Source organism: Cetorhinus maximus, chromosome X (assembly GCF_964194155.1).
Source record: "Cetorhinus maximus chromosome X, sCetMax3.hap1.1, whole genome shotgun sequence".
NCBI lineage: Eukaryota > Metazoa > Chordata > Chondrichthyes > Lamniformes > Cetorhinidae > Cetorhinus > Cetorhinus maximus.
In genome coordinates, this window is record NC_135917.1 from 10,528,236 (window position 1) to 11,104,951 (window position 576,716).

At 46.7% G+C, this 576,716-nt stretch overlaps 3 protein-coding genes and 1 long non-coding RNA gene across 11 annotated transcripts; 2 read left to right on the top strand and 2 right to left on the bottom strand.

The window, feature by feature from the left end:
- Positions 1-50,711: 50,711 nt before the first annotated feature.
- On the top strand, positions 50,712-377,895 carry LOC144672737 (rho guanine nucleotide exchange factor 25-like). 6 transcript variants are annotated; one of them, XM_078534695.1, is made up of 16 exons: positions 50,712-50,848; positions 65,185-65,428; positions 259,610-259,902; positions 285,164-285,292; positions 314,508-314,647; positions 318,333-318,399; positions 319,285-319,388; positions 323,809-323,878; positions 345,725-345,814; positions 346,401-346,493; positions 350,551-350,601; positions 353,111-353,188; positions 354,280-354,471; positions 369,753-369,933; positions 372,879-373,123; positions 374,699-377,895. In XM_078534695.1, exons 1-16 carry the CDS (start codon positions 50,750-50,752, stop codon positions 374,795-374,797), a joined length of 2,175 nt encoding a protein of 724 aa, XP_078390821.1. In that variant the 5' UTR covers positions 50,712-50,749; the 3' UTR covers positions 374,798-377,895. The 6 variants fall into 6 exon arrangements, with proteins under 6 accessions (XP_078390821.1, XP_078390822.1, XP_078390823.1 ...); XM_078534696.1 differs by having other exon boundaries at positions 285,167-285,292; XM_078534697.1 differs by lacking the exon at positions 285,164-285,292.
- A 726-nt stretch (positions 377,896-378,621) lies between these two features.
- On the top strand, positions 378,622-380,366 carry LOC144672743 (uncharacterized). Its single transcript, XR_013574157.1, has 2 exons — positions 378,622-379,471; positions 379,941-380,366. It is a non-coding gene; the product is annotated as an uncharacterized LOC144672743 (long non-coding RNA).
- A 22,449-nt stretch (positions 380,367-402,815) lies between these two features.
- LOC144672673 (Golgi reassembly-stacking protein 2-like) lies at positions 402,816-447,818 on the bottom strand. 3 transcript variants are annotated; one of them, XM_078534559.1, is made up of 11 exons: positions 447,588-447,818; positions 438,156-438,236; positions 435,163-435,366; positions 430,696-430,782; positions 429,386-429,516; positions 426,107-426,218; positions 423,864-423,890; positions 423,624-423,744; positions 414,070-414,159; positions 411,088-411,213; positions 402,816-404,484 (listed from the first exon to the last, which is right to left on the bottom strand). In XM_078534559.1, the coding sequence occupies exons 1-11, from the start codon at positions 447,648-447,650 to the stop codon at positions 404,444-404,446; spliced, it is 1,083 nt and encodes a 360-aa protein (XP_078390685.1). In that variant the 5' UTR covers positions 447,651-447,818; the 3' UTR covers positions 402,816-404,443. The 3 variants fall into 3 exon arrangements, with proteins under 3 accessions (XP_078390685.1, XP_078390683.1, XP_078390684.1); XM_078534557.1 differs by having other exon boundaries at positions 402,816-405,641; XM_078534558.1 differs by lacking the exon at positions 423,864-423,890 and having other exon boundaries at positions 402,816-405,641.
- A 27,095-nt stretch (positions 447,819-474,913) lies between these two features.
- On the bottom strand, positions 474,914-506,825 carry LOC144672603 (transcription factor Sp5-like). The gene is made up of 2 exons (XM_078534424.1): positions 506,721-506,825; positions 474,914-475,879 (listed from the first exon to the last, which is right to left on the bottom strand). The coding sequence occupies exons 1-2, from the start codon at positions 506,823-506,825 to the stop codon at positions 474,914-474,916; spliced, it is 1,071 nt and encodes a 356-aa protein (XP_078390550.1).
- Between the last annotated feature and the right edge of the window lie 69,891 nt (positions 506,826-576,716).

Genomic DNA, 576,716 nt, shown 5'->3' on the forward strand with positions numbered 1-576,716 from the left:
TCTCTCTGACTGTCTCTCATTGTCTCTGTCTCTCTCTCTGTGTCTGTCTCTCTCTCTCTCACTGTCTCCTCTCTCTCTCCCTCTCTGCCTCTCTCTCTCTTTGTCTCTCTGTCTCTTTCTGTCTCTCTCTCTCTATCTCTCTGTTTCCCTCTCTCTGTCTCTCTCTCTCTGTCTCTCTCTCTCTATCTCTCTGTTTCCCTCTCTCTTTCTCTCTCTCTCTCTGTCTCTCTCTCACTGTCTCCCTCTGTCTATCTTACTCTCTTGTCTCTCTCTGTTTCTCTCTGTCTCTTTCTTTCTGTCTCTGTCTCTCACTCTCTCACTCGCTCTGTCTCTTTCTGTCTCTGTCTCTCTCTGTCACTCTCTCTGTCTCTCTCTCTGTCTCTCTCTCTCTGTCTCTCTTTGTCTCTCTCTCTCTATGTCTCCCTCTGTCTCTCTCTCTCTATCTGTCTCTCTCTGTCTGTCCCTCTGTCTCTCTCTGTCTCCCTCTGTCTCTCTGTGTGTGTCTCTCTTTCTGTCTATCTCTCTCTCTCTGTCTCTCTGTTTGTCTCTTTCTCTCTGGCTCTCTCAGTCTCTCCCTTCCTGTCTCTCCCTCTGTCTCCCTCTCTCCTTCTCTCTGCCCGCCCCCTCTGTCTCTCTCTCTCTGCCTCTGTTGCTGTCTCTCTCTCTCTGTCTCTGTCTCTCTCACTCTCTCTCTGTCTCTTTCTGTCGCTGTCTCTCTGTCTCTTTCTGTCTCTCTCTCTGTTTCTCTCTGTCTGTCTCTCTCTGTCTTCATCTATCTCTCTCTCTGTCTCCCTCTGTCTCTCTCTCTCTCTCTGTCTCCATCTCTTTCTTTCTGTCTCTCTCTCTCTCTCTCTGTCTCTCGCTTCTGTCTCTTTCTCTGTCTCTCCCTCTGTCTCTCTCCCTCTGTCTCTCTCTCTCTGTTTCTCTCTGCCTCTCTCTCTGTCTCTCTCTCAGTCTCTCTCTCTCTGTTTCCTCTCTCTCTGACTGTCTCTCATTGTCTCTCTCTGTCTCTCTGTGTCTGTCTCTCTCACTCTCACTGTCTCCCTATCTCTCTCTCTGCCTCTCTCTCTTTGTCTCTCTCTGTCTCTTTCTGTCTCTCTCTCTATCTCTCTGTTTCGCTCTCTCTGTCTCTCTTTCTCTATGTCTCCCTCTCACTGTCTGTCCCTCTCTGTCTCTCCCTCTGTCTCTCTCTGTCTCCCTCTATCTCTCTCTCTCAGTCTCTCTCTGTCTCTGTCTCTCTCTGTCGCTCTCTGTCTCTGCCTCTCTCCCTCTGTCTCTGTGTGTGTGTCTCTCTCTCTGTCTCTCTCTCTGGCTCTCTCAGTCTCTCCCTTCCTGTCTCTCCCTCTGTCTCCCTCTCTCCTTCTCTCTGCCTCCTCCTCTGTCTCTCTCTCTCTGCCTCTGTCTCTGTCTCTCTCTCTGTCTCTCTCACTCTCTCTCTCTGTCTCTTTCTGTCTCTGTCTCTCTGTCTCTCTCTGTCTGTCTCTCTCTGTCTCCATCTATCTCTCTCTGTCTAACCATCTCTGTCTCTCTCTCTGTCTAACCATCTCTGTCTCTCTCTGTCTCTGCCTCTCTCCCTCTGTCTCGCTGTCCGTCTCTCTCTCTCTGTCTCTCTCTCTCTCTGTGTCACTCTCTCAGTCGCACTCTCTCTGTCTATCTCTCTCTGTCTCTCTCTCTGTCTCTCTCTCCGTCTCTCTCTCCCTCTGCCTCTCTTGCCCTCTCAGTCTCTCTCTCTCTCTTTCTCTCTGTCTCTCTCTTTCTCTCTCAGTCTCTCCCTTCCTGTCTCTCCATCTGCCTACCTCTCTCTTTCTCTCAGTCTCTCTGTCTCTCTCTCTCTGCCTCTCTCTCTCTCACACTCTGTCTCTCTCTATGTCTCTCTCACTTTTTATCCCTGTCTCTCTCTCTCTCTCTCTCTCTGTCTCTGTCTCTCTCCCTCAGTCTCTTTCTCTCTGTCTCTCTCTATCTGTCTTTCTCTCTCTGTCTCTCTCTCTCTCTCTGTCTTTCTGTCTCTCTCTGTTCCTCTCAGTCACTCACTCTCTGTCCCTCACTCTGTCTCTCTTTGTCTCTCTCTGTCTCTGTGTCTCTCAGTCTCGCTCTCTCTGTTTCTCTCTCTCCCTCCCTCTCTCTCTCTCTCTGTCTCGCCCTCTCTCTCTCTCTCTTTCTCTCTAACTCTCTGTCTCTCTGTCGCTGTCTCTCCCTCATTCTATCTCTCTCTGTCTCTCTCTCTCTGTCTTTCTCTCTGTCTGTTTCTCTCTCTCTCTGTCTCCCTCTTTTTGTCTGTCTGCCTTTCTCTCTGTCTATCTCTCTGTCTCCCCGTCGCCCCCTCTGTCTCTCTCTGTCTGTCTCTCTCTCTGCCACTCTGTCTCTCTCCCTCTGTCTTTCCCTCAGTACCTCAGTCTCCCTCTTCCTGTCTCTCCCTCTGTCTGTCTCTCTCTCTCTGTCTCTCTCTCTCTGTCTCTCTCTCTGTTTCTCTCTGTTCCTTTCAGTCACTCACTCTCTGTCCCTCACTCTGTCTCTATTTGTCTCTCTCTCTGTCTCCCTCTTTCTCTGTCTCTGTGTCTCTCAGTCTCTCTCTCTGTTTCTCTCTCCCCCTCTCTCTCAGTCTCGCTCTCTCTCTCTTTCTCTCTCTCTATCAGTCTCTCTCCATCAGTCTTTCTCTCTGTCTCTCTCCATCAGTCTCTCTCTCTCTGTGTTTCTCTCTGCCTCTCTCTCTGTCTCTCTCAGTCTCTCTCTCTGTTTCTCTATCTCTGACTGTCTCTCATTGTTTCTCTCTGTCTTTCTCTCTGTCTCTCTCTGTCTCTCTCTCTCTCTCACTGTCTCCCTCTCTCTGTCTCTTTGCCTCTCTCTGTCTCTTTCTGTCTCTCTCTCTCTGTCTCTCTGTCACTCTCTCAATCTCTCTCTCTGTCTATCTCTCTCTCTGTCTCTCTGTCTCTCGCTTTGTCTCTCTCTCCGTCTCTCTCTCTCCCTCTGCCTCTCTTGCCCCCTCAATCTCTCTCTCTCTCTTTCTCTTTGTCTCTTTCTCTCTGTCTCTCTCACTCTCTCCCTTCCTGTCTCTCCCTCTGTCTCCCTCTCTCTTTCTCTCAGCCTCTCTCTCTCTGCCTCTCTCTCTCCCACTCTCAGTCTCTCTGTTCCTCTCTCTCTGTCTCTCTCTCTCTTTGCCTCTCTCTGTCTCTCTCTCTGTCTCCCTCTGTCTGTCTTTCTCTCTTGTCTCTCTCTGTCTCTCTCTCTCTCTCTCTCTCTGTCCCTCTCTCTCTCTCTGTCCCCCTCTCTCTCTGTCTCTGTCTCTCTCCTTCTCTCTCTGTCTCTCTGTGTCTCTCTCTCTCTCTCTGCCTCTCTCTGTCTCTCTCTGTCTCTGCCTCTCTCCCTCTGTCTCTCTGTGTGTGTGTCTCTCTCTCTCTGTCTCCCTCTGCCTGTCTTTCTGTCTGTCTATCTCTGTCTCCCTTGGTGTCTCTCTCTGTCTCCCCTTCTCTGTCTCTCTCTCTCTCTTTGCCTCCCTCTGTCTCTTTCTGTCTCTCTCTCTGTGTCACTCTCTCTGTCTCTCTCTCTGTCTCTCTGTCTCTCTGTCTATCTCTCTTTCTGTCTCTCTATCTGCATGCCTCACTCTGTTGCTCTCTGTCTCTCTCTGTCTCTATCTGTCTCACACTGTCTCTGTCTTTTTCTCTCTCTCTCTCTCCGTCTCTCTCTCTCTCCCTCTCTGTCTCTCGCTCTCCTTCTTTCTCCATCTGTCTCTCTCTCTGTCTCGCTCAGTCTCTCTCTCTCCCTCTGCCTCTCTTGCCTCCTCAGTCTCTCTCTCTCTCTCTTTGTCTCTTTCTCTCTTCTCTTTCTGTCTCTCTCTCTCCTTCTTTCTCCATCTGTCTCTCGTTCTGTCTCGCTCAGTCTCTCTCTCTCTCCCTCTGCCTCTCTTGCCCCCTCAGTCTCTCTCTCTCTTTGTCTCTTTCTCTCTGTCTCTTTCTGTCTCTCTCTCTCCTTCTTTCTCCATCTGTCTCCCTCTGTCTCGCTCAGTCTCTCTCTCTCTCTCTTTGTCTCTTTCTCTCTGTCTCTTTCTGTCTCTCTCTCTCTGTCTCTGTCTCTCTCTCTGTCCCTCTCTCTCTGTCTCTCTCTCTGTCTCTCTCTCCATCTCTCTCTCCCTCTGCCTCTCTTGCCCCCTCTGTCTCTCTCTCTCTGTTTCACTCTCTCTGACTGTCTCATTGTCTCTCTGTCTGTCTCGCTGTCTCTCTCTATCTCTCTCTCTGTCTCTCTCTCTGTCTCTCTCCTTCTCTCTCAGTCTCTCTCTCTCTCTCTGTCTCTCTCTCTGCCTCTCTCTGTCTCTCTCTGTCTCTGCCTCTCTCCCTCTGTCTCTGTGTGTGTGTGTCTCTCTGTCTCCCTCTGCCTGTCTTTCTCTCTGTCTATCTCTGTCTCCTTCGGTGTCTCTCTCTGTCTCCCTCTCCCTGTCTCTCTCTCTCTTTGCCTCCCTCTGTCTCTTTCTGTCTCTCTCTCTGTCTCTCTCTCTCTCACTCTCTGTGTCACTCTCTCTGTCTCTCTCTCTCTGTCTCTCTGTCTATCTCTCTTTCTTCTCTCTATCTGCCTGCCTCACTCTGTTGCTCTCTGTCTCTCTCTCTGTCTCTATCTGTCTCACTCTGTCTCTGTCTTTTTCTCTGCCTCTCTCTCCATCTCTCTCTCTCTCTCTCCCTCTCTGTCTCTCGCTCTCCTTTCTCCATCTGTCTCGCTCAGTCTCTCCCTCTCTCCCTCTGCCTCTCTTGCCTCCTCAGTCTCTCTCTGTTTCTCTCTCTCTTTCTCCCTCTCTCTCTGTGTCTCTCTTTCTCTGTCTCTGTCTGTCTGTTTCTTTCTGTCTGTCTCTCTCTCTCACTGTCTCTCTTTCTGTCTTGTCTCTCTCTCTGTCTCTGTCTCTCTCTCTCTCTTTGTCTCTCTCTCTGTCTCCCTCTGTCTCTTTCTCTGTCTGTCCCTCTCTGTCTCTTTCTCTGTCTCTCTCTGTCTCCCTCTATCTCTCTCTCTCTGTCTCTCTCTGTCTCTCTCCCTCTCTCTCTGTCTCTGCCTCTCTCCCTCTGTCTTTCTGTGTCTCTCTCTGTGTCACTCTCTCTGTCTCTCTCTCTCTGTCTATCTCTCTCTGCCTCTGTGTCACTCTCTCTGTCTCTCTCCGTCTCTGTATCTGTCTCTCTTGCTCTGTTAGTCTTTCTCTCTCTCTCTTTATCTCTTCATCTCTGTCTCTTTCTGACTCTTTCTGTCTCTCTCTCTGTTTCTGTCTCTGTCTCTCCATCTCTTTCTGTCTCTTCCTGTCTGTGTCTCTCTCTGTCTCTCACCCTCTCTCTATCTCTCTTTCTCTCTCTCTCTCTGTCATTTGCTCTCCCTATCTCTCTCTCTGTGTCTCTCTCTCTCTGTCTGTCTCTCTATCTCTGTGTCTCTCTCTCTGTGTCTCTGTCTCTCTCTCCCTCTATCTCTCCCTGTGTGTGTCTCTCTCTGTCTCACTCTCTCTCTCTGACTCGCTCTCTCTGTATCTCACTCTCGCTCTCTCTCTCTCTCTATCCCCCACCAACCTATTTAATTGATATTGCTGGAGTTATTGAAATGAAAAGGAAGATCCCAGGCTATCGCTCCTCCCTCAACCAACAACACCAAAGACACAATTTACTGTGATGTGCATGGCATTGCCACTTTGTGGAATCTTGCTGTGTACAAAATATGAACATGGGGCAGATCAGCAGGTTCAAAGCTCAAAGTTCAAAGCTTCAGTTCAAAGCTGCCTGGCTGTTGGGTAGCATGGGAGCGGAGTGGAGGGAGGGAGAGATCAGGGGTTGGTGGTGGGGTGGGGGGCGGTGGAGGTGTCATTCAATGGGGCGGTCCTGAGAGGTCTGGGGAGGAGGGGAAAAGATCGAAGGAGAGGGCCATGGGGGTTTTGGTATGTGGCGAGGAGGACATTGGGATGACATCGTGGGTGTGGTGTTGGGGGGCTTTGGTTTATAGGTTAGCTTGGGCAGGCCTGGGGGAAAAGCACTCTTGGCCCTCGAGCTGTGCTGGAAACTCTCTTACCCGTACCACCCAGCAGCTGAAGGGAGGCCCGGGAAATGCAACTGGCCAGCGTTCAGACTGCAACATGTTATGCTGTGCCCTGTGCCAAGCTCGGTGGCTGGGGGCGGTGGGGTGTCACGTAACCAGGTCCCCCATTCCAGCCTCCACCCCGATTACATCTGTGGATGGCCTTCCCCTCCCGCCACCCCTTAAGAATGCTATTATTGCCCAGTTAAGGACCTCATTCTGCTGTCGCTGGTGTTAACCTGTGTGGGTTGATGCCAGCTCTGGCAGATGTCATTCTGGCAGCAGCCACTACCTCCACCGTGGCGCTGCTGAGCAAAAGATCAGTCGGACTCGGAAATACAAACAGAAAATGCTGGAAATACTCAGCAGGTCTGGCAGCGTCTGTGGAGAGAGAAACAGAGTTAACGTTTCGAGTCCGTATGACTCTTCTTGAAGAAGAGTCTGACTTGAAGGAGAGTCACACGGACTCGAAACATCAACTCCGTTTCTCTCTCCACAGATGCTGTCAGAGCTGCTGAGTTTTCCCAGCATTTTCTGTCTTTGTTTCAGATTTCCAGCGTCCGCAGCATTTTGCTTTCATCTGTCAGACTCTGATTGGCCGGAAGCTCTTGGCAGGCGGGACCTCCCACCCCCGGGGGGTCCTGATCCCATGGAAGACCCACTGATGACCTCTCAGCTGCATGATTGGCAAGACGGAGAGGGCAACGCGGGTTAGAGGTGGTGGCCAAGACCCCCATCACCTCCATAAAATTCCCCCCACCTCCTCGATCTGGCACAGTCTCATTAAAACATTTCAATCCTCCTGGGAGAGATTGGTCACCTACCCCTCTCCGACCCCTGTTAAAACTGGAAGTGGGTGGGTTCAGCGTGGGTTTGGGATTTTTAAAAATTTTAACGCTCCTGCCAACCCAGACCCCCCTGTTTTTTGAGTTGAAACTAAACCTCCCCCACCCTTGTCTGCAATCTGGCCCTTTAATTGGCATAATCTCGGAGGATTTAGTGAGGGTTACACGGCAATTCCTGAGCAGACTCTGAACGTCGGCCATTAGGAGGCACGGAGCCTGAGGGGTAGGCCTCAGGCCTGAGAGCTCACCAATACCACACTGGGCTAGCTCTCGGGCCAGGGATTGAGCCTGGGCCTTTCCCGCTGTGTGTGTGTGTGTGTGTGTGTGTGGGGCTAGTACCACATTGAGTGAGGTCAGATAACTCAGTGCAGGATGGAGGATGCACTGTACAGTACCAGCTGCAGTTGGGATCTGGAAAGAAGCTTTGCTGTCCCAACTCTAGGCTCACTCTGGGTGACAGATCTGTGGTTGGTGACTGTTGCAATGTGTCAAGTAGCTTTCCAGACAGTGCCTACTGTTTACCTTTCTCTAGGAGCAATGTAGCCACGTGCCGATTTGTCACCCGACTACTTTGTCCAGCGCATGCCTTGTAATCTCATCAAAGTTGGCTGCTAAAACCTAAGAAGATCAAAGGAAAATATGATAAATAAACTACTGCAGCCGTAGACAGCCTTCCCCTGGGCCCCAAGGAAACAGCAGTCAGTGTCCAAGTTTCAAGCTGGAAAAAAGATAGGAGGAGATTCCTGGTGACTCGGACCTTTTATATGGGCCTGCTGTATATTAAAAGCAGCAAGAGATTATTGCAGCTTTTTAAAGTCCTTTTTAGGGCTGAAAAGGGAATTGTGCAGGAGAGAGCTAATCCTTGGCTGGATTTTATCTCACATTTGAAGATATGCATTTGTACAGCGGCTTTCATGACTTTAGGACATCCTAAGATGCTTAAGCCAATCAAGTGCTTTCGAGGTTTAGCCACCGTCGTAATGTGGGAAACGCGGCAGTCAAGCTGTGCACAGCAAGATCCCACAAACAGCAACGTGATAAAGACCAGATAATCTGTTCTTACGGATGGTGGTTGAGAGATCAGTATTAGGGCTATAAGCTTCAAGTTTTCTTCAACCTTCAAGTTTCATCCAAAAGACACAGCCGAGCATTTTGAGCCTCAGCTGAAGGAAAGTAGAATCTGATACCCTGACAGAGGATGAGGCGATGGCAGCCATCTTGTGACGCAGAAGTCCCCCAGCATCCCTCTGATACCTCAGCCAAGCGTATGTGTGAGTTTTTGACAGTGAAATCTAGCATGCAATGTCCATACACGCGCAGGGGTCACTTAAGATTTAGAACCGGACCTTTTTCCCCTCCTCGGCCTATAGGGACACTGAGGCCTTTGGTAACCTCTGCTCCTGGTACCTCAGCAGTCGACTAACTTTGCTGTATTTGCTCTTCAATGTGGGCATCACTCGCAAGTTAACAATTCTTGTCCTATGTGCCCAGGCAGCATTAAGAGTTAACCACATAATGTGGTTCTGGAGTCGAGTATATGCCCAGACTGGGGAGAGGGTAGCTGGCTCCCGAGGGCTTTGAGTGAACCAATTGAGATTTTTACAGTCTGGAAGCTGTCACGATCATTCCCTTCTGCTGCCAGTCCACAAATTAGAGGAGGGAGGAGTCACAATTTACCAGAACATCTGCTGTGCGTGCTGCGATCAGCTTCTTCAGGCGCTCACCGGCCAAGCCAGGGGTCCTTAATGGGCTGTCTGGAAGCTGCCAGCTGAGATGCTAAGCTGTCCATTTTTTTTTTAACCAACCTCATTGTGAAGCCGGGAGAAGCAAGAATGCGACACAGAGGGACCTGGTGTACATGAATCACAAAAAGTCAGCATGCAGGTACAGCAAGAAATTAGGAAGGCAAACGAAATGTTGGCCTTTATTCCAAGGGGGATGGAGTATAAAAGTAGGGAAGTCTTGCTACAATTGTACAGGGTATTGGTGAGACTGAACCTGAAATATTGTGTACAGTTTTGGTCTCCTTACTTAAGGAGGGATATACTTGTATTGGAAGCAGTTCAGAGAAGGTTTACCAGGCTGATTCCTGAGATGAAGGGGTTTGTCTTATGAGGAAAGGTTGAACGGGTTGGGCCTATATCCATTGGAGTTTAGAAGAATGAGAGGTGATCTTATTGAAACATATAAGATTCTGAGGGGGCTTGACAGGGTGGATGCTGAGAGGATGTTTCCCCTTGTGGGAGAGTCTAGAACTAGGGAGCAGGCTCGAGGGGTTGAAGCACCAGAAATTGAGGTACAGGGTGTGAGTAGCAGTTGGATGCGGCTGTGACAGAGGGTAAGTAGCAGCTCGGTTGAGATTGAGACTTTTGTGCTGCTGATGTTCCCAGTGTCCCTCCCTGCGCCCCACCTCCCCTCCACCCAAGTATTGCGCATTGACAGCAATTAGAGGAGGTGGGGCAGGGTTTGTATTTCCTCTGTTTGTAAAGATGGAATCTGCTCGCGCCACACCGCCAGCTTTCTGTGATGTCACTTCCACCGAATTACATCACTTCCCAGAGCTGGCAACCCTAAGAAGAAGAGGCTCCTCTCCTGCATTGTCTTGTCTTGAAAACATGTGTGGTTCTCCTGAGAACCCTTGTGGAATTGCTTTTCAATTCTCAGACCGTCCTAATCATTGCTGCCTGATTGACATCACCTTCTCCTGCTTGACCTTGGTGCTGTCCTCCAACACAGACCTTGGAGAATCGTTTTGCTTTCTCAATGAAACACTAAAGAATCTTTCATCAGTTTGCAGGTCTTATTTCATTATCTCTGCAACTGACAGTTTGTTTCTCCTGTGAAGTTTCTTTGTGTTTTATTTTACAAAGGCTCCATTCAGTCTTGCTGACAACACTCGTTTTTCTCTCTCTTAGCATCCTGGACAATAAGCACAGACCATCATGCATCCTGTTTTTGGCCAAGCTGACAATTCTGTGTTCTTTGATTAAGAAATCGAGGGTTTCAAACCCATTCCTTTATCTTCTTTGAATTGAGTATCAAAAGTCTACAGTGAGTCCAGAACCCACTGTTGCCTTGGTTGGACTCAGCTCCCTCAGCTGTCTGATGCTGGTCTACCTCCTGGGCACGTCCACCATCTTCATGGTCACTGGTGGCACTCCCTGGGTCAAGCTAATGCACCCAATGGCGAAGGAGCCAAAGTGATCCAATGTTTAGAGAATGCATCAGTTTCAACTCTACCTCCGATGCTTCAGTTCCCTTGCACTTTCAGGATTTTTTCTGCGGACATACAGCAAGAGGTAAGCCAGGCCAGATTGCTTAATGCATCATCACATAAGGCATATTTCAAAGCCAGGTACAGGAATGGGTTCTTGAGTCACATGTCTATTCCATAGGACATAAGGCACAGAAACAGGCCATTCAGCCCATCCAGTCCATGCCAGTGTTTATGCTCCACTCGAGCCTCCTTCTATCTTTTCTCATTTAAATTTAATCCTTTATCCCCTTCTCCCTCAAATGCTTGTCTAGTTTCCCCTTAAATTCATCTGCACTATTCTCATCAACCACTCCCTGTGGTAGCAAGTTTGACAGTTTTATGACCCTTTGGGTAAAGAAGTTTCTTCTGAATTCCCTATTGGCTCTCCCCCTGCGAGAAGAAACATTCTCTCTTATCCACTATTATCAAAACCTCTCAGACTTTTGCTGCTGGAATCCAAGCTGTAATTCAGATTATAAAAAAGCAATACTCCATTTGAAAAAAGAAAATCACAAATGTGATTGGTCATGTTTCTGGTAGCATCTTCCATAGTCATCACGTTCTGCTTCTGACTGTAAGTTCAGATATCGCCTGTCCAGTTGGATTTGCGATTTGATATTTCAGACGGTCAAGTTGTGTGGTAATACGTAGCGTTTACAACACAGAAACAGACCATTCAGCCCGATTAGTCCCTGTCAGCAGTTGTCCTCCACAGGCATGTAACATGTCACATCTCTTCACAGGCATGTAACATGTCACATCTCTTCACAGGCATGTAACATGTCACATCTCTTCACAGGCATGTAGCATGTCACATCTCTTCGCAGGCATGTAACACGTCACATCTCTTCACAGGCATGTAACATGTCACATCTCTTCACAGGCATGTAACACGTCACATCTCTTCACAGGCATGTAACATGTCACATCTCTTCACAGGCATGTAACATGTCACATCTCTTCACAGGCATGTAACATGTCACATCTCTTCGCAGGCATGTAACATGTCACATCTCTTCACAGGCATGTAACATGTCACATCTCTTCACAGGCATGTAACATGCCACATCTCTTCACAGGCATGTAACACGTCACAGCTCTTCACAGGCTTGTAACATGTCACATCTCTTCACAGGCATGTAACACATCACAGCTCTTCACAGGCATGTAACACGTCACATCTCTTCACAGGCATGTAACATGTCACATCTCTTCACAGGCATGTAACACGTCACAGCTCTTCACAGGCATGTAACATGTCACATCTCTTCACAGGCATGTAACACGTCACATCTCTTCACAGGCATGTAACATGTCACAGCTCTTCACAGGCATGTAACACGTTACATCTCTTCACAGGCATGTAACATGTCACATCTCTTCACAGGCATGTAACACGTCACATCTCTTCACAGGCATGTAACACGTCACATCTCTTCACAGGCATGTAACACGTCACAGCTCTTCACAGGCATGTAACACGTCACATCTCTTCACAGGCATGTAACACGTCACATCTCTTCACAGGCATGTAACACGTCACAGCTCTTCACAGGCATGTAACACGTCACATCTCTTCACAGGCATGAAACATGTCACATCTCTTCACAGGCATGTAACACGTCATATCTCTTCACAGGCATGTAACATGTCACATCTCTTCACAGGCATGTAACATGTCACATCTCTTCACGGGCATGTAACATGTCACATCTCTTCACAGGCATGTAACACGTCACAGCTCTTCACAGGCATGAAACATGTCACATCTCTTCACAGGCATGTAACACGTCACAGCTCTTCACAGGCATGAAACATGTCACATCTCTTCACAGGCATGTAACACATCACAGCTCTTCACAGGCATGAAACATGTCATATCTCTTCAAGAGCAAAGCCACAAATTATCCACGTGAATTGCCCAATCTTGCATTTTGTGGGATCCTCTTCTTAGAGTTCTTTTAATCATTTTCAGCAGTTTCCATGTTTGTTTGATGTAGAATAAAGTGTGGAACTCCTCCGCACCCCTCAGTCTCCCCAAACTCTCTTCCCCCCATAATTTCCAGGGTTTCAAAAGCCCAGCTTTGATATCAGCTAATCATTGCTGTCTGATTGACATCACCTTCCCCTGCTTGATCTTGGCGGCGTCCTTCAACACAGACCTCAGAGAATCGTTTTGCTTTCTCAATGAAACGAGAGGCATGGAGGACGGAGGCCTGTGGAGGTGACAGGCCACATTCTATCAGGGAATCAAGGGATACAGGGGCAGGACGGGAAAGTGGAGTTGAGGCAGAAGATCAGCCATGATCACATTGAATAGTGGAGCAGGCTCAAGAGGCCATTGTAGTATAAGGGTGTTCGGCAGAGCGAGGGTTAATGTGGGATTGGAAAACAGTACCACCCGTATAGTGATGTAGAGAGTCACATGATAGTAGACGTGTGTAGTAGAGACTGGTAGACAGCACGGCAGCACATTGGATATGTACATAGTTATGTGTTAACAAGAAACGGTTTATGTTCAACCATACAAACCTTCAGACCTCTCCATGAAACACCAAACAACATGGTGGCAGTGAAGGATGGACCCAATATCCTGGAGAAACTGGAGAAGGAACCCAGAACCTCAATGCATAAAGACGCAAAGAAACCGAAGCCTGGCCTGAGTGAAGTACGCCCAAACTGCAGACACAGTCAGAGATCACCCAAAAAGAATTTGAAGACGTAGTTTGGAAGTGCCTAAATAAAAAGCTCCATTGCAGACTAAGGGACTCTGTCAGAGCATGGAGATCCATTGGCAGACTTGATCAAACGCGGAGTCTAGATCACAAAAGGCTGCGCAAAACTCAAAAAAGAAAAAATAAAGGATGAAAGGCAGAAGAAAAATCCACTGTCCAGATAAAAAGCCAGACCTGATCGGGCATAGAGGCAGAGTCAAGGGACCTGGCCAAAACACAAGGAGGCTGAACAAAATTTTTTCAAAAAGAATAAAAGACTGAAAAAGAAGAATCCACTGTGCAGATGAAAAGGAGATCCTGAGTGAACCCAGAGTCAAGGATCAAAAGAAGAACCTGAATGAAGGCAGAGTCAACACACCTGGCCAAATCACAAGAAGGGTGAGCAAAAAATACAGTAAAAAAAACTGGACTTACCTTTTAAATCAGGATCAGCACATCCAGAGCACAGCTCAAAGGAAGCTGTAGTGAGGGTCCCAGTCAACACCGTAACATGAGGTGGCTGAGCTGAACTGAAAAAAGAAAAGTTGAAATAAACAGCAGGTAGTGTTTTAAATTTAATTTAGTCCCAGGCTTAAAAACCCAGTAATTGGCCCAAATGACTTGTTTTGAAGATCTCCTGTGCTGTTGACAAGTTTAAAAAAAGAAAACGGCCTGCGATCGCTGAGGGAGCCTGCCAAAACTGGCAAAGCACAGGAAGAACACAGAGAGAGAAGGGGAAAAAAAAGCAGCAGCTGCAGAACCATCTTGAAGGGAGACAAACAACCCTTGAGCCAGGGAAACAAAAGACCCCAGGCTGAGGGAGACAATACTCAAGCAAACCACAGACTATGTCAGCGCAATGAAGTACATGAGCCAAAGAGTTTAGCGCAGAAGAAAGGAGAGGCTGAGAAGCAATGGAAAGGCTTAAAAATAGAGCTTTTTGAAAATGCTGACATGTTACCCCAATTGCAACTGCAAGTGGCAGTGCAGAATGAGCAGCTAGCTGTGGATGCAAAAAGAAAATGAAACAATTCCACAGGTAAATGTTCGTATCAAAGCCAAGTTGAAGGAACTCAATCAGAAGCATAGTCAGGCATAACAGCAGGCAGAAAAGGTACTCAAAGAAGTCACTGCCCTGAAAGACTCTTTTGAAGAATCAATATGTAGCCATGGAAAAACACCAGAAGCTAAAAGAAAGATGTTGAATACTACTTCAGCAAAAGCAGTGTTGGAGCTATCTGTAGCAACAAAGCAATGCACTGAAGTACAGTGTGAGTTGGCAAGAGGCCAACAAGCAAATAAGCAGTTGAAAGAACAGTTAATTGCCCTTTAAGACTGAATGCAAAAGGGGTACATAGCCCTTCAGCAGCATGAGGAAATGAAGACTGTCTTAAACAGCAGAATGGAAGAACAGCAGAAGAAATTCGAGGAGATTCTGTCGAATTACAATCAAGACAAAGCGATTGAGCTTCGCATAGAAAAGGAAAACCTGGTGAAGAACCTTCACGCGCTACAAGTATCCCTCTGCTTAAAGTTTGTTCTTCTGGAAAATTATGAAGAGAAGCAAATGAATTTAATGGCACTCTGAACGAACTGAAGAATGAGTTGGCAGAGAAGACTCAGCAACATTCAATATTCCAGGAAGAAGCCAAGAAGTACAAGAAAGAAACTGAAGAGCTGAAGAACCAGCCGAATGGAAAAGAGGAGGCATTGAAAGGAAAAGCCGTAGCACTTTCCAAGCTGCGATTGGACAATGAAGCCATGAGTAGCACCATTACAGAACTGAAACAAGTTAAGACTTCGCTGGAGACAGACCCGGCCAACAGTGAAACCAAAATGAAGGCCAGAGAAAGAGAAGACAGAAATAAGATCGGAAAATGTAAATTTGATGCTGAAGTTCAAGGAACTAGAAGAAAAAGCACAGGATGCCTCAAACTTACTGAACACCACAGAGTTGTTGAAAAATGAAATAGCTGAAATTGTGAAACAAGTGGAAATGAAGGTTTCATTTTTGAAACATCAACATCCAGGAAGAGCATGGCAGATCCCAGGGAAAAAGAAAATCTGAGTCAACTATAGTTCATTATTTTGAACACCTATGTAAAATTTCTCCTTAACCTAATATGCTCAAGAAGAACAATCCCAGCTTTCCAATGTGGCTACATATTTGAAGGTTAGTTACAGCTGGTAGTCCAATCCATCTATGGCTTCCATGATAAGGTGTAGCATCATCGTGTGGTGCTTCTTGGTGAAGTTGAGGTAGCTCCATTGTCTACGGTGGACATACGGCCTGGGATTGGAGCAGATTCTGGTGGCTCCCTTCCAATGGCCTCAGAACTCCACTTCTAAAGTTGCTTTCCCTCCCTCGCCTCCTCCAACATGTCTGGATAAGTGTGACTTGTTAATGCATTCATGCCACTGTGCCAACTGACCAGCTTCTTGCAATAGGTCTCCTGCTGTTGCCCGATGCCACACCTCTGCCAACTCTTCCCGATGCCTTAATGTCACCTTTATGGCGGACCTCATTAATGTGGTGGTGAGCTGGAAGGCAAACAATAGTAAATTTGTATCTTGAGTTGATGTTTCACAAGAAATAAAGTAATGTCCATTGAAATAGCGCCTTTCATGACCTCAGAACGTCCCAACACACGTTATAGTCACTTTTGAAGTCACTTTTGTAATGCCATGAAACTCATGCAATAAAAGTGACAGCCTGGATACAAAATTGGCTGAGTGACAGGAAGCAGAGCGCAGTGATGAGTAGTTGTTTTTCAGACTGGAGGAAGGTTTACGGTGGGGTTCCCCAGGGGTCAGTATTGGGACCACTGCTATCCCTGATATATATTAATGACCTAGACTTGGGTGTACAGGGCACAATTTCAAAATTTGCTGATGACACAAAGCTTGGAAGTATTGTGAACTGTGAGGAGGACAGTGATGAACTTCAAGAGGACAAGGACAGGCTCATAGAATGGGTGGACATGTGGCGGGTGAAGTTTAATGCAGGGACGTGTGAATTGACACATTTTGCTGGGAAGAATGAGGAGAGATAATATAAAATAAAAGTACAATTCTGAAGGGGGTTCAGGAGCAGAGGGACCTGGGGGTATATGTTCACAAATTATTGAAGGCGGCAGAACAGGTTGAGAAAGCAGTTAGTAAAGCGTATGGCATCCTGGGCTTCATTAATAAGGGCGTAGAGTACAAAAGCAAGGAAGTTATGTTAAACTTGTATAAAACTCTGGTTCAGCCTCAACTGGAGTATTGTGTCCAATTCTGGGCACCACCCTTCAGGAAGGATGTGAAGGCTTTAGAGAGGGTGCAGAAAATATTCATGAGAATGGTTCCAGGGATGAGGGACTTCAGTCACGTATATAGATTGGAGAAGCTGGGACTGTTTTTCTTAGAGAAGAGAAGGGGCTGAATTTTGCCGTCGGTGAGCTGGGGTTGGGGCCTGTTTGCCTACACGCAAAATGACACTGGATGATGTCAGGGGGAACCCCCGATGTCATCCTGCCCAATTTAAATTTTCAGGAAGGCGGGGGCACAGAGAATTCAGCTGTGCACCCGCCAACCTGTCAATGGCCAATTGAGGCTATTGACAGGATAATTAAAACAGTTAAAGACCCTGCCCGTCCGACCTTAAGGCTGGCGGGCAGGCCAGGAGCCCCAGCGGGCTTCTGATAATACATCAAACCTCATCCACCGGCGGGGGTGAGGTTTCATGTAGGGTTTAAAAAACTTTAAGAAAGTTTTAGTGAAATTTATGAACATGTCCCATCCCATGTGACATTGTCACATGAGGGGGACATGTTAAAGATTTTTTTATTTTTCCAGTTTTAATCTTTGTACAACTTTCAGCGATCTCCCTGAGGCTGCACTTAGCCTCAGGGAGATGTGCGCTCTTTCCTGTGCATGCGCGAAAGAGCGCACTCTCGCTTTTGGGGAATTCCCCCCCCCCCGCCCGCACAGGGAGCGCATAGCGCTTCCCGCCAGGCGTCACGCTGGGCGGGCCTTAATTGGCGCGCCCACTTAAAATGGCGGCGGGGCCCGCTTCTCCGGCGGGGATCAGCTCCCCGCCCGCCGGAGATTGGGTCAGGCCCACCCGCCCGACAGGCAATAAATTCTGCCCAAGGTAGAGAGGAGATTTGATAGAGACGTTCAAAATCATGAGGGGTCTGGACAGAGTAGATAGAGAGAAACTGTTCCCATTGGTGGAAGGATCGAGAATCAGGTGACACAGATTTAAGGTGATCGGCAAAAGAGCCAAGGGTGATGTGAGGAAAACCCTTTTATGCAGCGAGTGGTTAGGATCTGGAATGCACTGCCTGAGAGTGTGGGGAAGGCCGGGCCAATTAAGGCTTTTGAAAGAGAATTGGATAATTTATGAAGGGAAAAAAAAAAATCAGGGCTACAGGGAAAAAGTGGGAGAGTGGGACTAGGTGAGTTGCTCTTACAGGGAGCTGGCATGGTCACAATGGGCCAAATGGCCTGCTTCTGCGTTGTAATTATTCTATGATTCCATGTTGGTAACTGTGCAGCCAACTTGTATACAGCAAGGCCCCACAAACTGCAATGCGATAATGGCCGGATATTCTGCTCAAGTGATGTCGTTTGAGAGGTAAATATTGGCCAGGACACCAGGGAGAACCACCCTGCTCTTCTTCAAATTAATGCCATGGGATCTATTCTATCCCCCCCGCGAGAGGGCAGACGGTTTAACACCTCAGCTGAAAGACGGTACCTACGACAGTGAGGCACTCCCCCTGTGCAACAAGTCCTTATCAAACCAACAAAACACTTTAACATCAGGTCTGTATTTAAACATGAGTTGACCCAAATTAATCCCTCGAAGAATTTGTAATGGTGTGAGAAAAAAACGAGTGAAGACTTTGTTTATGCTGGTGCACAGGATTATGACACAGAAGGCACGCTAAGCACGTGTGTTTGCTCTACGAGGTATTTAACCTCCCTTGGGCCTTCTCCTAAGTGTTCAGCTGGAATGCCATCAATCCCTTGGCCATTTGGACATAGGGCGAGCTTCAACACTGACGAGGACATGCCTTCAACTCTGAGCCTTTTGCGATTACGATCTTATAAACACAGCCAGTTGTCATCTCCCTCTTTAAAAAGGCCCCATTCCTCCTCCAGGCTGTTCATAACCTATCTTTAAACTGCTTCTTTTGCAAAGCCTCCAAAACCAATCAACAGAAACAAGGTCAAATTGAAACAAGCTGTAAACCAAAAAAAAAATAGATTTGATTAAAAGGTCAATTGTTTCAGTCATGATTATTTGGATGTCCTCGGGGTAAAATGTCAAACCATAACCTCAGAAAACACTACTGAGAGAAGTCGGCAACAGAAACATGATACCCATCACAGATTTTTTTTTTAGAATTTATTCATTCACAAGGCACGGGTGTCACTGACAAGACTAGCATTTATTGCCCATCCCTAATTGCCCTTGAGAAGGTGGTGGCGACAACTGAGAGGCTCGCTGGGCCATTTCAGGGTCAACCACGTTGCTGTGGGTCTGGGGTCACATGTAGGCCAGAACAGGTAAGGACAGCAGATTTCCTTCCCTAAAGGACATTAGTGAACCAGATGGGTTTTTACAGCGATCCAGTAGTTTGATGATCATCAGTTTTTTTTATTCCAGCTTTATTTAATTAACTGTATCTTAAATCTCAGAGCTGCTATAGTGGGATTTGAACTCACATCTACTGGATCATTAGTCTAAACCTCTGGATTACAAATATAACAACATAACCACGATGCTACCACACCCTTCCATGCCTCAATGGCCTCAACTAGATTTTCTTGTTATGTTACCTCACCCTTCCTAACAGCACTGTGGGTGTACCTACACCACATGGACTGCAGCGGTTCAAGAAGGTGGCCCCTCACCACCTTCTCAAGGGCAATTAGGGATGGGCAATAAATGCTGGCCCAGCCAAGAATGAGTGAAAATAAATAATGGTGCAATTAGGCATCAATTTAGCTTATTCCAATGTTGTAATGGACTCCTATTTTGGTATTCAGCCAGTAGATTCACCTACCCTGGCATCAGGAGTTCAGTCCATTGCTGGGCATCAGCATGATGACGCCATGATGGAGAACACTGAGCAATTGGCTTCTTTGAACTTTTTCCCTTGTCCCTCCTAAGCTCCCATTTTGCTCTCCAAACTCCCCCTCCTTCCTGCATCCCCATTCACATGCGGTCAGGCCCCCAGCAGCAGCATCGCCAAATTCCTCAAAGTAAGGAGTTTGTCGTGTTTCAAGGAGACACTGAGAGGCTTCACTGCATCCTGGCATTAAAATAGGTCTTATTCCAAATTGTCCGTGATTTTTGGGCCCTTCCATTCTGGGAGTGCTGTCCGTTAAAAATGGAGCTTTTCATCTATCATACTGCTGGCTTTGACATTCGAATACTTCAAAGCTGAAAATATGTGGGAGTCATTTTTTTCCTTCTTTGACTTGCCATCCTGATGGTTCTACATTATTGGCTTTCTGTTACCCCACTACAGAATTTATACAACATAGGAATCTGTCTGCACAGGCCAGTTCCTGTCACCAGCTGCCAACCTGAGGCCTAACCGCACTGCCCGACATGGGCATCCCATTGGTACTGTCGGTGGCTGTCCTGGATTTGATGGAGGAGGATTTTGGGTGGAAGGAAGAAAGGCAGGTTCTTTTACATATCAAGCACCTGTCACTCGCCCATGAGGAGCCCAAGAGTCCAGGCCTTCAGATACAGACACACCTACTTCACCCTGTCTGAGACCTATGTTCACGGTCTCTACTTTCCAAGGAGAATGACCTGGAGTAACACTGTCTGCTGGAGTCTGATCTGCAGACAAGTTCCCAGACAGGAGGGGGCAGCCCTGCCTGTTGCTGTGGGTCAGCCCAGCATTGAACCTTTACACCACCAGGTTCTTTTAAACCAGTTCTGCTGCCATTTGCTGCATCAGTCAGTCTCCGGCCTACCGAGCAATGAAGCCTTGCTTGCAGAGCCAAGGACCTTCCCCATAGAAAAAGAGGCAACTGCGTGAGGTGGCACGAACAGCTGGAAGGCTTCCATAAAATGCCAGGCCTCATTAATTGTACACATGTAGCTATCAGCAACCCACGGTTTATGGATGATATGCTGCACTGTCTAAGGCGTTGTCCTTCCTATGAAAGACAACAAGACCCCGTCTTCTCCCTCAGTGCAGATGTAACAAACCCCACAGGAACTATTTAAAGAAGAGCAGGGGAGTTCTCTTTGGTGTCCCGAGGCAACTATTTTATCCAGCACCCGCCATCACGAAAAAAAACAGATCAGCTGGTCGTTATCTCAGCGCTCTTTGTGGGATCTTGCTGTGCGCAAATTGGCGGGCTCCGTTTCCTACGCCAGAACAGTTCTTACAAGTGCTTCATTGATCGCAAAGCGCACCGGGATGACCCGAGGTTGTGAAAGGCGCTATATAAGTGCAAGTCTTCCGTTCTTGTAAGCTGGCTTTATTCGTGTTCCAAAGCTTCTTCATCAATGCACTCTTTTACTTTCATCACTGGCGCAGGATCCTTTTTTTTTTGTGAATGTTCTCTGGTCCCTCCCAGTGCACATTCATGCGGTTTGTCTGATTGCCTGCCAGGGTACACTCTGTCCAAAGCACAGCAAGGGGGTCTGCAATGCGTAAATAATGTGCTGCCTCATAATTAATAGCTCAGGTACCCTAGCCGAACATATGCACTCCATCACTCTGCAGGCTCTGTGTAATCTTTGGAAAACTGCAGGAATTCTTGAGTCATGCTCCTGTTGTGAGATGCCAGCGGCACCAATTCCAAAGCAGGATCATATGTCACTTAAACTCTTCCAGGCGCAGAAAGATGAGCTGCGCTGTTCCATAGCAAAGAAAATATACAGCATCCAAAAAAATAGAAACAGAGAAGATGTTGCTCTCAGTGACACTTTGGCGTGTCTGTTCGAAAACTGACCACTTTTCAAAGGTACAGAACTGGATCCCTGCCTTCCTTTTGCAGTGCAGAGGTGTGGATGGGGATTGGAGTTGAAATAAATTAGGCCCAGCGTAAAAAGGAAGAAAGACTTGCACTTAAACAGTGCCTTTCACAACCCCAGGATGTCCCAAAGCGCTTAACAGCCTATGGAGAACTTTGCAGCAGTGTTGCAATGAAGGGACCATGGCTGCCAATTTACACACAGGAAGCTCCCCGCAAACAGCAATGAGATAATGACCAGATAATCTGTATTTTTTTCTTTTTTTATATATATATATGTATTTTTGTCTTTTTACCATCCTTTTCCCCAACTTCCCCCCCACCACCACCACCCCCACAGGGCCATCTGTCACTTGTTTCCATGTGTTTTCACAGGGCACTGACCCTCGTTTTACTATTAACACTTTTTGCTATTTTACCTTTATGCCACTATCAGCATCTTCTTTAGTCTTTAACGCTACCATTAACACTCCCTTTGTCCCGTGTCCATGACATCTTTGTCAATCTCTCCTCAGCTCCCACCTATCCCTGACCCTCTATTTTGCTCCACTTGCTCCACCCCCTCTTAAACAATATAAAATCCATCACAAACATTAACTGTGCTCCTCTCCGCCGATGCTGCCAGACCTGCTGAGTTTTTCCAGGTGTTTTTGTTTTTGTTTTGGATTTCCAGCATCCGCAGTTTTTTGCTTTCACATTTCTATTTCTCTTTGGCTCTGAAGAAGAGTCACACGGTCTCAAAACATTAACTCTGTTTCTCCCTCCACAGGCGCTGTCAGACCTGCTGAGTATTTCCGGCATTTCCTGTTTTTATTTCAGATTTCCAGCATCTGCAGTGTTTTGCTTTTTTCTGTTTTGAGGTGTTGGTTGAGGGAAAAGAAAGAAAGGTTTGCATTTCTATAGCGCTTTTCATGACCGGCTTTACAGCCAATGAAGTGTAGTTGCTGTTGTAATGTAGCAGCCTGGTGTAAGAAATGTAGCAGCCAATTTGTGTACAGCAAGCTCCCACAAACAGGTGTGTGCTAATGACCAGATAACCTTTATTTTTTTGTGATGTTAGGTTGAGGGATAAATATTGGCTGAGACAGTGGGGATAACTCCCCCTCTCCTCTTCAAAATAGTTCCCTGGGATCTTTTACATCCACCCAAGCAAGCAGATAGGCCTTGGTTTAAAGTCTCATCCAAAAGACAGCACCCCTAACAGTGCAGCACTCCTTCATTACTGTAGCATTGGGCTTGACGTTTGTGCTCTAGACCTGGAGTGGGCAACACTCTGAGGGATACATTGTTGTGAGTGGTGGTCGAGTTGGTATTAGTGATCGAGTTGATCAGCAGACACTTCTTAGGTGGAAAGTTTTAGTTTGTTTACAAAGGTACGCAGCAACTACACATGTGCTTTCACTTTAAACTCTATCTCTACACTACTAACTACAGAGGCAGCCCGCGCTACTCTCCTATTGGGTACTAAAGATTATGCGATCTTCCTTAATAAGCATTATTGTTAAAGGTACATTACACACTAAATAAACCATAATTACCACATCCCTCCCCCTTTACTCGCATATACATTGTATATTTACACGTACAATTTTCACAAGACAACATAATATTTACACTGGTAAGTAATTTACAAATTCAGTCTTTCTAGGGGGTTTCCTTATGTGTGTAGAGCGCCTCAGCTCCACAACTCCAGATGCTTTGCCAAGAACCTCCTTTTCCGGAGTTGCCTGAACATCAGGTGCTTCAGTGGGCACTCGCAGTTCTGTATCCTCAACTCTTACAGGAACATCAGACATTAAGTCCTGGGTTGAGAATCCTCAACAGGAAACGCAGACCTGGTCATGATCACTGGTGGAACCAAATCTTGGTGATTTGTCTCTCTCTTCCTTAAATGCTCCACATGTTTATGGATGATCGGCCTTCCACCTCCACATGGTAAGATAGAGGTCCAGTCACTGCACTTATTTCACCTGGTAACTACTTTGGTCCTTCCCTGAAGTTTTTCACGTATACCGACTCTCCCACAGTAAATTTCCTCTCGCGACTATGTCAGTCGTGTCTAGTTTTCTGGCTTCCCTGTCTCCTTTCCACCTTCCCCTCCAAATTCGGCATTATTAAGCTCAATCTCCTCCTGAGACAGCGTTTCAACAATAACTCCGCAGGTGTGACATCTGTTGTTGTGCGAGGGGTAGTCCTGTAATGGAAAAGAAAGTGAGCTAGCATGAAATCTCCAGTTAGTTTTCCCATGCCTGCCTTGAATGTTTGATCTGCCCTATCGGCCAGTCCGTTTGAAGAAGGGTGGTACGGTGCAGTTTTTACATGAGTGATACCATTGTGGCTGAGAAACTGTTGAAACTCAGCACTGGTAAATGCTGTGCAATTATCAGAAACAACTACTTCTGGTAGTCCGTAAATGGCAAAACTCTGACGTAGTTTCTCAATTGTAGCGGCCGACGTTGGTGGTTTCAACTCATATTTGTCCAACCATTTTGAATGGGCATCGACAATGAGCAGAAACATTGTTCCCAGGAAAGGTCCCACATAGTCAATGTGTAACTGCACCCAGGGTCTACCCGGCCACTCCCATGGGTGTAATGGAGCTGTCACTGGCAACTTTTGCAGTTGCTGACATTGCACACAGTGCTTTACCACACTCTCTATTTCACCATCCATCCCAGGCCACCATAGATAGCTGTGTGCTATGGTCTTCATTCGGGAAATCCCTGGATGGGCACTGTGTAGTCCAATTAAAAGAGGCTCCCTTCCCTTTGGAGGAACTATCACTCGTGCTCCCCACAATAAGATGCCATCCTGGCTGGTTATTTCATGTCTTCTGTTGAAGTACAGTTTCATTTCATCAGATACGGGCTCCTGTGACCAACCTTGTAGCACTTGTTCTGGTACCTGAGATAGGACTGGGTCCCGACTTGTCCAGTCTCTGATCTGTTCAGCACATACCGGCGAGGAATCTAAGAAATTTAACAGTGAAACAAGTTCCTGTGGAACTGGGACGTGTTCATAATTTTCTTGTAAAGGCAAATGACTAAGTCCATTGATGTTTGCGATTTGATTACCAGGCCTATGTGTGAAAGTGTATTCGTATGCTGCCAGAATTAAAGCCCTATTTGTGTTTCTGTATCTCCTTTCTACGTGTCTTCTTATTTCTAGCACAGACTTTAATCTCGGCTTTCTTTCTGACTTCACTGTTGGCCAGACTTCTCTCAGATGGAAGCTCAACTTGTCTGAACTCAGTGGCTGAGTCTCCCAAAATTTCATTATCTGTCTGCTTCTTGGGAAATTCTGTGACTTTTGCTTCCAAAACCTCTTTGGCTTCATTTAGCTGATTCTTCAGCTCTTCCATCTCTTTTTTAATATTTGTTTGCTGCCTCCTGGAAAATTGAACATTGTTGTGTCTTCTCTGCCAACTCATCCTTCAGTTTGTTCAGAGAGGTGCTGAATTCTTTCTGTTTCTCTTCACACTTTTCCAGGTCATTGAGTCCTTACACGCTCCTTTTTCAAAACAGGAATGCTTCCAGCTTCCTTTTGGAATCCCAGTGGTTGATCAAGGTTGATTTCCCTTAGCCAATTTCACTCTAGGAGGCTGGGTCCTCTGCCTCTCAATACCAACACTGGTAACTTTACCGATTGGCTTCCATACTCTACTTATGGAGGAATGTCTGACTTGGATGTCTTCACCCGTGTATGTTTTTAATTGGGCAGTTGTTTCTTCTAAACTTAATTGATGTTCCCCGTTATTCAAATATCTGAAGGTATGTTCCCCAATTACTGTATTGGAAGTTCCTGTGTCCAGTTCCATTCTAACAGGTCTGCCATTTACTTTCACTGTGACAAATATTGGTTCTGTCTTTCCAACTTTCAGATTAAGCAACGAGTAAATGTCTGAATTTGTTGTTTCCGGCTCTTCTACATTGTAGATTTCATTGGGCTTCTTCTTTTGTTTAAAAGCCTCCTTGAATCTTTCCATGTACTGTCTGATTATATGACCATTTCTGTGACAATAATAACATTTGATTTTTTTAAGCTGTCAATCATTAAAAAGCTGCTTGTTTCCACCTCTATTGGAATTATTCGTTGTTTTTGCTGCTGCCATTTTTTCTCATTTTCCAGCTAGTGGGAACTGTTACCTGCTTCAGGGCAGAGTCTTGCATTTCCGTGCCCTTTTTGGCTGGGGTTTCCCACCCGATATGGAGGACGGGGCCATTTTGAGCTCCCTGTATAGCTTTTGAATCCTTTACTGCACTTTCCATGGCCAGTGCTATCTCTAGCGCCTTCTTAAAATCCAAATTTGTTTCGGACAATAATCTCTTCTGAATTGTGTCCTCACTCACACTGCACACTAAACGACCTTGGAGCATGTCGTTTAAAGATGCACCAAACTCACAATGTTCCGTTAACTGCTTCAAACTTGCCATGTAGCATGCAATGGCCTCCCCCTGGGCTCTATTTCTCAAGTTAAACTTGAACATTTGCATCATTACTGAGTGCTTCGGTTGATAATGACCCTTCACGAGGTCCACCAATTCATCAAAATGTTTCGAATCTGGGGAACTGGGTGCCATCAAACTTCGAATCAAGCCATAGGCTTTATTCCCACATGTAGTTAAGAGGATTGTTCACCTCTTCTCTTCCCCCATAACCTCGCTCGTTTGGAAAAAGAACATGAGGCGTTCAATGTAATGAGACCAATTGTCTATGGCTGGATCGAAAGGATCAAATCTTCCGAATTGTGGCATTTTGAGAGGGAATTACTTCTTTGATTTGAACGGAACTTCTAGTTACAATTACTGGGCGAGGTACAGTGCTGATTTCGTTTCACTTGATTTTTACTTTAAACTTGTTTTAGCCTCGTCGTCAGTTTGTTGTGAGTGGTGGTCGAGTTGGTACGAGTGATAGAGTTGATCAGCAGACACTTCTTAGGTGGAAAGTTTTAGTTTATTTACAAAGGTAACTCAGCAGCAACTACATGTGTTCTTTCACTTCAAACTTTATCACTACACTACTAACTACTAACTACAAAGGCAGCCCGCGCTACTCTGCCATTGGGTACTAAAGATCATGTGATCTTCCTTAACAAGTATTATTCTTAAAGGTATATTACACACTAAATAAAACCGTAATTACCCCATACGTATACTGAGTTAGTCTGCCGTAGTGTTTGTGTTTGCCTTTTGTGTATCCCTTGTGCACCTTGACAAGGTTAAGCATTGCGCTTCCCTGGACCTCCTTTTCAATGTTGGGAATCATTGCCCAGATTTGCTTCAGCCCTAAGACAGCCTCTCCCAGGAGATACTATAGCTGGGGGGTGTGACTCAATTGCCCTATGACTGCGTGGGACAGCACCACGGACTAACTGGTCTTCTTCCGTCTGTCGTTTTCATCTGTTGGGCTATACATTTTCCTTCATGGATGAAGAGGGCTTGAGAATTGGATTTCATTGGGGTAAAGCCCCCCCAATTGACATGACAATGGCGCAAATGGTGCTTATGTCTTTTCTCCAGGGTTTCTGGGCCTCTTCTACCAAGGTAAGGGTGGGAGATCAGGAGAAAGCCAAAAAAAAAACTCATCCCTTTGGTTTATTCCAGTCTATCCTCAGAACTCGGTTCTCCAGAACTCGGCTTCAGCAACTTGTTCTCAGTTCCACCTCCAGGGCTTGGAGCCCAATGCTCTGAGTGCTCTGTCACCTGATGACATGTTCCACCAGGTGCACTTATCTTACAGGCACATTGCACAGCCTTAACCTTGGCAACGGAGCGAAATGAGTTGCTATGGCAAATCGCAACTAGAGTAACTACAGTAACCATTCAGATAAACATGGACAATATGTACAAGGCTTACCTAAGCAAGGATTCACTTGCCTTAGACGATTGCAAGAAAGGTTCACTAGACTGACTCCTGCAGTGAGGGGATTTTCCTATGGGGAGAGATTGAGAAGACTTGGCCTATATTCCCTGGAGTATAGAGAATGAGAGGTGATCGCATTGAAACACTCGTAAGGGACTTAAATGCTGGGAGGTCGTGGCTGAGGAATCTAGAACATGGAGTCACAGTGTCAAAATAAGGGGTCGGCCATATTGGACTGAGATGAGGAGACGTTCCTTCACTGAGGTGGGCGTGAATCTTTAGAATTCTCCAGCCCAGAGGGCTGCGGATGCTTAGTCATTGAGTATACTTGAGATGGAGCTCGAGAGAGTTTTGCACACGAAGGGAATCGAGGAAGAGGGCAGAAAAGTGGAGTTGAGGTAGGAGATCAGCCATGGCTTTATTGAATGGCAGAGCAGACTTGAGGGGCTGAATGGCCTACTCCTGCTCCTGTTTCTTATGTTCATTTCTACCAATATGAGATAATTGGCTTTCAGATCCCAATATGCCAACATATAATTGCTGGTATATGGCCATGCAAAGTAATTGGCAGTCATGCCCATATGGCGTAATGTTAGACAGTTGCTTGGCACTTCTTCTTTCACATATCTTTCCAAGTTTAGCAGGAGCGAGACTTTGAATTCACCTCTGCCTGATTACCTCCCACATTTGATGGTTCCTCTGTTTAGCGTTGGTTGACCTTTCAACCCCTAGGGGGAATTTTGTCATTCCACCCCTCAGCCGCAAAGATGTACAAGGCCTCCTCTGTGGAGAGTTGCTTGGCCTCTCCATTGGTGTTCATAGCACAACTGGGTCATAGCATGAGCATTATTAATAGTGTTTCAACACTTATTCACAGAGCTAAGGGCTGATTCATCAGCATTAATACTAGGTTCTTTCTTATTTGTTGCTCGGACACTGCACATCCAGCCTTCAAAAACCACACTGAGCAAACCTGATTACCAGGACACGGGTTTAGAAGGTGCTGTCAAAGGAGCCTTGATGAGTTTCTGCAGTGCATCTTGTAGATGGTACACACTGCTGCTACTGTGCATCAGTGGTGGAGGGAGTGAATGTTTGTAGATGTGGTGCCAATCCTATTGTGTGAATTAACTTATCTGCCCTTCACTCAGTTTTCCCAACATTTATCACTGGCAGACAAATCAAACTCCTGGTCAACAATGTTTTTACAGCAAACAGAAGCATCCACATAACCCTCGTGTGAATGCCCTTCTATCCTAGCTGTTAGCCTTGGTTCAGTTGGTAGCATGTTTGCCTCTGAACCATGAGGTTTCAGGTTCAAGTTCTACTCCAGGACTTGAGCGCAAAAATCAATAACTGACACTCCAGTGCAGGACTGAGGGGGCACTGCACTGTCAGAGCTGCAATTTTATGGATGGAATGTTAAACTGAGGCCCCAACTGCCTGCCCAGTGGATGTGAAAGATCCCATGGCACTGTTTTGAAGGTGTTGGTTTTATGGATAAATGAAACCAACTGAGAGATAAAGCAGGGAATTGGGTTGCAGGGAGAGGCTATGCAGAAGCTGGTAAATGAGCTGCCAAGATAGAAAAGGATCTGTAAGGTCAGTTTGAAGGGGGGAAGACAAATTGTTAAAACTGTTCAAAACAAACCGTATGGGATCCTTGGCCTTATGAATAAGCAGATAAGGCCAGATTTTCATCATTGGCTCGGGAATCAGGAGTCTGGCCGCTTCCTGATATCGCATTCCCAAATTCTCCTCATGACTCCACGTGCGCATGTAATTTTCATGCCAGGGGGTGGGTGGCAGGCTGGATTCAGGGTTGCCGCCCCCCGAAGTTGGCCTGAGGTGGGAACAGACCTCCAACAACTGTAACCATCTTCCTTTGTGCTAGGTGTGATTCCAACCAGCGGAGAGTTTCCCCCCTGATTCCCATTGACTCCAGTTCTGCTAGGGCTCCTTGATGCCACATTCGGTCAAATGCGGCCTTGATGTCAAGGGCAGTCACTCTCACCTCACCTCGGGAGCTCAGCTCTTTTGTCCATGTTTGAACCAAGGCTGTAATGAGGTCAGGAGCTGAGTGGCCCTGGAGGGACTCATACTAAGCGTCAGTGAGCAATGTTGAGTAAATGCCATTTTGATAGCACTGTCGGTGACACTTTCCATCACTTTGCTGATGATTGAGAGTAGATCAGTCATCTAAATCACATCTCCTTAGATAACTGGTGTGTGGACAGTCTTTAAAAACACTGGGGCAGTTTTAATATTTGGTGATAGTGTAAAATGGCCAACATCGAATTGTCTGCCACTACACCCTGCTGCCTGACTTCCCTTTGACGTCAACAGTAATGGAAATAGGGATAGGTGTTGAAAGAAAGAAAACCTGCATTTCTATAGCCCTTTTAGGACCTCAGAATGTCCCAAAGCACTTTCCAATCTGTGAAGCACAATCGCTGTTGTGGGAAATGCAGCAGCCAATTTGTGCACAGCAAGATCCCACAAACATCTATCAGTCTGGGTTATGTGGACAAGCCATATAAATATTGTGGCTACAAGAGCAACTCAGAGACTAGGAATTCTGTGGCGAGTATCTCACCTCCTGACTCCCCAAAGCCTGTCCACCATCTACAAGGCACAAGTCAGGAGTGTGATGGAATACTCCCCACTTGCCTGGATGAGTGCAGCTCCCACAACACTCAAGGCGCTTGACACCATCCAGGACAAAGCAGCCCACTTGATTAGAACCCCATCCACAAACATTCACTCCCTCCATCACCGACGCACAGTAGCAGCAGTGTGTACCATCTACAAGATGCACAGCAGCAACTCACCAAGGCTCCTTCGACAGCACCTTCCAAACCCACGACCACTACCATCTAGAAGGACAAGGGCAGCAGATACATGGGAACACCACCACCTGGAAGTTCCCCTCCAAGTCACTCACCATCCTGACTTGGAAATATATCGCCGTTCCTTCACTGTCGCTGGGTCAAATTCCTGGAACTCCCTTCCTAACAGCACTGTGGGTGTACCTACACCACATGGACTGCAGCATTTCAAGGAGGCAGCTCACCACCACCTTCTCAAGGGCAATTCGAGATGGGCAATAAATGCTGGTCTAGCCAGTGACACCCACATCCCAAGAATGAATTAAAAAAATGTGCTCAAGTCTCTCGAGTGGGTCTTGAACAGGCAATCTTCTGACTCCAAAGCAAGAATGCCCCTGTTGATGAATGATCAGCCGCATGGTGGTGCATTTAGGGAGATGAATTATTGGCAAGTCCATTCTCCCTCTGCAATGGTGCAGATTTACAACGGTGAACAATAAAGATGCAATTCAGATGCAACCACATGCTTGACAAGCCTGTGGGGAGGCTTGGACACGTGTTCCCTCTCCAGCCTACCCAGCTTTGGAATCACGATTATACCTGATATCTGCACATGTGTCTCTGCACACAGTATAGTGTTATTATGGGTGAATCCATTTACATATTCCATCACCTCTATCCGCACTAGTCTGCGGCAGCTTGGTGCAGCCAAAAAAAAAAACACATTGGAATCATTTAAGAAAGACTCAATGCTTGATGGGGGACACTGTAGGTGTGTTCCCGATGGATGGGCTAAAGTAGCTTTCTTATTGACTCCTTGTCATGTGCAGATCTGAGGTAGGGTCTTAACTTGAGAGGGTCAATTCTATTGCCATGCTCTTGTCTACAACAACAACTTGCATTTGTATAGCACCGCTAATGCAACAAAATGTCCCACACCGCTTCACCGGAGTCTTATCAAAGAAAATTTGCCACTGAGCCCCACAAGGAGATATTAGGACGGATGACCAAATGCTGGGTCAAAGGGGTAGGCTCTAAGGAACGGCTTACAGGAGGAGATAGAGGAGGAGAGGCTTAGCGAGGGCATTACCGAGCTTAGGGCCAAGACAGCTGAAGACATGGCCACCAATGGTGGAGCGATGAAAATCAGGGATGTGTAGTATGACCCTTCTGCAGTTTACCCTTTTACTGATGAAAGTAAATTGTAGCCTCAATAACTAATGTCTGTCCCTGGTCCGGACCTAGATTTCACAGATTACGTCGGCCTGCTGGCTGAAGAATTGCACGCGCTCCAAGACATGGCCACCAGTCTTGAGAGGAGTGGTGCCAAGGTTGGTTTACACATCAGCTACGAGAAGACCAAGACACTGACGGCTGGACAGCAACTATCACCATCGTGCAATGGAACATCGAGGACATTGACCTCTTCCCATACCTAACAAACAACATCTCCAGGGAGAGTGATGTAGAGATCGACATCTACACAACAATGGGTAAAGCAGCATTGACCTTCCAATGGCTCCACACGGTGTGGGCATCCAACACCATCGACACAGCCATGAAACTGTGACTCTACACGTGCCAACTGTAATCTATGCCAGCAAGGCATTGAAGAGGACAGCAAAGATGTCACGTAAATTGGACATATTTCACCAGTGCCGCCTACGTAAGATCCTGGGCATCGTGTGGAGAGTCAGCATCACCAACGAGGAAGTGCTCCAGAAGACTGGTCAGAGGTGCCTGCAGGACATCGGGCGGGATTTTCTACCCGCTGCTGGTGGGACTGGGAAATCCCGGCCATCATGATGGAGAGACGACTGAGGCTGACAGAGCACATATTTCGCCTCCTGGACATACGCCCTGGCAGAGTGGCAATAGAATGGACCCCACCAAATGGAAGAAGACAGGGCCAACCAAAGAAGACCTGGTGAAGTACTTTTAAGGAGGACCTTCAGGAGTGGGACACCACCTGGGCTGGCGTGAAAGAGATTGCAATGGACCGGGGTTCGTGGCGGAGTCTTGCTCATTGTCTTGCACAAGACTGGAGGAACTAAGTCCAAGTGAGTAAGTAAGTCCCTGGTATGGCACAGAAAACAATGGAGAAATGATATTTTGTTTTGTCTAAAAAGGCTATAAGGAGCTAATTTTCCCTCTGTGCTATGTTTCACACCCTGCTTCATGTGTTTGTGTTATCCTCCTGCCTCTGCAATTTTAACCCAAGTAAAATAATTAGGGTGACAATTGTGGTACATTTTGGCAATTTCTGCACAACTCACTCATTCACGAATGGCACTGACTGCACCCGAACCTTGACTGATGATAATGACATAGAATGCCGCAGAATTCTAGTAGCACACAGAAACAGGTCATTCAGCCCAACCAGTCCATGCCAGTGTTTATGCTCCACTCAAACCTCCTTCCATCTTCCCTCATCCAACTCTACCATCGTAACCCTCTAATCCCTTCTCCCTCATATGCTTACCTAGCTTCCTCTTAACTGTATCTATATTATTCAGCTCAACCATCCCCTTGGTAGCAAATTTCACATGTGCACAACTCTCATTTAGTTGTCTACACCAAATGCCTTGACAGGAACCTCCTAGTAAATAAGATCTCATGAATTAGCTTGGACCCATATGGCTGTACAATACATCGTATTAACCTGAGAAAAGCTGGCAAGGTAATACAAGAATGAAATGATAAGCAGGAGAACCAAGAACTGTGCCAATAAAAAGTTTAACTCATGCCACCTGTTAAGACCGTTCCCCAGACAAGGTCCCCCAATTCTTCCTGAACGGGGCCCCAGCTTTGTTATGCTCCTGGGTGAGAAGGAATGAGCTGGCTCCCCTTCTTTATTCAACCCTCCCGGTTGGTTGCAACAAGGTTAATTTAAAAGGGATCCCTTGCGAATACCTTTTCCCAGTCCAAATGTATTTTTTTTTGGAAGGAGCCAATTTAACCAGGTTTTCTTGAGTTAAAGAAAGAGTAAGTTTATTAATTACTAAAAAAACTGAGAAAACTAATAAAGACACAACACACAGTTCAAGAATGAGAAGTTAAGAGTCCAAATGAAAGTTTACAAAGATATACGAATTTGTCTTTGGCTTGTCCGTGAGGTGTAGATGGCAAAACGTTACGGCCGTTAAGTTGGGCGATTCCAGTATAGCTGACTTTGGCAGTTTTGCAGTTGGTTTGGAGAAACTAGGTTCTGCAGGATAGCTGAAGAGGCTGTCCAATTTCCTTTTTTGATTGTGGCTTCTGCTGAGCCTTGCCTCCAGCAACAGAGAGAGAGAGAGAGAGAGAGACTGCGCCTACAACTTCAGGGGTGACTAGTTGGTCTTCTTCTTGCTGTCCCACACAGCACACCAACACACCAGCTTTTTAACTGATTTTTCCCTGTGTATTCTGTAAGGGGAAAAATATGACTCACACCCAGACTCCATGTTCTTCTCATCTCTGACCATTTACACATTCTGAGATAAAAATCAACAGGAGATGGATTTTGGATGCCTGCTGAGACGTGCAAATTAGTCTTTGTCTCCACAACCGCAGGAGATTAAAGTTCAGTCTTTTGCATCTTTCCTATCTCCCTTTCAAGTGTCTCTGTTGGAAGAAGGCCATGACACCTTTTCAGGTGTGACATTCCATGTTCTCTCAGGACAAGTCCGTCAGTATAATCCACATAGGAATTTTCCAGAAAGTAGTCACTTTACATTATCAGCCATCCTCCTTGCTTGTATTTCTTTAAAACACACACAAGTCTTCCTTAAAAAGTTCAATATGCCCCGAAGTAATTTGTGGCGGTAATCAGCTTTTCACGACACACCATAAAATGCTCATGCCATACCATCTGATGAATGAGATGGCGCAGTCACCCACACTCTTTTACTATTTTTCACATTGTATATATGTCTCATCATACTGGGAGTCCATGGTGGCTTTGGACCTATGGTATCACGGTTAGATTCAAGAGAATGGTTCCAGGGATGAGGAACTTCAGTTATCAAGATAGATTGGAGAAGCTGGGGCTGTTTTCCTTACAGAAGAGAAGGTTGAGAGGAGATTTGATAGAGGTGTTCAAAATCATGAGGGGTCTGGACAGAGTCGATGGGGGAAACTGTTCCCACTCATGAAAGGATCAAGAGTGAGAGGGCACAGATTTAAAGTAATTGGCAAAAGAAGCTAAAGCGATATGAGAACAAACACAGTGAGTGGGTAAGGTCTGGAATATGCTATTGGAGAGTGTGGTGGAGGCAGGTTTGATTGAAGCATTCCAAAGGTGAATTAGACTGTTATCTGAAAAGGAAGAATGTGCAGGGTTATGGGGAGAAGGCGGGAGAATGGCACTGAGTGAATGGCTCATTCGGAGAGCCAGTGCAGACACGATGGGCCGAATGGCCTCCTTCTGCATTGTAACAATTCTGTGATTCTGGATGGGATCGACCACCCCCTACAGGTGTTGCCTATGGTTCAGTTGGCAGCATACTGGCCTCTGAATCAGGAGATGAGGGTACACCCCCCGTGCTGTGGGTTACAACACAGGGAGGATACAGAGAGGGGGAAGAATGTGTTGGATGACACGGTTCAAAATGATCAGAGAATTACAAATGGGCAGAAATTTTCGCCAAGTGTGCAGACGTCAACGCGCAGTCGTGCGATAGTTCGGTCAGCGAGCGCGCGCCGGAGTTGGCAGTACGCCTGCCGACAATTAAAAGGCCTGTTAAAGCCATTAAATGATCAATTAAGCTAAATTTTTCGTTTGCCCTTACGGTAGGCGGGCAGGCGAAAAGGCCAAGCGGCCTTTGCATTTTTTTGGCAACCTCATCCGCGGGCGGGATGAGGTTTCCAAAAGCAAATAAAAATAAAAGTTCTACAATTGAATTAATAACATGTCCCTGTGACAGAGTGACATGGGGGGATGTGTTTTACTACATTTTTATTTTCTTTTTTTAACAATGCTTCGTCACTCTGGGGCAGCTCTGTGCCTCAGGGAGATTATGTAGCGCTCACTCGCGCGCATGCGTGAAGTTCGTGCTTGGCCTGCTCACCCTCCTCTCCCCGCCAGCTCGTGTTTCATGCTGGGCGAGCCTTAATTGGCCCGCCAGTGTGAAGTTGCGGCGCGGTGCCAATCGCGGGCAGCGGTTGGCTTCCTGCCCTTCTTTGCCCGCCCGCCAAGGGCAAAGTTCTGCCCAATGTATTTACAGCATTGAAACAGGCCATCAGGTCTTTGCTAGTGTTTCCGTTCCACTTGAGCCTCTTCATCCCACCCTATCAACATATCCTTTCTCCGTCATGTGTTTATCTAGCTTTCCCCTTAAACGTATCCGCACTACTCATCTCAACCACCCCTTGTTGCAGCAGGTTCCACATTCTCACCACTCTCTGAATTCCCAATTGGACTTATTAACGATAATTATATTTATGCTCTTGTCTTGCCTGCAATTGGATCAAGGAAGGAACGGGGGAGGGGGTGGAAGTATTGACTAAGGAGAACATTGCAGTGCTGGAGAGAGAGGACATCCCATAGGGGTCAAAGATAGAATCTATTTGGCTAGAGCTAAGGAACAAAAAAAGTACAATTACGTTGCTCACTGAAGTCTATAGGCCAACAACTAGTGGGAAAGATGGAGAGGAACAAATTTGCAAGGAAATAACAGAGACGTGCACGAATTATAAAGTAGTTATAATGGAGGGCTGCAATTATCTGAATATAGACTAGGATAGTAATAGTATAAAGGGCAGAGGGGGCATGAGTTCCTAGAGTGTATTCAGGAGAATTTACTACAGCAGAATGGCTCCAGTCCAATGAGAAAGGCAGCACTGCCGGACCTGGTTCTTGGGAGCGAGGTGGGCCAAGTGGATCAAGTCTCAGCAGGGGAACATTTAGGGGGCAGTGATCATTGTATCATAAGGTTTAGGTTCGCTGTGGAAAAGGACAAGATGAAATCAGAGTAAGGATAATAAATTGGGGGAAAGCCAACTTCAATAGGGTAAGAATGGATCTGACCCAGACAAATTGGAACCAAAGGTTGGCATGAAAAACTATAACTGAACAATAGGCTGCCTTTAAAGAAGAGAGAGTTCGGGCACAGCCAAGGTAGATTCTCATTGGGGAAAGTCAGGGCAAACAAATCCAGAGCTCCCTGGATGACAAATGAGATAGAGATTAAGATGTAGAAGAAAAAAATGTGTCTAAGACAGATGTCATAAGAACATAAGAACAGAAGAAATAGGAGCAGGAGTAGGCCATTCGGCCCCTCAAGCCTGCCCCACCATTCAATAAGATCATGGCTGATCTGCCCCAGGTCTCAACTCCTCTTTCGTGCCAGCTCCTCATAGCCCTCAACTCCCCGATATTTCAAAAATCTATCTACCTCCTCTTTAAATACTTTCAGTGATCTAGCCTCCACAACTCTCTGGGGTACAGAATTCCAGACATTCACTACCCTCTGAGAGAATAAATTCCTTTGCATTTCAGTTTCAAATGAGTCTCCCCTTATTCTGTAACTATGTCCCCTAGTTTGAGATTCCCCCACTAGTGGAAATATCTTGTCAACATCTACCCTGCCAAGCCCCCTCAGAATCTTGTACGTTCCAATAAGATTTCCCCTCATTCTTCTAAACTCTAATGAATAAAGGCCTAACCTGTTTAGCCGTTCTTGATAAGTCAACCCCTTCATCCCAGGAATCAGCCTAGTGAATCTCTTTTGAACTGCCTCCAATGCCAGTATATCCTTCCTTAAATATGGGGACCAAAACTGTACACAGTACTCCAGGTGCGGCCTCACCAACACCCTGTACAGTTGTAACAAGACTTCCCTATTTTTAAACTCCAACCCCCTAGCAATACAGGCCAAAATTCCATTTGCCTTCTTAATTACTTGCTGCACCTGCATGTTAACTTTTTGTGTTTCATGCACAAGAACACCCAGATCCCTCTGTGCTGCACTTTTTCGGAGTCTCTCTCCATTTAAATAATAGTCTGTCTTTTGATTCTTCCTACCAAAGTGTATGACCTCACACTTTCCTACATTAAACTCCATCTGCCAAGTTTTTTCAAACTCACTCAACCTATCTATATCCCCTTGTATGTCCTCATCACAACTTGCCTTCCCACCTATTTTTGTATCATCAGCAAATTTGGATACATTACACTCTGTTCCCTCCTCCAAGTCATTGATAGAGATCGTAAATAATTGAGGCCCTAGGACTGATCCTTGTGGCACTCCACTAGTTACGTCTTTCCAACCTGAAAAAGACCCATTAATCCTGACTCTCTGTCTTGTGTGTGTTAACCAATCCACAATCCATACTAATACATTACCCCCAATACCATGAGCTCCTATCTTGTGCAATAACCTTATGTGTGGCACCTTATCGAATGCCTTCTGGAAATCTAAATACACTACATCTACTGGTTCCCCTTTATCAACCCTGCTTGTTATATCCTCAAAGAACTCTAGTAAATTTGTCAAACATGATTTTCCTTTCACAAAACCATGTTGACTCTGTTTGATTGTGTTAAGCTTTTCTAAGTGTCCTGCTATTTCTTCCTTAATAATAGACTCTAGCATTTTCTAGCATTAGGTATTAGGCTGACTGGCCTATAGTTTCCTGCTTTTTGTCTCCCTCCCTTCCTGAATAGGGTGTCACATTAGTGGTTTTCCAATTGGCTGGGACCCTCCCGGAATCCAGTGAGTTCCGGAATATTTCGACCAATGCCTCCACTATCTCTGCAGCCCCATCCCAAGGTGGATAATACAACCGGTAACCAGGCTGAATACAGGAGGTTCAGAGGAGAAGTGACAAAGCAAATAAGAGAAACAAAGAGAGAGCATGAGAAAAGGCTGGTAGCTAACATACAAGGGAATCCAAAAATCTTCTGTAGGGCTATAAATAGTAAAAGGGTGTTAAAAGGAGGAGTAGGGCCGATTAGGGACCAAAAAGTGCATTTATACATGGAGGCAGGGGACATGACTGAGGTGTTAAATTAATACTTTGCATCTGTCTTTACAGAGGAAGATTCTGCACAGTCCATGGTGAAAGAGGAGGTAATTCAAGCACTGTTAAGGTTTAAAATTGAGAAAGAGGAGGTATTGGATAGGCTGTCTGTACTTCAAGTTGATAAGGCACCAGGACCGGATCAGATGCACCCAGGGATACTTAGTGAAGTGAGTGCGGAGGTACTGGCCATAATTTTGCAACCTTCCTAAGAGTCAGGGGTGGTTCTCAGAGGACTGGAGAATTGCACCCTTGTTCAAGTAAATATAAGCCCGGCAACTACAGGCCAGTCAGTTTAACCTCCGTGGTGTGGAAGTTTCTAGAAATGATAGTTCAGGACAAAGTTAATAGTCACCTGGGCAAATGTTAGTTAATTAAAGAAAGCCAGCATGGATTTGTTGAGGGAAATGGTGTTTGACTAACTTGCTCGAGTTTTTTGATGAGGTAACAGAGAGGGTAGATGAGGGCGATGCTGTTGATGTGGTGTACATGGATTTCCAAAGGTATTTGATACAGTGCCACACACAGACTTGTGAGCAAGGTTAGAGCTCATGGAATAAAAGGGACAGTAACAACATGGATACGAAATTAGCTGAGTGTTAGGAAACAGAGAGTAGTGGTTAATGGATGCTTTTCAGACTGGAGGAAGGTTTGTAGTGGAGTTCCCCAGGGATGAGTGTTGGTACCCCTGCTGTTCCTGATACATATTAATGACCTAGACTTTGGTGTATAGGGAACAATTTCAAAACTTGTAGATGATACAGAACTTGGAAGCATTGTGAACTGTGAGGGGGATAGTGTAGAACTTCCAAAGGACATCTGCAGGTTGGTGGAATAGGTGGACAATTGGAAGGTGAAATTTAATGCAGAGAAATATGAATGATTCATTTTGGTAGAAAGAACATGGTGAGACAATATAAAATAAAGGGTACAATTCTAAAGGGGGTGCAGGAGCAGAGGGACCTGGGGCATAAATCATTGAAGGTGGCAGAACAGGCTGAGAGCGTGGTTAATAAAGCTTACAGGATCCTAGGCTTTATTAATAGGGGCGTAGAGTACAAAAGCAAGGTTAAATCTGTTAAAACACGGGTTCAGCCTCAACTGGAGCATTTAGGAAGGATGTGAAGGCTTTTGAGAAGATGTGGAATGGTTCTAGGAATGAGGAACTTCAGTTATGTGGATCGATTGGAGAAGTTGGGACTGTTTTCCTTGGAGAAGAGAAGGTTGAGAGGAGTTTTGATAGAGGTGTTCAAAATCATGAGGGGCCTGGACAGAGTAGAGAGGGAGAAACTGTTCCCATTGGTGGAAGGATTGAGAACCAGAGGGCTCAGATTTAAGGTGATTGGCAAATTGGTGACATGAGGAGAAACTTTTTCACGCAGCGGGTGGTTAGGATCTGGAATGCACTGCCTGAGAGTGTGGTGGAGGCAGATTCAATCGAGGCTTTCAAGAGGGAATTGGATCATTATCGGAAAAGGAAGAATGTGCGCAGGCAGTGGAATGGCACGAGGTAAATTGCTCCTTCAGAGAGCCAGCACAGATATGATGGGTCAAATGGCCTTCTTCTGTGCTGTAACCATTCTATGATTCTATGGAAACATCTCTATATCAACTCTGTCAAACCCTTTCATAGTTTTAAAGACCACTATTAGGTCACTTCTCAGCCTTCTATTTTCTGATAGGTATAACGTCTCTGGTATTATTCTAGTAAATCTTTTTTGCACCCAGAACGAGATGGTCCAATAAGTACAAATGTGTGATGATTTATAGTAATATTTCTCACACTGTTAATTTTAATAAATCATGGGTTTTTCAGCTGGCATACAATGTATTGCTTAGCCATTTGGAACAAGTTCCAGATGAAAGCAAACATTGGCACCATTTTGATCACCTGCAGCACCATGTAAGGCTTGTCTGGAAGTGTTTCCCTGATGTAGGACAAGTAATAAACGTTAACTCAAGTCAGTCTTAACTATTTGACTATTACAGACCAAAGGAAGCTTCAGTCTCCCGGGGACAGCCATTTTGTTCTTGAACTTTTCCGTTCAGGTGCAAGTGGAACTAAATGACACTGTGCAATGTTAGTATTAAGTGTTTTTGTGCAAGCTAATTGTTAACTGGTATACCTGATCTGTGAACCTTTCACCATATTACATAATTAACTGGTCAACTTGGTCAATTTCCTTCATAATCTTGCAAACTCTAATTTGGTTACATCAAAATGGTGGATTTACTGAGTTCTCACTCGTGGCAAGGACACGTGTGATACACTTTACTGCGTGCGAGTACACGTGTGATACACTTTACTGCGTGCGAATACACGTGTGATACACTTTACTGTGTGCGAATACACGTGTGATACACTTTACTGTGTGCAAGTATGCATGTGATGCTCTTTACTGTGTGCAAGGACATGTGTGATACACTTTACTGCGTGCGAGTACACGTGTGATACACTTTACTGTGTGCGAATACACGTGTGATACACTTTACTGTATGCGAGTATGCATGTGATGCTCTTTACTGTGTGCAAGGACATGTGTGATACACTTTACTGTGTGCGAATACACGTGTGATACATTTTACTGTGTGTAAGGACATGTGTGATACACTTTACTGTGTGCGAGTACACGTGTGATACATTTTACTGTGTGTAAGGACATGTGTGATACACTTTACTGTGTGCAAGGACATGTGTGATACACTTTACTGTGTGCAAGGACATGTGTGATACACTTTACTGTGCAAGGACATGTGTGATGCTCTTTACTGTGTGCAAGGACATGTGTGATACACTTTACTGTGTGCAAGGACATGTGTGATGTTCTTTACTGTGTGCAAGGACATGTGTGATACACTTTACTGTGTGCAAGGACATGTGTGATGTTCTTTACTGTGTGCAAGGACATGTGTGATGTTCCTTACAGTGTGCAAGGACATGTGTGATACACTTTACTGTGTGCAAGGACATGTGTGATACACTTTACTGTGTGCAAGGACATGTGTGATACACTTTACTGTGTGCAAGGACGTGTGTGATGTTGTTTACTGTGTGCAAGGACGTGTGTGATACACTTTACTGTGTGCAAGGACATGTGTGATACACTTTACTGTGTGCAAGGACGTGTGTGATACACTTTACTGTGTGCAAGGACGTGTGTGTTGTTGTTTACTGTGCAAGGACATGTGTGATACACTTTACTGTGTGCAAGGACGTGTGTGATGTTGTTTATTGTGTGCAAGGATGTGTGTGATGTTCTTTACTGTGTGCAAGGACATGTGTGATACACTTTACTGTGCAAGGACATGTGTGATACACTTTACTGTGCAAGGACATGTGTGATGTTCTTTACTGTGTGCAAGGACATGTGTGATACACTTTACTGTGTGCAAGGACATGTGTGATGTTCTTTACTGTGTGCAAGGACATGTGTGATACACTTTACTGTGCAAGGACATGTGTGATACACTTTACTGTGCAAGGACATGTGTGATACACTTTACTGTGCAAGGACATGTGTGATGTTCTTTACTGTGTGCAAAGACATGTGTGATGTTCTTTGCTGTGTGCAAGGACATGTGTGATGTTCCTTACAGTGTGCAAGGACATGTGTGATACACTTTACTGTGTGCAAGGACATGTGTGATACACTTTGCTGTGTGCAAGGATAGATGTGATGCACCTTACAGTGTGCAAGGACACGTGTGGTGCACCCTTCATTTCACCTCCAGACCCTTGCCTGCCTGAGGGAGAGAAATATAAGCAGGTGTTAAATTCAATGTTCCCTCTGGTTGGAAGTCCGCATCCCTCCACCCCCAGGAGAGAACTTTGGCCACGGGGATTACAGGTGTGCACCACCCAGTATCCACACACATGCAAATGCCATCAGGATTTCGGCTAAGGTGCTAGGCAGGGCAGGTGCAAGTCTGGAGCGGCAGTGGGCACTTCCGAGATTTCCCACCAGAAGCGACATCGGGCATTGAATACCATGGGGGCAGGAGTGACAAGGAATATGTGGAGCAAGCATGGGTTTTGGGACCACTGTTATGTCCCTGGTATCCAGGTGGCTTTGTGTGGCCCAATGCCATTCTGGGAGACGGCATTACCCTGCAAGGGCAGGCTGCGACTTTCTGAAACATCATGAAATAATCGAGGAGAGTGCGACAGAGCTGCATCATATTCCCTTTGAATATTCTGGGTAGCACCTCAAGTCCAGTGGAATCATATTTTAAGTGAGTCTCAAAAGGCTTCTGTCAGTTTTGATGCTTGTGGCAAGTTGAGGATTTTTAAGAATGTTCAGCCTGGCTTTATCAGTTATTTACACAGAAAGCCAGCGAACACAAGGAAACACACAGGGCTGTGGCTGAATAATTCCAGCCCAGCAGGAACGATAACTGTTTGTTTTTCTCCAAATTCCTCCCACTCTACAGACAGGTCCCAGCGCTGGAAACGGATTTTTTAAATTTGGATGTGGAAACTTTCTGATGGGGGAAGAGGGTGGAGTGATGGGGTTTACTGCGAAGGGGAATGTTTGCGGTTTTGATTTTACTGTAATGTTCCGTCTACAAGCTGCAGCAACCTCATGCACTTTATATTTTTTTTAAAATGATGATTTTCTTAAAGGAGTAACCTGCCTTCATTTTCCCTATCACCACCCTCTTCCCTCGTACCCTCCCGTCTAGCATGAGGCCATTGTCAATCAGATACGATTCCAACCCTGCTGCCCACGTCCAGGTGCCCATAAGCTTCTTGGCTGAGTGCCCGTGGCTTACTCGTCCGTGGTGAGGCTGGCATCATAACCAACCCCCGGATCCTCTCCTCACCTGACACCCACGTGCGGGCGCTTTCCACCACTCGCTACTACTGGGTGATGATTGGGTGTCTCATTTCCTTGCCTTCCCCACAACCCCTGTGCCTTTATTGGGAGGCTTTGTGGTAGTTTTGATCATTAATTCTAATTAGGAAATAGGAGCAGGGGGTAGGCCATTCAGCCCCTCGAGTCTGTTCCGCCATTCAACTAGATCATGGCTGATTTTCTACCTCAATGTCATTATCCGGCACTATCCCCATATCCCTGGATATGTTTCATATCTAGAAATCTGTCGATCCCTCTCTTGAACATACTCAGTGACTGAGCCTCTCCGGCGTAGAGAATTCCAAAGACTCACCACCCTCTGAGTGAGGAAATTCCTCCTCATCTCCGTCCTAAATGGCCTGCCCTTTATTCCGAGACTGTGTCCCCCTAGTTCTAGGGCCACAGCCAAGGGGGAAATATCCTTCCTGCATCCGCCCTGTCACGCCCTGTGAGAGTTTTGTACGCTCCAACGAGATCACCTCTCATTCTTCGAAACTCGAGAGAACACTGGCCCAGTCTCCTCGATCTCTCCTCCACCATCCCAGGGATTAGTCTGGCGATTCTTGGCTGCACTCTCTCGAGGGCCAAGTATATCTTTCCTTGGGTAAGGAGGCCAAAACTGTACACAGCAGCCCAGTTTGCTGGAGATCGCACAGTGAGAATAAAATGTTTCAAGCTGGAAAACAACATCCACTGCATAGAAGCCTGAGGGTATTTGTCTTTCCTTCAGTTCTCTCTTCTTAACAAAGAGGAACATCTAGCAATGGAGGCAATGCTGTCCTAGCGTCCATAAAGGCTGTGAAAACCCTCCACTAAATCTACAGTTTTCTGTCTGCAGTCTTGCTTTGGGGGGGCACAAGAATATTGGGAACAGAAGGAGGAGGCCCCCTGAACCTGCTCTGCCGGACAATTAGATCATGACTACATCTGCACCTCAACCCATAGGACTTGGGAGCAGGAGTAGGCCATTCAGCCCCTCGAGCCTGTTCTGCCATTCAATAAGATCATGGCTGATCTGGTTGTGGTCTCAACTCCACTTCCCCGTCTACCCCGTAAACAGATTTGAAGTTTGAAAAAAAAATGCAGAATTTTGGCAAGTAAGCAAGACTGTTATGTCAATTTAAAAATGATAGTTGGGTAGCGTCCCTGCCTCTCAGGCCAAAGCTCCGGGTTCAGGTCCCACTCCAGGACTTGATGGCCAAGGGAGATGCATTCGCGAGGTGGCCAAACAGATTGGCCAAGTTCCCTCCGATTCTCCTGCTAACCTTTTCTCTCATCACCTATCTAACTAACCCTGAGCATCCACAGTCCTTCGGTAGGGGAGAGTATCCGAATTTTGTGTGAAGATGTGCAGTCTAATATTGTCCTTGAGCCTAAAAGCCTGACTTTTAAGGTTATGTCACCTTTGTACTGGGCTCTTCCACCAGAGGAAATACGTCCTTTATATCTATCCCGCTGACGTCTCGATCGAGCGCTCCTCAGTTGTCACAGTTCAAAGAAACACAAGCCTATTCTCTGCAATGCCTGTTCTGGAGGGCGGGAAACATACTGAGAAGAACAGACACGTTTCTTGCCCAGGTGAGGTAGTGACCCTAAGGCAAGATAGGAGGACCACAATCTGGATCGTTCTCGTGAACCTCCTCTGGACCCTCTCCAGGGCCCCGTATCTCAAGAAGGATGTGTTGGCAGAGGAGGTTCACGAGAACGATCCCAGGAATGAAAGGCTTAACGTATGAGGAACGTTTGAGGACTCTGGGTCTATACTCGATGGAGTTTAGAAGGATGAGGGGGGATCTGATTGAAACTTACAGAATACTGAAAGGCCTGGATAGAGTGGACGTGGGGAAGATGTTTCCATTAGTAGGAGAGACTAGGACCCGAGGGCACAACCTCAGAGTAAAGGGAAGACCTTTTAGAACAGAGATGAGGAGAAACTTCTTTAGCCAGAGAGTGGTGAATCTATGGAATTCATTGCCACAGAAGGCTGTGGAGGCCAGGACATTGAGTGTATTTAAGACCGAGATAGATAGGTTCTTGATTGGTAAGGGGATCAAAGGTTACGGGGCGAAGGCGGGAGAATGGGGTTGAGAAACTTATCAGCCATGATTGAATGGCGGAGCAGACTCGATGGGCCGAATGGCCTAATTTCTGCTCCTATGTCTTATGGTCTTCAATCTCACGGTGATGCACTCATTAGGGACATGGCTGCTCTTCACAAGGGCAATTAGGGGTGGACAATAAATGCCGGCCTTGCTGCAAAGCGCCTTGGGACTTAGGTTAAAGACGCTGGCAAATGTTATTGTTTTCCAAAAGCTTGCCTTTCGTCTCCTCAGGATGTCGCCAGGACTTTTACAGCCAATGAAATGCTTTGGAAGCAAAATGTAGCCAGTGCGCACACAGCAAGATCCCACAAGCAGCAATGTGACGATGCGCCTAGTGATCCGCCATGTTGGTCGAGGGATAACAATTGGGCAGGGACCCCGAGGGGAAACGCCCTGCTCCTCGTCCGAGTGGTTCCACGGGATCCGCCGGGAGGGCAAACGAGACGTCGCCTTTGAAAGGCGGCACCTCTGACAGCGCTGCACTCCCTCGGTCGGCAACGGCGCGTCAGCCGAAATTCTGTGCTCCAGCCCCGGGAGTGGGAGCGTGACCCCCCACGACCTTCGGACCCCGAGACAGGCGCGGCCACCCCCCTACAGAGCCACGGTTGACATTTACACCACAAAACAAAAATAGGACGGGGCCGATTTGCGTTCATTTTCCCTGCAGGAAACACAGAAAATGACTGACAGAAGTAGACAGGGCCACACACTGGGGCCTATTGTGGATGTTTACTTTGTGCTACTGCTCTCCTCCCATCGAGTGGCTGGGCAATACAAGCCTCAGGATTTTCACACAAGACGCACGCAAACTATCAGATTGAAAGCAGAACAAATCTAAACGTGGACTTCCCGCACACAAAGTGCTCTTTTCCCAGTCAAAAGGACCACTTGCAGGAAGAATGGAGAACGATAACAGCAGCAATGAACGTTATACCAGATTCCTGGGTGGGGAAAAGAGAAAGTGCTGTACGAACATAATTCTTAATTTCCCCTCGGAAACACCTCCAACAATCTGTAGCCAAGGAGGTGATACTGGGGGTGGAGTAACGGTCAGGGTGCAAACACAGTGTGTGAAGTACGCGTCTTACAAACTGGATTAAGAAAAGGAGCTTGCATTTATTTAGAACCATTCACATCCTCAGAAGCTCCCAGAGTGCCTCAGTAGCCAAAATGATACTGATAATTTGCCGTCAGTGTTGTTCTCTAGACATGGCAGCCACATTGTGCAGAGCAAGGTTCAAAAAGGAGCAATTAAGGTGATAAGGTGGTTGTCTTTCATGAAGACAGGCACACCAGGAGATTCCACCCTCTTCTTCCAATATCGCCTTGGATGATAGGATTGCCAGCTGTGATTAAGTGTATTCCTGGAGGTTCCATCACATGACTTGTCCCATTAGTCGGCCAACACATCCAACCTTGTGACTCGCTGCCTTCCTCCACCAATTGGAAAGCAAAAAGACTCATTACCCAATTGGGTGACGCTTGACAGTCAGCCAAACAGCCTTTTATCCCCCATTTTCAATCTTTTTATACCTGGTACTGAGAAATGTTCGAAGAAAGTGCGACAAAGAAAACAATCTTAACGTCCCGATGATTTTTCTCCAGGGTTGCACACAGCCGTGTCCTGGAGATTGATCTTCAACCCCTGGGGACTCCAGGCCAGTCCTGGAGGGTTGGCAACCCCCTATGGAAGCATTAGCAGCTAACCTGAGCAAGCAGACACTTAGTTTACAGCCTCACACTAGAACATCGACCGAGATTATATCATCAAACCCTGGAGTGGGACTGGCACCAGCCACCTCCTTACTGAAAGGCAAGTGAACAACTAGAGGCAAGCTGGCACTAAGCTGGGTAAAAGAACGAACGGAAAAATTGCATTTATATAGCACCTTTGCGACCTCCAGATGCCCCAAAGCAGCCAGAAGGCCTGACAAACTAAGAATCTGGTGGGCCACCGAGCAAAAAAAGCTAGGCCTACCTTTTGGATCCCCTTAGCCATGTAGGCCTCCCATGTAGCTCACTTCCCTCTGATCTAAGTGGCATTCGAGCAGAAGACCAACCACCAACTTCCTGGGGGCACCGCTACAAATGGGTGCGACTAGGTTGCGAGGAATGGAAATTAAAGCTTGATGTTCAGGCCCCTCCTACTTCATTTCCATGACAACATGATTGCAGGGGCAGGCCATGCTCCGCCCCCTTGGTGGAAGCCCTGGAGGTCTAAAGGCTTAAAGGGCCTATGTTCTCTTGTCCCTGACCTTTCCATCCTGGGGCCCAGGTGTTCTGGGGGCAAAAGTCAGGAAGGGCCAAGTGGCCTACTCCCGCTCCTAATTCGTATGTTTGTACTGGCCACACAAATTTTGAACTAAAAGCCACATCAACAGTACTGACACAGACCTGGATCGCTGTTCTTCCACTGGACAGACATCTTGGAACTCCCCACCCGTCACCATCAACATATGGCTCAAGGGGAAGGCCCAGCCCCACCTTTGTGGGCAACTGGGGATGGGCATTAAATGTGGCATTGCCACCATCGCCCACAGAGAAAATGTTAAAAAATCTCATACCACTCCTTTTATGTCTTTGCCATCTGCCTCACTTGGTAACATTCTTTTCTCTGAGTCAAAAGGTTGTGATGCCTTTCCTCCATCCAGGATTTGAGCACATAATCAAAAGCGGTCAGTACTGAGGGAGTGCTGCACTGTCAGAGGGTCAGTACTGAGGGAGTGCTGCACTGTCAGAGGGTCAGTACTGAGGGAGTGCCGCACTGTCAGAGGGTCAGTACTGAGGGAGTGCCGCACTGTCAGAGTTTCAGTACTGAGGGAGTGCCGCACTGTCAGAGGGTCAGTACTGAGGGAGTGCCGTACTGTCAGAGGGTCAGTACTGAGGGAGTGCCGCACTGTCGGAGGGTCAGTACTGAGGAAGTGCCGCACTGTCGGAGGGTCAGTACTGAGGGAGTGATGCACTGTCGGAGGGTCAGTACTGAGGGAGTGCCGCACTGTCAGAGGGTCAGTACTGAGGAAGTGCCGCACTGTCGGAGGGTCAGTACTGAGGGAGTGATGCACTGTCAGAGGGTCAGTACTGAGGGAGTGCCGCACTGTCAGAGGGTCAGTACTGAGGAAGTGCCGCACTGTCAGAGGGTCAGTACTGAGGGAATGATGCACTGTCGGAGGGTCAGTACTGAGGGAGCGCCGCACTGTCGGAGTGTCAGCACTAAAGGTGTGCTGCATTGTGAAAGGGTCAGTATTGAGGGAGCGCCACACTGTTGGACGTTCAGTACCGAGGGAATGCTCTACTGTCAGAGGGTCAGTACTGAGGGAGCTCGGCACTGTCAGCGGGTCAGTTTTGATGGAGTGCTGCATTGTCGGAGGGTCAGTACTGAGCATATGCTGCACTGTCAGAGGGTGAGTACTGAGAGAGTGCTGCACTCTCAGAGGGTCAGTACTAAGGGTGTGCTGTACTGTCAGACGGTCTGTACTGAGAGATTATTGCACTGTTGGACTGTCAGTACTGAGGGAGTGCTACACTGTCAGAGGGTCAGTACTGAGGGAATGCTGCACTGTCAGAGGGTCAGTACTGAGGGAGTGATGCACTGTTGGAGGGTCAGTACTGAGGGTGTGCTGCACTGTTCGGACGGTCAGTACTGAGGGAGCGCCGCACTGTCGGAGTGTCAGCACTAAAGGTGTGCTGCATTGTGAAAGGGTCAGTATTGAGGGAGCGCCACACTGTTGGACGTTCAGTACCGAGGGAATGCTCTACTGTCAGAGGGTCAGTACTGAGGGAGTGCTGCACTGTCGGAGGGTCAGTACTGAGGGAGCACTGCACTGTTGGAGGGTCAGTACTGAGGGAGCTCGGCACTGTCAGCGGGTCAGTTTTGATGGAGTGCTGCATTGTCGGAGGGTCAGTACTGAGCATATGCTGCACTGTCAGAGGGTGAGTACTGAGGGAGTGCTGCACTCTCAGAGGGTCAGTACTAAGGGTGTGCTGTACTGTCAGACGGTCTGTACTGAGAGATTATTGCACTGTTGGACTGTCAGTACTGAGGGAGTGCTACACTGTCAGAGGGTCAGTACTGAGGGAATGCTGCACTGTCGGAGGGTCAGTACTGAGGGAGTGATGCACTGTTGGAGGGTCAGTACTGAGGGTGTGCTGCACTGTTGGGAGGGTCAGTACTGAGGGAGTGCTGCACTGTCGGAGGGTCAGTACTGAGGGAGTGCCGCACTGTCGGAGGGTCAGTACTGAGCATATGCTGCACTGTCAGAGGGTGAGTACTGAGGGAGTGCTGCACTCTCAGAGGGTCAGTACTAAGGGTGTGGTGCACTGTCAGAGGGTCAGTACTAAGGGTGTGCTGTACTGTCAGACGGTCTGTACTGAGAGATTATTGCACTGTTGGACTGTCAGTACAGAGGATGGGCTGCACTGTCGGAGGGTCAGTACTGAGGGAGTGCTGCACTGTTGGAGGGTCAATACTGAGGGAGTGCTGCACCGTCAGAGGGTCAGTACTGAGGGAATGCTGCACTGTCGGAGGGTCAGTACTGAGGGTGTGCTGCACTGTCAGAGGATCAGTACTGAGGGTGTGCTGCACTGTCGGAGGGTCAGTACTGAGGGCGTGCTGCACTGTCGGAGGGTCATTACTGAGGGAGTGCTGCCCTGTTGGAGGCTCAGTGCTGAGGCAGTGCTGCACTGTCAGAGGGTCAGTACTGAGGGAGTGCTGCACTGTCAGAGGGTCAGTACTGAGGGAGTGCTGCACTGTCAGAGGGTCAGTACTGAGGGAGTGCTGCACTGTCAGAGGGTCAGTACTGAGGGAGTGCTGCACTGTCAGAGGGTCAGTACTGAGGGAGTGCTGCACTGTCAGAGGGTCAGTACTGAGGGAGTGCTGCACTGTCAGATGGTCAGTGCTGAGTGAGTGCTGCACTGTCAGAGGGTCAGTGCTGAGGGAGTGCTGCACTATCAGAGGGTCAGTGCTGAGTGAGAGTCTCACTGATGGAGGGTCAGTACTGAGGGAGTGATGACCTGTGGCAGGGTCAGTACTGAGGGAGTGATGCACTGTCAGAGGGTCAGTACTGAGGGAGTGCTGCACTGTCAGAGGGTCAGTACTGAAGGAGTGCTGCACTGTCAGAGGGTCAGTACTGAGGGAGTGCTGCACTGTCAGAGGGTCAGTGCTGAGGAAGTGCTGCACTATCAGAGGGTCAGTGCTGAGTGAGAGTCTCACTGATGGAGGGTCAGTACTGAGGGAGTGATGACCTGTGGCAGGGTCAGTACTGAGGGAGTGATGCACAGTAGGAGGGTCATTACTGATGGAGACCCGCACTTACTGAGGTGCCATCTTTTAGGTGGGGTGTGAAGCAGAGGTACCAGCTGCCTGCTGAGGTGAATATAAACTATCCCTTGGCACTATTTTGAAGAGCAGAGGAGTTCTCCCCGGTGTATTGACCAACATTTATCCCTCAATCAACATCACCAAAAAAACTAGATCTGGTCATGATCACATTGCTGTTTGTGGGAGCTTGCTGTGCACAAATTGGACTGCCCTGTTTCTAAGATTACAACAGCGGCTGCCACTGAAAAAGTATTTCAGCGGCTGTCAAGTACTTCACGCGCTATGGAAATGCACTTTTTAAGCAAACCACCTGCTGAATTTGCAATGTCAAATGCCTCGGGAGATTGCTTTTGTCAGTTACTTGCGCGACCCGTTCACTTTCTCATCAGCCGCTATATGAATCGCGACTTGTAGACGCAAATTTACGGCACCTCACTCTAAACATATGGGTCTTCTCAAAAAGTTCAGCACACACATATGGAAGGTGGCTGCAGGCAGAGAGTCCGGGGCTGCTGCAAGTCCGGGGGACCCACAATGATACTGACTGGGTGTGTAATTCACCTCTGATCCCCCCCCTCCAGGATCTGTTCCAATACTGTCTTAAACAACAAACCAATGGTTCAAATCCCTCATCCTCCTCACCTCCCTCCCTGCATAAGAAGGACTTTGGAGCATTAAAGGGGATCGCATCTCGAACTTGGGTTTGAAGAGAGCTGCTCCTACTTGGACTTGTTGCCATTATCGAGCATCGCTGGGAATGCAGCAGAACATTGGACTCAGGACCCCAGAAGAGATTTAAAGGGGATTTGAACCTTTTTTTTTTATTTTGGCAGACTGAAAGACCCAACAGTTTCAAGCCAGGAGTATCCTGAGACATCCTCCTCCCACCTCTCCCCCCACCCCTCCTCCCTCACAGCGGGACAGTCAACATCCCACCCGCGATATGAAAGCCCCACAGCGGAGCCCAGGCCGGGCAGAGCAGATGCTTGGAGCCATGGCAGATATCTTGACCTCCTTTGCTCTGCCCAGCAGCCAGCAGTGGGTAGGTAACAATTGATTTCCCCCCCCCCTTTATCCCTGAGCTCTCTCTTGGCAGCCGGACCTCCCCTGGGTTGCAATTTCCGATCGGTTCCGAGCAGGGAAGGGTTAAACTGGGGGTTGCCAACCCTCCCGGAATTAAAGGGGCATTTTCTCCCACCACCACCACCACACCCCTGGACGCTGCTGCAAGCCATTTCCAGCAGAAAAGACACAGGGAGACGTTGAAGTCCCCCCCCCCCCCAAATTATTTGAACACTTTTATTAATTATAGAAAGATTGGAAGGGGAAGGGAAAGGTCCATGTGGGGTGGTGGGAGATGGAAGCTCTTGTGATGAGTCCTCCAGGAGTCTGTCCGATCAGAGTTGGCAACTGTCGGGTTAACTGGTCCTGGTTCACCGCTGAGTGGATGAATGAATGTGCTTTGGCAATGCAGCAACTGAGCCTCGTGGATGCCACAAGGTTTCGCCACTACTGGCCTGCGTCGAAGTTTGTTGACCTCAGCCTGGGCAGCAGCAAGGAATGATGCGGTTGGCCTCAGGACCTCTAGGTTAGGTGGTGGAGGACCCAGAGCCTTCGCTCCTGATCCGCTATCCGGTGATTCCTCCCTACCTGTGTGAATGCGAAGGTGAGGACAGGCACTAGACCCAGCTGCGATGCCCTCCATGGTCAAATAGCCCACAGACCCTCACTCTCTAGGGTCACTTGTGCTCAATGGCTGTTTGGGTGAGGCACCAGAGGGTGTGTCCGGACCATATGGGACCATAGTCCCAGTAAGAGATAGTGTGGAGAGGAGTAGGGGAAATTGAGGGTACAGAGGCTGGTCCATTGTATTGAAGATACAATGATATTGAAGATACCCCATGGGGTTTTCAGATCAGAATCCATCGGCCCATCCTTCAGACCAGCCAAACTTGACAACTCCCGTTCACATATTCCCAGCAAGCCACCGAGCCCAGTCACCATACCGATCCTCTGGCTTTGTGGCAATGCCACAGTGGCCATTATTTTACAAATTTGTCGACCGGCCCCATTATTGACTCAAAGCTGGCCGTCAGAGCATCAGTTATAAGGACAGTGGCCCGAATGGCAATGTGAAGTGTTTGCCATGTTGGCACTGTGGCACACTGAACCTGCTGAAATGCCAACTGTTGCCATACGCTTTTTCCAACAACGGTATGTCAAAAAATATTGCTTAGCTTGGGGGAGGTGTGATCAGTAATGTTCTTCCAATTCAATTTTGGCCTTTTGTGCATCCTCAGTTTTAATCGCTCCACCATTGGCGGCCGTGCCTTCAGCTTCCTGGGCCTCAAGCTCTGGAATTCCCTCCCTAAACCTCTCCACCTCTCTACCTCACTTTCCTCCTTTAAGACACTCCTTAAAACTTCAGTTCTGCCGAAGGGTCATGAAGACTCGAAACGTTAACTGATTTCTTCTCCACCGATGCTGCCAGACCTGCTGAGTTTTTCCAGGTAATTCTGTTTTTGTTCTCCTTAAAACTTGCCTCTTTGGCCAAGCTTTTGGTCACCTGACCTAATATCTCCTTATGTGGCTCAGTGTCATATTTCTATGTGATAATTGCTCCCCTGAATTGTCTTGGGACATTTTTTTACTGCATTAAAGGTGCTACATAAATGCAGATTGTTGTTATTGTAGTCATGCTGGCTGTATACTTGTATAAAATCCCAGTGTAGAATCTCTAAAGAATGTGACTGGGTGGTACAGTGAGTTAGTGTTATTCCCATATACCATTGGATCCCTGGTTTTAATGCAGGTGGGATGAAAGTTTTCCCTCTCCAATGCCTGTATTGGTGTTCCACTAACTTCCATGACTTGCATTTTTATAGCACCTTTACAATGTTAAAATGCCCTAAAGTGCTTCGCAGGAGTGATTACCAAATGGTATTAGGAAAGGTGATCAAAAGTTTGGACAAAGAGGTAGGTTTTAAGGAGTATTTTAAAGAGGAGAGAGAGAGGTGGAGAGGTGTAGGGAGGGAATTCCAGAGTTCAGGGCCCCAGGCAGCTGAAGGCACGGCCACCAATGGTGGAGTGACTAAAATCGGAGATGCTCGTGAGGCCAGAATTGGAATAATGTAGAAAACTCAATAATCCCCTTCCCAGTGAAGGCGGACTCAGAGTCTAAACATACTTCAGGTGTGACACTAGGAGGTAGGTTTTCTGAGTCGTTTGCTCTGATTTTTCCATCCTTTTGACGAAAAATCAGGAGCAATGCACCTGGAGTTTATCGACAGACTGGCAGCAGGAGAGGTAGTTCACCTCGACTCAGAAAATCCACGCTCAAAAGTCACGATTTCTCCCTCAAGGAATGCCACAAGATTGTGTGGTATAGCAAGTCTCTCGCTGACATTGGGATTGACACTCTGCTGAGACTGGGAGCTGAGGTGCATTGTTGGGACAGAGTAGAGGGACCACCTGACTTGGGATGGCCTTAATGCCTGATATCAGGACGTGCACTAGTCGTTAGCTAACAGGATTCAAAGCCAGCGTTAACCAGTTTATTTAGAGGAAATTTCACCTCACCCAGGGCTGGATGTCTGACAATACAGAGGCAGGGGAGGGGTCGTGAGTGGTGGTGAGGTTGAACTGGCTATTGTCTGTGTGTATTTGGAACTTTCGAGAACTACTTTTGAAGTGTAGCGATCTACGAACCACAGCAAGCACTTTGTGCACAGCAAGCTCCCACAAGCAGCAATAAGGCAATGACCAGGTGATCTGTTTGTCGTTGATGTTGGTTGAGGGATAAACATTGGCCAGGGCGCCAGGGGGGGAACTTCCCTGCTCTTCTTCGAAACGTGCAGACACGGCCTCGGTTTAGCGTCTCACTCGAAAGACAGCACCTGCGACAGTGCAGCACTCCCTTTGTGCGGCACTGGGAGTGTCAGCCTAGATTAGGCGCTCAAGTCTCTGAAGTGGGACGCGAACCCACAACCTTTGGGCTCAGAGGCGAGAGTAAATCAGTGAGGCATGGCTGACGCTAATTGTAAGAAATTGACCCAGCGATGATAAAGGGCAGACAATATATGTCCAAGTCAAGGCGATGCAGGGATTAGAGAGAAGCTTGGAGGCGATGAACTTGCTGTTTCTTGTTTTGGGCCTGTTCCCTGATGGTGCCTCTAGTTGAGATGGGGGGGATGCAATCACAGGGAGAGCATTGTGAGAAATCATGGGCAAAAAGCCCATGACTTTCCAGCCATTCCAATTAACTTTGATTTTCCACATTACATTCCCTGAGAATGCAGCTCCCTTCAGGGGTTGTAGAAATGGCTTTCATGCGTAATCATTGTATAGCTTATACTGAGTGCTTCCAAAACAAAACTACAAAGGGCTTTGGATGGTACAATAATTTAGCGCATTGCTTTCCCCTCTGGCTGGCTAGTGCTAGACTGAAGGGAAGAGGATTAACAGTAGGAAGAAGAGGGGAAAAGAAAGTTTTGCATTTCTATCGCCCCATTCACAACCGCAGCCAGTGAAGTGTTTTGGAAGTGCAGTCACTGGTGTAATGTAGGAAATTTCTGCACAGCAAGCTCCCACAAACAGCAAGGCGATAATGGCTCAGGTAAAACGGCAACTTGTGCTCCTGTTACACCTTTATGTGGAAAGCCATCACCAGGCACTTCACACGGGAGATGCTTGAAAATTGACATTGTGCAAAATATGCAGCAGGTAAGTCAGTCTCTGTACAGGTCAAAGACAAGTCAATGTTTCAGAGGTGGATGGGGAGCCCCTTCAATGGAATTGAAGGCTGAAGGACAGATAAGCATTTGAGGAAGGTCAGAAAAATAGAGACACAGGGGGCGGGAGGTGGTTGGAGAGACGCAGGCCAAGAATTTGCTCCTACTCCACACTGTAACTTTGCAGGTGATGCAGGAGTGATGGGGGGGGGCGTGTAAATAACATAGAAATAAGGGACAAAGTAGACTGAGGGTGGGTAATGAATGACTGACTGGACAATCTCATATCCAGGAGCAGTGTTTAACTTTAGTGGCCTGGCTCTGTTAAACATAACCTGCAGTGTCCACGTACCACAATATACACATTTTTTTTTAAAAAAAGTACAAAGCAGCAAGACACTGCAGCGAATGTAACTAAGTAACCAGAACTGAGGCGGTGTCTTCAACGAGATGTCCATCTCAATGCTGGATGTGGAGAGAGGAATGAACTGAAGTTGGGGCGGGGAGGGAAGAGAGAGTTGGAGGGGTGCTTAGTACGCAGGGACAGCAAGTGATTAGAAAGCAAATGGAGTGTTGTTTTTTATTGCAAGGGGAATGGAATATAAAGATAGGGATGTTTTACTACAGTTGTACAGGGTGTTGGTGAAACCACATCTGGAATACTGTGCACAGTTTTGGTCTCCTTAGTTAAGAAAGGAGATAAATGCATTAGAAGCAGTTTAGAGAAGGTTCACCCGACTGTTTCCTGGGATGAAGGGGTTATCTGATGAGGAAAGGTTGGACAGGCTGGGCCTGTGTCCATTGGAGTTTAGGAGAGTGAGAGGTGATCTGATTGAAACATATAAGACCCTGAGGGGACTTGACAGGGTGGATGCTGAGAGGATGTTTCCCCTTGTGGGAGAGACTAGAACTAGGGGACACAGTTTAAAAATAAAGTGTCTCCTATTTAAGACTGAGATGAGGAGAATGTTTTTCCCTGAGGGTCATTAGTCTGTGGACCTCTCTTCTCCAGAAAGCAGTGGATACAGGGTCATTGAATATTTTTAAGGCAGAGGTAGATAGATTCTTGATTGCCAAGGGAGTCAAAGGATGTCGGGGGTGGACAGGAAAATACAGTTGAGGCCACAATCTGATCAGCCATGATTTTATTGAATAGCGGAGGAGGCTTGATGGGCTGAATGGCCTACTTCTGCTCCTAATTCGTATGTTCTTATGGATGTATTGCTGGAAGCATCTGAAAGTGGTGGTTGGGGGTGGCGATGAGGTTATTCTGGGAGGTCATTCCAGTGGGAAGGGGTGTCAGGACTGTTGGACATCCTGGAGAGTTGCAAGTTGGATACCTTGGGGAGTTCAGGGTTAATAATCGAACTTCCTTGTGTCTTCCAACCATCGGCTTTCCAAGATAAACAAGACAGCTTCAGGGTGTCACAGGAGAAAACATGGCTTGTCTCTGCTTTTTGAGCCTGTGTATTATCTGTGGGAAATGCTTGTGCAAGAAAATAAGTAACTGGGAAGGCATCAAGTACGAGTGATTGAAGTATCCGTTAAGTGGTTGGTGTAATAAATATAGACAGAGGAATTCACTAACTGTAGTATAGAAAGATAACGGTTAGTAATCCTACGCGTCAAAGAACAGGAATCAGGAAGACTTGTTTGCGAGAGGCATTTTAGGAGATTTTAAAAATTCTTTCACAGGGTTGTGGGCTTCGCTGGCTGGGCCAGCATTTATTGCCCATCCCTAATTGCCCCTTGAGAAGGTGGTGGTGAGCTGCCTTCTTAAACCGCTGCAGCCCACGTTCCAAATCTCTCACATTTAACTTTGTACCTATGGCCCCCCTCATTCTACACACTACTGGGACTCGAAACGTTAACTCTGTCTTTCTCTCCACAGAAGCTGTCAGACATGCTGAGTTTTTCCAGCATTTTCTGTTTTTGTTTCAGATTTCCAGCCTCCACAGTATTTTGCTTCTATCTCTGAATCTGTTCTCATGACAAAAGCATCCAATTTTCCAAGTCTCTTATTTTGAATCTGCACCTCAACATCTGGCATTGTTGCAACATCACATCCACAGCTGCAGCGGCCCCCAGCATTGCTGTAGTACTATCTCATGTCGAAACTGATACATTGCTCTTTATTTGTAATGTAGTAGAAACATTCCCCCGATGGAATAGCTATCACAGAGTGGAGGTCACTTCCTTATTTCTCTTACTGGAGACATTTACAGAAAGTCACCCTGGTTTGCTGTTGTTCACAGTCTATTTGACAGGGGAGCCATTGTAAGGGTCAGAGTGGAGGCTGGCTCCTTACCTCTTGCAGCTGGGGAAGGGCAGGTTATATGAGGGGAGGGAAGGAGATCCTTAAAAGAGGGAGAGAAGTTTGGGTGAGTTAGAAGCTACCAAAACATTTATCAGCCTGAGGTAACTTTTTTTTTTCAGCATATTCAAGAAAAAGCTTCTTTAAACATAGGCGAGGACTGAAGGGAGGGTCAGTACCCAGAGGACATGGGTTGAAGATAATCAGCAAAATCGCCAGAGGAGAGCTGAGGAGAAATTTTTTTTATGTGGCGAGTTGTTGTGATCTGGAACGCACTGCCTGAAAGGGCGGTGGAAGCAGATCCGATCATAACTTTCAAAAAAAAACTTGCCAAGGTGAAATTTCCAGGGCTGTGGGAATAAGTAGGGGGATTGGATACAAAGTGCATGATGGGCCAACTGACCTCCCTCTGTGCTGCTTATTTCTATGAGATAGCTCTCCACTTTGTGGGACACGTACTTACATACGGACATTCGAAATAGGAGCAGGAGTAGGCCATTCGGCCCCTCGAGCCTGCTCCGCCATTCAATAAGATCGTGGCTGATCTGTTTGTGTTTCGAATTCCACATTCCCATCTAACCCCGATAACCTTTGATTCCCTTGCCTAATAAGAATCTATCTGCCTTAAAAATATTCAGTGACCCCCCCAACTGCCTTCTGAGGCAGAGAGTTCCAAAGTCGCACAACCCTTTGATAGAAAAAAATTCTTCTCATCTCTGTCCTAAAAGGGCGACCCCTAATTTTAATTTCAATTTCAATTTCCTGTCAATTCAGTTTATTGTATTCGGTGTGGTCTCCTCTACACTGGGGAGACCAAATGCAGTTTGGGTTCACCTCCAACCAGTCCATAAGAATGACCCTCAGCTTTCCCTTGCCTGTAATTTGAATTCACCAGATGATTTTGCTGTTCACACCTCCTCCAGACACATCTTTTGTTTCTTTACTTGTCCCATTACCACTCCCTTTTGTTTTGCACCATGAGCCCTTTTGTCATTTACTCTCCCCTCCTGCCCTCCACCCAATCACAGACCTTCCCTTTTGTCCTTCCCCTCCCTCCCTCCTTTCCCTGCCTCTGTACTTGCTCAAAACCTGCTCCATCTCTAACTTCTCCCAGTTCTGATGAAAGGTCATTGACTTGAAACGTTAACTCTGTTTCTCTCCACAGGTACTGCCTGACCTGCTGAGTATTTCCAGCATTTTCTGTTTCTCTTTCAAGTGTCCTGCATCCGCAGGATTTTGTTTCTGTCTTAAAGTGGGTAATAGCTCTCCTGATTCCTTTGATCTCGATGGAAATTAAAAAAAATCTGTTGATCACCAGGCTGCAGATTTGCTGTCACCTGCTCTAGACTATTGCACAGTCAAAAATCAATCCTGTGCAAGTCTCTGTTTCTTTATTGTAGCGAAGGAGAAGAGACAAAGAGTTTCAATCAGGACAGTATCTTGCGTGAATAACGGAGAATATTTTTATGGTGTGACGATACATTTTAATACCAGTCATGGCGGCACAGCAGGGCACCACCAAAACCAGTTTTTATTTATTTGCCAAATTCAGTAAAGACACTTGCTGCTATCACACAGAGAGTTGTACAAACAGATGGACAGGAGAGGCTTATTATTTAAGCTTAGAAATTCCTCTTGACATTAGCAGCCAGACGCTTGACATGCTTGCTTGACATTCCATTGCCCGCTATTTTAATAGAGGTGTTGACCCTTTTATGTCAGTGGACTAAGGCCTTTTGTAATACACGGATGTTAAATGAATGAATGTGGTAAGCAATCTCCCATTCATGATGGAAACAGATTCAGTGGTAATTTTCAAAAGGGAATTGGATATTTACTTGAATCACAGAATCTTTTACAGTGCAGAAGGAGGCCATTCGGCCCATTGAGTCTGCTCTGGCTTTCTGAAAGAGCATCCCACCTAGTCCCACTCCCCTTCCTTATTCCCATAACCTTGCACAGTCTCTCTTTTCAGGTAGCAACCCAATTCCCTTTTGAATACCTCGATCGAACCTGCCTCCACCACCCTCTCAGGAAGTTCATTCCAGACTCCAGACTCCAACCACCCTCTGGGTGAAAAAATTGTTCCTCACATCACATTTACTCCTTTTGCCAATTATTTTGAATCTGTGCCCTCTAGTTCTTGATGCTTTCTTGAGTGCGAACAGCTTCTCACTATTTACCCTGTCCATACCCCTCAGGATCTTGAATCCCTCTATCAAGTCTCCTCTCAGCCTTCTTTTCCCCAAGGAAAACAGTCCCAACCTCTCCAGTCTTGAAAATGAAAAGGAGAACATTTGTCATGCTTTGAGGGGAGGGTAGGGGAATGGGACTCATTGGCTAGTTTTTTTCAAGGAGCTGGCACATGCATGATGGGCCGAATGTCTTGATTCTGTGCTGTCTGATTCGATTAACAGTACCTTCCATGATTCATGCCTTTTACCTTCATAGCGTTAGCTGTGGCTCAGCTGGTATCACTCTCACCTCTCAGTTCTGGGTTCACGCACCATTCCAGGATCATGTAGTGCATAACCTGCCTAATCATGCCTAACAAATTTCATTTAATTTTTTGAGGAGGTGACCAGGTGTGTAGATGAGGGTAGTGTGGTTGATGTAGTTTATATGGATTTCAGCAAAGCCTTTGACAAGGGCCCACATGGGAGACTTATAAAGAAGGCAAAGGCACATGGGATACAGGGTAATTTGATAAGGTGGATTCAAAATTGGTTTAGTTGTAGGAGACAGAGGGTGATGACAGAAGGATGCTTTAGTGACTGGAAGCCAGTGTCCAGTGGCGTACCACAGGGATCTGTGCTGGGTCCCCTATTATTTGTCATTTATATAAACGACACAGATGACTACGTCGAGGGTAGGATTCGTAAGTTTGTGGATGACACAAAGATTGGCCGGGTGGTTAACAGTTGAGGTTGAGTTGTCTTGGGCTACAGGAAGATATAGACGGGATGGTCAAATGGGCAGATAAGTGGCAGATGGAATTTAACCCTGAAAAGTGTGAGGTGATGCACTTTGAAAGAAGTAATTTGACAAGGAAGTATTCAATGAACGGCATGACACTAGGAAGTTCTGAGGAGCAAAGGGACCTTGGCGTGTGTGTCCATAGATCTCTGAAGGCGGAGGGGCATGATAGTGGGGTGGTGAAAAAGGCATTTGGGACATTTGCCTTTATCAATCGAGGCATAGATTACAAAAGTAGGGAGGTCATGTTGGAGTTGTATAGAACCTTGGTGAGGCCACAGCTGGAGCACTGTGTGCAGTTCTGGTCGCCACATTATAGGAAGGATGTGATTGCACTGGAGGGGGTGCAGAGGAGATTCACCAGGATGTTGCCTGGGATGAAACATTTAAGTTATGAAGAGAGGTTGGATAGACTTGGGTTGTTTTTGTTGGAGCAGAGAAGACTGAGGGGACACCTGATCGAGGTGTACAAGATTATGAGGGGCATGGACAGGGTGGATAGGGAGCAGCTGTTCCCCTTAGTTGAAGGGTCAGTCACGAGGGGACACAAGTTCAAGGTGAGGGGCAGGAGGTTTAGGGGGGGATGTGAGGAAAAGCTTTTTTTACCCAGAGGGTGGTGACGGTCTGGAATGCACTGCCTGGGAGGATGGTGGAGGCGGGTTGCCTCACGTCCTTTAAAAAGTACCTGGATGAGCACTTGGCACGTCATAACATTCAAGGCTATGGGCCAAGTGCTGGTAAATGGGATTAGGTAGGTAGGTCAGGTGTTTCTCACGTGTCGGTGCAGACTCGATGGGCCGAAGGGCCTCTTCTGCACGGTGTGATTCTGTGATAATCTAGGCTGACACTCCCAGCGCAGTGCTGAGGGAGCGCTGCACCATCACCTTGCCGGTGGTGCACTAAACTGAAGCCGTCTTCCGTCTTGAGCGGACTTAAAAGATCCCACGGCAACTATTTCGGAGAGAAGCTGGGGCGTTCTCCCCGGTGCCCCTCAGCCGAAATCACCTGAAAGCAGATTATCCGGTCATTATCACATTGCTGCTCGTGGGAGCTTGCTGTGCGCAACATCGGCAGCTGCATCCCCTGCATCACAGCAGTGATTCCAAAAGCACCTTGTTGGCTGGGCCGTGCTTTGGGAGGTCCTGTGGGCCACGAGTGTGGGTTGCAGAAATGCGAGCCTTTTCTATTTGTCGAGACTTGATGTATGACCTGGTCATGAGCTAAATGCTCGTGGGAAGCAGCAGCACCTGTGTCACACAGGATAGTTGGTTGGCACTCCGCACAGAGCCCTGTATCACACCCTGCACGCAGGGAATAAAATCCAGCCTTCAGAGATGCATGCGTGGCCCCTTTAAATCCATATCAGCGGCAAACAGCAACCTGAGAACCAATGGGTGATTAAAAGCCATTTAATTTTGCAAAGAGAAACTGAGGAGCTGACAGAATGGCTTCGTGTTGTTGGCTATTTTGGATCTAGGGCTGTGCAGAGTGCCATCTGCCCCATCCACTGTCATTTCTACCAAGAGTCCTGGCCAACTTCCTGTCTCTGTTTAATTATTGTTCAAGTTAAAGCCGGATTGGGACCGTGCATTCTACATATCTCCTGCGATCTCGCAGGGCGTGCCTAAGTGGCTCTGCTGGGAAAATAAATAGTTTGTTGCTGAAAATGAGCTTCTTTTCCATTCCCCAATCACATCTGGTCAATTCAGGATACGAATGTGAGAAATGGGTTTTTGGGAAGTTTTATCTTTGAGTTTGTTTTACTTTTATTCTTTCATGGGATGTGAATGAAACCTGGTCTTTGCTTCTAGACCCCAGTGGGTGGATAATGTTCCCTCTCCCCCACCCCCTCAGCTCCCCCATCCCCTCTGCTCTCCCACCCCCTCTGCTCCCCCACCCCCCCTCTGCTCCCCCACCCCCCCTCTGCTCCCCCACCCCCCCTCTGCTCCCCCACCCCCCCTCTGCTCCCCCACCCCCCCTCTGCTCCCCCACCCCCCCTCTGCTCCCCCACCCCCCCTCTGCTCCCCCACCCCCTCTGCTCCCCCACCCCCTCTGCCGATCCCTCCCCACCACTGACCCCTCTCTGTCATTCCCTTCCCACCACTGCCCCGTTCCCATTCCCCCCTCTCTGCCATTCCACCCATCACTCCCCAAACTCCCCCCTCTCTGCCATTCCACCCACCACTCCCCAAACTACCCCCTCTCTACCATTCCACCCACCACTCCCCAAACTCCCCCCTCTCTACCACTCCACCCACCACTCCCCAAACTCCCCCCTCTCTGCCATTCCACCCACCACTCCCCAAACTACCCCCTCTCTACCATTCCACCCACCACTCCCCAAACTCCCCCCTCTCTACCATTCCACCCACCACTCCCCAAACTCCCCCCTCTCTGCCATTCCACCCACCACTCCCCAAACTCCCCCCTCTCTACCATTCCACCCACCACTCCCCAAACTCCCCCCTCTCTGCCACTCCACCCACCACTCCCCAAACTCCCCCCTCTCTACCATTCCACCCACCACTCCCCAAACTCCCCCCTCTCTACCATTCCACCCACCACTCCCCAAACTCCCCCCTCTCTACCATTCCACCCACCACTCCCCAAACTCCCCCCTCTCTGCCACTCCACCCACCACTCCCCAAACTCCCCCCTCTCTGCCACTCCACCCACCACTCCCCAAACTCCCCCCTCTCTGCCACTCCACCCACCACTCCCCAAACTCCCCCCTCTCTGCCATTCCACCCACCACTCCTCCCCTCTCTGCTGCTCCCCCCACTCTCCTATCCCCTCTGCTGTTCCCCGTCTCTGCCACCTCCATCGCTTCTCCTTCCATCATGATTCTTCCCACTTCTCTGCGTCATTGGCGCTGGATATGGGCGGGAGTTCAGGCTGATTTATTAAAGTGAGGCCCTGGAGTTAACATAGGCCAGGCTGAACCTCACCTGATTGGTCCCACGCTTGTCTCTCACCTCATGGTAAAATCTTGGCTTTACTCTGATCAACCATCCAAGTGCGAAGGGTTGAACAATATCAATCCCTTGAACCTAAGGAACCAGAGACTGGAGTTGCCAACTCTACCAGACTGCCCTGGAGCTTCCCACAATGGAAAGTTGATCTCCAGATCACTGCTGCAAGTGAAACTGGGGAGAAAAATCATAGGTACATCAACAAAAAAGTATTTTATATAAAAAAAAATTCTTCAAACACATGTTTATTACTTATAATTATTGGACACGGGAATAAGAAGCTGTTTGACAGCCACAACCAACCAATCTGGTATTGAAGACTCTGCTGGCTATCTGACTGGCCATGGGAAGGCGGGGCACTGTGATGATGGACGTGTTGAGTGACCAATGGTGGGAATGTGGGGGCGGGACAGTTGCAGGTTCAGGTGGGGGGGGGGGGGCATGTCATGTGATGAATCCTCCAGGAATACTTCCAACCAGAGTTGGTAACCTCTTCACTCTTGGGGTTGAATGACTGATTTGCAGCATTGTGTTCCAAACAACCCTTCAAGTTAGAATTCAGTCCTTCAACACCCCCTACCCACCCCCCAAAAAAATCTCTTTTTCAGCAAGGGTATTATTTTAGAAGTGAAATTTAACTCTAAGGGTTGACCTTAGGGCTTTGAAAGGCTTGATGGCCCACAATTAAAATTAATAATTGCTACGTGCTTTGGTTACAAAATTAAACGTAGCTGTTGTTTCTACAAGTTGAAGTCCACTTGACAGACTAGAGCATATAACAGAGGCTAACGCTCCAGTGCTGAGAGAGTGCTGCACTGTCGGAGGTGCTGTCTTTGGGATGAGACGTTAAACATCTGCCCCTCTCAGGTGGATGTAAAAGATTCTATGACTCTATTACGAAGAAGAGCAGGGGAGTTCTCCCCAGTGTCCTGGCCAATATTTAACCAAAGCCCATATACCAGACCTACCTGCTCGTTACCTCATTGTTGTTGTGTAAAAATTGGCTATGTTTTCCTTCATTACAACCATAAGTGCACTTCAGCAGTATTTCGATGGCTATAAATCGCTTCGGGACAACCTGAGGTGGTGAGGGATGCTATTGTGTGGATTATTTCAGCTGCAGCTGTTATGTCCAAGCTGGGTAAGAGAGTGTGGAACAACAGTAACCTGACTGAGAACGCCAAACTGAGAGTCTATCAAACCTGCATCCTCAGTACACTACAGTGGTGAGACCTGGACAACATGTGCTGGGCAGGAGAAAAAGCTGAGCTGTTTCTGCCCTTGCTGTCTCAGATGTATCCTCGGCATCCCTTGGCAGGACAAGGTCACCAACTCAGAGGTCCTGAAGTGTGCTAATTCCATCAACATACACTCGTTGCTACGTCAACAAGTTCTGCACTGGCTCAGCCACGTTCATCAGATGGATGATGAACATATACCCAAAGACTTTCTGTATGGTGAGCTGGTCACTGGGTCACAACCTGCTGGGCTCTCACACCCCCGCGAAAAGGAGATCAACTAGGAGACAGTCAGTGACAATCATGTCCCCTGGAGGCTGACTGTTTGGAAGGGTATTGGAAGAGGCGAGCAGAACTGAAAAGCTCAGCTGGCCGAGAAGATAACAGAGGCCAGTGAACCCTGCACCTTCTCAGCCCACTGTCTTCCTCAGCAGCAAATGCAGCAGAGACTGCCAGGCCAGGGTGGGCCTCCTGAGCCACACTAGGTGATGGTTAACACAGCCACAGCACAAGCCATCATCTTACAAGATGGGCGGCTGCCGCTCTCTCTCACTAGCTCGAAGATAATTTCAGACATAGCCAATTCAGCCAGTATATGCCTTTATGTAAATATGTGTAAATATATGCTCTGTTACAGTAGAGGATCTGTTACTTCATAACAGGACTTACTGTTCGTTGCTGTGAAAGGGGAGCCAGTGATTGTTTGTTTGTTTGCCTTATGTCTCTGCTGAGTACACTCTGCTACAACTGGCATACATCTGTCATGTACACCATACAAATCATTGTACACGTAGTGTTAGCTTTATGCTATGTTGTATCCTTGGCGCTTTTCAATTAGCTCCTCTCCAAGGTTGATTTGCTTGTCTGCCCACGCTGCTCACTTAGCACCTAGCCCACAAACCGGGCCTCGCTCAGGATAGGTACCATATTGAGAAATCATCAGGCACAAGAGCCTGGTAGAGCTGGTACTGTTAAAGCTGCCAACCCAAACAACGCAAATGCCAGGCTTGGCTAAAAGAAGCCTGTGAAAATTTTCCGATAGAGTTGTACTGAAACCTGGAAAGCACTTGTGGATAGGTTCAGACGAGTTAGTCCGTGGCTTTCCGGTCATGAGACACGCTGATTTGGTGTGCTCTTTGTTTCTGCAGCTTTCAGATCCGTGCGAAGTGGCAACAGAGGCGAGGGAACTTGAGACCACCAGTAATGAGGGAGTGCAGACAGGAGAGAGCAAAGAGGCCAAGAATGACCCAGGGCACCCCAAGACTGGCTGGGCCCCACCAGAAGCTGCTGCTGCCCAGGGTCCTCCTAGGGATACAAGTTTCACAAGTGCTGCTAGTGTCTCTGAAGCCCCCAGGTCGGTCACGATGGAATGCTTATTCCCAACAGGCGAAGGTAAGGAAAGTTGTTTCTGCCTCTGTTTATATGTTTCACAGCCCTCTGATTAGCAATCGGACCCTTGGTTCCAGGCTATGTTTGTGTTGGCATAGAGAACCAACTAGGATTGCAGAACAGGATCAAAATTAGTATTCAAAAATAAAAGTCCCACAGGAAGCCAAGCTTGTCTTCAGTTGAGGATAAGCTGGTGCCAACCTTCCTGGCTGTGGTCCACCTCCGTGATGAGCCAGTGATCGTGTGATGGGAACGTTTTGCACAGCAGAACCCATAACAAGCAATGTGCGACACAGAGGCATCAATCAAATTCTCCGCTCCAGTTCTTGCATTGGAAGTTGAGCTGACCCGGTTGGGGGGGAGATTTAGGTTTGGAGCCAAGCATTAATTGTGATTCGCTGAAAGGTGGCTGTGTTTTATGTACCTGTGCACATATTTGTGCCCATGTGGCGGACTATGTGCGTCAATGCTAAGTGTTTATTCCTCCGCTGTTAGCTGGATGAGGCTGTAATCTTTATGTCCTGCTGATACCAAGCCAAATCAGCTGAAGACAGTTTGACGTCAACTGCAGCCAAACTTTAGTTGGTTCAAATCCCGCTTCCAATTCGTGAACCCAGGGCTGAAAGACCTCGGGACACTGTTGTGCACATGCCTGTTAAATCCGGTCTGCACATGTTTGCGTGGGCGAGAGTTTTAAGTGTGCGTGGTCAACCTGTGCAGGTTTGGGCCTATCCATTAGCGACCATGGGGAATGCAAATGTTTTCACTTCTCCGCTGAGACCGTGGCCGGGATTTTCGGGTCCCGCTATGGCGGGATTGGACTAGTGCGGGAGTCATGTGATGGCTACACGGACAGCAGGCATGTACAGAAAAAATAGTGTTTCCTGTCACCATTTTAAAGATGGCGTACGCACCCCATTCTGAATAGACAGGCTTCTCATGGCTCCATTCCTATATGTCCAAGCACAGCCAGAATATTTCCGGAAATCTTTTCCCCAGCCTACCTGGTCACCCCCTGGTGTGGCCCACACCCTTCCCCGACCTCCTATTTCTCTAGTCTATGTTGCCCCTCTGTGACTTTATCCACGAGTATGGAATCAGTTCTCATATGTATACTGGCAGTACAAAGCTGAGCTTCCTCCCTCCAATCCCATAAATATAAATATAACCTCTCCCTGCCCTATCTCTATAACCTCCTGGAGCTCTACAACCCTCTAAGATCTCTGCGCTCCTCCAATTCCAGCCTCTTGCACATCTGTGATCTCCATCATTGGCGGCCGCGCCTTCAGCTGCCTAGGTCCTAAACTCTGGAATTCCCTCCATAAACGTCTCCAGCTCTCCCTCCTCTCTGTCCTCCTTTGAGACGCTCCTTAAATTCTATCTCTTTGACCAAGATTTTGGTCACCTATCTTAATATGTCCTTTGGGTTTGATAAGGCACCTGTGAAGCATCTTGGGGTGTTTTACTACATTAAAGGCGCTATATAAAGACAGGTTATTGTTGTTGGTGTAGGATTGCCTGGCTAATGTGCAGGGGTTGATTAGCCAGGACTGTTAAGTATTGCTAAGAGCAGAACCTTTCTTATAACCCTCAGTGAAACTGCATCCTGCTGCCTTCATTCCCCCCTGAAGCGCAGACACCAAGTGCCAACTGGATGCTCTGTTTGACTCAGAACTGAGCCTCAAACGTTTCCAATTGCTCCCCTATCTCCCCCACCATTCTACAATAACTAGGGTCGCCAACTGTGATTAAATGTATTCCTGGAGGTTCCATCACATGACTTGCCCCCACACTCCAGCCATTAGTCGGCCAACACATCCATCCTTGTGACTCACGGCCCTCCTACACCAATTGGAAAGCAAAAAGACTCATTACCCAATTGGGTGATGCTTGACTGTCAGCCAAACAGCCTTTTATCCCCCCGATTTTCAATATTTTCAGATCTGGCAACGAGAAATGTTCAAAGAAAATGACAAGAAACAATCTTTTTTAATGCCCCGATGATTTTTCTCCAGGGTTGCACATAGAAGTGTCCTGGGGATTGATCTTTAATTCCTGGAGACTCCAGGCCAATCCTGGAGGGTTGGGAACCCTAAACAGAGACCACACACTTCAAAAGCACTTCACTGGCTGTAAAATGCTTTGGCAGGTCCTGATGGCATGAAAGACGCTATATACATGCATGTTCATTTTTGTTCTCTTACAAAACCTGAGGTGTTTGGAGCAGAAGATGTGGATGGGTGCCTTGAAGAGAAAACAAAAGAGGAAAGAAAAGGCAGTGGTGGTTTTTATTTGATGGGTTCCCCTTGTTACTTTCTGGGTTACCTTTACAACATAATCATAAATGTAGCACACTTCACCCAATGGTCTTGGTAACATTACAGCAGTGCTGTAGCATGGGATCACATCAAAATGGTTGCCCCCAGGTTCAGTAGCTGAGTTATATATCCGTTCGGCGGTAGAGCCATTTGGGGTTGCGGGGGTCATGACCTCCCCATAGTCGCTTTGAGGTCGGACAGTTGGCTTTGAAGGAAGCCGTTTTGCTCCCAGGGACCTTTGTCAATCCCATCTTTGACCTCCAATTTGGGATCGCGAGTCTGTGTGTTTTTCCGGCTTGGCTTTAAGACCAGGTTGTTCACCATTCCCTGGTTCCCAGCTCCACCCCTTTCCTGCCAAGGCAGCCAAATCTCAAGATTGTCCCCTCCCCATGTTCCCCCACCCCTGTCAAGAAAAAACAAACAACTGGATCTGTCCATGGACTTTTGGTTCCGTCTCCTCCCCTCAGTCTCTCTCTCTCTCTCCTCTCCCCTCTACCCCCCCAACCCCCTACATCTCTTTATCTTTTCATTATAAACCAAGATCCTGTGGAAAGTTCTAGATATATTTCTTCAAGACTTGCAAACCTTGGCAGCCACATTGAACTTGTTGGGAGATCAGAGGTGGAATCGGGACCTAAGAAGTAATAAAGGTAAATATTTTATTCTGTACTAAACTCCTCAATGTTAATGTGAAATTGCACTTGAAGCCTCAAGTGCCTCAGCACTTATTCCAATAAATATTTTTCTTGTAAAAAGCCGTTTAGATTTTTATTAAGTGTCAGCTTAGCTCAGTTAGTAATACCTGTTGCTCTGAGCTCAGGCTGTTGTGGGTTTAAGCCCGCTTTAAGATATGAACACTTATTCGAGGCTGACACAGAGGTGCTGCATTGTCATGGCTACCATCCTTTGAATGAGACAATAAACAGAGGCCCAGTCTGCTCATTCAGGCGGTGGTCAAAGACCCAATGCTACTATTCAAAGAAGTATTGCTGATAAAATAAGAGACATACCGTTGAAGCTGTTCATCTTGCATTTATCAGGATAGATGAAAGAATGCCAAATTTCAAAGGGAGCAACAATTTATGCTGCATGAGAAAAGGGTGCTGATTGGTTGACAAGTCAACTTTGGTTGAGACATTGTCATGCAGAATGCACCAGGGAACTATAGTACCGCAGGCTTTTGTTTAATTCAAAAAAAATGTGCAATGCCTGGACATGTTCTGTTTTCCTGCAGAGGACAAGTCCCTATGAATATATACAACTTCTAGCAAGTGTAAGTGAGCCATATTGCGAACCCAAATGATAATCTTAAATTGGTTGCCAGTGTAATTCTTAGCACACTCAGGATTGTTCAATAAGTGCTGTCCGATCATGGAATCACATCCAACATTAGACATTATGCTCTGAATTTTGCAAGAGCTAGTTGAATACGGTCAGTTTTCAGCAATACTTGAGTCCTGTATTTCCAAGCGATTATTCAAAATAGAGTAAGGAGACATCTTGGCCAACCCTCCTCCCTTAACTAACACCACCAAGAATAGATTAATATTTCATCACTGTGGGTGGGAGATCATGCTGTACACAAAATGGCAGCAGTGTTTGTCTACATAACAATGAGCATTGTTCAAATTGATTCATTGTATGTGAAGCACTTTGGGGCATTTCTGAGCGAAGGTGCCATATAAGCGGAACTTCCTGCACCCTTTAACTATGAAAATGTACGCAGGCTAACATGTCACTGATTATATTCAACTGAAATTAAATTGCAGCAATTGAATGAAGAGTGGCATTTTTATCTTGGCCTTCTGCTGATGTTTAGAGACTCAGGGCCAGATATTCATGAGAGGTTCAGGAATTGTGAGTCGGGTCATTTCCCGACATTGCGCTCCTGAGATCTGAATGTTTTTCCCCCCCAGGGGAGTTAGGGATGGGCTGGATTCGGGGCTGCTGCCTCCCGAAGCAGGCCTGAGGTGGGAACAGAGGTGGGCAGATGCCAAGGCCGGCATGTTCATTGGGACATTGGCCTAGTTCTGTGGCCCCATAGCCCTCAATCCCCCTCATCGCTCAGCACCCCCCCCCCCCACACCCCACACATGCCCCCATGCTCCCTCCATGTCCCCAATGCATCCGTTATACCCTCATGGCCCCTTCTTCCCCTCATGTCCCCTCCATAGGCCCTGCATGCATCCTCCATGCCCCCTCATATCCCCCATGCCTCCTATGCATCCTCCACACCCACTCACTAAGCATCCTCTATGAACAGAACTCATGAGCCCTATAATAACACTGGGAGGTCTTTGAAATGCTCATGAACTAAATAAACAATTGTCCATTCAAACTCCACTTGAAAGACATTGATCCTCATAAAACTGTCAATCAAATACACAGCCATTCAAATTCCCCTTGAAAAAACCCATTCTTTTTAAGTGCTCATAAATGTGTCAAAATAAACGAAAAGCCATTGATAAACTTCTTCAAGACATGTTTAACCAATAAACTGCTCATAAAATGTCAAACAAAGCTCACAATCCACTTCACAACTGTGTAATCAACTCCTGCTGAGCTAAGTCCATTAGTGGCACTTGGAGCTCAGCCAAGCATTCATAATTAGATTCTATTGCACAACTGTATATACAAACGCTTCAGAGCTCAATACAATGGAGCGTATGAAGTTTCCTGAACAGATGGGCCATCTGTTCATTTTTTTCAAAGGGTCAGCGAAGTCTGTTCAACTACTTAAACGGCTCAAAAGACATTTGAGCTTTAAATTAATGTAAAAACCAAAGCATAGGGTCCAGATGACATGTTAATATCTGATTCTCAATATTCTTGAATGCAGAAGAGCACTTTATCTATTGGAAAAAAAGTACCCTAACGCATCTGAACACTTACACAATGCTGATCAAATTAATGGCCACTTACCTTATAAGGACAGGGCCCTATGTTAAATTACTGCATTAAAAGCAGACTTGCCATGCCGTATCTAGTTATGGCATTTGACGTTGGCAACACCTTTTGTACTTACCTGCATACTTACCTGTCAAAAGTTTCTCAACCCCACAAGAGGCTTCCTCCAAGGTTCACAAACTAACTGACCTGATATGTTTCACACAGCCTTCAGGAAGCCTCACGCCTCGCTGAAGATTTCGCACTCAGGGAATTCAAAATTGAGGCAAGCATCTAAACGGCTGAACCTAATGTCACTCCGAGTGAGCGTTGGGTCGTGACCTGCCATGTTTCCTGTGCCAGTCAAAATAGCAGCCGATGGGAATCTGGTGGGAAATTTGTATTTACAGTTTCCCCCCACTTCCATTTTCAGCTGCCTGACACAGTGTGGGGGGGTGGGGGGGGGTGGCAAAATCCGGCCCTCAGTGTCACAGTTCATGATGCAACTCAACCTCTTGGAGGCTATTGATGCTTTCCATCCATTATTCTACTGACTCCTCCCCTCCTGTGGTTTGTGCCAGGGCATGCTGCTGGCAACATGCCACTACCTCACCCAAGCGCCCATTCTTTACGTCAGCCTGGAGGGTGTGTGTGAGGCTATTTGCCCAGCAAAGCCAAATCTAAACCAGTTCCCTCCTAAGTTGCACACACACGCTTGCTAGCAGAGAGCACTGGATAATGAGCAGGAGTGGGAACCCTGGCTTATTATTGCCTTCCCTCACTCAGGTTGGCAGAGGCCAACTTTAGCTACTAAAGCTGCCCCAACCCGGAATAGTAAATCATTATTTGTAGGCTGCTGGAATTTTCTAAAACGTTTTGAACTGCTGCAATACTTAGGACTTACATATGTAATCTTACACATTGTCCACACAAAGATCCCTCTGGTGTATGAAGGCTGGTCAGTCTCCTATGATGTTGCACAGTTAAGACCATGTGTACACTTTAGGCAAAGTGAGTTAAAAGGGCGGGGGGAGGGGGGGATAAATGTCCCATGGTGTGCGGTGTAATTTAGCCACTGTTTTAGAATGGCAGTCATCCAGTCCTTAATTTTCGAGTCCCTTTATAAATTCCCATGTCCCATTTACTATAGAAATGGAAGTGAACTCATCATGCTGTAAGCCATGCCTTTAGCACCTCCACTGGTGGGAGGGTACAATTACAACGTGACTTATTTACATAGGCAGCTTCTATTGTAGTAATGGGGAACACTCACAGGAAGTGTGAACAGAGTTTTAATATATTTTATATATTATCTTCTACTTGTCAGATTAACCTTTTTAAATAGAGTCTTCATGTTGATATTCTTCCCAGCACTCTTGGAGACTTTTTTCCACCACGATTGGGAACATTTTCCACTACATAGAAACATAGAAACTAGGAGCAGCAGTAGGCCATTCAGCCCTTCGAGCCTGCTCCACCATTCAATATGATCATGGCTGATCCTCTATCTCAACACCGTACTCCCGCTCTCTCCCCATACCCCTTGATGGCTTTAGAGTCTAGAAATCTATTTCCTTCTTAAATATATTCAGTGATTTGGCCTCCACAGCCTCCTGTTGTAGAGAATTCCACAGGTTCACCACCCTCTGAGTGAAGAGGTTTCTCCTCATCTCAGTCCTAAATGGTCTACCCCGTATCCTGGGACTGTGACTCCTTGTTCTAGACCCCCCCAGCCAGAGGAAACATCATCCTTGCATCCAGTCTGTCCATCCCTGTCAGAATTTTATACATTTCAATGAGATCTCCTCTCATTCTTCTAAACTCCAGTGAATAGAGGCCTAGTCGGCCTAATCTCTCCTCATACGACAGTCCTGCCATCCCAGGAATCAGTCTGGTGAACTTTTGCTGCACTCTCTCTATGGCAAGTATATCCTTTCTTAGGTAAGGAGACCAAAACTGCACACAATACTCCAGGTGTGGTCTCACCAAGGCCCCGTACAGCTGCAGTGAGACATCCTTGTTCCTGTACTCAAACCCTCTCGCAATGAAGGCCAACACATCATTTGCTGCCTTAACTGCTTGCTGCACCTACATGCTTGCTTTCAGTGATTGGTGTACAAGGACACCCAGGTCCCTTTGTACATCAACATTTCCCAATCTATCCCCATTTAAATAATACTCTGCCTCTCTGTTTTTTCTACCAAAGTGGATAACTTCACACTTCGACCGAGCCTCTGCTATCATCTGTTTAGCTGTTCACGATACATCACAATAATAGTTGACATCCAAGGCGGGGTTACCGGGGTTACCAGACTGCTACACAGTCAAGGGCTCAGACTGTGTCGTAAATTATGAAAGTGATAATCGGAACAGTGTCCTGACTTCAGCTGAAACCTGAGGTTGCACCTGTGTCTTCTATTCAACAACATCAACTTGCATTTATATAGCACCTTTAATGTAGTTAAAAATGCCCCGAGGTGTTTCATAGGAATGCAAATCGAGCCAAGTTCGACACCGGGCAGCATCAGGGCAGGTGGTTGAAAGCTCGATCGAGATGGTAGATTTTAAGAAGCGTCTTGAAGGATTAAAGTGAGGTAGAGAGGTGGAGATGTAGGGAGGGAATTCCCCTGCTTAGGGTCTAGCCAGCTAAAGGCACGGCCAATGGCAGAGCAATTACAATTGGGGATGTGCGAGAGACCAGAATTGGAGGAGCGCAGAGATCCCGGAGGGCTGCAGAGATAGCGAGGGGGGAGTGAGGCGATGGAAAGGTTTAAACACAAGGCTGAGAATCCTGGACCGGGAGCCAGTGTAGAGCCAGAGTGCACGAGGGTGGTGGGTGAATGGGACTCGGTTTCTCCGGGGGAAGTGCAGTTTTTAATGGAAGCTGTATTGAGAAGAGGACTGAGGCTGTGTATCAGACAAAGAGGGCGAGTGGAGTGTAAGATAGTGACGCTATTTAAAGTGTTTTATGTAAATTGAGCTTCAGAGGGACTGCAATGGATTAAGTCACTGTTCTTTTCCCTTGGGGATGGTGCAAGGTAGAAAAGGCCAGATTCTTGGAAGTGATTAATTGTGAAGCAAGTAAATAGCATTTGGATCAAACAGAGTAGATTACAAGATTTAAGTAAATTGGAAGGATTTCGATGGAATAGATAGGGAGAAACTGTTTCCGCTTGCAGGAGCCTCACTCACCAGAGATTGCAGATTTGAGATCATTAGCAAAAGCTCCAAGGGGAGAAATTAGATTTTTTTCTGTTATGAAGTGAGTTATGATGATCTGGAATACACTGCCTGGAAGGGCGTTGGAAGCAGGTTCAGTAATAACTTGCAAAAGGGAGTTAGATACCTACATGAGAAAGAACGATTTGCAAGGTGATGGGGCAAGAGCAGGGCAGTGGGACAAATTGGATAGGCCTTTCAAGGAGCTATCACAGGCTTGTGGGCTGATTGGCCTCCCTATCTGCTGTCAGATTCTACAACATATACAGTTTCTGCCTGTGAGGCACATTAGGTTGTGGGTGCGGCATTTTAGTTATTGATGGTCTAGTCCGGAGGGCCTCGAGAAGCCTGTAAGCTGAGCTATAGGATGGGGTTTATCTCAGTGGCCGTTTGTGGGATCTTGCTGTGCACAAGTTGACTGCCAGCAACAACAGGGACTACAATTCAAAAGTAACTCATTGGGTGTGAAGCGCTTGTGGCTGTGAAAAGGCAATTACTTATAAAGACTTTTTCCTTAGTTCTGTTGAATAGTCATGCGGACTCGAAATGTTAACTGTGTTCCTCTCCGCAGATGATGCCAGACCTGCTGAGTTTTTCCAGGTATTTTTGTTTTTGTTATGTATAAAGACTATTTCTATTTCTTTTAAGACAGAGCCGCATCATCAGTGAATTTTTAAAGAGAAACTTCAAAACCCTTTTAAGAGTTTAAGAGTTTTAAGAATCATTGATCATCGTTGAGGATGGAATCTCCCCATCAGTAATTCTACCAGAACCTCTCGAACAGCACTCTTTTTAAGAAAGTCTTACCATTATTAATCCTTTGAAAGACAGAGTCTCACCTTTAAGAGGGAGCGCCACCAGCACTATCCCTTTAAGGGGACTTTCAGCATCGCTTTAAGAAAGAAAGGTGTTCCTTTTAGTAAGGCCCCACCATCATCTTTTAAGCAGGTATCTCCTGACAGATCTTTTTTTGAAGGACATTACCATTGAAAATGAATAGGAAAGAATTAAGATGAACAGTTCACACTTGTTGAATTATACCTGCCTTTTCCTGCTGCTTTCTCTCATTGTGACGTATCTTAGTTAAAGAGTGGTAGTCGATAACAACAACTGGGGACCGGGCTTGTGAGAGTTATTGGGAGTGACAACGTGAGGAAAGAACATGGCCACTGAAAGACCCGGAGTGAGCATTGTGAGAATTGTTATGGTATAGGAGGAGGCCATTCGGCCCATCGAGGCTGCACCGGCTCTCTGAGCATTTTAACCTCGTGCCAATCTCCTGCCTTTTCCCCGTAACCCTGCACATTGTTTCTATTTAAATAACCATCCAATGCCCTCTTGAATGCCTTGAAGCGCCGCTCAGTTGATGTTAATTCACGTGCCTCTTTGCTGCCAGTCACTGCGCCAAATTACCTCGTTGGCAATTCATTCTTCAAATTTTAAAAAAACTTAGCAGAGAGAGAGAGAGAGAGAGGCCTATTTTGCATTCACCGTGAGAAGCTGGGCTCGGAGGGATGATAAATTGCGCCGACAGTCGTGTACAATAAGCCTCGCGTCTGACTTTCAAGCAAGCGCATTGCCCTAGGATCTATAGGAATAGGGACAAGAGGGTAAGAACAGAAAGAGGCCATTCAGCCCCTCCGGCCTATTCAGCCATTCAATGAGATCATGACTAATCTTCATCTTATCTCCATCTACTGGCCTTGGTTTCATAACCATAAATACCCTTGCCTAACAAGAATCTATTAATGCCAGTTTTGATATTTTCAATATTAACCAAAGTAAATAAACTTCATCTTGTAAAAGAAATAATCTCTATGATAGACCACATCCTTAAAAGGATAGTAAAACTCCCCTTTCAAGTGTCCCCAATGGCGAGGTCCCTCTTTAAGGAGATACTCATGTTGAAGTTCCACTCCCTTCACAGTTTTTTCATTCATATAGTTCTCAGCTGTTTCATGTCTGAAAGGGCCTAGATAAATTAACGTAGAAATGTGAAAAAGCTGGACTAGCGCATAATTGGTAAAATCTCTGTAAAATAGATTTGTATCCCCCTTTTCTGTTCTCTCCACCTGCAACCTGTTGCTAGGCCTTAGGCCTCTGCCCATGTTGCTATGGCACCGTGTGCCAGGCAGCGCACAAGAGTGAACGTTTCTCTGAGTCTTCTCTCCCTCCCTGCTGGGAGGCGCCTGGCCCACCCTCAGCCCATGCCCCTGGCTCAGGAGCTCAGATTGCAGAAGGTCACGGGTGGAAGCCCACTGTCTAACCCGCTGCAGTGTACCAGGGCTTCAGTGTGCCACGCTGCTGTGTGCCATTCTGAATCAGCCCTCGTGTTCGAGCATAGCAACATCGATCCGATTCGCTGCCGTTTTGTAGACTGCCAAATCAAAGCTCGACACTTAAGAACAATTACAGAACCACCCCCAGCCTCCCCCTTAGCTCAGGGAACATCTCGAATTCAGTGGTGGGAGGAATCTGAATTAACATCAGTGGACATACTGTGCCAATCTCCTCACTTCAGCTGTGTGTGTGTGTGTGTCAGTTTGCTTCTCATACCTGGTATCAGCTCCGACTGGTTTGTGCAGCTGCTTTTCCCAGTGCTTCCAACACCACACAGGCTGTTCTAACAAAAACAGTTAAATGGCTATGACAGAAAGAGTGGTGGGGTCGGGGAGGGGGGAGTGGGGAAATGAAGCATTTAAAGCTAGACGCAATTCTTCATCATTATTCTTCACTTTGAAAGGGGCAGATGGCAAGGCTTCTTTTTAAGTTCTAGCCGCCGAATTTGTGATAGCGACTCGACAAGGTTCCCCCCGCCCCCTCCATTGCCCCCTCACCCCCCCCCCCTCCCCCACTGACCCCCCCCCCACCACACAACTGCCCCCACCCCCACCCCCCCCCACTCCAACCTGATGGCCAGCTCTGCTAGGCACGAGGCCATTCTATCTATTAACAAACCCTTTGTTGGTTCAAGAAGTCTATCTGATGTTCAGAGTTAACCGTGCATTCTTCCAAAATGCCAGTTGCAGTGTTAGTCACTTTGTTAATGCTGATTTGCCTGTCATTATATAATTAAAGGGGAAACGTGTTTGTCTGAGTTGCTTCAGGATCCCAACTCTTACAAATGGAGATACCTGGGCACTGTGTGCTCAGTTTTCCCTCCTCTTATCAACAGCAGTTTACAGTGAGCAATCGAGTTTTGTGCAGTATTCCCCGTATTGTCCAGTGGTATCCTGATTGACAGGGCTGCGGACAGCACTTTTAACCCACAGCAATGAAGTCAACCTTCATCATGTACCTAGAGGTGTCAGCTGTGGCTCAGTTCATAGCACCCTCGCCTTTGAATCAGAGGGTTGTGGGTTCATGTCCCACTCCTGGAAACCAACAACTGTGATTGTACTCGAAAGAGTTGCAATCTGTGACTGTTGATAACTCGAAAGAGTTTCATAATGTACCTCAAGGAGGGATCAAGCAAATAGGGAAGGATTTCATGAAAGTAGAAAGAACAGAGGAAGGCTTGCATTTATGTAGCGCCTGTCACAACCTCAGGACGTTTCAAAGCACTTTCCAGCCAATGAAGTACTTTTGAAGACTAAAATAAAAATAGCTGGAAAAACTCAGCAGGTCTGACAGCATCTGCGGAGAGGAACACAGTTAACGTTTCGAGTGTAGTCGCTGTTGTAATGTAGCAGCTACTTTGTGCATAGCAAGCTCCCACAAACAGAAATGTGATAATGACCAGATAATCTGTTTTTATGATGTTGGTTGAGGGGTAAATATTGGCTCAGGACACGAGGGAGAACTCCCCCCTGCTCTTCTTCAAAATAGTGCCACGAGATCTTTTATATCCACCCGAGAGGGCAGGCAGTGTCTCGGTTAGGATTTCAACAGAGCAGTGCTCCCCTGGGAAAATAAATCGAGAGGGCTGTGTTTGAGTCTTTGGAGTGGGGCTTGAACCCACAGCCTTTTGGCTCTGAGGTTAGAGTGCTACCCACTGAGCCAAAGCTGACACTTGGCTTCTTGGGACCATTTCTTTCACAGAGCGTGTACAATCTACTCTATGATTGGTCCTGACTGCCCAATTGAATCTCGTTGGCCACAAAGTTAAGTCAAATTAAAGCCCTGAATGCCTTTCTAGCCTTCATCCTATACTCTTCACTCTTCATGTTGTCTTCCTTGGAGTGATATTTCCATGGCCACAACAGTCCAGGAACTCTTTATGAGTCATGTTGCACCTGATCATCACTATATCTATTTATAATGCTCATTCCTGCTGCAAACTAATTCTATATCTACCTCCCTTCTAATGAGCGTTAATCAACACATTAACTGATTGCACTTGAGGCTCTGTTTCACTGCCTCTTGGGAAATAGATGTTTTGAATTACTGGCTTAACTTTAAACGTCTTAAATTGAGATTTGCATTCTTTGGTTCTGTGCTCACAATCTAAGATTAATAACCTGCTTCCCTCCACATTAACCAGGCCTCTCACCACTTCAAAATCCTGGAATATCTCTCCTTTGAACCTGTTCCCCAATGGCAATAAATTGACGCCTATTAGTTCAACGTCATTGCTCAGGGCCCCAAGTCCCATTATCATCCACGTCCACGTTGGTGTCAACTGTGGCTCAGTTCATAGCACCCTCGCCTTTGAATCAGAGGGTTGTGGGTTCATGTCCCACTCCCGGAAACCAAGAACTGTGATTGTACTCAAAAGAGTTACAATCTGTGACTGTTGATAACTCGAAAGAGTTTCCCTGTTCAGTGCTCCCATGTCCTTTTGAAAGTCAGATATTCCATGTGCTATTCCAAAGATACCTCACTGATCATACACAAGGTTGACTTGCAATCGGTCATCTACAGATGCGTCGCAGTACTTTCGTTAGCCTTGTTTTTATTTAAAATTCGTTCTTGGGATGTGGGCGTCGCCTGAAATGATAGCCACATCTCAGATGTTAATTATACTTTGTAACCTCACTGCACAGATTGCATTATGTTGGGTTTTTTTTTGATGAATGAATAATGATGAGTGCTGTTAATAGGCCATTACGTTTCTAGCAATATCTGGCCCATTGTTTGTGACCAGAGGACATGGCTCAAGCAGGAACTTGCCATCTCCACAAGGCAAAGGACAAACTGAAGCAACCATATTCTGGAATTAGCGGAGTGACATGGAAAACTAGACTTAGCTGCTTGGCCATTCATTCATTACCGGAGCAAATGACGTTCATCACCATGTTGTGTTATTATAATGATATAATACCTTGGGCTTATTCACTGGACAAGACACAAGTCACCAATCACTCATAGGGGATTGGATACACACATTGTGGGTTCATTTATTCAGACTAGGCACATGAGAACAGTTGTAGGTATAGAGCTCGAAGACATCAGAGCTGTGCGTGTATGCTCTGCTCAAAGCAACAGTGAAACTAAGAATGGATCACATGACCCATTTCCCTTGTAGTGATGTCATGCTGATATGCCTTAAAGGCATATCACAACATATTGGAAACCATGGGTGGAATTTTCCTGTCCTAGGAGCAGCAGGCATCGTCGTGGGCAGGAGAGGAAAATTTGGAGAGCAGCCAAAAGTCAGTTGCCTCTTGGCTACTGTCCAAATTTTCCCGTCCCGTCCACGACAATGCCCGCCACTGGCGGGACCGGAAAATCCCGGCCCATTTATTTGTTGGACTGGGCAGTGGGGCTGTTTTACCATTTCCTTCCACTAGGAGGCGGAAACATTAGTCGTGAACGTTTTCAACGGATCTTTATTTTTACCTCAGAACTCAAGTCCTCATTTTGGTTGAAGGAGGTCCTGGTTGCATTCTTGCCTCTGGGTTCAGGAGGTTGTGGGTCCAAGCCTCATCCCTGAAACTCTGCCTAACCTGGACACGCCAGGGCAGTGCTGAAGGTGTGCTGCATTGCAGGAGGTACCAGCTGTGCTTTAGGGGTTAAACCAAAGCTCCACATATCTGTTGAGGTGCCCATTAATAGTCCCACATCAAAGAAAGACCAAATTCTTCTGGTGTCTAACTTCCTTTGCAAAGCCATAAGAAAATCAGGCACTGAGGCTCATTTCTAGAGGAACAGAATTCAAAAGCAGAGTAGTTATGTGAAACTTATATAGAACCTTGGTTAGACCACATTTAGAGAGCAGTGCACAGTTTGGTCTCTGCATTGCAAAAGGGATACAGAATAACTGGAGAAAGTGCAAGACGAGATTTACAAGAATGATCTCAAAACTGAAAGGCTATGCCCATCAGGAAAGATAGAACAGGCTGGGACTTTTATTCTCTAGAAAAAGACTGGGAGGCCTTTAAATTATGAAGAGGTTCAGTCGGGTGGGCATAGATGCTAAATCGGTCCAAGCCAGATGGTAAAGTACAAAACAAGATACAGATCATTTCCTTAATAGTAGGTTTATTCACAGGGTGCAGCCTTACAGATCACTGCCTCCTAAGTACAAATCCAATGTCCCAGCTGACTCTCTTTATATTCTTTTGAGTAAACCAATAGAACAAAAATGAACTAATTAACAAAGTAAGGGGCTGACTCTCTTTATAGCTCTTTTGGAGTCAACTAAATAAACTAAATTAACAAAAATGAGGGATAAAACAAACACAGCCCCTAAGTTAGGGTCACTGCAAAACCAAAGACAAAGTTTAAAGAAAACTTACAAACATCAAACCGAAATGTGGTTAAAGGGGTCAATAAAACACCCCAGTCCCCGCAGTACCCACCGGGCACAGAAGGCCTCGATGGTGCCAGCAGACACCGCGTGCTCCCTCTCCAGGGACGCCTGGCAAGAGGGGCAGACAGTCGGGCGGGACAACCCCCTCGATCGCCCGCTGCCTGGACCTGTTAATGGCTAACTTGGCCAGGCCCAGGAGCAGGTTCACGAGGAGATCCTCCTCCCACCCGGCCCCTCTCCGCACCGGGTGTCTGTAGACCAGGAGCGTGAGACTGAAGTGCAAACAATACAGTAATAAAAGGTTCTTTAAATAACTGAAAAGGGAGTGCAGTCTACAACAATTAACATAGACATGGTCCACGGACTCCACAAGACCACAAAAAGGGCACTGACTCTCTTTATACTCTTTCGAGTACATTCACAGTTCTTGACTGTTTTTTTGTTCAAAGTCCAGGAGTGGGACATGAACCCACAACCTTCTGACTCAAAGGTGAGGGTGCTATGAACTGAGCCACAGCTGACACCTCTGACTCTCTTTATTTATTTTTCCATCATAACATGTAGGAAACTCTTTCGAGTTACCAACAGTCACACATTGCAACTCTTTCGAGTACAATCACAGTTCTTGGTCTCCAGGAGTGGGACATGAACCCACAACCCTCTGATTCAAAGGCGAGGGTGCTATGGACTGAGCCACAGCTGACACCTCTGACTCTCTTTATACTCTTTCGAGTTATCAACAGTCACAGATTGCAACTCTTTTCGAGTACAATCACAGTTCTTGGTTTTCCGGGAGTGGAACATGAACCCACAACCCTCTGATTCAAAGGCGAGGGTGCTATGGACTGAGCCAATATGTGCTCTCAGTCCTTAATTAAACAATGCTCATCATCTGTGTGTCTTTAACAACATAACCAACCATTAACAATAGCGAACTTTCCACTTGTGCAGGAGTCCCAAAACGAAGACAGTCAGTAATAAATCCAAAAAAAGGAATTCAGGAGAAATCTCTTTACCCAGGGGGCGGTTAGAACGTGCAACCTGCTACCGCAGGGAGTAGTTGAGGCTGAGGTGAATAGCGTCGATGTATTTAAGGGGAAGCTAGATAAGCACGTGAGGGGAAAGGAATAGAAGGAAATGCTGATAGGGCGAGTTCACGTAGGATAGGTTGAGGCTTGTATGGAGCATAAAACACTGGCATAGACCAGATGGGCCGAATGGCCTGTTTCTGTGCAGTAAATACTATGGCCGGGATTTTGCGGACCTGCCGTGGGTGAGGTGGTGCCCCAGCCAGACGTCCATTGACTTGTGGTGGGACCGGAAGATCCCAGTGGCGGACGGGCGCGGAAAATCCCGCCGTTTGTCATTCTATACAAAACAGCACCTGAGGCTATTAATCATGTTTATGAGACCTTACACTGGGGAAAACAATCGCCATGTTGGCCGCTTAGCAACAGTTGCTACGCTTTCAGTTGTGTTGGAGACACTTTGAGGCACTAATTAGACTTTCTTTCACTTGCTTCCTGACCCATGCTATATCCGACCTGAAAGCTCTTAAGACTGATGCTGAGTGATTTCCGTTATATTTAAAGGTGCCTAAAGTGACCAACAATTTACCTCTCAACAGGCGATCTGTTCGCGCATCCAAAGTAGACTTGAAGAATGGAAATGATGCTTCCTTCCACAAGATGGCACCCCATAGCCCTTTAACAGACTTCCAGTTTTCAGCTCGATTGGTCACTTGCTGCCATGACAACTGTTACTGCTCTTCATCTCTACTTCCACTTAATTCAAATAATTTCTATTTTCATTTGCTGCTTTTCATTGGAGTTTTGTGGCAGCCCAAATTTGGTACATATCACAACTTCTATTGAGACTACCTTTAACATGCTGAAACATCCCAAGGTGCTTCACGAGCATTATAAAACAAAAATATGACACCGAAGGAGATATTAGGTCAGATGATCAAAAGCTTGGTCAAAGAGGTCAGTTTTAAGGAGTGACTTAAAGGAGGAAAGTGAGGTAGAGAGGCGGAGAGGTGTAGGGAGGGAATTCCAAAGCTTGGGGCCCAGGCAGCTGAAGGCACGGCCACCAATGGTGGAGCGATTAGAATCGGGGATGCTCAAGAGGCCGGAATTAGAGGAGCGCAGAGATCTCAGAGGGTTTGGGGCTCGAGGAGATTACAGAGATAGGGAGGAGCGAGGACATGGAGGGATTTGAAAACAAGGATGAGAATTTTAAAATAAAGATGTTGCTTGACTGGGAGCCAATGTAAGTCAGCCCAGGGGTGATAGGGGAACGGGACTTGGTGTAAGTTAGCACACAGGCAGCAGAGGTTTGGATGACCTCAAGTTTATGAAGGGTAGAATGTGGGAGAGCAGCCAGGAGTGGGTTAGAATAGTCGAGTCTGGAGGTAACAAAGACATGGATGAGGGTTTCAGCAGCAGATGAGCTGAGACAGGGGTGAAGTCGGGTGATGTTATGCAGCAAGATCTAGACAATATTCCGAATTAGGCTGACAAGTTGCAGGTAATGTTCTCGCCACACAAGTGCCAGGCAATGAACATCTCCAACAAGAGAGAATCTAACCATCGCCCCTTGACATTCAATGGCATTACCATCACTGAATCCCCCACTATCAACATCATGGGGGTTACCATTGACCAGAAGCTGAACTGGACCAGCCATATAAATACTGTGGCTACAAGAGCAGGTCAGGGGCTAGGAATCCTGCAGCGAGTAACTCACCTCCTGACTCCCTAAAACCAGTCCGCCAACTACAAGACACAAGTCAGGAGTGTGATGGAATACTCCCCACTTGCCTGGATGAGTGCAGCTCCCACAACACTAAAGAAGCTTTACACCGTCCAGGACAAAGCAGCCCGCTTGATTGGCACCCCATCCACAAACATACACTCCCTCCAGCATCGATGCACAGTAGCAGCAGTGTGTACCATCTACAAGATGCACTGCAGAAACTCACCAAGGCTCCTTAGACAACACCTTCCAAACCCACAATCACTACCATCTAGAAGGACAAGAGCAGCAGATGCATGGGAACACCACCACCTCCAAGTCACTCACTACCCTGACTTGGAAATATATCGCCGTTCCTTCACTGTCACTGGGTCAAAATCCTGGAACTCCCTTCCTATCGGCACTGTGGGTGTACCTACACCACATGGACTGCAGCGGTTCAAGAAGGCAGCTCACCACCACCTTCTCAGGGGCAACTAGGGATGAGAAATAAATGCTGGCCTAGCCAGCAACACCCATATCCCGTAAATGAATTAAAAAAAGGTGAAAATAGGCAGTTTTGGTGATAGTGAATATACGTGGTCGGAAGCTCATCTCTGGGTCAAATTTGACACCAAGGTTGCGAGCAGACTGGTTTAGTCTCAGACTGTTGACAGGGAGAGAAATTGAGTTGGTAGCGAGGGAATGGAGTTTGTGGCGGAGATAATAACATCCCCTTTCAGCTTTCGAGAGTTTGCTTTGTTTTGTCAGGTTCAATGTGGATTGGGCTTGTCGAAAAATAATTGGACAGAGGATGAACAGAGCTGAATGAAACGACTGGTGAGATTGGGAAGCAAGATGTGAGTGGACGAATCAGGGACCAACAAGTACTGACAACTCCCGTGGAGAGAGAAACAGAGTTAACGTTTGAAGTCGATGACCCTTCATCAGAACTGAAGAAAGTTAGAGATCTAACAGATTTGAAACAAGTCCGGAGTCAGCGAAAGTGGGGAGGGGAAGAACAAAATGGAAACTCTGTGGTCGGGTGGAGCGCAGGAGAGATTAAATAACAAAAGGGGTGATGGCTCTGAGGTAAAAAGAGCTAGTAATGGGACAAGTAATGAAACAAAAGAGGGGTCGAGAGGAGATAAAAACAGAAAATGGTGGCAACAGCAGGTCTGGCGGTATGAATGGAGAGAGGAACAGAGTTAACGTTTCAGGTCCCTGACCTTTCATCAGAACTGGGAAAAGTTAGATTTGCAATATGTTTGGAGCAAATGAAAGCAGGGAGGGTGGGAAGAAGAACAAAAGCACTCAACATTATGAGCGCCCATACATATGAAATATGAATTAGGAGCAGGAGTAGGCCATTCAGCCCCTTGAGCCTGCTCCGCCATTCAATAAGATAATGGCTGATCTGATAAGGGTCTCAATTCCACATTCCACCTACCCCTGATAACCTTTGGCTCCCTTGTCAGTCAAGAATCTATCTACCTCTGCCTTAAAAATATTCATTGACCCTCCCTCCGCCACTCTCTGGGGAAGAGAGTTCCAAAGATTCACAACCCTCTGAGAGGAAAAAAATCTTCTCATCTCCATCTTAAATGGAGACAGTTTATTTTTAAACTGTGTCCCCTGGTTCTAGTCTCTCCCACAAGGAGAAACACCCTCTCAGCATCTACTCTGTCAAATTGCCTCAGGATCTTATATGTTTCAATAAGATCACCTCTCATTCTTTTAACCCCAATGGATACAGGCCCAACCTGTCCAAACTTTCCTCGTAAGATAACCCCACCCACCCCCGACGCATCCCAGGAATCAGTCGCGTGAACCTTCTCTGAACTACTTCTAATGTATTTATACTTTTTCTTAAATAAGGAGACCAAAACTGTGCACAGTATTCCAGATGTGGTCTCACCAACACCTTGTACAACTGTAGTAAAACATCCTTACTTTTATATTCCATTCCCCTTGCAATAAACAACATCATCCCATTTGCCTTCCTAATCACTTGCTGTACCTGAATACTAACTTTTCCTGATCCATGTGCCAGGACGCCCAGATCCCTCTGTACCTCTCTCTCCATTTAGATAATATGCCGCTTTTCCATATTTCCTGCCAAATTGGACAAGTTCATATTTTTCCACATTAAACTCTCTCTGCCAGATTTTTGCCCACTCACTTAACCTGTCTATATCCCTTTGTAGATTCCTTATGTCCACTTCACAACTTACTCTCCTACCTATCTTTGTGTCATCAGCAAAATTAGCAACCATACATAGAGCTTAACAACCTCTGCCCCATTTTCTTTTGTATATCTTTTGCTCGTTTGTTTCTTTGCTCTTGTTTCTTTCATTAACCCCTTAACTTTGCTTTCAGACAGCCGCTATCCTGCCATTCACACCTCCTCTAGACACACCTCTTGTCCCATGACCACTCCCTTTGGCTTTTCATGATGAAGCGCTTTGTCATTGAGTCCCTCCTGCCTTCCACCCAATCACCCCTTTTCCCACCCTCCCCTCTTGCGCGTGCTGAAAACATATTACATCTCAAACTTCTCCCAGTTCTGGTGAAAGGTCACAGCCTGAAACATTAACTCTGTTTCTCTCCCCACAGGTGCTGCCTGACCTGCTGAGATTTTCCGGCATTTTCTATTTTCATTTCAGATTTCAAGCATCCACAGTTGTTTGGTTTTCTATTTGGCAACTCGCTTTGACTTCAGCAGCTCCTATACTCATCGCTGTTCCACTTCCCCCTCAATTCAAGGGTGTTAAAACTCATTCTGAATAATCAGTAACAGTTTTTTGCATACACTTAACTTGTACAGATTAATCCTGTGTGGAGCAGAATAACTGAACTGTCTGAATAACTCAGCTTCCATAGGCCTGAACCAGCCTGAAAATGAGGTCACACCTTGTGCCATGACCTTTCACCTTCACACACATTACCTTGGGTTGGAATTCTAAGCAAAGGGTTAGATACAGAGTAAAGCCCCCTCTACTCTGTCCCCATCAAACACTCCCAGGACAGGTACAGCACAGGGTTAGATACAGAGTAAAGCCTCCTCTACTCTGTCCCCATCAAACACTCCCAGGACAGGTACAGCACGGGGTTAGATACAGTGTAAAGCTCCCTCTACACCGTCCCCATCTCCCAGTGCAGGTACAGCATGGGGTTAGATACAGAGTAAAGCTCCCTCTACACTATCCCCGTCACTCCCAGGACAGGTACAGCACGGGGTTAGATACAGAGTAAAGCTCCCTCTACACCGTCCCCATCAAACACTCCCAGGGCAGGTACAGCACAGGGTTAGATACAGAGTAAAGCTCCCTCTACACTGTCCCCATCAAACACTCCCAGGACAGGTACAGCACGGGGTTAGATACAGAGTAATGCTCCCTCTACACTGTCCCCATCAAACACTCCCAGGACAGGTACAGCACGGGGTTAGATACAGAGTAAAGCTCCCTCTACACTGTCCCCATCAAACACTCCCAGGACAGGTACAGCACGGGGTTAGATACAGAGTAATGCTCCCTCTACACCGTCCCCATCAAACACTCCCTGGACAGGTACAGCACGGGGTTAGATACAGAGTAAAGCTCCCTCTATACTGTCCCCATCAAACACTCCCAGGACAGGTACAGCACAGAGTTAGGTACAGAGTAAAGCTCCCTCTACACTGTCCCCATCAAACACTCCCAGGGCAGGTGCAGCACGGGGTTAGATACAGAGTAAAGCTCCCTCTACACTGTCCCCATCCAACACTCCCAGGACAGGTACAGCACGGAGTTACAGACACCAGCCATCCAGTGGTCACTTGAACTGTGATTCCAAAATTCGGGAACTATTTAGTTGTGAGGCCAGTCCTAACAGGAATGGACTTCATACAAGACTCTGACAACCAACCCACAGAGCCCTTTAAGCAAATGATTTGCACTGGATTTGAACACAAGACTCCTGAGGTGGTTCTTGACTTTAACATAAATCACGCTGGTTGTGAATGGTGTCGACTGACTTTGTGTGGCTGCAGGCACCAATGTCCAAATAGGCCTCTTATTTCAGACAGCGGTGGCTTCTTTTCATTTGCAACTGCGTGTCCTAGGAAGGAAATCGGTCTCTGATTGCCATTTTTGGCCAGTGCTTGTGCAGCACAGTTCCATGGGACTGGAATAAGGAAGCTGCCACACGCAAGTGCTAAGGTAGCTTTCGGACCTCGAAGCACCACTGCCTCCTCAAGGGCAATTATGGATGGGCAACAAATGCTGGCCTAGCTGGCGTTTCCCACATCCTGTGAAAGAATTAAAAAAAAAACCGACAGCAGGCACCTCAAAGCACTGGAGAAGCTCCACCAGCGATGCCTTCATAGGGTCCTCCAAATCCAGTCACTATGAAGACGTACCAACTGCAGAGTCCTCTCCCAGGCTAACTTTCCCAGCATCGAGGCGCCAATCACTGAAAACCAGCTCCGCTGGGCAGGACATGTAGCCCGTATGCCAGACCCCAGGCTGCCGAAGGCACTGCTGCACCCGGAACACGGTCGAGCAGCAGACCCCCCAGGAGAACAGCGGGAACACTTTCGGGATGTCCTCAAAGCCTCCCCTGAAGAGGTCACACATCCCCGCCGACACATGGGAGACCCTGGCTTGTGACCCACCAAAATGGAGAAGGGTCATTGGGGAAGGTACTGAACACATCGAGAGGCTTCATCGGGGAAGGTGCAGAGGTGAAGTCGGAGAGTGTGCAGAAACATCCAAAACACCTCATCTACCCCACCCTCTAAGCACCACTTGCCGCATGTGTGGCAGAGTCTGCAGACCATGCATTGGACCGATCAGCCACCTCAGACCCCATCGAACCCGAGTGACTGCAAGTCATCCTCAATCCCAAGGGACTGCCCAGGAAGAAGGAAGTAGATTCCCAATCCCCGTCCGCTTCCTTTTCACAGAAATAATTTTTACATTGAATTTACAGCACAGAAACAGGCCCATTCAGCTCAACTGACCCATGATGGTGTTTCTGCTCCATACAAGCCCCCTCCCACCCCCAACTTCATCTCACCCTGTCAACATATCCTCCTATTCCTTTCTCCCTCACGTGTTTATCCAGCTTCCCCTTTAATGCATCGCGGCTATTCACCTCAACCACTCCCTGTGGTAGTGAGTTCTGGCATCAGCCATTCTTGCCGAGGTGGGTTCGAGGTGAGCAGAGCTACTCACCGACCCCCCACCTCCCCGCCCCACCCCCTCTCCACCCCACCCCACCCCCCCCCCCCCGCCCCGCCCCCACCCCCGGCTCCCATGAGGCTGGCAGCCAATAGGGTCATTAAGAACCTTGATATCCACAGTTTGTGGAGGCTGACCGGGATTTTCCAGTTGGCCTCCCCAGCTTCCTGATGGAAGAAGGGCCAGTTTAGCTCCCTGGAGGTGAGCACCCAGCAGCAGGCCGGGGAGTCCATGTTCCAGGCAGGCCTGCGGACCCTTCCTGCCTGCCTGGGCGCGGGTGAAGCCAAAGGCCACACTGCAGAGGGATTCCACCCCACCCTCAACCACTGGCCACAGCTTATTCTGTTTTTATTGTTTAACCTTTTACACACCCTCTGAGTTACTCTACTGCAGGCTGCTGCTCCTCCCAAACTGGTAGGCCTCTGATTGGCCCTCCAACTTTGAGAGTCCGCCTGGTGTCCTTAATTGGACCAGGGGACCTGTCTCCATGCCAATTAAGGGGACACCTCCATGAAAAATTCCAAAATAGTGACTGTATCCCCCCCACCGGGGGTAGGTTGGGGACTCAGAAACAGTTTCCCATCCCCCCCAACGAGTCTGCCCATAGATTGTTCCGGACCGGCCGCTTTCGGGCTAAGCAAACTGGCATTTCCAGCACAGCGCTAGAAGTGCCCCGGAGCGTATTTTGGGAATTCTGACGCAGAGGTCAATGTACTTGCGCCCGGATTTCAATCCGGCCATTTGCAGATCGTGTGGGGCGGGGTGACTTCAGTACCCGAATATCCTGTGCCCGGACTTACCTACTCGTAGGGAAAGCCAAAATGTGGTTATAGCAGAGAATTGGGGCCTTGGGAAAATGGTATCGCCAGCGAGATTCCAGGCGGTAGCACCTGGGGCAAAACGGCAATGAAAAAGACACTTGCCCTTTAAATTAATGCCGCACTATAGAAGCCCTATAATAGTTTTCTTTATACGTGGTTTAACAGGGTACATATTTCAAGAATCACTTCGATTTACGGGCTTGTGTAAATATTTTAAAGATATTTTTGGGCAACTGAATAGAGCAAAATAGCAGAGGTCTTTTTTTCCAATACAATGAACAGTGCCCCCAGAATGTACAATGGAACCCGTTCTCTCCATTTATGTCTGTCCCTGTTCAGAGCACAGTTTGATTGAGTGTATAAGAGCCACAGAAGTTTTTCCTTTATCAAAAAAGTGGGAGGAGTGCCCAGTTTCCATTGCAATTTACGACCCACGAGCAAAATCATGGGAACAGATGGTTTAAGAACATGAACTTCCGGAACATTTGATTTTGACTCGCCCAGTCACTCACAACTGGCCTGTAATCGCGACTGTTTCCTGGCTCTCTGCTTTAATGAGTCACTTAAAACCAGAATAAATTCCGCCAAGTTCCTTAATTCATCTGCTGCTTGTGTGACATTTGTGGATTTTAAAAATATTCTTTCACGGGATGTGGGTATCGCTGGCTAGGCCAGCATTTATTGCCCGCCCCTAATTGCCCCTTGAGAAGGTGGTGGTGAGCTGCCTTCTTGAACCGCTGCAGTCCCTGTGGTGTAGGTACACCCACAGTGCTGTTAGGGAGGGAGTTCCAGGATTTTGACCCAGCGACAGTGAAGGAACGGCGATATATTTCCAAGTCAGGATGGTGAGTGACTTGGAGGGGAACTTCCAGGTGGTGGTGTTCCCATGTGTTTGCTGCCCTTGTCCTTCTAGACGGTAGAGGTCATAGGTTAGAAAGGTACTGTCTAAGGAAGCTTGGTGAATCCCTGCAGTGCATCTTATAGATGGTACACACTGCTGCTACTGTGCGTCACTGGTGGAGGGAGTGAATATTTAAGTTGATGAATGGAGTACCGATCAAGTGGGCTGCTTTGTCCTGGATGGTGTCGAACTTCATGAGTGACGTTGGAGCCGCACTCATCCAGACAAATGGAGAGTATTCCATCACACTCCTGACTTGTGCCTTGTAGATGATGGACAGGCTTTGGGGAGTCAGGAGGTGATTTAAGCGCCTCAGAATTCTCAGCCTCTGACCTGCTCTTGTAGCCACAGTATTCATATGGCTGGTCCAGTTCAGTTTCTGGTCAATGGTAACTCCCAGGATGTTGATAGTGGGGGGTTCAGCAATGGTAATGCCATTGAATGCCAAGGGGCAATGGTTAGATTCTCTCTTGTTGGAGATGGTCATTGCCTGGCACTTGTATGTTGTAAATGTCACTTACCACTTATCAGCCCAAGCCTGAATGTTGTCCAGGTCTTGCTGCATATGGACATGGACTGTTTCAGTATCTGAAGAGTCGCAAATGATACTGAACATTGTGCAATCATCAGCGAACATCCCCACTTCTGACCTTATGATGGAGGGAAGGTCATTGATGAAACAGCTGACGATGGTTGGGCCGAGGACACTACCCTGAGGAACTCCTGCAGCGATGACCTGGGACTTAGATGACTGACCTCCAACAACCACAACCATCTTCCTTTGTGCCAGGTATGACTCCAACCAGTGGAGAGCTTTCTCCCTGATTCCCATTGATTGCAATTTTTGCCAGGGCTCCTTGATGCCACACTCGGTCAAATGCTAGCTCAATAGAACAGGAGAACAACCTGATTCAGCGGACAGACTTGGCACGTAGCAGCAACCTCTATAATGGAGCATTGTGATCTGACTGTTGCTGGGGAAGAGTATGGGACATCCCTGATTTCCATCGCTCCACCATTAGTGACTGTGCTTTCAGCTGCCTGGGTCCTAAGCTCAGGAATTCCATCTTTAAACCTCTCTGCCTCTCTCCCTGCCTTTAAGACATTTTATTTTCTTATGTTTGTTCTTGGGATGTGGGTGTTGCTGGCTAGGCCAGCATTTGTTGCCCATCCCTAATTGCCCCTTGAGAAGGTGGTGGTGAGCTGCCTTCTTGAACCGCTGCAGTCCATGTGGTGTAGGTACACCCACAGTGCTGTTAGGGAGGGAGTTCCAGGATTTTGACCCAGCGACGGTGAAGGAACGGTGATATATTTCCAAGTCAGGATGGTGAGTGGCTTGGAGGGGAACTTGCAGGTGGTGGTGTTCCCATCTATCTGCTGCCCTTGTCCTTCTAGGTGGTAGAGGTTATGGCTTTGAAGGTGCTGTCGAAGGAGCTTTGTTGAGTTCATTAAAAACCTATATCTATGACCAAGTTTTTGGTCACCTGTCCTAATATCTTCTTAACAGAAACAGAAATTGCTTGAAATACTCAGCAAGTCTAGCAGGATCTGTGGAGGGACAAATAGAGTTAATGTTTCAGGTAAATGACCTTTCTTTAAAACTGGCAAAAGTCCAGCTAGGCAGTGGAGGGTGGTAGTGGGTGGGGACTGTTTGAGCCTCCATTCAAGGAAGAAACCAAGTGCCCTCAGTTCATCCTAGTGGGGGATGGAGGAAGGATTGAACATTCAATCTCCATACTTTTCCAGACCCCTCTGCTTCTTCCTTAAACAGAGACTTAACCAGTCCCTATCCACCACCACCGCCCTCCACCTGACTGAAATCTGTCCTCACATTGAACGACCCCCCCCTTTAGCTTTCTTTAAATGTGTTATTTTCATGGGATGTGGGGGTCACTGGCTGGGCCAGCATTTATTGCCCATCCCTAATTGCCCCTTGAGAAGGCGGTGGTGAGCTGCCTTCTTGAACCGCTGCAGTCCATGTGGTGTAGGTACACCCACAGTGCTGTTAGGGGAATTATTATGGTTTCAGCTCTGCCTGCATTTTTGTGGGATATGTGGAACATTCTTTGTTTCAGTCCTGCTCAGGCCCCCTCCCACACCTCTTTTCCTGGCACATTGTTGACTATGTCAGTGCCATTTTCTGCTCTCATCCTGAATTGGGAAATTGGAACTTTGTTTCCAATTTCCACCCTTCTCTCACCTTCACATGGTCTATCTCTGACTCTTCCCTTAATTCCTCGACATTTCTGTCTCCATTTTTGGGGATAAGCTATCCACTAATATTTGCCATAAGCTCACTAACTCCTACAGCTGCAGTGGCTACACTTCCTTACTATCTGTAAGGATCCATTCCATTCTCCCAGTTTCTCCATGGCATCTGTTCTGCTGATGCCAACTTCCACACAAGTGCTTGTGATGTGGCTTTCTTTTTCCACAACTGAGGATTCTCCTGACTCTGGTAGACAGAACCCCTGACCACATCCGTTCCATTTCCACCACTCCTGCTCTCACCCCCACGTCCTCACTTTCCACCCCACCAGCCTCCACATTCAATGGATTATTCTCCACTATTTCCAACATCTTCCCCTGCCCTCCCACCTTCGGCGTTTCAACACTCCGTGACACCATAGTCTGCTCCTCAATTACCCCCAACACCCCCTCCTCTTCCCATGGCACCTTCCCATGCAAGCGCAGGAGATGCAACACCTGCAATTTTATCTGTTCCCTTCCCACCTTCCAAGGCCCAAACACTCTTTCCAGGGGAAACAACGATTTGTGTGTACTCCTTTCAATCAAGTCTACTGTATTCATAACTCACAATGTGTTGTCCTCTACACTGGGGTGACCGCTTTGTGGGACAACTCCGTTCAGTCCACAAGCATGGCCCTGAGCTCCCTGCCGCTTGTCATTTTAAATCTCCACCTTGCTCCCGCTCTGTCCTCTCTGTTTCCTGCCTTCTGCAGGGAAGTCTTTCTACAACTAATTGTACGGGGCATTGTTAGACCGCACCGAGAGTACTGCATACAGTTTTGGTCTCCTTATCCAAGAAGGAATATGCTTGCATTGAAGGGGCTATCTTAAGTGGAAAAATTGAGCAGGCTGGGCCTGTATCCATTGGAGTTTAGAAGAACGAGAGGTGATCTTATTGAAACACATAAGATCCTGAGGGGACTTGACAGGGTGGATGCTGAGAGGGTGTTTGCCCCTTGTGGGGGAATCTAGAACCAGGGGCACAGTTTAAAAATAAGGGGTCACCCATTTAAGACGGAGATGAGGAAGAATTTCTTCCCTCAGAGGGTTGTTAGTCCTTGGAATTCTCTTCCCCAGAGAGCAGCGGAGGCTGGGTCATTGAATATATTCAAGGCTGAGTTAGACAGATTTTTGATTGGCGAGGGAGTCAAGGCTTATGGGGGGCAGACAGGAAAGTGGAGTTGAGGCCACAATCAGATCAGCCATGATCTTACAGCAAGCAAGCTCAAGGGGCCAAATGGCCTGCGTCTGCTCCTATTTCTTGTGTTCACCATCATCTTTCTTGTTATTTAATCTCTCCTGCCTTCCTCCGCTCTATCACAGGCCTTGCCTTTTGTTCTATCCTCCTCTCCCCCCTTCCTCCTTCCCCTGCCGCTGTACTTGCTTAAAACCTGTCACATCTCTAACTTTTTCCAGTTCTGTTGTAAGGTCATTGGCCTGAAACATGGGGCTGAATCTACTGGCTGTTGTGCGGGTGGCGGTGCCCGCACGCCAGCGCTTAAAATGTTGCGCGCGAGCGTCCCAATGTCAGCACGTGGCATTGTGATGTTTCGGTCGACGGGTGCGCTATGCACGCCCGCCATTAATTAAAGGCCTCGTTAAGGCCCATTAAGTGACCAATCGACCAGGATTTTGAGGGGCCCGTGCGAACTTCGGCTTGGCGCACGGGTCCAACGGGCAGGCGGGTAAGTGATTTTTTTACAAAGCTCATCCAGTGGCGGGATGAGGTTTGATATCGGAATTAAAAATGTGTAATAAAGTTTTTGCGCACTTTATTACCATGTCCCATTTCGTGTGACATTTTCACATGAGGGGGACATGTTAATGATTTTTTTATTGTTCTATTTTTCATGTCTCACAGCCTTTCAGCGATCTCCCTGAGGCAGCACTTAGCCTCAGGGAGATGTGCGAAAGAGCGCATTCTCGCAGTTGGGGAAACCCCACCCGCCCACACAGAGAGCGCATAGCGCTTCCCGTCGGGTGTCCCGCTGGGCGGGCCTTAATTGGTCTTAATTGGCCCGCCCACTCAAAATGGTGGCAGGGCCCATTTCGGTGGCGGCAATTGACTGCCCGCCCGCCACCAAGTTGGTCGGGCCCGCCCGCCCATCAAGGGCAAAATTCTGCCCATTAACTCTGTTTCTCTCCTCATAGATACTGCCAGACCTGCTGAGTATTCCCAGCGTTTTCTGACTTTATCTCGGATTTCCAGCATCCTCAGTATTTTGCTTTGGTGCTAATATCTCCTTAGACCACTCAGCATTAAATTTTGTTTGTGCTCCTGTGAAGCATTTTGGGGACATTTTACTATATTAAAGGTGCTTTTAAAATGCAAATTGTTGTTGTAAGGAAGCAAGAAGTGTGACGATTTGTCGCTGAACATTGTTCCAGTTGCTCAGATGGACCTGATAGAAGTCCCAGAAAAATTCGCATGACCCAAAGAAAGAACTTTGCATTGATATAGCGCCAATGTTCCTTCTAAGCTGTGCGGGTGCGCAGAAATCAGGAGTGTGCCGTGCAGGGGGACAAACAGGCTGCTCACAAGCAGCGATCCCTTTAAGACGCATGACTGCGCAGCAATCTTAAAGGGACTGTACAGTTCAAGATATGGGCCGTGTGCTGTCAAGGAAAATCAGAGGGAACGTTGTATAGTGTCTTCCATAACCTCAGGACATTGCAGAATGTTTTATAGTCAGTAAGGTACTTTTGAATTGCAGCCACTGTTGCAATTTAGGAAAAGCAGCAGCCAATTTGTGCACAGCAAGCTCCCACAAAATGCAATGTGATCATGACTGAATCAGCTGATTTTGTGATGTTGGCTAAGGGATAAATATTGGGCCCAGGACACCGAGGATAACTCCCCTACTCTTCTTTGTAATAGTGCCGTGGGATCTTTTATGTCCACCTGAGAGGGCAGGTGGTTTAATGTCTCATCCGAAAGACGGCACCACCGACATTGCAGCACTCCCTCAGTACTGCCTCGGTTTTGAACTAAGCCACAGCTGATACCTTGGTCAGACCTAAAGGAACAGCCTGAATATGGCTGTGAAGTTCAAGAACAGAGCATAAATGAACCTGAAGCAACTTGGTAATTAATGATTGATATAGAAAAGACTCTCACTGTTGCTATGGTCACATAAGAGTCCAAGCTCCAACATGCAGCCATGGCTGACTTCAACTTGCTCACAGGCAACCACAAGGAAGAGATTTTGAGACCAGTGATGGTGGGGGATGGGGGTGCATGATGAATTAGAATGAATAGAAGCAGACAGTCACTATCTGTGACAGCTGTGGTTCAGTGGGTAGCACCTTTGCCTCTGATTCAGAAGGTTGAGTGTTCAAGTCCTGCTTGAGCAGATAATCTAGACTGGTGCTCTAAGGTAGCACTGAGGGAGTGTTGAGATGTGGTTTTAAACTGATGCCCAGTATGTGCTTTCAGGTGGCCTATTTTTAAGGCCAGGGGAGTTATTCCAAGCATCCTGGGCAATATTTCTCTCTCAGTCAACACTACTAAAACAGATGACCCGATTGTGATTCCATTGCTGTTTGTGGGATCTTGCTGTGTGCAAATAGGCTGCCGTGTTTCTTACATTACAGCAGCGACTACACTTTATCAGTGCTTCATTGGTTATAAAGCGCTTTGGGGCAGCCTGAGGTCTTGAAAGGTACTGTAACAATGCAAGTTCTCTCTTTCTTCCTACACTGGCAGGATATGCCATCCTGCAGAAGTGACTGTGACAGCCTCAGAAAGCAGCGGGTCCACAGTGACTGCAGCAGCAAGATCTCTGGTGTTGATCTAAGTTGATCAGAGTTAGTCACAGAGGCAGGTACCTGGTCTCCTTTATGTCCTACCACCAACAAAATGGTCTTTGCACAAAGATGAATGGTTTAATCGTCTCATAATGGAAGCAATTATTTTAGATGGGCAGAGGGGAGCTCAGTCTAAATACTAGTGGGTCTTAGCCCTAGTCTTTGTGGGACTAAGCCATTCGGACCAGAAGGTCTCTGGTTGGATCTCCATCATCGTGGAGAATTAGCTATGGCAGTAGTAGTGGCCTTATACTTGACCCCAGTGCCACTGGACCAAGAAGGAGATGGAAACCAACCTAAATCAACTCCTGATCACTATCCAGTGAGCCCTGCTTGGAAATATCCATGTGTGGACACCCTAGTTGTTGCCTCTGTCCCAGTTGCCCAAAGTGCCAATCATGCCGACACTTTATCATGAAGAGTTTCCACAGTTTTGTGCTGGAGCTGGAAGATAGAACCCCTCCCCTAGTAGAATCTCATTGTGTGCCTTGTAACCTTTCAATCAATGTTTCAATGTGAGACAGCAGTGAGTGCACCTGCAGTTCACGAAACATGAGTACAATTCCGTAATATTGCCGCTCGAAGTTTCTAACACTTGACTCAAGGACCGGCAGATGTTGGACAGAATGAAGGCAAGGGCAGCTACATTTCTTCCAAGCATGAAAGGAATGACCTGTTGGGGAAGATAAATGAAATGGAAGGTCTTTCAGGCTATAGAGAAGGTTAAAAGAGGAGCCCACTGAGATGTACAAAGCATTAAATAAGGTAGATAAACTGAACTTAGAATATTACTTCAGAGTAGACAAGGTTAAGGATCAGAACACTTTGATAAATAAAAAATCAATTCAAAAGCATTTCTTTACACAACGGGCGATGTACAGAATAATGTTCCAGACGAGGTGATGAAGACAAATCCGTGAAGGAAATTCAGACTGTGGTTTGATACTAGACTGGGAGAGTTGGGGCATGAAAGGAGGGAGCTTCAGTGGCACTCAAAGCCTATATTCACCCTTGGCTGTTTCTCCGTACTTTTGGGTGTTTTGCTTAGAGTTTCCTCTCCCCTTCTTTGGTCAGCCTGTGATATGACTCATTTGCAGAGGCTCTCATAGGAGAACAGGCAACCCACCCCCAGGCTCCGGCTGATACTGCTCAAAAGTGGCTACTAGAACAACCCGAGGGTCAAGGTGGACTCTCCCTCCAGCTGTTCCCTCCTCCCTCGTGAAGAAACACTTGGTATATCACTCAGCACTTGCCCGTGGCAGACCAGCTGAGATCAGAAGCTTATTCTGGCACTCCTTTGCACAGAGTGTGAAACAGATGTATCATTCCTTTAACTTTGAACATCAGAAGATCTCTTTGTTTTTCTTATAGTCTGTTTATTTGACAATTTAAGGGAAAATTCAATGTCTGGTATACATTAGGTCTGTAACCGAATTGAAGGCTTGAGCTGACAAATGTAAGGTCCCCGCTCAGGTTTTCTAATGCTATCTGATCTCCGTGATTGAGTTAGTGGCTTTAACTGAATTAAAGGTGCCTATTGTCCTCTGTTAATGTCCCGACACTGGCTCTGCCTAATCCTGACTGCAAACATATGATCTCGAATTATCCCACCTGTTGTCAGTTGTACCTTATTTAACGCCACAAAATTACTTTAAGCAGGAAGATTAGTTGTTTTTATTAAAATATCTCTGATGGATACTCAACAGCCAACCTATCTCCTGCTAGAGTGCTTCTGAAGTGAACAAGAACTGTAGGTTGTACATAATGGTGCTCTGAATGGCCCTTTTTTACCCCACCCCACCCCAACGTGCTTAATATATTTCAACAAGTCTCGTACCATTCTCCTACCATCACTCATTCCTCCCAAGGTCTCAGAATCACAGAACAAGCCCATATCTTCCTCAAAGTTCTCTTCCTCTGCAGTTTTCAAGCTCAGCATTTAATAATTCTCTTCACTGGCCCCGCATTCTCTCCTACACATTTCAACCATGGAGGTGATCTCTGCAATGGGCCTGGGCCTTCATCAGGATGGATTATTTGTGAGTGAGTTTTCATTCTACATCCAAGATGGCAGAGGACAGCTCCCTGCTCCTTTTTGAAGGATCTGATCAAATCCTAATTATCCTTTGGTTTCAGTTGTGATTATATAATTGTGTCAGGTTGATTGGGAGTCCCACCTACACACACACACACACACAAAGTAACCATTCTTTCTGCCCCTTGCCTCCCCTTCCTGCACATGCATTGAGTCAGTTCATTCACATCACCAGCCTACTAAGTAAACTAAGAAAGAAAATAACAATTTGAAAAGTCATAGACTTTCCAATTGTAAATTGATTTTCACCAATCCTCAAACATCTCCATCCCCAACAATGGTGGAGCCCAGCATGTGAGTGCAAGAGGCAAGGCTAGAGCTCAGCCAAGCATTCATAATCAGATTTTACATTACAATTGTGTCAACAAAGCCTCCAGAGCTAATTATATTAAAGCCTTTGAAGTAGTGGAACTGATGGCCATCTGTTGCATTGCTTTAAAAGCTGAACAGATGGCTGACCTGTCATTCAATGAAAAGATCAAAGTACAGAGTGCAATTGACACAATAAAATCTGAATCTCAATACTGTTCAATGTAGAAGAGCACTTTATCCATTGCATAAATTAATCTAATGCATCTGAAGACTTTTCCACTTTCACAATGCTGGTCAATTTAATACTCATTTGCCTTTTCTAAACAAACCCTATCATCAATCACTGCATTAAAACCTACTTCACATGTCATAATGTAACGTTGTATGGTAAGTTAAGTCAGCAACTTACCTGTCAAAAAGGTTCCTTACTCCAGCACAGGCTTCCCTCAGAGTTCACATTACCTTTGAGGTGGGGTGAACCACATCTCCTTCCGAAGTTGGCCCGACTCCATGAAAATTGTGGGGTGGTCTGAAATCACCACCCCTGTAATGGAGCCACCAGCATTGAGATTGCTGCTCACGCCCTTATCCTGTGCCCTTTAAAATGCCACACAATGGGAATGGGGGAGGGAATCCTGGAATCGGGTCCTGCCCACCTCTTTCTCCCACTGCCTGACATGGAGCAAATAGAATGTTATCGTTTATTGCGAGAGGAATTGATTACAAAAGTAGGGAGGTTATGCTTCAGTTATACAGGACACTAGTGAGACCACATCTGGAGTACTGCGTACAGTATTGGTCACCTTATTTAAGGAAGGATGTAAATGCGTTGGAAGCAATTCAGAGAAGGTTTACCAGACTAATACCTGGAATGGGAGGGTTGTCTTATGAGGAAAGGTTGGACAGACTAGGCTTGTATCCACTGGAGTTTAGAAGAGTAAGAGGCGACTTGATTGAAACATATAAGATCCTGAGGGGTCCTGACAGGGTGGATGTGGAGAGGATGTTTCCTCTTGTGGGAGAATCGAGAGCTAGGGGTCACTGTTTAAAAATAAGGGGTCGCTTATTTAAAACAGAGATGAGGAGAATTTTTTTTCCCCCTTGGTAGTGGAGGCAGAATCTTTGAATATTTTTAAGGCAGAGGTAGATAGATTCTTGATTAACAAGGAGATGAAAGGTTATCAGAGGTAGGCGGGAATGTGGAGTTGAGATTAAAATCAGATCAGCCATGATTTTATAGAATGGCGGAGCAGGCTCGAAAGGCTGAGTGGCCTATTCCTGTATCTAATTTGTATGTTCATAAGTATGTTCGTATAATGCTCCTGTGAAGTGTCTTGAGATATTTGTTGTTGAGGCACTGAAAGGCTGAATGATAAGTAACTGGTACATAGACTATTGGGAATCAATAGTAAGTTATTTGCATATATAAAATGGGATTGAAAGGAAATTGATTGGGATGTAGGTTAATGGGAATTCTGGAAGGTAATTGATACATAGTGATAGTGAATAGGTTGTAATGAGTACATTGAGATTCTCTCTTTGAATAAAGAATATATTATCTAGATTCAGTTGTGTTATGTTTTATTCATAAGATTGTAAACAACGAGAGCAATCAACTAAGGGAATTGTACAATTCACGTGGTGTAAGAAATAGAAGGCTTTATAGATGATAACTGGTCTCTTCCACTTGAAAGATGACATATAAACTGTGGTAAGATCAACCAGAGCTGCCAAAACACAAAATATGCAACTTGTAACTACTTTATGTAGTCACATAGAAAGGAATGTAACATCGCACCCGAACATTTGTATTTTTTCCACATGCATCTGTGGCCACAATGATTTTTGTTAACTTAGCATTAAGCCCTGAAGATATTTCAGTCCAAATGCAACAGAAATCATGAGTGATCTGTTAATGAGTCAGTAAAGTGGAAAAGTGTCCCCCTCTGAAATGTCAGTGCATAAAGAAATTGTCCAGTGCTTTACTGAGCAATACTGCCCAGAAGATTCTAAGCTTAATTCCTCTGTAACCTGTGGCACCAGCATCTCTGAGCCGGTAGGTCGTGGGTTCAAGTCCCACTCCAAAGACTTGAGCACATAATCCAGGCTGACACACCTGCGCAGTATACATGCTGTGTTATGATGTGCATGCACCTTTATGGGAGCATTTCTGAGACTACTGTCAATCACTACCACTGACACAGGATATGATGTATTAGTCTAATTAACTTATAGTTAAACTGCAATTAGCCAGAGTGGAGATTATAATACTTAGTCTCCCAGTTAAATCTATCTATGTATAGTCTTATCCTCAAATAAAGAACCCACATTATTGTTTCATCAATCCTTGTGTATGATTGGTAGGTTTACATTGAAGAGAAGAAGAACATAACACTGCACTGTCAGAGGTGCTGTCTTTCAGAAGCGACCCAAGGCCCTGTCTGCCCTCTCAGGTGGGCATAAAAGATCACATGGCACTATTCCAAATACAGCAAAGGACCCCTCATATGAACATATGAATTAGGATCAGGAGTAGGCTATTCAGCCTCTCCAGCCTGCCCTGCCATTCGATAAGATGGCTGATCTGATTATGGCCTCAATGTCAACTTTCCTCTCTACCCCTGATAACCTTTGGTTCTCTTGTCAATCGAGAATCTAACTCAGCCTTAAAAATATTCAATGACTCTGCCTCCACTGCTCTCTAAGGAAGAGAATTCCACAGACCAATAGCCCTCTGAGAGAAAAGAAATTCTCCTCATCTCCATCTTAAATGGGAGACCCCTTTTTTTTAAACTGTGTCCCCTAGTTCTGGTCTCTCGCACAAGGGGAAACGTCGCTCCTTGGTGCTCTGGTCAGTATTTATTCATGAAAAGCACGATTTAAGTGCAAGTCATTTTTATTCCGCGCTGCTTAGTGATCTCAGCTGGATCAGAATTCGGGGTGCTTCAATCGGTCTCAGCACCCCTGGTCTGGGGAATTAAAAGGTTCTGTAAGAGGTCCCTACTCCTGATTGTTAACACTATTGGAAAGAGTGCTTGGGTGCATTCTGGGTGAGGACAAGCTTTGGATGAGGTGCTCAGAATAGAAAAGAAAGGCTTGCGTTTCTATAGTGCCTTTCATGACTTCAGGACATCCCAGAGCGATTAGTTTACACCTAATGAAGTGCGTGTTGTAATGGGGGAAATGTGGCAACCAATTTTGTACACAGCAAGATCCCACAAACAGCAACGTGATAATGACCAGATAATCTGTTTTTTGTGACGCTTTTTGCGGGATAAATATTGATTGGGACATCAGGGAGAACTCCCTTGTTTTTGTTCAAAATAGCACCTTGGGATTTTCTATATCCACCTTAGGGAGTAGGTGGGGCCTCAATTTAATATCCCATCTGAATGGTGGTACCTACAACAGTCCAGCACTCCCTCAGTACTGAACTAGAATGTCAGCCTGGAATTTTGTTCTTAAGTGGGCCTTGAACTCATGAGCCTCTTACTCCAGAGGTAAGAGCAATACCCATTGAGCCACAGCGGACACTAGCACAATAACTTGCCTGGGCTCCTATTTGAAGAACGCTCATATGGCTAAGTAACTGGCTGGTATCCAGTGCTCATGGAACTGTATCCCAGCAAGAGTACCCTCAGGAGAGGAGGGGAGAACAAGTCAGGGCAAACCCTCTTGAGTATTGACAGTCCTCCACAGCTTTATGAAACACAAGCATTTTATATCAACATCATGATAAATGGACAACCAATTTGCCATGAATTATAACCGGACTCAGATTGTTGTATACAGTTTGCTCCTTATTATACCTGTTATGCTTATATGGGATAGCTGATGACTGGTAGTAACCCAGCAGTAACTGATGGCAATAATGCAAATTCAAGGATTCTGTTGTCCTCATATACTATAAAAGTGAAGAGTTATTGATTTATGAGGCTAAGTGGAGCCATGCAATTTCACTATCATGTTGACCTTTCTGTCAATCATTTGTTACAAGAGCCCAAAGATCAGAAGAAAATATGGCTTGAGTAGAGGTGCCCTTTCAGGAGGATTTACAATTTGGGTCATTTCTGAGAACCTATTTAATCATCTGAGAGAACTAAAGAACCAGGGAAATATCTTCCAGGATGAGAGTTGACTTATTAGTTCCTTTATGGCAGCTCCCGGCAAGGCAGACATAAAAGATCCCAAGGTGCTATTTTGAACAGAAGCAGGGGAGTTCTCCCTGGTGTACCGCATGGGGCTACTGGTCCAGACCAGGGCCTGGACATCTTCGATCCCACTCTGATGCTGCAACATAAACAGACCGGGAATGCCCATGTAGTAGTGATCTCCCTAAGGGCAGGCCCTCTGCTCATTCTCCACACATTGTGGTCCTGCGCTTTCCACTTCTGTTACTTACAGGCGTCTCCCATTTTCAACTTAAATGATCAATGTGACTCGGAAAAAGGATGCATGAGGTGGTTTTCCATTGTCTTCCTCAAAGGAAACAAAAGTCCCCTTCCCGAAGGATCCTCCACCTGGTAGCAGCCGGTGTTCCTCAAGGTTGTAGCTCTTCCTACATCCTCACCAAAAATTCACTGGCTCTGCTGTTGGCTGTGGCTTGTAACCCTGAGCATGGGTCCTTCACTAGGGCCTGGGGTGACTCATAAAAGGGCAGGAATAACCACCCCCTGAGGTCTATGACCCTGCTACTTGTCATTTGCAAATTTCCATACCTGACTCCAGTGGAATTCCCTGGGTCAGGAAACTTTGGATAAAGGGAACAAGGTGTTAATTTGATCCCAAGCCAGTTGCTGAAGAAACTAGACACTAATGTTTTTCTTGATAATAGGTTTATTCACAAGATGCAGCACTACATATGTCTGCTTCCCACTTACTACCTCTGGTTCCCAGCAGTCTCTCTTTATAAGTGGTCGAGGTACTTAATTAAACAATGCCCTTCACCTTTGTATCTTAACAATATAATTAACATACCATTAACACGAGGCACCCGCGTCAGTATCAGCATAGCTCGGGGAGGAGGTGCTTCCGAGGTGGGGTGGGGGGTGGAGTTTTGTGGTGTTGGTAAAGTTGCTAGGCCTTGCTGCTGGGAGGTCCAGCCCAAGAAGAAACCAAAGCAACAACAGCTTGCATTTACATAGCACCTTTAACACAGCAAATTGTCCCAAGGTGCTTCACAGGAGCAATTATCGAACAAAATTTGACACTGAGCCACACAAAGTGATAGTAGGCCCAAAGGCTAGGCCAAGAGGCAAGAAGCATCTCAAAGGAAGATGGGGAGGCGGAATCGGAGGCGTGCAGATATCTTGGAAGGTTGTAGCGCTGAAGGAGGTTGCAGAGATAGGGAAGGGAGAGGCCATGGAGGGAACTGAGCGCAAGAATGAGGATTTTAAGTTCAGGATGTTGCCAGATCTGGAACCAATGTCGGCTATCAAGCAAAGGGGACGCTAGTCTGTCTCCAAGGAGGGCTACTTTCCTTAAGGGAACTGGTCACTTTGTGATTGGCTCCTGTTAGGAAAACAACTTCTGCAAAGTTGATGAACCCCAATTCTGCCATTGGTCGTATGATATGATATGCACACTGTATATGTGTGTTTCGTGTACTGGAGAGGTAGTACCACAGGCAAGACGGTGGGAATTGTGGCTCGTGATGTCATCTCGCTGGTCCTGCACTATATTAACAGTATTTATCAGGGAGCCTGCAAGAGCTAGAATTGTCATTCTGCCATCCTCTGTGGGGAGAGGGGTGGGGCACACTTATAAGGCTGGATATAAGCTACATTCAAAATTGGAATAGATGTATCATCAATATTGAGCCAAATAAAACTCACCCTTGAACTCCAGAGCTTGAGTTCAAAAGTTCAAAACTGCATGTCCATGAATCACTGTGGGGGTCAAATGTATTGGGTGATGTGAGCTAATTTCGATGTGGTGGGTAAGGGCTTAGTTCTGGCCTGGCACCAGTGTAGACCTCAACTCCTGGATCTGATAATAACTTTACAGCCCTCTCTGGAGCCAGTTTGAACCAGCCTGTTGTATGAGATTAACCTCAACTGAAGTATGTTCATCAGATGACAGGAAAGGATGACAAATAGGATTCCAAAAGGGAATAAAACACAGAGGCTTGGAATCTGAAGTAAAAACAGAAAATGCAGTTGGAAAAGCACTACATCGAGGACAGATGGGCAAAGTTAATGGCAAAGATGAACCATTTTGCTCGAAGATTCAGCATGGCCCAGATTTTCACAGAGTCAATCAAGCAAAGTCAACAATTCACTTCAGCTGTCAAAACAGAGCCCGTTGCTAATTCTTTTATTGGGCTGGGTTCACAGCCAAGCATTCATAATGGTTATAATAGGCTGTTCTTTCTGTGATCTCTTTTGTCAATGTCTCAATGTTTATTCGGACAAAGTTAAGAGTGTGAAGTGTTTGAAGCCTTGGTTATTGATACATTAATGGTCAGTTTGATTATTTATAGTGTTGTAGGAACAGCAGTTTTTTTCAAAAGATTTGTGACTATTTTTCTCTCAGCAATTCCACACTTGCCATCGTTATATGGCTCATTGGTTACTGGGTGAACGAGCGTGAGTTGTCATTGAGTTGGCATGGACAGTATGAGGGGCCATCGGGAGTGGCTGGGGGGCATGAGTTGGCATGAGTTAGCATGGAAGGTATAAGGTGCCATGGGGCTGGGTGAGGGGCAGGGGGGATGTTGTGAGGGATGAGGGCTAGAGTGTCCAAAATGTTCTAACACAACTGGGACAAAGTCCTAGAGAGCCAAAGTGGGCCTTCTAGCAAGCCCACCTCAGCACTTGCCCGCTTCTGTGGCCACCAACGCTCTGCAGACCTAGAGCTGGATTTCCTGCCCTCTCACATGGCGAGCTGTCTATAAACAGCACAATAGGCATTGATAGCCCGTCACTCATATTTAAATGAGGCCCAATCACCCAAACGATCCCTGGCCAATAATTACCGTAGGACTCATTTTTCAGGCATCCTGGGCGGGCTCCTAAACGGGCCTTAAGCCCCTTGAATATGTCACTGACGGTCCTAACGTCAGTTGAAGGACTCCATTACAATTTAGTTATCGATAAGCAAGGCAGGCCCCATGGCTGCAAATAACAAGTGTTCATTAAATCCGAAACACCTTTCTGAAGAGCCAGAAAGTGCATTAGTGCACCCTGAACACTGTTCTGTCGATCACCCCACCACTCAAATTGTACCCATCCCCTCCAGAATTTACCTGAGGGCTGTTGCAGGCTAATAACTACCCTGGTGGTCCATATGGAGAATACTTGATGGAACATACTTGACAGAAAGGTTTATGGCAGCTTTTCTGTGCTGGAATGTTCTGGAATTTTAAGAGTGGAGTAACTATTGACACTACTCTGTTAACCAGTGAGCTGGAGGTGGTGGGGGGGCACGAGTACTTGAGGCTCCCTGAACTCCTGACTGAAACTGCAGCAACACCTCCCGATAAAAGCAGTATTATTCCTCCAGCAATATGCAGTAAGTGGAGGATAGTTACATGAGGTGTGTAAAATCAAACCCTGTCTCCAGACGTGAAGAATGGGGGAAATTACCCAAACATTTCCATGGTCACCTCCAGTCTTGTGGTGTCACCATATGCAACCGCTTATGATTCTAACCTAGAATGTCAACTGTAACTCGAATGCTACCACACTTACCTTTGAGTTTGAAGGTTCAAGTCCCACTCCAGAGAGTTGAGCACAAAAATCTAGGCTGACACTCCCAGTGCAGTACTGAGGGAGCACTGCAATGTTGGAGGCGCTGTCTTTCAGATGAGATGTTAAACTGTAGGTCCTCTCAGGTGGATATAAAAGCGCCCATGGCACTATTTCAAGGAAGAGCAGGGGAGTTATCCCCTGTGTCCTGGTCAATATATAACCCCTCAACCAACATCACTAAAAAAGAGCAGATTTTGTGGTCATTATCACATTGCTGTTTCTGGGATCTTGCTGTGCACATATTGGCTGCCGCATTTCCTACATTCCAACAGTGACTGCACTTCAAAAGCTGCTTTGGGATGCCCTGAGGCTGTGCAAGGCGCTATAGAAATGCAAGTCCTTTCTTTTTAATCTATAAATCAGTCAGCGTATGAAAAAAGAGGAATCTATATCAGTCTGGACCGGACTTGACCCTAAGTCCCAGAAATGACGGGCTTTTGTTGATAAGTCCTCTCATGGCCATGGTTGGAATTCACTGTGTCACACAGGAGTTAACAGGCAAGCCTAACTCCTGCATGTGTTTTATCAAACAGTGCTGTTGGTGAGACCCTATCATCAGTTTACTCCGCCGACCACATTGTCAAAGTGTTGCCATTCTGAGCCTTATCTGTTTACTGATTGCGGTTAGCCCAGCTTTTAATCTGTCTGTATATTTTGTTAACCTCCACGATTTGCTCTTAGATAGGATCTGTGTGCATGCTGAGCCTGCCAGGCTTTTCATTGCTCACTTGTTGGACGGTCTCCCTGCAACTCTGCACAATATCCTGCAGCTTTTATTTGTTTGCTGTGTGGCAGGCATAGTTAAAGGAGCAGTGCTGTTGAAAGGCTGCATTTTCAGAGGATGAGTTAGGCCTGGGGAGGGGGGAATGCGTCAGAGTAGGGGAGGGGGCCTGCTCGTGTTGCTCAGGGTTGTTCTGCCCCTCTTGGTTAGTGGGAGGGCTGCTGTGTGGAGATTGTGAGGGGGCAAGGGTTTATGCGGAGTGGGTCTACGAGGACAGACCCCAGACGTTCCATTTGGGGCCAAGACACGCTGCCTTAACCCTTGACCTTTCCTGCTCCCAGAGCACAGGAGTCCTGAGAGACCTGGATATGTCAACAGACAAACTCTATATATGAATGAACTCTTTGTAAGATTAAAAATGAGCAATTAAAACAAAGACTCGCATTTATAAAGCCCCCTTTAAATCATCGCAACGCACTTTACAGCCAGTTAAGTATTTTTTGAAGTATAGTAATGTAGGAAATGCAGTAGCCAATTTGCGCACAGCAAGCTCCCACAACGAGCAATACGATAATGACCAGATCATCAAACAGTTCGGACCAGCACTCTTATTTCCCAGTGTTTATTGGTGTCCCATTTTAAGATATACAAGGCCCGTATTCTCATTTCCCAGTTTTATATTATTTTGCTGTTCTGGGAGCTGACATTGGTTGAGGGATAAATATTGGTTAGGACACCAGGGAGAAATTCCCAGCTATTCTTCAAACCCTGGGATCTTTTATGTCTATCTGAGAGAGCATGTAGGCCCCTTAGTTTAATGTCTCATCTGAAAGAGAACACTTCCCATACTGCAACACTCCCTCAGTGCGACACCAGAATGTTGGCCTGGATTTTGCACTCAAGATTGACTTGGGACTTGAACCCACAATCTTCTGGATTAAAGGAGAGAGCACTACCCACTGAGCCACATCTGCTCAGGTTTTAAACATATTGGTCTCTGATTTCATGGCCTGACCCCGCCAACTCTGACAGCCCAACTGTCATTTTACGCTCTAACGAGCGTTGATTGGCATAAAGCGGGATTTCCACACCTCACTTGGGAGGAAGAGCCGTCTTGGCGAACTGCTGGCCAATCAGGTTGGCCAGTAGCTCTCCAGTCCCTCCAGAAACAGCGCTGCAGTGGCCGGAAGAGGCACTGCACAAAGCTGCCTGAGACTTAAGTCTCAGGATCTAGAGAAAAAGGTGTGTCTGAGCGCCCAGGGCAGGGAGGGTAGGGAAGGCCTGGGGTGGGGGGGGGGGGGGGGGTCGCAAGGGGAGTGATCGGGGTCTCAGGGGATAGGCTGGGAGGGGCAGAGTGGTCCAGAGGTCACTGGGCCTTAAGGAGAAGGCCTCCCCAGTCAGAAGGGTGCTTCTGATGGAGGAGCACCAGCCCCACCACCTTCCCTCCCGAGAGCGAACGTTTTTTATTTCCGGGCTTTGCCCCCTGAGCTTTCATCCGCCCGGCAGCCTAGAAATTGAGGCTGGGTGGGAAACGGCCCTTTAGTGGCCATTAATTGGCCACTTAACACCCACTAGGGTAAGATACCATCGGGTTGCATAGAGCTGAGGAACTACATGTTAGTGCCTATAGGAGGTAGAGCTGCCAAACCTCCAGGATTGCCCTGGAGTCTCGAGGAATTGAAGATTAATCTTCAGGACACTGCTAGGAGCAAAATCGGAAAAAAGGTCACTGGGGCCTTAGAGTGTGTTTCTATATAAATGCAAACCCTTCTTTTCTCTTTTTACCTAATTCTCCCCCCAAGCCTCAATCATGGGGCTGAAATTTCCTGACTGGCGTGCAATCCCGATGTTGGCCTCGATTGCGGGTCGGAAACCCGAAAGTGGCTGTGGCGAGACATCGGCGTGATCTCCCCAGAGGCGGCTAACTAAGAAGCCGTCCCCAGGGAGTTCCGTCCAATCGATGACAGCAGGCGGATCAGGGAATGGTGGGTAATATAAAAGCAAAATACTGCGGGTGCTGGAAATCTGAAATAAAAACAGAAAGTGCTGGGAACACTCAGCAGGTCTGGCAGCATCTGTGGAGGGAGGAACAGAGCTAACACATTGAGTCAAACTCCCTCCCTAACAGCACTGTGGGTGTACCTACACCACATGGACTGCAGCGGTTCAGGAAGGCAGCTCACCACCACCTTCTCAAGGGGCAATTAGGGATGGGCAATAAATGCTGGTCTAGCCAGTGACGCCTACACCCCATGAATGAATTAAAAATAAATAAAGGCACCAATTGCTCATAAGGGATTGTAAAACACTTTGCGGCTTCATTTATTAAGACTAGGCACACAGGAACATTTATACAAAGGTAGAAAGCTTGAAGAGATCAGCAGCAGAGCTGTGTGTGCTGTGCTCTGCTCACAGGTCAAAGTGAAACTGAGACAGGATCGCATGACACACTTCCCTTTTAGTGATGGCACGCTGCTATCCCTTAAAGGCATATTACAACAGAAACAAGAGACCCAGTAGGAGGGCCCACAGCCAGCAGAGTTGCTGACCCACACCACCACAGGTCAACAACGCCATCAGATTTTCTGAGTGCAGTAACTTTGATACTTTGGGGCCCAGTCTCTCACAAGGGAGCCTGGCCTCTCCCACCAGCTGCATGCCTGCAACCTAACAGAGACTGTCCGGACCACCCTTTGCAGTCCTGGCGTCATCTGCGCCCCATGTTCTTGTTCCCTGTGCATTGCAATAAAGCTGGCTGAACACTAATCTGTATTTCCCTGCCCTGTCTGCAACAGACAAACATAGCGTGTGCAATCGGTTTGAGGCTGAAACTGAGTGAGTTCACTCAGATGCACACAGCTACTGTCAATACAGGAGCGAATGTAAAAGTAATTCAATGTTCTTATACAGCTGTTGCTCTTGTCATTAGAATATGACGTTTTTTTAATGTTCTTTGTCTTTCCTTCCTTTACGTTGCTCTCCGGAAGTCAGTTTCGTTGCAATTTCACTTAATGCTTGCAGCTTCTCATTGGAAGGGATTTAATGGCTTTGAATGTTCTATTATTGAGCAGATGTTTATTGAGCAGAGGCATTTGAATCAGTACCAAGTACAGGGGTTTGACTTCATGCTGAGGCTTTGCCTGCTTACTGCCTTATCCCTGGTGAACTGTTGCCTGCTAATGCACAGGGTTCAACAGAACTGAAATAAAAACAGAAAATGCTGGAAAAACTCAGCAGGTCTGGCAGCATCTGTGGAGAGAGAAACAGAGTTAATATTTTGAGACCGTGTGACTCTTCTTCAGAGCTAAAGAGATGTAGAAATGTAATGGATATTATACTGTTTAAGAGGGGGTGGAACAAAATAGAAGGTCAGGGATAGGTGGGAGCTCAGGAGAGATTGACAAAGATGTCAAGGACACGGGACAAAGGGAGTGTTAATGATAGTGTTAAAGACTAAAGAAGATGCTGATAGTGGCATAAAGGTAACATAACAGAGTGTGTTAATAGTAGAACAAGGGTCAGTGCCCTGTGAAAGCAAAACATAGAACAAGTGACAGATGGCCCTGTGGGGTGGGATGGGGGGGTGGGGTGTACAGTTGGGGGAAAAAATGGATTAAGAAAGGGGTCAAGAGGGAGGAGAGAGTTCATGATCTGAAGTTGTTGAACTCAATATTCAGTCCGGAAGGCTGTAAAGTGCCTAGTTGGAAGATGAGGTGCTGTTCCTCCAGTTTGCGTTGAGCTTCACTGGAACAATGCAGCAAGCCAAGGACGGACATGTGGGCATGAGAGCAGGGTGGAGTGTTAAAATGGCAAGCGACGGGAAGGTCTGGGTCATGCTTGCGGACAGACCGAAGGTGTTCCGCAAAGCGGTCACCCAGTCTGCGTTTGGTCTCTCCAATGTAGAGGAAACCGCATTGGGAGCAGCGAATGCAGTAGACTAAATTGAGGGAAGTGCAAGTGAAATGCTGCTTCACTTGAAAGGAGTGTTTGGGCCCTTGGACGGTGAGGAGGGGGGCAGTAAAGGGGCAGGTGTTGCACCTTCTGTGGTTGCATGGGAAGATGCCTTGGGAAGGGGAAGAGGTGTTGGGGGTGATGGAGGAGTGGACAAGGGTGTCCCAGAGGGAGTGATCCCTATTGAATGCTGACAGGGGGGTGAGGGGAAGATGTGTTTGGTGGAGGCATCATGGAGTCACATTCCTACCTCTCTTCAGCTCTGAAGAACAGTCATACGGACTCAAAACGTTAACTCTGTTTCTCTCTCCACAGACGCTGCCAGACCTGCTGAGTTTTTCCAGCACTTTCTGTTTTTATTTCAGGTTTCCAGCATCTTTGCTTTTATTCTATAGAACTGAATGAAGATTCACCAACAAGCTACTCAGATACACACACAAACGTAGCATGACACAAGCTCGGAAGCACACCCAACAAATTTGGCCACCTAGTACCTGTTTTCAGGCACTGAGCAGCCTACAATGTCTACAATATGACAGGCTAGAAACGAGTGCGCACATAGTGCGCTGCCTGCCATATTGGTCGTGGAGGTTACACTGGCGGCCTCGCCTGTTCTCTATTTTGGACTGCCCCAGTGTTTCACTCACACCTGCGCCACACAACGTGACACTAACCAGTGCGAAAGCCCCCCTCGCTATTTAATGGCATCCTACAGTAGTTACAAATTACTATTTGCAGCTACTGTTTGACTTCTAGCCATTTTTCTTTTTGCCGTTATTCTATCATGTTTACTCTGTCTGCACACAGAGAGGGGTTTTTATTGCTGCTCTCACACTATTGTTAACTCTTTCTGTCGCAAAACAGTCTGGCTGCAGAGGTGGCTGGAGCTGCCTTTGGGAATAGAGGGCGACGGTGGGGGAGCAGCAAGGAAGACACCACAGAGCAGGAGAAGCTGACAGAAGAGGGAGGAGGAGGAGAGGCAGCGACCACCAGAGGCCCTATCTGGCCGAGCTCCTCCACTAAATCAGCCCTCCCAATCCCCACTCACCAACAGTCCTGCAAAATGTAATCCTCTTCTTACAAGCACCATCCAATTGCCTTCCTTCAGTCCAGACTTACCCTTACTTCACTGCAAAGGTAAATAGCAACATCAATTAAAAAAAAACAAATTTCCCAAACCAACAATGTCACCATTGATTATTTAAAAAGGCTAATGAAGCCCCTTGGTGCCCTTGATGCGCTCCTTTCCCTACCCTATGGTTCCTACACATTGTTTCCCTGAGTCTCGAGCATGGCAGGTGAAAGGCTGCTGAGCTCCATTGAGGATGCTTCAGATGGCTTTGGAGGAGGCCCTCAAACAGCTCTGGGACTGGAGGGCCCAGTTGTTGATCGCATCAGTGTGGCCATGCTGGCTAAGTGGCACCAGCAAGGGCACTGGTGGAGTGTCTATTAGGGGAGCAGGCACATTATCATCCTGAGACAGGGCAGCAAAGTGTTGCTCTCGTGGAGTCAAGACCGCTGCCCTGTGACTAGGCCTCAACACTCCGAGGGCTCTGCTGGAGAACAGAGAGCAGGAGTGATGTGATGCTCTGGGAGGCCCTTTCGAGAGCGACCCTAGGGTAGCTGTCTAAGATTACATTGTAGCAGTATAATGATGCCACAAAAGCTGTCAGAGTTATCTGAAGACATTCCACCATTGGGGGAATCCAGCAGGCTGCTGGAGACACTGTCTGCTTCACGTTGGACAGAATAGCCCCCATGCCTTTGAAGAAACCTTGAGACAGGTTGGAGCTGGACTCCTCCATGCCACACAAAATTGTGGACAAGCTTTCTGGCAGGCTACACAATTCACTAAGCATTTCCCAGTATTTGATAGGATTGTCAACCTGTACTTTACCCTGTGCTCTACCTGTCCTGGGAGTGTTTGATGGGGACAGTGTAGAGGGAGCTTTACTCTGTATCTAACCCCGTACCTGTCCTGGGAGTGTTTGATGGGAACAGTGTAGAGGGAGCTTTACTCTGTATCTAACCCCGTGCTGTACCTGTCCTGGGAGTGTTTGATGGGGACAGTGTAGAGGGAGCTTTACTCTGTATCTAAACCCGTGTTGTACCTGTCCTGGGAGTGTTTGATGGGGACAGTGTAGAGGGAACTTTACTTTGTATCTAACCCCGTGCTGTACCTGTCCTGGGAGTGTTTGATGGGGACAGTGTAGAGGGAGATTTACTCTGTATCTAACCCTGTGCTGTACCTGTCCTGGGAGTGTTTGATGGGCACAGTGTAGAGGGAGCTTTACTCTGTATCTAACCCCGTGCTGTACCTGTCCTGGGAGTGTTTGATGGGGACAGTGTAGAGGGAGCTTTACTCTGTATCTAACCCCGTGCTGTGCCTGTCCTGGGAGTGTTTGATGGGGACAGTGTAGAGGGAGCTTTATTCTGTATCTAACCCTGTGCTGTACCTGTCCTGGGAGTGTTTGATGAGGACAGTGTAGAGGGAGCTTTACTCCGTACCTAACCCGTGCTGTACCTGCCCAGGGAGTGTTTGATGGGGACAGTGTAGAGGGAGCTTTACTCTGTATCTAACCCCATACTGTACCTGTCCTGGGAGTGTTTGATGGGGACAGTGTAGAGGGAGCTTTACTCTGTATCTAACCCCGTGCTGTACCTGTCTTGGGAATGTTTGATGGGGACAGTGTAGAGGGAGCTTTACTCCGTATCTAACCCGTGCTGTACCTGCCCAGGGAGTGTTTGATGGGGACAGTGTAGAGGGAGCTTTACTCTGTATCTAACCCCATACTGTACCTGTCCTGGGAGTGTTTGATGGGGACAGTGTAGAGGGAGCTTTACTCTGTATCTAACCCCGTGCTGTACCTGCCCTAGGAGAGTTTGATGGGGACAGTGTAGAGGGAGCTTTACTCTGTATCTAAGCCCTTGCTGTACCTGTCCTGGGAGTGTTTGATGGGGACAGTGTAGAGGGAGCTTTACTCTGTATCTAACTCCGCACTGTTCCTGTCCTGGGAGTGTTTGATGGGGACAGTGTAGAGGGAGCTTTACTCTGTATCTAACCCCGTGCTGTACCTGTCCTGGAAGTGTTTGATGGGGACAGTGTAGAGGGAGCTTTACTCTGTATCTAACCCCGTGCTGTACCTGTCCTGGGAGTGTTTGATGGGGACAGTGTAGAGGGAGCTTTACTCTGTATCTAACCCCGTGCTGTACCTGTCCTGGGAGTGTTTGAAGGGGACAGTGTAGAGGGAGCTTTACTCTGTATCTAACCCCGTGCTGTACCTGTCCTGGGAGTGTTTGAAGGAATGGTGAAGCAACATTATATTACAAGCAGCAAGAAATCATGAGAGAATCTGCACTGCCAAAGCCTCTTTAAATTTGAACAACTCAAGAATTTATGTCAGTTTAAAGTTTTCTTTTGGTGAAGGCACTGGCTGCTGCTTGGTATCAGTCTCACAGTTTGTCTCATCCAATTGGCTGTCCTTCGTCTGTGGGCTCAGGGCATGGAATATCACTGGGCTTTTCAACCACTGGAGGCATCATAGACAAACTGAGACAACCCTAGACCCCACCAACCCTATCCTCGCCTGATTGCCTCACTTTCCAGCAAATGTCACTGGCGATTAGGCACCTTCACATTCAAAAAAAGACCCCAAGAGCATCCCTTCAGTTTATCAGACTACTAATCTGTGGTCTCATTTGATACACAGTGTAACAGAAGCATCTTAATTCATCCTTTTATCAGCAGTAGTGCGCAGGTGCTGTAGAGGCTCTGGAGCGAGACGGGCACATCTCAAGACAGCCATTCCCTGTTTTTGGTCCATTCACCTGCCCCACAAAGAGGGCTTTGTGCTGCCAATCAGGCGACACACGAGGCCTGTTTCCCTGTTGTGCGCATTGGCAGCCAGACATCTCCGAGAATCAAAGAACAGAGGGCAAACTACACCTCTGGAAATAGCATTCGCAGCTGTAGTCAGGCGATTATGGAAAAAAAAACATGCTTTTACTGAAGCAGCCAGGGCAAACTACACGTGGCAGGCACTGCTTCTTTAAATAGAATTTCTGCTTCATTTAATGCAGCAGTGTTGGCCGATCATCACACCCAGTTGACCAGCCAAATTTATGACTCTGTGAAATCCTGACAGGCGCAATCTGCCTGATGCTGTTGATCGTGTTAAAGGATGATGTGCGGGAGTGTTCACTTCCTGGAGCCACTGGAAGCAAGCCTCACCAGTGGGACTACTTTAACGGAGAGCCTTGCTGTGACATATCCTCCTATAAGCCAGAAGGTTTGCGATGTCCTAACGCTTTGTCATGTCCCTTCTCGCAGAACTTCCCACTTCACGAATTACTGGAAGAGCGCTCACTGCTGTTGTGTAGGTGAGCTCGGTGGCCCTTTGGGGCATAGCAAGATCCCACAGAACGCAGAGCCAAGTGGCCGCAATCGGATTTTGCTGTGAGCGCGCCAGGAGAACTCCCCCCACCCCCCCCCGCAGCCTCAAATATTTCATCCTCTCAGTCGAAGGCTTAGGCTCTAGGCTGATCCTAATCAGCATCAACCCCGCTCACGAGCTCCTGGCCTCAGTCCAGTAGCAATGCCCAAGGTCAGCACGCATCAGTGTTCCCTTTGCAATTTCCATCTCACCAACACCCCTGCTGTTTCAGTGCAGACTGAGTTCTTGAATTAACAGTTAAACTGGCAGCTGGATAAAGCTTTACAAATTTTGCCACTAAGAGAAGCTGTTTGTGGTCCAAAAATAACTCAATTTCAAAGGTGACGCGTGTTAACAAATGAGTTCCACATATACCAGGATATGACTGGACTTACCATCAACTGGAAACCTGGAAGAATTCATTCATGGGACAACTGTTGAGTGAGAGGGGGGGCGACACATGCCAGTACCCTTATTTTCCTACATTGTTTTCTCCGTTCCTGTCCTTCCCCTCTCCATGTACATATTCTGGGCCAAAATTGCAGACAGGCCACCTGCTCCCAGAATGCTGACACTGCTGCTGTGAACACAACTTGACGAATGTTGGTGCATGCAGGAGCTCGCTGGGCCAAGGGATTGAATCAGGCTTTGATTTCCCTCCTTTCACTGGGAGGGAAATGCTCTGGTTTTCAGTGCACTACTGTTCTTTTGGCAGGACTCTGTAACCTCTCTAGTTCTGTAACTTATTCCAGGCCGACAGCCCTCCGAGATCTCTTCATTCCTCAAATTTTAGCCTGCTGAGCACCCCCAATTTCCACCACTCCACTATGGGTGGCTGTGCTGTCATCTTCCTGGGCCCAATGTTCTGGAATACCCTCCCGAAGACTCTTCCTTGCACCCTCCTCCTTGGAGACCATCCTTAAGGCCGACCTCTTTGACCAAGTTTTTGGTCCCCTGTCCAAAAACCTCCTTCAGTGGCTCAGTGTCAAATTTTGTCTGATAACCGGAGTGGAGGGAGGGTTTTTTAATTCGTTCATGGGATGTGGGCGTCGCTGGCTAGGCCAGCATTTATTGCCCATCCCTAATTGCCCCCTTGAGAAGGTGGTGGTGAGCTGCCTTCTTGAACCGCTGCAGTCCATGTGGTGTAGGTACACCCACAGTGCCATTAGGGAGGGAGTTCCAGGATTTTGACCCAGCGACAGTGAAGGAACGGCCGATATATTTCCAAGTCAGGATGGTGAGTGGCTTGGAGGGGAACTTCCAGGTGGTGGTGTTCCCATGTGTCTGCTGCCCTTGTCCTTCTAGATGGTAGCGGTCACAGGTTTGGAAGGTGCTGCCTAAAGAGCTTTGGTGAGTTTCTGCAGTGCATCTTGTAGATGGTACACACTGCTACTACTGTGTGTTGGCGGTGGAGGGAGTGAATGGTTGTGGATGGGGTGCCAATCAAGTGGGGCTGCTTTGTCCTGGACAGTGTCAAGCTTCTTGAGTGTTGTGGGAGCTGCACTCATCCAGGCAAGTGGGGAGTATTCCATCACATTCCTGACTTGTGCCTTTTAGATGGTGGACAGGCTTTAGGGAGTCAGGAGGTGAGTTACTCGCTGCAGGATTCCCAGCCTCTGACCTGCTCTTGTAGCCACAGTATTTATATGGCTGGTCCAGTTCAGTTTCTGGTCAATGGTAACCCCCAGGATGTTGATAGTGGGGGGTTCAGTGATGGTAATGCCATTGAATATCAAGGGGCAATGGTTGGATTCTCTCTTGTTGGAGATGGTCATTGCCTGACACTTGTGTGGCGTGAATGTTATTTGCCACTTGTCAGCCCAAGCCTGGATATTGTCCAGGTCTTGCTGCATTTGGACATGGACTGCTTCAGTATCTGAGGAGTCGCGAATGGTGCTGAACATTGTGCAATCATCAGCGAACATCCCCACTTCTGACCTTATGATGGAAGGAAGGTCATTGATGAAGCAGCTGAAGATGGTTGGGCCGAGGACACTACCCTGAGGGACTCTCGCAGTGATGTCCTGGAGCTGAGATGACTGACCTCCAACAACCACAACTATCCCCCTTTGTGTTAGGTATGACTCCAACCAGTGGAGAGTTTTCTCCCTGATTCCCATTGACTCGTGTTTTGCTGGGGCTCCTTGATGCCACACTCGGTCAAATGCTGCCTTCATGTAAAGGACAGTCACTCTCACCTCATCTCGGGAGTTCAGCTCTTTTGTTCTTGTTTGAACTAAGGCTGTAGTGACGTCAGGAGCTGAGTGACCCTGGCAGAACCCAAACTGGGTGTCAGTGAACAGGTTATTGCTAAGCAAGTGCAGCTTGATAGCACTGTTGATGACCCCTTCCATTACTTTACTGATGATGGAGAGTAGGCTGATGGGGCGGTAATTGGCCAGGTTGGACTTGTCCTGCTTTTTGTGGACAGAACATACCTGGCTAATTTTCCACATAGCCGGTTAGATGCCAGTGTTGTAGCTGTACTGGAACAGCTTGGCTAGGGGCGCAGCAAGTTCTGGAGCACAAGTCTTCAGTACTATTGCCGGAATATTGTCAGGGCCCATAGGCTTTGCAATATCCAGTGCCTTCAGCTGTTTCTTGATATCATGTGGAGTGAATCGAATTGGCTGAAGACTGGCATCTGTGATGCTGGGGACCTCCAGAGGAGGCCGAGATGGATCATCCACTCAGCACTTCTGGCTGAAGATTGTTGCAAATGCTTCAGCCTTATCTTTTGCACTGATGTGCTGGGCTCCTCCATCATTGAGGATGGGGATATTTGTGGAGCCTCCTCCTCCAGTGAGTTGTTTAATTGTCCACCACCATTCACGACTGGATGTGGCAGGACTGCAGAGCTTAGATCTGATCCGTTGGGTGTGGAATCGCTTAGCTCTGTCTATCACTTGCTGCTTATGCTGTTTGACATGTCAGTAATCCTGTGTTATAGCTTCACCAGGTTGACAGCTCATTTTTAGGTATGCCTGGTGCTGCTCTCTTCATTGAACCAGGGTTGATCCCCTGGCTTGATGGTAATGGTAGAGTGGGGGATATGCCGGGTCATGAGGTTACAGATTGTGTTCGAGTACAATTCTGCTGCTGCTGATGGCCCACAGCGCCTCATAGATGCCCAGTCTTGAGTTGCTAGATCTGTTTGAAATCTATCCCATTTAGCACGGTGGTAGTGCCACACAACACGATGGAGGGTATCCTCAATGTGAAGACGGGACTTCGTCTCCACAATGACTGTGCGGTGGTCACTCCTACCAATACTGTCATGGACAGATACATCTGTGGCAGGCAGGTTGGTGAGGATGAGGTCAAGTATGTTTTTTCCTCTTGTTGGTTCCCTCGCCACCTGCCGCAGACCCAGTCTAGCAGCTATGTCCTTTAGGACTCGGCCAGCTTGGTCTATGTTGGTGCTACCGAGCCACTCTTGGTGATGGACATTGAAGCCCCCCACCCAGAGTACATTCTGCACCATTGCCACCCTCAGTGCTTCCTCCAAGTGGTGTTCAACATGGAGGAGCACTGATTCATCAGCTGAGGGAGGGCGGTACGTGGTAATCAGCAGGAGGTTTCCTTGCCCATGTTTGATCTGATGCTATGAGACTTCATGGGGTCCAGAGCCGATGTTGAGGACTCCCAGGGCCATACCCTCCCGACTGTATACCACTGTGTCGCCACCTCTGCTGGGTCTGTCCTGTTGGTGGAATAGGACATACCAAGGGATGGTGATGGTGGTGTCTGGGACATGATCTGTTAGGTATGATTCTGTGAGGATGACTACGTCAGGCTTGACTCGTATGTGGGACAGCTCTCCCAATTTTGGCACAAACAGGAGTGCTTTGCAGGGTCGACAGGACTGAGTTTGCCATTGACGTTTCCGGTGCCTAGGTTGATGCTAAGTGGTCCATCCGGTTTCATTCCCTTTTTTGTGACTTCGTAGTGGTTTAATACAACTGAGTGGCGTGCTGGGCCATTTCAGAGTCAACCACATTGCTGTGGGTCTGCAGTCACACGTAGGCCAGACCAGGTAAGGACAGCAGATTTCCTTCCCTAAAGGACATTAGTGAACCAGATGGGGTTTTACAAAAATCGAAAATGGTCATTATTAGACTTTTAATTCCAGATTTGTATTGAATTCAAATTCCACCATCTATTCTGGTGGAATTTAAACCTAGGTCCCCAAAGCTTATACCCTGGATTACCAGTTCAGCGACAATACCACTGCACCACTGCCTCCCCCATGTTAAATCCATATTTCTCCAGCTTGTGGCACAAGACACAAATCTTTCCAAGCCCCTTGCCACCATGCCATCCTCCACGCTTCTCTTTTGGTACCAAGTCCTTTCTTTTCTTTTGAGTCACCTAAATCCTTATCAGATAATCCTGGATCAGCGTTAGCTAGCCCACACTTGGCTCCAAACAAAGCTTGTCTGAGACCTCACCCTTCAGAGTAGAAAAGTGTAAGAGGCGTTTTGAGAATAACGCTGTCAAAATGCAGGAAGGAAAGACTAAAGGTGAAAATTTCCAGGGTTTGATTTCTCCAGATGTTAATGAATGAATCATCAAAAACACTGAACTGGACTAGCCATATAAATTCTCTGGCTACAAGAGCAGGTCAGAGGCTGGGAGTTCAGTAGCGAGTAACTCACCTCCTGACTCCCCAAAGCCTGTCCACATTCTACAAGGCACAAGTCAGGAGTGTGATGGAATACTCCCCACTTGCCTGGATGAGTGCAGCTCCCACAACACTCAAGAAGCTCAACACCATCCAGGACAAAGCAGCCCACTTGATTGGCACCACATCCACAAACATCCACTCCCTCCACCACCGACACACAGTAGCAAAAGTGTGTACCATCTACAAGATGCACTGCAGGAACTCACCAAGACTCTTTTGACAGCCACTTCCAAACCCACGACCTTCATCGCCTAGAAGGACAAGGGCAGCAGACACATGGGAACACCACCACCTGGAAGTTCCCCTCCAAGTCACTTACCATCCTGACTTGGAAATATATCGCTGTTCCTTCACTGTCGCTGGGTCAAAATCCTGGAACTCCCTCCCTAACAGCACTGTGGGTGTACCTACACCACATGGACTGCAGCGGCTCAAGAAGGCAGCTCACTACCACCTTCTCAAGGGCGATTAGGGATGGGCAATAAATGCTGGCCTAGCCAGCGACGCCCACATCCCGTTAATAAATAAACTTCCAAAAAACCTTTTAACCCAGAACACCTAGGGGTAGAAATTTGTGTTCAGCGGGTAGAGGGCATAATCACTGTGCCTGAACCCTAAGGTTTGAGGTGCCCCTGATCTTAGGCCTCAGGCCTTGTTTCCAGTGGGCTGCCGAGCGGATAATAACTTCAGTAAGTGGGGCGGCCTGCATTCTTTTAATGTGGGATTGAGCACTGCTGCTCTTCACAGCTCCGCATTCAGGCAAATATTTTTTTGAACAATTACCTTGCTGGTTGTGCTCTACAGTGGTCCCTTTAAGGGCTGCCTGGTAGGCTGCATCGTGAGTGCAGCTAGCATGGGCCTCCTCAGGGAAAACCCAGTCTTGCATGCTGACCATGTTCAGACAGTGTTCACAGCAAATTAAAAAGCAATCTGCTCGTTAAATGTCTGACTTTAACAAAACTTGCTTTGGTGCAGTGGATCTGCTAGAGACTGACCCTAAGTGTAATTCTGTTCAAACATGCATGCTCCTTTCGTCGGGGCCCTGGGCTAATTGGTTATTTTACCATTACTTAAAGGTGCAAATTTAAAGACATGTTTTGTTCTGTTACGAATTCAGAGGTCATTGGAGTCAAGTAATTGGGACATGGTGATCAGAAGCTGATCTGGATTAAGCAATATCTCTAATATATTTTCCGCTCCATTAAGTATATTGCATTGCAGATTTACAGGCCTAGAGGTTTTTTTTTTCGAAAAAATTGTTTTTAGGATTTTACAATGTAACACTGCGAACAGTTAGAATGCACAGTAATTAAACAGTGTGATCTGCTACAATAAACGTTAACATTTTTGTGCTTGTCAGCAATCATCTGAGCCATTCCTACATTATTAAAATTAATTAGAAAGCAGAAGGTGTTGGCACAAAGATCACATTGAACCTACAAGGAGAGCTGAGCTGCAGATGTCTGGAGGTCCCTTGGTTGAACAGCAGAAAGGAGCAATGTGCAGTCATTAAATTTATAGCTCAACAGAGGACCACATTTAGAAATAATATAAAGAAAGGACTTCTGGAGCAGATATAAGAAAAAGGTTACGATTTAAGAAAGGGGCAGTTCTAGTCTCCGTACTGCAAAAAGGAAATAGAGGCACTGGTGAAGGTGCAATTAAGATTTGCAAGGGTTATACCTGAACTAAGGTTATACCAATCAGGAAAGGCTAAAAGGGCTGGGGCTATGTTCTCTATAAGAGAGAAGGCTAAGGCATGACCTAATAAAGGTCTTGATGAAAGGGTTTTTTTTGAAATTGGGTCTTGGGATGTGAGCGTCACTGGCTAGATCAGCATTTATTGCCCATCCCTAATTGCCCCTTGAGAAGGTGGTGGTGAGCTGCCTTCTTGAACTGTTGCAGTCCATGTGGTGTAGGTACACCCACAGTGCTGTTAGGGAGGGAGCTCCAGGATTTTGATCCAGTGACAGTGAAGGAATGGCGATATATTTCCAAGTCAGGATGGTGAGTGGCTTGGAGGGGAACTTGCAGGTGGTGGTGTTCCCATCTATCTGCTGCCCTTGTCCTTCTAGGTGGTAGAGGTTGTGGGTTTGGAAGGTGCTGTCAAAGGAACCTTGGTGAGTTAGTGCAGTGCATCTTGTAGATGGTACACACTGCAGCTACTGTGTGTCGGTGGTGGAGGGAGTAAATGTTTAAGATGGTGACAAGTCCTTGGGTGATGTTAGAGCTGGACTCATCCAGGCAAGTGGAGAGTATTCCATCACACTCCTGACTTGTGCCATGTAGATGGTGGACAGGCCTTTTGGGAGTCATGAGGTGAGCTACTGTGCGCAGAATTCCCAGCCTCTGACCTGCTCTTGTAGCCACAGTATTTATATGGCTAGTCCAGTTCCGTTTCTGGTCAATGGGAACCCCCAGAATGTTGATGATCCAGGATTCAGCGATGGTAATGCCATTGAATGTCAAGGGGAGATGACTAGATTCTCTTTTATTGGAGATGGTCATGAGTTGCACTTGTGTGACACAAATATTTGATAGCGTAGACATAGCAAAGGTGCTTCCATTTGTGGGGAAGTCCAAGACTAAGGGGCATAAATTTTAGATAGTCACCGATAAAACCAATAAAGAATTCAGGGGAAAATTCTTTACTGAGAGATTGGCAAGAATGCGAAATTTTCTACCATGTGAAGTAGCTGAGGGGAATAACATACATTTTAAGGGGAAGCTAGATAAAGGAATAAAGGAATCGAAGGATATGATGATAGGGTGAGATGAAATAGAGTGAGAGGAGCTCTCATGGAGCTTAACACTGGCATAGATCAGTTGGGCTAAATGCCCTGTTTCTTTGCTGTAAAAACTATGTGTGGAGGGAGAAGGGACCACAGAGTCCGCCAAATCTGCTCTTTCTCCAAAGTGTTACACTCTTTACCTCATCATTGACCCTAAACTGTTGTTAGCCCGTTAGCTTGGCTCAGCCATTGGCTAGGTCAGAATCCAGGACTTGTAATTGAGGCTGATGGTAAAGAGATGCTCTTGGACGCGTGAAGCTTTAGGGAAGAGCTCTTCCCCTATTTAGCGCTGATTGAAGAAAAGAACCAGGAATGTTCTGAGCATTCATCTCTCAACCAGCATCACCAACTGCACTGTTTCTTTCCATTAAATTATGAGGACAGGCCACATAAACTTTGCTTGTAGTCCCTTGGGTTTAGGAAACTGAGGAATGATCTGGTGGGGTAGACATGGAGAAACAAGATCCCCTGATGCAGAATCACAATCAAGGGGCCACAATCTTAAAACTAGAGCTAGACCATTCAGGAGCGAAATCAGGAAACACTTTTTCACACAAAGGGTAGCGGAAGTCTGGAATTCTCTTCCCCGAAAGGCTGTGGATGTTGGGACAGCACTGTCACAAACAAACATATGAAATAGGAGCAGCAGTAGGCCATTCAGCCCCTCGAGCCTGCTCCGCCATTCAATAAGATCATGGCTGATCTTCTTGAGTTTCGAATTCCACATTCCCATCTAACCCCGATAACCTTTGATTCCCTTGCCTAATAAGTATCTATCTACCTCTGCCTTAAAAATATTCAGTGACCCCTCCTCCACCACCTTCTGAGGCAGAGAGTTCCAAAGTCGCACAACCCTCTGAGAGAAAAAAATCCTCCTCATTTCTGTCCTAAAAGGCCGACCCCTAATATTAAAACACTGCCCCTTAGTTTTGGACTCACCCACAAGAGGAAACATCCTTTCCACGTCTACCTTGTTGAGATCGTTCAGGATCTTATGCATTTCAGTCGAATCACCCCTCACTCTTCTAAATTCCAGTGGAAACAAGCCCAGTCTGTCTAACCTTTCCTCATAAGACAACCCACTCATTCCAGGTATTAATCTAGTAAACCTCCTCTAAACCACCTCCAATGCATTTACATCCTTCCTTAAATAAGGAGACCAAAACTGCACACAGTATTCGAGGTGTGGTCTCACCAATGCCCTGTATAACTGAAGCATAACATCCCTACTTTTATGTTCAATTCCTCTCGTAATAAAGGATCACATTCCATTAGCCTTCTTAATTACTCGCTGTACCTGCATACTAACTTTTTGTGACTCATGTACTAGAACACCCAGATCCCTCTGCACCTCAGAATCCTGCAGCCGTTCTCCGTTTAAGTCACACTCTGCTTTTTTTTTTATTCTTCACTATTGAGATCCCAAATGTCACAATTGAGATCCCAAAATAACTTTTTGACATGAGCAAAAATGGAGTTGAGGGGGCCAGGATTTAGGTGAATGGTGGTTGGGTGGAACAGGCCTGAGGGGCTGAATGGCCTCCTCCTCCTTCTAATGGTACCGTTTTTCCAATCAGTGCTGGAGGAAATTGCTCTTTTGAGACGTGAGGCGAGGAGCTTCTCTGGGTGCTGCAGTATATAATTGGGTAGATAAATGTCTATGATGCGATATGCTATATGTTTCAGAGTGGCTGATTCTGTTCACTAGATGGCAGTGTTTAGAAACCAGGGGCAGTAATGTCCCGCTTGCTCAAACTTGGCACAGTGACATTTTAGTGGTTGCAATTGAGCTGTAAAAACCATACAGGGTGTACTTCAATCTAGAAATTCAGTACAGAGCCACCTCAGGTCAGGGATCCCATTCAAGGCTGAAGTGAATCTCACTTAGACAGTATAGGTACGGTAGCATGGTAGTTATACTACAGGATTAATAATTCAGCAGCGCAACTAATGATCTGGAGGCAGGAGTTCAAATCCCATCACAGCAGCTGGGTGAATTTAAATTCAATTGACTAAATAAATCTAGAATTAAAAAGTCTTGGTCATGAAAGCTGTTGTAGAAACATCTGCTCCCTAATGCCCTTCAGGGAAGAAAATCTGTTGTCTTTACCTGGTCTGGACCTATACATCACTACAGATCCACAGCAATGTGGTTCTCAACTGACCTAGCAGCCCTCCCTCCCCACTTGTCACAAAGGCAGCTCATCACCACCTTCTCAAGGGCAATAAAACCTGGCATTTTTTTTTTTTATTCATTCATGGGATGGGGCATTTTTTTTAATTCATGGGATGTGGGCATCGCTGGCTAGGCCAGCATTTATTGCCCATCCCTAATTGTCTTGTTCAGAGGGCATTTAAGAGTCAACCACGTTGCTGTGGGTCTGGAATCACACGTAGGCCAGACCAGGTAAGGACGGCAGATTTCCTTCCCTAAAGGGCATGGATTTTTTTACAACAATCATGGTTGTCATGAGACTTCTAATTCCAGATTTTTATTGAATTCAAATTCTACCTGCCATGGTGGGGTTTGAACCCAGGTCATTACCCCGGGTTGCTGGATTATTAGCCCAGCAACAGCACCATCACCCCATCTTATTGCCCTTGAGCAGATGTTTGGGTGGGTGGGGGGCGCAGAGGCTGGTTTCTTGCCACAAAGGTAGCTCATCGCCACCTTCTCGTCTGCTTTCCCACTCCCATTGGGCTTGCATGCAGACCCGAGATTCAGCACGACTGTCTACAAGGTAGGAGAGGAGCAAAGTGCCAGTGTGAACAAGTTCTGGACATCACTGTTTAATTGGGCACAAAAAAACAAACCCAAAAGATTCAGCGGCTTATATTCTGAACAGCTGAGGCTGCAAGTACCTTTTTAAGGCCATGTTGTAGATTTACAACCAGAAGGCTGACAGCTAAAGAGCTATCTCTACAGCAAACAGTAGCACAAAGCTATCAACAATTGTCAGCAGGACAGTAATCTGGATTTTGGACTCTGGAACCAATTTAGTCTTTACTTTTGATGAGATTTGCATAAAATCGCCTGCCTTGGAAAGCTGTTCAACAAAATTAGGCCTTTTGCCAACCTCAGCTTAGGAGAAATGCGCAATATTTTCAAGCATTGCTGCCGTGGATTTGATGTGTGCAGTGGGGAAATGCTTCCCCCGTTTTTAAGGCTGGGCTAGGAGAAGATTGCAAAACAGTTGAGGCCCAGGATCTTCAGGCTCTTGGAACTTGTGGGTTCGTTGAGACACCAAATGTTGCTGAGCTGGAGATTGCCAACAGGCTTCTGATTTGATCAGTTCAGTGGCAGATATCAGGGATGGATGCAATGAGTGACAGTTATTCCGTGGATGCTTTGCTTTTGCTGGTTCTCCAGTTCGTTACTCACCATTGAGCAGAAGAACGTACTGTGTAATGATGTGGGTCAGACAACATAATGCTCAAATTGATCCAGAACTCAGTAAGTATCCATTTGTCTTTGAGTTCAAACTTTTTTTTTGTTAAGCCCCCCTAGTTATCTATATGTAAATGTTTTCAGTGCATCACACGCCAGTTTTCCCATGGGAGGCAGGAATTGGGAATCGGAACTGAACCTAAGTCACAGAATATTACATTGTTACATGATATAATGCCTCAGTCTTCCTAAAAAAGAACAACTTGCATTTCTACAGCGTCTTTCATGATCAAAGCGCATTGCAGCCAATGGTGTATTTTTAAAGTGTACTCACTACTCTAATGTACGTTAAGTGGCACCAATTTGCTCACAGCAAGCTCCCACGAACAGCAATGTGATAATGACCAGAAAATCTGTTTTACTGAAGTTGAACTTCCCTGCTCTTCTTCAATATAATACCTTGGGATCTTTTACATCCACTTGAGCAGAGCAGACATGGCCTTGGTTTAGTGTTTCATCCAAAATACAGCACTCTCCAACAGTGCAGCACTCCCTCAGTCCTGTACAAGAGTGTCAGCCTGGAATATGTGCTCAAATCTTGGAGTGGGACTTGAAGCCATAACCTAAAGACGAGAGTGATACCAACTGAGCTGCAGCGGACACAATCAACTTTGACGGCTACATCTTCTGCCTAAACTATGAGCAATGCCACGGTGGGGGTTCTCCTTGTTTACTCAAGGATGCCTTTCCTGACCACGTCATCTAGAGATTCCCAGCAAAAACAGTTGATGCTGGTCAGTTCCTTCAGAGTTAGCTGGATAAATATCTGGTCAGGAACGGGATTAACAATTATCGGGATTGGTATAGATTGCGATAAGCAAATACTCTGGAATACAATAGCCCCTGTGCTACAGGGTGAATACTGGAAAGGAGAGTGAGAAACAGAAGTCAGGACCATTTCCAGTTACTGAAGCTGTCAGCCAGAGGAAAACAGTCACCAGCCCCCACCACCGCCCCCCCAGCTCAATAATTGGCATGGAGATGGGGTTGCCATCCAATTGTAGGACAACCAGAGATCTTCCTGCTGGAAAGGATAGTAGGCTGCAACAGAGGGTAAGCGCACTTCAAAATGGAGGAACCCTCTCTCCAGCTTTTTAAGACGTACATTAAAACTAGATCGTGCAGCCAGGCCATTGCTGCCTGCCTCCCCCACGCCCCCAGTCTGCCACCCAGAAGCCACCTGTGGGCAACTGAATTGGTCCCCATTGCTGTGGGCACCTGGAGGCTGACTGGAAAAGACTGGGACTATTTTTCTAGACCGTCCACCTCCTATCCAGCCCATTATCTCTGAAGGGATGCAGACCAAGGTTGGATACTTGAGTTGGGAGGATATATTCTTCATCTTTGTCTGATTATCTCTGAGGGTCAGATAATATTAATGGTGAATGACAACCATTTAAGGCTGGAATAGACAGGTTTTGGCCTCTCAGGGAATCTTGGGATATGGGGAGCGGGCAGGAAAATGGAGTCGAAGCAATGATCATATTGAATGGCGGAGCAGTCTCAACAGGCCGTGTGGTCTACTTCTCCCCCTATTTCTTATGTTCTTATGTTTTTATGGTACAAAATCTGGGAGAGGAATGGCCACAAGCTGACTTGGAGTGGAAGGCCAGAAAAATGAACCTGCCCAAGCTCTGTTTGCAACTTTGCCCTGACATACAGGATAGATGGGCATGGATTTGACGCAGAGCTGGTTTTGTGAGCCATGTCACTGTACCGCATCATCAAGCAGACAGATATACAGAGCTGGCCCGAGACAGAAGGCACCTAACATAACATCGAACCCGTGATGCTTCAAAGAGCTGGCAAAAGTACAATGGGCTGAATGGCCCCGTGTTGTAACCTATGGTTCTGTCTGAATTGATCCAATCAATTGAAACTTTTCAATTTGGTGCTACGCTCACTCTTATCACAGAAGCGGTGTTTAAATCTAACTGAAGGAGACTCATGCCTCTATTCTAACTTATGATGGCTTCCCTTCATTTATACCAATGGGGAGGGTGGACTCAGCACACCACAAAAGCCCCTGTAGAGGATCAGACACTCAAAAGTCACCATTGTGGCTTTAAGGCAACAGTGCACACTTAAAATTGTGCATTCAGGGTGCCAACTCTGGTTGAATGTATTCCTGGAGGTTGCATCACATGACTGCCTGCCTCCAAGTGTCCTGCCCTCATGCTCCCACCATTGGTTACCCACCATGTCCATCCTCGCAGAGCACCACATTTGCACGCCAATCAGAAAGCGAAAAATGCTCTTCGTTCACCCATTTGGATTTTTTTTTCGTTCATGGGATCTGGGCATCGCTGGCTGGGCCAGCATTTATTGTCCATCCCTAGTTGCCCCTCGAGAAGGTGGTGGTGAGCTGCCTTCTTGAACCGCTGCTGTCCATGTGGTGTAGGTACACCCACAGTGCTGTTAGGGAGGGAGTTCCAGGAGTTTGACCCAACAATAGTGAAGGAACGTTGATATAGTTCCAAGTCAGGATGGTGTGTGGCCTGGGAGTTGCCTTATTTGTCCCGATAAGGCCAAAATGGTCTTTGTGTTCATGGACATGCTGAATTGAATCAGGCCATCCTTCGATGATGGTTTTCCACAGTTTCTACAGTTTGGAATCTTTCCGTTTCTTCTTGTAGCTGCTGGTATTTGCGTTCTGGAAATGTGCCAGATCAGTTGATGGACTTGCATTCTCCTGCAAGCGTAACATTAAAGCTCCCTTGAAACTGCCAATTTTATCAAAACATTCTGGATATTTTGATGCCAGGTTGTGAACCGAGATGATAGAAGTAGTTTCTGAGGTTGATCTGCTGTGTGTGGTCTAACTGATTCCATGGATTGTTACCACTGCGAGGTCACGGCCTGCTGGTAGACCTGCGATCACCAGGCCTTTAGTCTGCATGATTTAGAACATCTGTGCCACCCAGGAGGATTGATTGTACTTGTACTCCAGGACTGTGGATCCTGCATGTGGAATCAGTGAATCATTTTACACTGAAAGTTGCACAGTAGTAGGTTTTGCCATGGCCTTCCATGTCTGTGGATACATGTCTTTTAGAATTCACAGAGGTACGATGTTGACACTTGCCCCTGTGTCAATCTTGGCTGATAACGAGTAGTTACCAACTTTCTGAGGGCAGGTAATTTCTAACCTGGCAAACACTTTGGAGCATGTGACAGTGTTTATATTTTCCGCGAGATTGACGGTGTGAAATGTGTTCACCGCTCTTCGTCACATTGTGTACATCATCATCATTTTCTGCTTTGTCAGTCGCTTCATGTGTGTGTTTCTATGGGATACCGGATGGTCATTCTTATTGCTTGAAGATACCTGTTGTGTTTGGTCTGTTTAGATCAGTGCCCAGCTCTCTGTAGCTGCATCAGCCTTTGCTCTAGTGCCCTTCCGCTGCCAATGGCCCTTTCTGACACACGCTTTGCAGAATTGGTGGAAAGCTGGACATTTCCTTGGTGTGTGCAGGAGACCACACCTCCTACATGTCCTGCTAGGTTTGGATACTCTGGTGAGTGGGTCAACAATTGGGGTTGTACTTAAAACCTGTAAGCTTTGTCAACCTGCGAGGATCACTTTGTACTTACATCCATCCTTGAGTAGCTCTTCCATGCTCTATGTTTTGGGAATGTCCAGCAGGTCTTTCTAGAATGTTTCCATGGGAGTGGATGCGATCATCAACTCAACAACTCTGTCTGCTAGCTGTGTGTTTTCAAAGCCACAGTCTGTACCCTTTTCTCTGCATCTGCTGACAAAGTGATCTCTGGATTCTGCAGGCTGTTGTGGAAATGACGTGAACTCTAGTCGATGGATATGGAAGTTTAACCTGATTCTGAACCGGCCTTTTCAATGTGGCCCATATCTTTTGGGGGTCCTTTACCTCGGCTTCTGTTAATCCTGACGTGTTCAGCCTGTGTAGACCTTCATTCCCAATTGCTAGGTGAATTTTTATGGCTTGCTTGTCTGGTTCAGACACACCTGAATCCAGAAACCACAGCTCTGTACGCTGTTTAAACTTTCTGTATTTGGATGGGAGGTCAGCTGCATCCCAATTCAAACTGGGGAATTGTGTGGACATTCTGACAATATCCCTTTGACCTTCCTTGTTCTATAGTACCTGGGATGAGTGTCGCTTTTCTGAAGCTCCTCCAGTTATAATCACACCCTTCTCTGGTCTGATTTTTATGATGGCTTTGTTTGTTTTGTTTTGTTTGACTCTCCCTCGCTCGCTACCAATCTGGCCCACACCCTGGTCACTCCTATTTCCAGACTGAGCTAACCCAGTGCTGGTCCTCTCAACGCACTATCCTACTCACCATGAGGGAGCTGTCTGCTTATCAGCTCTTTATTTGAGCACTATCCCGGCACTGTGTCATCAAAGCCTTTCTGTGCAGTCACCACGCTGTGACTTCAACACTCTCCAGCTGCATCTCCCTTATGACCTGACCAAAACATCGAGGGTTGCCTCATACCAAGTAGCACAATCTAAAATTGTTCACCATGTTGTACCTGTACTGCATCTTGCTGCCAGACTGAACACCATGTCATTTAGAAGGGATCATTGCTGCAAAACCATGTTGTGTTTTTATAATGATATAATAGCATCAATCACTCATAAGGGATTGAGTAAACACGTTGTCGGTTCATCGATTAAGACATGAGAGCAGATATACAAATTTATAAAACTTGAAGACACATCAACAGAGCTGTCTGTGCTGTGCTCTGCTTCAAAGCACAAGTGACACTAAAACTGGATCGCATGACACACTTCCTTTCTAATGAGATCATGCTCCCAACTTTTAAAGGCATATCACAGCAGAAAGTTTCCTTGTTCATGTTCGACCTGATGCCATGGCACTTCAGGCGGCCAGAGTCAATGTTGAGGACTCCCAGGGCTGCTCCTGTCCTGTCGATGATGATGGTGTCGTCTGGGATATTGTCTGTAAGGTGTGATTATGTTAGGCTGTTGCTTGACTAGTCTGTGGGACAGCACTCTCATCTTCAGGTAAGCCCCCAGATGTTAGTAAGGAGGACTTTGCAGGGTCAATAGGGCTGATTTTGCCACTTTTGCTTCCAGTGCCTACCTCGTTGACAGGTGGTCTTGTCTGGTTTCATTCCTTTTTTGAGATTTTGGTATAACTGAGTGGCTTTCTCAGCCATTTCAGAGGATAGTTAAGAGTCAACTACATTGCTGTGGGGTCTGGTCAAACCAAGTAAGGACAGCAGATTTCCTTCCCTAAAGGGACTTCAGTGAACTAGATGGGTTTTTACAACAATGGTTTCATGGTCACCATTAGACTTGCTTTTAACTTAAATTCCACCAGCTGTTATGGTGGGACTTGAACCCATGTCCCAGAGAATTAGCCAGGGCCTGTGGATTACTAGTCCAGTGACATTACCACTGCACCAACATCTCCCCATAAGATGGTTCTTGACTGTCAGTCCATCAGTCTAATTGCCATGACCCTTGTCGATATTCTCATGCTGCCCCCAGGGACAGTGGAGTATAACAATGAGCTCATTCCAATCTCAGGATTTAGGAGAACAAAGACCTCGGTATCTGACTTCAGTCAGAAGAGAGCAAGTAATTTATAAATTAGCTGATATTCCAGTCTAGAAGGAGTCACTTCGGTCAATATAACTGAGACGAGTGTCAACACAGCGATCATTCACTTCATACCCATGACCGCATGGTGATTCAACGTGCTGGCTCTTTGTGAATGCCAATAAACGCCATCTCACCTCTTCCAAAAAGAAAGCGATCAGCCAGTTGGCACATCCTGTGTGTGCTTTGGATCAACGCGAGCCATCTTAAGAAGCCATAAACGGAGAGATCTTACAATTTCCCATTAAGCATGATCTCTTCCACTGTGGCCCAAGTAACTGGAGTCTTGTTAAGACAGTATGACCCAAGAAACAAAGCATTAAAGACTTCTGCAAAACTGAAGGAGCAATGTAACAGTAAAGCAAATAAGCAATGGTGCTGGTTGCTAAGCAACATGAAGCCTAATGGGACTTTCTCCCATTCTTTTTATTTATGCTTAATTAATTACCATAATTGTTATCAGTCTGCCTTCCATAGTAGCACTGCACTCTAGAGCTACAATAGCGTAGTGGTTATGTTACTAGGCAAGCAATCTAGGGGTCTGGGCTAATGCTGTGGAGATGTGAGTTCAAATCCCACCATGACAGCTAGGAGAATTTAAATTCAAGTGGATAAATCAATCTAGCATTTAAGAAACTAGCAACAATAATGGTGACCATGTATCTATGGGATGGATTAGGGAAGGAAATCTGCCATTCTTACCTGGTCTGGCCTATATGTGACTCCAGGCCCACAGCAATGTGGCTGACTCTTAACTGCCCTCTGAAATGACCGAGCAAGACACTCCGTTATATTAAGAAGGCGGCTCACCACCACTTTCTCAAGGGCAATTAGGGATGGGCAATAATTGCTGACCTTTGCACCCGTATCCCTTGAATGAATAAATAAACAAACCTCAGGTAGACTATGTGACCTTGGAGGGGATGCAGTGAAGATTCACCAGTGTGATACCAGGGCTAAAAGTTAAATCATGAGGACAGGTTGCGTAGACTAGGCTTTTATTCCCTTGAATGGCTGAGGTCATTTGCAATCTGGTCAAGTCTACTCTGGAGTTGGCGATCCACTCCGAGCTAACCTGTGCTGTATCCGACAGGAGGCTTTCTGATAGTCTCGCGCTGCTGAGGGATACTCAGGGTTGCCGATGTGCGGGGACAGGAGCGTGGACACCTGCCTCATCAGCCTGGACCAGGAGAAGGCTTTTGACAGAGTATCTCGCACATCGACTTGACAGATGTGCTCTGCAAAATGAGGTTTGGGGAGGGAATCCACAACTGGATCCAACTGCCCTACACAAACACCAGTAGCGCAGTTTCAATCAATGGGTGGGAATCGGAAAGCTTTCTGGTCAAATTTGGAGTCAGGCAGGGCTGCCCTCTCTCCCCTGCCCTGTTCGTGTGCTGTATGGAACCTTTTACAGAGTCCACCAGGAAAGATGTGGGCATAAGAGGAGTGACAAGCCCAGGCAGTGGTGGCACTCAGATTAAAGCCTCCCTGTACATGGACGATGTCGCCGTCTTCTGCTTGGATCCATTGTCGGTGCGCAGACAGATGAGAATCTTGTGACCAGTTCAAACAGGCCTCAGGAGCCAAAGTAAATCACGGCAAGAGCGAGGCCATGTTCTTTGGTAACTAGGCCGACCAATCCTTTGCCCCTTTCACCGTCAGGTCAGACTACCTGAAGGTGCTAGGGATATGGCTAGGAGAGGGCAGAGAATGCACCAAAAACTGGAATGAGCTGTAGCTATGGTAAAACAAAAACTGGGCAAGTGGGAGCGACGCTCCCTCTCCATTGCGGGTAAGAACCTGGTCATCAGGCGTGAGGCACTCTCGCTGTTGCTGTACGTGGCGCAGGTCTGGCCCATTCCAGACTCCCGCGCGTTGGCGATCACCCGAGCCATCTTCCGCTTTGTCTGGAGATCAAAAATGGATCGTGTCCGCAGGGACGCGATGTACAAGCCTCTAGATAAAGGAGGAAAAAACGTGCCCAACATCGCCCTCATACTGATGGCCACCTTTGTGTGTGGCTGCATCAAGTTCTGCATAGACCCTCGGTACGCAAACACTAAGTGTCATTACGTGCTGAGGTTCTACCTGTCCCCGGTGTTGTGAAGGATGGGTCTGGCCACATTACCATCTGTGCCATCTGTCCCTCATTGAAAAGTTTATGTGGAGAAACACCTTTGACGACAAGTCCATCAGGTAGTGATCTGCATGTAATGCCCTGGAGGCCCTGAGGGAAAAGGAGATGGTGGATCCTGTCAAATGGTTCCCCAAGCAGACTGTCAAAATCATTTGGCAGAATGCCTCATCGCCAGAACTTTCAAACAAGCACCATAGCTTGACTGGTGACAACCTTGACCTCGCCTGGAGTCTATGAGCCCTGATCCACATGTTGCCCTCGAGGTGGTTGTGGTGGGGACGAGACTGTTGTTCACCTCCTTGTGGAATGTGCCTTGGCAAAGAAGGTCCGGAGAGAGATGCAGTGGTTTCTGTCGAGGTTCATCCCAAGCAGTTCTGTGACACAGGACTCTGTGCTCTACGGGCTGTTCCCAGGGACACACACCGAGACAAACATCAACTGCAGCTGGAGGATCATCAACTCGGTGAAAGACGCTCTTTAATCTACCCGAAACTTCTTGGTCTTCCAGTGCAAAGAGTTGTCCCCGACCAAGTGTTGCAGACTGACACATTCCAAGGTCCAGGACTACATGCTGAGGGACGCACTAAAGCTTGGGGCAGCCGCCGCAAAGGCGCAATGGGGAAAGGTCGCTGTCTAAGACCTTTCTGCCACAGGACACCGAGGGACTGGGAATTGTGTAGACCCCTCGGGCTGTATTCTTGACATGAAATGAATATTGTAAATATAATCTGTAATTGTAAGTGTAGTGAGGTGCCTCAGATTGGAACATGCTATATGAAGAAAAGTTGAGTTCTATTGCACTTTCTGTAATTTTCAATTCAAAATGATTTGCAATGTACTTTTCCAAATTATATGAATAAAGTTTAGTTTTGGAAAAAAAATCCCTTGAAAAGAAAGATTAAGGGGTGATGTAATTGAGGTATTTAAGGTGTTTAAAGGACAAGTTTATAGGGTAGATAGAGAGGAACTATTTCCCCTTGTGGGGGGAGTCCAGAATAAGGGGGCAGAACCTTAAAATTAGGGCTCATTTGCAGGGGTGATGTCAGGAAGCAATTCTTCACACAAAGAGGAGTGGAAATCTGGAGTTCTCTCCCCCAAAAAAGCTGTTGAGGCTGGAGGGAGTTCAATTGAAAATTTCAAAACTGAGATTGATAAATTTCTGTTAAGGAAGGATTTTGAGGGATACGGAGCCAAGACAGGTAAATGGATTTAAGATATGGCCATGATCTAATTGAACGGGGGAAATAGTCTTGAGGGACTGGTTGACCTCCTTGTCCTCCAGCGCTCATGGGCCAAGCATGAAGAAAGGCAAATGGCAGTGGATGTGGAAGGAGCGGGGAGTTGGCTGGAAGGCTGGTCTGAGGCAGGGCCGGAAGAAAGTGAGGCCTAGTGCCTGTCAGAGGGCGGGAGGCTAATAGGACAAGTGGCATGGGAGGCCGAAACTGGGTAGTGGGGGAATTGGAGAGTGCGCGAGCAGTGGGGACTCTGCAGTCTTATGTCCTGCTGCTTTGAATTTTGTATTTGCTGGTCTAACTGTGGAGAGTGGAGCAGGGAACTATCATGGCAGCTGGTGGAAAAAGAGCGACTGAATCTTTCCCCTGCTCCCCCGTCAAAAGGTTCCCACTCCCCCTTCCCCTCCTGAAGGTGAAGTGGCTGGGGTCCCACTGCAGCTGATGGTAGCCTAGGTCACCTGATCAAACTGACCACATTTCAACTGTCATCCTGGATGGTAGACCATTGAACTCTGGTGGGCATCAAAGCCAGTCTCATCTTTACCCAGTGCCCACACATCCTTACCCAGTGCCCAAGCACTAATAGATCCAGTCAGGGAGCCGGGGTGGTGGGGGCGGGGCCAGGAGTGGATTTTTCAATTATATTGACATGACCTTTGCCCTAGCTGGTTAAGACAGAGATGAGGAGAATTTTTTTCTCTGAGGGTCACAAGGCTTTGGAACTCTTCCTCAAAAGGCGGTGGAAGCGGGGTCTTTGACCATTTTTAAGGAAGAGCTAGATAGATTCTTGATTAACAAGGGGGTGAAAGGTTACCGGGGGGGGGGTAGGCAGGAGGTTACAATCAGATCAGCCATGATCGTATTGAATGGCGGAGCAGACTTGAAGGGCCGAGTGGCCTAGCCCTGGTTTATGTGACATGTGAAGATAATCTTCAGAAAAGTGTAAAAGAGTAGGGGGAATGGGAGGGAGAATGGGCAAGGAAATGAGATGAAGGGGCCCCAAGGGAAAAGCTCTTTCAGAGAGACGGTACTGTTAAAATAGGTCAAATGGCCTCCTTCTATGCTTTCAGGTTCCATGATTCGACAATCCTTTGCTTTGGGGATGATTCTTCTTTGCAAATGGCGGCGTGGAAATGAGATTTCGGTGTTGGCTGTGGGTTCACATTTGGCTTATGATCCCTACCTCAGGCTCTCCCCCACTGAGGACACTGTTGGCCAGTAGAGTTGATGGTGGATCGTTGACTCGAGCAGCTGCCCTTTCTTTCTATCTCTCTCACCATTCTCTCTCAGTGGCCGCTCTTGTTGATTGGAAGCTCTTGACACTATGGCTGGATGTTAAGGCCCCCCCTCCGCTGGACATGTTTTGGGTGGGGGGTAGAGGTACATGGAAAGTATGTCAGGTGGCTAGCCCACTGCCTTCCCACCCACCCCAACCGGATCCCCATAATACGGGGGTGGGTAAGGCGCCCACTAGGCCGCCCATCGTTAGGCCTGCTGAAGCCTTTAAATGACCAATTCTTGCCCACTTGAGGCCCTCAATCCACCTCCACTGTCATAGTAGACTGGGCAGTGGCAGGTGGGAGAGAGCGAGAAGGCCGTTTTTCTTAACCCAACTGGTTAAAACCCGGGAAAGAAGTGGGGGAGGTGATATGTCCTTTCGGGGTGGGGGGTAGTGTCCTGTGCGGGTCAGGGGCACACCCCCCACAAGATGTAACCCCTCCCCTTTGTGCCCCCCTGCCTGGCCATCAAACCCATCCCCCCACTCCCTTTGCCCACCCCCCCCCCCCCCCCACCTCAGGCTACCCAGCCCCTTCCCTCCCTGAAAGCCCAGGGCTTAGCTCACTCCGATCGCCATCTTTGTGGAGACGCTTGCAGTCCCAGCAGCGGCCACCACTGAGCCCTGGTGCTGCTGGGATTGCTCGAGCTGCCAGCCAATCAGATTGGCCGGCAACTCTCGAGGGCGAGACTTCCTCCCGCTGAAGGGCGCGAGTCCGACCCTCACCTTGTTACGGCTGCCTGAAGCGCGCTATGGCTGCGGGGCGGCCTTGTTTAAAGTTGGTCAGTTCGGGGTCTAACTCTTCTTCTGGGGGGGGGGTGAGAGCATCTACCCGCTCCCCCGCCCCTCCCCCCCCAACGTAAAACTCAGCCCCATTTTTTTTGATGGATCGCCATTTTGGTCACGATTGGGTATCTGTTTCCCAGGTGCTGATGTGAATAGAGAAGGCCTCCATGGAGCCTTTGAGATTGTCTCTGAAACATTTCCCCAGGCTCCTGAGTTAACAGGCTCCATGGCAAAGCCCTGAATGGAGCACCTGTTTGGGCAGTCTTGACGCGGGCATGGTGACGTCAAGCGCCACCCATCTCAGCTGATTTCCATGACTCTATAGCTCCGTAACAAAGTGAGTTCTTGAATTAGATGTATTCTATTTTTCATTGCACTGGCGATTGGGCCTTGGTTTCACCGACATAATATCAATGAGCTTTGAGCACCAATCAGGCCTCCCAGTTGGTGCCTTTGCAAAATCAGCCAACTCAAACACTGAGCTCGCCCACAAAGAGCCCTAGTGCAGAAGAATTAGGGAGTGTGGTGAGTAGAAACGTAGAAACTAGGAGCAGGAGTAGGCCATTTGGCCCTTCGAGCCTGCTCCGCCATTCATTATGATCATGGCTGATCATCCAACTCAATAGCCTGCTCCCGCTTTCTCCCCATACCCTTTGATCCCTTTCGCCCCAAGAGCGAAATCTAACTCCTTCTTGAAAACATACAATGTTTTGGCCTCAACTACTTTCTGTGGTAGTGAATTCCACAGGCTCACCACTCTCTGGGTGAAGAAATTTCTCCTCATCTCAGTCCTAAATGGTCTACCCCATATCCTCAGACTGTGACCCCTGGTTCTGGACTCCCCCACCATCAGGAACATCCTTCCTGCATCTACCCTGTCTAGTCCTGTTAGAATTTTATAGGTTTCTATGAGATCCCCTCTCATTCTTCTGAACTCCAGCGAATATAATCCTAATGAACTCAACCTCTCCTCATATGTCAGTCCCGCCATCCCAGGAATCAGTCGGGTAAACCTTCACTGCCCTCCCTCTATAGCAAGAACATCCTTCCTCAGATAAGGAGACCAAAACTGCACACAATATTCCAGGTGTGGTCTCACCAAGGCCCTGTACAATTGCCGCAAGACATCCCTGTTTCTGTACTCGAATCCTCTGGCTATACCATTTGCCTTCTTTACCGCCTGCTGCACCTGCATGCTTACCTTCAGCGACTGGAGTAGGAGGTGAACAGGTTTGCTAAGTGGGAAACAAACATACCTGTTCTTCAGTGGTTGTCAGTGGTCCATTTAAAGGCTGCTGGTGAGGCTGCTTTTAAACGTGGAAAAACTGAATCCAGTATCTGAATTTGGGGAAGGGGTTCTAAAACAGGCATTGTGCCCCTCATTAGCATATCCAAGGGGGCAAATGCCTATTTTAGGATGGTGCCCTGGGCATTCATGAGTTGGCAGCTGCCAACCAGAGAGCTGTCATTCTTCCAGGTGGGTTCAGAAGTTGGTTCGGCCAACATCTATTTTCTGTCCAGAAGTCAATTGTGATGGAGACCGATTTCTTCCCCTTTGCCTGTCTACACCAATCGTGTACAATGTACGGCCTGGGGTATGCTTCTCCTGGTATAAGGGAGGGCGCGCGAGTGAGAATATGTGAGGGGCTGTGAGTGAGATTTCATGAATGTGTGCGTTTTTGTTGGGTAGGGGTATTAGGAGCTACGTAATCAATGTAATCAGACAGAATTAAGCTACAGATCAGCTATGAACTGATTTAATAGTGGAACAGGCTTGAGGGGCTGAATGGCCTCCTCCAGTTCCTATGTTTACATGAACAAGCGCGTGAGAGACCTTTTACTTAGCATTTCTGTGGCCAGTAACAGGTTGTCAATGTGTCCTGCTGCTGCAGAAGGATTAAATAGTTTGTAGCCTTTATTTCCTGGAGCTTTTACTGTGCAGTTAGTGTTACTTTTAGCCATATCATATTTCCGAATCATATTTTCTCATTACGGAGTTGAATATATATAACCTATCACTGACCGCCACATTACTAATAACTTCCAGATTTCAATCTTCCAATGCTTATGAAATGGGCACAATGGTGCAGGTGGCTTTGGCACCTGGCAGCGGTGTTGGCAGGGTGGCACAAGAATCTCTCCTGAGTGTGGCACCTGGGTATGCTGCAGGGCACTCAGAACGCCAACCAAGCCCTAACTGGGGAGAGCAGAGCAGGTCGAAGGTAAGGTACAGAAGGGAGCCCAAGTCAAGCAGGACCAGAAACAAAGCCCAGGGGAGTCTTTGGAGGTGGAAAATGGATGGTACTTGTGTTGGCTCCGGAAAAGCAGACAGGCAGCGAGGAATGAGGATGCGATAAGCCAGTAAGATGTGGGAGAGAGAAGGTTAACCCAAGGATCAGACAATCAGGAAGGTTAAGGTCAGGAAAAAAGAAAAGGCACATGAAGGCGTGGGAAATGTGGGGGAAAATAGAGGAAGATCAAATAGTATTTAAAACAGGAGCGAAAGGAAATACTGAATGGAGACAGAAAGAAGGTCAGCCTAGAACTGTAACCATATTGGTCTAATTAACAGCTAGATGGCCACCCAGGGAATGGAATGATATAGCTGCTGAAGCTATTTAGCTACGGTGAAAAAGGTCAGCCCTGAACTTGAAATACAGCATCTGTTAATTCAGGATAAGGCATTAAACCAAGACCCTGCCTGCCTCCTCCAGCACTGCAGGTGAATCTCATCCTGCTACACATCCCAATCTGAACGCGAGCAGGAAGTTCTCTCTGTGTCTCGGCCAACGTTCCTCCCTCAATTGAAAATAGCCAAAGGTATTCGTATTGCCTGGTCGTAAGTCGGGACACTATTGGCCTGATATGGACGGCGCACTCTCTCCCTGTCGGGACGTACCCCAAGTTGGCGAACTCTCTGGCAACAGCCAAGGCTTACCCCTACCCAAGCATGGAGAGGGCCACCTGGTGAATTTGAACCAGCTGATAACATGCAGCTTGCCCAGTACAGGACATTGGTAAACTTTCCATTGTTTGTCCAGCTAGGACCATCCTTCCTATCGGGGTTTCACTTCTTTGGATGAAAACTTGCCAGTGAGAAGCCAGTTCCAGTCAGGACATCCAAATGAGCCAGGCTGCTTAGTTAACCATCAGCATTGGAGAGCCAACTGCCTCAGATGTGGGATCACAATGTCAGCCACAGAATAGACTTGTTCTTGCCAACCTGATGATGCTCTGCTTACCTCATCCCTTCCTCCCTCTACAAGGATGACAGTCACTAGTTCATCATTCAACAACTGGCAGGTAGAATGTTGAGCAAGGATGAGATGCCAAGAACTCCTCACAAGTAACTTTGACCAATAAATCACTGGCTCTATTTACATAGGGGCGTTGCCCTGCCTGTTCCTAATCCCCAATCTCAGTTGGCATCCTCGGAGTCAGGAGGGCACGGGTTCAAGTCGCACTCCAGAGACATGAGGACAAAATCTGGGTGGACACTCCCAGTGCTGTACTGAGGGAGTGCTGTCCTTCAAGAGGCACATTAAACCAAAGTCCCATCTGCTCTCTTCGGTGTAAAGTAGGAAACACAGCAGCCAATCTGTGTACAACAAATTCCCGCAAACTGCAAGGAGATAATCTCTTTTAGCAATGTTGGTCGTGGGAAGAATATTGGCCAGGACACTGGGGAGAACTTCCCTGCTCTTCTTCGAAATAGTGCCCTGTGTATATCCATCTGAGAGGGAAGATGTTAAGGAGACCAGAGATGTGCACCTCTTAATGGAAACTCATGCCTTCAAACCTCCAATAGCCCTCTCCGGCAAGTTCCCACAAAGTATTGGCCCTGATAAAGTACTTGCTTACATAGTTCAAATAAGAAGTTAGACGACATGACTGAGACCATTGGTTAGTCAAGTGAATCATTTTGGTTAGTAACGTTCCTGTGAAGTGCTGTGGGACCTTTTACCACGTTAAATGTGCTATCTAAATGCAAGCTGTTGTTTCTGTTTGAATGCAATAAGTGCTACTGACAACACAGGGGACAGTCAGCCAATTCAGCAGAGTTATTGACTGAACCTGGGAGACTCCTGGTGTCGACAGCTCTCTGAGCCTCACCTCGTCTATTTGATATGAACCCACGCTGGTCTCAAGCAGCCAGTGTCAGAATGCTTCTAAATTAGGCATGTGCTCCAGATTGATTCATAGATTTATTTCCCGGAGACGAAGCTTCAGCTCGGCAAGCTAATCACTTCATGTAAACGGTCTAGACATGCTCCAAATTCACTTTCCTTGACTTGGCCACTTGAGACAGCCAGCGAGACATCCCCGTGTGTACAGGATCTGCTGTGCATGCCTGGGAAATGAGTAAAAAACTGCGGTCAGTAAGAGCACAACTGACACAACCAAGCAAGGGCTGGGGGACAAAATAAACATGGCGGGAAACCCAGCGACAGGAAAATCAGCAGAAAGAGAAACAAACATTTTCCTTCACTTTGCAAGCTTCAGCAGACTTTCTAATCCAAGAGACATAGGCCCGGAAATGACTGTCAGTGATGTTCTCCTGAAAACTCTCAAAGTCTTTGCATGTTACGCTGCTGGCTGCTGTTTTAAAGGAGGCAATTAGCCATTCCTTTGAAATAGTTAGCGCCTCCATTAAAATAACAGAGAGAACAGTTCAGTTTGGGCGTGTTAAAGGGACACTCTTTCACTTTCCTGCAGGAAAAGATAAAATTGCATTTACATCGCGCTTTCCATGAACGAGCATCCCAAAGCGCTTTACAGTCAGTAAGGCTCTTTTGAAATGGAGTCACTGTTGCAATGTGGAATGTGCAGACAATTTGTGCACAGCAAGCTCCCACAAACAGCAACGTGGTAAAGACTAGATAACCTGCGTGATGTTTCGTGAGGGATAAATATTGGCCAAGACACCAGGGATAAACTCACCTGCTCTTCTTTGAAAAGAGTGCCAGGGAATCTTTTACATCCACCTGAGCAGGCCTCTGTTTGATATCTCATCCAAAAGGTAGCACCTTCAACTGTGCAGCACTCCCTCAGTGCCGCACTGGAATGTCAGCCATGACATTTCTGCTCAAGTCCTGGGACAGAGTTTTACATTTGACGTGTGGGCGCACGCCCAACACGCCAGAATGTAAAACGGCGTGCGATGACGTCGGGCGTGCGTAGTGACATCATCGCGAGCTCGCGCGATATTTTGTTCGGAGGGCGCGCCGGAGTTGGCTGCGCACCCGCTGATAACTGAAAGGCCTATTAAGGCCATTAACTGGGTAATTACGTTGAATTTTACACTGCCTATCCAACCTAACAGTTGACGGGCAGGTGAAAAGGCCAAGCTTATGTTTTTTTAGGAAACCTCATCCACGAGCGGGATGAGGTTTCCAAAAGCAAACGCTGATGAAATAAAAGCTTTACTTTGAAAATAAAAACATGTCCCATCTCATGTTTGAGGGGACATGTTTCATTAAATTTTTAATGCGCTGATGTGTTTCTTTAAGAAGCGCTTCAATCTCCCTGAGGCAGCTCTGTGCCTGAATTGGCCCGCCCGCTTGTGCAGTGCCAATTGGTTCTGTAACTGCCCAGCGACTGGAAAATCCTGGCCCTGGAGTGGGGCTTGAGTCCAGGAACCATGCGACTCAGAGGCCAGAGTGCTACCAACTGAGCCACAGCGGACACTCGAGCACATGTCAGCAATACCAGCGTGAACCCAAGATGTGTGATGCTGCAGGTCTCTAATGGATAGCACATCCTGGAGGGTAGGTGCCAGAACACGGAAACTTAACACCAGCGCTTTGTAACATTGGTCTCAGTCACGTCCGACTTGCAGCTGCCTTTTCTCTGCAGAGAAGGAGAGAAAGACAAAAGTGGTCGGTTGGCTGGCTGGCTTGCTGATTGGTTGGTTGTTTGGTTGGTGAGGGCGGGTGGTGGAGGGGGAGGGAAGTCTGACCCTTGACTCCCAGTCAGGAAGTTCATTTTTTGTGCCAACCCTGCTTCTGCCTACAAAGAGCTGGCAACGCAGAGAGGGGAGCATGAAAAAAACACGCTGTAGCAGGTCATAATCCGAGATGCAACTGCAAATTCTTAACACAGGAGTGACTAAAATGTATTGTCAAATTACAGCAGCCTAATTTAATGAACGGGCTGCAATGACATTTGTCTGTGAGGCTCCTACCCACTTATAAGAAGGAAGGATCTTGTATTATTGTAACACTTTATCATTGTCCTCAGGATTTTCCATGGTGCTTCATAATAGATGAATGAGTCAGGATAATAGAAACACAGGACTCAGGAGCAGGAATAGTTCACTCGGCCTTTCGAGCCTGTCCCGCCATTCGATAGGATCATGGCTGATCTGGTCGTGGTCTCAACTCCACTTTCCTGTCTGCCCCCCATAACCCTTGACCCCCTTGTCGATCAAGAATCTGTCTAACTCAGCCTTGAATATATTCAATGACCCAGCCTCCACTGCTCTCTAGGGAAGAGAATTCCACAGACTATCAAACCTCTGAGAGAAAAAAATTTCTCCTCATCTTCATCTTAAAACCTCTTACTCTTAAACTGTGTCCCCTGGTTCTAGTCTCCCCAGTAACAAGATAACAAAGAGAACCCCCTTTCTCTCCTTTGAACCGTGCCACAGGATCGCTTGCATTCACCTGAGAGGACAGGCAGGGCCTTGAGAAGCCTCTCATTTGAAAGATGGCACTTCTGACCATGCAGCACCCCCTCAGTGGTGCACAGGAGGGTTAGCCTTGACTATGGGGCTCAAGCCTCTGGAGTGGGGCTTCTGACTCTGAGGTAGGAGAGCCCTCCCCTAGCTGTGAATAACAAAGAATCTCAGTCATACCTGGAGAAACTATATAGACACAGCAAAACCACAGGAAAATTCCTTCTCAGTCTGGCTTTTAAATGTAGGCCACTTTGATTAGTTTCCGATTAAAGAAATAATGGTGAAAGAAGTCAACAGTTGTGTAATGTACCATGCTGGAACTCAACCAATCAGTGAGAACACAGAGAAGATTGTGTCCCCATCTATAATATTCATGCGTAGGTTGGGATGAGTTTTCTTAACGGAACAGAACCTGAAGTTGTGAGTTGATTGGCATTTCTATGTGCAGTCCGAAGTTGAGCCTAAGCTCGGTCACGTTTAATCAAGTTTTAGTCGTGGGCTTTTGTGCAAAGGTTACAGGGGCAAAGCAACACAACCTCACAGCGATGTAATGCTTTGCTCATCATAAGTTGCCAATCATTTCTTAACCTTTGAAGACCCGATGTTTAAACTAAAATGTTTGTTTTCAAGTGCGACCGATCTATCAGACATGTTATACCACTACATCGACCGCTTTCCAGGCATCACTTGGAGGAATTCGAAGTGTCAGTATTGGAATTCTGCAAGAGAATCACACAGGAATGCGTTAGGGTGAAGCCTTCCACTCCTACACTCAATTTCATTACCAATGGGCAAAATGGAGGTGGTCATGTATATTTTAGCCTTAAAAAAATGTTTTTTTTCCCCCCCCCCCATCCAAATAACTATAATTCGCCCTCAACTTTCCCGGGTTACGAAAAGGCTTTAAGGTAAAGTCTAAACTGGTCGGACAACAAATTCTTCCTCCCACGTGAACTCAGAAGAGCCAACTGGGGGAATGGAGAGAGAGAGTGACAAAGGAATAATAGAGAGGGGAGAGAGAGGGAGTGGAGACAGGGAGGAGAATAAAGTAGAGGGAAAGAGAGCTGGGAAGAGAGAGAAAGAGGGAGAGAAAAGGGGAGGGAGGAAGAGAGAGAGGAGTGAGAGAGAGAGGGGAAAAGGAGAGGAGGGAAGAGGAGAGAGAGACAGGAGAAAGGAGAGAAGTGAAGGAGATCTTGGGGAGGGAAAAAGCTAATAGGAGGACATTAACCCAAACCACTCTTTCTCTTATTAATTCTTGGAATTAATGAATTGCTATTCCTAGTCGCCATCACGAAACCTGCAACCAGGTCCTTACTGGCTTGACAAAAGGAAGATCACACTTTCTGTCAATCAATTTGAGCCTATATGCAATCCTTGCCTCAGGGGGTTGACTGAGTTACAAGTCTGGCTCGGGTCAACTGGGGTCAACTTTAAGTAAATTTTTTTTTTTCAAAAGGCAGAAACAAGGCCAGTTCACTTCTCCCCGAGTGAGTTCCCGCTTGATTCGTTCCTTATTTACGGCTGTTTCAAATTGAAAACATAAGGCGTATGAAAGGCAGGCTTAAAACGCACCCTTGGCATGGGGGCAAAGGCAAAGTACTCTGGGCTGTCAGTTAAACAGCTTTCGTTTAATCTTCCTTGTAAAATGTCAGAACGCAGAGCAACGAGATTAAATATCCACAGACAAAGAGACAGACACAGGACAAGCTGAACGTCCTATTTGATGCAAAGAGAGATTTTCAACATATCAATCTACTATCAAATTGTTTGCATAACATCGACATCCAATGACCAAAATCGTTGCTGGTTCACCTTCACAATAAAGAACTCCAAACCAGAACAGGAGATTTGGAGGAAACCTAATTAAAGTCAGCTTGGCTTAGTTGGTCACACTCTTATCTCTGAGTTAGGAGGTTCACTCCAGGACTTAGTCATCACTGCAGAGGTTCAATAAGAAGGCCCACCATTCCTGTGGCACGGTTCAAATAATGTTATCTTGTTATTGGGGAGACTAGAACCAGGGGACACAGTGCTGAGGTATTGAGGGAGTATTCCTTTTTTTTAGATAAGATGTTAAACTGAGACTCACCTGTTCAGGTGGATGGTGAAGGATCCTCCCAGCACCATTTTAAGGAGGCCTTAGTGTCAATCTCGCAACCAACACGAGCAAAAAACAGAATAATGGGCTCTTTTGCTCCTTGTCGGATCTTCTTGTGTGCAAAATGGCTGCCCCCGACATATACGAACAGTGACGGCATTGAAAAAAGAGTCATTGGCTGCTTTGTTAGAATATGGCAGGCCAGGTGCAAGGCCGCTCTTTGACCTCAGCAATTTTGGTGGCTTGGGATAACAGCGGAACCCAGCAGAAGTTGAAGCTTGGAAGGTGAGGAGGTGGGGAGGCCGGGACAGGGGTTGGACAGGACGCCAAGGCACAAGGCCGGGCCGATAATGGCTGAGTTACTTCTGCGAAGCCCAGAAAACAAAAATCAACGTTTAAAATGTTCCTATCTGCTTCCAGCTGAGGAATGCCAGAGTGCATGATACATTCTCGACCTACGTATCCCGTAAAAATGACTGTTGGGTTCCAAACTTACGTCATTAGAACCAGAGCACGGACCACAGGTTTCAGGCAGGTTTGGCCACACAGCTGGTAGGACCCTGCTGAGGTCACGGTGGGCCCATTGTCTGGGTTAATGGGGCAGTCCCAGCCCCAAGAAAGAGCTTGCATTTATATTAGGCCTTTCTTCAAAACAGTCCCATGAGTCTTTTACGACCACCTGAAGACGGGGCCTCGATTTAGTGTCTCGGCACCAAGCCTATCACGGGCGGTGGTCCAGCTGCCCCTGCCCCCGCCCACTCCTGCCAAGCCCGCCCTGACGCATGGAAAATCCTGGCCCATGTTTCAAAACAGAGGGCAGAAGGTTCCGCCCGTTGGGCGGGCGCGTGCCCGACCCGAATGAGCATAAAATGACACGCGGCGACGTCAGGCGAGCGTCCCGACGTCATCGCGCGATATTCCGGTCGTTGGGCGCGTGCTTGAGTTGGCAGCGCGCCCGCCGACAATTAACAGGCCTATGAAGGCCATTAAAGTAATAACTAAGTGCAATTTTTTGCTGCCCGTCCAACCTTACGGGTGGTGGGTGGGCGAAAAGGCCAAGCGGCCTTTGGATTTTTTAGGAAACCTCATCCACGGGTGGGATGAGGTTTCCAAAAGCAAATAAAAATCAAATAAAAATGTTTAACTTTCATTCATAACATGTCCCTGCTCATGTGACAGAGTCACATGAGGGGACATGTTTTATAACATTTTTAAAATTCTTTATTTTTAATGTTTAAACTCTTCATCTCCCTGAGGCAGCTCCGTGCCTCAGGGAGCTTTTCCAGTGCACATGTGCGAACTTCCGCGTTCGGATCTCCTCCCTGCCCCCACCGGGCAGCGCTGCAGGGCGCTTTTCATGCCGGGCGGGCTTTAATTGGCCAGCCAGCGCGAAATCGCGGTCTGGCCCCGATTGTGGGCGGCGATCGGCTTCCCGACCGCTCCCGCTCCCGCTCGCCCCCGCCAAACCCGCCTGACGAGGGCAACATTCTGCCCAGGATGTGTATAACAGGGTTATCCTTTCACACGGCCAGCAGGTCATTCAGCAGAGGATGCACAGACACGCTGTTTCAACTCATTTGGTTTCCTCTTTCTCACCCACAATGGGTTACTTAAATCAATGGTTTTCAAAGTGTGGTCCATGGGCTGCTGGAAGTCCGCAGGCTAGTCCCAAGTGCCAGTCACTGACACACCACGCCATGGCTGAGGCAAGAGAACAGGCCAGAACCCCCAATCCTACCATACCCAGACCAGCTCCTGCATGCATGGCACGAGTTGTCATGAGTGCAGGCGACAACAATGTAATTTTATAAGCAAGATTTATTTTATAGTTGCTGTTGTTTGATTAATTTAGATGTAAGTATTAGTATCTCAGAGGAAGATTGTTGCGATGATTTTATTACACATATTAAAATGTTTCAAATAAATGTGTTCTCCTGTAATATACACGTTTATCATGTGAAAATGTCTATACGTTTGGCGATTTATTCACTAATTAGTAATTTACTTATGATATTTAATTTAAAATAACGTACTTAAATTTATTACATTTAGCAGTGAAAAAGCAGCAAGATGTTTATAGTTTCCATAGGATCCGATTCATTTTGGCAAGTTCTTTTGCAGTGGGACAAGCGGAATAATATTTCGGCACAGACTAGAAGGGCCGAATGGCCTGTTTTCTGTGCTGTAGTGTTCTATGGTTCTATGGCAAGCGAAAGTGGGTGGGGTAGGGCCAGTAGGTGGTCCTTTACCCTGCAAAAGTGGTCTGCAGATGAAAAGGTTTGAGAACCGCGCTGGCTTAAGTCAACATTTTCACAGGCAATAGGAATAGAGGAGCAGGAGGCCGTTCAGCCCTTCAAGCCATTCAGTTCGATGGTGGTTGATCTCCATCTACCCAATTTGGTTCCATATCCCTTAGCACTGTTGCCTAACAAAAATCTCTTAGTCTCAGGCTGGAAATTTTCGACTGACCCACAACCTCAGCAGCCTTTTAGGGGAGAGAGTTCCAGATTTCCACTGCCCTTTGTGTGAAGAAGTGCTTCCTGACATCACTCCATGAATGGCCTGGCTCGAATTTTAAGGTTCTGCTTCCTTGTTCTGCCACCAGAGACAATAGTTTCTCTCGATCTTATCAAATCCTTTAAATTCTTAAACCGCTAAATGAATTCGCCCTGAAGCCAAAGAGAAGACTCTTTTTTTAAAGGATGTCCCAAAGCACTTTACGGCCAATGAAATACTTTTTGAAGTGTAGACACTGTTGTAATGTCGGAAACGTGGCAGCCAATTTGTGCACAGCAAGCTCCCACAAACAGCAATGTGGTCATGACTGGATAATCTCTGTTTTGTGATGTTTATTGGCCAGGACACCAGGGATAATTTCCCTGCTCTTCTTTGAGATAGCGCCATGGGATCTTTTACTTCCACCTAAGAGGGCAGACAGGCCTTCGATTTAACCTCATCCAAAAGACAGCGCCTTCCCCAGTTCTGCACCTGAGCGCCAGCCCATATTGTTGTGCTCAAGTCCCCAATCTTCCAACAGAGAGGCAAGAGTGCTAACCACTGAGCGACGGCTGGCATTTCGACATGTATTCAAAGGGAATACAAGCCTTGTCTACACAACCTGTCCCTCATAAATTTAGTCAAATAGGAAATAGGAGCAGGAGTAGGCCATTCGGCCCCTCAAGCCTGCTCTGCCATTCAACTAGATCATGGCCGTTCTTCTATCTCGACGCCATCATCCCACTGTATCTCTTGATGTCATTGGCATCCCAAAATCTATTGACCTCTGCTTTGAACATACCCAATGACTGAGCCTCCACAGCCCCTCTGGGGTAGAGAATTCAGGGGCATTTCAATCAAGCGAAGGCCCGATGGCGATGGGCACACTTCACTCTTGCTTTCTCAGGGGTTTTGGATGGAACACTGGATTAGCAGTGCGCACGCAGCCCCGATGGTATCGTCTCATGGACAAGCAAGCTGCACGCAACACCTTTGTTCTTCAGACGGGAAGAAAAACAACGCTACAAGAGTGGGAAACAGTCCATTATGGGAGGAAGGGCAATCTCAGCGGCAGCTGATAGAGATGGGAACAGGCAGCAGGACAGGAAGTTTACTTAATGGCATTGCTAACGAACAACCGAGCGATCATTTACTTTAATGTTTTAGATGAGGAAGCTTATCCTTTGGTGCATTCTCCCTCTCCAGAACACGCAAAGGAATTGTTAGTTGAACTTTGGGTAGGTAGAGCTCAGAGTAGCTGAGGGGACATTGGGTCACCATCCATGGGTCAAGATGAAACTGGACGCTAGGAACAAGAGGAGGCCATTCAACCCCTCGAGCCTGTTCCACCATTCAATTAGATGATCCACCTACCTTAGTTCTGTAATCCCTTAATCCCCTTACCCAACAAAAATCCATCAATCTTAGTTTTGAAATTTTCAGTTCAGCCCCCCAGCCTCATTTTGGGGGAGAGAGTTCCAAATTTCCACCACCCTTTGTGTGAAGATGTGCTTCCTGACATCGCCCCTGAATGGCCTGGCTCGAATTTTAAGGTTCTGCCCCCTTGTTCTAGACTCCCCCCGCCCCCACCCCCTCCGCAACCAGAGGGAACAGTTTCTCTCTATCTACCCTATCAAATCCTTTAATCATCTTCAACCCCTCAATGACAAGGGAGCCAAGGGTTATGGGGGACAAGCAGGAAAGTGAGGTTGAGGTCACAATCACATTGGCCATGATCTTATCAAATGGCGGAGCAGGTTTGAGGGGCCGAATGGCCTACTCGTGTTCCTAATTCATGTGCTCTTGATCACCCATTAACCTCTATACCCGAGCTGGATTGAACGATGGCCTGATATTGGAGGCAGCCCTTACCTGTCAGCTCTCCTATGGTGGGGGTGACCTGAAATGAATGAACATTAATTTGTGAGCATTGTCCCCTGATTTTATGAAATGCAGCAGACTTCCAACCAAAACAGCATATTTATTCAATCAACCCTTATTTCTTTCTCTCTCTCAATAAATGGTCATTTCATTGTGGTGCAGCTTTAGCTAGTAAGGTTTTCAATGATCACAAGCCAATCAAATCTCAGATTTCAAGCTATAAACCCACGCCCAGTCCTCTCTGTTCCCCTCGGCCTCCTCTGCCCAAACCCCTCCCCCACCTCGATCGCACCCCTTCCCCAACCACCATCACATCCCCTCCCACATATCTACCCAGCCCCACCCCCACCTCTATCCCAATCCCAACCCACCGCCACCTTTATCAGAACCCCTCCCCCACCTCTATCCCACCCCCACCACAACCACCATCACAACCCCTTCCTCACCTCTATCCCAATCCCAATCACGCCCCCACGTCTATCCCAGCCCCTCCCCAACCTCTGTCTCAACCCCACCCCCACCTCTATCCCAATCCCAACTCCTCCCCCGCCTCTATCCCAGCCCCACCGCCACCTATATCCCAATCCCTCCCCCACCTCTATTCTTACCCCACCCCCACCTCTATCCCAGCCCCTCAACCAACCACCATCACAACCCCTCCCTCACCTCTATCCTAACCACACCCCCCACTTCAATCCCAACCCACCCCCCATGTCTATCCCAATCATTCCCCCATCTCTATCCCAACCTCCATTCCAACCCCACCCCTCACCTCTATCCCAACCCCTCCCTCACCTCCATCCTAACCCTTCCCCCAACCTCAATCCCAACCCCACCCCCACCTCTTTCTCAACCCCTCCCCCACCTCTGTCCTACCCCACCCCACCTCTATCCCAACCTCCATCCCAACTCCTCCCTCACCTCTATTCCAGTCCCCCCCACCTCTATCCCAACCTCTATCCTACCCCCAACCCCACCTCTATCCCAACCCCTTCCCGCAGCTCCATCTCATTCCCTCCTCACCTACCGTACCTGAACATTCCCATTCTTGAATTCTAGCCATCCCATCCAGACAAGCCCACTGATTGAGGCTTTTCTCAGGGGATCAAGTGCCAGAATGATGTGAGAAAGAGTGGGCCTTTCAGGTAAAAAAATAGACCTTGCCTCTCAGTCAGTCCCAGTAAGCTCATTCACCTGGAAATAGGCAACAGCACTGGTTCATTTTCCCTCCAGAACTCAAGCTGTCCATTTCCCGAATCCCTGTGACACTAACTGGGAGAATACTCTGGAGGAGCTATGCAAAGGAGTGTTGTAAATCCAGGTAAGAGTTATTAAACTGTGTTAACATTGATTGTGTGGTGTAATTTAGTGCTGTAGCTGTGTAGAGTAGCTTATGTGAGTAGTGTGACTCTCCATAATTTGAATGAGTGAAATTCAAAAGCAAGCACATAGCCATTTAGTGGCGACAGAACAGATCTCATAGCAACCACCACTGAGTTATAAAATGCAACAGGTCTTGTCTTTACGAATCCTGGCCAGCCTTCACTCTGTATGGCTCCACACAGTCTCAGCATCAGGTCTAGAAAACGGTTTTCAATTCCAAGGGGGCTTATTCTGGGAGCTGTCGTCACATGACCTCCTGCTCCAACAACTCCACCCCCACAATGCTGCCATTGGTTGCACGACATCCATCCTTGTGAGGCTCCGTCTTCCCACGGCCAATCAGAAACTGAACAGACTCTTCATCAGCTGATTGGATGATTCTTGACTCTCCGCTGCCTTCTTGAATCACTGCAGTCCATGTGGTGTAGGTACACCCACAGTGCTGTTAGGGAGGGAGTTCCAGGATTTTGACCCAGCGACAGTGAAGGAATGGCGATATATTTCCAGGTCAGGATGGTGAGTGACTTGGAGGGGAACTTCCAGGTGGTGGTGTTCCTATGTGTCTGCTGCCCTTGTCCTTCTAGATGGTAGAAGTCGTGGATTTGGAAGGTGTCAGCCTGGCTCAGTTGGAAGCCTCTGCGTCAGAAGGTTGTGGGTTCAAGTCCTACTCCAGAGACTTAGAATAGAAGGTTCACAGCAGAGAAAGAGGCCACTTTGCCCATGGTGTCTGCACAAGCCAAAAAATGAGCAACCCACAGCCTCACCCCACTTTCCAGCATTCGGTCCGTAGCCCTGCAGGTTACAGCACTTCAGGTGCACATCCAGGCACCTTTTAAATAAGATGAAGTTTCCTGCCTCAGACAGTGAGTTCCAGACCCCGGATGAACATCTGGATGAAGAATGTTTTCCTCATCTCCCCTCTAATCTTCCTACCAATCACTTTAAATCTATGCCCCCTAGTCACTGACCTCTCTGATAAAGTAAATCGGCCCTTCCCATCCACTCTGTCCAGGCCCCTCACAATTTTGTACATCTCAATTAAATCTCCCCCCAGCCTCCTCTGTTCCAAGGAGAGCAACCCCAGCCTATCCAATCTCTCCTCATAGCTACAATTTTCCCAACCTGGGTGGCAACATCCTCGTAAATCTCCTCTCTGCCCTCTCCTTTCTGTCATGAGGTGACCAGAACTGCACATAGTACTCAAGTTGCTGCCTAACTAGTGTTTTATATAGCTCCAGCATAACCTCCCTGCTCTTACATTCTATGCCTCGGCTAATAACTGAAAGGATTCCATATGCCTTCTTAACCACCTTATCGACCTGTCCTGCTACCTTCAGGGATCTGTGGACATTCACTCCAAGGTACCTCACTTCCTCTACACCTCTCAGTATCCTCCCATTTATTGTGTGATCCTTTGCCTTCTTTGACCTCCCCAAATGCATCGCCTCACACTTCTCTGGGTTGAGCACAACAATCTACACTGACACTCCAGTGCAGTCCCAAGAGCGTGGTGCACTGTCAGAGGGGCTGTCTTTCAGGTGAGATGTTACAGTTAGGCCCCGTCTATCCTCTCAGGTGGTTGAAAGAGATTCTATGGCAATATTTCACAGAAGAGCAAGGGATTTATCCCCGGTGTCCTGGCCAATATCAGCATCTTACTGGTCATTATCACGTTGCTGTTTGTGGGAGCTTGCCAGAGCGTGCCATGTTTCCAATATTACAACAGTGGCGACACTTTAAAGGTACTTCATTGGCTGTAAACCACTTTGGGATATCTGGTGGTCATGAGATTCACGTTTTTTTGTTTGCTGTTGAAGAAGCCTTAGTTCCTGCAGTGCATCTTATGGATGGTATACACACTGCTGCTACTGTGCGTCACTGGTGGAGGGAGTGAATGTTGAAGGTGGTGGATGGGCTGCCAATCAAGCGGGCTGCTTTGTCCTGGATGGTGTCGAGCTTCTTGAGTGTTGTTGGAACTGCACTCATCCGGGCAAGTGGAGAGTATTCCATCACACTCCTGACTTGTGCCTTGTAGATGGTAGACAGGCTTTGGGGAGTCAGGAGGTGAGTTACTCGCTGCAGGGTTCCCAGCCTCTGACCTGCTCTTGTAGCCACAGTATTTATATGGCTGGTCCAGTTCAGTTTCTGGTCAATGGTAACCCCAGGATGTTGATAGTGGGGAATTCAGCGATGGTAATGCCGTTGAATGTCACGGGTAGGTGGTTAAACACATACTCTTGTTGGAGATGGTCATTGCCTGGCACTTGTGTGGCACAAATGTTACTTGCCACATACCAGCACAAGCCTAAATGTCATCCAGTCTTTCTGCAACTGAGCACAGACTGCTTCATTATCTGAGGAGTTACAAATGGAATTGGATATTGTGTAATCATCAGCGAACATCCCCACTTCTGACCTTATGGTGGAAGGAAGGTCATTGATGAAGCAGCTGAAGATGGTTGGGCCGAGGACACTATCCTGAGGAACTCCTGCAGTGATGTCCTGGGACTGAGATGATTGTCCTCCAACCATAGCCATCTTCCTTACTGCTAGACATGACTAGTGGAGAGTGTTCCCCGATTCCCATTGAATTCTCTCAGAGGGCAATTAGTCTGTGGAATTCTCTTCTCCAGAGAGCAATGGAGGCTGGGTCATTGAATATATTCAAGGCTGAGTTAGACAGATTTTTGATCAACAAGAGAGTCGAGGGTTATGGGGGACAGGCAGGAAAGTGGAGTTGAGGCCACAATCAGATCAGCCATGATCTTATTGAATGGCGGAGCAGGCTTGAAGGGCCGAATGGCCTACTCCTGCTCCTAATTCTTGTGTGCTGGTGACCTCGGTTTTGCTAGGACTCTTTGATGCCACACTTGGCCAAATGCTGCCTTGATGTTAAGGGCAGTCACTCTCACCTCACCTCTGGAGTTCAACTCTTTTGTCCATATTTGGACCAAGGCAGTAATGAGACCTGGAGCTAAGTGGCCCTGGCAAAACCCAATCTGAGTGTCAGTGAGCAGGTTATTGCTGAGTAAGTGCCGCATGATAGCACTGTTGATGACCCTTTCCATCACTTTGCTGATGATCAAGAGTAGACTGATGGGGCAGTAATTGGCCGGAATGGATTTGTCCTTATTTTTGTGGACAGTACATACTTGGGCTCAACCTAATGGGTGAGACTGCCTCCTGAAACAAAGTGTCCAGGTAACTCCCTCCCTCCCTGATGCCCCACAATATCTGCAGCTCCGATTCCAGCTCAGCAACTCTGAGCCGAAATTCCTCGCGCTACAGACACTTACCGCAGCTCTGGTTGACTGGAGCGTAATGCTCTTCACAAACTCCGACATGCTGGAGTTGTGGTATACACACTGCCCTGCCATTTATTTGATCAGTTAATTAGCTAATCATTTAGTAACGTAATAGCAAGTTAGCTTGAAAAAGCATTCATCAACAACTGGGGGCGAAATTCCCATTTGCACCAAATTCACGGCTTTAACACTGTGTTTGCGAAGCATCTGCGGAGAAAGAAGCTAACGTTTCGGGTAGAGTTATGAATAAAGATCATCGACCTGAAACATTGGGCAGAATTTCACCCATGTCGGGTGGGCTCAGTGGGGGCAGTCAGGAAGCCAACCACCGCCCGCAATCGTGGCCGGAAGGCGATTTCACGATGGTGGGTCAATTAAGGCTCTGTCACGTGAGCAGGGACATGTTACTAATGAAAAAATAAAAGGTTTTAGTTTATTTTTATTTGCTTTAGGAAACCTCATCCCGCCCTTGGATGAGGTTTCCAAAAAAAAAGTGCAAAGGCCGCTTGGCCTTTTCACCCACCCGCCTACCGTAAGGTTGGACGGGCAGCGAGAAACGTATTTTAATTAACTTTTTAAAGGCCTTAACAGGCCTTTTAATTGTCGGCGGGCCCACTGCTGACTCCGGCGCATGCCCTCCGACTGAAATACCGCGCAATTGCGCGATGACGGCGGGATGTTTGCCCGACGTCATCGTGCGCCATTTTACGCTCAATTGGCTCGGGCACATGCCCACCCATCGAGCTAAAAACTTTACCCATTAACTGTCTCTCTCTCTCCACAAATGCTGCCAGGCCTTCCGAGTATTTCCAGTGTTTTCCGTATTTATTTTATGTGATGTGAGAATTTTAAAATCGAGGTGTCGTTAGACTGGGAGCCAGTGAGTGAGTGGGACTTGGCGCAAGTTAGGGTACGGGCAGCAGAGTTTTCAGATGGTTCTGAGTGATCGCAGTGCTATTCAGCAAACACTCCCTCTGGCTCACTGGATATTGTGCCGGCCCCTACGGCACACGGCAGTTTGCTCCCTTTTCTCTGCTGAATTAGAACATGTCCGCAGTTCCCTGAGGTGAAAAATCAACCCGAGTTCCCACTCTTCATCGCTACACACGAATCATATCTGACGATTGTCTTGACGGTAGCATAGTGGTTACGTCGTTGAAATAATGGGGTGAAAAAGCTAATATCAGTAATGGTGACCATGTCTCTACTAGATCGTTGCAAAAGCCCATCCGGCTCTCCCACTAATGTCTTTTAAGGAAGGAAATCTGCCATCCTTACCCAGTCTGGCCTACATGTGACTGCAGACCCACGAGAATGTGCTCGACTCTTAACCGCCCTCTGAAATGGACCCAGTAGCCACCAATTAGGGATGGGCAACAAGTGCCCATATTGGCAAGGTATTGAAGGGTGTTTGTCCTGTGGCGCAGTGCCCAAGGAAGGGGCACCTTGGTGGAAGGAGGAACATTCAGTTGGATCAGGGCTGGTCTGTATCTTAACTCCACCTTTGTTCCGTAACCCTTAATCCCCTTACCCATCAAAAATCTATCAATCTCAGTTTTGAAATTTTCAATTGATCTCCAGCCTCAGCAGCTCTTTTTATTTGGAGATTTCCACTCCCCTTTGAATGAGGAAGTGCTTCCTGACATCACCTCTGAATGGCCTGGCTCCAATTTTAAGCTTTTGACCCCTTGTTCTGGACTCCCCTACCATAGTTTCTCTCTATCTACCCTATCAACTCCTTCCTCAATGTTTAAATCACGGTCAATCAACATCTTAACTCCATCTAGCAGCCTCACTTCTGTATCCCTTAAATACCCTCAACAAAAATCTAACAGGGGGGAAAAGGGTGAATGCTGCACCTCAACAGTGAGTTCCAGAGAGCGTTTGAAAATTGTCGCATTGTCTGTGTACCACGCGTGATCTCATTGATCACCCTCAATTAAATAAGGTTGATCACTCACGGCCATCCATGACATTCCATTCCAAGCTCTCATTGTAAGCCCTGGCTGAGTCTTGTGCTCATCCTGATGAAGGATGTCTGTATTGGGAAAGGTTCACTTTTCCCCTCTAGTTGCATCAGTGCCTTGAGCACTCCTAGGTCAGGTGTCACGCACGGTGAGTAGCCTTGCAGCCCTCCTTGATGCCTCGATCTGCCCACCCACCCCCCCACCGACTGCACCAGTGTGACATTTCCCAAGCCTGGCATCCTGTGCCACCTCAGGGAAAGATTGGATTTGAACCCATGTCCCGGACATAAAAGGCCAACTTCAAATCCACCAAGCCCCCACACAGCTATCATTACGATATCATGAGGTACCTGACTGCATCAGCTCAGATCATTCAGGTCACACATAAAGGGTGTCAGGCGTTGGTTTCCAAATAGCCACCTTCACTGATTAAACACTTCCTTGAATGACTCTCTCAGTAGTTTACTGCAGCACAAACACAACAGCAGTGGTGTTAAAGTGCAGTTACGTACTTGCAGATAAATCTTCCACTTGCATTTTCAAAGTGATGTGCTTACTTCAGTAACTCCTAGTGGGCATGGTTACCATTAGTTTAATATTAAGTCATGAGACTGAACCTTAACCCTTGTCGAGATTAAATCTAGAAACCAGTACCACTGAGGTCACAACGCCATACCTCTTGTTAATTATATACATATGTGAAAAAATATTATGAGCTCCCCAAGCTGGTTCATTTAGTAAATGTTCCATGGGCTGTGGAACTGAGCTACACAGAGATCAGCCAGGGGACCATATAGCTTTGTCAGTGTATTGCGATTTGGAGCTTTTTTCTCTTGAAAAGAGGAAGTGTTAGGATGACCTAGAGTTATAGGCCGGAATTTTCCGCTCCCGTTGGCGTCGGGCGTCATGGTGGGTGTGAGCAGACAATATGGCGGGAAGGCCAAAAATCGGTTTCACGCTGTCGTGAAACCAGTTTGCGATCGTCTGCTCTTCCCGTCAATGGTGAGCCAGGTTTCCCACCCCCACACATCGGGAGCCTAATTTCAATACTTTAGTATCTCATTATAACCCCTGCCCGCCAGAATCATCCCCCCACACACTGGATCATCCAGGCGTGTCAGTGCGATTGCACACCCAACGTGTTTCACAACTGGACATAAGCGACGGGCACCTGGTGAGCTGCACTTCACTCGGGACTTCGAGGTTTGTTTGCCTACCTTGCTTCGGGCAGCACTCGCAGTCATCAGCGCCAGGCTTCACAGGCAGCACCACATCACTTTTAGGGGGGGGCACACGGGCAGGTCTCTACCTACCAGACCAGCCGTAAGGCGGGGGTGGCTTTTCAATGTCTGCAGGGCTAGGGCTTGCTTGGGGAAGGGGGAGAAGTGGCCTCAGGCAAGGGAAGAGGCTGCAGGGTGAGGGCTGTACTGGGGAAGGGGGGTATCCCAGGGTGTGTGTGTGGGGACATATGTTGATCTGTACAAGTGGCCTCAGGATGGTGAGGGCTGAGGAGACAGTCTCCAGAGGAGATGAGGCCAGATGGAGATGTGAGGGTGTGTGTGAGAGAGTGAGTGGTGATGTCCCTTGAGCTGGCAGTGAGTGAGATGCCAGTGAGTGTGTGATGGGCTTGTGAGTGTGTGAGTTTAGAGTGATGAGATGGTTACCTTACCCTGGCGGCACAGAAGAGATCATTCATCCTCTATCTGCACTGGATGGCCAACCTCTTCTGTGCAGCATTGGCACTGACCACCTCTGCCACCTCCTCCCAAGTTGGAGTGGTGAGATTGCTGGACTTCTTGTGGCCAGAGCGGGGTTGGAGGACATCACAGCGGCCTCCAAAAGGCAGTCCAGTGGCAGGTCGCTGAACTCTTCTTGGCTTTCAGGGCACAAGGCTTCAGTGGAGCAGTCCTGGACTGCAAGCATTGAGAACTGTGTTCGTGGCTGCAGTTTAGATATGGCACCCGGAGTGAGGAAGCGGTGAGGTAGCGGCATGGCGGGTGATTCAGAGGCCTCCCGCCAGTGAGACAGCGAGTTTCCTGTATAATTAATGAGGGGGTAGTGGGACAATATGGCGCAAAAACCCACCATGGTGGCCGGTGAACGTCATTTTTCACGTCCGCTTCTGCACTTTTAAGACCATAAGACGCAGGAGCAGAAGTAGGCCATTTGGCCCATCGAGTCTGTTCCATCATTCAATGAGACCATGGCTGATCTGATAATCCTCAACTCCACTTTCCTGCCTTTTCCCCATAACTCTTGATTCCCTTACCGATTGAAAATCTGTCTATCTCAGCCTTGAATATACTTATCGACCCAGCTTCTACAGACTCTGCAGTAAAGAATTCCACAGATTCACTGCCCTCTGAGAGAAGAAATTCCTCCTCATCTCTGTTTTAAATGGGCATCCCCTTCCTCTGAGATTATGCCCTCTGGTCCTAGACTCTCCCAGAAGAGGAAACAACCTCTCAGCATCTACCCTGTCAAGCCCACTAAGAATTTTATATGTTTCAATAAGGTTGCCTTTCATTCTTCTCAACTCCAATGGGTACAGGCCCAACCTACTCAACCTCTCCTCATAACAAAATCCCTCCATACGCAGAATCAACCTAGTGAACCTTCTCTGGACTGCCTCCAATGCCAGTATATCTTTCCTTAGATAAGGGGACCAAAACTGTTTGCAGTATTCTAGGTGTGGTCTAACTAGTGCCATGTATAGTTTTAGCGAGACTTCCCTATTTTTATACTCCATTCCCTTTGAAATAAAGGGCAACATTCCATTTGCCTTACCTATTACCTGTTGAACTTGTATGTCAGCTTTTTGTGATTCATGCACGAGGACCCCCAAATCCCTCTGTACTGCAGCTTTCTGCAGTCTTTCTCCATTTAAATAATATTCAGCTCCTCTATTCTTCCTGCCAAAGTGCATAACCTCACATTTTCCCACATTATATTCCATCTGCCAAGTTTTTTCCCACTCACTTAACCTGTCTATATCCCTCTGTAGACTCCTTGTGTCATCCTCACCACTTGCCTTCCTATCTATTTTTGTGTCACCCACAAACTTGGCGATAGTACATTCACTTCCCTCATCCAAGTCATTAATATATATTGTAAATAATTGTGGTTCCAGCACTGATCCCTGTGGCATAGGTTGCCATCCTGAAAATGCCCCCCTTCTCCCAACTCTCTGTCTTCTGTTAGTTAGCCAAACCTCTATCCATGCTAATATATTACCCCCAACACCTTGGGTTCTTACCTTATTAAGTAGCCTTATGTGTGATACCTTATTAAACACCTTTTGGAAATCCAAATATATTACATCTACTGGTTCCCCTTTATCTATCCTGCTCATTATCTCCTCAAAGAATTCTAATAAATTTGTCAGGCATGATTTCCCCTTCATGAAGCCTTGCTGACTCTGCTTGATTATATTATGCATTTCTAAATGCTCTGCTATTACATTCTTTATAATACTCTAACACTTTCCCTTAGTGCAATTCTGGGATGATTCTGCCCACAGAGTCAGAAAGTCATTATGGCACAGAAGGAGACCATTCAGCCCATTGAGTCTATGCCAGCCCTCTGATAGAGATTTCCAAGATTATGAAAGGGTTTGAGCAGGCAGACATAGAGATGTTTCCACTTGTGAGGAGACTAGAACGAGGGTCCATCAATATAAGATAGTCACGAAGAAATCCAGTGAGGGATTCAAGAGAAACTTCTTTACCCAGAGAGTGGTGAGAATGTGGAACTTGCTACCACAGGGAGTGCTTAAGAAGGAGTAGTTTACTTGCATTTAAGGGGAAGCTGGATAAAAAGCTGAAGAAGAAAGGAGCAGAAAGATATGTTGATAGGATTGGATGCAGAAGGGTGGAAGGAGGTTTATGAGGAGCACGGACCTGTTAGGCTGAATGGCCTGTTTCTGTGCTATAAATACTTTGTATCTCTGTAACCTTCTCCAGCCCCGCAGCTCTCCAAGATCTCTGCACTCTTATACTTCTGGCCTCTTGTGCATCCCCAATTTCCATCGCTCCACCATTGGTGGCCGTGCCATCAGCTGCCTGGGCCCCAAGCTCTGGAATTCCCCCACTAAACCCCTCCACCTTTCTCTGCTCCAAGATGTTACTTAAAGGTTTGGTCTTTGACCAAACTTTTAGTCATCTGACATAATATCTCTTTACATGTCTCGGTGTTACATTTTGTTTGATAACAATTCTGTGAAGTACCCCGGCACGGTTTACTATATTAAAGGCGCTACATAAATGCAAGTTGTTAGTGACAATTTTTCTCCACCAACTTTTCACCCAAGAGGGCAGACAGGACCTCAGATTAATGCCTCATCCCAAAGAAAGTGCCTCCAACAGTGCAGCATTTCCTCAGTGCTGCACTAGGAGTGCGAGTCTGGGTTATGCGCTGAAGTCTCTGGAGTGGGACTTGAACCCACTTGACTCGGAGGTGAGAGTGATACCCACTGAGCCATGATTGACACGGTTATACGCTTATCAATGTCATGCCTTGCAACCCTTGCTTACCTGCCTGAAAGTTCTGCCTGCTCTCCCTCCCGTTACCCCTCCCCCCTCACCACCCCTACTCCCTCACCACCCCTACTCCCTCCACCCCTACTCCCTCACCACCCCTACTCCCTCACCACCCCTACTCCCTCACCAGATTCCTGCTGGTCAGATACACCTCATTCACAGAATCACGGAATCGCACAGTGCAGAAGAGGCCCTTCGGCCCATCGAGTCTGCACCGACACGTGAGAAACACCTGACCTACCTACCTAATCCCATTTACCAGCACTTGGCCCACAGCCTTGAATGTTATGACGTGCCAAGTGCTCATCCAGGTACTTTTTAAAGGATGTGAGGCAACCCGCCTCCACCACCCTCCCAGGCAGTGCATTCCAGACCATCACCACCCTCTGGGTAAAAAAGTTTTTCCTCACATTCCCCCTAAACCTCCTGCCCCTCACCTTGAACTTATGTCCCCTTGTGACTGACCCTTGAACTAAAGGGAACAGCTGCTCCCTATCCACCCTGTCCATGCCCCTCATAATCTTGTACACCTCGATCAGGTCGCCCCTCAGTCTTCTCTGCTCCAACGAAAACAACCCAAGTCTATCCAACCTCTCTTCATAAATTAAATGGTTCATCCCAGGCAACATCCTGGTAAATCTCCTCTGCACCCCCTCCAGTGCAATCACATCCTTCCTATAATGTGGCGACCAGAACTGCACACAGTGCTCCAGCTGTGGCCTCACCAAGGTTCTATACAACTCCAACATGACCTCCCTACTTTTGTAATCTATGCCTCGATTGATAAGGGCAATGCAGTTGAAGTCTTCAGTGCTGAGTTTGTAGCCAAGATGCACAAGGAGTGCACAGCAATGATTGCTTGTACAAGAAGGCATTTTGTTGGTGATGGTTGAGGGCAATAGGACTTTCTATGTTCCTGGCAATCAGCCGTTCAGTGCTGGTGCTTCTTGGGTCTTGGGAAATCAATTGTTTCGACTGGCAGCAGAGTTCAAGTGGGCACCATGCCCCAGGCAGGGGTTTCTTGTGGCGCAGTGGGTGATGCCTCCACCTCCGAGCCAGAAGCTCAGGGTTCAAAGTGCCACTCTAGGCTTTAACGGTCAAGGGAAGTGTGTTCATAATGTGGCTAAACAGGTTGGCGATCGGCCTGTCAAGCCTTCCAATCTGCCAATGGCAGACGGTAAGAGCGGGAGAGTCTCCTGGTCAGCCAGAACCCTGCAGTAGTTGCAGCACAACAGCTTCCCAGGTTAAAAGATTCCACATGGAAATTCTTGCCTCCTTTCTTTGAGGGACCACCAGAGAGAGAGAGTGATCCTAGGAGTGAACTCACCCAACCAAAGTGAATCGCACTTCATTAATGCTGGACCAGCAGATCAGAGCCTATTATGCCCCCTGTCATCCATACTTGACAGGATGGATTCTGAAAGGGTGTTTTTCCCCTTTTGGGAGAGATTATAAGTAGGGGACACAATTTGAAAAGAAGGGGTCTCCCATTTAAGACGGTAATGAGGAGAATTTTTTCTCTCAGAGGGTCGTTAGTCTATGGAATTCTCTTCCCCAGAGAGCAGTGGAGAGCTGGGTTGTTGAATATATTCAAGAGTGAGTTAGACAGATTTTCGATCGACAGGGGAGTCAAGGGTTATGGGGGACAGGCAGGAAAGTGGAAATGCAACCACCATCAGATCAGCCATGACCTTATTGAATGGCAGAGCAGGCTCGATGGGCTGAATGGCCTACTCCTGTTCCTATTCGTATGTTCGTGTATTCACACCCGCAATACCTCGCCAGGTACTAGTCAGCAAGCTATTCGACCTAGCAAGCTTAGCATCCCTGCAAAGTTCAATCTGACGAACATACGAAAGTGGCCAGCAGGAAAAGACCAGCTGCCCCATCTCAAGCCTGCCCACGTTATGGTGGCATGGGCACCATAACTGAATACTCCTCCTCCCCTCGCTCGCACTCAGTTACAGAGTCCCTTTGGCACCCAGCATGAGAGCAATACAAAAGGGAGGATTAAAAGCAGAAAATGCTGGAAATCCTCAGCAGGGTCAGGCAGCATCCGCGGAGAGAGAAACAGTTAATGGGTGGTGTTTTATGCCCTGCCCTCGCGGCAGGTTTTGAGGTGGGGAGGGCATTTAATTGGATGGGGTGGTGGTCGGTAGGAACCCTACCACTTTCCTGGCTCCACCCCAATGAAGTCTGAGGCAGGATAGCCCATGGGATGACCTTCCTGTCCTGCCACCACATGAGGCCCTTTAATGCCCACTTTAGGGCCTCATCCTGTCAATGCTGGCATCAACCCATGGTGGGTGGGCAAGAAGCATGGCAAGCAGTGCAGGGTTGCTTATGGTCTCCTGGCCCACTGAGAGCCATTGCCCTGCCCTTTCTGCCGACCCCCCTACTCTCCTTTCCCCCTTGACCCCCCACCTTGAAACCCTCCCGCCATCATTTACCTCTGGGTCTGGGTAGCTCCACGAGACTGGGCCTCCGGTGGCTGTCATTCAGGCAGCGGCCACCGCCTCCCTGACGGCGCTGCTGAGCAGGCCAGCAGCTCTCGGCGGCTGGGGCTTCCCGCCCCTGGGGTCCTGACCCTGTGGAAGGCCCGCTGGTGGCCTGTTAAATGCCTAATTGGCCCATAATGCAGCGGGCATTAGCTAAAGAAGGCAATGTGGGTCGCTTGACGGCTCTCTCACCTGAGGCCAAGACCCCCATCACTCCACAAAATTGCCCCCAGTGTTTCAGGTTGAAGACTTATCATCAGAACTGGGTAAAAAGTTGAACCGAGCTCTGGTCAGACCCATCTGGAGGATTGTATTCAGTTCTGGGCACCGTACCTTAAGACCCCGCAGTTAAGATTCATTAGAAAAGGGTTAAATTATGAGGACAGATCACATAGACTGGTCTTGTATACCCCTGCATATAGAAAATTAAGGGGTAATCGATTTGAGGTGTTTAAAATGGTGGCAGAATTTGAGAGGGTAGCTAGAGAGAAACTATTTCTGACGGCGGGAGAGTGCAGAACAAGGAGGCATAACCTTAAAATTAGGGCTAGGCCGCTGATGTCAGGAAGCACTTCTTCACAAAAACGGTAGCGGAAGTCTGGAACTCTCTTCCCCCAAAAAGCTGTTGAGGCTGGGGGAGTCAATTGAAAATTTCAAAGCTGAGGTTGATAGATTTTCTTTGTTGGCTAAGAGCATTGAGGGTTATGCCACCAAGACAAGTAGATGGAGCTAAGATACAGAGCAGGCAAGATCTAACTGAATGGTGGAACAGGTTTGAAGGGCTGAGTAGCCTCCTCTTGTTCCTGTGTGATCTTCCAAAGGGAAATGAATAGTAAACAATTTCAACAGAAAACAAATAGGTGATGTATATTTTAAACTGAAAAACTCCTACAGTTTGTACAGAAGGTGATTGTGTACACGCTCATCTGGAAATCTGATAAAAGCTACCACAGGGGTAAGGATAATCACTTACAAAGGTCTTTGATTAAAAAGGTGATTGACACCATCCTTCCCCTCCCCTGACTCTCACTGGTGACAAGTGCCCTCCGACCCCCAACTAAACCATTCATGCATAAGTTTAATTAGTGAACTATTCCTCCATGGGGAGGAGTGCAATCCCTGCCTTGACATTCACAGGCATGAGCAGGAATCACTGCACTGTGACCAATGACAGGAACCCTGGCTTCCCCTCCCCCTCAGCCCAGGGACCAGTTGGAGCTCCCATACCACTACCCTGACCAGTCCACGCAAGTGTTGACTTGGGGAGGCCTCTGTTGTCAAACGCTTGCCGCTGTAGTTTGTAGAAGTCTGAGCTGGTGTTGGATCTCCTCATTAATGGCAGCCTTTTGAGAGAGGTGGCTGCCAAGGTTTATAAAAATTCTTTGATGAGATGTGGGGATCCACTGACCCCCTGTTTGTGGTCATTTCAGAGGGCAGTTAAGAGTCAACCACATTGCTGTGGATCTGGAATCACATGTAGGCCAGACATCCCCTTAAGGGATATTAGTGAACCAGATGGATTTTTACAACAATCAACAATGGTTTTCATAGTTATCATTAGACTGTTAATTACAGATTTTTTATTGAATTCAAGTTCCAACATCTGCTGTGGCGGGATTTGAACCCAGGCCCTCAGAGCATTACCCTGGGTCTCTGGATTACTAGTCCAGTGACTATGTCACCACCTCCCCCACCTCCACGTATTCCAGAGTCTCTCCTTCAACATGTATGGGAGGTGGAATATTTGGTCGAGCAGATGCAGGTTGATATATAAGTTTCATTTTGGCAACATTCAAGGACTGACCTAGGGCTACCAACCCTCCAGGATTGGCCTGGAGTCTCCAGGAACTGAAGAGATCAAGAGTAGCTTGCAAATCTGGTGCAGAGCGGCCAACAGCACTTGCACTCATCCACAAACTGTAGAACGTGTATGTGTATGGTGGTCAGTTTCGTTTTGACATGGAGGCGAGTGAGGCCTTAACGACTGGGAGGAGCTCGCTGCCTAGCGTTCAAAATGGTGACAACTTGCCCATCATGCTTTGAGTCACAACATCTTAAATGGTGAGGGAGAGCAGGGACAGAGAAGGAGAGGAAAGGGAGCAAATCCTGCACTCCGGATCCGACTGCCTCATGGGTCATCCTGCCCCATGTGGCCAAACATCTGTCGGTCGAGAATCGGCCTGTTCAGTCACGTGAAGACCCGTTGCGGAAACTCGTGACCCTGAGTAGACGTCATCCTCGAATGAAGAGACAGCTAATGACAACGATGACAACGCAAGCATTGTATCACCGCATAGTCGTGATATCAGCACGGTGAAAGTTACACACGACACTTAACTTTCCTTCAAATTAGGGGAGGTTATCACAATGAGCCAGTGAACCAGAGTGAATGAAATGGGCGTTGATTAAAAACTGGGTTAGGATTTGCGATTTATCCTTCTACCCAGCTGATCACTCAGGTAACAATAATCTTGATCACGGCTTAAAACGACTGAACAGGAAGGGGTAGAGTTTCTACTTTGGGAAGTTTATGCCTGAAAGTGCCTGAAATTTGTACAGGTTGGGTTAGGCCTTAAGTTCCCACTAAAAATCTTTGCACAACCACAAACGTAAAATCTAGTTGGGCTTGTTCTCAGGCCTGAGGAGGCTAAGAGGAGATTTGATAGAGGGGGTTAAGTTTAAGGCTTTTGATAAGAGTAAATAGGAAGAAACTGCTTCCACTGGCTGAAGGCCAGATGGCACAGATTGAAGGTGATTGGCAAAAGAGCCAGAGGTGACATGAGGAAAATCCTATTAGGATTTGGGATGCACTGGCCGATGGGGGCGGGTAGATACAGACTCAATAGTAACCTTCGAGAGGGAATTGGATAAATACCTGAAGGAGCACAAGTTATAGGCTTGTGGAGAAAGAGCAGGACTGTTAAACAGATCCAAGCCAGATGGTGAAATCTGAAACAAGACACAGGTCTTTTCCTTGAAAGTAGGTTTATTCACACAGTGCAGCCTTACAGATCTCTGCCTCTTAACTACTACCCCCAGTTTATTTTTATTCATTGATGGGATGTGAGCGTCGCTGTCTAGGCCAGCATTTATTGCCCATCCCTAATTGCCCCCTGAGAAGGTGGTGGTGAGCTGCCTTCTTGAACTGCTGCAGTCCATGTGGTGTAGGTACACCCACAGTGCTGTTAGGGAGGGAGTTCCAGGATTTTGACCCAGCGACAGTGAAGGAACGGCGATATATTTCCAAGTCAGGATGGTGAGTGCCTTGGAGGGGAACTTCCAGGTGATGGTGTTCCCATGTGTCTGCTGCCCTTGTCCTTCTAGATAGTAGTGGTCGTGGGTTTGGAAGGTGCTGTCGAAGGAGCCTTGGTGAATTCCTGCAGTGCATCTTGTAGTGTCCCAGCTGACTCTCTTTATACTCTTTTGAGGAAACCAATAGTACAAATAAACTAATTAACAAATTGACAGCCCCTTAAAGGGGCACTGTAGCTAAAAGCAAAACTTCAATTTAGCTTGTCAAAATTAAATTAAAATAGTATTTCTAGAGTCACATGTAGGCCAGACTGAGTAAGGCCGGCAGATTTCCCTCCCTAAATGGCATCAGTGGACCTGATGGGATTTTTACAAAAATTGCTGATCATTTCATGGTTACTATAGCTTTCAATTCCAGATTTTATTCGTCCAATTTAAATTCCACCAGCTGTCACAGTGTCCCCAGAGCATCAGCCTGGGCCTCTGGATTCCTAGTCCAGTGACCATTACCACTTATGCCATCACCTCCCCCTCACTAAATTCACTCGAAATGACTTAAAATAAACAACACTGAGCCATTTCCTCTTTTCATTGGTGCACACCAGTCGGCTTCTGAGTAAACAAAATACTTTTAGATATTAAAAAGCTTTCGAGTCGGGGCCTCGGTGTTGGAGAAAGTCAGAACAATTTGCAGAGTATCCCCAAACGAGCGGGATCGCCCGCGGCCAGTTTGTGGGGGTCTGAGGTGGGCATCTCAAATCTTGAACCAGAGCAAAAGATCGCAGTAAATACGAATATAAGCGCTTTCGGGGGTAAATCGCGAACAATTAAGATTCTCTGATCTTTAACACTGGTTCAGCCGATTCCGCTTGGGGGAGTGTGCAGACATAGTGAAAGCAGGACCCCAAGTTCAGGTACTGATGCTACTCACAATCTTGTGACACGTTAACTCAAGGGCAGAGCACTCTAAGCACTTGTAATGTAGCCCATCAACTCTGGCGGCTTTTTCAATTAAAATGCGATCGTGGGATCTTTTCCCGATGTGTGTGGACGGACTGCACTTTGTCATTCGTTCCAGCTCAACACGAACGCCAAAATAAAAACTCGCGGCCTCCACGATTTGTTTGGGGGGGATTAAAAAGAGAGAGAAATGTGCCCTTAAACTTTCCTCAAGTTTGATTTTAAGACTCTGGTGGTGTCGGTGAAATATGATGGCTCTGGGTCACAGAAAAGGCACGTAGACAGAAAGGGAGGTAGTGAGAGGGAGCCTTTCAGCCCTAGTTGTTAAGAAATAAGCAGGGTATCGGGAAAAACCTGTTCCGCTGTCCTCTCAATGGGTTAAGTTGCATCTGTTTAACACACTTTCCATTTTTAGACTATTTCGCACAGATGCTGGTTTTTATCAAACTCACACACAGACACACAAAGGCAGGTCCCTTGGAATTTTGCCTCACTCTTGTCGTAGTGGGGAGTTTTCTCTCAGGCGGCTATCATCCCGGGCTTGTGAAATGGCTGAAGATTACTCTGGACTTTTACCCAGCTGTACAGACAGCTTGTGTGCTGTCAACCCTTCCCAAGGCCTCAGAATCTGCAGTCAGTGCTGCAGAGAGAGGGGGAGGGGGTGGCCCTCGAATGCTGGAAGAGCCACAGATTGAGAGAGAGAGCGAGGGAGAGAGAGAGAGAGAGAGAGAGGAGAGTGAAGGCAGTCTCCACCCGCCTCCAAGCCAAGCAAACCGTTACTTCATGTGCTGTGCCTGTTCTGGAGTGAGGAGTTTTCTTGCCTATATAAAAATAAAATTCCTCCCTCCCTGCTGCCTGTTTCCATATATATGGCCACAGTGATTCAATACCCACGGCGAGCTGGCATGAGTGCCAACCTGGCAGCATGAAGACCGGGCAGCAGCGACCAGGCTGCGCATGTCAGCATTTGTTTCGCAAGGTCCTGGCAAAGTGCGGGTGTTGTTACAGAGTACGAGGTTAGTGACTTAAACCTAGCTGGGGTTTTGTGCGCGGGACTGTTTATGTTTGTGGGGCTGGAATGGTTAACAAATTCTCCGGCTTTTAAGCGACGGCCGACGTACCTCACACCTGTTTTGTCCATTTTCGACAAGCCTTTAGTTCTCCGGGTCACTGTGCCTAACAGCAACTTTGTAAAAGAATTGCCTGACAGAACCCTCTGTGAACCACTGCAGGAATCTTCACTAGGTCGCTCCGATGTATTCTAAAAACCTCTTGAGGGTTTCAGAATGCTCGCTGAAGAACAGGGGTAGCTGTGGACAGTCGCTTTGGAGTCAATTGAGCAAATCAGACCTTTTTGTTTGACCGGTGTAAATGAACCACCCTCTCTCTTCCTTGCCCCATACATTTTCTAATCTGACTTGCAGATATCCAGTTTGGATGTGAAGTGTTCATGTGAAGTTTCCCTTTGTGTGTTTTGAAACCATTTAGATGAGAGGGAGGGACGGAGACTAATTGGATAGTTCTTTCAAAGCGTTGGCACGGGCTCGATGGGCCGAATGACCTCCCCCTGTGCCGCCTGATTCTATGAAGGCCAGCAAGGAACCTGAGGAAGGTCCTGTGTTTGATTCCTGGTTAGCTGATTGCAAGCAGAGGGTCAGATAGTGCGGCTATAACTGGACCGGGAGCCCTAGAGCTGGGGGGGGTGGGGTGGGAGGGAAAGCAGTGCAAAGAACCTGGGCTTCCTGGCTTAAGGTGAACTGGTGACTGCCACTCGAAAGGGCACAGAAGGAGGCCAGTTGGCCCATCTTTGAAAAGGATATTCGACTAAGCACCCCACTTGCCCTGCTCGTTCCCCATTGCTAATCGTCCAAATAAAGAGAAAAATATGTACTTCCCAAACGGGATATTACCCCTCTGTAACGTCCTACTTGAATATTTTACTTTGCGTTCCCGGGAGCAGTGGAATAATCCCCAACGCGCCAGGGGTTGCACGAATATCGTATGGATGGATTGCTAAAGAAAAGTGAAATTGCCAGAAAGATGTTGGCAGGGAGAGGGTTAACAAAGAACTCCCAAGGCTTCAAGAGTTAACAAAGCTTTTTATGTGATTAAAGTCAGTCTCTACCACTAATCAGAGCACACAACAGATCATCCACTGACCCGAAAGGATTCCACTTATTCTATACCAGATGAACAAACAGCTCTGAAATGCTCAACTCCTGAGCACAAATATCCTTGCGCCAAATAGAACTCAGTTTCAACATCCCTCTTTATCATTAATTTTTCCAGCACTGTTCTTTCCCACAACAGCCAAAACTGCCCAGTGCAGTTTGGGCTTTTGTGACTCAGTGTGCCGGGACTTTAATAAAACACTCCCCCCATTACCCCCCACCCCACCCCAACCCCAACCCCACCTCCCCGTGATGCACAGTTTGATGTTGCAATGAGAAATTCTATTGATTACGAAGGAAAGCGATGAGAACCTGTTTCAGTGCTCGGGGACCACATCGAGGAATTAAGTTTGCTTTTTGTGTGGTGACTGTTGTCTGGGGGTGGGGGGGGTTCTGGTGTCCGTTGGGTTGAAGATGATTGTTCAGCCCCAGCAACGTGCCTTCGCTGGCGGGTGCCATGACTCACATGTCTCCAGCATGTTGATTGCACCGGGTGTCTCTTAAAGGTGCAGTGTTGGGGCTTGGTCTAGCTAGAAAATCCTAGCCCCTTTAAATCGGGAACAAAGGAGCGGCGGGTAGTTCCGGGTGGTGGGGGAGGGCATGCACAGTGGGGGTGGGGGTTGGTGGGTGGGGGGTGGGGTGTGGTCCTGTCTCATGGGGCTGCACAGAATCCCAGTTATGATGATGCTATTTAATATCTATCACTCCTCCTGGCTCCAACCAGGTTACATCGCCTTTAAAGCAGGGAGTTTCTGGCCTGCAAGCCGTACAACGGGGACTGAAACCCGTCTAGGACACGAATGCAAGATGGGTGCTGATGATCTTGGCAGCTCCTTTTACGCCCGGTCCAATTTTCTGTTCAGGTTTTTGTGGGCAGAGCGTAAGAGCTGCCAAGTCGTCGGCTCCTGTTCTAAGCCGCTGCCCAGGTGAAGTTTACCCCTTTGTCTCTTTCAGGTAAGTTTAAACAAGAATGTCACCCTCTGTAAACTTGAGCTCATCCAAAACCCTGCTGCCCATGCCCTAACTCACATCGAGCCTTATCCGCCCATCACCCCTGCGCTTGCTGACCTACACTGCCTCCCTGTCCACCACCACCTCGATTTTAAAATTCTCATCCTTGTTTCCAAATCCTTCCATGGTTTCGCCCCTCCCTATCTCTGTAATCTCCTCCAGCCCCACACAACCCTCTGAGATCTCTGCGCTCCTCTAATTCCGGCCTCTTGAGCATTTCTTGATTTTAGTCGCTCCACCATTGGCGGTTGTGTCTTTAGCTGCCTCGTCACTAAACTCTGGAATTCCCTCCCTAAACCTCTCCACCCCTCTCTCCTCCCTTAAGACGCTCCTTAAAACCGAGCCCCTTGACCGAGCTTTTGCACACCTGCTGTAATATCTCATGTGGCCCATGGCCAAATATTGTCTGATAACATTCTGGGCCATTTTACTGCATTAAAGTCACTATATAAATGCAAATTGATGTTGATTGATGTTTGCATTTGCACTGCCAATGTCCGATTCACATCTCCTGTAGCTGATGCCAGCTGCTAAGTGCCACTTCAGCTTAGCATCTAATGCTTCATCTCCTTGGCCAGCATACCAACACTGCAGATGTGTTCCTTTATCAGATTTAATGCAATCACCCGACTGTCTAAAAGTTCCAAGCATAAGATCTATTTGTGCATTTTACTAGATTTCAGCTTTGAGCTGGAATCGAGGCTTTGGCTTCACAAAATGGCAGCCTCTTCTGTCCCAGAATTCCTTCAGGCACTTCCTGTTGTAGAACAGCGCAGGGAGATGCCTACTGGTAGGCCGCCCACACGCACCTTGCCTCAATCCCGTCCCCTCTGCTGGGTTACGATGCATCAGGAATTCAAAGGAGGGAGTAAAATAAATGTCAACTGGGGCCTGCCATCAAAAACCTGCCCCTGAGGACTCAGTGCTGGGCAACAATGAAAGAAAGGAACAAAAGTTTTGCATTTCAATAGCACCTTTCAAAGTACCAAAGTGCTCTACAGCCAATGAGATACTTTCTTGAAGTGTAGTTACTGCCATAATGTTGGAAACACAGCAGCCAATTTTGCACATAGCAAGATCCCACAAATATCAGTGTTATAGGCTTGGATGGCTGAGTGGCCTATTCCTGCTCCTAGTTCGCATGTTCGCATGTATAATGATCAGATAATCTGTATTTTTGTGATGTTGGTTGAGGAATACATGTAGGAGAGGACGTTGGGGAGAACTCCCTAACTCTTTAAAATAGTGCCAAGGGATCTTTTACATCCAACTGAAAGCAGATCTCAGCTTAACATCTCAACCGAAAGATGCACCTCTGACAGTGCAGCACCTCCCTCAGTACTGCATTGGAGTGTCAGCCTGGAATTTGTGCTCAGGTCTCTGGAGTGGGACTTGAACCTCCTGACTCAGAGGTGAGAGTGCTACACTCTGAGCGGCAGCTGGCACCGAGACTTGCAGACTAGGAAGTGGCAGAGTCCGTTCCTGGCCGAACTGACCAGGGGAGCCTTGCCCAGGCATAGTTGGAAATTCGGGCAGCTGCTGCTCGCACTTGCCTTGCCATGGTAAATAGCTACAATTTCCGATGTTTGCCATCCCGTCGGAGGCTCAAACTCAGAACGTTAGCCCCAAGATCTGCAGCGGCACCGCCATTACCCTGAGGTATCGGCCTCCGCCAAGTACTGCCGCATGGCGCCTCACCATGGAGGGGGAGGGTGGAAGCAGGGCATGGGGGGGTCAGACACAATTGTGTTACTAACTCAGACTGAACCTATTCCTTGAGGTTTCATCACATGACCTCCTGCCTCCAAATGTCTCACTTCCATTGGCTGTCTGACATGGCGCCCCACCATCCTACACCAATCAGAACGCGAGTGCACTCTCTGTGACCGGATTGGATCATTCTTCATTATCAGTCAAACAGCCTTTGTCCCATTGCCAATATCTTTTGTATCTAACAACCCAAGTGTTCAAAAAGCATAAGAACGTACGAAATGGGAGCAGGAGTAGGCCCATTTGGGCCCTCGAGCCTGCTCCGCCATTCTCTGTGGTCATGGCTGATCTTCCATCTCAACTCCACTTTCCTGCCTACTGCCCAGATCCCATGATTTCCCTAGAGTTGAATAAGACTGACTCAACCCTTTGGGGTACAGAATTCCAAAGATTCACAACCCTCTTAGCGAAGAAAATTTTAAAGAAGAAACACGGTGGCCGGGATTTTCCACTCCCACCCGCCACAGAACCGGAAAATCCCACCCGAAGTCAACGGACCTTTGGCTGGTCCGTCAAACCTTCCGTCCCGCCCGCCAGGATTACCGCCAGGATTACCACCAGGATTACCGCCATGATTACCGCCACGATTACCGCCACGATTACCACCATGATTACCGCCACGATTACCGCCACGATTACCGCCACGATTACCGCCACGAATACCGCCACGATTACAGCCACGATTACCGCCACGATTACTGCCACAATTACCGCCACAATTACCACCACGATTACCACCATGGGCAGGACCAGAAAATCCCGGCCAATGTTTTTTAATGCCCCAATAATTTTTGGCAGTTATGTAGCACCTTTTAGGATCTCCAAACGCTTCAAAGTGCTTTGCAGCTGACGAAACACTTTTCTTTTTGAAGCATAGTTACTGTTGTAATGTGGGAAGCGTAGCAGCCGATTTGCACACAGCAAGATCCCACAAACAGTAGTGAAGTTGGTGACCAAATTTATCGAGGGATGAATATTGCCTCCGACACTGGAAAGAGCATCTCTGCTCTTCTTCACGACATTACTATGGAACCTTTTACATCCACCTGTCCACCTGAGAGGACAGATAGGCCTGTGGCCTGATCTGAAAGACAGCGCCTCCCACTGTACAACACTCCACTGGGGGAGACAGTTTTGATTATGTGTTGCTGTTTATTTTCTGTAACGGGATTTGAACCCATGACTTGACAAACTCAGAAGCGAGAGTGCTAGCCAAAGACTGTATTGTTGTGATAATAGTGTTTTTTTTCCACTCCAGCACTGCACTTTTAATTTTCCCAGCATATTGCTGTAACAGTTGTAGGCAATTCCACCATGAACCTTTGCCATGAACCAACTATCCCACCTCAGACCACAGAAAACGCTGCGCAAGGGCATGTGCCCAGATTTTGGACGCCTGGTGCCTCAGGGGGGTGAGGCTGCCCAGCATAAGCACAAGCTCAGCATATCGGCCGACAAGATCTGCATCCAGTCAATGCCAGTCTCCTGAGGTACCAGTCTCAGCCGAGGCGTGCCAGGAGGTGCCACTTGGAGTCTGCCCAGAGGGCAGCAGGGGACTTGGATTAGGTTTACCACATTTAGCCAAGTCCCTAATTGGACATTGGGCAGCTTTGTGACCTCCCTTTCGATAATGTTGCGTGCCAAAGGTGGCATTTAATAGGGGCAGAACACACCCACTTTAAGTCTGCGTGGCAGCCAGAGAGGGGTATTGCTGCTATGGGGACCTCACATTATTCCACTGGTCTCTCACAAGAGCCATGAGTGGGGGTGGGATAGAGGTTGGGGAAAGCGACCAGAAAAACCCACGCAGAATTGGCCTTCATTATCTACCATTTAACGGCAAGATAGCGGTAAACTGGCACTCACAGAGGGATTAGTGGACTACTCGTCTTATTAGTGCTGAGGGAGTGCTGCAATGTCAGAGGTGCCGTCTTGTGGGTGAGATGTTAAACCGAGGCCCTGTCTCCTCTCTCAGGTGGATATAAAAGACCCTGTGGCACCATTTCAAAGAAAACTATCAGTCGGCATGGTCCAAAATTCAAGTTCGCCGGATGTGAGGATGAAGAGAGTAGAGGATTTGCTGATAGGGTGGGATGAAGGGGGATCATACAGGCCAGCATGGACCAGATGGGCCGAATGGCATGTTTCTGTCCTATAAATGCTACGTGGTTCTATGTGACACAAAAACAGAAGCAAAATAAATGGACTTTTGTCCCAAAGTTACATTCTTGAAATTTTCCAGGCTAGCCAGTGAAGACGTGAGTTAGCCAGTCCGAAAACCCTCTGTGGATGAACTCTGGGCTATGCTGAACAGGACACACTTTAAGCTTTAACCTCCTTCTTGTTGAGAGCTTTGAAATGGCAGTCGGGAGGCTGCTGTGGGGAGAAGTGGAGGGCGACAGGGTTTTCAGGCAAGTTCAAATAAAGCCGTGATTCTGCCCTTCATGACTAGATTAAACATTAATAACTCTGCACTTATACAAAGCTTGTGAAACTTAAAGTGTCACTGATAAGCTATCTGGTCAACTTTCTGTGAATGAACAACACAGGGTTCGAACACAGTGGGAGATCGCACAATGATATTGTCCATTTTAACTTGGCTTCTATAAAAGAGCATCAGCCAGAATCAGTGCATGACCAATTAATTCTGTCCCTCCTGTTTAGCTTTTTCCAGTGAGAGGCCAAAGGTCAAAGGCTAAGTCCTGCAAAATGCCCCTTAAAACAGTGGGGAGGAGAGAGAGAGAGAGGACAAGGTGTATGAAGAGGTAGCAGTAAGTGCTCACTTGTCTCTGTCTGATTATGTGAGCCTGGTTACTGTGGATGCTCACTGTGCTTGATTGATTCAGCCTGGTCGTGGACTCAGAGGAAAGTAAACAAAGCTGTAGAAAGAGCTGGGAGGCAGAACTGAAGCATGGGGCCGGGATTTTGCAGTCGGTGTGCGGAGGTGGGCCCGACACGCTGGCACGTAAAATGACGCGCGATGGTGTCGGGCGTGCGTCCCGATGTCATCGCGCTGTCTCGCTGGAGTCGGCTGCGCGCCCGCCAATAATTAATAGGTCCATTAAGGCCATTAATGAAGTAATTAATTTCAAGTTTACGCTGCTGTCCAACCTAACGGTTGACGGGCAGGCGAAAAGGCCAAGCGGCCTTTATGTTTTTTAGGAAACCTCATCCACGAGCGGGATGAGGTTTCCCAAAGACTTTAAGAAGTAAATAAAAAGTTTTTCCAAAAAATAAAAGCATGTCCCATCTCATGTGACACAGTCACCTGAGCGGGGACATGTTTCATTACATTTTTAATACATTCATTTATTTTTTTCAAAAGCGCTTCAATCTCCCTGAGGCAGCGCCGAGCCTCAGGGAGTTTGAAGCACTCTTGCGTGCGCATGCGTGAAAGAGCGCTGGACCCGACTCTCCCTCCTCCCCCCGCCCACGCAGGCAGCGCTACCCCTCGCACAGTACGCTGGGCACGCCTTAATTGGCCCGCCCGCGTAAAATGGCGGTTTGGAGCCGATTGTGGGCGGCGGTTGGCTCCATGACCTCCCCCTGCCCACTCCCGCAGAGCCCGCCCAACACGGGAAAAATTCAGGCTGTGGAGCAGACATTTTAAAGCACTGTGAATAAAATCTGTTACATGCAAAGAAACTCGTGTCATCTCTGCATAGATCCAAGATATAAAATGTGGACACCCAGCTCGGTTTTTACAAGTTTGCTGATCTTAAGAGGGAGGGAAACCCGAGGGAGGCAATGCATTCCACGGATTGGATGTCATGGGTGAAGAGGAATTCAAGTTAGTTTTGACAAAATGGGTTTCAGTGCCTAAGAATGCAGGGAGGAGGAAGAGTGAGTTGGAAGGCATATTTGGAAAATATGAGGAACGAAGAAGGAAAGTTTATGCATGTGGTAGGGGCAGTGTATTAGTGCTGGGTGAATCTGTGGTCCCGGTTCAGTATCAGACAGTCTCCTGTACCCATGCATAGATTCCAATTACCATCTACAAGATGCACTGCAGCAATTCACCAAGGCTCCTTAGACAGCACCTTCCAAACCCGCAACCTCTACCATCTAGAAGGACAAGGGCAGCAGACACATGGGAACACCACCACCTGGAAGTTCCCCTCCAAGCCACTCACCATCCTGACTTGGAAATATATCGCCGTTCCTTCACTGTCACTGGGTCAAAATCCTGGAACTCCCTCCCTAACAGCACTGTGGGTGTACCTACATCACATGGACTGCAGCGGTTCAAGAAGGCAGCTCACCACCACCTTCTCAAGGGGCAATTAGGGATGGGCGGTAAATCCTGGCCCAGCCAGCGACGCCCACATCCTGTGAAAGAATAAAAAAAATTAAATGACTTTTGGGTTTAAAAGGAAATTGGATGGGTACTTGAGGGAACTAAACTTGCAGGGCTTCAGGGATAGAGCAGGGAATGGAACTGACTCTGCAGAGGGCTGGCATGGTCTCGATGGGATGAATGGCCTCCTCCTGTGCTGCAATGACTCTGTGAGGGGGGGGAATGGGTGGGCAGAAGCTAAGGTTTCCTGATGGCGAACCTCGTCAGCCGAAGATGAGGCATCAGTGCAGTCTGTCATGTCGTGGTCTCACTCCTCAAATTCAACAGTAGAATGTGGGTTCAAGTGCTCCCACCCAATACTGGACTCCTACAGCAGTGCCACGAGGCATTAAAATGTTGGAATAGACTTCAATGGAGGGTCTACCTGTGCTGATAAGGCGCTAAAGATCGCACATGGCTACTGTGAGGTGGGGCGGGAAGACACCAATGTGACAGAGTAACCCCATTGAATATCTTCCCCCAAGAAAATCGTCCCAATGGGCCATTTCTTCGGAATTCCATTGCATAATTGAGAAGCGCAGGCTTGTTGAATAACCCACGTTAAGGTACTTCAGAAAAATTAGTGCTGTTTTGCCTGTTGGAAGAGTGAATCCATCAGCTGCCCCTAGGGGGAGCTCGTCCTACAGTCTTTTTTTTTATTGTAAAAATATACTTTATTCATAAAAATCTTCAATCACATTCAAAACCATTTCAAAAACAACATTACAAGGGTACAATCCAGGTTAAACTTTTACAAAATGTATCACCAGGTGCATCAGTACAAACAATATTACAGTCATTTACAGCCTTTCATTTTGATCTGTACAGCCCGAGGGGCTCTAAACAGTTCCCAGTCTCTCGGTGCGCTGTGGTAGAAAGGTCTTAGACAGCGACCCTTCCCCATTGCGCCTTTGCGGCAGCTGCCCCAAGCTTTAGTGCGTCCCTCAGCACGTAGTCCTGGACTTTGGATTGTGCCAGTCCGCAACAATCGGTCGGGGACAAATCTTTGTGCTGGAAGACCAACAAGTTTCGGGCAGACCAAAGCGCGTCTTTCACCGAGTTGATGATCCTCCAGCTGCAGTTGATGTTTGTCTCGGTGTGTGTCCCTGGGAACAGCCCGTAGAGCACAGAGTCCTGTGTCACAGAACTGCTCGGGATGAACCTCGACAGCAACCACTGCATCTCTCTCCAGACTTTCTTTGCAAAGGCACAATCCACAAGGAGGTGAACAACGGTCTCTTCCCCACCACAGCCACCTCGAGGGCATCGTGCAGAGGGGGTGAGACTCCTGGCGTGTAGGAAGGATCTGACGGGGAGGGCCTTTCTCACCACCAGCCAAGCTACGTCTTGGTGCTTGTTGGAAAGTTCTGGCGATGAGGCATTCTGCCAAATGACTTTGACAGTCTGCTCGGGGAACCATCCCACAGGGTCCACCCTCTCCTTATCCCTCAGGGCCTCTAGGACGTTACGTGCTGACCACTGCCTGATGGACTTGTGGTCAAAGGTGTTTTTCTGCATAAATTTTTCCACCAGGGACAGGTGGTACGGCACGGTCCAACTACTTGGAGCGTTCCGCGGCAGCGTGGCCAGACCCATCCTTCGCAACACCGGGGACAGGTAGAACCTCAGCACGTAGTGACACTTGGTGTTTGCGTACTGAGGGTCTACGCACCGCTTGATGCAGCCGCACACAAAGGTGGCCATCAGTATGAGGGCGATGTTGGGCACGTTTTTTCCCCCTTTATCTAGAGGCTTGTACATCGCGTCCCTGCAGACACGATCCATTTTCGACCTCCAGATAAAGCGGAAGATGGCTCGAGTGATCGCCATCGCGCAGGAGTGTGGAATGGGCCAGACCTGCGCCACGTACAGCAACAGCGAGAGTACCTCACACCTGATGACCAGGTTCTTACCCGCAATGGAGAGGGGGCGTCGCTCCCACATGCCCAGTTTCCTTTTCACCATAGCCACTCGCTCCTTCCAGTTTCTAACGCATGCCCCGGTCCCTCCGAACCATATCCCCAGCACCTTCAGGCCGTCAGCCCTGACAGTGAAGGGGACAAAGGATCGGTCAGCCCACTTCCCAAAGAACATGGCCTCGCTCTTCCCACGATTTACCTTGGCTCCCGAGGCCAGTTCGAACTGGTCGCAGACGTGCATCAGTCTGCGCACCGACAGCGGATCCGAGCAGAAGACGGCGACGTCGTCCATGTACAGGGAGGCTTTTACCTGAGTGCCTCCACTGCCTGGGATCGTCACTCCTCTTATGCCCGGATCCTTCCTGATGCACTCGGCAAAGGGTTCTATGCAGCACACAAAAAGGACAGGCGAGAGAGGGCAGCCCTGCCTGACTCCAGATTTAATCGGAAAGCTATCTGTTTCCCACCCATTGATTGAGACTGCGCTACTGATGTTAGTGTAGAGCAGTTGGATCCAATTTCGAATTCCCTCCCCAAACCCCATTTTGGAGAGCACATCCCCCATGTAGGTGTGCGATATTCTGTCAAAGGCCTTCTCCTGATCCAAGCTGATGAGGCAGGTATCCACACCCCTGTCCTGTACATAGGCAATCGTATCCCTGAGCAGCGCCAGGCTGTCAGAGATCTTCCTGCCTGGCACAGAGCAGGTCTGGTCAGGGTGAATCACCAATTCCAGAGCGGATTTGACCCGGTTGGCGATGACCTTGGACAGAATCTTATAGTCCATATTCAACAGTGAAATGGGTCGCCAATTTCTAATTTCCTCCCTTTCCCCCTTGTGCTTGTAGATGAGGGTGATGATGCCTTTCCTCATGGATTCTGACATGCTGCCGGCCAGGAGCATACTCTCGTACACTTCTAGCAGGTCTGGGCCGATCAAGTCCCACAGAGCCGAATACAACTCCGCCGGCAGGCCGTCGCTTCCGGGGGTTTTACTCTTCTCGAAGGACTCGAGGGCCTTAGTCAGTTCGTCAGGGGTTAGCGGTTTGTCTAGGCTCTCCCGAGTACTGTGGTCTAGGACCTCCGTGATAGAGGACAGGAAGGACTGGGAGGCCGAGCTGTCCGTGGGCTTCACGTCATACAGTCCGGCATAAAAGGATTTGCTGATCCTCAGAATGTCGGACCGTGATGACTTTACTGAGCCGTCTTCTTCCTTCAGGCTGCTGATCACAGAGCGCTCTCTGTGTACCTTTTGGAAGAAGAAACGTGAGCACGTCTCATCCTGCTCCACGGAGCGGACTCTGGAACGGAAGATGATCTTGGAGGCCTCCGAGGCAAAGTGCGAGGCTTGCTGGCCCTTCACCTCTTGGAGCTCCTCCTTGACATCGACCCCCATCGACCGCAGCCGGAGCAGATTCTGCATCTTTTCCTGGAGTCGGGACATTTCCCTCTGTTCCTTTCTAGCTTTCTGGGTGCCTTTGAGGATGAAAAACCTCTTGATGCTTCCCTTGATCACTTCCCACCAGTGTGTCAGGGACTCAAAGAGGGGTTTCACGGTTCTCCAACCTTTGTAATCCCTCTTGAGCTCCTCAATGTTCTCTGGGGTCAGCAGTTGCACATTTAGCTTCCATGCCCCCCTGCCCACCCTCAGGTCTTCCTCCAAGTGGCAGTCCGCCAGTAGGAGGCAGTGGTCAGAGAAGAACACCGGCTTGACCTCGGTGGATCTGACTGTGAATGCACGGGACACAAACAGGAAGTCTATCCTGGAACGAATGGACCCGTCTGGCCGCGACCAGGTGTATCTACGCTGCGCTCCGTCTGCAGGGTTGCTGAAGACGTCGTGCAGCTTGGCATCCTTAACTGTTTCCATCAGGGATCTGGACGTAGCGTCCAATCTGCTTCCGGCCCTGCCGGATCGTCCAGCCGCATCGATGATGCAGTTGAAGTCCCCGCCCAGAATGACCGGCCTGGAGGTCGCCAGCAGCAGTGGGAGCTGCTGAAAAACCTCCAGCCGCTCAGCCCCTTGTGCCGGGCCGTACACGTTAATTAACCGGAGTGGAGCGTTCTTGTACATTACGTCTGCTACCAGGAGTCGCCCGCCCACCACCTCCTTGACCTCGGAGACGGTGAAGTTGCCTCCCCGCAGCAGAATACCCAGGCCGGAGGAACGAGAGTCGTTTCCGCCCGACCAGATCGATGGCCCGTGGGACCACCATCGTGACCATTGCCTGTAGGAGCTGAGGTGCGGTATCGCACACTCCTGCAGAAACAACAGGTCAGCTTTGACCTTGGCAAGGTAGTCCAAGGTCGCAACACATCGCGTAGTAGATTTAATGCTACGCACATTTATGGATACAATCTTTAAACCCATATTAAAGCATTTATTCTCCTACCAAACCCACTGTCTCTGAGAGTCCCAGACCTTTAGTCTGCTCCTTCATACCCGTAGTGAGCTCAAATTCCTTCACTTTGGATGGGCTGAGGTAGATCTCCTTGGCCGTGTTCTGCTCCAGTGGCATCTGGAGGTTCACGTAGTGAGCGGATTTTGAGATGACCTTTGCTGGAGAAGCTTCTCCAAAACTCACCCCCTCTGGGGGGTTGCTGTTCCCGGCTTCCTGGAGCTGGGGTGCGATGATTGCCTCACTGCTCCCAGATTCCAGGGGCTGTGGTGCACTGGCCTCCTCAGGTTGCAGGCAAAGTTGGGGTGCGTTGGTCTCCTTGTTGTCTCCAATTTTCTGGAGCTCGGGTGTCTCGTCCTCCAACGCCCTGGAGCTTTGCCGCCTCTTCTGTCGGTGCCGCTCTGGCACTTCCTCATCCGAAGAGCTGCTGCCCTTGTCATCCGTGTCGGATGGGAGACGCCTCTTGCCGCTTCTCTGGGAAACGCCTTTGCTTCTTCTTCGCTCCCTCTTACTTTTCTTGTTCTTCACCGTCCGCCACTCCCCCTGCTGCTTTTCCACTGCTGCCTCCTCCTCCATTGATTCGCTGTCCTGAGGACTGGAAGGTTCAGGGGGTGGTGCTGTTGATTGGCTCTCTGTTGCCTCAATCTCTTTCTCCACCTTGTCTCTCTCTGTGTCCTCCTTTGTCCCGTTGAGCTCCCTGGGGGCCTTGGTGGTTGGAGTGACACGGAACATTTCTTCTGCTTCCCCGTGGTCGGCTTTGGCTGCCTGTGCGTAAGTACGGCAGCGTTTGGGGCAGGTCCTGTAGAGGTGACTTGCCTCGCCACACAGGTTGCAGCACTTGGCCTGTTTGCAGTCTTTTGTCTGGTGCCCTTCCTGTTTGCAGATCTTGCAGAGGGAGGCGCTGCAGTTGGCCGCCACATGACCAGCCTTGCCGCATGAGCGACAATGCTTGGGTTGCCCAGCGTAGACCAGGTAGCCACGGTTTCCCCCGATTGCGAAACTGGAAGGAGGGTGGAAAATGGCTCCCTTACCATCGGTCTTTAGCGTGACCTTAAACAGGCGTTTGCCTGTCCAGATCCCCAAGTCGTCTCGAATCTCAGTGCCGCTCCCCACCTTATCGAAGTACCTGGTGAGGAAGGTGACCACGTCGGCGACAGGGACGAAGGGGTTGTACACATGCACCATCACCTCACGTTCCCGTTGCAACGGCAGAGAAAAGTGCGGCTCCGCCGTCAGGATCTTCATCTCCGGCAGGTCTCTCTTCTCCTCGAACACCCTCAGGAGCCGGACGCAGTCTGCCACTTGCTTGAACGTGACGTCAAAATAACCACCTTTGCGGGAGTCGTGCAGGGTGAAGATCTCCGTAGCTTGGAAGCCGCACGCCTTCAACAGGATCCTCCTGGTGAAGAAGCCCCGATCCATAGGTGATCCTCCTTCGTCGCTGTGGTTCACCGTGACTCGGACGGTGATAGGTAACCCACGGTATGAATTCGGATTGCGATTGGTTTTCGCCCTTCCATCCCGACCTTGCCATGGCAGGACCATGGTGTCGCCCCTGCAACACTACACTTGATCTTAGCCAAGAGGCCGAGAAGCGGCTCGTCCTACAGTCACTGATTGTGTCTCTCTGGTTGCCAGTTCAGAAGTCGCTCAGTCATGTTTGTAACTTCGTGAAGTAACTTCGTCCACATGACTTTCAAGTTCAGGCTACCAACTCCCCAGGATTGTCCTGGAGTCTTGAGGAATTAGGGGTCAATCTACTACTGCAAACAGTACTGGGGAAAAGAAATCACATCGATGTTAAAGAAATTGTGTTTCTTAAACTTTCTTTGGACACTTTTGTTTATTTGTGTTAAAAATGGTGGAGGGTTGGGGGAAAGGATGTTTGATTGGTTGGAGGCGGGAGGTCGTGTGATGAAACCTCCCAAGAATACGACCAACCAGAGCTGGCAACCCGAATTCACACTTTCCTTCTATTCAAAGCAGATTGCACACTGTTGCTTGGACTCAGATCAAAACTGCTTCGGCCCATACAGTTATAGAGAGCTCCAAGCGATTGGCCAGAGAGGTTGCATGTCATGTGCGGAGGGTGAGACTGGCACATGGGGTGGCAGGCAACATGGCGAGCGGTAAGGCACTGGAGGGGAAATCCTGTCAGAAACCCTGACACTATAGTTTCACAGTTCATTCGTGTTAGTTTAAATATTTATTGGAATAGGGAAAGCTAAAGCAATTCTCTGAACCAAGGAAATATGGCTTCAAATTATAAACCATTCCCACATTCCACCAATCAGGGACGATGGTTGGAGTATAAGCGTGAAGAAGTCTTACTGCAGTTCTGTAGGGCTTTGGAGACACAGGGAGTACTGTGTACAGGTTTGGTTTCCTTACCTACAGTTGGATTTACTAGCTTTGGAGGGAAAAGACTGAAGGTTCATTGGAATGAATCCTGGAATGCGGAACTTGTCCTATGAGAAGAGTTTGAGTAGAGTATTCTCTTTTCGAAGAATGAGAGGGGATCTTATTGAAACACATAAGATTCTTTGAGGGGTTGAACAGGGTAGATGCTGAGAGGATGTTTCCCCTGAGCTGGGGAATCCAGAGCCAGGGATCAATGGGCTGAATTTTCAGAGTTGGGAAAATTCCCGACACTGCAAATCTGACTCAGTAGAAAGTGCGCCGGATCTTCGAATTTTCGTTCCGGGGTAAGGATGGGGAGGGGGGAAGGGTGGGGGGGAGGGTCAGGTGCTAACTGGAGTCAGACCTGCTGCCCCTGGAAACGGTTTGGAGGCAGCCACCAGGGTGCTGAGGTGGGCTGGTTGAAAGGCCCATCTCGGTACTCTGGAACTTTGTCCCAGCTGTAAGATAAATGTCCCTCACCCCTCACACCCACTCAACCCCCACACGCTCCCCATGCCCCATCCATGCCAACACATGCCCCCCACCCACCCCAATGGTCCCCCATACCCTCAATGCCAACCTATGACCCTTTACCCAACACTATGACCCTTTATAGCCCCTACGCAAACCCATGACTCTCTACCTGCTCCCCATGACCGTTTATAGGCCCGTGCCAACTTAGTGCCAACTCATGTCAACTCATGATCCCCCATCCACTATCCTTTTTCCTTACACCCCCATGCCCACTTACCCAGTATCCACCATTGGCAGAACTCAGGAGCCATGATGAGATGAAATAAGCTAAAGCTCTAATTGTCGATTAATGACTTTACTATTTTAAAAAAACCACACATTCATAAAACCCCATTCAGTACATTTAGATTACTTCAAGTACTTATTCCATTATAAAAACAAACATTTCATTCAAGTATTTAATCTCTTACGAAAACAAACATTTGTATTCATAGACTCACATCAAAGGATACAAAGGGAGTTAAGAGATATGGGACCAGACAGGAAAGTGGAGTTGATGTAGAGGATCAGCCATGATCATATTGAATGGCAGAGCAGACTCAAATGGCCGAATGCCCTACTGCTCCAATTTCTTATATTCTTGTGTTTGTTGTTGCAAATTTTTTTTATACTCATTCACGAGATGTGGGCTTCACTGGCTAGGCCAGCATTTATTGCCCATCCCTAGTTGCCCTTGAGAAGGTGGTGGTGAGCTGCCTCCTTGAACCGCTGCAGTCCATGTGGTGTAGGTACACCCACAGTGCTGTTAGGGAGGGAGTTCCAGGATTTTGACCCAGTGACAGTGAAGGAACGGCGATATATTTCCAAGTCAGGATGGTGAGTGGCTTGGAGGGGAACTTCCAGGTGGTGGTGTTCCCATCTATCTGCTTCCCCTCTCCTTCTAGATGGTAGTGGTCGTGGGTTTGAAAGGTGTTGTCGAAGGAGCCTTGGTGAGTTCCTGCAGTGCATCTTGTAGATGGTACACACTGCTGCTACTGTGCTTCGGTGGTGGAGGGAGTGAATGTTTGTGGATGTGGTGCCGATCAAGCGGGCTGCTTTGTCCTGGATGGTGTTGAGCTTCTTGAGTGTTGTGGGAGCTGCACTCATCCAGGCAAGTGGAGAGTATTCCATCACACTCCTGACTTGTGCCTTGTAGATGGTGGACAGGCTTTGGGGAGTCAGGAGGTGAGTTACTTGTCGCAGGATTCCCAGCCTCTGACCTGCTCTTGTAGCCACAGTATTTATATGGCTAGTCCAGTTCAGTTTCTGGTCAATGGTAACCCCCAGGATGTTGATAGTGGGGGATTCAGTGATGGTAATGCCATTGAACATCAAGGGGCAATGGCTGGATTCTCTCATGTTGGAGATGGTCATTGCCTGGCACTTGTATGGCATGAATGTTACTTGTCACTTGCCAGCCCAAGCCTGGATATTGTCCAGGTCTTGCTGCATTTGGACATGGACTGCTTCAGTATCTGAGGAGTCGTGAATGGTGCTGAACATTGTGCAATCATCAGCGAACATCCCCACTTCTGACCTTATAATAGAGGGAAGGTCATTGATGAAGCAGCTGAAGATGGTTGGGCCTAGGACACTACCCTGAGGAACTAAGGGTATATATATATATATATATATATATATATACTGCTCTTGATTTATTTTCAAAGCCTTCAGATCATTGGAACAATCAATCTAGTGATATCATGGAGTAGCATTTTCCCATTTTTGAATCAGTTACAAACCACTTGAAGGTTATGAAGACTGTTGTACAGCAGGTTAGCTATTGACTCGAGACAGAGTCAGAGCATGGCTTCACATTTCACCTAATAAGGAGGCATTATTCGGGTGAACCAGATTGACAAATTAATTGAAGATCCACTGTACCAGATGTATGCCTACATTGCATATCTTTCCAGTGAGAAACACACAGAGGTGGGAACAAGGAAGAAGCTTTATTATGGTATTAAAATGAAGAGGGGACTAATCCATCTTGTGCTGCTTGTTAACCTTTGTGGATACAGAATACTGACTGATCTTCACACCCAGAATGGGTGGCTGTCCAGAATTGAGAGGGGCTTAGTGGTTTGTAGAAGCTCCTGTAGAGGACATGGTGAGGCCTTAAACAGTTTGCAGGACACATCTGCACTGCTTCTCCTGGTTTTCTTTTCCTTACTCCACCAGTGCTGCTGACTGAGTAAGGGAACACATGAATGCACAGAAAGTGCATGCGGGTGGGCATTGTGCAAGGTCAGAATTGGACAAGGTCAATCTTCCTATCAACACTCACTGACATATGAAGAGTGACCATTTGAGTAAGTTTTCAGAGGATGAGTGGCAACTTATAGAATGGTACTTCAGTAATGGGAAGCACCCAGGAGAAAATTGGAGGAAAAATCATTATTATATTATTCCGCTAATCCCATTGATCTGCACCCAGTCTATAACCCTCCAGACCTCTCCCATCCATGTATCTATCCAATTTATTCTTAAAACTTAAGAGTGAGCCCGCATTTACCACGTCAGATGGTAGCTCGTTCCACACTCTCACCACTCTCTGAGTGAAGAAGTTCCCCCTAAACCTTTCCCCTTTCACCTTAAAGCCACGTCCTCTCGTGTTTATTTCTCCTAATCTAAGTGGAAAGAGCCTACTCGCATTTACTCTGTCTATACCCCTCACAATTTTGCAAACTTCTATCAAATCTCCCCTCATCCTTCTACGCTCCAAGGAATAAAGTCCTAACCTGTTTAATCTTTCCCTGTAACTCAACTCCTTAAGACCCGGCAACATCCTAGTAAATCTTCTCTGCACTGTCTCAATCTTACTGATATCCTTCCTGTAGTTAGGCGACCAGAACTGCACACAATACTCCAAAGTTGGCCTCACCAATGTCTTATACGACATCAGGCAATGCTGTGATTGCCACCCAGTTCAGCGCTGCCTGAGGCCAACCACCAGACTTGCAGGTCGCATTTAAAAGGGCAGCAATGCCTTTTGTGGTCGTTGCTGACCTCTCAGAAAAGAGGACCCACCAAAAAACCTGCAGTTGCTGCTTTAATGTGGATAAACGCTCGTAGGGCTTTTCACAGAAGCCAGAGGGGAAGCGGATGCTGAACCATAGCAGGAGAGCATTCCCCCTGCCATGGTGACACGTACAACCCGTTGCATTGGAATGTGAGAAACACAGCTTGGGTTTATTAACACATCTCAAATCCTTTCCTTCACAACGTTCCCCCCCCGGCTTCTCCTGACGACACTGACATGCAGCCCTCACCCAAATGAGCCTTCGTCACCAGTGAGTCAGGCAGGAAGGGGTTAATTTTAGCCTAATTTGACCTGGGGAGGAGAAATGGGCAAGATTCCCTCCCGAAATCTTGCCACCTCCATCGCTGCCTTTAAGGCGCTCCTTAAAACCTACCTCTTTGACCAGGCTTTTCGCCATCTGTCCTGATAGCCCCTCATGTAGCTCAGCGTCCTACTTTGTCTGATACAGGTACAGTAACTCAAAACCAGCGACCTCAGGACCGAGTCCATGCCGGATTTCGGGTCTTGCCGGCTTTTGAGGCGGGCGGTTTAGGCCAGGTCGGACCGGGTATGTCGGGTGTTGAGGGCATGTTTCTCAAGTGAGGGTTGCAAAAGGCAGCTTTTGAAAGACATGGAGACAATGCTGCGAGAAGGCAGGAAATTCCTTGCAGCTGCTTCAGACCCATCAGTGTTGTTTTAGCGGAAGCTTGGCAGAAGTTGTGTTTACGTAAATAGGGTTCCCGCTGCACTTCAGTCAAGTGTTGGCGGTGAGGTGGGAGCAGGTCGTAGGACCTTCCCAACCTTGCAGTTAGACCAAAGATGTCAGGGAGGAGGGAAAGTCAGGTGATGGCACCTTAAAAAGATGTCCGGTTTTCAGACATTGCCGGGTTTTGGAAAGCCAGATTTGAGACACTGTACCTGTAATAGCTTCTGTGAAGTGCCTTGTATTTAACGCAGTTAAAGGTGCTATATAAATGCAAGTTGCTGTTTCTGTTATGTGGCTCGATGTCTAATTCTATTTAATAATGCTTGTGTAAAGCGCTTTGAGACTTTTCTTTTACTTCATTAAAGGTGCTATATAAATGCAAGCTTTTGTTGTCCTGTATGCTAAGTTCCTATCGAGCCTGGTTGGACCACGCTTGGAGTTCTTTCCTGACATAGGAGCATAGTAGCAGGGGTAGGCCACTCAGCCCCTCAAGCCTGTTCTGCCATTCAGCTAGATCCTGGCTGACTGTCTACCTCAATGCCACTTTCCCCGCACTATCCCCATATCTCTTGATGTCATTAGTATCTAGAAATCTATCGATTTCTGTCTTGAATATACTCAATGATTGAGCTCCCACAGCCCTCTGGGGTAGAGAATTCCAAAGATTCACCACCCTCTGAGTGCAGAAATTCCTCCTCAGTCCAAATGGCCTGCCCTTTATTCTGACTCTGTGCCACCCATCTCCTCACCACCCCCAGCCATAAGGAACATCCTCCCTCCATCTCACCCTCGATAAGTTTTGTACGTTTCAATGAGATCACCTCTCATTCTTCTAAGCTCTAGAGAATACAGGTCCAGTCTCCTCCATCTCTCCTCCTCGGACAGTCCCGCCATCCCAGGAATTAGTCTGGTGAAGCTTCATTGCATTCCTTCTATGGCAAGTAGTGGGCTTGTTCTAAAAGGAGGCACTGGACAGGGTGCAAAAAAAGATTCACAAGGGTGAGACCAGAACTGCAAGGTTATATCTATCAGGAAAGGATGAACAGGCTGGGTCTCTTTTCTCTTGAAAGACTGAGGGGTGACCTAATAGAGGTCTTTAAAATTCTGAAAGGTTTCCATCGAGTGGATACAGAGAGAATGTTGTGGGGAAGAGCAGAACTAGAGGCCGTCAATATAAGATAGTCACCAAGAAACCCAATAGGGAATTGAGAGGAAACTTCTTTATCCAGAGAGTGGTGAGAATGTGGAGCTCACTATCACAGGGAGTGGTTGAGGTGAATAGTGTATTTAAGAAGGAGTTAGATAAACACTTGAGGGAGAAAGGAACAGACGGTTATGTTGATGAGGAAGGATGGGAGGACGCCTGTGTGGAGGATAAACACCAGCATGGATTGGATGGGCCAAATGGCCTGTTTTTGTGCGCTACCTTTGTCTCAGGGCTTCAACGGGCAGTTCACTGAGTGCAAAAGCTTTTGTCTTGACTTTACAGGAGGAATGGTGTCCCTTGAAATTCGTCACCTCAAACTGAAATCTTCTCTCACAGTTTGAGGTAACAGAGAATATCTCAGCACCATTTGCATTAGCACCTTAACTGTGAAGCTGAGAAGCACATGCAAATGTAGAACTGCAATGTCGGACTGACATGCTGAGTCAACTCCGCTAAAGGTAATTCTATCTTTGAGATAGTATTGCCAACCATCCAGGGTTGTCCTGGAGTCTTCAGGGATTAAAGATTGAACACGGGGAGGAAAAGTCACAAATAACATAGAATGCACAGCACAAAAACAGGCTGTTGGGCCCTGCCGATATTTATGTTGCACACAAATCTCCTTCCGCCATATCAGCATAACCTTCCATCCCCTTTTCCCTCATGTGCTAACCTAGCTTCCCCTCAAATGTATCTTTGAGCAGTTATAAGACTAGTGGAGATGAATGGGGCTGGGGGAGGGGTGGAAGGGCTGTGAGAGCAGGTGGAGAGAGGTCACGTGATATATCCTCTGGAATATGTCCGACCAGAGTTGGCGACCTTACCTTGCGATTGCTTTGTACCCAGTTTTGGAATGCCGTGCTCCCATTTTGGCACTTATAGCAGGAGAGCTGTCCGCGTAGAAACACAGAGACACGTCACATAGTTCCCCGCATTGACACTGCGTGAATCAGTCCCTTTCTCCCACCAGCACAGTCCGAGAGCCACTCTCTTCATGTTACCCAGATAAGGAGGCCGGTTTGCTCTCATTGCAGCCGGCAGGCAATCAATTAAAGTCTTCCTCAATCGCCTGTGACCAAAGCCAAATGGTAAAAAAAACAGATACATCACTGGGATTCATTTCTGGAGGGGTAGAATTGGAAAGCAGAGAAGTTAATATTAAATTTGTACAGAGCCTTGGTTTGACCATGCTTGAGGTTACAGAGATTACGTGGAGGAACTGGAGAGGCTGCAAAAAAAAGATTCACACACAACTGAGTGGAGGCCTTCAAAATTATGAGAAGGTTCAATAGGATAGACGTAGAGAAGATGTTTCTACTTATAGGACGTGGTAATCTGAGGTGTAATACACCTTTAAGAAACGGTGAGCAGATTGACCATGTGACTGTAAGACCCAATAGCTGTGTAGCGTGGGCTGCCAGGTTAATGTTAGTCCAGAGTAGGGTCTGGCTGGAGAAGCGCACATCATGTTAATGCTCTGTTGTTTGTGTAAATAAATAGTATGAGCTTCATTTCATATTGGTCTCTGCGCCTGCTGTATATTGTAATCAACTCGCCGGCCGACAGATAAGCGTGTGACTGGTTTGCAAGCAAAACGACCTATAGTTAAAACATAACAAAGGGCATTCAAAACTAGGGGCCATAAATATAAGATAGCCACTAATAAATCCAATAGGGAATTCAGGAGAAACTTCTTCACCCAGAGAGTGGTATGAAAATGGAACTGGTTATCACATGGAGTGGTTGAGATGAATAGCATAGATGCATTAAAGAGGAAGCTAGATAAATGCATGAGGGGGAAAGGGATAGAAGGATATGGTGACAGAGTGAGATGAAGTATGGTGGGCAGAGGCTCATGTGAAGTATAAACACTAGCAAGGACCTGTCAGGCCAAATGGCCTGTTTTTGTGCCATAAATACTTTGTAATAAACAGGTATAGAACAGATGGCCAAAAATTTGGCCAAGGAGGTAGGTTTTAAACAGCATCTTAAAAGAGCAGAGAGAGGCAGAGAGGTTTAGGGAGGGAATCCCAGAGCTTACGGTCTAGGTAGCTGAAGGCACGGCCGCCAATGGTGGAGCGATTAAAATCGGGAATGCGCAAGACGCCAGAATTGGAGGAGCGCAGAGATTTTGGACGGGTTCTTGATTGGTAAGGGGATCAAAGGTTACGGGGAGAAGGCGGGAGAATGGGGTTGAGAAACTTATCAGCCATGGTTGAATGGCGGAGCAGACTCGATGGGCCGAACGGCCTAATTTCTGCTCCTATGTCTTATGGTCTTATGGAGGATTGTAGAGCTGCAAGAGGTTACAGAGACAGGAACAAGCAAGTCCTTATATAGGGGTAATCCTAAATATTATTAGAAAGGGCCATGCTCCTGCACATGCTGAAATAGTGTCCAAGTGTGCAATCAGCGAGTCTATTTTGATGCAATCACTGTTTACAGTACCATCTTTGGGGTTATTCTCGCTGCTGCTACAAATGGTTTACTGAGTTTTTAAATCCATTAGCAGCTATTTAGAAAGGAGACTTTTATTCCAGCTGCCTGCCTTTAATTCATGGTCAGGCTCCACAGGTAAGAGCGATTTCTCTTGCTACACTGCACGACAAAGTCCTTAATGATGAAAGTTAAACACTCCTAGGAGGGTTTCTTATTTAATTTGCACATGAAGCCGCCTGCGGGTCTGTTACCGTGGAAACGTGGCAAAAAGTGTGTGTACAGACATGAGGTTATGAATATGAAGATGGGAGCTGTTCAAAATGATGGTGGGATCCTATTAACAGGACTAAAGGTGCCAGGATTTTCAACCAAGGCTGTATGAGCTGTGCAGATTGTGCTCCTGTTTATAACAGTGACATATATGAGAGAGAGACAGACAGACACAGTATGGCAGACAGGCTTGATGGGCTGAATGGTCTCCTGTTCCTATCTAGGATGTTTCACTGGGTAAAAGCTCTGACACTCGATGATTGCCTAAGGCCTAATGTCGACTCCTGTCACGCGCAGCAAGTGTTCACAGAGCGCATTGCCAGCAGGAGAGTGTTGACTGATCCGAACATTGTTTCGAACATGTGGCCAATCAGGCAGAGCCAGAAGCCACCTTCAGGCAGAGTGTAGTAACTGCAGCTTCCCCGCACAGCATGGTGGGTGCCGCAGGTGGGGAGGCCTCGAGAAGGGTGAGGCTGTTCTCTCCCTTTGCATGGCTTAGGGGGACAGATTGTCCAAAATAGATATTTTATTTTTATTAATTTTGAGGATCTGGGCAAGGCCAGCTCAGGAGATCCCTAATTGTCCCCTTGAGAAGGTGGTGGGTGAGCTGCCTTCTTGAACCGCTGCAGTCCCTGTGATGTAGGTACACCCACAGTGCTGTTAGGGAGGGAGTTCCAGAATTTTGATCCAGCGACAGTGAAGGAACAGCGATATATTTCCAAGTCAGTGAGTGGCTTGGAGGGGAACTTCCAGGTGGTGGTGTTCCCATCTATCTGCTGCCCTTGTCCTTCTAGATGGTAGTGGTCGTGGGTTTGGAAGGCGCTGTTGAAGGAGCCTTGGTGAGTTGCTGCACTGCATCTTGTAGATGGTACACACACTGCTGCCACTGTGCGTCAGTGGTGGAGGGAGTGAATGTTGAAGGTGGGGGATGGGATGCTGATCAAGCGGGCTGCTTTGTCCTGGGTGATGTCGACCTTCTTGTTGGAGTTGCACTCATCCAGGCAAGAGGAGAGTATTCCTTCATATCCATGCTTCACAGGAGCATGTTATGGCATCCAGGTGAAGGCCACTTGAGGCAGGAGAGTAAGACTTGGATGCAGCTGAGCCTATGTTGTGGCGTAGAACGTTATCAAAGTTGAACCTGCTTGACTCAACTAGAAAAAATCGGGCGCCTAGTCCTTTTTCTCATCAGGGAGAAAATGTTCATCTTCACCACTCAGAGGCAAGTGCTTCTTGTTTCCCTGAGTTGCGATCTTTCCTTTAAAATTAAGCCCTGATATGGTCCTTCCGAAATATCTGTGCAGAGGCCAATTTATCACTATTACCATGAAGAATGTTCAAAAATATTGGATTTGAAATTGTGCTGTGGGAGCCCAGTATACCAGTCTTTACTTTGTCACTTGGTAGTACCAAACTTGAATATTGCTGAAAAAGACACATGTTGCCAAAGCTTTTCTCCTTACACAGAACAAACCCAAGAATTCCAAATTTCAAATGCTCACAACAATTTATACTACAGGAGAAACGGTCCCAGTTGCTTTCTCCATGGCAACACCTTGGCCAATCAGATTAAACTTACCAACCAATCAGCACCCTTTTCTCCTGTAGTATAAATTGTTGTGAGAGTTTGAAATTTGGCATTCTTGCATTTGTCCTGATGAGTGCAAGACGAAAAGCTTCAGCAACATGTCTCTCTTTTCAGCAAGGTTCAACTTTTTCATGTGTTTATTTAAAGGAGTTAGCATTGACCCCGCTGAGTCAGCCAACAGGCTGGAGGTGACACAGCACTTGTGGTTTCGATTTACCCATGAACTACAAACACAGTCTCCCGATTGCTGTCAGAGCGTTCTTTCAAAAGGCAGTGAGTGGAGGAGAGTTACATAATGCAGATTATGTGTGTAGCATCAATCTTTGCCACTTCTAGGTGTGATTGGCCAATCCTCTCCATCCTGACCAGTGTAATTACAGGACTGAATATCGGGGATGTGGAGGGGAGGGGTGAAATTTACCGCGGGTGCTTGTGAGCTAGAAGCAAGCGAATGGGATTCAATGGAAAACAATATTAGGCAGAATGGGAAATGGACTGGCGATTTGTTACCGCTGGTGTTTGCTACGGTGCAAGGTGATGTTCATCACTCAGCCCTGCACCATCATCACAGTATCTCCTCCACCCCCACCGTTCAAAGAATAGGAGAGGCAGGAGGCTATTCAGCCTCTCGAATACGTCCTGTCATTCAATTCGATCCTGGTTGATCTGTATCTTAACTCCCATCTGCCCACCTTGCTTCTGTAGCCAGAACACACTTACCCAACACAAATCCATCAATCTCAGTTTTGAAATTTTCAAATGACGACCCCCAGCTTTTCAGCAGCTTTTTGCGGGGCGGGGGAGAGAGTTCCCAGATTTCCACTCCCCTTTGTGTGAAGAAGTGCTTCCTGACATCACCCCCTGAATGGAATTTTAAGGTTCTGCCCCCTTGTTCTGGTCTCTCCCACCAGAGGAAATAGTTTCTCTCTATCTACTCTTGTCAGATTCCTTAATCATCTTAAATACCTTGAGGGGGAAGTTAAATTCCTGACTGGTTTCTTTCATACCAAGGGAGCAAGCAAAATGGGAAGGAACAAACTGGAAGCTTTGATCCAATTTCCATGCTCACTGGAAACAATCCTATTAACGTGAAATCTCCTGAATGACAGGTGCGAGTGTTGCTGAGTTCAAGCAGCAGTTTTCTTTTTAATGATAGCTTTAAATTTTATGATGATGGGAAGGAGGCGCAATCGCTATGTGAATAAATGTGCAATTTATGCAGTGCATTAACATCTCAAAAAGCTTGCCATGCAATGAACCGTAATCCACTGTTGTTGTTACTTGGGGAAATGTAGCAACCATTCTGCACACAGCAGAACCTCGCTGCAAACAAGATGGATGAGCAGTTTGTTTGTTTTTGGCGATGTTGGTTTGAGGGGTGAATATTGGCCAGGAGATCAGGGGAACTCTCCTCTTCCTTGAATCATGCCCTGGGATCTTTAACACCGCTTTAGAGGGCAAACAGGGCTTCGGTTTAGCTTTGCGTCTGGAGGATGTCACCTGTGACAGTGCAGCACTCCCTCAGTACTGACCTTCCGATAGTGCAGGACTCCCTCAGTACTGACCCTCCGACAGTGCAGGACTCCCTCAGTACTGACCCTCCGACAGTGCAGCACTCCCTCAGTACTGACCCTCCGACAGTGCAGCACTCCCTCAGTACTGACCCTCTGACAGTGCATCACTCCCTCAGTACTGACCCTCCCAACAGTGCAGGACTCCCTCAGTACTGACCCTCTGACAGTGCATCACTCCCTCAGTACTGACCCCCTAACAGCGCAGCGCTCCCTCAGTACTGACCCTCTGACAGTGCAGTGCTCCCTCAGTACTGACCCTCTGACAGTGCAGTGCTCCCTCAGTACTGACCCTCTGACAGTGCAGCACTCCCTCAGTACTGACCCTCCAGCAGTGCAGGACTCCCTCAGTACTGACCTTCCGACAGTGCAGGACTCCCTCAGTACTGACCCACCGACAGTGCAGGACTCCCTCAGTACTGACCCACCGACAGTGCAGCGCTGCCTCAGTACTGACCCTCCGACAGTGCAGCACACCCTCAGTACTGACCCTCCAACAGTGCAGCACACCCTCAGTACTGACCCTCCAACAGTGCAGCACTCCCTCAGTACTGACCCTCCGACAGTGCATCACTCCCTCAGTACTGACCCTCCAATGGTGAAGGACTTCCTCAGTACTGACCCTCCGATGGTGCAGGACTCCCTCAGTACTGACCCTCCAACAGTGCAGGACTCCCTCCATACTGACCCTCCAATGGCGCAGTGCTCCCTCAGTACTGGCCCTCCAGCAGTGCAGGACTCCCTCAGTACTGACCTTCCGACAGTGCAGGACTCCCTCAGTACTGACCCTCTGACAGTGCAGCACTCCCTCATTACTGACCCTCTGACAGTGTAGCACTCCCTCAGCACTGACCCTCCGACAGTGCAGGACTCCCTCAGCACTGACCCTCCGACAGTGCAGGACTCCCTCAGCACTGACCCTCCGACAGTGCAGGACTCCCTCAGTACTGACCCTCCGACAGTGCAGGACTCCCTCAGTACTGACCCTGCAACAGTGCAGGACTCCCTCAGCACTGACCCTCCATGGTACATCACTCCCTCAGTACTGACCCTCCGACAGTGCAGGATTCCCTCAGCACTGATCCTCCAATGGTGCAGTGATCCCTCAGCACTGACTGTCCGATGGTGCAGTGATCCCTCAGTAATGACCCTCTGATGGTGCAGGACTCCCTCAGCACTGACCCTCCGATGGTGTAGTGCTCCCTCAGCACTGACCCTCCGATGGTGCAGGACTCCCTCAGCACTGACCCTCCGATGGTGCAGGACTCCCTCAGCACTGACCCTCCGATGGTGCAGTGATCCCTCAGTACTGACCCTCCGATGGTGCAGTGATCCCTCAGTACTGACCCTCCGATGGTGCAGTGATCCCTCAGCACTGACCCTCCGATGGTGCAGTGCTCCCTCAGCACTGACCCTCCGATGGTGCAGTGATCCCTCAGCACTGACCCTCCGATGGTGCAGTGATCCCTCAGCACTGACCCTCCGATGGTGCAGTGCTCCCTCAGCACTGACCCTCCGATGGTGCAGTGCTCCCTCAGCACTGACCCTCCGATGGTGCAGTGATCCCTCAGCACTGACCCTCCGATGGTGCAGTGATCCCTTAGTACTGACCCTCCAATGGTGCAGTGATCCCTCAGCATTGACCCTCCAATGGTGCAGTGATCCCTCAGCATTGACCCTCCGATGGTGCAGGACTCCCTCAGCACTGACCCTCCGATGGTGCAGGACTCCCTCAGTACCGACCCTCCGATGGTGCAGTGATCCCTCAGTACTGACCCTCCGATGGGGCAGTGCTCCCTCAGCACTGACCCTCCGATGGTGCAGGACTCCCTCTGTACTGACCCTCCGATGGTGCAGGACTCCCTCAGCACTGACCCTCCGATGGTGCAGTCCTCCCTCAGTACCGACCCTCCGATGGTGCAGTGATCCCTCAGTACTGACCCTCCGATGGGGCAGTGCTCCCTCAGCACTGACCCTCCGATGGTGCAGGACTCCCTCTGTACTGACCCTCCGATGGTGCAGGACTCCCTCTGTACTGACCCTCCGATGGTGCAGTGCTCCCTCAGCACTGACCCTTCGATGGTGCAGGACTCCCTCTGTACTGACCCTCCGATGGTGCAGGACTCCCTCTGTACTGACCCTCCGATGGTGCAGTGCTCCCTCAGTACTGACCCTCCAACGGTGCAGGACTCCCTCTGTACTGACCCTCCGATGGTGCAGTGCTACCTCAGTACTGACCCTCCGATGGTGCAGGATTCCCTCTGTACTGACCCTCCGATGGTGCGGTGCTCCCTCTGTACTGACCCTCCGATGGTGCAGGACTCCCTCTGTACTGACCCTCCGATGGTGCAGGACTCCCTCAGTACTGACCCTCCGATGGTGCAGGACTCCCTCAGTACTGACCCTCCAACGGTGCAGGGCTCCCTCTGTACTGACCCTCCAATGGTGCAGTGCTCCCTCAGTACTGACCCTCCAATGGTGCAGTCCTCCCTCAGTACTGACCCTCCGATGGTGCAGTGCTCACTCAGTACTGACCCTCCAACGGTGCAGGACTCCCTCTGTACTGACCCTCCAACGGTGCAGGGCTCCCTCTGTACTGACCCTCCGATGGTGCAGTCATCCCTCAGCACTGACCATCCGATGGTGTAGTGCTCCCTCAGTACTGACCCTCCGATGGTGTAGTGCTCCCTCAGCACTGACCATCCGATGGTGTAGTGCTCCCTCAGTACTGACCCTCCGATGGTGTAGTGCTCCCTCAGTACTGGTGCAGCAGGCATGTTTTCAGTGGCGTATATCCTGACCTTGTGCGATAGCGCATGGGTGACCTGTTTACACCTCTCCCCATTTTCATTTCCATTGACCTTTCACCCACCGCACACAGTCTCGATGGATGCCAATGAAACCATATTCATTCCGTGTACTGATCCACTCATAGCTCTTTAAACCTGAGGTTACGAGATGAACAAAGTCTCTTTGGCCCCACCAATTCATCTTTCTAGAATATAGACCCCACCAGGTATCTTCTCAGTATCTGACTGGTGTCTTAACGAAATAGATTTGGATAAAGAAGGCCCCGTTGCTCTATAAGAATGTGTCAAAGCCTTGACGCAGGCTAATGACATTACATTTTGAGGAGGATTTTAATTTCCTAACAGGAGTTGAGCTGCCACATGTTTGTCTACAGACAGCAGTAATTGCAATGCAAAAATAATTCATGAAGTACTTTGGGATGTCAGAAGAATATGCTATGTCTGTTCCTGTTTCTCTCTCTCTCTGTAACCTATTAAATGACTTAATAGGGTTGATAGAGAGAAACTATTTCCGATGGTGGCATAGTCCAGAACAAGGGGGCAGAACCTTACAGTTAGAGTGAGACTGTTTAGGGGTGATGTCAGGAAGCACTTCTTCACACAGAGGGAATGGAAATCTGGAACTCTCTTTCCCTGCAAGAAACTGTGATTGATAGATTTCTGTTCACTAAGGATATTAATGGTTATAGAAGCAAGTTAAGATACAGATTAGTCATGATCAAATTGAATGTTGGACAGACTCGAGGGGCTGAATGGCCTCCTCCGATTCCTATATTCCTATGCTTTGTCTGTCTCTGTCGCTCTCCAGCCCTCTGCCTGTCTCCTAGAATGGAGTTATTCTAGGGTGTCATCTTAGAATTCATGTCAGTGGCCTTTCTAGACAGTGGTAAAAATATCAGGCAGCTTAGTGTTCCTGACTGCTATCTGTTGGCATCCACATGTGTTGAGTGAGGGCAGGACTGGGTTCAGCTCTGATCAACTGACCTGACGCCCCCTCAAGCATAGGGTTTCTGCTCAGTTCAGTGTTATTTTGACTCCAGCGTCACTTAAAATGGGTTCACACTGGGGAAATGTAAGCTTCACTGCTGAGAATGATGGAAAATGGCTGCTCTTTGGGTATGGTCAAGGGACATTTGTGGTACTCTCATAACAGGAGCCTTACTTTGGACTGCTGCAGCCAGCCAATGCATTCACCATCTTTTATGCTCCCTCCACAAATTGCCATTGTCCACAAACCCTTCCTTCGACACAACAAGCCACAAAGCTCCCATTCGTTTCAATTCATGACAGCTAGTTTCACACCTTACCAACAGCAATGTCTGCAGGCACCCAGCGTGACTTCAGTGTGAAACCATACTGGTGAGTGAACTCTCTATACTTCCTTCCATGTGACTTCCCCTTGGTAACTGTAAGAGCAGGGGAGGGAGCTTGGGGATGGGGAAAAGCAGGCAATTTTAACCCCCTCAACCAGACCTAAAATGGATAGGTTGGAGTTAAAACTGTCACTCGAATAGCTCCATATGGCTGTCCTAAAACTGGACAGAAGAGGTTCTGCCTGAGTGAACTGCATGCCTCAAAAACCTATGCAAATAAGGTCCTATAGGTTAGCTACAACCCCAAGGCAATCTGGACAGTCTATAAGTCAGAGCATCCACCATGGACCAATAAAACCTGGCATGGTAGAAGAATTTAGCCCTGCATGCTCAAATCATTACCCATACAAGACAATGTAGAGGGAGCTTTACTCTGTATCTAACCCTGTGCTGTACCTGTCCTGGGAGTGTTTGATGGGGATGGTGTAAAGGGAGCTTTACTCTGTATCTAACCCCGTGCTGTACCTGTCCTGGGAGTGTTTGATGGGGACAGTGTAGAGGGAGCTTTACTCTGTATCTAACCCCGTGTTGTACCTGTCCTGGGAGTGTTTGATGGGGACAGTGTAGAGGGAGCTTTACTCTGTATCTAACCCCGTGCTGTAGCTGTCCTGGGAGTGTTTGATGGGGACGGTGTAAAGGGAGCTTTACTCTGTATCTAACCCCATGCTGTAGCTGTCCTGGGAGTGTTTGATGGGGACAGTGTAGAGGGAGCTTTACTCTTTATCTAACCCCGTGCTGTAGCTGTCCTGGGAGTGTTTGATGGGGACAGTGTAGGGGAAATTTTTTTTTATTTTCATTCATGGGAGGTGGGCTTTTCTGGCTAGGCCAGCATTTATTGCCCATCCCTAATTGCCCTTGAGAAGGTGGTGGTGAGCTGCCTTCTTGAACCACTGCAATCCATGTGGTGTAGGTACACCCACAGTGCTGTTAGGAAGGGAGTTCCAGGATTTTGACCCAGCGACAGTGAAGGAACGGCAATATATTTCCAAGTCAGGATGGTGGGTGGCTTGGAGGAGAACTTGCAGGTGGTGGTGTTGCCATGTGTCTGCTGCCCTTGTCCTTCTAGACGGTAGTGGTTGTGGTTGTGGAAGGTGCTGTTGAAGGAGCTTTTGTGAGTTCCTGTGGTGCATCTTGTAGATGGTACACACTGCTGCCACTGTGTGTCGGTGGTGGAGGGAGTGAATGTTTGTGGATGTGGTGCCAATCAAGTGGGGCTGCTTTGTCCTGGATGGTGTTGAGCTTCTTGAGTGTTGTGGGAGCTGCACTCATCCAGGCAAGTGGAGAGTATTCCATCACACTCCTGACTTGTGCCTTGTAGATGGTGGACAGGCTTTGGGGGAGTCAGGAGGTGAGTTACTCTCTGCACGATTCTTTGCCTCTGACCTGCTCTTGTAACCACAGTATTTATATGGCTGGTCCAGTTCAGTTTCTGGTCAATGGTAACCCCCAGGATGTTGATAGTGGGGGAATTCAGCGATGGTAATGCCATTGAACGTCAAGGGGTGATGGTTAGATTCTCTCTTGTTGGAGATGGTCATTGCCTGGGAATTGTGTGGCTTTAATGTTACTTGTGTCTTGTCAGCCCAAGCCTGGATATTGTCCAGGGATTGCTGCATTTGGAGATGGACTGCTTATATCTTAAGTACAGAGTAGGCGATGCATTGATTGCTGAGCTGTGCAGAAGGGTTTATTAAATTGGACCTTTTGGGTTGCAGGATCTGGCAAATAATCAGAGATACAAGCGTTCTTATCCTTAAAAAGGGGAGGAATTGAGAAACACAAGAGCCTGCAATACATCAACATGATAGCTCTGTGCCTGTGCGGAGAGCATGACCTGTATGGTCCAGCCTCCTTCAGTACTTGCCAGGCGGCTTCCAATCTGGGAGGGGCTCAAGATTTTCTGCTCAACACAAAAGATTTCCATTTGCTGGAACGCAGAAAACGATGCAGCCCAGAGAGCTTGCTGTTTGCATGTCCCATACATAAATTGAGTCCTGTTTAAAGCAACAGGCAAGGTTTTGCCCGGTTCTGACGAAGAGTCAGACAGACTCGAAACTGTCTTCCTTTCCGCAGATGCTGTCAGACCTGCTGAGTTTTTCCAGCTATTTTCTGTTTTTGTTTCAGATTTCCAGCATCCGCGGTATTTTGCTTTTATCTCAGGCAAGGTTTTGTCTCTGTTCACCCTGAATTCGCAGGGGAGAATGCAAAACTGGGATTCCAGCCAATCTTTTCTGTTGGTCTGCTTGATTTAAAAAAAAAAAATTGCGATGTTTTTTCTATTACAATAACGAGACTTTTATTTACAGAGAGGCTTATCACGTTGAACCATCTCGAGCTACTTTCCGCAATTAATTGCTTTCAAAGTGCGCTGACTCCTGGAGGAAAAGGCAACTGCCACTTTGTGCTCACAAACTAGCGGTGAATGATTAGTTTCCAATGATGTTGATTGATGGAGGAGTGTTGGCCAGGGCCTTAATGTCCCCATTAGCACATTCCTTAGATAATATCACCACCATCAACATCCCTTTGTCCTTTTGTCTATGACATCTTTGGAAGTCTCTTCTTTGCCTCTACCTATCACTGGCCCCCTATCCATCTCTACCTGTCCCACCCCCCTCTACCAGCTTATATTTCACTTCATTTCCTTAGTCCTGATGAAGAGTCATACAGACTCGAAACATTAACTGTGTTCCTCTCCGCAGATGCTGTCAGACCTGCTGAGTTTTTCTGGGTATTTTTGTTTTGTGTTTCAGATTCCCAGCATCCGCGGTACTTTGCTTTTACCCCAGGATCACTCACTTCTTTCAGAAGTGCCTGGGTTCTTTTCAATGCAATGAGACACCAGAGTGGATGGATGGATCCTCAGTCCAGGGGATTAGCATCTCTGCAAATGTGGCACTCTCTCAACACTGCAGCAAATGTTGAGGGAGACAGTGGCGTTGTGATAATGGTCACTGGACTACTAGCGCAGATTGAGCCCAGGCTAATGCCTTAGGGGTTATGGGTTCAAATCCCACCATGGCAGCTTGATGGAATTTAAATTCAATCAGTAGCTTTGGAATTAAAAGCTAGTCTCAGTAATGATCATCATAATTCTCTCATCAATTATTGTGAAAACCCATCGGATTCACTAATGCCCTTTAGGGAAGGAAATCTGCCATCTTACCTGGTCTGGCCTACATGTGACTCTAGACCAATGTGGTTGACTCTTAACTGCCCTCTGCAATGGCCTAGCAAGCCCCTCAGTTCAAGGGCAATTAGGGATGGGCCACAAATGCTGGCCTTGCCTGTGACTCCCACATCCTGTGAAAGAATAAAGAAAAAAAGACCAAGATGCAGCACTTTGTAAACCCACAAACTCCCGACCTTGTGTTTTTTGTTACCGAGCAAGTTTCTGAGTTTCAACATTGAGGCCTCATAAAATTTGCGTGTTCACAAAACTCAATAACTAAATATTGTTCTAAACCTAGAGCTCCCTCTATTCTTCCCCTCCTCCAACACATGCACACACAATAAAAGATGGACACATGGGCCAGAAATTTTGCCTCGTCCGACCTGAACGAGCGTAAAATGACGCGCGATGATGTTGGGCGAGCGTCCCCACATCATCGTGCACTCGCGCGATATTTCAGTCAGTGGGTGCGTATGGGAGTCGGCAGCTCCCGCCAACAATTAACAGGCCTACTAAGGCCATTAAGGCACCAATTAAATGTAATTTTCCGCTGCCCGTCCAACCTTTCGGTAGGCGGGCAGGCAAAAAGGCCAAGCGGCCTTTGCATTTTTTAGGAAACCTCATCCACGGGCGGGATGAGGTTTCCAACAGTGAATAAAAATAAAAATAAAAATGTTACCTTTTCATTCATAACATGTCCCTGCTCATGTGACAGATGATGGGGCATGTTTGGTAACATTTTTACAATCTTTATTTTTCATTTTTTATGTCTTTAGCTCCCTGAGGCAGCTCTGTGCCTCGGGGAGCTTTTCCTGTGCGCGCTTGCGCACATGCGTGAAGTTCCCCGCTCGCTCGCCTCCCACACAGGCAGCACTGAGCGCTGCAGCACGCCCTCGCAGCCCGACTGTGAGCGGCGGTCGGCTTCCTGACTGCTCCTGCTCGACCCCGCCCAGCCTGCCCGAAGCGGGCGAAATTCTGGCCGTGCTTCCAATCTGCCCCGTCAGGACCCAAATCGACCAGCAAACATGCACCCAGCAGGCACAGTGAAGTTGGGCATCTCATAGCCCTATCGAGAACGTGGTGACATGTTTAGCACCTTGAATATAGAAAAGCATCCCAAAGTGCTAAACCGAGATGTAGAGGGACCTGGGTCTGATAAACGCTGGTGTGAACCAGTTGGGCTGAATGGTCCATTTCTGTACTGTAAATACAATGTCGAAGCAGCAATTGTGGGAGTCTGGTGATCAGAAACAGGAATATGATATGCGTTGCTGGCTCCTGCAAGTTTTCTGCATCCCAAGGTGTGAATCTTAGCGCGGTATGAAAAACGGCATTGAAGCCGTCGTCTTGTGCGAGAAGGGAAACGCGTTTGCTCATTGCACAGACTGAGGCCGGGACTTTGCGGCCCTGTTGCAGGATTCTCTGGCCCTGCCCGCCGCTGGCATTGTCCGTTCCTGCCAAAGTGGGTCCTGCGACAACAGGGCCGGAGAGTCCCGGCCTTAGTCTGTGTAATGAGCAAATGCATTTCCCTTCTCGCACAAGATGATACAGTTATATATCATGGTTACGGTACTGGACTAGCAACCTAGAGTTTACAAATTTAAGAACAAGTTACATCGTGCCTTTAATACAATGAAATGTCCTAAGGCCCTTCACAGGCGCTTTATGAAACACAGTATTGACACCACGCCACAAGAGATATTAGGACAGATGACCAAGAGCTTGGTCATAGGTTTAAAGGAGTGTCTTAAAGGAAGAAAGCAAGATAGAGGTTAAAATTAGGGATGAGCACATTTCCACACTGTCGGGTAGATGCCAGTGTTGTAGCTGTACTGGAACAGCTTGGCTAGGGGCGCGGCAAGTTCTGGAGCACAAGTCTTCAGTACTATTGCTGGAATATTGTCAGGGCCTATGGCCTTTGCAGTATCCAGTGCCTTTAGTTGTTTCTTGATATCACGTGGGGTGAATCGAATTGGCTGAAGATTGACACTTGTGATGCTGGGGACCTCCGGAGGAGGCCGAGATGGATCATCCATTATTTTAAGTAGCTCAAGTATTTCTGACAGCGAGATTGTTGTGTCTTTGATATCAAGGCACCAATTAATCATAAGGGATGGTGTAAACATGTTGTGAGTTGATTTATTTAGACTAGGTACATGGTAACATATATACACGGATATAAAGCTTGAAGGCATCATCAGCAGAGCTGTCTGTGCTATGTTCTACTTAAAAGCAAAAGTGACACTAAAACTGGATTGCATGACACACTACCTTTCTGGTGATGTCCTGCTGCAATCCCTTAAAGGCATATTGCAACATCTCCCTTTCTTTTTAAAAATATTTCCCCCCCCAATTTCAAATAAGTTTACAATACGGTAAAGTAGTCAACGATGACGCTGAAGTCAGTGCCATGGATATGAAAGAGGTTGGATGCGATTTTGGACCAAGGATGGGTAGGAACTTTATGAGGAGTCAGTGGCACTTTGTGCTGACTTTCTTGATGACAACTTCAATGTCATTATTCATACCTGGCCAGGAGTCTGTCTCTCTGGCGAGTCTTCTTGACAGATCTATACCCATGTGTGAGTGATGACGTTGCTGAAGAATATCAGGTCGCAAAGATTCCAGTACGATGACCTGCCTGCCTTTAAAAATGACTCCCCGGAAGATGCCTAGCTTATCCTGGGAAGGCCAAAATGGTCTCACGTGTTCATGGACATGCTGAATTGAATCAGGCCATCCTTCAATGATGGTTTTCCACAGTTTCTGTCGTGTGGAGTCTTTTGCCATTTCTTCTTGTAGCTGCTGGCATTTGCGTTCTGGAAATGTACCAGATCAGATCAGTTGACGGACTTGCATTCTCCTGCAAGCGTAACATTAAATCTCCCTTGAAACTGCCAATTTTGTTGAAACATTCTGGATATTTTGATGCCAGGTTGTGAACCGAGACGATAGGAGTAGTTTCTGAGGTTGATCTGCTGTGTGTGGTCTGACTGATTCCATGGATTGTTACCACTGCAAGGTCACAGCATACCAGTAGACCTGCGATCACCAGGCCTTTAGTCTGCATGATTTAGAACATCTGTGCCACCCAGGAGGATTGATTGTACTTGTACTCCAGGACTATGGATCCTGCATGTGGAATCAGTGAATCATTGTACACTGAAAGTTGCACAGTAGTAGGTTTTGCCATGGCCTTCCATGTCTGTGGATACATGTCTTTTAGAATTCACAGAGGTACGATGTTGACACTTGCCCCTGTGTCAATCTTGGCTGATAACGAGTAGTTCCCAACTTTCTGAGGGCAGATAATTTCTAACCTGGCAAACACTTTGGACCATGTGACAGTGTTTATACTTTCCGCGAGACTGACTACACTTCAAAGTGTTTCATTGGCTGTAAAGTGCTTTGGGACTTCCTGAGATTGCGAAAGGCGCTATAGAAATGCAAGTCGCTCTTTAAAGAATGCGTAAATCCAGCTCCCCTCCATTTTGTTGAGGCTTGCCACAGAAAGATTTTCGTCGACTCATTACGTTTTTTATCAGTTTTCTACTCTCAATTTGCACATGGCCCAAAATATCTGAACTTTTATACTTGTAGGAAGGAAGACAAAACAAAAAGAACGAATGGGGCGGGGAAAAAACCAAAGTCGTAACTCAGCTCTGACCAGGAGGGGTTGTCCCAAGGCCCTTTGCAAATTGACTCTTTTCCTTGTTCTTTCATCGTTCCCCCCTCCCCACCAGTTGGTAACACATATTTTCCTGGACCCCATTGGTTTCTTGACCCCCTCACCACCCCCCCTCCCCAGGCATAATGCCCTCGCCCCAAAAAGCCAGCTCCAAATGAATATTTTGATCAATGTTTTCTGCCACCAAGGACATCATAGTCTCCTTTAACTGCCTTTGACAGAAGCTGGATAGCAGATCACTGGATGACAGACCACTTTGAAAGGAAGCCTGGGAAGTGGCACACAGTGCTGATGGTTCACAAAAACAAACTTTGGTTGCTTGGGGCTGGAGAGGAAGTGAGTGATTATGCTACTAGGTCTGCTCAGCCACAAAGCCAGGACGATTGGCGTCAGCATGCCAAGTATGGCATCACTCTCAGATTCCACCACTGCTTTTTCATTAATTTCTCTTGTTTGAAGGGTTCGAACAGGGGCCACTAAATCTGGAAGTGTCTATATGAAATCTGCAGTCCCCCCACCTTCCCCCTGAAACGTGTGTTTTGGGACTGATCGCACCTGTCTCATACATCACGAACATTGCAAGCCGGAAGGTCCCGAATGACAGAAATGATGGCCAGTGATATTGTTGCGTGAATGTTTAAAACATTTGCATGATCATTTTGTTAACAGCCATTTCTACCCTCTTTCCTCCCTTTTGATGGGTGTTTAGCCTTATAAAGGAATCAGAAATCAGGCTGTTTTGACTCAAGGAATCATGCCAACCTCCCTTTTCAAACTGCAAGATTTATTTTTAAGCAGCTTTATGGTAGTGGCGTGTAACAGTTCACTCACGGAGTCCAAGTCGCTGTGGCAACATGTATGTTGTAGTCTGGAGCTATGGATAGTGATGGTAGAAACTCCAATTACTTTCTATCACATGACTGACCAGGAATCTCTCCCACTCTTACCGCTTGCCATTGGCACGTCTTGGAAGGATTTGGAGATTGGTACTCAACCTGATTGGCCACATTATGAACGCAACTCTCTTGGCCATCAAGTTCTGGAGTGGGCTTTGAACACAGAGTTTCTGGCCAAGAGGCAGGGATGCTACCACTGCACCACAAAGCCTCCTAACCTACCTGCCGCAGATGCATCTGTCCATGACAATATCGGTAGGACTGACCACCACACAACCATTGTGGGGACGAAGTCCCGTCTTCACATTGAGGATACCCTCCATCGTGTTGTGTGGCACTATCACCGTGCTAAATGGGATAGATTTTGAACAGATCTAGCAACTCAAGACTGGGCATCCATGAGGCACTGTGGGCCATCAGCAGCAGCAGAATTGTACTCAAACGCAATCTGTAACCTCATGGCCCAGCATATCCCCCACTCTACCATTACCATCCAGCCAGGGGATCAACCCTGGTTCAATGAAGAGTGCAGGAGGGCATGCCAGGAGCAGCACCAGGCATACCTAAAAATGAGGTGTCAACCTGGTGAAGCTATAACACAGGATTACTTGGTGCCAAACAGCATAAGCAGCAAGTGATAGACAGAGCTAAGCGATCCCACAACCAACGGATCAGATCTAAGGTCTGCAGTCCTGCCACATCCAGTCATGAATGGTGGTGGACAATTAAACAACTCACTGGAGGAGGAGGCTCCACAAATATCCCCATTCTCAATGATGGAGGAGCCCAGCACATCAGTGCAAAAGATAAGGCTGAAGCATTTGCAACAATCTTCAGCCAAAAGTGCTGAGTGGATGATCCATCTCGGCCTCCTCCAGAGGTCCCCAGTATCACAGATGCCAGACTTCAACCAATTCAATTCACTCCACGTGATATCAAGAAACAGCTGAAGGCACTGGATATTGCAAAGGCTATGGGCTCTGACAGTATCCCGGCAATAGTACTGAAGACTTGTGCTCCAGAACTTGCTGTGCCCCTAGCCAAGCTGTTCCAGTACAGCTACAACACTGGCATCTACCCAGCTATGTGGAAAATTACCCAGGTATGTCCTGTACACAAAGAGCAGGACAAGTCCAACCCGGCCAATTACCGCCCCATCAGTCCACTCTCAATCATGGTAGAGGTCATGGGTTTGGAAGGTGTTGTCGAAGGAACCTTGGTGAGTTCCTGCAGTGCATCTTGTAGATGGTACACACTGCTGCTACTGGGTGTCGGCTGTGGAGAGAGTGGATGTTGGATTGAGTGGATGTTGGAGGTGGTGGATGGTGTTCCGATCAAGCGGGCTGCTTTGTCCTGGATGGTGTTGAGCTTCTTGAGTGTTGATGGAGGTGCACTCATCCAGGCAAGTGGGGAGTATTCCCTCACACTCCTGACTTGTGCTTTGTAGATGATGGACAGGCTTCGGGGAGTCAGGAGGTGAGTTACTCAGTGCAGGATTCCTAGCCTCTGACCTGCTCTTGTAGCCACAGTATTTATATGCCTGGTCCAGTTCAGTTTCTGGTCAATGGTAACCCCTAGGATGTTGATAGTCGGGGATTCAGCGATGGTAATGTCATTGAATGTCAAGGGGAAATGGTTAGATTCTCTCTTGCTGGAGATGGTCATTGCTTGGCACTTGTCTGGCACGAATGTTACTTGCCACTTGTCAGCCCAAGTCTGGATATTGTCCAGGTCTTGCTGCATTTGGACATGGACTGCTTCAGTATCTGAGGAGTCGCGAATGGTGCTGAACATTGTGCAATCATCAGCGATCACCCCCACTTCTGACCTTATGATGGAAGGAAGGTCATTGATGAAGCAGCTGAAGATGGTTGGGCTGAGGACACTACCCTGAGGAACTCCTGCAGTGATGTCCTGGAGCTGAGATGACTGACCTCCAATAATCGCAACCATCTTCCTTTGTGCTAGGTATGACTCCAACCAGCAGAGAGTTTTCCCCCTAATTCCCATTGACTCCAGTTTTGCTAGGGCTCCTTGATGCCACACTCGGTCAAATGCGGCCTTGATGTTGAGGGCAGTCACTCTCACCTCACCTAGGGAGCTCAGCTCTTTTGTCCATGTTTGAAGTAAGGCTGTAATGAGGTCAGGAGCTGAGTGGCCCTGGCCACTGTGGGCTTGAGAGCTCACATGGTCTACTCCTGCTCTTATTTATGTTCTTTTGACTTATAGTGGGTGCGAACTTCAAAGGTGAATGTTGGTGAACTAGTCACTTCACAGGAGTAACCAAGCCCAGTTGTGTTCTTGTATAATGGCTCCTGGTGCCCACTTACCAAGAGGGGTTCACTGGGTAATAATACGCACAGGGGCATGGTGGGAGGAGGCTCATGGGGAGCATAAGTGTTTGCCTCAGCTCCATTAGTATCACTCCTGCCTCTAGGTCAGGAGGTTGTGAGTGCATGTCCCACTCCAGAGAGTTGAGCACAAGCGAGTGCAGTACTGTCAGAGGTGCCATCTTTCAGATGAGGCATTCAACTGAGGCTTCACTTGCCCTCTCTGGTGGATGTAAAAGATCTGATGGCACTATTTCGGAGAAGCACAGGGGAGTTCTCCCCAGTGTCCTGGGGCAATATTTATCCTTCAGTCAACGTCACAAAATCAGTCGATTTGGTCATTTATCTCATTGCTGTTTGTGGGAGCTTGCTGTGCACAAATTGGCTTCTGCGTTTCCTTCAATAGTACTTCATTGGCTGTTAAGAACTTTGGGAGGCCCTGAGGTCGTGAAAGGCGGTATATAAATGCAAATTTTTCTTTCCTACAAACACCGGCATCGACCAGATGGGCCAAATAGCCTGCTTCTGTGCTGTAAGTTCTATGTAATGTAATCAGACGCTAGAAACTCTGGCTGATTGTCATCTTCTCCAACCAGCACCCTAGACGAGACCAGCAAGGGAACAGCGACTGAGCCTAACATTTTCGGCCTGCTCTGAAGGGTTCAGCCCCACACTAGCCTGTGCATTGACCCAGTGAGTCCAGTGCTCCATCGCGTCTTTTATGATTATTCGTTGCCTTTATTGAGATTCCTGTGGTTCCACTGCGATTCTCCTGGTCTTCGGAAGAGGAATGGTGTCAAACCTCAGAAAATGGCGTAGGCCGCAATTCAGGCCATTTCTCTCGAACTTCTGCTGGTCACCCTGAGGTGAGAGTGGCAGAAGCCCCACCCTGCACTCTTGGAATCTCAGGGCCAACTGGTTCGAAAGAAATGGGCCACTGCCAACATTACAGTGAAGACAGTTCGAAATTCTAAGCAGCTATCTTCAGACAGGGGAGGAATAGTGTCGAATAACAGAGCACAGAAAGAGGCCATTAGGCCCATTGTGCCCCTGCTGGCTCATTGAAATGGCTATCCAAATAGTCACTCTCCTCCACAGCAGGACAACATTTTTATTTTCCAAGTATTCATCCAATTCCCGTTTGAAAGCTTCTGTTGAATTTGCTGCCATCACCCAGTGCATTCCAGGTCATCACAACTTCCTGCATTAAATATCATTTCTCCTCATCCACCCCCTTCTTTTGGCAAGTACCGAAAATCTGTGCCCTTGTACCCACTCCCCTGCCAATGGAAGCAACGGCCGGGATGTTTCGGCCCTGTCTCGGCAGGCCTTGCTGTGAGAGGTTCAGCGGCCCAGTCAAAAGGGGATCAGATAATCCCGGCGGTGGTCGGGGCCCTAAAATCCCACGCCCAGGATCTTCCGGTCCCGCTGCAAGTCAACGGACGTCTGGCTAGGGAACCGCCTCGCCCACAGCGGGTCCCACCCGAGACAGGGCCAGAAAACCCCGGCCTACATCTCAGAATTGACTCTACCAAGAACCCCTCACGATTTTGAATGCATCTATTAAATCTCCCCCCTTAACCTTCTCTGCTCTAAGGAGAACAATCCCACCTTCTCCAGTCCGTCCACATTAACTTCAGTCCCTCATCCTTGGTATCATTCTGGTCAATCCCCTCTGCACCCTCCCCAAAGCCTTGACATCCTTCTTAAAGCAAGATGCTCAGAATTGGGCACCACACTCCAACTGAGACCTAACCAGTGTTATATAAACGTTTAGCAAAACTTCCTTGCTTTGGTACTCAATGCCTAATTGATAAATTCCAGGATTCTGTATGCTTTATTAGCAACCTTACCAACTTGTCCTTCACAGATCTGTATACTTAAACCCTCAGATCTCTTTGTTCCTACACCCCTTTTAAAATTATACCATTTAATAAATACCTGATAGTGAATAAATTGCTTCTCATCTCCTTTAACCTTGACTTATCAGACTCCCTGTGCACTGATTTGGTTCAAGATAAAGCTCAGTACTTAAATGAGGTTTCGATTTAAATGAACATTTTACCAGACACATATTTTTGAGCCCATCATTATTATTGAGTGATGTCCTGAGTATAACTTTGTGTATATTTACTTCCCTTACTTATCTATAATGCCCTTGAGTTTGCAACAGGAGCTCTGAGCTGGAACATTAATGCTTGGAGACTGAAGGGAACCTTCTGTTTTTATAGATTTCAGAATCCAACCTTTTCCCTATTGCTGTCTGCATCCTAATTGCAAATAATCTGTTCAGTAACACAAGGTACAACCTGATAGACAATTCCCTGAACACCTGCTCCCTTGGTAAGACTGAGGCATTCGCAATCATGTTCAATTTTTTAATGCACAATGTTTGAGTGAAACATTTTGACCTCATCGAGGTCAGTGTTCATAAGATGAATGCTCCCCTTTCAATATGCTGTTCCCTTACTGTGTTGCAAGGTAATAGGAGGCTCTGCACAGCCTCAGCAGAGAGCAGGAGAATGGGAAAGCAATCATAGTGCCCACTTTATATGTTGCTGCAGTTGTTTATTTTCTAAGCACGGCACTTATGGAAAGCGTGCACAGGTTTGATAAATCAGCCAGTATTACTCTGATACAATAGCTCTTCATGCTACAGGATTAAGCTGACTTTAACCAGAGAGGGTAGCCAGCCAGGTGATGACCAGAGAGGGTAGCCAGTCAATACATAAACTATCCTGTCTTTTTTTGGTGTGTTGTTGGGATGGGTCACTAATAATGGCAAAAGGGAATTGCATTTACATAGTACCTCCTCAGGATTTCGCAAAGTGCTTTACAGCTATTGAAGTACTTTAGAAGTGTAAACATTGTTGTAATATAGAAATTGTGACAGCCACTTTTGTGCAAATAATGATGTGACAATGACCAGGTAATCTGTTTTCAGTGATATTGGTTAATATCGGTTTTTCATTAAACATCCCAGTGTCCCGATTGTTTGCTCGAATGTCCCGATTTCCAGCTTTTTGCTCTTTACGTGAATCATCTCAGAGATTTCTGGGAAAGCGGCTACACTGGGATATTCCTACATGAGCAGAAATCCTCACCGGCATCCAAAACTGGACATAATGGACAGCTTCTCAATGGGTCAGCTCTTTAGGGAGCTGGTTGGTTTGCCTTTCAGTGCCCTGATTGGCTATTACATCAGAATGCTGCAGTTGGCCAATCAGAGATTCCATGGTGGTTGGCCAACTGGGGGAGAGTGAGGGAGAGACGGAGGCCAGTGGGGGAGAGTGAGGGAGAAACAGAGGCCAGCGGGGGAGAGTGAGGGAGAGACGGAGGCCAGCGGGGGAGAGTGAGGGAGAGACGGAGGCCAACTGGGGGAGAGTGAGGGTGAGACGGAGGCCAACTGGGGGAGAGTGAGGGAGAGACTGAGGCCAACTGGGGGAGAGTGAGGGAGAGATGGAGGCCAGCGGGGGAGAGTGAGGGAGAGACGGAGGCCAGCAGGGGAGAGTGAGGGAGAGATGGAGGCCAACTGGGGGAGAGTGAGGGAGAGACGGAGGCCAGCGGGGGAGAGTGAGGGAGAGACGGAGGCCAACTGGGGGAGAGTGAGGGAGAGACTGAGGCCAACTGGGGAAGAGTGAGGGAGAGCTGGAGGCCAGCGGGGTAGAGTGAGGGAGAGCTGGAGGCCAGCGGGGTAGAGTGAGGGAGAGCTGGAGCCCTGTGAGGTAGAGTGAGGGAGAGACAAAGGCCAGCGGGGGCGAGTGAGGGAGAGATGAAGGCCAGAGGGGGAGAGTGAGGGAGAGCTGGAGGCCTGTGAGGGAGAGCTGGAGGCCAGCGGGGGAGACTGAGCGGGAGTCAGAGGCCTGTGAGGGAGAACCTGAGGCCTCTCCCCATGAGGGAGAGCCAGTGGCCAGCGGGGGAGAGTGAGAGATGGCGGAGGCCAGTTGGGGGACATTGGTGACTATGTGGGGGGTAGGATTAGTAAGTTTGTGGATGACACAAAGATTGGCTGGGTGGTTAACAGTGAGGTTGAGTGTCTTGGGCTACAGGAAGATATAGACGGGATGGTCAAATGGGCAGATAAGTGGCAGATGGAATTTAACCCTGAAAAGTGTGAGGTGATGCACTTTGGAAGGAGTAATTTGACAAGGAAGTATTCAATGAACGGCATGACACTAGGAAGTTCTGAGGAACAAAGGGACCTTGGTGTGTGTGGCCATAGATCTCTGAAGGCGGAGGGGCATGTTAGTGGGGTGGTGAAAAAGGCATTTGGGACACTTGCCTTTATCAATCGAGGCATAGATTACAAAAGTAGGGAGGTCATGTTGGAGTTGTATAGAACCTTGGTGAGGCCACAGCTGGAGCACTGTGTGCAGTTCTGGTCGCCACATTATAGGAAGGATGTGATTGCACTGGAGGGGGTGCAGAGGAGATTCACCAGGATGTTGCCTGGGATGAAACATTTAAGTTATGAAGAGAGGTTGGATAGACTTGGGTTGTTTTCGTTGGAGCAGAGAAGACTGAGGGGACACCTGATCGAGGTGTACAAGATTATGAGGGGCATGGACAGGGTGGATAGGGAGCAGCTGTTCCCCTTAGCTGAAGGGTCAGTCACAAAGGGACATAAGTTCAAGGTGAGGGGCAGGAGGTTTAGGGGGGGATGTGAGGAAAAACTTTTTTACCCAGAGGGTGGTGACGGTCTGGAATGCGCTGCCTGGGAGGGTGGTGGAGGTGGGTTGCCTCACATCCTTTAAAAAGTACCTGGATGAGCACTTGACACGTCATAACATTAAAGGCAATGGGCCAAGTGCTGGGGAATGGGATTAGGTAGGTAGGTCAGGTGTTTCTCACGTGTCGGTACAGACTCAATGGGCTGAAGGGCCTCTTCTGCACTGTGATTCTGTGAGGGAGAGCCGGAGGCCAAGGAAGGAGAGTAAGGGAGAGCCAGAGGCCAGCAGGGGGAGGTAATTGACCCCATGAATCAGCCTCTGGGTGATGACAGAAGATTGACAGCAGTGTCTGCCAACCTCAACCACAGTTAATGAGGTTTTTGTAAGGCATCCATATCCTGGGGAAGGGTTCATACCAGCCAGTGAGGAGCCTGTTTTTTTAAATTTGTTTGTGGTGTGTGGGTGCAGTTATTGCTTTGTTCACAAGGGCAATTTAGAATCAACCACACTGCTGGTGTGGGTTAGAGTCACATGTCAGCCAGACAAGGACAACAGATTCCCTGCCCTCAGGGACATTAGTGAATCAGATTTTTACAACAATTGGCACTGGTTTCATGGTCATCATCAGACTTTTAATTCCAGGTTGAATTGAATTTGAAATTCCACTATTTGCTGTGGTGGGATTTGAACCCAGGTCCCCAGAGCATTACCTTGGGCTGCTGGAATAATAGTCAGTGATAACACCACTATGCCACAGCCACCACCACCCTGACGGGCAAGTTCCCGAGTTAGTGTTTTGTCTCCTGCTGGCTCCTTGGGATTCAAGGCATTCAGCAAGATGCATCAGTCTGCAAGCGCTAAAATAGAAAGCCTATATGAATTGAGATTGTGGGAAGCATCTGGGTGTTGGAATGCTAAATAATCAGAATGCATTCAAACTGCACTCAATAGGAATCTCCTTCCTGTTTAGTCCATTGGCTGAATAAGCCCAGAAACATGCTTAGGGTGGGTTAGAAATTTGACATCAGCCACAGTATTAAAAACTAGGAGGGCGTGGGTTCAAATCTCACTTCAGAGAATCGAACGCATAATCCAGGGTGGCTCTCCCAGTGCAGTACAGAGGGAATGCTATACTGTTAGTGGTGCTAACTTTCATATGAGATGTTAAACCGAGGCCCTCTCTGGCCTCACAGAAGATCTAATGGCACTATTCGAATAAGAGCAAGGGAGTTCTCCTGCTTTCCTGGCCAATAATCTAACACAAGGAGTAGTTGAGGTGAATATTAGGGATCAGCGTTTTCCTGCTGTGACCCCATTTTAATGTCTCGGACTTCGTGTGACCTCCAAAGTGAACATCGGGGGGTTATGAGGGCTGTTGAGCAGGTGGGCATGGGGAGGGGTAGGTTGGGGAGGCTTCATTGCTTGACTGGGGTGGCGGAGAAGGTTTCAGCTCTTGAGCAGTGAGGGATGGCTTTTCAGTTGTTGAACGGCCGGTGGGGGGGGTGGGGGTTGGGGCAGAGTGGGGTGGGGTGCTCTAGTTCTTGACTGAATGGGGTGTGGGGGAAGAGGAGTTGAGCGTTAGAGGAGTTAATGGAAAGGGAGGATTTCTACAGAATAAACAAACACCGGCCTATTCACAGACTTTTTTTTTGCAGCAGCCATTGGGCCTCAGAGCAGTCCGCTAGGCCACACCCAGCAACTGGGAAAAACACGAGGATTTAAAGGGGCCTCCCAGCTCCCAGAACTCAGTCCAAGCTCCACAGCAGCCATTACTGCCTCAGAGCGTGTGACCCCATTGGGGGGGGTCACAACCCACAGTCTGGGAAGCCCAGCATTTAAGAGGAGGCTAGATAAGCACATGAGGGAGAAAGAAGTAGAGGGCCATGCTGATCGAGTTAGATGAGGAAAAATGGGAGCAGGCTCAAGTGGAACATAAACATCGGCATCGACTGGTCAGGACGAATGGCCCTTTTCTGTGCTGTATATTTGACGTTAATTCTACGCAAACAAAAAAATCCTCCCTGAACCAGCACCACCAGAAACAGATTGACTGATCACTTACCTCATTTGAAGTTTGTGGGATCTTGCTGTGTGAAAATGGACAACTATTATTATCTCCCTGCATAATATCAGTGACTCTGCCTCACTCACTGGCTGCAAAGTGCTTTGGGTCATGAAAAGCGCTGTCTAAACGCAGGTTCTTTTCTTATCTCTCTTCATTAACATGCTCCACGGAAAAGTTCTTTAATATATTGTACTCGTCTCTCTTTCAAAAGATGTTTCTTTCCCTGATGTCCATCCCTACCTTGGGCTGCTTTGAAATGCATTTAAAGAAGGCAAAAGTACCGTCTATAAATGGATTCTTTCTCATCTGAGCCTCCCCCCAAAAAAGACTTCCAGCCTACATTCCGTTCCGCTATATTTATGCTCCTTATTCCACTGAATCTTCCCGCCAGTGGTTATGTTTTCTCAGTGTGTCAATGTTGTTCCAAGGATTCAGACTTAATTACGGCCTGAGGAATGGAAGACAGTTTCTCAGGGACAATTGTAGCATGACAAGCTCAGATGTCTCACTTAACTCTTTGGGGTCCAAAATACTTCATGGGCAGAAATTGCCCCCCCCATCGGTGGGGAGGGGGGATTGTGCCGGGGTGGGCACGAACCTGATCGGCGCCCCCGATCGGGGCCGCGCCGCCATTTTATGTGGGCGGGCCAATTAAGGTCCGCCCAGCGTGACGGGTGGGATTCCCAGAGTCAGGGTCTGTGCTCTTCCATGCAAGCGCGCGAAAGAGCCACAGAAATCTCCCCGAGGCATGGAGGGGCCTCAGGGAGATTACTTTCACTTACGAAACATTGAAGAAAGGTTAAAAAAAAATTTTAAGGACATGTCCCCTCATGTGAAACTGTCACATGACCTGGGACACGTCCATTAATTTTTTCAAGAAGTTTTATTTAATTAACGAACCCTTCATGAAATCTCACCCCGCCCGTGGATGAGGTTTCATGAAAAATGCGAAGGCCGCCTGGGCTCTTCGCCTGCCCGACAACCTTAATGTTGGACGGTCAGCATTCTGAACTACTTTAATTACTTTCTTAATGGCCTTAAGAGGCCTTTGATAGCTCGCTGAACTGACAATCTAAATGACGCGCGGTAACGTCGGGACGCACGCCCGACATCACCGCGCGTCGATTTACATGTCGGCGAGCAGGCCCCGCCCCCACTCGCCGACCCGAAAATTCTGCCCCATATTTCATCTCAACCTCCCTTCTCCACCTTTGGCTGATTTTCCCTAGCTTTACAAACATACGAACATACAAATTAGGAGCAGGAGTGGGCCACTCAGCCCCTCGAGCCTGCTCCACCATTCAATACATTCATGGCTGATCTGATTGTAACCTCAACCCCCACATTCCCACCTACCCCCGATAACCTTTCACCCCCTTGTTAATCAAGAATCTATCCAGCTCTGCCTTAAAAATATTCAAAGACTGTTTCAACCACCTTTTGAGGAAGAGATTCCAAAGCCTCACAACCCGCTGGGAGAGAAAATTTCTTCTCATCTCTGTCTTAAATGGATGACCCCTTATTTTTAAGCAGTGACCCCCTAGCTCTAGATTCTCCCACAAGAGGAAACATCCTCTCCACATCCACCCTGTCAAGTCCTCTTAGGATCTTATATGTTTCCATCAAGTCATCTCTCACTCTTCTAAACTCCAGCGGATACAAGCCTAGTCTGTCCAACCTTTCCTCATAAGACAACCCGCCCATTCCTGGTATTAGTCTGGTAAACCTTCTCTGAACTGCTTCCAATGCATTTACATCCTTCCTTAAATAAGGAGACCGATACTGTACACAATACTCCAGATGTGGTCTCACTAGTGCCCTGTATAACTGAAGCATAACCTCCCTACTTTTGTATTCAATTCCCCCTCGCAATAAACAATAACAATCTATTAGCTTCCGTAATTACATGCTGTAACTGCATACTAACCTTTTGCGATTCATGCACTAGGACACTTTGTGTTTGTAGGCGTCTCCGTAGCATACATTACCCTGTCAGAAAACAGCTGGGATGGAGGCAAGTGAGCTGCTGCAAGGCCTTAGGCCAATCTCTAGGCCATTGCAGTTGTGTTCTGTAATGAACTACCATGGAGTTAGGGGTTAATGAGATCTCCAATTTTCCTTCTTTTTCCTGTTCCTGGGTACCCAAGACACAGTCTGGGAATTGACTGTTGTAGTGAGATTCTGATGAAGAAACTGTGTCCTATCATTCCACAACATAGCAAGTTAGCAGTTTAGGCTCCACATATGATTTCAGGTCCATTTTGTGTGAGCTGTTTGCAACCAGGGCAGCATCTGGAAGTTTGAGCTCCTGGGAAAGAATGAGTGTGAGTAGGAGATTGTGTGATGAGTCTTGATTCCAGGCCAGTGAGGATACAGGGTGGAAGAAGGTATAAGATGGGGTATTCTGAGCTGAGGGGAAATGAGAGGAGCAATGGCCAGAGCAGAGATAAAACACAGCAAGAGATACAGAGAGAGGGGTTAGAGACCAGAGGCGAGAGAGGGGTCATCTCTCTGATGATCAACTGTGTCTTATGCACTGAGAGATGCCAAGGCAACAGCAACAACATGCATTTATATAGCGCCTTTAACCGCAACTTGTATTTATATGTAAATTTAACGCAGAAAAGTGTAAAGTGATACATTTTGGTAGGGAGAATGAGAAGAGGCAATATAAAATAAAGGGTACAATTCTAAAGGGGGTGCAGGAGCAGAGGGACCTGGGTGTATATGTGCATAAATCACTGAAGGTGGCAGAACAGGTTAAAAAAAGTTAAAAAGGCATCCGAATCATGAGCTTTATAAATAGGTGCAAAAGCAAGGAGGTTATGTTAAACCTGTATAAAACACTGGTTCGGCCTCAACTGGAGTATTGTGTCCAATTCTGGGCACCGCACTTTAGGAAGAATGTGAGGGCATTGGAGAGGGTGCAGAAGAGAGAATGGTTCCAGGGATGAGGAGTTTCAATTATGTACTTGTAGATCGCGGCATATAAGTCGACCAGGCATATAAGACAACCCCATTTTTTTCAGGGCCAAAATGCACATTTAGGCCAATACTTGGTGTATATGTTGACCCCGGGGGATTCAGCTAATAAATGCATGTTGTTTAGGGCAATACTCACATTAGGAGCTGGCCTCAATTTTGAATTCAGAGATATATGTTTAGAGTTATATTTGGCTTATGAGTCAGTGCATAGGATCAAGCAGGCGATACGGACCATGTTGCCAAGGAGGTGCCCGGGGGTTTAAGACATGCCTGTCAATATTGAATCAATTACATTGTTAAGGTTTATTAATGTCAATTACATTGTAAAGGAAAACAGGTGATGGGTATTTGAACACATATAAATAGGGGATAGCTGGGACACTGGGGAGAGGTAAGGAATGTTGTCACCGAACAAAGTCAATAAACTTTCTCAGCAAGGAAAGGCTCTGTGTCTTAGTTTTGACTTCACCAACTGGCATGGGTCCTGTTAACCATGCCCACACAGACCTGACCACGTATAGTGACTGACGAACAGAAATGGGTCCTACTGCAGTAATGCTGGCGGTTTGCATCTTATATTCGGCATATAAATCAACCCTCGTTTTTTTGGAAGGATTTTTCAAAGTTTCAAAAATCGACTTATGTGCTGTGATCTACGGTAGATAGATTGGCAAAGTTGAGACTATTCTCCTTAGAGAAGGCTGAGAGGAGATTTGATAGAGGTAATTAAAATCGTGAGGGGGTCTGGACAGGGTAGATAGGGAGAAACTGTTCCCATTGGTAGAAGGATCGAGAACCAGAAGACACCGATTTAAGGTGATTGGCAAAAGAAGCAACGGTGACATGAGGAAAAACTTTTTGACGCTTGTACTGCCTGAGAGTGTGGTGGAGGCAGATTCAATCATGGCTTTCAAAAGGGAATTGGATCATTATTGTTCTGTTTTTATAATGAAATAAAGTCATTAATCACTCATAAAAGGTTGTGTAAACACATTGTGAGTTATTTATTGAGACTAGGCACATGAGAACATATATACATGGATAGAAATCTTGAAGACATCAGCAACAGAGCTGTGTTCTGCTCACAGGCCAAAGTGAAACTGAGACTGGATCACATGACACATGTCCCTTCTAATGATGGCATGCTGCTATCCCTTAAAGGCGTATTACAACAATTATCTGAAGAGAGAAGATTTGCAGGGCTATGGGGGAGTGGAACTAGCTAAGTGGCAGAGAGTTGGCATGGTTACAATGGGCCGAATAGCCTCCTTCTGTGCTGCAACCATACTATGATTCTATGATATAGCACCTGCAATGTAATAAAAGGTCCGAAGGCACTTAACAGGAGTGTTATGAAACAAAATTTGACACTGAGCCACATTAGGAGATATTAGGACAGATGACCAAAACCTACTTCTTAAAGGAAGGAGGAGAGGTTTATCAGGAGAGTTCCAGAGCGTGGGGCCTAGGCAGCTGAAGACATGGCCACCAATGGTAGAGCAGTTAAAATCAAGGATACACTAGCGGCCAGAATTAGAGGCGTGTAGAAAGGAGGCTGGAGAAGGTTATATTTATAGGGCGAGGCCATGGAGAGACTTGAAAACAAGGATGAGGATTTTAAAATGGAACTGTTGCTTAGTCAGGAGCCAATGTAGGTCAGAGTCTAATGCAATGAAATGTACCAGGGCCCTTCACAGGAATGGTATCTGACAAAATTTGGTACTGAGACCCAAAAGGAGATATATTTGGGTGGGGCAGGGGTGATTGTCTTTTGGTGCCTCTCTTTCAGTACGTTTGCATACCCTACCTCCCTTCAGAGTGGAACTGGACTGAAACTCAGTTAGCTGTATCCGCATATCCATGTGTGTTATTCAGAAACTCCTCATTGAATAAAAAGAACTTCAACAACGTTGGCACTGAGCTCCAAAAATAACAATGATCAAATCCTTTCAGTACTGATATCATCTTCTTGGCCTAAACTGCTGATCGCTATCACAAATTACTGCAGATTTAGTGTTGGGTAAGTTTTTAATCGCAGGCCTATTGTTCCAAAGAAGGCTATCAGAAAGTACAAGAGCAATATCCTTTGGCCTAGCCAGCCCACTCTTTCCATCGTGCAACCTACCCAGCATGGAGTCTGCCTATGTAATTTAGTGAACAACAAACGATGACTTGCATTTATATAGCGCCTTTACCATGGTGAACCGTCCCGCAGCGTTTCACAGCAGCGAAAGAGCAGACAAAAATTGACACTGAGCCATATAGGGAGACGTTAGTGCAGATTTACAAAAGCTTCATCAAAGAGGACATTTTAAGGAGGAGAGGGAGTTAGAAAGGCAGAGAGGTTTAGTGAGGGACTGTAGGAGCATAGGTCTTCTTGTACATTCATTCTGTTTGAATGAATCCTCACAAATTGGTTTTGATGATTTCAATGGACATTTCTTGATCAATGAGTGATCCTGGCCTGTCTGGAGACGTTCCATGAGTAGGTTTGTGTGCTAATTCTCCGCATAAACGAAAGTAGAGTATATGGTTAGTTTAATAGAAGCTTTAGCGCAATGGAGAGAGCCATTAATTGTGACATATTTAGTCACTATTTAGGGCAATGATGTGTCATTAAACAAAGTTGATAAAGCAGAGATTGGAGCTGCAGTTTCCCATCATAGTTCTTCTATTTATAACCCTTTGTTTCCCTGAAGGGATATTCAATCTACTGGAACAGGATATGGCCAAACATGGAGTCAGAAATCATTCATAAGGGGTGTGTGTTGTGTGTGTGTATGTGTGTGTTTTTATTATGGGCTGGCTCTTGCAGGAGTGGGACATCTCGCATGTGCACCATTAGTTACACTTCTCTCCTGTGTCCTTGAGCTTGAAATTCTTTTGCAGCCTAAGTGTGAGCTGATAACAGTGCAGCGAGGGCAGCAAGGAATGTGGGACCTCAGTGAACGACAGAACCAACAGTCTTATCTCCTTCTGCAATGGGATTTAAGAATTGAGAAGGAAACAGGGGAGCGACAGAGAGGGAAATAGAGTGAATTAGAATCAAGTCAGAGAAGCAACATGGGGGAATGATTGAAGTAAGAGAGAGAGAGAGAGAAAAAAAAGAGGAAAGTTATGAAAACAACGAAAAAAAATAATTTTTAAAAATCTCCAACAACTATTTACTACATGCAAGAATAAGGTTCAACAGTTTAAATTGTCTGGCATGGCATAAACAATAGTCACGTTGTTAGAACAAATGCTGATGCTCCTAAGTTCCAGCATTAACTCAAAGTTTAATGGGCAATTTAATGGGAGGTTGAGGGCAAAGCAACAGCAGAGCAGCATAAATTGAGCAGCAAGTTCTGGAGATTTGCAACTCATTGCGTATCACTTAGTCTCCTGAATTTGTTGGCTGATTTGCACATTGATAACCATGCGCGTCATTATTTTTCCAGCAAAATTCACCTCATTATCTAAATAAGGGCTGGATTTTACATTTAACAGTGGGTAAGGGAGGCGGAAGGGGAGGTGTGTGGTCCCCACACTCCCATGCCCATCATTACAGCATGTGGAATCAAGTGTCGACCAGCCGATTAGCAGCCGGCCGGCAGGAATGCCAACCAATTAGCGTGGCGTCAAATTGAGCATCTGGCGAGAGAGGGGTTAGGCCATGAACCAGAAGTTGGTCCCAGCCACCAATTTAAAGATACACTGCCCTCTCACTCTCTCCTTCATTGTTCTGTCAGCCTGTAGGAACTGTACTGGTCAAGCGCACTTTAACAGCCAAATGCTGTCACCTACAGCAGCAGACTCTGCTGCTACATGCACCCACGGACTCATTGGCAGGCCTTCCCCTGCGTCCTTACCTGATGTAACTCACTCCCAATGGTTTCCCTGTGTACCTCCCGGGAAATGGAGTTGGCCACGAAAAATTGCAGTCTCTTAGCTTTTTAACAAGCTCATTGGCTTGTTAATTAGGTTTTGGCTGAAGGCCGATGGGCTTCCAATTTCAGCACCCGCTCACCTTCTGTATTATCGGGGACTGGCGGGGTGACGTCGGATTGCCTTACGCTATCGCGCCGTTGCCTAGTTGCTTTAATAATCTGCCCTCTCCACATGTAACACAATTGTGTTATTCCCTTTTAATTCATTTATTGCATATTCATCAGTCAGTGTGGACTATCTTTTCATCCTGATTGACTAGCTTCACATTGGAAATCCATGTGCCCTTGCTCATATCTGCACCTTCAAGTTGTTGCCACATAACTGATCCTTCCCTCACCTCTGTCCTCTCTAATCTCTCCCTCTTCCCCACTCCACACATTCCTTGAAGCTATTATAACACTGCGGTCAGTGCTCCTCTGACCTTCTCCCCTCATTCCCCCTAAGCTCCAAATGTTCGACACCCTCTTCCTCATGCCCCTCCCTGCATCCTCGCTGTGTTGAAGTCGAGACTCGTCACACTGTCTGTTTCACTTAAAGGGACAGCTGTACTTCTTCAGTGTGTTCTCAGTGAGAGGCTTGATTGAACTGAGCAGAAAAGGCAGCCGACAGTCAGTGTGCCTCATGGCAGAGTCACATGACTATGGCAAGCCAGGTAGTACACTTAGTAAAGATTGCATTTCCAAAGCCCAAACTGTCTGTGCTTTAACCCATTCTTTCCCAGGGTCTCAAACCTATGGAAATCCTCACCTCCCTTAAGTGTCCCTTCCTCCTACACACTGCAAGCTATTAAGACCCAATCTTGGTATCTCCTAACCATTACTTCTAATCTTACCCTTTCCTCCTCTCCGACTGTTCATCCTAATGGTGCGAGGTTGGATATTCACCCAGGGTCACCAGGAGGTCTGCTGCCCTGTATGCCTTGTACACTTGGGAGAAGTATGGCCAAAAGTTTAAAAGCCACTCCTTTAAAAGGGAAGGCAGTCTCAGGTGTCATGTGTAGACCAGAACAGATAGAGCTGGTAGGTTCTCTTTCAGGAAAGACAGAGCTAGTTTGGGTCTTTAGAACAGTCAAATCGATTTTGTGGCCTTTACTTTGGTGCCTGCCCGCAAGTGGTCAGATATGTACTGAATGCAAGTTCACAACTGGTCACTGAAGGGTTTGAGCTCAGAAGCACAGTAGGACCAGGACACAAGCATTTCCTGGTAGAGGCAGGATGAGGGAGTGGGCGACATACAGTGCAAGAAACTTGCCTTTGTGGTGTGGAATAAAGCCAGGGCGTTTCTCCGAGGCAGTTCAGAATGGCTTGATGGTCAGCACCTCGCAGCAAACATTTTCACTCAGTGGTCAGTGGTGGAATGCGCCCCATATTCAGGAGCATCTCAGGCCAATCGAATGGATGGGCTAAAGGCACACATGAGCAACGACTGGTTCTTCCCCCACCATCCCCAGCCACATCCAACCTGTCTCATCACATAATTCTGTTGAAGGGTCATGAGGACTCGAAACGTCAACTGTGCTCTTCTCCGCCGATGCTGCCAGACCTGCTGAGTTTTTCCAGGTATTTTTTATTTTTTGTTTTGGATTTCCAGCACCCGCAGTTTTTTGTTTTTATCTCTGTGTTTAATTGACTGCCACTTCTCTTCAAGAAATGCCTACCTTAAAGAAGTTTTGTTCTACTCTCCGTCAGGATTTTCGAATCTCTCTCTTGCCTTGTTCACCTTCATTGCTTTCCATTTCTGTCCTGGTGTTTGACAAGGTGTTTACTAAAACCCGCTTTCACAGCCATATTTCCTTTCTCAGTGACTGTCTCCGTCTCCGGCTTACCCCACGTGGATTTCAACTGAAATTCCATCCCTCATGTTTCAAACCCACCCAGGATTACAGGTATCTCCGGGACATAAAACGTTTCTCGGACTGCTGTTCCCGTCGCATTCTGAGATCCACACTCAGTGCCATGCGCCGCCATATGAACACACTCGACCTCTCCCTCCAGTAGCACCGCCGCACCCTTTTCCAAAGCTGCGCGTGCCCCCAGTTTCATTTTATTCTTCGCCTCATCCGACGCCTCAACAAGAAACTTTTTCTCTTTCTCTCAAGTGCTAAGGAACGCAAGCTCCAACAACTCATCGACACCAACACCCATCCAGGACCCTCCACCCCTGCCTGTCCCTCTGTCCCCAACCCATCTTCCAATCCTAGCCCCGGCCGGGTATTCACTATACCCCCTGACCTTCCCCTCTCCGACGCTGAACGTTCAGTGCTCAGCAAAGGACTCAGTTTCATACCCTTACGCCCTCATCTCAATGAATTTCGGGCTCGGCATGATGCTGAACTCTTCGTCTCCGTGCTCATTTCTTTGGGCAGGAGTCCTCTCCCCGTTCAACGTATCCTTTTACCCACCTCCAATATTCTCCCTCTACCTGGACCCCTCCCTCTGGATCCTTACCTTCTCTTGACCTTTTCATTGAGAACTGTCGGCGTGCCATTAGCCGTCTCAATTTCTCTGCTCCTCTCACCCATTCTAACCTGTCTCTCTCTGAACTTCCTGCACTCAGTTAAAATCAGTTCCGTTGAAGGGTGATGAGGACTTGAAACGTCAACTGTGCTCTTCTCCGCCGATGCTGCCAGACCTGCTGAGTTTTTCCAGGTATTTTTTATTTTCTGTCTCGTCACATCCCCAGTCTAGTGCCTTGGAATACAGGGTGCGAATCTAGTCAGATAATATAACAACATGACCTTTAAACAATGTTTGGTCACAAAGACTACTCTCATGTACATTAACGCTGAAATACTTTTCCTGAAGTTAATCTCAGCCAGCAGGAAGCACAGATTTAAGGAGTTGTCAGCTTCTTACAATCACAATAGCCTTTGATTCAGGCTTGCCTTTGAGACGAGGCCTTGACTGCTCAGTTGAATCAAACCATAGCCAAGATCGCTGCTGACTGGAAACTGGTGATCCTCAGTGACCCTGTTGCTTTTGTTTCCTTATCCAGCCGATATATCTGAAAAATAAACAACATTTCCTCCTGCTTGAAGGTATCCGATGGCTTGTTTTGTGTCAAGAATCATTTTAATAGGGATTAGGGGCGGGTGGCACAGTAACCTTTCACCTCTGACATTGTGGCAGTCTCAATCAAGATTCTGGTAAATCCACAGCACAAAGCTGGTACTGACTGACACTCTCACGTCGGTTAGTTGTTGTCTTGCTTTCTCAGGAGCGGGATTGTCACACTCCTCTCTCCTTTTTCCTTTACACTTGGGTGCTGTGCTGTGGAATGCAAAGATACATTTTCCAAATTAATGCCAAATGTGAGGGATGGCTTCTCCACGTTACTTTTGGGAAATTGGCTACCATGCGACCAGCAGTACATTCGTAGACTTTCCCGGATTTTCCGACTGCATTGCCTCTTTATACTGTAGAGTCGGATAACAAAGGGAGACCCGCAGGGCTCTGGCAATCCTGTAATATAGAACCACCTTCAAAGGAACGATGGGATAGCTAGTATGGGAAATGAAAACTATCACACTGGCATAACAGTTCTGCAGCTGAGGCTTAAGCAGATTACTGAGGCCGTGTAGAGAGCTTTACTCTATATCTAACTCATGTTGTACCTGCCCTGGGAGTGTTTGACGGCAGAATGTACATAGGATATATGGCACAAACAGGCCATTCAGCCCTTCCAGTCCATGCCAGTGTTTATGCTCCACTCCAGCCTCCTCCCATCTTTCCCCATCTAAATCTCCCATCTTCACCCTCTATTCCCTTCTCCCTCATATCCTTGTCTAGTTTCCCCTTAAATACATCTACACTATTCACCTCAACCACTCCCTGTGATAGTGAGCTCCACATTTCCACCACTCTCTGGGTAAAGAAGTTTCTTCTGAATTCCCAATTGGATTTCTTGGTGACTATCTTATATTGATGGCCTCTAGTTCTGCTCTCCCCCACAAGAGGAAACGTTCTCTCCGTATCCACTCGATCAAAACCTTTCAGAATTTTAAAGACCTCCATTAGATCACCCCTCAGTCTTCTGTTTGCAAGAGAAAAGAGACCCAGCCTGTCAATCCTTTCTTGATCTGTATATCCATGTATTTCGAGGAACATAGGCTGGAACTTTCCTCTCCCATTGGCGGCGGGTGTCATGGTGGGCGGTGGGGGGAGAATTTGGCGGGAGCGGCAGAAATCAGATTTGCGCCAGAACTTCATGGACTTCACCATGGGCTTGCACCATCTTCCTTGGCCTCCGTTGATGCTTTGGACTTGGTTCAGAATGTCACGGACGTCTCCATGGGGTGGTACAGATGATTGGCGAAGGGGGGTTGGGGAGAAGAAGGTCTAGATATGAGCAGGAGAGGAAGGTGTACCGGTTGGGGGGCAGGGAGTGACGGTATGGGGGGGCAGTGAGGTTGGGGTGGGTGGCGAAGGTGTTGGGGGGGGTTAAGGTTGGGATGGGGGAAGGTGGAACGGAGGAGAATGGTGCAAGTGGGGAGGTAGGTATAAGGGGGGAGGAAAGTGTAAGGGAAGGAGTTTGGAGGGGGAAGGTGTCCGGGGAAAGGAGGGAGTTCAGAGCGGGGACGATGGCCGGAGGGGAGGAGGGAGTTTGGAGCAGGGAAGGTGTCCGGGGGGGGGGAGGAGGGAGTTCGGAGCAGGGAAAGTATTGGGGGAAAGAGGGAATCTGGAGGGGGGATGGTGTCCTGGGGAAGGAGGGAGTCCGGAGGGGAGATGGTATCCTGGGGGAGAAAGGGGTAAGTGGGGAGGAGGAAGGTGTAAGGGGGGGAGTGGTATGTCCAGGTAAACGTGCAAGGCAGGGGTCTGTGGAGTCAATGACTGCCTCCTGGGGGTAGGGGTAGTAGGGTAGGGGTGGTAGGAGGGGATGATTAGAGTAACAAGGGGCAGAGGGAGCCGGGAGGGTGAGAGTGCGATGTAGTGGTAGAAGGGGCTGTGAGGGTGGTTGGTGGGGACATGGAGGTAAACACGGGTATGGGAGGTGGAAAGGAGGAGGTCAATGCGGATGAGGGTTTGATTTTCAGGAAGGTAGGGAACATGCAAGTTCACCTGGACATCCTGGAATGACAAGGGTTTGGGCTGGAAGGTTACGGTGGGGGGGGTCGAAGGTTATGCCAGGGGGTCTATGGTTATGGGGAAAAGGACATGGGTGACTGGGGGAGGGGAAAGGACAGGGGAGCTCATGAGGAATTTGAGCACTACCATTTTTCTCAAATCGAAAGTGGGCGGAGCCTCGTGTTGGGCGGGAACAGGTGCTGCATGGGAGTGTGGTCAGTGGGTGGGCGGAGATGTAGGGCAGCTCAGATGGACACTGAAAGGGAATCCCAGCAGGCAGCATTGAAAATGCTCGGGACAGTGAGATGAGTGTGATGGAGGAAGGCTCCATGTGTGTGGGAGAGGCTTACACGAGACTCCGAAAGGCCCTGCTACACACACACTTCTCCCTTCAGACTCACTGGCGGTCCGGCTGCATGCAGCTGAACTGCTAGTGGGCGAGGGGGTGGTGGGGGAGCTTGCAGGGGGAGGACTTGCAGAGCCTGTCAATGAAGCTGAAAGACACCATTACACATTATTCCGTGAAAGTGAATATATTTTCAGATTATAAAGTGACAAAATGTGTTCACCCGAGTAACCACTTGTGATCAGAAATTCTTAACTTTTCTAGGCCTACCACTTCTTCTAGGTGCTGCCCTGACATCCGCAGCAGGTGTGGAGACAGCCTGTGCAATGGTTGGCCCTGTTGCCTCTGATGACTTCGGCGTGGGTCCTCTGGAGAGCCGAGGCCTTGAGGGCCCTGACTTGCTTTGGCTGTCCTCCTGTAGGCCAGCTGCTCCCTCTGTAGTGACAGAGGACAAGGTTGGGGTGGGGTCACAGGCAAAGGGGACTCGGAGGGAGAGGACAGCCTCTGAGATTCCTGAGTGAATGATCCAGGGGTGTCCAGCTGCCGCTCCTTCTCCCTTCGGGTGCCTGAGGGCCCCGGCCTGGCACCTTGAGGGGAAAGAGCACCTGGAGGCACATCAAGGTTCCCCGTTTCCCTCTCATGTTGCCACTGCAGGAACTCACCCATGGCTACTGCGATGGAGGGCAGGTCTGCACACATCTCCGCCTTCTGCTGGACCAGGGTCTCCATGGTGTCCACTATCTTTCCCATGGAGACCTCCATACACACGTGGGCACCACGACAGAAAGCAGGTGGAATCATGGACGGGATGAGGACATGAGCTCCAGAGGATATGAGCCTGATGGGGATGTGAGGGTGTGTGTGAGAGTTAGTGGTGTCTCTTGAAGTGTGAGATCCCTGTGGATGTGTGATGGGTTTATGAGTGCGTGAGTTGAGAGTGATGAGGTGGTTGACTTACCCTGGCGAGATGGATGAGATCACTCACCCTCTTTCTGCGCTGGATGGCTGACCTCCTCTGTGCTCCGATGGCACTGACCGCCAATGCTACCACCTCCCAGGCTGGATTGGTGACTCTGGTGGACCTCCTGCAGCCAGGGCGGGTGAAGAGAACATCACGATGACCTTCCACTGTGTCCAGCAGGCGCCCCAGAGAGGCGTCACTAAATCTGGGGGCTGCCATTTTCTTTGCTTTCGGGGCCATCTGTCGCCTGGAGCAGTCCTGGTGTGAAGACATGAAGTAGGCTGCGCTCTGGTGCACTTTAAATATGGCGTACAGAGCGAGGAAACGCTGAGGTCATGGCATGGTGGGTAGATCCGTGCCCCCCACCAGCGATCGGGCATGTTTCCAGTCGATGCATTGTTAACCAGGCAGGACACGCCAGGAAGGGTACGATATGGTTAAAAAATCCACCATTGTGGCCAGCGGGTTAAATGTCGTTTTTCATTCCCACTACTGCACTTAGTGCAATTCTGGGACAATTCCACCCATCGGAATTTGGAGCAGGAGGAGGCCATTCAGCCCTTCAAGCCTGCTCTACCCTTCAATAAGACCATGGCTGATCTGGTTGTGGTCTCAACTCCACTTTCCTGTCTGCCCCCATAACCCTTGACTCCCTTGTCTATCAAAAATCTAACTCAGCCTTGAATATATTCAATGACCCAGCCTCCACTGCTCTCTGGGGGAGAGAATTCCACAGATTAGCAACCTTCTGAGAGAAAAACTTCTCCTTATCTCAGTTTTAAAAGGGAGACCTCTTATTCTTAAACTGTGTCCCCTAGTTCTAGTCTCTCCCACGAGGGGAAACATCCTCCTCGTGTCCACCTTGTCAAGTCTCCTCAGGATCTTATATGTTTCAATAAAATCATTTGTCATCGAAACTCCAATGTGTATCGGTCCAACCTGCACAGCTTTTTATTATTGAATAACCCCTACATCACAGGAATGCGTCGAGTGAAGCTTCTATAAACTGCTTCTAACACAAGCATTTCCTTTTTCAAATAGAGAGACCAAAACTGTGCAATGTATTCCAGATGTGGTCTCACCAAGACCCTGTACAGATGCTGTAAATCTTCCCTACTTTTATATTCCATTCCCCTTACAATAAACACCAACACTCCATTTGCCTTCCTAATCACTTGCTGTACCTGCAGACTAAACATTTTGTGATTCATGTACCAGAACATCCAGATCCCTCTGTAGCTCTGCAATCTTTCTGCATTTAACTAATATACTGCTTTTCTGTTCTCCCTGCCAAAGTGGACAAGTTCACATTTTCCCACATTATACTCCCTCTGCCATACTCCATTAAGAAGGCACATGGGATACTTGCCTTTATTAGCCGAGGCACAGAATATAAGAGCAGGGAGGTTATGCTGGAACTGTATAAAACGCCGGTTAGGCCACAGCTAGAGTATTGCAGGCAGTTCTGGAATCCGCATTAAAGGAAGGATGTGATTGCACTGGAGAGAGTGCAGAGGAGATTTACCAGGATGTTGCCTGGGCTGGAGAGTTTTAGTTATGAGGAGAGATTGGATAGACTGGGGTTATTTTCCCTGGAGCAGAGGAGATTGAGGGGGGACATGATTGAGGTGTATAAAATTATGAGGGGCATAGATAGGGTAGACAGGAAGGAACTTTTCCCCTTGGTGGAGGGATCAATAACCAGAGGGCATAGATTTAAGGTAAGGGGCAGGAGGCTTAGAGGGGATGTGAGGAAGAATTTTTTCATCCAGAGGGTGGTGGGAATCTGGAAGTCACTGCCTGAAAGGGTGGTAGAGGCAGAAACCCTCATAACATTGAAGAAGTATTTGGATGTGCACTTGCAATGCCATGGCATACAAGGCTATGGGCCTAGTGCTGGAAAATGGGATTAGAATAGTTAGGCACTTGTTTGACCGGTGCAGACTCGATGGGCCGAAGGGCCTTTTTCTGTGCTGTAGACCTCTATGACTCTATGCCAAATTTTTTGCCCACTCACTTAACCTGTCTATATCCCTTTGCAGACTCTCAAATTCCTCTTGACGGTTTACTTTCCAACCTATCTTGGTGTCATCAGCAAGTTTAGCTACCGTACATTCAGTCCCTTCATCCAAATCATTGATGTAGATTGCACTGATTCCTGTGGCCCTCCACTAGTTACAGCTTGTCAACCCGAAAAGACCCATTTATCCCTACTCTCTGCTTCCTGTTAGCTAACTAATCCTTTATCCATACGAATATGTTACCCCCGATGTCAAGTTCCCTTATCTTGTGTAGTAACCTTTGATGAGTCGCCTTATCAAAGTCTTTTGGAAATCCAAGTACACCACGTCTACAGGTTCCCCATTATCCACCTTGCTTGTTACTACCTCAGAAAACTATAACAATTTAGTTAAACACAATGTCCCTTTCATAAAGCCGTGTTGACTCTACCTGATCACATTATGATTATCTAAGTATCCTGCTATAACCTCTTTAATAATGGATTTTAGCAATTTCCCTATTACAGATATTAGGCTAATTGGCCTGTAGTTTCCTGCTTCCTGTCTCCTCCTTTCTTAAATAAAAGTGTTACATTAGTTATTTTCCAATCCACTGAGACCCTTCCAGAATCTAAGGAATTTTGGAAGATTATAACCAATGCATCTACTATCTCTGCAGCCACTTTTTGAAGACCCTAGGATGCAGGCCATCTGCTCCTGAGAACTTGTCAGTCTTTAGGTCTAATAGTTTTCCCAGCACCTTTTCCCTAGAGATGGTGACTGTTTTAAGTTCATCCCTCCCGTTCACTTTTTGATTTTCAAGTATCTTTGGGAAGTTTTCTCAGTCTTCTACAGTGAAGACAGACACAAAATACCCGTTCAAGGCCTCCGCCATTTCCTTGTTTACCATTATCAATTCCCCAGGCTCACTCTCTAGAGGACCAACACGAGCTTTAGTTACTCTTTTCCTATTTAAGTAGTCGTAGAAACTTTTACTATCTGTTTTCATCTTACTAGCTAGCTTTCTGTCATACCCAACTTTCTCCCTCTTCATTAATTCTTTTTGTCATTCTTTGCCGATTCTTACAATCTGGCCAATCTTCTGATCTGCCATTAGTCTTTGTAGATTTGTAGAGGGTTTCTTTGAATTTGATACAATCCTTAACTTCTTTATTCAGCCACGGATGATGCATCCTTCCCAAAGGGTCTTTCTTTCTGACTGGGAAAAATTTTAGCTGAGAGTTATTAAATATATCTTTCAAGGTCTACCACTGCATCTCTACTGTCCTACCTTATAACACCGTTTCCTAGTTCACTTTAGCTAGCTCTGCTTTCATAACCTTATAGTTACCTTTATTCAGGTTTAAAACACAAGTCTGGACCCACAATTCACTCTTTCAAACTGAACATGAAATGTTATCATGTTATGATCACTGTCACCTAAAGGCTCCTTTACCATGAGGTTGTTGGGGGCAGTGTAGAAGGAGCTTTATTCTATATCTAGCCTGTGCTGCATCTACCCTGGGAGTGTCTGAAGGGACAGTTTTGAGGGAGTTTTACACTGTATCTAACCCGTTCTGCACCTGCCCTGGGAGTGTTTGATGGGGACAGTGTAGAGGGAGCTTTACTCTGTATCTAACCCCGTGCTGTACCTGTCCTGGGAGTGTTTGATGGGGACGGTGTAGAGGGAGTTCTACTCTGTATCTAACCCCGTGCTGTACCTGTCCTGGGAGTGTTTGATGGGGACAGTGTAGAGGGAGCTTTACTCTGTATCTAACCCCGTGCTGTACCTGTCCTGGGAGTGTTTGATGGGACGGAGTCGAGGGAGCTTTACTCTGTATCTAACCCCGTGCTGTACCTGCCCTGGGAGTGTTTGATGGGGACAGTGTAGAGGGAGCTTTACTCTGTATCTAACCCCGTGCTGTACCTGTCCTGGGAGTGTTTGATGGGGACAGTGTAGAGGGAGCTTTACTCTGTATCTAACCCCGTGCTGTACCTGTCCTGGGAGTGTTTGATGGGACGGAGTCGAGGGAGCTTTACTCTGTATCTAACCCCGTGCTGTACCTGTCCTGGAAGTGTTTGATGGGGACAGTGTAGAGGGAGCTTTACTCTGTATCTAACCCCGTGCTGTACCTATCCTGGGAGTGTTTGATGGGACGGAGTCGAGGGAGCTTTACTCCATATCTGGTCTGTACTGTACCAGCCCTGGGAGTTAGATGCTGACTCCAAGTGCCTGAATTGGGACGAGTTCTATTCCCTCCATTAATGCACGCTGTCTTAATGAGAACAGAAATTCGGCAAAGATAAAAATCTTTCCAGCTTCTCGCGTAGTTGTTAGATTCTGTAACATGTCTTGGTTGATCTCCTGACTGAAGTCTGCCACAGACCCCAGCAGTTCGAACATTGACTGATATCAGTGAAACGGCAACATCAGAATTGGCCATTTGCTGTTCACAAGTGTTCAACAAACGATGTGAGCGCTTGGCAAATAAAGCGGTTGGCAAACAAGGTGGGGATTGATGAGGCTGGGGTAGTGAAGGGTGGACTTGAAACGTTAATTGTCTTCCTCTCCGCAGATGCTGTCGGACCTGCTGAGTTTTTCCAGCTATTTTTATTTTTGTTTTGGATTTCCAGCATCCGCAGTTTTTTGCTTTTTGCTTACATCTTGTGAGACAGAGCTGTGAATTTGTACACTTCAGCCATTAGTTCAAATTATCCTTTCACTGGACTGAACTTCTTACATTGACTGAATCTGACACAGGCCCCTGGATCATGCGAACTAATGCTGACCCATTGAAACACAATTCATGTTTTAGTCGAAATAAACACAGAAAATGCTGGGAAAACTCAGGCACTTCTGACAGCAGGAGAGAGAAACAGGGTTAACGTTCAGAGTCAGCTATGAAGAAGGGTCAGACGGACTCGAAACATTAACTCTGTTTCCCTGTCCACAGACGCTGTCAGACCTGCTGAATTTCCCCAGCATTTCCTGTTTTTATTCCACATTTCCAGCATCCGCAGTGTTTTGCTTTTATCATTATGTTTTAGTCGACTGGGAACTAAAGAGCAATCGCCTTTGTAGAACAAGTATTTGTCGAACTTTTTTCTGTTCGGTGAGAAACCAAAGAAGCTGTTTTCATTCCAAGAAAGGTCTATACAGGATGATGATGCACTTCTGAGTTGTGAAAATGTTGCTGATCATTTTTGGGATGGTAATGCAGGTAATGCGAGGTACAGTACTGGAACAGAGCCCGTGAGTTTAAATCTGTTAATGAATTTTAATTCCTAGCTTCATTCCTATCTGTCAATGGGGAGTTCTTGTCTCTTCCAGTTTTTTCTCCCCTCCTCTACCGAAGGTGCTGACTCCTTGTTGCTGTGTTAACGCCAAGGACTCTTTGATACTTCATCCAAGTGACCAGTTCTTGAACGTTGAGGTTAGACAGCAAGTGGCGGCAGAATGAGACCAATCATGCAACGTGCCCACCTTCCAGCAGTGATTGATTGCTTTTCTGCTATTCTTATCCCAGGGGCCCTGAGGCTAATTATTCCCTATCACAGGGCCTTGGGGTAATTTATTCCTTACCCCAGTGGCTAGTTATTTGTTACCCCAGTGGCTAGTTATTTCCTATTCCAAGGGGCCTTGAGCTAAATTGTTTATTATCCCAGAGGCCCTGAAGCCAATTATTCCCTACCCCAGGGCCTTGAGGCCAATTATTCCCTATTCCAGGGCCTTGAGGCCAATAATTCCCTATCCCAGGGCCTTAAGGCCAATTATTCCCTATCTGAGGGAACCTGAGGCCAATTATTCCCTATCTGAGGGACCTTGAGGCCGATTATTCCCTATCCCAGAGCCTTAAGGCCAATTATTCCCTATCCCAGGGCCTTAAAGCCAATTATTCCCTATACCAGGGCCTTAAAGCCAATTATTCCCTATTCTAAGGACTTGAGGCCAATTATTCCCTATTCCAAGGACTTGAGGCCAATTATTCCCTATCCCAGGGCCTTGAGGCCAATTATTCCCTATCCCAGGGCCTTGAGGCCGATTATTCCCTATCCCAGGGCCTTGAGGCCGATTATTCCCTATCCCAGGGCCTTGAGGCTGATTATTCCCTATCCCAGGGCCTTGAGGCCGATTATTCCCTATCCCAGGGCCTTGAGGCCGATTATTCCCTATCCCAGGGCCTTGAGGCCAATTATTCCCTATTCCAAGGCCTTGAGGCCAATTATTCCCTATTCCAAGGACTTGAGGCCAATTATTCTCTATCCCAGGGCCTTGAGGCCAGTTGTTGCAAGCCAATCTCCGCTCCAGTTGAAATCAGCCACCTTAGCACAGATCAGAGCAAACATGGGGCCTATCCCAGTCTCTATGGCTGAGTTCCATCCCAGCAATTGGCAGAGCAAACAGCCAACACAGTTCAACAAAGTTCTCTGTGAGCTCAGATCAATCCTTTGGAATTTAGCTCTCAGTGAAGCAGAAGCATTCACTGTAACCTACGCACCAAACTGACTAGTTCTTACTCAGGTCAAGGTCATTGCATTGGTTCAGAATGCTGATGCCGTGAGGCAGGTCAGTTGGGAGAGGGGCGCAAGGAAGGGCTGTGCATTAAAAATGCTTTCAAGAGGCCAATGATTACAGAGACGTCAAGTCTAGACTTCGTGCGGTGTGAGATTTATGGCCTCAAAACGCAAGATAGATGGCAAAACCATTTAAACATATAGCTGTGCTTATTTAGATTGCAAGAGGCAATGAAACCAGTTATTTTTCTTGTACCGATATTAATGACTCTCATTCCAAAGTGAAAGTCTAACTGTTGCAAACACACTACAGTTGGAGATAGTGGGAGTGACTGAGGCAAGTGAAGGTCAGGAAACGATTCTCTGGAATGAACTCCATTTCTTTAAATTGAGAGAGCCAGGCAAAGGCCGAAGGGTTAACCCCAATTAAAACCAAGACGGTAAAGCATCCTATTTTTTGCCATGTATTATTGCTAATTGTTCAGTTGACAAATAATTTGTTCATGGGATGTGGGCATCGCTGGCTAGGGCAGCATTTATTGCCCATCCCTAATTGCCCCTTGTTCAGAGGGCATTTAAGAGTCAACCACCTTCCTGGGAAAAGAGCGTACAGGGCAGAAGCTTTAGTCGCTCCCGCTTTCAGAACCTTGCCCATTTTGCCCCTAATTCGTCCCCGTACAGTGTCAGCCATGGCTCAGTTGGTAGACCTCTCACCTCGGTTCAAAGGCCAGGCTCACCTTCCAGTGTGACAGTGAGGGAATGCTGCGCCGTCGGAGATAAGACGCTAACCGGAGCCCCGTCTGCCTTCCCGGTTGGCCATCAATAATCCTGTGTCACAATTTTGAAGATGGGCAGGGGAATTCTCCCTGGTCAATCTTTATCCCACAACCGACGCCACGATAACAGACTATGTTGTGATTATCGTTATGCTATTTGTGGGAGCTTGCTGTGTGCAAATTGGCTGCTGTGCTCCCTACTTTAGAAGTGGTGAGAGGCAGTGAAGTACTTTTGACTTGTAAAGCACTTTGGAGTGTCCTGGGGTTGTGAAATGCACAATATAAATGCGAGTCTTTCTTTCTGATTAGTTGGCAATAGTAGGAAATTCTCCCACATGTATGAAAAGAACATTTCCTCATTTTCTTACCTTCCCCAAGATTTCTAGCTGATCTAAACTGAAAGTGCCCGAATGCTTTTACGGGAGCTTCAAAGACCTATGGGCTGTGCTAATATGCACCCTGATCGATTTGTCCATCTTTTGTCCCGAATGTTTGTACAAATCAAACTAAAGGATATTTAGTGATGGAGAATGAAACACTTTCTCATTTCAGAGAGCCAATATTAGCACCAGTAACTCCCAGACAGGTACAGCACGGGGTTAGATACAGGGTAAAGCTACCTCTACACTGTCCCCATCAAACACTCCCAGGACAGGTACAGCACGGGGTTAGATACAGAGTAAAGCTCCCTCTACACCGTCCCCATCAAACACTCCCAGGACAGGTACAGCACGGGGTTAGATACAGAGTAAAGCTCCCTCTACACTGTCCCCATCAAACACTCCCAGGACAGGTACAGCACGGGGTTAGATACAGAGTAAAGCTCCCTCTACACTGTCCCCATCAAACACTCCCAGGACAGGTACAGCATGGGGTTAGATACAGAGTAAAGCGCCCTCTACACTGTCCCCATCAAACACTCCCAGGACAGGTACAGCACGGGGTTAGATACAGAGTAAAGCTCCCTCTACACTGTCCTATTAAACACTCCCAGGACAGGTACAGCACGGGGTTAGATACAGAGTAAAGCTCCCTCTACACTGTCCTATTAAACACTCCCAGGACAGGTACAGCACGGGGTTAGATACAGAGTAAAGCTCCCTCTACACTGTCCTATTAAACACTCGCAGGACATTATAACAGCAGCTGAGTTTTCTAGCTTTATCCATACATTAATTGTCAAGGTATTATAGAATTCGTTGATATTCGGAGATTCAGCAAGTGTTTCATCATAAAACTGGTAATGGTTTAAAAGACTCTAGCATCAGTCTTTGATATTCGCTGACTAACCACAATCTTATTAATGATGAGCCAACATTCATTGACATAGTAATGAACATAATGAAGTGCCTGCGAAAGCTTACAGCTATAGCCTAAAGCAGGCCCCGCCCCCCCCAATAGAATGAATCATACTCTGTCCTGCATTTCAAATCTTCGCCTTCAGCAAAAATAGCATTTTTGGGAGATGAGCATAAGGAGGGAACAGGCTGTCCTCAGAACTGTGTCATCTGGATCGATGAGGCAACACTGGATTTGAAAGAATGGCTTGTTGATGTCCAAAATGGCCTCACAGCCAATGAATTAACTTTGAAGAGTTACTGCGTAGGCAAACACAGCAGCCAATTTGCACACAGCAAGACCCCACCAATAGGTCGATATTCTCGATGGTGCTGGTTGGAGTGTAACTGTTGCCTGTAGACTGGGACGTCCTTGGTTCTTTCAGTATGGCCACGAGATCTTTTATATCCACTTGCGCAGGCAGGCAGGGCCTCAGTTTAATGTCCTGCTTCCTGCTCTCTCTGCAGTCAGTCAGTGTTGGAAACATCCACAAGTTCCAGGTCCGAAACCTGCCTGTTCAAAAATGTAAGCACAAAGGCCATTCGACCCTGTGAAATTGTTGGGCACCGCACTTACTCTGACGAACATGGACCGAGGCCCTCCATTGGCAGCATGTAAGCAATCCAACTGGAGCCTCGATTCCAAAAGGCCTTCCATGTCCAGCAACACAAGCTAAATACACTGTGGAGCCCACGAATGGGATACTCATCCAGCAAGTGATTTAATTCATTTCTCTGTGACAAACAGGCAAGGCCCAGGCACTTCACTTCTTCAATCTGGCTGGCTTCCCCAAAGTGCAGGGCATTACTGATGGCACACATGTACCCATATATGCCCTACTTCCAATGCCACCCCCGCCCCCCTTTAAAAAAAAAACCTTGTCCTGCCCAACCTAAAACGAAATGTGCGGGCACGTTAGTTAAAACAGCTGCTTTTCCTCTCTCTCTTTAGAGCGGAGCAGAATTTCAGGGGTGACCAGTGGCCCTTTAAGAAATGTCAGCCCTTAGACAGTAAAAAAATGTGATTACATTTACTGTGAGAATCAGTGCCTTGTTCCCGCAGTTAATGGATGATTGAGATTTTCAGGCTGGAGTGAATCCTTTGCGTCAAGTTTTGAACCAGTTTTTTGCCCTTTTCGCTTTGAGGTTTGTTTTACAACCTGATTGCGTATTCAAGGGCTGCGATCTTTAGCACACAGTTTGGCTCTATTAGTTTGAATTAGTTCTAAGCCACAGTTCATCACCTTCTGGTTATGAAGTAACAGAAGTGCATTATGCATCACCAAAGAGCGGTTGTTCTGTGGGTGACAACCTTGCCGAGTCCAAAACTGGGCAGGAGGTGGGATCAATTTTATGTTGGCTGCACATGCATCTACCCACCGCGAAATGTAAGGCCAGATCGCTGGCTGTATTAACAGGCAAACCATCAGTGAATTCTTTTGTTTAAACCTGGTGGAAGGCCGAGACCCAGAGCGGCCATTGTTAAAAGGAGAGATGGTGAGGTAGGATTGTTTGGGGCCTTCAGGAATTAATGGTTAATCTCCACGCCCATGCTACAAAAGAAAGGCCTTAGGAACATTCAAAAATATTGTGGGTTTTTTTCCCCTTTTCCCGTGAACATTTTCCCTTACTCGTTATAAAGATATCGGCAATGCCAAGAAACAAGTCTGTTTGACTAAGAGTCACCCAATCAGGGAACAAAGTACTTGCTCACACTGGGAGGCGAGGCATAAGCGAGGATTGACGTATTGGCCAACCAATGGCAGGGGCGTGGGGGCGGGTTGGTTGGAAGCAGGAGGTCATGTGATGAAACCTCCAGGAACATGTCCCACCAGAGTTGGCAACCTTGTAGTGAGATAAATTGAGATGCAATGACTAGCTTGGGTTTTAAAAGTCTGGAGATTGTCCGTGGGAGGTGAGGCGGGATCAGAGAATTGTCACAGCAGAGGAGGAGGCCATTCAGTTTCATCATGTCTGCACCAGTTCTCTGAAGGAGCAATTTACCTAGTGCCATTTCCTGGCCTTCTCCCCGTAGACCTGCACATTCTTCCTTTTCAGATAATAATCCAAATCCCTCTTGAATGCTTCGATTGACCCTGCCTCCACCACACTCTCAGGCAGCATGTTCCAGATCCTCACCACTCACTACATGGAAATCTTTTTCCTCATGTCACCATTGCTTCTTTTTCCACTCACCTTAAATCTGTGCCCTCTGGTTCTCGATCCTTCCACCAAGGGGAACAGTTTCTCCCCATCGACCCTGTCCGGACCCCTCCTGATTTTGAACACCTCTATCAAATCTCCTCTCAACCTTCTCTTCTCCAAGAAGAACAGTCCCAATCTATCCAAATAACTGAAGTTCCTCGTCCCTGGGATTATGCTTGCAAACTTTTTCTGCATTCGTTAATGCCTTCACATCTTTCCTAAAGTGAGGTTCCCAGAGCTGGACGCAATACTCCAGTTGAGGCCAAAGTAGTGTTTTATACAAGTTTAACATAACCTCTTTGCTCTTGTGCTCAATGCCCCCTTTAATAAAGCTTAGGATACTGTATGCTATATCAACCTCTCTCTCAACCTGCCGTGACAGTCCATTATTTTGGAAAGAACGAATTGAAGTGCATGATATGAATTTCAGGACTGTGAGAATGCAGGGACGAATTAGTGCAGGTGGGACAGGGTATTTAGAACGGACAAGAGAGGAAGGTTCAGAGGAGCACTGACCAAGAAAATAAAGAGAGATGAGATGTTGCAATGGTGAGACAGGGATCGCTTTTTCGATAACAATCTTTTCTTTCTGTGCTGTGTAGGAGTGGGAGTAAGGTGCTGGAAGATAATTGCTGTGGATGCTGTGCAACATTTTTCATTTCTTTTCACAGAAAAATTTCCTGCAATGTTATGCTTTGCACGCTGTTGTATAATGATGTGTTCTGCAAAGATAATGGAGCTTAATATATTAATGACATACGATGATACATGGAGCGGATTTCTGCTCACTGTGCCAGTGAAGGAAGCTCTAATCTCAGGGGAATTTTTGAACAAGGTATGAAAGGGGCCACCACAACCTTAGTGAAGGCGCGTCCAGGGTCACTTAGTGGCTGGCAAATTCCTGGATGAGTCACCCTGGTTAAGATCACATTACACAAAGGGAGGATTTTTTTTTCCCCCATATTGCCTAAGACCCGGTTACATGGCTGGGTATTTTGACACAGTCAGATGGGCATCTGTGATACCAAAATAAACTCATTGCACATCAAGGCTAATGGGAAAAGGGTCACTTAGTGATCACACACGAAGAGTCATTCGGACTCGAAACGTTAACTGTGTTCCTCCCCACAGATGCTGTCAGACCTGCTGAGTTTTTCCAGGTATTTGTTTCGGATTTCCAGCCTCTGCAGCTTTTTGCTTTTATTATAAAGGATGTTATCATTTCCTTACGGAGCAGCATTAATGAATTGCTCAGGCACCACGGCCAATAATATAACCAATCTGGGCACATTAATAGATTGGAAATAAGATTGTATGCACCCACATAATACTTGATAACTGCCTGTACAATATGTTAAAGACTTGCATTTATATAGTGCCTTTCACAACCGCAGGACATCCCAAAGCGCTTTACAACCAACTGAAACATTAGTCACTGTTATAACGGAGGAGATGCTCATCTTCAAATTTAATGGAGTGGCATCTTTTACATCCACAAGAGAGGGCAGTTTAACATCTGAAAGACCGCACCTTCAGCAGTGCAGGACTCCCTCGGTACTGCACCAAGAGCCTAAATTATGAGTTCAGGTCTCTGGAGTGGAAAAAACCTGTAGCCATTTGACCCAGAGGCGAGAGTGCTACCCACTGAGCCACAGCTGATGCAGGACAATACATAACCACACGATGCTTGATAACTGCCTAGGGAATATATAGGACAGAAGCCACCTATAGAGTACTGGATAACTCTTTATATAAGCTATGAACTATCGATGAGTCTTTTTTACTCCAAATACATCAGTTCGCTGAGCAATAAGTGGCATCCCAGTTGTTAGCTGATTGGCAGATAGCAAATGGTCTGGTCTTCTAGGATTCGATGTTTCTACCACACATCGTGATAGTGGTGCAGGCAGCATGTTCTACCCTGTAAAAAGGTCACTTACCCAGGTGCTCATACATGTACAGCCATTTTTGATAACAAAAGACAAACATTTATTACACTGTCAACAGGACATTCGACACTCAGCAGCAAATGGCACAACAGGCCAGAGGGATTGGATCGCCTTATAAACCTTTACATGAAGGAGTAACTCATTATTATCCAGAAAACCCTTTACCCTGGAAAAAAAGGATTAAATGTATTCTTTCTCTGCTGATTTCTAGAAACATCACTTATGACAAGCCTCTATAAAACTCTGGAGAACTGAGTCCAATTCTGGGCAGCACACTTTAGGAAGGATATGAAGGCATTAGAGAGGGTGCAGAAAAGATTCACAGGAATGGTTTCAGGGATGAGGGACACCAAGGCTCCCTCGACAGCACCTTCCAAACCCATGACCGCTACCGAGAAAGGCAAGGGCAGCAGATGCATGCCAACACCACCACCTGCAAATTCCTCTCCAAGTCACTGACCATCCTGACTTGGAAATATATCGCCGTTCCTTCACTGTCGCTGGGTCAAAATCCTGGAACTCCCTTCCTAACAGCACTGTGGGTGTACCTACACCGCATGGACTGCAGCGGTTCAAGAAGGCAGCTCACCACCACCTTCTCAAGGGCAATTAGGGATGGGTAATAAATGCTGGCCTAGCCAGCGATGCCCACATCCCATGAATAAAGAAAAAAAAAGTCGCACAGATAGATTGGAGGAGCTGGGATGGTTTTCCTTGGAGAAGAGAAGGTTGAGAGGAGATTTGATGAGGTGTTCACAATCATGTGGGGTCTGGACAGAATAGCTTGGGAGAAACTGTTCCCATTGGTGGAAGGATTGAGAACCAGAGGGCACAGGTTTAAGGTGATTGGTGAAAGAACCAAAGGCAACATGAGGAAAAGCTTTTTCACCCAGTGAGTGGTTAGGAATTGGAACATCCTGCCTGAGAGTGAGGTGGAGGTAGGTCAATCACGACTTTGAAAAGAGAGCTAGAGAAGTACTTGAGGGAAAGTCCTTGCGGGGCTACAGGAGAAGGAGAGGGAGTAGGACTAGCTTGACTGTTCTGGCAGAGAGAGCTAGTAGGAGCATGATAGACTAAATGGCCTCCTTCTGTGCTGTAACCATTCTCTGAGTCAGCTGCACATTTCATTGAAAACGAAATATTGGATCATCAGGCCTAAGAGAAAGAAAGATTGAGACAATGAGATAAAATGAGGCTTTTATGGAGCATAAACAGCAGCACAGACCAGTTGGACCAAATGGTCTCTTTCTGTGCTGTGAATTCCTATGTAGTTTGCTCTTGTCTCCTGTAGAGTTGACCTCTCTAGTTGTGAACCTGATAACGTTTCTAAAATATAAACTGGACTCGCAAAAACAAACATGTTAGCAATTCCTTTATGGGCTTCTGTGTTGCATGCTGTGAAGGCAGTGTAAAGTTACCAGTAGGCTTCAGTCAACAGAAAAGCAAGCTACTAACTTCACGCAACACTGCCAACTTTTGTCCAGCCTCTAGTCTACCCTGCTCCCTTGAACACTTCTGGGCTTGGCAAAGCCAAACTCGTTCCACAATCCCAAATTCTAACCCCACAGCCCCTGAAACAAGTTAAGCAACACATCAGAACATACTATCTTTCAACAGTACTAAAAATACGTGATTCAAGAGTTTTACTCTAAATGATGGAAACTGGCTCAGTTGCATACAGCGGTGATATCTCTCTATCTCCTGCTGTCACCAGTAAAGACTGTAACCTTTGAATCATTGAATAGAGCTGACAAGTTGTCGAACTTGCAACGCGGCCATTACTGTTGGTTGAGGGATGCTTTAATGAACATCATCGCTGGACATAAAAGTCCTCAAAGGCCAATGCATCACTTCTTTTACAATATTGCAACATTCCTGACATTTCCAGCTTCAGAAGACAGATACCTCACACTGTCACAATATTAACCCGGCAACCCAATACACTGCTGGCAGTGATAGATGTGTTCAGTGCTCATTCTCATTAGAATACATTCATTGTGGGTTTTCTCTGTGGTACAGACGAAGATCCACTTACTTTTCTCTGAATCATTTAATCATTTTCAGAGATATAAACTTCTAGCTTTAATTGGAATGTCTTGAGGGCACCACAAGATCTATGGCAGCAAGTACAGAGTCCAGACAAAGCAGCATTACACTGGTGCTGCGGTGAGATCCCTGTGGAGAGGGACAAAGCACACAATCATTCCACAAGGCCACGTGGGCTCGTTGATCAATTTAGCAAATGAGCGTGCTTATTTCCACTTATTTGACTGAAGCTATGTCTGGCCAAGTGCTGTAAGGTTGACACTGGTGAAGTGTAGCAGTGGGACTAATCAATGGCAGTGTTTGAGTATTGCTTTTCTATTATTCTAGTAACCGGGGTGACTTGTTCTCAAGTGGGTGCTGTTACATGATGCAGCCATGGCCCCTCATAAAATCAAATCAAATGACATCAGTACTAGGTGCCATGTCAATGCTCATTACCACCAGCGATGCCTTCATAGGGTCCTCCAAATCCAGTCACTATGAAGACGCACCAACTGCAGAGTCCTCTCCCAGGCTAACTTTCCCAGCATCGAGGCGCCAATCACTCAAAACCAGCTCCGCTGGGCAGGACATGTAGCCCGTATGCCAGACCCCAGGCTGCCGAAGGCACTGCTGCACCCGGAACACGGTCGAGCAGCAGACCCCCCAGGAGAACAGCGGGAACACTTTCGGGATGTCCTCAAAGCCTCCCCTGAAGAGGTCACACATCCCCGCCGACACATGGGAGACCCTGGCTTGTGACCCACCAAAATGGAGAAGGGTCATTGGGGAAGGTACTGAACACATCGAGAGGCTTCATCGGGGAAGGTGCAGAGGTGAAGTCGGAGAGTGTGCAGAAACATCCAAAACACCTCATCTACCCCACCCTCTAAGCACCACCTGTGGCAGAGTCTGCAGATCAGGCATTGGACTTACCAGTCACCTAGTAACCCATCGAACCCGAGTGGAACAAAGTCATCCTCGATCCCAAGGGGCTGCCTCAGAAGAAGTAGTTGCTATTGGGGAGCTGGGTGGCACAGCGGGTACAGTGTTGATCTTTAACCACCAGGGTCTAAGTTAAAGCCAGGCCAGGCAATGAAATGGAAAGTCTACCATCTTTGATGGACTAGAGGCCTGTGCTAACAATTTGGAAATATGAATTCAAATCCCATGTAGCAGCTGGGGGAATTTAAATACGACTAACTAATAAAATCTGGAATTAAAACCTAGTCTCAGTGATGGTGACCATAAAACAGCTGCATTATTGTAAAAACCCATCAAGCTCACTAACATCCTTCAGGAAAGGGTATCTACCATCCTCGCCTGGTCTGGCCTATATGTGACGCCAGACTTGCAATGCGGTCGACTCTAAACCACCTACTGAAATGGTTAAACAAGCCACTCACCACTATTTTCTCATGGGCAATTAGGGATGGCCATGTCCTGTGAATGAATAAAAGAAGTGGGTCAAATGCTTTTTTTTAACCGCAGAATTCCATGCTCTCTTATATCACGCACAATATGTATATTACACTAGTCGATCTCGTATGACTTTGCATTTGGGGAAATAAAGTCAAATGTGGTTTTCAGGTGAAGCAGGGCTAGAAGGCAGGGAATAATTGACCAGGATGTGTGGACATAATAAGTCGTCCATTCTGTCCCTAATTTTATGTAGCGCTTTAAGAACATAAGAAATAGGAGCAGGAGTAGGCCCTCAAACCTGTTCCACCATTCAGATCATGGCTGATCTTCTGCCTCAACTCCACCTTCACAACCTATCCCCATATCGCTTGATTCACTTAGCATCTATCGATCTTAGTCTTGAATATACTCAGTGACTCAGCATCCACTCAATATACTCATCCACTTGAATATACTCGATGACTGAGAATTCCCAAGATCCACAACTGAGTGAAGAGATTTCTCCTCATCTCAGTCCTAAATGACCGACCCCTTATCCTGAGACCATACCCCCTTCCTCTTGACTTTCCAGCCAGGGGCAACAGCCTCTCAGCCTCTACCCTCCATCAAGCCCTCTCAGAATTTTACACGTTTCAATGAGATCACCTCACATTCTTCAGAGCTTCAGAGAATATAGGTTCATTCTACTCAATCATTCCTCATGGGACAACCCTCTCATATGGAATCAACCTCGTGAACCTTTGTTGCACTCCCTCTAAAGCAAGTATATCCTTCCTTAGGGAAGGAGACCAAAACTGCACACGCTACTCCAGGTATGGTCTCACCAAAGCCCTACAGAATTGCAGCATGGTTTTCTTCCTATAATGCTGCAAATTCCTTGCAATAATGGCTAACATACAGTTTTCTTCTGTAGCATATATTGGTTTTATATTTTTATTATTTGGAGTTGAAATAGTGAAAGTTTCAGCAGTCTGGGAAGTGAAGTAGAGGTGACTAGGGCATGAGAGTTTCCCTGCAGCACAGACTGAGGAGCAGGGAGATGCAAAACTGAGGTGCTAGAGCGCCACCACTGTCAGGAGGGTATAACTACAGCATGACATGTTTACATAGACAATTCCCATTGTGAACGAAAGAAAGAAAGACTTGTATTTATACAGCACCAATCTGATTGGCCAGCAGCTCTCGAGTCCGTGCAGCGCCAGAACCTGCAGTGGACAGGACCGGGTCGGCATGCAGTCCTGAGAGTCGAGGACCAGTAAAGGTGGGGGGGTCTCAGGGCGGGGAGGGGAGGTGAGGCCCAGGGGGGGGTGGGGGTATTGGTGAAGAGGCTAGGGTGAGGGTGGGGGAGAGAGAACCTGCAGGGGCCAATTGAGGCCGTTGACAGGGTCATTTAGCTAATTAATGGACCTGCCCGTCCAACCTTAAGGTTGTCGGGCATGCCGGGAGCCCTGGCGGGCATTAGAAAAAGCACCAAACCTCATCCACAGGTGGGGGGAGGTTTTTAAAAAATTTATTAAAGCTTTTGTAAAAATTATGGACATGTCCCAACTCTTGTGACAGTGTCGCATGAGGGGGACATGTCAGGGAATTTTTTTTTTCTATTTTTAATATTTTTGACACTAGAGGCGATCTCCCTGAGGCTGCACTTAGCCTCAGGGAGATGAGTGCGCTCATCCGTGCGCATGCGTGAAAGAGCGCACTCTCGGGTTTAGAGACTCCCTCCTCTCCCGCACAGGGAGCGCATAGCGCTTCCGTGCGGACGTCGCGCTGGGCGGGCCTTAATTGGCCCGCCCACTTAAAATGGCGGCACACCCCCCAATCGGGGGAGCCAGTCGGCGGCGCGCCTGTGCGTGCCCGCCATTCAACTTCGCCCCCGACGGGAGGAAAATCCTGCCCGATAGATTAAAAGAAGTGGCTTTTAATGTTGGGAAGGATAATCAGAAGCCTGAGGATTGGGAGAATTCCAGAAATCAGCAAAGGGTGATCAAAAGTTGGTCCGAAGAGTAAAAATTAGAAGCTGAGAGCAAATTAGCCAGGAATATAATAACATATCAGAACTTTTACAAGTATATAAAAAGGAAGAGAGTAGCTAAAGTAACATCGGTCCCTGAGGGGCAGAAGCAGGAGAGATTATCATGGGAAATGACAAAAAGGCAGTGATGTTGAACAAATATTTTGCTTTGCTTCACAGCAGAAAAGACAAACAACATTTCCAAAATAGAGGCTAAGCCAAGGGCTAATAAGAATGAGGAGCCTAAGGTAATTAATATAAGCACAGAAAAGATATTGGAGACACCTAAGGGACTAACGGCAGACAAATCCTGAGGACTGGTAGCTTTTAAAAAGAAATGTTATTTCCCAGCTATTAACTGAAAAGACCACGCAACAAGCTTTCACGTTTTAAAGGAAAAAAACCTCTCCTGACAAAAGAAAAAGAACTGTTAGCTTAACACTATGGCCAGGATTTTTCAGACAGCAGGGATTCCCTTCCCGCCATCTGAAGAGTCGGTGGAGGACACATCCCCTCCAACACTGCCTGCCCGGCCGCCATTTCACGCTCCAACGAGTGTTAATTGGCTGGAGGCGGGACTTCCACCCCCTCACTTGGGAAGGAAGCCCCACCTCAGGAGAGCTGCCGGTCAGTCTGATTGGCCGGCAGCTCTCTAGTGCCAGCAGCGCCAGAGGTTGCAGTGGACAGGACTGGGACTGCAAGCATTCGCCAGAGCCCAAGTGCTGGGATTGCAGAAGCGGGTAAGTTTTGGGGGTCTCAGGGTGGGGGGGAGGGGGGGGTACGGGAGGCCTCGGGAGGGGGGTAGAAGGAGGATAGCGAGGGACTGTGGAGTCAGCAGAGAGGTTGGTGGTCGGGTGTGGCGGGGAGGGAGGTCCTTTGGTTACCGCACTTTAAGGGGGCTGCTGATGGAGACCCCCTCCAACTCCGTGCCCCCCTGTCCAAGGCTTGAAACCAATTTATTTTTGGGCTCCCCCGCCACACCAGATAAACTCTTCCACCAGCCTAAAAATTGAGGCTGGGCGGGAAGCGGCCTTTAAGTGGTCAATAATTGACCATTTAAGGGCCTCAACTGGGGCAAGGGTGGGCAGGTCAGCCTAGGCCTCACCCATCCCAGCGTAAAGTTGCAGAGAGGTCAGAGGTCAGGGCCAGCTGAAAGCCCACCTGAGGAATTTTACGCTCACCCCCCCCGCCCCCCCAACAACCTACAAACGCACTAGCGGAGGAGCGTGAAATTCTGCCCTGTTTATAGCATTTATACTTTTAACCAAAATTCTGAAGAGGACACGCCCCATCCTCCTTTCAATTTCAACAACGAATCCCTATTCACGTTACTGGTTCTCCAGGGTTCATCCAATTCTCCTGGACCAAACCAAAGTATGTCACAGCTCCCAGGAATTCACTCCGGTCCTCATTAGTGTCCCAGATTCGAAAACGTCCTAGAGGATTGGAAGTTAGCAAATGTTTTTTTTATGGGAAGTGGACATCGCTTGCCCATCCCAAGAGGAGATGGTGGCATTGTGGTAATGTCACTGGACTAGTAATCCTGAGGCCCAGGCTAATGCTCTGGGGACATGGCATCAAATCCATGAAATTTGAATTCAATAAATAAAAACCGGAATTGAAAGCTAATCTCAGTGATAGTGACCATGAAACTGTTGTCGATTGTCATAAAAAAAATCTGGTTCACTAATGTCCTTTAGGGAAGGAAATCTGCCGTCCTTACCTGGTCTGGCCTCATACATGTGTCTCCAGACCCATAGCAATGTGGTTGACTCTTAACTGCCCTCTGAAATGACCGAGCAAGCCAGCGACACCCACATCCCATGACAGAACAAATAAAAAAGAAACCCTAATTGCCCTTGAGAAGGTGGTGGTGAGCTGCCTTCTTGAACCGCTGCAGTCCATGTGGTGTAGGTACACCCACAGTGCTGTTAGGGAGGGAGTTCCAGGATTTTGACCCAGCGACAGTGAAGGAATGGTGATATATTTCCAAGTCAAGATGGCTTGGAGGGGAACTTCCAGGCGGTGGTGTTCCCATGTGTCTGCTGCCCTTGTCCTTCTAGATGGTAGAAGTCATGGGTTTGGAAGGTGCTGTCAAAGGAGCCTTGGTGAGTTTCTGCAGTGCATCTTGTAGATGGTATGCGGGGGTTGAGGGAGTGAATAGTTAGGTTGATGGATGGGGTGCCAATCAAATGGACTCCTTTGCCCTGGATGGTGTCGAGCTTCTTGAGTGTTGTTGGAGCTGCACTCACCCAGGCAAGCGGGGAATATTCCATCACACTCCTGACTTGTGCCTTGTAGATAGTGGACAGGCTTTGGGGAGTCAGAAGGTGAATTACTCAGAATCACAGAATTGTTACGAAGCAGGAGGCCATTCGGCCCATCATGTCAGCACCGGCTCTCCAACCTAGCATTACGATTTAGTGCCATTCTCCTGCCTTTTCCCTGTCCCCTTGCACATTGTTTCTATTCAAATAATCATCTCATGCCCTCTTGAATGCCTCGATTGAACCTGCCTCCACCACACTCCAGGCAGTGCATTCCAGACCCGAACCACTCGCTGTGTGAAAAAGTTTTTTCGCACACCACATTTGCTTCTTCTGCAAATCACTTTAAATCTATGCACTCTTGTTCTTGAACCTTTTATGCCTCAGAACTCCTAGCCTCTGACCTGCTCTTGTAGCCACAGTGTTTATATGGCTAGTCCAGTTCAGTTTCTGGTCAATGGTAACCGCAGGATGTTGATACTGGGGGATTCAGTGATGGTAATGCCATTGAATGTCAAGGGGCGATGGTTAGATTCTCTTTTGTTGGAGATGGTCATTGCCTGGCACTTGTGTGGTGCAAATATCACATGCCACTTATCAGTTAAGTTCTGAATATTGTCCAGATCTTGCTGCGTATGGGCACAGACTGCTTCAGTATCTGAGGAGTGATACCGCTATTCAAGAAAGGAGGGAGAGAGAAAACAGGGAACCACAGCCCAGTTAACCTGACATCAGGAAAATACTGGAATCTATTGTTAAAGAAGTCTTAACAATATATTTAGAAAATCATAGTATGATCAGACAACATGGTTTAATGAAAGGAAAATCATGTTTAACAAACTTATTCATGTTTTTTGAGCATGCAACTAGTAAGGTGGATAAAAGGGAACCAGTAGATGTAGTATACTTGGACTTCCAAAAGGATTTCGATAAGGTACCTCACAAAAAGTTATTATGGAAGACAAGGGCTCATATTAGCATGGATGGAGGATTGGTTAACGGACAGGAAACAAAGAGGAGGGATAAACCAGGCATTTTCAAGTTGGCAGGCTGTGACTAGTGGACTGATGCAAGGGTCCGTGCTCGGGCCTCAGCTATTTACAATCTATATTAATGACCTAGAAAAAGAGACTGAGTAATGTCTCCAAGTTTGCTGATGATCCAAAGCGAGTTGGAAATGTAAGCTGTGAGGAGGACACAGAGAGGCTGCAAAGAGATATAGACAGGTTAAGTGAGTGGCAACAAGGTGGCAGATGGAGTATAACATGGGGAAGTGTGATGTACCTACATCACATGGACTGCAGCGGTTCAAGAAGGCAGCTCACCACCACCTTCTCAAGGGCAACTAGGGATGGGCAATAAATGCTGGCCCAGCCAGTGAAGTCCACAATGAATTAAAATAAAATTCACCTAGGCCATAAGAATAGAAAAGCGGAATATTTTTTTAAAGGCGTGAAACCTGTAAGTGTTGATGTTCAAAGAGACTTGGGTGTACGCATGCAAGGAACACAGAAAGTCAGCATGCAGGTACAGCAAGCAATTAGGAAGGCAAATAGCATGTTGGGCTTCATTACAAGGGGATTGGAGTACAAGAATAAGGAAGTCTTGCTACAATTGTACAGGGTTTTGGTGAGACCACATCTGGAACACTGTGTTCAGTTTTGGTCTCCGTATTTAAGGAAGGGTATATTGGCATTGGAGGCGGTTCAGTAAGGATTCACTGGATTGGTCCCTGGGATGAGGGGGATGTCCTATGATGAGAGTTTGAGTAAATTGGGGCTATATTCTCTGGCGTTTGGAAGAATGAGAGGTGATCTCATTGAAACCTACAAGATTCTGAAGGGGTTTGACAGGGTAGATACTGAGAGGTTGTTTCCCCCTGACTGGGGAATCTAGAACACGGGGGCACAGTCTCAGGATAAGGGGCCAATCATTTAGGACTGAGATGAGGAGAAATTCTTTTGTTGAGGGTTCTGAATCTTTGGAATTCCATATTCCAGCAGGTTATGGATGCCGGATAGATTTTATGGTACTCCAGGGAATCAAACGATATAAGGAGCGAGCAGAAAAGTGGAAAAGAAAGACTCTAGGAGAAGGATGCACCATCTGTGGCTAACAGGAAGTTAAAGATAGTATCAAATTGAAAGAAAAAGCATACAATTCCACAAAAATGGGTGGCAGGTCAGAAGATTGGACAAAATATAAAAAACAGCAAAGAATGACTAAAAAAATAAGGAGGGAGAAATTAGAGTACGAGAGAAAGCTAACTAGAAATATAAAGACAGATTGTAAGAGTTTCTACAGGTATTTAAAAAAGAAAAGAATAACTAAAGTGAGCGTTGGTCCTCTGGAGAGTGAGTCTGCAAAATTAATTGTGAAAAATGAGGAAATGGTGGATGAATTGAACAGATATTTTGCCTGTCTTCACTATAGAGGATAAAAATAACATCCTAGAAATACTTGTAAACCGGGAGGTGAAAGGGAAGGAGGAACTTAAAACTAATACAATCACCAAGGGACAGGTACTGAGAAAATGGTTAGAACTAAAAGGTGACAAGTCCCCAGGTCCTGATGGACTTCATCCTCAGGTCTTAGAAGAAGGAGCTGCTGAGATTGCAGACGCATTGGTTTTAATTTTCCAAAATTGCCTAGATTCTGGAAAGGTCCCATCGGATTGCAAAATAATGAATGTAACTCCTCTACTCAAAAAAGGAAGGGGGCAGAAAGCAGGAAACTACAGGCCAGTTCACTGTCATAAGGAAATGCTCGAATCTATTATTAAGGAGGTTATAGCTGGGCATTTAGAAAATCTCAATGCAATTAGGCAGATTCAACATTGTTTTGTGAAAAGAAAATCGTGTTAGATTAACTTACAAGAGTTAATTGAGGAAGTAACATGTAACGTGGATAAAGGGGAACCTGTTGATGTGGTGTATGTGGATTCCTAGAAGGCATTTGACAAGGTGCCACATCAAAGGTTACTACACTAAATAAGAGCTCATGGTGTAAGGGGTAACATAGTAGCACGGATAGAGGATTGATTAGTTAGCAGGAAACAGAGAGTAGGGATAAATGGGTCATTTTTGGGTTGACAAGATGTGATGAGTAGAGTGCCCAGGGATCAGTGCTGGGGCCTCAACTATTTATAATTTATATCAATGACTTGGATGAAGGAACCGAATGTATGTTTGCTAAATTTGCTGATGACACAAAGATAGATAGGAAAGTAAATTGTGAAGAGGACATAAGGAGTTTGCAAAGGGATATAGGTAGATTAAGTTGAGTGGGCAAACATTTGGCAGATGGAGTATAATGCAGTGGACTTGTCCACTTTGGCAGGAAGATGAGAAAAGCAGCATATTATTTAAATGGAGGGAGATTGCAGAACTCTGCAGTACAGAGAGATGTGGGTGCCCTGGTATATGAATTAAGGAATGTTAGTATGAGGGTACAGCAAATGATTAGGAAGGCAAATGGAGAGGAAAATTAGAGTACGAGGGAAAGCTAGCCAGGAATATAAAAACAGATAGTAAGAGTAATAATATAGTAATAAATATTTTAAAAAGAAATGAGTTAACTAAGTGAGCAATGGTCCTATAGAAAGTGAGTCTGGAGAATTGATAATGGAAAACAAGGAAATGGCAGATGAATTGAACAGGCATTTTGCATAGGTCTTCACTATAGAGGATACAAGTAACACCTCAGAAGCAGCTATAAATGAGGAAATGGAAGGGAGGGAGGAACTCAGGAAAATTACAATTACCAGGGAAGTGGTACTGAGTAAATTGTTGGAGCTGTGGGCTGACAAGTGCCCGGGTCCTGATAGACTTCATCCTAGGGTCTTAAAGGAAGTGGCTAGTGAGATAGTTGATGCATTGGTTTTAATTTTCCGATACTCCCTAGATTCGGGAAAGGTTCCATTAGATTGGAAGATAGCAAATGTAACTCTATTATTCAAAAAGTGGGGGGGGGAGACGGAAAACAGGAAACTACAGGCCACTTAGCTTAACATCTGTCATAGGTAAAATGTTAGAAGCTATTATTAAAGAAGCTATAGCAGGGCACTTGGGTAAGTTCAAGGTCATCAGGCAGAGTCCACATGGTTTTGTGATGTAATGAGTGGTGTGCCACAGGGATCAGTGCTGGAACCTCAACTGCTTACAATTTATATAAATGACTTGAATGAAGGGATGGATGGGATGGTTGCCAAATGTGCTGATGACACAAAGATAGGTAGGAAAGTAATTTGTGAAGAGGACATAAGGAGGCTACAAAAAGATATAGATAGGTTAAATGAGTGGGCAAAGATTTGGCAAGTGGAGTATAGTGTGGGAAAATGTGAAATTGTCCATTTTGGTAGGAAGAATAAAAGAGAGGCATATTATCTAAATGGTGAGAGATTGCAGAGCTCTGAGATGCAGAGGGATCTGGGTGTCCTAGTGCATGAATTGCAAAAGGTTAGTATACAGGTAATCAGGAAAGCAAATAGAATGTTATCATTTATTGTGAGGGGGAATTGAATACAAAAGTAGGGAGATTATGCTTCAGTTATACAGAGCACTAGTGAGACCACATCTGGAGTACTGTGTACAGTATTGGTCACCTTATTTACAGAAGGATGTAAATGCATTGGAAGCAGTTCAGAGAAGGTTTACCAGACTAATACCTGGAATGGGCGGGTTGTCTTATGGGGAAAGGTTGGACAGGTTAGGCTTGTATCTGCTGGAGTTTAGAAGAGTAAGAGGTGACTTGATTGAAACATATAAGATCCTGAGGGGTCTTGACAGGGTGGATGTGGAGAGGATGTTTCCTCTTGTGGGAGAATCTAGAGCTAGGGGGTCACTGTTTCAAAATAAGGGGTCACCCATTTAAAACGGAGATGAGGCAAATTTTTTTTCTCCCAGAGGCAGCTCACCACCACCTTCTCAAGGGCAACTAGGAATGGGCAATAAATGCTGGCCCAGCCAGCGACGCCCACATCCCATAAATGAATTTTTAAAAACCCATGAAGAAAAGGTGAGGCACAGGAGGCAGGATGGTATCCGTGGAGCCTGTACCCCCACATGGACGGGTGCCTTTGGGAGAGGGAGTAGGAAAATCGGGGCTTGACGAACACACTTGGCCTGTTAAGCTGGGCTAACAAACAAGAACCTTGCAGCAAACGAGCCAAGCAGACAAAGAAGCAAAGAGACATTAAAGATAGTTTATCCTTTCAAGTTGAAGCCAAGGGCTTCCTGTTTTGAGCAAAGGGGAATCCAAGGCTTTTCATCAATCTTGAAAGGGGACAGTTTGTTGGAATGATGTCTGGTTACTATAGTTGCAAAGCGCAAGAGCCATGGCAGTATGGTGTGGGAGTGGGGTGGAAGTGTGATGGAATGCTCTGTGTGCTGCTGATCAAACCTAACCATTTAGGCTTGGCGTTTTTGTGAGTTCTGTGTATCCTGCCAAGCTCCACACATAGACAGGGCCCAAATATCTCCTCCCAAAAAGAGGGACCCTAACTAGCCCACCCTGCGATGATATAAACCTGGGCCTTCAATCAGTGTAAACCACTTTGAAGTTGATTATCGCCAAATGTCTGTTGGCAATTTGACACACACACACAGTTGAGAGGCCTCTGCTCCCGGTTTAAGTTCCAATGTTTTGCCCTCATACACTGAGGTCTTTCATTTCAATCATGTCCCTGAGTATAGGTCACGTGCTTCTGCACAAGAAGGCAAATAAGGAGGGGAGGCACTCTGGCTCTATAATGGTTGACATCTTCCACTAACTCCAAAAATGGGCAGTAACAATGCTTAGAAACAGGAAGTCCTGGCACAGTCTGTGAACAGCCAGGAACATTGTTTTTTAAATTGCCAGTGTTTTATCCCCACCCCCAAATTGTGTCCTACTCCAACATCATGCCTGTCCTCACTGATCTGTATTTGGTCCTCGATCTCCAACACTTCATACGAACAGACAAATTAAGAGCCAGATTCGAGCCTGTGCCATTGTTTGATAAGAGCATGGCTGATCTGATTGTGGCCTCAGCACTACTTTCCTGTCTACCCCCTATATCCTTGGACTCACTTATCAATCAAAAATCGATCTAACTCAGCCTTAAAACTATTCAATGACCCAGCCTCCTCTACTCTATCCATGTTAATATGTTACTCTCTGCACCATGAGCTCCTATTTTGCATAGGAACCTTTAACGTGGTAAATTTAGAATTCTTCTTGTGATAAACCCTGGCCTCACCATCTCTGTAGCCTCTTCCATCCCTATAGCCCTCGGTGAACTGTAATTCTGGCCTGTTACACATCACTACCAATGTCAATTATGCTTTCAGTCTCCTAGGCCCTGGAATTCCTTCCCAAAACCTTTCCACCTCGCTACCTCCTTCTCCCCCTTTAAGACCGTCCGTAAAACCCACCTCATTGACTAACACATCCCTCCTGATATCCCTTCCAATGGTTCAGTCACCATTTTCCCTCATACCTCTGACGCATCTTGGGATGAATTTTTTCTCCATTGAAGGTGGTGTATAAATCCAATTTCTTGTTGTTGTATACTTCACAAAAAATGAGGCATTTGTAAATCAAGTCACACACGATTCTGTCAATTGTGCTACAGACTGTAAATGAAATGAAAATGCCTGTGGGATAATAAAAGGCAAAAGCACGATTATATTTGAAAGCCGGGTGTCACAGATTCGGAGAAGAATAGGTGCCGAGTAAAACAAAGGTGCCACGTGGCTAGAAAACTAGATGGGAATCTGGCCACATGCACAAGAGCTGAACTTTCGCCTCGGAGTCTGAAGGCCATGGGTCCAGGTTTCGTGACAAAGGGCAGAAGGGTTCTCCCAGAGTACTGATTAATGTTAATCTCTCGATCAGCCACCCTAAAAAAAAAAAGGATTATCTGGTCACTATCACATTGCTCTTTGTGGGATCTTGCTGTGCGCACCGTGTTTCCTAAGTTCCAACACTTCAAAAGCACTTTGGCTGTAAAGCACTTTGGGACATCCTGAGGTCATGAAAGGTGTTTTGGACAATGCAGCTCTGGTTGCCATTTGTTTTAAGCCTAGGAACGTAGGAAGGGAAAAAGCAGCTGCCATAGCCCGGCAGTGTGCAAGTCCCACACGCCATCACCCTCTTGCCTGGCAGAGGCAATAAACCAGAGGAAAAGAACCTTTGGTCAATTTTGGAAAAAAAAATTCTTCTTAGACCCTGCAATAGCCATGCAAGCTCCAGAAAACTGCTTAATCTCGCTGGCAACTCCCAGTGATCCAATTGCTTCTCATATGTAGCAAAGTATCAAGACCGACAGTCTGGTCCAAAAGTGGGTGGAAGTTAACTCTGGTGATAACCCTGAGCTCGGCACTGGTGGCAACGCACAAGTTAGGAACACATCACCCGATTCCTTTGATAGTGCAGGCCACAAGAATTGGCCTGTTTCTCAAACCCTCCATAAGTGTTAGTGCCTTAAAGCATACTCCTGGCTGTTTTACTCTTCAAAATAAGTACATTTTAGCTAATTTACTGTGCTAATCCTGGATAAGGGATGCCTCCACCAGTGTTAAACTTGCTTCACTGATTAGTACGCTTCATTTGAACTGAGGTGTTCTTGTGATGTGAATACCGAGATACATGGTATCAAAGAATGGCAAATCATTTGTGTGTTTCCAGTCACATGGTCACACGATAGTTGCGGATGAGGAAGGCCGTTTGGCCCCTCTGTGTCCACTCATCCTGAAAAGACAGCAAAGTCCCTCCTTATCGTGGCACCCAATTGTTTCTTAGACGACTCCAGGGATTTTGCCTCAACTCTTCCAGCCAGGAGTCCATTCCCCTGCATTCTATTAATCACATCCTGTGTGAGGAATTGCCTCAGATCAGTTATTCTTCTTTGAACCTCGGCCTCTTGTCCTACACTTGGCTTTGCTGATTTAGCTTTTCCATGACATTTACTGTTCTTTATTTCTCTGGAAGACAGGGGCTATCTTGGGGTTAAGGTTTAAGATTTGGCTGCTGTTGGAATGATTAATGCCTGAATACTCCAGACTTCCGATAAACCGAAGCCTGAGCCTGGATTCAGCTGCCTTGAATAACCGATTATTCTCAGTCCATAAATGTTGATCCTGGCTTCACTTTTCAGTTTGCTTTTGAATTAATTGCAGTCATAAGCAGTTTAGCCAGTCATATTGAAGCCTGGGTTAGATAGATTTTTGGTGTCTCAGGGAACCAAGGGATATGGGGAGCGGGTGAGAAAGTGGAGTTGCAGTTGAGGATCAGCTTTGATCATACTGAATGGCGTGGCAGGCTCGAGGAGCCATATGGTCTACTCCTGTTCCCATTTCTTATGTTATTTGAAATTGCCTTTTTATTTACAGGACTGAAAAAGGCCATTCAGCCCGTGCCAGTGTTTGTGCTCCACATAAGCCTCCTCCCTCACTACTTCATCTCACGCCAACAAGCATATTCTTTGTCCTTTCTCCCTCGTATGTTTATTTAACTTCCCCTTAAATGCGTCTACGCTATTCACCTCAGCTGTTCCCTGTGGTTGCAAGTTCCACGTTCCCACTCTGAATAAAAAAGTTTCCCCAAATTCCCGACTGGATTTATTAGTGACTATCGCTCATTTATGGTCCCTAGTTTTGGGCTCCCCAAGTGAAAACGTCTTCCCCCCACGTCTGCAATTGCGAAAGGGTTTGATAGGGCAAAGATCTCTATCAGGTCACCCCCTCAGTCTCCTCTTTTCTAGAGAAACCAGTCCCGGCCTGTTCAATTTTTCCTGATAGTTGTCGCCTCTCAGTTCTGTTAACATTGTTGTGACAAAAGTTTAATGTTCAGAAGGTTCAAACAGAAAGGACGAGCCAAATGTCGAAAGTAAAGGGAGCGAGCTGAGCACTGAGCGACCCTCTCTCTTTTTCCTAGAGTCGTACTCCATGACAGGAAGCGACGGAAGCATCTCCACGTCGGTGGCCTCGATCCCGCCGCAGCCCTCCACCAGTTCAGCCCCCAGCTCGCCCAGCTCCAAGCGCTCGGTGAGCACGCTGAAAAAGTGGCTGACCAGCCCAGTCCGCAAGCTCAGCAATAGCAAGGTTGACAGGCAAGTGAAGAAGCTGGAAAGCAAGCCCAAGAAGGCAGAGCGACGGAAGAGTGACGATGAGCGGCAGAAGAGCATCGACCTGGGGATAGTCAACAAAGGGAATGAAGCTCAAGACGTGGTAAGAGCCCCTTTTGTTTTGCTTGAGTTCTTTCGCTGCTTGGTGGTGGCAGGCATCAGAATGCAAACGTCATCTTGTTTTGAAATTCTGGTTGAAAGATGCATAAGCAGAGGCTGCCATTGCTGTCAGGCAGAGGTGATAAATCGCTGAGGCCTATTATAAACCTTCAGCTCTCCAAGTCAACTTTACTATGATAACGCTCACCACGTGAATGCTTAGCTTAGCCACATAACAGCAGCCTCTGCACCTCAAAGTGCCTCGGCACGCGTGCAGCATTGCTACTGAGAGGCTGCTTCCCCTGGCTGGAAAGTCTAGAACGAGGGGGTGCAATCTCAGGGTAAGGGGTCGGCCATTTTAGGACTGAGATGAGGAGAAGTTACTTCTCTCAAAGGGCGGTGAGTCTTTGCAATTCTCTACCCCAGAGTGCCGTGGATGCTCCGATATTGAATATATTCAAGACTGAGTTACGGGAACAGGAAGGTGGAATTGAGGTAGAAGATTAGCCATGGTTGTATTGAATGTCAGGATGTGTGGCCTACTCCAGCTCCCATTTCTTGTGTTCTTAAATCATAAGCCTATTTATAACGAATAAGTTTGCAGTTTTAGCATACAGAGGAAATCATTCTCCCACCCCCCCAATAAATCATGGTCTTGCACTCTCCCTTATCTTACCAGCTCCCTAGCTGAGGAACCCTACATTGCAGAGCAGTATAACCACAGAAGGATTCAGCAAAGCCTATTAGACAGCAAAGAGTCACAGGGATCTGCCTTATTTACCATTACAGTCTCCATGAAGGGAAACCTGCAGAGGTATAACTCCTTCTGGTTTGGAATTTAAATGAATGAGGAAACATTTTGCTGATAAATAGTCGCTTGGTAGGTACAGAACTTGGGTATGATTGTAAAAAGAGACATGCTGTTGAACCTTTTCATCTTGCACTCATCAGGACAGATTCACAAGAATATCAAATCCCAAAGAGAACAACAATTTATACTGCATAAGTAAAGGGTGCTGATTGGTTGGCAGGTTGACTCTGATTGGTTGAAGAGTTGCCATGGAGAATGAGCCAGGGAATCTTTGTCCCCCAGACTTTTGTTTAATTCAAAAGTGCAGTGACCTCTCACAGAACCATATAGAAGTCACAACACAGAATCAGGCCATTCTGCACAACCCATTGGTGGTTACTCTGCATGTGTGCAAATAGCTCTGATCACAATTACCCCTGTCCCCATATCCATTATAGCCCTTTCAAGATTCTGAGATGGAATGAATGAACTGAACCCAGAAACCTTGCTTACAATGGTCATAAACTGCACAACCAGGGGAGACGGGCTCAAGCTTGGTAGGGTTGTGGGGGGGAGGGAATGGAGCACGGACAGTTTTGATTTAATTAGACAGAATTGTGGAACAGAATGCCCGGGGAGTCTGTGTGGAAACACAGAAGGGAAAGTTAGATATGTTTCAGAGGACATGGGCAACTGAGGAGGAATGGGATCGATCGAATGGACTGTAGACCCTGTCAGCCCTACCGTTCAGTGATCAGCAGTGTGAACACTGCCTGATTTACTGCTCTTCAGCCCAAGCTGCTGAAGCCTAGTGAAGTGACTCCAACACTTTTCCAAGTATGCAACAACATGCAGAGCATCTTGTATGTCAACAGCAGATATGCTGGCAATTGTCACAAGGCATTCATCCTTTGAAATTCCATCTTTAAAGAAGAAAGTCAGGTCACCAAATGCCTTCTGAGTGACCAAGCCAACCTCTGCTCCCATGCTTAACAACTAAGAGTGACCCGAACCATAGCAGAGAGTACCACAAGGAGACACACGCTTCTACTAGATCGTAGAGGGGACTATTGGAAAGTCACTCCATGGACTTGAGCACAAGATATAGGCTGGCACTCCTATGCAGTGTCTTGTGGTTTGTCTCATGGCTTAATCTATAATGAGAAGGTTTCCCTCTACTCCTGAGTAACTCTGGTCTGACTCAGGTAGGCTACTTTGAAACAACTCTATTAACACTCTGTACAAGATGAGCTACTAGGTAAGCACATCCCTCTTGTGTACAGAGTATTCCATCTGCTCTACAGAGTCTCTAGCACATGACTGCTGATGTCACTGTTACATGATACACATCATTATCTCATTACCATAACTATTAACCCATTATGCTACACCTCCCCACAAGTATAATCTCAACTTCTTTAATAACAATGTTAAACTATTTCTTAAGCTATTTACATTACATTTACACTACCGCCATCTCCCCCACAAAGTCCAAAGTTGACAGGTTAAGCCTTCGCAGTGCCTTCACAACCGTCCCTGACCTTGTTTGTCACCGTTGAGGAAGGGAGATGGTCTTGAACTGGTTTGGTGACTGGGTCACCATCCTGTGAGGTGGTTGATGTAGTCTTCGGACCATCATCCCAAAGCTTGTGGTAATCAAAGATGTGTTTTTGCATTCTCAAATAAGATTCGAACTTTCCTGTTCCTACTGGCGTCTGGATGAGATAAGAACGTGGCTGTTCTGTTCATTTAAGGACTGTGCCTTCAGATTTTCAATCTTGAATCCAGACTTTCTGACCTGGTACTAACAGTGCTCAAGTCTTCACTCTACACCTGGAGTTACACCAGTTCTTCTGTTTTCCACATAGGCTCTTCTCCATATTCCTCACTCTTTTATGGTCATCAGCTGTAACGTTGGGTTGCAGGTTCCGCTGCAAAGGAATATGTGTCTTCAGCCGTTGGCCCATGAGCAGCTCTGCTGGTGAAAAGCCATTACTTAAAGATGTAGCTCAGTAATTCAGCAGGGCTAAATTCTAATCGCTGTTCTTGGCCATTGACATTTGAATAATTTTCCCCACTCTTTCAGCCTCTCCATTGGCCTGTGGGGGAAGAGGAAAACTAGTAACACGAGTGACTCCACAGTGTTCAGTAAATTTCTTGGAGTGTTCGTTCACTTGGTCCCATTGTCCGAAACAATTCCATCTGGAAACCCATATATGGAGAAGATATTCTTTAATGCTCTTGTCCCAGTCTCAGCCGTCGTAGTGTGGAGTCTGGTAGCTTCTAACCACCTTGAATAATAATCCACTGTGACAAGGTATGCTTTTCCTTGAAATTCAAAGAGGTCTAGTCCCAATCCATCTGGAAAACTAGATGGTAATAAAGGTTCTGTGGGTGGCTGGCTATTAATTGCGCAAGTATGGTATGACAGGACAAAGTCTTGCATTGCCTTTGAAATGCTTGGCCACTACACAGATTGATGTTGCTGAGCTCTACCCTTCACTATTCCCAAGTGAGCACCATGGATTCTATGATGAATCTCCTCCCTCATAGCCTTGGGCAATGGTTGAATACGAGAAGATCATCCACTATCGTTAGGCGTTTTCCTTGTTCATGGTATTTTCAAAGGAGCTGGTCATTTCAATTGTATTTTGACCAACCTTCTTGGCAAAATGTCCTAACCTGGCTACATGCCACCTCTTCCGTCTGTGCTTTCCCGACTTCCTGCCATTTCCACTCAGACTGGGAATCCGTTCCGATTGATGAGACTACCTCCACCTCAGAAACAAGTATGGTTACGGCACGATCGTCTGTAGCCCTGGATAATGCGTCAGACGTGGTTTGGGTTTTCCCCGGCACATGCACGGCTATGTACTGGTAACACATCAGCCCAAGCCTGAAATGTCATGTGCGTAGAGGCATTTTGACGATCTCTGTGGAATTCAGAAGGGTGACCAATGGTTTATGGTTCTGTCTCAATTTGAAATGGTAATCCTATCAAATAATACGAGAATCTCTCTCAGGTCCAGATTACTGCCAATGCTTCTTTCTCTATAGTCGCATCGTGTTGCTCCGTTTCTATCAATGCCACTCAGACAAAATAGACTGGCTTTCTGTACCATCCTTCTGGACCTGAATGAGTACAGCTGCAAGACCTGTTGAGGATGCATTGGTGGCCATCATCATGATCAACCTGGGGTCATAATGCACCAGCACGTCTGAAGAGATGAGCCTTTCCTTTATTCACTGTTTGCTCAATGCCCCAAAACTACTGTCAAAGGTCTCTCAAAGGTTCAGTAATTGTAGCTAAATTTGGAATAAACTTGCCAACCCGATTGACCGTTCCGAGGAACCTCTGGGCATCAGTAACACACTTTGGTTGTGAAAAGTCGCTGATCGTTATTTTGAAGAAAGGCAGGGAAGTTCTCCCCTATCCTGATCCATATTTATTTATAAGTTAAAAGATGATCTGGTCATTTATCACATTGCTGTTTGTGGGATCTTGCTGTGCACAAATTGGTTGCCGCATTTTCTACATGACAACAGGTGGAAATTGGGGCAGAAGAACATAGGGCAGGGGGATCTATGCAGAAACTCATGGTGGGCTTCAGTCCCCCTTTAACTCTCTCTTCATCATCGTCATAGTTGACATAGGGAGAGGGGTTACACCTCTGTCCTTTGTCATCTTTCCCTCCTGCTGTGCCCTTTATGGCTGTGGTGGATGTACAGGAAAGGAGGGTACAAGCTGCGAATGGGTGAATGTTATCACCTTGGGATTAAAGAGAAAGAGAGAGGGGGAGAAGGGGGTGGAAACCTGTGTCTGTGCGGACAGTCACAGTGATGCCAAGTCAACCACACAAGTGTTAATCCACTAACCTGATGTTGACAATATGCAACTGACCTCGCTAACTCCCATGGCAAAAGTGGAATGTCATGTCTGGGTCAGTTGGAGACTAATTGCCATGATTCACCAACAACTTTGTTATCATTGTATTAGAATTACCAGGATGGCAGAGGCTGAACTAGGTCTTGATCTTTCTTTTGTCTAAAAATTCCTATGTGGCCATTCTTAAAAAGTACGAGACAAAGATTGGTGAGAGATGGAGTGGAGTTATCGGAGAGTCAATTGAGTGAGCCACACACAGCTCCTTCCTTATCTGTTGTCCCCCATTCAGTTACTAGAGTCTGCAGGCTGACACCTTTTTGTATAGGTCACACTCTCATTTCCACACACTTCAGCAGGTTACACTAATTTTACACTGGATTTACACCAATCACTACTGAGTGTCATTACAGCACAGAAGGAGGCCATTCAGCCCATTGAGTCTATGCTGGATCCCAATGGATATTCAAATGAACGGACCCAAGAAATTCTTGCATAAATACTTCTCCTGGCCACTGGTGGGTGCAGATCTTTTTTTTTTGCAATGGTGGACTAGTGTCGCATGCAGGCGAACTCCCATTGAACTTTGAATGATAAAGTTAAAGGCATGAGGCTGTACTTCCAAGAACAAGAGCGAATCTCATTTACACGTTTGAATTAGTCACTGAGGCCGGGAAGAACAGATCAAAAAGCTGAGAGGCTCAGAATAAACTGGAGAGATTGTGAATCAGCTTCACAGATGCCCAAAGTGCAGTTATACAGAAGGATAGCTGTCTGACCATATGTGTTAGAGAGTACAATTCAGTCCCAAGGGTCACCAGTTGCTTTATTGACTCCCCCTACTCCCCTGACTTTTGTGGTTGTAACCATGAATGCCTTCAAACTGTGTTATTGCATCCTGCTAGACTGCCAGCCAACTATTAGTCTATATGAAGTGAGTCATGGTAGGTTGCTCCTCCCTTCCTGCCCCCTTTGAGGTGGTTTAGATCACAAAGGCTATAAATCACATTACTAATGGTCTGACAAGGCGATAAACATGTTCTGATTTCAACGAGAGGATTGGGGACTTGAGCAAGGGAACATTAGTGTTGTACTTGAGAAACTTAGTTCAATGCCTATTGAGCAGGACACACACATGGTGAAAAAAGTGTATGAAACAGGATGAGAGAAATCAAGACGTAGTGAATAGGTGACACTAAACTGGAACTTTAAAAGGCATCTTAGAATTATTGAATGCTATTGTGCCCAACGCTAATCATGCCTTTGTTACACAGCACCAGGCCATTTCATTCATCACAGATTGTTACAGTGCAAAAGGAAGCTGTTCGGCTCATCATGTCTGTACTAGGTCTCCGAATGAGCAACTCACCTAGCAACATTCCCCAGCCTTCTCCCCGTGACCCTGCACATTCTTCCTTTTCAGATAACAGTCTAATTCCCTTTTGAATACTTTGATTGAATCTGCCTCCACCACACTCTCAGGCAGTGCATTCCAGATCCTAACCACTCGCTGCGTGAAAACATTTTTCCTCACACCATTTTTGCTTCCTTTTCTGGTTGCTTTAAATCTGTGCCCTCTCGTTCTGGATCCTTTCATGAGTGGAAAGCTTCTTCCTATCTGCTCCATCCAGACCCTTTATGGTTTTGAATATCTCTATCAAATCTCCCCTCAAACTTCTCTTTAAGGAAAACTGTCCCAACTTCTCTAATCTATCTTCATAACTGAAGTTCCTCATCCCTGGGACCATTCTCGTGAATATTTTCTGCATTCTGTCCAATGCCTTCACACCTTTCCAAAAGTGCGGCGCCCAGAACTGGATGCAATGCTCCAGCTGAGGCTGAACTAGTGTCTTATACAAGTTCAACATAACCTCCTTGCTCTTGTACTCTTTGCCCCTATTTATAAAGCCCAGGATACTGTATGCTTTATTAACTGCTTTCTCAACCTGTCCTCCCACATTCATTGACTTATGCACATATACCCCGAGGTCCCTCTGCTCCTGCACCCCCTTTAGAATTGTACCCTTTATTTTATATTGTCTCTCCATGTTCTTCCTACCAAAATGCATCACTTCACATTTCTCCCCATTGAACTTCATCTGCCACCTGTCTGCCCATTCCACTAACCTGCCCATGTCCTTTCAAAGGTCTACACTGTCCTCCTCACAGTTCACAATGCTTCCAAGTTTCATATGATCTGCAAATTTTGAAATTGTGCCCTGTCCACCAAGGTCTAGGTCATCAATATATATCAGGAAGAGCAGGGGTCCCAACACCGACCCCTGGGGAACTTCACTACAAACCTTCCTCCAGCCTGAAAAACATCCATTAATCACTACTCTGTTTCCCATCACTCAGCTAATTTCATATCCATGTTGCTACTGTCCCTTTTATTCCATATGCTATAACCTTGCTCACAAGTCTGTGTGTGGCACTGTATCAAATGCCTTTTGGAAGTCCATGTACACCACATCAACAGCATTGCCCTCATCTACTCTCTCTGTTACCTCTTGAAAAAGCTCCAGAAGGTTAGTTAAACATGATTTTCCCTGAACAAATCTGTGCTGGCTTTCCTTAATGAATCCGCATTTGCCCATGCGACTATTCATTTTTTCCTAAGTTATTGTTTCTTGAAGTTTCCCCACCACCGAAGTCAAATTGACTGGCCTGTAGTTGCTAGGCTGATCTCCAGGTCTGTGCTTGTATTTTTCTCCACATAAGCCACCTCACCTACTCACAATCACAATCACCCTGAACGTTATCATTCATAAACTTGAAGGAATCTTATCAGGTCACTATTTAACTTTCTCAGCTCTGATGAATTAAAGCCTCACGTTTCTCCTCTAGACTGAGCCCTTGTCCCTCGTAATATCTGTGCTGCACCTTTTCCATTGCTTTTGTATCCTTCATCTATTAAAGTGCTGGAACTGCACATAGTGTTCCATCTGCCCTAGGGAGAACTGCCTGATTGAAATTCCATTGTATGTTCAGTAAGGTTGGTGATTGACTCCCAGGTGTTGAGGAAAAAGAATCCACACCTGTAACTGTAGATAGAAATTTGAGGATCTGATTCAACATCTTATGGTCTTCCTGACTTGCGTTACCACCTTTAATAAGCTAGGTATCAGCATACCAAAGTCCCTCTGTTCCTCTCCCCCATTTGATATCTCACTGTTTATTTCCTTTCCTTATTCTTACTTCTGAAATGTAGGCTGTCCCATTTTGCAGCATTGACCTGTATCTGCTATCTACCTGCCTACCCTGCTTACCTTTCTGTGACCTGCTGCAATCTTTCACAATCCTTGTCATGGCTTGCACAGATACTGTCCACCCCACCCCAAACCCCACTGCAGTCATCAACAAATTTCAATATTACCCAGATCCCTAAATTCAGATCATTTATTTGTATTGACATGCCCAGTGCAGGCATATCATATTATAAACCTTAGTCAATGCTTTTACATGAATATATATAAACAGGCTGTGAAGATGGTTCTTGCAAATCATGTAACTTTTCACATATGGACTACAGACAGTTTCAAGTCTCCAGCGAAAACCTAATTAAATATAGACACAGGGGAGTATACCTCACAACCATTTGTGGAATTTACATATCTCGTTGTTTAAGGATGGGACAACAGCCAAAGACTATGGAGTTTCCAGACTGCCTGTCTCCATGTTTCATACTGAACAAAAGGGAAGATCAAAATTCAATGGCCACTATCAACTTCCCATTGTATCATCATGGCCTCCCCCATCCAAACTAGACTGGATGGGCCTCAGAAGTGTTAAGCCAGTAATCATGTGATCAAAACTAGTTTCAGGGCATGCACCCTTGTTACCCTAGGACCCATCAGTTGTCAGCCAGTCTGAGAACCAGACTCAGAAGCTAGCTCCAAGTCATCCAGCAGCCAAAGTACTTGACCTGTTCCCATTCCAAAGTTCACCTGAGAACCACAAGAAACCTCACAAGCTGCTGTGAACCCTTCACTTTACAAGACGCTCACTTGAACTTTAAATCATCAAATCCATTCAAAAAATCATAGGCCTGCCACATGGGAGACTGGAAATTGTAAATCAGAGACTGAATTAACTGCAAAAGTGCACTATCTGTATTCAGCCTGTGTGCGTGTGATGTTGAGACCGAGTGTGTGATGTTGCATTAATTCAGGGTGCATGTCTGAAAATAAATAACCTTTATTTTAAACTCGCAAAATCTTGCTGTTGAATTATTTAATTGATACAAGGGTATACAAGAACTCCATTGGTAAGAAAAGACACACCTCTTTCCATACAAAACATACTGATTATGGACAGTAAGAGAGCACAAACATTCTGCTCGTGACAAAATAATAAATGAGAACGATCCCAATGATCTGTGGAACACCACATCTTCCCAGTTTAAGAAAATTCCATTTACCCCCTCATATTTGTTTTCTGCCCTCCAACTATATCTGAATCTATGTAGCCACTTCCTCCTCCATTTCTTGTGCCATCATCTTTGACACATATGGTACCATATCAATTGCTTTTGTTTTGTAAATCCACATCTTACCTAACCGCTCATGGCCTACATTTTAGAAATATGTGCTGATTGGTCTGGTTAACGTGCTTCCCCAAATCTATTAATTTTATTCTGTAGTACATTGTATAGTAGTAGTTAATAATAATTGAACTAAGACTGAACCAGGCTATAATTTCCTGCTTTGTCCGACCGAGCTATTAACAGCAGTCTCACCTGAATCAGAATGTTGTGGGTTCAAGTTGCACTCCAGAGACTTGAGCATATTATCTAGGCCATTTCCCCAGTTCAGTATTGAGGGAGTGCTGCACTGCCAGAAGCACCTATATATATATATATATATATATATGTATATACACATTACAGGTTGGCTCAACAGATAGGTCTACTCTAGGGATTCAGCAAAACTACTCACAGCAACAACTGCAACTCCTACACTCATATGCTGCTTTACATCCTGGTTTCTTGATCATTTGCATATTCTCTCAAAGTGATATCACAACATCCCCTCTTTTCCAGGATAACACAACATGCATTAAGAGTAAAAATACGTACACAGTAGGGTGGTTGTGAAAACTACACAAAAGATAGATCTCTGTCCATCATTTAAGAGTTTAAGAGTCCATTTAATGAATAGGTGGCTTACTAATCCTCCCAAATTTCATGATGGTATTTTTGTTTGTATTTATTCATCCACGGGATGTGGGCGTTGTTGGCTAGGCCAGCATTTATTGCCCATCCCTAATTGCCCTTGAGAAGGTGGTGGTGAGCTGCCTTCTTGAGCCGCTGCAGTCCATGTGGTATAGGTACACCCACAGTGCTGTTAGGGAGGGAGTTCCAGGATTTTGACCCAGCGACAGTGAAGGAACGGCGATATATTTCCAAGTCAGGATGGTGAGTGGCTTGGAGGGGAACCTGCAGATGGTGGTGTTCCCATGCAGCTGCTGCCCTTGTCCTTCTAGGTGGGAGAGGTTGCGGGTTTGGAAGGTGCTGCCGAAGGAGCCTTGGTGAATTCCTGCAGTGCATCTTGTAGATGGTACACACTGCTGCTACTGTGTGTCGGTGGTGGAGGGAGTGAATGTTTGTGGATGGGGTGCCAATCAAGTGGGCTGCTTTGTCCTGGATGGTGTCAAGCTTCTTAAGTGTTGCTGAAGCTGCACTCATCCAGGTGTAATTTTCCTGAGATCTGGACTTGTCACTTTGGTGTTCTTGACTTGTAGGCGCTTTAGCATTCTATTATCGGAGTGTTAATTATTCTCATGGTGGACTTCCACAATTTCCAAGTTCATCTGTGGATGTGTTCCAGACATAATTGGAGTGCTAAATATTACACAGTTATACGATTCCCTTAGCTGGCTTCTGTTTCTCCTGAACATCGCCCCATTTGGTGTTGTGATCTCATAGAATCTCGGCTCACTTACTGGTACTTTAGGTACTGGTACTTCTGCAGGAAACCAGGTTCCCTGGGTGGGGAGTATAACCCAAACATTTTGTCCTATGTGCAGACTAGGCAGTTCCGCACCTGCATGTAAGTCATGCACTGTCTTCATTCTCCCTTGTGTTTTGAGAGGTTTCTCCTGTATTCCTGAGAATTTGGATAGGTGATGACTTGGCAAGGTTGTCCTAAACTGCCTCCCAAACCTGATTCTCACTGGTGATGGTAAGCCCATGTCTAAAGGTGTCGCCCTCAAGTGTAAAATGTATCTGGTATAGTGTGACGAGGCTGTTGAGGATGATTTATGCCCCATTTAGCACACATGTCCCTAAAAGATCTTCTAGTATATTATGGCCCGTGGTCTGATATGATCTCTTTAGGTTGTTCTGGCAGGCGGAGGGTAAATGAAACTGTCCAAATCTCAGAGGGAAACTTGAAGCAGCTGCCACAACTATTTTTGCAATGTGTACTTAGTTGGAGATGCGGGCTTTGAATTCAGTAAAAAGGTCACCGAGTCTTACAGGTTTCTTACAAAACTAAATTAAAAGGAGAATTGATTTTAAGCACATACATAGATCGACAAATTACTACTATGATAACTTCTAAATTCCATCATTAATCTAACTCCTTAAATGTCATTTAAGCAGCTGAAGAATTCAAGACATCTCCTGTAAGTCCTCTTTGCCCTGGGGAGTAGGCATATGTTGTACATCTTCCAGTTTGCCTGGGTCAGGGTGGATCTGGGAACTTGAATAAATAGAGCCGAAAAAATTCACCTGACCCACATTGACCTGGCATTTCTTGTTGTTGAAGGCAAGTCCTTCACAATGAGTTGCTGCTGTCAGTGAGGGCAGATTTCGGTCATGCTCTTCTTTGGTTTTACCCATCAATGCAATATCATCGGTGATGCATATGTATCCAGGGGTATTTCCAGTCATTCTGTCCATCTGCTGCTGGAAAAGATCCTAACTGTTGGATGAACCAAAAGATGAAGTGGTATCTTCTGACCAGTGTCCTGAAAGTCAGAGTCCGGAAGGATATGTTAAATGTTTGCGCTTGCTCCGGTGTGAGCGTGTATGCTGCTTCTCTTTGGACACATGATGCTGATAGTAGCAAAAGCCTCTAAGTGTTTGACTTCATCCACACATTGTGTCCCATTCACAATGTGGAAAGCGTTTTGGCTTTCTGGTTCACACTCTGAATCTTCACCCTTGTTTGTCTTGCCGCTAACCTTGTGTTTGAGCTTGCATTGACGTTAATCTCTGGTGCACTCCCTGTTGTTGCTGTCTGTACGCTGCACACGCTTTTTCATCGGCCGTGTCTTATTGTAAACTCTCGTCGCAGCTCCAGAACCAGATTCCCTGCATTGGCAAGCCCAATGTCCTTTTACACCCCATACCTTGCAAAGGTCTTGGAATACAGGACAGCTTCATTATGGGTGCAGGAGACCACACGGCTTGCTTGCTTTCTGTATCCTGGCTGTTGGGGAAGAAAGCAGTGAACTCACAAGGAGTTCAGTTGGTAATTATCAGTTAACTAGCTAAGTATCCATTTGAATGTATAAAAGAGAAAACTTCTTACTTTGTCCTTCATTTTCTTTAATTTAGTTTATTTGGTGACTCAAAAGAGAAAACAGATTCTCTGTAGAGTTTTATGCACCAAAAATAAAACTGTCGGAAGAAGCCAGTCTTAGTCTTTATCTTTATTTCAAGCAGGTATTGGGACTTTATCACTGGCTCCTGCACCAATACTGGTAGCTGCACCTAATGCTGGCAGGTATTGTTGTCCAGCCACAATGCCTCCATGTTTTTCCCTCCTCTTTTGGCAGTGTATCAATATCATGGTCTTTCTTTTTTTCCAAAAGGTCTGTTTGGAAGACTTTGATCGGCGTTTAAGCTATAATCCGCTCCGTTATCCATTCAGGCAGCTCAACTTCCAAAAGATCGCAGTCCTTGCTCTTATCACGGCACTTGCTGATAAACTGATCAGTTGATCCTTGTGCTTGGTGTCTCTAAGCCAATCAATGTATTCTAACGATTGCCTTCACACGAAGCTGATGCCCCAGCATGTTCCACAGCTTGACAGGATCCTCCTGATCCTCCTCAGACTGGCCCGAAGTGTTGACTCTATGCAACCCCGTATTTTCAATGGCTGTCTTTGCTTTCACCACCTGTTTATCTGGTTCTATGATCGATAGATCTAAAAAGCATAGTTCCATCCTTCGTTTGAAAATCCTAAATTCACATGGGGCATCTGTGGCCTTCCAATTCACACTGGAGAATTTGGTGGTCATTTTCCTGACATTCCCTGTCTTTTACAGACGCTCTCGCCTTACAAGGGATTTGTAACCTCTCTACTCCATGTCAGCAGTGCAGCTACTGTTTATTTTTATTTTCTTCCCTCTATTTTTTGGCTGCAATTCATATTTTTGCCACATTCATCCCAATAGCGCTGTTTTGCACATTTTTGTCTTCTGCGCAGGAATGGCATCTATGGATGTCTCAGTGGCCCTACAGCTTTTCTGCCTGATTCAAAACTGACTGTGTGACTCTGAACTAACTCATTGCTCCCATTCACCACCGATCTGCCTATCCCACAAATCAGGTACTCACCGTTCTGCAAAGTGCTGTCTGTAGAGGGACTCCGCCTCCCCGAATTTCAGTGCACGTACAACCTCTCTATTGCACCAAATCTTGTCTGTGGCTGCTCCTGAGATCGTCAAACTCACACCACTGCCACCATGTTGTGTTCCTGGGTTCATTTATGCAAACTCACCAATCTCTCACATAGGACTGGTAAAACATAAATAGGTTTGATTTATTTGAAGACGCCAACTGATGTTTATACACATTACAGGATGGCTCAACAGACAGATCTACTCTTAGGATCCTGCAACTCCTACACTACTAACTGGCTCCTGGTCACATGTTGCTTTACATCCTGGTTCCTTGATCATTTGCATATGCTCTTAAAGTGAAACACATCAAAATCCATCAAATCAGATGTTGAAGTGGGGGCCCATCTGCTAGCTCCAGTAGACATGAAAGATCCCAGGACACTCTAATTGTGTAACACAAAGTCCAGCTTCAATGGAGTATCGCTTCAATGGAGTACTTACTTAACTCAAGGAATTGGGTGAGTGAGGGAATTTTATGTGTTGATCTCATTCTAAAATCTAGTCGTTTTTTGCACTTACCATTTAATTTAACTGTACCCTTAACTTATAGTTTCTTTCAGTCTTAGTCAGTGGTAAACCAGCTGCCTGCTAGTGGCAGTTGCACAGTTAGTTAATTAGGTGATGAGTTAGAATTGGTTACCATGTCAGTCGGGCCAGACTCAGGTCTTTGGAATTTCTTAAATATAAATGCAGGAAGTTTTTGTTTTCTCACAGTGGCCATCTCGATGGAGCACTACTTTGACAGAATGCTTAATTAACTCAGGGAATTTGGTGAGTGAGGGAATTCGGGACGGTGAGGGAAGAGGTGTTGTTCTGGTCTTTTACAAAACCAAGGGGTCGTCCGGGTGAGGGATCGGGAGTCAGCTAGACTGAGAGCTAAAGTCCAGAGGCATAAAATTAGGTAAGCAGGTCGGTGATTGATTGGTGAGTTTTAAAGTTTTTTTTCTGTAAACTAGGGCCGTAGTTTAAACTAGGACCAGAAAAGTATAAATACTGTATTAAATTTACAACTTAACTAGTTAAACTACTTGATATAACTGCAAGTAATCATTAAATAAATAATTTAATTGAATAAATAAATATAATAAGGCTAGTCTTAAGATATAGCAGAGCAGGTTGTGAACAGCAAGACTGTCCTGAGCAAACACCTTTTTTTTAAAATTCATTCATGGGATGTGGGCTAGGCCAGCATTTATTGCCCATCCCTAATTGTCCTTGCTCAGAGGGCATTTAAGAGTTAACCACATTGCTGTGGGTCTGGAGTCACATGTAGGCCAGACCAGGTAAGGACAACAGATTTCCTTCCCTAAAGGACATTAGTGAACCAGGTGGGTTTTTACAACAATCGGCAATGGTTTTGTGGTCATCATCAGGCTTTTTAATTGCAGATTATTATTGAATTCAAATTTCATCATCTGGCATGGTGGGATTCAGACCCAGGTCCCCAGAGCATTGTCCTGGGTCTCTGGATTACTGGTCTAGTGACAGTACCACTACGCCACCACCTCCCAGACACCTGCAGGAGATACCTCCATCTTGAATCTCTCCAGCTCAGAGTCATTGAGCAGGGGAAAATACAGGTTCAGAAAGGGGTGGGTGTGACTGATAGAGAGCCAGCAGTGAGGATTTAGGAGAAGTTATGATGGGGCTACTGCAGACACCAGTCCTGTCCAATAGATACGATGCAGTCACTACCTATGAGGACAAGGAGAAAGACTGCAGAGAGGAGAGCCACAATGAAGACCAAGGCACCACTCAGAAGCCTGTGGAGAATGCAGAGTAGAAAAGTGCTAGTAATAGGGGACTCTATAATAAGGGGGATAGTTTACCTCCTCTGCAGCCAAGGACAAAAACCCCAAAGGGTGTGTTGCCTACCCGGTGCCAGGTTAAAGGATGTCTCTAAGTGGCTGGAGAGGAACTTGGAAAGGGAGGGGGGGAAATCGAGTTGTTGTGGTCCATGTTGGAACAAGTGACGTGGGTAGGAACAGGAAGGAGGTCCTGATGAAAGAGGATCACGAAGTTAAGTGCTAAATTAAAAAGCAGGACCTCAAGGGTAATAATCTCAGGGTTATTGTCCAAGCCACATGCAAGTTGAAGACTAACCTTGCATTTACTGGGAATCAAACCCACAGTTCCTGCATAGCGGGAAAGGGGTCTTCCACTGAACCATCAATGCAACCACTGTCCAAGCGTGTGTGAAGAGAGTTATCATACTTTAGGCTTTTGTGTGCTAGTTTGCTCCTCATTTTTAGCCTACACTGCTGGCCTGCATCAGTGTGTAAAAGAGAGCCAGATGTGTAGCCCCTCCCTGTCAGTACACAGCCTTTCCATCGGCAAGTCCTCAGCTGTGCCTCCTCACAATGACACGGAAACTGGGTCCCTCACAACCCCAGGCTAAAGCTTCAGAGGAACTCAGAGGCGGTTTGACCCCCCAGACGTGCAGTGTGCAGGCCCACCAGCATGTGGACAACACCCTGGCACTCATGAACCAAACTCCCAGCTCTGGGTGAACAGCTCCACTGCCCTGTGGATACCTCGGGAGAGCTGAAGGCTAAGGGAGTAATTCATGACTTAAAACCCGGAGTGGAGCCCAAAGGCAGACCCATGTCTAAATGTGGCATCTTTTGGGCACCTGCTACAACCAAGCTGGTGCCAAACATGGTGCTCTGCATCCCTCTGGACTCAACCGGGGAGGTCGAGAGGGGGACACTAATTTTTGGGCAGCCCAGGGTCTCCATGCATTGCTCCCTGGAGTTTCCAGTTTCACTGCAGAGCTTTAACACAATACAGGATACAGCAGTTACAAGTGATAAGCCCAACTTGACTGGGCGCTACGGGCTGTCTCTGATGGCGGGAGGGACCATCATGTCTCACCGGTCAGCTTCTGCCCACCTCAAGCCCCCAACTAGTAAGGTACTGACCCACCGCAGTCCATTTGCTTCAATGGGTGCTTGGAGCTGAGAGTCTCTTCTCAACAGTGGACTGAATCCATCACGCCAACTCTTCGATTGGCAAGCTGGAACATTGGTACCATGTGCGCAGGATGGACAGACAACTTGCAGCTGGGGGGATGATGTGTGCAAGACAGGCATGATCAACATGGAGTTTGATGAGCTCAACATTGACAGTTTCCCTACGAGAGACCAGGTTCACCAAGAGCGGATCATTGAAAGAGAAACATTACACGTTGACGAAGAGTTCAGAGGAAACACATGAGCAAGATGTTGCCTTTGATGCAAGGAACTCGGTATTCTCAATGATAGAACTTCCCATTCGTGGTTTAAAACATGTCCTCACCATCCGCCCCTCAACTCAAACAGAGCCAGTTAACCTCACGAGTGTCGATGCTCCAATTCCAATGCCCTCTTTTGTTGCATCCTCTCCTCCTGCTCCTGAGGTTGCAGGAATGTTGGGTGTATGAGAGCCCTAGATATTCCAGCAATTGAACTGTACGAGGAAGGCAGACGGTGAGATGAGAACTTGCGTGTCCATCGATTTCACCCAGAGAACTGATGAGCAGCGAGATTTTCAAATCCTTTTATTGTTTACAGCCAAACCTCCACCCACCAAACCCAGAACCCTCGACTCTTCCCTCTTCCATTCCTCGATGCCCCCTGACCGCACTCCACACAGACCCTCTCACCCCAACTCGCCCTTGCTGATCCTGAGCCTCCATGCAAGCTGCCATTCTCCTCTTTCCCCTCCCTTGTGCCATAGAATTCAGCAAGGAAAAACCACAGACCTCAGACACAACTGCACAATCCCGAGTGGTGCATGCCACCTTTAACTGAACGTGAATTGGGTGCCACAAGATTCTCATGTGCCACTGACTCTATCTTGAAGGCAGGATGTAATTATAAAAGGGTTTATGTCAATGAGTATTCATGGCACGCAAATGGATTACAAGGACAAACCTGCCACAGGCCAGCATAAGACTTGACACACCGCAAACACACCATTGACTTAATATCTGCATCTCAACTCACCACTGGGAAATCAAAATTTCGGCTCCTGCCTAATTCAGTCACCCAGCAAGCGTGTTTCCCACTCTCTCGAGCTCCATAAAATCTTCCCCTCTGTGTGAAAAAGCTCTCCCTGTTAACTATCTCTGCCATTCCCTCACTCTCCATGATAAGCTTCATCTCTACCCATACCTTGACTATTTCCTTATTACTAAAGTACATGTGGAAAGCATTTCCTTTTACATTTTTGTTAACTTTCCTTCCTACAACCTGTTATGTCCCCTTTTGTAGATTTCCTATAATCTTTTTATTTGCCATGGTATTTATTCATTTTTATCTACCCTCTAAGCCTGTTCCATTTTCAGTTGCAAATTCAGGCTAATCTGCCTGTTCATCCATGGAACCTCTGCCTTTGACACATTCCCTTTTACCAGAACATACTGGATTTGTAGCACTTGTAATCTCCTGCTTGACTCATTCTCATGATTTATCTCTGGTTCCAGTCACCAATTCTCCCTTCCATTTACTTTGCTTCACTGCAGCTACTTTTTTTTTTTTGCTGGTTAAAGGCCTTGTCCTTGACTTGGTTTTCTGTCTTTACACTTAACTGTAGAATGATTCCTGGCCAGAACGTAAGAGCAAGAAAACGCCAGTCAGCCTGTTTCTGTCCCTCTGTTACTTAGGTTTGTGGAAAGGACTCACATGGACTATCATCATCCTCCTTCACCCTTGCTGAGTCGATGAATGGAAAATTGGTTTCGGCCTGTTGTCAGGCCCAATGTAGGAGATCCAAAGCTCAATGGAAATCAGACCTGAGGCCCCTCGGGTCAAGTTATGGTGATGGAGACCCTGACTCTTGAAGGTGATAGTAGGCCTCGTCACGGTAATAGAATCAGCAACCTGTGAATATGATAATACACCACATTATGGAGTTGGCTTAGTGACCCGCAACGGTTGAAATGCATCATCTTCACAAAGCCACAGAATTGTTACAGCACAGGAGTTGTGTCTGTGCTATCTCGCCATATGAGCAATGCTCCTAGTGCCACCCCACCACATCTTATGGTAATAGAGTCACTGACCTGTGAATATCATATTACGACATCTTACAGTAATAGCGTGGCTGACCCACAAATATTATAATGCATCATATTGGCCCGGATTTTGCAGTCAGCAGCAAAGTGGCAGCTTTCACTGCTGACTGCACAAAGAAGTACAACCTTACCTGGTTCAGAGGCTGCAGCAAGGACTTCCTTTTCTTGCTGGAGTAAGGTTCAACATTGAAAGTTGGATGTGCTGCTGAGGCTTTATAAGGCTCTGGTCAGACCACATTTAGAATATTGTGAGCAATTTTGGGCCCCGTATCTCAGGAAGGATGTTCTGGCCCTGGAGAAGGTCCAGAGGAGGTTCACGAGAGCGATCCCAGGAATGAAAGGCTTAACATGTGAGGAACGTTTGAGGACTCTGGGTCTATACTCGATGGAGTTTAGAAGGATGAGGGGGGATCTGATTGAAACTTACAGAATACTGAAAGGCCTGGATAGAGTGGACGTGGGGAAGATGTTTCCATTAGCAGGAGAGACTAGGACCCGAGGGCACAGCCTCAGAGTAAAGGGAAGACCTTTTAGAACAGAGATGAGGAGAAACTTCTTTAGCCAGAGAGTGGTGAATCTATGGAATTCATTGCCACAGAAGGCTGTGGAGGCCAGGTCATTGAGTGTATTTGAGACCGAGATAGATAGGTTGTTGATTGGTAAGGGGATCAAAGGTTACGGGGAGAAGGCAGGAGAATGGGTTTGAGAAACTTATCAGCCATGATTGAATGGTGGAGCAGACTCGATGGGCCGAATGGCCTAATTTCTGCTCCTATGTCTTATGGTCTTATGAAAGGATCAGTGAGGCCCAGCAGTGTGGCACAGCCAGAGAAGCCACACCCCGAATGATGTCAGGAACTGAAGACACACCCCTTGAGGTCGGTCTCAGCTTGATGGCAGATAAATGTTTTACTGTGATTTTCCAATCCTTTTAAACATTCAGAACACTTTTAAAAATATTTAAATACTTCTAAACACTTTCAAACGCTTCTATAAACTTTGGAAAATTGTTATAAACTTTTAAACACTTTTAAAAACTTTAAAATCACTTTAACACTTTTATAAACTTTAACAGACTTTGAACGCCCAGTGACTGGTCCTGGGAATGTTTTGAGCAAACAGGCTTGGTTTTCAGGAGGACCTGTGAATCCATAGTGGACTTTAGCATTTGAAATACTTAAAACTGTCAGAGAAAAGAGCAAATGATGTTTTCATAAAATAAATTCAGCTCCCATTTCATGCCCAGTACAGCCATGTCATATGATGTAACTTTCAGTCAATGCTTCAAAAAATTGTACACAAACAAGCTGTTAAGATGGCAGCCGCAAATTAGGTTACTTTTGGCATTTCGACTACAGATAGTATCAAGTCTTTGGCGAATACCTAATTAAATATGGACATTGGTGATGGTACCTCACAGCCATTTGTGGAATTTACACATCTCATTGTTTAAGGATGGGCCAACATCTAAAGACTATGGAGCTTCAAGACTGCCTGTCTCCATGTTTCATATTCAACAAAAGGGAAGATCGAAACTCAATGGTGACTATCAACATCCCATTGTACCACATAGGCCTCCCCCATCCAAACCAGACTGGGTGGGCCTCAGAAGTGTTAACCCAGTGGTCATGTGATCAAAACTAGTTTCAGGGACTGCACCCTTACCCCAGGGCCCAGGAGATCCATCAGAACCATTAGTTGTCAGCCAGTCTGAGACCCAGATTCAGAAACGAGCAAGTGCTTAACCTGTTCCAGTTTCAAAATTCATCTGAAAACCAACCTCTTCGATATTTTACTACAAGAAACCTCACAACCTGCTGTGAACCCTTCACTTTACAAGGCCCTCACTTTAACTTTAAATCATCAAATCCATTCAAGAAACCACAGCCCTGTCATGTGGGAGACTAGAAATCATAAATCAGAGACTGACTTAACTGTAATATGTAAAAGTGCACTATCTTTATCTGTATCCAATCGTTGTGTGTGTGACTGAGTGCATAATGTTGCGTTAATTTGGGGTAAGTGTGTGAGAATAAATAGCCTTCTTTATTTTAAACTCACAAAAGCTTGCTGCTGAGTTATTTAATTGAATACAAACTCCAAGGGTAAGAAAAGATTTTTTCATTACTTCAAAACATATTCAAAACATTACTGATTATGCATAGTAAGAGAGCAAATACATTCCGTCCATGACACCCTATCTCACATTATTAGCACATGAATCTCCCTCCCTCCTAGTCTGGAACTCTCTAAAAGTGAGGAAGGTGCTTGCTACAAAGCCCATGGTAAGAACCTGCTTGTGGAGTCTTTAACATTGGGAGGCTGTTGCACTGTTACACTACAGCTACTACACAGTTCTGGGTGACCAGGAGTCTCTCCTGCTCTTACTGCCTGTCATAGGCGTATTGGAAGGATTAAATAAAAGCAAAGTACTGCAGATGCTGGAAATCTGAAATACAAACAGAAAATGCAGCAGGTCTGGCAGCAAGAAATAGATTTAACATTTCAAGTCTGTATGACTCAAATCAACCTGTCTGGTCACATCACGAACACACCTTTCATGACTATTAAGTCCCAGAGTGGGACTTGAACCCAGCACTTCAGACTCAAAGGTAAGGATGTTATCCAGTTCACCACAAGATCTGCCTTCTCATCTAGAACTGCACCGAAACTATCCAGAGTGATTCAGAAGCAACATCCTCTCCCCACACCCTACTCTTCATACATGTGTAGTGGAAGGATGTGCAAAAGCTAGGATTTATAATCATTCATTCAGAAAAGAAGACAGCGGAAAAACACAAGTGTTTTGTTTATTTTTAATATCCTTTATCAAGTCTACAGTAAACAGTCGTTTCCACTTGTCATTCCCTCCACGGATAGCTTTGCTTATAATTTAATGGTGTTAACAAATGTTTATTGATGAGTGCGTTCTGCTTCGAACACCATTTGAACTTCTCCTAAGATCATATCGCCCAAACTGGCAGCATCATAAGCCCATATATTTCGAAGATTCCCTTCTGCATAGTCTGCACCATCAAGTAAGGATATAAAGAACTTCTGTCAAAGACTGCAATCTCAATCCATAATTCCTTGGCTTATTATTTTTGCCTTGTTCAGGGTTCTGTGTCTCAGAAAGCCAGATTTTACTCAATGATGGAAAAGTGAATATAGCCTCAGCTATAATGAGGCCCAAGGCAATCATTTCCAAACAGGACATGAAATGTCTCTGGTTAATTTGTATGGAGGCTGTTGGATTTTCATATCCCATTCAATGTTAATGTGCTTGATTAATTTTGGATGTTATAACATGAACAGATTAAGCTGTCTGATCATTTTTCACCACTTTGGAAAGTGAAATTGGTTTCTATTGAATTTGTTTTTAAAATTCAGTTTGCAACATGTTTGCAAACTCAAGATTTAAATTCTGAATTTTCTGTTGCATATCGCAGTGCAAGCTTAGAATTAATTTCATTAAAAAGTAGGTCTGACAAGACCATTAAATTCATCAAATTTGTGCTGCCAATGGCTTTCTAATGGTGGGTGTGCTCCTGACCAGGCCCTACGCCTGCTGGTATCAATCCTAAATGAAAATAAACATAACTTCTGGGCAATCAGCCCATATTCCTGAATTACACTTCCCTGATGCTTTACAGTGTGGTGGGATTGTCAGCATACACTCCGCTGGAGCCTATTGTGGCACAACACAACTATTAGTTTTCAGCGCAAGTGCGATTGCTAGAAGTTCCGGCGCCATTGTGGCCCTCGATCGTGGTGAACGTTTCAGTGTTTGCTGCTCTGGGGACCGCAAAATCCGGGCCATTGTGATAATAGAGTCGCTGACCCGTGAATATTACAACATGTTAAATTATGATAAGAAAGTTGCCAACCTATCAATATTATAATGCATCGTGTTGCAGTAATAGTGTCACTGATCCGTCTGTATTATAATGCATCATGTTACGGTAATTGTCTCTGTGACCTTTGAAGATTATAATATGTCACAGTTCTGTAATAGGATCACTCAGCCATGAATGTTATAACACATCACATTGCAGTAATTGACTCAGTGACTGGCAGATATTATAAATACGTCATGTCACTGTAATAGAGTAGCTGATCTATGAATATTATAACACACCATATTATGATAATAGAATCACTGACTGGTGAATGTTATAATACATCATGTTACTGTAATAGAGTCACTGCCCTCTGAATATTATATTGCATTAATAAGAGTAATTGACCCGCAAATATTGTAATACATCACTTCCTTGTAATAGAGTCAGCGATCTGTGAATAATATGCGTCATGTTACATTAATAGGGTCACTGACCCGTTAATATTATAATGTGTCACGTTACAGTATTAGAATCCCTGAGCCGCACATAATAAAGGATGCCATGTTATGGTCATGGAATCACTGACATGCCAGTACTATAATGTGTCACATTACAGTAATAGAGTTTGCTGGCCTGTGAATATTATAACTTATCAGTTATGTGAAGCTGTCATCCCATTCTGACAGTGGCAGAGCAAGGTTTCAAACACATTTGGAAGAAGAGTCCCTGCCCCCAGCTCATGTCCTGGGGTCAGGCATTATGCATGTGTTAGGTGGTACCTGTGCCAGCATTGGTCCTGCTGCTTTGCCCACAAAGCTGGGGTGGCAGGGTGTGGATGGCGTAGCGTGGTTAGCCCCAGTTTTGGAAGATCATCCCTCCTGCCCTCGAATGTCATTTTCCATTTCTCACACCAGCAATCCTATGGCCTCTGTAGCTGCGGTTGCTAAATTGATGCCAAATTGGGGTCAACTTTATGCTCTGGACCCATAGCCACTGGGAACGAGCTTCAGACTGGCCAGCCTTACCTCTCATAGTATCCCGAAACATCTATAATCTGCTCCAGCAGCTAAACTGTGGGCCAGTAGGAATTGTGTCTCAGCCTGAAAATCCCTTTGGGGGCCCCATATCCATAACACTTTACATATGAACTAGGAGCAGGAGTAGGCCATTCAGCCCCTCGAGCCTGCTCCGCCATTCAATAAGATAATGGCTGATCTGACAGTAACCTGAAATCTGCATCCCACCTACCCCCGATAACCTTTCACCCCCTTGCTTACCAAGAATCTATCCAGCTCTGCCTTAAAAATATTCAAAGACTCTGCTTCCACCACCTTTTCAGGAAGAGAGTTCCAAAGACTCACGACCCTCGGAGAGAAAAAAATTTCACCTCATGTCCGTTTTAAATGGGAGACCCCTTATTTTTAAACAGTGACTTCTAGCGGGGAGGTAGTGGCATAATGGTGTTTTCACTGCATTAGTATTCTGGCGATTCAGGGTAATTCTTTGGGGACCTGGGTTCAAATCCTGCCACAGCAGATAGTGAAAATTCAATTTAAAAAAATCTGGAATAGCTTCCTATGAAACCATTGCTGAATGTCATAAAAACCCATCTGGTTCACTAATGCCCTTTAGGGAAGGCCCACAGCAATGGAGTTGACTCACAAATGCCCCCTGAACAAGGACAATAAATGCTGGCCTAGCCAGAGATGCCCACATCCTGTGAGCAAGTTTAAAAAAAAAGTTCTAGATTCTCTCACAAGAGGAAACATCCTCTCCACATCCACCCTGTCAAGACCCCTCAGGATTTTATACATTTCAATCAAGTGTCCTAAACTCCAGCAGATACAAGCCTAGCCTGTCCAACCTTTCCTCATAAGACATCCCATCCATTCCAGGTATTAGTCTGGTAAACCTCCTCTGAACTGCTTCCAATGCATTTACATCCTTCCTTCAATAAGGTGCACAGTACTCCAGATGTGGTCTTGTTAGTGCCCCTGTACATAGCCTCCCTACTTTTGTATTCAATTCCCCTCACAATAAATGATAGCATTCTAGTATTATTGGGTTTTGCCCAATTTCCCAGTTTTGCCATTCATTGTCCACCAGGCTTCCACCACAGGAATGCCACTGGCCCCGATGAAATTCCAGGCTAGAACCTTTGTGGCCATTAGTGCATCAGTCTGGGCTAGATTCACCCACACGTCCCAGTGATAACTATGCAAATCCATTGTACCAGCGAGTCCACCAGGATACATTACAGTGTTAATATTGAGACATCACAAGTCCCTGCCAGAATGGAGACGATTGGGTAATTTCCCCATCAATCACACCTGGAAACTGCACTACTCTACGTAACTGGGATTGATTTTACACGGTTTATTTGTATAATGTAGCTATCCTCCATCATTTTGCTGGAGAAATAATGCTGCTGGAATCGAAAGGTGTTGCTGTAGTTTCAGTCAGAAGTTCTGTTTGCTGTAGTTTGTCGAGATTGTTTAAATAGACTATGTTTGCTGAATTAAAAGACTGTTTACTGCTGGGCGTTGTTTAAATCGTTTTTGTTGTTTTTTAAGTAAGTAGACTCTATTTGCTATAGACTGTTGGCTGTAAGTCCTGCCTAAGTCCTCCAACTCATGGAATGATACAGTGGTGTCAATAATATAAAGTGCAAAGGTTGAACGATTGTGGTCCTTTTCTAGGCAATTGGGATCATGGCAGGTCCTGGTTGCGTGTCTCATGTAATTCAAATACAATCAAGGGAATGCTTAATAACTGCGATACAATGACTGAGCTTTATCAAGCAGTGTTCAGACAAGGGCTGGTTCCACAATCCTACAGTTCCACCATGGAGAGGCACTGATAGGGAGGGTGTCATGGGAAATTGTAGCCTGTGACTTCCTGTGCCCTGAAACGAATGGGTAGAAAACCATGGGGTGTGCTCCTGTGAATTCTCACCGTTTGTATGGCTACCCACTGGGACCTTGGGACCATGGAATCAGCCCTATATTGCTCAAAACTGAAGAGATCCAGATTGTTATTATCCACTATTTCTCTTGACAGAAGGCATGCAAGGATGGATCACTAAGCTGCAGGTTATCCAGGGATGAACAGACAACAGCCGTAATTCCAGAGTCATCTTCAGCTCCTACTAACGTCTTAAAGAAGGAGGTGGAAGAACAGGACACTGCAGTAGGTCTTCGATGTAATCTTCATCTCCTTTTCTTGGTCATTAGAGTGGCTTGTGTCATGTGGGCTATCATGATATAGAGGCACTAATTGCCCATAAGGGATTGTGTAAACAGGTTGTGGGTTTATTTATTAATTCTAGGCACATTTGAACACATGTACATGGACAGAAAGCTTGAAGACATCAGAGCTGCAGAGCGGTGTGTCTGTGTTCAGCTCCAGACTGAAGTCAAACTGAGGCTGGATCACATGACGCACTTCCCTTCTAGTGATGATATGCTGCCATCCCTTAAAGGCATATTACAACAGTTTGGTATTGTAGAATATCCACATAATCAGTGGTAGACAATCTGTTTCAAACATGTGAATGAATGATATATTGCTCTTGCAGTGTTAAATATAAGGAGACAGCACAAAATACTATGGGAAAAGTGTTTTGGGGGAAGATCCATCCAATAAGGTGCATCAAAACAAAATAAAGTGTGCCAGTTGACTACAAGAATGTTAACACATATTTTGTTCAGACTCATTGCTCAGCAGGACTGTAGGAGTTCAAGGAGGTTAAATTGGTACTTTATAAAATATTGACATGACTGCACTTGGAGTACTGTGCTGGTCACTATTATTACTGAAGGATTTAAGAGAAAAACAAACAAGGTGATAGCAGGTATTAAACCAATCAGTAATGAGGAGAGTCTTTCTTAATGGGGGAAAAAAAGGACTTCTGGAGAGACATGATCTCGGTTTTATAAAGGTGTGAAGAGATATGGTCCAGGCTTTATAAGGAGACGAAGAGACATGAGCCACATCTTATTCCACCATTACTAGTCAGTGGGTGCACAAAAAGTTTTGTCAGCTCTCCTCTAAAAGAGATCAAGGGAGACAGAAGCAGTGGAGGCAATGAAACACTGAACAAGGAAGTGAAACTGGCTAAGAGAGCGCAACTAACTGAAAGATCAAAACAGGCTGAGAGATTAAAAGTGATCAAGGGAGCGTAATTGAGAGATTAAAACTGATGAAGGAAGTGCAGTTGACGAGGGGAATGAAACTGACCAAGCAACTGATTAAGATAATGAAACTGTCAGGTGAGTGAAAGTGACTAAGAATACCTTACGGAGTGATTAGAAAGCAATTGAGGGAGCAAGAAGCTTCTTTTCAGTTTAATGCCAGTCCCTGTTACCAGAGCAGCTGTGGCTCAGTTCATAGCACCCTCGCCTTTGAATCAGAAGGTTGTGGGTTCATGTCCCACTCCCGGAAACCAAGAACTGTGATTGTACTTGAAAGAGTTACAATCTGTGACTGTTGATAACTCGAAAGAGTTACCAGAGTGAAGAATAAAACTCACCCAGGTAAAGATTTCACAGTATCAATATTCTTAATAAATTAGTGTTCATTTCAAAAGTTGATAGGGATCCCCTCAAGATCTCTGAGCAGGATTTTTTTTTAAGTAAGATTGAAACTATCAATTTACAGCACAGAAACAGGCCATTTGGCCCAACTCCCCAGTGTCTATGCTCCACATAAGCTCAACTCCTCCCACCCCACTTCACTCTGTCAGTATATCTTTCTATTTCTTCCTCCCTCGTGTGTTTATCTAGCTTCCCTTTAAGTGCATTTATGCTATTCACTTCGACCATCCCACTTTCAAACAAATCTCTAATTATTCTAATTCCTGTCTGCACATTCAAAACATGACTTACTGTCAACAATTTTTTTTAAAAACAGAAGGAAAAACCAGTAAAAACTGGGAATTTAGCATTCTAGTCCAAACTGGTCTTTAATACCTTAAAATGGAACACCAGTAAAAACTGGGAAATAAGAGTACTGGTCCGAACTGGTCTTGTATACCTTAAAATGGAACACCAGTAAAAACTGGGAAATAAGAGTACTGGTCTGAACTGTTTTTTTCAAATACTTTTGTCCTTTTTTCAGTCTTAGAAGGTAGTTGGGAGTGTGTATTCAATGCAGCTCAAGTGTACATTTCACCTCTCATTGTATTTTAAGACCTGAGTTGATTGTGGGGGTTGGGGTGGGGGTGGGGGTTGGGGTTGGGGGTGGGGGTTGGGTGTGGGGGTTGGGGGTGGGGGTTGGAGGTGGGGGTGGGGGTTGGGGGTGGGGGTTGGGGTTGGGGTCCGATGACAATAACTACAAAGATTTGTGACCTGTCATTCCGTCCTGAATTGAGGGGAGGTTCTATCTGTGCAAATCCAAAGGATAATAAGCAGGTTGACCTTCATTAAAAGGAATTTGAACAATCCTGTTACATAATTCTCCAAATGTCAGATCATTCAAGTTGACTTTACGATGAAAAAGGCACAGTAAATGAAATTCGGCAAAACAGAGATATTAAAAGATTCAGTGATAGTTTTTACAATTGGATTGTGACCTCAGTGCATAGGAATTGCAAACTATCATATTTCTGAAATTATTGATTGGAGTATACACTGACTTCTGTGGTTCACTGTGAAAAGTTACGAGGACATAGAGGAAGTCCAGATAATGACAGAGGAATGAGGAAAAACTGAGAGCACTCAAATGAGGGATGAGGGATGGACACAGGAGGGCAACCACAGAGCGGAGAGTCAGCAACGGGAGTAAATGGCAAGACAGAGAGCAGGAGACAAACAGAGGGTGAGATGAGAGATTGCACGATACAGGCAGATGGAGTGGAAGGGTCCTGCAGCAGGGGGTGCGAGAGATGCAGAAGGGAGTGAGAGAGACTTGGGTGGAGCGAGAGAGACGGAGGAGGGAATGAGAGACTTGGGTGGAGTGAGAGAGACTTGGGTGGAGTTAGAGAGATGTAGGAGGGAGTGAGAGAAACACAGGAGGGAGTGAGAGAGATGTAGGAGGGAGTGAGAGAGATGTAAGAGGGAGTGAGGGAGATGTAAGAGAGAGTGAGGCAGAAGCAGAAGGGAGGGAGAGAAACACAGGAGGGAGTGAGAGAGATGTAGGAGGGAGTGAGAGAAACACAGGAGGGAGTTAGATGTAGGAGTGAGTGAGAGAGATGTAGGAGGGAGTGAGGGAGATGTAAGAGGGAGTGAGGCAGAAGCAGGAGGGAGTGAGAGAGACACAGGAGTCAGTGAGAAAGATGTAAATAGGAGTGAGGCAGAAGCAGAAGGGAGTGAGAGAAACACAGGGGTGAGTGAGAGAGATGTAGGAGGGAGTGAGGGAGATGTAAGAGGGAGTGAGGCAGAAGCAGAAGGGAGTGAGAGAAACACAGGAGGGAGTGAGAGAGATGTAGGAGGGAGTGAGAGAAACACAGGAGGGAGTGAGAGAGATGTAGGAGGGAGTGAGAGAGATGTAGGAGGGAGTGAGGGAGATGTAAGAGGGAGTGAGGCAGAAGCAGGAGGGTGTGAGAGAAACACAGGAGGGAGTGAGAGAGATGTAGGAGGGAGTGAGAGAGATGTAAGAGGGAGTGAGGCAGAAGCAGAAGGGAGTGAGAGAAACACAGGAGGGAGTGAGAGAGATGTAGGAGGGAGTGAGGGAGATGTAGGAGGGAGTGAGGGAGATGTAAGAGGGACTGAGGCAGAAGCAGGAGGGAGTGAGAGAGATGTAGGAGGGAGTGAGGGAGATGTAAGAGGGAGTGAGGCAGAAGCAGGAGGGATTGAGAGAGATGTAGGAGGGAGTGAGAGAGATGTAGGAGGGAGTGAGAGAAACACAGGAGGGAGTGAGAGCGATGTAGGAGGGAGTGAGGGAGATGTAAGAGGGAGTGAGGCAGAAGCAGAAGGGAGTGAGAGAGATGTAAGAGGGAGTGAGAGAGATGTAGGAGGGAGATGTAAGAGGGAGTGAGGCAGAAGCAGAAGGGAGTGAGAGAAGCACAGGAGGGAGTTAGAGAGATGTAGGAGGGAGTGAGAGGGATGTAAGAGGGAGTGAGGCAGAAGGGAGTGAGAGAAACACAGGAGGGAGTGAGAGAGATGTAGGAAGGAGTTAGAGAGATGTAGGAGGGAGTGAGAGAGATGTAGGAGGGAGTGAGAGAGATGTAGGAGGGAGTGAGAGAGATGTAGGAGGGAGTGAGAGAGATGTAGGAGTGAGTGAGAGAGATGTAGGAGGACCTTGAGAGAGATGGAGGTGAGATGCAGGCTGCTAGCCTGAAGTCCAGTTTTCTCTTCTGAGGTTAAACTTCAACTAAAGACAGAATCCAAAAGCTGTATAATTAAAGCAATTCAAACAACTCATGTTTCGGTCAGGTGACAGGGTGGTTGCGGGTTAAACCATTCAGCTAATGATGTACTTTAAGGACCCTCGTTAAAACTCATTATATTTTGAGCAGATAACTGTGGAGCCATTAGCACAAGGTTGGAGATGAGGAGCCCCAATAGCTCTGCCTTTGTCCAGAGCTGGCTGGTGCAGACATATCGTCTATTAGTCTTTTGTGTTGGCTTGGCTGCAATGTTCATACAATTCAAGGGATGTCACGTTCTAGGCGCTTAATGTGTTAGCCATGGTCCATTGTTTAAAAACAGAATTTAAACAAGAAAATATGGAAGAGAAACAAATTTTTAAGATTTGTTTTCTTCATGCCTTTTTGGTGTGATACATTTATGAGTGGGGGATTGTGATATTCTGCAGACGTCCCCAGCAAAGCCCTGGAATGAGCCAGTTCTGAAAAAGTTGAGTGCAGAGGTCACTTTTAGAGCCACTGGCTGTGTGGCGTCAGATCCTCCCAAAGAGTTTGGCAGGTGTGAGCCACTGCATCCCTTGACAAGTGGAGGTGTCTACGGGACTGTCTCTCGCTCATCTGCAAGTACGAGGTGTCTTTGGTACACCCTGGGTTGTGCCAAACGCCTCTGTGGAGTTGGTATCCCTGCCTCAGCTTTTGGGTCTTCATGGAGCCCCCACTGGCTCATGTTCCTCAGGGCCAGGCTCTTCCCTTTGCCCTGCCTGACCGTGACGGGTCTCTCTTCTCCTCCGCAGCTCCACGAGAGCCATGAAAAAAGGCGGAGTGGCCTGCTGCCTCCATTGTGTCTCTGTGGGAAACTGGAACAGAGATATGACTGAACATAACCCTGCAATGATGACCTTTCATCACCAAGCTAGGGAGTCAATGTAAAGCCCTTCGACTGCCCTATTCCAGGAATTCCATCACCAGACCTTCCCTTGTAACTCTTTCGAGTACATTCACAGTTCTTGACTTTTTTTTTTTCAAAGTCCTGGAGTGGGACATGAACCCACAACCTTCTGACTCAAAGGTGAGGGTGCTATGAACTGAGCCACAGCTGACACCTCACCTTCCCTTGTAGCTGCACAGCCTTAAGGATGACCGGAAGCTGACCGCCACTCCACCTCCTCCCCCACTCCAGATGCCTCTGGCATGACAGCGCTTCCACAGAGTGGGGTTGTAGCTGGATGAGTCTAGCCCTATGAGCCTCAGTCAGACACTGTCAGGCTGCCTTCTTTGGAGTAGACTAGAGTCTTTTGCATATGCACTTTAGCCGTTGCCCCTTTCCTCTTGGATCCTTGTGACGTTTGCACATTCCTATGAGAGGGACAAATGATCATTCAAACCCAATTAACCCCCAAGCTGCTATGGATTCCCTCAAGAAACTCTTTCGAGTTATCAACAGTCACAGATTGCAACTCTTTCGAGTGCAATCACAGTTCTTGGTTTTCCGGGAGTGGGACATGAACCCACAACCCTCTGATTCAAAGGCAAGGGTGCTATGAACTGAGCCACAGCTGACACCTCTGAATTCCGTCAAGAAGGGGTACTTGTCATTATTAAGTACGACAAACACAGCCAGCTGATGGAGACTCTTTCGAGTTATCAACAGTCACAGATTGCAACTCTTTCGAGTACAATCACAGTTCTTGGTTTTCCAGGAGTGGGACATGAACCCACAACCCTCTGATTCAAAGGCGAGGGTGCTATGAACTGAGCCACAGCTGACACCTCTGGATTCCGTCAAGAATGTGCACCATGAGTTAAATCGTCCAAATCCTTCAATTGGCCTTTGAGTCTTCCTAACATGTTTCAGCTGAGCCTTGGTCTCCAAGTCCTGAAGCGGAAATTATTAGGGTGTCCCTTCAATCAGCCCAAAATTGCAGCAGTCAACTCCTCCCACAAGCCCTCAGACCCCTCCCCTGGCCATTTTTTTTCCGAGGTTATTTTTCAACTGCCTCATTACACCATCTGTAAATGGTGCTGCTCTGCTTCTATGGTGAGACCATCTTCCAACACCCCATGTCACCGTCTAAGTCCTTATAGAGCACCGTGTGCGAATTTCCCTCCCTCCGATCAGTCCCCTGCCTCCCCCCCTCTAATCCTGGAGCCCATCCTGATTCTTGTAGATATCCCTGTCCTCCCACTGCCGAACCATTTTCTGTGGATGTCCCCATGCCCCATGTCGACCTGACCCCTCCCCATCTTGAGGCACTATGAGCAATGACGTACCGAGACCCCCCACTATGAGACCATTGAGTGCCCCCCCACCACAGTCATTTGTCTCTGTCTACCGCTTCCCTCCTGTGCTCCAGTCAGTTACCCCTCACCACCCACCCCCCCAAGTCATGTGGTTCTGTCCACCCCTTCCCCCCCCCACCCGGGCTTGTCACCCCCCCCTTCCAATTATGTGTCTCTGTCAGCCCCTTCCCTTTTCCCTGTCTGGTCAGCCCCCACCACCACCTCCCAGTCAAGCGTGTGCCTTACAAACCCCACCCCCCCTGCCCCTTCCCTTCTGCTGGTCTTGCCTGAGCAGCCTTGGCATGAGGTTGAAGCAGCCACGAATGCAGTGCAGTGAAGGGCAGTTGGCCAGGTCGTGATTCACACCAGCCAACTGAGCCGCTGGCATTAGGTTTGGAGCGGGGGGTGTGATTCCTGGAGCTGGGTTTCTCATGAGCATTCATGAGATGCAGATGCGGTGCCCGACATGGCACAGCAGAGGGCAGCCCGACCCCACCACGAATCTCGGGAGATCGCCAACCGCTTTTCACGCCAGCGGGAAACTGGCACTTTGGATTTTCTGATGCCACCCACCATGATGCCCGCCGCTGGCAGGAATGGAAAATCCCGCCCAGGGTGGGGGTTAGAGTCATAGGGCTGGATTTAATGCAGCGGGAACCACGGTAGTTGGACCCACTTAATGGCGGGAGAGGCCCGCCCCCCTCTCAGTTTCCCCGCAGCGGCAAAGCCGCAGAAGGGGCCGGCGGCAGTGGGATATCAGGCTCATTGATGGGCCGATTGGCACCCATTATAACCAAGGCCACTGCAATTTACTGGTGCCTCAGGGATTTAATGGGAGCCGCATGGCTTTCCTGCACCCTTGGAAGACCCCCCCCCAGAAAAACCTGCCGGGTTTGATGGGGGTGGTGGGATGGGCAGGGGGTGCAGGGCAGTGGAGCCCTTGTTATTGGGCAGTCTGTACTAATCGGGAGTCTCTGGGAAAGGGGGATCTGCTGAAAGCCAGTCCCTGGCCCTTGCCTCCAACCCCTGCCCCCTCTCTCCCACAACCCCGACCTTGCAATCCCCAACCCGCCTTTAGCCTGTGGGCCCACGATGTTCGCAGGCCTCTGGTGGGTTTAGTGCTGCCAGCAGCCACTGCTCCCGCTGGCGCTGGTGGTGACAAGTAGCTTTTGGCCTCTGATTGGCCTGTTACTCTTGGAGGTGGGGGGGAGGGGGAGTTGCTCCGGCACTGGGGACCTCAATTGTGGGGAAGGCCTGATGGTGGCCAACTGAGTGCTTGAAGGGCACGATTCTGTCACCGTCAGGCTGGCTCACCAACCGGGGTGGGGCAAGACCCCCGTCGGCCCCACAAAATTCAGCCCATTGAACGATGCAACACAGAAGAGGCCATTCGGCCCATCGTGCCTGTGCTGGCTCTTTGCAAGCGCTATCCAATTAGTGCCACTCCCCCGCTCTTTCCCTCCTAGCCCTGCAAATATTCTCCTTTTCAAGCGTGTACCGAATTCCCCCTTTGACAGTTCCTATTAGATCTGCTTCCGCCGCCCTTTCAGGCAGCGCCTTCCAGAGCACATCTCCTCGCCGGGTGAAAACAGGATGGTTCCTCGCGTTCCCTCCGCAGAAAGAGCTGCTCAGTTTTGGAATATCATTTGATTAAAATTACTTTCCTTAGTTGAGGCCTTGCAGGGGGTGAAGAGACGGATTGTTATGCAATGGAGGGGAGATTCCAGGCTCTTCTCTTCAGAATCACGTTCCATCCATCAGAGCATATTTTTTCCTATTTGGCTGTCCGTGGTGGCTATCAAGCGTGGCCAATCTTTCTTCCTGTCCTGCTACATTTTTTTGAGTTGTCAGCTTTTTTTTTGGCAGGGCCCTAGGTCAGCTCTTATTTTTTTGCAAGCTGTCATTGAACTTATGCTAATACTCTTGGTTGCCACGCATACATTAGCAGATTGACATGGCTGGTGGGCTGCTTCACTGACACCTGTCCAACGCCAGGAGAATTAGCAGCAATCAATAATCTATCAGTCAATGGCCTATTCCAGGACAGAAAGCACATTTGTTGCACGCAAGACAATTCACAGCGGTCCAAAGGACCAAAGCCCTTCCCAATAAAGGCTATTAATTTCCCGTGCTAAATAACACGCTTGACAGGAACGTTTCATTCTATCCCCTTGGAAAAGTTACCGAGATTGCGTGAAGCGCAGTTGTGTTAATAACCATTCTAATGATTAATTTAGCTCTCTCAGGGCTTAAAAGGCAAGGTCTCAATATAACCCATGTACTTCTGGGAAATGGCTGTGCTCTTGGCATCACCGAGCTTGGCTCTCAGTCGATTATTTTTGTTCAATTAGTCACAGACAGGAATCTTGAGGTTCGCCGAGTTGGAAGAATCGCTCCTCTTGCACATGAGGAGAAAGGAAGTTTAAAGTGAGGTCCTGGTGTTTTAGATTTAACCCTATTTGCGGTCTTGGAGCTGAGCTCTGATTTGGTTTTAAAGTATGGAAATAACAACAACTTATTTATATAACGCCTTCAATGCAATAAAACATCCCAAGGTGCTTCCCAGGAGCATTATAAAGCAAAGTATGACCCCGAGCTACATAAGGAGATATTTGATCAGATGACTAAACGCTTGGTCAAAGAGGTTGGTTTTAAGGAGTGTCTTAAAGGAGGAAAGTGAGGTAGAGAGGTGGAGAGGTGTAGGGAGGAAATTCCAGAGCTTGGGGCCCAGGCAGCTGAAGGCACGGCCACCAATGGTGGAGCGATTAAAATCGGGAATGCTCAAGAGGCTAGAATTAGAGGAGCGCAGAGATCTCGGAGGGGTTGTGGGGCTGGAGGAGATTACGGAGATAGGGAGGGGCGAGGACATGGAGGGATTGGAAAACAAGGATGAGAATTTTAAAATCAAGATGTTGCTTGACCGGAAGCCAATGTAGGTAAGCACAGGGGTGATAGGGGAACGGGACTTGGTGCGAGTGAGACACAGACAGCAGCGTTTTGGATGACCTCAATTTTAGGAGGATAGAATGTGGGAGAGTGGCCAGAGGAATGCTGGAATAGTTGAATCTAGAGGTAACAAAGGCATAAATGAGGGTTTCAGTAGCAGATGAGAGGTGGGGGTGAGGTAGAGCTGGGTGTCATCAGTGTACATGTGAAAACTAACACTGTGCTTTCGGATGGTGTCACTGAGGGGCAGCATGTAGATGAGAAATAGGAGGGGGCCAAGGATAGATCCTTGGGGGGACACCAGAGGTAACGGTGCAGGAGCAGGAAGAGAAGCCATTTCCAGTGATTCTCTGGCTCCGATTAGATGGATAAGAATGGAACCAGGTGAGAGCAGGTCCCACCCAGCTGGACGACAGTGGAGAGGTGTTGGAGGAGGATGGTGTGGTCAAACCGTGTCAAAGGCTGCAGACAGGTCGAGAAGGACGAGGAGGGAAAGTTTCCCTGTGTCACAGTCACACAGGATGTCATTTGTGACTTTGATAAGAGACTGTTTCAGTATCAGGGGCAGAAACCTGATTGGAGGGATTCAAACATGGAGTTCCAGGAAAGATGGGAATGGATTTGGGAGATGACAACATGTTCAAGGACTTTGGAAAGGAAAGGGAGGTTGGAGATGGGATGGTAGTTTGCAACAATGGTGGGGTCAAGGGATTTTTTTGAGGAGAGGAGTGATGACAGATTTTAAGGAGAGAGAGACAACACCTGGAGAGAGAGAACTGTTTACAATATCGGCTAACATTGGGACCAGGAGGGGAAGCTGGGTGGTCAGTAGTTTAGTGGGAATAGGGTCGAGGGAGCGGGAGGTGGGTCTCATGGGAAAGTTGAGTTTGGAGAAGGAATGAGGGGAGGTAGGAGAGTAACTAGAGAAAGATACGAGTTCAGGGATAGGGAAAGGAACGAAAACAGAAACAGAAATACCTGGAAAAACTCAGCAGGTCTGGTAGCATCGGCGGAGAAGAGCAAAGTTGACGTTTCGAGTCCTCATGACCCTTCAACAGAACTAAGTAAAAATAGGAGAGGGGGAAAGTCTGGGCTAGAATCTCTTGTAAACTAAAACCTGTAACTTGATCCTCGTCTAGGTATGAAATAAAAGAAAGAAGGAACCTGCATTTCTATAGTGCCTTTTATAACCTCCCAAAGCATTTTATAGTCAGTTAAGTTCTTTTGTAGCATGGGAATTTTGTATTTCTAGCACTTCCCTACCATACAGCTCCCAGGATAGTGCAGAGATTACAATAGTGCCAACCATCATTCAGCGGGGAGTGGTCTCACCTGAGAAGGTTGTGGGTTCAAGTCCCACTCCAGAGACTTAAGCACATAATGCTTAACATAGGCTGTATTGTCTATTGGATGAGATGTTAAACCAAGGCCCCATCTGCTCTCTCGGGTGAATGTAAGAGATCCCTTGGCACTATTTCAAAGAAGAGTAGGGGAGTTCTCCCTGGTGTCTTGGCCAATATTTATCCCCCACCAACGCACTAAAAAACATTGCTGTTTATGGGAGCTTGCTGTGCGCAAATCGGCTGCTCCCTTTCCTATATTACCACAGTGATGGCACTTGAAAAAGTTGCACCGTTGGCTGAAAATCTCTTTGGGACATCCTGAGGTTGTGAAAGGGGCTATATAAATGTAAGTCTGCCCTTTGCCTCCAGTGCCAGTGCTATCCAGTATCATTGCTGTGCTGTTCTCAATGTCTGATACAGGGGTCTGAATTTTTGCATAGATGGAGAGGCTTTCCATTTATACAAAAATTCTGGCAGAGGCCCGAATCCAGATGTTCCGCCCCCAAACGCAGACTCTGCCATTTTTGCAGGGATGGAGGGAGGTTATAAATCGCACATACGTGGTTCCCGAAGGCAGCTGCCCATATAAATCAGCAGCTTCCTTCACTCATGTGTGATTTTGGTGCAGTCGATGTCTGAAACCCAAAGTGTGCAGATTAGACCTGGCCAGGGCAGGTCTGAACCTTACGGATTTATTTGGATAGCCAGGGTACCCTTTTGGAGAGGTAAGGTACCCCTTTGGATATGGTCCTGAGATACCTTTGGGAGAGCTAAGGCAATCTTTGGGATAGGTCAAATGCCCTTTGGAAAGTAGACATGAATGTGCGTAAAAAGTGCATAAAATCATTGGAACTGTCAAGTTGTCAAAGAACTACCAAAATTCATTGGAACTGTCAAAGCTGTCAAGGGATTTAACTCTGCTTGGCTTTAATTTTTTTTAAATGTACGGCATTTTTAAAAAATCAGTGGTTGATATTTAACATAGGCGTGGGGCCTAGCATTATAGGATTTGTGCTGCCTGACTGATTTTACAACCTAACATTATCATAGTGGGGGTGTCTGTAAAGTTAGCAGTTTGATTGACAGCATCTCGTGGTTATAGAATAGGAATGTTTGATTTCACAAGAGATTAGTTGAAGGAATTTCATTGTACTGAATGTTTTTTTTTATCAATGATAGTGTTTTTTTTAAAAAAATAGTGACACCATCAATGGACAATTTCGTTTTATGTCAGTATGGCTCCTGAGGTCTGCCGATGGTAGATACTAGATGAGTTGACATGGAGGGGTAAGGGCAAAGGGTGGTGAGTGGGGGGCATGGGTTGGCACTAAGTTGGCATAGGGGCTTTAAAGGGCCATGGGGATGGGTGAGGGCGTGGGTTGGTGTAGGGGGTATGAGGGGCCATAGGGGGGCATCGGGTGGCAAATGGGGTGTGAGGGGGCATAGGAGGCAGTGGGGGCATGTGTGGCTTGGGTTGGCATGGATGGGGCATGGGCAGAATGAGGGAGGTGAGGGGTGAGAGCTGGAGGGCTGTTTTCTGGTTTGACCATTCTTCCAATAATTTCAGCAAAGTGCCCATCCACAGTGGCAGGCTTTCCATCCAGGCTGCCTCTGCACCCGGCAGCCTCAGCGCTCATTCCGCAGGCAGCTTCTAATCCAGCCTCCGACCCTCCAACCTCCCGCCAGAACAAATATCCCACCTTGTGGGCCTCTGTTTTTCTCGGGTTGGGTTCACAGGGCCGGGAAATGTCCCACCTCTGTGCTCCCGGCACAGGCCTGGGTGACTGCCACTGTCCTCTGCGTGAAAGATGGCGCAGCTCAGGTAGGGTCCCAGCCCGCACAGTTCAACAACTCCCCTCAACCGCACGTCTAGTGCCAGATTCTTACAACTACGTGCTGAAAGTGTTTGTAGGGGCTCAATAAACGATGAATGACTTCCAGTTCCAATTGGTGTATGTCATGTATGAATGGTAGTTTTCTCCTTTTAAAGGTGATATCAGCTGCGTTTACTCCCTAAGATTTTATGTGTAATTACAGTGTCTATTAATCCATCTGGTAATTGCAGCTGGTGTATGTGTTACATGGCTTGGCAGTTAGCTGACCCCACAGTGGGAAACTCCATCCCTGAGGTGATTCTACGCACCGCACAGAGTAATGACTATATGGAAAAGTCTCCAGCAAAAGCAGGGTGGCGTGCCAATTAACCCCTTCACAGCTGGACAAAGAAAAAAAACTGGTTAGAAGTGAGATTCAAGGACTGAGGTAATCAAATGCTTCAGAATTTAATCCGGATAAGTGTGAGGTGATGCGCTTGGGCAGGACAAACAAGGCACGGGAATACATGCTGAATGGTAGGGCCCTGGGAAGTACCGAGGATCAGAGGGACCTTGGTATGCATGTCCACCGGTCCCTTAAGGTGGTGGGACAGGTAGATAAGGTGGTTAAGAAGGCATATGAGATACTTGCCTTTATTAGCTGAGGCACAGAATATAAGAGCAAGGAGGTTATGTTGGAACTGTATAAAACGCTGGTTAGGCCACAGCTAGAGTATTGCGTGCAGTTCTGGAATCTGCATTATAGGAAGGATGTGATTGCACTAGAGAGAGCGCAGAGGAGATTTACCAGGATGTTGCCTGGGCTGGAGAGTTTTAGTTATGAGGAAAGATTGGATAGACTGGGGTTATTTTCCCTGGAGCAGAGGAGATTGAGGGGGAACATGATTGAGGTGTATAAAATTATGGAGGGGCATAGATAGGGTAGACAGGAAGGAACATTTTCCATTGGTGGAGGGATCAATAACCAGGGGGCATAGATTTAAGGTAAGGGACAGGAGGTTTAGAGGGGATGTGAGGAAGAATTTTTTCACCCAGAGGGTGATGGGAATCTGGAACTCGCTGCCTGAAAGGGTGGTAGAGGCAGAAACCCTCATAACATTGAAGAAGTATTTGGATGTGCACTTGCGATGCCATGGCATACAAGGCTATGGGCCTAGTGCTGGAAAATGGGACTAGAATAGTTGGGCACTTGTTTGACCGGCGCTGACTGGATGGGCCGAAGGGCCTTTTTCTGTGCTGTAGACCTCTATGACTCTATGAGGGAGCACAATGGTTTGTGTGATCCTCGGGCCAAGATTGCAAGATAGCTAAGGATGAGAGAGACCATTTAGGCCATTTAGTTCATCCAGGCAAGGAGATGTAGCATCCAATTGTTTCTTAATGATTCCAGAGTTTTTGCTACCATCTGCACATGTTGATCACTCTTTCTGGGAAGGCAAATCTCCTGATGTCATCCATGGCTAAATAAGGAAGTTAAGGATAGTACCAAAGTGAAAGAAACATTGTACAAATCTGCAAAGGTTAATGGTAGGTCAGACGGTTGGTCAGATTTTAAGAACCAGCAAAGAACGACTGAAAAAAACAAAGAGGGAAAAAGCGGAGGATGAGAGAAAGCTAGCTAGTACTATAAAACAAATAGTAAGAGCCTCGGCAAGTACTTAAATAGGAGAAGAGCAACTAAAGCTCGTGTTGGTCCTCTAGAGAGTGAGTCTGGGGAATTGATAATGGAAAACAAGGAAATGGCGGCGGCATTGAACAGAAATTTGTGTCTGTCTTCACTGTAGAAGACTTAGGGGAGAATTTTTCCTATGGCGGGTGGGCTGGGCGGGAGCGGACGGGGGCAATTAAGGTCCGCCCAGCGTAATGCGAATGAGCACGGAGCTGCCGCAGGGAGATTAAGTAGATAATAGAACTTTCAATAAATAAAGTAAAAAATTATTTAAACATGTCCCCTCATGTGACAGTGTCACACGAGCTGGGACATGTTTGTGAAGTTTGCACCATTTATTTAATTAATTTAATAAAACCTTCAGGAAACCTCATCCCGCCCGTGGATGAGGTTTCCTGAGAAACGCGAAGGCCGCTTGGGCTCTTCACCTGCCCCCCGCCAACCTTAAGCCTCGACGGGCAGCGTTCTTAACATGGTTAATTGCTTTTTTTAATGGCCTTAATGTGCCTTTGACAGTTCGGCGGGTGCACAGCCGCTTCTGGCGCGCGCCCGCCGAACGAAATATCGAAATGACGCACAATGGCGATGGGACGCACACAACGTCATTTTACGCGTCGGTGTGTCAGGCCCGCCCCCGCACGCCAACGGCAAAATCCTGCCCTTCGAAAACTTCTCAAAGACACTTGAAAATCAAGAGGCGAACAGGCAGGAGGAACTTAAAACAATCACCATCTCCAGGGAAAAGGTGCTGGGAAAACCAGACCTAAAGACTGACAAGTCCCCAGGACCAGATGGCCTGCATCCTAGGGTCTTTTAAAAAGTGGCTGCAGAGAAAGTAGATGCATTGGTTATAATCTTCGAAAGTTCCTTAGGTTCTGGAAGGGTCCCAGTAAATTGGAAAATAGAAAATGTAACGCCTTTATTCAGGAAAGGAGGGAGACAGAAAGCAGGAAACTATATGGCCAGCTAGTCTAACATCTGTCATAGGGAAATTGCTAGAATCCATTATTAAAGAGGTTATAGCGGGATACTTAGAAAATCATGCAGGATCAAGCAGAATCAACATGATTTTGCGAAAGGAAAATTGTGTTTAATTTATTTGAGATTTTTAAGGAAGTGACAAGAAAGGTGGATAAAAGGGAACCTGTAGATGTGGTGTACTTGGATTTCCAAAGGCATCTAATAAGGTGCCTCATCAAAGGTTATTACACAAGATAAGAGCACATTGTGTAGGAATTAACATATTAGCATGGATAGAGGATTAGTTAGCTAACAGGAAGCAGAGAGTAGGGATAAATGGATCTTTTTCAGGTTGACAAGCTGTAACTAGTGGAGTGCGACAGGGATCAGTGCTGGGGTCCCAACTACTTGCAATATATACCAATGACTTGGATGAAGGAACCAAATGTACAGTAGCTAAATTTGCCGATGACACCAAGATAGGTAGGAAAGTAAGTTGTCAAGAGCAGGTAGAGAGTCTTCAAAGACAGGTTAAGTGAGTGGGCAAAAATTTGGCAGATGGAGTAAAATGTGAACTTGTCTATTTTGTCAGGAAGAATAGAAGAGCAGTTCACTATTTAAATGAAGAGAGATTGCAGAACTCGGTGGTACAGAGGGATCTGGGTGTCCTGGTACATGAATCAGGAAAAGTTAGTATGCAGGTACAACAAGTGATTAGGAAGCAAATGAAATGTTGTTGTTTATTGCAAGGGGAATGGAATATAAAAATAGGGATGTTTTACTACAGTTGTACAGGGTGTTGGTGAGACCACATCTGGAATACTGTGTACAGTTTTGGTCTCCTTATTTGTAAAAAAAATATATATAATTGCATTCGGAGCAGTTCAGAAAAGGTTCACTTGACTCATTCCTGGGATGAGGGGTTATTTTATCAGGAAAGGCTGGGCCTGTATCCATTGGAGTTTAGAAGAATGAGAGGTGATCTTATTGAAACATATAAGATCCTGAGGGGGCTTGACAGGGTGGATGCTGAGAGGGTGTTTCCTCTTGTGGGGGAGACTAGAGCTGGCGGCACAGTTTAAGGGGCCTCCCTTTTAAGACAGAGATGAGGAGAATTTGTTTCTGTCAAAGGGTTGTGAGTCTGTGGAATTCTCTTCCCCAGAGAGCAATGGAGGCTGAGTCATTAAATTTATTCAAGGCTGAGTTAGATAGATTCTTGATTGACAAGGGAGTCAAGGCTTATGGGGAACAGACAGGAAAGTGGAGTTGAGACCACAATCAGATCAACCATGATCTTATTGAATGGCGAAGCACGCTCAAGGGGCCAAATGGCCTACTCCTGCTCATAAGTCCTATGTTCTTATGTCCCCATGTTCCTAAAGTGACTTTTTTCTGGTTTCAGCCTGTGTCCTTGTTTAAAAAACTCTTTCTATACCCTTAATAGTCACTTTTACTCCACAAGATCACGTGGGGTTAAATTGGGTCAAGGAGATCTTATTTTTCAGGTGCTATGTGGCCTCCTAAGGTTCCAAAATGGCAGGCAGGAAGCATATGCTCACACCTGACCTGATGTGTGCCTCCCGCCATATTGGGTGAGGACAAACAAAAGGCATCTCTTACCCATGCCTGAAGCAGTCAATTTGCATATGAAAATAAGGGACCAACCATCTTGCAGCATTAACCGAAGCAGCTAAAAGTTCAGTCCTGTCGACATTGACCCTCAGGTTAGGTTCTATGAGGGGCTTGGTTGGGGCCAATGTGGAGGGGGGGGAGGGGAGGGGCAGCGATTGCCAGGAGTGTGAGGCAAGCACACCTGCTGCTCCTGGTTCCACAGAAAGGTAGTTTCCATTAATTTATTTAAAAGCACTGATGGCCGCAGGGGCCGCTCAAGTATCCTGAGTCAGGGTAGGCCCAAAATGGAGAACTAATAGCTCATGGTGTCCTTCAATAGGCATTAGGCCCCTCAGTGTCATATTTAAAGGGACTATAATGCCTGTTTTAGGTGCGAACTCAGGATTTGGCACAGACTGAGCCACTGCTAAATGGGTATGCGTTGTGCCAATTTGATGCCAGGAGTCAAGGCTAATATCTTATCATGTTGCTATGAAACCCTGCTTTATTTCTTAGGCCAGTATTACCTGAAATTAAGTGGAAAATCTGAGTCCCTCTGCTCTGTGTCGTGCCAGGCACCCATAGAATCTGGTTTAAAAGCAATGACTAAGTGCATTTAAGTCCAACAAATAGCATATCTGTCTGAGAAACTAAAACTCAAACGTATAGGGGCTGCTCGACTGCCTCCTCTAGAGAGGGCATTCAAGCTCTCAGCCCATTAAGAAGACATTAATATTGCAAGAGTCTAATGGGACAAAATGCCTCCATTGTAAAAGTTATAAATGATTGATGAGAGGTAGAAAGGATAATATCCAGAGTTCAAATCAAAGTTAGGCTCTGGCTGCAAGCACAATCCTAATATGATAGCCTGGGAATTTGTTGCATTTTCGAATAGGTAGTTCCTTGTGAGTCAGAGGCCTAACCAAAGGTGTGCTGGTCTGGGGCAGCCATTTTAGTTACATTATAGACCCCCTAATGCATTTGTATAATCAAATCAGAAAATGCTGCCTAGCACTCAACAGGTCTGGCAACATCTGTAGAGGGAGAAACTGACTTAACGTTTCAAGTCTGTGTCCCTTTGTCAGAACTGAAAGGATTTCGAGATTTAACTCTTATTAAGCAAGTGCAGAGGTGGGGAAAGGGCAGGTGAGGGGAGGAAAGGACAAGCGGTTAGATCTGTGATAGGGCGGAGGACAGGAGAGAGTAAATGACAAAAGGGTTCGTGGTGCAAGGCGAAAAGGGGTGATAATGGGACAAGAAACAAAAAGTGGGTCCAGAGGAGGTGTGAATGGCAACAACAGAATCATTGCTAACAGCTGCTGTCCAAAAACAAGTGGGAGCAGTGGTTGTGATCTGTTGAAGGCTGTAAAGTGCCTAATCGAAAGATGGGGTGGGGTGCTGTTCTCCTTGCATTGATATAATGCGCTGTTACTTAGAGAATTTCAGTTAAAATAAGAACGTGCGCGTCAAGTCATGAAGGCCCTTATTCCTACCCATTATGTGCCATTGGGATAATCCTGCAGCTCGTATCCAGCCCACACAGGCCCAATCAAGGCCTCACCTGCAGGTGCAGAGAGGCCTGTAGATACCGAGTAAAATGACACATTTGTGAGAGGGTAACAGAGCTGACTCTTTGAGCATCGACACATTGAATTCAAACACTGGGGCCTTAAACTTTGTTTGTAAGCCCTGATTAGTGATAAGTAGTGAGATCATAACCAGGAGGAGATGCTGTAGCAATGGCCAGGCAAAGCAAGAATAAAGCCAGAATGAAGCTTAGCAACTCTGGTATTCCTGGAGGTTTCATCATGTGATCTCCCACCTCCAAGCGCCTCACCCAGTCAGCCTTTTTCTCCCCAATATTTCTCTCCAATATTTTTATGACTAATAAATGAATGTGTTCAGAGAAGATTAATAATCAACACACGTCCTTTCTCAATGCCCCTCTGATTTTGCTCCCATATTTAAGCAGTGTCGAGGGGATTAATCTTCAATCCTGGAAGGTTGGCAATCCTGGTTTACAGTGAACTTTCGCTGGAGTCCTTAGAAGATTGCCGATACACTCCAGAGGCTTGAGCACAAATATCTCGGCTGACACTCCAGTGAAGTACTGGGGGAGTGCGAAACCATTGGAGGTGCCATCTTTCAGATGAGATGTTAAACTGAGCCTGCCTGTCCTCTCAGATGGATGTAAAAGATTTGGTGACACTATTGGAAGAAGTTCAGGGGAGTTCTCTCCAGTGGCTTGACCAATATTTATGCCTCAATCAACATCACACAAACAGATAATCTGGTTATTACTGCGTTGCTGTTTGTGAGATGAGGAGAAATTTCTTCACCCAGAGAGTGGTGAGCCTGTGGAATTCGTTACCACAGAAAGTAGTTGAGGCCAAAACATTGTATGTTTTCAAGAAGGAGTTAGATATAGCTCTTGGGGCGAAAGGGGTCAAAGGGCATGGAGAGAAAGCGGAAGCAGGCTATTGAGTTGGATGATCAGTTATGATCATAATGAATGGCGGAGCAGGCTCGAAGGGCCGTTCGATGTTTGTGGGAGCTTGCTGTGCACAAATTGGCTGTTGGGTTTTCTACATTACAACAGTGACTGCACTTCAAAAGTACTTCATTGGCTGCAAAGCATTTTGGGACATCCTGAGGTTGTGAAAGGTGCGATAGAAATGCAAGTCTTTTTCTTTCTTTTTCACACAGGCCACCGTTTAAACCTGGAATCTGCCTGGTCTGTGTATCCCAGGATTGCATTTCTCCACAGTACCCTTGGAGAACTCAGTTAAAACTAAATCATGTGCCATTCCTTTAACACACAGCCCAACATATTGAACACTTAGGCATCCATTTTATGAGGGGCAAGGGAGTGGGTCCAGGGTTCTTGGTGTTAACAGATCTCTAGGCCCGAGTGCTTCAAGCAGATCTCTCCGTCTCCCCCTACTGACGTGCCTCAGACCTGCTAAAGTACGGCTACGGGGAAAACAATCGTACTTCAAGAAACGTTTGTGAATAACTTTTCTGGACAGGGGTTACCATATGTAGCCCCAACCACCAGAAGCATACATCACAGCAACTTGCACCCATGCCATCCTCCTCCCTTCCCTCTCTCCTCATGGTTTCTGGTTGAAATGTCAAAGCTTGTGCCTCAGCTGCAATCAAGTATTTATCACTCGTTACACCGAAATGTAGTGCTTTTCATCGGAAGCCATCTTTTCCAAGATGGCACCTCAAAATGGGCAAAATATCATGGGATATACACGTGCGAATTCTCAATCTACAATCCCTGGGAGCATACAGTCAGAAAACCAAGATTTGCGTTGGAGGCAGTTCAGAGAAAGTTTACCAGACTAACGCCTGGAATGGGTGGGTTGTCTTATGAGGAAAAGTTGGACAGGTTAGGCTTGTACCCGCTGGAGTTTAGAAGAGTAAGAGGCGACTTGATTGAAACCTTTACGATTCTGAGGGGTCTTGACAGGGTGGATGTGGAGAGGATGTTTCCCCTTGTGGGAGAATCTAGAACTAGGGGTCACTGTTTAAAAATAAGGGGTCGCCCATTTAAGACAGAGATGAGATAAATTTTTTTCACTCAGAGGGTCAGGAGTCTTTGGAATTCTTCCTGAAAAGGCGGTGGAAGCAGAGTCATTGAATATTTTTAAGGCAGAGCTGGATGGATACTTGGTAAGCAAGGGGGTGATAGGTTATCAGAGGTAGGTGGGATGCAGATTTGAGGTTACAGTCATATCAGCCATGATCTTATTAAATGGCAGAGCAGGCTCGAGGGGCCATATAGCCTATTCCTGTGTCCATATGTTCTTAATAGATTTACTCCTGCAGTCTGGATCCTTAAATATAACCAATTCTGCTACCCCACCTCAAAACAAACAAAAGTTTCTTGCAACCCTAAGCCTTAAATTACACCAATTGACACTTTTGAAGGTGCACTCGCTTCTGTGCCAAGTACAACGTTGAGAATCAGAAAAGGAATATTAAAGAGCAAATATATTCCCTGACAATTCTGTTTTTTTTTTTGCCTCTTTACCTTTGGCAGAGCAACACAACTTGTGATAGAATTGCAAACTAGGCCAGGATTCAATTTGCCAACTCGTCTGCCAAGGATCTTTCATCCTTGGATCAAGGCTTTGCTTGGAGCAAGGTTTCTTCCAGTTACAAATAAAATGGCTGATTTGCCAAATTTGCAACTCGTTCATGTTGAATTGTTCATCATCCGTTTTGGCGACACAGCATTTCTGAATGAAAACTATTTTGCAGAAATGCTAATATGAGAGGAGTTATCTCTTACAGAGACGGTTGCCTTTGAGTGAATTTGAAGAATGGTTGGACCACGATCAATGTGTGGTGCATTGAGTTGAGGGAGAGTTCTGGCTTCGGGCCACAATTGTTCGACACTAAATAGGCATTTGGAGCTAAGAGGCAACAGAAGGACCCCAACTGAGGTTCGGACCCCACTTCCATCACAAAAAATGGGCCACTTCCGCTTCCATAACACCATGTGCCTCTGGTCCTGCCTCAGTCCATACGCGTATCCCAGAATCTGTTCCTTTTCTCCATGCTTCTGTGAAGCTGGGACATGTCTCTCCATTCAAGGTGTTAAATAAATGTTTCTGACTACAGAAAGTGCTTTGACGTATTCCAGTTTGATTTAAAAGGGAAGTTGCAAGAACTATCCAGTTTATATTTGCAGTGGAATGTAAGCAATCAATGTTCCCCTGCTTGGAGGCTTGAACTCTCGATGTCAGGAAGCACTTCCTCACACAAAGGGGGTGGAAATCTAGAACTCTCTCCCCCCATAAAAAGCTGTTGAAAATTTCAAAATGGAGCCAAATTAGACATGATCTAATTTAAGGGTGGAACAGGTTTGAGGGGCTGAATGGCCTCCTGTGTTCCTTTGGCTGGTGTCCAAACAATTGAAAAATCAGCAAGGGCCTTGTGTACTGTACTGTAGGGTGGCGCTGCTCATTATTGACCTTCAGTTTAAGCATCTCCCTGCCTGCTCAGAATGCTCACACTCTGAACGCTGCACTGTATCACTGCTTTTATCTGTGGCTTATCCATATCCAACACTGTCAGTGCCCAACCCGCTCTGAGTGCCAGTCTCGAATGGCGAGTGAAACAGAAATACAGTGCTGGTACAGCCTTACGAGTATGAAGCCTCCAAAACAGCGGGGCACGACAGACAGCCGACTGGCGAGCTGCTTCAAGTGCAGTCGAGTCCTGAGCACCATTCTGCTCAGGCTGTCTGCTTCTGATGCAATGGGAGGAATTTTAACCCCACCCCCATGCTGTGTATTTGTCAGTTACTTATATCTTCTATATACCTGATTTATAGTCGTTTGGTAGTACAGAACTTGAGTATCACTAAAAAAAGACACCTGCCGGAGTTTTTTGTCTTGCACTCATCCGAACATTCGCAAGAATACCGAATGTAAAGGGAACAACAATTTACACTTCATGAGAAGAGAATGCTGATTGGTTGGCAAGTGGACTGTCAGTCATCAGTTAACTGGTGCATTCTCCATGGCAACACCTCTACCAATCAGAGTCCATGCCAACCAATCAGCACTCTCTTCTCATGAAATATAAATTGTTGTTCCCTTTACATATGGAATTCTTGGAAATGTCCTGATGAGTGCAAGACGCAAAGCTTCAACATGTTGTTTTCCAGTGATATATCTAATTTGCCTCAGAGAGATGACACTTGTTCTAGGTCGACAACAGGTTTATTTACAGTGCTTTAAAATATCTCTTCAATTACAAGATGTCTCCGCACATGTTCAGAACTCTGGTTTCTCAGGTCTTTCTGAAAGCTTCTGCTTATTTTCGCTCTCAGAGGCTACACCCAGGCTTAATCAATCAAGCACAGTAAACATAGATCGGCCAACAGACTAACATAATCAAAGACAGATAAATTAAACCATTGGGAACTGCATCTACCCGCAACCCCTGGGGAACAAAATGGGTGAGTTTGGGTCAGGTGGGATGCTAAAATGCCAAAAGTCTCAAACCTAAACCAGTCCATCTCCAACTTGACCACGTGCACTTTTTAACAAGAGTAGGATGGGGAGTTGGGCGACCAACCTACTCTCAGGAGGCAAGTCGCTCATTTAAATGATGTAATGAGGCTGTACGCCTCACACTTAAGCTCCATTTTAAATGGAACTCTGGTCAGTGAGGGTCTCAGGAAGCCCAGCAACTAAAAGGAGCTGAGGACTGCTGGATTGAGCGGCTAATTGCCTTTTTAGCAATGTTTGTGGGCTGAGCATGAGTGCTCCCCAACCCCCCCCCAACAAACTAACCTGATCCCACCCCCTGCGATCAGATATATCCCCTCACCCAGAGCCGTGATCTGCCCCTTCTCCTCCCCCATCCTCTTCTGCACTCTCCAAACCTTTCCAAACTCCTCTCAAACCCTTCCAATCCTCCCTCTCCAACCTGTCAGATCTCCCCTCTGTAACCCCTCTCCCCCCCAACCCCACCAACCTCTGGTCCCAACACTGCCTCCAATCTTCCGCCTCTTCTCCCTGGACTTTCTAATCCCTCCCTCCTTTCCCCAGCTGTAGCTGAGTGCCACTGGCCCACTTGCTCTCAAGTCAACTAGCTTCTCAACCTGGCTGGTTGTAGCCAGGAAAGGAAGATTAAAAAACATGAATCAGGTCCAACCGTTAAACTTGGTAGAATCTTAACCGGAGTGAAAAACTGCTCTCTTCTCTCTCTCTCTCTCTCTCACTCCCTCATAAGTATTGGGGCAGGTAATTCAATTAAGCAACAACAGCTTGCATTCATGCAGCACCTTTAACACCAGGCAATTCACAATGACATAATCCATGAAAAACGGACACGGAGCCAGTGTTCATTCTGATGTCGACCTGGGGAGTGCCTTACAAGTCAGGCTCTTCGACTTATTGGAAAACAGGAAGTTAAATGCACCATGAACTACACTGCTGTGTTTTCAAGGAATGGGTTAGAAGCAGGGATCAGTTTGTTGTCTGAGGTGGTGCCAAGTATAATGATCATTCGTGCACTTAATCCCAGGAGCAGCAAACATGCTGACTCTTCCCAGAGCACAACCATTAGAGTATGAACACTCCTAACAGTAAAGGGCTACAGGCTTGGGGCCAAGGCAAGGGGAAAGTGAATGTGGTCCAAATGAGTCCCTTATGTGGACTCGAATGGCAGCATGAATTAGATGGGCTGAATGGCTTTTTTTTCCTGCTCCTATTTTGTCGCTGCTTGTTACTTTTAAGTCTAAAGAAGGTAGCAACCAATTAGTACTTGGTTTATGGAGGGTGGGGGGATCTGTGAGTGTGTGTAGGTGTGAGATAGGTGGGCTGAGTACATGTGAGTTTGCGGTGGGGAGCATGTGGGAGGGGTTGTTTGTGTGTGCGTGAGTATGCATGGGGCTCAGTACATCTGAGCGGGGGCATCTATGTGTGTAGATGGTGTGTGTGAGTCTGTGTGGTATGTGTGTGTGACAGTCTGTACAAATGTGAGTCAATACGGCTCAGTATGTGAACGTGTGGGTGGGGGCTAGGGGAGTGTGTAAGTGGGTGTGTAGTCAGTCCGTGAGTGTGAGAGTATGGGCCCATTGTGCATTCCAGTATGGAAACTTAACAGCAATGAGGAACATGAGAAGGCCATTCAGCCTTTTGAGTCTGTTCAACCTTTCAGTGAGATCATGACTGATCTGCACCCTAACTCCATCATCCAGCTGCCTTGACCCTATATCCTTTAATAATACCCTGGTATAGCAAAAATCTATCCATCTCAGGTTCAAAATGATTAATTCGTTAGTATCTACTGCTTTTGGTGGGAGAGAGTTTCACAGTTTTGCCGCCTGTTGTGTGAAGAGGTAAAACATAGGAACATAGGACTTAGGAGCAGGAGTAGGCCATTCGGCCCTTCTAGCCTGCTCTCCCATTCAATAAGATCATGTCTGGTCTGGCTGTGGTCTCAACTCCATTTTCCTGTCTGCCCCCCATAACCCTTGACTCACTTCTCTATCAAAAATTTATCTGACTCAGCCTTGAATATATTCAGAGACCCAGCCTCCACTACTTTCTGGGGAAGAGAGTTCCACAGACTAACGGCTCTCTGAGAGAGAAATTTCTCATCATCTCCACCTTAAATGGGAGACCCCTTGTTCTGAAACTGTGTCTCCTGGTTCTAGACTCCCCCACAAGGGGAAAACATCCTCTCAGTATCCTCCCTGTCGAGTCCCCTCAGAATCTTATATGTTTCAATGAGATCACCTCTCATTCCTCTAAACTCCAATGGGTACAGATCCAACCTGCTCAACCTTTCCCCGTAAGATAAGCCCTTCATTCCAGGAATGAGTCGTGTGAACCTTCTCTGAACTGCTTCCAACGCAATTATTTATTTTTTCAAATAAAGAGACCAGAACTGTGCGCAGTATTCCAGATGTGGTCTCACCAAGGCCCTGTACAGCTGCAGTAAATCTTCCCTACTTTTATATTCCACTCCCCTTACAATAAACACCAACATTCCATTTGCCTTCCTAATCACTTGCTGGATCTGCACACTAACCTTTTGTGATTCATGTGTCAGGATACCCATATCCCTCTGTACCTCAGAGTTCTGCAATCTCTCCTCATTTAAATAGTATATTGTTTTACTATTCTTCCTGCCAAAGTGGTCAAGTTCACATTTTCCCACATTAAACTCCATCTGCCAAATTTTTGCCCACTAACTTAACCTTTACAGACTCTCTGCCTTCTCTTGACAACTTACTTTCCCACCTATCTTGTGTTTATCAAGCGTTTCCTAACTTCTCTCCTGAAAAGCCTGTCTCTGATTTTAAAGTTATGTCCCCATATCCTGGACTCTCTCAACAGTGGAAAAAGTTTCTCAATACCTATCCTAACAATTCCTTTCAAAATCCTAACAACCTTAATCAAATCACCCCTTACCCTACGATGTTCCAGGGAAAATAAACATATTTTATGTAACCACTCCTCATAATTAAGTTAAATGTGGTAACGTTCTGGTGCATCTGTGCTGCATTCCTTCCGAAGCCAATATAAACTTTCCAAGGTGCAGTGCCCAGAACTGTACACAGTACTCCAGATGTGTGCAGTGTTCAATGGTTTGATTGATCTGCTTTTGATTATGTTAGTCTGTTCATCAGTGTTCACTCTACTTGATTGCTTAAGCCTGCGGGTGGAGCCAGAGAATTAAGTAACTGACATCACATGGAAGGTTCTGGAGTCTGGGCTGAGACCATGGGCAGAATTTTACATTTGGTGGGCGGGCGGGCGCACACCTGACATGCCGGAACGTAAAATGATGCGCGATGACGTCAGACGTGCACCCCAATGTCATCACGAACTCACGCGATATTTCGTTCGGCGGGCACGCACCATAGTCGGCTGTGCGCCCGCCGATAATTGAAAAGCCTATTAAGGCCATTAACTAGGTAATTAAGTTGAATTTCACACTGCCCATCCAACCTTACGGTTGGCGGGCAGGCGAAAAGGCCAAGCGGCCTTGACGTTTTTTAGGAAACCTCATCCGCGAGCGGGATGAGTTTTCCCAAAGCTAACACTGATGAAATAAAGCCTTTATTTTGAAAATAAAAACATGTCCCATCTCAGGTGACACAGTCACATGAGGGGACATGTTTCATTAAATTTTTAAATGTCCTTATATATTTTTTTAAAAAGCGCTTCAATCTCCCTGAGGCGCATATGCGAAAGGGCGCTGGACCTGACTCTCCCTCCTCCCCCTGCCCGCACAGGTAGCACTCAGCGCTACCGCTTGCGATCCACGCAGGGCGGGCCTTAATTGGCCCGCCCGCATGAAATTGCGGTGCGGAGCCGATCGCGGGCGGCGGTCAGCTCCAAGACCGCCCCTGCCCGCTTCCACCGAGCCCAACGACAGGAAAATTCGGGCCCATGTGTGCTGTAATTCTGTGATTACTGAGGTATTTGTAAATACTGTAATTAAATTTGTTGTTGATTTTGAACTGCTGTCACCTTTGCATTGCTCTGAGATAAATTAGATATATAAGATATGCAGTAAACCAGTGAATACACAACAATGTGGCCTACTAGTTAGGGCTTTGTATAGTTGTGGCAAGACTTGCTCCCCTTTATAGTGTAACCCTCTAGTTATAAAGCCGAACGTTACCTTAGCCTTTTTGATTATTTTTATACATGACTATATTTTACTGAGCCATGTACATGAACCCTTGAATCTCTTTGAACCTCCACTGTTCCTAGCTTTCCACCCTAAAAGAAAGTATTCGGGCCTATCTCTTTTTTTGGGGGCCAAAATGGGCGACCTACGCTGAAATCCATCTGCCAGCCACAGTTTTGGCCACTGACTTTAATATATCAATATATCTTTGTAATTTTATGCTCCCATCTACAGTGCTTAGCATACCACCAGTCTTTGTGTCATTGGCAAACTTGGATATAAGGCTCCCTGTTGTGTTACCTAAGTCATTAATAACTGCAGTGAATCCTTGAGGCCCCTGCACAGGTCCTTGTGGGCCACCATGAATTACTTCCTTTCCAATTCAAGTGCATAACCATTATCAGTACTCAACTGTGAGGACCAGCTTGATTTATCTTATTGTTTCATCACACAATTCTAGTGTAAATCAATCAAAAGAGATGTACAATCCTGACACGTGCTGAGTTCTGAGCACCTGACAAACCCTGTGTGTTATTCAGCCACAAACCCTTCTTCACCTGAATCACTTAGCCTCCTTCCAGATTTTGGCAAACATTAACTTTGGTCCACCAGTCACAAGACTCATAGGAGCAGCCAGACAATGTTCGTATATTTTCCTTCTCTCTGTCATCTATTCCTTGCCTTTCTCTTCACAGCTGCCCTTCCCCACCCCCAACTGCAGAATCTTTCAACATTTTCTCCTGCAGTTATGGAGCCAGTGTCCCCAGTGGGCACAACTGTAGTGAAATCCCCCTGTTAAATCTAGAGGGTCCCTAGCTTTAATAAAGGACTTTGACAAGAGTCGTGTGGGCGGAATTTTCGCCCCCATGTGGGTGTGAGTACGGAGATGGGTGGAGCATAACTTCACGCCATTGGCCAGCGTGCTTTGAGAGCATGGCTGCTGTCCTTAATTGGATGGTGGGCCCACATGGCCTCTAATTGGCCCATTCAGGAAAAATCACTGCCGGTTGACTGATCCCAAAACAGTACAGGGTCGGGACCCCAATTTGACCCTGATGTCGAGGCGCTGGCCCAACATGCGATACGCTGCCCTCAGAATCATAAATTTACCGCACAGAAGGTGGCCATTTTGGGCCTACCGTGTCTGTATCAGTGCATTGGAGTTACCCAACGGAAGATTTTATGCCTGGGAACCTCTCAGTTGCACGTATTCTGGGATGACGCCCTTCCAGCCTTTGACTTTCCTCCTTGGTAAAATGAACGGATGGAAAATCACGACCAGCATGCAATGCGAACGCTACAAAAAAAGTCTCCCCTTTATCAATGCAGCTGCTGGGATCGCCCCTCCTGCATAACAACTGTTTGCTTCTTCCAGCAAGAGAAATACTAGCATGGGTGACCTGAGGCAAGAGACTGCAGATTCACGCGTGATTCTCTCACTTAATATCAGGGTTGCCAAATCTCCAGGGTTGTCCTTGAGTGTTCAGGAATTAACGAGTTATCTCTCAGTCACCACTGTCAAGACACCTGATTGAAAACTCATTCAGAGTGTTTAAAACGTTGTGTTTTCTTTGAACAATTTTTTGCATTGGTTATAAACGTATTGGGAGTGGAAATAAAAGGCTGTTTGGCCAGGCGGGGTGAGTAGAGGCAGGGGATCATGTGACAGACAAAACCTCCAGGAACACGGCAAACCGGAGTTGGCGACCTTAGCTGCATGTGGGAGGGTTGTGGGTCTACAAAGAAGCAAGACACTGGTCAATGTCCTAGCCCATGGTAATTTAGAACCAGGGCTGGAACTTTACCAGTCTGATGGTAATGGGGATGCTTGATCGGTGCAGTTGCTATCCAAGCTTTGGACACAGCACTTTGGGTGGATACTCTCATCGTCTCTGTTTGTGAATGATATTGTGATAGCTCTGCACTCCTCTAATTCTGGCCTCTTGTGCATCCTCGATTTTAATCGCTCCACCATTGGCTGCCCTGCCTTCAGTTGCCCCTTGACCTCAAGATCTAGATTACCTCTCCGTCTCTCGAACTCGCTGTCCTCCTTTAAGAACCTCCTTTAAAAAACCTATCTCTTTGACCAAGCCTTTGCCCCATCCTGCCCTAATATCTCCTTATGTCGAATGTCAGTGTTGAATTTTGCATTTTAAGACTACTGTGGAGTGCCTTGGGACACTTTATTACGTGAAAGGCAAGTTATAAACACAAGTTATTGCTGTTTGAAGGGGCAGCAGGAATATAAGTAACGCTTTCATGGGCTTGTATCTCCCAGGTGCAGACTCCAATCACCCACCTCTCCGATCAGGATGGCGCAGCGGGTTCATTGACCCACCCTCCAAACGGATTTCCACGGCAATCAATCACATCAATCGACACCGAGGAAGAAAAGAGGAGTGCCTTAGAAAAGAGTATGTAAGTGACTAACCCCACCAAAAAAGGTTGATCTGTATCTCATATATTTCAGCTAATTCTCCATTGGGCCCATTGTGGGGGTGGGGGATGTTTAATTTTAACCAAACCTGCTTGGTGGTAAACTGGCGGGGTGACCATCCGTATTACACCCTTGACTTCAGTGGAGGGTCAAATGTGATGATGATCCCATCCCATCAGCCTCCAGTTGGGCAGGTTATGTTAAAATGACGCCCCCCCCCACCCCCAGTTTTGAATTCATACAAGATCCACAAATACCAGTTACTTACAATAACAAGCAGAGAAGCCTGTTACACGTAGGCCCCTTGAGACTTGAGCATAAAATCTAGACTGACACTCCTGTGCAGCAGTGAGGGAGTGCTGCACTGTCAGAGATGCTATCCTTCAGGTGAGACGCTAAACCGAGCCTGCCCTCTGAGATGGAAAGAGCATGGTACTATTTGAAGAGCAGGGGCATTCTCCCTGATGTCCTGGCCAATACTTATCCCTCAACCAGCCTCTCAAAAACAGATGATGCTGGTCATTATCTCATTGCTGTTTGTGGCAGCTTGCTGTGCACAAATTGGCTGGCATGTTTTGTACATGACAACAGTAACTACACTTCAAAAGTACTTCATTGGCTGTAAAGCATTTTGGGTCTTCCTGAGATTGTGAAAGTCACTGCAGAGATCCAAAACCTTTCTTTAGAGGGCCCAGGATAATGAGGAAACCTTTTGTTCGATTGCTAGAATGACTGGTCCTACCATGTGTCTCCACAGGATCTTTAACGTACTTGACAGGGATGCATTGGCCTCTGTCTGAACCTTCAGTATTTTATTATTCCTGATCGTGTTTAATTTGGGGATTTATTGAAGCATTATTTAAATGATGCTTAATAATGTGGTAGATAATTTCACAGCTTATTTCCCACAAATAAAAAATGCTAAATTATCATTTAAATTCATGTAATTAATGATTTGAAATTAGGATTCTCACTAATAGTGCCCATCTAAAAATGATCAAAGTTAAAAAGTGTTGTCATGAACAATTATTGCTTTTCATTATCCAAATCTAATACATTTCTTATTTGAATATTGAATGCTGACAATATTAAGGGAGGGAATTGGCTGGCATGTACTAGATCACAACCATTTACTTCAGTAGATACAAGCACTAGCCCAGAGCACTTAACAATGAGGGACAGTGGATCGAGAGGCTATTCAGCCCATCGCACCTGTTTCATCATTCAATAAGATCGTAACTGATCTTTATCTTAACCCCATCTACCCATCTTCATTCTGTAACCTTCAACACCCTTACCTAACATAAATCTATCAATCTGTTTTGAAATTTTCAATTGACTCCCCCCCAGCCTCAAAAGCTTTTTGGGGGAGGGATTTCCAGGTTTCCACACCCTTTGAGTGAGGAAGTGCTTCCTGACGTCATCTCTGAACAGCCTGGCTCAAATGTTAAAGTTCAGCCCCCTTATTCTGAACTCTCCCACGAGAGGAAAATACTTTCTCTATCCACCCTATCAATTCTTTTAATCATCTAAAGTACCTCAATTAGATCATCCCTTACTCTTCTATATAGCCATATAAATACTGTGGCTACAAGAGCAGGTCAGAGGCTGGGAATCCTGCAGTGAGTAACTCACCTCCTGACTCTCCAAAGCCTGTCCACCATCTACAAGGCACAAGTCAGGAGTGTGATGGAATACTCTCCACTTGCCTGGATGAGTGCAGCTCCAACAACATTCAAGAAGCTCGACACCATCCAGGACAAAGCAGCCCGCTTGATTGGCACCCCATCCACAAACATTCACTCCCTCCACCGCCGATGCACAGTAGCAGCAGTGTGTACCATCTACAAGATGCACTGCAGCAATTCACCAAGGCTCCTATAACAGCACCTTCCAAACCCGCAACTTCTACCATCTAGAAGGACAAGGGCAGCAGACACATGGGAACACCACCACCTGGAAGTTCCTCTCCAAGCCACTCACCATCCTGACTTGGAAATATATCTCCATTCCTTCACTGTCGCTGGGTCAAAATCCTGGAACTCCCTCCCTAACAGCACTGTGGGTGTACCTACACCACATGGACTGCAGCGGTTCAAGAAGGCGGCTCACCACCTTCTCAAGGGCAATTAGGGATGGGCAATAAATGCTGGCCTAGCCAGCGATACCCACATCCCGTAACAAATGAACTTCAAAAAGGGGTGTAAAGATAAGCCCAGCAGCTACAGGCCGATCAGTTTAACATTGGTGGTGGGAAAGCTTTTAGAAATGATAATTTGTCAAAATAAACAGTCACTTGGGCAAGTGTGGTTTAATTAAGGAAAGCCAGCATGGATTTGTGAAGGCAAATTGTGTTTAACTAACTTGATTGAGCTTTTTGATGAGGTAACAGAGAGGGCTGATGAGGGTAATGTGGTTGATGTGGTGCACATGGACTTCCAAAAGACATTTGATAAAATGCCACAGAATAGACAGCAAAGTTGAAATCCGTGGAACCTATCCCATTTGGCATGGTGGTAGTGCCACACAACACAATGAATGGTATCCTCAGTGTCAAGGTGGGACTTTGTCTCCAAAAGGATTGTATAGTGACCACTCCTACTGATACAGTCATGGACAGATGCATCTGTGACAGGTAGTTTGGTGAGGACAAGATCAAGTACATGTTTTCCCTCTTGTTGGTTCCCTCACCACCTGCCGCAGACCCAGTCTAGCAGCTATGTCCTTTTGGACTTGGCCAGCTTGGTCAGTAGTGGTGCTACCAAACCACTCTTGGTGATGGACATTGAATTCCCCCACCCAGAGTACATTCTATGCCCTTCCTATCATCAGTGCTCCTTAGATTTGGTGTTCAGCATGGAGGAGCACTGGTTCATCAGCTGAGGGGGGATGGTAGATGGTAACCAGCAGGAGATTTCATTGTCCATGTTTGACCTGATGCCATGAGACTTCATGGGGTCTGGGGTCAATGTTGAGGACTCCCAGGGTCACTCCACCCCAACCATATACCATTATACTGCTGGTGGGCCTGTCCTGCCGGTGGGACAGGACATACCCAGGGATGGATGGTGATGGCAGTGCCTGGGGCATTGACTGTAAGGTATGATTCTGTGAGGATGACTGTGTCAGGCTGTTGCTTGACTAGTCCGTGAGACAGCTCTCCCAATTTTGGCACAAGCCCCCAGATGTTCGTAAGGAGGACTTTGCAGGGTCGACAGGGCTGAGTTTGCCGTTGTTGTTTCCGGTGCCTAGGCCGATGTCGGGTGGTCCGTCCGGTTTTATTCCTATTTGATTTGCCTGTAGCAGTTTGATACAACTGAGTGGCTTGCTGGGCCATTCCAGAGGGGAGTTCAGAGTCGACCACATCGCTGTGGGTCTGGAGTCACATGTAGGCCAGACCAGGTAAGGACGGCAGATTTCCCTCCCTAAAGGGGCACTGGTGAATCAGATGGGGTTTTACGACAATTACGGTCCTGGTTTCATGGTCACTGAGGCTGGGATTTTCCTGCCCTGGCATGGTGGATGTGGTGAGCCAACATTGACTTTCAGCAGGAGGGGAAGATCCCAGTGGTGGGCGGGTCAGGAAAATCCCAGCCTGAGAGTAGCCACAGCGCTGAACTCTTTTAATCTTTTATGTTACTGATAACTTCTGTTCTTTCAACACAGGTATGTGCTACAAGAACTTGTAGAAACAGAAAAATTGTATGTGGCCGACCTGGGTTTTATAGTGGAGGTACAGCTTGCCTTTATAATTTCAATATCATCAATTTTGGGATTTTAAGCTGTTTAGATAACTGTAACATCGTTATGGGCACCTTGGCCATTTTACTACATTAAAGGCGCTATATAAATACAGCGGTTGTTATGTAGCGATTTTGCATCACACCAATGTCGAGAGATTAATGGAGCCTTATTTTTTTGTCAGGAGCTTAGTTGTTTCCATATACGCATGTTTATTTTGCCGGGAAACCGTTCACAGTGATGACAATGCTACCCACATGTTAGGAGGGAATATGAAAGCAGTTGAGGGGACAGTTAAACAGGCAATCGTTGGGCTATATGCCAGCAAACTACTGCCCTCCATGTTAGTCATTGACCTCCGAAACCAGTTATTGTCTGCCTTTAACAGTTGGGCACTTGTCTATTGCTTGATATTTCCAAAATCCTTAAGGCGCAGTGAATCTTTGGAATTCTCTGCCCCAGATTGCTCTGGGAGCTCCATCACTGAGTATGTTCAAGACTGAGAGCGTTAGATTTCTACATATTAAAAACATCAAGGGACATGCGGGGATAGTGCAGGAAAATGGTGTTGAAGTAGAATCTCATTGAATGGCGGAGAGGACTCAAAAGGGCTCAATGACCTACTCCTGCTCCTATTTCTGATGCTCATTGCTTATGTTCTGATGGCAATAGCTTCTAATTCCAGTCAGTAATTTGATATGGTCAAGCAAGTTGCTATCTAACAGGGACAATGTGGGATACCTTCCTTGCTCACCCCAAGGAGGTAACTGACCTCGATTACCTTACGATGTTCATACAGCCTCGGGCACACCTCCATAAATGTTCAGCCAGCCTCCACTGCAACCAACTAAAGTTGATCCTTTTTTTTTCCCCCCAGGGTTATATTGCAACAATGAATGAGAAAGGAGTCCCTGAAGACATGAAAGGGAAAGATAAAATAGTATTTGGGAACATTCACCAGATCTATGAATGGCACAAGAAGTAAGAGCTCTCCATGCCAAACAAACCATTGCCTGAACAACAGTTAGGATTGTATTGTACGCATATTATTATTGTTTGGGTACAAGTATCTAGTAATGGTTTTTGTTTGACCATGCGGGGACAGGGTTGGCCACTGTGTCCATTAGGAGATACAGCACATTGATTGTAGCATTCTTTCTCCAAATGCCACTCAGCGGGTGTTTCTCTCTAACCACTGGGGGGCCTGAGTTCAAATCCAACCTAGGTTACGTTAATGAAAGTCTTCTGTGGGAAATAAGTTCAGGCAGTCCAAACCCCATTCCTAGTGGGCACGAATTGGCAATATTCCACAGTCCGTAGCCCTAAGGCACAAAGATGCTCCTCAATTGGCAATTTCACTGGGGGAACTGCAGGACTGTCACAGGGTGTGCTATTCTGTAATCAGAGTTGAGGCATTCTACTGAACCATAGTGGGAGCTTCACTCTGCATCTAATTTTGGTTTGAAACTAGAATAAGTTTTCTTGAAAGGTTATAAGTGTCTAAGTCATTGTTCCTTGATTTGGTTGATTGAACTGGCCTTGCTGCAGGTTTTTTTGAGGGGTACATTGATCCACTCTGGGACACGCGCATCTGCAGAGGTCTAGGTGTGAGTTGACTTGTTTGGGGTACGGTACTTTGGACAGTGAGCTGAAAGATGGGAGGAAATAACTGGAAAAAGAAAGAGTGGGTCAATGAAGTCTGGGATGAGGCCTAGCCTCATCAGGTTGCTCAGTTTGGAAGGGTAGGGTTGGAGGTAGAGTTTGAGCCCAGATACAGGAGTGAATACTCAGGGTCCAGGCTGATGACATGCTGCCAGCCTGTAACCAGGAAGTTGCGGACAGTGCCATCGTCTGACATGTGCCCACAGCAGGGTACCGCACTGCTGGCCTGGTCTTGGGAAACTTTGTCTACTGTGTTCCATCAGCGCATCAGGGGCTGCATTCATTCAAAAACTATCCACTTGTACAGAATTAAGATCAGGCACAGTGTCACTCTGGCATTCACTCTATGGGCTGAATGGCCTCATTCTGTGCCGTAATGACTCTGATTCTATGGTAGTCGCCACATTGACACAAATTATATCTCTCAAAGTCTACTGTCAATTTCTGCCCTCAGTACCAATATCATATTCTTAATGCAGATTACCCTTTCCATCTCACCAAATCCCAACCCATTAAAATTCATATCCCTTCAATCTTGTAAGATTGATTACTTTTCTGAATTACATTTTCTGTTGGCAAATTAGAAATTACTTTACTCAGCTGTGGTTCAGTGGGGAACACTCGTGCCTTTGAGTCAGAAGGTTGTGGATTCAAGTTTTGCCCCCGGGCGCTAATTCTAGGCTGACGGTCTCGATGCCGCACTGTGGGAGGTACCATCCTTCGAATGAGCCTATAAACCGAGATCCCATCTGCCCTCTCAGGTGGACGTAAAAGACCCCACAGAATAATTTCGAAGAAGAGCAGGGCAGTTCTCCTTGGCGTCCTGACCAATATTCAAGCCTCAACCACCTTCACAATAAAATAAAGGCAAAATACTGCAGGTGCTGGAAACCTGAAGTGAAAACAAAGCGCTGGAAAAACTCAGCAGGTCTGGCAGCATCTGTGGAGAGAGAAACACAGAGTTAACGTTTCGCGTCAATAGCGTCTCGGTGACCGTGATCCGGAACGAATAGAGAACCTCGGAGAAGTGGGGTGGAGGGCGGGGACTGGAGTGGATGAGTGACTGCTGAGGGAGCGCTTAAGGGAAGTGCTGGCCCATGGGAAAACCTAAATGTCACTTTGTTGAAAGGCTTTGCCCAAGCTTTTGGTTGCCTGTCGTAATATCTCCTTATGTGACTTGGTGGTGAAACTTTGAATGATGATCAGTTCTACGAAGCATCTTGGAATGTTTTACTGCTTTAAGGACGCTATATAAATGTTGATTATGTTAAAAAAAAATGTCAATTGTGGCATAAAAAAATTGTTTAAAATCAACCAAAATGCATCGTTCTTAATGAAAAACTGCAAAAAATGCTACTGTCAAGATCCTTCAGATCCCTACTCCCTTCCCTAGAAATATAGCACCAGTTTGTGCAGCTAGGATTGAGGGCAGCATATGAAGGAATATGGTTAGTTCTAAATTTACTGGAGCCAGTTCTGACAGAATAGTCTCATGGGCAGGGAGACTGAGTATAAATTCTCTAGCTGCTAGTTGGCAAAATCTTTTTATTTTGAGAAAGGAAGAAAAATTAATTAAAACTTTTTTATCTGGCAGTAATTGATTGTCCACTGCCACTGGGAGAAAGAGCGTTTAAAATATAAAGGGAAGCAATTAATTCCCATAGAGAAAAATTAGAGAGCAACTTTCAATAAAATTCAGCAAAGCCCCTTCCTTTTTAGGTCAAAATATATATCGGTGATGTGAAAATATATACGTTCGTTGCAGACTGTGACAGATCAGAAGATGTACCATGTAATGTGCCAAAAATGAGGATTTTCTGGGGAGCAGCATGTTCCCAGCCATTCCTCAAAAAGAAATCTTACGCCACCAACATTCCTTTCACGCTTTTATGTACTTGTCAGGGCAAATTTTCTGAATGCACATTCCCAACCTCACCCGCTAAAACGCACATCAAGGAATTCTGACCTTCCCTATGGTTTTCTGGGACACACCCACTGTCTCCCAATATGGGATCCCAACAGGCCATTCGTCAAATGGCGCCTACGTTTTTTCTTCCTCCAGGGAAAGAAGTTTGAGTTTGGCCACCTCTTAAGCTCCAAGCCCATGTCCCGCTGCACTTTCGGCGTGATTATTTGTTTTCAGGTCCGCTTTTTTAAGAGTGTGCGCTGGCTTCCTTAAGGCTGTGAAGTCATCTTTCAACAGGTTTTCACATGTATTAAGTGAGATTGTGACTGTGGCCCATGGAACCAAACCCCAGTGGCTCAAAAGGACGATTAACCACAACGTTATATAGGTATAGTATCGTATTTACAGGCCACTCGGCCCAGTTGGTCCATGCTGGTGTTAATGGTCCACACCAACTTCCTCCCACCCTACTTCATCTCACCCTATCAACATATCCTCCTATTCCTTTCTCTCTAATCTACTTGTCTAGCTTCCCCTTAAAGGTGTTGATGCTATTCACCTGAACTACTCCTTGGGCGGGATTTCTCGAGTGGTGGGGTTTCCCACCCCGCCACCCATAGAAATGACAGGGGATGCATCCCGGCTGATTCCCGCTGCCCAAGCAGCCATTTTAATGCTTCATGGAGCCTTAATCGGCTGGAGGCGGGACTTCTGCCCCTCACTCAGGAGCAAGTCCCACCTTCGAGAGCTGCTGGCCAACCAAGCTGATTGACCCCAAGCTCTGTAGCCTCAGCAGCGCCAGGTTTGAGCGGTGGCCACTGCTGGGACTACAGCCAGGCCCCCAAAGAACAGGAGGTAATGGAGGCCGGACTGATGGGAAGTCTGGGCTATCAACGGGCCCTGGATAGCAGGCCCCAGTAATGGGGGTAGGGGAGTTAGTATTTGAGAGGCTGCTGAGAGGGGTAAAGGCAGGGGAGGGGGGAGGGTGCAGGCTGCCTCCGTTGGGCACAGGAGGCTCCAAAAGGATATTCTCTCCCCAACCCCTTGCCCGACACCAGCCTACCCAGTAAAATCTACCGCACTACCCACCTGCCGTGGGCCTCCCCCTGCCATGGCTAAAATAGTGGAAGAGGCGGAATCAGGCCCTAAAGTGACCATTAATTGGCCATTTTAGGGCCTCAATAGGCCCAGGGGTAGGCAGGCCACCCACTGCCTCCACCACCCTGCATCAAACAGGAGACAAGTCAGTCGGGGTGAGCGGGTAGGTGGTGGGAGGCCCACAGGCTGCAACTTAGGGGCCTCTTCCAAGTGAGGGAACCATAAAATTCTTCCCCACGTTACAGCGAGTTCCATGCTAATCACTGGCTGGGTGAAGTTGGTTCCCCTGAATTCCCTATTGGATTGATTAGTGGCTACCTTAAACCGATGACCCCTAGCTCCGGTCTCCCCAACAAGCGGAAACATCTCTGCGCCAACACCTTTCATAATTGTAGAGGTTTGTGTCTCCCCCTCAGCTTTCCATTTGTGTGAAGGAGCTGAATTAACATGAACATTTGGCCAATGGGGTTGTCGCACTCACTGCTGGTGTTCAGCTTGCTTGCACTGTGATCTATACAACTTTAAAATAACCCAGTGCCGCACCTCAAAGGTATTGCGAGAGAGCAAAACAAATGGTACATTTATTTATCAAGTCGAAGCATGACCCACGTGTGTGTTAAATCCAGTATCACTTGATAGGATTTATCACTTCATTACTCTGTACCAGAGAGAATCCTGGGGGAGATGATGTGTAGGGCAGATTATTATTTTAAATTATCTGTCTTCCATTCACAGCTATTTCTTAGGAGAACTGGAGAAATGCCTGGAGGAGCCGGAGAGACTAGCAGAGCTCTTCATAAAACATGTGAGTCATCGCTGTGTCTGCTCGCATTCTTGAAATAACTGACCTGAAACAGAGCCCTCCCCCATCTCCATGTTTTTTTAATGTTTACCCCACGTTTTCAGTTTGAGCTGCTGCGCAAAATTATTAAAGGTTTTGAAAGTCCCCGGCGATTTAAGCCTCAGATGAAGATAGTGAAAGCTCAGCGGCCTGTGCACCTTTGCTGTCAGCGTGAACATCACTCACACCTGCAGAGTCTCCGAGGGGCTTTAACTGGGATTTATTATGTGGCTCTTGGGCCACTTGCAGCCCACACTTGTCCCCCCTCACCTCCTACCCCCTCGCCTCCTACCCCCCTCGCCTCCTACCCCCTCGCCTCCTACCCCCTCGCCTCCTACCCCCTCGCCTCCTACCCCACTCACCTCCTACCCCCTCGCCTCCTACCCCCTCGCCTCCTACCCCCTCGCCTCCTACCCCCCTCGCCTCCTACCCCCTCGCCTCCTACCCCCTCGCCTCCTACCCCCTCACCTCCTACCCCCTCGCCTCCTACCCCCTCGCCTCTTTCCCCCTCGCCTCCTACCCCCTCGCCTCCTACCCCCTCGCCTCCTACCCCCTCGCCTCCTACCCCCTCGCCTCCGTCCCCGCTCGCCTCCGTCCCCGCTCGCCTCCGTCCCCGCTCGCCTCCGTCCCCGCTCGCCTCCTACCCCCTCGCCTCCTACCCCCTCGCCTCCTAACCCCTCGTCTCCTAACCCCTCGCCTCCGTCCCCGCTCGCCTCCGTCCCCGCTCGCCTCCTACCCTCCCGCCTCCTACCCCCTCGCCTCCTAACCCCTCGCCTCCGTCCCCACTCGCCTCCTACCCCCTCGCCTCCTACCCCCTCGCCTCTTTCCCCCTCGCCTCCTTCCCCCTCGCCTCCTTCCCCCTCGCCTCTTTCACCCTCGCCTCTTTCCCACTCGCCTAATTCCCCCTCGCCTCTTTCTCCCTCGCCTCCTTCCCCCTCGCCTCTTTCCCCCTCGCCTATTCCCCCTCACCTCCTATCCCCTCGGCTCTTTCCCCCTCGCCTCTTTTCCCCTCGCCTCCTTCCCCCTCGCCTCCTACCCCCTCGCCTCCTACCCCCTCGCCTCCTACCCCTTCGCCTCTTTCCCCCTCGCCTCTTCCCCTCGCCTCTTTCCCCCTCGCCTCCATCCCCCTCGCCTCTTCCCCCTCGCCTCCTTCCCCCTCCCCTCTTTCCCCCTCCCCTCTTTCCCCCTCCCCTCTTTCCCCCTCGCCTCTTTCCCCCTCGCCTATTTCCCCCTCGCCTCTTTCCCCCTCACCTCCTATCCCCTCGGCTCTTTTCCCCTCGCCTCTTTCCCCCTCGCCTCTTTCCCCCTCGCCTCTTTCCCCCTCGCCTCCTTCCCCCTCGCCTCCTTCCCCCTCGCCTCCTTCCCCCTCTCCTCCTTCCCCCTCGCCTCCTACCCCCTCGCCTCCTACCCCCTCGCCTCTTTCCCCCTCGCCTCCTACCCACTCCCCTCTTTCCCCCTCGGCTCTTTCCCCCTCGCTTTCCCCCTCGCCTCTTTCCCCCTCGCCTCCTACCCCCTCGCCTCCTACCCCCTCGCCTCCTTCTCCCTCGCCTCCTTCTCCCTCGCCTCCATCCCCCTCGCCTCCATCCACCTCGCCTCCATCCCCCTCGCCTCCTTCCCTCTCGCCTCCTACCCCCTCGCCTCCTTCTCCCTCGCCTCTTTCTCCCTCGCCTCCATCCCCCTCGCCTCCTTCCCTCTCGCCTCCTACCCCCTCGCCTCTTTCCCCCTCGCCTCCTAACCCCTGGCCTCCTACCCCCTCGCCTCTTTCCCCCTCACCTCCTTCCCCCTCGACTCCTTCCTCCTCGCCTCCTTCGCTCTCGCTTCCTACCCCCTCGCCTCTTTCCCCGCCTCCTTCCCCCTCGCCTCCTACCCCCTCGCCTCTTTCCCCCTCGCCTCCTACCCCCTCGCCTCTTTCACCCTCGCCTCCTACCCCCTCGCCTCTTTCACCCTCGCCTCCTTCCCCCTCGCCTCCTTCCCCCTCGCCTCTTTCCCCCTCGCCACATTCCCCCTCGCCTCCTTCCCCTTCGCCTCATACCCCCTCGCCTCATTCTCCCTCGCCACATTCTCCCTCGCCTCCTTCTCCCTCGCCACATTCTCCCTCGCCTCCTTCTCCCTCGCCTCCTTCCCCCTCGCCTCCTTCCCCCTCGCCTCTTTCCCCCTCGCCTCCTAACCCCTCGCCTCTTTCCCCCTCGCCACATTCCCGCCTCGCCTCTTTCCGCCTCGCCTCCTTCCCCTCGCCTCCTACCCCCTCGCCTCCTTCCCCCTCGCCTCTTTTCCCCTCGCCTCTTTTCCCCTCGTCTCCTTCCCTCTCGCCTCCTTCCCCTTCGCCTCTTTCCCCCTCGCCTCCTTCCCCCACGCCTCCTTCCCCTCGCCTCTTTCCCCCTCGTCTCCTTCCCTCTCGCCTCCTTCCCCTTCGCCTCTTTCCCCCTCGACTCCTTCCCCCTCGCCTCCTTCCCCCTCGCCTCTTCCCCCTCGCCTCTTCCCCCTCGCCTCCTTCCCCCTCGCCTCTTTCACCCTCGCCTCATTCCCCTTCGCCTCTTTTCCCCTCGCCTCTTTCCCCCTCGCCTCCTTCCCCCTCGCCTCCTTCCCCCTCGCCTCTTCCCCCTCGCCTCTTTCCCGCTCACCTCCTTCCCCCTCGCCTCCTTCCCCCTCGCCTCTTCCCCCTCGCCTCCTTCCCCCTCGCCTCTTTCCCCCTCGCCTCTTTCCCCCTCGCCTATTTCCCCCTCGCCTCTTTCCCCCTCGCCTCTTTCCCCCTCGCCTCCTTCCCCCTCGCCTCCTACCCCCTCGCCTCCTACCCCCTCGCCTCTTTCCCCCTCACCTCCTTCCCACTCGCCTCTTTCCCCATCGCCTCCTTCCCCCTCGCCTCTTTCCCCCTCGCCTCCTACCCACTCCCCTCTTTCCCCCTCGGCTCTTTCCCCCTCGCTTTCCCCCTCGCCTCTTTCCCCCTCGCCTCCTACCCCCTCGCCTCCTTCTCCCTCACCTCCTTCTCCCTCGCCTCCTTCTCCCTCGCCTCCTTCTCCCTCGCCTCCTTCCCTCTCGCCTCCTACCCCCTCGCCTCCTTCTCCCTCGCCTCCTTCCCTCTCGCCTCCTTCCCTCTCGCCTCCTACCCCCTCGCCTCTTTCCCGCTCGCCTCCTAACCCCTGGCCTCCTACCCCCTCGCCTCTTTCCCCCTCACCTCCTTCCCCCTCGACTCCTTCCTCCTCGCCTCCTTCGCTCTCGCTTCCTACCCCCTCGCCTCTTTCCCCGCCTCCTTCCCCCTCGCCTCCTACCCCCTCGCCTCTTTCCCCCTCGCCTCCTACCCCCTCGCCTCTTTCAACCTCGCCTCCTTCCCCCTCGCCTCTTTCCCCCTCGCCACATTCCCCCTCGCATCCTTCCCCCTCGCCTCCTACCCCCTCGCCTCATTCTCCCTCGCCTCATTCTCCCTCGCCTCCTTCTCCCTCGCCTCCTTCCCCCTCACCTCCTTCCCCCTCGCCTCTTTCCCCCTCGCCTCCTAACCCCTCGCCTCTTTCCCCCTCGCCACATTCCCCCTCGCCTCTTTCCCCCTCGCCTCCTTCCCCTCGCCTCCTTCCCCTCGCCTCCTACCCCCTCGCCTCCTTCCCCCTCGCCTCCTTCCCCCTCGCCTCTTTCCCCCTCGTCTCCTTCCCCCTCGTCTCCTTCCCCTTCGCCTCTTTCCCCCTCGCCTCCTTCCCCCTCGCCTCCTTCCCCTTCGCCTCTTTCCCCCTCGCCTCCTTCCCCCTCGCATCTTTCCCCCTCGCCTCATTCCCCCTCGCCTCCTTCCCCCTCGCCTCCTTCCCCCTCGCCTCCTTCCCCCTCGCCTCCTTCCCCCTCGCCTCCTACCCCCTCGCCTCCTACCCCCTCGCCACATTCCCCCTCGCCATTTCCCCCTCGCCTCCTTCCCCCTCGCCTCCTACCCCCTCGCCTCCTACCCCCTCGCCTCCTACCCCCTCGCCTCCTTCCCCCTCGCCTCTTTCCCCCTCGCCTCTTTCCCCCTCGCCTCTTTCCCCCTCGCCTCTTTCCCCCTCGCCTCTTTCCCCCTCGCCTCTTTCCCCCTCGCCTCTTTCCCCCTCGCCTCCTACCCCCTCGCCTCCTACCCCCTCGCCTCATTCCCCCTCGCCTCCTTCGCCCTCACCTCCTTCCCCCTCGCCTCTTTGCCCTCGCCTCCTACCCCCTCGCCTCCTTCCCCCTCTATCCCACGCGCAACCCCTCTCCCGCAGTGCGGAACTGTCGGGAGGGTCGGGGAGTGAGGTGGTGAGCGGGAGGGTCGGGGAGTGAGGTGGTGAGCGGGAGGGTCGGGGAGTGAGGTGGTGAGCGGGAGGGTCGGGGAGTGAGGTGGTGAGTGGGAGGGTTGGGGAGTGAGGTGCTGAGTGGGAGGGTTGGCAAGTGAGGTGGTGAGTGGGAGGTTGGGGCAATGAGGTGGTGAGTGGGAGGGTCGGGGAGTGAGGTCGAGAGTGGGAGGGTCGGGGAGTGAGGTCGAGAGTGGGAGGGTCGGGGAGTGAGGTGGTCGGGGAGTGAGGTGGAGAGTGGGAGGGTCGGGGAGTGAGGTGATGAGTGGGAGGGTCGGGAAGTGAGGTGGTGAGTGGGAGGGTCGGGGAGTGAGGTGGTGAGTGGGAGGGTCGGGGAGTGAGGTGGTGAGTGGGAGGGTCGGGTAGTGAGGTGGTGAGTGGGAGGGTCGGGGAGTGAGGTGGTGAGTGGGAGGGTGGGGGAGTGAGGTGGTGAGTGGGAGGGTTGGGGAGTGAGGTGGTGAGTGGGAGGGTTGGGGAGTGAGGTGGTGAGTGGGAGGGTTGGGGAGTGAGGTGGTGAGTGAGAGGGTCAGGGAGTGAGGTGGTGAGTGGGAGGGTGGGGGAGTGAGGTGGTGAGTGGGTTGGTTGGGGAGTGAGGTGGTGAGCGGGAGGGTGGGGGAGTGAGGTGGTGAGTGGGAGGGTTGGGGAGTGAGGTGGCGAGTGGGAGGGTTGGGGAGTGAGGTGGTGAGTGGGAGGGTTGGGGAGTGAGGTGGTGAGTGGGAGGGTAGGGGAGTGAGGTGGTGAGTGGGAGGGTGGGGGAGTGAGGTGGTGAGTGGGTTGGTTGGGGAGTGAGGTGGTGAGCGGGAGGGTGGGGGAGTGAGGTGGTGAGCGGGAGGGTTGATGAGTGAGGTGGGAGCAGGAGGGTTGGGGAGTGAGGTGGTGAGTGGGAGGGTTGGGGAGTGAGGTGGTGAGTGGGAGGGTAGGGGAGTGAGGTGGTGAGTGGGAGGGTGGGGGAGTGAGGTGGTGAGTGGGTTGGTTGGGGAGTGAGGTGGTGAACGGGAGGGTGGGGGAGTGAGGTGGTGAGTGGGAGGGTTGGGGAGTGAGGTGGTGAGTGGGAGGGTTGGGGAGTGAGGTTGGAGCAGGAGGGTTGGGGAGTGAGTTGGTGAGTGGGAGGGTTGGGGAGTGAGGTTGGAGCAGGAGGGTTGGGGAGTGAGTTGGTGAGTGGGAGGGTTGGGGAGTGAGATGGTGAGCGGGAGGGTGGGGGAGTGAGGTGGTGAGCGGGAGGGTCGGGGAGTGAGGTGGTGAGCGGGAGGGTGGGGGAGTGAGGTGGTGAGCGGGAGGGTGAAGGAGTGAGGTGGTGAGCGGGAGGGTTGAGGAGTGAGGTTGTGAGCGGGAGAGTTGGGGAGTGAGGTGGTGAGCGGGAGGATTGGGGAGGGAAGCAGTGAGTGGGAGATTTGGGGAGGGAAGCAGTGAGTGGGAGAACCCGTGAACAGAGGGACCAGCGAGCTGGCGGTAAGCTCAACATCATTAGGGATGGGCAATAACCGCTGGCCTCGCCTGTGACACCCACATCCTGTAAATGTATAAAAAAGAAGTAAAAAGAGTTAAGACTAAGTAAGTTATTAAACACATGAGTAACTGAACAATTGGCACACTAATATGTTTATCTTTTATAATCATATGTGTTTTACATACAAAGATAGCTTTTTGAAGCAATAAATCGCAATGAATCTTGAAGTAATTTTTAAATTGTGGCCTGATTAAAATTTTCCAACATTGCAGTTGTCCCTCACTGTTTTTCTAGTGAATGCCACTGGTCTCATTACTCTGTACCTCAATAAGCTACAACACTGCCCTCTGAGAGCAAGCCCTTGCAGCCATATATCCATCGATAGGGGGTATCTCCCAATGACTAGATTGTCCCAATAATGGAGCAAATTCCCTTGTTCACCCTCCATAGAAACGGCTGTGTTTCTGATATTTTCCCCCCCTCTTCCCTGAGCCTCCCGGGACTACAAATTGAGTTGCCAACCCTCCGGGATTGTCCTGGAGTCTCCAGGAATTGAAGATTAATCTCCGGGCCACTGCTGGGAGCAAAAATCGAGGAGGAAAATCATCGGGGAATCAGAAGAAGATTGGAGGTTTTGTTTTTAATTTTTCTTGAACACTTTCTCCTAAGAGTTGCCAAAAAAAAACCCAGAGATGAGCAGGGAGAAAGCTGACTAAGAGTGAAGAATCATCCAATCCAAACAAAGAGTTTGCTCACTTTCCAATTGCCCATTGGAAGGCGGGGCATCGCAAAGATGGACGTGTTGGGTGACCAATGGCAGGAGCATGGGCGTAGGGCACCTGGAGGCAGGAGGTCATGTAATGACACCTCCAGTACGACGCCCAAGTAGAGTTGGCAACCCTAACTGAGAAGAGGACAACTTGACGGTGAAAGGATCACAGTTATGACAGTTTGAACTACATCAGTGGGTGACACTGGTCTTGGGCATCAGCACATAAATGGGCAGTAGCGAATCTGCCACCTGCTTTACACCCACGCTGCAAAAATGGGCAGAGTGTAAGGTGGGCTGCCAAATTGCCACCTCCTGTTTTGTCATGCCACCCAGCACAATTTTCACCCCCCCTTCCCTCGTCTCAATGGGCCGTTTTGCACAGATCTAGCAACTTATATTGGCGCAATGTCTCAAAGCACTTCACGTACAATGAATTATTCTTGAAACGCTAGGAATTTTGTGTAGACATCGAACTGTTATTCTGCAGCCAGCAACAACGAGCAATGAGATTTTGGCGGTGTCGATTGGGGGAGGAATGTTGGCCCGGACAACATTTGAGAAGCCTCCTGTCTCTCCTTCCAATCATACTATGGGATCTTTAACATCTACCTAGTAACTCAGTCTATTGGTACCTCTGACAACAAAGCATTGGCTGCTCTTTATTCACTGATCAGAACCATTATTAGCCACATCTGGATTCCCAATTGACTACACAGGGCTGGTGGCTAACGTACCCAGCAACGCTGATAGAAGAGATGTTGCCTCACTGGTGTGAGCTCAAGAAAAGAAAACTCCCCACAAATCGGGCCAGGTGAATGTGGACGCTCTCTGAGGAAGATGAGAGGCAGCGCGTTGGAGCTCTGCAGAAAGAAAGCGAAAGCAAATGGAAAGGCAAGCTACCAGATCACCAGCAACAAGCCCTGAGCTCACCGGTACCGAATGTGGTCACATCAGCATCTCCGTGGTCAGGTCAGAGGTCAGGAGGAGGATGACTCATCTGTTGCTTGACCCATTACCTGACCAAGGTGGAATTGTCAAGCAACCAGTACGTCATACGTATTAAATTCCTTACAGGGCTGTAAGGTCACATGACTCCTGGGGCCGAATTTTCCTCACAGAGACGGGGAACAGCAGTGGGGCCTACTTTTGGGTCCCAAGCCCACCTTTGATGAGAAACTAATTAAAGTCAAAATGTTGTCCTTAATTGGCATGGTGACGGGTTCCCTGTCCAGTTCAGGCTCTCAAAGCTGGAGGGCCAATCAGAGGCCTCCCAGCTTCAGAGAAGCACCTGGCTGCAGTACAAGGGCCTGTAGCCCTGCCCTGGAACACTGGTAACCTGGGTGCCCGCCTCCGGGCATTTGACCTGCACCCCCCACCCCACCCCCCCACCTCCACCCCCCCCCCCATCCGCCACATCAGGAAACTGGAGGCCAACTGAAAAATCCTAACTGGCCTTCATTACCTACTTTTAACAAGGCTCTTATCGAGCCAAATCGCCTGCTTGCCTTGCAGGAGCAAGCAGCCTTCCTAGGCCTCAAACCCACGTCAGTGACAACAGCCGATGTCAGGAATGGGGTTGGAAAACGAGCGCACAGGCTGGCCTTGTAACGCTCAGGCCCCGTCCACTTCCATTCCCAATCTCGGCAGGGTCCAACAATTCAGCCCTTTGCCTGCGCTGAGTTGACTGACCTCAGTCAGGCGAGAGTTGCCAATACTCCATTTTATCCCAGCGTCTCTGAACTGGGAGGAGGATGACCTCAAGGCCTCAAGGCTCCTGTCCTAAGGAGGAGGAAGTAAGTCAGCTGCTGTTCCTGATCACTATCCAGTGATTCCTGCTAAAAAGGCGTGCCATATTTGGATAGCAGGCAAGAGCAAGGTTGGCTGTTTATGTTGGCAATACAGGCTGCTGACACTCGGGAGAAGAAGTGCAATCTGCTCTTAGTATTTCATTTCTTGTTTTATATAAATAAACTGTGCTTATTTATTCTGCTAGCATAAATAAAAAGCACTTTGAGTACTTGTCCAGCAGTTGACCACATTTGGGCTGCTTCATTTGTCCAGCAGTGGGTTGGGCCCATCCATCGGGCAATGGTCGAAGGGACCCTTCCCACTAGTTAGTTGTTGTGCTGGACGAGCTCAGCACATGAAGCGCTGGGGCGATCGGTAAGCTGGGAGAAGTTCAGGATCCTAATTTATAGAAAGGATCTTCAACCTTTCGATGTCGGTCTGCATGCACTCCTGCTGCCAGCGCAAGTTCCTTTTCACAAAATGGCGGACAGCGCACTTCAGAATGGAAATGCGACGTGCGCTTTGCTGGGGGGGTTAGTAGGCCAATTAGCGCCTGAAATACGGCCCTCCTGCGGCTTCATGTCACAGCGGTCATCTCTGTTCCGGCTTTTATTTGCCACTGGCACGATTTCAAACTATCAACTCGAAAGTTTTTTTTTTTTTTCGAGTTATCAACAGTCACGGATTGCAACTCTTTTGAGTACAATCACAGTTCTTGGTTTCCGGGAGTGGGACATGAACCCACAACCTTCTGATTCAAAGGCGAGGGTGCTATGGACTGAGCCACAGCTGATCCTCCCTATCACCTCGAAAGTTGCCAACAACAGAAAACAGACCCAACTCAGGGATCAAGCCTGAGGTCGGACTCAGGACACTGGAAACATGTGTAGGGATGACACTATTCAAAGTGGAGATGACAAGACTTGAGTGTGACAAGGAATGAGCCCTAACTTGGGAATTTGGTGCAGGTGGGAATTCAGTGCAGATGAGAAAGGAAGAGCTGTTTTTTATACCTTGTTTCAGCCTCCAGTAGCTAGTGAGTGTTCAAAGCTTTAATTACGTGAGCATGTATGTGATTGGTTGTTGAGTTTTAAGATTGTGCCTTAAACAGGGGCAGTACTGGGGAAATCTAAGTATTGCATTAAATTTATAGCTTAACTAGTTAAACTACTTAACATTACTAGAAAACGGTGGAGTGATATTTCTAAACTTGAAACCTAATTAGTTAAATAAAACACAGTAAATATGACAGGGCAGGTGATGTGTTGCAGCTGCAGCATGTGGGCGCTGGCGGACACCAGTGTGATCCACAGTAATCGCAGCTGCAGCAAGTGTCTGCAGCTCGAGGAACTTCAGCTCAGAGCTGATGAGCTGGAGGCCGAGCTGCAGACACTGCATCAGGCACAGGGAAAGTTACCTGCACACTTTATTCCAGGAGGCAGTCACACTAACCAGATTTGATCAGTGGTCAGGGACAAGACGGTGTGACTACGAGTGAGGCAGATGTGGGGATCCAGAAAGTAGTAATGGAGGAGCCTCCATCCCTGCAATTATCCAACAGGTTCTTGCAGCTTGTGTGGATGAGAGCAGGGACTGCAACTGAGCAAATTGACCACGGCACCGTGGTGTAGGAGACCATTCAAGTAGGGGGAGTAAAAAGGAATGTACTGTGGTAGGGGACAGTATAGTTAGGGGAATAGACACTGTTCTCTGCAGCCGAGAGCGTGAATCCCAAAGGCTGTGTTGCCTGCCCGGTGCCAGGGTTAAAGACATCTCCAGGTTGGAGTGGAACTTGGAGTGGGAGGGGAAGAATCCAGTTGTCCTGCATATGGGTACCAATGACACAGGACTAGGAAAGAGGTTCTGCTGAGGGAGTATGAGCTAAATGGAAAAGCAGAACTACAAAGGTGACAACCTTTGGATTATTACCTGAACCATGAGCAAATTGGCATAGGATAAATAAGATCAGAGAGTTGAATGCATGGCTCAAAGATTGATGTGGGAGAAATGGGTTTCATTCATAGGACACTGGCACCAATACTGGGGAAAGAGGGCACTGTACCGTTGGAACAGTCTTCACCTGAACCGTGTACTGATGAGTTGTATAACTAGGACTGTGGAGGAGGGCTTTAAACTAAATACTGTGGTGTGGGGGCGGGAGGATGTAGTGTTCATGGGAGGGGAGATTTGGAAAGTTAAAGAGAAAGGACAAGGCAATAGTGCAGGGTAGCGATACAGGTAATGATAACCAGAGTGTGACAGGAAAGGACAGAGCATACAAACATAGGAGTGCACCAGCAAATATAGTCAATGTTATAACTATAGTTTTGGGACTGTAGCTTAAAGAATAATCCTGTGCTGTAAGATCACATGATCTGTGTGAACCAATGTGTTAGCAATGCGGGGAACCTCTACAGAGAGAGGACTTCTTAGTTGTGGAGTTTGATGGACGCATGTAGTTGCCGCTGCTGTATTGTAAATAAAACCAAATGTTTCCACTGAGAAAAGTTGTCTGAAGATCAACTCTATAACAGTCAGAGTAGGGAAAATGGCTTTTAAACTAACAGAGGGGGTGGAGGATTCAGGTGAAGGGAGGTTTAGAGATCAAAAGATAACAGTTGAGGTAATAAAAAATTATATCAACATGACCGGTTAGCCTAACATCAGCAGTAGGGGAAATGCTAGAATCTGTTATAAAGGATGTGATAACAGGACACTTAGAAAATATCAACAGGATTAGACAAAGTCAACATGGATTTATGAAAGGGAAATCATGTTTGACAAACCTACTGGAGTTTTTTGAGGACGTAACTAGCAGAATAGATAAGGGGGAACCAGTGGATATGGTGTATTTGGATTTTCAGAAAACTTTTGATAAAGTCCCACATAAGAGGTTAGTGTGTAAAATTAAAGCACATGGGATTGGGGGTAATATACTGGCATGGGTTGAGAGGTACTGGTGTATGGAGGTGATGGTGTAGTGGTATTGTCACTGGACTAATAAACAGGAGACCCAGGGTAATGCTCTGGGGACCTGTGTTCAAATCCCTGCCATGGTAGATGGTGGAATTTGAATTCAATAAAAATCAGGAATTAAAAGCCTAATGGTGACCATGAAATTGTTGTAAAAACCCATCTGGTTCACTAATGTCCTTTAGGGAAGGAAATCTGCTGTCCTTACCTGGTCTGGCCTACATGTGACTCCAGACCCACAGCAATGTGGTTGACTCTTAAATGCCCTCTGAACAAGGGCAGTTAGGGATGGGCAATAAATGCTGGCCTGGCCAAAGTTGCCCACAAGCCATCTAATGAATGAAAAAAAAAAGAGTTGGTTAGTAGGCAAGAAACAGAGAGTAGGAGTGGTGGGGGACTGCAGGGATCAGTGTTTGGGCCCCAGATATTCACAATGTATCAATGATTTGGATAAGGGAACCAAATGTAATATTTCCAAGTTTGCTGATGAGAGGATGCTCAATTTAGACCGGTTGTGTGAGTGGGCAGTGGGCAGATACAGTATAGTGTGAATTTATCCATTTCGGTAGGAAAAACAGAATGGCAGAGTTTTGTTTAAATGGTGATAGATTGGGAAATGTTGATGTACAAAGGGACCTGGGTGTCCTTGCACACCAATCACTGAAAACAAGCAGTTAAGAAGGTAAATGGTATGTTGGCCTTCATTGTGAGAGGACATGAGTACAGGAGCAAGGATGTCCTACTACAGCTGTACAGGGCCTTGGTGAGACCACACCTGGAGTATTGTGTGCAGTTTTAGTCTTCCTACCTAAGAAAGGATATACTTGCTATTGAGGGGATGCAGCGAAGGTTCACCAGACTGATTCCTGGGATGGCAGGATTGTCATATGAGAAGATATTCGGCCGACTAGGCCAGTATTCACTGGAGTTTAGAAGAATGAGAGGAGATCTCATTGAAACGTATAAAATTCTGACAGGGCTGGACAGACTGGATGCAGGAATGATATTTCTTCTGGCTGCGTGGGGGGGTAGGGGGTGGGGCGGTGTCTAGAACAAGGGGTCACAGTCTCAGGATACAGGGTAGACCATTCCCATTCAGGACTGAGATGAGGTGAAACTTCTTCACTCAGAGGGTGGTGAACCTGTGGAATTCTCTACCACAGGGGCTGTGGAGGCCAAGTCACTGAATATATTTAAGAAGGAAATAGATAGATTTCTGGACTCTAAAGGCGTCAGGGGGTATGGGGAGAGAGCGGGAGTACTGTGTTGAGATAGAGGATCAGCCATGATCATATTGAATGGCAGAGAAGGCTCGAAGGGCTGAATGGCCTACTGCTGCTCCTATTTTCTATGTTTCTATGGATAAAAACAAGTTCAGTGGGACAGGAAGGGACAGAGAGTTTAACGGTAATAGTATATCAGAGAGTAAGGTCTACGCAGGGGATAGTAGTAAACAAAAACTGAAGTCACTTTATCTAAATGCTCAGATCATCCACAATAAAATAGACGAACTAGTGGCACATGTAGAGATAAATGGTTTAGATCACCACTACAGAGAAATGGTTGCAAGGTGACCAAGGTTGAGAAATACATATTCCAAGGTGCACAACATTTTGCAAAGACAGGCAGAATGGAAAAGGAGGAGGGGTGGCCCTGATAATAAAGTAAGGACATTAGTGAGAAAAGATCTTGGCTCAGAAAATCGGGAAGTCAAATCAGTATGGGTAGTGATTAGGAATAGCAAAGGTCAGAAAATACCTGTGGGAATAGTTAATAGGCACACTAACAGTGGTTATACTGTTGGACACAGCATTAAACAGGAAATTATTGGAGCTTGTAACAAAGGCAATGCAATCGTTGTGGGGGACTTTAACCTTCATATTGACTGGACCAATCAAATTGGCAAAGGTGGTCTGGAAGATGAGTTTGAAGAATGCTTGTTTGACAGTTTCTTGGAGCACAGTATGTTGTGGAACCAACACTATTTTAGATCTGGTATTGTGCAATGAGGCAGGGTTAATTCGTAATGTCACAGTAAAAGATCCACTGGGAAATAGTGATCATAATACAACTGAATTTCACATCAAGTTTGAAAATGACATGCTCCAATCATTATCAAGAATCTTAAACTTAAACAAAGTCAAATACATAGGTATGAGGGGAAGGCTGGTTAACGTTGATTGGGTAAACAGACTAAAAAGTATTGCAGTGAATAAACAGTGGGAAACATTTAAAGAAACAATTCAAAATCTTTAACAAAAATACATTTGAATGAAAGATAAAAACACAGTGAGAAAGATCCATCTGTGGCTTACTAAGGAGGTTAGGAATGGTATTAGGTTAAAAGAGGAGGCTTATAATGTAGCAAATAATTGTAGTAATTCCAATGATTAGGAGTGTTTTAGAAACCAGCAAAAGGCCACCAAAACATTGATAAAGGAAAGAAAAGTAGAATATGTTTAGAATAGAAACTAGCCAGGATTGTAAGAGCTTTTGCAAGTATATAAGAAGGAAGACAGTAGCTGAAGTAAACATTGGCCCCTTGGAAACAGAGACAAGAGAAATTATCACAGAGGATGAGGAAGTGGCAAGGACATTGAACAAATATTTTATGTCTGTCTTCATAGAAGATGACACTAGTTAGATATCAGAAATAGAGGGTAACCGAGGTGCTAATAAGAGTGAGGAAATTAAGGTAATTAATATCAACAGAGAAAAAGTACTGAAGAAACTCAAGGGACTAATATCTGACAAATCCCCAGGACCTGATAGCCTACATGTCACTGTTCTAAGGTACTGTAAGGTTCTAAAAGAGATAGCTGCAGAGATAGTGGATGTGCTAGCTGTGATTTTCCAAAATTCCCTAGATTCTTGAACAGTCCCAGTAGATTGGAAGTTAGTATTCAGGAAAGGAGGGAAAGGGAACACAGGGAACTACAGGCCAATTAGCCTGACATCAATTATCAGGAAAATGCTGAAATCTATTATTAAGGAAGTCTTAACAATGCACTTAGAAAATCATAGTATAATTTGAACAAGTCAACATGGTTTTACTAAAGGGAAATCCTGTTTGACAAATTTATAAATTTATTAGAGTTTCTTTTGAGAATGTGACTAGCAGATAGATAAAGGAGAACCAGTAGATGTAATATACTTGGATTTCCAAAAGGTGACACACAAAAGGTTAATACACAAGATAAGGGCTCATGGAGTTGTGAGTGATATATTAGCACATATAGAGGATTGGTTAATGGACAGGAAACAGAGAGTAGGGATAAAAGGGGCATTTTCAGGTTCATAGGCTATGTCTAGTGGAGTGCTGCAAGGATCAGTGCTGGGGCCTCAGCTATTTACAATCTATATTAACGACTTAGATGAAGAGGTAGAGAGTATCTATGCTTCCTGACAATACAAGGCTAGGCGAGAACGCAAGTTGTGAGGCGGACACAGAGAGTCTGCAAAGAGATATAAACACCTATATAATAGTATAATTAGAACTTATAAATACACAATATCTATTCTAACACACTATAAATCATCATGGCACTCCTGACAAACCAAATGTGATTGACTTGAACCTACAATCTTCTGACTCTAAGCCAAGAAGGTTGCCAACTGACACCTATATAAGTTGGGTGGGCAACAAAGTGGCAGATGGAGTATAATGTGGGGAGGTGTGAGGTTATTTGGTTTGGTTGTAAGGATAGAAGAGCAGAATATTTTTTAAAAAGGCATCAAATTTGTAAATGTTGATGTTCAGAGTGACTTGGGTGTACTTGTACAAGGAAGACAGAAAGTTAGTACGCAGGTACAGCAAGCAATTAAGAAAGAAGAGGGCATGTTGGCTTTTATTGTAAGGGGATTGGAGTCCAAGAATAAAGAAGTCTTGCTACAGTTGTACAGGGTTTTGGTGAGACCACACCTGGAGTACTGTGTGCAGTTTTGGTCTCCATATTTAAGGAAGGATATACTTGGAGGCAGGACAGCGAAGATTGGTCCCTGGGATGAGGGGGTTGTCCTGTGATGAGAGGCTGAGTAAATTGGGTCTATATTCTCTGGAGTTTAGAAGAATGAGAGGCAATCTCATTGAAACCTACAAGATTCTGAAGGGGTTTGACAGGGTAGACACTGAGAGATTGTTTGGCCTGGCTGGGGAATCTCTCTCTCTAGCAGTCTCTGAAAGCAAGGAGGACACTTGCCACAGGGTCCATGGTGCATGGAGTCCTTTAACATGGGGGATGCTGTTGTGCTGCAGCTATCACACTGTTCTAACTGCCCAGGAAACACTCTTGCTCTTATTCACCTACCATCGTCATAATCAGAAGGATCTGTAGGTTGACGATCAGCCTGCTCAGTTATGCCAGGCACACATCTTCCTTTGTCATCAAGTCCTGGGGTGGGATTTGAACCTAGAGCTTCTGGCTCAGAGTTTGGGATGCTACTCACTGTACCACAAGACCTCCAGCTGGGGAATCTAGAACACGGGGGCACGGTCTCAGGATAAGGGGCCGATCATTTAGGACTGAGATGAAGAGAAATTTCTTCACTCAAAGGGTTGTGAATCTTTGGAATTCTCTAACCCTGAGGGTTGTGGATGCTCCATCGTTGAATATATTTAAGGCTGAGATAGATTCCTGGTCTCTCATCGGGGAATCAGGGGCGAAGGGAACAGGTGTTCCCAAAGTTCAAAAGAGTCAGGGGGCAGAGGTGAGTATGGTGGCCATTACCAAGGAGAAGGTGCTAGGAAAACTGAAAGGTCTGAAGGTGGATAAATCGCCTGGACCAGATGGATTACACCCCAGAGTTCTGAAGGAGATAGCTGAAGAGATAGTGGAGGTGTTAGTGGCGATCTTTCAGGAATCACTGGAGTCAGGGAGGGTCCCAGAGGACTGGAAAATTGCTAATGTAACCCCCCTGTTTAAGAAGGGAGTGAGGCAAAAGACGGGAAATTACAGGCCGATTAGCCTGACCTCGGTCGTTGGTAAGATTTTAGAGTCCATTATTAAGGATGAGATTTAGGGCAAAGTCAGCATGGTTTCATTAAGGGGAGGTCATGCCTGACAAATCTGTTAGAATTCTTTGAGGCGGTAACGAGTAGGTTAGACAAAGAAGAGCCAATGGATGTTATCTACTTGGACTTCCAGAAGGCCTTTGACAAGGTGCCGCACAGGAGGCTGCTCAGTAAGATAAGAGCCCATGGTGTTAGAGGCAAGGTACTAGCATGGATAGAAGATTGGCTGTCTGGCAGGAGGCAGAGAGTGGGGATAAGGGGGTCCTTCTCAGGATAGCGGCCGGTGACTAGTGGAGTTCCGCAGGGGTCAGTGTTGGGTCCACAACTTTTCACTTTATACATTAATGATCTAGATGAAGGAACTGAGGGCATCCTGGTTAAGTTTGCAGATGATACAAAGATAGGTGGAGGGACGGGTAGTATTGAGGAGGCGGGGAGGCTGCAGAAGGATTTGGACAGGTTAGGAGAATGGGCAAAGAAGTGGCAGATGGAATACAACGTAGGGAAGTGTGAGGTCATGCACTTTGGTAGGAAGAATAGAGGCATAGACTATTTTCTAAATGGGGAGAGAATTCAGAAATCTGGAGTGCAAAGGGACTTGAGAGTCCTAGTCCAGGATTCTCTTAAGGTTAACTTGCAGGTTGAGTCGGTAGTTAGGAAGGCAAATGCAATGTTGGCATTTATTTGGAGAGGACTAGAATATAAAAGCAGGGATGTGCTGCTGAGGCTTTATAAGGCTCTGATCAGACCACATTTAGAATATTGTGAGCAATTTTGGGCCCCATACCTCAGGAAGGATGTTCTGGCCCTGGAGAGGGTCCAGAGGAGGTTCACGAGAACGATCCCAGGAATCAAAGGCTTAACATGTGAGGAACGTTTGAGGACTCTGGGTCTATACTCGATGGAGTTTAGAAGGATGAGGGGGGATCTGATTGAAACTTACAGAATACTGAAAGACCTGGATAGAGTGGACGTGGGGAAGATGTTTCCATTAGTAGGAGAGACTAGGACCCGAGGGCACAGCCTCAGAGTAAAGGGAAGACCTTTTAGAACAGAGATGAGGAGAAACTTCTTTAGCCAGAGAGTGGTGAATCTATGGAATTCATTGCCACAGAAGGCTGTGGAGGCCAGGTCATTGAGTGTATTTAAGACCGAGATAGATAGGTTCTTGATTGGTAAGGGGATCAAAGGTTACGGGGAGAAGGGGGGAGAATGGGGTTGAGAAACTTATCAGCCATGATTGAATGGCGGAGCAGACTCGATGGGCCGAATGGCCTAATTTCTGCTCCTATGTCTTATGGTCTTATGGGTGGGAAAAAGGACTTGAAACCCAAGATCAGCCATGATCATATTGAATGGTGGAGTAGGCTCGACTGGCCGAATGGTCTTTTTCTGCTCCTATTTATTATGTTCATAAACTGCCTGGAAAGTTTGGTTGTAAGGCACAAATGGGTCAATCATGTTTGATGTGTTAGGAGTGCCATGATCTAGTGTGTTAGAATAGGTATTGGGTGTGTTTATAAGTTCTAATTACACTATTATATAGGTGTCAGCCATGGCTCAGTTGACTTTGAGTCAGAAGGTTGTCGGTTCAAGTCCCACTCTAGTGACTTGTCCAAATCTAGGCTGATCCTCCCAGTGCAGTGCTGAGGGAATGTTGCACTGTCAGAAGTGTAATCTTGAACCAAGAGCCCAATCTGCCCTCTCAAGTGGGCATAAAAGATCCCATGGCACTACATTGATGAAGCACAGGGAAGTTCTTCCTGGTTAATAGTCAACACTCAACCAACATCACTTAAAAAAAACAGATTATCTGTTTGTGGGTGCTTGCTGTGTAGAATTTGGCTGCATCATTTCCTACATTGCAACAGTGACCATACTTTAGAAGTCCTTCATTGGCGCTAAAGTGCTCTGGGATGTCCTGAATTTGTGAAAGGTGCTATAAAAATGCAAGTCTGATCTATACTGATTATTACAGCTTTTATGTACATATTATACACTGACGTATACAAATAATTTTATTACAGTCATTCATGCCAAATTGCTTTGGCACCTAGCTCATAAATATGTGCTGTGTTACAAAATGAATACATTTGGTTGTGTACTGACCATTTTTTCCTGGCTATCAATGAATTAACAATCTTGCAGTTATTCTGATAAGATCATGTGAAACCACCATACATCAGAACAGCAAGCATTGGCAGCTGCCCAAGTGTCCATGCATGGGTCAACAAGGAAGAATTGACTGAAACTAGCCCCATGACCCATTAATAGAAGAGATAATGGACGTGCTATGGAACAATGAGTTATTTCAAGGCTGTAGCATGGAATGATAAGAAGTAGTCAACATGAATTTATAGGCAAGAGAAATTGCTTGGCAAAGCTGTTTGAGCTCTTTGAGAGTGTACAGAGTTAATCAGCATGATGCACTCAGTATATTTTGCATTCGCAGACTTCAGCAGAGCCTTTGATGGAATATCATTTTACAATGTAGAAAGGCACTTAATTGGAAGGAAGCTTTTGAAGTGAATAACTTTTTTTTTATTCATTCACAGGATGTGGGCATCACTAGCTAGGCCTGCATTTATTGCCCATCCCTAATTCAGATGGTATTTTTAAGAGTCAACCACGTTTGCTTTGGGTCTGGAGCCACATGTAAGCCACAGCAGATTTCCTTCCCTCAAGGGCACTAGTGAACCAGATGGGTTTTTACAACAATCAGCAATGGTTTATGGGCCATCATTAGACTTATAATTCCAGATTTTTATTGAATTCAAATTTCACCATCTGCCATGGTGGGATTTGAACCCATCATGCTGGGTCTCTGGAATACTAGTTTAGTGACAATAACCACTATGCCACTGCCTCCTTCACTTGGTGAATAGTCAAAGGTTGCAAAAGAGGGTTGTTAAGGTAGCAGCATCTCCATGGATTAAGGTGAGAGGTGAGATCCTGCAGGGATCCGTTCTGGACCAGTTTTGTTCCATTCTTTCCATGTATACATGTCTTACATGCAAACCTTAACATGATCACAGACAAGGGGGCACATCGTCAAATTTGGATGAGAAAAATCTGAGGTGCAGTTCTTCATATACAGGCTGATAAATATGTGGAATAACTCTCTCAGGGCAGCAGTGTTATAAGATTTAAGAGGTGGTGGAGTTTTTTGGCAGGCATTGGAGGATATCAGATGTCAGAAGGGATCTTTGGAACCAGTTGGATGGATGGAGATTGCCATTCCTGATCTTGTACTGTCCTATACTCCTAAGGAATTCAAACTTATTTGCGTGGGGAGTGGGTGGGGTTAATTTAAGGACCTCAGTACATCTCACAATGCATCGTGGATAACACTGGCTCTTAGAGCCCTATCAGCTCAGTGGAATTTGGCCACAGCTATTTAGCCCTCCCCGGGGGAGTTAACATTACTATTGACAGCAGGGAAAGGTGAGGGGTTACCACCTAACTGACAAGGCAAAGCATTGGTTGACCGGATGGACTTTCATCTTGTTTCTTTTCATTTGGTTTTCTCGATCTCAGTTTGGAGTTTCAATGAAATTTAATCGACTACAAACTGAATCGCTATACGTCAATGCCATGATTAACAATTGGCCCTCCAGCTTCAAGAGCCCACGTGCCATCCTTAATTGGGAAGCAAAGTGGCCCTCTGGCCACTAATTGGCCAATTCAGGGAAAACTGGATGTCAGGGACCCTGACCCAAAACTCAAAATCCTGCCCATGATGTACCTAAACAAAAATATGGGAAGAATTGAAATCAGAATAATTTCACCCAAAGGAAATGACTGGGTCTGCGAGTAGAGTACTCGGCGCTCAGGCTTTCTATAGGCCCTCTCCCTCCTGCACCCTTAAGCCAATTATTGTTGCTTGGGGGTGGTTGCCACATGTGCACCAGAGGAAAGTTATGTGAGATCTTCTCCCATTGAGCATCCCATCTAGCTCAAGGCACTGCCCAGTATAGCAAACGCTGAAGGCACGATGGCCTCAATGCCAGAGGTCACTTGAGGGCCATACTCCCTTTCCGGCTTGTCAAAGTCAAATCCCTCTGCACCTACCCCGCGTCGCCATGGAGATAAGTGAATTGGGTACAACTTCCCGTACAGAAACCTTCTTTCAAAAGGTGGCCTCAAGAGGTCCAAATAGGTAAGCTACTCCTCATGGACCTTCAATGTGCTCAACTACAAGTATTTATTGGCCATCAGCACTGTCCCTTCCTCATTCACAAGATCTCCCTTAGTGGGTGATGGAATGTGATGCAGCTGATGATATGCTGCTCTTTTGGGACTCTCGGTTCCATACTGAGCCTCGACTCTGCCGTGAGAAGAAAACTGATCGTGATGTGACTCGCTTGTCATGGTGTGGCACTATAATTACAGACCCCGCGGAGAGACTGCAAGTGTGTCTGTGCTCAGGGAATGATGAGTCTTTGGCAGCCAAGGAGACTGCATGTTGCTGTAGCGACACTAACCAGCAGCTGGGGCTGGGAGCCCCATTCAGCGCCCCCACTCGTGGCCTTACAGCCAATAATAAGGACCATTACCTTGGGAGACATCCATCAGCTGGTTGCTTTGACTCAGAATCATTGGTGGGCCAAGGTTTCCTCCAATTAATGTGACTGTATGCATTGAATACAATAACTACAACACATATGTGGGTAGATGTAGTTCAGATAAGGATCAACCATGATCTCATTGAAAGGCACGGAATAGGCTTGAGGGACTGAATGGCCTCCTCTTGCTCCTATATTCCTATATAGCGTATACATCAAGCATACTTTGATTTTGCAGTTGTATTAGGGGACGAATGCTTCATCCACCTGTATACAATTCCTTTTTGCACTGTTTTAATGGAACCCGTTTAAAATAAATCGATTGACATATCTCTGAAAATAGCTTACAGAGGAATGGTATTAAGCATTGCAGCTGGTAAGCCTTTGTCTCGCAGTACATGGACTGTATAACGCAAGTGATGTGTGATTGGTGCTGCACTTGCACTGTTTGACATCAATGATACATAAATTCTTGTTGGACTAAGGATAGTTATCCTCACTGATTGTCTTTCCTATTCATCCATAATCCTGCCATTCCTTCGCCTCCTTGTCTTTGCTTATTTCCTCAAGTCAAAATGTCCTATATACCCCTTGTTGGAGAAATGGTCCACCAGCTCGCGTTGCTGACTCTGTTGGTCCATTTTAATTGGTAGAGGGGTTGCAGTGGCGCACTCTCCAGTATTATTCATGCGGCAACTGCGGTTTGTATTGCCACAGCGCTTTGACGTAGGCTTTGCTAAGCGGCTCGCACAGCGTGTTCCAGCGGCATTGCAGTCGGCTCCTTGGCCATGAGCGCATTGTCACGAATGCAAGCTTAGTGAGCGGAGAAGGAGCAAAACTGGGCTCCGTGCATTACAGGGTCAAAAACAGGAATGAACATGTTTGGTGTGTGTTAGGAGGAAGTGTGGGACCTGTGTGGTGTGTTCTTGTCTGTAGTTAATACTTAAGTAGAATGAACATGTATTATTTTCCAGGAAAGACGGTTACACATGTACGTGGTTTATTGCCAGAATAAACCTAAATCAGAGCATATCGTCTCCGAGTACATCGACACCTACTTTGAAGTGAGTGCCTTTCATTTTGGTTTCACTTTCCACACACAGCACTTGGACTAAGTTCTACAGTAACATGCCTCAACCCTAGAAAATCTCTTCATAAATAGGGAGGCTAGATGGCAAAATGGTTTGCTTGTTGCCTTTTCATCTCTGGAGGGGTGGCTCTGAGTCCATCTCAGGCTCCTCTCTCTCTGCCAATTGTAAGGATTTCATGCAAATTGGTTCCTAGTGGGTGTAAGTCTACAGCATCTAATATGGCAGTAATTGGTTCAAAACTAATCATCTCACACAGTCTGCCTTGCAGACTGGTGTGGGAAATGGAAAAAAACGTACATTGTTCTTAGTTTAAACCTAAGGCCGAGTAGAGGGAGCTTTACCCTGGAGCTGATCTTAATGCTGGATGACCAGGTGTCACTCCCAGTACTGACAGGCTTCACCTATCTGAGTGCAAAATTCATGTGAGAAACAGGGTATACAATTTCGTAGGACTCAGTGAATATGGTGACCATGTGAGAGTAATTTTGGGGAAGGCAATATTCAGGGAGACCTAAGGCTGATCGGCCTGCCGTAGTAACATTTTGTCCTTGTTTTTCAGGAGCTGAAGCAACAACTAGGCCACAGGCTTCAGCTGAATGACTTACTTATCAAACCCGTTCAGAGAATCATGAAGTACCAGCTTCTTCTGAAGGTGGGGACCAGTCTGTTCATGCCTGGGCCTACTGACAAATAAAAAACGCTTTGCGAGGGGATGTTTATTGTGGTTTGCATTAAGGTCCATTTGCCATTCCTTAGCTATCTATTTTGTCCAAATACCTTTGAATGCTATCAACCTACCCCAACTAGCCAACTAGAGTCTCCATCAACCCCAACAGCAAAGATGAGGTGCTAGGGATAAACCAGTGGTAGGAATGCAATTGGATTGGTGTGTGGTTTGCAGCACTCTGGAGTTATTCCGTTATCATTTACCTCACATCTTCCGCTCTGCTCCCAGACCTCTGCCAATGCCCCGTTTGCCAGCTACCGGAAGCTGCGAAAAGGCCACCCCTGCAAGACAACCCCATCACAATTTTCCACATCTCCTCGAGCAGGGAGACATCGCTTGGTTCTGCCCAGATCGCTAAATCTGGGTCAACCTGTGGGCTGCTTCTGATTCTCGTGGGGTTTTGAGCTCGCACACTGCAATGCGCAATTTTACTCTTCGGAACTCGGGAGTTTGAATGCGCTAAAACGGACGCATAACCGAACAGGCACTGGTACCGCGATGGCAGTAATGCTGCTAGGCCGGATGCGGAGCTGTTAAACGAGGCACCTTAACCAGCTGAAAACTGCGACACTTTCCCAATGCTGCCGTGTGGCGCGGGCGGCACTTGTTGCTTTCATTGTGAAAGCTGTTTACACCTGTGATGTGGAGGAAGTGTCATTCATTTTTGCCTTTGAGATGGGGATGTCATCTAACATCATGAGTCCATATTCAGAAATGTTCCTTTTTTACAACTGTAATAAAAGTGAAGTGTTACTGTATTTGAATGGAACATGTGGCGTAAAAGGAAGTGTCATTGTTTTGTGTCTTTTTAAAATCTTATGGAAGCATTTTAGAATTTACAGCACAGAATTAGGCCATTCAGCCCAACTGGTCTATGCTGGTGTTTATGCTCCATGCAAGCCCCCCTCCCCTACTTCATCTCAGCCTATCAGCATTATCTTTCTATTTTATTCCTGCCACCAGGAACATAAAAGCCATTCAGCCCCTCGAGCCTGTTCCACCATTCAGTGAGATCATGGCTGATCTATGGCCTAACTCCAGACACTCACCTTTCACCATAATCCCTTGTTACCTTTGGTGATCAAAAATCTATCAATCTAAGTTGTAAAATTTACAATTGGTCTAGCATCAATTGCCATTTGTGAAAGAGAATTCAAAACTTCTACCACCCTTTGAACATAAGAACATAAACATAGGAGTGGGAGTAGGCCTCAAGCCTGCTTCGCCATTCAATACAATAATGGCTGATCCGATCTTGACCTCAGCTCCACTATCCCGCCTGTTCCCCATTATCCTTGACTCTCCTTTAGATCAAGAATGGGTCTATCAGCCTTGATTAAACGACTCAGCCTCCACTGCTCCCTGGGGAAGAGAATTCCAAAGATTCACGACCCTCTGAGAGAAGAAATTCCTCATCATTTCTGTCTTAAGTAGGCAACCCCTAATTTTGAAACTGTGCGCCTTGGTATTAGGTTGCCCCATGAGGGAATTCATCCTCTCACTATCTACCCTGTCAAGTTCCCTCAGAATCATATATGCTTCAATTAGATCACATCTCATTCTTCTAAACTCCAACGAGTATAGGCACAACCTGTTCAACCTTTCCTTATAAGACAACCCCTTCATCGCAGGAATCAACCTAGTGAACCTTCTCTGAACTGCTTCCAATGCAAATATATCCCTCCTTAAATAAAGAGGCCAAAACTATACGCAGTACTCTAGGTGTGGTCTCACCAATGGTGTGCACAGTTGTAGCAAGACATTTATACTCCACCCCCCTTGCAATAAAGGCCAACATTCCATTTGCCTTCTTAATCACTTGCTGTACCTGCATACTAACTTTTTGTGATTCATGTACAAGGACACCCAGATCCTTCTGTACTGCAGCATTCTGCAAACTAAATATGAAATTCCATCATGTTATGATCACTCTTCCCTAGAGGATCTTTTACTATGAGACCATAAACTAATCCATTTTCATTACACATTACCAGATCTAAAGTAGCCTGTTCCCTGGTTTGTTCCACAACATATTGTTTTAAGAAACTCTCCTGAATATACTCTATAAGATCATCCTTAAAGCTACTTTTGCCAATTTGATTTGTCCAATCTATATTAAGGTTAAAGTTGCCCACAATTGTTGCAGTACCTTGCTTACAAGCCCCTATTATTGTGTGAAGAAATTATCCCTAAATTCAATCCTGAAAGGCCTTTGATTCTGTCGCCTTGTCCTTGACTCCCCAGCTAGTGAAAATAGTTTCTCTCTATCTATCCTATCTGTTCCCCTTAATATCTTGAGAATCTTGATCAAATCACCTCTTAACCTTCTCAATTCCAGAGAATACGACCCTACTTTGTGCGATTTCCCCTGTAATTTAACCCTTAGAGTGCACTACCCGACACCATTTTTTGATGAACCCGAGGGAGAATAAAATTGCAACTTGCCACCTGACACCAGGTTGCTGGGTGTTATTCTCTGTAAACGACATTTACCCAGTTTCTGTGGGGTCGTTGTGAGTTTTCCACCAAAGCTCCAGCAGACAATGATGAGAACCGCGGAGACGTAACCTCAGTCAGTGCAGGCAGACGCCCATGCTTAACACTTCTACGCCATGCAGCTCCTTACTGCGACAGAGTTCGAGGAGCAACAAGCAATTCAGGTGTTCACTGCCCAACTAGTCATTGGACTCCACGCCTCACAATTTGTGAAGCTGATTCTCAGCGGGTCCATAGCTTGAATAAGGAGCTTGAATCCTATGAAAACTTGGACTGCAACCACATCGTAAGCGATGTGAGCAGGTTTGGTGGTTTTCAGCAATCCTGTTAACAACCATGCTGGTCTATTCACAAGACAACATTCATAGATTGCTAGAACAATGTAGTACTCCTAGGGTAAGACGGCGAGATTTTAACTCCTTCAGAACTCATCTACGTACACAGAGTTAAAGTCGGGCCTATAGAATCCTACAGCACAGAAAGAGGCCATTCAAACCATTTTGCCTAATGCTGGCTCTTTGTCCAACTAATTCCACTCCCCTGCTCTTTCCCCATAGCGCTGTAGGTTTTTCATGTATCCATCCAATTTTTTTTATTCGTTCATAGCATGTGCCCATCATTGGCTAGGCCAGCATTTATTGCCCATCCCTAATTGCCCTTGAGAAGGTGGTGGTGAGCTGCCTTCTTGAACCGCTGCAGTCCATGTGGTGTAGGTACACCCACAGTGCTGTTAGGGAGGGAGTTCCAGGATGCTGACCCAGCGACAGTGAAGGAACGGCGATATATTTCCAAGTCAGGATGGTGAGTGACTTGGAGGGGAACTTCCAGGTGGTGGTGTTCCCATGTATCTGCTGCTCTTGTCCTTCTAGACAGTAGTTACTATTGAATCGGCCCCCCTGCTAATTCAGGCAGTGCATTCCTGATCTGCCATCTTATGTGCAGATAAAGCAGCAACGTAACAGGTGGGCTTGACATGAATGCCCTTGGCACTCCCTGGTATTTGCTGCGTGTGGTACACTTCCCACTCTCTTGTCTTGGTTTCCCCAATGTCCCAAGTGCTTTTTGTATGATTTAGTTCACCCCCTACGTCTCCCAGACCCTGCTGTTATTCTAACTCCAGCTTAATTTCAGTCAGTGCTATCTGTATTTGTAGGTTAAGCAGGGGCTGGGCAATTTAGTGCGGGATCCCTTTAACTAGCCTTTCAACAAGCGTAACTGCATGGAATCTCTCTTATTGCTCAAGGCACTGGGGGAACAATTTTGGATGATCCAAGTAATTACAGGCAAATGGTTGGCCCATTTCTTGTGTCTTAAACCGTGCGTTAAAATGAGGAACTTCAAGCTGTGCTGTCTCATTGCAGGAATGTTCTGTGTGTTAGATGGAAATGGCTTGGTGCCTGAAAACAATCATTTTATTGTTTGATAGTATTTATAGTGCTGACACAGATCTTCCCTTAAGTTATCTGTTTTGTTTCTTTCTTTCCAGGATTTTCTGAAGTATTCTAAGAAGGCGCAGCTGGACACCACTCAGTTAGAGGTACAGCAATTACTAGACCATCAAACTTAAAGGGGACACATACTGGCCTGATGTTCTACCATTCTCCAACCTTCAATCCTCAACTATGCGTAAACCTCAGTTTAATAAAAACTCTGCTGCTTCTATTATAAGTCGCACCAAGTCCTGTTCACACATTACCCCTATGCTCACTGAACTACATTGGCAACGCCTTGATTTAAAAATTCTCACCCTTATTTTCAAATCCCATGGCCTCGCCCCTCAATATCTCTGTAACCTTCCCCAGCCCTACAACCCTGTGAGATCTCTGCATTCCTCTAATTCTGGCCTCTTGAGGATCCCCGATATCCATCGCTCCACCACTGGCGGCCGTGCCTTCAGCTGCCTGGATCCCAAGCTCTGGAATTCCCTCCCTGAACCTCTCCTCTTCTAGCTCTCTTTCCTCCTTGTAGACACTCCTTAAAACCTACCTCTTTGATTAAGCTTTTGGTCACCTGTCCTAATATCTCTTTTTGTGGTTCAGTATTGAATTTGGTGAGACTTCTTGGGACATTTACTTTGTTAAAGGCACTATATATATATATATATATGTGTGTGTGTGTGTATATGTATATATATATATGTGTGTGTGTATTATATATATATGTATTATATATGTGTGTGTGTTATATATATATGTATTGTATATACATATATATATGGAAGTTGTTGTTGTGGTTGTGACTTTGACAAGTTGCTCCCAGACTATTTTCACTGGTTTTCTGAGAGGTTCATCTAGAGACAGCAGAACCCCCACAGAACTTCTGGGCCACTGTAATTTATCAGCTAATGACTATCATTTCGTCTACATACGAGTGGCAGCACTCCCAAGAACAACTTGGGCTTGTAAAGTGCCTTTCACACGATGAATCGTCTTGAGGTACTTTACAGGGAGCTGGTGGACACCAAGCTGAAATGAGAACAAAGGTTCAGGAAAATGACCACAGACATTTACCAAAGGAGGTAGGTTTTGAGGCTTTTGAGAGTGGGGAGAGAGGTAACCAGCTGAAGGGGTTCCAAGACTGGCCATGTTGTATAAAATATGGAATGGACTGGTAGGAATTGACGGAACCAAGTACCTGGCTCCCTCTGGCAAAACCCGAGGTAGCCATCCACACAAACTACCAAGACCATTTGTTTCCAAGACAGTGTATCAACAATCTTTCTTCCCAAGGACATTCCCACAATTGAATAAGCTGCCAAAGGAAATAGTCACGGCCCCACCACTGGAAATCTCCAAGACCCATCTTTAGATTCTTTCCGTTTAGAAGTTTCCATTATCAGGACAACCATCTCAGCAGCTCACGCCTGGTTTAGCTCAAACTACCCACATAAATGTTGGCGGAATACGGATATTAGTCTGCGATACCAACACAACTAAAGCAGAAATGGAAGATCCAGAGTACATTATCTAACCGGATCTCAAATGAATCTAACAATTTCACCTCCCTTACCTGTATCCATCTTGACATCTTGCTAAGATCATCTGCAGATGCTGATTTTAAAATACCAAAAAATTATTTTAATTTTTTTTTTACCTACACATTGAAGGAGGGAGCTTCAAACAACACATGCCCGCTCATGTTGTCCTTCCTCTTATGTACAATTGGGTTTATGTCCCACTCCCGGAAACCAAGAACTGTGAATGTACTCGAAAGAGTTACATGCGATCTGTTGATAACTCGAAAGAGTTACAGCGCTCCTACAGTCACATCCTGTCTACTGTGGAGCACCTCCCACTCAAACAAATTGCACAATTCAACTACTTGAACTTTCCCATTGAGGTGAAAAGGTAAAGAGGTCATTCCCATTTTATGTGGCACCTTTCGCGACCTCAGGATGTACTTCATAATTAATGAAGTACCATTGAAATGTAGAGAAAGTTAGCAGACAGTAAGGTCCCACAAAGGGCAATGAGATAATGACCAGATAATCTGTTTTTTTTTAAGCTGCTGTTTGATAGATAATTGTTGGCCCCTGCTCCGCTTCTTCAAAACAGTGCTCTATGATCCTCTGCATCCACCCTGAGAGGGAGATGGCTTAGTTTAAAGGCAGCACTTATGACAATGCAGGCATACCCTCAGTACGTCAGCCTAGATTATGGGCACAAGTCTTTGGAGTGGGACTTGAACCCACAATGTTCTGACAGCTGACTGCGTCCACTGAGCCAAGGCTGACAGATGGAAGCATCCTAGATTCGCACTGAAGGCTCATAGAGCCAACTGCGATTTTTGTGACGCCAGTTGCATCTTAATTCAGTGCCACTTGTGTACAATACATTGTGAGACAGGGCTGCTAACCACAAGGAATAGGAAATAGAAGAGCACGAGAAATAGGAGGAGAAGCAGGCCTTATTATGGTCCCTCAAGGCCGCATTACAAAACAACTGAAAACACCACCATATAACACACAGACACGTCTCCACAAAATGATATGGCAGAAATGTCAGCATAGAGAAGGTAATCCTCTTTGTGATGTTTTCACTTTGCAGAAAGCTGTTGAGGTGATGTGCTTTGTACCCCGACGCTGTAATGATATGATGAATGTGGGACGTTTACAGGGCTTTGAGGTAAGTCTTGCTTTTGTTACCAAGCCTTGGAAAGACTGGTCCTGCACTGTCTGGTCAGTCACTCTCAGGGCGGGGGTGAGGGGCTCGCCAACCGACCAATGAAGAAAGAGCTCCTCCCCGCAGCAACCGAGCGGCCATAGCAAGGAAAGTGCGGGGAGCCCCCCCCCTCGGGAGCTGCCGGCCAATCTGATTGGACAGCAGCTCTCGCAGCCCCAGCAGCGCCAGGGCTCAGTAGTGGGCGCTTCCAGGGACTGCGGGCAGGCCCAGGATGTAGGCCCCGAATGGATCCTGGGCTCGGGTAAGTCAGGGGTGTTGGGCAGGGGAGGGATTGGGCACCTTAGGGAGGGCTGAGGGTTTTGCAGTACCAGTGGGGATGAAGGAAGGGGAGGCTACTATCTACGATGTGAAAAGGGCAGCCCCCTCAAAGATAGTACCCCCTTTCTTTCCCACCCTTTTAAAACCTTTTTGAAAGTACGGGCTGCCCACTCCCACCTGCCTGGCCATGCCAACCATGTTATGGTGTGGGCAGCGTAATATTGGGGTCAATTGGCTCGAAACCAAGCTCAATCGACCCTTAATTATTTATTTACATACGGTGGGCGGGCTGCCAATCTCAGTGCCCACCCACACCATGTATTATGGGGGACAGCTCAGGGGTGGGTGAGAAGGTGCTGGGTCTAGTCACCCCTCTTATCTTATGTGCCCCCTCCCCAGCCAAAAACACATCGGCGGGGCACATAAAATCCAGCCCTTAGATTTATGGAAGGAATGAACCTAGAAGTTCAATGTTGAAAGATAACATGACCGGAGTGTCACAGGTGAATAGAATGTGCTTTAGTATCCACGGGTTTCAACTCTTGGTGAGCATTTCTCCACGAGGGAAAAGGGAGGTAGAATCAGTGCTCCTCCCAGAAGCTAGTTACCCAAAGTGGCATTGGGAAGAGGTTAAAGTCAAAATGATCTTGACAAAGTTGGGTTCAGGCTTGTTGTGTTTTGCATTTCTCCTCCCCCTCCTTCTGCTCATCCCCCTCAATGTTGAATTGCCACAATTTCGCGAAACCTGACAGACGCTCTGTTCCTTCCTGCTCCAGGGCAAAATAACAGCTCAGGGAAAACTCCTCCAACAGGACACCTTTCACGTGATTGAACAAGACGCTAGTTTTCTGTCCCGCAGCAAAGAGCGGCGAGTTTTTCTCTTCGAACAGATCGTGATCTTCAGCGAGCCACTGGATAAGAAGAAGGGATTTTCACTGCCGGGTTATCTCTTCAAGAACAACATTAAGGTAATGCCTGTGTGGATAAGCTTTCCTTTTGTTACCTGCGCTGTGGCCGTTTTCTTCCACTGCCTGCACTCAGCACAATGGGGGTTTTTCACAAATTCACCAACGGCCATAACAGTGAAGGGCAGAAAAGCCTAGTCTGCATTTCCTCACCTTTCAGGCCGGAACATCAACTTGGTTCTGTGGTAGTGCTCTGACTTGTTCATGAATCGGGTGACGGTGAGTTTAGCCGGAATTTACTTTTGCTGGCCCGTCAATTCCGTCCCCGTGACTGGAAAAATTAGGCCTTCGAGCCTCACTTGAGGGCTTTTATCGTGTAGTCCAGACTGACACTTCAGAGCAGTGCTGCGCTGTTTGAGGTGCCACCTTTTGGTTGAGACATTAAACTGACTGCCTGATTAGGTGGGTGTAAAAAAATCCCACGACACAACAGGAAAAGGATAGCAGCAGCAGGATCTCCCTCGGGTATCCTGGTCCACGTTCATTCCTCAACCTTCACCATCAAAGCAGGTTGACGAATCACTTTCCCCCGTGTTATTTTGTGGGATCTTGCTGTGTGAAAATTGGCTGCTGACATAACACTTCCAAAGCAATTAACTGGATGTGAAGCGCTTCACAATTTCCCGCGGACTTGATAAAATGCTATTTAAATGCAACATCTTTTATTCTATTCCAGGCTGGAAAAGAGTTGCCAACTCTCCAGGATTGCCCTGGAGTCTCAAGGGGTTAAAGATTAATCTCCTGGACTCAGCAAACCTCAGGAGGGAAAATATAGGGGCATTAAAAATATTGTGCTTTTCTTCTTTTTTTAAAACTTTTGTTTATTAGTTAAGCCCTGGAATTTCCTCTCTAAGCTTCTCCACCTCTCTTTCCTCCTTTAAGACACTCCTTAACTCCTACCTCTTTGTCCATCTGTCCATCTCCTTATGTGGCTTCATGTCAAATTTTGTTGATAACACTCTTGCGAAGTGTCTTGGGACATTGTACTACGTTAAAGGCGCCATATGAATGCATGTTGTTATAAAAATATTTAGACTGGTTTGATAGCCTGAGGTGCTCAGGAGGGGGATATTCTGGAGTACTTTTTCCCTTATTGGCTCTGTTTTTATCTCTCTGTTTTTCCCTCTCCTGGGAGATTACATGGCTGTGGGGGTGTGTGGGAGGGGAGAAGTGTTTACTCTTGACGCTCACGCTATCAAGCTTGATTGGTCTGCTGGCCTTTTCCTGTCCGTCCACTTCATATCTTCGCACTGGAGATGGAAGCAGGCGGCTATTTGATTGGACAGGGTGATCAGAGCCGGCAGCTCATGTGACAAATGGAATGCATCCAGCCAGAGTGGAGACCTGTGGCTAGGTTGACTTTTTATGATCAAAAGTTGGCCAATGTCACCTCTTCCCTCTCCCACAATCCTCCAGCATTGGACGCGCCACCTTGGCACCAAACTGAGCCAGATGAATTCAAGTCACAAACAACCCCAAGGCCCCGGCCCCAAGAATCTCTCATTCTGAGGCAAAACAACCCGCTCTCCTTTCTAACTGTGTTCTCTTTGCAGAAAAGCACATGGATTTCTTCATGTCTTCTTATCCCTGTCAGCTGCCAAACAAGTGGGTTACACCCATCTCAAGAACACCAGAAATCCCTGCCAACCCCTATACACACAGGCATTTGCTCTTGTCAAATAAATTATTATTAATAATAATAATAACTATAGATTCGAACCTTTTACTCAAACAAGTAAGAATACCTTACATGATGAACCCAGCGAGCTAAACATGGGGAAGATTGCACATTCCCCAGCTTATAAGGAACCCTGGAGGAGCTAAAGCAGGTTTAAGAAAATCGAGTGATGCTTTTAATCAGGAACTGTGCATACAAGTGTTAAGACTGCCTAGTAACCCGATCCATTTTATGGGCTGGAACACCCAGGTTGAGAATAGAAATAAGGAACGGACAGACATAGAGAGCTTTTACTAGACTGATGTTGATAGTCTGCAGGTGTGGCTCTATGTCTATGTTAATCACTGCGCAGCGATGTAGCGTTAGGGCATTATAAGAATGCACACATGGATAGACCCCATAGGATCTTTGCAGGGTCCCTACGGTGGCCCTGGGCTGGGCTTTTGCCGATATAGGCAAATTCTGATTTTAAAAGCCTCCCTCGAGGCTGAGCGCTTCAGAATAAAAACACTGGACAATATGGCATCCGGTTCAAATCGGGCAGTGGGTGGGGGTAGGCTGCCTAAAAACCAGATTGTCCGGTATAAAAATCAGACAATTGGCCACCCTACTAGTAAGACGATGCCAGCATCTCACAATTCAGTATCAGCTGGGCTGGCAGTCTCAAACTCTTTTCTCACACGCTAACAAGCCAGGAGCTAAATAGCTCTGTGGAGCTGGAGGGAGCTGACAGTTACTACAGTCTCAATGCTGAAAACACTCCCTCCTATCAATCTTACAAACTCTTTGAAAATGATTAACAAAATATCCTCGGAATAAAGAAATTTGCCTAACAAATTTGATTGAATTTTTTTTTGCCTAACAAATTTGATTGAATTTTTTGAGGAGGTGACCAGGTGTGTAGATGAGGGTAGTGTAGTTGATGTAGTTTATATGGATTTCAGCAAAGCCTTTGACAAGGTCCCACATGGGAGACTTATAAAGAAGGCAAATGCACATGGGATACAGGGTAATTTGATAAGGTGTATTCAAAATTGGCTTAGTTGTAGGAGACAGAGGGTGATGACAGAAGGATGCTTTAGTGACTGGAAGCCAGTGTCCAGTGGCGTACCACAGGGATCTGTGCTGGGTCCCCTATTATTTGTCATTTATATAAACAACATAGATGACTATGTGGGGGGTAGGATTAGTAAGTTTGCGGATGACACAAAGATTGGCTGGGTGGTTAACAGTGAGGTTGAGTGTCTTGGGCTACAGGAAGATATAGACAGGATGGTCAAATGGGCAGATAAGTGGCAGATGGAATTTAACCCTGAAAAGTGTGAGGTGATAAACTTTGGAAGGAGCAATTTGACAAGGAAGTATTCAATGAACGACATGGCACTAGGAAGTTCTGAGGAACAAAGGGACCTTAGCGTGTGTGTCCATAGATCTCTGAAGGCGGAGGGGCATGTTAGTGGGGTGGTGAAAAAGGCATATGGGACACTTGCCTTTATCAATCGAGGCATAGATTACAAAAGTAGGGAGGTCATGTTGGAGTTGTATAGAACCTTGGTGAGGCCACAGCTGTAGTACTGTGTGTTGTTCTGGTCGCCACATTATAGGAAGGATGTGATTGCACTAGAGGGGGTGCAGAGGAGATTCACCAGGATGTTGCCTGGGATGAAACATTTAAGTTATGAAGAGAGATTGGATAGACTTGGGTTGTTTTTGTTGGAGCAGAGAAGACTGAGGGGCGACCTGATCGAGGTGTACAAGATTATGAGGGGCATGGACAGGGTGGATAGGGAGCAGCTGCTCCCCTGAGTTGAAGGGTCAGTCACGAGGGGACACAAGTTCAAGGTGAGGGGCAGGAGGTTTAGGGGGGGAATGTGAGGAAAAACGTTTTTACCCAGAGGGTGGTGACGGTCTGGAATGCACTGCCTGGGAGGGTGGCGGAGGTGGGTTGCCTCACATCCTTTAAAAAGTACCTGGATGAGCACTTGGCACGTCATAACATTCAAGGCTATGGGCCAAGTGCTGGTAAATGGGATTAGGTAGGTAGGACAGGTGTTTCTCACGTGTCGGTGCAGACTCGATGGGCCGAAGGGCCTCTTCTGCACGGTGTGATTCTGTGAGTAAGTGCATTTTATCTGTTGCCTCTGTTTTCACTTTCCCAAAAGCCTCTGATTTAACTGGGGATGTCCAAAAATGACAGATTCAGAGTGGCTGTCAGGTGTCACTCTACAGGTAGGTTCTCCCTGGGCTTGGCGAGCGGTAGGAGGGCAGAGAGTAACGCTGCTCTGGCACACCACCTAGTGCCTAGCCTCAGAGTGGCATGAGCCAGAAGAGTAACAAGTCACTGAGCGACCTTCCTGACTGCTTAATGCAACAGGGGGTTGAAAAAATTAATTTGTATTCATGATGCTGTCAAAATACATAATAAAATGGATAATAAATACTTAACAGTTCCCATTTAACTATGCACCACTGATTGTTGAATCTTCCATTGCTAGGTTACAGAATGTGTGAGAAGTTAATTTTAATTAGCATTTGTGTAGCCAAGAAAAATCAGTTGAAACCACTTATTCAAATTATTTTGCTTTGAAACATGGTACTATGCTAATGTTTTTTAAGCATTTATTTCCCTGCTATTTATTATTTATCCAACCCCAGTATCTCCCTCACCATCTCTCTTATCTTTCTCTATGATATCAATGATTTTATGGTTATTATGCTCATTCCCCATACACCAGATACATCACCTGATACACTTCCTCCACCCTGAATCTCCATGGTTGTAAGTCAAGACTCGTCACACCATCTCCTAACTCCAAACCTGTAGAACTGCTCATTGCCCTCGGTTTTTCTCTCCTCCTACAATATACAGAAGGTCCCATCTGACCTTCCCCTCTCTAATTTCAAACAATCATCCCTCAGCAAAGCTTCATCCCCCTCCACCTCAACAGATTTTGAGCTTGGTATGGCACTGAGCTCTTCATGCATGACCTTTGCTTCCGTGCCCACTCCTTTGGCCAGGAGTCCTACCCCCGCATAGCGGACCCTTTTGCTCATCTCCAGTATTCTCCCTCCACCTAGACCCCTGCCTCTGGTCTCTTACCCTCTCTTGACCTGTTCCTTGACATCTGCCAATGTGACATCGGACATCTCAATTTCTCTGCTCCCCTCACCCGCTCTAATCTGTCTCCCTCCGAACATGCAACAATCCATTCTCTTAGCTCCAACCCTAACATTGTCATCAAATCTGCTGACATGTGTAGTACTGTTGTTGTCTGGCAAACCGACCTCTACCTCGCAGAAGCCGCATGTCAACTTTCCGATACTTCCTCCTACCTCCCCCTGGGCAATGACCCCACCACCGTACAATAAGCCATTGTTTCCAGGACTGTCACTGACCTCTTCTCCTCTGGAGATCTTCCTTCCACGCCCTCCAACCTCATAGTTTCTCCGACCCTGTACAGGCCGCTTCTACTTCCTTCCCAAAACCCGCAAACAGGACTCCGTCCTCGGCCTGCTGTACTGTTCCAGTGAAGCTCAAGGTACAGCAGCTCACCCTTTGATTAGGCATTTTACAGCCTTCTGGACTCAACATTGAGTTCAACAATTGCAGGATCGTAACCATTTTTTCAGACAGCAGCTGTTAGTAATGATCCAGCTTTTCCCACTTACACCTCCTCTCGGCACATATTTTGTTCCTTTTCTTGTCCTGTTACCATCCCCATTTGCCTTGCACCATTATCCCTTTTTCATTTAATCTCTCCTACCTTCCACCCTATCCTAAACTTTCTTTCTGATGAAGTCATCAACCTGAGACGTTAACTCTGTTTCTCTCTCCACAGATGTTGCCAGGCCAGCTGTGCGTTTCCAGCATTTCTTGTTTTTATTTTAAAACCCAACTCCTAACTAATACTGACTTCAGTAACTTCATCTTTTTGCCAACCCCAGGTGCTATGTCCTGTACTATGGAACTCACTTGGTGGTTTCTCAATGATAAAAAGTTTTTAAAGAACCCTCCACAATGGGACTATAAATCATGATGTCCTGATTCAACTGTTAGTGACAACTGGATCTGAAATCTAGTTCCATTGATGTGAAAGCCTTATTTCTGTGATCTTTAGGGTGAATGCAATCACCTGCAAGCAAGCTCAAAGTGAACCTGATTCAAGCTGGTGAAAATGACACTTGGCAATCCTGAATATGCCATTATTCTAAACTGCAACCCGATTACTTCACAAAATGCCCAAGCTCCCAAGCTGATGCTTCCTGTTAAGGGCTGGTCAGATATCAATACACTTCAAACCCAATTATAACGCAAGTATACCAATGCAAAGGAGGCCAATTTCCACCTGGCTAATCTAACTGCAACAGCTGATTTTGCAACATTGGAACCATAGGATCATAAACTGGTTACAGCACAGAAGGAGACCATTCAGTCTTCCATGTCTGTGCTGGCTCTCTGTAAGGGCAATTCAGCTAGTCCCACTCCCCTGCCCTGTCCCCGTAGCTCTCCAAATTTTCTTAATCTTCAGGTGTTATCCGGTTCTCTTATGAAAGCCTCGATTAAATCTGCCTGCACCACACTCTCAGGCAGTGCATTCCAGATCCTAACCACTCGATTGAATCTCCCTGCACCACACTCTCAGGCAGTGCATTCCAGATCCTAACCACTCGATTGAATCTGCCTGCACCACACTCTCAGGCAGTGCATTCCAGATCCTAACCACTCGATTGACCCTGTCTCCACCACACTCTCAGACAGTGCATTCCAAATCCTAACCACTCGATTGGCTCTGTCTCCACCACACTCTCTGGCAGTGCATTCCAGACCCCAACCATTCGATTGAATCTGTCTCCACCACACTCTCAGACAGTGCATTCCAGATCCTAACCACTCGATTGACCCTGTCTCCACCACACTCTCAGGTAGTGCATTCCAGATCCTAACCACTTGATTGAATCTGTCTCCATCACACTCTCAGGCAGTGCATTCCAGACCCTAACCATTCGATTGGCTCTGTCTCCATCACACTCTCAGACAGTGCATTCCAGATCCTAACGCCTCGATTGACCCTGTTTCCCCCATACTCTCAGACAGTGCATTCCAGATCCTAACCACTCGATTGACCCTGTCTCCACCACACTCTCAGACAGTGCATTCCAGATCCTAACCACTCGATTGACCCTGTCTCCCCCACACTCTCAGACAGTGCATTCCAGATCCTAACCACTCGATTGAATCTGTCTCCATCACACTCTCAGGCAGTGCATTCCAGATCCTAACCACTCGATTGAATCTGTCTCCACCACACTCTCAGGCAGTGCATTCCAGATCCTAACCACTCGATTGACCCTGTCTCCCCCACACTCTCAGACAGCGCGTTCCAGATTCTAACCACTCGATTGACCCTGTCTCCCCCGCACTCTCAGGCAGTGCATTCCAGATCCTAACCACTCGATTGACCCTGTCTCCCCCACACTCTCAGACAATGCATTCCAGATCCTAACCACTCAATTGAATCTGTCTCCATCACACTCTCAGGCAGTGCATTCCAGATCCTAACCACTCGATTGACCCTGTCTCCACCATACTCTCAGGCAGTGCATTCCAGATCCTAACCACTCAATTGAATCTGTCTCCATCACACTCTCAGGCAGTGCATTCCAGATCCTAACCACTCGATTGACCCTGTCTCCCCCACACTCTCAGGCAGTGCATTCCAGATCCTAACCACTCGATTGACCCTGTCTCCCCCTCACTCTCAGGTAGTGCATTCCAGATCCTAACCACTCGCTGCGTAAAAGAGTTTTTCCTCATGTCGCGTCTGCTTCTTTTGCCAATCACCTTAAATCGGTGTCTTCTGGTTCTTGACCCTTCTGCCAATGGGAACAGTTTCTCTCTATTTACTCTGCCTCATGACTTTGAACACCTCTATTAAACCTCCTTTTAACCTTTTTTTCTACGGAAGACAGTCCCAGCTTCTCCAATCTGTCCACGTACCTGAAGTCCCTCATCCTTGGAACCATTCTCGTGGATCTTTTCTGCACCTTCTCTAAAACCTTCACATCCTTCCTAAAGTGCGGTGCCCAGAATTGGACACAATACTCCAGTTGAGGCTGAACCAGTGTTTCATAAAGGTTTAACATAACTTCCTTGCTTTTACGCTATACCTCTATATATGAAGCCCAGGATCCCATACACCTTATTAACCACTCTCTCAACATGCCCTGCCATCTTTGATGATTTATGCACCAGGTCCCTCTGCTCCTGCACCCCCTTTAAAACTGTCATCATCACCATCGTGTGTGCTGTGCCTGAAGGCAGGTCCCTGGCTTGTGGCCTTTCCACGCGGAGGAGTTTTGAAAACCTCCTGGAGGCACAGAGCTGCATGAGGGAGATGAACATTTTTCAAAATAAAGATTTTAAAAATGTTATAAAACATGTATCCCCATGTGACTCTGTCATGTTATTCATTAAATTTTAAAATTTTGACGTTATTCTTATTCGCTGTTGGAAACCTCACCCTGCCCGTGGACGTTTCCTAAAAATCACAACGGCCGCTTGGCCTTTTCGCCCGCCCGCCCGCCAACCCTAAGGTTGGACGGGCAGCGAAACATTTCTCTCATTTAACTTTCCCATGGCCTTAACGGGCCTTTTGAATTGTCGGCGGGCGCGCTGCCAACTCGGGCGCGCGCCCGCCGACCGAAATATCGCGCGAGTGCGCGATGATGTCAGGACGCTCGCCCGACGTCATCGCGCGTCATTTTACAGTCGGGCACGTGCCCGCACGCCCGCCAAGCTAAAAATTCTCCCCCATGTCTCTCTATCCTGTGCCAGTCTTTTCATTTGCCATGAACCTCCCTCAAGTTTCAAGCCACCCACCATTGATATTCTCTTCCTTCCTCTTTCTTCTTTTCCTTGAATCCTTCCCTCCATAAGTCTTCCTTCCTGGTCCGTTTCCTCTTAATATGTACCCTGCCCAGTCTTTCTATTCCTACTTACACTCAGCAAATGTCTTTGTCCGTTCACTCTCCTGTATCATTTCTTACTTCTGCTCACTTCGAATTATAAGCTTCATTTTATTTTGCCTCTCTGTGTTCTTCCAACCAAAATATATCACTTCACACTTCTCTGCATTAAATTTTGTCTGTCACTGCTACTGCAAACTGGAAATGTACTCACAACAGGCTGATCATATGTTAACTTGTAATGGAGGGTAGGAGACACCGCCATTATGAGAATAGATTAATCTAAAATATGTAGCTTTGGCCACCAGTGATATATATATGACCATGTTAGTGTTTATCCTCCAAATGAGAATTACACTTAATCCCATCTTTGTTGTTCACATATCCCTTTATCCCCTTTTTCTATAACCAGCTATCTAACCCATTGTTAGGGTGACGGTGACATAGTGGTATTGGCACTGGACTGGTATTCCCGAGACCCAGGGTAATGCTCTGGGGACCCGGGTTTGATGGTGAAATTTGAATTCAATAAAAATCTGGAATTAAAAGTCTGATGATGAGCATGAAACCATTGTCATAAAAACCCATCTGGTTCACTAATCCCCTTAAGTGGCTGTCCTTACCTGGTCTGGCCTCTACATGTGACTCCAGACCCACAACAATGTGGTTGACTCTTAAAATGTCCTCTGAACAAGGGCAATTAGGGATGGGCAATAGATGCTGGTGATAAACAAATATAAAAAAATATTGACGTGGTCTAAAACATAAGAACACAAGAAATAGGGGCAGGAGTAGACCATTTGGCCCGAAAAGCCTCCTCTGCTGATCTTGGACTTTGCTGCCCACTCCCCATAACTCTCGATTCCCTGAGAGACCAAAAAATCTGTCTATCCCAGTCTTAAATATATCCAATGATGGAGCATCCACAACCCTCTGGGGTAGAGAATTCCAAACATTCACAACCCTTTGAGTGAAGGAATTTCTCCTCATCTCAGTCCTAAATGATCAGCCCCTTATCCTGAGACTGTGCCCCCGTGTTCTAGATTCCCCAGTCAGGGGGAACAACCTCTCAGTATCTACCCTGTCAAACCCCTTCAGAATCTTGTAGGTTTCAATAAGATCACCTCTCATTCTTCTAAACTCCAGAGAATATAGATTCAATTTGCATAGCAATTTGTCCTTTGTTATGGACGGGAGGTGGTTTAATTTAGAACAGCCCTGATTTCTCTACTCAATACCCATCCGTAAACAGAAAGGTATTTTTGATTTTTGACTCCCCCCCGCCCTTTATAAGTGGTAGCATATGTTCCCCAACCCTTCGGTTGGGTTGATCCAATCGTCTATTAATAACCCCACAGCAAACGCGAGATAGGGTGAAATAAGAGGGTTGGTTTATTTTACACACACACAAAACGCGGGAAGGGGGTTCACAGCATCTGCCTCTTTTTGCATTCATACAATAAAAGAGGGATAAGGGAAAGAAAGGGGTACAGGGCGAAGACCATGGTTAAAAATAAGAATTATAGTTTCATGTGAGTCCAGAGTCAAAGTCCAGTGAGGAATTCTTTGGCAGAGTTCAGCTGGCTGAACACCGGTGGAGTAAGATTCACTTTTCTGGTGGTGTTGGTGAAGTAGGCACGCAGAGGTTGGCCAGAACATTCCGGCCCTGTTGGCATTGGGCGTCATGGTTGGGGGGGGGGGTGGTGGGTACAACATGGCAAGAAGGCCAGTTTGTGATCGTCCGCTCCACCCGTCAATGGAGGGGCCACGTTTCCCGCCGCCCCACATCAGGACCTTAATTTGAATATTTTAGCATCTTATTATAATCCCTGCTCACCAGAATCATCCCCCCTCCGCCCCACTGGATCATCCAGGCACTCCGACGTGTTTCACAACTGTACATAAGCGGCGTGCACCTGGTGAGCTGCATTTCACTCGGGACTTCGAGGTTTGTTTGCCTACCTTGCTTCGGGCAGCACCCGCAGTCATCAGCGCCAGGCTTCACAGGCAGCACCACATCACTTTTAGGGGGGCACACGGGCAGGTCGCTACCTACCAGACCAGCCGTAAGGCGGGGGTGGCTTTTCAATGTCTGCAGGGCTAGGGCTTGCTTGGGGAAGGGGGAGAAGTGGCCTCAGGCAAGGGAAGAGGCTGCAGGGCGAGGGCTATACTGGGGAAGGAGGGTATCCCAGGGTGTGTGTGGGGGGCACATGTTGATCTGTGCAAGTGGCCTCAGGATGGTGAGGGCTGAGGAGGCAGCCTCCAGAGGAGATGAGGCCAGATGGAGATGTGAGGGTGTGTGTGAGAGAGTGAGTGGTGATGTCCCTTGAGCTGGCAGTGAGTGAGATGCCAGTGAGTGTGTGATGGGCTTGTGAGTGTGTGAGTTTAGAGTGATGAGATGGTTACCTTACCCTGGCGGCACGGATGAGATCATTCATCCTCTATCTGCACTGGATGGCCAACCTCTTGTGTGCAGCATTGGCACTGACCACCTTTTTTTTCCCCTCAATTCATTCATGGGATGTGGGCATCACTGGCTAGGCCACCATTTATTGCCCATCCCTAATTGCCTTTGTTCAGAGGGCAGTTAAGAGTCAACCACATCACTGTGGGTCTGGAGTCACATGTAGGCCAGACCAGGTAAGGATGGTAGATTTCCTTCCCTAAAGGACATTAGTGAACCAGATGAGTTTTTACAACAATTGGCAATGGTTTCATGGTCATCAGTAGACATTTTAATTCCAGATTTTTATTGAATTCAAATTTCACCATCTGTTGTGATGGGATTGAACCCAGGTCCCCAGAGCATTACCCTGGGTCTTTGGAATACTGGTCTAGTGACAATGCCTCTATGCCACCACCTCCTCTGCCACCACTTCTCAAGCCAGAGTGGTGAGACTGATGGGCCTCCTGCGGTTACAGTGGGGGTAGAGGACATTGTGGTGGGCCTCAGCGTCCAGAAGGTGCCCCAGGGATGCGTCACTGAATCGGGGAGATGCAGTCTTCTTGGCTTTTGGGGCCATGTCTTCACCGGAACAGTCCTGGGCTGTGAGCATTGAAAACTGTGCATGTGGCTTCAGTTTAAATATGGCACCCTGCATGAGGAAGCAGCGAGGTAACGGCATAGCAGGCAAATTGGAGGCCGCCCGCCAGCGAGACAGCATGTTTCCTGTGTCTGCATAATTAATAAGGCGGGAATGGGAAGATATGGTGTGAAAAACCACCATCGCAGCCAACGGGTAAAATGACTACTTTCCCACCCGCTACCGCACTTTGTACAAATCTGGGATGAGTCCACCAGTTCTGTAGGCAAGAGTACAAAATCTTCCCAGCAGTCAGGTTAGCCAGTTGTCCAACCTGGCCAGACTGCCAGTCAGATGTTAAACAGCAGACTGAAGATGGAATCTGAAAGCTGTATACTTAAAGTAATTAAGACAGCTCAAGTCTCGGTCATGTGACAGGATGGTTTCAGGTCGAGCTATTCAGCTAACAAGGCCTCTTGTTAAAACCCATGTAGAACCAATAGCACAACGTTGGAGATGAGCAGTCACAAATAGCTCGGCCCTTGTCCATAGCTGGCTGATGCAGACATCACATCTGCTATCTTTTGTGTTGGCTTGGCTGGAATGTTCATACAATGTAAGGAGTGTTACATTTCCAGGGGTTTGATGTGTTAGCCTTTGTCTACTTTTAAACTGCTCAGAAACTTCCAGAGCTGCCATCATGTGGTCAGCAGTGGCCATTTTATCTGTGCAGCTATTTGTCCATTTTAAAAGGAAAATAATAATTGTATAAAGTTGCCAGAGTGACGTAGATATATATTTTATAATTCTGGCAGTGCATTCCACAGCCTCGCAACTCTCTGCGAATTAAAATTTCTCCTGATTTGTTAGGAAGAATGAGCAGAGGAATTATAAACTAAATGGTACAATTTTAAAGGGGATGCAAGAATATAGAGACCTGGGAGTGCATGTACTCAAAGCTTTGAAGATGGCAGGACAGTTGATAAGGCTGGTTAAAAAAAAAGAGTCCTTGGCTATGACAGAGTACAAAAGCAGAGAAGTTAGGCTAAACCTTGAAAAACCACTGGCTAGGCCTCAACTGGATGTCCACTTCAGGCCACCACACTTTAGGGAGGATGTCAGGGCTTTGGAGAGGGGATTTACTACAATGCTACAATACAGTACAATGTAGGACTTCAGTTACACGGAGAGACTAGTGAAGCTGGGGTCCACTCCTTAGAGGAGGAAAGGTTAAGAAGAGACTTGATAGAGGTGCTCAAAATCAGAAGGGTTTTGATAGAGTAAATAAGGAGAAACTGTTTCCAGTGACAGAAAGTTTGATAACCAGAGGACACAGATTTAAAACAATTGGCAAAAGAGCCAGAGGTGACATGAGGAGATTTTTTTTATACACAAGTTATTTTGATGCACTGTCTGAAAGGATGGTGGAGGCAGGTTCATTAGTAACATTCAAAAGGAAATTGGTTAAGTACTTAAAGGAGAGACAGTGTAGTGTAGTATAAGAATCTGGTATATACAGGGTGAATGTGGGACTGAGTACAGTACCACTCACACTGTGATATAAGATGGCACATGACCCAGACCGTCAGTGTGGTGTTGGCCAGAGACGTGTTAAGACCTAGACATGGAGATAGCTCCATACCTGTATTCTTTACTTTATATATGCATATAGTTACAAGTAGTTAATAAAGACTTGCTGTTAACATACAGAAGACTACGAAGACTTCTTTAACACGTTCTGTAATCAACACCATCCCAACATGTGGGGTTATGAAAAAAAGAGAAGGGGAGTAGGGCTAATTGGACATCTCTTTTTAAAAACCCACTCAAAAACGATGGACCAAATGGCCTGCTTCTCTATTGTACAATTCTATGATTGTGATTTCTGCCTTAAAATCTCGAACATTTAATCTTACATCCATGTCCTTTTGTTCCCGACCTTCAATCACTGGAAACACTCTGTTTCTATTTACCCTGACACATCCCTTCGTGATTTTAAACACATCTATCAAATCATCAAGTAAATATCCTCTGTTCTGCTGAAAACACACCCACTTTCTTTGTGTTCGTATTTCCCATACCAGGCAGCATCCTACTGAATCTGCACTGTACCCTCCCTCTCTACTGCCTCAGTATTCTTCCTGGAGCCTAAAACTGCACAGAGTGCTCTAATAGAAGCCTAGTTAAGGTTTTATGTAGATTCGCCATTACATCTCGCCTCATATATCCTGGACCCCCAAATCTTTCAGGTCCCCTGAAACACCTATTCAAAATATAATTCTTACTTTTATTCAACAAAATGTAGAACTGCATATTCACTGACGTTAATTTCCATCTATCACTTTTTCTCCCATTCCATAATCTTATCTATATTCCCTTGCAGCTTCCTTCAGTCCTTTGAATTATTTCCTGTAGCTCATATTTCTATATTGTCTGTGTATTTGAACACCCCTCTCTGTAGCCATTTTTCCAAGTGACTGATGTACCCAGTGAACTGAAACGATTCCAGAACAGAACCCTGTGTACTGCTGCTATCCCTGTAAACTAGCCTAAGAAACTGCCCTTAACTCCTACTCTCTGTTTCATCCCTTCTATCCAGTTCATAAATCCAATTTGCTAACTGTCTCCCTAATTCCATATCTCTTCATATTCTCAATTGTCTCCCTGTGTGGTACCTTGTTGAAGACTTTCTGAAAGTTCCTGTGCACGACATTATCTGTATGTTCCCTGCCTGTCACCTCCTCAAAGGATCTACTGGATTTGTCGAACACGATCTTCCTTGTGGAAATTTGTGTTTGCTGCTTCTAATTCTTTTCTCTACGTCTAGGTATTTAGTCATTTTATTTTTAATTATAGATACGTTTTTGCCGACAGCTGATTTTAAACTGGTCTGCAATGATGTGGGTTTGTTCTGTCTCCCTTTCTGAAGTTGGATATTATATTGGTCATCCTCCAGTTCTCCACCACACATCCACTCTCAACAGAATCCTGAAATATCATTTCCCAGGCTTCCACTATTTGCCTCAGGATCCTTGGATATATTCCATTAGCTTCACAAACTTCTCTCGTACTCTCCTCTTCTTTATTATAACGTCTGTCATCTTGTTTTCATCTGGTTTAGGATTCGCCTTCCTCCCAATATCCTTCTCTTTTACACATACAGAAGTGAAGGACTTGTTACAATTCTCCACCAATTATCCTCAACTATCTCCATAACCTCCCTCCAGCTCTCCGAGATCGCTGCGCTCCTCCAATTCCGGCCTCTTGAGCATCCCCGATTTTAATCGCTCCACCATTGGCGGCCGTGCCTTCAGCTGCCTGGGCCCCAAGCTCTGGATTTCCCTCCCTACACCTCTCCGCCTCTCTACCTCACTTTCCTCCTTTAAGACACTCCTTAAATCCTTGATTAAGATTTTAGTCACGTGTCCTAATATCTCCTACTCACTCCTGTGAAGCATCTTGGGACTTCTTACGATGTTAAAGGCGCTACATAAATGTAATTGTTGTAACGCTCAGCCCAAAAGTCTGGGTTTAGCCCCATATTTTGGAGGGTTAAGGGCAATGTACTGAAAAAATGTGACCTTTATTGAATTGTTTCTCTCTTTTTGTGAATTCAGGTTAGCTGCCTAGGCCTTGAAGAATCTGTGGACAACGACCCTTGTAAATTTGCCTTGACCTCGCGTGGGACTGATGGGAGTGTGGTACGATACGTCCTACAAGCCACTAATCCTGAAATCCTGCAGGCCTGGGTTTCGAACGTTAGTCAGATCCTGGAAACGCAGCGTAACTTTTTGAACGGTGCGTGGAATACAAACAGTTGCTGCCGAATTAAATCTTGGTGTGAGAAACCCTTTGTCGAAATGACGCCATTCCGAGGAGTTTTTTTAAAAACGTGTTTGTTCATTCACGGGATGTGGGCGTCGCTGGCTGGGCCCAGCATTTATTGCCCGTCCCTAATTGCCCCCTTGAGAAGGTGGTGGTGAGCCGCCTTCTTGAACCGCTGCAGCCCCTGTGGTGGGTGCAGTGTTTTTTGAGTGCCTGTGCTGTGAAACTGGGCTCTCGCCTACAGCTCCACAAATGGGCACCTTCCCGATTTCTGTTGCCACCCTGGAGAGCTCCCATCATGGCCAGCTCTTGCTTCTCCTTCTGTCTTTTAGATGAGACCTTAAATCGAGGCCCTGTCTGCTCTCTCAGGCGGATGTAAGAGATGCCATTGGCATCATTTTGTAGAGCCAGGTGAGTTATCCCCAGTGTCCTGGCTAATATTTAATCCCTCAATCAACATCATACAAAAAGAAAACAAATTATTTGTTCATCATTACATTGCTGTTTGTGGGAGCTTGCTGTGCGCAAATTAGCTGTCGTGTTTCCTACCTTACAAGAGTGACTACACTTCTTCAAAAAGTACAGCACAGTGTCTTAAATCCAGCTGTCTGAAAACCAGACAACTTTAGCAACAATTTTAATTGAGTAAAATTTTTAAAAGTAACTAACTTACCTGGACAATTTGACGAGGTGCTGCATTGGCACAGTGTGGTGCCTGACTAGTTATCCCCTTCACCACTTGCGTGCTCGTCTATTCCCATGCTCCAAGTGACCCTTGACCCCACCTGACCCGGCTTGACCTGAACCCCCAATGGGCCGAACTGAAATCCGGAAAGATCAGAAAGCCAGCCTCGATCCCGAGGTAGCTGATTTTGAAACGCTGTACCTGTGTTCAATGGATGTAAAGTGCTTTGGGGCTTGGTAGAAGGATGACAGGGGGTGCTATGAATTGTTCGCATTTCTGTCAGGAATAGGGAATGCCAGTGAGAGGCCAGGCCTGCTTGGAAAGCCTGGAAGTTGGGTGAGGGCAGAATGTGCGTCGTCTCCAAGGGGCCGACACTTAGGTGCGTTGTGGCCGGAAATGCTGAAAATGGCAATGTGACCCATCAGCGGATAAGCTCAACAACAACAACAACAGCTTGTATTTATATAGCGCCCATAACATAATGAAATGTCCCAAGGCACTTCACAGGAGCATGAGAAAACAAAGTGTGACACTGAGCCACATAAGGCGATATTAGCTCAGGTGACAAAAGCTGGGTCAAAGAGATATTTTAAAGAGTGTCTTAAAGGAGGAAAGTGAGGTAGAGAGGCGGAGAGGTGTAGGGAGGGAATTCCAGAGCTTGGGGCCCAGGCAGCTGAAGGCACGGCCACCAAGGGTGGAGAGATTAAAATCAGGAATGCTCAAGAGGCCTGAATTGGAGGAGCACAGAGATCTCGGAGGGTTGTGGGTTCTGGAAGAAATTACAGAGATAGGGAGGGGTGAGGTCATGGAAGGACTTGAAAAGAAGGAAAAGAATGAGTCTGAAGGTCCCCTAGACTGCCTGGTTCCTGTGAAACTGTACCCCAAGAGAAGAGAAGATCAGCATCCAATATGTCACAACTGTAGAATCCTAAGAGGGAGGGAGATCTTAATACAGAGATACGCTAACTTGGAGTCGGTGACTCCCCACATAGTGATGCCCAACTAATCGATAAAGCCATGGATTCACCACCCCCTTCTCAAGGGCAATTAGGGATAGGCAGTGAAGCCCACATCTCATGAATGCATAAAACAGTTTTTCACGAAGACACATGAAAGTCTGTTTTCTGATAAAATGTTAAGATACAAAAAATACATAAATGTGTGTGGAGGTAATATATTTACAGTCATATAGCACCTTATGATGTTGAAGCAGTTCAAAGCACTTCATGCAATTAATTCATTTTGCAAGTACAGTGATTCCCATTTTGTCAGCAACACTCCCCAAACCAATCAAAATCCTTTTGCAAACTTATTGATGCATCGTCTACCTCCACAAGGGTCCAAGGTCATTTCTCCATAAACTGACATGACACTTCTTATGAGTACGCCCTCCTCATTGTTCTAACCAGCCTCCGATCCAGTTCCATGTTCTACTCCAAATTACTGTGCCTCTTACTTCAATTAGAATCATAAATCACAGGAGGAGGTTATTTGGCCCATTCTGCCTCTGAAAGAGCTACCAATTAGTCCCACTCTTATAAGTCTTTCATATGGAACTTTGTCAAAAGCTTTCCTGAAGGTCAAAATAAACTGTGTTATCAGGAATTCCATTATCCCTATTTTCTGTAATTTCATTGAAGAAATCAAGGCGATTTATCAAGCAGGATCTTCCCTTTTATCATGGCTTCCTCATATTATACAGGTAAGCCTGCAGCCTGTCCTTTGATGACCTTATCTCCTTCAAAGACATCCAGATTGTGAGAGATCCAGATCTCCCTCTTTCTCTCTTCCTTTCTCACTATCTCTCTCTTTCCCCTCATCCCTCCCAATCTCTCGAACTTCCTCCAGTCCTACAACCCTCCAAGATCCCTGCGTTCCTCCAATTCTGACCTCTTGTAGGTGACCAATTTTCATTGTTCTGTGATTGGTGGCCGTGCCTTCAGCTGCCTGGGCCCTAAGCTCTGGAATTCCCTCCGCAAACCTCCCTGCCTCTTCGCTTTGCTCTCCTCCCTTAAGACACTCCTTAAAACCTACCCCTTTGACCGAGTTACCTCTTCGGCCAGAGTTTTGGTCGCCTGGCCTATTATCTCCTTATATCAGGGAGTCCAATGTTGTCTGATTATGCTGCTCTGAAGCGCCTTGGGGGTACTATGTTAAATGCACTTGCTGCATGCGATCGGGCTTTTTTTGTTAGCAATGTGGACCGAACTTGAAGCCTTTCCATTTTTTGCAGCTCTGCAATCTCCTATTGAGTATCAGCGGAGGGAAAACAAATCCAACAGCTTGGGAAGACCCCATGACGCGAGGACAGCCCTGTCCATCTCAGCTGGCATGAGGCCCCATTCTTCTGCGTCCATGGACAGGAACCAGTTTCCCTCTATGAAGGCCTACAACATGTCGCTGCCAACACTGTTTCTGCCCCCCTGCAGGACTGGCAGTGCCACCTTAGAAACAAATCAGCCGCAGTGTCAGGGGAAGGTAAGCACTGGGCCCCTTCCTCAAGGGCCCCTTTTAAGGAGTCGTACCAGAGTTGTCTACAGCGGCCGCACTCGGTCAGGGAGTAGGTCCCCGGTTCGATCCCAGAGATGGCAGATCTTAGACTTCGAAGCTCTACTACAATAACAGCAGAAAATGTGGGGAATGGGTGGAAAGGGTCGAGGGCCCTGTCAATCACGGTGGGGGTGGGGGGAATCCTCAGTTGAGGATAAAGGAAGCTATATGGAAGGTGGCATCATCAGAACAAATGCGCCGGCAGCATTGGTGGTAATTCGGCTTTGCCCATTTGCACCTCTTCTACACTCACGCTTTGTTTATTTACTTACCCCATTATCATCTCCTTTTGCCTTGCGCCATCATCCGTTTGTCATTTAATCTCTCCTGTCTTCCCCCCGCCATCACAGACCTTCCCTTTTGTTCCATGCCCCACTCCCACCCTTTCCTGCCTTTGTACTTGTTTAACATCTCGAACTTCTCCAATTCCGACCGATGATCCTTGTCCTGTTTCTCTCTCCGTAGACGCTGCCAGACCTGCTGAGTGTTCCCAGCATTCTCTGTTTTTAGTTCAGATTCCCAGCATCCGCAGTATTTTGCTTTTGTATCAGAGGTTCCTCTGTTGGATTCAGAGCTGCAGTTTGGGGAAGGGGGGAAAATCAGCCCAGGTCCCTGTTCCTGATCACTAGGCAGCGAGCTCTGTCAGGGCTTCACATTGTGGACATCAGATGGGAGAGGATTGAGCTCCGTTGCTGTGCCTCCAAGGGAAAAGTAGCCAAACAGCGCTGACTGGCTTTACCGGCACGTGAATAGTGGTCACTTGGGTGAGGTACTGGAGGGTGCTCAGCACAACCACCCCCGAGCAAGAAATCAAGCAGAAGAGAGAAGGAGAAGAAAAGGAAATTGGTTCTGAAAACTTGTGCGAAAGGATTAGAAAAAGAAACTCTGTATCTCTTATCAGCCAATCGTGCAGCACAAGGTTTTCCAGCTAAAGCAGAAACATACATATGAATTAGGAGTAGGCCACTCGGCCCCTCGAACCTGCTCTGCTACTTGATAAGATCGTGGCTGATCTGATTGTGGTCTCAACTCCACATTCCTGCCTACCGCCAATAACCTTTGACTCCCTCGTTAGTCAAGAATCTGTCTCACTCAGCCTTAAAAATATTTAATGATCCAGCCTCCACCGCTGTCTGGGGAAGAGAGCGCCACAGACTCACGATCCTCCGTCTTAACCTGTGTCCCCTAGGTCTAGTCTCTCCCACAAGGGGGAACATCCTCTCAGCATCCACCCTGTCAAGTCCCCTTATATGTTTCAGTAAGATCACCTCTCATTCTTCTGAACTCCAATGGGTACAGGCGCAACCTGTCCATCCTTTCCTCATAAGACTAACCCCTTCATCCCAGGAATCAGTCGAATGAACCTTCTCTGAACTGCAAATGTTACTAACAGGCAGCAGTGAAGTTGGAGAGTTAAACGGGTGTACTAGCAGTTATTTAGAATGTGATTCTTTTCTGTTTCTCAATAGTCCTGTCTAACTTTGTCTTCGTTACATTGAACAGAACACCCGAGATGGAAATTCTACCAAGATTGAAGACCATGGTCACAAGCCAGTGGACAAGCATAGGAGCCAAGACAAGCTGGATGAGAGCAATCAATAAAATAGCTGCTTTGTTGTTTTTTTTTTGCTTAAAGGAACTTAGGTTCAGGAGCATACACAGTGTGGGTCAGCTCCCCATTGTTAGTTCTTAGTCCATGAACTAATTCTCAGAACAAGCCGGTTAAGGTTCGGCGAGCATTGGCAGATTGCATCAACTGTGTGTTTTTGGCCTCTAAGGATGTGCTCTGGAACACTACTTAAGCATAACTATAGACTCGGAATCATGGAAGGTCAAAGGCATTGTGCTGTCATGGGTTTCATGTTACTCACGTCATCTGGGTACAAGTTTTCTTATTGACTTGCATGTAGGTTATGACTGCTCAGTTGTTCCAAATGGATATGTGACCCTTTGCGGAATGCCTAACCCCAGTAAGACCAACTGTTTTATCAAAGAACCAGTCGATAGGGTTCTTCTATAGAGGTAAAGTCATTCATTTGAGATTTCTAAATAGGATTCAGCTACATTCTGCTGGTGAATTTCAATTCAGTCAAAGGACAGAATCACCTGCATTTCTTTAATGTTGAACATCATGCTGAAACAGACCATCCTGATGACTAAGGACTTAGTACGACAGATTACTTTTAAAAAGTCTGCCTAATTGCCATCAGAAAGATGCCAAAAAGCAACCCCAGTGCTTCAAAGTGCTGTTGTTGTCTTCCATTCCACTTATCTCCCTGTGCCTTCACCACCCAAATTACGCTGGAATCGCCACTGTTGCATTCTCATCAAACAGTTGGTCACACTGGAGTTTTGCATCCAGCGCTGAAAAATATGGAGGCCTGGTCAAAAACTCTACGACATCCTTGCTTCATCAATCTGCCATAGTGATATCACGATGTCAGTAAGACTTGTGCCCAGTTTTAATATTTTCACAGATTGCACAATGCTTTTGACTTTTAGAATTGATGTCTGAGCACTCAAAATGAGCCCTATCGCCCTCTTGCACTGGAGAGTGTGAAACCAGTCGGGCAACACCAAGGGCAAAAACCTTTACTCAAAATACACATCAAGCAGGCCTTTTAAAATAAAGACAATTGTGTCAGTTTGGAGTAACTGGGGCAAAAAGAAATGTTGCCAAAGATGCGGTTGGTAAAAGATCCAAGCATGACATTGAGGAAGCATGTCAAATCTTTAGCAGAAGAGTGAAAAGGTACTTGCCTGGAATGGGATACATCCAAATTGCCAGTGAAGGCATGCAATCATATCCAGTATTTGCCTGTGTGAAAACGGTTGACTGTCTTTATCAATGTTACATAAGTACCAATCGACTCTCTGTGGTCTAAGCTTTGTATATGAAGACCATTTTCAATTTTGAATCCTCTCTGGTTCGAATTTGTAAACATTTCTAATCTCGCTGTATCTTCTTTCTCAGTTCTTAAGTCTTTTTTGTTTTTGAAATTTGCATTTGTGCTCCATTCTGCACCCTTCCTCGTCACTCCATGGTGTGCTTCAAGCCCGCCACCTTGCACTAGTTGTCGGGAAAATGGCCTATGAGGAACTTCTGAGCCCCGCTGCTACTCTGCACCTTGTCCACAAACAGGCAGTTCATGCTGCTTCACTCTAATGACTTCTCCCCTGCACCTTAGTCATGCTGCTGTCTTTTTGTTCCTGGCCAAGGAAACTAACTTAAAATCACCAATATCATGGTGTCTAGGTGAAGCTGGGCAAAAAAGTACCACCTTATATTCACTGAAGGCGATATTGTTCATTGCAAGAAACAAATGGTTTGAAACTACCTTGAGCGCTGAACCTGGATTTAATGTTTAGATGCCGAGTAGGAATATACTCTACTCTCCAAATCGGAATTGGTACAATTGTCCCCGTTATTTTATGTTAGAGTATTGACCCGTTACTGGCTTACATTCTGCATGATCCTGCAGTCATTCGAAATAGGGGTTGGAGATGCAGCTCTTCTCTTCTTCAAGTTGAAGTCCTATGACTGGGTCTAAGGGTGTTTTATAAGTAATATATGAACAGAGCTACACAGTCAGTCAAATATTCAGATGTGATCAGTTTACAGTTGGTATCGGAGCACCTGATATCAGGGTGCGTTACCCCCCTGGCATCTTATGCAAGTACGTGTTATGTGTGGAATGTGTGCAATTTGTAATTTAATTTGTTACTGTTTGGGAGCAAGCTTCAAGATGCCTTGCCCTTTTTGGAAGAGTTTCAGTGCCTAGAAAACATTCATGGGATGTACAAATTGGACAGCCTGCCCGATTAATGAAAAATATACGAAGGGCATTGTTGTTCAGTTAATAGTTGTTGGTGACAGGAGACTGAAACCTGCAGTGTGTGTTCCCACTGGATTCAGCCTGATGTCCTCTTTGGAGAATGCTGCTCTGTACTGGGGTGCATGCAGTTCCACAGCTGCTGAAAGGGCTCTGCTACCCGACTCAAGTATTCATTCTTTGCTTGTGAGCTGAGACAATGAGAATGTGGGCTATTCAATCACAGAGACTGACTTCTGTCAGTCCCACCTCCAAGCTACGTGGCTGTGCAGCAACTCAAAAGTTCCCGCACAGGCCACAAATAAGTCGGCCCCTTTAAGTTACCACATATGCGGGGCCGTGTAAAAAAAATTAATTAAAGGACCCGCGCCCTTAAACAAATGGGCCGCGCACTACAAAAATTAATTAGCGGATGTGTTGATGGAGACTATCACAACTGCAATTCTCATCCAATGTCGATGCGTGCGCAGAAATCACTGAATCAGGAGCAAGATCCATGATTTATTTCTCTTACCCTTCCTTGGGCATAGCTGCTGAAGCCCAAATGTAACGCCCTCCATCACCAGCCTGCAATCTGTTAACAATGCACAGAGGATTAAACCCAAGGCTCAGTTTCTCAGTTACACACTGGATGGTGCATTCAGTCTCCAAGTCACTGGAGGAACCACAAAGGGCTACTTTAAAATAAAAACAGGCAAAGTTGTAGCTTAATTGGGATTGATGTTGACAAAAACGACTGAACCACTTTGGGGCATTGTGTCATTTTCTTTCATTCATGAAGAACACATCGTAGCGGAGTAGAGCTTACTGACAAGAATTCCACCAGTTGGCAGAAAAATAAAGTGATGATAATCTTTTCAGGAATAAGGTTGATCTCGCACATTTTTGTTCGATCTTACCAACAAGAATATCTTTCAGAACACGTTACTAGAAACCTTGCGCCATTATCAGCAGAGTCCCAGGCTCCGAATTCCCAGGACTGTCTTGCCATTTTGTCCCACTTTCCAGGCTCGAGCTTTTTTTGATCAGCGCTAAGACCACCCTTAAAACACCCCCGAATTCATACACAGGTAAAATTTCAGGCGATGGATGGTGGATTAGAGTTCCAATGTGACCCTGGTGATGCGAATGTTGCACTGTTTGGCCTTCCACTTTAATGCAATCAACATGACAGTTTGACGTTTAAGTAGCAACTCAAATCATGATTAAAATGTTTGCAGATAAGGCAAACTATTTAGATTTGATATGATTTAGAAAATAAAGGCACCGGACATAATTAAAATGGAGTCCTGAATTACTTTATGGAAAGAGCACTACTTTGCATAGGAACAGAAAGAGGCCATTCAGCCCCTCAGGCCTGCTCTGTCATTTAATTCAATCGGTACCTCGTCTTCATTTGGGGGTATGGCAGGAAAATAAAGTTGATATTCATCCATGATCGTGTTGAATGGTGGAGCAGGTTTGAGGGGCTGAATGGCCTACTCCTGCTCCTATTTCTTATGTTCTTTACCTGCCACAGTTCCATATCCCCCAATACCCTTACCCAACAAAAACGTATTCATCTTGGTCTTGAAAGCTCCAATTATCTCTAACACTAATATTAAATTAATGCCCCCTGAGTCTGGATCCCTGCACCAGAGGAAATAGTTTCTCCATGTCTATTCTATTGAATCCTTTTATCATTTGGAACATCTCAATTAGATCACCTGTTGATTTTCCAAATACATCGAAATGCAAGCCAAGTTTATGCAGCCTGCCCTTGTAACTTCACCCTCTAAACCTGGGCGTCATGAACTTAAGGCATTCTTTAAGAAAGTTAAAAATGTATTCAGAGACAAATCCAGGGTTCCTTCAATGTTTCTACTGGTAACTGCACCAAGCTGAGATACGCAGAACACAATGGCCCTGAGTTCCATCCCTTGTTCATTTGACTGGTTTCAGTTGTGGTGGCAGATGGACCTCTACAATTGGCCTTAGTGCCTCTTGGCTACTGTGAAAAGTTAGTCCGAGTTCCTGATACTGATTGTTATTCGGTGGCCCTTGTTGGAATGTTAAGACAGGGCTCAGCTGTGATGCTACTGCTCCCATCTAGCTACTGGATAACATTCACTGACAATGCTTACGGCCAGATAATGCCAGTGGGCAGGGCATCCAGAAGGCAGCCAGCACCCATGGCACCAGACCCAAAGGAACAGTCATGGCCTGAGAAAGAGCAAGGGTAAATTACTACAAGGAATTTCAAAATCTGGAAAGAGAATATTGACCCTACTGTACAGTGTAAAATCCAATTATGGTGCGCCAACTGATTCCCAGCTTGTTCCTCCATTTCTCAATCCATGTTTGTAGGTTGCAATCTCAGTTCTATCTACTTAACACTCAGAAGTGCCACTACTGTCCATCTGTAAGCATAATTGGCAATTGACAAGTTCGCATTCATGGGTGCGTTTTGACTGTTGAGGAGGTGTCAGCTGTGGCTCAGTTCATAGCACCCTCGCCTTTGAATCAGAGGGTTGTGGGTTCATGTCCCACTCCCGGAAACCAAGAACTGTGATTGTACTCGAAAGAGTTGCAATCTGTGACTGTTGATAACTCGAAAGAGTTTCCAGTGTTTGTTTTAGAGAGGTGTCAGCTGTGGCTCAGTTCATAGCACCCTCGCCTTTGAATCAGAGGGTTGTGGGTTCATGTCCCACTCCTGGAAACCAAGAACTGTGATTGTACTCAAAAGAGTTGCAATCTGTGACTGCTGATAACTCGAAAGAGTTTGACTGTTGAGGAGGTGTCAGCTGTGGCTCAGTTCATAGCACCCTCGCCTTTGAATCAGAGGGTTGTGGGTTCATGTCCCACTCCCGGAAACCAAGAACTGTGATTGTACTCGAAAGAGTTGCAATCTGTGCCTGTTGATAACTCGAAAGAGTTTGACTGTTGAGGCAGGCTTATACCTCATCAGGAGAAAGAAGCAAGATCGAATCCACCTCAATTCAATTTAAGATGAAGCAACATCAGGAATAGTAGATCATCAGGAAGCCCAACTCCTCACCCCCTTCACCCTCCTATCATAAGGAGGGTGTCTGAGGAGCTTAAAAAGGGAAACAAAGAGGGGATCATGTCAATGGACTGTTTGATTCCCATTACCAATATATCTATGTTTGTCATTTCATTTCCACTGAGTTCTTTGCTAAAATGTGGCCCATTCACCGCTGAGCATTTTCTATGTATCATACTCCTGTATATGCATGTTTTAATAAAATATTGTCTTTTAAAGAGATGTTGAGATGGAGTACAATGCTGTTGTATCATATATCAAATTAAAATTGAAAAACTTTTATAAGACCATCAAAGGGAGTTTGCTCTTTTGTTGCTTAACAATACATCAGCAGGATAGGCAACTGGTGCCTAATCAAGTGATAAGATGTAAAGTATTTCACCGAAAGATTTGAAAGAAAGGCTAGCATTTAAATAAACAAACACAAATTTAGCACAAAAGCAAAAATACCTGGAAAAACTCAGCAGGTCTGACAGCATCTGCGGAGAGGGATACAGTTGACGTTTCAAGTCCGTATGACCCTTCCTCAGAACTAAGACATATAGAAATGAGATGAAATATAAGCTGGTAGAGGGGGGGTGGGTGGGACAGGTAGCACCTTTAACATAATAAAACAGATAGAGCAGATAGGTAAAATTTTGGTCAAAGAGGCAGGTGTTAAGGAGCATCTTAAAAGAGGAAAGAGAGGCAGAGAGGTTTAGCCAGAGCCTAGGGAGCTGAAGGCACAACAACCAATAATGGAGTAAGTAAAATCGGGAATGTTCAAGAGGCCAGAATTAGAGGAGCGCAGAGATCTCAGAGGGTTGTGGACTGGGGAAGACTACAGGAATAGGGAGGGGCGAGACCTTGGAAGGGTTTGAAAAAAGGATGAGAATTTTACAGTATAGGCATTGCTTAACCATTCATCACCTTGAGACATCCCAAAGCGCTCTACAGCCAATTAAGTACTTGAGAAGTGTGGTCACTGTTGTAATATAGGAAACACAGCAACTAATTTGCACACAGCAAACTCCCACTACTGAGGTAATGACCAGATAATCTGTTTTTCGTGATATTGGCTGAGATGAACGTTGGTCAGGGTGAGATCTCCCCTTCAAAATCGTGCCATGAGATCTTTATACGGGTGGCTCCTTGGTTTAACTTCTCATCCAAAAGTAAGTACTTCCAATTGCACTGGAATGTCAGCCTAGATTTTGTACTCAAGTCTGGAGTGGGACTTGAACCAGCAACTCGCCAACCCAGTGCTTGCCACTGAGCCTGACACCAATGGGTGGTGACAAATGGGTAGATTTTCAACTTGGCACCTGGGTGTAAAGCAAGGGGCCTTGAGTGGCAAGAAGGCAGAGCAAATTTAAATTACCAAAAATAAATTACCGTACAACTTCTGTGGTGTAAGCGCTGCATAAAAAGAATAGAAACCTAGATTACTGTCACGTTAATGGATGCACGCTTAATGTGTTTATATACTGTGCTATTTGAATGTGAGCCTTAACCACTTTAGTTGCAAACTGTTTAGGGTTACTGCTACATTAGCAGGCTGAGGAATGCCATAACATACCCAGTCAGTTTTTGTACATTAGTGCCAAGGAAATACTTGCAAAGGTTTCTAGGAAAAACTTGCAAAAGAGCACACACCCAAAAACATACTTTCAGAAATTCACGTGATCATTGGGAAGGACTTTTCTCTCCCGAAGTTATATTCCTGCACAGGTTGCTATTCTTGTGACCCATGAGAATGAAGAGACCAGCCTCACCCCATTCCTTATTAAATCAAACTGGAAGCTGCTTTCGTAGAAACAGCTTCACTCACTGGTGTCAAACTACATTCCTATACTGCCACCTAAAGGAAATTAGGTTTACATGTGCAGGAATCTGGCCATAATGAGGGGTTATAAGTTAAAAGAGTTATTTTCCTGTGAATATAGTTCACACTGCATGGCCATAGGCCCCTATGTGAAGCCACTTGCCTCATCTTAGAATCTTAAGGGTAACTTCTGCTAAGAAGGATTCACTTTTAAAATCACAGGGTAAAACATTGATAACATAGTTTTGCAAACTGTCACAAAAGCTACCAGAGTGTAATATTTGATAAAGATGGTTTTATGCTGATGTGCTAGCCCAACCTAAACTGCATTATAATCTTGACACACTGTTAGGTGAATCATGAAAATATTGACCACCACGAGGTTCACAGCTTGCTACTATGCTGGCTTTCTAAACAATCGAAGAAGCCAGATCTCACAATTCAATTCAACCCAATACACTTTATTGTCCTTACAGAAATTTGTTGTGGGTACAATTGCTAATGCATAACCAACCAGAAAGAAAGAATGACACAGCAATATAACAACCTGTGTCGCTATAGTGCAGCGCCAACATCAAGGAGATTAAAAAAGATTGAGATAGATAAAAAGTCTTAGCTTTTCATGTTCCCTCCCCAGCACAGGTACATCCGATAATTACCTTTAACTTGGTGGTATGGTTGTCTCCTGGTATCAATGGTATATTGAGGGGGTTGGAAATGAGGCAAATATGAAGTTTTAGGAAGCTCTCTGATCCTGGGTAGTCACAGTCCATCGGCAGGCACTCGGCCATTCTTAATGTCCTGCTAGCTCTCTGCTTCCAAAAAGCCCCAGGCCAAGGAGCCTGCCCACTTTTTGCTGGCCCAGCCCACTCCTGTATAGAGGTATTCCAGCCCCAAAACCCTCTGCTGAGTGGCAACAGTTCCAACCCGGCGACTCTCATCTCACAGGCCGTGCACTCTTCATGTGTTCGCCCAAGAACCAATTCGGGAAAGGGGGTATCAGGGAGATGAGCAATGTATGCTGCATCCCCGAGTTACAATTGATACAGCCAAGCCAAACCAGCTGTACCAGGTCTCCTTCTCCTCATGCACACAGAACCTTCTTTCAAACTGCCGCTTTGTTGGTGAGGTTCCTTCGCTTGGCCTAGAAATGAGCAGCCTAATTTGGAAAATAAGGGGGCTGGAGGGGGGACAAACTTACCTGCAATTGCAGTCTCACCCCCATACGTAAGAGGTTGATTATGCAACCTCAGAAACGGTCTGGATATTGAAAACATACATTGGGTTTTTAGCTTCCACTGGCTTTGCTTCAGCAACCCTCATGGGGAAAGGTAGGGCTATTGGAGCGAGGTGATGATAATTCTCCCCTTAACTGGGACAGAAGCATCTCATTAACTCTGTAGTCCTCTATTCGGGGATTTAGGTCATTTACTTTAACAATTGATGGATAGTCCACAAATATTTCACTGTAACAATATTTGGATTCAAAAATTGGATTCTCTACTAGAAATGTTATATTTTCTATATTTTCCTAAGAACTATTAATGTTGTGGTGGACTTCCTCAACCCTGTGAATTGCATTCTTTAACAAACTTCTGTATATTTTAGAATTTATATTGTCATGGACAGAATACGTATTCCTTTTTACTGCCCGTGATCAATATGTTTGTATGTAAGTGTTTTTTCTTACCCTCAGAGTGATTGTCCCAATTAAATGATTCCAGCAACAAGCATTTTTATGTGATTTAAAATAAAGATGGTTATTTATTATCACTGCTTACCTACCCTAGATGTTTAAAACAAGATGTCTCACTCACTCGTCTCACACACCTACAGATGGCGCTGGTGAGAAGTGACTGAAGCATTCTGGGAGAAGTCACCGCAGACACCACGACTCAGGAGGGAATCAAGGAGAAGGACTCTTGCACTCAACAGGAGGAAGAGCATCCAACAGAGGGCGCTGGTGAGAAGTGACTGAAGCACGAGGGAGGTGTCAGCTGTGGCTCAGTTCATAGCACCCTCGCCTTTGAATCAGAGGGTTGTGGGTTCATGTCCCACTCCCGGAAACCAAGAACTGTGATTGTACTCGAAAAGAGTTGCAATCTGTGACTGTTGGTAACTCGAACGAGTTTCCTACAGGTAGGAAGTAGACGATAGAGATTTAATCAAAAAAATTCTGGGAGAAGTCACAGAGAGAGACAAGGTGGAGAAAGAGATTGAGGCAACAGAGAGCCAATCAACAGCACTACCCCCTGAACCTTCCAGTCCTCAGGACAGCGAATCAATGGAGGAGGAGGCAGCAGTGGAAAAGCAGCAGGGGGAGTGGCGGACGGTGAAGAACAAGAAAAGTAAGAGGGAGCGAAGAAGAAGCAAAGGCGTTTCCCAGAGAAGCGGCAAGAGGCGTCTCCCATCCGACACGGATGACAAGGGCAGCAGCTCTTCGGATGATGAAGTGCCAGAGCGGCACCGACAGAAGAGGCGGCAAAGCTCCAGGGCGTTGGAGGACGAGACACCCGAGCTCCAGAAAATTGGAGACAACAAGGAGACCAGCGCACCCCAACTTTGCCTGCAACCTGAGGAGGCCAGTGCACCACAGCCCCTGGAATCTGGGAGCAGTGAGGCAATCATCGCACCCCAGCTCCAGGAAGCCGGGAACAGCAACCCCCCAGAGGGGGTGAGTTTTGGAGAAGCTTCTCCAGCAAAGGTCATCTCAAAACCCGCTCACTACGTGAACCTCCAGATGCCACTGGAGCAGAACACGGCCAAGGAGATCTACCTCAGCCCATCCAAAGTGAAGGAATTTGAGCTCACTACGGGTATGAAGGAGCAGACTAAAGGTCTGGGACTCTCAGAGACAGTGGGTTTGGTAGGAGAATAAATGCTTTAATATGGGTTTAAAGATTGTATCCATAAATGTGCGTAGCATTAAATCTACTACGCGATGTGTTGCGACCTTGGACTACCTAGCCAAGGTCAAAGCTGACCTGTTGTTTCTGCAGGAGTGTGCGATACCGCACCTCAGCTCCTACAGGCAATGGTCACGATGGTGGTCCCACGGGCCATCGATCTGGTCGGGCGGAAACGACTCTCGTTCCTCCGGCCTGGGTATTCTGCTGCGGGGAGGCAACTTCACCGTCTCCGAGGTCAAGGAGGTGGTGGGCGGGCGACTCCTGGTAGCAGACGTAATGTACAAGAACGCTCCACTCCGGTTAATTAACGTGTACGGCCCGGCACAAGGGGCTGAGCGGCTGGAGGTTTTTCAGCAGCTCCCACTGCTGCTGGCGACCTCCAGGCCGGTCATTCTGGGCGGGGACTTCAACTGCATCATCGATGCGGCTGGACGATCCGGCAGGGCCGGAAGCAGATTGGACGCTACGTCCAGATCCCTGATGGAAACAGTTAAGGATGCCAAGCTGCACGACGTCTTCAGCAACCCTGCAGACGGAGCGCAGCGTAGATACACCTGGTCGCGGCCAGACGGGTCCATTCGTTCCAGGATAGACTTCCTGTTTGTGTCCCGTGCATTCACAGTCAGATCCACCGACGTCAAGCCGGTGTTCTTCTCTGACCACTGCCTCCTACTGGCGGACTGCCACTTGGAGGAAGACCTGAGGGTGGGCAGGGGGGCATGGAAGCTAAATGTGCAACTGCTGACCCCAGAGAACATTGAGGAGCTCAAGAGGGATTACAAAGGTTGGAGAACCGTGAAACCCCTCTTTGAGTCCCTGACACACTGGTGGGAAGTGATCAAGGGAAGCATCAAGAGGTTTTTCATCCGCAAAGGCACCCAGAAAGCTAGAAAGGAACAGAGGGAAATGTCCCGACTCCAGGAAAAGATGCAGAATCTGCTCCGGCTGCAGTCGATGGGGGTCGATGTCAAGGAGGAGCTCCAAGAGGTGAAGGGCCAGCAAGCCTCGCACTTTGCCTCGGAGGCCTCCAAGATCATCTTCCGTTCCAGAGTCCGCTCCGTGGAGCAGGATGAGACGTGCTCACGTTTCTTCTTCCAAAAGGTACACAGAGAGCGCTCTGTGATCAGCAGCCTGAAGGAAGAAGACGGCTCAGTAAAGTCATCACGGTCCGACATTCTGAGGATCAGCAAATCCTTTTATGCCGGACTGTATGACGTGAAGCCCACGGACAGCACGGCCTCCCAGTCCTTCCTGTCCTCTATCACGGAGGTCCTAGACCACAGTACGCGGGAGAGCCTAGACAAACCGCTAACTCCTGACGAACTGACTAAGGCCCTCGAGTCCTTCGAGAAGAGTAAAACCCCCGGAAGCGACGGCCTGCCGGCGGAGTTGTATTCGGCTCTGTGGGACTTGATCGGCCCAGACCTGCTAGAAGTGTACGAGAGTATGCTCCTGGCCGGCAGCATGTCAGAATCCATGAGGAAAGGCATCATCACCCTCATCTACAAGCACAAGGGGGAAAGGGAGGAAATTAGAAATTGGCGACCCATTTCACTGTTGAATATGGACTATAAGATTCTGTCCAAGGTCATCGCCAACCGGGTCAAATCCGCTCTGGAATTGGTGATTCACCCTGACCAGACCTGCTCTGTGCCAGGCAGGAAGATCTCTGACAGCCTGGCGCTGCTCAGGGATACGATTGCCTATGTACAGGACAGGGGTGTGGATACCTGCCTCATCAGCTTGGATCAGGAGAAGGCCTTTGACAGAATATCGCACACCTACATGGGGGATGTGCTCTCCAAAATGGGCTTTGGGGAGGGAATTCGAAATTGGATCCAACTGCTCTACACTAACATCAGTAGCGCAGTCTCAATCAATGGGTGGGAAACAGATAGCTTTCCGATTAAATCTGGAGTCAGGCAGGGCTGCCCTCTCTCGCCTGTCCTTTTTGTGTGCTGCATAGAACCCTTTGCCGAGTCCATCAGGAAGGATCCGGGCATAAGAGGAGTGACGATCCCAGGCAGTGGAGGCACTCAGGTAAAAGCCTCCCTGTACATGGACGACGTCGCCGTCTTCTGCTCGGATCCGCTGTCGGTGCGCAGACTGATGCACGTCTGCGACCAGTTCGAACTGGCCTCGGGAGCCAAGGTAAATCGTGGGAAGAGCGAGGCCATGTTCTTTGGGAACTGGGCTGACCGATCCTTTGTCCCCTTCACTGTCAGGGCTGACGGCCTGAAGGTGCTGGGGATATGGTTCGGAGGGACCGGGGCATGCGTTAGAAACTGGAAGGAGCGAGTGGCTATGGTGAAAAGGAAACTGGGCATGTGGGAGCGACGCCCCCTCTCCATTGCGGGTAAGAACCTGGTCATCAGGTGTGAGGTACTCTCGCTGTTGCTGTACGTGGCGCAGGTCTGGCCCATTCCACACTCCTGCGCGATGGCGATCACTCGAGCCATCTTCCGCTTTATCTGGAGGTCGAAAATGGATCGTGTCTGCAGGGACGCGATGTACAAGCCTCTAGATAAAGGGGGAAAAAACGTGCCCAACATCGCCCTCATACTGATGGCCACCTTTGTGTGCGGCTGCATCAAGCGGTGCGTAGACCCTCAGTACGCAAACACAAAGTGTCACTACGTGCTGAGGTTCTACCTGTCCCCGGTGTTGCGAAGGATGGGTCTGGCCACGCTGCCGCGGAACGCTCCAAGTAGTTGGACCGTGCCGTACCACCTGTCCCTGGTGGAAAAATTTATGCAGAAAAACACCTTTGACCACAAGTCCATCAGGCAGTGGTCAGCACGTAACGTCCTAGAGGCCCTGAGGGATAAGGAGAGGGTGGACCCTGTGGGATGGTTCCCCGAGCAGACTGTCAAAGTCATTTGGCAGAATGCCTCATCGCCAGAACTTTCCAACAAGCACCAAGACGTAGCTTGGCTGGTGGTGAGAAAGGCCCTCCCCGTCAGATCCTTCCTACACGCCAGGAGTCTCACCCCCTCTGCACGATGCCCTCGAGGTGGCTGTGGTGGGGAAGAGACCGTTGTTCACCTCCTTGTGGATTGTGCCTTTGCAAAGAAAGTCTGGAGAGAGATGCAGTGGTTGCTGTCGAGGTTCATCCCGAGCAGTTCTGTGACACAGGACTCTGTGCTCTACGGGCTGTTCCCAGGGACACACACCGAGACAAACATCAACTGCAGCTGGAGGATCATCAACTCGGTGAAAGACGCGCTTTGGTCTGCCCGAAACTTGTTGGTCTTCCAGCACAAAGATTTGTCCCCGACCGATTGTTGCGGACTGGCACAATCCAAAGTCCAGGACTACGTGCTGAGGGACGCACTAAAGCTTGGGGCAGCTGCCGCAAAGGCGCAATGGGGAAGGGTCGCTGTCTAAGACCTTTCTACCACAGCGCACCGAGAGACTGGGAACTGTTTAGAGCCCCTCGGGCTGTACAGATCAAAATGAAAGGCTGTAAAGGACTGTAATATTGTTTGTACTGATGCACCTGGTGATACATTTTGTAAAAGTTTAACCTGGATTGTACCCTTGTAATGTTGTTTTTGAAATGGTTTTGAATGTGATTGAAGATTTTTATGAATAAAGTATATTTTTACAAAAAAAAAAAAAATTCTGGGAGAAGTCACCGCAGACACCACGACTCAGGAGGGAATCGAGGAGAAGGACTCTTGCACTCAACAGGAGGAAGAGCATCCAACAGAGGGCGCTGGTGAGAAGTGACTGAAACATTCTGGGAGAAGTCACCGCAGACACCACGACTCAGGAGGGAATCGAGGAGAAGGACTCTTGCACTCAACAGGAGGAAGAGCATCCAACAGAGGGCGCTGGTGAGAAGTGACTGAAGCATTCTGGGAGAAGTCACCACAGACACCGCGACTCAGGAGGGAATCAAGGAGGACCCACTGTCAAAGAACGGAATAGCCCCAAACATTACATTGCTGTAGTGTTTCCATCCCTCCCTCCTCCTCAAACCTAAAAAAAGAGAGGAAGAGGCAGTGCCTTCAGGAGTGCACCAGACCTGCGAGGGACACTCTTCTGAAAGTGGATTTTAAAGAAAAAGCAGCTTATTGCTGAGTAAATCCTGGGAGCAGACTCAGAGGGAGGAGCACCGGAGCGGTGAGTATAAATCTAGCTTACCTCAGGGATTCGTGGCCTTGTCTCCAAGGAGCAGACTCGGAGAGAGGACCAACGGAGCGGTGACCTCGGGGCACAGAGTAACTGAAGCCAAAACTGAAAAAGTGACATCACAGGAAAGTTGTGACCTGATTGGTTGGTAGGAAATCTGCACCAAATTTGAAAAAAAAACACACTGCAAAGCTAATTAATAAATTAATTAACTAAGTCGAGATGGCCGGGCAGGTGATGTGCTGTAGCTGTATGATGTGGGAGCCGGCAGATCCCATTGCAAGCTGCAGTGACCACATCTGCAGCAAGTGTTGGTTGCTGGAGGAACTCCAGCTCAGAATTGATGAGCTGGAGTCCGAGCTCTGGATGCTGCAGCACATCTGGGAGGGGGAGAGTTACCTGGACGCTTTGTTTCAGGAGGTGGTCACACCCGGTAGATTAAGTAACTCAAGTTCGGTCAGTGGTCAGGGTCAGCAGGGTGTGACTGCAAGTGAGGCAGGTAGAGGGATCCTGTGTTCAGGAACAGAGGAGCCTCAGCTCTTGACCTTGTCCAACAGGTACGAGGTACTTGCTCCCTATGTGGATGAGGAACAGGGCTCTAGGGAGGATGAGCCTGCTAACCACGGCACCGTGGCACAGGAGGTCATTCAAGAAGGGGGAGCAAAAAGACAAGTGGTAGTTGTAGGGGATTCTATAATTAGGGGAATTGATAGCATCCTTTGTAAACAGGATCGAGAATCCCGCATGGTATGTTGCCTGCCCGGTACCAGGGTGAGGGACATCTCTGACCAGCTTGAAAGGATATTGGAGAGGGAGGGGGAGGATCCAGTTGTTGTGGTCCACGTCAGGACAAATAACATAGGTAAGACTAGGAAAGAGGACCTGTTTGGGGATTATCAGGAACTAGGAACTAAATTAAAGAACAGGTCCTCAAGGGTTATAATCTCCGGATTACTACCCGAGCCACGTGCAAATTGGCATAGGGACGCGAGAATAAAGGAAGTAAACACGTGGCTAATGGAGTGGTGCGGGAAAGAGGGGTACCAATTCGTGGGGCACTGGCATCAGTATTGGAACAGGAGGGATCTGTACCGTTGGGACGGTCTCCACCAGAACCAATCCGGGACCAATGTTCTAGCGAAAAGGGTAAATAGGGTGGTCAACAGGACTTTAAACTAGAAAGTTGGGGGGGGGAAAGGGAAGGGTAAAACTCCAAGGAGTATGACTAATGGGAAACAAAGCAGCAGGTTAGCGTGTCGGGGGGGTGGATTCAACTTCATGGAAAATTATGAAAAAACTGAAAAGAAAGGAGAGCCCAAGAGAGGCTATTAAATTCTCCAGAACACAAAATAGGACAGAGTGTTTGGAAAGGGCTAGGAATCTAACTTCAAGCACATCAGATAAATAGACAACAATGAGAAAGGGGACTGGAAATACAGGACTGAAGGTGTTGTATCTGAATGCACGCAGTATAAGAAATAAGGTAAATGAGCTTGTGGCGCAGATTGAAATTGGCAGGTATGATGTGGTGGGCATCATGGAGACATGGCTGCAAGGGGATCAGGACTGGGAGCTAAATATCCAAGGATATACATCCTATCAAAAAGATAGGCAGGTAGGCAGAGGGGGTGGGGTTGCTTTGTTAGTAAGAAATGAAATTAAATCGATAGCAAGAAATGACGTAGGGTCAGATGATGTAGAATCTGTGTGAGTAGAGTTGAGGAACCGCAAAGGTAAAAAAACCATAATGGGAGTTATGTACAGGCCTCCGAACAGTAGTCAGGATGTGGGGCACAAGATACACCAGGAGATAGAAAAGGCATGTAAGAAAGGCAAGGTTACAGTGATCATGGGGGATTTCAATATGCAGGTAGACTGGGAAAATCAGGTTGGTAGTGGATCCGAAGAAAAGGAATTTGTGGACTGTCTACGAGATGGCTTTTTGGAGCAGCTTGTGGTGGAGCAGGCAATTCTAGATTTAGTGATGTGTAATGAGGCAGATTTGATAAGGGAGCTTAAGGTGAAGGAACCCTTAGGAGGAAGTGACCATAATATGATAAAACTTACCCTGCAATTTGAGAGGAAAAAGCTGGAATCAGATGTAACGGTATTACAGTTGAATAAAGGCAACTACAGAGGCATGAGGGAGGAGCTGGCCAGAACTGACTGGGAGATGAGCCTAGCAGGACAGTGGAACAGCAACGGCAGGAGTTTCTGGGAGTAATTTGGGATATACAGAAAAAATTTATCCCTAGGAAGAAGCATACTAAAGGGAGGACGAGGCAACCATGGCTGACAAGGGAAGTCAGGGACAGCATAAAAGCTAAAGAGAAAGCATACAATGCGGCGAAGAGCAGTGGGAAATCAGGGGATTGGGAAGCCTACAAAGACCAACAGAGGACAACTAAAAAAGAAATAAGGAGGGAGAAGATTAAATATGAGGGTAAACTAGCCAGTAATATAAAAGAGGATTGCAAGAGTTTTTTTAGATATATAAAGGGTAAGAGAGGCAAAGGTGGACATTGGGCCGCTGGAAAATGACGCTGGACAAGTAGTAGTGGGGAACAAAGAAATAGCGGAGGAACTGAATAGGTACTTTGCATCAGTCTTCACGGTGGAAGACACGAGTAACATCCCCAAAGTTCAAGAGAGTCGGGGGACAGAGGTGAGTATGGTGGCCATTACTAAGGAGAAGGTGCTAGGAAAACTGAAAGGTCTGAAGGTGGATAAATCACCTGGACCAGCTGGATTACACCCCAGAGTTCTGAAGGAGATAGCTGAAGAGATAGTGGAGGCGTTAGTGGTGATCTTTCAGGAATCAGTCGAGTCAGGGAGGGTGCCAGAAGACTGGAAAATGTAACCCCCCTGTTTAAGAAGGGAGTGAGGCAAAAGATGGGAAATTACAGGCCGATTAGCCTGACCTCGGTCGTTGGTAAGATTTTAGAGTCCATTATTAAGGATGAGATTTCAGAATACTTGGAAGTGCATGGTAAAATAGGGCAAAGTCAGCATGGTTTCATTAAGGGGAGGTCATGCCTGACAAATCTGTTAGAATTCTTTGAGGAGGTAACGAGTAGGTTAGACAAAGGAGAGCCAATGGATGTTATCTACTTGGACTTCCAGAAGGCCTTTGACAAGGTGCCGCACAGGAGGCTGCTCAGTAAGATATGAGCCTATGGTGTTAGAGGCAAGATACTAGCATGGATGGAAGATTGGCTGTCTGGCAGGAGGCAGAGAGTGGGGATAAGGGGGTCCTTCTCAGGATGGCGACCGGTGACTAGTGGAGTTCCGCAGGGGTCAGTGTTGGGACCACAACTTTTCACTTTATACATTAATGATCTAGATGAAGGAACTGAGGGCATCCTGGCTAAGTTTGTAGATGATACAAAGATAGGTGGAGGGACAGGTAGTTTTGAGGAGGCGGGGAGGCTGCAGAAGGATTTGGACAGGTTAGGAGAATGGGCAAAGAAGTGGCAGATGGAATACAACATGGATGGAACACAACATGGGCAAGTGTGAGGTCATGCACTTTGGTAGGAAGAATAGAGGCATAGACTATTTTCTAAATGGGGAGAGAATTCAGAAATCTGGAGTGCAAAGGGACTTGGGAGTCCTAGTCCAGGATTCTCTTAAGGTTAACTTGCAGGTTGAGTCGGTAATTCGGAAGGCAAATGCAATGTTGGCATTTATTTCGAGAGGACTAGAATATAAAAGCAGGGGTGTGCTGCTGAGGCTTTATAAGGCTCTGGTCAGACCACATTTAGAATATTGTGAGCAGTTTTGGGCCCCGTATCTCAGGAAGGATATGCTGGCCCTGGGGGGGGTCCAGAGGTGGTTCACGAGAACAATCCCAGGAATGAAAGGCTTAACATATGAGGAACGTTTGAGGACTCTGGGTCTATACTCGATGGAGTTTAGAAGGATGAGGGGGGATCTGATTGAAACTTACAGAATATTGAAAGGCCTGGATAGAGTGGATGTGGGGAAGATGTTTCCATTAGTAGGAGAGACTAGGACCCGAGGGCACAGCCTCAGAGTAAAGGGAAGACCTTTTAGAACAGAGATGAGGAGAAACTTCTTTAGCCAGAGAGTGGTGAATCTATGGAATTCATTGCCACAGAAGGCTGTGGAGGCCAGGTCATTGAGTGTATTTAAGACCGAGATAGATAGGTTCTTGATTGGTAAGGGGATCAAAGGTTACGGGGAGAAGGCGGGAGAATGGGGTTGAGAAACTTATCAACCATGATTGATTGGCGGAGCAGACTCGAAGGGCCGAATGGCCTAATTTCTGCTCCTATGTCTTATGGTCTTATGAAGCTAAAACAATACAGTTACAACTTATTATCTCGGTCTCTTTCGTGGCAGGCCTGTCATTTCTTAGATGAGTTGATGCGTTAGTTGAAGTGAAGGTCTTGTAAAGCAGAGGATTTCCAGTAGGTTGGTTCTCAGGTGAACTCAAATTTGGAACAGGTTGGAGGGAATCCTTCTCTCACTTTCAACGCGTTGCTGTTTATTGGCTGCTTGGATGACTTGCAGCAGGTTTGATGGCTTTCTGTGGAATTCTCTCTTTGTCTGCAAGCAGATCCTACTGATTTAAAGCAGACCACAAACATAGCTTCCTCATCATGTGGCTTCCACAAGTTCAAAGTCCTTTTTTCAAACAAAAGGTGTTGATTATACATCCTTTGTTGTTGTTTGACACCCTGAGAGTTTGAGACAGCCAATATCTCTGTGTTCGTATGACCCATTCAACTGACTATTTTGAATTAGTTTCAGGAAAAGTCATCAACTCAACGTCAGTTTGGGAGATTCCTTTTGTTCCCTCTTAAGGCAGAGGAGTGGTTTCAATCAACAAAAGTCAGCTGCCCCTTGGACAGCCATATTTATGCAGCCTTTTGTTCAGTTTTGAAAAATATAGTATTGACTGAAAGTTTATAAAATACCGGAACATTACAATATTGTCTCACATAGTCTTTTGCATTGCTCACTCATGAACCTGTCTCCATACACTCATTGGTGGGGAGGTACATCACTGAGGAGAGATTCCCAGACCCTCATAATATCCAGTGTTATGACATGGGAAATGATGTGTGCTAGGCGGACCAAATCCACAAGGGGAACTTTGTCACCCTATCACAGTGGTTTTGCAATTGGTATTTAGTATGAGAAGATATGTGACTGAATTCAGAGGTAATGAGTCCAAGACCTTTGGAGATTTTAAAAATTAAATTAAAATATTTATTAACAAATTAAAAAATTTCAAGCACATACATAAGACTACAATTACTTACTACTATAACAACTCCTAAAATTCCTAATTAACTTGACTCCCAGTTACACATCCCCTTTAAGGCAACAGTCCAAAATAGATTTAAAACAAAACCAATAAGTTAACACCTTACCCACTTGACAGTGGAATTCCAAAAGGCTTTCTCCAACTACAGTTACTGGACATAACAGACTTATGCACAAATGGCTGGAGGCTTCTTCAGGGCTGTTCCCCACACTCCTGTCAGATCTTATGTGGCTCTCTCCTCACATAACCTTTCATTCTCCTTTATATATATTTCTCTGTCTTTAATATGTAAATTCTATTGTTCCATATGTCTTTGGAATTGCACCTTTCCCATAATATAAAAACTTTCATGTTGCCAATATTGTCAGTAACCTTTGGGGAAAATAAACACGTTCCTTAGTCTTGCTTATCTGGCTAGCTGTAAACAGACTAACATCCCTTTGAAATCTAAACAATCCCTTCACTTATCTAAAAATGCAAATTCCCTTCACGCCTTACATGCTAAGTCAGCATCCATGTTTATTTATCAGCATTTCAAGTACATTTCTACACCTAGCTTCTTTTGATAATTCCAAGCTTGCAATCTACCTGACTCCAAATGTAATTAAATCACACAGACAGAACTATCTACACTCACACCCATAAACCTACATTACAACAAACCAGAAAAATATTATACTTCAGAACACCGGGTTATTTTAATCTAGCCGGCTGAAACTTGTTAAAAAGGCTATCTGGAGGACAGTAATATTTTCAGCTGGTTTCTTTCCTTCAGACCCATTCAGTGACTTAGGGTTGAGAAAGACATCCTAAAGTTGAGAGTGATCATCTGAGAAGTACACATGACCTGGGACAGTCCCAAAAAGGGATTAGGATAATAAACAACCACATACACACATACATACAATATTTATTCACCATTGGGTGACATTTGTGCAAATATTGTAACAAGACGCATACTTTTAGAATAGAGTATGTTATTTTTCCTACCAAAATGTAAGGAGGCCACAAAATAGGGGTCTAAATGGGGTAGAGGAACAAAGGAATCTGGGGATACAGATGCACCAAAGTTAAAGATGCAGGTTAATAAGGCCTTTAAAAAAAGTGTCTCTAAAGGGATAGAAACAAAGAGCAAAAAAGATATGTTAATCTTATGAAACATTGGTCAGATGACAATTGAAGTTGTGTACATAGTGCTGGTCTCCATAATATAAAAAAGATATAGAGGCACTGGAGGGGATGTCAATTTTAAAATATTCTCTGATGGGACGTGGGTGTCACTGGCAAGACCAGCATCTGTTGCCCATCCCTAATTGCCCTTGAACTGAGTGGCTTGCTCAGCCATTTCAGAGGGCAGTTAAGAGTCAACCACATTGATGTGGGTCTGGAGTCATGTGCAGGCCAGACCAGGTAAGGACAGCTCTGAAGAAGGGACATATGGACTGGAATTGTTAACTCTGTTTCTCTCTCCACAGATGCTGTTATACCGGAGTTTTTCCAGTATTTTCTGTTTTTGTTACAGGTAAGGACGGCAGGTTTCCTTCCCCAAAAGGTATTAGCGAATCAGGCGGGTTTTTAAACAACGGTTGATGACAGCTTCATGGTCACCCTGACTGACAGTAGTTTTCAATTCCATATTTTTGTTCATTAGTTGAATTTAAATTCCACCAGCTGCCATGGTGGGATTTGAACCCATGTCCCCACAGCATTAGCCTGGGTCTCTAGATTACTAGTCCAGTATCATTACCACTATGGTACCATCATAACATAACAGAAATTATAATCATCAGGGAAGACTGAACAGACTGGAGCCCTCGTCTCTAGAAAATAGAAGATTGAGAGGTGACCATGGTGACCTGATGGAGGTCTTTGAGATCATCGATAAGTATATTCAAGGCTGAGATAGACAGGTTTTTAATCAGTAAGGGAATCAAAGGTTATGGGAAAAAGGCAGGAAAGTGGAGTTGAGGATTATCAGATCAGCCAGGATCTCATTGAATGGCGGAGCAGACTCGATGGGCCGAATGGCCTACTTCTGCTCCTACGTCTTATGGTCTTATGAAGGGGTTTGACAGGGTAAATGCAGAGAAAATGTTTTAACTTGTTGGGGGAGACCAAATCTAGAGGCGATAAATAAAAGATGCTCACCAATAAATCATTCAGGAGTTTTTTTTTTCAACCTAAAGAGCAGTAAGGATGTAGAACTCATTACCACATGCAACAGCTGAGGTGAATCACATTGATACGTTTAAGGAGAAGTTAGAGAAATGCATGAGGGAGAAAGGAATAGAAGAAACAGAATGGTGAATGATTGTTTTTCAGACTGGAGGAAGGTATACAGTGGGGTTCCCCAAGGGTTGGCATTAGAACCACTGCTTTTCCTGACCTATATTAATAATCTAGACTTGCATGTACAGGGCATAGATTCAAAATTTGCAGGTGACACAAAACTTGGAAGTATTGTGAACGGCGAGGAGGATAGTGACAGGCTTCAAGAGGACAGAGAGACAGGCTGATGGAAGGAGACGCTTGGCAGATGAAATTTAATGTCGAGAAGTGCTAAGTTTTGATGGGAACAACATGGAGAGACAATATGAAGGATACACTTCTAAAGAAGGTGCAGGAGCAGAGGGACCTAGGGTAAACGTGAACTCGGTGAAGGTGGCAGGGCAGTTTGAAAAGGCACACAGGATCCTGGGCTTTAAAAATGAGGGCATAGAGTTAAAAAGGAAGTTATGCTGAGCCTTTATAAAGCACTGGTTCAATGGCAGAGCAGACTCGAGGTGCCAAATGGCCTACTTCTGCTGCTATTTCTTATGTTCAACCTCAACTGGAATCGTGTTCAATTCTGGGTACCTGTTAGGGGAAAATTAAAAATGCTAAAAGAGAACACTAAGAATTTACTGAAGAACACTTAAAATTTCCAGGCAGACATGGCTGCTAAGCATATTAAGAGTTGACGATTACCAGATGAACATTGCATAGCCTTGAGAGTCAGACTAGAGACACAAGAAAGGACATATGTTAGATTAGGTGTACTCCCCTCTCACATAGGGAAGGGGCAGATGGTTTTAGCTTAGATATGGGAGGACATAAAATGACAAAGAGGGGGCTTTGATGAAACACAAACAGGTTTGAGTTGTGAGAAGCCAGGTCTTTGCGTGTTTTAATTTTGCTTGGATAATATAATTATGTATACATCCTTTAGAATAATTGGTTAGCAAAATCACGTTTATGTACTCAATAGGATAGTGTTAACATGGGACCTGTGTGTCGGTTACTGTACTCAAATGTATTATAAGAAAAAGTACAAAAGTAATGAAATGCAATCAATCTGGGAGCTGGCTCTTCATTCTTAGGAATGATTGTGGCTCCCTTGCATATGCTTGAATAAAACCGGTTAAAGGAAACCTGAGTCTCTGTGGTCGCTGTGTGATCGGGGATTGTAACTTCTCCTCTTCAACTGGCCTATGTGGTAGTTGCAGGATTGGAGGGGGGACCTTCTTCAGTACCACACTTTAGGAAGGACCTGAAGCCATTAAAGAGAGTGTAGAAAAGATTTGAGAGAATAGTTCTAGGGATGAGAGACTTCAGTTTATGTGGATAGTTTGGAAAAGCTAGGGCTGCTCCTCTTTGAGAAGGTGAAGAGGAGATTTGATGGAGGTGTTCAAAATCATGAGAGGTCTGGACAAGAGTAAATATGGAAAAACTATTGCCATTTGCAGAAGGGTCAAGAACCAGAGGCCACGATTTAAGGTGATTGACAAAAGAACCAAAAGCGACGACAAAAACATTTTTTTAGACAGCAATTGGTTAGGATCTGGAATGCACTGCCTGAGAGTGCGGTGGTGGCAGATTCAATCATGGCTTTCAAAAGAGAATTGGATTATTATCGGAATAGGACAACATTTGCAGTTTGATGGGGAAAGAGCTGGGGAGTGGGATGAGGCGTTGCTGTTGCAGAGGGCCAGCAAGGACACAATGGGCCAAATGGCCTCAGTTTGTGCTGCACCATTCTATATGTTGATGGGGTGAGGTGGAGAAGGGAAAGAGGAGGCTGAAGTAGAGCATAAATTCCACAGAAGTGCAAGGACCAGTTGGGCCGAATGGCCTTCTCTGCATAGAATTACATAGAAATTACAGCACAATCTCAGATTGAAAACTGGGGTCACATCATTCAGAAACCACCTGATTTTTGAGCTTCAACGATATGCAGTGGCATACGTTTCTCATCAAATATGATCCTGGCAAAGTTGGTTACAGTGCAGGTCAGAAACAAAAGCAAGAGAGAGTCTCTACTACATTATCCTGGGCACATGGTACACATTTTACACTTATACTGCACCTAGTAATGCATTATGGATTAATTCCCATTAACCAACAACATTTATATGCACTCTGGACATTGATCAACAATGAATACTTTCCTTGCTTAGAAATGTACATTTAAAAAATGAGAACATATAGTAATGATATAGGGCACTTTCATCCCTAATTTACAGTTAATTTGAACTATGAATTCTGTGCCACAGTAAGAGCCACACTGAAGAGCACAGAAAGTGGCATTATTTATGTAACTGATCAGGCAAGCCAAAAAAGATTTACTTGATTGGCTTAGTATTCCAGCTTCCAATGAAGTACTCCCTGACAGTCACAAATTTGACAGGGCTCAACGTTATTCGACATTAATCTGAGCCAGTGATTCTACTCTCAACTGAACATTCAGCAGGGGCAGATTTGGAGTACTCTGCATCCAGGAACATCCAACCACTTAAGCTAAATTATGTCATTTTTATAACAGATACAAATGAAGGGAATCAAACTCAATATGAACGTCAAGTCCTGAGCATGCTTACTCCAGGCACTGTCAAAATGTGGACATCCAATTGATGTATCCAGATTAAGAGGCAGGGTAAAAAAAGCCAGGTGGGGAATTTACATTGATCTGGTCAGACAGCACCTTGACCACTGTGTCCAGTTCTAGTCACTGAAACAAAGGAATTATTCCAGCTCCGGCAGCAATGCAAAGAGGCCAAGAGGTTGAGTCCTGGGCTGTGAATTCCCGACCCCATCACTCCGAAACAGGAGATTCAGCGGCCCAGCCAAAAATCCATCGACTTCCGGCGGGGCCAGACGATCCCGGCAGCGGACAGGGGTGGAAAATCCCGCCCTTGGAGTCAGAGGCCGGAGTTGGGAGTAAAGATTCAGGCCTTCAAAAGAGGTAAGAGAGAGGGAACTTCAGAGGTATGAATGAGGAATGTATTGTTTCAAAAAAGGTAAGCTCAGACATGCAGAAAGGTAAACATTATTAAAGACTTGCATTTATATAGCACCTTTCGTGATCTCAGGATGTCCCAAAGCACTTTTCTACTAGTTAATCCATACCAGCAAGACAAAGGGACACAGATTCAAACTGGCAAAAGGCAAATTTAAGACTTATTTTAAGGTCTTCACCCACAGTGACTAATACTTGGGAGGCCAAAAACATGGAAATTATTTAACACAGCTTTCATATTGGAGTCAGTAGGATGGTTGTGATGCCAGCTCCAATAGCAAATGTTACCCAAACATAAGTTTGTGGCATTCACAAAGGCCAGTTTCTAAGAAAACCCAGTGAAAAACAGCACACACCCTGCTAACTACAAGGAAAAACAGCTTAATAAAATGCATGATGATTTGGTGAAATTATAGGCCTTTTCCAGTAACAATGAGTTAGGATGGTAAGAATGGCCTGCATCTCTATCTTTCTGGAAATTCCCTACGTACTTGACCTCTCTGCTTACCCAGATAGTGATCATAATATGATTGAATTTTACATTCAGTGTGAGGGAGAAAAGAGTGGGTCTAAGGCTAGTGTTTTAAACATAAAATCAGGGCAATTGAGTGCATGACAGCAGAGCTAGCAAAAGTGAATTGTCAAGTTAGGTTAAGAGGTAGGTCAACAGAGGTTTAGTGACACACATTTAAGGGGATATTTCAGAATACACAAAATAGATGCATTCCAACGAGAAATAAAAATTCCAAGGTGGAGGATCCATCATCTGTGGTTAACTAAAAAAGTCAAAGATAGTATCAAACTTAAAGAAAAAGCATATAATTGTACAAAGATGGGTGGCAGGTCAGATGATTGGACAGAATATAAAAACAGCAAAGAATGACAAAGATTAATAAGAAGGGAAAAATCAGAGTAAGAGAGAAAGCTAGCTATAAGTATAAAGACAGATAGTAAGAGTTTCTATAGATATTTAAAAAAGAGTTAACAAAGTGAGCACTGGTCATATAGAAAGTGAGTCTGGGGAGTTAATAATAGAAAATAAGGAGATGGCAGATGAATTGAATAGGTATTTTGCATCAGTCTTCATTATAGAGGAGGCAAGTAACATCCCAGAAATAGCTGTAAATCCGGAATTGGAAGGGAGAGGGGAACTCAAGAAAATTACAATCAGCAAGGAAGTGCTACTTTGCAAATTGCCAGAACTATGGGTTGACAAGTCCCCAGGTCCTGGTGGATTTCATCCTAGGGTCTTTTAAGTGGCTCGTGAGATAGTTGATGAGTTGGTTTAATTTTCCAAAATGCACTAGATTCAGGGAAGGTTCCACTAGATTGGAAAATAGCTAATGTAACTCCTTTATTCAAAAAGGGAAGGAGACAGAAAGCAGGAAATATAGGCCAGTTGGCTTAACATCTGTCATAGGGAAAATGTTAGAAGCTTAATGAAGATGTTATAGCAGGGCACTTGGATAAATTGAAGGTAATCAGGCAGAGTCAACATGGTTTTGTGAAAGGGAGATTATGTTTAACCAACTTATTGGAGTTCTCTGAAGAAGTCACATGTGCTGTGAATAAAGGGGAAGGGGTGGATGTACTGTACTTAGATTTCCAGAAGGCATTCGATGAGGTGCCTCATCAAAAATAAAAGCTCAAGGTTTATGGGGTAACATATTAGCATGGACAGAAGATTAGCTAGCGAACAGGAAACAGTAGGCATAAATGGGTCATTTTCTGGTTGGCAGGGTGTGATGAGTGGGTGCCTCAGGGATCAGTGCTGGGGCCTCAACTCTTTACAATTTATATAAATGATTTGGATGAAGGGACTAATGGTGTGGTTGCTAACTTTCTGATGACACGAAGATAGGCAGGAAAGTAATTTGTGAAGAGGACACAAGGAGGCTGCAAAAGGATATGGATAGGTTAGGTGAGTGGGCAAAGATCTGGCAAACAGAGTATCATATGAGAAAATGTGAGGTTGTCCATTTTGGCAGGACAAGTAAAAGGGACATATTATCTAAACTGAGAGAGATTGCAGAGCTCGGAGATGTAGAGGGATCCAGGTGTCCTAGTGCATGAATCACAAAAGGTTAGTATGCAAGTACAGCAAAGCAAATAGAATGTCATCGTTTATTACGAGGGGAATTGAATACAAGAGTAGGGAGGCTATGTTTCAGTTATACAGGGTGTTGGTGAGACCACATATATAGTACTGTGTACAATACAGGTCTCCTTATTTAAGGAAAGATTAAATGCATTAGAAGCAGTTCAGGGAAGACTTCGTAGACTAATACCTGGAATGGGCGGGTTGTCTTAAGAGGAAAGGCTAGACAGACTGGGCTTGTATCTGCTGGAGTTTAGAAGAGGCAATTTGATTGAAACAAAAGATTCTGAGGGGATTTGACAGGGTGGATGTGGAGAGGATGTTCCCTCTTTTGGGAGAATATAGAATTCGGGGTCACATTCTCAAAATACAGGGCCACACATTTAGGACAGAGATGAGGAAATTTATTTTCCCTCAGAGGGTTGCGAAACTTTGGAATTCTCTTCCTCAAAAGGTGATTGAAGCAGAGTCCTTGAATATCTTTAAGGCAGAGGGAGATAGATTCTTGATAAGCAAGCGGGTGAAATGTTAACAGGAGTCAGCAGGAATGTGAAGTGGAGTTTAAAATCAGGTCAGCCATGATCTTATTGAATGGCAGAGCATGTGCAAGAGGTGTCGTGGCCTTCTCCTGCTCCTAATTCATATGTTTGTATGCCAGGTGAGAAGAAAAAATCTTCAGGAGTGTTTCATAATTACCCATACAATACTGTGAAAAATTGCACACACAGGGCACAAGAGACAGCATATAAATAAAAATAATATATAACACAGGAACTTTTCATGTATGCACAAAATCCTCAGGTCCCAGAAAGAGACCAACTTTCTGGAGTTTTTGCTTGGAGCCTCTTAAAAACTAGTGAGCATTGCTCGAGGTCACTAACTTGCTTAATCTAGAGCAGTTTTATAGTAATGGCCATTTTTTGAAGATAGTAGTTTAAAGATGGATGAGTGCAGGCTGTAAATTCAATTTGCATTCAAATCAGTCAAATGGAGTTAGTGAAGTTGAGATTAAAAATTTAGCAGAGGGCTTGATGTCCAATGCTCTTTCTCAAATTGGGATCTCAGATTATAATTCTTCACCAATTAATAGACTACAGTGAAACATATGTTCAGTTATAAAACCCCGCCTTAATAGACTTGAAGTTGGCTTCACTCCAGGGCACAAATATGCAAGACGCCTGAAAAGGAAAACCCTCATTACAGAAAACCAAAGCAACACGAGACAGTAATTGCCATCTTTATTGATGGTTCCAAAGCAAAAGGACTGTACATTTACAGTAAAGTGAAATTTCACAGTAAACATTAAACTTTCTTATAAAACAAACATTACAGGACATTAAGACGTATAAAATCATTGAATTTCCATGCTATTGAACTACAATCTGAGTGCTCCCAAAAATACAATAGCCTTTTAAAATCTATACTGTATATTACTAAGTTATTGCAGTCAGTAACTTGGACTAGAGCGTGATGTCCATAATAACCAAGTCGTTGTCAAGTCACAATGGCACACAGTTGGGGCATACAGAAACAGGCAACTCATGCTCAATAATGACACCCGGATGCCTAGGAACAGCTAGCATCTCATTTTACAAAAAATAATCACATGAAGGGCTTTAACACAGTATAGTTCAGTTTAAAAAAAATTGGTCCAGTATCTTTATATAAAACGAAGGATGAGGAAAGCAAGAGTCTACAACTCATGCTTTCTGCCACTCAAGCGAAGAGAATCATTCCAGTTCTACAAGCCATCTGGTCTTTCTCAGAATTCTTGTACAATTGAGTCCATTATATGCAAAAGTCCCAACCAGCCCCCATGTTTAAAATAAAAAGCATATAATTCACTTGCATGCAAGGCAGTGGATTATACACCATGATAAATGATTTGGGACTCAGTTTTATGACTTCACAGCAATAAGCCTCTATCACAGCTTTAACAAGCAACTTGCAAATTTTGCTGTAGGTAGTATTAAAGCTGCACAACGAACTCAGCGTAAGTGAAGAGGATCATTGGGGAAAGGAGATTGAAGGAGGAGAGGGGAAAGAATTGAGTGCTTTGAGGGAAAAAAATTCTTGGCAATTTTCTCTTGACCGGCAGCAGTCTAATAATTCAAACAGGCAAATATTTTCTTCCCACTTTCACAAATGAAGAATTGACTGTCGGGTAACTTGTCCATCCAGAAAGACAAGGGGGTCAAATGGCTTCCCTCATTCACGGTTATCGCACAAAACACAGATTCCTAATTAGCAGGGCTCCGCCCAAAAGGCAGGAGGATCATGAAAAGGAATGCATTAAAAGTGACTCAGTTTGCCATTCGATTGGAAGTTACCTTTGAAGCATGTCAACTCCAGCCCCGTGATCAGCCTTAATCATCACAGTGAAAGACAAAGCAGGGAGAAAGCTGCCACAATGTTCACATTGAATCAGACCATGTGCTCTTTGTGGATACATGCTTCCAATGTCACAGTGGCTTATAAACATGCAGAAGTCCACAGAAGGTGGCCCAGGGAAAGTGATCAACTGTTGACTTGTGTACCCATTGTGATACAAATTTTCAGGCAATCTAATTCAAATCATTGTTGGGGTCGCTTTTGGAGCTTAATTAAAGATGCTTCAATAATAATCAATTTGGGTACCAATCAGCAAGACAATATAAACAACAGAATTTAAGGTTAAAAAAGAAAAATATTGGAATACTATTAATAAACCTTACAAGGTCTTACCTAACTAAGAGACTGGATTAGTGATCAACGTTTGGGGTGACATTTTACAGAAAAATCAACCCAAGTAGGGAAATAAGAAACCTCTCTGTCGACCAGAGGAATTTTACCCCAGTCGCCCCTCTCCTCAAATTACTCAGGTATCTTCAACTTAATGGGCCTAGTGTCCAGTACTGAGAACAAAAAAGAAAATAAATCGAAATCATAATATTGTCATAAGTCAACAGCAAATGGGTTAACATTAAATCATAAGCAAACTACATACAGTATTTCAATAGTATCTTCCCAGGATAAGTAAAATGGTTAATGGCATTCTGCAATACTGACGTCTGATTGCTGCCGAATACTGATAAAACACAACCTATTTGTTAAAATGCCTCAATGACAACAGTTCAAGGTTATGGACCACGAGTTCTAACATACTGAGAAGACAAAAAGGAGAACCTGTATTTCAGCATCTTTAATAATCATTCATGCTGCAACAGAATCTATACTAGGCAGATAAAAATAAAACTACTCAACTTGACAAAACAGTGGGAATTAGTACACGGATTTTCTTTTGAGGAATGCTTTTGTAAACTGCTATGCCTCAAACTTTAATCAGCCCGTAGTCCCAGCAAATGATGCTGGAGTGGTCACTATATTGATGTTAAAACACTATTATTCAAAATACCTTTTTTTTTTAAAAATAAGAAACCATAACATGCTAAGATGATCGAGCTGTGCTACAGTTAGAATGTTGTGTGCGCGCTAGGTATTGAAAAGATGAACGGGAGGAGTGGTCTTGTGCGGAAGGATGAATGGGTTGGAACTTGATACACTGGAATTCTATGTTCAGCTTAGAATTCTGTTAGTTTATCCGGAATGGTTTTTCTTAATGATTGTCATGCTGCTAAGAGTCAGACTGACATCTACATACATATTGCTAAATTGGGAAGCCTTTTGTTTTAGTAAAATAGGGCTGCTTCTACTCAGTTAGAATCTTGGCAGTAGTAGTGTTTTGGGGTAGGCATCCCTCTGTAGTTTATTAGCACTGTCTGAGTAGACCATACCCTTCTGCCAGTTTCATCAAAACAAGTGCGGAAGACAAATTTTTTGTCTCAGCTGCCAGCAGGAGACTATTCCTGGGCTACTGCAGGCGCAGGGTCCGAGACTTCACTCCATTGAGAGTGAAAAGGTGCTGTAATGCTTTCTGATGTAGTCGAGGGGCTGGGGCAAAATGGTGGCACCGTAGAGAAGGATGGAAGTACAGGAGTCATGGCAGGATCAGCATGAGGGAGGTTCGAGAAGGCCAGATGTGAGACTGGGCTGGTGGTCGACAAGAGTGAACCTGGAAAGGAAGAGTCCAAGTTAAACATCAGAACAACAGAGTTAAGGCTAAATCCTGCACAGCAGAGAGCAGTGGAAGGTGCAGCTTTCTCCACAACTAGCATATGTCTGAAATTCTTCTGTGATTTTAGCATAGGAATGAACCATTTCACTTATTTCAAGGGATTAACCCTTCAAGTGCACAAAACAATGAGTGAAGTTACTACTACATACAATGATACAGCATCTTTAACACAGAAAAATATCCCAAGCAAGTCAGAGGGTTTATCAAAAACTGGACACAGTCAAGGAAGGAAATTTTAGGAGGAAAGAACCAAGCAGGGTTGGGATGAACGATCATTAACTGGAGATGTTCTGACTGCGATTGGATAGACAAGACTCAGGGCAAATGAAGGCAATCTTACCGAGGTGAGCAATGGAAAGAGATCTTGGAGCAGGACAAGGTGATCAACCTTGACCTCACTGCAGGCATTGACAAGAATGGGCAATACATTGTGGCCAAAGGCAATGAGAACTTGGGTTTATGACCCTGGTTAGCACTGTCCTGGTGCTGTAGTAGGGGCATAAATCTGATTTGGGGGGGGGGATTCAAACTGAGTTATGGGAAGGCAGGGACAGATTTTCCAGGATTGAGGGAAAAGGGGAATTGGGGGTGGAACAGTAATTTGAAAGAATTGAAGTTAGGTGGGAATGCAAGCTGCGAGGAGGACACAAAAAAGAGGCTGCAAAGAGAGACAGACAGGTTAAGTCAATAGGCAACAAGGCGACAGATGACAGAGTACAATGAGGGGAAGTGAGGATTTATTCACTTTGGTCATAAGAATAGAAAAGCAGAATATATATATATTTTTTTTTTAAAAGGTGTGAAACCTGTAAATGTTGATGTTCAGGGGCGCACTCGCACAAGGAACACAAAGTTAGCATGCAGTTACAGCAAGCAATTAGGAAGACGAACGGCAAGGGGATTAGAGTACAAGAATAAAGAAGTCTTGCTACAACTGCATAGGGCTTTGGGGAGACCATACCTGGAATCTGCATGCAATTTTGGTCTCCATATTTAAAGGAAGGATATACTTGCATTGGAGGTGATACAGCAAAGGCTCACTAGATTGGTCCCTGGGATGGGAGGGTTGTTCTATGATGACAGACTGAGTAAATTGGGCCTATATTGTCTGGGGTTAAGAAGAACGAGATGTGAACTTATTGAAACATAGTATCTTTCTTGTCAAACCCCTTCATAATCATCTAAGAGATTGTTCTTCCTGGCTGGGGGACCTAGAACATGGGAGCACAGTCTAAGTATAAGAGGATGATCATTTAGGACTGAGCAGAGAAGAAACTTCTTCATTCTTAAGAGTTGTGAATCTTTAGAACTCTCTGCTCCAGAGAGTTGTGGATGGAGTTGTGAATACATTTAAGTCTGGGTTAGACACAGTTTTGGTCTCTCAGGGAATCGAGGGATATGGGGAAGTGGGCGGGAAAGTGGAGTTGACACCCAAGATCAGTCATGATCGTATTGAATGGCAGAGCAGGCTCGACAGGCCGAATGGTCTGCTGCTCCTATTTATGTTCTTGTATTCTAGGAGAGAGGAGTGGCGTGGAGTTTCCTTTTGAGGGAGAGGGTGGTAACAGTAGCTTTGAAATGAAACAGGGACAGAATAAAGAATTAACAAAAACAGTTTAAAAAGGAATTCCAGAATTGCAGCACATTTAGATTTCAGAAACAGTTTAAAACAAGAAAAGTGCAAGTCCAAGTCAGCATGACTGTTTATTTTGGCTTTGTATATAATTCTTGTAATAAACTGAACTCTTGTTTCAGCCTGAACCATTTGGTCTGACATTTATTCAGCAAGAACAGGATTGGGCATCCTGTACAGCATCCAGTGTATAACCCAGTAGTACACAAGTACAGTTGCCCAAGATATGCTACTCTTATTCACCTCATGCCTTGGTTCACAAGAGAAGGCCTATGGAGTGTGCAAATTCTTGTGAACACAAGTAAAGGCAGTTGGCAGATGCCCTAAATCACAATAGCTTTAGTAAAAACCAGAGAGAGTGGAACTTCAGACACATATATAACACTTCTACCCATCAAGCCACAATCCAAATCCAAGGTCAAAGGGAATTCGGTCCTGTGACAGCAGGATTACTGCCTCTAGAAGAGAAATATCACATCATAAATCCAGTCTGACAAGCATTATTCAGGAAGGTGCATTAATTTCCAGCATCATGTGGTCTTTCAGAAGTGATTTAGAAGGCATGCTCAAAGTACAACAGCATCCCAAGAAAAAAAGGCGAATAAAGTAATGCCAGAGAGCATAAAATATTCATTTTTAATCAGTGCTGCAGCTAGGAGAGTGCTTTGACTTGACATTACATTCATCCTGGAATGTACTGAATGGACACAACTAGCTCAGTACAACAGAAAACCTCTCATGGAATAAATGCATTATGGGTAGCAAGCCAGGAGGTAATGCATCAATGTACAAAAATGTTTTGCCTTCCCCCTCAGGAATATGCATGTGAATTTTGTTTTTTTAAATGTTTTTTCATTCTTGGGATGTGAATTTTGTTGTCTAGGCCAGCATTTATTGCCCATCCCTAATTGCCCTTGGGAAAACTAGTGGTGAGCTGCCTTCTTGAACCGCTGCAGTCCATGTGGTGTAGGTACACCCACAGTGCTGTTAGGGAGGGAGTTCCAGGATTTTGACCCAGCGACAGTGAAGGAACGGCGATATATTTCCAAGTCAGGATGGTGAGTGACTTGGAGGGGAACTTCCAGGTGGTGGTGTTCCCATCTATCTGCTGCCCTTGTCCTACATGGTAGAGGTCGTGGGTTTCGAAGGAGCTTTGGTGCCACTGTGGGCTGGTGGTGGAGGGAACAAATGTTTCTAAGTTGGTGGATGGAATGCCAACCAAGCAGGCAGCTTTATCCTGGATGGTGTCGAGCTTCTCGAGTGTTGTTGGAGCTGCACTCATCCAGGCAAGTGGAGAGTATTCCATCACATTCTTCACTTATGCCTTGTAGATGGTGGACAGGCTTTTTGGGAGTCAGGAGGTGAGTTACTCACTGCAGGATTCCCAGCCTCTGACCTGCTCCTGTAGATTTATATGGCTAGTCCAGTTCAGTTTCTGGTTCAATGGTAACCCCCAGAATGCTGATAGTGACGGATTTAGCAAACATAATTAAACATTAAAAGGGCGATGGTTAGATTCTCTCTTGTTGGAAATGGTCATTGCCTGATTCTTGTATGGCGCAAAAGTCACTTAGCTTTAACGGTTATGAAGAACCTGTGATATTTTTCAGCTGAAACACCAAACTCTCACAGGTCAGCTGTAGCAGGGCAGTGAGCCAGATTCAGGTGCCACAACTTGTAAACTAGTCTTGGATCATGATGATTAAACACATCCAACTCTACGTTGTGCTTATTAGTTTTACAATGAATGTGCTCTGGACTGCCTGCTGGATAAAACAACTGATCTTCTGGTGGGGAATGAAGCTGACAGGAAACACCCTCATCTCTCAGCAAGAATGCAGCAGGTTCTCTCCCTCAGGGCTCCAGGTCCTAATTGGAGGGGGGGAAAAAAAGGCCGTACTGCTGGGAATAGAAAGTAAATGAAAGCCTGCTGCATTTCCACAGAGAGCGAGCAGGGTTGCGCTGGTTTCAATCCATGTTTCAGATCATTATTTGGAGAGATTTGGTTTTAAAATCGGGGGCTGTTTCCTGGGCCACCTGAAGTTGAGAAGTGGTACACATTTGGTACACAGGCCAGGGACTGAATTCCTCCGGTGCAGCACTGTTAGATGCAGAGTAAAGCTCCCTCAGCACTGCACTCAAAAACAGCCTCAGAAGTAGCTCCCCATACTGTACCAGTGAAACATTTCCCATAGCAGTCACCTTGTGGTCCCTGAGAGAATTGCCAGTTGAGTGCCAAATCAGTTTTAGTTTTGTGTTATGGAATGTTGCTTATTAGTAACTAGATTTAGACTAATCAAACTTAATTTCATGTCAGCAGAGGCTTTCAGATCATCAATCTGGGCTTGGTGAGCCCTTTTAAGATTATCCTTAAATGAAGGTACAAATAAACTACTCTGACTTCAAGTGTTATTAATACCATGAGAAAGTGCTAGCCAGCTGAGGAAACAGGATTATGGACAGCAGGAGGGAAGTTACATTAAAAAAAGTGTACTCAGCTGACAGCATGATCAGAGGAACAAAATGCAAATAAACTTGTGGATCATATCTAGTATTAGCACTCGTCTCCCAGCACAGATATCAAGTAAGCCTCCATGTTGACCTGGTGCTGCTGCATCAACAGCAGCCACATTTTACTCATTCTTTTAGGTTTTGGGCAGTTATCACATTAAATCCAGGGCATAGGCATCCACCACCATGGGACTACATTCTGCCAGTACTAAAGGTTTCAGGCTCGAATGTCTGCTGAATTGAATCCAAGACTAGAAAAAAAAAACTGATCTACATTTGAAATCAGTCACTAAGCTTACACAGAGAATTGCATAGAGTGTGCAGCACAGAATCAGCCCAACTGGTCTATGTCAGAGTTTATGCTCCACAGGCATCTCCTTCCCACCCTACCAAGCATATCCTTCTATTCCTTTCTCCCTCCTGTGTTTATCTACCTTCCCCTAACATGCATCTGTGTTATCCACTTCAACTACCGCTTGTAGTAGCAAGTCCCACATTCTCACCATCCTCTAGGTAAAGAATTTTTTCCTGAATTCCCAATTAGATTTATTAGTGAATATCTTCTATTTATGGCCCCTCATTTTGGTCTCCCCCACCAGTGGAGACATTTTTAAGCTGACTTTATCAAACCGCTTCACCATTTTAAAGAGCTCTATTAGGTCACCCTTCAGCCCATCTTCCCCTAACAAGCTTAAAAATACATTTGAGTGTCACCATTTTTAAAAAAAGATAAAAGGCAACTTCATAAAAATAGAATTCACTCTCTCTGCCCCAATGCAACATTTACCTCTCAGTCCCCAATGACCAACAAAAATTCCAAATTACAAAATGCAGTTTCAACAATCCATTTATAAAGGAACGTGCAAATGGCTCGATCACACTTCAGCTGAAATGAGAGGTAAGCCAATTAGGCATCTAAAAATGGTTGACTCGCACGCACACATTCCATGATTGGTTTGCTTACATGCACAATGTACAACACAATGTCCTTCCATAAAAATACAGCATTGGAAAAGCAGATTTTTTTCTTTTTTCTTGCTAGTTCAATTCTTAAGCATCGCAATAGCCAGGCAGCTCCTCCCAAAACCAGAACGGCCAGCTCAAAATTTGATGTGAAGTAGTGATCCACTGGGACTGGGCTGGACTTGGAGAGGTCAGCGGTTCTTAAGTTAAATATTCCACTCCCCTCCCGTGCCCCATCATCACAAAACACACAGCAATACATAAATACATATTTACCTGTGGAGGTGGCCATGGGATTCCCACCTAATCCTGGTAGAGACCCCACAGCAAGATTGGGAAAAGCCACATTTAGGTTTGGAAAATTTGGTAGGTTGGTAAACGCAGGTGGTGCAGTTATCAGACCTAAGGAAAGAGAGAAAAAAAAACAATGCACGGAACCACCATGTAGATAGTTGGCAGAGAGAATGGCTCAAATGTGCTACATTCGCACAACCACCTGGACTCAACAGTGACAATTACCACAGATTTGCATTCCATTCACCCCACTTGGCCACACCGGAAGGTGGTTGGAGCATTTTAGGGAGTTTCACTCTCCTATTGTCAAAACCTCCCACACATATCCTGTGAAGCAGTTTTACTATCAGAAGAGGGTAAAACTCATGGCAGCACCACCATAATATGGCAGTCACCATTCAAACAGGTTACAGAAAACCTATTCACTACCCAGTTACTTCCTTGGGTGCAAAAAGCAGAGAATTTCTTTTTTAAAAAAACTGTATACATCAAAGTTCTATAGGTGTATTCGCCTGGTAGTTGAAGGTGAATGAAGGCTTGTGCTGGATGGTAGCTCAGCTTCTAAAAGTCTACAACCATTGTAAAATTCAGGGTGAAGGGAAATGGGTCACAGGGTCCTTCATCCAACTTTCCAACCTGTTCTCATGACCTGCTTGGCTCTAAGTTGGAGCACAGCCTTGCACTAGTCCCATCAGCAGAAGTCTACCAGTGCCTATGAAACAACAGGACAGGAACCTGGCTAGCAGGAGGACGTGGAGAAGGAACAGCGTAGCTGATTGAAATCCATGCAGAAAAACCCAACAAACAATTGCAGCACGGGAAGATAATGATCTGCGGTTCCGGCAGGGCACAGGATTGAGGTGGCCAATGTTAACTTGGAAAAATTCTGCAAGCGAGATTACAGGGTGGCCAAAGTTGGGAACTAAATATTCCAAGATATTTGACTTTTATAAAAGATGGGCAACATGGAAAAGGAGGTTGGGTAGCCGTGATGATAAAGGATGAGGTATCGACAATAGTTAGAAAGGATTGCAGCCCAGAAAACCAAGGTGTAGGATCAGTATGGGTAGAGCTACAAAATAACATGAAGTTCCAGGAAAGATGGGCACAGATTTGGGAGGTGACAGCACATTCACAGACTGGAGAGGAAAGGGAGGTTGGAGATGGGGCAGTACTTTGCAAGGAGGGAGGCATCGAGCGCTTTTTTTTTTGAGAGGGGTGGTTGACAGCAAATTTGAAGGCGGGTGGGTGGGGAAAGAGAAGTACTTAAGGAGAGAGAAAACTTAAAATATCAGCTAATATGGGGACCAGGAAGTGAAATCAGGTGGTCAGCAGTTTAGTGGGAACAGGGTTGAGAGAGCAAGAGATGGGTCTCATGGACAAGGTGAGGGTGGAGAGGGCATTAAGGGAGATAGGAGATCACCTGTGCATTGACTGGGACACAGATGGAGTAAACAGGGAAAAGGGAATGGAATTCCTATAGTGTGCAGAACTCCTTCCTCAAACAAAACAAAAACAGAATTACCTGGAAAAACTCAGCAGGTCTGGCAGCATCGGCGGAGAAGAAATCAGTTAACGTTTCGAGCCTTCATGGCCCTTCGGCAGAACTTCGGTTCTGCCGAAGGGCCATGAAGGCTCGAAACGTTAACTGATTTCTTCTCCGCCGATGCTGCCAGACCTGCTGAGTTTTTCCAGGTAATTCTGTTTTTGTTTTGGATTTCCAGCATCCGCAGTAGCTTTTAGCTTTTTGTTTTTATCCTTCCTCAAACAGTTTGTTCATATACTCAGAGGGAAGAGGTATTGCTCGAGCTAGTTATGAAATAAATCAAGTAAATGAGTCACTGCATGTGAGCAGCTTGGGGGCCGTGATCAGTATATGATCAGGGTCCAACTAGGGAGGGGAAAGCAAATACAAATACAAGGGCACCAGGTTGGAAAAGAGTAGATTTTAGAAAAGATGAGCAGTGAGCTAGCTGAGGTGGAAAGAGAAATTGGCATTCAGGGCTAGAGATCAAAAAAAAAGAGGGGTTTTTTTTGGTTGAAAAAAAATGACAACATTATAGATTAAAAAGAAGACTGTTTAAAGTTCCACAATATCATGGAGTAATAAAGACATCAGAAAATTGAAATTGAAGCAGAGGGCATATGAGGCCTATAGGCACGATACAAATAAACGAGAATGAGAAAATAAAACGTTCAAGAGGGAGCACGAAGAGAGTATCTCCATCTCAAAAATATTAAGTACAGGATTGTACAAGTATCAGTAAAACAAAAGATGAGTTAATTGTGACATAGGACACCCCCACAACTTGGTAACGGGGGTGTTTTCAACAGAACAGAAGAATATAAGATGGTTTGATGAAAGGGAAAGGACAGAATAAATACAGCCAGAGATTGATTAGATAGCTAAGATACTCACTCTTGACATGGAAACAGGGCAGGTAATGGGATTAGGACTGCACATGATGAGGATAAATACCACATTTGATGGGTCAAATAGCTTATTTTCCATATATTGTGATTGCTATGTAATTCAATATAATGGGGTTGAAAGAAAAACTAAAAATGGAAGGAGAGTAAAGCCATTACCCATTTTCTGGCATCTCCCAAGGGGTCTTTCTACCCCTGCATCTCTTTTTCAAGAAAGGGCAAAGGCAGAAGTGAGGTTAACATGAGGGACAGCAGAATTTCTTTGATGCAGTAACACTTAGGGTATCAACAGGAAGAGGACCTCCATGTGGTAAGGACAAAGGCATAAAAAGCAACTGGCTGACAACAAACTCCATGATCAATCAGCAAAAGGTTACAAATGAAGCTATTTTTTAAAATCAAGATAAGCAGTATAATGAACATGTACAGAATATACTGTGTAACTGCTAAACACCAACGTCTGATTCACATGGAGGGAGAGGTTGTGCTACAAAATCTATTCAAAGTCTAAAAGCACCACTGGGCTGGGCATACCTGGCACAGTAGTGGAGATGGTTGCATTGGCTAACGACACAGTGAAGGGTTCGTTCAAAGGGGAAGGAAACAATGGAACACCCGCAGAACCTGAAAACAAGAGTTAGAATTTACTGAAAAGTACTTTGAAAAAGCAGATGAAACATTAAAGTATTTAGTAGATTATCCTCTGCAGGATACAAGTAAGATATATAGTGTGTACAGGTATCAGACCCTTTATCTGGCATCCCAAAATCCAAAAGGATCTGAAAACCAGCTACATTTGAAGCTACCGCCCTGGGTAGCAATTTGAATAAAACCCTTTTATGCTTTATTTTTCATACTTCATTTTATGCATTATAAGCACATGCTAGGCTTAGGACCCAAAATCCGTAAAATCCCCAAATTCGGCACACATCCAGTCCTGAGATTCCCAGATATGGGGTCCGGTACCTGTACACAATTTCAGTATTTCATTCCTCCTTCTGGTTTTTGACGTTTCTTTTTTAAACTTTGCATTCCATACCATTTCCTAGCAAAGAAAGGAAGTCAAACTACTGCACTTTGCCATTCTACCCATCGATTCATGTTTTGAATAGCTAATAATGGTGACAGACAACAGACTGGAAGAAAATTAGGAAAAAACGCAAGAATATCAGATAATAGAGTGGCTACCAGGTACTTCTGTACTCCTATCACTCAAACTGCGCATGTGAATTCAACTCTCAGTCACACCCAGTAAATCCTCTGAGCCACTTCTGTGAGCTTCATCAACAACTTGCATTTGTATGGCACCTTGCAACATCATATATCTCGTACTGCTGCTTGGGAAGTTTCAGGAAAGAGTCAAAAGCTGAGAGATAGACAGAAAAGAGATTTGGGGGTGGGGGGGGATCCAGGTAGAAAATAGGTAACTGAAAGCTGTGCGACTGAGTGAAGAGCACAAGGACTGTAAAGAAGGCAAGAGTGAAAGGGCCACGGAGGACAAACTGGGACTTAACGCTGGAGAAGGCTGCAGAGGTAGGGCCGGGTGAGACCCTGGAAAATTTGTAAAAGGAGACAAAGGATTCTGAATTTGATGCATTGCAAGGCAAGGAATCAATGGAGTTCACCAAGAATAGAGGTGATGGCAAGGAAGTCTTACTGTGGAACAGACTGCAGCTTTGGAGAAGTTGGAGTTTGTGTAGAGTGGAGGTCAAAGGTACTGGAGAAGTTCAAGTCATGAGGCAATGAAAGCATATATAAAAGGGTCGCAGTGAGAGAAGTATCGCAGGCAATGGCAGTCGATGGTTTGGAGGGAGTATGCAGCCTTAACAATGGATAGGATATGGGATTTGAGATTTAGCGCAGGATTGAGCAGAACAATGACAATGAGGCCATACACTAGGGATGGAGTTAGGGTCAAGGGTACTGAATTCTGGTGGAAGCCAAATAGGTGAATTCAGTGTTCCAAATATTCAAATGATGTCAGATCAGCAGCCTGACATGAAAGGCAGCAGAGAGAGAAGAGGTGGGGCAATTAGAGATGACCCCGAGTCATACAAATCCACATAAAACATACAAAATGGATATTGTTAAGAATTCTTTGAAACCATTTTTGAAATGGGTACACTTGCCAATGCCCTGCATCACCCAAGAAAGAGTAACCACAATTGTAATTTCAGGAGGAAGGCAGTGCAGAGAGTGTGTTCTTACATCTTTAAGACTTGCAGATAGCCCTTCCAACAGCACCAATACACAAATGAAGGGGGGGACAATCTGGGCTTTTCCCATAGTCACTGGAGTGCCCCAAGATTTATTTTAGCACAACCTGGAACCCAAATCAAACTATGATCTAACTTCAATAAAGACAACAATAAAAGTCAAAGCAAAAAAAGCAAACTACGATCTAGCTTTCATTTGCCAGTGTAAAAAAGCAAATTTAAAAACCCACCTTTTTTTTTTCAAAAAAAGCTGCAATTTAGAAATATTGCCCAGCGACTTCCCATTCCAGTCACTATAATTTGTGACAGTGACTGTAGCAGTCAGTAATAGCAGCTGACAACCTCGTGCCCACGAACCTGACAAGACCCAACTCCTGTCACTACTAGAACGCACGTAACTTGAATAATGGATCATGAGATAAAAACAGAAAATGCTAAAAATACTTAGGTCAGGCAGCATCCTTGGGGAGAGAAACAGTTAACCATTCAGGTCTATGACCTATTCTGACGAGGGGTTACAGATCTGAAACATGAACTGTTTTTCTCTCCACAGATACTGCCAAACCTGCTGAACATTCCCAGCATTTTGTTTTTTTTTATTTCAGATATCCAGAATCCAGAATATTTTGCTATTGTGTTATAATGAGTCATGGTGCCATTCACCAAATACAACTGGGAGGTGAGCAAGTGCGCCGCTTTCAATTTACTTTGGTGCCAATCCTGGAGCTACTAGAGGTAAAATGGCGCTACCACTACCATTAAGTAGAGAAACAGCCAGAACATATTACTGACCCATGCGACCAATGAGAACATAAAGGCCCTTGTAATCCAGGGACTAGGTGGTGCAGTGTATTCCACACTAGCTTAGGCCTCTGGGGCAAGTGCTCAAATTCAGCCCAGACTGCTGTAAGGAAAACCCAGACTGGCTACAAGACTCTGACATGAAATTAATTTTGGAAGACTCAACGAGCACATACCCAGTGCCAAACTTCCCCAAGTGAACATTAAGCACAGACAGATCACGTACAGCAAGGGTCAGATACACACATTTAGCATTTGAATGCGATAAAGAGAAGCACAACTTTCCCATTGTCATCCCACTTAAACATAAAAATAACTAAACCGCTGGAGGCTGGTTGCATTGCTGGCACAAATCTTTCTTGCGAGCTGCAGCAAAATTTGGTGCCTTCTATATGGCTCAAAAAATGCACAGAGCCAGATGCATCTGCCTGCATGTTTTTTTTTTCCTCTAATATTGAGAGGGTACTAGGTCAAGTACCAAGGCCCATGATGCAAGATAGCACCAAGTTGAAAAGAATGCTAGGAGGATGATGATCCAAGTCAGGAAATCTGCAGATTGCAGGACAGAGGAAAGACATGTACAGTTTTGAGATCTTGGGAAAGAGGGAATTAGAGCAAGGTAACTATGCAGTGGCTCAAGAGAAGCAATTTTCTCAATAAGCAGCAGCAGATATTAGAAGACTGGTGTACTGAAATATTCCATTTTGTTGCACATAGGAAGTCAACAGCAAATTGACTTCTAACATCCAGGGGGAGCACAGTTAAAACACAGAGGATAATTCAGCCAAGGTGCAGAGATGTAATCTAGTCCCTATTTTAAAGTTATACATTCCGTCTAGGGTCCATATTTATAATAGAAACGGCTCATGTAAATTCATCATCACATTGTAAATGCACCCTACTGCAAGTGGCAGCACTGCAGTGTCTCCACAGTTGAGGGAAGGGTAGATTTAGAGCCTGGCAAGGTTAATGTAGGCAGTTTCCATTATAAATTCTTCATAAAGCCTAAGGCAGAGTCGACAGTGAGTGCACACAGATGCAAGATTTATATTATAAACATTAAGAGCTGTTGAACAGAAAAGTGTGCAGTGTGAAAGAGAAAGCCAAACTTTTGGAGACAGCTTTTCACTGAGCAGACGGAGATTTTATTTGGAGATCTGACCAGACAGAGCCAAAGAATGCTAAATGGATGAAGGAGTCAAGGGTAAGAGTTGCTGAATATGCCAGAGAGATGACAAACTGACTTTGAGGAATTAAAAGAAACAAGATTCTGACTGCTTTAACTGAAGAGGCACATTTGTAAAAAAACAATTCAGCCATTACGACTCAAGAAAACTGAAGATTTTGAGCACCAAAGGCAGGCCAAATGAGGAAGTTGATCAATATGAAGCTGAACCATCAGCAAAGGAATAGGGTTGAATGACAAATGAAGGAGCAGCAAGTGACAAAGAGAACAACTGCAACATGACAATTCAACGTTTATTACATGGAAGACAAAATCTCCAACAACAGGAAAATTACTTATCCGGCTGATAAATGACCATTTTAATTTTAAAAATTGCTTTCTTAAAAATATTCATAGGGTGTGGACACTGCCGGCAAGGCTGACATTTACTGCCCATCTTAATGCTTTTGAGAAGGCGGTGGTGAGCTGCCAGTCTGTATGGCATAGGTACTCCCACAATGCTAGAGGTAGAGGGGTCCAGGATTTTTGATCCAGCAACAATTAAATACATTTTAAAACTGTTCTCAACCCAGAACATAAAACTGAAAGTCTGACTGATAACTGGCTGGTCAGGGAAGGGGTGAAATAAACTCCAACCAGTCAGGTGAAACGGCGTTTTAATTTAAAAAGATAAATGGTTAAGACAAAATTATTATTCATTAATCTATAATGTGGCACCTTATTGAAGGCCTTTTGAAAATCCAGGTAGCTTGCATCTACCCCATTACCATTGTCTATTTCCTGTTAACTCAAAAAAAAAATCAATAAGGTTAGTCAAGCAAGATTGTCCCTTTTGGAATCTATGTCTACTGGAGGACATTAATAAATTTGCAGAATGGGCAAATAATTGGCAAGTTAAATTCACAGATAAGTGTGACGTAGTACATTTTGGTAGGAAGAATAGGGAGGCCACTTATTACTTGTAAGGCACAAGCCTAGGTGGGGTAGAGGAACAAGATGATCAGAGTACAAATACATCAATCACTAAAAGTTGTGTCACAGATTAGCAAGGCCATAACAAAGCAAACCAAGCACTAGGCTTCATTTCTAGAACCTTGAACGCTGCATGCAGTTCTGGTCACCAGATTATAAAGAAAAGAATATAGGGGCACTGGAGAAGGTGCAGAGAAGATTTACAAGGATGATACTAACAATGCGTGGGTATACAGATCAGGAAAGGATCGACAACCTAGGTCTCTTTTCTCTTGGCAAAAAATACTTATGGGTGACCTAGAGATCCTTAAAATTAATGGAAAGTTTTGATAGAGTGGATAGAAAGAGAATGGCTCCTCTCATGGTTTGGGGGGGTGGGGGGAAGCATAACTAGAGGTCATCAGTATAAGTTAGACACCAAGAGGTCCAATAGGGAATTCAGAAGAAACTTCTTTACCCAGAGAGTGGTGAGAATGTGGAGCTCACTACCACAGGGAGTGGTTGAAGTGAATAGTATAGATGTATTTAAGAAGCTAGACAAGCATGAGGGAGAAAAGGGAATAAAGGGTTGCGATGGGAGATTTAGATGAGGAAAAAAATAGGAGGCGGCTCAGGTGGAGTATAAACACCGGCATAGACTGGTTGATGCCAAATGGCCTGTTTCTGTGTCACATATCCTATGTAATTGTATGTAACATTCATTGCGTCATGAACAATTCATAGTCGCTAGCTATCCTTGACAAATGCAGTACTTAGCTACATGGGATTACATTGAAGAACGGTCAGTGCTATGTACGTTGATATTTTTTTCAGTGCTTGAGAAGTTGAGGATTTTCAATAAAAGTCAGAGTCGGCCTCAGAACATTAGACACCTGAACTTTTGTCATTAATTTCCTGGAGTTTGTGATAACCACAGCACAGATTAACCAATGTCCCATCACAAAAATATTCAAAAAAGTATTGTAATGTAACTGGAAGAGCAGCAAAGACATGGGTCTCTTTTCAAGAGGCACATTCATGGGAGCCAAACAGAAAGGTAAAAGTGCACACCAGTGTTCCATGCCACAGCACTAGCACCTTTCAATTTGATGGGCACAAAAATTGAGAGAAAATAAATATTTGCTGCCAAAAGCAGCCATGTTGTGTTTGAACCACTGAAAGAGGAGTGCTGAAGTGTGTCCAGCACACGACCTTCCGCAGCCAGTGGAGAATGCACTAGTTTCTAGCAAAGGTCACAAGACAACAGTTGTGTGCACACATGCAGTCCACTCACATACAGATCCAATGCATATGAGCAACCACCATTCAGGATAGTCAGAGAAGTCCCAATCAGCATTCGATATCAGAATAGGTAGTGGGAGAAGACAACAGTGCTGGTACAGTCGGTCAGAGTTAATACAGCATTGTTGCACAACTTCTGCTCTTCCTGTAATATTTCTGTATTAACACAAACCATAAAAGCAAAATATGCTAGCACAACAGTCTTGAAGCTGCATTTCTCCTCCAGACCCATCCCACCAAAGCTAGCAACACTGTCCCTTTAATGAAAGGCATGTCCCACCCCAGCTCCCTTCTGCTCCAAGTGCCTGGGAGCGATCGGCCAGCTGATGCTTGCTGTGAACCAGAGGCTGCGAGCGAGTGGCTGCTGGTCATGGTCGCAGGGTTCTGTTATCCATTCTGGTGCCTGTGCCAGTTTACTCAGCTTTTTTTCCCTACATTAGGTACTGTAAAGCCTGCAATTCCTCTAAGCACTGCTCTCTAAAACCACTGGCCCAAACAGCAGCTACGGCAATCAGGCAATTCCCAACTAATGCTTCCAGATTTCCCAGGCCAATAATATCTTCAGATTTTTTCCAATTTATTTACTGATTTAGATCTTTTACAATCCAATTAGATGTTGGCGCTGCTAGGCTAGACAGAAAAGGTTACATCCTGAGTTTGGGTGGCAAAGAAGCATGCACTGTACGGGGAAGAGACACAGAATCCGTCTTGTTTAGACATTTTGAACAGCAGCTATAAAAGAGAGTCCAGGCACTGCACTTCAGAAGGATATATCAGCCTTGGAGAGGGTTACAGTGCAGATTCACCAGAATGATACTGATGATAAAAGGGTTAAATTAGGAGGACAGTTTACATAGACCAGGTTTGCATTCCCTTGAATATAGAAGATTAAAGATGATCTTATTGAGGTGTTTAAGATAACTGAAGGAATTGTTGAGGCTGACAGAGAGAAACTACTTCCCTCTAGTGGAAGAGTTGAGATCAAGGGGGCATAGTCTTAAAATTCGAACTAGGCAGTTCAGGGGTGATGTCAGAAAGCTCCTTCGTACAAGGGGTTGTGGAAATCTGGAACTCTCCCCCAACTGAATATTTAAAAGCTGAAATTGATTGATTTTTGTTTGATATGGGTATATTACAGATCCAAAGTGAGCAAATGGAGTTAAGATACAGATCAGCCACATTCTAATCAAAGGCAGAACAGACTCAAAAGGGGATGAAAGGCCTACTCCTGTTCCTATACCCCATCCGTAATTGCCCTTGAGAAGATGGTGGTAGGCCTACTTCGTGAACCACTACAGTCTATGTGAAGGTGCACACAGTGCTGGTAGGGAGTTCAAGGCTTTTGAACCAGGGATGAAGGAAAAAAGGAAACAACTTGCACTTGTTAAGAAGGAACAGGTGTCCACGAAAGAGGCTGAAGTTTTTTTGCAAAGTTTAATCAGGATGGCTGCTCGAGCAGTCAAGGGGCAATGGGCCCGTGCTGGGTTGCAGCTGATGGCAACCTAAAGGTAACTTCTATGTTGGGAAGAATGGTGATATGAACATTCCCCCCTTTGAAGGGGACTTGCATGTGGGATAAAGTATTGGCACTCTTGCATAGTGTCAGTCAAGGCACAAGGGCAAACAGACAGGTCGTTTAGATCATGCAACTTCTAGCAACTGGTGGCCGGTGTCGCTTTACCGCACCCAGTGATCAGAACTGCATGGGTCATAAAGGCTGTAAAAATTCAGACAGGTTTTATCCACTTTTTCCTGAATTACTTATTTTACAGTGGAAGGTTAGTGAAAGCTATGCAAGGCGAGAGGTACGCACATTACTAAGATTATTTAAGAAGTGCAAACACCCATTATTTTACTGGCATGAGAACCAGCCCATATAGGAGAAGATATTGTGCAAATAACTACATTTTACATCCAGCAGGCTTCCTCGCCTCATCTTTTTTCGGTTTTTCCAGTTCAAAGTAAAGTAATCTCCAATGGATCACTGAACCCAGGGATTTGTTAAATTAAAAATTGTCTACGTGGAAATATCAAGTGTTGCCAGGATTACATATAACTATATCCTTCTCCTAGGAGATCAAATGAGATCATAAACACATCAGTTTCCAAATGTACGCCGATGACACCCAGCTTTACCTCACCATCACCTCACGGAACCCCTCCATTATCTCTCAATTAATCGGACTGGTTATCCAATATCCAGTACTGGGTGAGCAGAAATTTTCTCCGATTAAATACTGGAAAATAGAAGCCATTGTTTTTGACTCCTGCCACAAACTCTATGCTCTATCCACCAACAGCAGCCCTCTTGCTGGCAACTGAGGCTGAACCAGACTGTTCACAACCCTGATGTTATTTATCATGTCGAGATGAGCTTACAATCACAATTCCACACAGTCACTAAGGCCACCTACATCCACCTCCATAATGCTGCCCGACTCCAGTCCTGCCTCACTCTTCAGTTACTGAAACCCTCATCCATGCCTTTGTTACCTCTAGACTTGACTATTCTAACACGTTCTTGGCCAATCTCCCAAATGCTATCCTCCATAAACTTGAGGTCATCCAAAACTCTGCCGCCCATGCCTTAATACGTACCAAATCCAGTTCACCCACGAACCCTCTGCTCACTGACCTACAATGGTTCCTGTTTAAGCAGCGGCTTGATTTTAAAATTCTCATCCCAGTTTTCTATTCCCTCCGTGGCCTGGCTCCTCAATATTTCCGTAATCGCCTCTAGCCCCACAACCCTGTGATATCTGCACTCCTCTAATTCCGGCTTCTCGAGAATCGCCAATTTTAAAATCACTCCGCTATTTGTAGCTGTGCCTTCAGCTGCTTAGGCCCTATGCTCTGGAATTCCCTCCCTAAACCTCTTTGCCTCCCTTGCCTCCTTTAAGGGCACTCCTTAAAACCTACCTCTCTGGCTGAGCTTTTGGTTACCTGCTCCAACCTCTCATGTGGCTTAGTGTCATATTTTATTTAACTAAGCCTCTGTGAAGCATCTTGGGAAGTCTTGTTACATTAAAAGGTGCTATATAAATACAAGTTGTTGTTTTGCTTCTATGCCATTAATATTTGGCAGATTACAAGAAATGGTTTCCTTTTTGACAATTCTACATCTGTCTTTTCAGGTTTTGGCTTTATTTATGTTTGAAAAAAAAATAGCAACTCCATGATTTATATACCAAATGTCTTGATTTTGAAGAGTTTGTCTCAATTTATGAGACGGCGGGATCAGCATTATTAAATGTATGCCCACGTCAAGATGATGTGCAACTTGGAGGGAATGATGTTCCCATGCAGCTGCTGCCCGGGTCCTTCTTGGTGATAGACGTCATGGGTTCAAGGGGTGCCTTTGAAGAAGCCTTCTGGAGTTGCTCCAGTGCAACCTGTAACTATTACATGTTGTAGCCACGGTGCGTGCAGTGATGGAGCACGCAAATGAAAGGTAAAGGGCATATTGTATCAGTAGGACATCCCTAGCATCATTGTCACTGGTTCCATCCATGATATAGTACAGTAGAAATCTGCCTGCAACTTATAATGGGGATGATTTCGGCAGCACTGCTGAAATCACTACCTGAAGTAGTTGTGATGTAAATGCACCATTAACGTAATTCTACCAGTACCTGGTGTGAATGTGCCTGTGACTGAAGGAGATGTTGTTCCCAGCCTGAGATCGCTCAGCTCCTTTGGCAGACCTGAGGGCATGTTACTCATTGCAGGAGCACTTGGAGCTGAAAGAGGAACCTACAAAGAAAAGAAACTTTAGAACACAACCCCACATGTGTCATTACTAACATGGCAACACGAGAGGGAGGATAAAAATGCACATTTTGTTTCAGGCAGAATGAATTCCCAAGGCTCACTTGTACTCCAATTGGTTTCTTTGCCTCCTGAAAAAAAACAACAAATGGGCACTGATTCAGTTAATTAACTGACCAATATAAATTTCACATTCGATATATTCACGTGTAGAAAACATCCAAAAGGGAGAGTTATAGAAACCATTACTGCCAGATATCATTTTGATACCATAGGCAGAATAGAAAAGATCTCATTCCACTTTGTTCTTGCGTCCATACTTTGGTCCTAATTCCCTGCAGGATTAGGACTGTTAGGCATAGGCTTGATGCGCAGAGCATTGCGTTTTGCGCCTTGGCACCATTTTGAGCGCAGAAAGTTATTGTACATTTCATATATTGTTCTTGACAGGAAGGCATTCTGTTCTGAAAAAGGGAGCCCTCTATGACTACATCGCCTGGATCATCATTTCAATGGCACCATCCAAAATGAAGCAGTCCTTTTCCTTCAAACCTCCATTCCGCCAGGCAACAAAACTAAACTCACCAGCAATGCAGTGTGCCTTTCCACGTTCAGTGTTTTAGTACAGGGGGCCAACCTGGCAAAGCCAAACCATGTCTGCTGTGCTGGCAGAACGCACACACTGCAATCAACTGATATTGAATCAGCCTGAACAACAGCTTACCGATGGCTCAATTTGCAACAAATAGAGCAGGCGGTGTCAGGTTGGATTCTTGTCTCTGCTGTGTCAGCTGCTCTCACCTTCCTGCTCTCCCTATTGTCAAATAGACGGCTGATATTCAACAGTCCAGGGTCACACACAAAGAACGGCCACTCGGGCTGGGTGCTAGGCTGCATCAATGTCTCAAATTCCAGAAGGCAATCAAGCAAGCTCCAGGAGACTAGGCTGCCCATCATACTTCATACCAACGTACCAATATGCTCAGAAAGAGTGGACTATATAGGAGGGAAAAAAGAAAATCTCCATGTAGAAAGAACAGATTTGCATTCACACCTCACTTTTTACAGCCTCATGACTTCACAAGCACTTTTGAAGTGCAGTCACGATTAGTTGTTCAAGAACGAAGCAGCTAATTTGTGCACAGTAATATTGCACTGAAAGCTATGTGATAGTAACCAGATAAATCTATTTTAGTGATATTGGTTGATGGATAAATAATGGCCAGGACACCACTGCGCTTCTTTCAATAATGTCATGGAATCTCAGTTTAGCATCTGCACTGAAAGGCATCATATCGGACAACGTAGTACTCTTTTCTCCCTTAGTACTGCACTGAATTTTTTTTATCCACTCACCAAACCAGGATATTCCTCATAATTGTACATATACTCAATACTGAAGGAGAGGACAAACCAGTGCTTCATATCACTATTGTGAAGACAGTTTAATAACATTTGACTTAAACTCCAATTCAGCTCCAATGTCATTTCCTATAAAAATTGTTCTCTTGCACTGTTTTTCCCCTTCCACAGGTGCATGACTTATTTCCCTACATTAAACATCTCTCACTGCTTGATCCAATCTATTCCAAAACATACTATAAATGATCTGCTCATTTCCTACTACATACAGACCCTATCAAACACTTCCCTCAGAAACGTACCAAACATTTCATATACAATAAATTACACTGAAGTGCACTGACAAGTTATGTCAGCAAATGCAGCAGCCATTTTGCGCACAGCAAAATCCCACAAACAGCAACTGGATGAGTGGCTAATATAAGTGGTAGCGACTCGGGAAGAATGATGGTCATATCACCTGAAGAGCTCCTGCTGTTAAGAAAAAATACTTGCATTTATATAGTGCCTTCAAATCCACATGACATCCTAAAGCACTTCATACCCAATGAAGTATTTTTGAAACGTTGTCACTGTTGTAATGTAGGAAACGTGGCAGCCAATTTGCACACAGCAAGCTCTCACAAACAGCAATGTAATCAGTGCTGAACTGGAGTGTCAGCCTTGATTTTTATGCTGAAGTCCTAGAGTGGGACTTGAACCTTCTGACTCAGAGACAAGAGTGCTACTACCTGAACCAACAGACTAGGTAAATAGGGCCCTGGGTTAAGTCCATCAAAGCCAAACATACTTCGGACCATGGTGCCAGGTCACAGAAAGATCCATTTGAAGGATAGTGATGAACTTGCCGAGATGAAAAGTTACCAGACAAAAAAGTACCCATAAAATTGCCACCTTAATTCGACTTGCTTCAATACGAGAGGAAACATCTCAGATACGAGCAGAGACACACTGCCTCCGTGACTCCACCTTTTATGGTGCTTACCATGGGACTCGAAGGCAGGCTAGTTCGGAGAACCGGTGATATCTTTCTCTCGATTAGATGCTTATGGATTGGTATCCGATGCAGGTATCCATAGCCAATCCCACAGCCCAAACTGGAAAAGAAAAGGAATATGCAAAGTATTTAAACCACATGCCTCATCAGTTTACAAAACATAGGAGCATGGACTTAGGAGCAGGAGTAGGCCACTCGGCCCCTTGAGCCAGCTCTGCCATTCAATAAGGTCATGGCTGATCTGGTTGTGGTCTCAATTCCTTTTCCCATCTGCCCCCCAATAAGCCAAACTCCCTTGTCAATCAAAGCTTTGCCTTGAATAAATTCATGACCCAGCCTCCACTGCTTTCTGGGGAAGAGAATTCCTCTGAAAAAATGTCTCCTCATCTCCGTCTGAAAAGGGAGACTTCTTATTCTTAAACTATGTCCCTGGTTCTTGTCTCCCCCACAAGTGGAAACATCCTCCCAGTATCTACCCTCTTCTCAGGATCTTATATATGTTGTTTCAATATCATCTCTCACTCTTCTAAACTCCGATGGGTATAGGCCCAACCTGTTCAACCTTTCTTCATAGGATAAACTCTTCATTCCAGGAATGAGTTGTGAGAACCTTCTCTGAACTGCTTCTATCTACTACTATCTTTATCTTTTTTTCCAAATGAGATGACCAAAACTGTACACAGTGCTCCAGATGTTGTCTCGCTACTGCCCTATATAGCTGCAGACTTTCCTGCTTTTATATTCCACTCCCCTTGCAATACACGCCAACATTCCATTTGCCTTCCTAATCTCTTGCTGCACCTGCACATTAACATTTATGATTTATGTACCAGGAGACTCAGATCCCTCTGTACCACCGAGTTCTGCAATCTCTCGCCACTTAAAATAGTATACTGTTTTTCTATATTTCCTGCCAAAGTGGACAAGTTCACATTTTCCCACATTTTACTCCATCTGCCAAATTTTTGCCCACTCACTTAACCTGTCTATATCCCATTGCAGACTCTTTACCTCCTCTTGACAACTTACAATCTAAACCAACCTGTTCACAATCTTAGTGTCATATTTGACCCATCTATGCCACTGAGGCTGCCTATTTCTATCTCCGTAACATTGCCCGATTTCACTCATCTCAGCTCAACTGCTGCTGAGACCCTCATTTATGCCATTGTTACCTCTGGACATAACTACTGCAACACACTCCTGTCTGGTCTCCCACATTCTACCCTCCCTTAACTGGAGATCATCCAAAACCCTACTTCCAGCATCGTAACTTGCACCCAGTCCTGTTCTCCTATCACCCCCCGTGCTCACTGACTTGCATTGGTTCCCGGTTAAGCAATGTCTTGATTTTAAAATTCTCATCCTGGTTTTCAAATCCCTTTATGGCGTTGACCCTTCTTACCTTTAATCTTCTACAGCCCCACAACTCTCCAGATATCTACGCTCATCTAATTCTGGACTCCCGAGGCTGTTCCACCATTGGTGACCGTGCCTTCAGCTGCCTAGACCCCAAGCTTCAGTAATCCCTCCCAGTACCTGTCAGTCTCTTTACCTCGCTTACCCACTTTAGGACACTCCTGAAAACCTATGTTGCTGACCAGGCTTTTGGTCATCTGACCTAATATCTCAGGTGGCTCGATGACATATTTGTTTTTATAATGCTCCTGTGAAAAATCTTGGGATATTTTATTATGCAAAAGACACTTTAAGCTGTTGTTTCGAGCACCTCTATCAACCCTCCTCTAAACCTTTTCTTCTCCAAAAGAGAACAGCCCTAGCTTCTCCAATCTATCCTCATAACTGAAGTTGCTCATCAGATTCTCGTAAATCTTTTTTGTACCCTTAGGAAGGATGTGATGGCTTTAGTAAAGTGTCATGTCCAGAAATGGACACAATACTCTAGTTGAAGCTGAATCAGTGTTTTACAAAGGTTCGTCATAATTTCTGCCCTGTGCCTCGATTCCTTATTCCCTAATTGGCCTCATCTTAAAGGCTCACAATCAGTGCCATAAGGCTGTGGCAAAAACAAATGGACTATTGGATACATTACTAGGACAATCCAATAAGCACTAAAAGCATTATACTGTCCCTATAATAAACCTTGGTCAGACTTCATACTAGATGTGCAGTTTTGGTCCAGTCATACGGTAGGTGATACAGAAAGATTGAGGGGGGCCACTAGACTGATATGCAGCTTAAAGGCCCATTGTTATCACAATAAATTGAGCGAGATGGGTCTTTTTACTTCATAAAAGTGTAAATTAGAAGATTGGACTGTGGTCTTTCAAATTATGAAAGGATTAGATAGGCAAGGGAGGACCAGGAGGCATGCACACAGGTTACATAAGCAGGGAACAAGGTTAAATGTCAGTAAGTTTCTCTTTTTGCAAAGGGTCATTAGTGACTGAAACAAGTTACTGCCTCGTGCAGGGTGGGATTCACTTCAAGGACAATTTCCTAGCTATGGCTGGTATTGCAGCTTACAAGAGTAGGTGTGCGCATTGGGCAAGATGTCTCATGGCCACTGATCACCTGGAACTTGTTTTCATTATCTTCAGGGGTCAGATTTCTCCCCTCACACCCCACCCAAAATCACCAAATTCACCTAGGTGTTTTTTTTTTGCCTCTTCTGGGAGACTGCAGTCAAGGGTTTGGGGGGGAGGAGGGGGGAGACAGAGAGGAGGAGAGGAGTCACCATGATCAATCGCATCATGACGCAATGGAACAGGCTCGATGGAGCAGCTGGTATTTACTTGTATGCCATTTTGTTACATTGCCATTGTCTGGATGTTTCTTATCTGCCACTGCATCAGAGCTGTCAGCACACATATATGCTAATCACAGCTGAACTGTAGCCTAGAACCATTGGCTTTAGAATGGCATTCTCAGGTTATATCTGGTAATGGAAAAGCACAGGCTGTACATCATAAATCAAAAAGGGCTGAACAAGTCTCAACACGACTTGGATTCTGAGCATTTTTTTTTGAAGTCACTGTTTGAGGTAATCTGAAAAGACAAGTTTTTTTAAAATAATTTTTAAAGTGAATACATGCGAATAAAATTACCTATTATTTTAGCTTACATATCTAACTGATACCTCCAATAAATTAAAACAGACATCAGTGGAATATCAAACCTCGTTTAACGCTTTGCCTAACAGATGCACTGGAATTCTCAGCTGGATCAGGTACGATCCTTCTGAAGGCATTTACACTGACAAGTTACACTGGCAGTTTAAAAAAGGTAAATCTGACCCTGTCGTACCTGCCCTCTCCACCCCATGCACTGTTAGGCGTGATAATCACCTCCCTACAATTGTCTGTGTCAGTGTTGTACACATAGATCTTTAGTGGCTTTCCGTTGTGGGATTCGATCAAAGAGAACAAATCTTCAGACTGGAACAGAAAGATAAAAACAAATGGGTAAATCAGTGCTCCAGCTCACCCCCTCCTTGATGTATTCATTAACAAAGAGTCACAATAAATAAACAGCTTTTCCTCTTCACCCCAACACTTTTGCACTGAAAACAGCAACCGCTTGGTTTGGGTAAGAAATGCCCACTAATTGTTTCACATAGTGCACTCTTTAAAATAAAAACTGACTATGGGGTAGTTTGACTACCGTAAGGTTACATGGGCCATTGCCAAACCTAGCAAGGTATAAGCAGCACTAGTAAATCAGGAGCAAACAAAGCACAGCTACCTACGACAGCAAGAGATTGTGGTCGTGGGGATGGGAAAAGAGGGGTCACAATCTTATTTCAGTTAATCTGAAAAAATAATCAAGTGCAAATACAATAACAAGTGCAATGAACAGAAAGGATCATGAAAGAGAAGCCAAAACAAAGACAAAATAGGGAGGTAATGGATTAGCACTCATCACTTCCAGTTTGTGTCTCCCCTCCCTGTTGGGTTGCAATATTATTTATCAGGTGTGTAAAATAAGAATATGTGCAGCACACACGGTTATAGGGATAAGTGCATTGAAATGTCATTACAGGAGTCCAAGTACATACCAGCATGCCTGACAAAGCAAAGCCAAGTGCCCTCTTGTATGGCAGGGCTGCCCCCAGTAACTCAGTGCTGCACTGAGTATGCACACAAAGCCATTAGGGAGCATTGATTAACTCTGGTTATTTAATGGCCTAACAGACAGAGGCCACGGTAATGAAAACAAATATTTCACAACTTGATCCTGGCAGAGGCTGAATAAGGTGTACTGAGCAACTAACTTACAAATCAGAGACTTTCCATAGCTTGTCTGGCAGCATCTGTGGAGAAAGTGTTACTGTTTCAGGTTCATTAGAATCCAACTTCGCAGAGGGTCATAGATGCTGCCAGACCTGCTAAGTATTTCCAGTATTTTCTGTTTTTATTTCAGATTTCCAGCACTCATAGCCTTTTGCTTTTGTGCTTTCCATAGTTTAATACTTGCTCCGACAACTTTGGCTTAGCAAGGAACATATTTTTGCACACCACAGGCTATTCATACTGGGTCCCGAAAGTGCATTGTTGGTTTACATGTATAAATCCAATAGTCCTCCCCAAGAGGAAAAGGAAACACTTTGCAGCTACCTCACGGAGAATGGCTTCAGCTCCAATTATGTAGTCTGTGTATGGCCGCAGACCAGCCAGTGCAGCAGGGGAATTGGGCTCCACTTCCTGCAAGAAAAGCCACAATAGATTTAAATACAAACAACACACTCACACAGACAGATAAAGTGAGTAACTCTTACAAACCCTCACCCAAGAGAATTCACATTTTTTTTTAAAGAAATTGCCAATTGTTCCCTCTTGGTATATGACCCAAATAGTGGCTCCTCATGAGTAAACGCAGCCTGCATCAACCAGCTATTTGACAAGAGGCAGAGCAGCACAGTTCAATTCAATCTTGTCCTTACCCGAGGTTCTACACATGTAAACTTCCCGGCATCCCGGCAGATACTGGAATCCTAGCTGATATTCCCCCTCCCCAGTCCAGCATCCAATCATAGTGTTTGTGCCTCTAACCCGACTGGCTCAGCAGGAACCAGGGATCAAACTTGGTACCTTGCAGTCTGTATAGCTCAATGGCTCCTTTACCCACTCAAGTCACTGCAGGAAGCTATGTTAAAATAAGAGGGAATTGATTCAGTTTCTATAACCAGCCAGCTTTACAGAAAGGCTACACTCCAAGCTCGCTCAAAAAGTGAGATTGCCCAGTCATAATACCCAAGGAACTTTACCAGTCACTCAATCAAAGACACAAGTGGGCTGCTAAAAATTCAGTTCCAAGCAGAAACACAGTCGTTATTATTATTCAGGCAAATGTCACCATCTTCAAAAGAGATCAGAAAATTATATTACATAAACACACCTTATATAAAAACAGATGCCTACACACACTTTACTACTAGACAATGGCACAGATTTTGCTGCCAGAACAACAGTAAGGCTTATGACACATGCTGTTATTTACACACAAAGCGTACAACTTCAAGTGAAGAGCAGACGTGTGGTTAGACTCACGTGTCTAAAAGTTGCTCCCCAAGTTGTGCCGCTCCATCGTGAGCTTAGCAAAAATGACATCTCTGTCAGCCTCACCATTGAAAAGCATCAAATAGGACAGCAGATTGGAACTAAACTCACCACAGAAAGTGAAACCATGTCTATTCCAGTCCAAGTACAGTTAACAGCGTGATAAGCGTTAATTACTGCCAGTTAACCTTGCTGGCAGTGAGATATTGCAAATGTGGAGTCTCTTTTCTTCAAGTTTTAATCACTGGAGATTTCAATATGTATAAAATTTTAAAGTAGCTTTTTTTAAAAAAAATTAACTTTTCTTTCAGCTCTTTTTCTTCTCTATTAATCCAATCTCAGTCCCTCTTTCTGTATAATTTGATACTGAGTTCACCCACTCTAATTCGCACTTCTTTCTCACTCCTTGCACTGTTAATTCCACAATCTTTCAATGTGATTGCTTAAGGAGCTACACAGTTGCTTACCCTGTTCACTCAGGTCCAGGATACCCTGACTCCCCTTGCAGCGACATTTATTGGCTCACACTTTCAGCAATTTGCCACACAATACATTTAAAAAGCCTAAACGTGCAAGGATATAAGTCTAACCAACGCTAAATGCCTTTATATGCCCAGCCACAGCAAATTACAGCTCAGTATATAAAAGCAAAATTGCAGCTTTGTTGCCATTACCTCTTTCCAACAAGAGGTGGCACAGTGGCCCAAAGAATTCAAATCAAATTTGCGGTGGGTGGGAGGGGAGAAGAGAAAAAAAAATAGAATTCGCATTTCTGTAGTGCCTTTCAGGGCCTTAGGATGGCCCAAAATGGCCTCATCTGGAGTATTGCGCCCACTTCTGGGCATTACACTTTAGGAAGGGTGTGAAGGCGTTGCAGAGAGGATGCAGAAAAGAATAGTTCCAGGGATGAGGAACTTCAGTTACATGGATAGTTTGGAGAAGCTGGGGCTGTTTTCCTTGGAGATGAGAAGGTTGAGAGGAGATTTGATAGAGATGTTCAAAATCATGAGGGGTCTGGACAGAGTAGATAGGGAGAAACTGTTCCCACTGGCAGAAGGATTGCAACCAGAGGACACAGATTTCGGGTAACTGGCCAAAGAAGTAATGTTCAATTGACATTTAAGAAGGAATTGGATTATTATCTGAAAAAGAAGAATGTGTAGGGGAGAAGGCAGGGGAGTGGCACTAGGTAAATTGCTCCTTCACAGCACTGGTGCAGACACAACAGGCCGAATAGCCTCCTTCTGTGCTGTAACAATTCTGTGATTCTGTGAAAACACTTGACAGTCAATGAAGTGCTTTTGAAGTATAGTCAACCACTGAATGTGGGAAACGCAATTTGTGCACAGCAATGGTTCGCAAACAGCAATGTCTTTATTTCTAACCGGGTAAATGAACAGGGAATCTGCTCCCTAACCACTACTAAAGCTGCTCTGAAAATTGCTGCTGGGAGGCGAGGGAAAGCGCTCAGCCTCTGGCCCACAGCATAGCCAAGAAGGAAAATACATCCCCACCAGACATTAACAGTCCAAAAGATATGCCCCACAACTCATCAAACCACGTATTGATGTACCAATACTGCATTCGCCCACCAGTTACAACTTTGCCAGCCGTGACTCAGTTGGCAGCATTCGCCCAAGTCAGAAGGTTCCAGGTTCAAGTCCCACGCCAGGACTTGAGCATAAAAATCAAGATCGACACTGCAGTGTCAGGATGTGCCAACTTTCGGATGAGATGCTAAGCTCTGCTCTCCCAGGTGATTCCATGGCACTATGTCAGAGAAGAGCAGGGGAAATGGTGGTGTAGTGGTAATGTCACTGGACTAATAATCCAGAGGCCCAGGCTTATTACTCTGGGGACATGTGTTCAAAACCCACCATGGCAGCTGGAATTCAAATTCAATTAATTTTTAAAAAGCTGGAATAAAAAGCTAGTCTCAGTAATAGTGACCCTGAAACCATTGTTGATTGTTGTAAAAACCCATCTGGTTCACTAATGTCCTTTAGGGAAGGAAACCTACCGTCCTTACCTGGTCTGGCCTACTTGCGACTCCAGGCCCACAGTAATGTGGTTTGACTCTGAACTGCCTTCCCAACTGGCCTAACAAGCCACTCAGTTCAAGGGCAATTAGGGATGGTCAACAGATGCCGGCCTTGCCAGTGACACCCACATCCCATAAAAAGAACAAAATAAAAAGTTATCGCCGATGTCCTGGCCAATATTTCGCCCTCAAAAGAGCTTCACCAAAAAGAAAAAAAAAATTCTGGTCATTATTGCATTGCTGTTTGTGGGAGCTTGCTGTGCACAAATTGGCTGCCGCATTTCCTACATTACAACAGTGGCCACACTTCAAAAGTACTTGATTGGCTGGAAAGCACTCCGAGTGTCTGGTGGTCATGAAAGAAGCTATACAAATGCAAGACACTATATAAACGTAAGCCTCTCTCTATTTCAGTTTTGTTCTCCATCCGATTAGTTATTCGGCTATCTATATAATGAAACTTTAACAAATAAGGTCTGCAATGCAATATCCTAAACATGTTAGTCAAACTAGGCAAAATCTTCATCAGTTGAGTTGGGTCAATTGTTTCTCCCAGTTTATAGTACACGTCTATAGCTTTATTCTGACAACCTACTGGCCAAAATACCATGCCACGGTTGGGCATAACCAAGATTTCAGCCTCTTCTTGGACAAGAGGAAGCTTGAATTGTTGCTTTTCTAAGGAATCAAATGCCTTCTTGGAGGGGTGTGGGGAGGAGGCTAGATAAGTCTTTTGCTTCTCGCTCTTCACAATTCCTAATTATAGAAAGCAGGGCCAAGCTATCCAGATGATTTCATGTTTTGCCCCACCAATGGTGCCAAGTAACCAGCCACCTGAATGTATAGAAAGATCAGCCTGCAGGTAGGGACACTATTACTAGAGTTCAGTACAGGGGCTTGCAGGTGCCACCTGTGCTCTGCCAGTCAGACAGCCAGCAAGGGCAGACTTTCCCAACTACCTTTGCCTTCCTCTCAGCTGATCTGTCTGTAGGTTTCTTCCTTCAGTTGGTTCTGTTCTTGGCAACTTTTCAGTCCTCCCCCATCCTACTGGCCCCTACCTTGCTCACCAAAAACATTTTCTCCCACCACATAATTCTGTATTCAGTAGGAAAATCATGGCTTGGGGTGGGGGGGAAGAGAGAGAAAACACAAGGCTGACTTTGAACGAAGAAGCATTCCCCACTGCAGGAAAAGTGCCTGCATGGTTACAGTGTCCCTCCTGCTAATGCCAAGCAATTTTATGATAAAGAGCTACAGGGATTAGAGACAGCATGGCGAACACAATGTATTTTGTAAACTCTTCTGCAAAGCGTTTTATCACACTTTGATATGGATTTGATGTCTCCCAAGAGGAAACCATTGCCATTCTTTCCTGTAGTGCTTTCAGGATGGAATGACACCATTGTAGCCAAGCTCACACTCAAGTAGCTCAGCTACGTAACTTGAACAGTCATTCAAACATACTTGGGGAGCATTTTACATACCAAAACATGCCAGACATTTTCATTTGCTCCTTCAAAACTGCAGAACCGAATGCTAACTCCAAGCAGCCCCTGTCCACCCCACAGGTTACTGGGTGTCGCGCTGACTTCCCGAACAGCCTGTGTCTTAGTGTTGTAAATGGCCATTTTGAGAGATTTTTCCACATGGCCTAGTAACAGATCCCTCAGCGCGTTGTCATCTTTATCCTGAAAGAAGAACAAAAAGAGAAATGACCAACTGGGCAAATTCACTACTGTACAACTAAGGGGGCCCCAAGTTTGATCCTAGTCTATGTTGAGTTAGCTGACTTCAGTAAAAATCGTAATCAAGAAGCTAAGCGTCATACAAAGCAGCATATGTTCTGCTGACATAGGGCAATGTTCCAAACACCCAGAAAGGCAACTGCTTCATTTCACATGGAAGAAACAACAAACCCGTGGCACAAAGTTCAGAGTCTAAGTTACAGCACTAACCAGGATAAAGCTGCACAGGGGTACCACCCCAAGAAGTCATGAGGAGAATCCATTGCTGCGCTTTCAGAAGTTCCATACTTCAGCTAAGATGGTAATCCCAGGTGTGTAGAGGGCAATGCATTTGACGTAGTCTACTTGGACTTCAGCAAGGCTTTTGATAAGGTCCCGCATGGGAGACTGATAACGAAGGTAAGAGCCCATGGGATCCAAGGCAATTTGGTAAATTGGATCCAGAATTGGCTGACTGACAGGAAGCAGAGGGTGATGGTCGAGGGGTGTTTTTGTGACTGGATGCCTGTGTCCAGTGGGGTTCCACAGGGATCGGTGTTGGGTCCCTTCTTGTTTGTGGTATATATAAACGATTTAGACTTGAATGTAGGAGGGTTGATCAGTAAGTTCGCGGATGACACGAAAATTGGTGGGGTGGCAAATAGTGAGGAGGATAGCCTTAGATTACAGGAGGATATAGACGGGCTGATCAGATGGGTTGATCAGTGGCAAATGGAATTTAATCCGGATAAGTGTGAGGTGATGTTCTTGGGCAGGATAAACAAGTCCCAGGGATACACGATGAATGGTAGGACCCTGGGAAATACCAAGGATCAGAGGGACCTTGGTGTGCATGTCCACAGGTCCCTTAAGGTAGCGGGACAGGTAGATGTGGTTAAGGCGGCATATGGGATACTTGCCTTTCTTAGCTGAGGCAAAGAATATAAGAGCAGGAGCTGGAACTGTATAAAACGCTGGTTAGGCCACAGCTAGAGTATTGCGTACAGTTCTGGAATCCGCATTATAGGAAGGATGTGATTGCACTAGAGAGACTGCAGAGGAGATTTACCAGGATGTTGCCTGGGCTGGAGAGTTTTCGTTATGAGGAGAGATTGGATAGACTGGGGTTATTTTCCCTGGAGCAGAGGAGATTGAGGAGGGACATGATTGAGGTGTATAAAATTATGGAGGGACATAGATAGGGTAGACAGGAAGGAACTTTACCCCTTGGTGGAGGGATCAATAACCAGGGGGCATAGATTTAAGGTAAGGGACAGGAGGTTTAGAGGGGATGCGAGGAAACAATTTTTTCACCCGTGGGAATCTGGAACTCACTGCCTGAAAGGGTGGTAGAGGCAGAAACCCTCATAACATTTAAGAAGTATTTGGATGTGCACTTGCGATGCCATGGCATACAAGGCTATGGGCCTAGTGCTGGAAAATGGGATTAGAATAGTTAGGTACTTGTTTGACCGGCGCAGACTCGATGGGCCAAAGGACCTTTTTCTGTGCTGTAGACCTCTACAATTCTATGGACTAGTAACCCAGAGCCCCAGGCTAATGCTCTGGGGACATGGGTTCAAATCCCACCATGGCAGCTGGTGGAATTTAAATTCAATTAATAAAAACTGGAATTGAAAGCTAGTCTCAGTAATGGTGACCATGACAACTATGATTGATTGTCGTAAAAACCCACTAATGTTCTTTAGGGAAGGAAATCTGCTGTCCTTACCTGGTCTGGCCTACATGTGACTTCACAGCAATGTGGTTGACTCTTAACTGCCCTCTGCAATGGCCTAGCAAGCCACTCAGTTCAAGGGCAATTAGGGATGGGCAACAAATGCTGGCCCTGCCAGTGACACCCACATCCCATGAATGGATAAAAGATCTGCAAAACGGTGCTGGACAACTTGATTATATTGCTTTTACGTTTCAACATGCCAGAGCTGCAATAAGGAAATGAAGGCTCTATACTGTAGTACTCTAAGTGAGGAGCCAATGGTGTTTCCATTAGCCAGCACCTCAAAAAAAAGATATTTCATTGTCCTCCCCTCCCCCAAAGCACTGAACACATAGGCAGCCACCAATTTTTTCTGGCCGCAAGTCAGTTAAACACTCAGCTCACTCACACAAGATTGATGCTCAGGGGAAACCCTCAAGTAATCCTCATCCTGCCACCCCACGCTCTCCCAAACTGGCCGAGAGGATTTCTGCACAGCCGAGTCAAATGCCATTGAAATGCTTAAAACCAGCCATGGCTGGGAATGCAGTTTTTAAAGCGCTCTGAATACAGCGTAAAAGGAGGAGAAGTCAACATTTACAAGGTTGGATTGAGAGGTTATGACACGCCAAGGTAAGCAGAGCTCCAGCCTCTGCAGCCTCAAGCGATGGCAAGCAGAATCAGGCGTGTGGCTCGATTTAAGGGTCTCGAAAGTGGATGGCGATATGGAGAACAGGACTACTTATGCTGGTGTTACATCAGGAAGGTAGCAGCAATCAATAAACAACTGTGCTACATAGCTTAGAGAACTGAGAGGTCAGTTAAACGAATAGGTAAATTTAATACTGACATGAAAGAACAAAAAAAAGTTGGCAGCAGAAAACTAGGATTAATTGACAGGAAAAGAGCGTATATAAGATTTTTTATGTAGCTTTTCTGAAGCCAAGACTGATGCGGCTTTGAACATTGCTATTGATACAGTAAAGCTTCAAATGTAAATTACTACATGGAAACACCAAGAACATAAACTCACCAGCCTCGTATCACCTGCTGAAATGATAAAATCAAAGAACGGTTCCAGCCCAGCCCAGTACCCCGGGGAGTTCTCCTGCACCTGCTCAAAGGAAAAACACTTCATCACAAAGTACTGACCAGTCTTTATTTTTTGCAGTTAAAAGATGTGGATTTAAATAAACAGAACATTTGAAGTATCTTTCTTTTTATATATATTCCCATCTCAAGAACATCCCCCATGTGTTACTCTTGTCTCTTTCACATTTCAGTTCAGCTATTGGCGTCCACAGGCTTGACCAAGGCCTGAAGTTCAAACGTGCACAGGCAGCTCCTAATATTCTACCTTCTCTTGTGCTTAGTGGGTACTAGCAACATAGGAGGGGGCCAGTTAGCCCCGAGCCTGCTCTGTCATTCAGTGAGATCATGGCTGATCTGCAACCTTTGCCCCATATCCCTTCATACCTTTGGCTAACAAAAATCTATCAATTTCAGATTTAAAATGAACCATTATCAATTGCCGTTTGCCTGAAGAAACATTTTCTAATTTCAGTCCTGAAAGATCTGCCCCTAATTTTTATACTAAATCCTCTAATCCTTAACTCCCCCAACCAGTGGAAATAGCCTCCATCTACCCATCTGTTCCCCTTAATATCTTGAAAACTTTTATCAAATCAACCCTTAAGCTTTTCAATTCTAAGGAATACAATCCTCCTTTGTGTAATCTCTCCTGGAGAGTCCACTGAGACCACTAACTCCAAGAAAGACACAGTTAAAGGAGGTTTTCCTGGCAGGCAGTTTTATTAAATCCAGCAAGTATACTCAGCGCCACAGCCTGCAATGCGAGATGCAGAAAGAGCAGGAGACCCCCAACATCCGTGTGCTGAGAATATTAAGACTGCAACAGGACATCTTGAACAGATAGTGCAGCTGTTTGAATCTGCTAGCAATCATCAAGACCTAGCAATCATCAAGAGTTAGGAAGGTAAAGTTGAGATATTAACATTTGAGAAATTAAGATTTATTGGCACAAAGGCTGTTCAACTTTCGTTTCATTCATTTGTTTTCCAGGCTTGCCATACTAGTATCACATCTATGAAAAAGTAAGATCAAAGGTCCCAGAAGAATCAGCCTGTTCTGAAGTTTAGCACCTAAGGACAAGATCAGTCACTGAATGAGACTTAAGCTAAAAGCAAAAAACTGTGGATGCTGGAAATCCAAAACAAAAACAAAAATACCTGGAGACTTGATCACTCCTGCATCTAAACCACAAGAACACAAGAGATAGGGGCAGTAGGCCATACAGCCAGTCGAACCTGCTTCACCATTATAGCTGATCTTGGACTTCAACTCCATTTCCCTTGATTCCCTGAGACACCAAAAATCCATCTATCCCAGCCTTAAATGAATTCAATGATGGAGCATCCACAACCCTCTGGGGTAGAGAATTCCAAAGATTCACAACCCTCTGAATGAGAAATTAAGTATTGCTGAAAAAAGACATTTTGTCAAAGCTTTTCATCTTGCATTCATCAGGACAGTTGCAAGAGTGCCAATGTCAGTGGAAGCAACAACTTTATACTGTATGTGAAGAGACTGCTGATTGGTTGGCAAGTACACTCTGATTGGTAGAGGTGTTGCCATGGAGAGTGCACCAGTTAATGGTGACTGACAGTTAACTGCCAAGCGTTGTTTGAAATTTTAAACCAGGCAGCTTGACTGATTGGTCAAGGCATTGCCCTGAGGGATAAGTGATAGCCATTCACTGGTTCATTGCTCTATCACTTATTCCTCAGGGGCAACGCCTCTACCAGAGTCCACTTGCCAACCAACTAGCACTCTCATCTCATACAGCATAAAGTCATTGCTTACCCTGACATTGGTATTCCTCCAATTGACCCGATGAGTGCAAGACAAAAAGCTTTGACAAAATGTCCTTTTGCGGCAATACTCAAGTTCTACCAAACGACCAGTTGAAGAAATGTCTCCTCATCTCAGTCCTAAATGATCGTCCGCTTATCCTGAGACTGTGCCCCCATGTTCTAGATTCCCCAGCCAGGGAAAACAAGCTCTCAGTTGTCAAACCCCTCCAGAATCTTCTATGTTTCAATGAAATAAGTCCATGAATTAAGGTGAAGTGTCATGCAAGCTATGAAAAGAGCAATTTCACACAATGAACATGTATTGCTTGTAGCTCAGGTCCATTGTTGCAGCCAGGTACAACAGCTAAATAACTGAGGGAATTCGTGATGGCATGGACCAGCCAAGTTCTACAGGGAAAATGGGATAAAGATATGGTTTGTTGAAGTTTCATCTTCAAGCAGAGAGCTATCAGCAACATAGGCAAGTGGTGGCTGCCAAATAATGGAACATCAATGTCACAGCTCTTGGAAAATGTCTCGCACAGGATTAACAGATTGTTGTACTGCAATGCTTTAGTAATGAAGTGAGTTCAGCATTTAGGACCCACATGTAACAAGGTCTTTCTATAACCAGGTGAAAGGTTCAATTAATGTAGACTACAGCTTCCCTCATGGCTGCCTCCCCTCATCAGTATTTACAACACTCCAGATGTACTGGTGACTTCACATAGCAGGCACCCGCCCTCCACCCCCACACCCCCAGCCCACCACAGTGGAACGAGTCCAAGTTTCAGAAACAGACACCACTGCAGACCCACTAAAACATGGGTCTACAACTGAACTGTTAACGAAAACCAATTCACTTGTCTTATGTAAATATAGAGAGCCAGTTCCACACATTTGCTTTTAGTGGAGGTCCGTGTAAAGACAGGGTTCAGCGTATAGTGTACAGAGCACAATTTCAAAATCTGTGGATAGCACATACTGGGAAGTATATGTGAACTCTGAAAAGGATAGTGATAAACTTCAAGAGGACATAAGCAGTTTGGTAGAATGGGCAGACAAAATTTAATGCAGTGATGTGTGAAGTCATTCATTTTGACAGGAAGAACAAAGAAAGACAGTTTAAAATAAAGGGTCCAATTCTAAAGGAGTGGGGAGGTGGCAGGAGCAAGGGAAGATTGGCAGGGTAGAGGGGGAGAAACCGTTCTCATTGGCAGATGGGTCGAGGACCAGAGGACACCAATTTAAGGAGATCAGTAGAAGAAGCAACAGTGACATGGAACCATATGTGCACAAAAGGAAGTTATGATTAACTTTCTAAAACATTGGTTCTGCCTCAACTAGAGCAGTGTGTCCATTTCTGGGCACCATACTTTAGGAAGGGTGTGAGGCATTAGAGAGGGTGCAGAAAACATTAATGGGACTGTTTCAAATATAAAGAATTTCAGATAAGTGGATAGACTGAAGAAGCTGGGGATGTTCTCCTTGAAGATGAGAAGATCAAGAGGATATTTGATAGAGGTTTTCAAAATCATAGGGGTCTGGGCAGAATAGAGAGAGGGAGAAATTGTTCCTATCAGCAGAAGGGTCAAGAACCAGAGGACAGCGATTTAAGGTGACTGGCAAAAGAAACAGCAGCAACATGAGGAAAACTTCTTTTATGCAACATATAGTTAGGATCTGGAATGCACTGCCTGAGAGTGTAGTGAAGGCAGATTCAATAAAAAGAGAATTGGATAATTATTTGAAGCAAAAGCATTTGCAAGGCTATGGGGAAAAGGCAGGGGAGTGGGCTTCGGTGAGTTGCTCTTCCAGAGAGCCTGCACAGACACGACGGGCTGAATAGCCCCTTTCTGTGCTGTAACCATCCTATGATTCCCTAATCCAAATGATAAAGTGGGAGAGCAGGTGCACAAACAGCACTATCCCAAAACAGGGCGTGATATCAAGCACAAAAGCACCGTTACATAACACAGTTGTTCTTTTCAAGGCTGAAAGGCTTTCATTTCTCTAGCGACTCCTTAAGCATGGTTGTCTTCATTTCTGTGCAAAATGAAGACACATTCTTTTGTGCCTTCCACCCAAATGGAGAAGCAACCCACTACTGCCAGGAGAAAGGAGTGAGGTAGGAAAAAAAAGAAAAACCAACTTAAAAAGAAAAGAGTTGCATTTATACAACCGCAGGAAGCACTTTACAGCCAATGAAGGGCTTTTTAAAAGTGTAATTTAAAGACACAGCTGCCAATTTTTACACAGCAAGCTCCCACAAACAGCAATGAGATAATGACCAGATAATCTGGTTTTTGTGTGATAATGGCTGAGGGATAAATACTGTCCACCTCTGACAACGCAGGGCCAGCCTGGATTTCCATGCTCTAGTCTCTGAAGTGAGACTTGAAGCCACAACCTTCTGACTCAGACGCAACAATCTGCTGCCCGTCAAGCCATGGCTAGCATCCTGCTGGCTCATGATCAAATGGGAAACAGGAGATATAATTGGAGCTCAGTAGTTCCAACTCAACCTGGACTCAGTGGAAGGTCTGAATCACAGTCTAATAACAAGAGGAATGCTGCTTAATGCTGCTTTTGCAACTTAACTAGCTCTGAAACCCAACACTGCAGGTCTCAATGCTGCTTTTCTCTTCAGATAGGCAGGATAAAAATTTTCTTTTTAAGGAGACAGGGGGAGAGCACTTTAGACTAAAAGTGCTTTTTTCTCCTCCTCATCACCTAACAAGAGGGAATCAAATCCACACAGGAAAATTCCACTTGGCATTTAGCCTGGGGTGTGTTACTTCCGAGTTCAGGAGAGCTGGGAAACAAATCAACTTCACAGCTTTGGTAAATTTAACCCTCCAACTCCAGGCTGACATTAAGTCACACCACATCCAGTCTGACGCTGTTCCTTGCTCCGGTGTACTGCAGTGCTGAGAGTTTCAGCTCCACTGCCTTGCTTATCTGTCCTGGACGATGTTTTATTCCTTTAGAGATTCAATACTTGAAGTTCTATTAAAAAGGTTATGCATCCTCTTGAACAAGCATATGCAAATTATTCTTGTCCACCTATTTGACAATTCCCCACACAGTAACACTGCTCCTGTGCACTCTCCAAGATGACTTCATTGTGCTGCAGGAGGTCACAATAATCCAACAGAAAGTTTTCCCCTGCATCCTCCCACACACACACACACTGCCTCAATAAACTGTACAATCGTATCAGTTCAATGAATATTTGCAGTTACACAGCAGTTTATGAAGTAATTAAAATATCTCAAAAGCACTTCACAAAATGAATTACCACAGAGGTGCAATGTTAGCAAACGAGGTACTCATTCTGCTAACTATAAATGTCCAATGGGATTGACATCCAATTGATCTGTTTTTTGCTAGTTTAGGGAAAATGTTAGGCACTCCAAGTACCGTTCATCGAAGAGTGCCACATGATCCTCAACACCAATCTGAACCAGCAGATGAGACCTCAGTTTAACATGAAGGACAGCAATTGGATTACTGCAGCAACAACTTTTACAGCACAGGGGATTCAAAGGAGCCAAGTAGGAAAGGGACAGCTGTTAGGGAAGGCGTTAGAAAGTATGACCCAATAACTAGGTTTTAAGACTACTGAAGGTGGCAAAAGAGAAGAATGAAGGGGGAGGAAGTTTTGAGCAGAATTTTGGGGTGCAATTGAAAGTTCAGCACTGCTGGTGGCAGCAATGGAGGGGAGGGGAGGGGAGGGGAGGGGAGCAACCAGAGGGCGCATTCAGGGATAAAGGCTGGAAAATTGCACAGGTAGGATAGAGCAAGGTACTGGAGTATTTGAAACAAGGACAAGGATTTGAGAGCCTATAGACAGGGGGACCAGCCAGCCAGCAGTCAGTGAGGATGGGGTTGGGAGCAGCATGAAACATCATACAAGACAGGACCCAAGCCACAGGCCTCTGGATGAGGTGGACTTGATAGAAGAGAGGGAGCAAGAGAGGACAAGAGCACTAAAGCAAGGGGTCTGGGGGGGAGAAAGCAGCTCTTCAGCAGGTCAACAAAACCAGCAAGGTCACTGCTGATAGTGGACCAGAGAAGAAGTTGGGAGTTACAAGTCAATCAAGATTACATCCTCAATTCCCAGTGTTAGATTTGAGCCATCAAGCATCTGATCCTGAGGTGATTGTTCCATTGGCTGATCCACATTGACACTAGCAAACATGTTCTTGCGTTACTTCAATTTGCTACAAGTGCTTTATCTGACAGCAGTTAAACTGGAAACTCAACACTAAGAAACTTGCTGTGGCAAGCATTCAAAAGGTTGCTTAGCTTCATTTGTTACCAAAGAGTCAAGAAAAAACGCAAAACCAAATCAACTCAAATCTGCTAACAAAACTTTCACCAACTGAAAAAAAAGGTCAAAATGATTCGAGTAACACTGTCAACAATGTGCAAATATACTCCATGAGTACCCATGAAACTACAAGGCCTCCCCACCACAACCCCCACCCCTCTGTCCTCCCCAAGCTAGTCAGTGCCGATGGAACCGCTACCCCCGGCCCCCATTCATGAAACCACATTGCCAGCCAGTAGCAGGGAGCCATACCCACCTCCACTACAATTGGCTTCCTGTGGAGTCATAACCACCCCCCCACCAACTCCCAAATCCAAACCCCTCCCATCACAGTCAGCCCACACAACACACCCCCCGCCTCCAGGAACCAAACCCCTCCCCACCAGTCAGTGTCTCCAACAGCAAAATCCAAGGAGCTAAAAACTGTATCATCACTGCAGCAGAGCACAGCCAATTCTGATCCACTGTTACAGTTTGAGTCTGATCTATCCTTGACAGGCTATAACAGGAACACTAAGCATAAGAATGCAACTTGCAGCTCTTCAATTTAATAATTTCGGTTTAAAATATTATGTTGCCTATTTTTCAGTAAAGTTCTACTTACACATGTGCTACTGATAGTCTTGACAGCATCTACAACCCCTTTATTCCCCACAAACTTGTATCTTTCAGGTTTGTTCTCAGCATATGGACAATACTGACAAGGCTGCAGTTACTGCCCATCTCTGCTTGCAATGAAGTGGTACTGACGGTGAACTGCCTTCTCGAACTGCTGCAGTCCTTATGTTGGTGCACCAATAATAGGAGTTTGCACTTTTTAAGTGGTCGAGTGGCTTCCTCGGCTACTTCAGAGGGGATTAAAAGTTATCCATCTAGTGTGTGATGTCAACCTGAACAAGTACGGGTGGCAGGTTCCCTTACCCTGAAGGATGCTAGTCAAACAGTTGGGTTTTAACACCAGATAGCAGGACAAGTTGTTAAAAAGGAACTTTAGAAACAGGAGGCAGAAAGTGCAGAAGCAAGAAAGTTATGCCAAACCTTTATAAATCACAGGTTAGGCCTCAGCTCCATTACCGAGTCCAATCCTGGGCACCAATGCTCTAGAGGAAGGATGCCAAAGTCTTGAAGAGGGTGCAAAGCAGAATGGCTGGAATGGTATCAGGGAATGGGGGAATTCAATGGTGTGGAGAGCCTAGGGAAGAATTGCTCTCCTGAAAGCAGGGGAGATTTAATAGAGGCCTTCAATTCCAAGAAATTTTAGTGGAATAAACAGGGAGAAACTGTTTCCAATGGTGGCTGCGTTGGTAACCAGAGGGCACTAATTAAAGACGACAGGCGGCGAGGGATTTATTACATGAACATAGTGATGGGTTATAATTAGAAATAAATGGGCCGAAAGTTGGTGAAAGTTTCCAAAGGAACTGAGATATAAAAGGGACAGGGCTACAGGGAACGAACTGAAGAGTGGATAACTCTTTCAAAGAGCTGGCACAGGCACAATGCACCTCCTACTGTACTTAGAAATCTAGGATTATGTTTTGTAGCTCCAGTATATTGGATGTGGAGTGCAGCAAAATGAAGTAATTCATTTCATCTTCCTTTCATAAGTATCTTTCCCTGGAACTAGGCCAACATTAATGGATTGACACTAGCAGTGCTAAGTGCCACGTCAGGAACTTTCCATCTATTTAGGACAAAAACAGAAGCATCACTGGAAGCACAATGAGCTATTCTACAGCAGCGAGTTCAGGAACAAAACCAGCCTACTAACGTGATTACTAGCATTAAAATGCAATTATTTTAAAAGGGGTAACATCAGTTGTTAAAGTATCTTGCAATATTTAATGACACAAGTAGCTATCAGTTGCAATTGTATGCTACAAAATGCAAGACATCCAAGAAGAAACCCTAATCTACATACGACCTAGTCCAGTAGTTGGGGCCTGCAAACTTATTTTCAGTCCAAGTCCTGACTGGCTCTGGTAACAGCACCATGCACAGGACGACACCATCTTCCCCCAGCTCAAGATCTAAAAGAGGGACAGGGCAGGGGGTGGAATTGTGCCTTGAGCAATAGAGTTTACTTTGTAGAGGAAAAGAAATGAAAACATTAACAGCTCAGGCTACAGGGTTGGAATGGAGACAGAAAGAGATGGATGTAAAGTAGTTACTTTACTGGACTAATAATCCAGGGACATAAGCTCAAATTCCACCTTGAGCAGTTGGAGAATTTGAATTCAGTTCATTAAATAAATGTGGAATATAAAAGCTAGCAGCAGCAATGACGATGATCAAACTACAGAATTATTGTAAAAGCCCATCTGGTTCACAAATGTCCTGTAGGGAAGGAAAATGCTATCCTTACCCAGTCTAGCCTATAGGTGACTCTAGACCCACAGCAATGTGGTTGCCTCTCAACCACCCTCAAACGATCTGGCAAGTTTGTCAATTGTATATAACCGCAATGCATGTAAGAAGGCTCACTGCCACATTCTCAAGGGCAATTAGGGATAGGCAACAAATGCTGGGCTTACTAGTGACACTCGCATGAACGAATAAAAAAAAAGGTCAATTATATAGATTAGATGTAAACAGTACATTTGTAGGAACGAATGTACGATGAAACATATTTGTGTGCTCTGCCCGAAGGCAGGTTCTTGGCTCATTGTTTGCTGATGCTTCATCCTGGGCTGTTTTCTTGGCAGACTTTGTCGGTGCTGGTTTGCCATCGCCTTGCGCTCTGAGGGGCAGGGTGAGGGGGCAGCCCCAAGTCAACCCCCACTGTTGGCATTATTCACACACCAGCCATCTAAGCTCTTTAAAGCACACAATACACAAACTACACTATTAAAATACTGTACATACATTAAAAAAAAAAGGAGCAGATACAGCTAGACATTTGACATCAGGCTCTTTAAGTGATTTACATATCAGAAAAATGTCCAGGCTGTTCACTTAATTCAAGGCAAGTGGAAGCTGCAGCCAATTCTCAGCTTGTTCGACATGAGCCTGAGGAACCAGCCATTTGAGGTGGGAACAATTCAACGGCTCATTTCTTACCACCCCTCCCTCCCCCCCCACCCCCACAAAAAAACAACTTCCCCCACAGCAAAGGTTACAAGCAGCAAAGACATTTTAAACAACATGAAGAAAAAAAAAAGTTGAGAATAAATCCGCGGCGGTCGTTAAGAAGCTGGAAGGCCGACTAGGCCTCAGCCCCGAGCTCGATTTCTCCCCCTCTCGCAGGCACACGTACCCGAAGAACATGGAATCCTTCGGTCCTGCCGCCGGGAAGCGCCGCGCTCTGAGAGCCTCCCATCGGCGACTCTTTCAATCCCAAGTCTCAGCGAAGGAGGGAGGGTGGGTGGGTGGGTTTGGGGTTGATGGGGGGGGGGGGGAGGGGGGTTTAGAAACCGGGAAACTTTTAATTCGAGGTTGGGGGGGGGTGGGGGGGAAGCCGAATACATTCAAATAAAAACCACGTCTTAAAAAATGATAAATAGGCACCGACCCGCCTCCTAGCAACGGGCACAGCTTGACAGGCAGCAGGGTCGGCCAATCATCTTTCAGGCCGGCCGGGTGAGGATTGTTTTATTGGCCAACAGCGAAAAGGGCGGGGTTTGTTGCCGCCTTAGCAACCTGCGATGATTGACGGGGATGTTAGCCTTTTGGGTTGGTCCATCAAGGCCCTTGGGTTGACACGTTGTAACTGGTGGAGTACTACAAGGACCCACCTCCTGACTCCCCCAAAGCCTGGCCACCTTCTACTCTGTACACTAATGAGATTCTCAATAAATTTTGGTGTAAGCTGTCAACTCTTTCGAGTACATTCACAGTTCTTGACTTTTTTTTTTCCCCCAGGAAACTCTTTCGAGTTATCAACAGTCACAGATTGCAACTCTTTCGAGTACAATCACAGTTCTTGGTTTTCCGGGAGTGGGACATGAACTCACAACCCTCTGATTCAAAGGCGAGGGTGCTATGAACTGAGCCACAGCTGACACCTCCCTGACCACCATCTACAAGGCACAAGTCAGGAGTGTGATGGAATACTCTCCACTTGCCTGGATGAGTGCAGCTCCCACAACACTCAAGAAGCTCGACACCATCCAGGTTAAAGCAGCCCCGCTTGATTTTTTTTATTCATTCACAGGATGTGGGCTTCACTGGGTGGTCCAGCATTTATTGCCCATCCCTAGTTGCCCTTGAGAAGGTAGTGGTGGCACCCCATCCACAAACATTCACTCCCTCCACCACCAACGCACAGTGGCAGCAGTGTGTGTACACAGTGTGTGTGTCTACAAGATGCACTGCAGGAAATCACCAAGCCCCCTTAGAATCACACAGTGCACAGAAGAGGCCCTTCGGCCCATCGAGTCTGCACCAACACGTGAGAAACACCTGACCTACCTACCTAATCCCATTTACCAGCACTTGGCCCATAGCCTTGAATGTTATGACGTGCCAAGTGCTCATCCAGGTACTTTTTAAAGGATGTGAGGCAACCCGCCTCCAACACCCTCCCAGACAGTGCATACCAGACCGTCACCACCCTCTGGGTAAAAAGGTTTTTCCTCACATCCCCCCTAAACCTCCTGCCCCTCACCTTGAACTTATGTCCCCTCGTGACTGACCCTTCAACTAAGGGGAACAGCTGCTCCCTATCCACCCTGTCCATGCCCCTCATACTTTAGCCTTAGCCTCCTAAGAGGGCAGATGGGATACTTGCCTTTATTCACTGAGGCAAAGAATATAAGAGCAGGAAGGTTGTGCAGGAGCTGTATAAAACGCTCGTTAGGCCACAGCTGGAGTACTGTGTGCAGTTCTGGTCGCCACACTATAGGAAGGATGAACTGGAGAGGGTGCAGAGGAGATTCACCAGGATATTGCCTGGGCTGCAGCATTTCAGCTATGAAGAGAGACTGGATAGGCTTGGGTTGTTTTCCTTAGAGCAGAGAAGACTGAGGGGGGACCTGATAGAGGTATACAAAATTATGAGGGGTATAGATAGGGTAGACAGGAAGAAACTTTTTCCTTTAGTGGAGTAGACAATAACCAGGGGGCATTGATTTAAGGTAAGGGGCAGGAGGTTTAGAGGGGATTTGAGGAAAAATATTTTCACCCAGAGGGTGGGTGGAATTTGGAACACGCTGACTGAGGGCGTGGTAGAGGCAGAAACCCTCATAACATTTAAGAAGTATTTAGATGAGCAGTTGAAATGCCAAAGCATACAGGGTTACTGGCCAAGTGCTGGAAAATGGGATTGGAATAGATAGGTGCTTGATGGCTGGCACGGACACGATGGGCCGAAGGCCCTGTTTCTGTGCTGTATAACTCTATGACTATGATTCTATGTTGTTGTTAGAGTCCAAACCCGCAAGCTCTATCACCTAGAAGGGCAAGGGCAGCAGATAGGTGGGAATATCACCACCTGCAAGATCCCCTCCAAGTCACACACTGTCCTGACTTGGAAATATATCGCCGTTCCTTCACTGTCACTGGATCAAAATCCTGGAACTCCCTCCCTAACAGCACTGTGGGTGTACCTACACCACATGGACTGTAGCAGTTCAAGAAGGCAGCTCACCACCACCTTCTCAAGGGGCAATAAATGCTGGCCTAGCCAGCGACACCCCATCCCCGAAAAGAATTTTAAAAACGCACTTAGGCCTTTACTACAGTATTTTCAATCTATATTAATGACTTAAATGAGGGGACTAAGAGTAATATATCCAAGTTTGTTGACTATACAAAGTTAGGTGGGGAACTAAGTTGAGAAGAGGATGCAAAAAGGCTGCAAAGCGATGTAGACAGGTTGGGTGAGTGGCCCAGAACATGGCAAATGGAATACAATGTGGCAAAGTTTTTTTTGTAGAAAAAAATAAAAAAGTAGCAAATTTTTTGAATTGTGACAGACTGGAGAATGTTGGTACTCAGAGAGATCTGGGTGTCCTTGTACATGTATCAGAGAATGAACATGCAGGTACAGCAAGCAATTAGGGAAACAAATGTTATGTTAGTTATTATTAAAAAGAGATGGGAGTACAAGAGTAAAGTCTTACTACAGTTATACAGGGCATTAGGGAGGCCATACCTGGAGTACATTGTGCAGTTTTGGTTGCCTTATCTACAGAAGGACATACTAGCCTGAAGAAATTGCAACGAAGGTTCATTAGACTGATTCCTGGAATGAGAGAATTATCCTCTGAGGAGAGATTGAGTGGACTGGGCCTATGATCCCTGGAATTTAGAAGAATGAGAGGTGATCTCATTTTTAAAAATTTATTCTTGGGATGTGGGCATTGCCAGCTAGGCCAGCATTTGTTGCCCATCCCTAATTGCCCTTGAGAAGATGGTGGTGAGTCGCCTTCTGCAGTCCATGTGGTGTAGGTACACCCACAGTGCTGTTAGGGAGAGAGTTCCAGGATTTTGACCCATTGATGGTTAAGGAACAGCGATATATTTCCAAGTCAGGATGGTGAGTGGCTTGGAGGGGAACTTGCAGGTGATGGTGCATCTGCTGCATTTGTCCTTCTAGATGGCAGTGGTCATGGGTTTGGAAGGTGCTGTCAAAGGAGCCTTGGTGAGTTGCTGTTGTGCATCTTGTAGATGGTACACACTGCTGCCACTGTGGATCGATGGTGGAGGGAGTGAATATTTAAATTGGTGGATGGGGTGCCAATCAAGCGGGCTGCTTCATCTTGGATGGTGTCAAGCTTCTTGAGTGTTGTGGGAGCTGCACTCATCCAGGCAATTGGAGGCTAGTCCATCACACTCCTGACTTGTGCCTTGTAGATAGTGGACAGGCTTTGGGGAGTCAGGAGGTGAGTTACTCTCCGCAGAATTCCTAGCCTCTGACCTGCTTTTGTAGCCACGGTATTTATATGGCTAGTCCAGTTCAGTTTCTGGTCAATGGTAACCCCCAGGATGTTGATAGTGGGTGATTCAGCGATGGTAATGCTGTTGAGTGTCAAGGGGAGATGGTTAGATACTCTCTTGTTGCAGGTGGTTATTATCTGACACTTGTGTGGTGTGATTGTTACTTGCCACTTTTATTAAAATATGAAATTCTGAAGGGACTTGATAGGGTAGATGTTGGGAAGTTGTTTCCCCTGGCTGGAGAATCTAGAACTGGTGTCACAGTCTCAGAATAAGGGGTTGGCCATTTGGAACTAAGATAAGGAGAATTCTCTTCACTCAGAGGGCTATGGATTTTTGGATTTCTCTACCCCAGAGTATCAAATGGCCTACTAATGTGCCTATGTCTTATGTTCTTATTTTAATCGCTTTATCACTGGTGGCCGTGTCTTTAGTTGCCTAGGTCCTAAGTTCTGGAATTCCCTCCCTTAGCCTCTCCTCTCCTCTCTCTCTCTGTATCTCTCCCTTAAACCACTCCTTAAAACTTACCTCTTTGACCAAGCTTTTGGTTATGTGCCATAATGTCTCTGTGTGACTTTGTGTCAAATTCTGTTTGATAGCGCTAAACATTGTTGTTGAGATCGAAAGTTTTTTGGGGGTAAGGGTATCAAGTGATGTGGAAGGAAGGTAGAAAATTGGAGTTGAGATACAATCAGCCATTATCTCTTTGAATGGCAGAACAAGTTTGAGGAGCTAAATAGCCTCCTTTTTTGCCTCTATTGCCATTGGGTAAGTGACTGATGACCTACCTGCTGGGCCCGGGTCCCTCTGTTGGATATATGCAGAATTACATAAAATAGTCAAGCTGTCACAATAGTCAATCTTTAAAAAAAAAAGAGGCCTCTCTTTTTCCTGACTAAATAGCGGGGACTGTTCTCAGTGTGGTACTTGCTGCTCCTCATGTCTGGCTCTTAAATTTCAGATAAATGCCCTCGAGGTAAAATAAATGATAGCGGAAAGTTTCACCTCTTCTCGTTTTCTCCCCTCCTCGGCACGAGCTGCTGACTCAGGCTGGGGATACGACAAGTGGGGCCCAGTTACCAAACCCCACTCAAGTCTCCGGTACTCCAGCGAGAGCACTGGCAGTGAGGGGCAGCAAGTGATTTGAAATTACAGCTGGGCACCAGAGCACGTGATAGCTGTGGTCAGCGCACTTGCCTTGGAGAGATGAACGAAACAGGGGATATGTCCAAACATCCATGATTTTTCTGCCTGGTGTTCAAAATCTTTGGTCTAGGTTTTCTGTCTGAAACATAGGCCCTTGTGCCAAAAATGCATATAGCATCCAACCACATTTCTAGGACATGATTCATTCCATGTGCTTTATTGACAGACCATCCAACAATCAGTGAAAAGATGTCTTCAAGCGTTAACCAATGGAAATGAGCCTGGTACCTACGCAAACAATTTCAGCTCTTAATATTGAAAGAACGAATTTGCATTCACATAGCACCTTTCATGTCCTCGGGGTGCCCTGTGGTGTTTCACAACCAATGAATTACCTTTGAAGCATCATCAGTGTTGCTACACAGGCAGATATGGCAGCCAATAGTATTGACTAGACATTGATGAGCTCACTGTAAGAAAGAAAACGAGCCAATCGCTTGAGACTGTTTGCCCCATTGGAGGAGGAGGGGGCGGGGCCTGCAAGCGAGGCTCTCATAGGTTGACCTTGTTCGAAAAGAGAACCAGGTTCTTTGGGTCTGGTCCAGTGCTTCGTAAAGTGTGGTCCACAGCCCACTGGTGGTCAGCGAGTCACTGATGTGCAATGCCACAGCTGAGGCCATACAAGAGAACAGGCCAGAGCCCTCAATCCTACCACTTGTGTGGCATCACGCATGGCACAAGCCATCATTAGCATGGTCAACAACAATGTAGTTTTTGACTTATGTCACTGTTGGTTTTGTTTCATTCATATAGAGGCAAGTTAAGTATTGGTTCCTAAGAATATTATTGTAATGATTTTATAACACATTAGAATGTTTCAAATAAACATGCTCCCCTGCGGTATTAATGTTTATAATGGGCCATAACTTCCTCGGAGTGGCAATCAGCATCGGATCGTCGCTCTGTGCCCAATTACTTGCTCCAAATTTCTTCCGTGCCTGTCTTGCCTGACCTTCCAAGTCAGGCCGGGCGAGATCCAGGCAACACAGCTGTCTCCGAAGCCCAGCATTGCAGTCCAGGATTGAAGAAGGACACGCCCCACCCCCGCCACCTTTTTGACGGCACTAGCTGCCATAAACCAGCTAAGTTTAAAGGTCCCATTGAAATTGACAGGCCAGGGAGGAGGTAAGTTTCTCAGGGAGTTGGGTAGGGGTTTGTGGGGTGTGGGGAATCGGAAGTTGGGTGGCGGTGGGGGGGGGGCGGTGAGTTGGACATCGGGGGGGTTGGGGGGTAGGGGGTGTCAGACATTGGGGGGGCAGGGGGGGAATCGGACATCGGGGGGGTGGAGCGTCGAACATCGGAGGGGGTGGGGGTGTGTCAGACATTGGCAGGGGGGTGTTGGGGTGCTGGCATTGGAGGGGGATGTTCACAGGGTTGGACATCGGTGGGGCGAGGGGGTGTTGGACATCGTGGGGTGGGTGGGGTGTCGGAGGTGGGTGTCAGGTCAGGCCGAGGGTTGTTCGGGCCTTCTGGATGAGATGGATCGAGTTGGGTCGGGTCGGGGGGAATGAGTAGTCAGATTGGGGGGTTGAGGAATACCATGTGGGGTGGGTTAGTTCAGGGGGTTGGGGGAGACCCCTGGGGGGGTTCAGGGGTGTGGGGGGGAGTCCCATGGAGGTGGGGGTGGGGGACAGTCTGTGTCTTTGCAATAGTTGCCCGGAAGTTAGAACAGGTTTTAATTCTTCTAACTTTTTCTGAGGAACTATTCGTGTCACACAGCCGGAACCATCCAAAGTTTGCGATTTAAATTCCATTTTCGGATGGTTCCCAGCACAGGGCAATTGTCCAGTGGAGGTTTGCACTTCTGGGCAACTGCCGTGCAAACCTTATCTTTAAAGTTCCGAGGAGGGGTTCCCAGCACATCATTGGGGTAACCCCCCAAATCTGATGCTAGGGAGCTGAGAAGTTATGGCCCAATATGGCGCAGTGGGTAACACCCCCATCTTTAGGCCAGAGGCTCTGGGGTCAAGAGCCAAGCCCTTGTTGGCCAATGGTGTTCATGATATGGATCAACTGTCTAATAATCAGCCCAGGAATCCTTCCACCACCTCCCCACTATTCCCCAAAGGGCAAAAAAGTGTGCGTGAAGATAAAAAAATATTTAAAAGGCTTAAAAAAAAAATGAACATGTCTATACCTTTCTTTCTGGCCTGAGTTAATAATTTACTTCTGATATTTAACATAAAAAATAAGTTTATTACATTTAATTGTGAAAAAGCGAGACATTTATAGTTTCCATAAGTTTCCCTTCATTCTGGAAAATTCTTTAGCGGCTGCAAGTGAAAGCAAGTGGGGTAGGACCGGGAGGTGGTCTGTGGGGTGGTTTACCCGGCAAAAGTCATCTGTGGGTGGAAAAATTTGAGAATCGCCGTTTAAATTCTGATCTTTTCGAACACTGTTGTGAGTAATGGGTTTTTGATCTTTTGTATCATGCAGATCTCAAAGCAGGGAGTAACATACGCTCTCTCCAGCACCCAGTGTACTGTCTCCGCAGTATGGTGGGAATACTATAGAAACATGGAAAATTTATGGCACAGAAGGTGGCCATTTGTCCCGTCATGTCTGTGTTGTTCGAAAGCGTATGGAGCCTGACCCCAATTCCCAGCTCCTGGTCCATAGTCCTGTAGGTTACAGTCTTTTAAGCCCATATCCAAGTTCTCCTCCGAATTGCACGGTATTCCAACTTGAACACACATCGTCCTTTCTTCAACATCGCAGGGTCAAAACCCTGGAAATCCTTGCACTGTGGGAGTACCTTCGACCCACAGAGTAAAGCAGTTCCAGAAGGCAGTTCACCACCATCATCTTAAAGGCAACTAGGGATGAGCAATAAACACTGGCCTTGCTACCAATGCCCATAGCCCACAAGTGAAATGAAAAAGGATACAAATGCAGCCCATGTCTAAGCTCCCGAGTGGACTTCTGCATCACCAGGTCATTACAAAGCTTATTTTTTTGCTAACTGTGGATAGCAAAGCCCATTGGCTGATAGCGGGATGACCAAAGGGGATAGCGGGGCTGGGTCAGACAGGATGGGGATAGGTGTTTCCCTCTATGGAAGCAAGTGGCACTGTGTCAATGCTGCTTCTCTGTGGAATTATTTAATGAAGTAATTACATTTAGATATAGAGGAGCTGGGGAGAGGACAGGTTTGATATTCGGCCGTGGTTCATTGGCAGCAGTCTGGCCCCTGGATTAGAAGATTCGGAGTTCAAGCCGAACTCCAAAGACTTGAGCGCGTGATATGGGCCGACACTTCAGTGTAGTACTGAGGAAGTGCTGCATTGCCAGAGGTGCTGTGTTTTGGGTGAGAAGTCAAAAAGAAAGAAAGACTTGCATTTAAATCCTTCATGGCCTTAGGACATCTCAAAGCACTTTACAGTCAATTAAGAACATTGTAAGTGTAGTCACTGTTGTAATGTAAAAAAACACAGCAGCCAATTTGCACATAGCAAGCTCCCACAAACAGCAATGAGATAATGACCAGATAATCTGTTTTTAGTGATTGGGGGGGATATATATTGGCCAGGAAACTGAGGAAAATTCCCATTCTTTTCTTAAAATAGTGCCAAGGGATCTTTTACATCCACCTTATACAGGGCCTTATCTGAAACACCATCCCCCCAGTACTGGACCAGACAGTCAGCCTAGATTCTTATGCTCAAGTCCTTGAGTGGGATTTGAACCCAGGGCCTTCTGACTCAAAGATAAGAGTGCTGCCAACTGAGCCACAGTTAAACCCAAGGCCCTGGCCTGGTTGTCCAGGTGGGCATATAAAGACACTACAGGAAAAAGAGCAGCATCCTAGTTAATATTTATCTTTCAACCAACATGGCCACGATACATGGATTTACACAGAATTTATAGCACAAACAGGCCATTTGGCCCATGGTCTGTGCCTGTGTTTATGCTCCAGATGAGCCTCCTCCCAACTATTTCATCTAACCCTATCAATTTATCTGTCTGTTCCTTTCTCCCTTGTGTACCGATCCAGCTTCCCTTCAAATGTCCTTAATCGTCAAATGCTACTTCTCTTATTTCTTATTTTCTTACATTCTCCTTAAATGCATCTATACTATTCACCTCAACTACTCGCATGTGATAGCAAGTTCCACATTCTCACCACTCTCTGGGTCTCAATTCCCTATTGGGTTCATTAATGACTACCTCTATAGCCACTGATTTTGGTCTCCCCCACAAGTGAAAACATATCCTCTATCAAACCCGTTCACAAGTTTAAAGATCTCTATTTTTTGTGTTAAGAGACCAGACCTGTACACAGTACTCTTAAGTTTCAAAAGCACTTCAGATAATGATTAGGAAGTGTTTGGTATTGAGTTCTGATGAAGAGTCATACGGACTCGAAACGTTAACTGTGTTCCTCTCCGCAGATGCTGTCAGACCTGCTGAGTTTTTCCAGCTATTTTTGTTTTTGTTTCAGATTTCCAGCACCCGCAGTATTTTGCTTTTATGATGAGGAAGTGTTTAGTATTGAATGGGTTAGCTTTATTTACCTTCTGCGATTTCTTATTGAAATTTTATCATTGAAATTCAAGTCCTGCAAGGCCATCTGCAGTCTCCCCCAGTGAAGGTTAGAAGCCTTCCACTAACCAGGCGGCAGCCACTGGGAGAGGATGGTGTAGGATGGGCAAAGGCATCTGCAAGACTGGCATTGGCACTGAGGGATGCACAAGGGTGAATAGCATGCTACGTGGCAAATTTGAAGCAGTTAATGGAACATTATTTGTATAATTGGATGTGTTGTTGGATAAAGATATTAACGAGAAGTTCTCTTCTTGGTAACCATTATTGTTGGATGGTGGCCAAGTGGATGCTGTGAGGGACACAATGGTGCGGAATGATGGCTCCATGTTGGTCTGAATAAGTCGAATCATTGAAACCAGAGCCTGATTGTAGTTTTATTTAGTGTGTAATGTACCTTTAAGAATACTGGTTAGGCAAGATCACATGATCTGCAGTAACCAATAGGAGAGTAGCGTGGGCTACCTCAGCAGACAGTGTAGAGATAGAGTTGGAGTTGAAGGCACATGTGTAGTTGCTGCTGAGTATATTGTAAATAAACTTAATGTTTCCACCCAAGAAGCGTCTGCTGATCAACTTTATCATTAATAGCACAACTCGGCCACCCTACAACAAACTGGTGATGAGGAAAAAACAGGATTGAACAGAGGAAATCAAGTTTTAAAAAAATCAGGCACCGTATCTCACCCAGTGATTGTAAGTAGAATCTGTTAGAATTGAAGAAGTTATCCCCTCTCAAAATGCCACAATTTGGGAGAATTGATCCTTTTGAGCCAGCCACAGATGATTGGTTTCAATATATGGAACGCCTCACGTTCGTTTTTCAAGCGAACGAGATTATGGGGGAAGAGAAAAGGCAAGCGATCCTCTTGAGTACTTGTGGGAGAAAAACCTATAGCTCGATTTAAAGTTTGATGGCACCCAGGGCCCGAGATTCGAAGAATTTTGATGAATTGGTGGACCTTGTGATGGGTCACTTTCAACCCAAGCCCCCCGTCACGATGCAGAGGTTCAGGTTTAATTTGCGAGATAGAGCCCTGTGCATGCTACATGGCAAATTTGAAACAGCTAATGGAACATTGTGAGTTCGACATGCTCAGAGATTGTTTAGCGTGTGGTGTGCAGGAGGACACTATTCAGAAAAGATTATTGTCTGAAGTGAATCTAGATTTCAAGAAGGTGCTAGAGATAGCGCCGGCCATGTAAGAGATTCAGAAGCAATACGGGGTGTGCAAAATGGCGCCGTCCTCCACATCGGACAGGAAACCTCAGCCAAAAGGGGCGCGAGAAAGCAAGACTCTGTCGAGAAGCGGGAAACAGGCCCCGTTAACTGAAGAATAAAGAAAAATAACTTAGCAGTGAAATCAACGAATAATTTTAATAGGAGGTGGAAACAATCAGTCTTTTAGCGATTGGCAGTTTAAAAAGAATCGAATGCTACTATTGTCACAGAAATGGACATATGATGAGGCAGTACAAGGAAAGATTCAAGCAGGTTTGTAAACAAAAGAAGAAGCCCAATGAAATCTACACTGTAGAAGAGCCGGAAACAACAAATTCAAATAGTTACTCGTTGTTTAATCTGAAAGTTGGAAAGACAGAACCAATATTTGTCACAGTGAAAGTAAATGGCAGACCTGTTAGAATGGAAATGGACACAGGAGCTTCCAATACAGTAATTGGGGGACAGACCTTCAGATATCTGAATAATGGGGAACATCAATTAAGTTTAGAAGAAACAGCTGCCAAACTCAAAACATACACGGGTGAAGACATTCAGGTAAAAGGCATAAGCAGAGTATCTGTCTATTATGGAAGTCAATCGGTAAAGTTACCAGTGTTGGTATTGAGAGGCAGAGGACCCAGCCTCCTAGAGTGAAATTGGCTAAGGGAAATCAACCTTGATCAACCACTGGGATTCCAAAAGGAAGCTGGAAGCATTCCTGTTTTGAAAAAGGAGCGTGTAAGGACTCAACAAGCTGAAGAAATGCAGGCTGTCTTAAGCCAAAACCTGGAGGAACAGCAGAAGAAACTCAAAGAGACCCTGCTTGATGACAGAGTTCGAGATGAGGTGAGCAACCTTCCCAGGGAAAAAGAAAACCTGTTGAAAGACCTTCACACACGACAAGATTCCTCAGGTCAACGTTTGTACCTCTGGAAGAGTGTGAAGAGAAACAGAAAGAATTCAGCACCTCTCTGAACAAACTGAAGGATGAGTTGGCAGAGAAGACACAACAATGTTCAATTTTCCAGGAGGCAGCAAACAAATACAAAAAAGAGATGGAAGAGCTGAAGAATCAGCTAAATGAAGCCAAAGAGGCTTTGGAAGCAAAAGTCGCAGAATTTTCCAAAGAAGCAGACAGATAATGAAATTTTGGGAGACTCAGGCACTGAGCTCAGACAAGCCAGGTTTCCATCTGAGAGAAGTCTGGCCAATAGTGAAGTCAGAAAGAAAGCCGAGATTAAAGTCTGTGCTAGAAATAAGAAGACACGTAGAAAGGAGATACAGAAACACAAATAGGGCTTTAATTCTGGCAGCATACGAATACACTTTCACACATAGGCCTGGTAATCAAACCGCACACACCGATGCCCTTAGTCGTTTGCCTTTACAAGAAAATTATGAACACGTCCCAGTTCCACAGGAACTTGTTTCACTGTTAAATTTCTTAGGTTCCTCGCCGGTATGTGCTGAACAGATCAGAGACTGGACAAGTCGGGACCCAGTCCTATCTCAGGTACGAGAACAAGTGCTACAAGGTTGGTCACAGGAGCCCGTATCTGATGAAATGAAACTGTACTTCAACAGAAGACATGAAATAACCAGCCAGGATGGCATCTTATTGTGGGGAGCATGAATGATAGTTCCTCCAAAGGGAAGGGAGCCACTTTTAATTGGACTACACAGTGCCCATCCAGGAATTTCCCGAATGAAGACCATAGCACACAGCTATCTATAGTGGCCTGGGATGGGTGGCGAAGTAGAGAGTGTGGTAAAGCTCTGTGTGCAATCTCAGCAACTGCAAAAGTTGCCAGTGACAGCTCCATTACACCCATGGGAGTGGCCGGGTAGACCCTGGGTGCAGTTACACATTGACTATGTGGGACCTTTCCTGGGAACAATGTTTCTGCTCATTGTCGATGTCCATTCAAAATGGTTGGACGTATATGAGGTGAAGTCACCAACATCAGCCGCTACAATTGAGAAACTACGTCAGAGTTTTGCCATTCATGGACTACCAGAAGTAGTTGTTTCTGATAATGGCACAGCATTTCTGAGTGCTGAGTTTCAACAGTTTATCAGCCTCAATGGTATCACCCATGTAAAAACTGCACCGTACCACCCTTCCTCAAACAGACTGGCCGAAAGGGCAGTTCAAATATTCAAGACAGGCATGAAAAAGCTAACTGGAGATTCCTTGGCAACCAAGCTAGCTCACTTTCTTTTCCATTACAGGACTACCCCTCACACAACAACAGGTGTCACACCTGCGGAGTTAGTGTTGAAACGCTGTCTCAGGATGAGATTCAGCTTAATAATGCTGAATTTAGAGGGGAAGGTGGAAAGGAGTCAGGGAAGCCAGAAAACTAGACACGACTGGCATAGTCGCGAGAGGAAATTTACCGTGGGAGAGCCGGTATATGGGAAAAACTTCAGGGAAGGACCAAAGTGGTTACCAGGTGAAATAAGTGCAGTGACTGGACCTCTATCTTACCAGGTGGAGGTGGAAGGCCGATCATCTGTAAACATGTGGACCATTTAAGGAAGAGAGAGACAAATCACCAAGATTTGGTTCCACCAGTGATCATGACCAGGTCTGCGTTTCCTGTTGAGGATAATCAACCCAGGACTGACATGTCTGATGTTCCTGTAAGAGTTGAGGATACAGAACTGCGAGTGCCCACTGAAGCACCTGATGTTCAGGGAACTCCGGAGGGGAGGTTCCTGACAAAGAATCTGAAGTTGTGGAGCTGCGACGTTCCACACGTACCAGGAAACCACCTGAAAGACTGAACTTGTAAATTCTTACCCAGTGTAAATATTATGTTGTCTTGAAAATTATGTACTTGTAAATATAATATGTATAGCCGAGTTAAAGGGGGAGGAATGTAGTAATTATGGTTTTATTTAGTGTGTAATGTACTTTTAGGAATAATACTTGTTAGGCAAGATCACATGGTCTGTAGTAACCAATAGGAGAGCAACAAGGGCTACCTCAGGGAGTCAGGGTAGAGATAGAGTTGGAGTTGAAAGCACATGTGTAGTCGCTGCTCAGTATATTGTAAATAAACTTAAAGTTTCCACCCAAGAATCAACTCAATTAAAAGCACAACTCAGCCACCCTACAACACAGATAATCTGCCCTCCAACAGCCCATCTGGTTATAAGAGGTCCAGGATGCCTTTTCCCTGCTTTCTCCTGTTCCTCCTTCTCCTCCCTCTTCACAGAACTTCCCCTGTCTGCATCCTCCTCTCCATGTCCTGGTCATGTTGCAAACTGAGAGGCACTGCCACTGCAGTCCCCATACCTGGGTCAGGTACTCCTCTGTCCCCCCTGACTGTCAGCACCAGCTCCTAAAAACCAACTCCAAAAACATGGCACGGCACTTCCGCCAACACAAGGGGGCCCTCCGCGTGGGCGCCCTTCTGAAGAGGGCACACCATGCGGGCTGTGCCAGAAGCAGCTGGCGCACCGCTCCCAGGCCACCTCAGGAAACCAAATTTGTGGCATATTCGTCCAGGTCAGGATGGTGTGTGACTTGGAGGGGGTACTTGGAGACAGTGGCATTCCCAAAATCTTGCTGCTCCAGTCCTCTTTGGTAGAGGCTGTGGTCCTGGGAGCAACTGCAGTGCATGCTGTAAATCATACATACTGCAGCTTAATGCCCTTGTTGAGTCTATATCACTGCAAGTGCCACAGATACACCTAACAAAGTACAGCAAAATGTCACATTTATCAAATACCCCATTCCTACTAATCGAGGTTGTAAAATAATCTTAATTGATATATGTGGCTGAATGACTTTTAAGTTATGATTACACCAGTTTTCTCCATTATTCCCTGTCCTTCATTCAGTGCAAGTGCTGCCTCTTCCTGGCACACAATGCCATGGCAATCAAGCTTTTTGTTCAAGAGGCGATTGATTGTTTGCATGTTCGCCGGGACAGAGAGCGTTGGCAGGCTGTTTAACAATGGATGGGGCACTACAGCCCTCATCTTCACCCAATGTTCCTAGACTGTCCAACAGAAGTCACTGAAAATAATCAAAAACAGGCTTGATTCTGACCCCCCTCCCCACACCCACCTCCGCACCCCTCCACCTCCCCCGCACCATTCCACAGGTGTTGGGACAAATTGCAGCACAGTACATGGATCAAACCACTTGGGCATTTCAACCTGAACATTTATTTGACAGGGAAACGGCCAGAAGAGACTGGTGGATCTGCCTATTTGAGGTTTTATTGGGAAACATCTGTCTTTAGGTCAGGGACAAAAAGGGGTCATTAAGTGCTTGTTCTCGAGATTAAGGAATTTAAATGCAACAGAAGATCAAAGGGAAGCTTTCTAAGCAGGGTTTCAGCCACAACAAATGTGACCTGTCTGAATTCCTCTCACAGGCCTCAACCCTTCTGTTTATACAATTGCTTGTGTCAAATTACATGGTCAGAATCAAAAATTGGAGTCATTCTTATAGAGTGTCCAAATACTTGAAAAGCAAAAACTTTTTGTCTCACTCTTTCAGCTGTCCCTAAACACAGAGGCCCCAATTTTTACCTGGACATGAGGACAGGACATGCAAGGATGGTAGTGAGTGGTGAAACCACAGCACCTTGTGATGGGAAAGCCTGCCCTCTGCTTTCAAGGGGATTTCAACGCCTGCTTTTTCATTATGTCATAGGTGCGGAAGGAACAAATATCTAAGTGGAGCACTGAGCAACGAGAGCATGCGTTGCATCTCAGGCTGCACGCCATGCACGGCGCCATCTTTCCCACCAGAGGATGAATCCTGCGGAGTTTCTTTCTCCTGAACTTTCAGTCCCCGCTGCTAAGTGATGTTATGCAGGATGCAGCAAGTCACACCGATTCTGCATTCTCCGGCTGGAGAGTATCTCAGGAAGCTTCAAGACCTGTCAAGGGAAAGCAGCCCACTTGATTCGGCACCCCCATCCACCACCTTCAATGTTCACTCCCTCCACCACCGACGCACAGTAGCAGCAGTGTGTGTGTACCATCTACAAGATGCACTGCAGCAACTCACCAAGGCTCCTTTGACAGCGCCGTCCAAACTCACGATCACTACTATTTAGAAGGACAAGGGCAGCAGACACATGGGAACACCACCACCTGGAAGTGCCCCTCCAAGCCACTCACCATCCTGACTTGGAAATATATCGCCGTTCCTTCACTGTCGCTGGGTCAAAATCAAAATTCTGGAACTCCCTCCCTAACAGCACTGTGGGTGTACCTACACCACATGGACTGCAGCAGCTCAAGAAGGCAGCTCACCACCACCTTCTCAAGGGCAACTAGGGATGGGCAACAAACGCTGGCCTAGCCAGTGACACCCACATCCCTTCAATGAATAAATTTAAAAAGGCATCTGAACCTCAAACTGAGCATGTGGTTATGTGCCTGTAGTTGTGCCTGCTTTGCTGTGGGGGAGTGGGTTCTGAAGAGGTGTCATCAGCCATGGTAGACAGGGGTAGCCCCTGCCCCAAACAGCCATCCTCTGAGACTAGTGCCAGGTCAAAATGTTTCAGACCTCCCCTGCCCCCACCACCCAGAACCCAGGCACCATTCACCCGCCCCGCCTAGTACTCAACAGTGGAGGCATCATAGCAAAGAGCAGCCATGTTCTACCCTGTGTCTATGCTTTAAAATGGTTCCAGTAGAGGGTCACTGGATGACAATTATTTTAGCCTCCCCAGGCCAAGGGTGCTCAGGCCAATTGTGACATTTGGCTCAGCTGAGGTCAGCCATTCAGTTGGGGATTCAACTCGGGGCCTTCCTGATTTATATAGTTCAGTTGCACACTGAGATTCTGTTAGCTCATTGAGCTAACAGGGGAGCAAGAAACTTTCATCATTATCCAGGGTGGACGAGACAGCAAAGAAAAATAACTCCCGCCGCTTTGGGAGTGACCGAAGTGCCCTGCTCTTCTTTGTACAGGAAGTGAAATCAAGTCCAAGTCACAAATGACATCCTGTGTGACTGTGACACAGGTAAACTTTCCCTCCTCCTCCTTCTCGACCTGTCTGCAGCCTTTGACACGGTTTGACCACACCATCCTCCTCCAACACCTCTCCACTGTCGTCCAGCTGGGTGGGACCTGCTCTCACCTGGTTCCATTCTTATCTATCTAATCGGAGCCAGAGAATCACTGGAAATGGCTTCTCTTCCTGCTCCTGCACTGTTACCTCTGGTGTCCCCCCAAGGATCTATCCTTGGCCCCCTCCTATTTCTCATCTACATGCTGCCCCTCAGTGACACCATCCGAAAGCACAGTGTTAGTTTTCACATGTACGCTGATGACACCCAGCTCTACCTCACCCCCACCTCTCTCAACTCCTCCGCTGTCTCAGTTGTTGTTTGTCTGCTTATCCCACACCCGCGTTTGAATGTCAGAATTTTGTCTAGTTAAACCTGAGGAAGACCAAAAACATCATCCTTGGCCCTTGCCACCCCGTCCATCATTCCTCCCCAGTCACTGTCTCAGGTGGAAGCCGAACCCTGAGCTGAGCTTCTGCCCCCCATATCCTCTCCATCACAAAAAAGACCTCCATGCTGCTCCGTAGCATTGCCCATCTCTGACCCTGCCTCAGCTGATCTGCTGCTAAAACCTCTCAGCCTTGCCTCTGTCACCTCCTGGCTATTCCAAAGCGCTCCTGGACAACCTCCTGTCCTCCACGCTCCATAAATTTCAGCTCAGTCAAAACTCTGCTGCTCATATTCAATCCTGCCCAAATCCTGCACACCCTCACCTGCTTTTCCTTGCTGGAATTACACTGGCGGGTGCCTACCATTGATGAAGAAAACTGACTGCTGGATGGATTCCTCTATATCTGCAGTGGCATCAAGTGCCAACCTCAGCAATACATGGTAGCACTGCCTTTGGAATGGGCTCTGCCTTTGCCAACAGCTCAGTGGTGTGAATGAGAGCTTGTGATAAGGATCTGATTGCACTGGAGGGGGTGCAGAGGAGATTCACCAGGATGTTGCCTGGGATGAAACATTTAAGTTATGAAGAGAGGTTGGATAGACTTGGGTTGCTTTCGTTGGAGCAGAGAAGATTGAGGGGCGACCTGATCGAGGTGTACAAGATTATGAGGGGCATGGACAGGGTGGATAGGGAGCAGCTGCTCCCCTGAGTTGAAGGGTCAGTCACAAGGGGGCATAAGTTCAAGGTGAGGGGCAGGAGGTTTAGGGGGGATGTGAGGAAAAACTTTTTTACCCAGAGGGTGGTGACGGTCTGGAATGCGCTGCCTGGGAGGGTGGTGGAGGCGGGTTGCCTCACATCCTTTAAAAAGTACCTGGATGAGCACTTGGCACATCATAACATTCAAGGCTATGGGCCAAGTGCTGGTAAATGGGATTAGGGTAGGTAGGTCAGGTGTTTCTCATGTGTCGGCACAGACTTGATGGGCCGAAGGGCCTCTTCTGCACTGAGATTCTGTGCAGGACCATTTTGCTTTGCAGCATTACCCTTGATACCTGCTAAGTACTTCCTTATAGTAATAGGATACTCCATGGTGCTTTATTCAGCTTGAGCCTCTAAATGGGGGTAAATGTAAAGTGTCAAATTAAGCTGATTAAAGCTTGCATAAATCCTTTTGCAGCCCATTAATAAAACTGCTGGAGGCCCAGATTTTAACCATGCATCCCTATTTGTACCACCTTATTCCAGTTAACATTTGACTTTCCTACTCTGTTCGGTAGTTATTAGGCAGCTGAGCATATCTCAAAATTATGCAGACAATAACATTTGGACAGGAGCTTAACCCTCCCTCATCTGGCTTTGTTCTTCACTGTAGAATCACTCGCCTGGGTTAATAGGTTGGAAAATCAAGCAAAGCAAACCTTTCAGGAGTCATCTGTTTCCTCTATCAGCCCAGGAGCACATTAACCTGCTCTCTGTGTCTTCACTGCACTGTCTCAGATGAGGGTCTTTTGAGTATAACAGGGGTCATAAGGTTTCCATGGTGAACAGCATTGACCCTTGAATGGCACAGGGTCATTACCATTCCTGCAGTTAAAGGCTCTATTAGTTTTAATAGCTGCAGCTAAATGATAACTTGCTTCTGACGAGTCTTCAATAAAGTTCCTTGTTTCTATTTTGGTGCCAAATGTACTCACTAGGTAGCACTATAGTCTCCCAGTCAGAAGGCTGTGGCCCTGCTTTGGGGAGCTTATGTTTTCCTCCAAAGTTTAGTTTACTCCAGTTTTTTGGTACAAATTGGACGGTGACCTGTCCTGCTGGACCATTCCTGGCCTGTACTGATCATCTGGTGTCACTTTTTGCTAAAGATACCTGCCTTAAAAAGAAGAGAAGGAGGTGGTAATTGTTATGTCCGATAATCGTTCGAGTCGGTGAGATAATGGACGGGCTGCTTTTATTTCAGGGTCACTGGTATAACTTCCTATATATGAGGAGATCATGGACTGTAGCTGTTACAGCATGCTCCCTCCATTCGGGGGTCCCCTAATGTTCAATGATCAATATGCAAGCACCATACATATCAGAAATGCCTAGATCGCTCACTGTTTCTGTCATTACTGCTGAAGCAACGCTAGATATGAGGAATGCCTGAAACTCTTTCGAGTTATCAACAGTCACAGAATGTAACTCTTTCGAGTACAATCACAGTTCTTGGTTTCCAGGAGTGGGACATGAACCCACAACCCTCTGATTCAAAGGCGAGGGTGCTATGAACTGAGCCACAGCTGACGAGGAACACAACTCAGCCTTAAAAAAAATAGCTCACTCCAGAGATGAGGTGATCAATTTGTTCTTCCCAGCTGCACTTTGCATTTTCCTCTTTATTCTTTCATGGGATGTGGGCATCACTGGCAAGGCCAGTATTTGTTGCCTGTCCCTAATTGCCCTTGAATTGAGTGGCTTGCTAGGCTATTTCAGAGGGCCACTAGGCATCAACTACATTGCTGTGGGTCTGGAGTCACATGTAGGCCAGACCAGGTAAGGACGGCAGATTTCCTTCCCTAAAGGACATTAGTGAACCAGATGGGTTTTTACAACAATCACTGAGGCTAGCTTCCAATTCCAGATTTATTAATTGAATTTAAATTCCACCAACTGCCGTGGTGGGATTTGAACCCATGTCCCCAGAGCATTAGCCTGAGCCTCTGGATTATTTGTCCAGTGATATTACCACCATGCCTCCCCCCCACCTCATTGGATGCTTGGTGAGGCCAGATGTTCTTTCAAGGCCTGGGTGCATTGCTGGAACAAGTTCAATGACCTTACCTGCACAGCAAAGGTGAGAAGAATGTGCTGTTAGGCCTTTTCTCAAGATGACATCTCACCATTGTTAGAATCATATCTTGCAAGACTGAATTTTTCTTTTACAAAGTGGAAGGACTTGTTATTAGCTGTACATTTGGATGCTAACCTGGAATTTTTTTTTTTAAAAAAGGTCATAAGTTCACCTTGGAACTGCCAACGAGTAGGCCTCTTCCAAGAAATCACCTGACTTTTATGGTACTTGAGGAAGATCTGGTTGTTTGTTTTGAACTGCAATCACTTTGATGGGGAAAAAACACTGAAAAGACAAAGGTTGGTAACTTGTTGGAGATCATGTGGGAGGGAGAAAAAAATCTTGTGAACCTGTTTGTTTTGAAGGCCGTCTTGTTGGGAAACAAGCTGAGGAAGGAAGGCTACCCTAACTGGCTCCCTCTCTCTACCTTGTCTAAAATTGTGTGTGGCTATCAACCTGTATTCAGAGAACACTCATCTGAGTGTAACTGCTCTGAATTTGGACCTGCAAAGCTGAGACCAGTTGGTCTCGGAACGTTTGAGGACTCTGGGTCTATACTCGATGGAGTTTAGAAGGATGAGGGGGGATCTGATTGAAACTTACAGAATACTGAAAGGCCTGGATAGAGTGGACGTGGGGAAGATGTTTCCATTAGTAGGAGAGACTAGGACCCGAGGGCACAGCCTCAGAGTAAAAGAAAGACCTTTTAGAACAGAGATGAGGAGAAACTTCTTTAGCCAGAGAGTGGTGAATCTATGGAATTCATTGCCACAGAAGGCTGTGGAGGCCAGGTCATTGAGTGTATTTAAGACTGAGATAGATAGGTTCTTGATTGGTAAGGGGATCAAAGGTTATGGGGAGAAGGCGGGAGAATGAGGTTGAGAAACTTATCAGCCATGATTGAATGACGGAGCAGACTCGATGGGCCGAATGGCCTAATTTCTGCTCCTATGTCTTATGGTGAGAACTTCATTGGGACCAATGGCCCATATCTTTACTTCTACGCTCAACCATTCCAACCCACTCCTGGCTGGCCTCCTACACTCTACCCTCTGTAAACTTGAGGTCATCCAAAACTCTGCTGCTTGCTCTTGTCCTTACTCATGGCAAGTCCCGTTCACCCATCACCCCCGTGCTTGCTGACGTATGTTGGCTCTTGGATAAACAACGCCTCAATTTTGAAACTCCCATTCTTGTTTCCAAATCCCCCCATGGCCTCACCTGTCCATGTCTCTGTAATCTCCTCCAGCCCGACAACCCTTTGAGATACCTGCACTCCTCTAATTCTGGCTTCTTGAGAATCCCTGATATTAATCACTCCACCAGCTATGCCTACAGCTGTCAAAGTCCTACGCTCCCTCCCTAAACCAAGCTGGCATCACATAATTTGCCCTGAATTACTGCTTTGTATCCAAGTCAGAAGGTTATGGGTTCAAGCCCCACTCGAGAGACTTGAGCACAAAAATCTAGGCTGACGCTCCTGGTGCAGTACCGAGGGAGTGCTTCACTATCAGAGGTGCCATCTTTCAGATGAGGTGGTAAACCCTTCTTCAGGCAGATGTAAATCTGAGCAGGACAGGAAGGGAAATAAGGGAATAGAAAGTGAGAACACAGATTGAAAGAGAAAAGTTTTCGAGAGGCTTTTTGAAAGCCTGGAGGGAGGTGAAAGTCGTGAAGTGAAGGAACCTAGGGGGAGGAGAGCAGAGGGCAGAAAGAGAAGCCACTGGTGACAGAGTGGGGGCAAACAGGAGAATGCTTTCAAAATAATCGGAGGGTGCAAGGTGTACACTTTCTAAACATAAACCGTCATGCTATGCTATCAACTAATATTGTTAGAAGTATGTTTAATGTTTTATGTGCAAAGACATGTTTTGTAATAAGTGTAGGTAAAAGAGTATTTATGAAAGTCAAACTGCTGGCTTTATATACAAAACGTTTGTTTGATCCTTAGTAGAAGCATACCTTTGGCCACTTTAATTCTAATTATACAGCGTTGTAGATCTGTCAAAAAGGCATTACTGAAAGTTTTAAAAAGCATCGGAGTTACTGCAAGGAAATCATCCTTGTGATTGTGAACTTACTCCAAGACAGGCATGTTATGATATGGGGAGAAAAGAGCAACTGCTTGTACTGTATTGCTTAACTATGCAGTTGGAAGAACCAATTTATCATTTTCGCACTTCCAGAACGTGGTGCCCTTTTCACCATACTGAGTCATAATTTCTGTATTGAAATGGAGGAATTAACAGTAGCACCTCAGGAAATTGTTTTAATGTTTCCCCGATGAATATGCAAGTACATTTTAAATATAGAATGGAACATCGATCCTGAGGGAGCTCCAAAGCTCGAATAGCAGTGCACTGGGGCCTCTTCATTGACAGTCCAATCCGTCAGAATTCGTACTAACAAACTGTCTCGCTAGCTGATTATTCTTTAGATTTGTAAAATTGGGACTATCAGTCATGTGGGAAAGAGGGCTAATCAGTCAGGCGATGGACAAATTGGTGCACTAGGCTCCATACTTACAATTCAAAATCACAAGATAAATATGGGCAAGGAAGGCCATTTGCCTATCCTACCTTATCCACCCAGACCCTACACTCCCCACCATTGAACATCCAACTATTTCTGAGGCAATCTTTGGCTTTTTGTGGTGACTAATGGACGAGACTGGTTTGTCAAGGCAACAGTTAAACTTTTATTACAGAGACACTTTCAGCGTTTGCACACTCAACCAGATCTCTCTTCAGAAAGCCCCACGAATTGCTCGCATGAAAGGTTCACTGATTGGAGCCCCCCACAGTACATGACCTGTGATTGGCAGGAGGGTGAGACTATACATCCAGTTACCACACTCATCATCTCTCTTGCCCCATCCAAAAGCCCATTCTACATGTTGATCACTCTGGCATCAATCCAAAATTTGCTTTACACCAATTTGAATCTAGGCCTCCTTGTTCTAACGCTATAGTGTGGCTTGTAGTACCTTTTCTGTGCTGTTGTGATTTCACACATTCTAGAATCAGGATGGTTAAAGAGACGACCATTCAGCCCATCACGTCTGTGCTGGCTCTCTGCAAGAGCGACTCGGCCAGTCCCACTCCCCCACCTTTTCTACACAGCCCTGCAAATTTTCACTCTTCAGATCCAATTCCCTTTGGAAAGCCTCAGTTGAATCGGCCGCTGCCTATGCTCTCTGGCAGTGCATTCCAAACCCTAAGCTCCCACTACATTAAAAAGTTTCACCTGATGGCAAGCTGCAAGTGGTTGAGGCTGATGCGGGTCTTGTTGGCATCCCAGGCCACATTGCCCGCCAGTCCCTGGATCTCAGCGATCAGGGAAGTATGTAAAGTTGACTGATCTCTCTGATAATGCTTTGCACAGGAACATGTGGAGGCTTGAAGTGGAGGCCTTTCAACAAAGCATTCCATAGATTTATCCAAATAGCAACGTCTCCCTAGACTTCGTATCAAGACCATAAGATGCAGGTGTAGGAGTAGGCCATTCGGCCTATTGAGTCTGCTCTGCCATTCAGTGAGATCATGGCCGATCTGATAATCCTCAACTCCACTTTCCTGCCTTTTCCCCATACCTCTCGATTCCCTGATTAAAAAATGACTATCTCAGCCTTGAATATGCTTAACAACCCAGCCTCTACAACCCCCTGCAGTAAAGAATTCCACAGATTCACTGCCCTCTGAGAGAAGAAATTCCTCATCTCTGTTTTAAATGGGTGACCCCTTACTCTGAGATTATGCCCTCTGGTCCTAGACTCTCCCACAAGGGGAAACAACCTCTCAGAATCTACCCTGTCAAGCCCCCTAAGAATCTTACGTTTTAATAAGGTCTCCTCTCATTCTTCTAAACTCCGATGAGTACAGGCCCAACCTACTCAACCTCCCCTCAAGAAAATCCCTCCATATCCGGAATCAACCTAGAGAACTTACTCTGGGCTGTCTCCAATGCCAGTATATCTTTCCTTAGATAAGGGCACCAAAACCGTTCTCAACTCAGAATGCAAAAGGATGCAATCTCTTTGGGAATAGAACAAGGAAATGGAATTTTTTTTAAAAAGACTCAACCGGCGCTGATTTGAGGCATTACAGGCAAATATTTTTTTTAAAAATTGACATCTTTGCCTCACTTGTTGATAGTATGATAAGCTATGAAGAATTTGAATCTTAACTATTTGGAACAGATGATAAGTAGCAGGGCAGGAACACTTCATCTAGAATGTTGGGTACCGTGAGCAAGTTATATTTGAGGGCTTAATACGATGAAGTAAATTGCAAAAACCTAGCCCAAACACGTGTTTACAATGATGACTTGGATTCCTGGAACTGAATTTAACCTCAACCATTCCTTGATATCTCTATTTGAAGTAAACCAGACATAAAAACGATTGTCAGGACTTTAATTGTGCCAGCTGGAAGGGGAAGAAACACTACAGCTCACTTCATGAGCAGAATTTCACGGTCCCGCCAAAGTCAATGGACTTTGGAATGGCTCACCGCATTTTACAGCCCTGGCCCCACCATCGCGGGGCCATAAAATTCCATCCCAGATCTCCCACATGTTGGATAGCGGTTGCAGCTTAAGTGCTGTAGTTTTCCAGTAATTCCAAATGTGAACGAGGGTACTTAATTATTCTGTGTCCAATGATTGTTCTGTGTCCTTCATGTTGCCTTTAGGGGGCAGTGTCCTTTCATTCTCAACCAATGGTGGGGGGCAGTTCCTTCCTATCTACTCCATCCAGACCACTCAAACATTCAAATACCTCCATCAAATCCCCTCTCAAAACTTTTCCAAGGAGAACAGCCCCAGTTTCTCCAATGGGCCCACATCGAGGCCCTTCATTCTTGGAGGCATTCTCATGAAGCTAATTCATTCACAGCCTTCCTAAAGCACTGTTCCTAGAAGGTTACCTTTTTTTAAATTCGTTCATGTGGGTGTTGCTGGGCATTATTGCCCCTTGTTCAGAGGGCACATTATTGTGGATCTGGAGTCAGACCCGGTAAGGACAGTATATTTCCTTCCCTTAAGGACATTAGTGAACCAAGTGGGTTTGGCAATGGTTTTCATAGTCATCAGACTTTTAATTCCAGGTTTTTATTGAATTTAAGTTCCACCATCTGCCATGGTGAGATTTGAACCCGGGTCTCCGGGGCATTACCCTGGGTCTCTGGATTACCAGTCCAGTGATAATACCACTATGCCACCATCTCCCCTCACAGGCATCTCCTTTCTTGGGCTGAATACCAAACTTTCTTCAGTTGTTCCTCGTAACTCAAATCCTTTAATGGTGGAAATTGGTCTTGGTTTTGTGAACCACCACCAGGACTAGAATGCTTTCCCTGTCTACCAGAGAACAAAGCTGGACTTAAAACTCAAAAAATACAATAAGGAGAGAGAAAGGATTCATCAGGGCGATTTAGGTTTCTCGGTGAGAAGCAGGCTGGTAGTAGCCTGGAGGAGGCAACAGAGGCCGGTCCTGGATTTGAAGTCACCCTTGTTGGCAAGGTTGAGGCAAGCTGCCAGCACAAAACCCAGTTGGCAGCTTAAAGTTTGGGGGTAGGGGGGGGGCGGGGAGTGCCTTTTTTGCCAAGGGAGAGAAGCAGTACCGGCAGAAGTGTGGGTCAGGCAATGGGAGTTCCTGTAACGCACCCAAAATGTTTTCGTATGCAGTCATGGAGATGCCTGTGGAGCAAGTTCATAATAGAAGAGGTACTCTGCTCCACAGATGGGTTTTGGGTATCAAGTCAAATTGGTGCAGGCATGGTAAAACGTTAAATGGTACGTGGTAAACCATTGGTACTAGAACCCAGCTGTAGTGCCACAAGAAACGAAGGATCAGACCAGGAATGCCAAGTACCCCCCCTTCACATCTCTTATACCCTTTACCTCAGCACCAATCCTTCACTTCTCATTCTTCTGGACCACGTCAAATCAATATGGAAGGCACCTTCTTTCCACTCACCCGAGCTGCTATTGGCCTCACTCTAACCTCTTGGTGTCTGAAAACAAGGTGGGGGACTTATGCAGTTTTCTACCCCGATCCTACCAACTGCAATTTAAATTGCAGGCGCTAAGGACACTGGCCCAAATCCTCTCCCAGACTGGCTTTACGGAGCTACTGCGGGATTTTTAAAAACTTAACCATTGAGCAATATCAGATTAACCACATTGAAGGCTGTTCCCTGTTGGTGTGGGATAGCTACTCAGTGAGGAGTGGGAAGCCTGGATGATTTTGTTCCTCCCTTTCTAGTCTGGTGGTTTAGCTGAGCCAACTTCAGCACTCCCAACGAGGCTGGGCAAGATCAGCGCACTACCGGGATCAAGCCAAAGACTTTCCTGATCTGTACGGCTCGAACTCAAGCCACACAATGAATTTACACACTGGCACCTTCAAGATGGCCTCTTAATGAACTTAAACGCTTTTCCAGCAATAAGGCTAACGGCATAAATTTTAAAAAAAAGCAACACTGGTTTCAGAAAAGCGATTTGTACCTTTTTTTATTTACATACCAGGCCCGGCATGCATTCAATTATCTATTAAAACAGCTTTAGACAGTTCGAGCACAAGATGTGGAATCAAGTCACACAATTTCATTAAGCATGAATCACTTCTTTCTTCAGAAGAGGAAAAGTGTACAAGCACACACGCCACACAAGTCTCAGCTTACACAACAGCAGCCAACCTTGTCCCTTGAAAAATGCTCACAGTTCCCAGGAACACTGCCCAAGGATGTACATAGGTTGAAGATTGTCACAGTTTCAGCGTGCAAGATGTAGAGTTTCTGTCAGAAAAAGGTTTGTCCACAATTGGGATTTTCTTGGATTCAACTTCTAAAAATAGATCTGTTGCCAATTGTCAACACTCCCTCCTTCAACCAACCATTTCCCATTTAGTCATCAGGTCACTTTGGACTTTTCCTAAACCATTTAGATGTGGAAAATATTCTTCCAACCTCCAGATGTTTATTTTAAGACAATTATCAAAGAGTTCCCCTTTCAGTTTGAAATACTTGAATTTCCTCGTCATTTATCCCTTATTTTGTTTCCACTTCACAAAATTTTCTTCTACTCTTGTCTTTCGTTCTTCCTACTCCGGCTTTTGTCATCATCAATTCTTCCTCAGCCACCCCCCTCCCATCCTCATCTCCCGAAATGGTGACTGATGTTAGGGCACACACACGCGCACACACACATACACACAGTCTCAGCAAGGCTCAAATGGGAACTCTGGCTGATTTTTCCACAACCCCCCCCCACCAACTCCACCCTCACCCAGGCACATCCGACACCAAACATGGCACCCTCTATATTGCTGCTCCGGCTGAGACCAGCCAGCTCAACACAGGCCAGCGATCCAACCCCAGATCCTCCTGCTCTGCATGGCTTAGCAACATGCAACCCCATGCATACACCAGCTAAGCCATCAGGGGAGCCGCCCTCTCGTTCTTACTCCTTCTTGATGTTCTCCAGAGTCGCTCCGTGGTGCTTCATCCGCTTATTCTGGTGGGTTTTGGTGTGCTTGGAGAGGTGGTCGCTCCTCATGAACCTTTTGCCGCATTCCTGGCAGCAGAAGCGTTTCTCCCCCGTGTGCGTTCTCAGGTGTCTCTGCAGCTCATCGGACCTGGTGAAACTTTTGCCACAGAAGAGCCAGTTGCAAACAAAGGGGCGCTCCCCGGCATGCCAGCGCAGGTGAGCCTTTAGGTGGGAAGTCTTTCCATAGACTTTCCCACAGCCTGGAATATGGCAGATATGCTGTTTCTTCTTACCCTGCATTTCACTGTTGCCTGGAGACTGGCAGTTGGGGCACCTACACCTCCTACAACGCCTGGAACAGTTTAGAAGACTTTTGGAAGAATTTTGAAGTACAGTCGGCAATTGGGTTTGATGGCCCAAGATCATGGGTCTTCCAAGTTGGAGGTGGTGAGGATTGACAGCATTGGGCTGTTGCATGCTCCACCAAGGGATCTCATCTGCACGGCCGGGAGATACATGCCTGGACTGCAGAGCTGAGGAACCGGGAATGAAGTTGGGAAAGTTCTGAGCAATCCCGTTAGCCTCTGGATAAGAATAGGCGGAGCTGGCAGGGACAGAAGTCGTCAAAATCTTCACAGAAGATAGCTCAAAAGTGTAGATCGATTCAGCCGGAGGGGTCAGGGGAAGTTCACGTGATCCCAGCGCCGATGGTGCTGCTCCACAAGAATATGGAGCCTTCGGGGGGCTAAATGAGCGAGGGCCTCCGAATACTTCGTTGCTCCAAAACTGAAACATGCCTGAAGTGGACTCCATAGACGAGTCATATTGAAACGGAGGAAAGTCTGCAGAGGTTGATGCAACTTGCCCTGCTCTTCCACAAGTAGCAGCCAACATGGACAAACACGTTACTGATTCAGGTGAAGAACTTGGTGTGTGGTCCTGAAAGGGCAAAAAAAAAGAAATCAAGTTCTTCACTCAAGTCACTTATTTAAAAAAAAGATTTTCAATCAAAATTACACTTTAATTAATTACCCGGTTAATTGATGAAGATGTTCTACAAGAGGGAGATATAATTGGGTGCCTTCAGAAGCTCACTCATAGGCCCACCTAGTAGCCAGAAGCAACAACTACATTGTGACAAATAGTCACTTGGTCGCACCGAACTGGAGTGATGCTGAAAGAGAGAGAGAGAGAGAGAGAAAAAGAGACATGCTGTCAAAACTTTTCTCCTTGAACTCATCAGGACAGATTCACAAGAATACCAAATCGCAAAAGGAAACCAAAATTTTATACTGCATGAGAAGAGCATGCTGATTGGCTGTCAATGAGAATGCACCAGGGAACAGTTAGCTGCCAAGGTTTTGTTTAAATTCAAACCAGGCAAGTCGACTCTGATTGGTCAAGGCAAAGAACCAGGGAATGGCTGTCCCCCAAGCTTTTGTTTGGTTGAAAAAGGCGCAATGCATGGCTATGTTCTTTCTGTTTGCAAAGGACAGGGCCCTGTGTGTGAACATATGCAGCTTCTAACACACCTAAGTAGGCCACACTACAAGCTTGGCTGATAATCTTAAATTGTGCTAAGAATGACACTGACACCCAATCACATCTAATGTATGTTCTGAGTTTTGCAAGCACAGACTGGTTGAGTACAGTCGGTACCCTTGCCTGTTGCGAACAACTGAAGGGACATGTAATGTGTTTGATATGATCCACCAGTCTTTGGGACATACAACCTGCATACCTGGCATCACACCAGCATGGAAACTCATACCACATTGGATGATAGGCAGAACGTCTTTTTGGCTTGAAGGCAGCATCCTGTTAGTGGTGAATACCACTCGTGTTGCTACTGCACAGTAGCAGCGTGGAACAGCTAGCTTCACCTGTTGCTCAAATTTATGAGATACCTTACCTTTCCAGGGTAATCTGAGGTAGACCGGACACTTTTCAGGGCCAAAGGTGGCGGTGTTAGGCCCCTGAGTTTGCGCTATATACAGCGCAAAATGATCTGAACAGGGTTGCTATTATCTCACAGGATAGCTTTGATGCCCTTTATTTCAGCATCAAGCTTGCACAGTGAGCAAATGGCTTGGGCCCTACTTACGAGGTTGCCAATAAGGCCAATTTATAGCACGTGGAACTGTAGGGATCCCAGCCTGTAAACTGACCAGTGATAGTGGGCTTGCAGTAGACAGTAGTAGAGAACCCAGATTGCTCAACTAGCATGTCGAGGAAAGGCAGCTCATTTGATTGCTCCATTTCACAGTTGAATTTGAGCACAGGATGGAACCCATTAAGGTGCGTTAGGATATTCTTAAATACAGCTGTGGATTCAAATATAGCAAACATGTCATCTATGTATCCAAAATATGCAAGGGGGTAGGAGGTAAGGGGTCATTCCATTGAAAAGACATTTCTTGTGGAAACCAAAGCTGTTGGTAAGAGCTGGGCCTAGACCCTATGACAATGCCATCTATTTGGGCATACATAGCGTCATTAAAATTGAACTCCACTGCGCGAGTTGCTGAGTTCACTTGCCAACCAATCAGCACCCTCTTCTTATGCAGTATAAATTGTTGTTCCATTTGAGATCTTGAAAATCTGTCCTGATGAGTGCAAGACAAAAAGCTTTGACAGTATGTCTCTTTTCTTTTCAGCAGTACATTGTCACAGTTAAAATAGAATGGGAAATGTTGATATAGCAATTTATCATAGAAGATGTTGACACAAAGGTATGATCTAAAATAGTGATAAATTGAATATTTGTGAACAGGAATTGCTTGTTTCACACAAGATGTTTAATTGTATGGTTAGGCAGAAGACTTGGTTATCACCAAAGACCCCATCAGTGGCATAGAATCTTCTGGTAGAATGCCAGGGGGGCAAAGGCACATGTACAATATTATCAAGTTACAATAACAATATCCTAATTAGTGACAAAGGGTATCACCCTATATAGAGGGGGGGGTAGATGGTGGCATAGTGGTAATATCATGGAACTAGTAACCCAGAGGCCTAGACTAGAGCTGTGGGAAATGGGTTCAAATTCCACAGCAGATAAAATCTGGAATTGAAAACTAGCCCCAGTAGTGGTGACCATGAAACTATCAATTGTTGTAAAAACCTCTCTGGTTCATGAATGCCCCTTTAGGGTTGCCTGGTCTGGCCTACATGTGACTCCTGATCCACAGCAATGTACTTGACTCTTAACTGCCCTCTGAAATGGCCTGGCTAACCACTCAATTCAATGGCAATTTGGGGGATGGGCAGCAATGCCCACATTCCATAAAAGAATTTGAAAAAAGACTGTGTGCTATTATGTGGCGTCACATATTAGATTGGCAGAGTGCAGGTCTTATCGTTGTATTGTAGGGTGTCACACAACATGAACACAATGGACAACTGGGACACGCCATGAGTCACACCCACATATTTTGTGTTCATTAACTTTGTTTTTTTACAGGTCACAAATCAGGTGCCTTGGTACCCAATTTCCAGATTGTTTTTTTTTTTAATTTGCTCACGGAATGTGAGCATTGCTGGCAAGGCCAGCTTTTATTGCCCATGCCTAATTGCCCTAGAGTTCTACATCAAGAGCAGGGAGTTGCAGGATCTTGAAGCTGCAAGAGAAAGAAATATATTTTAAAAATCAGCCAAGGTTCCCACTCCTATCTTGCTGGAAGTGAGCAGTTGCCAGATGTATTAAGGCGGTCCATAAAAACACAAGGACATGAACGTAAGAAATAGGAAGAGTAGACCATTTGGCCCCGCAAACTTGCTCTGCCAGTCAGTAAACTCGTAGATTATCTTCTGCTCGAATTCCATTTTCCTGCCCTATTCCCATTTCCCTTAGATCCTGTCTTGATAATAGTCAACGATAGAGCCTCCACAGCTCTCGAGGTAGAGAAATCCAAAGATTCACAACCCTCTGGTGAAGAAAGTTTTCATCTTGGGATAAGGAGTTGGCCATTCAGGCCTAAGACAATGTCCTCTAGTTCTAAACCCTCCAGCCCAGGGAAACAACTTCTCAGCATCTACCCTATAAACATTCTGGGGGGTTACCATATACCAGAAACTGAACTGGACTAGCCATATAAATACTGTGGTTACAAGAGCAGGTCAGAGGCTAGGAATTGCCCATCCCGAATTGCCCTTGAGGTGGTGTACCTACACCACATGGACTGCAGCGGTTCAGTGGGGGATTCAGTGATGGTAATGCCATTGAATGTCAAGGGGCAATGGTTAGATTCCCTCTTGTTGGAGATGGTCATTGCCTGGCACTTGTGTGACACAAATTTTACTTGCCACTTGTCAGCCCAAGCTTGGATATTGCCCAGGTCTTGCTGCATTTGGACATGAACTGCTTCAGTATCTGAGGAGTTGCAAATGGAATTGAACATTGTGCAATCATCAGCGAACATCCCCACTTTTGACCTTATGATGGAAGGAAGGTCATTGTTGAAGCAGCTGAAGATTGTTGGGCCAAGGACACTACCCTGAGGAACTCCTGCAGTGATGTCCTGGAGCTGAGATGATTGACCTCCAACAACCACAATCATCTTCCTTTGTGTCAGGTATGACTCCAACCAGCAGAGAGTTTCCCCCCTGATTCCCATTGACTCCAGTTTTGCTAGGGCTCCTTGATGCCACACACGGTCAAATGCTGCCTTGATGTAAAGGGCAGTCACTCTCACCTCGGGAGTTCAGCTCTTTTGTCCATGTTTGAACCAAGGCTGTAATGAGGTCAGGAGCCAAGTGGCCCCGGCGGAACCCAAACTGGGTGTCAGTGAGCAGGTTATTGCTGAGCAAGTGCTGCTTGATAGCACTGTTGATGACCCCTTCCATTACTTTACTGATGATGGAGAGTAGACTGATGGGGCAGTAATTGGCTGGGTTGGATTTGTCCTGTGTGTACAGGACATACCTGGGCAATTCTCCACATAGCCATTTCCTGCCTGATCGAGCAAGTTCCTCAACTCATGGAGTGGAACCTCAGCATGGCAAAACCCTTGATTTTATTACAAGGAAATGGAGAATGGAAGTTATAAACCAGGAATATTATTTGAATCAAATGGAGATCGTAGGACAAAGGGCCCCAGGTTCAAATTGGTAAAAGGCTAACTAAGAACCAATATCAGGAAGTTTTTCTTCATACAAAAGAGCAATGAACATGGAATAGACCCACAGATAAGGGTCGTGGAGGCAAACACCCTTGAATGGTCTGAGAACAACAGGATGCTGAGATGGGGTATTTGGGGTGGGGGCAGGGTTTCTGGATGGACGAACTCAGATGGGCTGAATGGCCTTCCTCATCTGCAATTATCTTGGGGTCTTCAGGAATTTGAAGGGGGGGGGGAGAAAATTAAAGATTCCAAACATGCACCTCCAAACCCAACAACCACAGTTTCAGTCTGTTCCTTCTTATACAAGGAACAAAGTACATCCTCAGTTAAATGCCTGCCAGCACCATACAATTGGCTCACATGCTGTCAATGGCTTACACAATATTATAAAACCCAAAAGTAGGGCGAGTCTAGAGATCCTGCCTTTCCAAGCTTCTTGCACTGGATATAAAAAAAGAAACTTGCTTCTCTATAGCACCTTTCATGACCTGAGGACATCCAAAAGCAGTTCATAGAAACTAGGAGCAGGAGTAGGCCATTCGGCCCTTCGAGCCTGCTCCACCATTCATTAAGATCATGGCTGATCATCCAACTCAATAGCCTGCTCCTGCTTTCTCCCCATACCCTTTGATCCCTTTTGCCCCAAGAGCTATATCTAACTCCTTCTTGAAAACATACAATGTTTTGGTCTCAACTACTTTCTGTGGTAGCGAATTCCACAGGCTCACCACTCTCTGGGTGAAGAAATTTCTCCTCATCTCAGTCCTAAATGGTCTATCCCATATCCTCAGACTGTGACCCCTGGTTCTGGACTCCCCCACCATCGGGAACATCCTTCCTGCATCTACCCTGTCTAGTCCTGTTAAAATTTTATAGGTTTCTATGAGATCCCCCCCTCATTCTTCTGAACTCCAGCGAATGTAATCCTAATTGACTCAATCTCTCCTCATATGTCAGTCCCACCATCCCAGGAATCAGTCGGGTAAACCTTCACTGCACTCCCTCTATAGCAAGTACATCCTTCCTCAGATAAGGAGACCAAAACTGCACACAATATTCCAGGTGTGGTCTCACCAAGACGCTGTATAATTGCAGCAAGACATCCCTGTTCCTGTACTCGAGTCCTCTCGCTATGAAGGCCAACATACCATTTGCCTTCTTTACCACCTGCTGCACCTGCATGTTTACCTTCAAGCGACTGGTGTACAAGGACACCCAGGTCTTGTTCACAGCCAATAAATTAACATAAGTGGCTATGTTTTAATAGTGTCAGAAAATACCCAATTTGCACACTGCAAGACCCCGCAAACACCAAGGAGCTGAAATTACCAGAGATGGCCCATTTTCACACCTGCAGCTGAGCTAGAATTGACCTTCAAGTCCTCAGTAACATTGTGTTTGTGGGAGCTGCCATGCTTCCGCAAGCCAGCTCAGCGTTATGAAAAGGACAAACGCCAGGTCGCTTGCCTCATCAGCAGAGCTCAGACAAGTCCTGGGAGGTAGCAGTTGTGAGCAAAGTGAAGTCAGGTGGCGAGAGCTACCACACTCCCTAGTTCCACAGGAATGTTTTTTGAGTCACCTTTAAAAATAGTGAATCGCCCCTTTTGTTGACTCCCGCTACTTGAGGCTATAGGAGCCACTGGACAAAACCCCCGAGCAGAGCAAGCCACACTGATTGGAAACAAACCACCAGTTCATTGGGTCTTCACTCCCTCATGGGACCTGGGACCTAACACACACGTTTAAAAAAAGTCATAACTAATTTAGCAGTGGTCCAAACGCACAGCTAGATTGTAGATGTCATGCCCAGTTTTACACCCAAAAAAAAAGGCCCAATGCATACTGATTTTACCCCTCCGGTGTTAGTAGCTCAACCAGCTGGATTAGTGTTGTCAGGGTTACTGGGAGAACACCACTGCCCTTCTTCCAATAGCATAACGGGATGTTTTTTGCCCCACAGATAAAAGGTCCCAGTTTAACATCTCACCCAAAATGCAGCACGTGCTGATGCTGTACTGGCATTTTGGCCTAGATGAAGTCCCTGAATTCCTGGCATTCGAACCAACGACCTTCCGAGTCAATTGAGGAGATTACAACCACTGAGCCAAGCCATACACTGTGGACATTAACTACAGTTCCACAAAGTTCTGGTTAAGATTGCTTGTGGTGTACTGTGTTCATTCCTGGACTCTATACCTCAGGAAGGGTATATTGACTTTGAATGGGGTGCAATGTAGGTTCAGAATGATACCAAGGCTAAAAAGGGATAAATAACGAGGATGGATTGCAAAGACTTGGCTTGGATTACCTTGAGTGTAGGAGATTAAGGGGTGAATTAACTGAGGCTCTTACAATGATTAAATGATTTGTTAAGGCAGAGAGAGAGAAACTATCCCCTCTGGTGCAAGAAAATTAGAGCTATGCTGTTCATAGGTGTGAAATCAGGAAGCACTTTGTCACACAAAAGGTAGCAGAAATCTGGAACTGTCTCCCCAAAAAGCTGGAGGTCAATTGAAAATGTCAAAAATGTGGGATTTATTTGTTGCAATGTAAGAGCATTAAGGGACAAGGAGCCTAGGTTGATTGTGGCTGGTCTGTATCTTGAATGATGGGACAGGTTTGAGGGGCTTAACCTGTGGGTAGCTGATTGCTAACTGAACCTATCAGGGAGCAGAGTTTGTTTTTTTAAAGCAGCTGATTTCTTCCATTGTAGGATCAGAAGTGGGGATGTTCGCTGATGATTGCACAATGTTCAGCACCATTCACGGACTGCTTCAGTATCTGAGGAGTCATGTCCAAATGCAGTAAGACCAAGCCTGGGCTGACACATGGCAAGTAATACTCGGACCACACAAGTGCCAGGCAATGACCGTCTCCAACAAGAGAGAATCTAACTATCGCCCCTTGACATTCGATAGCATTACCATCACTGAATCCCCCATCAACATCCTGGGAGTTACCATTGACCAGAAACTGAACTGGACCAGCCATATAAATACTGTGGCTACAAGAGCAGGTCACAGGCTAGGAATCCTACGGCAAATATCTCACCTCCTGACTCCCCAAAGCCTCTCCAGCATACACAAGGCACAAGTCAGGAGTGTGATGGAATACTCTCCACTTGCCTGGATGAGTGCAGCTCCCACAACACTTAAGAAGCTCGACACCATCCAGGACAAAGCAGCCTGCTTGATTGGCACCCCATCCACAAACATTCACTCCCTCCACCGCCAACACACAGTAGCAGCAGTGTGTACCATCTACAAGATGCACCGCAGCAACTCACCAAGGCTCCTTCGACAGCACCTTCCAAACCCACGACCACTACCATCTAGAAGGACAAGGACAGCAGACACACGGGAACACCACCACCTGCAACAAGTCACTCACCATCCTGACTTGGAAATATATCGCCATTCCTTCACTGTCGCTGGGTCAAAATCCTGGAACTCCCTCTCTAACAGCACTGTGGGTGTACCTACACCACATGGACTGCAGCGGTTCAAGAAGGCAGCTCACCACCACCTTCTCAAGGGGCAATTAGGGATGGGCAATAAATGCTGGCCCAGCCAGTGATGCCCACATCCCATAAATGAATGAAAAAAAATTTTGGAGATAATTCTGATTTTTGCACATATGGAGCTAACACTGTTGGGTTACCAGCATAAAGTCAGAAACAATCATCTGTGGGATTGGCATCTTATGATTTTGCCAAGAACGAGCGTTAGTTCTTTATTTCACCACGCAAGCACTTTTTAAAAATATATATTTTAAACAGATTGAAAAAAATAATCCACACAAATCAAGAGTATTTGAACTGGAATGGAACCCAAAATAGCAAAGAGTTAGATACTGTGTTCGATGATTTGGCCCTTCCTAAGCTGAAGATGTTGAAACTGTTTGGGTCCTAACACTATCCTGGCTGAGATCAGCTAATGTAAGGATTGAACTTGGGACCTTCCTAGAATAGCGCGTTTAGCTACACAACAGACTTGAGAAAAGTTATAGCTCATGGAATAATAGGGACAATAGCAACGTGGATACAAAATTGGCTGAGTAAGAGGAAACAGAGGGTAGGGGTCAATGGATATTTTTCGGGCTGGAGGAAGGTTTGTAGTGGAGTTCCCCAGGGGTTGGTATTGGGACCCTTGCTTTTCCTGATATATATTAATGATCTAGATCTTAGTGTGCAGGGGACAATTTCAAAGTTTGTGGGTGATATGAAACTTGGAAGCACTGTAAACTATGAGGAGGACAGCATAGAACTTCAAAAGGACATAGACAAGTTGGTGTCAGATGGAAGTTCAACGTGGAGAAATGTGAGGTGATGCATTTTGGTAGGAAGAACAAGGAGACACAGTGTAGAATAAGGGGTACAATTCTTAAGGGTGTGCAGGAGCAGAAGGACCTGGGTGTTTATGTGCATAGTCTGAAGGTGGCAGGACAGGTGGAGAGAGCAGTCAATAAAGCATATCATATCCTGGGCTTTATTAATAGGGGCATATGGTACAAGTGCAGGAAGGTTATGCTGAGCTTATATAAGACCCTCGTTAGACCTCAGCTGGAACATTAGTGTGGCGCCCAGAACTGTACACATAGGAAGGATGTGAACACATTGGAGAGAGTGCAGAAGAGGTTTACAAGAATGGTTCCAGGGATGAGAAATTTCAGCTATGAGGATAGGTTGGAGAGGTTGGGACTGTTCTCCTTGGAGAGAAGACTAAGAGGAGATGTGATAGAGGTGTTCAAAATCATGAGGGGACTGGACAGTGTAGATAGGGAGAAACCGTTCCTGCTTGTAAAAGGATCAAGAACCAGAGGGCACAGATTTAAAGTAATTTGCAAAAGAAGCAAATGCGAGGTGAGAAAACATTTTTTCACACAGCGAGTGGTTCGGGTTTGGAATGCACTGCCTGGAAGTGTGGTGGAGGCAGGTTCAATCGAGGCATTCAAGGGAGCATTAGATGATTATTTGAAAAGAAACAATGTGCAGGGGTACAGGGAAAAGGCAGGGTAATGGCACTGAGTCATAATGCTCCTTTGGAGAGCTGGGGCAGACACGATGGGCCCAATGGCCTCCTTCTGCACTGTAACATTCTGTGATAAACAATTACAAACAAAACCACCCCGAGTCCCAATAGCTCACTGCCTTAGCGCACCACAAGCCTTTTGCTGACACACCCAGACCAGCAAATTCCCAGATCAATCGCCAAGCTACACTGAATGAATTAATCTCAGCCAGTTGGTCCTTGGATGGGGTGGGGGAGGGACAAATAAAATAATCAGCCAGGATTCCTGATCCACAATGCATTCTACTAACCCTTGTTGTTAAAGGGCATGTAGGTAGATATCCGATATGACTGGGATTGGACCCATCGCCTAGTCAAATATCTCGTCCAGCTCCAACTACTTAAGCTCATGTGAAGTACAGGCCACTTTGGCACACCCCAGCAAGTGTCTGCGCCTTTGAGAGAGAAAATTAGGAGGAGAAATATTAATTTTTGTGGAATTTTTTTTAAAAAAATGCTGGCAACATTTAAAGCAGGAGTTGAGCTGCATGGAAGTGCTGAGCACTGATTTGTTGACAAAAAAATTGTCTCAAGATTATTCTTCACTTAAGGGGCTGAATCGCAACATCTTTCCAAAGCTGTTTTCCCAGTGGTGAAAACTCCACAAGGCAAAACCTGAGGGGTGGCCATAAGGTCCATGAGGATTGATTATAATTGTCAGAGCTATTTTAGTGTTAACAAAAGGGCTTATTCTTGAATTCAGTACCAGTCTTGGTGCAAATTCTCTGTTACATAATTCTGCCATGGGAAAAATAGAAGCAATTGCTTCATTTTCTCTTCCCAACTTGCAGTCATTAAAAACCCATTGTAGCAACTGAATTTCCACAAGACATGTTTTGGAGGGTGATAACTTCAGCTGTCAATATGGCAGCGAGCGGATGTAATCCAGGTTAAAAGCCTCCAATTAAGCCAAAATTCATAGGTGAAATTCAGTCAGCAAAGCTTTCTAGATCAAATAGGGAAAAGTACACTTCAACTTGCTCACTGCCCACCCATCAAAGCAAATTTAATTGATTGCACTTAGAGCACAACATTACAATAGGAAGGATCACAGAGAATTGATCGATAGATACCCAGGGAACTTCCCATCTGCTGTCACTGTCACAGTATACGGGACAATTCTGCATTATATGTTTAAAATTTAACCCACACCATCCACAAAATTAAAGAACACGCAATTAATCCCAAAATACACTTGGAGCGGCTATAATAAAAATGGTCAAATCAGACTTCAAATTCATGTGGGAAATCAGAAAAACAACTGGAAGGCGATCTGAACAAGGGCAGACCTCCTTTGTTTTATTAGAACAGTTATTGCCAAGCAAACCTTCTGTCGGGATGGGCTTTTAACTCATTATTTGTGCTTGTTGTGTATTTACACAGGCTGTGTTTTCAGACAGGTTTTAAGAGCCAACTCAATACAATCAAATCTAGCTTCAAAAGTGGAACTTCAAACCAATTCAATATATTTACATACAATCACATTGGAGTTAAAAGCTGATCAAAACCACACATGGATTTGAATAAAGCGCTCATTTAGCCCCCACTCTAATTCACATCCTGGTTATACTTCACACTAGGGCTTCAAGTGGCTTTTCAGTGGGATCTAGCCCTTGTGCGCTTTAGAAGTTGCCCACTTTGACCCAAGACCGGAAGTAATGCTAGTCCAGTTTTTGACAGTACCATTTCAAGCTGCTTCGGACATCAGCTGTGCCTCAGCCGGTAGCAGTCTTACCTCAAGAGTCCGAAGGTGCTTGGTACAGTACTACTTCATGTTTTGAGCACAAAAATCAAAGGTTAGATTCCTGTGCCCGTACTGAGGGAGCGCCGCTCTGTCGGAGGACAGACATGAATCTGCCCTCTCAGGCGCACATAAAAGATTCCGTGTCATCAAAGAGCAGCGGTTCTCCCCAGTGTCCTGGCCAACATTGATCCCACAAATCAACTTTACAGAAACAGGTTACCTGCTCATTATCACATTTGTTGCTTGTGGGAGCTTGCTGTGCGCAAACTGGCTGCTGTGCGTTTCCTACATTAAACAGCGATCACATTCATTCCATGGGGATGCCCCAAAATGCTTTCCAGCCAATGGTCATGAAAGGCACTATATCAATGCAAGTCTTGTCTTTTTTTTTTACGCATCTAAATATGGTGCAATCATTTTAAGGCAAGGCACCACGCGGACGTACCCTGAACACAGGTTTTCTTTGGCGTGTGGGCTTGTAGACTGGAGCCAGATTACAAAACTCGCTTGCCCTGCAGCTCTGAGACCACAGAATGTGCTGTGACCACAGTCTCTTCAAGAACAATTCAGCTAGTCCAATTCCCCCACCCTTTCTCCGTAGCGTTGCAAAGTTTTGCGTCAGCTGCTTCTCCAATTCCCTTTTGAAAGCCACGATTGAACCTGCCTCCACCACGCTCTCAGTCAGTGTATTCCAGGTCCTAACCACTCGCTCTCAGTCAGTGTATTCCAGATCCTAACCACTCGCTCTCAGTCAGTGTATTCCAGATCCTAACCACTCGCTCTCAGTCAGTGTATTCCAGATCCTAACCACTCGCTGTGCTAAACAGTTTTCCCTCAAGGTGCTGTTGCTTCTTTTGCCAATTGGGGGGCAGTTCCACCATGGTAGATAGTGGAACTTGACTTTAAAAACAAAACTCTGGAATTAAAAGTCTGATGATGACCATTGCCGATTGTCATAAAAACCCATCTGGTTCACTAATGTCCTTTAGGGAAGGAAATCTGCCATCCTTACCTGGTCTGGCCTACATGTGACGCCAGACCCACAGCAATGTGTTTGACCCTCTGAACAAAGGCAATTAGGGACGGGTAATAAATGCTGGCCTAGCCAGCAACACCCACGAATAATATTTTTTTAAAAATCGGTGTCTCCTGGCTCTTGACCCTTCTGTCAATGGAGCAGTTCCTCTTTACCTCTGTCCAGTCCCCTCATGATTTTGAAATCTCCTCTCAGCCGTAGAGAGCGGACCCAGTTTCTCCAACCTACCTACGTAACTGAAGTTCCTCAACCCTCGAACCATATTTGTAAATCTTTTCTGCACCCTCGCTAAAGCCTTCACATCCCTCCTGAAGTGTGGTGCCCAGAGTTGGACACAATACTCCAGCTGAGGCCAAACTAATGTTTTATAAAAAAAGGTTCAGCAGAACTTTCTTGCTCTTGTACTCTGCCTCCCAGGATTCCCAATGCCCTTTTTAACTGCTTTCTCAATCTGCCCTGCAATGGAAAGGCACCTGCTGAGTTTAAGAATCACCTGGAAAACTCCTCCAATGGCTCATGGGCCTACATGGTTAGTAGCTGAACACAACTGGTCTAGGAAGGCCCCAGGTTCAATCCCCGGGTTAGCCAATCTCGGCAAGGATAGTGGCAGGACCCAAACAGCTTCAACATCTTCAGCTTAAGGAGGGGCAAATCACCGAACACAGTAATACAGCAGTGGAGGCCATTCTGCCCATCGTGTCTGTGGGGCTTGTGAAAGAGTTATCCAATTAGTCCTGTTCCTCTTCTCTCCTTCCATAGCCCTGCAACATTTTTCTTTTAAGTATACATCCAACTCTTTTTGAAAGTTACTATTGAATCTGCTTCCACTGCCCTTTCAGATCACCTCACCGTCTGCAAAAAGAAAAAAAAATCTCGTTTCCCTTTTGATATTTTGCTAATTATCTTCAAATCAGCCAGAGCTTTCACTTTTGGGATTGGTACCTGTATCCATAGGAACCTGTTGGAAACATGCACGTTGATCAGGCGAGGACAGCATCAGGCTCAGCCACGGTGTCAATGTCACAATAGCCTGATATTCACTGTCCCGACTCCGTGACCGATGGTCATTTGGGCAAAGTCCTGTGTTAACAGTACTCCCGGGGCAAAGGTAAAACTTGATCAGAATGGCTCAGTGCCACATTGGGCAACTCATTTAGCAACTGCCCTGCCAGGAGGTCAATAAATATGGATCCAAGACAGCAATAAAACAAAACAACCTTCTGTAGGTGTGCTGATAGGATATTGTGTGGATGGGATATTGTGCTGTAAAAAGCACCTTAATGAGCATTGGAAACATTGCCTCTTCCCACCCAGATTTTTAAGGATAAAAGTACAGATCATCCATTCCAAGACAACATATTGTATACATAGGGAGATGAAGTGCAAGACTTTTGACAGGGGAACATCTAAACAACAACTTATATCTATATAGCATCTTTAATGTAATAGAACTCCCCAAGGCACTTCACAGGAACGTTATAAAACAAAGTATGACCCCAAGTCACAAAAGGACATATTAGGTCAGATGACCAAAACCTAGTTAAAGAGGTCGGTTTTAAGGAGTGTCTTAAAGGAGGAAAGTGAGGCGGAGAGGTGTAGGGAGGATATTCCAGAGGTTACAGCCTTGGCAACTGAAGGCATGGCCAATGGTGGAGCGATTAAAATCGGGGATGTTCAAAAGGACAGAAATAGAGGAGTGCAGTGGAGCTATAGGAGTTTGCAGAGATAGTAAACGAGAATTTTTAAAATCAAGGTGTTATCTGACCAGGAACCAATGTAGGTCAGTGAACACAGAGGTGGAGGGGTGATAGGGGAATGGGACCAGCTGTGAGTTAAGGCACCAGCCATAGTGTTTTGGATGACCTCAAGTTTACAGAGGGTAGAGTGTGGGGCAACCAGCCAGGAGTGCAGAAGAGAATAAGTAGAAAATGAAACAAAAAAAAAGGCGGCAGAGAGAAGGAAAAGTGACAAGGGAACCAGGAAATAAAGCTTAAAGGTGAATGAAGAGCAGGGGAGTGCAATTGGCAGGAGACCATTTCACACTGGCACAACACAGCAAACATATCGTCAGATGAGGTGATCAGCAGTTTCACTCTGGATAGAAGGACATATCCTACCCCATAGCAGGACATGTGGACAGATAATCACAATTAAGTGAGAACTGCACAGTTTATACAAGCGGAGAAATGTATCTGACCACCAGCAGATTCTATTTGCATCTGTAGATCAGGAATATTTTACAAGATAAATTAAGTTTCCAGGGGCTTCCCCAACAATGGGATTAAAAACCCAGAACTGTCGACTTATTTTTAAACCGGTGATGATTTGTTGTGGAAAAATGTCTATTTTTTTCTAATGATTTTGACTGCCTGGTAAGCCACACTGACCAGAAAAATGCCAGACTCAACCTCTGGCCTGTATAGAATTAGCAGATCCTAACTCAAGGCTGCGGTTTCCCTCAGTACTCCTGCGCTGGGTGGGGGGAAATATTAAATATTAGCCCAGGTTTCTGTTCCCAATCATTAGCTAGTGAGCTATGCTGGAAAGTGTGCATATTTGGGTAGGATTGGGTTCTGAGGTGATGTTCCCTTGGAATGAAATAGCCTCAGCGAGACTTGCCTGTGAAGAATGGACACTCGAGCGCCTGTAAAGACTACTGAAGCATTAGTCAACACGTTCAGAATGGAGAGCACATTGAGAAAAGGAAGTTTACCTAATTCTCCTCACTGGTGTACAAATTCCATGAAAAAGGAGACATGCAATGGAACAGGCAACTCTGGAGCTCTTAACAGTTTATTAAGTCATTACTTGATTGGAGATTAACAAAATCAAAATGAGCACAGCCTCAGAAATTACAGGGCATCAATTCCAGCTGCTTAACTAAATCATCTATTCTATCCCTTCCTTTGCCCTATCACCATATCATATTTCACACACTACTTTTCAAATACCCAATTGCATTTTACTCCTGCCTCAACTTATGACAAAGAATTTCACACTTGTTAAATAAACCTCTTTAGTCAAAACCGAGTCCTTCGAAACTGCACACTTCATTCTTCCAGTGCTCAGTCTGGGTTACCCTCACGGTTGCCAATTCACTGACCAGTGCCAACACTTATTGAATGTTTAGCCTCAAAGACTTTCAAAATCTTAAAAGCTTTATCAGGTCCCTCTTTCACTAGAACTCATTCTGTGCTAATGTTCCAACCCTCTCACAAAGACCGAATCAATTAGATCAATTAGAATCAATTGGAGAGACCAAACGCAGACTGGGTGACCGCTTTGCAGAACACCTACGGTCTGTCTGCAAGCATTACCCAGACCTCCCTGTCGCTTGCCATTTCAACACTCCACCCTGCTCTCATGCCCACATGTCTGTCCTTGGCTTGCTGCATTGTTCCAGTGAAGCCCAACGCAAACTGGAGGAACAGCACCTCATCTTCCGACTAGGCACTTCACAGCCTTCCGGACTGAATATTGAGTTCAACAATTTTAGATCTTGAACTCTCTCCTCCATCCCCCCCCCCTTTCCGTTTCTTCCCCCTCCTTTTTGTTTTTTCCAATAATTTATATAGATTTTTCTTTTCCCACCTATTTCCATTATTTTCAAATGTATTTCCACCCATTGTTTATCTCTACCTTTTATGCCCTTTCAGTATTATTTCACCCCACCTCCACAAGAGCAATCTGTACCTATATGATCTGTAATCATATTTCACCCTTCTCCTAATTATACTTCAGTTCTGCCGAAGGGTCATGAAGACCCGAAACGTTAACTGATTTCTTCTCCGCCGATGCTGCCAGACCTGCTGAGTTTTTCCAGGTAATTCTGTTTTTGTTTTGGATTTCCAGCATCCGCAGTAGCTTTTAGCTTTTTGTTTCAATCTGTACCTTGCCTGTCCTGCTCTCTAGTCTTAATTAGCACATTCCTTTAGATAATATCACCACCTTCAACACCTCTTTGTTCTTTTGTCTGTGACATCTTTTGGTTATCTCCACCTATTACTGACTGCTTGTCCCAACAACCACCCCCCCCCCCCAACCCCCCCTTAAACCAGCTTATATTTCACCCCTTTCCTATTTTAACTTAGTTCTGTTGAAGGGTCATGAGGACTCGAAACGTCAACTGTGCTCTTCTCCGCCGATGCTGCCAGACCTGCTGAGTTTTTCCAGGTATTTCTGTTTCTGTTTTCAATTAGATCCTCGTTTGGATAGTGTTGAGTCCATTACACACAACAAGACGACACAGATATAAAAGGTAATTTTACAAGAGAGCCAGAGACAAGGTGAAGAGCAAGTTTTAAGGCAAGCTATGATCTAGAAGGCACTGGTTGAAAGGCTGGTGGAAGCAGATTCAATAGTAACTTTCAAAAGGGAACTGGATACTTATTCAAAGGGGAGAAAGCTTTAGGATGATGGGAACAAGCAGGGGGCTGACCGGATAGCTGACACAGGCACAACGGGCCAAATGGCCTCATTCTGTGCTATGAGATTCTATGATATAAGGCTCTAAAATGGCACACAGAAACTAAGAAATTATGCATTTTACTTTTCCATCCAAGTGTCTCATTTTGGAAAGTTTGTTCACAGGTTTAACTCCATTAACATTTAATGGCCCACAGCTAATCAATTCTTACAATTCAACACACCGACAGAATGAAGTTCTACCCTTTAGCAGAAAACATTCCATCCCAGTAATATGATTCACTCCAAATACTAGTCAAAAAATCATAAAACTTACTGCATGGCTATTGAGGCAAGATGAGGATGGTGTGATTTCTCCTCTTGCTAGCACCTGGATAGTCTGACTAAATATTCACTTTATAACAGGCAACGTCTTTTCATCCTTGTATAATTCGGAGGGGCTGAAAAGAAACTGTAAAACCCCCTTGGGCTGTACGTTTAACATGGAATGAGTGCTGTAAATTTAACCTGCAATGCAAACCTCAAGAGTGGTATGGAAAGAGACCAATCTGCTTTGCACTTCATGTTAAATTTGAACTGTTATGCAAGGTAGCCTTACAAATTGTGAAGTATATTTACCAAAAAAAAAACAAATAAAAAATCGTTTTTAAAAAAAAACTGCAGAATGAATGTTGTTAAAATGCAATTTTTGTCCACATGTAATTAAGAAAAAACAGGATTCTCAACCAATCATTTGAGTTGACAACACCCCCTCCAGAACCGCTAAGTATTTAAACGGGACATAGTAATGAAGGGGTTCTTTAGCAGTAATAGAGGATGTTATTTACTGTGGGCTCCAGATGCTAGTGTGAAAAGGAGGAGTTTGAAAAACTGATTCATAAAATCGCTTTAGACATAAAAGTGACTTCAAAAGTACTTCATTGGCGGTAAAGCGCTTTGGGGCGCCTTGGGGGGTCGTGAAAGGCGCTATACAAACGCAATTTCGAAAATATAATTAACATTGCAAAAGATACCATAAGCTACCCTTTACCATTCAAAGCATCACGTTCCCCTTTTGACTTTCACCAGCAATTATGCTCATATATGTAATTATTCAGAAGAAGGAGAACACATTTAAATTCAGAGCTGCAGCAATAAAGAAAATCCACTCTGTGATCTCAGGATCTAAGGAAGTGGCGGAAATTGACAACAGGATCAAAAAGGCTCATTCAGCAGCTTGCTATGTAATAACGTGGGAGGGAAGAGAGAGAGAAAATGAGCCAGCATTGCTTGCAAATCGGTGTAAAAAAAAATAAAACACATCTTGATTTAAAAAAGAAACTGCTGTAAAATGTGTTACGAGGAAACCCCTTTAAAACATGAACAGAATACAAAAAAACAGCCTGTGGGTAGGACTGGAAATAAGGAAAGCCTTCTCAACTTGACATTAAACGCCTTTGAAATGACATTAAATTAAACCAACCTGCAACAAACGCTAGCAGATAAATTGCCTCCTGAACCCACGATTGTGGCCATTCACCAGGACTTCGGTGATGTTTTAAGGTAAGCTGATTTCCAAAAGATAGGGGGAACCTTCTCTCCTTGCTACTTCCCACTGCTTTGAGCAATGTTCATTGGAATATAATCTGGGTTTTTTTTTTCCCAAAACCAAAGTTTTTTGGCCCCTTACCAGCCAATAAAAGGCAAGGCTTTAGAAGTCAGCCGCCTGGCAGTGATTCGAATGGTCCACGCTCTTATCAATCAGGCGTCAAGTCTACAAAATGCTTGGGACCTCTAAGGGAGGGGCTGCCTGGATCAATGTGTGCCGGGGCTAGTGTGTCTCTCTGATAGGATGGCAGGGGAGACAAACCCCCTCAGACCGACTGGAAGAAGTCATCACCATCTGGGAGATTCTCGACATACAAAGATAATTGGCTTGACTTGATCAAAAAGAGAATTGTCCCACAGGAAATCACCCTCATTCAAGCACTATTTGCGGTTCAACTCGTGACAATTGAAGGCTTTAAGTGGACTATCTTTTAAGCCTAGTTAAGGGTTAAAAGCAACACACACACACACACAAAATAAAATCCTTCTATTTTCCTTTGCATCCCAATTTTACTTTTTCCCACCCAAATTCAGATGAAAAGTCCAATTTTCGAAATTTGCAACAGACTTTTTTTGAATTTATTTGCTTTATCCAATCTCTTCATGACTTCGAAGGCTGCAGTGTAAACTTTAAGTCTTCAGTTTTATGTTCTGATTGATCGGGGTGTTTTTTTTTGTGAGGTGTCAGGTAGAAGGGGCGCTTTTTGGGAAAGTTCGCCCCTCGTTTTGTGGGCTGGTTGTTGGCTATTTTTCTGAAAATGTGTGGATGTCAAGGCTTTTAAGCTGGGAGTCTCATCATCTGGATGGAGCCTTTTTTTGAGAGGAAGGAGTCACCAGGACTTGCTTTAGCGTCTCTTTAAGCTGTCCGGCTCACTGTCATAGCAGCACGGCTGCTGCAGTTAAGCCAACTCGGTCGAGTTAACCGATGAGGCTCTGTTGCCAATGCAGGTACTGAAACTCTCCTGGTAGAGGATTATCCAAGTCATTTTGTTACCTCCAAATTTGACAATTCCAACACTCCCCCCTGGCTGGTCTCCTATCTTCCACCCACCATAAACCTCAGCTCATCCAACACTGTGCTGTCCATGACCCAATTTGCACCAAGTCCCATTCCCCTCGCACCTCTGTGCCCCCTGAGTTCCCGGCCTGGCTACGCCTCCATTTTAAAACTCGCATCCTTGTTTTCGAATCCCTCCATGACCTCGCCCCTCCCTATCTCTGTAACCCCCTCCAGCCCCACAACCCTCCGAGATATCTGTGCTCCTCTAAGTGCTTGGGTTGGAATGGGAGGCAATGGCACAAAGGCATTGTCACTGGACTAGTAATCCATAAGGCCCAGGGTAGACCTTGGTTCAAATCCTGCCACAGCAGATAGTGGAATTCAAGTTCAATAAAAATCTGGAGTTAAAAGTCTAATAATTATGACCATGAAATGATTGTTGTAAAAACCCATCTGGTTCACTAATGTCCTTTAGGGGAGGAAATCTGCCATCCTTACCTGGTCTGGCCCACATGTGACTCCAGACCCACAGTAATGTGGCTGACTCCCAAACGCCCTCTGGACAAGGACAATTCAGGATGGGCAATAAATGCTTGCCTAGCCAGCAATGCCTACATCCCATGGATGAATTTTTAAAAAATTCTCACCTCTTGAGCATCCCCAATTTTAATCGCTCCACCATTGGCAGCTATGCCTTCAGCTGCCAAGGCCCCAAGTTCTGGAATCCTTAAACTTCTCTGCTCTCCACCTCTCGCTCCTCTTTAAAAACACTCCTTCAAACCAAGCCTTTGGTCACCTGTCCTAATATCTACTTATACAGCTTGGTGTCAAATCTTGTTTGATAATCCTTTTGTTTGATAGTGCCTTGAAGCAGTTTACTATGTGAAAGGCACTATATAAATGCAAGTGGTTTTTTTTTAATCCTCTGGTGTATTCAAGCCAGAAGCTATCAATTGGCACAATTACTTTTTACATTTTTTTTATTCATTCATGGGATGTGGGCGTCACTGGCTGGGCCAGCATTTATTGCCCATCCCTAGTTGCCCTTGAAAAGGTGGTGGTGAGCTGCCTTCTTGAACCGCTGCAGCCCATGTGGCGTAGGTACACCCACAGTGCAGTTAGGGAGGGAGTTCCAGGATTTTGACCCAGCGACAGTGAAGGAACGGCCGATATATTTCCAAGTCAGGATGGTGAGTGACTTGGAGGGGAACTTGCAGGTGGTGGTGTTCCCATGTGTCTGCTGCCCTTGTCCTTCTAGGTGTTAGAGGTCATGGGTTTGGAAGGTGTTGTCAAAGGAGCCTTGGTGAGTTCCTGCAGTGCATCTTGTAGATGGTACACACTGCTGCTACTGTGCATCGGTGGCGGAGGGAGTGAGTGTTTGTGGATGGGGGGCCAATCAAGCGGGCTGCTTTGTCCTAGATGGTGTTGAGCTTCTTGAGTGTTGTGGGAGCTGCACTCATCCAGGCAAGTGGGGAGTATTCCATCACACTCCTGACTTGTGCCTTGTAGATGGTGGACAGGCTTTGGGGGTCTTTGATGGGATGTGGGTGTCACTGGCAAGGCCAGCATTTGCGGCCATCCCTAATTGCCCTTGAACTGAGTGACTTGCTAGGCCATTTCAGAGGGCAGTTAAGAGTCAACCACATTGCTGTGGATCTGGAGTCACATGTAGGATCAGGTAAGGACGTCAGATTTTCCTCCCTAAAGGGAACCAGATGGGTTTTTACAACAATCAATCATAGTTGTCATGGTCACCATTACTGAGACTCGCTTTCAATTCCAGATTTATTAATTGAATTTAAATTCCCCCAGCTGCTGTGGTGGGATTTGAACCCATGTCCCCAGAGCCTGGGCTTCTGGGTTCCTAGTACAGTGAGGTTACCACTGCACCATCATCTCCCCAATTGCTGAACCCTTTCCAACAGAATTTTTTTTACCAGCGCACCTAGACAGTGAGGGGTGGCAGACTATTCAACTGCAAGGGCATCACTGTTGAGCTTGATGCCATCTCAAATGACACACACACTACTGGATAGTCATCAGGAGCAGGCATCCCTGACTGATTTTTTTCCCTCCTAAGCACAGGGTTTCTCAAGCCAATTTGCATGAACCCTAGTGCCACTCAGTAAGATCAGTTAACTCACTGAGGCTGCAACCTGGAATATGCTGGTCTGTATAGCTCAGCTTCATGTTCACTTTACCAACAGAACCATCCAGAGCATTTTGTATTCATTCCAGCTGCAGTTTTTGGACTTTTGTTTTCCATGGTGAAGTGGAAATAGGGGCGATTGGCAAATTATTTCTTCGCAGTCTTGCTCTGTAACTTAAGAGAAGACCAATGGAACCTTCATGGGGAAACAACTTAAGCATTGGTTTGTGCCATTTCTTCAGGGCTTGTGCCACAGTTACGACAGGAAACTGGGGAAACCCTGTAAACATAGGAACTGGAGGGGGCCACTCAGCTCCTCGAGCCTGTTCCCCTATTTAATTGAATGGCGGCTGATCTGTATCTTAACATCATCAAAGCCCCCTTGATTCTGTAAGCCCCAATACGTTCTCAAGGGCAAGGAGGGGTGATCAATAAATGCAGGCCTTGCCAGCGACACTCGCATCCTATGAAACAATTCACAAGGAATGTAGGAAACGCAGCAGACAATTTGTGCACAGCAAGATCCCACAAACGGTGCAGTAATAATGGCTAGCTAATTTGTTTTTGGGATGTTGTTGAGGAATAAATATTGGGCCAGGATAACATCCCCGCTCGTCTTTAAAATAGGAAATTCCTTAAAACCTGCCTCTTTGACTAAGCTTTTGGTCCTAATATCTCCATATGAGGCTCAATGTCAAACTCCGTCTGATAATTGCTACTGTGAAGCTCCTTCCGATGTTTTTGTGACATTATAGGTGCTATATAAATACAGGCTGTTTTCATTCAAATGCTATTGGGTTGACTGCCTGATGACTTTAGTGCATTGATGGTATTGTACTGAGCCACAGAGGCCAGTAAGGACCCCGGCATTGACTTGTGGTCAGTTGGTGAAAGAATTAGGAGTCATGGGGCCCAGACTGGTACGCTAGTTTACTCTCAGTGGGTAGCACTCTTGCCTCTGAGTTAAAAGGTTCAAGTCCCACACCAGTGCTTGAGTATAAATATCTAAACTGACTCTGCAGTGCAGTACTGAGGGCGATTTATCTTTTGGATGAAACATTAAGCCAAGGACCCGCATGCCCTCTCAGTTAGACGTACAAAATCCCATCACGCTATCTCAAAGAAGAGCAGGGGAGTTCTCCCTGGTGTCCTGGCCAATATTTATCCCTCAGTCAATGTCACAAAATCAGATTACCTGGTCAATATCACACTGCTGGGTGTGAGAACTTGCTGTATGCAAATTATTTGCTGCATTTCCGACATTATAAACAGTGGCAGCCCTTATAAAAGTGCTTCATTGGCTGCAAAGGGACTTAGGTTGTCCTGGGGTTGTGAAAGGCATGATATTGATGTAAGTTCCCTCTTTATTTTTACTGGCACCTGCAGTTGTCAGGTTGGGCACTGGGGGATGGTTGGTAAGGACTATGCCCATGTGACTATCATACCCCAGCAAAAGAGTTAGAATTTACAGGAGGGAAGGAGAAAAAGTAGAGGGGTGGAGGGAAAGTGCACACACAAACTTGCATGCAAATATACCTATGCAACTACTTCTGTTCACTGCATAGTTAATAAATAGAGCATTTGCAGTTCAACAATGTTTTCAGCTGTCCCCATGTGATTTTTCCCCCCATCTGTGTCTCTTTGTCACACAAGTTTCACTGGGTTGTTTTCCGTCTTATAATTTTCAAATTTTACAGAAGTTAAGCACAGGAACTCCAGCTGTGTTGTTGGCTATAACCACTGCAGGTTGAAAGCTCTCCATCTGCTCCTAGTATGTGCTATGTGGCTGTTTGACTTGTCTACACTACAGTTCTGCTACCTTTTGTACCAACAGGTGCTTATAAACCTCAGCTGAAATTCAGAAGTAAGTGGTCCAGTGTCAATGTGGTGATGCTGATCTACATTGACTTCCAAACAGGCAATGCTCTGATTTTAAAATTCGCATCCTTTGTGATCGAATACTTCCCTGGTCTCACGCCTCCCTATCTCTGTATCCTCCTCCAGCCCTCCAACTCCGCGAGATGTCTACACTCTTCCAACTCTGGCCTCTTGAGCATTCCCGATTTTAATCGCTCCACCATTGGTGGCCGTGCCTTCAGCTGCCTGGGCCCCAAGCTCTGGAATCCTCTCCCTACCCCTCTCCGCCTCTCTCCCTCACTTTCCTCCTTTAAGACACTCCTTAAAACCGACCTCTTGGACCAAGCGTTTGGCCACCTGACCTAATATCTCCTCCTGTGGCTCAATATCCAATGTTGTCTGATGACACTTTTGGGGACATTTTTGCTACATTAAAGGGGCTATAAAAATGCAAGTTGTTGTTGTTGTACACGGGCTCCTTGCACGCAGTGAGGCCCGATTCCTTAGCCAGGCATTCTGTAGAAATGCGGAGCAGCGCTGAAGGTCATGGATGAGGGAGGCCCTTGAGTCCATTTGATGCCAGTGCTCCAGGATGCCAACCCTGCCATCTCTCCAAGCACAGTGCCCTGCTGTTTCTGAAGTGAGGGCACTATCCTGGTCTCAGCCAATCTTCCTGGCACCTGCTCCTCTGTGCAAAGGTGGCAAGCAACTCCAGTGGCTAATCAGCCTCTGTACAAACCCCTCTGCCCACCTTTTGGGTTGCCAACACTCCAGGATTGGCCTGGAGCATCCTGGAATTGAAGATCAAACTCCAGGAGAAAATCTTTGGGACATTTTAAAATTTTCTTTGAACATTTCTCTTTATCAGATATAAAAATATTGAAAATGGGGGGAAAAAAGGCTGTTTGGCTGACTGTCCAGCATCATCCAATTGGGTAATGAGTCTTTTTGCTTTCCAATTGGCGTAGGAAGGCAGTGAGTCACAAGGATGGATGTGTTGGCCGACTAGTGGGGCAAGTCATGTGATGGAACCTCCAGGAATACATTTAATCACAGTTGGCAACCCTAATGCTCTCCAGTAGACATAAAAGAGCAAGGGAGTCTGTCCTGGTGTCAAATCCAAAATTTATCTCCCAGCCAATATTCACTAAATCATAGATGATCTGATCATTATCTCATGCCGGTCTGTGGGAGCTTGCTGTGCACAAAGTGGTTGCTGCGTTTCCTGAATTCCAACAGTTCCCACATTTCAAAAGTACTTCATTGGCTGTAAAGCGCTTTGCAACATCCCAAGGTCTTGAAAGGTGCTACATAAATGCAAGTCTTTCCCTTTTTTTTTTACATATTCTCTGCTGTTGGCTGCAGAGCGGTCTTAGTCGAACATGAGCTGACTGGCTGCTTGCCCTCATGCCCAGGGTACAGACGGTGTATTGGGACTTAATAGCAATGACTTTAGTTTTAAGTACATAGTTAGGAAGTTAACATGAGATTAACTTCTGGCCAGTGGAAAGTACATTTTCAGTTCAGGAATAATTTTGTCTGCACTGTGTTATTTCCATTTTCCTCTCACGGTAATTTTCTTTAATTATTTACTTGCTCAGATCCGGGGACTTTGAACACATTGTATAATTTATCCGACGTTCATGTCGGACAACTCCAGGCTTTTAAGCACCTACCTGAGACCACCTTCAGAGGGGTTGTTTGCAAGGAGGTGGGCAGGTTTGCCGTTGCCGGGTACTGCCGATGTTACCGTGAGCTGCCCAGCAAGAGGTGTGCGAGAATGGCGTTGGTTGACTCAGTGTGCCTTCCACTCCTCAGGGGGTACAGTTGGCAACAGTAGGCAAATCCTAGGTGTGGTGCTGCCTGACATCAGCTGCTGTAGGTGAGTTCTCTCCAGTGTCCTGGCCAATGTATATCCCTCAACCAACATGATACATTATCTGGTCATTATCACACTGGTATTTCCGGGAGCTTGCTATGCACAAATTGGCTGCAAGATTCCTGTATTGGAACAGTGATGACCCTACAAAAGTAATTCATCAGCTGCTCAATGCTGTGGAATGTCCTGAGTTTGTGAAAGATGTTTTATCAATGCAATTCCTTCTAATATCTATCCTGTTTCCAGCCCAGTGCTGCTCCCTTTCATCATGACTTATCCTGATCCACACTGTTTCTGTGGGACTGGGGATTGTCAGTTCAGTGGCAGGAAGGTTTACCACAGGTGGCAATTGTTCTGGTGCCACAGCCATGAATGGTTTGGCGAAGAACGGCAAAATGATTTATTTTTGCTGGAACCAACATTGTTTTTCTACATTCATTGAATGTGAGCATCGCTGGCTAGGCCAGCAATCATTGCCCATCCCTAATTGCCCTTGAGAAGGTGGTGGTGAGCTGCCTTCTTGAACCGCTGCAGTCCATGTGGTGTAGGTACACCCACAGTGCTGTTAGGGAGGGAGTTCCAGGATTTTGACCCAGCGACAGTGAAGGAACGGTGATATATTTCCAAGTCAGGATGGTGAGTGACTTGGAGGGGAACTTCCAGGTGGTGGTGTTCCCATGTGTCTGCTGCCCTTGTCCTTCTAGGTGGTATTGGTAGTGGGTTTGGAAGGTGCTGTCGAAGGAGCCTTGGCGGGTTGCTGTGGTGCATCATGTAGATGGTACACACTGCTGCTACTGTGCGTCAGTGGTGGAGGAAGTGGATGTTGAAGCTGGTGGATGGGGTGCCAATCAAGTGGCTGCTTTGTCCTGGATGGTGTCAAGCTTCTTGAGTGTTGTGGGAGCTGCACTCATCCAGGCAAGTGGGGAGTATTCCATCACACTCCTGACTTGTGCCTTTTAGATGGTTTGGGGAGTCAGGAGGTGAGTTACTCGCCACAGAATTCCCAGCCTCTGACCTGCTCTTGTAGCCACAGTGTTTATATGGCTAGTCCAGTTCAGTTTCTGGTCAATGGTAACTCCCAGGATGTTGATAGTGGGGGACTTCAGTGATGGTAATGCCATTGAATATCAAGGGGCGATTGTTAGATTCACTCTTGTTGGAGATGGTCATTTCCTGACCTTGTGTGGCGCGAATGTGACTTGCCACTTGTCAGCCCAAGCCTGAATGTTGTCCAGATCTTGCTGCATTTGGGCACAGACTGCTTCAGTATCTGAGAATTGTGCAATCATCAGTGAACATCCCCACTTCTGACCTTATTTTGGAAGGAAGGTCATTGATGAAGCAGCTGAAGATGGTTGGGCCGAGGACACTACCCTGAGAAACTCCTGCAGTGATGTCCTGGAGCTGAGATGATTGACCTCCAACAACCACAACCATCTTCCATTGTGCTGGGCAAGACCCCAGTGGAGATTTTTCCCCCTGATTTCCATTGACTTCAATTTTTGCTAGAGGTGCCTATCTTCCTGCTGATGGTTAGATAGTTCCTGTAGCATCTTACATATGAAGGAACATCCTCTTTGCCTGCTGTGTGATGCCAGTCAGCTCACGGGGGAAGAAAGCTCTGAAGTTTGGGCTGTTGCAATGCCAGGGTTGCCAATGCTGGTTGGGACGTATCCCTCGCGATTTCATCATGGGACCCTCATCTCCAACCATCCCTGCCTAGTTGAACAAAATTTTCTCCCCCATCCTTACAGCCACTAAACGACAACTGTAAGATTTGAGTTCAGATTACCCAAAAAAATGGGGGTCAAGTTACCCAAAAAAGGGGGTCAAGCTCATAAGCGATTTTGAAGTAGTTTGTGAAGAGGCAACAGTTTAAATATTATGCATGAACTAAATAGACAGTAAAACCATACGACCCGTGACAGTGGTTTACTGACTCTGGAGGACAAACGGAGGGGAGACTCAGGGTGAGTGTGGTCTCTGTAGCTGATGGCTGAGGGCGGCAGCCTCTCCCACTTCTTAACTGAGGCGTTAGAAAGTTCGCCTCCAGTCTTCTGCCTGACAAAGGCTGCGGCCAGCATCGATCGCTTTGGAAAATTTCTACCGATCCAAAGCGGTTTTTGTTTGCTTGTGAGAGGCTTTTTTTTTTTAACGTTTGCTCAGGCAGTTGGTTTATGTCCAGGTCATCAGATCCAACCTTATCGCGACTGTCTGTGCTAGAGACATGTCCTCAGCAGAGACGACAGGCCTGGCCTGCTTTTCACCTAGCAAGCTGCTATGGAAGCTTTCTTCATAAGATGCCTGTAATATTCAATAAGTTTCTTCATATTTTATAAGGTCGTTGGTTAGCGATTTCTTAGACAACAACAGCTTATATTTATATAGCGCCTTTCATGAAATAAAATGTCCCAAGGCCCTTCTGTGCTGTAGTGTTCTATGGTTCTATGGGTGCAGGTCAATGGGATTAGCGGAATAATATTTCGGCACAGACTAGAAGGGCCGAATGGCCTGTTTTTCTGTGCTGTAGTGTTCTATGGTTCACAGGAGCATTAGAAATTGAAGTATGACCCCAAGCCAGGGAATATTTGATCGGATGACCAAAAGCTTGGTCAAAATGGTAGGTTTTAATAAATGCCTCAAAGGAGGAGAGAGAGGTAGAGAGGCGGAGAGGTGTAGGGAGGGAATTCCAGAGCTTGGGGCCCAGGCAGCTGAAGGCATGGCCGCCAATGGTGGAGCGATTAAAATCAGGGATTCTCAAGAGGCTAGAATTAGAGGAGTGCAGAGATCTCAGAGGGGTGTGAGGCTGGAGAAGACTACAGACATAGGGAGGGGTGAGACCATGGAAGGATTTGGTGTTGTTTAACTGGGAGCCAATGTGGGTCAGTGAGCACAGGGGTGATGGTTGAACAGGACTTGGCGTGAGTTAAGACACGGGCAGCAGATGTTTGGATGACCACGGGTTTATGGAGGGTAGAATGTGGGAGAGCAGCCAGGCATGCATTGGAATAGGTGTAGAGGTAGCAAAGGCGAGAATGAGTGAAATTGCTCAAAGCAAAAGACCATTATTTTCTCCTGGGTTCCTATAGCAGTGTCCAGGAGATTAAACTTTCATTCCTGGTTGTCTGTCTGTTCCTACTGCCCTTAACTCCTGCTCTTCCGCTTGCTAAAGCAATCGTAGACATCCACCCACTTGTGGAGCACTTTGTGTGTGTTCGCTATGGCCCAGCAGGTATCACTCTTACCTCTGACTCAAAGTTTGTGGGTTCAAGTCCTACTCCAGGAGTTGCGTGTAACAATTCAGTGCAGTCATGGAGAAGTGTCGGAGGTGCTGTCTTTTGGATGAGGTGTTAAACCTGCCCCCTCAGGTGGACGTTAAAGATCCCATGGCACTATTTTGAAGAGGAGCAGGGGAGTTATCCCAATGTCCTAAGCACTATTTATCCCTCAATCAACATCACAAAAAACAGATTAACTAGTCATTACCACATTGCTGTTTGTGGGATCTTGCTGTGCGCAAATTGGCTGCCACATTTCCGACATTCCAGCAGTGACTACACTTCAAAAGCACATCATTGGCTGCAAAGCATTTTGGGATGTCCTGTGAAAGGCGCTATGCAAAGGCAAGCCTGTCTTTCTTAATATAAATACTGCAATAAGATTGGCTTTTGGTATAAAAGCAAAAAACTGCGGGTGCTGGAAATCCAAAACAAAAACAAAAATAGCTGGAAAAACTCAGCAGGTCTGACAGCATCTGCGGAGAGGAGCACAGTTAATGTTTCAAGTCCGAATGACTCTTCATCAGAACTAAAGAGAAATAGAAAAGAGGTGAAATATAAGCTGGTTTAAGGGGGGTGGGACAGGTAGAGCTGGATAGAGGGCCAGTGATAGGTGGAGATAACCAAAAGATGTCATAGACAAAAGGACAAAGAGGTGTTGACGGTGGTGATATTAGCTAAGAGATGTGCTAATTAGATGTGCACCATTATTACATTTCTTAGATAATATCACCATCGTCAACACCTCTTTGTCCTTTTGTCTGTGACATCTTTTGGCCATCTTCACCTATCACTGAGATAAAAACAAAAAGCTAGAAGCTACTGCGGATGCTGGAAATCCAAAACAAAAACAGAATTGCCTGGAAAACCTGAGTCCGAAGGGTCATGAGGACTCGAAACGTCAACTCTTTTCTTCTCCACCGATGCTGCCAGACCTGCTGAGTTTTTCCAGGTAATTCTGTTTTTGTTTTCACCTATCACTGGCCCTCTATCCTGTTCTGTTGAAGGGTCATGAGGACTCGAAACATCAACTTTGCTCTTCTCCGCCGATGCTGCCAGACCTGCTGAGGTTTTCCATGTATTTCTGTTTTTGACCTGATAAACAGGACTCAGATTAGAATGAGTCACTACACTGAAAAGCAAAGGGAAGACAATCGGCGGTGTGTCGTGAGGGGTTGAACTGTGGGTGGAGATGCCTTTTAAAAATAACCAACCTTTCATACTGGTGGTCAAATAGTTAAGTGAAGTGAATACCTCCAGTGCTATGGATGCGCATCTTTCTATCTAATGAGGCAGGTTTTGGTTTTGAACCCAGCTCTGTGGAATGAAAGCAAGGAGATTCCAGGGCAGTGCTGACAATCCAATCCTTTTCTCTTTGAGATGGCAACAAGTGGCTGTGAACTTCCCAATAAACGTCACAAATTGTGCAGATCCTCAGAGGCTTTGAGGGTCACACAATAGCACCATTGTTCCCTCTATTTAAAAACTCTTGAATGATAATGACCTTGTCCCTGGTGAGGGTCACACCATGGCGCTGATGGCTCTTTTCACAATTAGAGCGATTGGAGCACTTCTGTTGGGATGACTCTTTGAGATTTATTCGACGTAGAGAGTTTACAAGACGGAATATCTCCGAAAGGGGGCGGGGTGACTTGCCTGAGCATCCCAGGCTGGCTGTTCACACTGCAAAGGGATGAAGCCATTTCTGAAGGCAGTTGACTCTTCCCGGCAGGTCCGTTTATGCAGGTCTCGGGATGCTCCCTCCCCAAACTCTGCCCCCTGCTGCGTAGCCCAGGAAACCCTGAGATCAATGGCATCAACCCACTGGCCCCACCCCCCCCCCCCCGCCCCCCTCCACCACAGCGGAGTGAACACAGACCAGGGAGTTAAGCTGCACCATTCCAATGTGTAGAATTGAAAGGGTTAAGTGGTCACCAAGGGGGAGCTCTCCCAATTGGGTGTCGTAACTTATTAAAATTCATTCATGGGATGTGGGCGTCGCTGGCTAGGCCAGCATTTATTGCCCATCCCTAACTGCCCCTTGAGAAGGTGGTGGTGAGCTGCCTTCTTGAACCGCCGCAGTCCATGTGGTGTAGGTACACCCACCGTGCTGTTAGGGAGGGAGTTCCAGGATTTTGACCCAGCGACAGTGAAGGAACGGCCGATATATTTCCAAGTCAGGATGGTGAGTGGCTTGGAGGGGAACTTCCAGGTGGTGGTGTTCCCATCTATCTGCTGTCCTTGTCCGTCAGCCTAAAATCTATGGAAAACATGGTGGGATAACCCTGACATTAATTGGGAGGTTCCCCCAGGGGAAATTAACACCAATATGATTATGCAACACCAAAACAGGACTTTCGGCCCATTGTCCCTATGCTGGCTCTCTCTGAAAAGCGCTCTCTAGTGAGTCCCACTCCCCACCCCTAGCTTTTGCACTACTCTAGCAATATTTTCTTTTCCAGATATTCCTTTTTAAAAGCGATTATGGATTCTGCTTCCACCAGTGTTTCTGGCCGGGTATTCTATGGCTTAACAACCTTCTAAGGAAAAGAATTTTCCTCACCACTTTCGTCATTGTTTCGGTGATGATCTTAAATCTTAGTAATTTTGAGCATTTTCATCAGACCTCTTACCTTGCGCTCTCTAATGAAAAGGGCCCAATTTTCTCCAGTCTCCAGCCTCTTCTTGTACCCAAAGCCTGGTATCATCTTTGTGATTCCTTTCTGCCCCCTCTCCATGGCCTTGACATCCCCCCTAACTGAACCGAACACAATATTCTAACCGAGGCCTAAACAGTGATTTGTCTAAATTTAGCCTAACCTCCTGCTTTTAAGCTCTGTGGCCGGGATTTTCCGGCCCTGTCGTGACCCCGTGGTGACCCCACCGTGGGAGGTTTGGCAGCCCGGCCAAAAGTCCATTGACTCTCGGTGAGACCGAACAATCCCGGTGATGGGCGGGGCTAGAAAATCCCGCTCATGTTTCTATTTATAAAGCCTGGGATTCCGCATGCTCTTTTACGGCTTGCTCAATGTATGCTCATACTAGTAAAGATTTGTGTAGCTGAACTCCTGAATCTTACCGTTCCTTCACTCCTTTTTAAAGTTTTACTGTTTAGTGTCTACCTCCTCTCTTCATTCTTCCTTTCAAAGTGGCTCAGTTCGGACTTCCTGGCATCTGACTGCTAGCTGCCCAATCCACTTTGCGGCCTATGCCCCCCTCAGCAGTAACTTGGGGGAGAATTTTCTCCCCCGTCGGTTGGGAGCGGGCGTGGGAGGCCGCCATTTTACGTGGGCGGGCCGATTAAGGCCCGCTCAGCGTGACACGTGCCCAGTAGCGCTCAGCGCTACCCGTGCGGGTGGGGGGCAGGAGGGAGAGTAGGGGCCTGCGCTCTTTCGCACATGCGTAGAAATCCCCCTGAGGCACAGAGCTGCCTCTGGGCGATTAAGTTGAAGCTTCGAAATAAAAAAAGTTAAAAGTCATTTACACGTGTCCCCTCGTGTGACAGCTGGGACGTGTTAACCAAATGTTTGAAAAATATTTATTCATTTAATAAACCCTTCATGAAACCTCACCCCGCCCGTGGATGAGGTTTCGTGAACAATGCACAGGCCGCCTGGGCTCTTCGCCTGCCCGCCAACCTTAAGGTTAGATGGGCAGCATTTTTAATTGGGTTAACTGGTTTGTAAATGGCCTTAATAGGCCTTTGACAGTTTGGTGAGCCCACAGCCAACTCCGGTGCCTGCCGAATGAGAGATCGGAATGATGCGTCATTTTACACACAGAGGTGCCTCAGGGAGCGGAATAAAATTAAAGAATTAAAGACTCTGTCACATGAGCAGGGACATGTTAAAAATGAGTTTTAAAAGCGTTTTGTTTTTAATCACTGGTCCAAACCTCATCCTGCCCCGGGTGAGGTTTCGCCAAAAACGCAAAGGCCGCTTGGCCTATTCGCCTGCCCACCAACCGAAAGGCTAGACGGGCAGCGAAAAATTTGAGTTACTTAATTGATTAAGGGCCTCAATAGGCCGCTTAATTGTCGGCGGGCGCGCTGCTGCCTCTCACGCACGCCCGCTGAGTGAAATATCGCGAGAGTGCGCGGTGACGTCGGGACGCTCGCCTGACATCGTCGTGCGCTATTTAACTCTCGTCCGGGTTGGGCGCGTGCCTGCTCAGCGAGAGAAAAACTCAGCCCAAGATTTGAGAGGGAATTCCAGAGCTTAGGGTCCAGGCAGCTAAAGGCACAGTTGCCAATGGTGAAGCGATGAGAATTGGGAATACTCAAGCGGCCAGAATTGGAGGAATGTATTCACGTGCGGTCCTCTTTAGAGTTTACCACACTTGCTACTTTTGTGCCATCTGCAAAGTTTGATATTTTGCCCCCTATACCTGAGCCTAAATTATCTAAACTGATCCCTGAAGGACACCACTGTTTATAACACCCCGCCAATTTGAAAAACATTTATGAACAACTACTCTCTGTTTTCTATCCTTTAATCCCAAATTCCAATCCATGCTGTTGCATTTCTATAAGTACTGTGAACCTTACATTTAGCAATAAGCCTCACATGTGGCACCTTTTCAAATGCCTTTTGGAAACCCATATACACAACATCCACTGCCTTTCCTGTATCAATGCAGTCTGGTATTTCCTCGAGTAACCATTATATTTGGCAGGTGACATGCTACCAGTTCTCAATTAACCCATGTCTTTCTAAGCCAGTACTAACCTTATCCCGTTTATAATACAGTCTCCTGAGTCTTAACCACTATCAATAGCAGGCACAATTACTTGGTTTATCCCTTGCTCCATTTTTGAATAGAGATTTTACATTAATAATCCTCCAGTCACCTGGCACAATGTCTGTATTCAAGGATGTTTGAAAGATTGTGCTCAGAGTCTCTGCTAGTTCCATCCCTGGCCTCCTTCAGCATTCTAAGATGAACGTCATCAGGTCTCCATGTCTTTCACACGTTGTGTTCAACAACATTTGAGCACGACTCCTTGATCCTTTGTTATCGTATTAATTGTTCCACCTCCCCCTCTTTTTCTTTTATTTATTCTCCTGGGGGTGTGGGCTTCGCTGGCTGGGCTAACATATATTTCCCATCCCTAATTGCCCCTTGAGAAGGTGGTGATGAGCTGCCTTCTTGAACCGCTGCAGTCCATGTGGTGTAGGTACACCCACAGTGCTGTTAGGGAGGGAGTTCCAGGATTTTGTCCCAGCGACAGTGAAGGAACGGCGATATATTTCCAAGTCAGGATGGTGAGTGACTTGGAGGGGAACTTCCAGGTGGTGGTGTTCCCATGCGTCTGCTGCCCTTGTCCTTCTAGATGGTAGAGGCCATGGGTTTGGAAGGTGCTGTTGAAGGAGCCTTGGTGAATTCCTGCAGTGCATCTTGTAGATGGTACACACTGCTGCTACTGTGCGTCGGAGATGGAGGAAGTGGATGTTTAAGGTGGTGGATGGGGTGCCATTAAGCGGGGCTGCTTTGTCCTGGATGGTGTTGAGCTTCTTGAGTGTTGTGGGAGCTGCACTCATCCAGGCAAGTGGGGAGTATTCCATCACACTCCTGACTTGTGCCTTGTAGATGGTGGACAGGCTTTGGGGATTCAGGAGGTGAGTTATTTCTTGCTATCACGTGGAGTGAATCGAATTGGCTGAAGACTGGCACCTGTGATGCTGGGGACCTCCAGAGGAGGCTGAGATGGATCATCCACTCGGCACTTCTGGCTGAAGATTGTTGCGAATGCTTCAGCCTTATCTTTTGCACTGATGTGCCGGGCTCCTCCATCATTGAGGATGGGGATATTTGTGGAGCCTCCTCCTCCAGTGAGTTGTTTAATTGTCCAGCGCCATTCACGACTGGATGTGGCAGGACTGCAGAGCTTAGATCTGATCCATTGGTTGTGGGATCGCTTAGCTCTGCCTATCACTTGCTGTTTATGCTGTTTGGCATGCAAGTAGTCCTGTCTTATAGCTTCACCAGGTTGACGCCTCATTTTTAGGTATGCCTGGTGCTGCTCCTGGCATGCCCTCCTGCACTCTTCATTGAACCAGGGTTGATCCCCTGGCTTGATGGTAATGGTAGAGTGGGGGAGATGCCGGGCCATGAGGTTACAGATTGTGTTCGAGTACAATTCTGCTGCTGCTGATGGCCCACAGCGCCTCATAGATGCCCAGTTTTGAGTTGCTAGATCTGTTTGAAATCTATCCCATTTAGCACAGTGGTAGTGCCACACAACACGATGGAGGGTATCCTCAATGTGAAGACGGGACTTCGTCTCCACAATGACTGTGCGGTGGTCACTCCTACCGATACTGTCATGGACAGATACATCTGCAGCAGGCAGGTTGGTGAGGATGAAGTCAAGTATATTTTCCCTCTTGTTGGTTCCCTTACCACTTGCCATAGACCCAGTCTAGCAGCTATGTCCTTTAGGACTCGGCCAGCTCGGTCAGTAGTGGTGCTACCGAGCCACTCTTGGTGATGGACATTGAAGTCCCCCACCCAGAGTACATTCTGTGCCCTTGCCACCCTCAGTGCTTCCTCCAAGTGGTGTTCAACATGGAGGGGCACTGATTCATCAGCTGAGGGAGGGCAGTACATGGTAATCAGCAGGAGGTTTCCTTGCCCATGTTCGATCTGATGCTATGAGACTTCATGGGGTCCAGAGTTGATGTTGGGAACTCCCAGAGCAACTCCCTCCTGGCTGTATACCACAGTGCCGCCCCCTCTGCTGGGCCTGTCCTGCCGGTGGGACAGGACATACCCATGGATGCTGATGGTGGAGTCTGGGACATTCTCTGTAAGGTATGATTTGGTGAGTATGACTATGTCAGGCTGTTGCTTGACTAGTCTGTGGGACAGCTCTCCCAATTTTGGCACAAGCCCCCAGATGTTAGTGATTAGGACTTTGCCGGGCTGACAGGGCTGTTGTCGTTTCCGGTGCCTCGGTTGATGTCACTCCACCTGGTTTCATTCCTTATTGACTTTTCTGCAGTGGTTTGATACAACTGAGTGGCTTTCTGGGCCATTCCAGAGGGCAGCTAAGAGTCAACCACATTGCTGTGGGCCTGGAGTCACATGTAGGCCAGACCGGGTAAGAATGGCAGATTTCCTTCCCTAAAGGGCATTAGTGAACCAGATCGGTTTTTTTACGACAATCGACAATGGGTTTCATGGTCCCCATTACTGAGGCTAGCTTTTAATTACAGATTTATTAATTGAATTTAAATTCTGCCAGCTCTGATGTTGGGATTTAAACCCATGTCCCCAGAACATTAACCTGGGCCTCTGGATGACTAGTCCAGTGACATTACCACTGTTCCACTGACTTCCCATTTTATTCCCACTCTCACACTTTTCCAGCAAAACAAAGGGAAAGTCCTTATTCAGTATCTCTGCCATTCCTTCATCCTCCTCGAGCAGACTTCCATTTTCACCTACCCACTTGCTGGTCTAAAACTAGACTGATTTTCCCTTCTTAGTCACTTACATGACTTTTATTCTCGTCTATCTTTTTGTAATTAAAGTCAAAGATCATTATGGCTCTATTATTTCTGCCCATTTGTCTACACGCCCCTTCATTTGCCTCAGTTCCATTGTTTGCTTGTCTATAATAATGATCCAATAGTATAACAGTTCCCTTCTTCTTCCTTCACTCAAACAAAATAGGCTCATCTTTTACCATTTCCGCATTCTAGTCACATGATGGAATCTTTCATTAACAACGCCACCCATCCTCTTCCCTATTTTCCTGCTCTATTCTTCCTGAATATTTTGCCCATAGCTCATCAATTTTATGCAGAATACTACGTCCATTTATGTACATAAAACTTAAACCTGTCTGTTCAGCAAAACTATTTGTTTTAATCCCTCCTTCTTTTGACCCGTGTTGCAGTCAATGGAACCCAATATCAGGTGCTGCGTATAACAGGCACCAGATCCGATATCCCCCATTTTTGTGCCAATACCCAAGATGGCTTTCTACCTCTATCTCTCCAGTCACGCGCTTACCTCTGGCATCGTACTATTCCCACACTTATGGCGTTGGGAGTAACTCTGCTCTTTGAGCTGGCTCCTTGGCTGGGATTTTCTGACCCTGGCATGGGCGGGACCCGGACCCTCCCCAGCCACAAGTCCGTTGACTTCCAGTGGGACTGGAAGATTGCGGTGGGTGGATGCGGAAAACGTGCTTTGTAGGACCACCCGTTCTATTGCTCAATGTGTCGATAGCTCAATGGGTAGCACTCTTGCCTCTAAGTTGGAAGACTCTGGGTTCAGGTCCCACCCCAGACGCCTGCCCACTAGGCTGATGCTCTAGAACAGTGCTGAGGCTGTGCTGCACTGTCAGTGGTGCTGTCTTTTTGGATGAAGGTATTAAACTGAGGCCCGCTCGAGTGGACGTAAAAGATCCCATGGCACTATTTCAAAGAAGAGCAGGGGAGTTCTGAGATGTCCCCAGTGCCCTGGCAAGTTAGCATTACAAAAACGGAATATCTGGTCGTTTTCATGTTGTTTGTGGGATCTTGCTGAGCACACATTGGCTGCCGCGATTCTACATTACAAAGTGACTGAACTTCAAAAGTACTTCATTGGCTGCAAAGCTCTCCAGGGCATGCTAAGGTTGTGATGCTGGTTGAGCAATAAATATTGGCTCGGGACACTCAATCTGCTCACCCTATGAGTCGCACCATGGGATCTTTTACATCCTCTCTCACAGGACTGTCCAAAGTCTCGTCCGGCACCTCCGGCAGTGCTAACCTCCCTCAGTACCCCGCTGCAAGTGTCAGCCGAGATTATGTGCTCCCGTCTCGGGAGTGGGGGGGGTCAGACCCGAGGGCTCCCGTCTTCTCTTCCAACCCCGATGGATGGTCACCCACTTCCTTTCCCTCACCTGATCTGCTTACAGGCACAGTCCAGGAACCCTCCAGCCTCCTGGGTGTGACCGTGCGTCACCAGCTGCTCCCCCAGCTTGAGTGTAAGAAGGCAGGAGACACTTGGATGGGTGGTCATCCCAGACGCATAGTTAACCCGGGAGGGACCTCCTGAATCGTGCAGGCACCACTCATTACAGCCTTCAGCTCTTCCCTCCCCCTTCCTAAACCAGATCTTAAATGAAATGGCAGCAACAGGGAGCCTCATCAATATTGTGTAGGCTATAGTTCTAATTATGCTGCCTGCAATGCGACTTGCAAAATGCAGATATGACCCGCTAAGCTTCTGCTGAGAGTTGTGGTCCCAAACAATACCTTACCTGGGGCCTCCTCTGAAGGAACTTCCAATGCTGTATTGGGGGGGGTGAGTCTGTGGGCAGGATTTTCCAGCCCCAAAACCGGTTGGAATCTTTCCCTCCAGCCAGCGGCGGGAGGGGGTGGAGAATATGGCGCGAGTGGGAAAAAAAAACTGGTTTCCCGACGGCAGGGGATTGTTGCCAGGAGCTTCCAATCCTGACCGTCCTGGGAGAATGGTGGGCTGCCATTCCCGCCGGGAACCCGTTTGCCATGTCATGAGCGGGATTCAAATTTCCAGCCGACCGGAATTGTTCCCCCTTGCCCCTCCCCCCACCTTTCCCCCTTCCTCGCCCCACTCACCTCACCATTTGACCCATCAGCGGGAGTTTAGGCAGGTCCAAGACGCGGCTGGATGTGGCGTGTACGTGTCGAGACTTACCGGGATAGGAGGCTGGAGCAGGAGGGAGGTGCACGCCCATTGGGACGGTGGTGGGGTTTGGGGGGTTGATTGAGCACTGGGAGGGGAGGATGGGGGTGCCAGAGAGTTGTGGGGGCGGTGGGCGGGGTAAGCATGCAGCCTCGCGGTGGGTTGCCGGTTGGGGGGGTGGTGGAAGGGACTGGGGAGTGGTGCAAGGGCTGTGGGAGAGCAGGGGCATGAGGGGTGGGTGAGGGGGGCGGAGAGAGGGGTTGGAGGATTCAGAGGGAGGGGTTGGTGGCTTCAATCCCAGAACCCCAGGGTGCAAACCGAGGGTACTGGTGGCAGGAGGGGCAGTAACAGTAAAAGGAGGCAGTTGGACATGGTAGGGTGGGAGGATGAGGGTCTGTGGGTGGCAGGTGAAGGGCCAGTTTGGGTCGTTGGAAGGGTCCTGGAGGTGGACCTGGATCCTAGGGGTGGGCGGGGTCAGGGTGGTGCATGGGGACCCTGTCAGGAGCGGGCTCATCAGCGAGGGAGGGCATGTGAATGATGACAGTGATAGGCTGCAGGGTTATGTGGGAGGGAGTGGGGGCGGGGGGGGGGGGGGTGGTTCAAGGGTGATGGTTGGGAGGGCAAAGGTCACACCAGAGGGGTCAATGGTGATTGTGGGGGGGAGGGTGTGGGTTACAGGTGGAGGGTAGAAAGTGTTGGAGACAGTTCGAAAGGAAACACACGCTATCCTGATGCTGAGGCACTGAGTCCACTCCCTCGATACCCAGCTCAGGAGAAGCTGATTGGGAGGAGGGCCATCGGGCAGGCTCAGCTCAACTGGGCAACTGAAGGGGAGCCCGAATAATCTGTCCCGACAAGGGAAACGGTGTTTCTATAGACTCAGAAGGGTGGTGGAGGGAAAGAGGGATGACCACTGTGCCCTCTTGTGCCCTATGACCTTGGAGGGCAGCCTCTGCAGGCCTGAGGCCTAGAGGGCTCCTGCTTTCTCTGGGTCTCCTGCTCAAGGGCAGCTGCACCCTCAGTGATCCCAGAGGCTGGAGCTGATGGGGTTACAGGCAGAGGGGGACTCGAAACGCATGGACACCCTCGGAGAGTCCTGAATGGAGGCCCCAGGGGTGTCTGCCTGATGCTCCTCCTCCCTTTGGGTCCCCTCCCTGACTCCTTGAGGAGAAGGGGCACCTGGAGGGAGGTTGAGGTGCCCCGTCCCCCTCTTACGTAGCCACTGCAAAAGCTTGCCCGTGGCTGATGAAGGGCAGGGCTGTGAGCATCTCTGGCAAAACTGGGTGTCGCGTGAATGGAGAGAGAGTGGCGTGAGGGGAGGGAGAGTGGCGTGAGGGGAGAGAGAGTGGCGTGAGGGGAGGGAGAGTGGCGTGAGGGGAGGGAGAGCGACGTGAGGGGAGGGAGAGCGGCGTGAGGGGAGAGAGAGCGGCGTGAGGGGAGAGAGAGCGGCGTGAGGGGAGAGAGAGCGGCGTGAGGGGAGAGAGAGCGGCGTGAGGGGAGAGAGCGGCGTGAGGGGAGAGAGAGCGGCGTGAGGGGAGAGAGAGCGGCGTGAGGGGAGAGAGAGCGGCGTGAGGGGAGAGAGAGCGGCGTGAGGGGAAATGCTTTTAACATTTGTTAGGTCTTTATTTTTGGACTTTAAAAATCTTCGGCTCCCTGAGGCAGCTCTGTGCATACTCAAACTCCCACACTCTCCCTCCTCCCGCCCCCACCCCGGCAGCGCTCAGCGTTGTAGCGTGCGATCCTCGCTGGCTGCCCGTTAATTGGCCTGTAGCGTGAAATCGCGGGGGGCACTCAGCTTCACGGCCACTCCCAGGCCCACCCGCCACGTCAAGGTAAAAACCCTCCCCACAAGGTGCGCCACTCAGCTCAGTCACTAACCAATAACCAGGCAGGGCCATGAGTGGAGGCCTAGAGGCACATCGCACAGCTGGATCCAAAATAACACCCAAGTTGTACTCTGGATATCAAAGTTGTCTAATAAAAGGCAACAATTTCCTTCTGTACCTGGAGGAGTTCCAGTATGCAGATTGTACCAGGGAATGTCCCAGGCGGCTGGGAAAGTAAGGGCCTTCGAATTACTCCTTGGGAATCTTGGGCGTGATTATTTAAACTGCGTGAGTAAAATTCCTCTTCGCCCTATTTTAACAGCAGCCTTTAGCCCATTTATTTTCGGTACCTCCGCCAAATAAAGAGAGAAACCCCAAACACGTTCATTGGAGACTTGCCATATTTTCAAGGTCCGACATCGATAAATCAGAGTCAAATCCCAAACTGGGACATCTGGAAGTTAATAAATTGCCCCAAGGTTTTGAGAATTTCTTGTTCAAAATGGCACCTTTGCCACCTTTCCCGTCGCCGGAGAAATTCGCCCGAGCGTTTCTGCTCGGGCACCCACTGACCTCGGGCTGAGATTTCTCCTCTGCCATCTGTTGCAAGCGCCCACACTGACATCCCGGCACTAGGGGTGGGGCATGCCCTGGTGTTTATAGCAGTTTAAAATTGCCAGCAGGCCAGAGGCACATCAGCCGTGGGTCTGTTCTCTCTCAGAGTCACGCTGAAGCAGGAGGGCCCAGCAACTGGGAGCACTCAAACGCCAGGTCGCAAAGGAAGTTTCTTAACTTTATTGAGGGACCCAGGTGAAGGGCAAAGGCCAATAGTGCAAGACACCAGCGAGGCTGAGAGGAGCAGGAAGGACGACGAGATTGCAAAAAATACACAATTAGTAGCGCAGTGAGGACTAACGCGGGTTTTGAATGCTGGCAGATTATAGCTAGAAGGGGAAATCGAGGGAGGTGAGGTGTTCATAGGTTTGAGAACCCAGAGTAGAATGAGTTAGTGCAGAAGTCTATGTAATGAGTCTTGCTTTCGGCACAGTAGACAGTGTACAGTATTTGTCACGTTATTTAAGGAAGGATGTAAATGCATTGGAAGCAGTTCAGAGAAGGTTTACCGGACTAATACCTGGAATGGACGGGTTGTCTTGTGGTTGGACAGGCTAGGCTTGGAGTTTAGAAAAGTAAGAGGCTGCTTGATTGAAACATATAAGATTCTGAGGGGTCTTAACAGGGAGGATGTGGAGAGCCAGAGAACCATTGAGCCATAGAAAGGTTACGGTGCAGAAAGAGGCCATTCAGCCCATCATGTCTGTGCTGGCCAAAAAAGAGAAAAAAGAAACTAGCCGCTCATTTTAATCCCACCTCCCAGCGCCTGGTCCATAGCCCTGCAGGTTACAGCACTTCAGATGCAGATCCTTTTAAATAAGTTGAGCGTTTCAGCCTCAATCACCAACGTAGGCAGCAAATTCCAGACACCCACCACCCTCTGGGTGAAAAAGTTTTTCCTCATGTCCCCCCTAATCCTTCTACCAATCACCTTAAATCTATACCCCCTGGTAATTGACCCCTCAGTTAGGGGAATCAAGTCTTTCCTGTCTACCCTATCTAGGCCCCTCATAATTTTGTCCACCTCAATTAGGTCACCCCTTAGCCTCCCCTGTTCTAAGGAAAACAATCCCAGCCTATCCAATCTCTCCTCATAGTTGCAATTTTCAAGCCCTGGCAACATTCTTGTAAATCTCCTCTGTACTCACTCCAGAGCAATCATGTCCTTCCTGTAATGTGGCGACCAGAACTGTACACAACATTCCAGCTGTGGCCTAACCAGCGTTTTATACAGTTCCATCATTACATCCCTGCTTTTGTATTCAATACCTCCCCCAATAAAGGAAAGCATTCCATATGCTTTCTTTACCATCTTGTCCACCTGTCCTGCCACCTTCAGGGGCCTGTGGACATACACTCCAAGGTCTCTCACTTCCTCAACCCCTCTCAATAACTTCCCGTTTATTGAGTATTCCCTTGCTTTGTTTGCTCTCCCCAAATGCATTACCTCACACTTTTCCAGATTGAATTCCATTTGCCACTTCTCCACCCACTCAACCAAACCATTGATATCAGTCTGGAGTTGACAGCTATCCTCTTCACTATCAACTACACGGCCAAATTCATCTGCAAATTTCCCAATCGTGCCTCCCACATTTAAGTCTAAATCATTAATATATACAACAAATAGCAAGGGCCCCAACACTGAGCCCTGTGGAACACTATTTTCCATTTGAAAAACATCCATCGACCATTACCCTTTGTTTCCTGTCACTGAGCCAATTTTGGATCCAACCTGCCTCCTTCCTCTGTATCCCATGAGATCTCACTTTCCTGACCAGTCTGCCATGTGGGACCTTGTCAAATGCCTAACTGAAATCCATGTAGACAACATCCACTGCACTACCCTCATCAATCCTCCTTGTTAGGTCCTCAAAAAATTCTATTAAGTTAGTAAGACACGATCTTCCCCTAACAAAACCATGCTGAGTATCCCTGATCAATCGGTGCATTCTAAGTGATAGTTTATCCTGTCTCTCAGGATTGTTTCCAATAATTTGCTCACCACCGAAGTCGGGCTGATCAGCCTATAATTTTCTGGCCTATCCCTAGCACTCTTTTTAAATAATGGTACAACATTCACAGACCTCCAATCCCCTGGGACCTCACCTGTATCTAGTGAGGATTGGAAAATGATCCTCAGATCATCTGCTATTTCCTCCCTGGTTTCCTGTAACAGCCTGGGATACAATCCATCTGACCCTGGTGATTTATCCACTTTCAGTGTGCCAGTCCCTCCTGTACATCCTCTCTCACTGTGCTTATTGTATCTAATATTTCACACTCCTCCTCTTTAACTAGAATGTCTGCATCATCCCTCTCCTTAGTGAAGACAGAGACAAAGTACTCATTGAGAACCCCACCCACCTGTTCAGCATCAGCCCACAAGTTACCATGTACATCTCTGATAGGCCCGACCTTTTCCTTAGTTATTCTCTTGCTCTTAATGATGTACTGGTAAAACATCTTAGGATTTTCTTTGATTTTACCTGCCAATATTTTTTCGTATCCCCTCTTTGCTTTCCTAATTTCCATTTTTACTTCACCCCTGTACTTTCTATGCTCCTCTAGGCTTTCTACAGTATTAAGTCTTTCGTGACTGTCATAAGCTTTCTTTTTCTGCTTTATCTTGGCCTGTATGCTTCTGGATAACCAGGGGGCTCTAGATTTGGCAGTACCACCCTTTTTCTTTATGGGGACATGTCTACACTGTGCCCGCAGAATCTCGCCTTTGAATACCTCCCACTGATTCGATACAGTTTTTCCTTTTAATAGTTGTATCCAGCCTACTTTCCCCAGCTCACCTCTCAGCTTTGTAAAATGTCTTCCCCCAATTTAGAACTTTTACTCCTGTTCTATCTTTGTCCTTTTTCATAATGATGCTAAATCTAACTATATTATGGTCACTATCTCCAAAATGCTCCCCCACTGCTACACCATCCACTTGCCCAGCTTCACTTCCTAAGACTAAATCTAGAATTGCACCCCCTCTCGTTGGGCTTTTGTGCTGGATGAAAAACTTCTCTTGAATGCAGTTCAAGAATTTTTCACCCTCTGTGCCTATTACACTGTTCACATCCCAATTGATATTAGGATACTTGAAGTCCCCAACAATTACTGCCCTATTGTTTTTGCACTCAGGAATCTGTCTACATATTTGCTCTTCCAACTTCCTTTCACTATTTTGGGGTCTATACTACACTCCTAGCAATGTGCCTGCCTCTTTTCTATTTCTGAGCTCAACGCATATGGCCTCATTTGATGCTTGATTTAGTATATCATCTCTCCTTACAGCCCTAATTGATTCTTTAACTGATAATGCTACACCCCCACCTTTTTTATCCCCCTCTCTATCCTGTCTGAAAACTCTATATCCAGGGATGTTGAGCTGCCATTTTTGCCCCTCCTTAAGCCAAGTTTCCGTTATAGCGATGATGCCATGTTGCCATGTGTCTATCTGTGCCCTCAGCTCATCGGCTTTATTCACTATCACAGAATTACACAGTGCAGAAGAGGCCCTTTGGCCCATCGAGTCTGCACCGACACGTGAGAAACACCTGACCTACCTACCTAATCCCATTTACCAGCACTTGGCCCATAGCCTTGAATGTTATGACGTGCCAAGTGCTCATCCAGGTACTTTTTAAAGGATGTGAGGCAACCCGCCTCCAACACCCTCCCAGGCAGCGCATTCCAGACCGTCACCACCCTCTGGGTAAAAAAAGCTTTTCCTCACATCCCCCCTAAACCTCCTGCCCCTCACCTTGAACTTATGCCCCCTCGTGACTGACCCTTCAACTAAGGGGAACAGCTGCTCCCTATCCACCCTGTCCATGCCCCTCATAATCTTGTACACCTCGATCAGGTCACCCCTCAGTCTTCTCTGCTCCAACGAAAACAACCCAAGTCTATCCAACCTCTCTTCATAAATTTAAGCCTACCAACACTCCTTGCATTTACATATCTACCGTTTAATATTGCCCAATTCCTGTGCTGTGCACTTTTTAACCTGTGTTTCTTCTGCCTTTCAGACTCACTCACTAATTCTCCACCTCCCATTCCCTGCTCTGAATCTGTCCTCAGATTCCCATCCCCCTGTCAATCTAGTTTAAACCCCACCTAACAGCACGAGCAAATCTCCCTGCGAGGATATTCGTCCCAGTCCTGTTCAGGTGTAGACCGTCCGGCTTGTACAGGTCCCACCTTCCCCAAAACTGGTCCCAGTGCCTCAGAAATCTGATGCCTTCCCTCCTACACCAGCTTTCCAGTCACGTGTTTATTCGCTCAGTTCCCCTATTCTATACTCACTTGCACGTGGGACTGGGAGTAATCCTGAGATTACTGCTTCAGAGGTCCTGCTTTTCAATCTCCTTCCTCGCTCCCTAAAGTCTGCTTTCAGGATCTCATCCCCTTTCCTACGTAAGTCATTGGTGCCAATGTGGACCACGACCTCTGGCTGATCACCCTCCCCCAGAAGAATGTCCTGCAGCCGCCCAATGACATCCTTGACCCTGGCACCAGGAAAGCAACACATCATCCTGGAGTCACGTCTATGGCCACAGAAAAGCCTGTCTGTTCCCCTCACTAACAAATCCCCTATTACTACCGCTCTTCCCCTCTTCTATCTCCCCTCCTGTACAGCAGAGCTGCCTGTGGTGCCACAGACTTGGCTCAGGCTGCACTCCTCTGAGGAATCAACGCCCTCACCGGCATTCAAAATGGAAAACCAATTGGTGAGCAGGACCCCACGGGACTCCTGCGCTACCTGCCTAGTTGTCTTGCACTGCCTGACAGTTACCCATTCCCTCTGCCTCCAGGCTCCGAGGCTGCGGTGTGACCACCTCTCTGAACGTGCTATCCACGTAACTCTCAGCCTGGTGGATACACCACAGTGACTCAGGCTGCCCCTTGAGCTCAGAGTCCCAGACCTCAAGGTTCTGTAGCTGGTAACGCTTCCTGCACATGTGGTCATCTAGGAGACTGGTAGTCTCCACGACTTCCCACATATTACAGGACGCACATTCCACACTACCGAGCTGTCCTGCCGTGGCTTCAATTTACTTCCCTTGCGTTAACCTTATTTTACTTTGGTTTAGTTATGCAACTTTATTTTACCTGGCCTTGACTTAACTTTATTTCCCTATTGCTTGTGTTTCTACTTAAATGTAAGTAGCCCCTTCTTTTAAAAAAAATGTGTTTTTCTAATTCTCAGCTACTTGATGACACTCCCTTAACAGCAGTTTCTCACCAACCAATGGACTTATGTTTCTCCTGTGATGTTAGGTGCTAGGTGCTGCTGACTGCCTGTCCCATGGTCCTCCTCTCGCACTCTCCTCTAGGTGCTGCTGACTGTCTGTCCCAGAGTCCTCCTCTCGCTCTCTCCCCTAGGTGCTGCTGACTGCCTGTCCCAGGGTCCTCCTCTCACACTCTCCTCTAGGTGCTGCTGACTGCCTGTCCCAGGGTCCTCCTCTCACACTCTCCTCTAGGTGCTGCTGACTGTCCCAGGGTCCTCCTCTCACACTCTCCTCTAGGTGCTGCTGACTGCCTGTCCCATGGTCCTCCTCTTGCACTCTCCTCTAGGTGCTGCTGACTGTCTGTCCCAGAGTCCTCCTCTCACACTCTCCCCTAGGTTTTTTTTTTGTAAAAATATACTTTATTCATAAAAAATCTTCAATCACATTCAAAACCATTTCAAAAACAACATTACAAGGGTACAATCCAGGTTAAACTTTTACAAAATGTATCACCAGGTGCATCAGTACAAACAATATTACAATCATTTACAGCCTTTCATTTTGATCTGTACAGCCCGAGGGGCTCTAAACAGTTCCCAGTCTCTCGGTGCGCTGTGGTAGAAAGGTCTTAGACAGCGACCCTTCCCCATTGCGCCTTTGCGGCAGCTGCCCCAAGCTTTAGTGCGTCCCTCAGCACGTAGTCCTGGACTTTGGATTGTGCCAGTCCGCAACAATCGGTCGGGGACAACTCTTTGTGCTGGAAGACCAACAAGTTTCGGGCAGACCAAAGCGCCTCTTTCACCGAGTTGATGATCCTCCAGCTGCAGTCGATGTTTGTCTCGGTGTGTGTCCCTGGGAACAGCCCGTAGAGCACAGAGTCCTGTGTCACAGAACTGCTCGGGATGAACCTCGACAGCAACCACTGCATCTCTCTCCAGACTTTCTTTGCAAAGGCACAATCCACAAGGAGGTGAGCAACGGTCTCTTCCCCACCACAGCCACCTCGAGGGCATCGTGCAGAGGGGGTGAGACTCCTGGCGTGTAGGAAGGATCTGACGGGGAGGGCCTTTCTCACCACCAGCCAAGCTACGTCTTGGTGCTTGTTGGAAAGTTCTGGCGATGAGGCATTCTGCCAAATGACTTTGACAGTCTGCTCGGGGAACCATCCCACAGGGTCCACCCTCTCCTTATCCCTCAGGGCCTCTAGGACGTTACGTGCTGACCACTGCCTGATGGACTTGTGGTCAAAGGTGTTTTTCTGCATAAATTTTTCCACCAGGGACAGGTGGTACGGCACGGTCCAACTACTTGGAGCGTTCCGCGGCAGCGTGGCCAGACCCATCCTTCGCAACACCGGGGACAGGTAGAACCTCAGCACGTAGTGACACTTGGTGTTTGCGTACTGAGGGTCTACGCACCGCTTGATGCAGCCACACACAAAGGTGGCCATCAGTATGAGGGCGATGTTGGGCACGTTTTTTCCCCCTTTATCTAGAGGCTTGTACATCGCGTCCCTGCGGACACGATCCATTTTCGACCTCCAGATAAAGCGGAAGATGGCTCGAGTGATTGCCATCGCGCAGGAGTGTGGAATGGGCCAGACCTGCGCCACGTACAGCAACAGCGAGAGTACCTCACACCTGATGACCAGGTTCTTACCCGCAATGGAGAGGGAGCGTCGCTCCCACATGCCCAGTTTCCTTTTCACCATAGCCACTCGCTCCTTCCAGTTTCTAACGCATGCCCCGGTCCCTCCGAACCATATCCCCAGCACCTTCAGGCCGTCAGCCCTGACAGTGAAGGGGACAAAGGATCGGTCAGCCCAGTTCCCAAAGAACATGGCCTCGCTCTTCCCACGATTTACCTTGGCTCCCGAGGCCAGTTCGAACTGGTCGCAGACGTGCATCAGTCTGCGCACCGACAGCGGATCCGAGCAGAAGACGGCGACGTCGTCCATGTACAGGGAGGCTTTTACCTGAGTGCCTCCACTGCCTGGGATCGTCACTCCTCTTATGCCCGGATCCTTCCTGATGGACTCGGCAAAGGGTTCTATGCAGCACACGAAAAGGACAGGCGAGAGAGGACAGCCCTGCCTGACTCCAGATTTAATCGGAAAGCTATCTGTTTCCCACCCATTGATTGAGACTGCGCTACTGATGTTAGTGTAGAGCAGTTGGATCCAATTTCGAATTCCCTCCCCAAAGCCCATTTTGGAGAGCACATCCCCCATGTAGGTGTGCGATATTCTGTCAAAGGCCTTCTCCTGATCCAAGCTGATGAGGCAGGTATCCACACCCCTGTCCTGTACATAGGCAATCGTATCCCTGAGCAGCGCCAGGCTGTCAGAGATCTTCCTGCCTGGCACAGAGCAGGTCTGGTCAGGGTGAATCACCAATTCCAGAGCGGATTTGACCCGGTTGGCGATGACCTTGGACAGAATCTTATAGTCCACATTCAACAGTGAAATGGGTCGCCAATTTCTAATTTCCTCCCTTTCCCCCTTGTGCTTGTAGATGAGGGTGATGATGCCTTTCCTCATGGATTCTGACATGCTGCCGGCCAGGAGCATACTCTCGTACACTTCTAGCAGGTCTGGGCCGATCAAGTCCCACAGAGCCGAATACAACTCCGCCGGCAGGCCGTCGCTTCCGGGGGTTTTACTCTTCTCGAAAGACTCGAGGGCCTTAGTCAGTTCGTCAGGAGTTAGCGGTTTGTCTAGGCTCTCCCGCGTACTGTGGTCTAAGACCTCCGTGATAGAGGACAGGAAGGACTGGGAGGCCGTGCTGTCCGTGGGCTTCACGTCATACAGTCCGGCATAAAAGGATTTGCTGATCCTCAGAATGTCGGACCGTGATGACTTTACTGAGCCGTCTTCTTCCTTCAGGCTGCTGATCACAGAGCGCTCTCTGTGTACCTTTTGGAAGAAGAAACGTGAGCACGTCTCATCCTGCTCCACGGAGCGGACTCTGGAACGGAAGATGATCTTGGAGGCCTCCGAGGCAAAGTGCGAGGCTTGCTGGCCCTTCACCTCTTGGAGCTCCTCCTTGACATCGACCCCCATCGACTGCAGCCGGAGCAGATTCTGCATCTTTTCCTGGAGTCGGGACATTTCCCTCTGTTCCTTTCTAGCTTTCTGGGTGCCTTTGCGGATGAAAAACCTCTTGATGCTTCCCTTGATCACTTCCCACCAGTGTGTCAGGGACTCAAAGAGGGGTTTCACGGTTCTCCAACCTTTGTAATCCCTCTTGAGCTCCTCAATGTTCTCTGGGGTCAGCAGTTGCACATTTAGCTTCCATGCCCCCCTGCCCACCCTCAGGTCTTCCTCCAAGTGGCAGTCCGCCAGTAGGAGGCAGTGGTCAGAGAAGAACACCGGCTTGACGTCGGTGGATCTGACTGTGAATGCACGGGACACAAACAGGAAGTCTATCCTGGAACGAATGGACCCGTCTGGCCGCGACCAGGTGTATCTACGCTGCGCTCCGTCTGCAGGGTTGCTGAAGACGTCGTGCAGCTTGGCATCCTTAACTGTTTCCATCAGGGATCTGGACGTAGCGTCCAATCTGCTTCCGGCCCTGCCGGATCGTCCAGCCGCATCGATGATGCAGTTGAAGTCCCCGCCCAGAATGACCGGCCTGGAGGTCGCCAGCAGCAGTGGGAGCTGCTGAAAAACCTCCAGCCGCTCAGCCCCTTGTGCCGGGCCGTACACGTTAATTAACCGGAGTGGAGCGTTCTTGTACATTACGTCTGCTACCAGGAGTCGCCCGCCCACCACCTCCTTGACCTCGGAGACGGTGAAGTTGCCTCCCCGCAGCAGAATACCCAGGCCGGAGGAACGAGAGTCGTTTCCGCCCGACCAGATCGATGGCCCGTGGGACCACCATCGTGACCATTGCCTGTAGGAGCTGAGGTGCGGTATCGCACACTCCTGCAGAAACAACAGGTCAGCTTTGACCTTGGCTAGGTAGTCCAAGGTCGCAACACATCGCGTAGTAGATTTAATGCTACGCACATTTATGGATACAATCTTTAAACCCATATTAAAGCATTTATTCTCCTACCAAACCCACTGTCTCTGAGAGTCCCAGACCTTTAGTCTGCTCCTTCATACCCGTAGTGAGCTCAAATTCCTTCACTTTAGATGGGCTGAGGTAGATCTCCTTGGCCGTGTTCTGCTCCAGTGGCATCTGGAGGTTCACGTAGTGAGCGGGTTTTGAGATGACCTTTGCTGGAGAAGCTTCTCCAAAACTCACCCCCTCTGGGGGGTTGCTGTTCCCGGCTTCCTGGAGCTGGGGTGCGATGATTGCCTCACTGCTCCCAGATTCCAGGGGCTGTGGTGCACTGGCCACCTCAGGTTGCAGGCAAAGTTGGGGTGCGCTGGGCTCCTTGTTGTCTCCAATTTTCTGGAGCTCGGGTGTCTCGTCCTCCAACGCCCTGGAGCTTTGCCGCCTCTTCTGTCGGTGCCGCTCTGGCACTTCATCATCCGAAGAGCTGCTGCCCTTGTCATCCGTGTCGGATGGGAGACGCCTCTTGCCGCTTCTCTGGGAAACGCCTTTGCTTCTTCTTCGCTCCCTCTTACTTTTCTTGTTCTTCACCGTCCGCCACTCCCCCTGCTGCTTTTCCACTGCTGCCTCCTCCTCCATTGATTCGCTGTCCTGAGGGCTGGAAGGTTCAGGGGCTAGTGCTGTTGATTGGCTCTCTGTTGCCTCAATCTCTTTCTCCACCTTGTCTCTCTCTGTGTCCTCCTTTGTCCCGTTGAGCTCCCTGGGGGCCTTGGTGGTTGGAGTGACACGGAACCTTTCTTCTGCTTCCCCCTGGTCGGCTTTGGCTGCCTGTGCGTAAGTACGGCAGCGTTTGGGGCAGGTTTTTTTTTTTTTTTTTTTTGTAAAAATATACTTTATTCATAAAAATCTTCAATCACATTCAAAACCATTTCAAAAACAACATTACAAGGGTACAATCCAGGTTAAACTTTTACAAAATGTATCACCAGGTGCATCAGTACAAACAATATTACAGTCATTTACAGCCTTTCATTTTGATCTGTACAGCCCGAGGGGCTCTAAACAGTTCCCAGTCTCTCGGTGCGCTGTGGTAGAAAGGTCTTAGACAGCGACCCTTCCCCATTGCGCCTTTGCGGCAGCTGCCCCAAGCTTTAGTGCGTCCCTCAGCACGTAGTCCTGGACTTTGGATTGTGCCAGTCCGCAACAATCGGTCGGGGACAAATCTTTGTGCTGGAAGACCAACAAGTTTCGGGCAGACCAAAGCGCGTCTTTCACCGAGTTGATGATCCTCCAGCTGCAGTTGATGTTTGTCTCGGTGTGTGTCCCTGGGAACAGCCCGTAGAGCACAGAGTCCTGTGTCACAGAACTGCTCGGGATGAACCTCGACAGCAACCACTGCATCTCTCTCCAGACTTTCTTTGCAAAGGCACAATCCACAAGGAGGTGAACAACGGTCTCTTCCCCACCACAGCCACCTCGAGGGCATCGTGCAGAGGGGGTGAGACTCCTGGCGTGTAGGAAGGATCTGACGGGGAGGGCCTTTCTCACCACCAGCCAAGCTACGTCTTGGTGCTTGTTGGAAAGTTCTGGCGATGAGGCATTCTGCCAAATGACTTTGACAGTCTGCTCGGGGAACCATCCCACAGGGTCCACCCTCTCCTTATCCCTCAGGGCCTCTAGGACGTTACGTGCTGACCACTGCCTGATGGACTTGTGGTCAAAGGTGTTTTTCTGCATAAATTTTTCCACCAGGGACAGGTGGTACGGCACGGTCCAACTACTTGGAGCGTTCCGCGGCAGCGTGGCCAGACCCATCCTTCGCAACACCGGGGACAGGTAGAACCTCAGCACGTAGTGACACTTGGTGTTTGCGTACTGAGGGTCTACGCACCGCTTGATGCAGCCGCACACAAAGGTGGCCATCAGTATGAGGGCGATGTTGGGCACGTTTTTTCCCCCTTTATCTAGAGGCTTGTACATCGCGTCCCTGCAGACACGATCCATTTTCGACCTCCAGATAAAGCGGAAGATGGCTCGAGTGATCGCCATCGCGCAGGAGTGTGGAATGGGCCAGACCTGCGCCACGTACAGCAACAGCGAGAGTACCTCACACCTGATGACCAGGTTCTTACCCGCAATGGAGAGGGAGCGTCGCTCCCACATGCCCAGTTTCCTTTTCACCATAGCCACTCGCTCCTTCCAGTTTCTAACGCATGCCCCGGTCCCTCCGAACCATATCCCCAGCACCTTCAGGCCGTCAGCCCTGACAGTGAAGGGGACAAAGGATCGGTCAGCCCACTTCCCAAAGAACATGGCCTCGCTCTTCCCACGATTTACCTTGGCTCCCGAGGCCAGTTCGAACTGGTCGCAGACGTGCATCAGTCTGCGCACCGACAGCGGATCCGAGCAGAAGACGGCGACGTCGTCCATGTACAGGGAGGCTTTTACCTGAGTGCCTCCACTGCCTGGGATCGTCACTCCTCTTATGCCCGGATCCTTCCTGATGGACTCGGCAAAGGGTTCTATGCAGCACACGAAAAGGACAGGCGAGAGAGGGCAGCCCTGCCTGACTCCAGATTTAATCGGAAAGCTATCTGTTTCCCACCCATTGATTGAGACTGCGCTACTGATGTTAGTGTAGAGCAGTTGGATCCAATTTCGAATTCCCTCCCCAAAGCCCATTTTGGAGAGCACATCCCCCATGTAGGTGTGCGATATTCTGTCAAAGGCCTTCTCCTGATCCAAGCTGATGAGGCAGGTATCCACACCCCTGTCCTGTACATAGGCAATCGTATCCCTGAGCAGCGCCAGGCTGTCAGAGATCTTCCTGCCTGGCACAGAGCAGGTCTGGTCAGGGTGAATCACCAATTCCAGAGCGGATTTGACCCGGTTGGCGATGACCTTGGACAGAATCTTATAGTCCATATTCAACAGTGAAATGGGTCGCCAATTTCTAATTTCCTCCCTTTCCCCCTTGTGCTTGTAGATGAGGGTGATGATGCCTTTCCTCATGGATTCTGACATGCTGCCGGCCAGGAGCATACTCTCGTACACTTCTAGCAGGTCTGGGCCGATCAAGTCCCACAGAGCCGAATACAACTCCGCCGGCAGGCCGTCGCTTCCGGGGGTTTTACTCTTCTCGAAGGACTCGAGGGCCTTAGTCAGTTCGTCAGGAGTTAGCGGTTTGTCTAGGCTCTCCCGCGTACTGTGGTCTAGGACCTCCGTGATAGAGGACAGGAAGGACTGGGAGGCCGTGCTGTCCGTGGGCTTCACGTCATACAGTCCGGCATAAAAGGATTTGCTGATCCTCAGAATGTCGGACCGTGATGACTTTACTGAGCCGTCTTCTTCCTTCAGGCTGCTGATCACAGAGCGCTCTCTGTGTACCTTTTGGAAGAAGAAACGTGAGCACGTCTCATCCTGCTCCACGGAGCGGACTCTGGAACGGAAGATGATCTTGGAGGCCTCCGAGGCAAAGTGCGAGGCTTGCTGGCCCTTCACCTCTTGGAGCTCCTCCTTGACATCGACCCCCATCGACCGCAGCCGGAGCAGATTCTGCATCTTTTCCTGGAGTCGGGACATTTCCCTCTGTTCCTTTCTAGCTTTCTGGGTGCCTTTGAGGATGAAAAACCTCTTGATGCTTCCCTTGATCACTTCCCACCAGTGTGTCAGGGACTCAAAGAGGGGTTTCACGGTTCTCCAACCTTTGTAATCCCTCTTGAGCTCCTCAATGTTCTCTGGGGTCAGCAGTTGCACATTTAGCTTCCATGCCCCCCTGCCCACCCTCAGGTCTTCCTCCAAGTGGCAGTCCGCCAGTAGGAGGCAGTGGTCAGAGAAGAACACCGGCTTGACCTCGGTGGATCTGACTGTGAATGCACGGGACACAAACAGGAAGTCTATCCTGGAACGAATGGACCCGTCTGGCCGCGACCAGGTGTATCTACGCTGCGCTCCGTCTGCAGGGTTGCTGAAGACGTCGTGCAGCTTGGCATCCTTAACTGTTTCCATCAGGGATCTGGACGTAGCGTCCAATCTGCTTCCGGCCCTGCCGGATCGTCCAGCCGCATCGATGATGCAGTTGAAGTCCCCGCCCAGAATGACCGGCCTGGAGGTCGCCAGCAGCAGTGGGAGCTGCTGAAAAACCTCCAGCCGCTCAGCCCCTTGTGCCGGGCCGTACACGTTAATTAACCGGAGTGGAGCGTTCTTGTACATTACGTCTGCTACCAGGAGTCGCCCGCCCACCACCTCCTTGACCTCGGAGACGGTGAAGTTGCCTCCCCGCAGCAGAATACCCAGGCCGGAGGAACGAGAGTCGTTTCCGCCCGACCAGATCGATGGCCCGTGGGACCACCATCGTGACCATTGCCTGTAGGAGCTGAGGTGCGGTATCGCACACTCCTGCAGAAACAACAGGTCAGCTTTGACCTTGGCAAGGTAGTCCAAGGTCGCAACGCATCGCGTAGTAGATTTAATGCTACGCACATTTATGGATACAATCTTTAAACCCATATTAAAGCATTTATTCTCCTACCAAACCCACTGTCTCTGAGAGTCCCAGACCTTTAGTCTGCTCCTTCATACCCGTAGTGAGCTCAAATTCCTTCACTTTGGATGGGCTGAGGTAGATCTCCTTGGCCGTGTTCTGCTCCAGTGGCATCTGGAGGTTCACGTAGTGAGCGGATTTTGAGATGACCTTTGCTGGAGAAGCTTCTCCAAAACTCACCCCCTCTGGGGGGTTGCTGTTCCCGGCTTCCTGGAGCTGGGGTGCGATGATTGCCTCACTGCTCCCAGATTCCAGGGGCTGTGGTGCACTGGCCTCCTCAGGTTGCAGGCAAAGTTGGGGTGCGTTGGTCTCCTTGTTGTCTCCAATTTTCTGGAGCTCGGGTGTCTCGTCCTCCAACGCCCTGGAGCTTTGCCGCCTCTTCTGTCGGTGCCGCTCTGGCACTTCCTCATCCGAAGAGCTGCTGCCCTTGTCATCCGTGTCGGATGGGAGACGCCTCTTGCCGCTTCTCTGGGAAACGCCTTTGCTTCTTCTTCGCTCCCTCTTACTTTTCTTGTTCTTCACCGTCCGCCACTCCCCCTGCTGCTTTTCCACTGCTGCCTCCTCCTCCATTGATTCGCTGTCCTGAGGACTGGAAGGTTCAGGGGGTGGTGCTGTTGATTGTCTCTCTGTTGCCTCAATCTCTTTCTCCACCTTGTCTCTCTCTGTGTCCTCCTTTGTCCCGTTGAGCTCCCTGGGGGCCTTGGTGGTTGGAGTGACACGGAACATTTCTTCTGCTTCCCCGTGGTCGGCTTTGGCTGCCTGTGCGTAAGTACGGCAGCGTTTGGGGCAGGTCCTGTAGAGGTGACTTGCCTCGCCACACAGGTTGCAGCACTTGGCCTGTTTGCAGTCTTTTGTCTGGTGCCCTTCCTGTTTGCAGATCTTGCAGAGGGAGGCGCTGCAGTTGGCCGCCACATGACCAGCCTTGCCGCATGAGCGACAATGCTTGGGTTGCCCAGCGTAGACCAGGTAGCCACGGTTTCCCCCGATAGCGAAACTGGAAGGAGGGTGGAAAATGGCTCCCTTACCATCGGTCTTTAGCGTGACCTTAAACAGGCGTTTGCCTGTCCAGATCCCCAAGTCGTCTCGAATCTCGGTGCCGCTCCCCACCTTATCGAAGTACCTGGTGAGGAAGGTGACCACGTCGGCGACAGGGACGAAGGGGTTGTACACATGCACCATCACCTCACGTTCCCGTTGCAACGGCAGAGAAAAGTGCGGCTCCGCCGTCAGGATCTTCATCTCCGGCAGGTCTCTCTTCTCCTCGAACACCCTCAGGAGCCGGACGCAGTCTGCCACTTGCTTGAACGTGACGTCGAAATAACCACCTTTGCGGGAGTCGTGCAGGGTGAAGATCTCCGTAGCTTGGAAGCCGCACGCCTTCAACAGGATCCTCCTGGTGAAGAAGCCCCGATCCATAGGTGATCCTCCTTCGTCGCTGTGGTTCACCGTGACTCGGACGGTGATAGGTAACCCACGGTATGAATTCGGATTGCGATTGGTTTTCGCCCTTCCATCCCGACCTTGCCATGGCAGGACCATGGTGTCGCCCCTGCAACACTACACTTGATCTTAGCCAAAAGGCCGAGAAGCGATTGGGGCAGGTCCTGTAGAGGTGACTTGCCTCGCCACTCTCCTCTAGATGCTGCTGACTGACTGTCCCAGGGTCCTCCTCTCGCACTCTCCTCTAGGTGCTGCTGACTGCCTGTCCCAGGGTCCTCCTTTCACACTCTCCTCTAGGTGCTGCTGACTGCCTGTCCCAGGGTCCTCCTCTCACACTCTCCTCTGGAGAGGGTGTTTCCTCTTGTGGGAGAATCTAGAACTAGGGGGTCATTGTTTAAAAATAAGGGGTTGTCCATTTAAGACAGAGATGAGGAGAAATTTTTTCTGTCAGAGGGTCGTGAGTCTTTGGAACTCTGTCCCAGAAAAGGCGGTGGAAGCAGAGTCTTTGAATATTCTTAAGGCAGGGGTGGATAGATTCTTGGATAGCAAATGGGTGAAAGATTAATGGGGTAGGCGAGTTGCAGATTTGAGGTTACATTGAGATCAGCCATGATCTTATTGAATGGCGGAGCAGGCTCGAGGGGCTGAATGGCCTATTCCTGCTCCTAGTTCAGGTGTTCGTGTGTGTATAAGATGGCGTGCTTGGATCTTGAACTGCTGAATTAATAAACCTACCGCCTTTTCCACTTAGACGATATGGTAACGTTGGTGCTGTTATGGCAGGAGAAAACAACTGGCCCATTGCGTCTTGCCTCCAACAAGTTGTTTTCTGTGCTTTCACTCTGAATGAAGAAAGATTAATAAAGATTCCCTCCCTTCTGATGGCTCAGTTGGCAAACGCACAATGACCGATACAGATTCAAAGTATTAGGAGAGGTGACCAAAAGTTTGGTCCGAGGTAGATTTTAAGGATAGAGAGATGGAGAAGAGCCTGGGGCCTAGGTAGCTGAAGGCTTGCTGCCAATGGTTGGGGGTGAGGGGGGTGGTGCCCAATGAAAATTGGGGAATGCGTAAGAGGCTGGAATTGGAGGAGCGCAGAGATCTCGGAGAGTTGTAGGGGCTGGCTGGAGGAGGTTCATGGAGGCTGGAGATTCAAAAGACAAAGACTTGAAAGAGTTGAATAGCAAAGTGAGCAAAACAAATCAGAGAAAGTAAATAACAAAACGAGGAGGCAAGAAACTAGGAGAGAAAGGTGTCAGAGCTGGTATCAAAGTGCTGAGCAAACAAGGAGACAACAAGCCTTAAAGAATTAAAAGCTTTAATGTGCCTCATCTGAACAACTTGCTAATTACCTTGTTGATCATTTCCTGCTTCCCTCCGAGCTCAATCCCTTGGCAGGATTCTTTGAAGTGTAAAAAACAACAGCTTCACTTTGAAGTAAACAAAGCTCAGGAGTACAGTACAACCTTTGCAAAGAAATGCCTGATTGTGATTAGAATATGCCGATCGCATTATGAAGGACCCGGTCTGGGCTCTCAAGCCCCTTGTCACAAGAGAACATGTGGGGCTTTCAGCTAACAGAGTGAGAAGGATCTCCAAACAAAGTTGCAACTTATTATTTTGGAACCCAGCCCGGGAACTCTTTAATGTGGAATTGCAAACTCATGAACTGGCCTAAGGGCCTTCACCTTCGGTCCTGACAAGTGCCCAATCTACTGCAGAGTACCCTGAAGGGTAAGGTATCAAAAATTTCAGCAAGGTATGCAGTAGGAGCACAAGTGGCATTTGCCACTAACAGGATGCTGCCGTCAAGCCAAAAGGACATTCTGCCTATCAGACAAATGAGTGATGTGGTATATAAATTTCAGTGCCAGTGTGATGCTGAGTATGTAGGCTGTGTGTCCCAAGACTGGCGGAATGTATCAAACAGCATGTTCCTTCTGCTGTTCGCAACGGGCAGGGTACAGACTGTACCCAACCAGCCTGTGCTCGCAAAACTCAATACACAGTGTCTAATATTAGATGTGATTCCACGATTGGACAACACTTGCTAAATAATCCTCAGTGTGGTAATTATGCTGACAACCAATTTAAGATTGTCAGTTGGGTTTGCAGTGTGGCACATTTGCTTAAATTTGTGGCACATAAACTTCAGCTCATCCAAATTCTGCTGCCATTATCCTAGCCAAATCCTAAACAAAAATAAAAATACCGGGAAACACTCAGCAGGTCTGGCAGCATCTGCGGAGAGGAACACAGTTAACGTTTCGACTCGAAACGTTAACTGTGTTCCTCTCCGCAGATGCTGCCAGACCTGCTGAGTTTTTCCAGGTATTTTTATTCTTGTTCTGGATTTGCAGCATCCGCAGTTTTTTGCTTTTATCCTAACCAAATCCTGTTCGCCGATTACCCCTGAGCTCACTGACCTTCATTGGCTCCTGGTCTGATAATGCCTCAAGTTTTAAAATTCTCATTCTTCTTTTTAAGTCCCTCTATGCCCTTGCTGCTCCCTATCACTCCAACCTCCTCCAGCCTGACAACCCTCCAAGGCTCCTGCCCGCCTCCGATTCCGGCCTCTTGCACATCCTCGATTTTAATCGCTCCGCTATTGGCAACCGTGCCTTCAGCTGTCTAGGCCTAAAGCTTTGGATTCCCTCCCTAAATCCGTCCACTTCTTTGTCCTCCATTAAGACACTCATCAAAACCCACCTCTTTGACCAAGCTTTTGGTCCTAATGTGGCTCGGTGTCAAACTCTGATGGATAATCACTCCTGTGAAGCACCTTGGGATGTTTTACCACTTTCAAGGCACAGGCCGGGGTTTCCCGGCCCTGTTGTGGGTGGGACCCGCCGTGGGTGAGGTGGTGCCCCAGCCAGAAGTCCATTGACTTGCAGCGGGACCGGAAGATCCCAGCGGCAACGGGCGGGTACAGAAAATCCCGCCCACTATATAAATGCAAGTTGTTGTTGGAAGCCGAATGAACATTCACAGTTGAGATCCCAGGAACACAGCTAAAAGTCACATGACAACGCAGCACATTCGAGCACCTTCTCTAAATGCAGATGGAACCTCTCTTCGCACAAGTCGGCCCCTTTAAGTTATCACAAGAACACAAGAGATAGGAGGAGGAGTAGACCATTCGGCCCATCGAGCCTGCTCCCCCATTCAATACAATCATGGCTGATCTTGGGCTTCAACTCCATTTTCCCACCCGTTCCCCATATCCCTTCATTCCCTGAGAGATCAAAAATCTGTCTATTGCAGCCTTAAATATATTCAACAATGGAGCATCCACAACCCTCTGGGGTAGAGAATTCCAAAGATTCCCAACCCTTTGAGTGAAGGAATTTCTCCTCATCTCAGTCCTAAATGATTGGCCCCTTATCCTGAGACTGTGCCCCCGTGTTCTAGATTCCCCAGTCAGGGGGAAACAACCTCTCAGTGTCTACCCTGTCAAACCCCTTCAGAATCTTGTAGGTTTCAATGAGATCACCTTTCATTCTTCTAAACTCCAGAGAATACAGATAAAAGCAAAAAACTGCGGATGCTGGAAATCCAAGACAAAAACAGAAACAGAACTACCTGGAAAAACTCAGCAGGTCTGGCAGCATCGGCGGAGGAGATCACAGTTGACATTTCGAGTCCTCATGACCCTTCAACAGAACAGAAGGCTCTGTTGAAGGGTCATGAGGACTCGAAACGTCAACTGTGCTCTCCTCCGCCAATGCTGCCAGACCTGTTGAGTTTTTCCAGGTATTTCTGTTTCTGCTTTTGTTCCAGAGAATATAGGCCCAATTTACTCAGCCTCTCATCATAGGACATCCCTCTCACGCCAAGATGAATCCAGTGAACCTTTGCTGTACGGCCTCCAATGCAAGCAATATGGAGACCAAAACTGCACACAGACATGGCATAGTTGCACAAAATATAATAGGGGCTTAAACAGTTAAATAAATCAGGTTCACACTCCAAAAGGAGTTAGAGGGTACGTTGGTGGGGTGTGTATGTGTTGTGACACAACTGTGCGGGACGGGCTGAATGGACTAGAGGCTCTTTTTCCATCTATCATTGTTCATATGTTTGCAAGAAACAGGTAAGTGACTCGATGAATGCTGCCCTGGCGAATAGACTGGAAAAACGCCCCCCACTGAAGTCAGCTCCTGTTAAAATCTAGCTTCTGTGACAGTAACAGATTTAATTGCCTATTTATTTATTTCAGTGGATTGTCCCCTGCCCTTCCCCTCTCCAACCACCATCCCCCCTAACCACCCCTCCGCCAAACCTCAGCCTACTACCACACGGGAGTTGCCACAATTCACTAAAATACAGCCAGCTGCCTCGACCATCTGTTTAATGAGGTACAGAACATGAACGGAGCGAATTTCTCTCAGCCTGGACCACTCATTCACTTTTACACGGGCCATTCAGGCTAATAAGAATTTCACGCTCTGATTAGCCAAACAACACCCGCTGTTGTATCGATAAATGCCTGGCCTTCTGTTCTCCTCCCTCCCCCTGGCATACCCCCAAATGCCTTTGTGCTCGTTTAAATGCCAGACAGCACTGCATTCTCCGGCATTCATGAAACCATATTAAGGGAGTGACGGGGTGGGGGGAGGGGTGAAGTATTTAAATTGACGGGGGTGAACAATAATTAATTTGGTTTCGGAAGAATGCTAGAAGCATGGGTCATGAATATGCGTTGAAATGGGAGGAATTAATGGAGATATGAACACATTGTAATGTTTACAGTTTTAATTCTGAGAGGAATTCGTGTTTAATTTTACAAATGGTGGCCCTCCCTTATCAACAACAACTTGCATTTATATGGCGTCTTTAACATATTAAAACACCTCCAAGTGCTTCACAGGAGAATTATCAAATAAAATTTGACGCTCAGCCACACGAGGAGATGTTAGGACAGGTGACGAAGAGCTTGATCGAAGCGATAGGTTTTAAACAGCCTTTAGAAGGAGGAAAGAGAGAGAGGTAGAGAGACGGAGAGGTTCAGGGAGGGAATTCCAGAGCTTAGGACTTGGACAGCTGAAGGATTGGCTGTCAATGGTGGAGCGATTAAAAACGGAGATGCTCAAGAGCCTGGAATTAGAGGAACGCAGATACCTCGGAGGGTTTTGGGGTTGGTGGAGGTTAGAGAGATAAGGAGGGATGAGACCGTGGAGGGATTTGAAAACAAGGATCAGAATTTTAAGATTCAGATGTCGCTGAGGTAGGCCTGGGTATCATTAGCGTGCACGTGGAACCTGACGCGTTTTCAGATAACGTTGTTGAGTGGCAGCATGAGAAAGGGTGAGGGGTCAAGGATAGATCCTTGGGCAAATCCAGAGATAACAGTACAGGAGGGGGAAGGGAAGCTGTTGTGGATGATTCACTACCGGCTACAGCTGGATAGATAATGGAAGCCAGCAAGTACCCCCCTAGCCAGCTGGGCGGTAAGAGGCGATGGAGGAGGATGGTGTGGTCAAACGCATCAAAGGCAGAAGAATGATCTAGAAAGGTGAACGGAATGACTTATCACAGTCACAGCCACATAGGATGTCACTTGTGACTTTGATGCTGAGCTAAGGAGTTATTAAGACAGGTGACCAAAAGCTTGGTCAAAGAGATAGGTTTTAAGGACTGTCTTAAAAGATGAAAGAGAGGTAGAGAAACTTAGGGAAGGAATTCCAGAGCTTAAGTCCCAGGCAGCTGAATGTGGAGCGATTAAAATTGAAGGTGCAACAGAGGCCAGAATAGGAAAAATGCAGAGCTCTCCATTGCCTTGAGAGGAAAGGGGAACAGAATTGGAAAGAAATGGAAAGCCAATATAATTAGGCTCCATTTTTGCGACTTCTGCTATAGAGATCAGAACAAGAAACCTTTTACCTGTACATCAATAACACAGCTATTGCCTCCTGGAGCTGCGAACGGCTGGTTTAACCAGGCCCAGGTGAAGACCCATGAACCGGGTTGCCAACTGTAGTTGGTTGTATTCCGAGCGGTTTCATCACCTGACTCCCCACCTCCAAACGCCACCTGCCTCCCTCCCAACCCTCCACCCTACCCACAGCCAGCCCCCTCACCACCCCCACCCTGGCTGCTCACCCCACCCCAGCTGGCCCCGCCCCCATTTCCACTCCATTGGACACCTGGCATATCCATCCTCTCAACAAACCACATGATTTCCCCCCCCAACCCCCCACCACCCCCAGGTTTCGCTCACCCCCGTGCCCTGGAGATTAAGCTTCAATTCTGGCAGGGCCCAGCTGACGATCCTGGAGGGTTGGTATGGCAACCCTGCCCACGGGTGGGCATCCTGACCTGAGAATGCAGAGAAGGATCCCAGAGGGTGAGGCGGAATGCCAGGGCGTGTCCAACGGTAGACGAGGGTGAGGAAGTGGGGAGTGGGAATCCGTACAGGAAGTACAAAGGTTTGACCTCTGAAGCAGCAGCTCCATCTAACAGCAGGGAGCTCCTGCTAGAGGTAATGATGTTCCGGACTCTGATCAGATTCCAATGGGAGATAGACAGCTCCTCTAAGGCCACATGGATTACATAGAATTACCGCGAATTTTACAGCCAGAAACAGGCCATTCAGCTAAATTGTGCTGGCGTTTATGCTCTACACAAGCCTACTCTTCCCACCCTACTTCATCTCACCCTGTCAGCATATCCTTCTATCCCTTACTCTCTCACGTATGGTGTCAGCTGTGGCTCAGTAGATAGCACCCTGGCCTCTAAGTCAGAAGGTGATGGGATCACAGCAGCGAGCTGAGCACAAAGGGTCCAGGCTGACACTCCAGTGCAGTACCGAGGGAGTGCTACACTGTTGGGGGCGCTTTCTTTTGGGTGTTAAACTGAGGGCCTGTCTGTCCGCCCGGGTAGATGTAGACAATCGATGTAGATGGCACTATGTTAAAGAAGACCCGGAGTCCTAGCCACCGCCGATCTCTCAACCAACATCACTAAACCGGTGGAATCTAGCTGTGTAGAAATTGGCTGCTGTGTTTTCTACATTACAATAGTGACTACACTTCAAAAATATTTCATTGGCTGTTACACTCTTTGGGGTGTCCTGAGGTTGTGAAAGGTACAAGTCTTTCTTTGCTTGTCCGGCTTCCCCCTTAACCACATCCATGCCACAGCCTCAACTGCTCTTTGGGTCCCCTGAATTCCGATGGATTTATTAGTGACTATCTTATATTGATGGCCCTTAAGCCACACCACTTTATGACAAAAGAACAGGCCGACATAATTCAGGCCATGCATTTGGTGGAAGAAAACCATCACCAGCACACCCCATTGGGAAGGATTCTCGATGTACAGGTACCTGCAGGGTCTGAATGTGTAAAGTCACAAGTTGGATACAAACGTAAGAGAGCAGTAGAACATAAGGCAGACTTAATGCATTTGTGCTTTTAGTTGATTGATCCCTGGCATTAGAGGGTTATCATGTGAGGAATAATTGAGTAGAATGGGCTTATATTCCCCAGAGTTTGGAAGAATGAGAGGTGATCTCATTGAAAAGTATAAAACCCTTTGAGGGTTTGATGGGATAGAAGCTGAGAGGCTGTTTGCCCTGGTTGGAGAGCCTAGAACATGGGGAGCACAGTCTCCAGATAAGGGGTCAGCCATCTTAGACTGAGATGAAGAGAAATTTCTTCACGCCCAGGGTTGTGAATCTTTGGAATTCTCTACCCCAGAGAGTTGTGGATGATCCATCGTTGAGTATATATTTTCTGGAATTCAACGTTTTCTCCCTAAAAGGTTGGAAGGGGTCAGTGGCCCTGTGAGGAATTTGAACAAGACAAAGGTGCACAATGTCCTGGCCACCATACATATCATGCTGGATAAGTGGCTGGGCAAGGTGGAGAGATCATCTCTCTGAGCTCATCTGAAGCCCTGCTACTCAAATCCAAACTTGCACCAAGACCCATTCACCCATCACCCTGTCCTCACTGACCTACATTGCTCCCAGTTGTCAATACCTCATAAAATTCTCATCCTTGTTTTCAAATCCCTCTACGGCCTTGCGTTGCTCTATCTCTGTAATCTTGTCTAGCCCTGCAACCCTCCGAGATCCCAGTGCTCATCAAATTCCGGCACTTGGGCATCCTTGATTTTAACCGCTCCACCATTGGTGGCCGGGCCTTGAGCTGCCCAGGCCCTAATCTCTGGAATTCTCTCCCTGAACCTCTCCATCTCACGACCTCTCTCTTCTCCTTTAAGACATTCCTTACAACCTACCGCTTTGACCAATTTTTGGTCATCTGTTCTAGTATCTCCCTACATTCCAAACATTGTGAATGAGAATTGGATAACCATAGAGCCATAGAAAAGTTATATGTTACAAATGCTTCAATCTCCGACTTCAGGAGAGACTGACAATGTCAGTCCTATAGAAGGAGTCAGATATCTTGATGTTGAACATTAGACTTAGAGGTTGGGACATTAATGATAATGCTAGGACTTGGGGAAGGATACAGCAAAGCTTTATTTTTATTTTTCATGGACTTTGACAGGGTTAAGCGAATTTAATTGAAGTTCAAGCAAGCAGTCAATCCTGCATCTCCATTTAACAGCACAACGTATAGTAATTATTGTTATTTCTTGAATCTGTCACATCCCTTGTTTCATTCATAATAGTACACAGTTCAGCTAAAGGCAGTAGCTATGCGATGTACCAGCTGAAGTGAAAATATAAAAAAAACAGGAGCTGGTTGCTTTTAGGAATCAAGTTGCTCATTTGTTTAGCGTCAACAAGTGCTGGCTGGATCTCAAACATTGAACAACTTCAGATGCCTGATTATGAGCCTTTAGATCAAAGGATCTTCATTTGAGCCAACCATAGACAAGCCCATAGCCATCTTTGATTGTCTACATCAAGAATCGACTCCAACAGCCTCCTGACATATAGATCTGGAGAAAAGGCACCTCTGATATAAAAGGAGGGTCAGAATATATATATGTATGTTTTAAATGTATAATATTGCCTCTTTGTGCTCATTTGCCTCAAGGCATTTTGAGAGCTTTGAACTTCCTTGTATACAATTACTTGTGATGTATTCAGAGTAGATAAATTAACCTCCTCTCTTGATCAAGCTTGCAGGCAACATGTGTTTTATTTGTGAACATCGGGTGGTGATGAAGCAGAAGGCCTATTTCAGTCACTTCACTCTGAATTCCTTCCTACTGCTTCACAGTGAAGCTCAGTACCTTGAATGTGAAGGGCTTCTTTCCCCCTGTTCCTGCTGTATGTCAATGTTCTGCTACCTCACCAGTCTACCCCATTAGCTGCTGAACAATTCTAATCCTTGAGGAGGAATTGAACGCCATAGTCTTATCAATTACATTGCTGAAACTTGTTAATGTCTTGTCGATTGCATTGTTAAGGTTTGTTAATGTCTTGTCAATTACATTGTTAAGGTTTGTTAATGTCAATTACATTGTTCAAGTTACGAGAAACAGATGATGGGTGTTAATTATATTTCAGTGCATATAAATAGGGGGCAGCTGGGACACTGGGTTGACTGGAAGGAGAGCTGTGAGACTGAACAAGTCAATAAACTCCCTCAACAAAGAAAAGCTCTGTGCCTTGGTTTCGGCTTCACCAATCGGCTTGGGTCCTATTAACATGGAAGAGTTGCGAAGGTCTACACAGCCAATTGTTATTGATTCACACCGTGGTATTAGATTGGGGTAGGGTGCTGTAACATAACTGTGGGGATAAGTTGAATCTGTAAACCATGTGTACCTAACACATGCCAAATCCCATTCACCCATCACCTCTGTGTTCGCTGATCTACATTGGCTCCCAGTCTGGCAACCCCTCAGTATTAAATTTTGCATCTATTTTTTCAAATCCCTCTATGGCTCCCATCCCTCCCTATCTCTGTAACCGACTCCCTTACAATTCTCTGAGATATCTGTGATCCTCCGATTCTGAACGCCTGAGCATTCCTGAACTTTATCACTCCACCATTGGTGGCCGTGCCTGCAGCTGTCTAGGCCCTAAGCTCAGGAATTCCTTTCCCAAAACCTCTTTGCTTCTCTCTCTCTCTCTCTCTCACCTCTTTTAAGACATTCCTTAGATCATGTTTTTGGTCATTTGTCCTAATATCTCCTATGTAGCTCAATGTCAAATCTTGTTTTATAACACTCTTGTAAAGGGCCTTGGGATGCGTTACTACATCAAAGATGCGAGATCAATGCAAGTTGTTGTTCTTCATGCTGCACACCATCAATACCTCTTGATTGTCCAGTCCAGGCAATGCCTTGGTTCCCTTATTTGCTTTTCCAATTGTTTTCCCCTCACCATACCAAGCCTGAGGTAATATTCTTTGCTGAGGAATGGCTTCATTGGCACCAGCAGATTTTCTGAGGTAAGGTCCATTGTTGAGAGCAGCACCTTTCTCCACCTCTCCCCTTGGATAGTGGATATAAGGTGGTTCATTACGTCACAATATCTGAGAAAATCTACTGTATTTTTTAATTTGTTCACAGGATATGGGCTTCACTGGCTGGGCCAGCATTTATTGCCCATCCCTAATTGCCCCTTGAGAAGGTGGTGGTGAGCTGCCTTCTTGAACCGCTGCAGTCCATGTGGTGTAGGTACAGCCACAGTGCTGTCAGGGAGGGAGTTCCACGATTTTGATCCAGTGACAGTGAAGGAACGGTGATATATTTCCAAGTCAGGATGGTGAGTGACTTGGAGGGGAACTTCCAGGTGGTGGTGTTCCCATGTGTCTGCCACCCTTGTCCTTCTAGGTGGTAGTGGTTGTGGGTTTGGAAGGTGCTGTCGAAGGAGCCTTGGTGAGTTTCTGCAGTGCATCTTGTAGATGGTACACACTGCTGCTACTGTACATCGATGGTGGAGGGAATGAATGTTTAAGTTGGAGGATGGTGTGTTTTGCCCTGGATGGTGTCAAGTTTCTTGAGTGCTGTTGGAGCTGCACTCATCCAGGAGTGGAGAGTATTCCATCACACTCCTGACTTGTGCCTTGTAGATGGTGGACAGGCTTTGGGGAGTCAGGAGGTGAGTTACTCGCTGCAGAATTCCCAGCCTCTGACCTGCTCTTGTAGTCACAGTATTTATATGGCTAGTCAAGTTCAGTTTCTGGTCAATGGTAACCCCCAGGATGTTGATAGTTGGGGATTCAGTGATGGTAATGCCATTGAATGTCAAAGGGCGATGGTTGGATTTTCTCTTGTTGGAGATGGTCATTGCCTGGCACTTGTGTGGTGCGAATGTTACTTCCCACTTGTCAGCCCAAGCCTGGATATTGTCCTGGTCTTGCTGCATTTGGACATGGACTGCTTCAGTATCTGAGGAGTCGCGAATGGTGCTGAACATTGTGCAATCATCAGCGAACATCCCCACTTCTGACCTTATGATGGAAGGAAGGTCATTGGTGAAGCAGCTGAAGATGGTTGGGCTGAGGACACTACCCTGAGGAACTCCTGCAGTGATGTCCTGGAGCTGAGATGACTGACCTCCAACAACCACAATCATCTTCCTTTGTGCTAGGTATGACTCCAACCAGTGGAGAGTTTTCCCCCTGATTCCCTATTGACTTCTATTTTGCTAGGGCTCCTTGATGTCACACTAGGTCAAATGAACCGAAATTGAGCATCAATGAGCAGGTTATTGCTGAGCAAGTGCCTCTTAATAGCACTTTTGACGACACTTTCCATCACTTAAATGATAATTGAGAGGGGTGGTAATTGGTTGGATTGTATTTGTCCTGTTTTTTGTAGACAGGACATATCTGGGTAATTTTCCACATAGCCGGGTAGATGCCAGTGTTGTAGTTGTACTGGAACAGCTTGGCTAGGGGCACGGCAAGTTCTGGAGCACAAGTCTTCAGTACTATTGCTGAAATACTGTCAGGGCCCATAGCCTTTGCAGTATCCAGTGCCTTCAGATGTTTTTTGATATCATGTGGAGGGAATCAAATTGGCTGAAGACTGGCATCTGTGATACTGGGGACCTCTGGAGGAGGCCGAGATGGATCATCCATGCATAATTGTGGCTGAAAATTGCTGCGAACCCTTCAGCCTTGTCTTTTCCACTCAAGTGCTGGACTCTGCCAACATTGAGGATGGGGATATTTGTGGAGCCTCCTCCTCCAGTGAGTTGTTTAATTGTCCATCACCATTCATGACTGGATGTGGCAGGACTGCAGAGCTTAGATCTGATCCGTTGGTGTGGAATCGCTTAGCTCTGTCTATCACTTGCTGCTTATGCTGTTTGGTACGCAAGTAGTCCTGTGTTATAGCTTTACCAGGTTAACACCTCATTTTTGTGTATGCCTGGTGCTGCTCCTGGCAAGCCCTCCTGCACTCCTCATTGAACCAGGGTTGATGGTAATGGTAGAGTGGGGGATATGCTGGTCCATGAGGTTACAGATTGTGTTTGAGTACAATTCTGCTGCTGCTGATGGCCCACAGCGCCCATGGATGCCCAGACTTGAGTTTCTAGATCTGTTCATTTAGCACGGTGGTAATACCACACAACACGATGGAGGGTATCCTCAATGTGAAGGCGGGACTTGGTCTCCACAACGACTGTGCGGTGGTCACTCCTACCGATACTGTCATGGACAGATGCATCTGCAGCAGGCAGGTTGGTGAGGATGAGGTCTCGTCGGTTTTTTCTCTTGTTGGTTCCCTCACCACCTGCCGCAGACCCAGTCTAGCAGCTATGTCATTTAGGACTTGGTCAGCTTGGTCAGTAGCTGTGCTACCGAGCCACTCTTGATGATGGACATTGAAGTCCCCCACCCAGAGTACACTCTGTGCCCTTGCCACCCTCAGTGCTTCCTCCAAGTGGTGTTCAACATGGAGGAGCACTGATTCATTGGCTGCGGGAGGGCTGTAGTTAGTAATCAGCAGGAGGTTTCCTTGCCCATGTTTGACCTGATGCCATGAGACTTCATGGGGTCTGGAGTCAATGTTGAGAACTCTTAGGACCACGCCCTCCCGACTGTATCCCACTGTGCCGCCACCTCTGCTGGGTCTGTCTTGCCGGTGGGACAGGACATACCCAGGGATGGTGATGGTGGTGCCTGGGACATGATTTGTAAGGTATGATTCCCTGAGGATGACTATGTCAGGCTGTTGCTTAACTAGTTTGTGAGACAGCTCTCTCAATTTTGGCAGAAGTCCCCGGATGTTAGTAAGGGTGACGTTGGGTGGACTGTCTGGTTTTATTCTTATTCGACTTTTCTGCCGTACGACTGAGTGGCTTGCTGGGCCATTTCAGAGGGCAGCTATGAGTCAACCACATTGCTGTGGGTCTGGAGTCACATGTAGGCCAGACCAGGTAAAGATGGCAGATTCCCTTCCCTGAAGGACATTCGTGGATCAGACGGGTTTTTATTACAATCCACTAGGTTCATGATTATTATTACTGAGACTAGCTTTTTATGATATACATATAAGCGTCAAAAGGCTTAATGTGTTGATATGAAATGACTGTAGTAACGTAAAGCAAAATCTGACACCGAGAAGATATTAGGTCAGATGACCAAAAGCCTGGTCAAAGAGGTAGGTTTTAAAGAAACGACTCAAAGGAGGAGAGAGGGATCAAGAGGCCGAGGGCTTTAGGGAGGAAATTCAAGAGCGTACGGTCTTGGTGGCTGAAGGCTTGGCCGCCAATGTCGGAGCGATTAAAATCGGGGATGCTCAACGGGCTGGAATTCGATGAGCTCCGATATCTCGGTGGGTCGTGGGGCTGGAGGAGATTGAAGAGATCGGGGGGGTGGCCAGGGCATGGAGGGTTTGGAAAATAAGGATGAGAATTTTTCAGTCGTGTTTTTCAGGCTTTGCCAGGTTGGAAACCATTGTAGGTGAGTGAGCACAGAGGCGATAGGTAAATGTGGAAAATGGAAACGGAGGCAGCTTAACAATGTTATATTTGTTGGGGTAAAAGCAGAAACGTGCTGGACACTCAGAAGGTCAGGCAGCATCTGGCCGTTCGTCTATCTGTCTCTGGATCCTACTCTGGGGGAGGTTTTCCTCCCAGATTAAGGTTAGATCCCACAAGTGGGGAGGCGTAATATGCACGGCCAGAACTGGACAAAGCTGATGTCCAGTTCCCTCATGGGATCGCTCTGGATCTGGTGAATAGGTTGGTGTACTGGGCTGATGCCGGCTTGGACTCCATTGAGGTGGTTGACTATGAGGCAAAAATCGGCAGGCCATCATCCAGGGCCAGTTTGTTGGTATTGGGAGAGCTTTACCAGGGCGGTAGCAGTACTTTGGCAACATCGAAGAAATTGTCGGGCCTGGGCGAGGGTTGTAGGGTGCCAGAGGTGGGCAAATTCAAAATCATGAGGGATTTAGATTGAGTAGATAGGAAGAAACTGTTCCTACTCATGAAAGGATTGAGAACAAGAGGGCACAGATTTAAAGTAATTGGCAAAAGAAGCAAAAGTGATATGAGGAGAAACTTTTTCACACAGCGAGTGGTTAGGATCTGGAATGCGCTGCCTGAGAGTGTTTTTTTATATTCATTCATGGGATGTGGGCATCGCTGGCTGGTCCAGCATTTATTGCCCATCCTTAATTGTCCCTTGAGAAGGTGGTGGTGAGCTGCCTCCTTGACCCGCTGCAGTCCATGTGGTGTAGGTACACCCGCAGTGCTGTTAGGGAGGGAGTTCCAGGATTTTGACCCAGCGACAGTGAAGGAACGGTGATATATTTCCAAGTCAGGATGGTGTGTAGCTTGGAGGGGAACTTGCAGGTGGTGGTGTTCCCATCTATCTGCTGCTCTTGTCCTTCTAGATGGTAGAGGTTGTGGGTTTGGAAGGTGCTGTCTAAGGAGCCTTGGTGAGTTTCTGCAGTGCATCTTGTAGATGGTACACACTGCTGCTACTGTGCGTCGGTGGTGGAGGGAATGAATGTTTGTGGATGGGGGGCCAATCAAATGGGCTGCTTTGTCCTGGATGGTGTTGAGCTTCTTGAGTGTTGTGGGAGCTGCACTCATCCAGATAAATGGGGAGTATTCCATCACACTCCTGACTTGTGCCTTGTGGATGGTGGACAGGCTTTGGGGAGTCAGGAGGTGAGTTACTCGCTGCAGGATTCCCAGCTTCTGACCTGCTCTTGTAGCCACAATATTTATATGGCTAGTCCAGTTCAGTTTCTGGTCAATGGTAACCCCCAGGATGTTGATAGTGGGTGATTCAGTGATGGTGATGCCATTGAATGTCAAGGGGCGATGGTTAAATTTTCTCATGTTGGAGATGGTCATTGCCTGGCACTTGTGTGGCGCTAATGTTACTTGCCACTTGTCAGCCCAAGCCTGGATATTGTCCAGGTCTTGCTTCATTTGGACATGGACTTCTCCAGTATCTGAGTCGTCGCGAATGGTGGTGAACATTGTGCAATCATCAACGAACATCCCCACTTCTGACCTTATGATGGAAGGAAAGTCATTGGTGAAGCAGCTGAAGATGGTTGGGCCGAGGACACTACCCTGAGGAACCCCTGCAGTGATGTCCTGGAGCTGAGATGACTGACCTCCAACAACCACAATCATCTTCCTTTGTGGTCGGTATGACTCCAACTAGTAGAGAGTTTCCCCCTTAATCCCATTGACCCCAGTGGTGGAGGCAGGTTCGATTGAAGCATCCCAAAGGGAATTAGACCGTTATCTGAAAAGAAATAAGGTGCAGGGTTACAGGGAGAAGGCAGGAGAATTGCACAAAGTGAATTGCTCATTCGGAGGGCTGGTGCAGACATGATGGGCTGAATGGCCTCCTTCTGCACCATGGCAATTCTGTGACTCAGGTACCATGCCCTAATCCCTCCAGCATTGGCAGAAGTGCCTTCGGCCACCGAGAGCCTAAACTCTGGAATTTCCTCTCTAAACATCCCTGTCTCTTGACCTCTCTCTCCTCCTTTGAGTTGCTCTTTAAAACCTACCTCTCTGATCAGGCATCTGACCTAATATCTCCTCGGTATCAAATTTTGCTTTATACCATAATCAGTAATCTCCTCTGGACTCTGCCAACGAGTGTGCAAATATTTAAAATGACACCTCCAAAATGCCATTGTATAGAATGGACAAAATTTACCAAGAGCAAACAACCATTTTCTTAAAGGGGCAGTAACACTTTTAATGACACACTGATTTGTACTTCAGCCCATTCTGACTGGCCAGCAGCACTTTAGTCCCAGCAGCGCCAGAAGCTACAGTGGGCAGAGTTGGTACTGCAAGCAGTCTCCCGAGTCTAAGTCCCAGGAGACCAGGACCAGGCAGGTGTGGTAGGGCAGGGAGGGGAGGTGAGATACAGGGGGTTGAGTTGGGTGGGGGTGTTCGTAGAGAGGACAGGGATGGGGGAGCGAGCACCCACAGGGGCCAGACCTTTTGGGAGGCGCCCAATGTTGAAAGGAAGCTGTTGATGGAGGCGTCCTCCCCCTACCCCACCCCCTTCCCACCCAGGGTCACTTGTCGGGCTTCCCCCCTGTCCCTGAACTCCTCCCACCAGCCTGCAATATGAGGGATGGGTGGAAACGGCCCTTAAGTTGTCATTAATTGGCCGCTTAAGAGCGTCAACAGGGGCAAGGGAGGGTGGGCTGGTCTAGGCCTTGCCCACCCCGCTGTAAAATTGTGGAGAGTTCGGGGCAGGCAGGAGCCCAGTGGGAAGGCCGTCTGAGGACTTATCCACACGCCGCCCCTCACACAAGACCTCCCGTCTGCTGCTGCAATCCCACCAGTGGGGGGGGATGTAAAATCCTGCCCATTATTGCCGACGTTTTTTGCCTTGCACTCATCAGGACAAAGACAAGAATGCCAAAATGTCAAAACGCGCACAACAATTTCTACTCGAAAAGGGCCGAGGCTCCACCTGAGGCATTCTCCATGTGACGAGTTCCCAACGTCATCCGTACCACAAGAGGGAGACAGCGAGCGAGTGAGCCCTCCTTTTTCATGGGTTGCAGCCAGTCTTGAATACCTTTGTTCAAGTGGCCATTCTTCCTAACTGATCATAGACGTGCGTCTCAACAGGTTATTCAGCCGTGTGGAGTCTCGTGTTCCAAGGACCAGTCCTGAACAAGAGGCATGGGGTTGTGATCAGGAGCCTGAACCCTTGGCTGAATTATCTTCTCCCATTGCCCAACTGGACTGAGCCAATTGTAGAGTTTCTTACTGACCTCTCAGCTGAGATCTGCTAATTAGTAGAGACTGGGAATAACACTGAGGAACTATCTGAAACAAAAACAGAATTACCTGGAAAAACTCAGCAGGTCTGGCAGCATCGGTGGAGAAGAAAAGAGTCGAGGTTTCGAGTCCTCACGACCCTTCATCAGAACTGAGTATAGTTAGGAGAGGGGTGAAATATAAGCTTGTTTAAGGTGGGGGGCGGGGGGAGAGAAGTTAAGGGTGGGGTGGTTGTAGGGACAAGTAAGCAGTGATAGGAGCAGATAATCAAAAGATGTCACAGACAAAAGGATCAAAGAGGTGTTGAAGGTGGTGATATTATCTAAGAAAATGTGCTAATTAAGAATGGATGGCAGGACACTCAAGGTACAGCTCTAGTGGGGGTGGGGTGGAAAGACTGACAAGGTATTAGTTGTAGATTTTAAAATAATGGAAATAGGTGGGAAAAGAAAAATCTATATAAATTATTGAAATAAACAAAAGGGAGGGGGAAGAAACGGGGTGGGGATGGGGGGAGAAACGGGGTGGGGATGGGGGAGGGAGTTTAAGATCTAAAGTTGTTGAATTCAATATTCAGCCCGGAAGGCTGTAAAGTGCCTAGTCGGAAGATGAGGTGCTGTTCCTCCAGTTTGCGTTGGGCTTCACTGGAACAATGCAGCAAGCCAAGGACAGACATGTGGGCAAGAGAGCAGGGTGGAGTGTTAAAATGGCAAGCGACAGGGAGGTTTGGGTCTTTGAGCTGTTTGAGCTGTTCGAGCGATTAGCAAACTGGTTAGTGTAACACCCAACTGAGCCATGGAGGGATCCTTAGTCATCAAGCGATTAATCTCTGGACACTGCCTGAACCACAAGGCTCCTCTGACAGGATGGTGCCCTGCTTGTCGCAGGCTAAGTTTGGGAAATCAGGGCTACAATATTATAGTCTAAAAGCAAAATACTGCAGATGCTGGAAATCTGAAACAAAAACAAAAATAGCTGGAAAAGCTCAGCAGGTCTGACAGCATCTGCGGAGAGGAACACAGTTAACGTTTCGAGTCTGTATGACTCTTCAACAGAACTGAGGAAATAGAGAAATGAGGTGGAATATAAGCTGGTTTAAGGGGGTGTGGGACAGGTAGAGCTGGATAGAGGGCCAGTGATAGGTGGAGATTGCCAAAGATGTCATAGGCAAAAGGTCAAAGGTGTATTGACGGTGGTGATATTAGCTATAATATTATAGCTCTACCTCCAAACTGAGCTTTTATAATGGGATCAAAATCCGCTCTCTTACTTACTAAAAATCTCTTTTTTTAAATAAAGGCAATAAACACCAGAGGATTGCTGTCAAGTACACACTGGCCAGGAATTTTCTGGGTCCTTTGAGGGAAAAAAGTTGGAGACGGCAAAATGGTGTGGGAAGGTGTTGGTGAGATGCCCACTGCTTTGCTGCCACCACCATGCCAATTTTTCAGCAGCAGGAAAGGTGGCAGATGACCTGCCCACCTGGAGCCCAATTTCTTTAGACCCTGGTGGCCTGCCAACAGGCTCCAGAGTTCGGGGAGCCCCCCCTGTCTTTGGGCATTCTTTGTGTCGTAAACCTCAGTGACCAACATGCCCCCACCACCACCAACCCCCCTGCACCCCTTCACCGTCAGGACTTGCCAGGCAGGCAGGACCTGGCGGCCCTCAGATCACAGGTTACCTCACTTTGAGGGTGCACGTCCATCGATGCGCACTCATCCTTCGGCGCAGCCCCAGCAGTGGCCACTGTTTCCAGTGGCGCTGCTGAGCTGCCAGCCCTCTGATTGGACAGCAGCCCTGGCAGCAGCCAGTTAATTGGCTGCTGCCAGCAAAATGCGGCCCCAGGTCCGTCCCGCCTCCCTCAGAAGTCCCCACACCCCTCCCCGGCTTTCGGCCCCAGTCGTGGGACCCCTCCAGTCACCTCCTAGTAGAAATTTCCTCCCCCTTTTCCAGGGTGTCACCTGACTTCCTGTGCCCCCCCATCAGGTGGCCATTTTTACATTTGAACCGCATCAGTTCAGGTAATTTGGCCAGGGGTTGGGAGATAACAGCTGAGCTCCATTCAGGCCTCGTGCATCGTCCACATGAGTACAGCCCAACAGTGGCCAGTAGGTAGTGAGCAGGAATGGGAAACCTGACTGACTTTCCTTTCCCAGTACCCTGAAGCCTTTTGTAAAGGCCCAACAGTTTCCGTGGTCTGGACCGACTAACTAACCGGAACCCGTGTGACTCAGGTCACCGATCATGAACTGCAAGTCCAGTGAGCCAATCGGGGGACTGAAGCCTTCCCTCTAAAAAGGTTGGAACACTGGCTTGTACACAATAAACCCCCCTGAAACTCTCCGGGTCTTGAAACCTCACATGAGCTGTCAAAAGTCGAAGCTTGGAGATCAATAGATGTCAATTGGATGGGCTTCACTGCCAACAATACCTGAGGAGAACATACCTGAATTAATGACACACCTTGAAATGGAAACCACAGCCACATCCAGCTCGCTGGGTACAATGAGAGCCCTAAAGAACTTGGCGTCTGGTACCTCACTCATCCACTGAACTGTAAGAGAATTACAGCTCTTTAGCTTTAATGGTCAGTTTGTGCCATGAAATGAGAGATACTACTTGGTCATAATCGCGTTGCAGGCTGTTGGTCAGATGGGCAGGAAAGTTTTATCTTGAATTCGGAGAGAAGACTTCCTCTATGGTGCCAGGGTATTGGGCAAACAGACCAACTCGATCCTGATCTGTGGCGAGTTGGTTAATCCCAGCTAAATGGTGTTCATGCAATTAAGATCATTACCCTTTCTGAAGAAGTAATTCTTAAGACCATAAGACCATAAAACATAGGAGCAGAAATTAGGCCATTCGGCCCATCAAGTCTGCTCCGCCATTCAATCATTGCTGATAAGTTTCTCAACCCCATTCTCCCGCCTTCTCCCCGTAACCTTTGATCCCCTTACCAATCAAGAACCTATCTATCTCGGTCTTAAATACACTCAATGACCTGGCCTTCACAGCCTTCTGTGGCAATGAATTCCATAGATTCACCACTCTCTGGCTAAAGAAGTTTCTCCTCATCTCTGTTCTAAAAGGTCTTCCCTTTACTCTGAGGCTGTGCCCTCGGGTCCTAGTCTCTCCTACTAATGGAAACATCTTCCCCACGTCCACTCTATCCAGGCCTTTCAGTATTCTGTAAGTTTCAATCAGATCCCCCCTCATCCTTCTAAACTCCATCGAGTATAAACCCAGAGTCCTCAAATGTTCCTCATATGTTAAGCCTTTCATTCCTGGGATCGTTCTCGTGAACCTCCTCTGGACCCTCTCCAGGGCCAGAACATCCTTCCTGAGGTATGGGGCCCAAAATTGCTCACAATATTCTAAATGTGGTCTGACCAGAGCCTTCTTGGCATGTGGGCATCACTGGCAAGGCTGGCATTTATTGCCCATCCCTGAGAAGATGTTGGTGGGTCTTCTGCTTGAACTGCTGCATAGAAGCGCCGCAGGGCAGTTAAGAATCTACCACATTGGTGCCCACTCGGAGTCACATATAGGCCAGACCGGGAAAGAATGGCAGGTTTCCTTCCCGAAAATTGGCTGCCGTGTTTCCGACATTACAGCAGTAAGTCCACTTCAGAAAACACTTGATCGGCCGCAAAGACCTTCAAAGCCCCGGAGGGTCAGGAAAGGCGCTATGGAGATACACTTCTCTTTCAATGTCATGCGTGAGCTAGTCGGATTTGCACAACAATCTGGCAGCTTCACGTCTCTTCAACTGATTCCAGTTTCTGATTTTCAGAGTTTTTAAAAATTGAATTCAAATTCTTAAACTGGAGATTTAACCTCGCACTCATTGGGCTCCTAGTCGAGGAATATCTGACTACACGACTACCCAGAGGCTAGAGAGGGAACAAACAAATAGATCAAGGTTTCCAGCTCGTGGACATCAAGGGGAAGTGTTTTCCAAGCAAAGTATTTACCCAGACACATATCTTCCCATTTAAGAGAAGGTTTATCCATTCATTTTGATGCCTGCAAATGATGATGCCCAATAGTGGTATATAAACGTTGAACAGGTTTATGTGACATCCTTTTGCCTGCCCCTTTACCAGAAGTGTTAACCCATTTTAAATAAGCAGGTTAGCATCTCCAATAGTAGACAAAAGAGTTCCATGGCAACATGTCAAGCAGCGGATTAGTCATATGTCCAAACAGCACCTTTCCCATGTTTAAGTTGCTGTTAAAGTGGAGCTCCAGGCAGTGTATAACTGCTACCGCGTAACATCATCTCACTCTAATTTAGCTCCGCTCCTCAGGAAACCATTGGCTAGAAGACGACTATTTTCTATCTCAGGGCAGCCTTGGAGAGAATGTAGCAACAACAACAACACCCTGCAATTATACAGCAGTTTTAACATGAAAAATCTCCCAAGATGCTTCGCAGAGGCATAATTGGACAAAAATAGACAATCATCAATATTAAAATTCCCACCAATGTTTGCAAATCCCTCCATGGCCTCGCTCCTCCCTATCTCTGTAATCCCCTCCAGCCCCACACCCCTCCGAGATATGAGCACTCCTCCAATTCTGGCCTCTTGAGCATCCCTGATTTCCACTGCTCCACCATTGGCGGCCGTGCCTTCAGCTGCCTGGACCCCAAGCTCTGGAATTCCTTCCCTAAACCTCTCCGCCTCTCTCGTTCTCTCTCTCTCCTTCTTTGAAGAGGCTCCTTAAAACCTACCTTTTCGACCAAGCTTTTGGTCACCTGTCCTAACGTGTAGCTCAGTGTCAAATTTTGTTTAATAATGCTCCTGTGAAGCATCATGGGTCATTTTAACCAAAAAAGGCGACAAGGAAGGGAATTCCAAAGCCTAGGGCTTGGAGATTGGATGGATACCCAGCAAAAATAGTGGGGGAAAAGGAGAGGGGGTGGGCACTGCCCAAGAGGCCAGAGTCAGAGGAATGGAGAATTGAGGATGTGGTGGGGTTGTAGGGCAGGCCTTTATCACAAGATGATGACATCACACCAGTTGCCACCACACAGGAAATATTGATATAGGGAAGCTTATAAATCTGATTTTGTTTAAAAGATTTTGCTAAGCTCCTCTGATGGTTCAACTGATAAGTGCGTCACCTCATGTGAATTGCTCCGTACAGATCATGAAGGTCCTAGGTCTATTCTCTGGCCTGTGCTGACTGACCTCTCATACTCCACCCTTCATAAGTTTGAACTCATTCAAAACTCTGCTGCCTGTATCCTAACCTGCGGCAAGTATCCTTTGCCCGCAGGGTTGGACGGGCAGCATAAATTTGATTTTAATTAGCTTGTTAATGGCCTTAATAGGCCTTTCAATTATTGGCCGGTGCACCTGCCTGATGAGGGAAAAGCTCTGGCCAGAGACTATGTAGGTCCATTTTTAGGCACCATGTTTTTAGTGATCATCGATGTGCATTCTAAGTGGATGGCCCTGTATGAAGTGAGATCACTGACATGGTGTGCAACTATCGAAAAGCTGCACCAATGGTTTAGTTGTGTTGAATTTCCTGGACAAGTACAACCTCTTGAGGTATTGGAACATGTGTTATGCTATCTGGCAAAGGAAGGCGACTGAGGGCGTCTTCATTTGTTATATGCACACCCCGACGGTGAAAAGAAGTGTAACTCATATGCCGACAAAATCAAAACCCATCTTTGGATTCTAGCAGAGGCTATCAGTGGGATTGCTTTATCTTCACTAAATAAACCCAACAGTGGCTGTGATCTGACACTATGGTGGTGTCGACCATGCAAATATTGATGGAACTTCTTTACTCCAAATATTACAGACAAGCCTTCTTTTTCAATTTGTGAGTAATCTTTCTTGGCTGCAGAGAGGGTCCTATTGGCCTTTCAGATCCATCCTCCATCTTGTGTGACAATACCGCTCCCACTCCATAGGGAGATGCATCACAAGTGAGTATTAATTCCTTTACCAGCAGACATGACAAGTGTAAAAGTTGCTTGACTTTTATGAAGGCTTCTTCTTCTTGTGCCTTCCAAGGCCATCTGTGGTTCTTCTTCAATAATAAGTGTGAAGGGGCTAACACTGTAGATAAATTAGACAAGAATCAACCATAGTAATTTATCATGCCCAAAAAAGACGAGCTGAGTGACACTGGTAGGAGATGGTGTGCCCTTGATGGCCCTGACTTCCTCCTCTAATGGATGCAACCCTTGGGCATCCACTCGATGACCCAAATCAATGACTTCAGTTGCTTGGAAAGTGCACTTCTCTTTTTTCAAACATACACCAGCCTCAAAAGTCTCTTTAGAACCTCTTCTAGGTTGGCTTAAATGTTCTGCTTCCATTGATCCTGTGATCAGGTCATCCAGGTACACTATAACTCGGGGGAGTCCTTGTGGTAGGCTTTCTCTTTGGAGAATCGCACAGGCAGGTGATACACCAAAGGGTAGGTGTGTATATTGGTACAGGCCCTTGTGTGTGTTGATGGTGACATACCCTCTAGATGTGCTGTCCAGCTCTAACTGTTGGTATGCATGGATCATGTCCGGTTTAGTGTAGGACCTTCCTCCTGTGAGATTAGTGTACAGGCCTTCAATCCTTGGGATAGGATATTTATCTAGTTTAGCCCCTTGTTCATAGTTAATTTGTAACCTCCACAAATGCGAATAGTCTGATCTGGTTTCATTACAGTGACGATGGACACTGCCCATTCTGAAAATTGGACTGGCTGGATTATTCCTATCTTCTCTAAGCGGCACAATTCTGCATCCACCTTCCCCTTTAGGGCGTAAGGCACAGGTCTTGCCTTAAAGAAACAGGGTGTTGCCTCCGAATCCACGTACATTTTAGCCGGTAGGCCTTTTATCTTTCCCAACTCACCTCGGAATACCCTGTCATACTTTTCTAACAACTCAGGAATTCCTCCTGCTCTGACTCAAAAAATGTCTGACCAGTTGAGTTTAATTTCTTTCAACCAATCACGGCCCAGGAGGCTAGGTCCTTCACCTGTTACAACAATTACTGGCAGCTGGGCTCCCTGTTGCCTGTAGGATACAGGCCCAGAGGTGATGCCTTTCACCTATATTGCCTCTCCAGTAGACATTTTTAGCTGAGGCATGGTTTGCTCCAAACTCAATGGCTGGGTACCTTCCCTGAGGCATTTAAGGATGTGTTCTCCCACCACTGTGGTTGATGCTCCTGTGTCAACCTCCATGACTACAGGCTTTCAATTTATTTGGAGGGTAACAGTGATTGGTTCAGTTTTCCTGGCCTTCAGATTGTATAGGGAATAGATATCAGTATCAGCAGCTCCTGGCTCATTTATATTGTGCACTCCATCTAACTCGGTCTGCTGTCTGAATGACTATCTTGATTGCGACCCGCTTATTTTTAAAACATGCCCTTTTTTGTGACAGTATTGGCATTCTGCCACTTTAAATCTGCAGGTTTCCAGTGCATGATTACCCCCACATCAGTAACACTTTAATCCCTGGATTACTGGTGAGCTGCTTCCAGTATTTCCTATTGTTTGTCGAGCGGTAGGGACCGTGTCCCACTTCACGGTTGCTTCCCTGGTTTTTGTGCCATGCCTGGCGGTAGGTTCCTGCCCTAGCTGCAGAACGGCACCATGTCTCACACTCTGCAAAGCCCATGAGTCCCTCTCAGCACTCACTATTGCTAGCGCTATCTCCATGGTGCGCTTCAGCTCAATATTAACTTCTGCAAGTAAACGGCGCTGAATGGCACTGTTGTGTATGCTACTAACCAAACGATCTTGCAACATGTTGTTTAGGGTATCTCCAAAGTCATAGTGCTCCGTGAACTGTTTTAACTGTTGTGTTTGACTCCCTGGGGGCCCTTACTCTAGAGCTGAATTTGAATCTTTGCATGATCACCAATAGCTTAGGCTGAAAATGTGCCTTCACAAGGTCTACTGGCTAGTTAAAGGATCTGGAATTTGGCGCGTTCGGAGCCATCAGGCTATGAATGAGGTTTATGCGTTTTGCTTCCCTTAAAAATCGAAATACTCACATTCGCAAGGCAAGGTGCAGCATTGGAGCTATTTATCCTTGTCACCAATTGTAATAATCATGGTGTACTGGACAGGTTTCTTGTTAGAAACAGTAAACATTATTTACAGAGTTCCTGATGAAGCTACATGCTTGTACCAAGACCAAGGCTAGAAAACTCCACCCCTAAGATTACCCGTGCTTAGGGCTGATTTGCCTATACAGTTGCATGATCCCCATAACAGTATGAAAGGCTTAACTTACAATCACTACACTCCCCATGTCCCCTCCTCTCCTCTCCCCATGTTCCCTCTACTCCCCATGTCCTCTCTCCACGTCTCCTCCCTATATCCCCTCTCCTCTGCCCCTCCATGATCCCTCCCTTCTTTTCCCAGTGTTCCCTCCCCTTCCCATGTCCCCTTCTCTCCACTTTATCCTCCCTTCCCCATATCCACTCCCTAATGTTCCCCACCATTGAGAATGAGAGATGTCTTTTGATCCTCAATTAGTACAAGCTGCAAGTTGCAAATTCATTTTGTACAACTTTCATTGACGAGAATGCCTTTTATCCTGGACTCTTTCATCTGTATCTGTGCATAAGTGCACCCTGTGATCAAACCCGGAGAGCTAAAGCAGAATTTTTAATGGCCAGTCATCAAATCCAGAATGAGTTATACAATTTGACGCTGCTTATTATCACGTATTCTAGCTCTTTAAACCTGGCTCTGCTGAAGCCCCAATAAAGGTGTTAGTGAGCTGGTTTGACAGAAAAGTTTTAGAGGAATGGCAGGTTTCTGTCCAATTTGTACAAAGTGTCAGATTTCATTCTAATCTGCCACCTATTTGACAGAAGTTTACAAAATTATGAGGGGTATAGACAGAGTAAATGCGAGTAGGCTCTTTCCACTTAGATTAGGAGAGATAAACACGAGAGGACTTGGCTTTAGGGTGAAAGGGGAAAGGTTTAGGGGGAACATTAGGGGGAACTTCTTCACTCAGAGTGGTGAGAGTGTGGAACGAGCTACCATCTGAAGTGGTAAATGCGGGCTCACTAAGTTTTAAGAATAAATTGGATAGATACATGGATGGGAGAGGTCTGGAGGTTATGGACTGGGTGCAGGTCAATGGGATTAGCGGAATAATATTTCAGCACAGACTAGAAGGGCCAAATGGCCTGTTTTTCTGTGCTGTAGTGTTCTATGGTTCTATGTGTGTGGTAATGAGGTTCCAATCACAGAGTAATCCACCTCAGAATCCCTTATTCTGTAAAGTTTAAAAATCAAGTGTCTCTGTGTTGAACACCCCAAAAGTCAAAGTTCATAGCACAGGACATCACTCAGAATTGGAGAGAAGATGAGGTAAATGCACAATCCTGGCCTCCAGATTCTAAAAAGGATATAGAGGCATGGGAGAAAGTGCAAAAAAGATTTACAACGATAATCCCAGAATTGGTAGGATTACACCCATCAAGGAAGATTGAACAGAAAAAGAGAAGACTGAGGGGTGACCTTGAAATTATGAGGGAGCTTGATAGGAAAAACGTAAGCTATTTCCACTTCTAAGGGATTCAAAACTAGGGGCCATAAGTATAAGACGATCACTGCTAAATCGAACAAGGAATTCAGGAGAAACTTCTTTATGGAGAGAGTGGTTAGATTGTGGAACTTGCAAGTGTAGTTGAGGTGAATGGCATAAATACACTTATGGAAAACTTAAGAATATAAGAAATAGAAGCAGGAGAAGGCCATTCAGCCCCTCAAGCCTGCTCCACCTTTCAATATGATCATGGTTGATCTACCTCAACTCCACCTTCCTTCAATATCGCTGTACCCTTTAATTCCCTTGGTATGCAAAACTCTATCAGCCTCTACCTTGAATATACTCAATGGCTAAGTATTGACAGCTCTATGGAGTGGAGATTCACAGCCGATGGAAGAAACTTCTCAACTCAGTCCTGCATGGCTGACCCTTTATCCTGAGACTGTGCCCCTGTGTTCTAGATTCCCCAGTTGGGGGAAACAACCTCTCAGCATCTATCCTGTAAAGCCCCTTAAGAATTTCAATTCGATTTTCTCATTAGTCAATCTCCTCATTCAGGAACAAGTCCAGTGAACCTCATTGCCCTGTGGAGCAAGTCTGCCCTTCTTTAGGTAGGGAAGTCAAAACTGCACACTTTACTCCCGGTATGGCCTCACCAATGCCCTGTATAATTATAGTATGACCTCTTTATTCTTGTACCCTTTGTAATCAAAGCTAACAAACCATTTGCCTGCCTGCTGTACCTGCATGCTCACATTGTCTGATTCACATGCAAATGCATTCCCATTTCCCATTCAAAAAATATTATTTTTTTACTTACCTTTCCAACCAAAATGGTTGGCATCACACTTTGCTACATTGTATTCCATCTACCATGTTGTTGCTGACACCCCCCAATCTCTCTATGTCCCTCTGCAGCCTCCTTGCATCCTCCTCACAACTTAGTTCCCCCACCTAACTTTGTATCATCAGCAAACTTGGAAACATTACACTCAGTCCCCGCATTAAGGCATTAAAGTTTCTGAATAGATTATAGAAGATTAAAATTACATGGGGGAGAAAGGAAATAAAAGGATATGCTGACAGGGTGAGATGAAGTGGGGTGGGAGGAGGCAAGTGTGAAGCATAAAAACCAGCATAGACCAGATGGGCCGAATGGCCTGTTTCTGTGCTGCAAAATTCGATGTAAATCCAAAAGCAGTGATTAGGTGACACTAAGGTTAGATTTTACAAGTTTGTAAATTATAGGAACAATAGGAGACTGAACATAAGAACTAGGAGCAGGAGTAGGCCATTCAGCCCCTCGAGCCTGCCCCGCCATTCAATACGATCTAATTTCGGCCTCAACTCCAATTTCCCACCTTCTCCCCATAATCTTTCAACCCGTTACTAATTAAAAATCTGTCTATCTCCTCCTTAAATGTATTCAGCGTCCCGGCATCCACTGCACTCTGAGGTAGTGAATTCCACAGATTCACGACCCTTTGAGAAAAGTAATTCCTCCTCATCTCTGATTTAAATCTACCACCCCTTAGCCTAAAACTATGGCCTCTTGTTCTAGAATGCCCCACAAGGGGAAACATCTGCTCCATGTCTACTTTGTCTATCCCCTTTAGCATCTTATATACCTCAATTAGATCTCCTCTTACCCTTCTAAACTCTAGCGAGTATAGGCCCAAACTGCTCAATCTTGCCTCATAAGACAAGCCCCGCATCTCTGGAATCAATCTAGTGAACCTCCTCTGAACTGCCTTCAGTGCAACTACATCCTTCCTCAAGTAAGGGGACCAAAACTGTGCACAGTACTCCAGGTGCGGTCTCACCAATGCCTTGTACAGTTGCAACAACACTTCCCTATTTTTATACTCTATTCCTTTAGCAATAAATGCCAAAATTCCATTTGCCTTCCTTATTACCTGCTGTACCTGCATACTAGCTTTCAGCGATTCATGCACGAGGACACCCAGATCCCTCTGCACTGAAGCATTCTGAAGTTTCTCTCCATTTAAATAATAAATCGCCTTTTTATTCTTCTGACCAAAATGGATAACCTCACACTTATTCACGTTAAACTCCATCTGCCAAATTTTGGCCCATTCACCTAACCCGTCCATATCCATTTGTAAATTTCTTATTTCTTCATTGCAACTTACTTTCCCACCTATTTTGGTGTCATCTGCAAATTTAGCTTTAGTACCTTCTATCCCTGAATCCAAGTCAATAATATAGATTGTAAATAGTTGGGGCCCAAGGACCGAACCCTGTGGCACCCCACTAGTTACAGTTGCCATCCAGAAAAAGACCTATTTATCCCGACTCTCTGCTTTCTGTTGGTTAGCCAATCCTCTATCCAAGCTAATATATTACCCCTAACTCCATGTGATCTTATCTTGTGTATTAATCTTTTGTGCAGCACCTTATCAAAGGCCTTCTGGAAGTCCAGATATCCTACATCTACAGGATCCCCATTATCCACTCTGCTTATCACATCTTCAAAGAACTCTAGTAAATTAGTCAAACGCGATTTACTCTTCATAAAACCATGCTGGCTCTGATGGATTGTATTTTGACTTTCCAAATGCCCCATTACTACTTCCTTAATAATGGATTCCAACAATTGCCCAATGACAGACGTTAAACTAACTGGTCTATAGTTTCCTACTTTCTGCCTCCCCCACTTTTTGAATTATATTAGCGTTATATTAGCATTTTTCCAATCCACTGGAACCTTTCCAGAATCCAGGGAATTTTGGAATATTATAGCCAATGCATCCATGATCTCCGCTGAAGGTGGGGAGTTCCACAAATCTTGAGGCCCCAGGACAGAACGAATTTGAGTCGGGGATGGTGGAGTGTATCCCAATTTCAACAAATCGATAATGCAAAGAGAGAAAAGTTCTGTCACGGGCCATCCCTTAGAACTATCCTTGTAATGTGAACCAGGTTGCTCTCAACCTCTAACCCTCAGCTGACCTTCCGACCTCATATCCTTTACAAAGACAGCCCACTTCCACCTCAGTTGTGAAGAAAGACCTCAACCTGAAATGTTGACTCTGTTTCTCTCTCCACAGAAGCTGCCAGACCCGCTGAGTATTTCCAGCATTTTCTTCTTTTATTCCATCTTCTGTAGTATCGTCTGTCCCTGTGACTTGCATTAGACAGATTGCTGCTGAAACCCTTATCCATGTTTTTGCTGATGCCAGGCTCTACTATTCCATTGGTCTTCTGGTCGGCCTCCATCCTCCACCCTCCGTAAACTTCAGCTCAACCAAAGTTCTTCTCATAGAATCATGGTTACAACACAGAAAGAGGCCATTTGGCCCATCATGTCTCTGCTGGCTATCTGCAAGAGCAACTCCACTAGTCCCACTTCCCAATTCCCTTTTGAAAACCTCGATTGACCCTGTCTCCCCCACACTCTCAGACAGTGCATTCCAGATCCTAACCACTCGATTGACCCTGTCTCCACCACACTCTCAGACAGTGCATTCCAGATCCTAACCACTCGATTGGCCCTGTCTCCCCCACACTCTCAGACAGTGCATTCCAAATCCTAACCACTCGATTGACCCTGTCTCCCCCACACTCTCAGACAGTGCATTCCAGATCCTAACCACTCGATTGACCCTGTCTCCCCCACACTCTCAGACAGTGCATTCCAGATCCTAACCACTCGATTGACCCTGTCTCCCCCACACTCTCAGACAGTGCATTCCAGATCCTAACCACTCGATTGGCCCTGTCTCCCCCACACTCTCAGACAGTGCATTCCAGATCCTAACCACTCGATTGGCCCTGTCTCCCCCACACTCTCAGACAGTGCATTCCAAATCCTAACCACTCGATTGACCCTGTCTCCCCCACACTCTCAGACAGTGCATTCCAGATCCTAACCACTCGATTGACCCTGTCTCCCCCACACTCTCAGACAGTGCATTCCAGATCCTAACCACTCGATTGGCCCTGTCTCCCCCACACTCTCAGACAGTGCGTTCCAGACCCTAATCATTTTCCTCGTGTCATTTTTGGTTTTCTTTTACCATTAACTTTAAACCTGTGGCCTCTTGTTCTTGACCTATATGCCATTGGGAACAGTTTCCCACTATCTACTCTGTCTAAACCCCTCATGGACTCCTCATGATTTTGAACACCTCCATCAACTCTCCTCTCAACCTTCTCTTCTCCAAGGAGAACAGCCCCAGCTTCTTCAATCTATCTATGTAACTGAAGTTCCTCATCCCTGGAACCATTCTCGTGAATCTTATCTGCACCCTCATCCTTCCTAAGGTGTGGTGCCCAGAACTGAACACAATACTCTACTGAGGCCAAACCAGTGGTCCATAAAGGTTCACCACAATGACCTTGTTTTTGTACTCTCTGCCCCCCAGAATCCTGCATGGCTTAATAAGCGCTTTCTTGACATTCCCTGCCACCCTCAATGGTCTGTGCATATATATGCTCCTGCACTCCCTTCTGAATTGTACCATTTATTTTATCTTTTTCATTCATTCGTGGGATGTGGGCTTCGCTGGCTGGGCCAGCATTTATTGCCCATCCCTAGTTGCCCTTGAGAAGATGGTGGTGAGCTGCCTTCTTGAACCGCTGCAGTCCATGTGGTGTAGGTACACCCACAGTGCTGTTAGGGAGGGAGTTCCAGGATTTTGACCCAGCGACAGTGAAGGAATAGCGATATATTTCCAAGTCAGGATGGTGAGTGACTTGGAGGGGAACTTCCAGGTGGTGGTGTTCCCATCTATCTGCTGCCCTTGTCCTTCTAGATGGTAGTGGTCGTGGGTTTGGAAGGTGCTGTCTAAAGATCCTTGGTGAGTTCTCCTGCAGTGCATCTTGTAGATGGTACACACTGCTGTTACTGTGCATCGATGGTGGAAGGAGTGAATGTTTGTGCATGCGGTGCCAATCAAGCGGGCTGCTTTGTCCTGGATGGTGTCAAGCTTCTTGAGTGTTGTGGGAGCTGCACTCATCCAGGCAAGTGGGGAGTATTCCATCACACTCCTGACTTGTGCCTTATAGATGGACAGGCTTTGGGGATTCGGGAGGTGAGTTACTCATCGCAGGATTCCCAACCTCTGACCTGCTCTTGTAGCCACAATATTTATATGGCTAGTCCAGTTCAGTTTCTGGTCAATGGTAACCCCCAGGATGTTGATAGTGGGTGATTCAGTGATGGTAATGCCATTGAATGTCAAGGGGCGATGGTTGGATTCTCTGCTGTTGGAGATGGTCATTGCCTGACACTTGTGTGGCATGAATGTTACTTGCCACTTGTAAGCCTAAGCCTGGATATTGTCCAGATCTTGCTGCATTTAGACATGGACTGCTTCAGTATCTGAGTCGTCGTGAATGGTGCTGAACATTGTGTAATCATCAGCGAACATCCCCACTTCTGACGTTAGGATGGAAGGAAGGTCATTGATGAAGCAGCTGAAGATGGTTGGGCTGAGGACACTACCCTCAGGAACTCCTACAGTGATGTCCTGGAGCTGAGATGATTGATCTCCAACAACCACAACCATCTTCCTTTGTGCTAGGTATGACTCCAATTAGTGGAGAGTTTTCCCCCTGATTCCCATTGACTCCAGTTTTGCTAGAGCTCCTTGATGCCGCACCCGGTCAAATATTGCCGTGATGTCAAGGGCAGTCACTCTCACCTCACCTCTGGAGTTCAGCTCTTTTGTTCATGTTTGAACCAAGGCTGTAATGAGGTCAGGAGCTGAGTGGCCCTGGCAGAACCCAAACTGGGCATCAGTGAGCAGGTTATTACTAAGCAAGTGCAGCTTGATAGCACTGTTGATGACCCCTTCCATTACTTCATTGATGATCAAGAGTAGACTGATGGGGCAGTAATTGGCCAGGTTGGATTTGTCCTGCTTTTTATGTACAGTATATACCTGGGAAATTTTCCACATGGCCAGGTAGATGCCAGTGTTGTAGCTGTACTGGAACAGCTTGGCTAGGGGCGCAGCAAGTTCCAGAGCGCAAGCCTTCAGTACTTTTGCTAGAATGTTGTCAGGGCTCATAGCCTTTGCAGTATCCAGTGCCTTCAGCCGTTTCTTGATATCATGTGGAGTGAATTGAATTGGCTGAAGACTGAAATCTGTGATGCTGGGGACCTCTGGAGGAGGCCGAGATGGATCATCCACTCGGCACTTCTGGCTGAAGATTGTTGCGAATTCTTCAGCCTTATCTTTTGCACTGATTTGCTGGGCTCCTCCATCATTGACGATGGGGATATTTGTGGAGCCTCCTCCTCCAGTGAGTTGTTTAATTGTCCACCACCATTCACAACTGGATGTGGCAGCACAGCAGAGCTTAGATCTGATCCACTGGTTGTGGGTACAGTTTTGCTGCTGCTGATGGCCCACAGCGCCTCATGGATGCCCAGTCTTCAGTTTCTAAATCTGTTTGAAATCTATCCCATTTAGCACGGTGGTAGTGCCACACAACACGATGGAGGTTATCCTCAATGTGAAGACAGGACTTCATCTCCACAATGACTGTGCGGTGGTCACTCCTACCGATACTGTCATGGACAGATGCATCTGCAGCAGGCAGGTTGGTGAGGATGAGGTCAAGTATGTTTTTTCCTTCTTGTTGGTTCCTTCACCACCTGCCGCAGACCCAGTCTAGCAGCTATGTCCTTTAGGACTCAGCCAGCTCGGCCAGTAGTGGTGCTACTGAGCCACTCTTGGTGATGGACATTGAAGTCCCCCACCCAGTGTACATTCTGTGCCATTGCCACCCTCAGTGCTTCCTCCAAGTGGTGTTCAACATGGAGGAGCACTGATTCATCAGCTGAGGGAGGGTGGTACGTGGTAGTCAGCAAGCGGTTTCCTTGCTCGTGTTTAACCTGATGGCATGAGACTTCATGGGGTCCGGAGTCGATGTTGAGGGCTCCCAGGGCAACTCCCTCCCGATTGTATACCACTGTGCCACCACCTCTGCTGGGACTGTCCTGCTAGGACATACCCATGGATGGTGATGGTGGTGTCTGGGACATTATCTGTAAGTATGATTCCGTGAGTATGACTATGTCAGGCTGTTGCTTGACTAGTCTGTGAGACAGCTCTCCCAATTTTGGCACTAGCCCCCAGATGTTAGTAAGGAGGACTTTGCAGGGTTGACAGGGCTGAGATTGCCGTTGCCGTTTCCAGTCCTTAGGTTTATGCCGGGTGATCCATCCAGTTTCATTCCTCTTTTTGTTCTCCTAACCAATATGAATCACTTCACACCTCTCTGCATTACATTTCCTCTGTCAGAGGTCTGTCCATTCCACCGACCTGCCCTCTCGAGGTCTATCACTGCCCTCCCCACAGTTCACAATACTTCCATTTGTCGTACAGACTCGAAACGTTAACTCTGTTTCCCTCTCCACAGATGCTGCCAGACCTGCTGAGCTTTTCCAGCATTTTTTGGTTTTATTTCACAATACTTCCAAGTTTTGTGTTATCTGTAAATTTTGAAATTGTGCCCTGTACCCCAAGTCTAAGTCATTGACATAAATCAGGAAGAGCAGTGTTCCTAATGCTAACTCCCGGAGAACCCCACGGTATAACTTCCTCCAGTCCGAAACACAAATTACCCATATCCTGGCTTGCACTAAGTCCCACCCACCCCGTGCTAGCTGCATTACATTGAGTCCCAGGTCCAGGACTCTCACTCTCTGGATGGTTCCCCCAAGACGCACTGGGTGACGCCTCAGATGTCCTGACGCGCTGACTACGTGGGAATTTTCCAGGAAGTTTGGGCTTCCAATGGGCAATTCTCCTGCGCCTGGAATCCTTCAACACTCTGAGTTTGAGTCAGAGACTTTGGTCGGTTCCGACTCACTTACCACAATATTTACCAGCAAAAGTTAGACAGATTAAAACCAGTTCGAGCTCCTGGGGAATTATACTACTGACCCCTCCCAACTCCTCCCTGGCACACCCCCCCAGCTAGCTCCCCCGCCCAACCAGCCCACTCTCCAGTGGCACGCCCTCACTACCACCCCCCGACTACGCCCGACCACCCGACTTCTCCCCTCCGACCCCCTGATTACCCACCTTACACCTCTGACTACCACCCGAACCTGACTACACCCCCTCTGACCCCCTGACTGCCCTCCTGACCCCTCCGACTGCTCCCCCAACCCAACCACACACCCACACCGACCACCTGACTACTCTGCCAACCACCCGAGTGCCTTCTCCCCCAACCCCCGACTACCCTCCCAAACCCCCAACCACCTCTCCATCACCGAATACTCCCCAACCTCTGAATACCCCCCAGACCCACTAACTACCCTCCTGACCCCCTGACTACCTCCTCACACCCCCTGATAAACCCCCCCACAGTCCAATTACCCCCGACTCCTTCGACCCACCCTAGCTCCTATCCCACCCACATGCCACCCTAACTTTACACCTACTTAACTGGCACCCTATTCCCTCACCCACCCACCTGCCACCATACCCCTCACTCAGCCACCTGCCACCCTATCCCCTCACCCACCTACCTGCCATTCTACCCCCTCGCCCACTTACCTCCCATCCTACATCTTCACTCACCCAACTTCCACTGTATTCCTCACCCACTTACCTTCCACCCTACCCCCTCACTCACCCACCTGTCACCCTACCCCCTCACTCACCCACCTGCCACCCTACCCCCTCACTCACCCACCTGCCACCCTATCCCCTCACCCACCCACCTGTCAACCTACCCCCTCACCCACCCACATACCACCCTACCCCCTCACCCACCCACCTTACACCCTACCCCCTCACCCACCCACCTGCCACCCCACCCCCTCACCCACACACCTGCCACCCTATCACCTCACCCACCCACCTGCCACCCTACCCCCTCACCTGCCCACCTGCCACCCCACCCCCTCACCCACCCACCTGCCACCCTACCCTCTCACCTGCCCACCTGCCACCCTACCCTCTCACCTGCCCACCTGCCACCCTACCCCCTCACCCACCCACCTTCCACCCTACCCCCTCACCCACACACCTTCCACCCTACCCTCTCACCCACCCACCTGCCACCCTACCCCCTCACCTTCCCACCTGCCACCCTACCCCCTCACCCACCCACCTTCCACCCTACCCCCTAACCCACCCACCTGCCACCGTACCCCCTCACCCACCCACCTTCCACCGTACCCCTCACCCACCCACCTTCCACCCTACCCCCTCACCCACCCACCTGCCACCCTACCCCCTCACCCACCCACCTGCCACCCTACCCCTCACCCACCCACCTGCCACCCTACCCCCTCACCCACCCACCTGCCACCATACCCCTCACCCACCCACCTGCCACCATACCCCTCACCCACCCACCTGCCACCCTACCCCCTCACCCACCCACCTGCCACCATACCCCTCACCCACCCACCTGCCACCCTATCCCCTCACCCACCCACCTGCCACCATACCCCCTCACCCACACACCTGCCACCATACCCCTCACTCACTCACTTGTCACCTTACCCCTCACCCACCCACCTGTCACCCTACCCCCTCACCCACCCACCTGTCACCCTACCCCCTCACCCACCCACCTGTCACCCTACCCCCTCACCCACCCACCTGTCACCCTACCCCCTCACCCACCCACCTGTCACCCTACCCCCTCACCCACCCACCTGCCACCCTACCCCCTCACCCACTTACTTTACACACTTACCTTCTCTCCGTAGCTTCTCAAAGTGGCGTCGGGACGTTGAAACGTGCTGGAATGTGGCAGCTAGTGCCGTAAAAAGGGGGCGTGGCTTGGCTTCCCCACCTCCGACACCCCTTCCCTACGAAATAAGGACTCCGAGAACAGGCAGGCTCCCCGTTTCGATGGGGCCAGGTGAGAAATGTGGAGCTCCGGTGCAAGGTAAGTAAATAGGAAGCGGATTGGCTACCCGACGGTGAGTACTGCTCCTTGGAAGCTTCAGTCCTGTTGGCACAACTTTAAAACTCTTATTCTTCGTGTTCAAATCTTTCTAGCCCAGGGGCACTAGGTCCATCTTTGTGGTGCGCTGCCTCTGGGATCAGGTAATTCACACAGACTGGGAATTAACTTGGGCCTTTCTCCTCTGGGATCAGCATCCTTTACCAACTCACCCTCTGGGAGAGGCAAGTTGAATGACTCAAAATGAATCATAAGAGAGGATATTCTCACCCCTTTTATAAACTTCCAAGCAGATGGAAAAGGACGATGCAGGTATAGACATCAGGGTGGAGGACTGTGAAATATTAGAGGAAATTAGCACAGAGAGAGAGGAGGTACTCGCGGGTTTAGCGGCCTTAAATCCACAGGCCCAGAGGAGATGTATCCCAGGCTGTTGAGGGAGGCAAGGGAAGAGATATCAGGGGCCCTGGCAGTAATTTTCAAATCCTCCTTGGCCCCAGGTGAGGTGCCAGAGGACTGGAGGACTGCTAACGTTATCCCATTATTAAAAAAGGAAGGAAGGGATAGACCACAAAATTACAGGCCAGTCAGTCTAACCGCGGTGGTGGGGAAGTTACTAGAAAGAATTCTGAGAGACAGAATATATCTGCACTTGGAGAGACCCGGATTAATCAGGGATAGTCAGCATGGATTTGTTAAGGGAAGGTCGTGTTTGACAAATTTGGTCGAATTTTTTGAGGAGGGAACCAGGAGTGTTGATGAGGGTAATGCATTTGATGTGGTCTACGTGGACTTTAGCAAGGCTTTTGATGAGGTCCCTTATGGCAGACTGATCAAGAAAGTAAGAGCCCATGTGATCCAAGGCAAAGTGGCAGGTTGGATCCAAAATTGGCTGAGAGGCAGGAAGCAGAGGGTGATGGTAGAGGGATGTTTCTGTGACTGGAAGTCTGTTTCCAGTGGGGTTCCACAGGGCTCGGTGCTGGGGCTTTTGCTGTTTGTGGTGTAAATAGATGATTTGGACTTAAATGTTGGGGGTATGATCAAGAAGTTCGTGGATGACATGAAAATTGGTTGGGTGGTAAATAGTGAGGAGGATAGTGTAAACTGTAGGAGGATATCAATGGACTGGTCAGGTGGGCAGAGCAGTGGCAAATGGAATTCAACCCGGAAACGTGTGAGGTAATGCACTTGGGGAGGGCTAACAAGGCAAGGGATTACACTATGAATGGGAGGACCCTCGAAAGCACTGAAGATCAGAGATCCCTGAAGGTAGCAGGGCGGGTAGATAAGGCGGTTAAGAAGGCATATGGGACACTTGCCTTTATTAGCTGAGGCGTAGAATACAAGAGCAGGGAGGTTATGCTGAAACTGTATAAAACGCTGGTTAGGCCACAACTTGAGTACTGTGTGTAATTCTGGTCACCACATTATAGGGAGGATGTGATTGCACTGGAGAGGGTGTAGAGGAGATTTACCAGGATGTTGCCTGGGATGGAGGGTCTGAGCTATGAGGAAAGATTGGATAGGCTGGGGTTATTTTCCTTGGAGCAGCGAAGGTTGAGAGGGGACCTGATAGAGGTGTATAAGATTGAGGGGCCTGGATAGGGTGGATAGGAAGGCACTTTTTCCATTAGTAGAGGGGTCAATAACCAGGGGGCATTGATTTAAGGTAAGAGGTAGAAAGCTAAGAGGGCGGTTGAGGAGAAATTTTTTTCACGCAGAGGGTGGTGGGAGTTTGGAATTCACTGCTTGAAAGGGTGGTTGAGTCAGAAACTCTCGTAACATTTAAGAAGTATTTAGATATTCACTTGCATTGCCATAGCCTCCAGGGCTATGGGCCAAGCGCTGGAAAATGGGATTAGCATAGTCAGATCTTTGTTGACCGGTGTGGGCTGAATGGCCTCCTTCTGTGCTGTAGACATCTATGAGTCTATGAGTCAGATCTGTATCAATGTGGATGGAAAACTTTATACACATATCATCAATGCTTTTATTGTAGTTTGTATGTCAACTTGTAACATCCAGCGCATTCATTGTTTGGTTCGATAGAATGTGATTTGACTTATTTGGTCTTGATCACATCTTCACAACTATGCCTCGGATGCTAACGACAACTTGCATTTATATAGCACATTTAATGTAGCAAAACATCCCAAGGCGCTTCACACGAAATAAAATTGACCCCGAGCCACATAAAGAGATATCAGGCCCGATGACAAAAAGCTTGGTCAAAGAGGTAGGTTTTAAGGAGCCTCTTAAAGGAGGAAAGAGAGAGAGCGAGGCGGAGAGGGCTGCGGAGGGAATTCCCAGAGCTTAGGGCAAAAAAGGGGCTGACAGCGTCTGTGGAGAGAAAAACTTTTCGATTCGAATGTGACTCTGAAGAAGAAAATACTGGTGCCGGCCGGAGTGCCGATTTCCCAAGACAGGCCATTTGTGCCAAGACAGGTTCGCGGCTGGTAGAACTACCCACCCCCATGAGGTGAATAGCTAATGAGGCAAATAAAGAGCCACAGTTAAAGGATACCAACTGGGATTATCCAGCGGCCTCCAGTTTCCCGACACACCGTTGTGCAGTGGTTGGAGTGGGGGGTGGGGTAGTGCAGTTTAGCTGCCTCCAAGTGGACTCCCAGTGGAAGGCCAGAGTGCCAGCACTCCAGGGAGGCCTACAGGCCCTTTCTCTGCCTGCCTGGGTGCAGTTGGCAGCCAAAGGCCGCCCCTCTACCCTTCAGCGAAGGCCTGGCTGCTGCATTTGGTTTTTACGTAAAAAAAAATGTTCAAAGTTGGCAAGAGGGCATTGCCCTGTTGAAGTGCCCTCTAGATTACTTACCCTTCCCTGCAGCCTGCTGCTCCCCTCAAGCTGGAAGGCCTCTGATTGGCACCCCCCCAGCTTCGAGAGCCTGCTTAATTGGGCAGAGGAGCCGTCTCTACGCCAATTCAGGGAGCGGCGTGCTCAAAATTCCAAAAAGCGACTGCTTTCCTTGAACTGGGCGGGGGGTGGCTCGGTGGGGGGCAGGGTGGGGGTGGGTGGTGTGGCTCATAAGGGGGTGGTGGCTCGGGATGGAGAAACAGTCCGGACTTTCGTTTCCCGCTCCCGGGGTGGGAATCCAACCCTATTCTTCAAAAATGTACCCGAATTGCTTGCATAAAACACTTTGGGACATCTTGAGGCTATGACAGGTGCTAAATAAATGCAAGTTTTCTTTCAAAAATGTCAACGTAAGTGGACTCAGGGCCGGAACTTATGCTGAGTGTACATTATCTTTCAGTACTAGAAAGCCTCCTGTGTTGCTCACCATGAGGAAGTGAATATATTGTTTTGTAACAATGTGGGCAATTCTCCTCGCACCTAAATCTTGGTCATTGGACCTCACTGTGACCAGCCTGCCCCACAGATACCTTCTCTTCAGCCCTGGTTACTGCACTGCTGGAGATCAGTTAATGAGAATATATGATAAAAAATGCAGAAACATGCGATTAAAAATGGTAATAAAGGCTTTAAAATAATTCGACTGACAAATGAGATTGGACGTGTACTGGGACTAAAAGCATATGCTAACTCTCAGACCAGTCAGCTCCAAGATTTACAGGGCATCAATTTATGCTAAGCAGAGACCATCAAAGGCTGCTGGATGACTTGCAAACAAATTGGAAAAGTCAAGTGTTATTCACGCAGGGCCACCAATCGCAATCTCTGCCTGCATCGGAACCATCTGGTGCTCAGGACTGTTTTTGAATGAGATCCAGGTAGATAAGGGTGGGAAGGAGGGAGGGAAATAGAGAAGAGAAAGGAGGAGGGAGGAGAGAGAGAGTGAGAGAGGGAAAGGGCGGAAGGGAGGGGAGAGAAAGGAGGAGGGAGGAGAGAAAGTGGGAGGGAGGAGAGAGAAAGGGTGGGGAGGGAGAGGAAGGAAAGGGGGAGGGAGGAGAGAGAGAGAGAGAGGGAGAGGGAAAGGGTGGAAGGGAGGGGAGAGAAAGGAGGAGGGAGGAGAGAAAGAGGGAAATGGTGTGAGAGGGGAGAGAAAGTGGGAGGGAGGAGAGAGAATGGGTGGGAAGGAGAGGAAGGAAAGGGGGAGGGAGGAGAGAGAGAGAGAAAGGGCAGGAGGGAGAGGAAAGAAAGGGGGAGGGAGGAGAAAGAGAAAGGGTGGGAGGGAGAGGAGAGAGCAAAACAGAAAGACTTGCATTTATATAGCACCTTTAACAACCACCAAGTGTCTCAAAGTGCTTTACAGCCAGTGAAGTACTTTTTGAAGTGTTGTATTGTAGGAACTGTGGCAGACAATTTACACACAGCAAGATCCCACAAACAGCACCGTGAGAATGACCAGACGGTTTGTTTTTGAGATGTTGGTTGAGAAGTAAACATTGGCCAGGACACCGGGAAGGACTCCCCTACTCTTCTTTGAAAGAGTGCATGAGATCTTTTACAGCCCTCTGAGAGAGCAGACTGGGTTTAGCTTCTCATCCGAAAGACAGCACCTCCATCAGCGCCACACTCCCTCAACACTGCCCTGGAGAGTGTCAGCCTGGCTTTTGTGGTCAATTCTCCGGAGTCGGACCTGAACCCTTAACACTCTGATTCCGAGATGAGAGTGCTACCCACTGAACCATGGCTGACGCCAAAAGAGTGGGAGTGAGATGGGGTGGAAGAGAGAGGGTGAAAAGTGAAAGAGGTGAGAGCAGCATTAAAAGAGGGGTCCTGTTTATGGACGTGGGATAAAAGTCATGAGTAAACACACCACCCAGTTTAGCTGTGAGCATATCGAGCGGGTTCCAGGTTTGATCCATGTGAGATGACTTTCCATTCATTTCTATCCAGTGAAAGTAATAACTGCTTCAGTGACATCGTTTGCCAGTTATGGCTAGAGGAGTAAATGGGAAAGTTGTGGGAGGAATTACTCAGATAGGTTTAAAGAGCTGGGTCCCTGTATGAAGCAGACTTAGAGATGAGCTGATAGAGATCTATACATTAATGAAAGTCTTGGATTGTGTGCCGATTAACAGATTGTTGCAGTTTTACAGAGTGGGGAGGTCCAGGGCCGTGTGTTTAAACAGTGTAAGGGTAGGAATAGACTGGGTGTAAGATGGTTCATCATCCCCCAGACAGTAGCGAGCGTCTGGAATACATTGCCAGCTGCTGAATCTCTACATTACCTTCAAGACGGAACTGGGTTCTTCAAGAGGGTTCTTGACTGGGGCAGAGATTGCATCTTATCGAAGGTCAGTGTTTTTACAGATAACACTTGGTCTGCGTGATCTCCTGGACTGGATTCAATAGCCTAAGGAGGTCAGGGAGGAATTTTCCGACTTTTTTTTCCCTCTTGATTTACTCCCGATTTCTTGGCCTCTCACAGGAGGGGACATGGCTCCAGGGTGCAGTGGGAGGGAATATCTATCCATGTTGCTGCAGCCATTGTGAGTGTGGCGTAGGCTTAATGGAGGAGCCTTGCCTGTCTTCTGGTTGGATTTGACCTGTCTGAGATCACTCATGCAGGAAAAACCCAAAGTCCCCTCCTGGTGCAAATGAGGACAACTTTCCCCATCCTTTCGCTATGAATCTCCTGTAGGATCAAAATCCCCTCCAACTGGGAAAGTAACGGAACATAAATTCAAATCCATGGACATGTTTTAACCTCATAATTGGAACTATAAATTTCAAATAGATAAGCTGCAGTCAGCAGTACAGGGCTGGGCAGCAAGGGGTTAATTCGGACATTTAGTGAAAACACAGCGACTCATCAAAAGGGTTTGGACATTGACTAAAGTGATCAAGAAGTCTGATTACCCGATATAATGGCACAAAGGACATATCATCAATACAATACACTTGAGGAATTATTTACCACAGACAATGGAATAGGGTCATTCAAACCCTCATTAACTTTAGAGCCAGGTGCTGTTACTGTGCTACATCAAACAGCAAGAGAATTGCTCATACAATGAGAACTGATAATATTTATCTGGATACATCTTCCATGGAAAACCCTGTATTGTTTCAGCCACCAGGAGCTGATGACATTTGTCTGGACTTTGCGTGGAATCAACTAAATGGACATTGGAACAACAGGAAATGCGTTTTGACATGATTGAGTTAAATTATTATAAAAGAAGAGCAGGTCTCAGGCGTTGGGCTGCGTTTGGAAGAAGGGTCAAGTTTGGTCACCTTGTCTCAGGCCTACAGTCAACACCGGACAGACCCGCCATGTTGGGGGTTGTAAATTTCAGCCAAATCGTAGTGATATTGGTCTAAGGTCTTTTTCTTAAGATTTCAGGACAGGACGTGGTGTTTTGCCTGTGTTTTTGTAAGTTTAAGCCCGAGTCGTGGTGACTTTGTGTCGGGTACTGGGAACGAGCTGTTTTACATTTTAGGGGTTTTGCACTGTGGGGTTGTGGGTGATTCAATAAAGCGATTGTGAATTATCAGAAGAAACTTATCTCGCTGGTCATTCTGGTTAAGCCATACTCTTGTGAATCTGGTGTCACGAACTTGAGTGTGGGGAGGGTCTCTGAGGGAAAAGGGGAACCCCCTACCACCGGCACTTCCTAAACATGGTGCCCGTTCCATGCCCCCTATCATTATAAAGCATCATAACCCCTCCGACTGGCCATGGGAAATGTCATTGGGCAGCTACCAGTATTTAACCAAAGTCTCGCATCTAGCAAGTGCCCCTCACACATGGGCTGGAGAACATTTCTTTTTTATTCATTTATTGCCCATCCCTAATTGCCCTTGAGAAGGTGGCGGCCGAGCTGACCTGAAGGCAACTTCTCTAGGGGGAATTAGGGATGGGCAATAAATGCTGGCCCAGCCAGCGACACCCATGTCCCATAAATGAATAAAAAAGAAATGTTTTCCAGCGTATTGCCATCATGTGTGAGGGGCACTTGCTGGATGCGAGAGTTTGGTTAAACACTGGTAGTTGCCCTGTGACATTTCTCATGGCCGGTCAGAGGGTTATGGCGTTTTGATAAGCCGCTTGATAAACTTTCAGGATGTTACCTACAGAGTGTGACAAGAAAAGTGGGGCAGTAAATAGGTGTGATGCTGATAGCAAGGGCACACCATATGGAAGGCGCTGCCTATGTCATAGATACGAGAAGATCTTTGTGACACTGGCCATAGTGTCATTATTGGGGAGTGTGGCACAGAGGTGAGCATGTGAAGTGGCCCACAGACTGAACGGGGGTGGGGACCCTGAGCATTCCCCTTGCGGCCTTTGAGTTTTCGTTTTTTGGGAAGCAGTTCAGTCGGCATGACCTCCCCAGCTCACCGCCGAGCCCGAGCTGTCTACCACAAAACCTCTGTCCCCGCTCCGGAGCAGCTGTGTTGCCAATTGTCCTGCTGGCCTCACAACGGAGGTCAGGTAGGACTCGAGGAGGCATTGACGGGGCAGGTGGGAGGCATGGGGAGGTAGGCACGGGGGTTGTGGGGGGGGTGGAGGGCTTAGTAGGCAGGGGTGACAGGGCTGGTCTGAATCAGGAGAGACACAACTGGAACTCATACAGCATCCACCATTTGTATCGTTCTGGGTAGAGTTGGTGTGAACTGCTGTTGGGGAGGAGTGGGGGGGCGAGGAGGGTGGGGTGGGGAGAATGATGGTTTGGCCTTGATTCAGGCGCTATATAAATAATCCCCTGTGGCTAGCACAGGGCAATCAGGCAACATTGGAGGCTCTCAACGATCACTGTGGCTCCACAGGCAACCTGTAATAGGATAGAATAGCACAGTAGATAAGGAGAGAAATATGGATAAGGATAGACAAAGATAAACAGAAATGGATAGGTGACAAAAGATATAGGGAGACAAGAGACAAATAATGATAGAGCAAGATTAATCGGCAGCTAAATATTGAGAGAAGGAAGATGGCTCATCTTCTCGTGGGTAATTAGCGATAGAGAATAAATGTTGGCCTTGCCAGTGACATCCACATCCCATTGACGCATGAAGGAAAAATAATAGATAGATAAGAGATGACTGAAGGTCGAAATATTGATTGATATATGTTGAGAGGGGTGGCACTGTGGTGCAGTGGTCAGCACTGCTGCTTCATAGTTCCAGCGACCCGGGTTCGATTCTGACCTCGGGTGTCTATCTGCGTGGAGTTTTTCTGCCAAGTGCTCTAGTTTCCTCTCGCTGTCCAAAGACAGGTGGATTGGCTACAGTAAATTGCCCCTCAGTCTGAGTGTGTGCCCTGTGATGGACTGGCATCCCATCCTGGGTGTACCCTGCCTAGCACCCATTGCCTGTCGGAATAGGCTCTGACATCCTGTGACCATGAATTGGATAAAGTGCTCCTGGAGAAGTGAGTGAGATATTGAGAGAAAGAGCGATACAGACAGGAGATAAAGAGAAAATAATAGAGATTTATTAATAGGTAGATAGAAAAATTGACAGAGATATTGAGAAATAGACGAACAGAGATAGATATATGGATGAATAGATAGACAGGTGAACTGATATTCAACTGCTGTAAGGTGCTGTTGAACTTTCTCCAACAATAGTTGGAGTCAGTCTGATGGGAAGGTAAAGGTCTTACCCACTGCAGGCTTGTGTGACCCAGTGAAGTGCAGTTGTCATCTCCTCTTTGATGTGTCTCTGATCATATCACTCAAAAGGACATTTGTATTTCCTGAATTTGAATAGCTGCTAGGATGAGGATGTACAAATGGCTCTTGCTGCAATGAATTCA

Excerpts from the sequence above, each read along its gene's own strand:
- LOC144672737 (XM_078534695.1), top strand. The coding sequence starts at position 50,750 with ATGAAAGCCCCACAGCGGAGCCCAGGCCGGGCAGAGCAGATGCTTGGA. Across the intron at positions 259,903-285,163 it reads GGAATGAAGCTCAAGACGTG|AAGGCATGCAAGGATGGATC; the intron begins GTAAGAGCCCCT and ends TTCTCTTGACAG. Across the intron at positions 319,389-323,808 it reads ATCTATGAATGGCACAAGAA|CTATTTCTTAGGAGAACTGG; the intron begins GTAAGAGCTCTC and ends TTCCATTCACAG.
- LOC144672673 (XM_078534557.1), bottom strand. The coding sequence starts at position 447,650 with ATGGGAGGCTCTCAGAGCGCGGCGCTTCCCGGCGGCAGGACCGAAGGA. Across the intron at positions 435,367-438,155 it reads CAGCAGGTGATACGAGGCTG|GATAAAGATGACAACGCGCT; the intron begins GTGAGTTTATGT and ends TTCTTCTTTCAG. Across the intron at positions 429,517-430,695 it reads CTGAAGCCATTCTCCGTGAG|TCTGAAGATTTGTTCTCTTT; the intron begins GTAGCTGCAAAG and ends TTTCTGTTCCAG.
- LOC144672603 (XM_078534424.1), bottom strand. The coding sequence starts at position 506,825 with ATGGAGAGGGGGCAGAAAGGAATCACAAAGATGATACCAGGCTTTGGG. Across the intron at positions 475,880-506,720 it reads TTTTCATTAGAGAGCGCAAG|GACCACACACCAAGTTCTTC; the intron begins GTAAGAGGTCTG and ends TTGCCCTTTCAG.